The following is a 560,961-nucleotide window of genomic DNA, read 5'->3' as shown; positions in this document are numbered from 1 at the left end:
GGAAGAACACACACACACACACACACACACACACACACACACACACACACACACACGTGCATACATGCCTTTTGAAAGTTGAATGGAGACATAATTTCGAGGTTGATTTTTTTTTTAACAGTCTATACATGTGGACATGGGTCAATGTAAACTTTTAATTGCAACCTTCTGTTCTCTCTTCCATGTGCAAAGTCACCCCTTTAATGTGCTATTGTTTAATGCTTATCTGTTTAATAAGAAGGCTTCAATGTCGTGGAGTTAGCAAGCATTTACCCTAGAAATGGATGCTGGTTTTATGACATGGTTTTGGCAATTTGACCTTAGGGACTTCCATTTCAGAACGACACTGTCTGGGTAGACTGGCTGGCCTTGGAGGGGCTTGTGCTGAAAGGTTGTCTCTGGCCTTCTAAAGATGTTTGCTTGGTCTGGTAAGAAGCAGATAGTAAGTAACCCTTTTCAGCTCTGTCTCCCTAAACTCACTGGGAAACTCAACCAATTCTCCAGGAACCTAAGACTTACAGACTGGGTTTTCTATACAGAACTTTCTGCCAAGCTGTTTCAAGTGGATTTCTGGTCTTTTTTCCCTTGATTTGGTCATTTATCCTTTTTTACAAGAAGAATATCAATGCATAGACTGAGTCCCTTTCTTTACCCCACTGGGCAGCAAGCTCTGGGCTCCAGTGAGCAGCACGAAGCAGGACTGGCGGAGCTCGGAATGAAACAGAAGCGAGCTTTGGCGTGTATGAAGAGTCTCTACATCATTCTACGGTGACTTCGTCTCCCCAGCCCTGTCCACTTCTTTCTTCTTAGGGTTAGGGGTATTTTCAAACTAAATTTCAAAGTGGCACTGTGTTGAGGCCTACCACCCAGATCTTACCTCAGTTTACAGCTTCATTCCTAGTTAGCAGCAACGGCGCAGTCAGACAGAATGTCACTGTCTTTGGGAAGGAAAAGAAAGCCGTGTGTGGGAAGTAGGTTACCCACACCACAGGCCAGAGAGTGTGTGCAGATCCTCTCTATCCCCGTTCAGGAACTCTGGATGAGCCATGTGCAGTAATTTTTTAACCCTTTGTGCCACCATTCCTGGGGCAACTGCACGGAGACAGAGTCCTGCGCCTTCAGAGAAGCAGGAAAGGCAGAAGCAGCTGTCGGTTTGTGCTCAGGTGCATTAGCTTCATGTATCCTAAAGGTGCTGAGAGGCTCAGGAACTGTATGCTTCAGTCCAGGAAGCTGCTGGGCTATATTTAAAGGTATTTTTAACAGCAGGGACGTTTCTAATTAACTTTTGTTGAACACAGACACTTGTCTACTTATTGTTGGAGATACTTAAAAAATGTATATATTTTTCCTGTGTTGGTAAGTATAGTTAGTATCTTTTGCAAAAGTTATTTGGTGATTAAAATTATTTTAGCATCTTGGGTCTTATTTTTAATCCTTAACGGGTTAAGGGGTCTGAAGAACACTGCAAATAGTTCATTTAAAAAAGAAAAAGTTCCTGGCTCATACCTTTAATCCCAGCACTCAGGAGGCAGAGTTCCAGGACAGTCAGGGCTACAGAGAGAAACCCTATCTCAAAAAAAAAAAAAAAAAAAAAAAATCAAATCCTAAAAGTTCCTAGTGCCAGACCTGGGCCAGCAGCTCCCTCAGAGCTGGAGTTTAGCCCGAGTGGCTCACAGCTTCCAGCTCCTGGGAAACAAACGCCCTCTTCTGGGCCCCCCAGGGCACTGCACACACATGTGCAGACACACATAAAAACTAAGAATTTAAAACAACAAATTCCTAAGTTTATGACTTCTGTCTTCAAAACAGTAGAAACCGGAACAGGCTAAGCCGGGTGTAAACTGAGTAAGGTCCATTCGTGGCATGGTGAGCATTACTGGGCATCTTGTCTTACTATGGGTCAGGTGTGAGCGGTGGCAGTAAATGGAGAGCAAGAACGTCCCTTTATCCCTCAGTACCCCGAGACACATGGCTTATCCAATGGCTCCATAGACAACGCCTCAGCTCCTGTGACTCTCTGAATGAACTTAGCATACATGCGGAACAACCAGGCAGTGGTCATGCCAAGCTTCCGAAGTCTACATGGTCTAGTTGGAACCAACACTGCCAACTGTGACCTTTCTGAATGACAAGCTTTTCCTCACACTTCTGTAAACTGTCAGGAACCAACGGGAGCGATGAAAATGTGCCGTGTACCTAATAGCAGTGCTCCTCAGACTATCTAGTCAGCTGGGTTTATCTCCAGGTAACTATTTCCCAAGTGGAATATTCTGAGCAGAAGAAAAAATGTGAAGAGAACTAATCTGCATAAAAATAGAGATCCATTAGCTTGAAACGTTTTGCCATACTGGAAAAGCAACTGTGGGCCTTACAAAGTTTGGAATGTTTTTACCTGGAGAGTTCTTTTTCTAGCATTTAGTAAATAATTACCATTGGAAAATGCAAGTTGGCGAGAATTTCTGGCAGATCCTGTAAAAATGGTGTCCAGGCAGAGCCACACTGCTCTTGAGCTGATAGAGAGGAACTCAAGTGTCCAAGTCCAGAAGCATGGCTGCCTAGCAACAGCCCAGGTAAGAGCTCATCCCCAAACAAACCCCAACTCTCAGGATGCTTGAATAGAGTTTACTTGCAGTGTGAATACGATTTATAATAACAAAAGTGTTTACATAACGGCTTACAATCATTTCCATACAGAATAAACTGGCACCATATCATCTTCCTTTCAGCACTTCTCACCTGTCCGTTCCACATACAGCAAGCATGCCCAGGCTGTGCTATCTGGCCAGCTCTTCTGATATGTACATGAAGAAAGTCACCACTCCCACATCCTTCCCCCTGTACAGACACCCCAAAACCCATGTTTCTTCTCTAGAAATCCCTTTTATCTTGAATTATGGTACAATTCATACAAGTCGGTGGGACCTATTTCCACACCTTCACAATGCCGTCTCTAGAAGCAGTCACAATGAAGCCCTGAGTGGTCTGGAAGGTGGCAATATCTGTGATGATGTCATGATGTCCCACAGGCAGAGACTCCGGGCCCCTCCGAGGGGTGTCATCACTTGGTCCAACCTTCTGCTTATTCTGAATTTCCTGTTTAGAGGTTCAAAACAAAGGCTTGAGATTAAACCTGTGCCTCAGTTCCTAGTCATCAGACTGCGGGCATAGCCACTTATCCATGGGTCAGTATAGTCTGTGTGCGTATTAACATGGATATTCTGGCATTTTTAAACATTGATGGGATGCTTACTCTGGCCAGAACATCTGATATTCTCTAACAATGCTTTGAAGGGCAATCAGGACTTCGGTCTCCTTAGCTCTGTGACCCTGGACAAATGACTTCTGTCCCCAACTATCCCATCTGTAAAAGGAAAGCTGTAAGGTGCTTCTTTAATGTATTTCCCGTGACATCCCATCACTGTGACAGCGGTGAGTGGGGTGCAATGGTACACACCTGTAGCCCTGGCACTCAGGAGGGAGACACAGTATGGTGACTGAGCAATGTGGCCAGACCCTGTCTCCATGTCCACTCTTCCCACCCAGAAGAAAGAAAAGCCAAATACATTTCCTAATGTCAAAGAAATCTTGAAATAATCTTGTTCAAAGCTGTTTTTTGTGCCCCCCACCTGGACAACCTCGGTGCCTTCTATTATCTTCTTGTAGTAGGATACGGATGGGGAGCCTGTACTTCCCGCAACAACATAGGACCTCTCTGGGGAAACCAAGTCCCAGAACCTAGGGGAGAGGGAATAAATGGTGAGTCAACAGCACATTAGAGCTGCCATGTTTCAACCTAGGGCACTCTGCATGACACTGCACCTTGTTTTCATGTCCGAGCCAGCGGTTAGCAGGATTGGGTTTCCATCTGCAGGGCTGCAGTAGATGCCATGGACACTGTGTGGTGAGGGCTTGAGAGACAAAAGCACGTGGTGACATAAGGACAGCATCATTTCAGTAGAGTGAGTTAACTGTCAACAGCTATACAAGCACGTCATCCGTTAAGACACATAATCTGTGGAAATGGTCTCGTCTTTGGGGGAACTTCAGGATCTAACTGAAGGCCTGGAGGCATAACTCAGGGCAGAGTGCTTGCACAGCATGAGCACGGGCTCCAGGGTCCCTCAGGCCGAGCATGGTGTGCACACCAGTGCAAGGTCAGCTTGGGCCACACAGTCCGATCCTGTCACAGTATAAAAGCATCACTTCAGGGCTTCTTTGCATGAGACCTAAGGAGTGTGCTTGTGAAACCTTTCCGACCTGAGCTTACTTGCAAGACACTCCTGGAAACACAACTGCTCATACACGGTACAGATGCTCCTTAATTTGCTTTGGGGTTCTGGCCCAACACTAGTTCTGATCTAGTAGTTTACCCTCATGGAGCTATGTATGCCTCAGCGCCACACAGCATCACAAGAGAACCAGAGCACGAGCCTGGGAAAAGATCAAAATTCAAAGCATATTTTCTAGTGAACACATATTGCTTTTTACACCACTATGTAAAGGCAAAAATCCTAAGGATTTTTGGAATATAGTCTTAAATTAGTAGGCTTTGCCTAATTTGCGTCTACCAGAGCTCCAATGTGAGATCACAAACAGCCAGTGGAGCAGACCCTGCAAGCTAAAAGAACTGGAAAACATACAGCAATGATCACATGACAGTCATGGGATTAACACAAACTAGATATAATGAAATTCATGAGCAATCCTGCTGGCTAAAATGCCTAAACATGCTTAGGATAGAGGTGACATACCTGTGACTCGGACAGTGGAGGTGCAGTGCTGGCCCAGAGAGTCAGTCTCCTGTCTCCAGTCTCCATGTCCCACATGGAGACTTCATTGTTACCCTGAACAGCTGAGAGACAAAGGCAAGAACTGTTAGCTGCTCTTTCACATCTTGGTAGCACTTGCAAGGCCGCCTGCGTCTATTTCCATCCTGTAAGAAATACTAATGCTCTCAATATAACAGCAGGACTTAGCAGCAGACTGGGTGAGTAAAAATGCTCTCGTAGCCTACCAGTGTGTGTATATATATATCGCTCCAGCCAGGTCCTGAAGAGACTATGGGGCAGAAAGGCAGATCACATAGCTTTGCCCTCAATGTACAGAATAGATGGAGAAGGAAAAAGACAAGACACATGAAAAGCATGATGAAAGAAAGAGCTGCAGAAAAAGCAGCACATCTCATGGGCTGTGTCTAAATGTCTTCACCAGGTCTGAAAAAGGAGGACAGATGCAGCGGCAGGTGGCTGATCTCAGGCAGAATACACTGAGTAGGCAAGAAATATACTTGAAAAAAAGCCCAGGGTGTGTGGTGGAAGGGTGTGTGTGTGAGAAGGAAAAGGCAGCAAGAAAAGCAGAGCATGGGCCTGACACAATCTGTGCATTGGGTAATGATGTCCGTGGGGACAATAGTGACAACCGGACCAGCCACCTATCATCCACATGGCAAACAGAACGAGTGAATCCTACTGGGGCGGGAGTTCCCACTCTGGGAGGGACACTAAACAGACGAGTGTAAATGAGCAGCAGCAATTGTGAGGCTGGAACAGACGAGGGGGTGGCAGGAAAGGCTCAGGGGTGAATGGCACATTCAGTGACACTCAAGTTTGACCTGCATGAATCGCACTCTAGGCTCCTGTACTCCTGGTCCTACAGGTGTCTGACCTGTAGCAATCTAAAAATTAAAAAATGGCCCCCAAATAGTTCAAGATCCTACTCCTGAGAACCTGAAAATGTTGCCTTAAATGACAGTGATTTTCAGATGTGACTGGGGACCTTGAAAGGGGTACGTTACTCGGAATTATTCAGTGGGCCCTAAATGCCATCAAAAGCCTGCCTGTGAGAGGCAGATTTGTGACCAACAGCAATGGGCCTAGGGGTTATGCTTCTGCTCTGAAGAGAGACATTAGCCAGATAGTAAACGAGGCAAGCAGGGAAATCGTACAGCCTCCAGTGAGACCCTGACTCTGCCCACAGAATGCAGCTCATAAGTGAGCAAGTATGAACAGACTCGGTAGGGAAGAAAGATCACCTAGTGCAGCCTGACTCTATCCTGCACCTCAAAACTCACTGCTTGGGATTATTAGAAAATGGCTCAATTGGTAAACTGCTTGCTTACTCCACAAGTCCAATGACCCAAGCCTGATCCCTAAATCCAAATAAAAGGCCATCTGTAATCCCTGAGTTCCTACAGCCAGTGGCTGGTAAAGACAAGAGATTCACTCGGAACTTCTAAGGCACCCAGCCTAGAAGACATAACTCAGCACAAGAAACAACATGACCCTGCCTCAAAGTCAAGGGGCAAAAGTGACTCCAGGACATGCTCTCTCCCTCTCTCATACATGCGCTCATGCACACAACTGTTCCTCTCCAGGTGGGCTTTTCTATTCAATATCTTTGTAAGCTCCAATAACCAGACCTCCCAAACACCTCCTGACACTCAACTACTAAGCACACCTCTTAGGTGATGCTGACCTCTCTGCCTTTAAAGAGAAACCCTCCTTGTACAATCTGCCTTGTTGGAACCCTGACTGGACAGAAGAGCTCACAGAGAGCCACTTGGACAAGGTAGCTGGCTGTTACTTGGTGCATTGGTCAGTTTTCCCTTTGCCATGATGACCGAGCAGAGTGACTCCAGGCTTTATTGTAGCACAGTCTCAGTCCGTCATAACAAGGAGGAAGAAGTAGAACAGAGTTAGCTCATGCCACAGTGCCAGGAAGTAGGAGTGTGTGGAGCAGTTGTGCTGGCTGCCTTTCTCCTTTCCCTGCTTTTACTCTAGTTGGACCCCACAGTGTGGGCTGTCGTGAGAAAGCACCGAAGGCAAACCTAAGTCTATCAAAGCTCTCAGCCCTCAAGCTAGGCTGTACCACCAGACTGTGTTTGATTTGCACCTCAAGTTCTTGAGTTATAAGCTACTTTCAACCATACTTTACAGATAAGGAAATTAATTTCAAAGATATATCCAAGTGAGGCTGGAGATATGGCTCAACAATGAAGAGCACTGGCTGCTTTTCCAGAGGACTCAGGTTTGATTCCGAGCACCTATAAGGCAGCTCCCAATTGTTCCTAACTCTAGTTATGATATGACACTCTCGTCCAGCCTCCAAGGACTGCACATACATTGTGTACAGACAGGCATGCAGGCAACAACCTAATATACACTAAAAGATAGCTCAGGTACCACACCAGCACAGTGAGTGCCCAGTGATGGAAAGGAAGAGAAACACGGATGTGGGTCAGAAAGAATGGCAACTAGAGAGGAGTCCACATCTCTTCTTTCATTTCTAGGAAGATCCTGACAGTTTTAACAAAAAGTAGGCAGAGAAGCTTGGGAAAAAAGAAATGAAAGATGAGAGACAATGGAAGAAGGGAGTGAAGTGGAGGTAATGGCCGATGGCACTGGTTTTAAACTTAAAACACAATGGCGAGCAGCTTTCACATGAAAACACTTAAATCAAGCATATGGTTCGGATGCAAAATACAAACTCTGGAAGAGCAAGAGCAATATCACACAATACAATTCCCACGTGTCAGCCCCACACCTTACCTGCAATTACCCAGGACTGGTACAAGGGGTGCATGGAGAGGCGCCGGATGCGAGCTCTGGAGGGATGACAGTGACTGGAAATTGGCAACTGGAACCTCATGTCCCAACACGCCATGGCACCGCTGCTCGTGCCTCAAATTTAAAAGGCACAAACAATTAAAACATCAAAGCAAAGTGCATGGCGCTGCATTCACAACAATGGCAAACACTGTCACTGCTGGATGAATACATTTTTTAGGTTCTGTTTAAGGTGGGGGTCTCATTATGTCACCCTGGCTGGACTCAAAATCCCAGAGATCCACCTGCTTCTACCTCCTTAGAACTGAGATGAAAGCAATCCGCAACCATACCTAGCCCTGGATAAATGTGTTTTAGAATTGCCTTGGTCACTTTAGAAAAGGCTTTGTTGCCAGGCCTGGTGTCAGAGGCCTGCAATCTCAGCTATTCTGGAGGCTGAAGCCTACTTGGGCTAAAGAGCAAATTCAAGACCAACCTGGGCGACTTGGAGAAACCATGTTTCAAGATAGAAACTAAAAACAAGATTGTGGCTACAGCTCAGCAGTAAAGCACTTGCTGGTTGTGCACGATCCCAGTACTGCTAAGAAAGGGAAGAAAAAAGGCTTTACTCCCATGAGGCTGTCTCCTAGTTTCAAACAGCGCCATAGTTGTCAAATAACAGTAATAACATGCTTATCACAATGCAATTACAGTAGTCTAATGAAGGCAAATTTAAAATGAATAATTCATTAAATACTGACATTGTTATTAGCTGCCAAAGGCACCCACAAAACCAGACTCTGTATAAAGAATGAAGCTTAATTTGGTGAGCCGGAGCATTCAGACTGTCTGAAGAGCCTGCCTATCTCTCTATCTCTCTCTCTACCTACCTACCTACCCACCTATATATCATCATCATCACTGATACCCAGTGATCATGGCAAAGTCCAAAGAGGAAACAGCTCTGTGTCTGTCAGTATCTTCCAATCATCTCTATGTGTCCTTTGTTCCAAAACCTTCTGCAGATAGGTTTGGCTGCCCAACCACAGCAGAAAACGGGCTGAGCACCCACACGATCTCCCCCGTGGCATTTTACTACTAATAAAGAATGGACCCTGTGGTAAAGAACCAAGCGGCTGAGCAGAGCAGAGCACATTTCTGGGTTGGTCCCCAGTTCCACAGTAGAGATGGACTGAGGGCAGTTGGGTCTCCATGTCTCTTTGCCATACTCCATGTCAATGACAACAATAGCCATGGTGGCACCATTGCCTCCTCAAAGCTGTGCAGTTCCTTTGCAAACTTGCTAGCTATGCACTATCCACTGTTATGAACTGCCCTGGCTGCTGCATTCTTTCAATATGTACAAATTAATGCAGGAAAAGGTAGATATTTAATGACGATGCTGTATAAACTAAGGAATCCAGAAATCTAAACTCAAGTACAGAAACCCTTAACTCTTCTGGGTATGAGGGAAAGAAGAAAATACATATTTTCAAGGTGCATATTCAAAGCACTATGCAGGGGAGGGGTCTGGGATGTAGCTCAGTTGGCAGAGTGCTTGCCTAGGATACAAAGTCCTAGTTCCATCATGAGCCAAACACTGGGGGAGAGAGGCAGGAGGACCAGAAGTTCAAGGTCATGCTCAGCTCAAGCCCAGCCGGGATGCATTAGGACCCTGTTTCAAATACAAAAGAAAACAAACCCACACACAACTCTGGGAGAACGGTGAAGAAAGGAGACAAGCAGTGCAGGGCAGGTGACGTGAAGTTTCTTAGAAGGGCTATGCTTCAGTGACACACAGAACTGTCAGTATGATTAATGACGATGTATTACGTATTTCAATTACTGTAGATTTTAAATAGCTTTTATCACAAAATATGTGAGGTAACAGATTTCCTAACTACCCGGTTCAGTCATTCGTCAATATAAACATGTATGAACATACCACACACTAGATACACAGCAGTACTACAATTAGAATTAGGATTTTCTTAAAGCAGCAATCCCACGCACCAGGAGCCACCTTAGAAAACCCAAATTAGACTTCCTACAAAAAACTACTTGTAAATGTTTATGGCAGATTTACTCAGAAATGCCCCAAACTACAAACAGTCCCACTTTCCAGCTAGATAATGGCTGCTAAGCACACAAATTATCTGTTAAAAAATGAAAAATAACTTCAAACTCTGCATACATGAAGACAATGGAAAAGCCTTATAAACTGCATGTTTAGTTAAACAAACATGCACTGTGAAATTCCATGTCTGTGGCATTCTGGAAAGGCAAGATACAGCGGATGAGTGGTTTTTTCCTGGTTAAAGACACCAACAACCAGTGCTACTGCGGCTGTGGGGGAGGGGAAGCCCTGGTTCATAGCTGCTGGGAGAACCAACTGGAACAGTCACACTAGAGTATAAACAATTCAGAACTCAGAAACCCTTCAAAAACAAACTAAAATAGACAATAGATAGCCATGCATGTCCAGCCCTAGGGGAGACAGAGTGGGAAGATGGCAAATCAGAGGTCCACTGCTCCACCTTCCCACTAGGCCTGTGGTAGATGCTTTCAGGTCACTAAATGCTCAAAGCAGCCTTTGAGGGAACTCGCTCCATCCGAAGATGAAGATACTGAGACTCAGAGTTAAGTAGCTTGCCTGAGGTTCCTAGAATACAAAACTGTTGTCACTTAAATTTCTGTGAATACCAGCAACTTTTAATTACTTCAATGACTGTAAGACGAAGGCTCACTGAGAACAAGAAATTCTGTTTATGACACTGATTTTACCCTTTCACACAATGCTTTGTGGTTTTTAAAATGCAGCCTCAAGTATCCAAGCTAGAGAGAGCCCACTATGTAGCCGAGTGCCCTGAACTTCTGATCCTCTCGCACTTCCTGCCAACCACTGTGACTGGAAAGGTGCACTGCCATACTGTGCTCAATCTAGCTTTTACACTGCTCTGAGTGTAGATCAAGAGCGGATGGATGGTCATGGCCTTAGGCATACTAGGCAAGCACTGAGCACTCTCAGCCTTACATAAGCCTCCTAATAAAAAAAAACTGTCAGACATTATATACAACAGAACAGAACAGCTACAAGCACAAAGGAGATGGAAAACCCTCAGTAGGGAAACAGGAAAAGCTGGCCTTGGCCTTTACACGATGCTACTTGCAGGTATTGTGGCATCCCAACACAGCGGCTGGCTTACCTATGCATAGCCAGCACTGGTGGATGTCCACGGCAAAGGAAGTGATAAGGCCTGACTTTAAGTCATGCTTTAATGTCCACGCATTGCTTGAAGACCTGAGATCCCATCCAACCAGAGAGCCATTCACCGTGGCATAGGCGAGAACAGACTGCGCCCCGGAGTTGAAGTGATGCATGTCCACTACACATCCATCTTCCTTCTGGTCCAGAACCCTACATGGACACAACAGGAAATACTCAGGCTTTTCCTGTCACTGAAAATGGAGCTGGTTCCTGCTCAGGATAAACTGACAACTATCCATGGCTAAGAAGGAAAAAGTGTGCAGTTGGAGTGGCACAAACTTTAATCCTCGAACTTGAGAGGCAGACACAGTAGAGGATGGTTTCTGTGAGTCTGCAGCTAACCTGGTCTACATATCAGGTTCCAGGACTGCCAGAGTTCAGATCCCAGATTAAAATATAAATAATAAATAAATAAGGTCATTTTACCTCAATAAGATGATTATAGCTGGATTTTTAAAAGATAATTCCAGATACAGAAAAGCTGTAAAAGTTTCTATACACTTTTTATTCAGTTTTTCTTCATATTGCCATCCTATATAACTGTAATATTTATCAAACTAAGAACTCAACCTTGTTGCCACACTAATTAGCATTGTGTGAAACCCAAGGATTATTACAGACATGAAGCTAGCTATGCATCTTTTTTCATACAACTGTCTGGCATCCTCCAATGTACCCCAGGCAGCCCATTAGTGATCTAACTGCATCCTGCCTCTCCTGTGGCAAAGGCCGATTCTGTTCTGTTCCAGAGTGTCACACAGTTGGAACAAAGCAACAGATAGATGGCTTCTGAGTCTGACATGTTTCATCAGCAAAACCTGATTCATATTTGTCAACGCTCAGGCCCTAAGCCAATGATTCACATTCACGTCTTTGTACTGCTGGGTTCTACTCCACACCAGCAACACATAAGCAGTGTTGTTCGTTTCAAGCTGAGGCACTTGTAAAACTACAAAGAACAACATAGGGCTGAGGGTGTAGCTCAGCAGCTGGCGCTTGGCTGTGGCTAGCATACAAGAGAACTCGATCCCAGCACTTCAAACCATGACAGGAGGGGGAAAGGGAGGGAAGAGAAAAAAGGACATGACTTTAAAGTCACCCAGTAACGGGTATTTTAGTCTTGAATTGTATACACCTCTGCCACATATTCTTCATTCTTAAAATGCAAAAATCATTCTTACTTTCTGACCATATTGTAGGCTACAATTTGCAGACCTGTTTCAGACAAACATGTACAGATATCCTACTTCTGACTATACTTCCAAAACAAAAAGGTCATTTTAAAAATATCCAAATATTTTAAGATATCAAATGGTTTGTTCCATATATTATATACAATATATATAATATATACATTTTTCTACAATTGTGTGTGCGTGTCTGAGAGTGTGTGTATGCATTTGTATGTGTGGTTTTATGCAGTGGTATCAGAAGCAGGTCCTTAGAACTCCCGGAACTGGAGGCACAGGCAGTTCTGACTGACCTGACATTCATGCTAGGAACTGAACCTGATCCTCTGTGATTAACTGCGGAGCCATCCCTCCAGGCCAGATCTAATGTTTAAGAAGCATGATCACAGTTAACATGGCTGAACCACACAAACAGTGAGTAACTAAGGCCAGGTGACTTTGGAGGACACTCCAGTCGGGCCCAGTGGAATCTAAACATTCTAGCCAGGTCTGCCAACCCAGGGAATCAAATACCGCTTAGAGAATAGCCCACAGTGAAGAGTGTTATCAGCGGAGAGAGATGCAGACCCTGTCTTCTCTTTTACTGTCCATCCTGTGACCCAGGGGCACCATCATCACACCGTATTCTGCCAATAATTGGAACAAACTCGAAGTATGTATGAGAGGTCATCCTCTGCTGAAACAACTTCAAGAAAACTAACTGGCAGCTATTTGTTGTTAAAATGTCCCAGGCTAAAACCATTCAAATATATTGTTGTTTATGTTGAAACTATACACATTTTTTAAAATGCAAAAACAAAGCAAAACAAAACAACAAAAATATTCTAGGTGCAACAGATACTCCTTCTTACCTTAAGCTACGGAGGGCCTCAAGGCAGCCTTTCACTACATTAAAGTCTCGTTCTGGTTTCTCTGTGTAATGCACGATTACTTTCTGGCGTGTACTTTTCAACAGCCTGCTTTAACACAGACTCACATGCCATTAGTGAGCGCCCCCAATCCGTGTGTGTGTGTGTGTGTGTGTGTGTGTGAGCATTTGTATACACAGTGTGCTCTTATAAGTCGGAAAACTACCTTGGGTATTTGTATTCAGGCACCTTTCCCATTTTGTTTGAGGCAGGGTCTCTCGCTGGCCTGGAATGTGTCTGGTACACAGGCAGGCTAGCCGGGCTGCAAGCTTCTAGGGATCCTCTTCCATCTCTCAGTGCTAAGATCACAGGCGAACACCACTTCCTATTTGTTCTAGAGATGTGAACTCAGTTCCCCTTGAGTGTGCTTTCCAGAACCAATGGGAGAAGGAAGAACTGACTCTTGAAAGTTGTCCTTTGACTCACATTTTTCTTTTAAGCAAAAGACAGTTGACATAGTTACTTGTCTCTGAAATCCTTAAGCATAACATTGGCGGGGAGGGGAGCGCTTACTTTAACTTATTTTACATTATGGTTAATCTTAAATAACTATTAATTTACAAAGAACTGAGATTCATAAAGAAAACCAGTTAACATTTTTGTTGTAGAATAACAAGCAAATCTTCATCTAAAATTTATTACCAAATTTAGATAGTTTATTGCCAAACAACAGGCATGGGTCTCTTGACTGATGGACACTTGCTGTGCTCTGGCAGTTGGACAATCTGGCTGTGTCATTTAGGAAGATTCCAGACTAAGACGATCAGGTCCAGGGCTGCCCCTGAGCATGCTAACAAACTGCAGGAGTTACTGTGCAAAGGCTCTGCCCTCTAAAGCTAAGCAGAGTTGAGTGTTCTGGGTCAGAAGCAGTTTCCTGTACTTCAAGGCTTACAAGAGGCCTGTACAATGGAGGAGTTCCAGTTGACCCACACCACACTGAGGTGTGGGAAGGTGGAAGCTACCACACAGTGCACTACAGTGGAGTTAAAGAGACGACAGACGGTACCTGCTTTGCAGAGGGTGGATTTTAGGAGACTTGGGTAACTTAGAAGCCTCAATTCCAAGAAGCTGGACAGCACCATTATCAGACGCTATGGCCAAGTAGTGGGAGCCTTGGCAAAACGTTAGTGTCTTGACTCGCCCTCCAATTCGGCTGTATGTAAGAATAGACCTGAATGAAAGGAATATGAGATCATTTCTGAAACAGCCACAGCCATTGCTGCAACACTGTTTCCCACGGTTGTTAACAGTTATTACGGAGGTCCATTTAATCCCCCAGAGTCCATGTGCAAATCCCCTTCTCTTCAAATGTCTATCTTCGAGCATTTCTGTCCTATTGTAGAGCCTGAGCTGCCCCCAAGTCCTGAACCAATCAATTCTCCCACTAGTGCAGCACCTTCAACCCCATATCTGTTCCCGTATGACCTCTGTCATGATCATCCAGAGCCAGTGCCTTCCCTCGAAAGCATAGAGAGGCCCAGTGAACCATCCGCACGGGCAGACTTCCATCCCGATGCTCAGCTCACACACATGCTAACCTCTCATGCCACCCCTCATCCTTCCTCACGTGCTGCGTGCTCTAAGTATCTGATGTCCCACTGAACGTCGGCATTACTCCTCACATCGATTGTACATATTATACTTGTAAACAAAAATAGAACATCTGATATTCTAACCTATCACTCAGTATCACTAGCTCAATTCTTCTTACTAACAGCTTAAATGTACATTTAATAGCTACAAAGTACATTTAAAGCAGTCTACTCATTGCTAGTGTAAAAAAATGCAACTGATCTCTATATAAAGACCTTTTGTTTTGTTATTTAATGATTTTTTTCTTATACTAGATCATGCTGACTACTAACAAGGTTTTACTTTTTTCCATATTTGTATATATATTATACGAAAGTGTGTGTGTGTGTGTGTGTGTGTGTGTGTGTGTATTCTTTACCTATGTACCCTGGCTAGACCCTCCAGTACAATACTCAGTAGAAATAACAAACATGCCCATTCTTCTTTCATTCCTCAGTGGGAAGGCCTGCGCTCAAGTGTCAGCTGTGGCTTGTAGATTGGCTGTAATTCTCCATTACTCATCTACTGAGTTGATTTTAAGCGTTGAATGGTGGACCTCATCAATACATCCCCAGGCTCTGCAAAGACCAGTGTGTCGTTTCTACTTTTATGCTGTGTGCTGAACTAGCCTTGCATCCCTGGACGATCTGTTCTTGCTCGCGGTGTGTAGTTCTTCTCAGACTACAGTTTAGTGCACTGAGGACTGTCACATCCGTACTGACTACGACACAGGTCTATAAGCCCCAGGAGATGTAAGATGGCTGTGATGTCTCAGACTGCTCACAACTGTTCCCTTATTTCTTGGCAGCCCGTTTAAATATGAGTAATTCTTTAAATGTTGAGTGGAGTTCACCATGAAGTCCTCGGCTGGACCTTTCTCTGTGAGAATCACCAACTGAGTCTAATCTCTGCTGTTTATGTGTCTACCTCCTCCTCTGTCACCTTCAGCAGCTGTGTCTTGCTACAAAGCTGCCCATTTTGTTCTAACTTTTGGCACATAACTATTTACAGTGGTCTTTTATTTCTGATAATAATATCTCCTTTTGAAATTCTGATTTGTGTAATGAGTCTACTTGCACTTCTTTAAAGCAAAATGTTTGTCTCGTAATGTTTTTCCAGTTTCACCCATCTTCAGAGGAGCAGGTTCTGTTTCCACTTTTATTCCTGTGCTTCCGGCCTCTATCTCACTGTCTCCTCTTCAGTCCTTTCCCTTCCCCTTCCTCTGGGTTAGGTCAGGTCTCCTCTTGCTAACTTATTACAGCTGATTGCTCATCTCAGATCTTTTTAAGAAGAAACACAGATTAAAACCTACAGACAGACATTTCCTAACCGTCAGGATGCTGTGTTTTCATTTTACTTCAGCTCAAAGTCTTCCCTTTGAGCTGCTAGCTATCAGCCACATGGTGCTTCATCTCCACATACCTGGGACCTCACATCCCTCCATTGCCAACACCTATTTCTTTCCACTACCTGGAGAATAGACTTCATAGGCTTCGGTGTTTTTAAATTTATTGATGCTTTTTCATGAACTAATGTATGATGTAGCCTGGAAAATATCCCATACACATGCCAAAACCTTGCATTCTCGTACTGCTGAGAAGCGTTCTCTCATTGTCAGATACGAACACTTTTCAGCAACTGCTTACAGCCTCTATTTCTTTGCTGTTCTTATATTACTGGTTCTACCCACAGTGGAATGGGATATTAAAGTCTGCTGCTATTGCGGTTAAACTGCCAATTTTTGCTTCCTGTATTTTGTTAGGTGCCAATGTTTATAACTGTCCTGCCTTCCTGATGGATGGAGCTTTTACACGGTAAAATGTCTGTCCCCAGGAGGGTTCCTCTGAGCTCTTTCTCACTACTCCCTGGGGTGTGTGGTTTATCTTTCTGATCCTTTGAATTTAGATGTCTCTTTCTGTGTAGCAGAAAAGTGATCCCACCTGTTTCCTTCTTTCTGCCTCTGCTGCCTCTTGATTAGTCCCCCCTTTTTTTTTATTCAATATTTTTAAATAGCATTTTAATTTTCTTGTTTTTAAATTTACTTAAAGTTTCTAAGTTTTTAAGAAGTTACTGAGAAATACAATTAGTACCTTTTTAAAAATTAAATGCCAACTTAATTTAAATATACAAAACTCTGCTTTAATATTATATTCTTCTCTTCCCTCTAGTCAACTATTATCATGAAGTATTATTAATATGCCATTTTATAAGCACAGGGTAAGTATTGCTGAGGATCAAACACCTTCCTTGGAAGTTTAAAATTCCTACAAAATGTTGGTTTAAAAAAAATCTATACAAAAAGTAAAAAAATAAAACAAAATACACCTATGTTTCTTTTACTGACCTTTCATTTATATTCTATTTAATGCAATGACAAGAGAGAACACAGAAATGGGTGAAAGCAGAGCCCTTTTATATTACTGCAGAGTCAAGGGGATCTGATCTGGTTTTAGTTAAGTAAAGAGTAGCAGAGCGGTCCCTCCATCTTTACAATGCAGATGAGATTCATTCTCATTTATAGTAGTTCTTCTGCCAGAACCAATTAGGGAAAGAGCAGACAGGAAGGTGGAAGACTTAAGTACTAGTTAGTAAAAGAGACCTGGGCAGGCCAAGGGGGAGGAGGAAAACCTCAAGCAAGGGAGGAATGGATATGATTCACCCAAACCTGAAATCCTTATAATAACCACATGTACTGAATTCACAGTCTGGGCACTTTAACTCTCAAGGACACTGGTCATGAGTGACCAGGTTCCACAGCAAGGATGCAGCAGGCTAGCCCATGGCATTGTTACTTGTGTTCACACCCTTTCCATCTACTCAGCAAATCAAAACAGACACAGAATCTGGTCATTCACACTGTCCACACTGCTGCCACGGTAGCCTGTGCCATGCCTCCTCCCTGCATCTCGGTGATGGACACTCCTACTGCTGTTGCCTTACCGCTTTCTTCCTATGTCAACTCAGCCAGAGCCATTCCTCAGACATCTTAGCTCCCAACTCTCCTCTGTTCACAACCTCCCAAAGGCTCCCCCTCTAAGTCCTTCATAGGAGCCCCCGATGTCTATAAAACCGGACCTCCCACTTCTCTCCTGCCTGCTTGTTCTGCTCAGGTTACACAAAACTCTGTCAGGCATGGTGACAGGTCCCCCCAGACTCTGAAATCCGTCTCCTCCGCCCAGAACATTCAACATTCCCATGTGGCTCTTGCTCCCCTCCTTCAACTCGTTCCTGGATCCATGTTTCCCTCTAAGGCAGCATCTATGGACTGTTTACTGACAAGTCCACCCCTACCTATGTTCCCCAGCCTGTCATCTAACGGGGTCATTTCAACACTTTACTTATTTACAGTTCTTGCTGTCTCGTGTCCCGTCAGATGGCCAGCCTCTGGTCCGCAGAGCCCTACGCATGCCTGTTCCTAAGTAACTCTGATGCAGAGAGCACTCGGCAAGCACTGCTGACTAGCTGGACAGGCGAACCCCACTACCATCGTACCTCGTTGTGGTGGTCTTCCCCTCCATCTTCTGACTGTTCCAAATTTTCACTGTGCCATCATTTGAACATGTTGCAAAAAGTAAGTGTTCATCAGATACTCTGATTCGATTTACAGCAGATTTGTGCTCATGAAGATGTGCAACCAGTAGCCCTTTAGGACGCCACCCTGAGAAAAGTGGGAGTATCTTAGACTGTGGTGAGAGACAACCGCGCATCACCCTCCAGCTACAATTCTCAACTCCTAACTTCAGAGCAATCATAAGAGCTGAGCATTCAACAGACCCCGCTAGCCCAGAGGGGTCTGCTGCACGATTTAGTACTAAGATACCAGGGTAGCAATTAAGTACTGCTCAAACAACTTCAGAAAGAGAACCTCAGGACCCTTTTCAGTGTCCGAGAGACATAGCAGTCTCGTATTCCTCTGAAAAACCAAGACTGTTGACTTAGAAGCAGAAGGTATAACCATCCTTAGACAAATAGCTTGGAATCCACTTTCTAAGCAAAAAAGTAGCAAATCCCCAACCTGGGACATTAGGGTGACCCAGGCTATCGCTGAACCTCACTGAGCTTTCAACTTCTCGGCTGTAACGTAAGAACATATCACTTAACTCAACAGGGTAGCTATGCACATAAATAACCTCTGGGTCCTACACTGCCCCAGCCCACAGGACCACCCAGACGTCAGCCAGGCATGGTGACACATGCCTTTAGTCCCAGCATTCAGGGGGCAGAAAAGGCCAGCCTGGTCTTCAGAGCAAGCTCCAGAGAAGCCAGGGCTACTTAGAGAGACCCTGTACCAAAATAAAACAAAACAAAACAGCAAAACGCCCAGACTATTTTCTTCTTTGTCTGCAGTCACTTCTGTGGTACAGACAGACACACCAGAAATGGGAGCTGCAGCTTCAGAATCTACAGGACTTCCTAGTACTTTTTAAATGGCATCTATCATTTTCTGTATTTTATTAGGCATATTCTTCTGTATATACACGTTCTAGGACAAAAACTCATGTCTTGTCCTGTAATAAATGCCTTCAGGGCCTAGCACAGGTTCCTGCACATAACCATTGTCAACATTTATACACAGTTTGCGTAAGTGAAATATAACATCCTATACATTTATATTACTTGATTTAAAATAAACCAAGAAGCTCTGCTGAAGCTCAGGCCTGTTGTGGAAGTTACCACTGTGCCAGAGTGTTCAATGTCACTTTAGAAGTACTGCTTACCAAGAGGCAAGAATGACACTTAAGATTCCTGCCTCATGTGACTTACTCAACATGAAAAACTCATTTCCAGTTGGATTGATAAGTCACCCAGGTGGGAACCCAGGCTGTACATAACTGCTAGGAAGGATATTCTCAGTCTGAGGTACCAGGAGGTCTGCATGCTCTACAGATTGGCTGCATATCTTATAACCACTGCTCAAGTGTGGGGATAAGAAAAGATTGAGAACTGAGCAGTCACTGCGCACTTCTGCACTTCCTGAATAAAATGTGTAACTCCACTTCCGTATAAAAGGTACCTATGAAGAGAGACCATAAAACAAGATTGTGTGCAATCATCTTATCATGATTTCAAGCACATCTGGCAGGTAAGAGGCATTAGCTTCCATCACAGAAATCGCTGGAACATTCCAGAATACTCTTTCTGATAGAAGCATCTGACTATGCTCTGCTTAGCACTTCAAAATATTTTCTAAATCTTTAAACCCTCAAGCAGCTTCGACCAGTACTTCCCGAGTCCACATCAAAGCTCATGGGAATTCCTGTGATCTTCACAAAGTCGAAGTGTAAATAGACTATGAAGTTCTTCTCAGAGTTTTAAAGATAAGTTTATACTATTACATCTTAAATATTAAAACTCATTAATGTTTTAAAGATCTACACATCCAGACTCAAAAAGCAGCTCCGGCACACTGTACAAAGTTAGTACCAGGAGACCCCGCTCCGAACAAGTCTCTCTGTTTCCTCACAATCCCTTCCGAATACAGGAACTGTTTTACCAGATTCTTTTAGTTTGGGGTTTTTGTTTGATTTTGTTTTGACGTGCATGTGTGTTTTAGCTGCATGTCTGTACACCACATACATGCCCAGTACCCAAAAAGGCCAAAAGAATGAGTTGGAGCCCCTGGAACTGAAGTTACGAATAGTTGTGAACCACCATGTGGGTGCCAGTGCTTTTAATTGCTGAGCCATTTCTTCAGATCATTTCACCAAATTCTTGCTGTCCTAATTAGCTAAATGCTGGTGTTATAAGCTATTCTGTTCTTTCCAAAACCCTCAATGTTTTCTGAATGTCCTACCTATTCTTAAGCAATATTAATCAGTGAGTAAAGTCTATAATATTTAAAAGCAGGGTTTAAAGTGGAGAGAGGCATGACTCCATCACAGCATAACCCCTGGCAATAGCCAGGAAACATAAAGCAACTGACCTGAATGGGATTCTGTAAGTGGTGGTCAAAGCTAAAGACCTTAAGTCCACACATAATGACTTCAGGTTTCTATCTACTGCTTCTTGCTCTGGGCTTCTCAACTGAGCTGCTCTTACTCCCTATGCCTATAAAGTATAAGTCGCCGAGTGCAGGCTGAAGAGCCCTTTCCAAGGCTCCTGTGAGCACGGAGGTTCAGATGTGAGAGATTTTCATGTGCCTCCCTAACCAAAGCTTGACACAGAAATGCTAAAAGTCCTAAACTTTTAAGCTGAGGATTTTTGGATTAGGGATGCTTAATCTGACTCGGGCTCCTACACTAGAGCCCAGGTTCAGGCTCAGACTCGAGGCAAGGGGGCAGGAACACGGTGCTCACCAGGTGGAGGTGGCTTGCTCTCCCACTCGGCGTTCTCCATCATCTGCTTGGCTATGCGCTCCGCACTGCACTGCTCACGCTTCTGCTGTATGAGCTGCTGAAGTTCAGTCTTACAAGTGGTGATCCGGATCTGGTAAGTGGACGGCAGGACTGTGCTACTTACAACCGGAATCACAGGCTTCTTACTGGGGATGTGTGCTGCTTCTGAAACCTGAGACACACAGTACAGATCTCTGTGTCAGAGCACGGTATATTTAAGAACAGGTTCCCATGTTGTATCTATCTATTATACCAGCTTCTGGTCCTTTAAAAAATTCTAACTCAGGTTAAAAGAATAAGTGGGATTTTAACTGATCCAAGTCAATATCTTCTAATTAAAATATGGCTGGTGGAGGTACAGCAGTTTTAAATTACAAATTCGCTTGAAATATATCAAAGTCATTATAATATTTAGCATGCACAATTTGGAAATTCACCCCCAAATAGTTTTGCTTTTTGCTATATTAAAGGAAGAATAAAAAGATTTTAAAAGTTTTAAAATGTTCTCTATAGCCTACTTATGATCTTAGTTTGGTCATTAACCCAATTTCAGCTTGCTTTATTAGCAAGTGTCTCAAATGAGTGACCTCAGTGCTTAAGTAACTGGGTTTCTCTTGGCTATAAAATATAAACCAATCAGAAGCCATCTTGATTTCTCTATGGCACATAGCCTTTTGACATATGAAACTCAGACGTGAGGATGACAAGTGCCTGCAGGACAGTACCTGTGGAGACGTTGACAAAGGGACACAGATACCAGCAGAGGACTCAGAGCGAGGTGGTTTCCCAGCCTGAACCACCTCATGGTCACTGGTTTTAGGCAGGGCCTGTGGGATATTCGGTGGTTCCAATGACCCAAACATGCTTTTCCATTCTTCATTTACATTGGAGTCTTGTTTCACATGTTTCCTAGCTATGAAAATATATTTGGGACAGTAAGTCTGAGGGTAAAGCCAACGTGATTTATTGTCTTTTTATAAAGAACACAATGGACCCTACTTTCTCTGTTTTCCTTTGCAGCTCCATTTCATTGAGCCTATGTGGCTGTATACACATATGAAGATATGGGCATCTCAACTCATAACCTCAGCATCTGGAAATGCTAAGTCACCTACATCTGTGCCAACTGTAGGAACTGTCCGTCTATTCTCGTCCAGGTAGAAAATGGCTATCTTGCATTTATTTATACTTAATTTATATGTATTCTGGTCTACCAATTATATGCTTAAATCCTTCACCCTTTTTCCTTTGGAGTGCTTGCTTTTTTCTTACTGATTGTTATGGGTGCTTCATGTGTTATACATGTACGCCATTAGTAATTAAGTTGCAAACACTTTATCCTGAAGCTTACTTCAATAAAATTCATTTGCTATCCTCAATTATGATATAGGAACAGGGGAACTATAAAGGCTTATACTCAACAGTGAGCTGTACCAGCAGAGAGTACGCACAAGGTTTACGAGCCTCGTACAATCAATGTTGACAGTTCCAAATATCTAGCTGCCTAAAAACTAAGAATTCTTTGGCCTCTATCGTAGTTCGTTGTTTATTTTAAATTCACTAGGCATTACCTATTAATAATTGAGACAACGGTGCCTGGTTTTACACAGGCTGGACTTGAAGAGTTGGCAGCTAAAGGATTAGAAGACAGCACTGAATCATCCCTTCCTCAAGAGGTTTACAGGTGAAGAGCTCAGAGAACTGGCCTTCCCTAGTCACAGAGCTGTGATCTAGGCAGGTCCTCACTGCCCTACTTTTCCTCTCCTGTGTCTACGTACTAAGCAGCTGAGTCACTGCCTTGTAGAGCTCTGTATCTGGGAAGTGAGGTGGGTATTTACTATTAATTAAGAACCAGCCTTATAAAATAGCTAATAATAGCAAGATGTGCACACCAACGTACTAACCTCGTTTCTCATCTGGTTCTTGTTTGGTTTTAACAAGATCAACTTGTCTCCCAGTGATGCCTAAGGCTGCCAAGTCGATTACACCTTTCTGGCTGCTGTCATGGAGGTGGCTCTGGTCTACTGCATTAGCTTTTGCTCGATTTGATTTCATCATGAAGTCCTTCAGTGCCAGAAGTTTATCTTCCTCTTCTTCGGTCATCCCCTAAAACCAAATTAAACCAGGTAATTTGGATTAATTTCAAAAGAAGAAACAATAAGTCACAGGATGACAAATAGATGAAGGTTCAACTCCAATTTAAAACTGAAAAATGAGAAGGCGAAGCAGGAGAACAAAGGGGAGAGGATGACCGCCAGCTCAGAGAGTACTCTGCCCGGGTATTTTCCTCATGGTAGCTTTACACTTCGATCGTTGATAATACTGGATCATAGGCTCTGAAACTCCAGTAAAGCAAAAAAATACCCCACAGGTATTGAGACGGGGTAAGAACAAGTGAGACACCTACTATTCAACAACTGCTTCATGCTTTATTCACCTGGAAATTACAGAAAAGCAAAAGAAACACCCCAGCAAACTATTAGAATAAAGACATTTGTTACATTAAGAAAAAGACCAACAGTATTTTCTAGATTTATGTGTGAGTGTTTTGCCTGCATACTGAATGCATGTGCATCACATGCACGCCTGGTGTCCATGAAAGGTAGAAGAGGGTGTCTCCTGGAACTGGAGTTGCAAATGGCTCTAAGCTTCCATGTGGGGAGCTAGGAATTGAATCAAAGTCCTCCAAGGGAGCATTAGGTAACCATTACTGCTCTAGCCCTTTTATAAAGTTTTATAAATTCCCTATCAGCTATGCGAAAGAAAAATTTAATATAGCAATTATAATTGTATTTTTTTAAAAAGCAAACATGGGACTGGAGAGATGGCTCAGTTGTGAAAAACATTTGCTGCTCTTCCTGAGGACTCAAGTTTAGTTCCCAACACCCACAATCTGGTGGCTCACAACTTCTCTGGTGGTTATAACCCAGGGAACCCAGCGCTTTCTTTTGGCCTCTACAGGTACCTGCACACACATGACATCAGCCATTGACAGACAGACAGAAACACACATAAATAATAAATAGATAAAATTTTAAAATCAAACACTCAGGTTAGACATGGGGGTTCATCCTGGAATCCTAGCACAAAGGCTAAAGACTATAAATTCAACCTATTATATTCAAAGACATCCAGACTCAAAAAAACTAATCAAACACTCAAAAATATCCATAATAAACAAGGGACAAAGCTCTGCAGCATAGCCCATAAGACATCACTGAGGTCAGCTAAAGACCATACAATGGGAACACACTGTGTGAAGTCAGTTCTCTCTTACAGGCTCAATGCAGCATCAGTGAACACATCCACAGATTGGCTGCATTTTAGGAAGTGACAAGCGGATCTTGAAAGACTCCTAAGGAGATGCATAAGGAAATGGAAAGAGCAGCCATAGCCAAAACAATCCTGAAAAAGAAGAAAGATGAAGGCTTTGCTGTGCCCGAACCAAGGCTAAGTTACACAGCAGGGCTCATGACACACTTAGCGGGGCTCTGCCTGATGAGGACAGCATCCACCCAGCGCCCACCACACCAGCTGCTGTGGCCGGCCTGACAGAGAAACATTACTCACCCAGCACTTAACATGCAGCAGACTTCAGTCCCTAAAGCAGAGACAAGTCCTGCTCTTGCAGCTGTCTAGAATCTTTACTAGAAAGCTTCCAGGCCACAGCCATGGAAAAGGCTCAGCATACAGCAGATCTGAGTTTAAGAATGCTACAAAAGTTAATGCAGAAGGGGAGAGGGCGGAGAAAGCCATGCACACAGCTAGCACTTTAGAGAACGGGGAGAGGAGGGTGTCTCAAGTCTTTGGCTGAAAATTAACCTATGTGTGCATCCAGAGACTACCTAGGCAAGGGCAAGAGCAACAGCAAAGCAGCAGACCAAATAACTACCAGAACAGTCTGTGAGGCTGTCTGCCAAAGGTAATAGACCTCTAGAGGCACGGATCACCATATGCCGTGCCCACAGAGTATCATGTTGGTGGGGCTAAACAGGCTGTATGAAGTGTGCTCTGGACCTATTCTGACAAAGCTTGAAAGCCACACTGAAAGGATGAAACTGATCCCAAGAATCAACAGAACAGGCCTGATGCTATGTAAAGGAATTCAGGGCCAACAACCTAAAATTCACAATGAACCAAGAAAGGCTAAATGGCTGCCAACTTGGGGACGGTAAAAACTGTATTTTATTATGCATCTTCTCCACTGTTTCCATTCTGCACGTGTATCTACACTTGCATGCGATCCAAAGGTTTAAGTTGTATAGTTTTTCTGTTCTGTTCTTTTAAGTAAGGAACAGAATGAACCAGCCTGCGTCCTGTAGTCCCTTATTAAACAAACATGAAGCAGAGCTCTCATAGATGAATTTTACAAAAGCATCCCTGCATGTGTCACTCCTGATGATGTATCCTCAAGTTCCCCTGATCCAAGCCTCTGCTAATGCTGCTGGTAAACCAGAGTAAAGGCCAAAACCAAAGAAAGCAAGTATATGTGGACAAGAGAGCTGCTACACATGGGCTTCTAGTGTGTCTATCAATCTCAAACAAGCTTGGCATCTTGGCCCTCCAGCTTTGTGATCTGTGAGCAGGGCAGTGGCAGCAGGGCAGTAATCCTGGGCTTGCCAGCTTTCAAGCACACCGCCCGGAGCTCACGGCAGCTGCCCTGCGTCTGTCTCCTCCTGGAACACAGGTAACAGAAGTTGCTCAGACGAGCTTTAAGGACCAACAGAGAGCACCGAAACTGCAACAGACTCATCACGTTTATTTTCACAAAATGGAAGCTACTGGCTTGTATTCTTGTACTGGGTGCTTAGATACTGGCCTGCTCTCATTTCTGCTGGCAGCAAGTGTCCCCAGAACAGAATGTAAGTCTCCTCACCACGGGAGCATCCTAATGCTATCAACAGCAACAACTTAACATAGGCTAATTTGTTCCCCTTTTCTCCACTCAGACAAATGTAACAAAAATGACAACTAGACCAAGCACTGCCTTTTAGAGGCACCAAAATCAGACAGTTGATTGATTCTATCATGGGATCAATAATGGCAGCTGGTACTGAAGGAGCGACAGCCATAGAGGCACTTGGGGAAACAGGAGGGAGCAGAAAGGCTAAGAGAGACGGAGGTGTGTCCCACTTCAATCCCAGCAACATCATCAGTGGATACTCAAGGTCAGGTAAAACATGAAAACACTGCAAAGCTCATCCAATTCTAAGCCATGTGTGCTGTGGCACATGCCTTTAACCTCAGCAGGAGGTAAAGCTCTATGAGATCAAGACCAGCCTGATCTACATAGTGAGTTCAAGCCAGCCAGGGGGTACACAGCGAAACCCTGTCTTAAAAATAATAATAATCCCCAAAACTGAGTACACTTGTCAGGTGAGACGTGGCTGATAAGCATTCTCTCTATGAAAACATGTTCCAGAGCTAATGATGGTCAGAGAGCCAGCAATTAGTCTTCATTTAGAAGCATTTTATTCCAATCTCAACTGTAGGCCCCACACATCCCACATAAAACAGGAAGATGAGTCTCAATTTAGTATTTTAAAAGAGGCCCTACCAGTGCCAAATAAAGCAAAAGGGTTACTTTCTGGCTTGTATAGGATTTGTTAACTGATCTAAATTCCGACTTACACAACAGTAAACTGCTGGCTCTCCCAACCCAAGACACTGCGGCTGTTTGCACACAGTAAGCAGGGATCTGGACTGTGTTCTGAAACCTTTCTTCTGGATGAACTTCATTATATTCTGGTGAAGTACAGAACTAAGGAAAAAAATAGTACTTCATCCCAAGGCTCCTTCTATTCTCCCAGCAACCACAAAAGAAGGCTGACAGTCTCCCATGACTTCTTACTTAGCCTAACTCATGTTTAAACTAATCCTATTGTCTTTGACTCGATGCCATAGAGAATATGTAAGATACTGACAGATTTATTTTCATTTATCACACTATAATCCAATCCAAAGCATTTTAACTAAATACATGAAAGCACTTATACTGCACAGCATATCAAATTCCAAATAGCTACATCAACGCTGTCATGAACATTGTGTTGACACATGAGGCCTGAGGAAGGCACACACCTGTGAGAGCAGCTTCTTCAGAAGTTGTGCTATGGCGGGGTCCTCAGGTGGGGGGCAGTCAAGAAGAGAGCCGTTCCGCTTTTTCTGGCGCATGTGAAGATGTCTGAACAAGCTAGCGATGTCTTTAGACCTCAGAGCATAATCAAATATAGAGCGACTCACGGGCTCCTTTAGAACGCTGAGCAGAACAAGCTTCCTTTCTATCTATATTAGGAAAGGGAAAACAATTGTCAAGACTACAGTACATAGGACAATCACTTCCAAACTCAGCACGTACACAAAAGGTAATAAAGTTAACAAAAGTACTTATTTTCTAAGAAAATAACAGTTTCTTAGGAGAAAAAAATGGGACACTAGCCAATTCTAAAGGGCTTATGTATTTCCTGCTTTTCAGAATTACCACTAAAGTACCTATCTGTGTCCACCCTGCAGGATGACTAATAATTAATACCCAAAGGCAAAGACTTCAGAAAGTCTGAGCAAGCCTTTCTTGGATCTGCAGAAGTCAGAATACTTCCCACCTGAAGGTCTGAGCCACAGGCTCTGGCCAGACCTCAGCAATCACCACCAGGACTTGCCTTCAGTTTTCACGTTTCCCCAATAAACCCACAGCCTTCTTCAGAGTTCAAAGCTTACTTCTCTTAGTGGCTCTACAAACAGCCTCTGGTCAATGCATAGATAATAAAAAGGATGGATATTACCAGCAGTCACCAAAGGGACTCTTGTTTTTCCTTTCAGTGCTGAAGAATCTAGCAGCTTGAACTTGTAGGCACATGCTCTACCACTTACATCTAGGCGCCTAGCCTTGTGAGACAGGATCTCACTATATGTTGGATTCTTTATGTAGCCCAGGCTAGCCATGAATTTACAATCCTCCTGCCTCAGGCTCTTGGGAACTGACACTGTAAGTTTGTACCACCACACCCAGACCTAAAGGACATTTGCTTCAGGGACCCGAGTTGGGTTCCTAGCACCCATGCTGGGTGCTCACAGGCACATATAACTCCAGGCGATCCGAGACCACTTTCTGGCCTCTGGGAGCACTGTACTCATGTGCACAAACCCATACCAGGACACACACATAAACACAAAATTCAATCTTTAAAATAAAGAAGGGTAAGACTTATAAAACATAAATAATCCTTGATCCTGGCTTTGAAAAATATAACCCAATGATCAACACTTAGTTTAAAGAGCTAAATAAATAACTAGTCAAGGAGTTGGAGAGGTGGCTGAGGGTTAAGAGCACTGGATGGTCTTTCAGAGGACCAAGGTTCTATTCCCAGCACCCACATGGAGGTTCACAACTGACTGTAACTCCGGTTCTAAGGGATCTAGCACCCTCTTTTGACTAACTGGACACCATGTGGTATACATCCTTATAAAACACCCACATACATAAAATTTAAAAACTTAAAAAAATAAATAAAAATAAAAGCAGATACAGTATAAGATTACACAAAGGAAATGAATGCATGCCACACAGTGTGACAAAAGAGTCTCTTGACAATGTCTCTCTTACAAAAGTAGTCACTGTACTAACATTATTAGCTTGAAAGGTATATAAAATGTCACAGACCAACTTAAACACATTTTTATATTAAAGCTCTTTTGATGTAAACTCTAGAGATGTGTTGGAAAAGCCTGGGCATTAGCTGGAGCACGCACCTGTATCACTGGCTGTGTAAGATATGGGTCAAGATAAGGCATGAGCTTGCAGTAGACATCAGCAGTGCTGATCTGGTTTGCTACCACCGTGATAAAGCCCACAGCACCATAGCGGATCCACAGGTTAGGGTGACACAGGAAGGGAGCTGAAGGAAAGAAGGGAAACAGGTCAAACCAGAGCAGCACAAATCCTTACACCGACATGATATAACATGATAAAGATCAAGCCTCCATGATAGCAGAGGTTCCTGCACATACTGGCCTGATGCAGAAACTCAAAGAACCTGCCAGCCCTCCATACAACCAACCTCCTGTCTAAATTTTCTGTTTCTCAGAGTCCAGAGTGTGAACACATAGTGCTCTTAGCACTGAATTAAAAACAACTGGACAGAGACCTAAAAATCCCAACAACAGTCAGTGAGGGTTACAGTTCCCCTTTTCTCCACACCACAGCACTGAGAAAACATTGTGATCTATCTGATATTCTTTTAAATGTCGTGTCTGGTCAGATCGAGCACACAAGTTTGCATGTCATCATGAATGAAAAAAAGTGGAAAAGTAAACATGTTGTACCCATCCTTCTAAACAGAGATGAACCCAGAAAATGAAATCTCTTCATTCCTTTTCATATTTTCATGCACTAAATCTATCACTTATTTCAACTAATGAAAGTCATACTATTTGATTTAGGATAAAATTCACACCTTTAAGACACAACAGTAGTGTGAGGTCTAAGAATGCAAAGGTGCGCTCAGAGCAGCAGTGGGCTGCTTATCTAACATGCACAGGACCCAGAGTTCAACCCCAACACCTCAACAACCACAAACAGTAGGGACTGGCCAAGCCCTGAGAACCTCTAGAAAGCACAGTGTCACAATGTGACATGACATGATGGGGGATGGGTGCTGCTGATTCTGAGCTTCCCACACCTCTGCACCTGAGGCACACGCCTTTCACAGCCCTTACTCTGTCAAAGGATGTGAGCAAATGTAATAGCAAGGAGAATGTGTCTCGCAGCTAGGCTTGCTCTCCTGTACTCCTGTCACGCTGTGAGAACATCTGGGACAGCCTCAGCCGTGACAACCATGACCCCACAATGAGACAGATGGATCATGTTGGAAAGACACAGGAGTCTCCAGCCTGAAGCAGAGCCACCCACACAGCCCACAGGTGCATGACAACAAATCCACAGCAGAGTTTCCTGGGGCTCTGTGCTTGACTGACACACCGCATTACTATTGCAGCAATTAGCTGCCAAAGTACGGCAAATACTTAAGCCTGAGCTGAGAACATTTCTTAGAAAATGTAGCATTCAATCCTTTCTCTCTTATATGTCCCAATTCTCTGGAGACAAGCATGAGGAAAGCAGAGTATAAAGAATAATCTAAGCAGGAATAGTAGAGCTCTTACAACCAAGGAAATCAATCAAAACACCATGGCCGTTTCAGTCTTGGAATCACTATACTAAACCAGTGTGACAGCTCCTGCCTGGTGTGATGGTTTGTATATGCTTGGCCCAAGGAGTGGCACTATTAGAAGGTGTGGCCTTGTTGGAGGAAGTGTGTCACTCTGGGGGTGGGCTTGGAGACACTCCTCATAGCTGCCTAAGGGTGCTGAGTCTGTTCCTGGCTTCCTTTGGATGAAGATGTAGAACTCTCAGCTCCTCCTGCACCATGCCTGCCTGGATGCTGCCGGGCTCCTATCTTGATGATAATGGACTGAACCTCTGAACCTGTAAGCCTGTCCCAATTAAATGTTGTCCTTTATAAAACTTGCATTGGTCATGGTGTCTGTTCACAGCAATAAAACCCTAACTAAGACACCTGGCATACCAGCACTAGGGGAACTGAAGCCAAAGCAAGAGGTCATAAGTTCAAGGCCAGCCTGAAACTTCAGTGCTAATAATCTGCTTAAGAATACACATATACAAAGTACATAAATCAATCAACAACATAAAACATGAATGGAAAAATTATAGGTTTTTCATGTGGATGAAATTAAATTTCTGGGGTTTTAAAGATTAAAAGCATAGCTCTTTAAAAATATCATCAAACCACAAAGTAAGACTCAAAAGAGTAAGAACGGTACAAGGGATTATATAACATTAATGTGTCCCTATTAAATACTTATTTTAAATAAAGATGGATTAAATTTTACAATAAAAAATCAGAGAAGCTGAATAAACAAGAAAATAGAGTGCAAAGACACACAATGACACCGATAGCCTGTTTATGGGCACACATACAGTGCTATGCTTAAGAGCACACATACACTGCTGTGTTTAGGGCAAACACACTGCTGTGTTCAGGGCACACATACACACACTACTGTGTTTAGGGCACACATATACTGCTGTGTTTAGGACACAAATGTACTGCTGTGTTTAGGGCATACATATACACACACTGCTCTGTTCAGGGCACACATACACACACACTGCTCTGTTCAGGGCACACATACACACACACTGCTGTGTTCAGGGCACACATACACACACTACTGTGTTTAGGGCACACATATACTGCTGTGTTTAGGGCACATATGTACTGCAGGCATAGGGGTAGGTAGAAATTATCGTCACCAATTACTTAGCTGACAGAAGGCAAGCATCTAGAATTACATAAAGAACTAAAACACTGACCATCAAGAGAACAAATAATCCAATTAAAAATGAGAATAGAACTAAACAGAGTTCTCAAAAGATGAAACATACTTGGCTGAGAAGCACTTAGAGAAATGTTCAGCATGCTTAGCCATCAGAGAGATGGAAATCAGAACTACTCTGAGATTTCACCTTTCCTCTGCTAAAACAGCCAAGAGCAACACAACAAATGATGGCTCGTGCTGGCGAGGATGAGAAAAGGGGAGCACTCAGGCATTGCTGCCAGGAGTGCAAACTGGCTCGGCTGCTATGGAAATCCGTGTGGCAGGTCCTCAGGAAGTAGGAATCAATCTATCTCAAGAGCCAGCTACCCCACTCTAGGGCACATCCCCAAAGGATCTACATGCTACTACAACCTAAGTGTCTGTTAACTGAAGAATGAATAACAAAATGTATGTTTACACAAAGGAATATTATTCAGCTTTTTAAAAAATTAAAATATAACATTTTCAGATGAGTGGAAGGAGCTAGGAAACAGTAATCCCAAGTGGGACAACACACCCAAAGACAGGTACTGTATGTTTCCCTTTGTGCCTATTCTTACTCTATCAGAAGTCACATGAAGTTATTCCCACACCCAACTTCCCATTCTAAGTCTCAAAACCAGAAGCTTACCAATATCACTGGCGAATTCGTAGACATGAGGTTTCTGCAGCAGCCCTAACTGGCACATACAGGTCAGGGCATTGAGGGCCTTCACAATGACGAACTCCTCGGCATCACTGAGGCCTTGCTGGAGCAGGGGCTTGAGGATGGAGGAGCTCTGCCAGCCAACATAGGCCGCCACACCTGAAAGGGAAGGCAGCGTCAGTGTTACTCAGCACCTGACTATGCACATCCCCGGAGCATCGGTTTACACTTAACACAGCAAACCACCCAGCAAAACCAAGACAGAACCACACTTCCTTCCCAGCAAAATAAACAAAAAGACACCACCAAAGTCAATCATCCAGAAATCTGGGGACACAGAACTTACAGAAAACACGGGTGCCTAAAAGTATCAATAGTAAGAAATCAAAAATAAGTCATATATCCAAGACAGCCCTTCCTCAGAAGTTTCCTAAAAACCTAACTCTGTCTAGCAAAATAAAAAGGAAGAACCTACAGAACAGCAGATGTAACCCTGAGCATCAAGGAGGAAAACTGGCGAAAGCAAACAAAATCCTCCAGCCCAGTCCTGAGCGAATTCTTTCAGGGATATCTGGGGCTACAGAGGTGGCTCAGTTGGTAAAGTTGGTCATGGAAGCACAGGACTCAGGTGTAGATCTCTAATATAACCTGGCTTTGGAGATAGAAACAGCAGGGAATCCAGGGAGAGACCTTGACTCAAAATAATAAGGTAGAAAGTGACCACAGAAAACACCTGACACTGACCTGAGCCTCCGCCCACGTGTATGAGTGCATGTGCATGAGCGCTCGAGCACTCTCAAGCACGTACACACACACACACACACACACACACACACACACACACACACGCTCAGCCACATGTGAAATAGGCCACATGGACACACACACGTACATCCCACACTAAATTTCAATAACAGGGAAGGAATGGGATAGATTCCAAGCAACATCAGTGCTGTGTACCATCAAGTGCAGGGATGACCAAATAGCCCTTGGGAGTAGCCATCTGACTAGTCAGTGAAACTTTGTCAGAAGGTAAGTGTTATCCTGGTCCTTCAGAATAAGTCTATTTGAGAACACTTTACTTTAATCATAGAACACACAGTAAATGTTCACCACGACAGTTAAAAATTCAACTAGGCAAAGGGAGGGTTCGAGGGTGTAGAGGAGAAGGGTCCTCATCTCCTCATACTACACATAAAAAGCAGGGCAACAGCAGCATGTCAAACTCCTAAAACCCGAACTACACTAAGTGATCAATCGGACGTCAGCTGTGACTGCTGGTCAGCTAAGGCTGCATCCCATGCACTGTGTGGTGGCACACGCCAGAACACCATCCCAAGACTCAGGTGAGGCTGTCCTTCAAAACCAAAACATAACTTTTTTTTTCAAATACATTTCAAAAAATCAAGTAAAAAGAGAGAAAAGAACTTGCCTTCAAAATGAGTTAATATTCTATATGCTCCAAAAACCCTAATATAACTTCATGCAAGAAAAAGAACCAAAATAATCAAAGATAATGTAAGAAATACAAACACGTAAACATCAGGAAAAGATTTTGTAGCTCGGCTAGCAATCAAAACCCATCCGTGGAAATCTGCTACCTCTGGCTGGGAGTGCACAGGGTGTGTAGCACCTCAAGTCGATGGAGTGAAAAATAACATAAAAATACAGCAGCTATTTTAATTACATGCACATATTCTTTGTTTATAGCTTTATTGACTGGGCAGTAACTAGAGTGCTTCCCATGAAAGCAGTGTTTATATTCTCTAACTCAGTAACTGAAATATATATATTTCATATATATATATATATATATTGCACACACACACACACACACACACACACACACGTGCAAAACAGGACCTGTGCTCATTAGTTCTTTGTCAAGTTGACATAAGCTGCAATCTGACAGGTGCAGAGCCCACTCATTTGAGTCACAGGGACAACATCGAGTGCTGTTTCTCGGAACAAAGCCCGCCACTAGGGAGTGCGTGACCAGACTTAAATACCTAATCATCCTGTTTACTTAAATAAATATGTAAGATTCCCTGCATAACAATTCAAAATTAAAATGAATTTTAATTTAAAGTGATCTCAGCATTTGGGAGGCTAAAGCAAGGACACTTAGAATTCCAGGCCAGCCTGAGCTGGTTAGTAAGACCTTCTTAAAAACAAATACAAAAACAAAAAACAAACACAAAAATATTCTAAATATTTAATTAAAAGAGCAGGATGAGGACTGGGGAGATGGCTCAGTGGTTAAGAGCTCTGACTGTTCTTCCAGAGGTCCTGAGTTCAATTCCCAGCAACACACAGTGGCTGACAACCATCTGTAACGGGATCTGATGCCCTCTTCTGGTGTGTCTGAGGACAGCTACAGTGTACTCATATACATTAAATAAATATTTTTTAAAAAGCAGATAAAGGTATTTAATGGAATAAAATGATACAAATCTATTGAAACATGGTTTCAAAGAACTGTCAGTAATGTTAGAAAATTACTGTAAGGCAAATTATGCAGTACTATTATATAGAGTCCTCAATGCTAGGTCAGAGACCTGAATGCAATCCCCAAGGCCCACTCTGTGGAAAGAGAAGACCAGCTCCCAAAAGTTACCCCTTGATCCACAAACACACCACAGCACACATGCATCATCCCCAGCAAAATAAGCAAATAGATACAGTTAATTAAAAATTCTCCAAAAATAAATGTCTGCTGTAGAAAACTGACAAATATGGAAAATATAAACCAAACAATCAGCTGCTAACTAGCCCAGAGGTGGGCATCATGTAAACAGTACACCACAGCCTCTGCCTTAAACAGACTAATTTCTGCTTCTGCCCCATTACACCACCGGGCTCACACTTTCAGAAGACCTGATATTCCCTCAGTCACTTCTGCAGAATCTCACACGCTTTCCCAAGTCACTGTTCTGAAAGACCACATGCTACTTCTTCCTATCCCTGTAACGCTGATGAGGTAAGCTGCTCCTTAACTAGTTATACTGTAAAGAGCATGCAGACAGACAGAAATACTAGGAACTCATTCATTAGACAAAACGGTGACCTTCAGGAGGAACCAGACATACCGACTATGCTATCAAAGAAAGCTCCACGCAGGTGCCAGTCATTCTTGTCATTCAGGAATGTGATCATGTGTGACAACAGAACGTCATTGGCTTTCTGCCGTCCAAAGAAGACGCACAAGCGTGTGATCCCATTCTCCATCAACGTCTGTTTCACAATATTCTCAGGGTCGCTTAACAAAGTGACAACCTTCTGCTGGACCATTTCATGTAGGGCCTGGAGCTCTAAAACAGAAAGAAGGGTCAGTGTTCACCCACACACGCAGACTGAGCATTCTGAATTTGGTACTTTGATTGAGAATCAGTGTCGCTATGTAGCTCAGGCCGTCTTGGAACTGGCTGTTCAGCCTTGAACTCACAATTCTATTTGGGTCCCGAGTGATGAAATTACAGGTATGGCCTGGCCACAGCCAAACCTGTCTTTCTTAGTGAAGTAACAGAATGATCGAAAAGGCTTCCACACAAACCCTGTATCTGCTAAGCTCTTTCACCGTTCAAAGGTCTGCAGGTGAGACGCTGAAAATACCTCAACAGTCAGCGTTGTGACAGCAGCTACCATCTCATAAACCATCTCTCTGTTTATGATCTCAAGATGAAATGTAGGAGGAAGCAGCAGAAGAGAGAGCGCATTACTTCCCCAAAGATCAAGTGGCAAGGCCACTGAAGAACCAGACTGGCTCAGCACATAACTTTTAGGAAGCATTTTAGAGTAACTTGATTAGTTAGTTAGATAGATAGATAGATAGATAGATAGATAGATAGATAGATAGATAGATAGAGACAGATATAATATATATATACATATATATTCATTTATAGAATATATCATAAGTTCTATATGATTGTTTGTCTTTCCCTTGCTAAAGCCCATGTTTGGGAGTACTGGTCTAGGTTCTTGCTACTTCCCAGTGCTCCCAGCTGCCTGGAGTAGAGCACCTACTTAACCACTGCTCAGCTGAATGAAAGGGGCAAAGCCATCTTCCTCTGCTCAGGATGGCCACAGCATACAAATGTATAAACGAGATTTCTCTAGTAGATCCCAACTTAAACCAGAACAGAGCAGATTCAACTCTATTTCTGAATCCTTGGCTAAGAAGCTGTTAAAGGTTTTTTTAGATACAGAGAAACACAGGCCCCCTGGCCATCACAGGTGTTTCTCTACAGTAAATGAGGAACTTAATTATGTAAACCAGAGATACTAATAACTAAATGACTAAGGATACGCAACACTACTCATGCAAGAAGAAAAGGTTTAGGTCTTCACAATGGTGACTCCGTTACTTACTGAGAACCACCCAATTCTGCTAGCTTTACTGCTCACACAAGGTCAAGGACGAGTGGACCATTGCTCGTCAGCAGTGTGTGAGGACAGAAGGGATGATGTGCCATGGCCCTTCCCATCCTATCACCACTGCTCCTTCATGTCCCAGGTCACAAAGGACAGCCTTTACATCAGCAAGTCGGCAGAAATGATGGGGTTTTAAGGGGAAATAACACAACCTGTGTCATAGTCTCCGTTAGGACGCGTGGCTTCATCGACCTCTTCACTGCCCGGCTCGTTCTCCATGTTGAGAGTTTTTAGCTGCACTAGTTCCAGGAACCGCAGCGCTGTCTCGGCCAATAGAGCTATGTTTTCTATAAGACACCAGAAGAAAAATTATCATCACAACCTCGAATCTTCAAGCTGCTTCTCACTTTTCTTCCCAAAGTCCTTTAACTTTTTAAAGACAGGGTCCCTGTGCATCCAACTGGCCTCAAACTGGAGATCCTCCTGCCTCTGCCTCCGGAATGCTGGTAACTACAGGTCACCATTAGACCCAGAACACCTAAGTCTTTATACACCTAAATATTAGTCATAAATTCTAGAGGAAAATTAGCCCTTTAACCAGAGTTTCTATAATGATCTCATAATATATGATGATCTCTAAATAATAACAGCAAAAATTCTGCACTTGTAGAAACTCTCTAAAATAAAGTATGTATTTCTTTTTTTTTTAAGAATTATTTATTTATTTTATGTATGTGAGTACAATGTAACTGTTTTCATACACCAAAAGAGGGCATCAGATCTCATTAAAGATGGTTGTGAGCCACCATATGGTTTCTGGGAATTGAACTCAGGACCTCTGGAAGAGAAGTCGGTACTCTTAAACACTGAGCCATCTCTCTTGCCTAAAGTATCTATTTCTAACAAGCAAAAAACACTTAATCCCAGAGCTAGCCTTTAAAGGTATCCTGCCAGTTAGAAATACTTATTAGACAAACACAGAAACATTAGCACCAAACTAATGTCACACGGGTCCTGGAATCAGACCAGTAGGACTCATCTCTCAAGCCTATCACTTACAAGCTTACTGTGTGCACAGCCTGAATCTTGGATTCTTCAGGTACTTTAGGAGTCTGACTATCTTAAAAAGCCATTACTAAACTGAATCAGCCATCATTAGACTGCTGTTCACATAGCAGCCTGAGGTTCCCGTGGACAAAGGGTGAGAGTGCTGGCCAAACTGTGTATTGAATGTCTTTTCTCTGACCAACAGTCTTCACTACCCACAGTTCCCATCCCAACCTCTACTATCACATGTGCTATCGTTGATCTGTTCTTCTCTAACTGCCATTCTTCTATTTCTATTTACTCCTACTTCTGTGGGGGTGACCTGAGCTGAGACTCACAGCAGTGGGGATATGGAACCTAAAAAGGCCACCTCCTGTAGTCAGGCAGGAACCCCAGTGGAGCAATAGAAACACCAACCCACCCACAAAACTTTCTACCTAAAATTTATCCTGTCTGTAAGAAATTCAGGGACAGGAATGGAGCAGATGGAGGGAACAGGCAACCAATAACTGGCCCAACCTGAGGCCCATCCCATGGGCAAGCATCAGTCCCTGCCACTATTAATGCTTCAGACAGGAGCCTAGCATAGCTGTCCTCTGAGAGGCTCCACCCAGCAGCTGACTGAAACAGATGCATAGACCCACACTCAAACATTGGATGGAACTTGGGGATTCCTATAGAAGAGTTGGGGGAAGGACTGAAGGCTCCAGAAGGGATAGGAACGCCACAGGAAGATCAACAGAGTCAACTAACCTGGACCCTTGGGGGCTCTCAGAGACTGAACCACCAACCAAAGAGCATATGCAGGCTGGACCCCAGCACATACGTAGAAGTGCAGCTCTCTCTTCATACGAACCCTGAATTACTAAAGCAGGGGGCTATCCCAAAAGCTGTTGTCTGTCTGTGGAATACTTTCCCTGAACTGGGCTGCCTTGTCTGGCCTCAGTGGGAGAGGATGCACCTAGCCCTGCAAACACTTGATATACCAGAGTGGGGAGATACCCATGGAGGGCCTCCACCCTCTCAGAGGAGAAGGGGATAAGGGGATGGGGGTTTGAGGGGATAGGGTGTGAGGGGAAGGGGGTAGAGGAGAGACTGTATAAGGAGGGACTGAGAGAGGGGACAGTAATTAGTATGTAAAGTAAATAAACAAACAAACGAAAGAAACAGGCTGTTGCAAATAATAAAATCATATGCCTTAAAGTCCTGAATTTCTAGGCCCCACATTATGCCCCCACAATATACAAACAAGAAAGGCCAGGAACAATACATTTATGGTAAGAAACCACCCAACAACCGCCAAGCCTCTGCGGTTGTGCGGAGACATAAAATTAGTGTCCGAAGACCAGTTTCATGTATTCATTAATAATGACAGGCAAGTAATAACCTAATAAGCAAGTTGCTTTAAAAAACATGGCAATGTGAACACCACATGTGTGCTATACATTATGTACAAAAACTCCCAAACAGAAGGTCCATTTTCCATGAGATCACAGATATAAATTATGGATTATGTAAATGTCTCAGTGATATTTCCCATGGTGAAGGAAGCATTCAGAATTAGTTCAAGGAGCTAAAAACACGAATCTTTACTGCTAGGCTTTGTGGGTGACCATTCTAAGTAGAAAAAGTAGGTGTTCATGGCACACCCGACTCATCAAGATGCCGTGATTCCTAAGCACTAAATTAAGGGAACCGGGGACCTACCTCAGAGCTTCTGTGAACACCACAGTCTTTATCAACTGTAACAGAATGTTCTGCCCTGAAATAAGAGTGTTTGCTCAGGGGAACTTTGAAAAAGGCTACACTCTAGGTCAGGAGGAGGTACTTGTAAACATCAGTCTCCTACCAGCTAAACGTACTATTCCAGATCAAACTGTTAAAACCCACACGGTACAACCCCGCACTTGATAATTCTCAGGATTTCAAATGAGAAAGAATATGCAAAAGTTGAGCCCCAGGAATAGATTAGCTATCAATATTAATATATACACATGTGTATTCATAATTCAAAAGCAGAGTTCACACTCAATTTCCAAAGAAAATCAGAAAACCAAGAGGTATGGCATCAGAACTTTAGAAAGAGTGTGATACTGTAGCTAGACAAGGAGCTCTTACCAGCGTAGGCCAGTCTGACGATGGTAGCGTCGTCCTGGGCCAGGTGGGCTATGCCGGGGAGAATGTACTCTGGATAAATATTGACGTCGTTTCGAGGAACCTCTTGGACAAGAGCAAGGACTTTGGTGAGTGTCCTCAGGGCTTCAGCCCGCACTCTAGGAACAGAGTCGTTGCTGAAATGTAACAGGTAGGGAGTGATGCGATCCAGAAGGATCTCTACACTCAACCTTGGGGCCAAATGCAGAATGAGCTCCAAGGCGGCCAGCTTGGAGTCGCAGGACTTCAGTGTCTGCAGGCAGGACGTTATCACGGACACCAGGACAACCAGCCCGCTCGCCTTGGACTCCCCTTCTGCTTTCTCTGGCAGATCATGCCCACAGAGGTTGTGAATAATGTTGCCCAAATCTTTCCGTATAACCAGAATCCGCTCGTCTGCGGAGAGAAAGGTTTCCTTGGCGAACTGAGCCATGTAAGGCTGAAGGAAAGTATAGAATATCTCAGGGAAAGCATTGCCACGCTGCTGCTTCAGGTAGTCCTCAGCTTCCAAGCGCTTTTCGGGCTCACGATGGATCATCTGAGTCACCTACAGGGAAGGAGAAAAGGGCACACTTTAGAACAGGAAATGGCAGCCAGATGGGGTGGTTCATGCCTGAACCCCAGCACCCCAGAGGCTTGGACAGAGTCAAGGCCAGTCTCCTGAGCTAATAAGAAGTTGGAGGCCCAGTGGACTGCATAAAACTCTGTCTATATGCGCACAGGAACGCATGTACACACCAAATCAAACCAGATGAAAGGTACAAGAGCAGTTACATGAGACATAAGGGATTTCTGATCATTCTCTGTCTGACCTTTTTGAGAACTACAAACCAATTATGTCACTCAGCAGCCTAGAAAGCAATGGGATGTTACACATGAATGTCCACAGATTTCCTGGTACAGAAGAGGTCATACTTGTTTGCTCAATGTTTGTTATTAAAAAGCAACAAACCTTCAGAGAAAAATGAATGGGCATAATTGCACATTATAACAATTAAGAGTTCTGGTTTAAAGTACACTCCCACAAATCCAAAGGATTAGTTTTGAGTTGAGAGGACAATCAGAGGTCTGGTAATGTAGCTCAAGGAGAGAGTGCTGGCAGAGACACGAGGTCCCGTGCTAGATCCCAGCACTTCAGTGACATAAAACAGTAGGGCAGAGACAGCTCAGCACCTAAGAGCACTTCTCAGCTCCCAGCACCCACATCAAGTGGCTCACAACCCCTTAGAACTGTCTCCAGGGGACCTAATACCTCTAGCCTCTGCACTCACATAAAGGGTACACACACACACACACACACACACACACACACAAAATCTTAAAAAAATAAAATACTTAAAATTGTGAGAAAATGTGAACACTAGAAATACATGCCTGAAATAAGGTCATATGCGCGTGCACACACACATAAAACCAGTTCAATGTTCCACTAACCAAATATATCTTCAAGTTTGGCTTTCTCTTTGGATTCTAAACTGAACTTAGAGGAATCAAGTGTTTGATTCTAAGATTTACTGATCTAAGATTTACTTTTTACATGTGCATTATTGCCTTAAAGATTAATAAACAAATTAACTTTCCATCAAGAAAACGAGTCCAAAGACACAGACCTGCTCAGCTAGAGACAGCAAGTGGCTCTGAGGTGGAGGGTGTGCTCCTTCCCACAGCCATGCTAGCTTCCTCTGCAGCACCGCTTTCCAGGGCTGCCCTTCTTACTCTGCTCTTCACAGTCTGTTACGTAGGCCAGGCTAGCCAGGACCTCACACGCTCCCTGCTTCAACTTCCTCATTCAGAAGTTGTGCTGACCCCTGAACTAGCCCAGCGCCTCACAGGTTTTACTTATTTAGAGATAGGGATCTGCTAAGTTCACTGAACTGGCCTTCAACAGTCTAAACCCCCAGGCAGGCCTTGAGTTTGAGGTCCCCTTTCCTCAGTCTCCCAAGTAGCTGGGATTGCAGACGTACGCCACCAGGCCCAGCAGTAGCTGCCAGGGCCAAGAGGAAACAGACTGTGTATTTCCCCACTTAGAATACTGCAGAGTACCCTACAGACATCACAACCTTTTACAGGATCCAGAGTCACTATCACAGTGTCAGTCTCTTCTAAAAGATGTCCTCAAACAGTGATACAGACATCCGACCAGATGGCCTCGCACAAGGTTCCTCGGCCCTGTGCTACCATAACCATGTGACTGTGCAGCTCCCTCTGCCTGGATGAGAAAATGCCCCGTGCTGCTAAAGCTGATGACTCTCTCTCTCCACCTCAGATGTGTCTTCTTCATCCTCATCAACAAGTTCTCTCTAGGACAGCCTCTCTAAAGCAGGCACAGCCCACTTCCAAATCTACCCAGAGCAGAGAGTTAAGATCATCATAGGACAACAGATGACAGATTGGTCTTTCTGCCTTTTTTTTTTTTAATGTTAGATGTGCTTTATGCCTAAGAGGGGAAAAAATAGTGCATTTCTTTCTAATAAGGTATCAAAAGTGTGTTCATTGGTAGTAGGTTTTATTCCAAATTTGTTGTGGAGGAGGGACTGGGTGTCTTGCCTGTCAATTAAAACTGTATGGTGCATATTTGTAGCATAGTTACCAATTCTCTGATACTGCGATCCTCAATTTTATTTAGCACTTGTTCAGGGAAAAAGTGTCCATTTCTATATGCCAACAGCTGAGAGAGATCAAACAATGGTACGCCTTCCGTAAAAAGCTCAGCTATCACGCAACCTGGAAAATCAGACACAATTCCATTAGAATGAGATCATGTAATGCTTACTAGACAAAGAAAACTCAGAATACTCAAAGCGAGAAACCCCAAATAAACTGAATCTAATGTTCTGCAATGTAGAGGTCTAAGGGCTTGATGGGCAGGGAGAAGCACAAGGCCCATCATTCCCTTTTCTCTTTCTTAGAACACACACACAAACAAGGAGCTTAACACACATAAGAAACCCTCTGGTCCAAATCACAGCATTACGTTCAGAAGAACTGCTAACCGGCATCTAGCCATCTGCCCGCCACTAAACAAGCAGCAGGTGCCGCCTGCAATAGGTGTTACTAGCACCAAGGGTAAAATCCCGCCTCAGCCAAGCCCCCCTCCTAGAAAGGAAGACAGAACATAACCAATGAACCAATTTCACTGTAGTGTTAAATATTACAAACATAAACCAAGTGCTAAAATATGTGGGAGTAAATTAGAAAAAAAAGAGGAAATAATTCAACTGTTTTTGCACTAACATAATCTTCAACCAAGGATGTTTTTTAAGTACCTACATTACCAAAAGCACAAAACATTTTCCTTCTGTACAAAGCAATTTTATGGAGTCATTATATGGTACACACTTACCAAGTCTCATATAGAGACCCTTCAAGAATTACTTCACAGCCTTTGCACCCTACGGGCTCTCTGCCTGGAATAGTCACCCTAAGTACTAGTGAATGTTAGTTTGTCAACCAGCAGTAAATCCTTTCTTAACTACCTATTTAAAACAGCTAGAGCCACTGAGCTTGGCAATACACATCTCCCTAATCTCAGTAGTTGGAAGACACTGGCAGGTGCATCTCTGTGAGTTCGAGGCCAGCCTGATCTATACAGTGAGTTTCCGAGACAGCTAGAACCACACAGAGACCCTGTCTCAGAGAAAAACAAAACCGAGACTGCCAGAGCCACCTCGGCTCCTCCCCACCCTTTCCTCTCACTGCTACTTTCTGCCCAGGACCAAGGATCAGCTGGTGCGCCATGCTCCTTACGCCGCCTGCTAATTATCTCTGTCCTCACTAGAACGCAAACTCCACGTTCCCTATCAACTAAGGTAATTCTGATATATAGTAAGCATTTAGTAAATGTGTTAATTCTAGTTATACAATGTTAGTTTTAAAATAAGGGACTACAAACAACAGCTATTTTTAAGGAAAAGAAATAAATATCCAGTGCCAAGGCCAGTAAGATGCGTCAGAGGGGAAAGGCACCTGCCACCAAGTCTGGTGACCAAAATTCAATCTCCAAGTCCCACATGCTGGAAGGAGAGAACCCATTCCCATAAACTGTCCTCGACCTCCAAACACGTACCAAGGTATGTGCTTGTCTGCACACTCCCTCGAAGGCTCTTTCCACTGTGTGTGTGTGTGTGTGTGTGTGTGTGTGTGTGTGTGTGTGTGTGTAAATGAAGGGTTATGTCAAAGTAAATTAATTAATATAAAAACCCATCATATGTAAGCAAGAAATAAAAGATCTGAACAACACTAAACCAATGAGATCTAACAAGCATCAGTATGACATCCTACCTATGACCACAGAACGCAAATTCTCAGCAGCCTATAGAACTCAGACTATCTAGACAAGACTTGAGCTAAGCCACAAAATGACTCTCAACACTGGTTTAGACCAAGTTTCGGTGTTCTCCAAGGCTTCCTGTGTTGAACTCAATCCCCACCATGAGGTATGATGGAAAAAACTTAATCTGACAGTGGTGTCAGAGGTAAGGCCTCTGGGAAGTAATCAGAATTAAAACCCTTAGGGAAACCTCTGCCTGAGTCCAGGTAGCTTCAGAAGATAAGAAACCAACACACAGACATATGTATGCATACTCTATCCTCTGAAACTGTCTTTTTAAAATTGACTTGGTCGTGGTGTTTTATCTCAGCAATAGAAAAGTAGGCAAGATGACTCCTAAATAAGGAATGTGGCAAGGGACCCTAAGAAGAGTGAGAATGGTGATCCATTCCTGTGACTCCAGCTACACGGAAGGCCAAAGCAGGAGAAGAAAGTTAAAGATCAGCCAGTGCAAGGGCTGCCATGTAGCTCAGGGATGCAGTGCCTGACTGTTAGGTGACAGCCTGTGTTCCCTTCCCAGTGTTGAGAGGAAAATCAAAAGGAAAGCTCTCTCTCATACACACACACACACTAAAAAAAAAAAAAAAAAAAAAAAAAAATGGCATAGGGGTCTGGCAGAATGGTTCCTGCCAAGATGAGTGGCAAGGCAAGAAAAAGCCATTCTGCCATCAGCAAGGTGGTGACCCCAAAGTCCACCCTCACCGGTCGTAAGTGCATCTGTGTGGTGGACTTCAAGGAGTGTGCCCCTCAGGCACTCGGAGAAATCCACAAGTAGGCCACGAAGGACACCAGCTGAGCCATCTGGGCCAAGGGGATAAGGACTGCTCCGTGGCATGGCTCTGCGTCTGCCAGAAACGGTAAAGAGGACTCACCAAGGCAGCACGCACCACCCTGTGCTGCTCCTGTGACCTGGGTCAGATGATACATGGAGGATGCAGTCTGGTAAGTGTCAGAAACAGTTCTAAAACTGCTCAGAAAAGCAAAACAAGACAAAAAAACTTTATGGGCCAGGGGGGTCTACTCAGAAGTGCTTGCTTTACAAGAACCAGGCCCTGAATTAAAACTCCAGAATCCACATAAAAAAGCTGGGTGGGATAATTCGTGCTTCTAATTCCAGAGCTGAAGACAGCTAGGATGATCTCTGGGGTTCACTGACCAGCAAAGTCTACATGGCAAGCTCCCTGCCCAGTGGGAGATCCTACCTCAAAATAATTAAGAGTGGACAGGGAATGTAACAATGTGGAGACCAGAGACAACACTGGGTGTGGTCCCTTGGGTGGTATTCACAAACACACATACACACCTACGACTATACACAAACAATTAAAACTTCCGTGGGATTCAACTAGCATTTTGAGTAAATGCACAGCTATAAATACCAATATTTAGAAAGACACCTCGTAGGAGCATCACACACTGCCTGAAACAAACGACCATGGCTGACGCCAGTCCCTCCATGGGCCTCAGTTTAAATACCATCTCTCTAACGGAAACCTTCTCTGACACTGCCTCTCCACCTATCGCTCCCACAGGTGTATTTAACTGTGTGCTTCTGTTACAGCAGCCTGGCCCCATCGCCACCGTGGCAAACACAAGTGAAGCAAACTCTTCCTCTCTTGAACCTGACATGTAGCATCCCCCGTGCCACCAGCCCAGCATGTTTTGAATGCTTAAAGAGAATGAGAAGTATTCTGCATCTTCTCATCACCCTGCATGTCCAATGGAGGAAATCGTTGGAAAATCGGGCAATCTGCGAAAAGCTGTATTTGTCGGGCAGGGAAATGCGCAAATTAGCTGCCCTGACTGACTCACGTACCTGCTGAAAAGATGTCCATGGCTCTCTTCAACTCTCCTCGTGTTCTCTGATTGCTATTTAGGTCTACAAGAGGCGTTGAGGGGTCTCTCATGTATTCTAACTCGGTGGCAAACATACCACCATCAACGAAACGCTCAGGAGCAATGTAGCAGGTCCTCCTCCTCGAGGTGTCAAAGAAATAGTTGAAATCTGCTGGGTTGTCCTCTGGAAGATAAGTGGGCTTAAAACTCGCAAAGTCAGTCAGGAGAACCCAGTTCCAACTGGTGACCATCACATTCTCTGTCTTGATGTCACCGTGGCGGACTCCAGATTTGTGCGCTTGGTCCACAGCCGTCAGGATCTGGAAGGCGATCCAGCGCTTCTCCGTGTTATTTAAGAATGGACGGGTACTGATGCGATCATACAGGTTGTCTCTCACATACTGCCTGAACAGCATGGCTGCCTTCTCCGATGCTTTTTCTGCCGCTTTCTGGAAAGGTAGGCAGTTCTGTGCGGAATGGAGCCTGATTTTCAGCTCCTCCAGCTCTTGCTTATAACTAGTTAAGGGCAACGTGGGATCCTGAATGGCAAAGACCTTCACAACCACCAGGCCCTCCCGGTGCTTCGCTCTTGCAACTTTAAAAAACCGAGTACTGCCCAGGCTCTTGTCGTACTCGAAGTCATGGATGTCTGAGAAGTAGCTCTCTACAGACAGGATCTGGGAAGGAGCAATGCCAGCCAGCTGATTTCCCATCGTGACCGGCACCTCTGGGTCAGCAGGTTAACACACAATACCTATTTTAAAGGATGAGGAGAGAGGGAGGGAGAAGATTAAAACGGAAAGAAACAAACAGTGAAGTCGCCATTACGTGGCCTTTTCCTAAAAGACATTTGTACCATTATCTACGTTTATAAATGTGCATCCCAGAGCACGCTCAAATTCAGAAAAAATATCTAAATAGGTTTTATTGCTTTTATCCAAAAAGATGGTGCCACTTCATGCTACCCTTTCAAGCAGCCAAACAATGTTTAAATATATGCGTGCTTTCAACGTTTATTTATTTAAGATAAGGTCTTGTGTAGCCCAGGCTTGACTTGGAACTCTCTATGCAGCTGAGAGTGAGTTTGAACTCCAGATCCTCCATCTCCCAAGTGCTGGGATCCCACCATGCCCAACATGACCCCTTCCACATTAAGCTAAAATATTAAAACCTGTATTCACTGATGTTCAGATTTTAAAGTCTGGCTGCATCTTTACCCTGTTCAGTACTGTTTGATACTACGAAAGTCGCATAAGTACCATATATATGACTGAGTCCTCGTCCCAGAAAACGACAGTTTACTTGCAGGTAAGAAACACATTAAACACTTAAAAGAAAGAATCGCACGATACAAACGGGTCATTTAAGTCCTGGAAGGGTGAGAGAGATCTGTAAAATTAGCATCATCTGGGCCCTTCCAGCCTCCTGCAGTTATGTCTCCCTCCTCCAAAACCAAGGCTAACTCCTCCAGTTTGCAACAAGAAACCCCGCCAGAGACATTTTTTTTAAAAAGTAAGACAAAATGCCCACTGCCCCAAGTTACCTAACCCCGTATTTTACAGGAACTATCTCCCTACCCCACAGTTTAGCACTCGGGGAAACATTTACCCCAGGCCTCGGACAACTCAAAAGTCGCTGAAAGATCCCAGGGAGGTCTTGGCAGAGCTCCGAGGGGCTTGGGCGTGAACAGAAGTCGGCGAGGAGAATGTTTTCTGTGAGGGGTCTTCTGTCACACACAGGACCTGGGGAGCTGAGGGAGGAGCGCAGAAATATATCCGAAATCTAGAGCCGGGGGTTAACTACTGGACGAGCAAGCACACTCGGGACTCCGGACACCCAGCAGCCTCGCTGCCGGCTCCTCCCCTGCCGCCCTGGGCCGGCGCGTGTTCGAGTCCCCGGACCCCCGGGCTTTTGCTCCAGCCCTGGACTGGGACGGTGCCAGTGCCCGTCCAGGAAGCCTACTTCACCTGCCGCGAACGCTCAACTCCCGGGAAAGCCGCCGGGTTGACCTCACTTCCTGTTGAGAACGGAAGTGACGGAGAGAGCATAAGGAAGCGTCCGGTAGGAAGCCGGTTGCTAGGAAACAAGGGAAGGAGGCGTGACCTCGCTGCCCCAAGCAAAAGGTCCTTTTCACTTAACTCTGGGGCCGCTGGCTCTAAGAAAACTTGCCCACGTACTTAGAAAAGCTAGTTCTCCAGCCAAGTTGGATTTCAACTTTATTGAGTGAGAGTTTTTGTGTCATAAAGTTCGTAGGTTTAAAAAGTGCATAATTGGAGGTGACACGAACCTTTAATTAATCTCATTACTCATAAGATAGAGGCAGATCTCTGTTTGTTAGAGGCTAGCCTGTCTATAAAGAGAGATCCTCTCTCCAAAAATTGTATGTATGTTTTGTATTTACACACACAAGTTATCTGGGTATGGCAGTGTCAAAGCAGCCATGACCTCATAGCAGGAGTAACCGCTTGCAGTGAACCTACACAACATCTGGCATTTTAACCCAACCATTGGTTAGAGGATACACACCTACCTCTCCGTGCTAAAGTCTTGGCTTCTAATGGATTCTCGGAGAGAAACACTCACTTTCTTCAACTGAGTTCCTACTGAGTGCCCACCATGCTCTAATGGGTAGTCCCAAACTCACTGCCTAAACTCAATGGGTCTTGGAGAAAAAAAGACAGGTTTGTGAACATATTGGTTAATTAGGAGTGGGGGATTACAGTAATCATATTACACATGCATAACATTTTCCAAGTCAAAAACATTTTTTCAAAGTGTCAAGATCGACTGGTTTTAATTTTTTATTCACTTTATGTTTAAAAGCAAGGCCTCATCATTTGCTTTTAAACAGTCGAGAAGATTAGGAGGTGTGGCCTTGTTGGAGGAGGTGTGTCACTGGGAGTAGACTTTGAGGTCTAAAAAGCCTATGCTAGGCCCAGTGTTTCTTCTCGCTGCCGGCTGACCATCCTGCTGCGACCAGGATATAGCTCTCAGATCCTGCCAGCTGCTATGATTCCTGCCAAGTTTATTCACTAACCCTCCGAAACCTTAAGCAAGCCCCAGGTTAGCTTTCTTTTATAGGAGTTGCCTCCCCTGCACCAAAGTGGAGATAGAGAAAGCCATTGTTTTTCATATATTTTACAGAACTGTAATTGCTACAACCTGCTTCACCAAAAAGAAAAACCTGAAGTTGTGAGCAGTCCCTTGTCATTTCTCCCTGCCTCCCTCCCTCCTTTCCCCATTCCCTCTCTTCTTCCTTCCCTCCCTGCCTCCCTCCTTTCCTGCCTCCCTCCCTCCTTCCTTTGCTCCCTCCCAGCATCAGGCAATCATTTCATTGTGTTTCTATAAGAACTTGCTTATTCTGGACATTTCATATACAAAGACTAAAAAATGTAGTCTGATTTCTTCCCATTTGCCAAACGTCGGATGTCATCATGACTGTGGTTTTTGGTGCTTCATTTCTCTTCCTTGCCAAGAATTCCCTTGTGTGGAAATGATGCATTTTGTCACTCTGTCTGTCAGCTGATGGGATGGGTATTTGTGGCTGCTTCTTGGTTATCGGGAATAATGCTTCCAGGAACATTTGTGTGAGTCTTTATACTGTGATGCGTTTCAAGTACAAATGCCAAGGAGATAATCTATGTGCTCCTACCAGAGCCCTGAGTTTAACATTTCGAGAAACTGCCAAATTCTTCTCCAAAGTGCACACAGCCTTCCATGCCCACCAGCACAGTACAGTGCTCCTGATCCCTCTGCGTCCTTCATGGCAGTGACATCATCCATTTTCCGTTATTAGAGCATCTCAGTAGGTACAAAGTGACATCTCCTTTTGGTTTGATTTGCAGTTCCCCAAGAATTAATGATCTTGCGCATCTCTTCATGGACCTGATGCCCATTCGTTTATCTTCTCTGGGGAAGTGTCTATTTAAACCCTTTGTCAAAGCTTTAGATGTAGCTTCATGTTTGATTGCCTTGCATGCTCGGGACCTTAAGTCCAACCCCCTGGAATCTCAGAATAAAGTTATAAATACATTTCATTTCATTGATTTTGCTCCTTTTAAAACTTTTAAAAACCGTTTTTAGGTTTATACATGTATGGATGTTTTGGCTGCATATGTTTATATGCACCATATTCATGTCAATGCCTGTAGAGGTCAGAAGGCATCAGATTCCTTGGAACTGGAATTACATGTTAAAGTGAGTATGAGCCACTACATGGGTGTTGGGACTCAAACCCAGGGCCTCTGCAAGAACAAGTGCTATAAACCCCTGAGCCAGATGTTCGTAGTGGTGCAGGCCTTTAATTCCAGCACTTGGAAGGCAGAGGCAGGTGGATCTCTGTGAGTTTCGAGGCCAGCCTGGCCTACAGAGTAAATTCCAGGTCAACCAGGGTTACACAGAGGAACCCTGTCTCAAAAAGTCAAAACCAAATACCAACACCACTGAGTCCTCTCTCCAGCTCCAGACATTTTAAGTTTTAATTGTTCTTTATATGGGACCAGGTATGGTGGCTTGTGACTGGAACCTCAGTGCTCAGTGGCAGATGTACTAGAATCAGAAGTTCCAGATAAGTCTTGACCTGGGCTACATACACGATGCCCTGTCTCAAAAAAAAAAAAAAAAAAAAAAAAGAGTTCAAGAAATGCAAAAGGTTTTAATCCAAATTTGACTTTTTTAAAAGCCTTCCTGCTAGTGTTCCTTTTATTCTTCTTTATCACACTAGGCAGCACTGTCACTGACTAGGTTCCTCAAACGATGAATCCGGAAGCTGTTAGATCATCTTTGATACCTTCCTGATGGGCCAAGGTCACAAAAGGAACGAAACCAGGGTTCACAGCAGCCCTCAAGCCTGCAGGGATTTGATTGAGAGCGATCAGCCTTTTTATAGCTTTATCAGAAGCAGAACACAGTGGCAATCGCCAAGATCAATACAGTTGTCATTGTCAGGATACAGTGATGTTTGCAAGCCATACAGAGTACACAAGAGTAAGGTCTAAGACCAGCTTGTCTTGTCAAGCTTCTTAAGTGTCCTTGACTTCCAAGGGACAATACAGAGAAACACAGCGTGCCTGAACGTTTCACTGCCCAAGAGAGTATGTTGGTCTCTCAGAAACTGGAAGGCACACTGTTCCCCAAGAGCCACGGACACTAACCTGCTAAACCTAAGACACGTGCCTCTTGAAGTAGCTAGGCCAGGCCAACTCCATGGTTTCCTGTACCTCTCCCCACAAACCTTCCCCATCTCTCTTCCTTGAACGCCCCCTCCCCCATTCATCACTCGCTCCTAGTGGGATGGTACCAAGCTATACATTTGTTCCAGGGTAAAAGTGAAAAACCCATCACCCTGTGTTTAAATTTCAGCACCTCCATAGGGAAGGCATTCTTTATCCAATATTGTTCTTATGTTTCTTTCATGAATTTCTCTGAGTCCTTGATGGTTTCATTTTGTTTCCTTAAATTTCTAAAGTATACATCCAATGGGTAAGGGGGAGGTTTGCCCAGTTATCCAAAAACTCCGACAGTGATCCATTCTCCTTTCTTACTTAAAATGATATAGTTACTATATATTAACTACCTGTGTATATGTTGGTCTTCTGAACCTTCTTATGTATTCAATTGCTATTTAGTTTTCAGCAGTTTGGAGAATTATGCAATGCTTTACTACTGACAGGTCCTAGAGTAATCTTTTAAAAAATATAACCATAGTGCTGGATGTGGTGGCCCATGCCTGTAATCCCAGCACAAGGCAGTGGATCTCTGTGAGTTCTAACCCAGCCAGAGCTACCCTGTTTAAAAATAGCCTACATGAATAAAATCAAAAGACATCCGTGTTTATAGTGTTCTGGAAATGCAACCTCATTTTGAGGCTAAAAGTCTGAAGCTTGTGGAAAGCTGATGGCTTCTGGGGGAGGGAGAGTCCATTTTTTAAGTATGTGACCCCCCACACACACACACTCGGACTGTTGCTTATGCTTTTGTGGATAACCAGAAGATATTTTAACACTGCAGTTGTATTTCTGACTCATGCCATGTGTAAATGTGTAACGTGTATGTAAATGTGTGTGTGTAAATGCTTTAAACATCTCTCCAATAGAGAAACAGTGCTGGGAAGAACCACACTGGCAGCACAGATTGGACTCAGTGGGTTACAGAAGAAGAAAAGGGGGTGGGAAGTTGGAACTGGGGTATAAAGATAGAGGTGGTTCTGGGAGAGGGATGTGCGTGTGATTCTCACTAAGCACACAGAGAGACACAGAAAGACACACCCACATACACACATTCTCCCAGCTTGATCTAAAGACTGAGGCATGATTGACCCCTAGTTTTCCCACCACAGTTCACATCACCCACAAGTCCTTTCAGTACCCCACTCTGACTCCCCTCTCTCTAATAACCAACCACAAAGCCGCCATATTTATTTTCACTTATAACACTCTCTTTACTCTCCCAAATCTGTCCATATTTTATATCCCAAATAAAGTCTAAACACCTCAGGAAGGTCTTTCCTGATTACCCCCTTGTATTAGGGCTCTGTAGAGAAAAGAATCTATACCATGAATACACACACATATAAGTACATGCACACGCGCACACACACACACACACACACACACACACATTTACCATCATTGAAATCATTGATGTAGAGGTCACTGTTTGCATAGTTATCTGTGATGGTTTGCATATGCTTGGCCCAGGGAGTGGCACTATTAGAAGGTGTAGCCTTGTTGGAGAAGTTGTGTCACTCTGGGGGTGGCCTTGGAGACACTCCTAGCTGCCTGAGGAAGCTTAGTCTGTTCCTGGCTTCCTTTGGATGAAGATGTAGAACTCTCAGCTTCTCCTGCACCACGTCTGCCTGAATGCTGCTGTGCTCTTGTCTTGATGATAATGGAGTGCACCTCTCTGAACCTGTAAGCCTGACCTAATGCAATGGGAAGTGTGTTATCTCTCATGAAACATTCTTGTCAAGAATATCTAACCTGAATTTATTGAAGCCCCTAAACCTCTCTGGCCACTCACCATGTTTAACTATGTGTGTTTGAAATGTGCTGTCTCCCAAGGAAGATGTGTTTTCCTCTTGAGTTCAGGAGCAGCCTAATCTACAGAGTGAGATTCATTGTCAACGTTAAAAACAAAACAAATTATACCAAAAAGGAGGTGGAATGTCAGACTTTCAAGGAGGTTGTTCGTATGCTGAACTCATGCGTTCACATACTGGCCCTGGTAGGATTGGCAGGGATGGTGACAGGGTCCAAGAATAGGAGGGACAGGAACCTGGGCATGGAGTACACACCCACTTCGTTTCCTTGTTCTTGCTTTCCACCATTTCTGCCCCTGCCCCTCCCCCACCGGGTCTTCTCTTCTGCTCACTAGAAACACAATACAAAATTAACCCAGAACAAGATAAAGATAGAAACAATAGCTCTCATTCTTCTTAAAGCAGAGAAACCACACTTGGGATTAGCGAGTTGAACTGCCACTGAATTTTGGTTTATTTTTGAAATTACAGCAGCTAACCCCAACAGGTAAATTTGTGGCTTACAGGGGTCTCATAGTCTAACAAAGGGACCTAAACTAGTCAATGTGAAAAGTGTCTTCTGAGATCAGTTCATGGTGTAAGTTTCCTTTTCTGGATCTGTTGTAAAGGGCATTAGTTAAGAGCCAGCCATGGATACAAAGAACTCAAGAAGTTAGTTAGACTCCAGAGAATCAAATAATTCTATTAAAAAATGGGGTACAGAGCTAAACAAAGAATTCTCAACTGAGGAATACAGAATGGCCGAGAAGCACCTAAAGAAATGTTCAACATCCCTAGTCATCAGGGAAATGCAAATCAAAACAACCCTGAGACTCCACCTCACACCAGTAAGAATGGCTAAGATAAAAAACTCCGGTGACAGCAGATGCTGATGAAGATGTGGAGAAAGAGGAACACTCCTCCACTGTTGGTGGGGTTGTAAGCTGGTACAAAAACTCTGGAGATCAGTCTGGCAGTTCCTCAGAAAACTGGACATAGTACTACCTGAAGACCTAGCTATTCCACTCTTGGGCATATACCCAAAAGTCACTCCAACATATAACAAGGACACATGCTCTACCATGTTCATAGCAGCCTTATTTATAATAACCAGAAGCTGCAAAGAATGCAGATGTCTCTCAACAGAGGAATGGATACAGAAAGTGTGGTACATTTACACAATGGAGTACTACTCAGCTATTAGAAACAATGACTTTATGAAATTCCTAGGCAAATGCATGGAACTAGAGACTATCATCCTGAGTGAGATAACCTAGCCACAAAAGAACACACATGGTATGCACTCACTGATAAGCAGAGACTAGCCCCAGAAAGCTCTGAATACCCAAGAAACAATTCACAAACCTTATGAAGCTCAAAAAGAAGGAAGGCCAGAATGTGGATGCCTCAGTCCTTTTTAGATGGGAGAACAAAACACCTACAGGAGGAAATACAAGGTCAAATAGAGGAGCAGGGATTGAAGAAAAGATCATTCAGAGGCTGCCTCACCTGGGGATCCACACCCTATGCAGCCACCAAACCCAAGAACTATAGCTGTTGCCAAGAAGTGCTTACATACACTGAGATACAGCTGAGCATGTTTGCAGCTAACCATCGGATTGAACATGGGGACCCCCAATGCAGGAGCTGGAGAAAAGACTGGAGGAGCAGAAAAGGTTTGCAACCTCATGGCATGGGAAGAACAATATTATCAATCAACCAAACCCTCCACAATTCCCATGGACCAAAAAACCAACCATTGAGCACACATGGAGAGATCCATGGCTCCAGTTGCATATGTAGCTGAAGATAGCAATGTCTGGCATCAATGTGAGAAGAGACCTTTGGTCCAGTGAGGGTGAGTTTTCCCAATGTCAGGGGCTGGAGAGATGGCTCAGCAGTTAAGAACACTGACTGCTCTTCCAGAGGTCCTGAGTTCAATTCCCAGCAACCACATGGTGGCTCACAACCATCTTTAATGGGATCTGGTGTGTCTGAAGACAGCTACAGTGTACTTGTATACATAAAATAAATAAATACAATCTTTAAAAAAAATTCAATCTTGTCAAGACAATAGAGGATTTTAAAGGGGGAATAAAAAAAGCTCTTGGAGAAATACAGGAAAGTATACTCAAATAGATAAAGGTCTTATTTAAAGAGGAAACGAATGAAGATAAAGAGATGCAGGAAGATACAGTCAAATGGGTGAAGAATGTGAATACAATTGTCCAAGAACTGAAAATGAAAATAGAAGCAATGAAGAAAACACAAGTCATGGAGATGGAAACCCTAGTAAAGAGAACAGGAACTGTAAACACAAGTACCACCAGCAGACTATGAGAGATAAAAGAAAGATCTCACGCATGGAAGAAAATGCAAAATCTAAAAAGTTCAAGACCCAAAACATCCAGGAAATTTGGAACACTATGAAAGACCAAACCAAAGAATAATAAGAATAGAAGGATAAGATTCTCAACTTAAAGGCCCAGAAAACATCTTCAACAAAATCATAAAAGATTTCTGTAATCTAAAGAATGAAATGCCTTTAAAATTATAAGAAGCTTACATAACACCAAATATATTGGACCAGAAAAGGAAATCTTCTTTCCACATAATAATCAAAATACTAAACATGCAGAACAGAGAAAGCGTATTAAAAACTGCAAGGGAAAAGGCCCAGCAAAACTTTCAATCATCATAGATGGAGAAATCAAGATATTCCATACCAACAAAACCCAATTTAAACAATATATTTCAACTAATCCAGCCCAACAGAGAATACTTGAAAAAAAAACTCTAATCCAATGAGGCTAACTACACTTAAATAAATAAATAAATAAATAATAAATAAATAAATAAATAAATTCACACCATTAAAACCAAAAGACTAGAATCACACAGAGCGAGACCAACATCAAAATAACAGGAATTAAGAATCATTGTTCTTTAATATCTTTCAACTTCAATGGACTCAAATTCCCAATAAAGAGCCACAGACTAATAGAACGGATGCAAAAAGAGGATCCATCACTCTGCTGTATACAAGAAACATGTCTTAGCAACAAAGATAGACATTACCTCAGGGTAAAGGGCTGGGAAAAGGTTGTTGAAGAAAACAGACACAAGAAACAAGCTAGAGTAGCCATTCTAATATTTAATAAAATAGATTTTCAAATAAAAGTAATCAAAAGAGACAGGGAAGGACACTTCATATTCATCAAAGGAAAAAAATCTATCAAGAGGACTTCTCAATTCTAAGCCTTTATGCCCCAAACACAAGGACACCTACATTTGTAAAAGAAACATTACTAAGGCTTAAATCACACATTAATAGCGGGAGACCTCAACTGGCAATGACTGGCTTTGGCATCCATGTGGTGGATAAACTGAGGCAGGTAGCTGTTGGGAGTCAGTGCTTAGAGCCACTGACCAGGATAGATCCAAATACCTGCAGGGGCTGCTGCCAAAGGCAGTCAGCAACTAGGGAAGTTACTCAGCAGACTTTGTTCTGAGGAATCAAAGCCTAATTTACTGGGCCTGGCACTCTCTATGGCCAGCTAAAAAACTATGAACTCTTTAAACTCCTGGCAAGAAGGAGACAGAGAGAAAATTTACATGTGTATACACACACACATACACACACACACACACACACACACAGATTTGATAGATGGGATAAACAGTGTTCCAAACACATCATCTTTTATTCTTTCTTTTATTGAGTAGATAGCCCAGCAAAATCTTTTAAGCAGTATACAATTATAATGTGATGACATTTTAGTTTTCGTCTAGTAAATGATTATATATAAAAAAAATCTGGTTTTCCAATATCCACACAAGAAATAACATTACTAGGTACAGGTAAAGAAAAACAAATTATTCTCAAAAAAATTCATAACCAAGCAACTTGTTATAGATTAACGAAATGTAGTAAGCAAGCAAGGCAGTTTTCTCAGCCAGTTCCTCTTACTGGCAGGTAGCAATTTGCAGTTACAAAGAAAGAAGTAATTACTTTTATTATTTATCCTTAAAACTAATCTTGTAAGAATCATAAAAGAATCACAAATCTAAAGTTTTAAATAAAAATCAGTCATATTTACCTTAAATCCTCAAAATGCATATCTGTGCATCAGCAACTCTTAAATCTTTTCAGGAAGCTGAGGACAAAATGGGTGTAAGAAACCAGTCCTCACCAGTCCAGCCTCAGGGAGAGTCACGTCAGCCAGTGCTGCCCGTGTCCTTGCTCCCTGACCACAACATGTCCCTAGCTTAACTGATGAAAGTGAGCCTTTCTGAACTTCAGATTGTTCCCTAAGATTTGCCACATCAGCTTCAGCAGTAAAAACATCTCAACCCAGCTTCACGAGCAACTTTGTCTTTCCAAATGTTTTCTAAGGGTGGTGGCCACTGATGACAATCTACGTCCCCAAGTTCTTCTCTAGGACAGTGAGGACAGTGACAGGGTCATCACCTGCTCCAGCAGCGATGCCTGAAGGAGATCAAGCATTAATTATTGTGAGTGTCAGAGACACGGTCCAGTGAGGGCCTGGAAGCCCCTTAGAGTTCTCAGACAGTTCTTAGATGAAGAGGGATGTGAGGGCAGCAAGCAGAGCAGAGCTCCACCACAGCATGGAGCCCTCAGGGCACATGGTCCTGGGGGCGTGCCACACCAAGGCCCACCCATGTGACTGTGGGAACCTGTGGGCTGCATTCCAAGAATTCTAAAGCCACCTGTCCTTCCTCCTGCATGGCCCTAAGCATCTCCCCTTTCCAATTTGTTAAAATAAAGCATATGGATTTTTCCTCTGGGCAAACTGGATGGCAGCCCCTGATATCTGAAAGTGTCTGGAAGCAGAAATAGAAATAAGACAGTTATTTCAATAGCAATTTCTAAATTAATAATGAAGCTCCAAAAAGAATCATCCCTAACAAAGTTTTTAATTGAGGTAATAAGAGAAGTGGGTATTTCCTCGGCTGAAGAAACTTAGAATGTAACATGGCCAATGGCACTAACCTATGGATGAAGAATATCTGTATGAACTGAGATGGAAAAATATTTTATACATCCCTCAAGACAGTCTGAACCTGTTCTCAAAATACTGTTGAACCAATAAAAGGCAGAGCTATAACATGAATCCAGTTACAGTTAGAATGGCAGGAGGTGCTCGGATGAGTCTTAATATTTTAAATTTGGAGCCCATATAAAGAACAGCTTCTTCTAGAGCATGGGCAGAAGTCAATCCTCTATTTTTTTTTTTTCCTTAAGTAATTAACGCCAAAAAGTATTTTGAGTTAAGGAATTTTCATGATGACTAGTGTGTACCTGCTGTATCAAGGAGGCAGTTGAGGCTGACATAAACCTCATCGTCTAAGACAAGTGTAGCAATCAATCTCTTAGGCTGTGGGAGCATTAACTACCCATCTCAGTGCCCGTACAGCGAAATCCTCATATCAAGGCAGAGGAAGATTGACAGGTAGAAAAATATAAGGTGACTAACATATAATGAGAAAAATATTAGGGCTCATGGTGAAATTAATGCAATCAGTCAAATCGCATTTTTTTTCTATGAAATGCTTACAGACACCCATTTTTAGTAATTTTTATATCCCCTGGGTATAGAATAGCAAAGGGTGAAACCACACAGGGTTACAGACCTCCAGACACATCCCAAGTCACCTCCTCAGTGTCTTCCTTTGATACAGGGGTGTCCCATATAGGTAGAGAGCTGGAGATGTTGATAGTTGAGGTGGGCATGGTGGAAGGGGCAGGGGTGGAAGCTTCTGTCTCCATGACAACAGGGGAGGTCCTGGTACAATCAACTGGTCCGGCATCAGTGAAGCAGCACCCTGTGAAAATAGAAACAAAACTTCTCCTGGAATGAAACATCCGGTCCTTTTTATTATCCAGCTAGTAGGTCTTTTTATCTTATTAGAGGTATTAATATTAAAAAGTTTTGAAAGGTGTTGGGATTCTGTAAACCCCACCCCTCAGTTACCTAGCAACAGCCAGGTATACCCCACCCCTCAATTACCCAGCAGTAACCAGGTATGCTCCCCCCCCAGTGACCTGACACTATAAAAGGAGCTGCTTGACCCCTCCTCTCTCTCTTGCTCTTGCTCTCTTTCTGCCTGCTCTCCCACCCCTACCCCTCCTCTTCCCCTTCCCTTCCCCCCTCTCCCTCCACATGCTCACAGCTGGCCTCTTCTCTACTCCCCCCCCCCCCCCTTAACTACCCTCTTAACTCTCCCATGCCCTGAATAAACTCTATTCTGTACCATACCATCGTGTGGCTGGTCCCTCAGGGGGAAGGGATTCCCAACATGGGCCCCCCAGAGGCATCTCCCTTGCCCCCAGGCCTCACCACACCTCCATGGGCCATGTTCCCCCCACTTTCTTCATCCTTCCCTAACATTGGTGCCGAAACCTGGGACGTCATCTTTTCATAACATTGGTGCCTCGTGATTTTTCCTTTCAGTGACTTTTCCTTTCATTGGTGCCCCTTCATCTTTTCCTTTCAAAAGGGACTTCTCGTTTGTTCTGTAAGATATGATAGGAAGATGAGTATTTGTAATCTCTATTTTGTAACTTAAATATTTGAGTCTTTAGAGCTTGATGTGGTCTTTCCACCATATCCTGTTTTTAAGAGAATATGGGGAATGTTCAAAAACCTTAGATGTAGGACCATTGCCTGGGTTTAAAGCCCTTGGCATTCCCAAGATGGTTAAACAGTAAAGCAAATGCTGTATCCACATCCTTGAAAGCCTCCCCGGGTCAGACAGAAGCACAAATAATATGACATCATTGATTGCAAGGCATACACCATACGCAAGCCCTGAGGGTTCATTACCACAGGGAGAACTTGCATGGGGTTGGGATATGCCAAGTAGTTCTGCAAGATGGCTCCCACAGCTTTTAAAAGCAGAGAGAAGCAGTGCTTTGATATTGTAACGTATAACTCTGTTAAGTAGCCTCAGTAGTGAAAGCAACAACTTTTGTCAGGGAATCAACTTTATCCTTACCTTTATACTTAGGGCCAGGAAGCATAGATTGAACTCCAGGGTGTTCCACGAAGGAAAGGCGACTTCTAGATTGAAGTAAGACTTGTAACTCTGAAAGCAGGGCGAGGATAGTGAAGTAGCCAAAAAGTAGTGGAGCACGGGAGAAGGGTGTGTGGAGGGGGCAGGTATAGGGAGAACAGGGGAGAGAGAATGAAGAGAAATTGGTGGTGAGGCAGAGGAGCATCTCTAGGACATGCCAGAGACCTGAGATGGGATTGGGAGGAGGGAGGGGAATTGAGGGGAGGATCCCTGTGGGGAGGACTGGGAGGAGAGTAGGGGCTGATATTGGAATGCAGAGTGAATAATTAAATACATTAATACAATTGTAAAAAAAAAAAAAAACGTTACTATGATCATCTACCTGGTAGGTAGCAGTAGGTAGCAAACTCACAAGTACTTGCTTGCATAGCTGGAGCTGGAGCAGGCCCAGGGATGTAGGTGTGGCAGTCCCTTTGTCTCTTGAAAGTCCCTTTTGTCTCTAGTCTCCCCACCTACCCTCTAGAAAGACGTTTACAGGATTTTTGATTATTGACTTTCTTGTTCCTTGACTCAGAACTGATGTTATCTTTCTGCATGTAATTAAAGTGGTTTAAAAGAGGACTGAATAAAAAAGACTTTGCTTCCGCCTCAGGACTGGCTGGAGTCATGTTATAATTTGTCTAATTGTCTCTCTTTTCTTTTAATCCTAGCTCCTGCCCTGGGGAAGCTGTTGTTTGACCGAGCTGGTTTTGGACAGACTGAGCTGGAACTCTGTGTATGTGTCTAGGCTGGTCACTAATGTTCCATGATACTCCTACCTCAGTCTCCCAAACATGAAAACTGTAGGCACGAGTCACCAAGCTGAGCCTCCCACACTTCCTCTCCTGGTCACAGTTTCAAGCAATGAGAAGAAATCTTCTCCTCAACCATTTTTACTTTTGGTCTTCTACCAACCAATTTAAACTTATCCCCGACTAACTCACAAATAAATGAGACTCAGAGTATGATTATTTTATTTGGCTTTGACAATCGCTGGGGGTATATCTACTTTTCTAATTGCCGACATAGGTACCTCCCCAGTGGTGTGCCCCAGATACTTGCTGTTTCTCTTGGCCATGTGCTCCCAGTCCATCTCCTCTCATAGAAGTTTCCTCCTGTCCTTTTGTCTAAGCTCCGTCTCACAGTTACCTGGAAACAGCCAGGTATGTCTGAGTCACTATAAAAGGAGCTGCTTGCCCTTCTGCTCCCTCTTGCTCCTGCCTTCTTGCTTCTACTCTCTCTCCATTCCTTTCTCCCCCCTCTCTCCACATGGCTCATGGTTGTCCTCTCCTTTCCTTTCCTCCTCTCCCCTCCCCTCCCCTTCCCTCCCCTCCTCCACCTCTTCCTCCTCCTCCTTTCCCTCTTCCTCTTCTTCTCTCTCTCTCTCTCTCTCTCTCTCTCTCTCTCTCTCTCTCTCTCACTTTCACTCTCTCTCTCTCCTTCCCTCCCCATACCCTGAATAAGCTTTATTCTATATTATACTGTCTTGTGGCTGGTCCCTCAGGGGGAAGGGCCGGCCGAGGCACCCCCTTCCCCCACACCTGACTACACATCCACCAAAACATATTTCCCCCTCTCTTTATCTTTTTATGAATACAAGTCTTCTCTCTTCTCCACCCCCAATTAAGTAACTCAAAACCTCTAATCCCTCCAGTAATTGGCCATAGCCAATTTTATTTAACCAATCTTAAATTAAGGAACAAAGTTTGTACAACAAAACCTGTAAGGTGAGAATTCACTCTCAGTCCTAGACCTCCTGGTTCAGAATTTATCATTACAACAATAAACCTCAACATCTGCCAGTTATGAATAGAGTGCAATGTCCAGAGCTAAGTATGCGGTACTTGAAAGTCATGAGATAAAGTCAGTAACAGGAATGCTGGTCTTGAAGCAGACAAAAGCTTTGAACAGCCAACAGTCCTGATCTCTATATTGTTGGATGGATTTCTGTTATTTGTACCCACAGATCTTCCTTAGCAGATACAGTGCTGTTTAAATAATAATAATAATAAAAAAGTTAACTCATTTATCTTATTCTAGAACTCTTAAAGTCATTTAATTCCAGGGGACATCATTGTGCAGAGTTTGCAATTATACTGGAGATGGCTTTTAGATTACAGTCTGACCTTTAAAGTTCTCTTGTTTGTAGCAGGTGGTTGTACCCATGTGGCTTGAAAAATAGAACTAAACCCATGGCCTTTGGTTCATGTATCTCGAGCAGCTGAGAGCACTTTGCTGCTGGGAATGAAACCGCCCGGAAATGTTAATTGATTCAGTTTGACAGTGCTCCTCACATCATAAATCAATAGCGGGGTGTTTGTGCCAGCAAGTGATAAAGATGGTGGTGTGGTGGAAAAGGATGTGACTTATGGGATGGGAGAGTGGGTCTTGATCATTTTGTTTTAACATACCTCAGGAGGGGTGGGGTGCTCTGTCTCTTCACAGAAAGCTTGTGTGCAATGGGAAAGGGTAGAGTGACATCAATATTATAGACTAATTCAAATCAACACCATGACTTCTTTACGTTTAAAAATTATATATCAATAGATGACTTCACCCAAAAGTTTTTATTATCTATTACTGTGGAATAAATCGCCACCTGTACACTGCACTTAGTGATTTAAAGTAATTTTGATTTTTTTTTTTTTTTTTTGAGACAAGGTTGGCCTGGAACTCATGACCCTCTTGTATCTCTACCCCACAAGGGCTAAGCTTACAGACATGCCTCACAAATACTCTCTCTTGGGACTGAGGGACTGACTGAGGGCTCAGTCAGTAAGAATTTTGCTGTGTAAACATGAGAACCCGGGCTTGGAATCCTGGCACTCATGTGAGTAGGGCCCAGGGTAGGAGGCTGAAAGCCCCAGGGCTAGAGAGGGAAGGAAGGCAAAGCCTCGGAGCTCACTGTCAGCCAGTCCAGCCTAATCCATGAGCTTCAGGCTGTCAGAGACCCTATCTCAAAAATAAATAGAAAGTGTATGTGGATACTGGATATAAACTTCTAGCCTCCCCATTCACACACAGGTCCATGTACAAACAGCACATAAACATGGGTGATTTCATATGTGCACAGGAACATGCACGCACACACACACACACACACTCACAGACATACACACATGCACATGCACAAACCCCTTCTAATTGAGGCATGTCAGGGCCACATTATGGGAAAAGGTAGGAGAGTCACAAATATATACACACACATACATATGTGTATGCATGCTAGTGTGTGTGTGTGTGTGTGTGTGTGTGTGTGTGTATGTGTGTGTGGTGTATGTGTTTGTGCACATATGTATGTGTATCTCTAGTTGGGTATGGTAGTGCACACTTTTAATTCCAGCACTTAGAGGCAGATGCAGGTAGATCTCTGTGAGTCTGAGGCCAGCTTGGTCTACACAGTGAGTTCTAGCCAGAAAAGACCTCATAGTAAGTCTCAAAAAATTACACACACACACACACACACACACACACACACACACACACACCTGCACACGTATGCATGCACAAACACATTGAAAGCGTTCCAACTGGAATACCTAATTTAATATTTGTTATTTACATACTATATGGAGTAAAATTAGCAAAGCTCTCGAGCTGATCCTGTCTGTAATGTGCTGAACACCATGACAGATGTCTGTGATCGAATGTACACCTGGGGTATTTTTCTACAAAGAAGGCATTTTTGTTATGACATTGTTCCTCTCATCATGTGTTCATGAGCTGCTTGGAAGAGTGTTTGTCTTAAAAAATTGCTTTTTGTTAGGTTTGACCATTTTCTTCCCTATCCTGAGGTCCAAGCCCAGGGGAAGTAAACCGTCTTAAGGTAGGTCAGAAAGAGATGTTATGTTCTTAGGAAGCCTGTACAACTCTGCTATTTACAGAAAATTGCATGCAACGCTGTTTTTGCCGGTTATCTTTTATCATGATGGTCATTTTCCCGAAAATCAAAAGATACCAGGGTTTTAAAAATCAGCTCTCTAATAAAGATCAACCCCCCAGGTTGTCCTAGCCCTTTTCAGCATGGCCCGCTGGCTAGACACAAAGCATTATAACTTAGCAGTCAGCCCCCGTCCGTTTGATAGCATCAGCAATTTCATCCAGGGCTGCTGCTTCCTCCCCCCCTTCTTTTGATGAACAATAGCTAAAATAATGGCCTAATTCACTTTAAAAAATCTATCCATGTTGCTTTCTACAGTCTAATCCAATATTAACCCAAGTCCTTCCTAATTAAACCAAGGTCATTCAATTATGCACTTAATACTGTGATGGTTTTTAACAGTACCAAAGTGAAGAGACTCATTAGAAAATTACTTAAGGCAGAGAAATTAAGGTAAGCTCAGAGAAAAACAAATTCAGATCTATTTGAATATCTCGGCTTAAATATATTTTCAATCTCTTTAGGGAGCCCAAGGGAGTCCGCTAAGAATCTCAGTGCCGCCCTAACTCGATCTGACATGTCTCAAGCCTGTAGAGGTGATGTGAGAGAGATGTTGGGAATACATTATTAGTTGCAGAGAACAGCGAAGCCATGTTGAATTCAATGCCAGGACTGTTCTTGGAGTGTGTTCAGAACCTCCTTAGAGCCTTCCACTTGTCCTCTTAGAAATAATCATGTCTTTCAACACTGGAGAAGATGTGACGGAAAACATTTTTATGGCTTTAAATGTTTAAGATAACACAGTCATGACAATTTATTATGCACCAGCAGCAGCAGCAACAACAACAAAAATGCCTTTTCTTCCTGGGGAGATGGGACTGGGCAAAATGAGCAAAAATCCACTAGGGGGCAGGGCATCACAGTGGGAGGATCTGAGCAGGATACACCAACGTGAAGGTGGTTTCACAAGCACAAGCAGCCTTGGTAATATGATGTTAAGTGAATAAAAACAACAACAACAACAAAGAACCCAGATGCTCCCTAATAATTATGTATGTCTGTGGGCAAATCTGGTGTTCGAAGGAAGGACCGAGACTGGGTCTTAGAGCTGGGACTCATTCTTGGATGAATTGCTTAAAACCTCAGTATCTTGATTTGTAAAATAGAAACAAGGACACCACATGAAACTGTGGTGAGTACCAGAAATCATTAAGCATATACTATTGCTCAACAACAACACAACAAAAAAAAAAAAGCCGACATTAACAAGAAGACGACATTAATGACCACCATTACTAACAGTGACAGTCTGGGGAAGTGGCTCAGTGTGTAGAGAGCTTTATATATGTGAAGCCTTGGGTTCAAGGCCTGACATCACACACACTACATGAGGTGCACATACTTGTAATCCCATCACTCTCCAGGAAGCAGAATCAGCCGAATGAGTGGCTCAAGGCTGTCCTTGTCTTCATGCTACATTCTTCATTCATCCATGATGACATTCTAAGGTTAAGATCAACCTGGACTACATGAGACCTTGTTTCGACAAAAGAACACAGGAAGATAAAATAATGTTAGTTATTGGACCGAGTTGTATACACTCTTCCTGTGTCCATTTATCTTACTGAATTTACATTATGAATTTTTTGAATATTTTTAGGACCACTTCCCCCTGTGCCCTAAGAACTTTAAGCTCCAGATTTTTTTTCTTGTAGGAAGTAAATGGTTTTTAACCCACTTTAATATCTAGAACATCATTATCGCATTTTTTATCATTTACTTTTATTTCCCAACTGAATGACCTGCTGATGGACCAAAGGAAAATGGAATATAGAGATAACTTGTCTCTTAATGCCTTTAAGTGTTTTCCTCTCATAAACTTTGTGGTCTGAGGATGGTCCAGCATATTTCTCCTGGAATGTTCAATGAAAAAAAAGTCATCTGATGAAAAATAAGAATATTTAATGCATTTTCGGGCACAGAAATTGCTTTTTATGAAATGATTACTTAAGTATAAATTCCAGGAATCCTTAGGAGTTCCTTTACAAAATAGCCATGTGCTCCAGATGCAGTGGGGCAGTGCTAACGGAAGGCTGAAATAGTCCATCTCTGACAGGGAAAGGTCATCTGAATAAAGATTTAATGCCTCTGAAATTACAGTGTGAGTTAAATGGAAATATTTAATTTATAAAACCTTGATTTATATATGTTCTCTCTGTTCTTAGCCTTTTGAAAGTAGCTGACTCACACACCTGTCAAGATGAGATCAATGGCAAACCAGCCCCAGGCATTCCCTGCTACCTCGGGTACTCTTGTACATTATAGATACTAGGCCTGCATCATGGCTATCTCCAACATCTCTGAGATGGTCACCATCACCATTACCACCTCCAATGCTACCCTTATATCCCCTGCCTTGGGAATTCACAGCTCCCCTTTGAAAACAAACAACCTTGCCTGCTTACTTGATCCTGCCTGGCGAACTAACAGAACTGGTTAGGGAACAAATAGCAATATATTCTTATGAAACTAGAGGTGGCATGAACCTACTTATGACACACTCTTGGAACATGAGGTCTATCACGACCACTAGAAAATACAGTCAGACCAGGAAGCTGAGAAGCCATGTTTCCACCACCCTCCCCTCACAGGCGTGTTCTGCAAGACCCCAAAGCAAACCCCCATCACTAATGTACTTCAGAAACCCAGAACCTCCATAAGAAAGAAGACAAAACAACATTGGTTACAGGATAACAGTAGCCTGAATTTGCTTATCTGAAGTTTTAAACCTTATTGATAATCAGAGAAAGGCTAGCTTTTTTGTTGACAGTTCAGGGTCTAAAAGATGCTGATGCTGCCATTTTTAAAGCCCTTTGCCCATTCTGGTAATTCTTCATGCTTGAGAATTATAGGCCACAGCTGAGCATCTCAACACACCCCTAGTCCTGCCCGGCATTGCAACACTCCCTTCTTAAGTATTCTTTGGTTGATGGCACTAGTCCATCAGAGTCTGAAGTGTAACACCTGGCTCCTCTCTGCCCAGGGTAACCTCAGTCTAAACTAAATGTCAATAGGTGGTCCTGAAATGCGCTTGGCACACGAACTCTGTGCCCATCCAATACTCATTTTTGTTGGCTAGGCATATCTACCACCATCTATCATATCCTGCGTATGCTGGAGCTGCAGGATGTGAAGGTGGGGGGAATCCAGGGCTGGAGGGCAGTTCAGGCTGCTAAAGGAGTAACATGGTCTGCTTTGTCATTCTGGGACTATCCCAGATGACTTCATTCAAAGCTTTGCCATAATCCTCACGGACTCTGAGAGTCAGAACTCCACCTCAGTGATATAAAGGTTGTGTAGATCCTTCCTCAGCTCTACATCTAAACAGGGGTACTGCGGCAAACTCATTTCAGAGTGCTCATCTTCCCGTAACATCTGCTTGCAAAGAACCTTTTAAAAATAGATACGCTGGGGTAAGGGAGATAGCTTGCCTGAGTGAGTTTGAGCACCAGCACACATGTAAAAAGACCACACGGTAGCATACATTTGTAGTCTTGGTTTGGAGATGCCGAAAACGATGGACCCCTGGGGAATCACTGGTCAGCCAGCCTAGCTTACTTGGGAGGTTCCAGGCCAATGAGAGGCCCTGTCTTCAGAATCCGTAGCTCATACCTAGGGAAAGATGTGAGTAAGCAATTCTGGCTTGCACATGCGCCTGTGCGGGCCCCACCTCCCACCCCACCCCGGCGTGCATGCTTGCACACACTGCATATGTCTTTTCTCCATTATATTTTCCCTCTTCCTTTCATGTGCCAGCTACTGCCTCTCTGATCACAAAGGAAATCAACTATGAAGAGCCAACCACACTCTCTGTGACTTTAGAAGCCTTATGTATTTTTACTTCAATGGAGGTTCTCCGAGATCTCAGAAAAACTTCACCCATCTTCTCATTCCCTGCTCCTAGAGCCCATTTCTTGACAGCATGCAAATCCATGGTTCAGAGTCCCTCCATTTTCCAACAGCTGAGACGGCACTCCTACGGGCAACGACTGGGCTGGGTATCTTGGCATCTGAACACAACTCACTGTATCCTTCATCTGAGGACGTCTCTTTTTACAACAGTTAAGGGTCAACCTGCACTGACATGAGGAACCGGCAGTAAAAGAACCGTGAGCTGAAGACCAGGCTAACAGACACAGAGAAACTCAAAATGGTAGCATCCACTGACCAGCTCTCCTCCCGCTGTAGAAAGTTCCACGATTCTCTCTGGCTACCAAAGTCCTCTCCTCTTCCCTAAACCTCAGTGCCAAGCTCTATGGAGCCAAGATGGAATATCTTAGTGTTTAGTTCCCTGAGGAGGGAGAGGCTGGAGTGACTGTTGTGGAATTCTGTCTCGCATCTTGCAAACCGAATATATCAGAAAATACAGGATTAAATGAACACGGACAGTAAAAACAAATACATTCGGTATCAGTCCCTTGAAATGGCTCTGACTTGTCCTACAGATGGCAAAGGAAGTGTAACTGGCCAGCCTGGTGACGCTGTCTCCAAATTCACTGTCTCCAAATTTGCTCACAATACTGTGTCACACACCCAGATGTGACATTGACTTCCAAACCTTTGTTTGGAATTCTCATTCAGCCATACTGGGTACCACGCCCCTCTCTTGTCCTCCAAAACAGCTCCACCTGTTGTTCTCATCTATCAGGTCCAGTGACCTCACTGTGCTGGCCTTAGTCTCCCAGGAACAGGCTTTCCCAGAAAACAGAACATGTGGCTTTAAAACAGAATAAAGCTGTGGCCAAGATTCTTCCTCCCTAGTTTAAAATCTTAGATTCAACTGAGCTGTGTACCATGCCCAACGGTGGATTCCAGGAAAGACCTAACCCACAGACGCTAATTTACCCCATCCAAGAAGGCTAAGCACTGATGCCAGCAATTAATATCCATCTGTGCTCTTTTACTAATGTAGATCCAGGATGTAGGTAAGGACTTGGCAGGGTGACAGAGGATATCTTTGTCTAGGGGCGAAAGAAATTGATTAGGAGAATGTGAAGATGATGGCAGACTCTCCTTGAGTTATGACAAGACACCTCTCGGGGAGCTGAATGAGTAGGGGGGTGTTTTAAATGTGGCTGGTTTTAATGGCCTCTGACTTTTGAGAGGGTGACCTTTGAATTCCCCTTCAGATCCTGAAACAGAGGTAACGCTGAGGGATGCTTTCAAAGACTTGGGCGCTTCACCCCTGGCTTTAATTATCTTTCCCTGGTGGCGAACTTTGGCAAGGATACAGAAGTGCTGCTGTCTTGCCAGTGAGCTGGTCACTCCTGTGGAGATGGATAAATCATTCTTGAGCCAGCCAGAATTCTCATCGTGCTTTAGAGTTGCTGATGCGTGGGATGCAAATTAGTGGTGTGACCAGAAAAGCAAGGCAGAGGATGCGGGCTGCGTGCCAAGTGGGCCAAAGCTCTGGCATGCATTTGGTGATAAAAAGCAGGCCTGGGCGTGCTTTCAGTGTTTAAGTGTGGCCTATTAATCCAGTAGCTTCAACCGTGAGTTTTGGCCATCCTTGTGGTTAAATCATCAAGCCTGGATCACCCTTTCTGGACTCTTTTTAAGGCTTTGTGTTAGTTCGTCTTCATTGTCAACTTGATTGGATTGAGAAATGTCTGGATTACTCAGGTGCATCTGAGTGTGTCTACAGGGTAGCTTTCTGACTAATGAAGAAAGAGTCACCCTGACTGTAGGCGTCAACATTCCCTAGGCATAGATGGAATGAAAAGGGAAAATAAGGGAAGCCTGCTAATTCTCCATTCCCCCTCCCCCACCGCTCCCTCCCTCTCTGCCTCTGCTTCTTGCATCCTGGCTGCCACTCCGCAAGACGAGCTGTTCTGCTCTACCACATTTCTCAAAACTCTGAAACCAGGAGTGAAAAATATTTTTTCCTTCATTAAGTTATTTTGCTCAGATATTTTGTCATAGAGACAAACAAACAAAAGCTAACACTAACACAGTCATAACTTTACATTCGCCCAAGCTTCCTGGCTAATTTTATGGTCAACCTGACAACAACCAAGAGTCACCTGAGAAAAGGGAATTTCCACTGTGGGATTGCGCAGAGCCAAATGGATCCATTGCCATGACTATGGAGAATGATCTTGCTTGTTAATTGATGTGGATGTATGCCGCCCCTGAACCATTGGTATAAAGTTGTATGAGAGAACTGGCTGACCATGAACAGGAGAGAGCAGTTCAGCATGCAGTGTTCCTGGTTCCTGCCTCTGCTCACACATGGGTTCCTGGCCTAACTTCCCCCAGTGATGGACTGTAAGCTGTAAGCTGAAATAAACCCTTCCCTTCCCAAGATGCATTTGGTCATTGCTTTATCACACAGCAACAAGAAAACAAACTAGGTATGATTTCTATGGTATGAGTTTCATATCATATGGGATAAATCTTATGTCATCTACTGATTGAATGTGGCTCAGTAGAAATGGCCTCCTTTTAAGAAGGACTAAGAAAAATATAGGGCATAATAGCCAAAACAGTACTGAAGACAAGACTGCCTACATGACCTAGAATAAAGAGCAAAACCAGCCAACAAGCCAGACGTGGAAGCTGGCAAATGAGGCAGCATCTGTGCAACTTGGCAGCGCTCCTTAAAATAACTTCACACTGCCCAGATGGATAACCAGGGCGATCGGAGAGGCCCCTTCACTGAGACAGCCGGACCCGGGTGACCAACTTCCTCTTGTCTCTCTGAGCTGGACCTCAAGCTTCACTGGTGGGGAGGGGGAGCATGGGAAGGACAACTGTGCAAAGCAATTGTTAAAGACACTTGTCCTACTTGACCATTTTCCCAGGCCTCTTCATGCTCCTCATAACTGAGGAGCAACTTCCTGTTTGAATTTAAAGGGACCAAGCTGTGGGTAAAGGCCCTTGTTATGCTGCTTAGGGACATGTATCCAATGTCTGGTTAGACTCCTGTAAAGGCGGGAAAAGAGAAAGGATTCTAAAGTTGTTCTTTGACCTCCACATATACCCATACATGCACACAGAAGCACACACAGAAACACACACACACACACACACACACACACTTTAAAATAAAATATTTGAAGAATTTAAAGGTGCTGGAAGGCTGGAGAGGTAGCTCAGCAGTTAAGAGTTCAGAGGATCTAAGTTCAATTCTTAGCACTCACATGGTGGCTCACAACCATCTCTAACTCCACCTTCAGAGTATGCAACACCTTCCATTGTCCTCTTGGGCACAGTAAGCACAGATGTTTAAACATACATGCAGGAAAGATGTTCATAAATAATACACATAAAATAAAAATAGGGGAAAATTTAAAAATAAATAAGTAAAATGTAGAAGGAAATATTCCCTTTCCTCATTGTCTACTGTACTGTGGAGGCATTCTTCCCTTTTCTCTACTTGTACTTGAAACTTTATTGAATTAATTTGGTTCTGTAGCTTTTAATTTGTCCTCATTAATGACAGATTCTCAAAAACATTTAACTTGTTTAACTTCTCCATGCTCTTCTGCGTAATATTCATGGCACATGTGGGTCTTTAATAAGTATTGATGAATGTATTTATCATGAATGAATGGCTATTAAAGTTGAAGGTATGTTGCCCTTGGTGGCACCCTCCTGTAATCTCATTGGTACATAGGCCTACAAGGCAATTTAGGCTGGCCTTAAACTCCTGTTTATCTTGCATTTGCCTCTTGAATGCCGGTACATATAGTCATATACCCCATATGCTCACTTTCTTGAAGATACTTGTTATAGACCCACCCATGCTCTAGATGATTTCCCCTGTTGTTTCTCATGAGCAGGGTATGCCTGTTGGCTATATTTCCCATTAAAAAATTTCATCTGCTCTCTTTACTTCTGTAAATTAGTATTTACATCTTAAGGCCTCTTCAGTTTCAAGTTTTACCATGTCTATTTCATGGGTGATGGTGTGCATCTCACCAGGAAGCCTGTGGTGTGTTTTCCTTTCTCTTCCTATTCCCTGAGCAGCATGGATGTTCAATGACCACTCAGTTTCCAAGGACTGCGGGATGGCAAGGTTGCCCTCACATTCTCCTCCTTCTATTTGTAGAATCTTCATTATTTCTACTCTTGGCTTTTGTCGTGATTGTTCTGGCAAGTTTTCTACTGCTCTGATAAAAACAACACAGCCCAGGCAACTTAAAAAAAGAAAGCATCTAGTTTGACTTAGTTCTGAGAGTTAGAGTTCATAATGGTGAAGTGAAGAAACAGCAGCAGAGAGCCCACACCTTCATTCATAATCAGGAGGGAAGGGAATTCGTGAGGGAAGGAAAGAGAAAGGGAGAGAGAGAGAGAGAGAGAGAGAGAGAGAGAGAGAGAGAGAGAGAGAGAGAGAAGAGAAGAGAAGAGAAGAGAAGAGAAGAGAAGAGAAGAGAAGAGAAGAGAAGAGAAGAGAAGAGAAGAGAAGAGAACTGGGAATTTCAGGAGTCTTTTGTAAACTCAGATTCCAGTGCCATACTTCAGTGACACACCTCCTTCAATAAGCTCACACCTCCTATTCCTTTCCAAACAGTTCTGCCAGCTGAGAAAGAAGCATTCAGATGTATGAGCCTGTATGACCATTCTCTTTCAAGCTACCACAATGACTAAAGTTGTATTTTAAAAGGCAAATCTTTTATTTATTAATTTTAAGGCAAATAACTGGTTCAATGGTTTCTCTGAAATTACCCATCACAGCTTTATGGACTAATGTTCATGATAATGAATGAATGGATTTAAAGATACTTGATGTACGTCCCCAGGCAAACACCATCCTTACTCATGATAAAGTATCTCATCTTTGGGACTCTTTAAGAAAGCTCCAACTCCTCAAAAGCCATATTTTTAACATCAGCCTCTGCTGACAAACTCATGACAATCCTCTTAGCCCCCTGAGTTCAGGAATTACAGATGAGAGGCACCATGCCAATCTTTAGTCTTTTCAACATGAATATGGATGCAAAGAAGGACAAGAAGTGACACACACCTTAAATCCCAGCACTCAGGAGACAGTGGCAGGCAGATCTCTGTGAGTTTGAGGCTAGCCTGGTCTACAGAATGAGTTCTAGGGCAGCCAGGGCTACACAGAGAAAACCTGTCTTGAGAAACAGACAGACAAAGAAAACAACAAAAAGAATAATGTGGATGTTAGAAAGATCAGGAAGGATTTGGGTGGCTCATTGTTTGCTACAAGTCCAATTCTACTTTAATCTTATTGGTCTACGAAGCATAGGGAGAAGATTCACCAAAGACAGGCAGCGTTAGGATGTGAGCCACAGGAGGGGTCTGTTACTTTGGAGGAAATTGAGACTGGGAGGTTCAACCCATCATTCTTGCTGCCAGGTAATTACTGATGGTCTTGAAGAGGAACTGCCTTCCATTCTGGATGCTGCACAGCTGGGCCTTGACAAGAATTCAGCCTTTGGTGCACTCAGGAGTCTTCTCCATTTATGTCCTTGTCTTTTGCCTTTGCTTGCAGCTCCCCTGACTAGACCATCGAAAGACCTTAGACTAGAGATATTTTTGAACCTTTTAGAAGCTTTTCGGGTGGTTGACTAAAGGACCTGTACATTTCAATCTATGTAGTTAATTTTTTGTGTCCTATTATTTGTTTATTTATTTGTTTGTTTAGACACCTGCATCTGTTCAGGTGCATGCTCCCATGCCCAGAGGCCAGAAGACAATGGATTGCTTCAAGCTGGAATTACAGGCATTTTTCTGGCCACAAATCTTTTTATGGGGGGACTGCATCTACGTGACAGGGGCCTAGTGCTGGGAACAGGAGAAGCTCCTATCATTCCTTCAGGGTCTCCAGGGCTTCTAGGTTTAGCTTGACTTTACTGGGAGACAAGTACCCTACAGCCCAGACAGTGCTTATTCTTGGGTGATGATGAATTGGAACTGTGGCCGGAAATGCACAGGGTGTCCAGAATACCCGGAGAAGGTCTTTCAACATGAAGGATGGATGCAGAGACAGTTGCTTCAGGTAATTTGCTTGCTGCTTGAACCACTGTTGAAGGCAGAAAGCCTCCTGAACTTAAGCATTGAAACCGAACAACCAGGGAACTAGGAAACAATGTTGCTAGTCATTTCTTCCACGCTGAACTTCAATAGGCCTGCAAACTGCATGATTCTTATCAGAAGCTTCGAGAGCACATGAAGCAATTATGAGAGACTGTTAAAAAGAGGTAACGCAGGAGCTGGGGGTGTAGCTCAGTGGGAGGGCCATGAACTTGAGGCTCATTTGATCCCTAATGCTAAAAGGAGGAGGAGAATATAGTGATGATTTTATTGATTTGGTTTCTAATTTTCTGGACATAAACATATGTTGTTTACTAAGAGAATTCAGAGACCATTACTTGCCATTTCCTATCATTTCACCAAGAAGCAAAACATGAAAAGATAAACACAAACTTGTTACCCTGAGAGTAAACGAGGCACGAAGACAGTCTGGAGTCTTTAGATGCTATGGAATAAAATTAAATTTCATCTCTGCATTTTAGAATACATACATGGAGAGATGGCTCAGCGGTTAAGAGCACTGACTGCTCTTCCAGAGGTCCTGAGTTCAGTTCCCAGCAACCACATGGTGGCTCACAGCCATCTGTAATGGGATCTGATGCCCTCTTCTGGTGTGTCTGAAGACAGTGAGTGTGCTCATATATATATAATAAATAAATCTTTTTTAAGTATATTTCAGGTAAGTTTTACAGTAAGTAATATCTACTTTTGCTTCAGTTCATTCAATTGTTATATACATAAAAGTGGTGTTTAAAATCCAAAAAGGACTGGAAAGATAATTCAGTAGTTACAATCTCTAACTGCTCTTCTAGAGGACCCGGGTTCCATTCCCCATACTCACAAGGCAGATCAAAACTACCTTTAACTCTGGTTCAGGTGATCGAAAGCCCTTTCCGACTTTCATGTGTACCATGCATGTGATGTGCACACAGCACTAATACACATAAAATAAATCATTGTTTAAAAAGGCAAATGGAGACGTGGTTTGGCAGGTGCTAGTTCAGCTTCCATGTGTGGCCCCTGAGATGACCCCTCCATCTTCCAGCTTCTTCCTACTGCTTTGGTACATGGGCACAAGCTTAATGACTAGAACACAGGAAATGCAAATGGAGCCACAACAAGACATCGCTATGCATTCACTAGAGCATCAGAAATAAAATGTCTGACAATGCACGTGTTGGGGAGGATGTGGGAACAGCAGCATGACTACACGGCTGGAGGGGCTCAGCAGGGCCAGAGGCAGCCTGAAAGGTAGTTCTGTAGTGCTCTTAGGCACACATATGTCCCTCAGCCACACAAGTGTGTGTGTGTGGGGGGGGAGTGTGTGCGTGTCTGAGCACTTGTGCATATGCACAGTATGTACACAGGAGAAATAAAATTAGACTACCCTAAACTATAACTCAAATGAAGGTTCCTCACATACATTTGTATGTGTATATGTATGTATACATGTATATATATACATATAAACATACTCATATATGCATGTATACTCATATAAATATACTCATATGTGTATATATGTGTAGGTATGTATATATATACTCATATATGTACATGTATATACACATAGATTCATATACACACCTATACATGTATATATACATATATGTATATATGCATATATGTGGGTCTACATATATATTGTGTATGTGTATCACATGTGATTTTAGGAAATATAAATTAATATGATTCACTGAGGGTTTATCAGACATCCTCAATGTTATTTGCCCCCTCCCTTTCCTCTACTTTTGTTTTGACTTCCCTTTCCCAACCCAACTAAATTCTTCTCTGTTTTCTCACTTCTCCTATCACCCGCATCCGCTTTCCCCTCTCTCTAGCACCCCACATGGACCCTTTTTACTTCCTGCTTCTTCCATTAGTTCAGGTCACACACTTACATCTGAGGATTTAGAGCTAGGAGCCTCGGGTGAAGGAGAGCACGCAGCCTTTGACTGTCTGGGGTGCCTCAGCAATGTAACAGTTTCTAGTCCTACCCATCGACCTGAAAATGTCATGATTCCATGCTTCTGTACAGCTGAATACTATTCTACTGTGTACACATACCACATTTTAGTAGTGGCACTTAGTGATAACCAACGGATGTCTAGTTAATCTTAAGACTTGTTCAACAGAAGGAAAGACTTGCCTGGTATTGTAAGCCTAGCTAGCTACTCTAGGCTAGTGTGGTTGCAGATCTTAGAGAATAAATACAAACACATATATTTATGATGTGTGAATTGTGTAGCAATAAAGATTTTAAAAAGGAGATTATCAATTAGAATGAGGGACACATGGAAGGGTTGGAAAGTGGATTTGTAATACTTTAATTACAATTTAAAAGAAAACTTGTGACGGATCTCCCCTCAACACAAATCTCAGGACCATGAGGAATATAGACAGGCCTGCTGCCCTTCCTCATACTTAACACTTTCTGTGGGTCACAGTGGAGAGAATTAAGTTGAGGAATGTATGAAAGCTCTGTTACCTTCCTTAGGGCTCCATCAGAGGTCACATGGAAAAGTTCAACAAACACCTGAAAAAAGACTGGGGAAGTCTTTAGTCACTCCTCCTATGATAGGTCAGGGGGACCCACCTCTTCTTAAGTAGTATTTACCTAGGGACTAAAACACTTTTACATTTGTTAAGAATGTTAATTTCCTAGGTCTTTATGCTAAGTACCCTTTTATGATTTTATTTGTTTTATGAATGAGCGAACTGTCCAGAATGGGCGCAGACCTTGAGTGACAGGAACTCCCCCCTCCCCCTCCCCCATGGCTGGACCCAATTAGACTTTCCCTCAGCCACAACAAACTTCTGCAGATTCTAGGGGTCCAGCCTCATTCTTGCTGTGAAAAGGGGTACGCCTCCTCAAGGACACGACAGAAACCTTGTGACTGGAGTTTCTCCAGAGCTCACAGCTGGTGCACGTGTTAGTCTAGTGATCGGTGCTGGGACTATCCTAGCAGCCATGAGCAAGCAGGCCAGGCCCCTCCTCGGACTCTTTGCAAATTTTCTTCTCTGGTCAGACTTGGGTGTTGCTCTCCTCTGGATTCGCTCAGCTGTTGTAATATTAGCCCTCAACAAAGGCTCCCTCTGAATAATTGTTTTTCCTGGGGTGGGGAGTCCATTTGAGAAGCAGAAGTTATAAGACTGAAGACCAGGGGCGAGGAGTGAGAAGAAGTGGGAAGATGCCGATCAAAGGGCACTAGCACAGATCAGTCCGGACGTGGAACTGAGGAGATGAAGGCCATTGTAGAAATCGTTACATTGTGTACTGAAAATACTCAGCAGCAAGGGGAGCTTTCGCCAGGTACACAAGGGAAGCCGAGTGCACGGGCTGAGAGATTTGTAATTTGTTCCCAGCAGCAACTGTTCTGCCATATCTAGGTGCATCAAGGCATGCTGTGCACCGTAAACGTAGTAACAAATGAATTGATACTTCCATTTTTGTTTATTTTATGCGTATGAGTCTTTTACCTACTTGTACGAATGTGCATCACGTGAGTGCTTACTGCCTGTGAAGGTCAGAAGAGGGTCCTGGATCCCCTGGAACTGGTGTTCCACCATATAATACGTTGGGAACGGAACCCCAATCCTCCACAAGAGCAACAAGTGCTCTTAACAACAGAGATATCTCCGTCTCTTGCTGCAGCAACGCCAGTGGGAGCACCTGGAGCGCGAGCTCGGAACAAGAATCCACGAGTTGTAAGAAAATGGCAGACAAGCCAGACACGGGGGAAATCGCCAGCTTCGCTGAGGCCAAGCTGAAGAAAACAGAGACGCAGGAGAAGAATACCCTGCTAACCAAAGAGACCATTGAACAGGAAAAGAGTAGTGAAATCTCCTAAAAGCATACGAAGATTTCCCCACCCACCCCGTCATCACCAAGACCCCCTCGGGATGTGGAGGAAGAGCCACCTGCAAGATGGACGCGAGCCACAAGCTGCACTGTGAACCCGGGCACAACGGGCTGATGCCACCGGTCCGTGGGTCTCTGAAGGGGACACCCCCACTAATCGGACTGCCAAATTTCACTGGTTTGCCCTGGGATATTAGAGATAATTATTTGTATGATTGATAACACACACACACACACACACACACACACACACACACACCTCGTGGCAAAACAAAACAAAACAAACAGGTATCTCGATAGCCCGGATTGGTTTTTAACAGAAAGCATATGCTCTCACAAACAATAGTCATGAATGGTTCCTATTAATTTTGTGTTAGCAAAGGTTGGAAATATCCAAATATTCCAACATAAAGTGCAAGAATCAACTAATCAAAGTGTACTAGTAAAATGCAATATAATATATAATCTAGCAATAGCAAGGCATAATTCTATATACAACAGCAGAGATGCAGAGATTAGATCTTTCTTTTCTTTTTTCCTTTCTCTCTTTTTTTTTCCTTTCTCCCCCTTCCCCCTTTTTGAGACAGGATCTCACTGTGTAACCTTGTCCTGGGACTCCTTATATAAATCAGGCTGGCCTTGAATTTATAGAGATCCTCCTGCCTCTGCCTCGGGAGTACTGAGATTAAAGACATAGGGTGTCATGCCCAGCAACAGCAGAGAAAATCAACAGAAAGGCTATGGCAAGCCAAATATGATGGGCATCAGAGTATATAATATTCCCCTTGGTCTAGTCTAGATCAAGCTAATCCAAAACTGACAGAAAGACTAAAGAACACTGGGCAGCTGGGGTGTAGATGAAGGGTGGAGTATTTGCCTAGCATTTCTGAGGTCCTGGGTTTGATCCCCAGTATCATTAAAAAGAAACAAACAAAAAGACCAAAAGCATGCTATGGTGTATGAATAAACTGTTAAAATGTATGGCTGGCCATTTTTAGTAATTTGGAAATATTTTGTTCCTTGATTAAGATGGTGGTTATAGCATCATAACCTCTACACACTTGTCAAGACCCATGACATATATGCAAAATAATTGTGTATGTTTTATTATATATAAGTTATAGTTAATAAACTTGATCTAAAAATTTTCTAGAAGAAACCATACATTAAAAGTATTAAAATTGGGCCAGCAAGATGGCTCAGAGACAATAAAGGTGCTTTCTGCCAAGTCTGACAATCTGAGTTAGGTCCCTGAGACATACACAGGGGAAAGAGAAATGACTCCTGCCAGTTGTCCTCTGACCTGCACATGCACATCATGGAACATATTTGTGCATGCATGCACTCATATACACACGAATTCATGTACACACATACAAAACAAATAAATGTAATAAAAAATTTAACGGACATAGAAAATGGGTCTGTGGTTTAAAGCACTTGCTTTTCTTGCAAAGGACCTGGCATTTGATTCCATTTTCCCACATGGCAGCTCACAACCATTTATAACTCCAGTTCCAGAGGATCTAACACCCTCTTCTGAACTCCATGGGTGTGTGTGTGCACAGACATACATGCAAGTAAACATTTGTACATATAAAATAAGATAAAGCTTTAAAAGAAGACACCAAGAAAACAACCCCCTCTAATGCAACATGAGCAATGCTCATATGAACTCCCAGCATGCACGGGGCCTCACATGTCTGCACCAGGTCCTCAGCATACTTATTATGGCTTCCAGCTTAGGGTTTTTATGGGGTTCTTGAGTGAACAAATGAATGGGGGTCTGATTCTTCTCTTGGGCTCTTTTACTCTGGTTGATTTGTCTTGTCCAATTTTGATGTGATAGTTTTTATTATACTTTATCTTCTTATATTTTTAAAGATGAATGAATGAAAACCTTGCCACTGGGGTAAAGGTTAATAACTGAACTGTCATTTATATCTGCCAGGGGAGGGAAATCCATTTTTTCCAATGAAATAACCCTGGTGTATCAACCACTCCAGGGTAGGCCTCATGTTTAGTTGACCAACATATAATGGACTCTACAGGTTTGGGTTTTTGTTGTTGTTTTATGTGCTTTTACTTGGTTACAGTTTGGTGGGTATTGTTTTATTTTGGTTTTCTTGGTTTTGGGGGTTTTGTTTTTATAAAATATAACTTAAAGCTGGGTGGGTAGGAAGTTGGAGAGAGGATATGGAAGGACTTGGGGGAAGGCAAGAATATGGTCAAAAGATATTTAAATTTAAATATTGTTTAAAAAAAATCAAAAATGTAATTTCTAAAAGGATTCAGAATAGAGAAATTTTTCAATAGGTGACAGTTTCAAGTCAAAGCTTGTTGGAACAAGAATCTTGAAGACACAGTCTTCTTGGGAAAATGTCAGGAACAACAGATGAAACAGGAAATTCTCGCAGCAGTTTTTCAGAAGTGATTATTATTATGTTTTCAGAGTTTGGATTTTTTTTGACTACATCATGTTGTTGAGAATTAGGCTTTTATTGTTTTTTTTTCTTTCCAGCACCATTTAGCAGCAATAAAGCAACTTTTAAAACTCACCAGTAATGGAATATTGCAGATTTTAAATGTTTCTCAAGATTTTTGTCTAATGGGTTTTTCAGCGATCTGAACGCTGTCAGATCCTTGACCTACACAGCTTAATTGTCCACATCGACTGACTCTTGGCCTAGTCTCTCGTGCAGGAGTGTGCCAGTAATGAACCTTTGTGCCTTTTGTGAAACCCAGAGCTCTCTGCTCTTCTTCCCGGCTGCTGATCAAACACTCTCTTGTAGCTTCTCTTCCCTGCCTGAGAGAGAGAGAGAGAGAGAGAGAGAGAGAGAGAGAGAGAGAGAGAGAGAGAGATAAAGAGAGAGAGAGAGATAGATAGATAGAGAGAGAGAGAGAGGGAGAGAGATAGAGATAGAGAGAGAGAGAGAGAGAGAGAGAGAGAGAGAGAGAGAGAGAGAGAGATCTCAAGACAAATGGCCGGAAAACAGCATCTCAATATCACAGTGGCGGTCCGAAGGAGTGGCTCTCATACAAGATTCTTTTAAATTACACAACGAAGCAAGATGTCAGAAGCAGAGTGAGCATCGGAGCATAAGAGGATGTGATGGAAACGGTTGTTTCTGCACTTTAGGAGGACCGGATTGTCCCTCAGTATATGCCTCCCTTGCAGTGGTCAGGACCCATTCCTATACCCTTGAGACCTCCTACATCAACAGTTTAACATTCTTGAAAGCATGGCATTGGTGGCCTACAGAAGCCTCCACATGTTTTTGTACAGCCTGCCTAGTGTTAGTTGATGAACGTGTGTGTAGACACACACACACACACACATACATATATATGTCTATATAATGTATAAGCAGACTTTGGATGATGGGAATTCTCTCGAATTCTCCCATCCAAGTTGTCCCCGCCTCTCATTGTCTTTCAGCTTGTTTTGCTTCTTTGTTTTTAACATCTTGTTTTGTCTCTTGAGGCGAGGTCTCACGCAACCCAACCCAGTGTATGTGGAAACCTGCCACAAAACCCAGACTGGCTGTCAAACCTTGACTATCTTATAGACTCTAACTTCCAAGTACTGGGATACATGAATGAACACCACACACAGCTTTAAGCTTTTTTTTTTTTTTTTTTTTTTTTTTTTACATTCTGGAAAAAAAGGTTAATTTTCACTTTATCCTCCCATAAACTATTTTTGATATTAAAAAACATTAAAAAGTATGTTTATCCTTATTACTTTGATTTCAGCTTTAGACTTTCAATAATTCTGTTATAGAAAAATAGTAAGAAATTCGTACATAGATAAGTTGGGGGGGAAGGTAGGTAGGTAGGTAGGTAGAAGGAGAGGGAATAATTTTGAAGATAAATTTTTTTTAGCTACTTGAGAATCTCTTAAGAATTATTTGAGATTTGAGTCTTTGCTCTTTAAATGGTTCTTGGAACTTATCACATCTCACTGTTTTCCTTTTACTAAACTAAACGGAGTGTTTGGCACATGAACATTTTATGCTTCTCTTACTGAAACCTGGCCTTTTGGCTGGGTACATGGTTTGGTGACAGAGTCCTTTCCTTAGCATGCATGAGGCATTTGTGTACACACACACACACACACACACACACACACACACACACGCACACACATAACACCCTTATGCATGCACATGCATGCAAACACATACATACACATGCATATATACCTGCACACACATATATTTGTATATTTCTGGTGATGAGTCTCAAAGCTAGGGCCTTGCACACATTCAGCTTCTGTTTTCCCCAGAAAGATTAGCTGAATCAAATGCACAGGACAATCTGAAGTCATGCTAATGTAGGAGTTGGCCCTCAGGGGCACCTGCCTCACTAAGCTTCTAACAAAACCATTTTATTATTTATTCTAGAACCTCTTGGGAGGAACTTCAGTAGGAATCTTCAAACAGTAAGTTGCATCGCTGGTCTTTTTAAACCACCATCTTTGCTTTGCTGTGAAGATCAGTACTCACATGTTACATTATATTACTTTTTAATGTTCTTTATAGAGGGGTGTATGTGTGAGTGAATGTGTGTGTGTGTCTGTGTGTATGTGTGTGTCTGTGTGTATGTGACTATGTGTGTATGTATCTCTGTGTGTGAGTGTGTGTCTGTGTGAGTGTGTGTGTATGTGTCTGTGTGTCTGTGAGTGTGTGCCTGTGTGTGTGTATATATGTGTGTGTGTCTGTGTGAGTGTGTGTGAGTGTGTATAAGTGTGTGTGTGTGTCTGTGAGTGTGTGCCTGTGTAAGTGTGTGTCTATGTGTGTGTTTGAGTGTATGTGAGTGTATGTTCCTGTATGAGTGTGTGTATATGTGCATCTGTGTGTGAGTGTGTGTGTATGTATGAGTGTGTGTCTGGGTGTACATGTGTGTGTCTGTGTGTGTGAGTGTGTGTCTGTGTGAGAGTATGTGTCTGTGTGAGTGTGTGTGTCTGTGTGAGTGTGTATGAGTGTGTGTGTGCATTCCCATGCATGTGCTAAGTTAACTCTGAGTCTCTGTTGAGCAGCAAATGCTCTTAGCCACTGAAACAATCTCTCCAGCCCCTACATCATAGTCTTTTTAAGACTCAAAAAGAAATACATTTAATTTCATGTGTACAGGAATTCTGCCTGCAAATATGTCTCCACACCACAGGCATATCTGGTGCCTGATCCCTTGGAACTGGAGTTGTATTTAGTTGTGCACAGTCATGTGGGTACTAGAAACCAAACTGGAAGAACAGTGGGTGCTCTAAACTGCTAAGCTTTTTCTCCAGCACCCACTGTCCGTATCCTTACCCAGTTTTAACCAAGGCATGCCCTTACACTAAAACGGTGGTGTAGAGAAAACTTAGAATTCTCAGTAAATACCCCCAATTTACCCCACTCAATCAAGGACTCTACGGACACTGTCCAGGTAGCTCTCATTGCTGTTTGCAAAGGGGTAGGGGTGGGGCTAGGGTGGTAATTTGGGGAGCCAGCATTTATTTTGAGTTTTGGCTTTTAGGAAGAAGACTGCTGCAAACACTGTTGTGCAGTTTTGTTTTGTTGGTTTGTTGATGTTTTTGAGAAAAGATCTCACCATATAGTGCTGGCTGGCCTGGAAATCAACAGAGCTCCACCCGCCTCTGCTCCCAAGCGCTGAGATTAAAGGCTGCGCAGCCAAGCTCAGCTCACGTACATGTTTACTGGATGCCTCTACCCCCTCTCAGAGGAGATTGGGTACTTCTGTTTACATGTCCCCCAACAGTACATCCTTACAGCTTTGATCTACAGCAATAAGCTCTTACTGCCACTGGTGTCAATGGAACCATCCTACTACTTATCCAGAAAGATGAAAGTCACAAACACAATGAGTTAATGACAAGTGCAGAGCCAAGGGGGACTGATGGAGAAATGCCTTCATCTTGGTACATGCCCCATAGAGTCAAAGCAAGCACAGACATGGGTCTCACAGTAATACCTACAATATGAGCTATGAAACCAGCTGCTGCTGGGTGAATGGATAAGAAAATATGTACTAATGGAATCTTATCCAGACATAAAGAAGAATAAAATTACATTGTTTACAAGGAAATGGGTAGAACTGGGAATCATTGTGTTAAGTATAAAGGGCCATTTAAGACATAGGTGTAGTTTATTTCATGTAAGGAATCCAGATTAAAAGAAAAAGAGTATAGACATATAAGAGGGAGTATTTAGGAAGAGGAAGCAAATAATGGGAGAGAAAAGAGGGAGGCATAAGGAGGTAATGGGGGTTGAATATACTGAATGTTAACGTCATGTTGAAATGTTTTCTTCTTTCTATTTCTTCCTCCTCTTCTTCGTTCTGACTGTTTGTTTCTGTTTTTACTCCCTCCATTTATTCAATCTTTCTATCCTCCTTCTCTTCCTCCTCTTCCTCTTCCTCCTTGTCTTCTTTTTTTTATTTAAAGATAGGATCTCACCATGTAGTTCAGGTTGGCCTTGAACTTGTACTCTCCTGGCCTGTTTCCCTAGTGCTGAAATCACAGGTATTCCCAGCAAGCCTGAGTTAAGCAGCAGCACTAATAGAGACAGCCATGAAATCTGCCCTGCCCCTCACCATTTTTACATCACCTGTCTGCTCCAGCGGGAATTTAGGCAGTGACTCCTCTGCCAACCACTGCGTGGGAAGAGCTGCTCTCTAAACACTCACATCCAGTCTCCTGCATCACAGGGAACCAAGAGTTGCAGAGACGAGTCAGGGAATCTTGACCCGGTTTGGAAGTCAACTGAAAACCAGTGCTCTGCAGAAAGAGGCTGGCAGTGGGAAGATTCTGAGGAATGAATGGATGAGGAGCGGAGAGGCCTCGGCCTCTCACATCATATACAACAGTTAGCAAACATTTAGAGCTGGGGGGGCTGCAGGCACAGAGAACAGGGAAAACAGCTGCCCATTGCTAAACTGAAAGAATTCAGTGCAACTCGGAGTCTTTTATGTTATGAAAAAGAAATTAGTCATTAAAGACCATTACAGTGATTAGGCTGGTAGGAGCAAAGAAGAACAAAACGCAGACACAATTCCAGCCAATCAGTGGGGACCCACTGACTCAGACAGGACTATGCTTATTGAAAAAAAATAAATAAATCTTTCTTCCTTAAGTTTTTAGTTTTTAATTTGGCTGATTGTTTTATTGTGTTTTGTTCCCCCCAACTTCAGACAGGAAAGGATGTGTTTAGGAGGCCTGCGTGTGCTTGGAAATAATGGGCCATTAACAGAAGGAAGTAAGTAGCCTGCCTGTGTCTCCTGCCAGGAATTACAAAGAGGAAGGCTCTGCTTCCCACCACCACATGGGGGAGGGAAGAGCTGGCTCTTCATCTTCCTTCTTATACATCTCAGCTAAAACTGCTTAACCCTTCTATAACTGATAGGTCTTCTTGGCTTCATCTGATGGTTTCCCATCAGAATGATCAATGGGGCAGAACAAAAGAGTGGGGGTCTTGCACAGTGTCCTTACACTAGCTCCTCTGCCCTAATATGTAGCAGCAGCTGGATAGGATGGTTCATTTCAGAATCCCAGCATCTAGGATGTTAATGCAGGAGGACTGCCATGAAGTCAAGGCAATTCTGCACCAGGCTACAGAATGATGAAACTAGAAAGACTGGGGAGTTGGCTCAGTTGGTGGACTGTTTGCTGTGCAAGCATAAGGATTCAGGTTTGATCCTCAGAACCCAGGTTAAAAAGGCCTGGTGCCGTGGTACTGTGTACATGTCATCACTGCACTGGAGATGTAGAGCTGTATAGATACTCATAATTCACTGGCAAGTCAGACTAGACTATTTGGTGAGCATCATGGACTTTCCAGAGAGGGAGAGACCTGGTAATAATAGAGACCTGTAAGAAATGCATGTGCACATACATTTGTACATATATATAAATATATATATATATATATATATATATATATATATATATACACACACACAAATGATAGATAGATAGATGATAGATAGATAGATAGATAGATAGATAGATAGATAGATAGATAGGAGAGTTGGGGATAGAGGAAGGCAGGTCAATAGGAGTGGGGTGGCTAGTAGAAAGCAAAGGACAGGAATAGAAATCCCAGGATGCTTAGGGACAGCCCTAGCAGCATGCAATCTTCTACATCCCCTGTAGCTAAAAGAATACTGCATTCTTGAGGAGAAGGGAGGGAAACCTTATGTCTGGGTTACATGTGTATTGTTGAGAAACCAATGAATTTATACTCATCATCATTGGTCACAGAGTTTGATGAGAATCAAATGACTTCATCAGATGTCAACCATGAAGCAGATGGGAAAACAGCCCTTGACTTTAACAGTTTGGGTGTGGCTCTCATTCATTTCAGACCAGAGCTGCTGCTCTCTTAGCCTGTTCCCAGACCAAGGCAGGTCTGTCAAGCAAGAGTCCTTTCTCTATCCCTCTCTTAGATTTCCTGTGGTGCCTTTCCAGATTTCCACTCCGTCTGCAGCCACAGCCATCTACAGTTTAATTCTATCAGACAACCTGGGCCCTCATATTTTAACCTTTAGATTTCACCTTTGTTCTGAGTTCAGAGGTTTTCGTTTGTTCATTTGTTTTGTTTTGTTTTGTTTTTTTTCTTTTGTGTCATATTAACACATTATTTTGCTCATGTGGCTTCAGAGGCAAATGAATATCCTTCTTAAGCTGAAAATATACAAGGTTTCTACACATATGACAAACATGTGCAGGAGCAGAGCAGAACAAAAATCAAACACAATCCCACCTAATCAGTGGGGACCCACCGACTCCAGGAGTCTGGTCAGTACTCTATGCTCATTGAAGAAAAAAAAAATCTTTCATCCTTAAAGTTGATTGTTTGTCTTGCTGTGTTTGTGTTTAGGAGGTCTGTGTGTGCTGGGAAATGATCACAAAAAAAAAAAAAATAAGCAATTACACTCATTTATTCTGTTATTTCTGATGATACAAGCAATTTCTGAACTCATCTTTCTTCTTCTAGATCTCAAGTACAAATGAATGCCATCACATTAGGCTAACTGATACGACTTCTGCCGATATCTCTCCTCAGCTAGGCTATGACCTCTGTATTATCCACTCTGGTGTCTCTTCATGTTCACTCCTTAGTAAGTGACAGGTCCACAACCAGATTTCTCATCTTACAGCCCAGTAACAATCTGGCCTTCTGGTCTACTCACAGCTGTGCTTGAGCCAGGTGGGGGAAAAAGGAGCGGGGGCAGCCCTAGTCTATTGTATCTAAAACAACCTTTTATAAAAGGGACCTATTCTTGACTGGTGTATTGGCTGGTTTTGTGTCAACTTGATATGAGCTGGAGTTATCCTAGAGAAAGGAGCCTCCCTTGAGGAAATGCCTCCATGAGATCCAGGTGTAAAGCATTTTCTCAACTAGTGATCAAGAGGGAAGGGCCCAGCCCACTGTGAATAGTGCCATCCCTGGGCTGGTCGACCTGGGTTCTATAAGAAAGCAAGCTGAGCAAGCCAGGGGAAGCAAGCCAGTAAGCAACATCCCTCCATGGCCTCTGCATCAGCTCCTGCTTCCTGACCTGCTTGAGTTCCAGTCCTGACTTCCTTTGGTGATGAACAGCAATGTGGAAGTGTAAGCTGAATAAACCTTTTCCTCCCTAGCTTGCTTCTTGGTCATGATGCTTGTGCAGGAATAGAAACCCTAAGACAACTGGTAACTAAATAGAATTCTGGTGCCCCAGATATCTACCTTCAGAGCCAGTGAGGGAGTTATAATATCTGGTCCAAGTTTTAAGGACAACCCTTTGACAGGCTGTCCTTTTTTTGGTCTGCTCTTGAGGACTCATTTAAAAAGCATCCAGGTTGCATTTCTTGCTTCCATCTTGAAAACTAAGACGCGTCTCAAGCTATCCCTCTAACCCAAATCAGAATCTCTGAGCCGTTCCTATCATTTCTGCTGTTGCTTTAAAACTTTGTGACTTTCTCTCTGCACAACATGATGCTGTTACTTAAATTTGGTCACTTTCTCATTGGCTCTGTACTTCCATGTTTCTAGAGATACATCCACAGCAAAATGATGGCTGGGACAATTCTAAAGGTTACCATTATGGAACCATTTGTAGTTTTGAAATGTGAGGTATAAGCCAGTTTCCTTGGTTACATCAATCTTCAGCTCCAACGGACTAAAACCAAACTAGACCTTTTGCAGTGAGTTAGCGGAAAATGTTAAAGATATAAAACACATTTAGGAGATATTAGAGGAGCCTCCTAGAGAGAATTATGTTTAATGCCCTCCATTTTCTGTGTAATAACCTGTGGCTGCTATCCCTCGAAGCTCGCCAGCTTTAGTAGAACAAGATATTTCTGGAGGTTATAGCCACAATTAAGCGTTTACATTGGGAGCTCACTATAGTAAGTTCACCTCTCTCTCTCTCTTTGGAACCGGCTTCATAGTGACCTCCGGGGCAGAAGCGCCAAAGAACACAGAGCCCTAGGCAAAGCATCTCCATATCATGATTACCACAGTGCCCTTCTGAGTCTCACGGCTTCTTGGTACTTTTCACAATGTATGATGCTAAGGAAAGGGTCCAGTGGCCTCCATCTTTCCAGAACTGACCTAGCATTGCCTCATTAATCTTCTATCACGCAAATTATGCCATTACCAGCCAGGTCAAATAAATTAACAGTAAAGGGGAAGATGAAGGGAATCTTGCAAAGGAAGAGTTTCAACTCAAGTCTCCATAATCCTCACTGTACACTCCATTCTCAGATGTGGATAGTAGATTTTTAAATGAAGTACAATCCAATCAGCCTAGACTCCACCCTCACTTCCAAGCATGGTGCCATGCCCAAGCCCTTCCATTAGGAAAACCCCAGGGCTGTAATTGATCAAGGGTTTATAGAACTTGGGATACTTTGAATCTATGCCTTGGTTGGGGTTTGTATTACTGTGATAAAACACCATGGCCAAGAACAATTTGGAGGGGAAAGGGTTTGTTTGGTTTATAGATCACAGACCATTATCCCAGTAAGCCAAGACAGGAACCTGGAGGCAAGGACAGAAGCAGAGGCCTTGGAGGAATGCTGCTGACTGGGTCGTTTCTTGAGACTTATTCAGTTTGCGTTCTTATATCATCTAGGACCACCTGCTCAGGGACTGGGAATTCCCACATCTCCCACATCAATCATTAAGAAAACGCTCCACAGACCTGCCTGTAGGCAATCTGATGAGGAAGGGGGCATTTTATCAACTAGGTTTTCTTTTCCCAAATGACTCTCAAGCTTAGGTCAAGTTGACAAAAACCCAACTGCCATAGGTTGGCATTAGGAATCAGAGCTATAGCAAGTTAGAATGCCTGCATTCTGTCTGTGGTGGAGCCGCTTGGTCCCCAGATGGAATCCTGAGTGTAGTTTGCCAGCTCTTCGCACACTCCTCAATTTCCACGTACTGTGTTGCTAATATTTCACCCCGTGACCTCCAGGAATGTGTTTCCGGGTCTTTGGCAGGGAAGAGTATGGAACTTAAGCTCCTTCTTCCTGGACACTGAGATGCACACATTTAACTCCAGGCAGGACACCTTCTGTGCTATCCATGATGCTGAGACCCTCCCTGTGGCGTCGGGCTGAGTCTGGGACCTCCCCAGATGCTCTTGCTGGGATTCCCTGTCTGTCTACTCTGCTTTCCGACCCCTTTAGCAACTTCTGTTGGGAGCACTTTGCTTATGACAATGTGGTGTATAGTCCAGACAAACCTTGGCTTCACTGTATAGTCTAGGATGATGTGTGAGCTGCCTGACTCCTCTTTCCAAGTGTGGGGGTTACATGAGTGCTTCATCATGCCTGACTTGAGAATATTTTCTTGAGCCCAAATCCTTGGCTCAGAGTCTGATTCTGAAAGCACTTGACCTACAACAAACAGCATTTAAATGCACACATGCGCCACCTTTTCAAGGTTACTTACTATCTGCTAAATGATGTATGTCAGAGAGCCAAATTCAGCCAATAGGCTACCAGTTTGTAATATCTGCCTTAATTTAAGAAAACATTATTATTCCCAGTCCATTGAAGAACACAGGGACCTCAATAAGGGCATTGAAAAATTTGACATAGATGCCAAGAGCCTCCAGAGGCATGTTCAAATGCCTGTAGCTATTCCAGTCTCCTCTCTCCTGATGTAGTTTGTTCTTTCTGCTCTATATATCCACACTTGCTGCTGTAAATGCTGGAGAACAGAGACATAGTGCAGTAATTCCTGGGATGGTTTATGATGCGGAGTAGAAATCACTTCCATTTCCATAGTTTAGAGACTGTTGTGCTTTTTGTGCTAATAATGGCCAATGTTTGTTCCATGTATTATTGCGTTCAGAGTGCTCTCTGGTCCAGCATTCTGTGCTGCAGTTCCTAGGATATTCCTAAGATGGATGTTAGGATTGTCATTTCACAGGCGAATCCTGTACCCTGAAAGTTGCAAATCAGATAAATGGGGCTATAAAATATGAATGTTTTCCTAGCAGATGGAGAACCAGGGAATGACCTTAAAAACTTAGTAATTGTGAGCCAGAGAGAAGTAGGAGAAGACAATGTGAGAGAAAATTCAAGGCTAACGTGGCAAAGGCAAGATAGGATGCTTGCAGAAGGAAAACCAAAGGAGCTGATGTGATGGAGAGTTGGAAATGCCTGTGCCTATCACAATCTCCTGTTTCCTGGTGTGGTGTGTTCTTCCAGATATCAATGCTTGCTGCTGCAAATGCTGGATAACAGAAGTAGAGTCTGCTAGTTTCTGGGCTGGTTAGAGTGGGTAATTCCTGGGAGGTTGGGCATTTCCAATCTTAGGTTTGAAAATACCTGTCCAAGATACATATTCCAAAGCTGCACTGAGCAGGGACTGTGGCTTAGGAGAGTGGAAATAGGTATGAAACTCCAGATCTGAGCTGGGTACTTCTCTGTTGGCAGAGGGATTATTTAGTAGGCACAAAGCTCTTAGGACTGTATGAACCCCCCCCCGCAAAAAAAAAAACCCCATGAAACCAGGCATGGATTGGAGAAGGGGTGGACTGTGATTTTTAAATGGATGACATCCCTGAATGTGATGGTGTGTGATTATCTATCCCAGTACTCAGGAGGTAAAGGTAAAAAGATTAGGTCTGTTTCACAGTGAGTTCAAGGCTGGCCAAAGACACAGAAGACCCTATGTCAAAGACAGAAACAAAACCAGAGACCCCGACAAGGAAACTGAGGTCTACAGCAAAGGAAATACATTTGAGTTTACTGACTGACATATTGCTGAGCTGGAGTTATAAATTGTCCTCTTTGTGGGTCAGTTTGATTTCAGAATGTCAGCTATGAGACTATGGGGAACAGTCATCAAAAGTGTAGGCTCCTAAAAACAGATCGAATCCAATAGACCACCCGTATGGTTTAGGCCCTGGCTCTGCCACTGGGGAGCCATCTGACCACGGGTATATTGCTTAGCGCGTGGTATAGGTATTGGCAGTTGTGTAGGTGACGATTGCAGATGGTACAAAGGAAGCACTGTGGCCCCAAAACCAAGCCAACGATTACAGCCAGGGAGGGAGGAAGAGCAAGCAGCAGAGACTTTAATCAAAGGCCACTGGATGTCTTTGGAAAAGGTTAGAAATTGCTGTCCATATTCAACAGCTTCATTTTTCTCTACAGCCAGTGATCCCGTTCTAGGCTCTGAACATGAGGCCATCTTTGTAAGTCTCTTGGCGACGAAACAGCATTGTCAGCCTTGTTCTTCATTTTGACTGTGCAAACACAAAGAAGTTTAACTCCGTGTATACATGGATCCTACAAATGAGGCCATTTTCTAGATGCTGTTCTGACTCTGATAACCTTCTAGTGGAGAGAGAGTATGCCTTGCAGTAGGGAAGGATAGTGTTGTTTGAAATGGATGCCTTAGCTGGAGGTGGTGACATACATTTATTATAAGCCCCGTATTCAGGAGGCAAACGTAGAAGGACAGCAAACTTGAGGCTAGCCTGGGCTACACAGAAAGACTCTGCCTCAAACAACCCTAATGTAGGCCTGGGGATATGATTTAGTGAGCAACATGCTTGCAAAACAAGTATGAGGCCTGAGTTTAGACTTTCAGCATCCATATCCCCAGTGTTTGGAGGATGGAGAGAGGATCCTAGGAGTTCATTGGCCAACCAATCTAGCCAAATTAGTGAGGCCCAGTGAGGAACTCTGCCTCAAACATAACATGGAAGGGCTGGAGAGATTGATCAATGGTTAAGAGCATTGGCTGCTCTTCTAGGGCATCTGAAATCTATTCCCAGCACCCACAGAGTAGCTCACAAACCTCTGTAACTCCAGGCAAAGCATACACATCCATAAAGCAAGATAATTTTTTTAAGTGGAGATACAGGAAGACACCTGACATCAGCCTCTGGCCTCCCCATGCACAAACACACAAGTGTACATACATGTGCATATATGCCACATGCATAAAAGGAACCTAAATGAAGTGAAATGAAAGATACAGATATCACTCTCAACACAGATGAAAAATTATATGTGTGTATGTGTGTGTGTGTGTGTGTGTGTGTGTATGTATGATATAGAAGTAGACTCAGAGAAATTCTGAGTTCATTAAATCATTGCCTGCAGGAGCCAGAGAGATGGCTCAGTGGTTAAGTGCACTGGCTGTTCTTTCAGAGGATCCAGGCTGAATTCCCAGAACTCGCTTGGTGACTCACAACCATCTGTAACTCCAGCCCCAAAAGGTGAGACACCCTCTTCTGGTATCCATGGACACCAGACATGCACATGGTGGCACAGGTACGCATGCAGGCAAAACATACATCCACCTAAAATATATTTTTAAAAATTTTGATTGCATGTGTGTAAGTCATCGAGAAAAGCTTTGGGCCACAAGATTTTGCTTGGGTGGGAAAAGAAAGCCCATCCTTTTGTCTCAGCCGTTTAGAACAGTGATTTAAAGACACAACAGCAACAGTGGTACACAAACATCCAGGAACAGCGGGACACTTAGATCCCACAGAGGATCCAGACTGATCCATCCCTCCCCCGCCCCCCGAACTGATTTCTGAAGCCCATAGCATATAATTGAGTATGCTAATTACAATTTACCCCACAGATCTGTCATGTGACAGCATCACAACTATTTGAAGGGAAGTCAGCAGATACATCATCTCTTCTATTGTATATGATGTCACACTAGCAACCCATCTATAAAGTTGAATTAAGATATTAATTTTCCAAGAGTTCTGAAAATAGCAGTTTCTATCCCTATGGATATCCAGCACCTTCTTAAAGATAGCCACAGCTGCCATGACCATTTCCCCCTCGAACCATTTACTTTTCTCTTTTTCCCTTCCAGACGATGTGGATTCTGCCTAGTGCTGGAGTGGCAGAGAGCCGGATGAAAGGTAGCAAACTCATTTGCTGAAACCAATTTCTCTGTCTGAGAGATAATGATAGTGATAACCCAGTGTGAGAAAGGGGCTCGAGGATAACCTAAAAGCTAACCGGAACACCTGCTGAGAGACACTGCTACCGTGTGATCTGAAAACAGGACCAGCTGGGCATGGTCCTCTGCAAACAAACACTCACGAATCTCCGGCACATAACCTAGTGCTGTTAGGCTTGGTGGGAGACCCCAAATGAACAATGCTTGTCAACATTTTGGTGGGATACTTGTAGCCTATTTGGGGGGAAAGAAACACAGACATACACGGGGAGGGGACTGCATGGCCTCTGTACTTCCATTAGAACTTTTCTCAGTTACAATTAAAGAACTCAGTTTTCACAGTAAAGGGCATTTAGGCTTGTGTAGCTCCAAAATCGAAAGATCGAGAGAACCCTGATTTGACTGATCACCAAAGTCCTAACGTTTTCTAATTATTCCAGCTCATCTTGCTTTAGACTGCCCTCCCTCATAGATCGGGAAAGATGGTTACTGTCCAGGTTACTACAGCTTGACCTTGCAGTGTCCCCAGTGGGCTCACGTTTGGGACACTTGTTTTCTACCTGGGGATGCTATTTTTCCAGGCCAGGGACTCTTCAAAGGATATCACTCTGAACTGAGAGAAACACCCGGTGTCTGTAATTCATGATCTGCTCATGACTGGAGTCTATGCCAACATGTTCCTGCCGCCCTGAACTCCACCATCCCTTCTCCTTCATGATAAACTCCTCTGAAACAGCGAGCCAAGGTAAATTATTCTTCCCATATCTTGTTAGGTATATATATGAATAAATATATAAGTGTAGTCTTCTGAGGCCATTTAGTTTGCTTGTTTGTATATTTCTGGGGCTGATCACTTGGTATTGGAGAGCCATTTAGGGGGCTCATCTCTAAAGATTAGCCCTCTCTTCCTTAGCAGTCTTTAATTGCCTATAACTTTGTCTAGGGATGAGGTCCTGTGTGATTTCCTCCATCTGTGTTGGCATGCCAACAGTGTTGTCATTGTTTAGGCAGCCATGATGAGATTTCATGGATACAGCTCCGGTGTCAAATCTGTAACACAATCTTGAAGCAGGCCTCCTAGTTCTCCAACTCTTACAGTGGGAATGGTGCTTATTAAATATGAAGAATCTGAGAAGACAACTAACTTGTCTCAAAGCATGGCATAACAGATACTAGATTCAGCTCCTATATCCTCTGATTTCAAGGCCTGTTCTTTTTCCATGAAACTAAATGGACACTAAAACACTCAATTTCAGTATGAGTAATACCGGGCACTGTTAGTTTTAGCTGTCAATTGACACAACTCAGAATAATCTGAGAGTCTCAATGAGGAATGATCTAGATCAGTGTGACCTATGGACATGCTGAGAGTAGCGGTTTGTCTACATTGTTAACTGATGTAGGAAGACCCAGTTCACTGTGGGCAGCACCATTCTCTTGTTAGGAACCATGAGCAGTGTGAGTGGAGAGGGTTAGCAGAGAAGTAAGCAGTAAGCAAGAAAAAGCAAGAAACCAGAGATTCATTCCTTCCTCTGATCTTGACTGTAGATGTGATGTGACTAGCTGCTTGAGTTCCTGCCTTGACTTCCCCTCAATAGCAGACTATACCCTTTCCTCCCCTAAACTGCTTTTTGGCCAGGGTGTTTTGTCATAGCGACAGAAATGAAACCAGAACGACTGTTGAGGAAAAGTATCCCCTCACATCATGTAAATTACAAAGAGAGAATGAACCTGCAAGTTTGTCGCTTAAAAATTGCCTCAAGGTTAATATATTAAAATAAATTATCCTTCAGTATTCAGACAGTGCCCCCAATCACTTAGTTCTCCTCGAAAGCCAGGTTTATGAAGGGGTGCGGGTCAAATGCAATTACAGTGTAGAAATGATTAATGATTTGCCTATGCTAATAGCGTTTTTATAGCTCTATATCAAGTGTTGCTGATTAACTGATTTTAAACAAGGTCACTTAGGTTTCAAAATGCAGGAAAACGGACCCTTTGCCATCAGTGTCAGTAGAAATTCCCTGACTAAAAACAACCGGGAAGGTTAAAAAAAATGCAAACAATTATATAAGGTTAGGCTTAAGCAAGGGAGAGAGGGACTCAATTAAAGCCAGGCCAAAAAAAGTAATTAGGCTGCCCATACTTGTCGGAATGAACTGGAACAAGAGAAATAAAAACTCTGGCCAGGAAAAGAGAGAATGTCAAGTCCCTGTCACCTACATTAGCACAAAGATACGCTGTGGGTGACATGCATTTTTTTTCTTGCTCTTGTGAGAAAGGCTGCTGTTCTTTCACGGGTGTCCAAATGTTCCTAACAGTCTTAACCTGGGCTTCTTCCTACCAATTACATCATTCTGATTCCAATTGGTTTCACACTCTTCTTCTTTTTTATTGTCTTTTAAAAACTAGATGTTCTTCTCAGAGTCACAGAGCTGGGATATAGAGCAAGCGGAATGCTGACTAGGTTACAGGACCTTGAGAAGAGTTCCTGAACGTGAAGGGAAAGCCAGTGATTACACTCTGGCTTATTGGGGGATGTTTCCAAGGACTAGAAGAAATGGCTGGAGCTGGGGAGGTGGCTATCATGGTAAAGTCTTGGTCACACAAGCAGGAGGACCATGGCTTGGATTCCTAGCACCCATGCAAAGATCTGAGCATGCCTGTAATCCCAGTGTTTGGGAGATGGAGACGGGAAGAACCCTTGGGGTTTTCTGAGCAGTGGGTCAAGGTGAACTGGTGAGCTCCAAATTCAGTGAGAGAACTTGTGATGGCTGCTCCCGGTTGTCAACTTGACTACATCTGGAATGAACTACAATCCAGAAATGTGGGCACAACTGAGATCCAGATCCTGAGGCTGGAGGACAGGTTTCTGACCTGGATCTTGACATGGAGGACTTGAATTATAGTGGCCACAAAAATCTTGCGCCCAGGCAAGTCTTCTAATTCCAGAAGACTGAGGCAAGCAGATCTCTTGAGTTCAAGGTCAGCCTGGGACAAAGCAAGTTTTACACCCAGGCATGGTGTAATCTGGACCACATCTTTAATCTGGACCACATCCTCTGCTGGAGATTCACATAAGGACACCGGAAGAAGGAAGATTCTTCTGTGCCTGCTTGCACTCACTTTCCAGCACATCGGCTGGAACCTACTGCTACAAAGACCATCTAAAACAACTAACCTCATGGGACTGAGCAACTACTAGATTCTCGGACTTCGCACCCACAGCTTCCCATCATTGGGTTAGTTGGACTAGAGATGGTAAGTCATCACAACAAATTCCCTTAATATATAGACTAGACAGAACCCCCAACTCAAAAATCATGGCAGAAAGCAATCAAGGAAGACATCAACATCTGCCCTCCAATGTACCTATACATATGCACATACAAGCATACACAACTTTTTCCTGTTCACCCTAACATGCTTTTCTGATATAGTATGCTCTTTTATTACTAAATATCATTCTAAATTAACATGCTTATAATAATTATGTCTATTATATAGTAACTATACAATGACACATGTGTATGCCGATGAACTGTAACCAATCAACTAATTTCCTCTTCTGTCTCCCTTTCCGGTTCTCATGTTCATGTTTATACCACTTTAAATTTTATTTACATTTTACTACACAACTTTACATTCTGCTTCATTTATTTAGCCCTGAGTGGTAATCTTACATTACCATGAGCCATAAATTGTGTGTGTGTGTGTGTGTGTGTGTGTGTGTGTGTGTGTGTGCGCGCGCGCGCGCACGCGTGTGTGTGTGTTTGAGTGCCATGGTACTTGTTGTAGGAGGACAACCTTCATGGGTTGATCCTTGCATTTCTACCTTCTTTGAGACAGTCTCTTTTCCACTGTGTGCGGTAGTTTAGCTGGCCCCAGAGCATCTAGGGATTCCCCTGTCTCCACTCTCCACCTCTCCAGAGGGGTGCTGGGATTACAGATGTGTTCAATGGTTGCATTCCAGCTTTTCATGTGAGTTCTAGAAATCTGACCTCAGTTTGTCAAACCCCCACCCACTGAGACATCTCTCCAGCCTAAGATTTTCAATAATTTAATGATAGTTAAGATAATAGACCACAATTTACACAGCAATTTCTCTGGCACACACATGGATTATTTAAACATTTTTATTGTAAATGAAGTTGCTATGAATTTCATCTTGCACAAAACCTTCTGATTTTGTGTTTCTTTAGGGTAAACTCCCTGTAATTTGTGTGTGTGTGTGTGTGTGTGTGTGTGTGTGTGTGTGTGTGTATACACAGGCGTTGTACAGGCATACCTGTAGTATTGTTCAAGGATGATGTTCTTAGGCTGATTTTCTGTCTTGATGGTCTGCATTAGTGCCAGTTTCTCCCTTAGGTCTGGCTTAATGTGCTTTATGTGTTACTGCTCTCATACCAAGTGCGTATATTCATACAACTGGTACCCTCTCCTTTTTAATTTACCCAGGCATCACTACGTCATGACTGTCTACACCTCTAGATCAGTGGTTCTCAACCTCCCTAACACTGCCATTAATGACCGGCCCCAACCATAAAATTATTTTCGCTGCTACTTCATAAGTGTAATCTTGCTACTGTTATGAATTGTGACGCAAGCCTTTTTTTGGAGAGGGAAGTTTGCCAACGGGGCCATGACCCACTAGTTGAGAACGACTGCTCTAGAACCAAGCATTTAAACCTGAGTCACCCTTCTCTAAGTTCAGCTTCTCCTGCTTCTGTTTAGCTTCCATTTACAAAAGAACATCCCACCCCATCCCCCACTGCAGCTGTGCACGTCCTAGAATCTAAAGCAAATCTCCTGCAAGTGCAGATGGTTGGAGCTTCATCATTTGGTTTGGGTTTTCAAATCCCTTCATCCACACTATCCCTTCCATTGGGCGGTTTAGTTCCTTCACACTGAAAGCTGGCCTTGATAGGGAAGGACTAACTGCCACACTGGAAACTCTTCTGTTTGCCCAATGGTTTGGGTTTTGTTTTCTTTTCTCCTTCTGTCCTTCTCTTGCTGACTCGTGTGTTTTCCTGCTTGCCTGAATTGCTTGATTTTGATTCATGTCTCTTCCTCTTTTGTGTAACCAGCACAGATATTTCCACCGTGGTCATGAGAGGCTTACAGCCTACTTTAAACTTACAACATTTTCTCTTGCATGGAAGAGCTCTATGCTCCCTCTCCTGATTCTATACCATTAATGTCACAGTTTACACTTACATATTCTGTACCCTTAGCATAATTTAGATGTCATTGCCGTAACCAACGTGCCTTTTAGGGTTTCTTAGTCATTACAATTTAGCTGCCCTATCATGGTAACACAGTGCTCTTTTCTGTCTATGTATTCATCAGCAAGTTTAAATATTTGAATGTCGTCATGTTACCGTTCAGCTTTCTCTCCGTGTGAAGCGTTTTCTTTAGCATCCCTTATGCAGAATACCCACGAGAAACCCCCCACTCTCGTTTATCACAAGAGAAAGCATCACCTCTTCATTTTTGAAGGGTAGATTTCCTAGGGATGGCATTCTTCTCAGCTGGTGAATTTTTATTTCTTTCAGCATTTAGAACGTAGAACTGCATTCCCTTCTGGCTTGTACAACCACAACAAAGGACCCCCTCACGGTTATCAGAATGGTGAGTATCCATTAGACAAGAGCTGACAAGTATGGCTGAGGATGTGAAAAGGGGACCGTGAGAGGATAGAAAAATGTGCAGCTACTTCAGAAAACAATGCAGAGGGGCCTCAAAGCCTTAAAGACAGATCAACCATACAACCCAGCAATCCCAAAGGCCATGAAGTCAGTGACTGATAGAGCACCTGTCCTGCTATGGTCATCAAAGTATTATTAATAATGGCTAAGGTGTGGGAGCAGCCAAAGTGCCCATTGTTGGATAAATGGACGAAGGAAATGGAGTATCACTCAGTCTTTAAAAAGAATGAACCCCCAGCTTTTGCAATGCTATCAAAAAATCTGGAGAACACTGGGCGAACTGAAAAAAGGCAGACACGGGAAGGCAAATGGTAAGAATGGGGACATGGTTTAATCAGTGCTAAGTTCGAACAGCCAGCGTGGTTAGCAGCCACATAAAAGTTTGGGCAAGGCGGCATGCACTTGTAATCTCAGGACTTGGTGGTCAGGAGGCAGAGGCAAGAGGGTCCCTAGAGCCCACTCAGTGTGGCTGAATCTGAGCCTGGGGTCCAGTGAGAGACTATCTCAAAGCATAAGGAGAGAGTGACTGAGGAAGAAGACACCCAGAGTCAATCTCTGGCTGGCCCAGGAAGGTGCACACATATGCACTAGCACATGCACACACACACAGAGTAACACACACCCAAAGAAAAATTGTCTTATCTTGCTTTGATGTAAAATCCAAAATCACAAACATAGAGGAAACTAGTTACTTTTCTAGTTGCTATGACTACAAGAAGTCACTAAAGAGGGGAAGCATCTCATTTGACTTAAGAGTTGAAGAAGGGATCCATCTTCCCAGGCACAGATGGCTAGACAGAAGGAAGGTGAGGTGGTTGGTCACACAGTGTCCACAGGCAGGAAGCAGGGATCAGACAGGAAGTGGGGCTGAGATACCCAACCTCAAGACTTGACCCTGGTGACTTACTTCTCTAGCAAGGCTCAACCTCCTAAAAATTCCACAACCTCCCTAAACTGGCCATAGCTAGGGACCCAGTATACAAACATGGGCCTATGAGGAGGGGAAATTTCACATTCAAGCCACTACACTTAGAAGCTGTGGGATGGTGATGTCCAGAGGGAAAGGATTGGAATGGGAGAAATACAGGTCAAAAGCCATGACCTTAGAGTTGTCCAGCATAGCCTGAGGACCACCATTAACAATACTGCATTGTATACTGAGACCTTTTTGAGAAAGGGGAGTGGAGGTGCTTTTGAACCACAAATAAAAGGTGACCATGTCTTACAAGTTGTTTGACAAGTCATTATTTTATTGTATGAATTCCAAGCATCATGGTAAACATGCTATATTTATACGTAACTCTTAAAAATTAAATACCTTTTAAGAAGGGAAATAAAATATCTTGTTACAGTGACTCACACTTGTAATCCCAATACTTGGTAGGAGGATTGCTGCAAGTTTGAGGCCAGCATAGGATACACAATGAATTTCAGGGCTTCCAGGAATCTAGAGTTGACCCTGCCTAAATAATAATAATAGTAGTAGTAGTTATAGTAATAATAATGCTAATAACAATAATAGTAATAATGTATTGTTAGGGTTACTATTACTGTGAAGAAACACCATGACCAAAGAAGCTTGGGGAGGAAAGGGTTTATTTGGCTGATGCTTCCACGTCACAGTCCATCATGGAAGGAAGTCAGGGCAGGGCAGGAACCTGGAGGCGGGAACCGCTACAGAGGCCATGGAGGGGTGCTGCTTACTGGCTTGCTTCTCATGACTTGCTCAACCTGTTTTCTTATAGAACCCAGGACCACCAGTTTAGGGATGAAATCACACACAATGGGCTGGGCTCTCCAGCACTGATCACTAATTAAGAAAAATGCCCCCACAGGCTTGAGTACTGCCTTATCTTAAGCATCTTTGGCTTCCACCTCTCAAATGACTTTAGTCTGTGTCAAGTTGACATAAAACTATCCAGTATGAATAATAATAATAATAATAATAATAATAATAATAATAATAATAATAATAATAATAATAATAAAGTAACTAATACAATGAGAAAGAAAGAAAAGGGAGATTCATATACCTGAACTTGTTGAGGCATACTTAAAATATTTCAATCTGTTTAGTCTCTCTTTTTAATTTAACTGAGTGGAAATGAAGTACAATGTAAAACTCATTTCTGTTGTATTTCAAGTATACAGTGTTGTGTGAGCTATTGGACAGCATAAATATTGTTGGATTACTAGAACTTATTTATTTATGGTCTGATAAAGGTCTATAGTTTTCTTAACATCTACTTCCTCTGAAGATTTAAAAAAAAATGTATATTTATGTTCTGATACAGTGTGGGATTCTTATGTGCTGGTCTCATACATGCTGGGCGAGCAAAGACGAAGAATTTTTTATTTCTTGATGTGGTGGTGCACACTTTCAATTCCAGCCTTTAGGAGGCAGAGGTAGGCGGATCTCTGTAAGTTTGAAGGCAAACTTGTCTTTATGGTGAGTTCTGGGGTAGCCAAGGCTACACAACGAGAACCTGTTGCAAAAGAATACTTTAACAAAAGTTTTATTACATGTGAGTGTACGTGTGTGCACATGTATATACATCCATGCACACATCTGTAGATCAATAGATAGCTTGAATGAATTGGTTTTCCCTTTCTATCATGTGGGTTTCCAGAGATCTAACTCCAGTTATTAGGTTTGACAGCAAGCATCTTTGCCACTGAGCCACCTCTCCAGCCACTGAGCCACCCCACCAGCCACTGAGCCACCCCACCAGCCACTGAGCCACTCCACCAGCCACTGAGCCACCCCACCAGCCACTGAGCTACCTGTCTAGCCACTGAACCACCCCACCAGCCACTGAGCCACCTCCCCAGCCACTGAGCCACCCCACCAGCCACTGAGCCACCTTCCCAGCCACTGAGCCACCTCTCCAGCCACTGAGCCACCCCACCAGCCACTGAGCCACCCCATCAGCCACTGAGCCACCTCACCAGGCACTGAGCCACCTCTCCAGCCACTGAGCCACCTCTCCAGCCACTGAGCCACCTCTCCAGCCACTGAGACACCTCTTCAGTCTTCTACCCACTTAAAAAAAAGTGTTGGCCTTTCTGCCTTATATAAAAAAAAATTATTCACTAGTCATTTATATGTATTCTCATCAACATGACACATGGGTGGGAACCCAGTAGTCAGAATACCAGGCTCTTCGTAAAACCTTGAATAGCTGGAGGCTAAGATGAGACTTTTGAGGGTAGAATTTCCCAGTGCAGAAGAAAATGGACTGAGAAGCTTTTTCTGAGGGAAGTGGAAAAATCCAATTAACTGTTTTCATAGCAGCAGCTGGTTCCTTGGAGTCAAAAGAAGTTAACACCTCCCAGGAGTGAGCGTGCTCTTCACTTCCAGTTAGACATGCAGTCACCTGCTTCTTTAAGCCATCGCGGTATTGCTAAACAGTGTTAGTGGTAATTAGGACGGCAAATAACAACAAATACTAAAGACACCGATTCTCACCCCCCCTTTCTCATTCCCCCCCATTCTCACTCCCCCCCCATTCTCACCCCCACCCCACGCCTCTCCTCTAATCTTTATTTAATTTGCCTCTGTGGCTTTAGTACTAATGAGATTTTCTTTTAAGTCTATTTCAAGTTCAGACTTGCTTTCCTGTTGTACAAACATGTGGTGCTTCATGATAGGTCAGTGATGCTAAAAATAATGACATCTTACTCTGAGAATGTCCATGTTCGAGTGTGTAAGATACTGAAGACGTTCTCAGGAACATTTAGTAGAGTACTCGAGTACTGATGGGAAGGAACTGTTCAAGGCCTCGGGGCTGTGGCCTTCGCAAACACCCCTATGCACGGGCATCTGTGGGTGAACACCATTGTACCCGGTACCTTCTTCCCACGAGCGTTATTCCTTCCTTCTTTCTCTCCCCTCTCCCTCATCTGTCCTTTGTCCTTGCTCACTGTTTTATACTGTTCTGACCTCTGACCTCAGCTACCCAAACCTACTCTTTTTTTTTTAACCTATTCACTTTACACCCTGTTCACTGCACCTCTCTCGGGCACTCCCTCCCACAATCCTTTCCCCATCTCCCCTCCTCTTCTCTTCTGAGCATTTCCACCCCCCCCACACACACATCAAGTCTCTGTGAGGCCAGACAAAGCAGACCTGCTAGTGTCTGTCTTCCCACATACAGGAAGACCAACAGAGTCAACTAACCTAGAGCCTTGGGGCTCCCAGAGTCTGAACCACTGACCAAAGAGCATCCCCAGGCTGGACCGAGGCCTCCCACACATATGTAACAGACGTGCAGCTTGGTCTTCATGTGGTTCCAAACAACTGGAGCGGGGACTGTCCCAAACTTACTCCCTTACGTGACAAGCCAGCCTTCCGTCCTCCTAACTTCTAACTTTGTCTTCTCTGTTCCTTGCACGTCGTGCTCCCCCCACTTTGTTGCTCTCTTCCGTAGCCACCCCGCCTTGCTCTTTGCCACTGCCCATTTGCCTTCAGTGCTGTCTGGCAGGCAGGTAAGCAACTCCATCTCTTCAGGAAGAGGGGTGAATTAAAGGTATGGCTCTTGCAGAATTCTCTTGGTTCCTGTACCATCATCTATGTGTGCGGCTTCCCAGGACACCCTCAGACATCCTCCTCTGTCTACCAATGCTGGTTACCTAGGAGACCTTGTCTCATCTCCTGCCTTAAATATATTTCCAGCTCAGAAGTAAAATTCAGATGCATACTCAGCTATTCCCTGGGCATCTCTACCAGGATTCCCCTATCTAAAATATCCAAACCCAGCACCCAATGGCATCCCATAAATACAATTTGGTCTTTTTAATAACAGACTTTGGGGCAAGGGTGGACAAAGCCTATTCACAAGTAAATAGGCTTGAAAAACTTCAGTTTGGCCTCTAGCGCACAGACACATATAAATACATGTATGCCAACCAGGAATGATAGTATAGGTCTGGAATCCCAGAAACTCTAGGGGCTGAGGCAGGAGAATGGGAAACTTAAGCCCCTACCCTCTAAGAAACTTTGTTAGAGCCTCTCTCACTGTAAAAAAAGAAATGAGTTTAAACAGAAAATGTATAAATGCCTAGCACTCTGGTTGTTAACTGAGATCCAGCTAGGATCATATGAAAACTTACTAACATGAAGTCCCACAGTGAGCTCTGTAGGTCTCTTTGTGCAGTCAAACACATCCTGGGACATATTTGGGAACTGTGGGACTGGTCTTGGTTTCACATACAACAAGGAAAATTATCCTCTTTGTGAACTTTTAGAGGAACCTCCCCAGATTTATATGTTAAGCATTTGAATGTCTGGGCATGCATCTGATTAAAATTAATGCCCCATGGAAAAGACATTTACAAAATACATGTGAACAAAGGCTTACATGACCCAAGCCTATCAATCAAATCAAAAACCCCACACCTTTCCCTTAGGAACCAACCTTTCTTGGACCCATAGAGAGAGAAACTCCAGGTAGTGACCTAGAGCTCTTGAGTTAATGTTACTCAGAGGGGCTGTCTTCTGGCAGTGTGTCTGTCTTCTTGAAGTGTGTCTGTCTTCTTGCAGTGTGTCTGTCTACTTGCAGTGTGTCTGTCTACTTGCAGTGTGTCTGTCTTCTTGCAGTATGTCTGTCTACTTGCAGTGTGTCTGTCTTCTTGCAGTATGTCTGTCTACTTGCAGTGTGTCTGTCTTCTGGCAGTGTGTCTGTCTTCTGGCAGTGTGTCTGTCTTCTGGCAGTGTGTCTGTCTTCTGACAGTGTGTCTGTCTTCTTGCAGTGTGTCTGTCTACTTGCAGTGTGTCTGTCTTCTGGCAGTGTGTCTGTCTTCTGGCAGTGTGTCTGTCTACTTGCAGTGTGTCTGTCTTCTGGCAGTGTGTCTGTCTTCTGGCAGTGTGTCTGTCTTCTGGCAGTGTGTCTGTCTTCTGGCAGTGTGTCTGTCTTCTGGCAGTGTGTCTGTCTTCTGACAGTGTGTCTGTCTTCTTGCAGTGTGTCTGTCTTCTGACAGTGTGTCTGTCTTCTGGCAGTGTGTCTGTCTTCTGGCAGTGTGTCTGTCTTCTGGCAGTGTGTCTGGCCTGTATGTTCACTTCACCACTTTGCTATTTTGCTGTTTGTGTGTACTTCAGTTCTTTGAACAAGACACCAACAACTTGGAAACACCTGACCCAGAAAAGAGACCACTGACCGTAGTCACTGAATCATCAGAAGAACAAATATCACAACAAATACTATCTTGTGTAAACACAGGCATAGGAGTGCTCTTTGTTTACTAGAGCAGGCTAACAAAGCATCACACACAGTGTTCATGCACAAAATCACTGTTGTGATGATGCACTTTCAGAGCAAGTCCAAAGTCTTCACACAATGCCTTCCTCAGGTTTTTCAGCTTCCAGGATTCCACAATAATAGGAAGAAGGCTGCCTTGGTCAGGGTTCCCACTGCTGGGAAGGGACACCATGACCACAGCAACTCTTATGCAAGAAAACATTTCATTGGGGCTGGTTTATAGTTTCGGAGGTTTAATCCATTATCATCATGGTGGGAAGCATGGTGGTGAGCAGGCAGGCATCATGCTTCTGGAGAAAGAGCTGAGAGTTCTACATGTGGATCTGCAGGCAGGAGAAAGAGAGAGAGAGAGAGAGAGAGAGAGAGAGAGAGAGAGAGAGAGAGAGAGAGAGAGAGAGAGAGACTGTCCTGGCTTGAGCTTCTGAAATCTCAAAGCCCACACTCCAGTGACACACTTTATCCAACAAGGCCACACCTCCTAAGAGTTCCAGTCCTTTTGGGCCTATGGGGCCATTTTCATGCAACTCCTATAAGGGCATTCAGGACAACATCATTAGGGATTATGACAGTCAGTGCTCCTTGGATTATCCAGCTCCAGCCGAGCCACCAAATGACTATAGCTGTAAGCACGGTCCCAGGAGAGACGCAGAACCACACGTCCACGGCTAGTCTGAACTGCTAATGTGTAAAGATAGGGTTGTTTTCATTTTTGATGTTTTAATCTTAGGCATTCACAGCTAATAATTGATCGAAGAAGGGACAACCTGTAGGAGGGGGAAGGACAAGACAGTCACAGTGTGATGCTTGGGCCACCACACAGAGCAGAGAGTATTGTTGGACTGTTGAGAGGGAGACCTGGTTTCCAAATCACACACCACATGAATTTCTGCCTTCTCAAGCCAACTATGATGTAAACAGGGGGTTTGTTTGTCTTGTCTATAATGACGGGAAGCTTCTAAAGACACAACAGCAACAACAAAAGCACCGGAGCCTTCAGGAGCATATTCGGGAAGGACCCATGGGCTTCTGTGCTTTGTTTAAACTGCTCTTGCTATATGGGGGGGTGGGGGGCAGAGCAGAGTTAGATAGCAGTCCAAACCAGAAAACACTCTTCTAAGAGCTTTACATTATTATAGTCAGTCAACAAACATTCCTTAAGCTTCTGCTGTGTGCTGGGCATTAGTTTATGTACTTGCTGTGTACTAGTCAAAAATGGCAACAAAATAAAATGGGAAATAAAAGGAGACCCGGGAAGTCTATATTTCAGCAAACAGACAGGAGAAACAAGCACATTAACTGGCACATGAAGAAATATTCCCAGCTGCAGGCAGCAGGAGTTTATATCATTAAACCATGTGGCCCACAGTGGGCCTCACCAACAGAGAAGGGTTTCAATTAGAACAAAACAATCGCCATTTGTGATAAAAACACTGGCGTATAAGAAAACTTCCTGGAACACATAAAGGTCATTTTCTAAAGCCTACAATGTACTTAATGATGAAAGAACACACAGCTCCATCTAAGGATCGCTGCCATGGTCTGAGTGCAAATGACCCTCATAGGCTCATCCAGCTGAGCTTAGTCACCAGGTTGAGACACTGGGAAGAATTCCAAGGAATTGGAGGAGGTGTGTCACCAGGGCTAGACTTTGAGGCTTCAAAAGCTCATCTCTCTCTCTGTCTCTGTCTCTGTCTCTGTCTCTCTCTCTCTCTCTCCTGCCCTTAGACTTTGAAGCTTTAAAAGCTCATCTCTCTCTCTGTCTCTGTCTCTCTCTCTCTCTCCTGCCCTTAGACTTTGAAGCTTTAAAAGCTCCTCTGTCTCTGTCTCTGTCTCTGTCTCTGTCTCTCTCTCTGTCTCTGTCTCTCTCTCTCTCTCTCTCTCTCTCTCTCCTGCTCTTAGGTTGGGATGTAGTTCTCAGCTACTGCTCCAATGCTACATCTGTCTGCCCCCTACCATTATAATGGATTCATCTTCTAAAATGGCAAAGAGGCCTTCAATCAAATGCTCTGTTATAAGAGTTGCCTTGGTCATGATATCTCTTCAAGGCACTAGAGCACTGAGTAAGCTGATGAACAGAACAGGGGTGTATAGGTTTTTGTTGTCAATCTGACACAAGATAAAGTCATCCGAGGGAAAGAAAACCCAAAGCAAATGTCTCTCAGATCCAGTTGGGGGCAAGGCTGTAGGGCATTTTCTTAGTGATTGAGGGGGAAGGGCCCAGCTCACTGTGGGTGGTGCCACCCCTGGGCTGGTTGGTAGTCCTGGGTTCTATAAGAAAGCAGGCTGAGCAGACCATAATGAGCAAGTCAGTAAAAAGCACCCCATCATGCCATCTGCATCATTTCCAGCCTCTGGGTCCCCAACTTATTTGAGTTTCTGTCCTGATTTCCTTTGATAGTGAGCAGTGCTGTGGAAGTAAGTATATACTCAATAAACCTTTTCCTCTGTGGAAGTAAATATACACTCAATAAACCCTTTTCTTGGTGAAAGTAAGTATACACTCAATAAACCCTTTCCTCTGTGGAAGTAAGTATACACTCAATAAACCCTTTCCTCCTCAACTTGCATTGTGGGATTGATGCTTTGTTGCAGCACAAGAAACCCTAACTCAGACAAGTGCCCGGTGCTGTTATTTTTATTTAACATGGTATGGAGGTTCTGGTCAGGACAACTAAACAAGGAAAAGAAATACAGAGCGTCCAGAGTAAGAAATTAAACCCATTATGATGGTTGATGCTTGTAATCCCAGTACTGAGGAAACTGAGGCAGGAGGGCTGTCACAAGTTCATGGCCAGCCTAAGCTACTTAGCAAGATCTTGTCTCAAATACCAAAAAGAGTAGAAGTAAATAAAATAAAAAATAAAATTAAGAAAACAAATGTAGGTGATATATCGTGTGCATGGGAAATTCTAAGAAGTCCAGCACACACTGACTAGAAATAGTAAATCAGGAACCTTTCAGGAACTTTTCAGGATATGAGATAAAATATCAAAATAAAACAAAAGCAAAGCAACAACAACAAAAATCTACAAAACACGTATGTCCGTGGTCTATCAATTAATTTTCCAAAAACGAAGAAATCAATTCCATTGATTACTATGCAAAAGATGAAAGAAATACTCAGGAATAAGGTTAACTGTAGAAATTCAAGGCTTGAACATTGCAAACTATTAAAATATTCATGAAAGACTTTAAAGAAACTGGATGTCAACAGAGAGATATCTCCATATCACTGGAGTTTGGATGGTCAATTTCTACAACGTGCCATGTGGTTAAAGTCTTGGTCCCCAGGCTGGGAGAACTATGAATTGGTGGAGCTTTTGAGATGTCAGGCCTGTGGCAGTCATTAGGTCAGTGCGGGAGTGGAAACACCATGACCAAAAAGCAAGTTGGAGAGGAAAGGGTTTATTGGGCAAACCAAATTCACAAGAGAGCCTGTTGTCGGTGGCTCGTGCCTCTTAATTCTTAATCCTGTGAGGCAGAGGCAGGTGGATCTCTGTGAGTTCCAGGCCAGCCTGGTCTACAGAGCTAGTTCCAGGACAGCCAGGGCTACACAGAGAAATCCTTTCTCAAAAACCAAACAAAACCAAAGACATGGCTTAGGATGTAGCTCAGAGGCCACAAATACATGACTCTGGCCTCTGCCCCAGCACAACAACTATTAAGAGAGGGAGAGAGAGGGAGAGAAAGGAATTTGGGCATAGTGGCCCACACCTTTAATCCCAGTACTTGGGAGGCAGAGGCAGCTTCCCACACAGTGAATTTGAGGCCAGCCTGGTCTGCATAGTGAGTTCCAAGACATTCAGAGCTACATAGCGAGACCCTCTCTTGATAAAGAAAACAAAACAGAATTGTCATATAATCCTGTGATTCTATGTCCATACATATTCTCAGGATTAATGAAAGGCTTAAGTCCATAATAAGCCCTTTATGTGAAATGGGTAAAGCAGGACAGGTCATAATCACAAGCACCCCAAGCTGGAACTGCTAATACATGCCAAGTGATAGATAGACCATGTATAATGGACATACATTCTGTGGACTATTATTCAATGATAAAAAGAAACGAAGTCCTCAAATACAGTATAACATTAGCCCTTGAAACATGTTACACCTCTGAGGCATGGGAGACTGAGAGAGACAGTTAAGATGTGTAGTGCCCAGCTACAGGGCTACTTTTTGAAGCCGTGGAAATGGTCTAAAATTGAATATGCTAATGACCATGCAACTCTGTGAATGTGCTGACAACCATTAAAGTGGAAGTGGTGGTTTGAATGAGAATGGCCCCATAAGCTCATATGCTTGGATGCTTGGTCCCAGTTGGTGGAACTATTTGGGAAGGATTAGGAGGTGTTGCCTTGTTGGAGGAGGTGTGTCTCTGGGGATAGGCTTTGAGGTTTTAAAAGCCTACTTAGATTCCCAGCACCACCACCACACCTCCCTGGTGAAGATGTGAGCGCTCAGCTGTTGCTTGATTTGTTTGTTTGTTTCTGTGCCACCATGGACTCTAACCCTCTGAAACCATAACCCAAACTAAACACTGTCTTTTACAAGTCATCTTGATCATGGTCGGTTATCGGGGCATTAGACAATGTGTATTTAAAACAATTGAATTTTATGATGTGTAAATATTATCTCAACAGAGTTATGTAAAAGCACTGGGAAGGCCAATGGAATTAGCCAGGCAGAAATCTGAAGGAAGACCATTCTGAACAAGTGACAACAATCAGAGCAAAGCCCTGAAAGAGAGCCTTACTGAGAACAGCTTCAGTGCTTGAGGGACACCGTGGGGATCAGCATGGCTGGTACAAATTGAGGGAAGAGATGAATCACTTGACAGAGAAGCAGAGAGAAACAGAGGAGCAGAGAGAGACAGAGAAGCAGAGAGAGACTAGGCCATGAAGGGTGACTCGAGCCTTCGTGAGGACTTGTGTTTTCCAGTGACTCAGTCTCAGGGCAAAAGTAAAGACAGATTGGCCATGAGGCTGCATCCACAGGGATGGTGGTGGCTGAGACATCACTGCTGCACAGTGATTGGGATGGTAGGTCACTAGAGTCTAGAGATGTTTGCTTTTGCTTTTCTAGACAGGGTTGGGTTTTTTTCTGTGTATTCCTGGCTATTATGGAGCTAGCTCTGTAGCCCAGGCTGGCCTCAAACTTAAGAGATCTGCCTGCTTCTGCCTCTTGAGTGCTGGATTCAAAGGCATGTGCCATCATGTCTGGCTAAGTCTAGAGATTTTTAACTCCTTTGAATTGCCCAGGACTTTTGCTCAGCAACAGGACATGAGCTGGCATTCTGAAGTTCCCCGTGGCATCCCCCATCTGTTGTAAGGTGGAAGCCACTGTTCCATTAGTCACATCCTCATGTGGCACAGGATGGGGGAAGGGAGGGAGTAGGCGAGCTGATAACATATTATACTTTATAGGTGATGAAACTCAAGTGCCATCTCACTCCATAGCTTCTAAGATCTCGACGAAACAGGCAGTAACGCCAGAGGTCAACTCTGGCTGCCTGGGTCCATGGGCTTCTCTCACAACCACACTCCTCTGAGAGGTCAGCAGTTGTCCCAAATCAAATCTCTGCCTGTCACAACTGACTTACAACACGTGAGGATGTTGAAAGCTACAACTGCAGGCTGGGATTCTTTCCCACCAACAGGCTATTCCTGGGGCTTGGTCTAGTGACTTCTTGTTCAGAGTGAAATAGTTTCTTTCCCTGACAACTGAACCAACTTAGTGCAGAGTTAGACTGGGACGGGGCGGGGGTGGGGAATAGAGGCCTAAAATGACACTGGGAAAAAATGGGGTGGGGGATGGTAAAAGTAAGGTGTTGCCCTAACAAGGAAGCTGAGCTAATGTCAGCAGAAGAGTGACTCTGACTTGGGGCGGCAGACGGGAATTATCCTGGGAGCCTTTGTGCAATTGAAATTTGGTTTCAACTAAAAGCTTTATAATGAGAGTGGAATCCTCTCTACTTTTTAAAGTGTTCAAAACTGAGCCACAGTGTCACTTTTACTCATGGCTCCGAGGACAGTCTTAACTCAAATCCTGAAAGCTTAATTTGGCCTCTGCCTGACCCGTCTAGGAGTTTGTATCCATTCAAATGTTTTGAATTGGAAGGGGATTGCAAGTGATGGGTTTTCTTTGACTTCCTGGACATGATGGCATCTATCACTGGGAGATGATTAAAGCACTTTGTTGCCATTCATGTGAGTCTCCTCCACTTTGCTACTTTGTTTCCAGTTCTGTTGCCAGTCATGTGAGTCTCCTCCACTTTGCTACTTTGTTTCCAGTTCTGTTGCACTTCAGATCAAGTGCGACTCACCCCCCCTCCCCCATCCTGTGCCACATGAGGATGTGACTAGCAGAACAGCAGCTTCCATCTTACAGCTGACAGGGGATGGGGGGCGGGGAGAATGCCACTGGAACTTCAGAATGCCAGCTCATGTCATGCTGCTGAGCAAAGCCTGGAATCTCCTTCCTCCAGATGTCTGGTTTTGTTACAGACTTGACTAACATTGCTCCAACTTAGTTTTCTTTTAAAGCAGATGGTGTCCTGATGGATCAAGCAGTCACCAATACCATATTTGTTTTCCCCGTCTTCTACAAGTCTTCCCACTATTCAGCTGGGGAAGAGGGATGGGGTGGGGGGCATATTCCCTACCAGTTCTTTACTCAGTGCATTATCGTATGTGTTAGGTTACAGACCCCCTAGCTCTAATACTTTTTCTCCCTCTGAAACCAGGCCACACATCTTTAGACACAGACTTTATTAATCCCACCCACCCCCCACACCCTGCAGGATTAGTTTATGGTTCCAGCTAGTGCCTGCCTCCATGGCTCCTGACACAGGCTGGGTCACGTGACGGTTTATAAGACAGAAGAACTTCCTTTGTCCTTGGATCTGAAGGGAACTGAGGGACCAAGTCTCCCTTCAAGGGTCTTCATGGCTGCTGCCTAGGGCCATGATGCTGTATTTCCCCCTGATATTCTGGGACCGGAGACTCTGTCTCCTTCTAACCCCATGTGCTGACTAGAGCTTAGCATCCTAACTCATCTGATGTTGTGCCACTCCAAGGCTTCATCATGGTAGTCTGTGGCCATGAACCTCTCCTAACAGCTCTTCTGAAGGGAAGTCCCGTGTTAGCTTCTCTCTTTACAAGCTCTCCATGTTTCTCCTTCATCTAACATTAGAGGCTCCAAACTTCTCACATCTGCACCTCTCCTGCCTCCCTCCTTATTCACCCATCCCCCACTGCCCCCAGCTTCTCAACCCTCAGCAGTCCAGCTCTGTCCAAACTCCTGTAAGCTCAGAAGACAAAGATCTTCACAGGAATGGAGACCCACCTTCCAGGACAACAACTTCATTTTCCCACTGTGGGGCTGTGACATAAAGGGACGTTGGAGGCCACCGGTGCCTTCCTACAAACCCATTCCAACTGTCCTTTTGTAGTTTTCAGTTTCATAAAATACTGAACATTACCTCTCCATTTTCTATTTCATTTTAATCTGGTGGAATATTTTCCACAACTCAAAAACGAATGCACATCTAGAACTGTGTGTATTTTTCAAGTCCCGATTGTGCTCTGTGGATTTGATCTTAACATGCTGGCTTCCACAAGACTCAAATTCGGTTCTGCTAAATTTCATGCTTTCTCCTGTGTCATTTCCTTACCTTTATCGTTGTGTGATTGATGCCGATACTGTATAATGTGCTGGCATATTAAAAATGGTATTGGGGCTGACTAAGGTAATCATAATTTTTTTTTTTAAAAAAAAAGCACTTTCATACATCTATTAAAGTGATCTCAGCAAGCTCCATCCTCTACCAAGCCCAGCGTGGATTGCTATTGTCCTTTTGAGCCTTTCTTTTATGAGCGTGAATGAACTCACAGTCTGTCTCAGACTCAGGAGCTTACACTTGATGTTTCTGCAGGGTTGTTTTTATTATCATACAATAATATACAGTAGGCAACACTCTCTGTGGAGTCTGCTGGCCGCAGATCTCCCCTGTATGACTGTGTGGGAAATTAAAACAGATGCAGCCCACAGACATGTGGCAAAGGTTGTTGGGAGGGAATTAGTAACCGCCTGTCTCCCCAGAAATAAAAAGAGATGATTTGCCACAGTGACAGAAGGTGTTTAGTGCATGTATTGGTGATTTTCTTCATAGGGGCTTCGGGTCTGATCTAGGTTTACTGAATCCCACTGGAAAAGGAATTCAAACTTTGTGCAGATTGAAATGTTTCTGAACTGATTTAAATGGGAGAGAGTGGTATTAAGCCTTCTCTGCATATTTGTTAAATGTTTCCACCCATTTGCCAAAGCTGTCCTTGGGGAAAAAATGGAACTCAGCCGCCGGCAGCACGTCACTGGATGTGTATGAAACATCAGCTAAGGTTTGGTCCATGGTCCTGCTCACTGTTTTATTATCCCAAACCACCTAGATTCTCTTGACAAGACTGGTTTCCCTGTCAGCTACACTCCAAGACAAACAGGGCCTGTGGGGAGATATAGTCCACATGGCTCTGATCCCTGGCCTGCCACTTAGCAGCGATGAGATTACAGGAGGCTTAGCTGATCTTCAGTGACCTTCATTCTGCTGTAATTCTCTTCCTTTGAGTGTGAATAGGGCTGGCGACTTGCTGTAAACCAGAGGAAGGTGAGCAGAGATGCTTCATTGCCTCAGTGCGAACTTGATACTTTGTTGCCACTTCCGTGTGAACTTAATGCTTTGTTGTAGCTTCTGTTACGCTACAGTGTATGGTGAAGGAGATAAGACACTGCCCTCCTGACTCTGATTCCTGTAAAGGCTCCTACCTTAGTCAGGGGGGGAGGCATGGGCCTATCCTCCTGCCACTCACAGGCAGACTCACTATACATCGAAAGCCAACTGGTATTACATAGTGAGTTTAAACCCAGCCTGGGTTACATAGCAATAAGCTATCTCCAAAACAAAGCAAGAGCTCACCTTAGACTGCACATTACATCATCCTGTGCCTGTGGTTCTAGTGCCTGGAAGGCACCTGGAGGAAAATTACTTCTGTGTACTTTTCAGCTGTGTAATTTGTTTAAGACTCGCCCGGGCTATGTAAGACCATTTTTCCAAAAGACCTCTATTCACATATGTACGTATGTGCATCTCTCCCACATCTACATGAATACAACACCCCCTGCACACAGCACATGAATACACATGCACACATATATGTATATGTATACATACTATGTGGAGGAATCAGAGTCTCACTCTGGGCTTTATCTTACAAAAGCCAAGGGAATCCATATCTGAGTAAAGGGCAAACACAGACATGTCCATCTTTTTTAGCTCCCCTGTGACTGTCCCATGGTCTACTAGATTTTTTTCCCATCAACCTACTCTGTGCATAGGGAGGTTCTCCTTGCCCTGAGAGTGCCCAAGTGGTGACCACAAGCCATATGATAAGGCTGGCGTTGGAGTTTTGTGCTCAGGACTGAGATTCTAGACTATGATAGGGACATGTGCTGAGTACCACATCCACAGAGATACAGAGGTACAGAGAGAGAGGCTGTGAGGCAGTTGACTTTCTTGGTCATCTGGTGCTGTGGGGCTGAGCTTTCTAGTGTCCCAAGAGTGAGGTTTTACAAGGAGTCAGTGGGTATTCAGGGACACAAGACCTTAGCGCCACAGTCATGAACCTAGAACCTTCTAGAAGGCACCACTACATGAGGCACTGATAGTTTCAGAGCTCTTTAAAGAATCATGCCCTACCCTTTGCTGTATGGGTGAGGGAAGAAAAGTGTGGAGATGTTTTACCTTATAACTACTTGGCCCACTCATTTATGGATACTGAGGAAAGACCCAGGGTCTTCAAGCATGCTAGTCCAGCGTGCTGCTGACTGAGATGTATCTAGCCCTTGCTTCAGAACAAACTCTTTCAAAACATTCTCAAGCTCTTGAAAGCCCAGTGCTAATATAATGGGGGGGGGCTAGGTGTCTTTCTTTTTTTTTAAAAAGATTTGTTTATTCATTATATATAAGTGCACTGTAGCTGTCTTCAGACACACCAGAAGAGGGCATCAGGTCTTCTTATAGATGGTCATGAGCCATCATGTGGTCTCTGGGATTTGAACTCAGGACCTCTGGAAAAGCAGTCAGTGCTCTTAACCGCTGAGCCATTTCTCCAGTCCCATAGGTGTCTTTCAATATGATTTGTTAACACTTTTTCTTGAGAAAGCAGCAGGTGACCTTGTTAACTACCAGCAGGAATTTAGTCTGGGGATAGAAGCACCTCTCTGAGCAGCCTGCTAAGACCCACTGTCTCTTGCTACCGGATTTCCTCATGTGGCTTTGGCTATCAGCCTGCCTCCAGAGAAGCAGAGAAAATCAGTCTCCTGGTGCTTGATCTCTGTGATCGTAGAGGAAGCCAGCAGACACATGGGAAGCTAGAGCCCAGTGTTTCGGTAAATATTAAAAAAGGCAAAGCGTACCTGTCACCATTCCACGTTAGCTCCAGCCAGCGGGCCATATAGAACTAACGTGTCACATTACTCTCAATGATGACCGTCCTCCTGGCTCTCTGGCCTCAGACACCTAGCTCTCTGTTCCCGGCAACTGCCCCCTTCGTTGCTGCCCTCTCCCAGCAGAGGGTCACCCTCAAACTCTGCCCACACTCCAACCAGCCCGACTAATTCGAAACTCTTAAAATTTATAATTTAATACTCAGATCTCTCTCAATAATTATCTCAGTAAAATTTACACTCCAGAAAGCGTCCATACCATAAACTCAGAGTCAAATAATATGATATAATCTGCCCACCTAGATAAGGCAAATCGTCCTATACAAATCCATCCCTTATAAGATATTCATAACTACCTATGGCTATGCAGAATCACACGGAGATGTATCATCTCATCCTCCATCTTGCTTCTCCTCTCTCTTTCTCTCTCTCTCTCATCTTCTCCTTCTCCTCTTCCTCCTTCTTCCTCCCCTTTCCAAAACCCTGTTCTCACCTATCTTTATTTCTCATCCAATCACAGACCCTGTGCCTGCCCTCCCTTCATTTCAACCACAGCTCAGACTCTGGAGATGAAGGATGAGGGAGAACTCTAGCTTAGCGTCACCATTTACCAGCTCATTGCTCTGACACCATTTACTTAACCCCCCCCCCCCGAACCCGAAATCAGGGGCGTGAACACAATGTTCATGAAGCATGCACCCCGGAGCCCGAGCCTGGGTGGCCCTCACTGATGATGGCCATTACGTCATCATTAGTAATGGGCTATTACTAATCACTACTGCTCTGCTGCTGGCCTGTAGTCCATCTAGGAGGATCATACAGCAATTAACATCTCTAGTACAGTACAGACAAATGACACCAGGTAGGAGGAGACTCTCCGGTACTTAATTCAACGAAGTTAATTATTTGAAGCTATGTTCTGGCCCGCCATATGCCAACTTGCTCCGAAAAGGTCTTAAAGGTCAAATGATCTAAAGCAGCCGAGCTTGCCAGCAGAGAATCCACATGCACGGGGCTGTGGCTGTGCCCCAGCTACCGGTCATTTGCAAAGAGGACTGGCTGGCTGGATTTGGTCCAAGTGGCTTACCCAAGTCCTGTCCTTTTTTCTTTTTCTTCCTTATGTCATCAAAAACAGTTTGCTGTTCTTGAACAGAGGTCTGATGTAAAGAGTCCACGGCAGAAGAGACTTCTCACTATTGAAGCATTCTGGGAACATTACCTAACTTGGTAGTGTTCTGAGAACCAGTTACTTAACTCTCTCAGGCCCCAGGTTCTTCCTGTGCTAACCTTAAGCGGCAGAACTTCCTGGACAGGTAACTGTGTTGATCCAAGTCTGTGAAAGGAAATGTTTATATAAAAGACTGAATATATTAAAATGAGATGTAACTGTACTTCAGGGTTTGGTGATGGTGGTGTTTGGTTAGTTTTTGAGATAAGATCTTATGGAGCCAAGGTTGGCTTGGAACACCTTTTATTTTTTTTTTAAACTTTAATACTGTTTAATGAAGTAATGTAGCTGTTTGAATCAGGAAACTTTTTAAGACACCTCAATAGAGTAATGAAGGATTACTTTTATCAGGTTACCCTCCATGAATAAAACACAGATTGTGTGAAATTTGAATCCCACTGGTTTGGCCCAAGACCTTTCTTAGTGTCTAAGACCTGACCACTTTTCCTTAAAGCAACAGCTCTAAGACAAAATCTTGCCACCCTGAGGCCGAATGTACTGATCTACTTGAGAATCGTAAAAAAAAAAAAATTTAAAAAAATAAAAAATAGGTGATAGATGCTCCTAGCCATGCAACCAAGAATCTGAAACCCAGGAGACAAGTGACTTTCCAAGTGCCACTTCTTTGGTGTGACACAGCACATGCCCTCGTTACCGTTCCAGGTATATGGCTCCTGTTCCACCCTCAGACTCTTATTCAGGTTTTAATTTTACCAAATGTTTGTATGATCAGCTTGGAACCCCTTAATCCTCCTGCCTTTACGTCTCAGGTAGTGGGATTACAGGTACGTGCCACTGGGCCTGGTGTGCATGCGTGTGTGTACGTGTGTGTGTGTGTGTGTGTGTGTGTGTGTGTGAGTGTGTGTACGTGTTCGTGTATGTGTGTTAGCTTCTTATCTCTCCAAACAGACAGTGAGTTCACTGAAAGCCAAATACCTGTCACCACTTGCTTTTGTCCCTGCACCTCCTCTTGATGCTGGAAACAGTGTCTACACAGAGCAGGGCATTGCAGCGGTGGGGCTCTTGTCATTCTCAGAGCACCCATTTTTCTTAGGACCAAGTAAGAAACTTGCCGGGAGAAACAGGAGACATACTCGTTGGGGGCTGGGTCATACAGAGAGCCGTAGACCAGGCAGCTGCTCTTTAGGCTTTGGCCACAGACCCCTTCACTCCCTACTGGACATCCAGCAGCACCACAAGGAGCAGCTAGCTACTCACCATTCTGCATTTGCTTGAATCATGGAAGACAAGACATTGCTTCTGAAGAGGGAGTATTTTACCCATCCCTCAAAAAGAGATGGTTTGCAGAGCTGGCTAGAGGGACAGCAAGCAGCCATTTATCACACTGATCACGTGCTAACCCCAGGCACCTGTTTATGGATATTTGGATAGCCACGTAATCTACCACCACCAGGACTTTCAACTGCTGGTTTGTCAGGCAGACAACAGAAGGCAGACCCTCCGGGCTTTCTCTCTGGCAGCTACAACAGACAGACGGACACAAACTTGCTGTCTCTTCTCCATTTGTGTCACCCTGTCTCCTAGCAGCCAGCACCTACAGCTTCTCACCTGCAACCCACTTTACCTAAATGCAAGGCAGGCTGGGTGATTCATAGCCCATTAGAGGTGTCCCTTCACTAGAGCTTATAAGTTCCCCAGGCCCCTTGCCCCATAGCTAAGATCATAATGAAATCTATGTTTTTGTGCTATTTTTAAAAACTTCACAGAATTAAGCTTTTTTCTTTTTGCATAGCATGGTAGATTCCTTAGCATTGTCTGTCTTACAGACTTCCCTTCCTTACATTAACACATACACACATACACACACACACACACACACACACACACACACACACACACACCTGCCAGATCAACTGACTGGCACACTCATTTTCAAATGCTCCAGGAATATCGTGACAATGATCACCACGAAGCTCCGTGATTCGTAAGAGCAATTGCAAACGCTTAGCCAGCATCTCTCCATTATTAAAGAAACATTATTACTCCCCTCTGACCCCCTGCCCTGCATTACCATAGAATATTAAGAATGAGAAAGACACTCCTGAGAATGGGCTTGTGAGCTGGGGAAAAGAGCAAACCTCAAAAAGCCAAGAATCAGCATTCTTTAATGAATAGCAGAATTATATGTTTATGTGAGATTGGTCCCTTTGATAAAACTGGAGAGAGCAGGAGCCCAGGGTGGGGTGGATTGGTTGGGGGAGACTGGGAGGGAGGAGAAAGGAGAACAAAGAAAGAAAGCAGACAAACATTATTTAGGGGAGTCGGCAGCCCATAAAGGAGAAGGGCCTTAACTTCTGGGAGATAAGGGAAATTGCTTTGAGGCAGGAGAGGGAAGGAACAGGGTGCTCTGGGAAGGGGAGATATGGGAAGCAAATGAGAAGGGTTGTAAATCACGGGTAATCCAAGCAACATTTACTCTGTGGGACGCTGCGGAAAGCTATCAGAAGATGAAAAGTCGGGTCAACTCTCTCTGGCTGAAAAAGCATAAAGGCATCCAGTGTTGAAACTGAAGGACTCCACTTGATATTTTGAGCGGCATCCAGGAGCCATGGCGGGGGCTGCTCTCCTTTTGGAGTCTGGAGACAGGGTGGGCGGGGGTAGGCACTCTTGTTGGATACTCTTGAACCTGGAGAAAGGTAACCTGACTATCTCTCTTCCCCTCTCCGCCGCCCGAAGAAATTGAATTGTGCTGATGACGATCTGGCAATTGTGCTGAAGCTCTGAGCTCTTTATGAAATAGCAGCCCAAGTGCTGAACTCTAATCTTGTTTTTCTTCGTTGGAAAAGGGAAAGAATCGCTACTTAGGCTGTCACCTGACCCTGCAGAGACAGAGATGGATCTGAAGCACCCACCTTAGGCCCTGTGGCCAAAGCTCTCTCCAATAAAGGAGCCAGCTGAGCATTTTCTGGGAGGAGAGACAATTCTTGGGGCTGGAGGAAATTAGGAGTAGCCGTGTGAGGGTGCGGGGTGGACTGGGCGTGGAAGGAAAAGCAGCGACATCGTAGATGCATTCCAGCTGGCATCTACGAACGACCTAGAAATCAGAAAAGGGTCTGACTAAACACCAGTGATTCCTCATTATCCTTCTCGAACTGAGCGCCATGAATTTGGGCAACACGGACAAGCTAGTCAGTTCTTGAAACTCTGAATAAAGCAGATTTATCTGTGGCCTCGTAAAACAGCACAGCTGCCATTAACTGTAAAGATTGTGAACTAACTAGTAAGGTCCTTGGGGAGTGTCCACGTGGTTCCAAGGGCTGCTGTGCTGATTACAAGTCCCTGTCCCCTTCTGATTGATTATACTGCAATTTCCTTTCCAAATGCTGCAGACTGGGCTTCTCGGACAAGGCCTCCGCAGCCAATTTGTTTACAGCTCAGAAAGCAGGCTGCCCATCTTGAGTCTTGGAAAGGATACTACGGTCAGTGCAGCCCAGGTCATCAAGCTCATCCACGGTGGGGCCGTGAATATGGGTGATCTTTTCCTGAGAATGGTCACTCCGCTGTCTAAAATGCTAGAGTACAGGCATGTAAATACAGTAAAACCACGCAAGGCCACTGATAGCCATAGACACTACTGGGTGACAGATGCCAAACAAGTGACTTCCTGAGCAATGTCCCTAGGCAGTCTTTACAAATGGAGTCTTGACTATTATGTGAGCAATAGTTCAAGTCAAAAAAAAAAAAAAAAAAAAAAAAAAAAAAAAGGCTACCCTTGTCCTGAACTTCATGCTGCATGTCTAAGAAGGTTATACTAATCAGAACCTGCCAAAATTGTATAATTTTAAAGAACATTTTACATAATCACACATTTCAAAGTTTAAAGGGAAGTCAAAATATTCCAAATGTCAATGTCAAAACTCTGGAGAGCAAATAGAGGAAACGGACCAGCCGTGAAATGAGGCAGGAACATCTTTACCAGGGACTTCTGTGTCAGTCGGATTGTCTCTGCTGCCCAGGTTTTCACTTTGCTTTCTACAGTGTACTGAAAGGGTTGTATTTTAGGGAGCTCACCAAGACTTGCTTCCAGATATTTATCCTTCTAAGCGCCCTTTGGCTAAGAGCTAGAGGTCATCCAGAGCCGACTAAATAGAAGTAATGTATTTGAATAATCAATATAAATTAACATAGAAAATAGTCCAAACTAGAAAGAGGCCAGCACCCCTCCCCCCATTTCTTGATACAAACATTTCCTTACTATTTAGGATAAGGGAATGTGGTTAGTATTTTCGGAAGCATTAGCAAGTTACAGGATGGAAAGTTATTCTTATTTTGTATATATTTTAAATTTTACTGTTACATTTTTGCCATATTTATAGATGATACATATTTTTAAAGGAGCTGTATGGGAAGATGGCTTAGCCAGTAGGGTGCCTGCCATAAACGTGAAGACAGCTGCAGTGTGAGTCTGTAACCATGGTGCTGTCGAAGCAGAAACACAAAGATCCCTAGAGCCTGCGGGAATCACTGTGTTCCAGATTCAGTGAGACATGCCATCTAAATAAATAAGGTGGAAAGTAATTGAGGAAGGCATCAGATGTTGACCTCTAGTCTCTACATGCATGTACACACACACACATACACCCATATGGAACACACATACATGTACACCCACATGGAATACACACACACACACACACACACACACACACACACACACACGCACACAGAAATCTTTGTAGTTGAGGCTTCCCCTCAAGGGCTGGTCAGTTCCCAGATGAAGGTCCCAGCTCAGCCTAGCACACGCATCTGAGATGTCTAGAAGCCACTGTGGACACACACGCCCCTCACCCCAGGAAATTATATTTTTCTGATACAAACTATGTAGGATACTAAGCACTTAGTAAGAACACCGACCCCCCATTTCTCCCTTCTCCTATCTTCTCCCATCTTTGATTCTGACCTCCCTTCTTAGGACCTGTGAGTACGATACACTTTGTTCTCCTGAGCTTCTCACAACTCTATTTATGGCAACCCATAACTGACCGTCACATAAAAGAATAACAAGAATGTCTTTGGTAATGAAAGAGTAGTAAAAATGCCTTTGATAGGCTACGAGAGCGCACTGTGAAACTCCGTGCCACTCGGAGCGCTCACACATTGATCTTGTCATCTTTGTCGCTGATGTAATCAAATAGGACCATTTATTAAATTTACAGCTGTGCTTATGGGTCCGCAGGTAAAATATGTGAATGTTAAGTTTCGTTGCTTCAGGATAAGTTACCATGAATTTAGTAGCTTAAAATAGCACGCCTTTATTAGCTTGTGGTTCCTGTGGGCTGGGAGCTCAGGAGCAGCTAAGGGAGGTAGGTCCTTTACTCACCATTAGAGCAAGGTTGTGGCCACAGCGTTAGCTGTGCTGGGCCTCTTCCTGGAAGCTCAGCTGGCGGAGAAGTCATTTGAATCAGGTGTGAGAATTCCTTTATCTAGGGTGAAAGGACAAGGGCCCAGCTTCTTGCTGTGTCTGACTTGAGACACCCCCAACATGTAACATGCTGCCTGCAATCCCTTGCCCTAGAAGGTTTCCACATGGCCATTTGCACCATCATATGCGCAAGGAGGGTCTGGAGAGCAAGCTTCCAAGTTGGAATCTTTCTTAAAGAGCACTATACAATCACGAGGTCTTAGAGAACATAATGTACTCGTAGGCGGGGTTATCTTCATCACATTCCATTGGCTTAGAATGGGGTGGCAAGATGGCTCTGTGGGTAACGCGTTTGCCATTCATGCCTGATGACTTGAGTTCAACCTTTAGAACCCATGTGAGGAGGAAGAAGAGAACTGGTCCTCTAGAGTAGGCCTCTGACACACCTGCTCCATTAACTACGGCGCTAGTTGCCCCGCCCCCACCCCATACACATACCCAAAAAGAACCCCCCTCTCTCTGAGAGTTTTCCACACAGAAGTGAACAATAGGAGGCAGAAATCACGGAAGGCTACCACAGGGTCTGTTCTCTACAGCGAATGTACAAGTATTAAATGAAGACATGTCCAGGAAATAGATATTCCTCTCAGGAGTGAAGCAGGAGGTCCAGATGGCCATGTGTCCAAGCAGCGACGGTTGTTCTCTTGGGCTCCCTCATGCCTTTGAGGCCTGAACTTGAGTGGTTTGATTTGGAAAGGGGCCCAGACTCCAAGCTCCACAGATGCAGTAATAGCAGCGAGTCAGCCGTTCACTGGAAGTGTCTCCTAAGACAAGAGGTCTCCATAGATAAGGACTGAAGTGACTTCCTGTTCTCTGCCTTTGCAAGGCCCACACACTGCATACTCCTTTCTCAAAAGCTAACTTCTGGTTCTTGTCATCTATTGTTAGAGAAAGGTCTCACCATAATTCTCAAATTGGCCTCAAACTCCTGGACTCAAATGACCTCCTGCCTTAGTCTAGTAGCTGGGCCTCTAGGACTATACCATTTCCCCATCCTGCCTTGAACTGTTTGTCTCTGAGCAGGAAGCAACCCCATCCCAGTGAAGAATAAGTCCATCCACTGGCTTGTGGTTTAGATTTATGACATCAATTTCATATCGCTTTTACCTTGTTTTTCTTCCGGTTTTTTTCTTTTTTAATTCCACGGCAATTTTTCCACATAAAAGCTTTGTAACTGGATTGCTATGGACCAGGCTCCAACCTTATTTTGTCCTTGAAGAAAATCAAGTACCATACAATCCAACAGTCTGATCAAACTGTGCACCAGCCCAACCCAAAGCTGAGACTGGCTGAAATGGCCTGAGGTGTCACCATAATGTCATCGTTTTGTGGCTGCGCTTCAGTGAGCCTAAAGAATGCCTCCTTAACCTCAGGTGCACCCATCAGTGTCTGGACAGGACGGGGGAAGCTGAGGCTATAAACCACAGGGGAAAGACGAAGGCGCTGCCTCATTACCCATAGAACAAGCCTCATTTCAACCCTGTGATCGAAAATTTCCCTCCTCCTAGCTCTGAGATCCTTAGCCTGATGCAGTCAGACATTTTATTTTGTGGCTCACTATGAGAAAAGTCTCAGGTGGCTTTCTAATGCTGGCTCTGTAAAGCCGTTCTCTCTGTAAAAGGTGAGTTTCCTACTCTTATAAGATTCCTGAAATAGGAAGTGCCTTCCTGGAGTGCGCTGGCCGTCTGTAGCAGAGACAGTACGGTGCAAAGAGACATGCAGATACATGGCAGCACACATCCCAGAACATACCTGTTAAAGTATGAACAAGAGCCAAGGTGGGTAGTACACGCCTATCATGCCAGATCTCAGAAAGCAGGGTGGGAAGACTGCTGGAAGTTTAAGGCTTGGGCTATTTAGCAAGGCCCTGTTTTGAAGTATGAAACAGAAACTTTCTGCTCAATGCAATGGTTCAAAAACAGGATAATTAGACAATGTTTATGCACAGTTATGGCAAGAGCCTGGATGCCTTTTGTGGTAATTAGGTTTTGACCCAAACTACAATCACCTGAGTTGTAGCCTCACAGGAAGAATTGTCCTGGTTATAATTGATATAGGAGGGCCCGGCCCACTATGGGCGGCACCATTCCTAGAAAGGTGGACCTGGGCTGTATAAAAACATTAGCTAAAAAAACCAGGAAGCTTTTGTTCTCTATGGCTCCTGCCCTGACTTCCCTCAAAGGTCAACTGTGTTTAGCCTGTGTAAGCCATGTAAAGCCTTCTCTCTAGGAGTTGCTTTTGGTCTGTGCTTCATCACAACAGAAAATAAACTAGAATACCATTCTAACCATTGACACCGTGACAGTCTCCATCCTCTGTGACCAAAAACAAAGCAAATCAAAAGAAGTCTCTCTTCTTCTGGAGCACAGTAAGTGCTTTTTCTGTTTTATCTAAGGACTTTCTCTGTCTTGTTTAAAACCTATGTTTAATCCTACCTTTCTGCAGGTGGGACTCACAGTGTTTACCAGCACTTATATCCTGGGTTTGTTGTATATATAGACTATGCCAAGCAGACCCCATGTTTAACCTCAGTGAGCCTCAATTAGCCCATCTATTAAATGGGGCTTCCGTAGTATATTCTTCCTTTTGCTGTAATGATCGACAGACATCACAGGTTAAGTAAATGACACACAGTACTCATCCTGGGGTAGGCTCTCGAGTTCCCCTCTTTTTACTTATCATTCTCAGAGACTTCATCTGCCCACAACTCTTAGCAATCACCGCGTCTACTTGATACTAAAATGGAAATATGTAACTTCAACATCCCGTGTAGCTGATACTCCTGGTCTTCCTATCCAGGGGTCATTTCTCTCGAATGGATCAGCTTCTCCTTAGCATCATTCTGCCCGAAATGATTCTCCTCATCTTGCTCCCCTTTGAGGTCCAGAAGAGTGGGTGGGAGGCTGGACAACACTTCGAAGCTCTTCATAAAGCCAGCCACAGGCAGGTGAGATGGCTCAGGAGGTAAAAGTACTTGCGACCAAGCCTGACAACCTGAATCTGACCCCTGAGACCCACATGGTGGAAGGAGAGACCCAACTCTGACCTCCCAGTGTGTACTGCGGGGCACACACATGCCTCTCCCTCATGAATAAGAACATAAACAAATAGGAAAAACAAATCAATGTGATTGAAAAAAAATTTTTATGAGTTCCCCTATGACCCAGGAATCTCAATCCTAGGAAAAAAGCAAAAAACCCTTGTCCATACAAAAACGTGTACATGGATATTTATGGAAGCATTGTTCACAATAGTTCCCAAATGTAAACGACTTAAAACATCCAACAATGGGTGAATAGACAGATAAAATTTAGGGTGTCCACATAATAGTACTATGCAGCCATACAAATATTATAGAATATTGTACAGAATACAATGGGAGCGAGCCTTAACCCTGGGCTGTGTGGAAGAAACCATACAGAAAATAGAATTACAGGATACCATCGATGGGAAGTGTCCAGGGTACAGAGGTTCTTGGGGTTAGGAATAGATGAGTAGTGCCAGGGTAGGAGGGGTCAGATGTGCAGTTTTGGGAAGCAAGGCTTATTTTTTAAAGTAAGGCAAATGTTCTTGAATTGGATAATGCTTAAGTCACACTGTGAATCCACTAAAAATCACCAACAGGTGCTTAGATGATGAATCTTATATCTCATGGATTTTGTCTTAATTTCTTTTTTTCTTTTTCTTTTTTTTTTTTTTTTTTGCCACGAGGTGTGTTTTATTTTCATCAATCATAAAAATAATTTTCTATAATATCCCAGGGCAAACCGGTGAAATTTGGCAGTCCGATTAGTGGGGGGGGGGGGGTGTCCCCTTCAGAGACTCACGGACCGGTGGGATCAGCCCGTTGTGCCCGGGTTCACAGTGCAGCTTGTGGTTCGAGTCCATCTTGCAGTGGCTCTTCCTCCACATCCCGAGGGGGTCTTGGAGATGACGAGGTGGGTGGGAAAAATCTTCCTATATTTTTAGGAGATTTCACTACTCTTTTCCTGTTCAATGGTCTCTTTGGTTAGCAGGGTATTCTTCTCCTGCGTCTCGGTTTTCTTCAGCTTGGCCTCAGCGAAGCTGGTGATTTCCCCCGTGTCTGGCTTGTCTGCCATTTTCTTACAACTCGTGGATTCTTGTCTGAACTCGCGCTCCAGGTGCTCCCACTGGCGTTGCTGCAGCAAGAAATCTTGTCTCAATTTCGTTTTAGATTTATATATGCATGTATGAGTACACTGTCGCTATCTTCAGACACACCAAAAAAGGGCATTGGGTCCCGTTACAGATGGTTGTTAGCCACCATGTGGTTGCTGTAAATTGAACTCAGGACCTCTGGAAGAGCAGTCAGTGCTCTTAACCACTGAGCCATCTTTCCAGCCCCCTCTTGTCTTAATTCTTTAAAAGCAAACTTTGTCATTGAAAATTATACTGTTCTGTGGAAGAAGGGGAGGGAGCCAGAGACCCAGGAGAGTCTTTCTTACCAGCAACCAAGACACACTTGAGGTACTGCTGTGATTGCTCCACATACCAGCTTCCTAGGTTCAACCTAGTAGGACTTTTAAGCAACTTTGCTGGAATGTATTCAAATACAAACAAAGAGACCAAAAAGAAAAAGAAAAAAAAAATGGGTGGAGATTGAAAGCCACAAAGAGCCAAAGGAAGGACTTAGTGGGGAATTTTTTTTTTAGGAGACACATTTATTATATTCATGATTGCCATGCTGAATGGAGAGGGCAATAAATCTCCCGCTCTGACTGCACTTAATATCTCTCCCGTGCTTTCTCTTTGTCATCGTCTTCCTCCCCCTTTAATCAAAACCCTGACTGTCACGGCAAATAGGAATTCTGAGAGTTAATAAAGCAACATCTTCTAGTCCTTCCAAGGACGCAGCCTGAAGCCAGCTTCTTTGAAGGTGGTTTGTCAGGGTGAGAGGTGATGAGAAGTTTGGAGATGTGCCATGCCCACCTCTATCAAGAGTTTATTAATCTTCTGGTTTGGGAGAGATTCCCATGAAAAGAACCTAGGTTTGGGTTTGAACATAAAACCCAAACAAGCCCAGCCAAGAAATGAAAGAGCAGAGAAAAATCTACAGCCTGCAGCAGCATAAAAGCTGTCCAGGGGGCAGGGAGATGCATTCTTGGGTCCCACCTTTTAGGAGACATTCCAAACCGTTCCAAAACGTACCGCCCCACATGGAAATGGATCACCATAACTACACCCTAAAGGAGTCCATGTGTTCCCACAGATGGCTTCTAGAAAGTGAGTTTGCTTATTTATGTAGAAGTCAGGAAGGAAAGATCAAGGACTGGGACAGTTGTAATCCTTAAAATACTTAATTTCTTACAAATTTTTTATATGCGTGTATGTAAGTCAAAGGACCACTTGCAAGTAGGTACTCTCCCGTGACTCCCAGGGGTTAATTAACTAATTAATCAGGCTTGATGGCAAATACATTCATCTGCTGAGCCATCTCTTTGTCCCAATTTAGACAAGGCTTGTTCAGGGTCTCACACAAATAGACCAAGTAAAATAACCTAAAGTACCTTACTTAGTTCTTTGTAAATGTTTTCTTACCCAACCCCGATCATCCCGACTGGGCTTGAACCCGTAGAGATCCATCCTGGTGAGGGTTAAGGTATGGATTCCTTGTCTCAACCTGAATTTCTATTACCTGTTTTTAAAAGAGAAGATGGTACCTTCTGGCCCCCTGTTGCACACGGAATACTCTGAAAATAAGCAAGAAAACCTAATGTGCTCTGTAGCTGTGTTAACTTTCTGGAGCTAACATAATAACATACCACTAATGTGTGGCTTAAACAACAGAAATTTTTTTCTTTCAAAGTCTTTTTATTTTTTTATTTTTGCCAGTGTATATGTGCATGTGTTGGCAGGTGTGTGCTTGTGTGCTTGTGTGTGTGTGTTTAGGGGGGTGCTCATACACAAATATGTTTGTGCTTAAGGACTCTAAAGTTGATACTAGGTGCCTTCTTTCTTCACTCTCTGCTTTATTTATTATTATTATCTTACTAAATTTAGAGCTCGCCAATTGCAGCTAATCTAGTTAGCCAGCTTGCTCAAGAATCCTGCCTCTGTCTCCTAAGAGCTGGGACCCAAGAACCCAGTGTCCTGCCCACTGGGCAGCTTTTATGCTGATTCAGGCTGTAGATCTTTCTCTGCTCTTTTATTTTTTGGCTGTGTCTGTTTCATTTGGGCTTTATGTTCAGAAGAGGACAGTGGTGGGCAGGACCACTAAGAGCATCTCAGAAGAGGACAGTGGTGGGCAGGACCACTAAGAGCATCTCAGAAGAGGACAGTGGTGGGCAGGACCACTAAGAGCATCTCTGATGTATGCTATAAACATGATGGGCAGGAGCATCATCAGATGTTCTCAATTTTCTCCAGAAAAATTCAACTTAAGAAAAAGGAAAGTTCATTTGGAAGTATCTCAACACAGGAGTTCCCATGAAAAGTTGCCTGCTTTGCTTAGCAGCTAACAACTTTGGAAAACTCTGCTGTCGCATGTGAAAGTTGAAGAAAGATTTTTTAACTTTATTTTAAAAAACAAAGATAAAAGAAAAAAATTAAGCATTTTTGCATAAATGTATACAAATACGTTTTTGTCAGTGCTTGGCTTTTTTTTTTTCTTTTTTTTTAAGGTTTGATACTCTGCATTAAGGTCTTACTAGTTACAATGAGCAAAAAGTACATGTAAAACAGGATGTAACCGGAATTAGTCAATGTTTTCTTGGTGTGTAAGGATTGAGCATAATGTTTTTTTTTGTTGTTGTTTTGTTTTGTTTTTTCTTTGAACTTCACACAGTCTGTGAGTTGTTTCTGGGGCAGTTAGCATCCCACTACCAGTGACTGCATATTATGTCTGTTCTTTTGTGACTAGGTTATCTCACTCAGAATGATATTCTCTAGATGCAACCATTTTCTTAAGAATTTGGTTAAGCCATTGTTTCTGATAGCTGAGTAGTACTCCATTGTGTAAATGTATCACAATTTTTGTATCCATTCATCTACTGAAGGACATCTGGGTTCTTTCCAGCTTCTGGCTATTATAAATAGAGCTGCTATGAACATTGTGGTGCATGTAGAAGAAAGATTTATTTTATTTTATTTTATGTGTATGGGTATTTTGTCTGCATGTATGTCTGTTTCCCACAGAAGAGGATATTGGGTCCTCTGGAACTGGAATTACAGAACTGCCATGTGGGTGCTGGGAACTGAACCTAGATCTTCTGCAAGGACACGTATTCTCAACCAATGAGCCATTTCTCGCCCCAAAGGTTGTATTTTAAAATAATATTCTTATTACTTCTTTGAGAATTTTGTACAATGGGTTTTGATCACAGTCATCTTCCTAGCCAGTTTCTCCCAGATCCATCCCTACCTTCCTACACTCCCAACTGTGTCCTCTTTTTTTTTTTTTTTAACCCATCAGTTTGTGCTTCCCATATTGGGTGTGTGCCCTTCCCCTAGACAATGTTCTACCTACCCTGAAAGAAAACAGACACTCCCTCTCCCAGAAACTACCAGTTGCCAATAGCTCCTCTGCTAGAGGCACGTCTCATGCTCATCTTCCCACCCACACTGGGATTTTGTCAAGCTCAAACTTTTGCTGGGCTCATGGGTCTTGTCAAAATCACTTTCTGGGTTCCTATGTATAAGTGCCCTGTTGTGTCAGCAAACAATGTTTCCTTACCATCATCCTCCACCCCTGGCTCTCATTACAATCTTTCTGCCCTAAGGTCATATTCTTTAGCATGTTATTCCTTACTGCTATGTAATATCTTATGGAAAAGCACACAAGTCCTCCATGAAAACATGTGCCAGGTGTGTTCAAGGCAACATTATTTACATTAATCAAAACATCAACTGCTTTGACATTTATTGACAGGATAAGGTGTGCACAAGGGTTAATAAGGCCCGGTTTACTCAGAGCCTGCATATTCCCAAGGTTTTCAGTATAAAGTCTTGACCTGGTTCCTGAGAAAAGATCTCTTACCTTTCGATTATCCCACCTTTGTATGCCTAAAGTTTTGTGCTCTGACAACAGTTTACACCAAGAGTTGGAATCACAGCAAAAGCCTGAGGCTTAGATCACTGTATCCACCTGTCCTGAGTGGAGGCTGAGTAATTGTCATACTGCTAAGACATGTCCACGTGCCTACATGCTAATAAATATCCAGGCAGTTTAGGTGAGTTTCCCTGGTTGGTAGCATATGACATATGTTGACATGTGCCATTGCTGGAAGGACTCAGAATTGGCTGTGCTACTCTACTGGTCAAAGACTTTAGGTTGATGTCTATATGCAATGCAGGTGAGGGCTGGCACTAGTTAGGCCAAGGCAGTACATGATTGGACCATAGAGAGTGGGGCGGGGACAAAGTTTGGTAAGGCAGAGAGAAGGAGAAGGAGCAAGAATCAAGATAGAGCCGGAGGAGGAGGTGCTAGACCCAGGTGGTCTTAATTGGCGATAGGTAGATATGATTATTTCTAAGAGCTTCTAATTGGTTTTATCTAGGTGGGCTGTTTACATTTTTGTCATATGGTTATAAGCTTATTGTGTGGATGTATTGTGGGTTGAGATTTAACATATAATTTTGATTGATAAATTGTGGATTCTTGAGTCATGATTTTACCAGGCTGTAGGGAATGTGAGCCAAGTTCCTGGCTAGCAGGGAGATAGTGGGGTGAGGGTGGCTCACTGTCTCCCTGGGTCTGAGAGTGCTTGGGGGCAGTGTGGAGCCGCTGAGATAAAGATACCCCACAGTGCCATGTGTCACTAATGGTGCCAGCACTGGCATAGGATAAAAGGTTACCACATTTTTTATTTTTACCGCAACAAAAGACAGCTTCTAGTTCCCCCAGATTCAACCCATGCTGATCTGAATATGTATCTTTTCATGGGAATAAAACATAACTCAGTTTTTCTGAGTTCTTTGAGTCCTTCTAGTGTATCATTGAACGTGGGAGTGATCTTGAGGACTCCAGTACAAATGAGGATTTGTATATCGTTATGTATATAGATAAAGACCTGTGTATTCTATGATGGCTATTCCTGGTTGTCAACTTGACTACAACTGGAATAAACTACAATCTGGAAATGGAGGACCCACCTGGGATTCAGATCTTGAGGCTGAAAGACAGGCTTCTGACCTGGATCTTGACATGGAGATCTTGAGTTATAGTATCCATGAAAATCTACCAACTAACCCTCTTTTCTTCTTTACCCTGTGCTGCTGGGCAGCGGGAGTTAATTACCAGAAGCCAATGCTTTTGGTCTTAGAATAGCATATAGTTATAGACAGAGGAATTACCAAAGATAAATAAACTTTGCATTCACTGCTGACTCCATGTACCATCACCTACCTTCCTCAAAGGACTGGTGCTGGGCTAGATGCTGGCATTGTAGTTCCTGTGGTAGGATCCAGGCTGCACGTCACTGGCAGAAATTATAGATTCCAGGTAGCCAAAACAATGAGACTTGCCATTAAAGATATTTTGTGTGTTGAAACAAAAACCAGTTTCAGAAAATGTTTATTGAGATTCAGCTGTGTGTCAGGTACCAAGCTAGAGGCTTCCAGAGAGAAGGAGGGGAAATATTACAGGAATACAGAAATATTCAACACCTATCAAGATAGAATTTTGATTATCTTCCGCCTAAACAAAGAGTACCAGGCAAACAAAAAAATAGTAAAACAGAATCCATAACCAGAGAAATAACCAATCTATTGATATTTATAGAGTCAGAATAAAAAGATGACATCGAAGCAGCTAGTAATGAGAATTTAAGCTTCTCCAAAAACCCATATTATGGGAATATGTTTGTGTTTAGATACAGGGCTGCTTCATATTATCCACAGCAGCTGACTATGATTTGTCTTGTGCTCTGGCAGGGGCATGATTTTGCCAGCTGAAGATAGTCTACATTTGGAATTCTGGGAACTCTTGAGAGGGTATATAAAAATGTCAGAGCCCCAAGAGGCTGTGACAGCTGCTGCTGTTGGTGCTGGTGCTTCTGCTTGTTGTTTTGTGGTCTGTTAAGTGGTTGGTCATGAGCAAGGAGACAAGAAAAGAAATTGGCCATCCTAATGCAGAAGAGTTTGACGACTCTAATGAGCAGGAAGTAGTTTAACAAGGTTAATACCCCCTTTCCCTTCTATCCTTCTTTCTCTCCTACCTAGTATTGAGGGTTGGAAGGGAGAGGAAGGGTGATAGGTAAAAGAACCCAATATAGTAGTCAAAAGGTTGGTTATGGCAGCTTTTATAACATAACTCTATTCTGTAAGTTTTAAACATTAGGCAGAAAATGTATTTCCCAACAAAAGAGCAAAGCTGAGCCCCTAGAGACAGGAATGAAAATGACCGAAGTGGAAAAAGCAGGCTGACAGAAGATTAGTGAAGATCAAACAGAGGATACAGAATGGAGAGAGAAGTTAAAACTCAGCTGTGGGAAAGCGCCAAGCAACGTAGTACACATGTTGCTGGGAACTCCAAAAGAGGATGAGATAAATGTCCATTTTTGGTGAAAACTATAAATATGCAAATTCCAGAGATGATGAAAACCTCAAATATGCAAATCCAAGTCTGATGAATAGTGAGTACAAGAATGTGAAATAAAAGACACATCATCAAATTCAAAACTGGTGCTGAGGGTTGGGGGTGTAGAGCGATGGCAGGATACTTACCTAACGTGCAGAGTCCTGGATTCAACTTCCGGCACCACAGACTGGGCATCTAATCCCTGTGCTCAGAGGGTGGAGGCAAGAGGATCAGAGTTCAAGGCCAGCCTCAGCTACATATAAGTTTAAGGTGGCCTGGGCTATATATATATGAGACCCTGTTTTAAAAACAGCAAATTATTTACAAACAGGAACAAATTACCAAAGAGAAAAACTCTTAAGTGGTTTAAAGTGGAGAGTGACATTTAAACTCACTGGACAGATCTGGGACTGTGTTCAGGCATACATTTTGTTGTTGTTGTTGTTGTTTGTGTGTGTGTTTTGGTGTTTTTATAGTCATACAGTCTAGAAAAGATTCAGAGGGAGAAATCAGAAGGCAGAGAGACAAAGAGGAGGGGTTTTATTGTTTGCCAGTGAGGCCAAGTTTGGTAGAGCTGAATTAGAGGCTATGAAATAGCAATGAAAAGTAGAGATTTAAGAAGTAAATTTAACATAACCTGGAGATTATATGTGACTAACATACTGCTTATCAGAGGCTGGTTGGAAATATTAATGTCATCGAGTTAAGAGGAGAGATAATGACTTAATTTCAAACATGTTGACCCTGGGGTACATATAGTTTCTCCATGTAAACCTGGACAAGATGTCTGACTTGCAGTTATAGGCTTAAGAGCCACTAACACATAGGCTCAACGTCTTAAAGTCCCTTAGCCTTCCTCTGACATCATTACTTTCATTTTATGATTTATTATTTTACCGTTTAAGACAGGGCCTCATGTAGCCCAAGGCAGCTTCAAGAAACTCCGGAAGTAACTGAGGTTGGCCTTGAACTGCTGATCTTCCCCCATCAGGCTCTAGAGTACTGGGATTATACGCATACATATACACCTGTGCCCAGACAGCATTATCTTTAATCTTCTCAAATAAAATGCCCGGGATTCTGATTCCATGTATATGCACACCATACAACATCCCAGAGGGAGAGCCTAGGGCCCAGACTTCTGAGAAGAGCAGTGCTGACTAGCTAGTCTTCCTTTAGCAAAGGGGACCAAAGGAGGGGTCTGGAGGCCAGGGCCTGGTTCTCTTAGAAGAAGCCATGTGAGTACCTGGGAGGGGGAGGCCACGATGGGTAGGTGGGGATTGGTGACAACCTGCACACAGTAGAGTCACTTACTGCTGAAGCCAACTGTCCCATGAAGCAGAGGTGCTGGGGCGGGTCAGCAGGAAGCAAACGTGAAAGTTGAAGGCACAAGCCCCCTTCCTAGTCTTTCAAGCTCACAACCGCCTTCCTATGGGAAGCCCAATGGGAAAGGGCGGGCAAATCAAAAGTGAGTTTTGGAATCCCAGCATCTCCGAGCATAGAGCAGCAAGTTCTGAAGTGAGAGCTGACCACTCAGTGTTGGTACCCATCCAGGAGAGGGAAGGTAGACACCTTATTGCTCTCACTGCTATGAGCAGGAATTGTCAGTCTAAGCCAACCTCTGCTTTGCTTGGAGGTTTTGCTCTGTATCTCAGGCTAGCTTTAGACTCCCGGTGACCCTCCTCTTCGGCTTCGGGGTGCAGTTGTAGGCATTGATCCACCAGCATGGTCATCCCCATGCCTGCTTAGTGCTCATTTGAATCTGATTGTGTTTTCCAGAGCCAGACTAAAGTTCTGGGGACAAGATACCCTCTGCATTTGAGGACAGACGGAGAGCCTAAGCTAGGACAAGCATGAGGTTGTGTGCTACAAAGTGTTGCTGTGCTTGGGATATGACTGGTCCCCTCTGAAAGTGGTGGGGACATCTGATGGCCTTTTGCACAAAATTCTCACTCTCAGGACTGAGGGATTACCATATCTGAATGTGAACCAACCCAATAGAGGTGGTTCTCAACTGCTGGGTCTCTACTGTTGGAATTCTGTAAACCCCACCCTCAGTGACCTGACACTATAAAAGGGGCTGCTTGACCCCTCTTCCCTCTCTTGCTTCTTTTGTGCTCTTGCTTTCCTCTCTCTTGCTCTTCCTTATCCCCCCCACCCTGGCTCTCTTGTGCTCATGGCCGCCCTCTACTCCTCTATTCCTCTCTCTCTCTCTCTCTCTCTCTCTCTCTCTCTCTCTCTCTGCTTCTACCACCCTCTTAACTCTCCCATGCCCTGAATAAACTCTATTCTGTACTATACCGTTGTGTGGCTGGTCCCTCAGAGGGAAGGGATTTCCAACATGGGCCTCCCAGAGGCATCTCCCTTGCCCCCAGACCTTGCCACACCTCCATGGCCCATATCCCCCAACACCCACTCTCTTCAGTTTTTCCTAACCTTGGTGCTGAAACCCGGGACGTCTTCTTTTAACAACAGCGACCCCCTTAGGGGATCATATATCATATATCCTGTATGTCAGATATTTTTATATTACAATTTATAATAGAAGCAAATTACAGTTATGATGTAGCAATGAAGCAGTTTTATGGGGTCACTACAGCATGATGAACTCTGTCGAAGGGGTTGTAGCATTTAGGAAGGCTGAGGATCACTGCTCTAGACCCTCCTAAGTTTGAACACTCAGTCCCCAAATACAAGGTTATGGAATTTTCAGGGAATGGAGCCTTCTTGGAGGCTGTGTATCACAGGAAGCCTGGCTGGAGGTATTAAAGATCTGTCTTCTCGGGCCCTTACAGATAGGTCCTCCTTCCTCGCATGGCCTGATGTCTGACTGCAAAGGCTCTTACCAGTCAGTCTCCTCCTGCTTCTTTGGGCAAGATGGCCTTTATCCCTTCTCACATCTTCAGCCAGAAGAAACTCTTTTTTTCTTTAAGATGTTTTGTTCAGCTATTCTGTTATACCAACAAGAAGAATAGTTAATAGAGATACAAGCAGGCTATTACAAAGCAAGCTCTGCTTGCCTCCACTGCCCCCGGCCCCCTCCCGACTTGCCTTTTTCACACTCTTGTCTGCTAACCATGAATCAAAGCAGCATGAAGCCTTTACCAGAAGCCCAGCAAATGTCTGTACCGTTTATTTAGACTTCGGAACAATAAACCAAAAGGGTACAGCTTTCCAATATTGTAGATGCCTTGAATAAGTCTCCTTTTTCTGCTTTCTCTGGTAATTTGCCTTAATTGGCTAATCAAAAATGGGTGGCCAAACCTGCCTTGTTGGGACTCAGACTGTGAGCCCACAAAACCTGGTAACATGTTTGCTTTTTTATAACCGTCTCCATATTGGGAACTGTTCAAGCAACTGAAAACTGACTGAGACAAATGTGCTTGTTGGTTACCCTGTGTTTAAAATTAGCACGATGAAATCCTTCATTCCTTAGATGTTCTAGCCAATCTGATGCATATTAAATTTCAAATGCTAGTCTCTGCATTACATCTGCCTCCAGTAGCAAGGAACGCAGCCCCAGACTGAGAAAAGTCAGTTTTCTTTGCTGGCGTTAGCTGCCAAGTGGAGGCACCTGCTACAAAGCCGCCTCTCTGCAGAAACAAAAGTAGAAAGCTCCTAATAAGGACAGAAGAGTAAGAAGCCACGCACCTGCTGTGTGGGGGCGGGGCGCCAGGTTTTACTCAAGATACACCTGAAGAGAGTCATATAAAATGTAACTGTCCAGGAAGGAACAAAGATAAGCAAGAGATCAGATCCTGTGCCTCTCTTTGATGTAGAGCTGCTGAAACACCGGGCTGGGATTTCCCCAGGTTTCATGCTGGGGAAGGAGCCAGTTGGCGCTCTGCAGCCAGCCAGAGTGGGAGCTTGTACCCCCAGGCTTACTCCCAGCATGCCTCTTGCCTTTCCTTCAATCCTAGCCCTCGTGTGGGGACCAGATCACTTTATTTGTTCTCACCGGATGAATCTCCTCTACTTGTCTCATTATTGTCACATTGAAGATGGTGGCTGAGCCCAGATTATTCAGATTGCCCGGCCTGGAGCCCCCAAATCTCCAGGAACAAAAGCACACAGAGGAAAGTCCTTGGGGGAAAAGGAGATCTTGACATGCTCTCGAAAAGCAGATTGCTTTCTGGATTTACAGCCCCATAAATGAAGAGGAGCCGACGCTCGCTGCCCGCTGCTGATTTGAGCTACTTTGCCAATTCCGAGGAGCCGTGGCAGTAAGAGTCCTCTGTTGTCCTACCTGACTCTTTGACCTTATATTCCCTTTGAACTTGACAAGCTCCGAGTTTAAAACACAGGTTTCACTGTGGAGCATCTCAGAATCACAAGATGTCAGATATAGACAGGAGCTTGGAGCAGGAGAAACCATAAAGGGATAAAGGGAATGCTCTACCAAACACACACACACACACACACACACAGGCACCAAGAATTGTGTGTGTTGTGTCTGAAACCAGTATGAAGTATGAAGGGAGGAAAGATACCGTTTGCAACCATCCAAGGAAATAACTTAAAAAAAAAAAATCTTAACAAGTAACTATGAATTACAATGAGTTACATATTGGGATGCTGAAGGTAGAAACTTAGAAACTCCATTCATTTTGATGAAATGTGTTATACCATTAAATTATACAGGAATTTTTCATCTGGAAGACTTAAGCATGTTGCACATAAATTCTGAGGTGTTATTATTCAGAATGTTATAAAAGCTGAGAGGTAGAGCAAGTTAGAGCATGTATAAACAAAGCCAACAATAGGTTACTACCAAGGACAGCCTGCCTGTTCTTCAGCTGGCCCTGCTGAAGTCTACCTACTGCTTCTCAGTATCCTGTTTATAGGCGAACACACAGCATTCATTAAGGATCTCGAAGAACTGAAACTGACCAGGTATCAGCTCAACACTTTTTTATGCTTATTTTCTTTACATTTTCCAGTCGAGGCTTTTATGCTCTTGGTTGGCATGGTGACAAGCATCCATCTGGAAAACAGGTGACAAGCTTGTCTTTAGGCTACGGACACTATGTTAGAGGGCCAGAAGTGAACAGGGAGGCAAAAGCGACTTGTTAGTTGGAAGCACAGGCTGTTTATCATGGGAATGAAGAAGACCTTGGTCACACATCTGTTACTCCAGCCACAGGAACCCAGACCTAAAATAGTTCACTAGTGACAAGGACCTTTACATAGAAAGGAGAACAAAATGACAGTTGGCTGGTGTTCTTTTCAGCTAGGCTCATTTAATAAGCTCCTATGTGTTTCTATTGTGTGCATTTTGTTTACAGCCAGAAGATACAAAATGGCCATGGAAACAATTTGGTGTGTTTGGCACCTGTTCCTACTTCGCAGGTGGTTACCAGATGGTATACATCTTCTTGATGCTGTGAGTCTTTAATATACTTTCTCATGTTGAAGTGACCCCCCCTGACCATAAAATTATTCCATTGCTGCCTCATAACTGTAATTTTGCTACTGTTATGAGTCATAATGTAATATCTAATATGCCATGTATCTTGTATTTGATCCCTGTGAGGGAGTCGACCCACAGGTTGAGAACTACTGGTTTAAATGAAACCCACAAGCAGAGTTTCATACAAAATCTATCAGTAGCTGATTGCTATTAGTATCAAATATGAATATTTGAGAATGATTTAAACTCTTAAATTATATTTATTTACATGTACTTGTGTGGGTACACACATGACATGGTTATGTGAGGACATCAGTGGACAGATTTTTGATACTGGTTCTTTCCATCTACTGTGTGGGTCCCAGGGTTGGAACTCAGTGCCTCTGACCCATCTCCCCAGCTATCTTAGTTAGGGTTACTACAGTTGCAATAACCATGACCAAAAGCAAATCCAGGAAACACCATGTCTAGAGGCTTCTTTGTTAGACAGACTGAATGGGATTTTTGCAGGAGGAAGTCTAGGTGATAGTGAGGGCAAAGGACTTTAATAAGGCATCAAAGGAGAGACATGGTTTTTGCTGAAATGACCAAGCAGAATTCTTCATAAAAGTGGACTAAGCAGGCAGGGACAGAGCCCATAGTTGGGGTCTAGTGAACAAACAAACTCACAAATAACAACAAAAATAAAGGCCTCAGAGGAACCCGACTTTGGATAGACATATTGTCAACTGGAGGTCAGGGAGTGAAATGAATAGAGAAATAAAGAAATCATTTTAGGAGCGCTATCTTCACAGTCCAAGCTAGGTTTGAGCTTAGGCTCCTCCTTTCTTGGGTCCCCAAGCTCTGCACTTACAGGTGTGTGCCCTTAAAAGGCATAAAACTCTAGGACCCAAGTGGGGAATCTTGACTAGAAATACTGTTCAGACATCGCTGTCCAGAGGGTTCTGTGTGAGGGGCAGTATGCCAAGTGAGAAACTCAGTGTAGTCTTCCAGCTGTGCTGAAAATTCGGGACTGAAAGAGGATTCTGGGAATTGCAATTGAAGAGCTTCCTAGGAATTCACGAGTGGGTGTGGCCTAGGCCAGGAGTTTAAGACTGTACAGAGAGTAGAGAATTAAATGGCAGAAGCCTGGAAGAAGCTTTGGACCGTGAGACCCTCCAGGCCTCCCTTGGGAAAGGAGGCCTTAGTAGTGTAGAACAGCTGTGACAGGTACAGTGTTGGGTCAGCAGAGTTTGAACAGGAAGGGAATAGTGGGCACTGCCTAGCAACTGGCAAGCATTTGCTTGAAACTATACAGAAACGTAACCCATGGCTCCCAGAAGAACTGGGCTTGCAGTTTGCAGAATAAAAAGACCTGTATGCATATATGAAGATACTAACTGGCATAATTTGGGTTATCATGATTATAACCAGTCTTGATTGTGGACATGAGAAAACTCAAGGTGGTCTGTCACCTGCAAATTCTACACTCCATGTATATTCATTATGTGCAATTAGTCACACGTTCCTATAACAAGTCTTTTGATTACAAAGGAAGTCTGATGAACAACAGACAAGACACAGTCACTGGCCCCATGGCAGGTTGGAAAGATGTCTCCAGCTTCCAGGGGGCTGAGGACCAGTAAAACGGGTTATAAACCCGATAAATAGGATCAAGTCATAAGTATCTTCGTGCCCAGGCAGAGTCTCATTTTCTCCTGTCATATGAGTCATCTGAGAGTCTTGGAAAGCTGTGAAGTCTGATTCAGTAGATCAGGACTAAGGCCTGAAATCTTGTATTTCTAACAGGGGACACTGATGCTGCTGGTCCATGGTCTGTCACAGTAGCAAGACTTTAGGAAATACCAAACATGTCTCTTGGGGAAAACATCCCTTTATGTACTATTATTATTATTATTTTAAAATATTATGTGTATGAGTGTCTTAGCTAGGGTTTCTATTGCCGTGAAGAGATACCCTGACCAAGGCAACTCTTATAAAGGAAAACATTTCATTGAAGCTGACTTACAGTTTCAGAGGTTCAGTCATGGTGGGAAGCATAGGAGCATCCAGGAAGAGATGGTGCTGGAGAAGAAGCAGAGAGTTCTACATCTTGATCCCTTGGCAGTAGAAGGGGACTGTGTGCCACACTGGGCATAGCTTGAACATATGAGACCTCAAAACCCGCCCCCAACAGTGACACACTTCCTCCAACAAGGCCACACCTCCTAATAGCTCTACTCCCTATGGCCAGCATTCAAACACATGAGTCTATGGTTGGGGGGCACTCCTTTCAAACCACCACAATAAGTGTTTGCCCGCTGTGGAGACCAGAGGAGCTCTTTGGATCCCTTAGAACTAGAGTTACAGTTGTGTGCCCCCACATGGATGCAGAGAACAGAACTTTGGTCTTTCTGGAAAAGCAATCAATGCTTTTAACCAAAGAGCCATCTCTCCAGCCTCATTTTGATTTTTTTTTTTCATTGGCGCGGTGGGGGACTACTGGCCACATTGTCAAGCCTCTGCATGGTCCGTGCATCATGTTCATGCTTGTCAGCCAGCCAAAGGGAGGCCCTCACAGATGTAAGAAGATTTCTTTTAGGACAAAAAGCAGTTCCCAAGTGAAGTGTGTGTGTGTGTGTGTGTGTGTGTGTGTGTGTGTGTGTGAAGGAACACAACCTTATAAGATCTACTGTAACAAACAACTTCTCTACTTCATAATGCACACGTGCTGTCTCTTAGATGAAATCATCTGCCCATTCCTCCAGGCTCCTCCAGCCTCACCTCCAACTGAGGTTGAAGATAAGGACTTGAGGCCTGGTCTTTTCCACCAGCCCCACAGCAAGTTGCTGAGGGATCATTTCGAGGAACCCTGGTCTCTGGTCACTTAACTTCCACCTGGGCAGGCAGGAGAATCAGAGACACGGGGAAGACAGGAGTGGAGGTGTCGTGGTTTTAAGCCCGATGCTCCTCACCTGCTGAAGCTGGCCCAGCCTGATCACACATCGGCTTTCATTTATATCCTTAGCTTTCAAACCCAAGGCAGCAGACCGGAACACACTCTCCCCCCCTCCCCCACAGACCGATTCACTGCATCATTCGCAGGAGACAAAATGATTTAACCTCTTTTTTTTTTTTAAACTATTATTTCTAAAACCACAGTATTGGTTTTCATCTAGGTAGTATGGACACCGGTTTGAAGATTGTCCTGGAGTTGAGCCATTTTCTTTGACCAGAAGGGCTTCTTTCCTCTTCTTCTGAGCTGGCACTGAGCCTCCTGAAAGAGCCGAGCACGGAGGAGGAGATGAGGCGAAGGCCGTGCAGCTCCTCGGATGTGCTGTGAAGTCCTTCTCCTAGGTAAGCTTTCTAGTGGCTCGTAGAAGGTGGTGGATCTAAAAAAGCCCTGGGTTAGACTTCCTTCCATAACTTGAGAGGGTAAAGACCGATGGTAGAAGGAAAGACGGCAGAGCTGTGTTTCTGGCCCAGTGATTGATGGTTGATCCCTCCGTGATAGTGCCTGAGCTGATAGTGTCACAGCAACTCGATAAGAGGAGCTGAGTGAGAGTTTGAGAGAAATCTGATATCAAGTCAAGACACACTAGAAAGGACAGGAGTTAATGGGATGCCCGTGTGGAACCTGATAACTGCAGAAGCCTTCTCTTGGGGAAGTGGCTTTAAGAGATGGGCTTTGGTTTGGGGGAACACACCAACAGTGGGAAATGCATTTACAAATGTGTGTTGAACGGAAGCTCTCGATGAGCTCCATCCAAACAGGAGCCAACCCCTTATATCTGCATCCCTACTTGGCAGCTCAAAGTGAAGGTCCCAGCCCAGCAGCATCAGCACCTCCAGGAACATAACAGAGGGCAAAGGCTGGTGCTCACCCCAGACAGGTGATTCTCATACATGTTCATCTTTGGCTCTAAACCAGTGGTTCTCAACCTTCCTAATGTTGTGACCTGTTGTTACAGTTCCACATGTGGCAGTGACCCCCACCCAACCATAAAATTTGTTTTGTTGCTACTTCCTAACTGCAATTTTGCTACTGTAATGTATGGTAATGTAAATAGTTTTGGAGATAGAGGTTTGCCAGAGAGATGAAAACCCACAGGCTGATAAACTACCTCACTTATTCTCTGTAAAACAAACACACACACACACACACACACACACACACACACACACAAGTCTTTATTTCTCAAAAACAAGACAATGGTCTCATTGGTACTGAACATTGTTAAATCCAGGACATTAACAAACACAAAACTAGAAAGCAAAAGCATCAAAGGTCATTCAGCTTAGGGAATAGGATGTGGGGGATTTTCTCAGTTAGAGTCAAAAAGAAGAGTGAAAGTAAAGATGTTCCACATTAAACTATAGGCAATCATTCCCTGTACGGTGTGGACTCTGAGGAAATGTCCTGTGTAGTTTCAGATGGACTTTAATCTTGCTGTGAGGTGGAATCTGACACTGTATTAACTTGTCCTGATGAACAGGGTTAAATGTCTCCCATTCCCCTCTGATCTCATTTAACACTGTCCTTGAAGAGAGAGAGAGGCCAGGCCAAGGCAGTGTCTGCAGATCAGGGTGGGTGAGAGCAATTTCACGGTAGAATTCGTAATGAAAAATGGCTTCCATGTTCAGGGCTAGCAGCTTCTCCATCATCTGGCCTGCCTGCTTGTCACTCTATTTCTAGATTGGATTCATTCCCAGAGAGTGGAGTCATTTTCCTGATGGAAACTCTCAGCACTGACTGGAAGGTAAAGGAGATGAGTGAGGTCTCAGTTTTTGTCCTGATGCAGTTTGGAAAAAAAAAACAAAAAAACAAAACAAAACAAAAAAAAAACAAAAACAAAAACAAAAAAAAAAAAAAAACTCAAAGTATCCTGGAGATAGAATATCTGTTGTCCTTTGATCCCCAACCTGGACTTACTCCTTAGGCTTCATTCTTCTCCCTTTGCCTCAGTCTCTCTTGTAATAAGTACTCGGTCGGGTGCATTGATAGAGGATCTCTGTGTGCAGCCCACGTGGTAGATGTCTCAGCACCTTACCACTGTTGGACCCTTCAGTATGGCTTTTCTAGTGAAATAAGACCTGGGGACTTAATCTACTTATTTAAAAAGCTGCCAATTCTTAGAAATTAAAGCGAACACCTGACTGTCCTCTCGCAGGGCTGTTGTTTTAGTCCATGGCTTTCCTTGCTGTTTGGTTCCTACAGACTAGACCAACAAGAGGTTGGGAGTGAGTCCTACACAGTAGCAGCTAATTGCCCGTATCCCCCATTGTACTTCTGTGCAAGAGGCAGGCGCCTTTTGGTCCTTGCAGATGTATGTTGTAGTCACAAGGACTCTGGTCAGCTGCCTTTCACCAATACAACTGAGTTCCAGTAGCAATCAAAACTGGCACTCATGAAGACCACGGTGACAGAGATGGCCACACCAGAAACAGGTGCTGGTTATGACTCCCATCTGAGGAAGGGGATAGGTAAAAGTCCTCCCTTGTGTTTGTATTAGCACGGGACGGGCTGCTGCTGCAACCCACGTCAACAGAAACAGAAAGCGCTGTGGCTTTTAAGGTCTGGGAGCAGAATGCCTGTAGCTGTAGACACAAGCTCCCTGTGACATCACCAGCATCTTAGCATGAAGCAATCTTTAAGAGCTACGTAAATCGTGCATGGCGGCCCACACGTGTAATCTCGGCTATGCTGAGGCAGGAGAATCAGGAGTTTTGCAAGAGGCTATCTCAAAGCAAACGCATGAAGAAGGGCAGGGAACATGGCTCAGTGGCAGGCAGACACTTGCCTAGCACGTGTGAAACTCTGGGTTTGATCCCCACTGCAGCAAAGAAGAGGAAAGCACTGGCAGCGCACATATTTTATTTATAGAAGACTCTGGATGACAAATATGTATGATTTTTTTTCATAAATATGCATCTGGTCTTGAATCTAATTATCCTCATGTGTAAATCCCTACCAGTCTACATGTGTTTTTCTCTTTAACAACTTCATAGGTTTTGATCCTTAGTACATTTCTGGGGCAGAGATTATGAGGTTATACAGCGTACTGGCTGGGCAGGTTAAAAACCCTTCCCCTTTGCTTTGTAGCTCTGCGAACTTACATTTTTTCTTAAGTCTTCTCTGGACCTTCATTTCAGGGGTGCTATAAGACTACACTGACACAGAACAAAGAATTTACTCTTAAGTACAAAGGCCAAACACCTATGATTTATACTTGTTATTTCTTATCCCTAAAGGACTCTTGACTACCTTTGTGTCACCCATTTCTTTCTTTCTTTTCTTTTTTCCCCCTGGCACTGGGAACTGTGCTTGACCACTGAGCCACATCACTAGCTCCCCGATATCTATTTTATGTTTTCTGCTTTGTGTTATCATTGAACACACATTTGTTTGGTGCTTTTTTTTAAAAAAATTTTTTTCTCCTCCCTTCTCTTCTCTTTTTTCTTCATCCTCCTTAGGCCTGAAAAAGGTGATCGCTAAACAAACCATCTGGTCTAAAATGAAGTCTCCTTTGTGTCCATCACTGGGGGCAGGTTTTGATCAGAAGCCATGCTGGGCAGGCTATGGGCTTCTGCCCACCATCAAAGCATAAAAGTTCAAATAGCCTAAGAGGCGCTGCAAAGGATGCAGCTTGTGGATACCGACATGAACGTGAACAGCCCTTGTCCCTGTTATCCCTGGGGCCTTTTCTCTTTCTAGGGCTTTAGGATGGTCTGGGTGTCTGGGCTGGCAAGCTGATTGCTTTTCTGGGTCATGAACTGGCAAAAAGCCACGATGCTTCTCTCCTGCCCTCATTAGAGCCTGCCGCTGTGCCTCCAGCACATAGAGGAAGACACTCCAAGCTTCTGTAAGCACACAGAGGTGAACCTAGAGTTCTGGCAGGACGGCAGGGCCTCTGGGGACTCATCCCCAGCATTAATAGGGAAAGGACTTCTTGGAATTACCTCCAGGCCCTGGTGAGTCTGGAAAATCACCTTGTTCATGGGCCCCATGCCAGCCTGACAGATGGTCTCCCTGGGGTGGCATACGCTGCCTCAGGCCATCAGGTGTGTTCCCTGAAGGCAAGTGCCCCACCCAGGAGTGCTAGGAAGGCTGTCCTGGGGGATAGTTCAGTCTGTGACAGGAGCTTTGCTTACTACCTCATCTTCCTCTCAACCCCCGCTCTTTCTGGAGGGGGAAAGAGACCAGCTTCTTGAAGCACACCTCTGAGCTACAAGGTTGTCGATGGATGTCCTTCGTTCCCACAAGATGATGCCTTGATGATATGAAGTGTCTGCCCATCAGCTCAGCTACTGGAAGTCTTAAAAGGCCAGGAAAGAACAAAGGTGGGGGGCTGGGCGATGTCCAGTGGGTGAGAGCACAGAGTAGGATCCCCAGCACCTGCTTGAAGAGCCTGGATGCTACCTATTCCACAGCCCTGCGGAGAGCAGGTTCAAATGGCTGGGACTTGCTGGCTTGCCCAATTAGCTCCAGGTTCACCGAGAGGCCCCCATCTCAAGGGAATAAGGTAGAAAGTGTTAGAGAAGGAAATTATGGGCCAGCATGGGTAGGTACACTTGTGCAAATGTGTGTGTGTGTGTGTGTGTGTGCATGCACAGACACACACACACATACTTGTGTATGAGCACACATCCACACATGCACACACAGTGGGGGTGGGGTGGGAGTGGAAGTAGGGTTGGGCTCAGGATTTAGATGGCAAACCCTGTGACCTCTATAGATCAGGAAGAAAAGGAACTTTCAGATGTATAATTTCATATATTTTTTTAACACAACAGATCTCTTGCTGTGTTCTTCTCTATCCTCCCTTTCCCTCTTTTGAAGGCGTGAATCCTTTTCATAATAGTAGAAATGTGCTTGTAACAGTTCCTCTCCCAAATACTTGAGAGAAAGCCTGGGGAAATTTAACGGTTCTGAATTCAGCCTGTGGATTTGCGATAAGGACTCAAGGCAAGAAGCCTTTTAACTCGGAAAAGAATCTGTTTGTAGCCATTGTCCAATAAATGCAAAGTATCTGGTTACTGGCAGGTAGCTCAGTGCACCACAGAACACTGAATATCCACAGAGATGGCCAACTCCATGATGTCTGTGAAGGAGAGGGGGAACATGGGGGAGGGGAAGTGGGAAAGTTGGGGGAGGGGGAGAGAGCTTTGGTCAGTTTTCAAGCAGAAATAGGAACTTTCAGACACCAGGAAACCTGAAGGGGTCTGCCCTAAGTCCTCTGCATATATACCTTACGGCTCAGTAGCTCTGTGTTCTTGTGGAATTCCTAACAGTGGGACCTGGGTCAGGGGCTGTCCCTGACTCTTTTACCTATGTGTGGGACCCCTTTTCTCCTGCTGGGGGGTTGGGTGGAGGAGGAATGGGGTGGATAGAGAGGGGAGAGGGGAAGGGGCTGGGAGGAGAGAAGGGAGGGGAAACTGGTGGTTAGGAAGTAATATATGTGTGAAGAATAAAAATAATAAAACAATTCCTTTAAAACAGTGTTTCTCAAGGCTGAGTGGATTGACACCCTTTTAGCTGAAGCACAGTTGAAGGTTGTTAGCGTGTGTTGGTCATGACAAGAAAGCTCAGAGGAAACTGGGAAACCTGTGTGTCATGCCCTCCTTAAAAAAAGAGAGAGAAACCCCAGAAATACTGTCAGAAGAATTAAAATTAAACCTCACGAGAGTCTGTGGGTATGGAAAGTCACCAGCTAGCTAATATTAACATAGCTTGCAACTGAGCCCTGCTGCTCAAAATAGGACAGTCAGTCATATCCCGCGGTTGCCGCCGGGCTGTTTACATTCCTCCGGCCAGCCCAGAACTTCTTTCTGTCTCTGGCCCCAGGGCATTGCTTTTCTGGAGGTTTCTAGATGATCGGCCACACTCAGCTGTCTCCAGGAACTCAAACTCAAAGAGGGAGCTGGAAGACACCTGCTCTGTTTGTGGTGGAACTTCAAAGGAGCGGCTAAGGATAGGCCAGGTTTCTAGGTTGCATTTGGTTGCTCTCAGGGAGGGGCAGACAAGGACCCTCAGTATGGAGAACTTACTGCCTCCGTCCAGATTTTCTTTCTGGAAAAAGTATCCTCTCCACTCGATTCGGAAATATTTCTCAACGCCGAGAAACCCAAGGGCCGAAGAACAGGTAGTATTTTGTTTGCGCTAACTTTAAAAATAACTGGTGCTTATTTCTGGGTGTGGCTTGTCGAAGCTTGGGGAATGTTTCTCTGCTGGTTTACTGCTGTTCATAAGCATAGGTCGGATCTAGCTTGTAGCTACTGGTGCTTGGCAATCCGGAGCCTGCGGCTTGGGAGGGTTTAGTTGACTGTGGGGCATTTGGATCCTCAGCTGAAGCAAAAGTTCTGGGGAGAAAACACTTCTTTTGCATTCTTCCGTTATCTCAATGAAACTTCCATACTGCCGATGCTATTCTTTTGATACTTGGATATTTTTTTTTCAGTGTTTCAAAGACAAATTTTCGAAACCCTTCATAGCTCAATTGGAGAAGTAGCACTATCTAGAAACATACTTGTTTTCCTGCATGCTTCTGGGAGTATGTCGTTGTTACCAGGACTTGCAAAATGAAGATTATCTGCATGGCCATAATCAGATCATTAGTGGGCTGATGAGATCACTTAGATATAATAGATAATTCTTATATGCAGGGAACAGAGCACAATGACGATTAGTCCTTTTAGCCAATCGAAAGCTACGGTTTCCCACAGGAGACTCCAGCGTGTGGGTGGATAAGCACTTTTTAAAGACCTGTTTAAAATGTCTGGTTATTTTCACTTAAAAACATGTGAGTTCATTACACCGATAACATTATACACTGACACCTAAGAACTGCTTTCAGACCCGCACTGGATCAGAGAGATGACACTGTGGCCCGTTTAAATCCAGGAGTTCATTTAGATGTATGACAATGGACTAGAACTGTGAAGGACAGGTCTGTCCCCACACTGAAGGTGACCAGCAGCCACGGGCACTGTGCCTCGTGCTCACTCTAGAACCAGGCAGCAGGTATGGCCAGTGTCCTGCTGGTTTTCCTCTGTGCTGGAAAATGACCCATCAGTAAGATGCCTCCCAGAAATGGAAGCAGAAGGAAAACCCTTTGGTGACCCCTTTCCCCCAGAGCTCTTGCCTCATTTCAAACAAACAACAAAAACGCGAAAGATCGTCATTATTAGGATAGTACAGGAAACTGCTTCTCGGCATCTACTCTTGTAATTTTGACTAGTGCTAGAGACTCAGGCTCTCCAAATTAAGGGAGCTTGTGTACCCCGCTTACCTCACCCTCAGAAACATTTCTGCTCTCCTCTCAGCATGCCTGGGATTTTCAGTAGAAAATGGGAGAAGCGCATGGTGGTACCCAGGGTCTTTGTCTACCTCAGTAGCAATGTCACAGGCTTTTTCCATGGGGGAGGGGGAGAGAGTGACTGACAGCATGACTGTGGGGGGTGGGACGTGGATTTCTTCCCCCTTCTGAGCAATGTGTGTGGAGAGAGAGAGAGGTGGCTATGTTGCTTAAACAATCCTGTGGGCTCTTTTTCCCCCTTGAGGTTTGTTTTATTGTTTAATTATTTATTACGTTATCTGTGTGTGTGTGTGTGTGTGTGTGTGTGCTCGCTGTGTGTATAAAGAGAGTGTGTGGTGTATACACATACAAGCATGTGTATGTGTGCTGTGTGTTTGAAGAGGGTATGTGGTGTTTGCACACATAAGCGTGTGTATGTGTGCTGTATGAAGAGGGTGTGTGATGTATGCACAAACAAGCATGTGTGTGGGTGCTGTGTGTGGGTGCCCATGGGATGGACATAGAAGCTAGTGGTTGAGAGCAAGTTGTCTTGTCTTAGTTTCTTCTCCATATTATACTTTTGAGATAGTCTTACTAAAACTGAAGCTAGATGCTGTGACCAGGTTGGCTGGGCAGCAAGCCCTCAGGATGTCTCTCTCTGCACACCAGTGCTGGCCTCACAGGTGTGTGCTGCTGACCCCGGCTTTTCACGTGAGTGCTGAGCACCAGGATGCAGTATTTCTAACACATACAGCAAGGATGATGGGTGCTGGGCACCAGGATGCATTACTAACACGTACAGCAAGTGTATTTCCCACTGAGCCAGCTTCCCAGGCAGTACTTTGTTGTTGTTGTTTGGGTTTTTGTTTGTTTGTTTGTTTTGAGACATGGTCTCAACATAGCCCAAGATGGCCAAGCCTGTCTTTGAATTCGTCATTCCCCTGCCTCTACTTCCCAAGTGCTGGGATTATTGAAATATATCACTACTCCTAGATGCTGAAAGTTTATTCTGAAAGCACTACAAAATCATGCCTCTGGAAGAGCAATAAGACTCAGGATGGGGACACAAGACTCGGATGGGTGGGTGGTCACCTCCCCAGTTTACAACCATGTGGAGTAGCTGGGAACAACTGAAAGCATTATGGTGTTACTAACTTTCTATGTTGTTGGAAAAATACTGCATTTGATTCCTTTTGAAAGCCAATTACAGCTAGCTGTTCAGCAGTCTAACAAAATTAGAGAAATTGGGTCAGCCTGGTTAAACTTGGAAAAGCGAAAGGTCATAGAGAAGCCTAATGATGTCCACGCTCAAACGGCTATTGCCTCTAGTCCTTACATCCCTGTAAACCAGATCTGCAACAGAAAGCTAAGGGGACAGAGATGTTCAGAGGATGCGCATTCTCCTGGGAGCTACCCAGCTAGAAAATATAAAGGGGATGGGGTTAAAATGTAAAAACCTGGGTTTTCAAGCTTTATCTTGTCTGCCATACTCCCCTTGATTTTTAAGAAGAAAAAATCGGCTTGCAACAGAGGTATTCAGGGCTGGGAGTATGGCTCACACAAGGCCTTAGGGATGACACCCAACCAACCAAAAGGGAAGTATTTAAAGCTTCCTTGGAAGCCAGTTGAGGCGTCTCCTGAATGAAGATGGGGGTGGGGTAGGAATTAAAAGGTCAGACAACTAACTCCCTCAATTCTGAATAGTCCATTGTTATTGAATGTAATGTCTGCACCCCAGTGTCTTCACCCTTCAGTACCAACTGGGCTGTGGGATCCCAGAGACATCATCTGCTTCTGCTCCTCTGTGCATTGGAACGCACTCCTCTCTGGGCTGAGATGAGCACCTTCCTCCAGTTCTGCTGGAGATGCAGCAGAGACCTCTCTTTTCTAAGGTAGCCTGTGCTCTGCATGTTGCCACCATACTCAGCACAGTCACTATTTGCTTCCATGTCGAGATACATGTGCACAAGTGACCTTGCCTCGTATGCTGTTGACTCTCTGACTCGATTTGCAACATGGCAAAGGCTGGTGTGGGAGATACCTGTCCTGCAGACAGATGATATGTACTGGAATGTCTGTGACATATATCACTTTTACCCAGTTCTTGAGTAGGCATCTCCCACCATGCCATGGTCTAAGTCATGGTCATTGTTTTTCTTATCCACAAATGCTTCTTTGAAGTGTCTCCTCAATGTTCTCCCCCTTGTCCTTGGTGCCATAGAGACTGGTTTTGACTCAGGACTTGGTTTATGTGGTAGGTTTCACCAAAAGCGATGATGTGTCTGTTGGGGCACGACAATGTCTTTGCTCTTAAGTACCAACAGGGATGTGGTATCCCAGACATACCATCTGCTTCTCATCCTTTGAGCTCCCAGATCTCTAGCAGAAAACACTTCAGAAATCCGAGTCTCTACACAGATAGAAGGTCAAAGTCATGAGTATGTGAAGATGCTAGATTGGAAAGACTCATGATTATCAAAATGAGATGGTGCAGTAGGAGCAGGGAGCCCAAGCCTCAGTGGACCTCGGGTGAATTTGGTAAGTCTTCTTGGGTATGGTTGCAGTTCCTCTATCTTGGCTTAGAGCAACAGTCATGGTGCAGTTCAGATATCAGTGTCCAGCTAGTCAGGGGAATGAATGTGACTTGTAGGTAACACTCTTCTGAGTCCTAGAGACCAGCTGTTCTGTAGCTCAGGTGACCAAGTAGGACACTGAATAGGGAAGGGAAAGTTTGTTCTATCACTTGGTAAGCTGTTCCTTGGCTGCAGCCTAGAGTGACCTGTGGGAACCTCGAGCTCTCCACTGCTTTTGAGGGTGGTAGACTTGGCAGCGACATTATGTAAGGATGTAAGGAGCCAGTGTGTGAGCTCATTTGGAAAGTCTGTTCTCGTTTTTTGCTAGATGGGGTCTGCTAGTCCCGTAACTTCAGCTAATGACTTCTAAGCCAGTCACTCTCAAATGCTTACTGAGAGTACACTGCAGCCCTGTATGTTCAGGTACCTATTTAGTGTCTCTATCTGGATGTCTTGTAAGCATGGCAAATTGACTGTGTTCAGGGAGAACTCTCCAACTCCACCCACTAAAGCAATTTCTCTTCCAGTTTCTCTATCCATCAACCTAAAAGCTCAGACCACAAAACCTTGGCATCATCTTGGTATCTGCCTTTCTTCTCCTTACCCCCATTTCCCAAGCATTTTAAGAGATCTCATTCTTTAGAGAGGAAGAACTGATGACATGTAAACACATACACACACATAGAGAGAGAGAGAGACAGAGAGAGAGAGAGAGAGAGAGAGAGAGAGAGAGAGAGAGAGAGGTATTGAAATGGCTCCCAAGGAATGCTGGGTAATACAACAACAGACATCTACATGCTAGAAGCTACAAACCTCATAGCTGTTCAGTCCACAAAGCTGAATGCTTTCAGTATTCTCATCCTGGATCTAAAGATCTGGAAGATTTATGGTTATTTATTTTGAGTTCATTTTGGAAGACAGTAGAATTTGGAGTCTGGCGGTAACTGCAGTAACACAGAGACACACCAGCAAAACGCAGAGGAAGGCAGTCAAGCAACACTGCTTTTTTTCTTCAGACTTCTATATGCCTGTGTCACCCATCAGAAGGTTCCCAAGGTGCTAAGTAACACTAGCCAGTTCTCAAACAATTATTCAATTTGCCACCATCCTCTCACACAACCTTTCCTCACTGAATCATTGCAATAAGAGCCTCCCAGTTCCTGCCCCATATCCACACGTACTGCTGAAATCCCCACTCTATACCATTCAGAATTTCTTTCTACATGAACTCTTACTTCACCCCAATGAAGGGACATGATTCTTTATAGTTGTTTAGGTACCAGTACCAGACACATATCTGGCATAAATGAGACAATTTATGTGGGTGAATGAATGACAGGTACTTCATCACTATCGGAGACAGTGTAGAGTCAGGTACACTGCATGGGTAGGATGCTGTCATGCGGAGCAGACCATGTGGCAGTAATAGTGACACTAGGCTAAGGTAGAGAAGAGCTGGGTTTTGAGACTTGGCTGTCAACTTGTGCTTTTTCTCTTTAGCAGTCTCATCAGCTGAAATCTCTCCTTCCATGGATCCCTGGCAAGGGGAAGATAAGAGGAGGGACCAGAAAGCACAGGCTGACTAATTTCACAGACGAGATTTTGAAATGATCTCAGCCAGCAGAGCCTTTGCACTCACACAGAAGACATTTTTCTTCCTGCATAAGAAATAGCATTAAGAACTGACCAGATCAGTTGTGTCTGTTTAACATCAAATCTGAATCTACTTGCAATATGAAAAGTCCTCTTTGGAGCTGAGTGATATAGCATAATTAAAACTACATTTTAATTACAGACTACAATCAGATTTTGGTTTGGAGGCTGGTGTAAAGTTTGTCCCCAATGGTTTAAGAGAATGTGCCTCAGTCAAACAGGATCCATGGTTTTTTGTTCGTTTGTTTGTTTGTTTCTGTTTGTTTTTTAAAAGCAATTTATTTCTCTTTTAAATATTTATTTTATGTGTGTGAGTACTCCGTAGCTGTATTCAGACACACCAGAAGAGGGCATCAAATCCCATTATAGATGGTTGTGAGCCACCATGTGGTTGCTGGAATTTAAACTCAGAACCTTTGGAGGAGCAGTCAGTGCTCTTAAACACCAAACCATCTCTCCAGCCCCTTTTAAAGCAATTTCTATCCCTCCTTAGTTATTTGCCTTTTAAAAACAATACTGCTGAGACTTGAACCCAAGCCCTTGCACATGTGAGGCAAGTACTCTACCTCTGAGCTGCATCTCTAACCTGACAGATGCTGTAACTTTTTCTCCCTTCTTTGTTTTTTTAGAGAAAGCATACTTCAAAGTTGAGATGTTAAGTATTTGAATTGAATTTGAACTTTAGAAAGCTGGGTATCTAAAACCTGAGGGTGCTCTTCCTTATGCATCTCCTTCTCCTGGGCTGCTTTCCCTGCTGTGCAAGTACTCTTCACTGTGCTGTATTTCCAGCCCCTAGGCAGGATCCTCCCCCTCAGTCCTTTCTAATATATGCTCTAAAGAAACCTTGCAATTTTTCTTTGCTGTATCTCCCTGAGCAATTCCATCAGTTTATGGAGCTATTTAATACCAACAGGTCCTAGACAATTAGCAACAGGCTTGTCAGATGTGGGGCGCTGAATACAGGCTGATGGAAATGAATGAATGGGGTAAAGGGTGTCATGAATTCTATCCTGAGATGGAAGTGCTTAAAAGAATCCTGGTTGTTTGGCTCAGTGAGGAAGAGGTAGAATGTGGATGTCTTCATCTGTGTTTGTGTGTGTGTGCTTCATACGATTCATAGGGCTAGTTTGTGAAGAAAGCCAGGGATGCTTCTTGAAGGTTACAGAAAAAAATTAAGCATGACTCGTGGGCAGAAAGAGAAGGGTAGTTGTGATGTGATAGTAAAGTCAGACAACAGAGAAAGTAACGAGCCATTTACAGAATACACAGTTACATGTCCCTCTTTGAACAAAGATCATTGTAACAATGGTTTCTGATCCAGAAAGAGAATACTGAATGACTTATTTGGCCCATTCTAGCCATAAGATTCTAGACAGTGGGCAATGGAAAGATGAAAAATACAGATGGATTAGGTTTTATTCTTGTTTTTTTTAATTTCATTTAGCTGTTTGTAAAAATTTTGTAGAATGAGCAATGCTACTCTGAAGTCTAAGGCCAAGAAAGCCAGAAACAAATGACTTGAGAGGTCCTGGCAGTGTGCAAATCCTCCATCCAGAGAGGAAATATAACCACGTCTAGTAGTGACCTCAGGTGAAAAGCTTATGTACCAAGGACTAGCTTTCCTGAGCCTAATGGACCACTGAATACTTCTATCTGCAGCCCTGTAGCTTTTATAGCCCCCTCCCGTCTAAGGATAAATAACCATGTGTACTTACACAGTCGTGGATAGAGAAGAGCCTTAGGAATTTCAGGTTCTTTTGTGACATTTTAAACATTAAGTGCCCCTCCCCAATGCAAAGCCTCTTAGTAATTTTAGTCTTCCCTCCCCGAATTTGAACACTGTTAGCGTTCTGTTCTTCAATGGAAACTCCTATAAAGATCACGATCTGTCTCTATTGCACACATCTTCCCAGCTGTGTACCTCTACTTTGGAGACACCTGGACATCTGAGCTCTTAGTATCCCTGCCATTTGCTTGTGAATTTTCCCCATTGACTGTACCCAGCTGCCTTCAAAACACAAAGTAAATAGGTGACTGCCTGGACTGTTATTATGTCTCTGAAATATAGGAACACAACAACAAACCCTTGTACATTCATGCAGACCCCTAAGTTGTGTGTTTATCAGATTTGGTGATAAAACACAAGAGAAGACTTCAGTCCTCAGTTGGTTCACTTATCCAGGGGGTAGGGGGTATGGGGGCAAGGTAGGGCACCATGGTGAAGCAGTAGGCAAAGGAAACCACTGAGTTCATTGTCTGGGAAACAGAGGAAGAGGGGTTGTGGTTGAAACATCAGCTTTGAGGGAATGTCCCTAGTGACCTTTCTTTCACTAGATCCTTCTTCCAGATGATTCCATCTTCTTTCAAGGACACCAGAGGGTTGGTGCTTTTTGATACAGGATTCTCTGGGAGACCTTCAGGATCCCAAATATAGAGGCTTGCTACCCAATTTTACTCCTTTGACAGCTCACGCGAGACACTTTGCCAGCTTCTGTTCAGAACAGAAGATGGCACAATCTCACACCTTGTACAGACAGTTCTGTGTCTTGACAGAAAAAGGAATGAGTTCCCTACATATGTTGTACTGCTCGACATTTTGCTGTGAAAATGCTGAAATTATTATTATTAGCTTGTTCATCCTCATGGGAAATATGGCTTGGGAAAGACAACGAGAGTGTCCATTTTAGAAGAAGGAGCTTAAGGTTTTTATTCAAGTGTCTTTCTTACCTGTGTGAAGTACTTGGCAAGGTCCTTTAGATCTACCCTCGGTTAATCCTCACAACACTGCAAGGTTTGTCGTGGCATCCTTATCTTATGGCTAAGAGGAATGCCATTTAGGGAGGTAAAATAACTGGGTACATGGGTCATAAATAGTAGCAGTAAGATTTTGTTTTCAGATCTGTTGACAAAGCTCTCCATATGAGACAGAGACACCCTTCCCCCCCACACTGATGGTCCCTCTCTCTCCTTCCTCTGGGCCTTCCTTTCACTTTTTCCTTGCAATTAGATGTTCTTAAGTTTACTAAAGATAACAGGACAGAGGAGGTGGCTTAGTGGTTAGAAGTGCTAGCTGCTCTTCCAGATGACCCAGTTACAAGTCCCAGCACCCACATGTAACTTGCATGTGGTATGCAAATCAATATGCAGGCAAAACACCAATACTCATAAAATAAATAAAAATTATAATGGTTAGAACGAGAACTATGGTAACTTCTGGTAGAAACACTTTTTAAAATCAAGACATTTATATTGATTAAGTGCATGAGGATGAAGCATGCAGCTGCAGACACTGAGCCCAGGGATGCAAATGCTCTGTTCTCAGATCACCCCGCAGATAGGCTCAGAAGTAATGTCTTACCAGCTGCAATCCAGCCAGGCATCATTAGCCCCTGAAACCAACACATTAAACGCCAGGAGCCATAAATATCACAATGATTGCAGTTAAATATTTAAAATGCGACAGTTGCAAAATTGAATGACAAATACCACAAGTATCACAAAATGTAGAGGATATTAATTAGCGGAGGTATCCTAAGATGATTTGTCCCTACCTTTGGGTGTCTGGGATCCTTAATCACCCCCTCAGGACAGCACAGGAGAACAGGAATGCAAACATTCTCTCGTAGCTGGTCTTTGTCCCCAGTTCAACCTCTCAACACTAGATACTAGAGAAACAAAAGGAGGAGTTAGGAAATTTCCTGAACCTTTTCCTTTTGTTTCTTCTTTGAGCAGGAGGACTAACAGACCACAGCCCAACCCCTGTGAATGACCACCAACCACCCACCTTGCCCCTTGTATTGTACCCTCTGAAAAGGTCCCAGAATTCCAAATGTCACAATCACACAAACTATCTGAAGCTGCCAAAACCATGCTTCTGCTAGAGCATGAGGCAAATCATAGTCAGCTGCTGTGGACCGAAGCTGCCCCACATGTCTACACCTGGGATTAAAATGAAAGCACATTCTTAATAATATTTCTGTGTTTTTTTTTTTTAACACATTCCAGAATTCTCACTACATTTCCTGGTCCTGGTTAATTTATATTAGTTTCTAAAGTAAGTCTTGAAAGAACCATAGACTGGTTTCTGGCTCCGTGTCTCAGCCAGTATGCACATACTAATATGAAATGCATATATAGCAACATTTCTGAGCTCCCTGATTTAGTTCAGGTAGTTAGAATATTCTTGTTGTCATTTCTGCACCAGGGTCGTTAGCAATAATGTAGCCATACAAACACTGCCTGCAAATATGTTTATATATGCCACTAAACCTAATATAGTCTAAATGCTTTCCTTGACTCAAACTCCTTTGAGTCAGACCCAGAATACATTGGTGGCACATGGCACAGGGTGGAGAAACATCAGCAAAATCATCAACGTCAATTGCAATTCAAATAATCTGCAATTTTATTTTATTTTTTACCAAAATGCAAGACTGTGAGAGTTTATACTTGAAATGGACTTTTGCCAGTGGGGTTCCCAAAAGCCTAACTTCTGTTGGTTTCCAAGAAAAGGCTGCCTTGGATGGGGTTACAGAATTTAAAACATCTTGCACTGTAATACCCAAGCTTCTATGTCACAGAAGCATGAAAAAGATGGTCTACGGGGTCTGTGCTGAGCAGCAGTAGTGCCCAACATCACTAAGAGGAGAATTTTGTTTCTCTTCTTTTCCAGGGTGTTCTGTAAATACAGAGACATAAATTGGACATGTTCTAGTGCTGGCAAGTCTCAAAGGCCCTCGTCACTGCCCCCCCCCCCATAAATCTTTGAAAATGGATTGTTTTATTTGTGAAGCGATTGTTTGCAAAAAGGTCTCAAACTGCTTTGTTAGCTTAATTAATATTAAACACACCGTTTACTATTCTTCTAACTGGGCGAGTAAGAGCGTGTTATTGCTGTTAAAGACCACACGGTAGAAAAATCACAACTGCACTAAAGGAAGTCTTTAAAAATTCATTAAGACGTAATCAAGCTTTTGCAAACCCATCTGTTATTTGCAATTATAACATAGTTACTGTAACTTGCCGATGTCCCATAGAAAGTCACCTTTATATCTACTTTTCTTGCTGTGTTCGTTGATTGTGACTTCCAAGGCCCAGCTTCTCCAAGGGTCCTCCTCTTAGCAGAAGCGCTTGAATTTTCTACCTTCACTGCATCTGTGGATAACTGTTTGGAAATGTTAGTGGCACTTCTAATAGTGTCTGTACTTTCATCTGTGTTACAACGTTTATCACTCAGCTCAGCCATAGCTTTATAAATAAAAACAGTGCAGAAAACAAAGCAAATTTGTAATAGAAACATGTTAACTTTATACAACAAATATACATGTTTACAACTAACTTTCAATTCTGTATGTACTCACCTGTGTGTGTGTGTGTGTGTGAGTGTGTGTGTGTGTGAGTGTGTGTGTGTGGGGGGGGGGGCACACCAGTTGAGTACAAATGTCAGCAGAGGCCACATCCCCTAGAACTGGAGTTAGAGATTATCTATACTCAGCTTATCTGCAAAGCAGGGTGTTGCTTTTTTTAAAGTTATTTATTGGATCACCACCAACTGCCTTGTCCCCAGAACTAAAAAAGAGATGGTTATGAGCCACCTGATATGGATGATGGGAATCAAACCCATGCCCTCTGGAAGAGTGGCATGTTCTCCTAACTACTGAACATTTCTGTAGCTCATGAAAAAAATTAAAATGTTTAAATAGGGGGCTAGAGAGATGGCTCAGTGGTTAAAACCACTGGCTGCTCTTCCAGAAGACCTGGGTTCAATTTTCAGTACTGTTAATGGTGGCCCACAGCCATCTGTAATTCTAGTTTCAGGGGGTCTACTAACCTGTTTTCCTCTCCCAAGGCACCAGGCAAACACGTGGTGCACAGACACATACAGACAAAAACCCAAAACAACAAACCAAAACAAAACTGCATATATGTAAAACAAAAATTTCCAAAAATAAACCGAATAGTGTAAAACCTTTTCTTTTTCTGTCTCCAATACAAAACTTGACAATGTCTTAATCATTATAGAATTTGAATTGTTACACAACTAACACCTTTAAAAAATTTTTTTAATGAAACTATTTCCATGGGGAGGATCCATTTTCAAGAGAATGATATTTTCTATTCAGTTTGTAGGGAAAAGAAAAAAAATCTTTCATCTTACTGGTCTGGCTAAGAAGCCTGACAACCTCTGGTCAATGAGGCATTGTTCCAAATGTCCAGGCTGGAAGCAGGAAACAAAGGCTGGCTTCATAGCTGGTGATAGTCACAACACTGGCTCTTATGTGGCACTGTTCTCCCTCCCTCCCTCCCTATCTCTCTCTCTCTCTCTCTCTCTCTCTCAAAGTGTGGCCCGTGTGATGTGTAGAGGTACCTACAGGAAAGAAGTACGATCCTTTTAGGATCCTAATGCTTTTTCCGCCCATGGTTTCCGTTTTAGGCCAGTAGGCAACTACTGGAGAGAGGTTCAACTCTTCCTTGACTTAAGGATGATGGAGAGGGTTTTAAATGCTGCTATGCATCCCCACTGTGTTCTTTAGGATGAAAGACCACTTATCACCATCAGAACAGCCTTTAGATGAATGCTTTCTGCTTCTTGCACGTCAGTGCACAAACGTAGGCAGGTACTGGAATCACCTGAGGGAGTAATTAAAACAGACTACTGGACCTCATCCCCAGAGTTACTCATTCAGAATGGCTGCATGAAGCCCCCAAATTTGCCTTTCTAACAAGTCCCCAAGTGGCAGAGACCCCACTGTGAGAACTACTGATGGAGGCCATTTGACAATGCACAGTTTTTAGAAGCAGAGCTGACAGGGATTGCCAGACCTCCTCAAGAACAGCCCGGGTGTCACTTAGGAAAATGTAGCATCATTGTTAATGCCAGGGGAACAGTAACGAGGACTCACAGCTCGGGAAGTTCTTAATTGACCGTTTTCTACTACAGCGGTCCCAGGCCAAGCATTACATAATACTTACTAATGCACGGAAATGATTAAGCAGTTTCTTTGCACTAAGGCTCTAACATACATATTCATATCTATTTACTCCTGTTAGGGATGGTTACTGATTAAACGGAAGGGGCAACTGGGAATTTTAGTTGTAGGTTTAAGTTTCGGGACATCAGAAGGGTAGAACTGTTGTCCTGCCCTCTATGTGGTCCAAACTAAACCCACCATGAAGTCTCAATATTAAAAAAAAAAAAAAATCCCCTCATACCCCTGTCCCCCTGCTTTGTACACAAAAAGGATGTTAAAGACTCAGAGCAGCAGTTTAGCTGCAAAGATGAAATCAGTGTTCCTGATGCTACTGAGTGGCTTTTAGATCCTAGACATATGTTAAATATGTATTTTGTTGATTTTTTTCAATAGAGCATGTAGATGAACATGTCTCAATTACCTATAGAATAATCTCTCTAAAATACTTGCCTCTGCTAATTTATTCATAAGATCGCACTCTCATTTTAGCAACCCTTTCCAAGTCTGAGAAGATAAACCCAAGAGATTTTGGAAAAGCTTCTACCTGGAGCACGAGTTCCTCAGTAATGGTATTTGAAGGTTAAATAAAAAAAAGCAAACAAGCAAGTAGATTGTAAACAATAACCAAGAACAGCCAGGAAAGACAATGACTATATAATTAAATAATCTAGTCTTGACTGTCATCAAGGGAGCTTTAGGACAAATGTCCTAGATTCTGGAATTAGTCCCTCTCAAGGTTGTATGAGTCCATAATAAAATTAATAAGGCCAGACATGAGTAAAACAGGATAGGGAGCACTGGGGAAATTCAGTAAGCTGGGTAGCATCTTGCGTGCTCTCTAGCAGGGCACCATGGAAATATGCAGGAAATCAAAGATGGGCATCCTGTTTTTACACTGGACAGGAAGAAACCCTGTGTAAGCATCACCCGTGTGAGCCACAGCTTTATGAGATCTAAAATGCAATCCAGCTGTTTGCCTCACAGGTTTCTGACAACCTGTGAGTCTAATTACCTGCATCGTCTCTATTGGAAAGCACTAAGCAAATAAATATCTGGTTTGGGTTGTTCAGGAAGAAATTGATTTTTTATTTTTTTCTAAACTTAAGTGCTTTAATCAAATGTCCAGTCTTGGCTTTTTTTTTGTTCATTTCCAGATTATTTGTATTTTTCTACGGTGTGAATGAGTTAGTTTGGTGGGATAGCTCAGTGGTAGAGTTATCTCTCTATTTTGAATGTATGAGGCATTGGCTTCAATCCCAAGTATTCTCTCCTGCAAAACAAACAAACAAACAGAGCCAGGTTTGATCATGTAAGCTAGGAGACACTGAATCATCATGTAGGTGTTATAGGTTTCCATCTGCCCCAGGAGATGTATGAACCCTACACAATCAACTATCTTTATGTTTGGCAGAAGAGAACTCTCATGAGACAATAAGAAGGTACACATTCAACGTCAGTTTTCAGGTCTGTTGAATCTGCCACTGTAGTCACTGCTTACAAAAAAGAAAAGAAAGGAAAAGAAAAAAAAAAAAAAAAAAACCAACAGCCTGGGCTAGAGGTGAGGGGTTCAGTATAATTTTGGAATTCTTACTTGCTATGTAAGAGGCCTGGAGTCTGAGCTTGGCTTGGAACACAAAATAAAGCTTCAGGGACACATGCACATAAAGAACAAAAGGCCTAAATGTCACTTCAGTTTTCAAGAATGAGGTATAGTTGCAAGATTTTTTAAAAAGATCTCTAGTTAGAGTTGAGGGAAACTTCTCCACAGAAGTCTTGAAGAGCCAAGCTTTTGCTTGACTTCATAATATGGGCCTTAAAAGCCATAACCTTAGTTCAGTCATCTGGTTTACGTTTTACCCTACCCCCTCCCATTAATGTTGCCTTAAGCATATTGAATGGTTGCTATGACACTTCGCCATTTGATTATGTCACAGGCATATGTGACATTAAACTCTTTACAGGCTTATAGGAACAACCAGCTAAATTTTAACCTTTAAAATCAAATTGTTTCTTCTCATTCGACCTACTAATTTGGATGCTTTTAGTCACAAGCAGCAGAAAGTGTCATGTATGGTCTCATAGGACAGGAAGCCCAGGGCTTGCCAGGCTCTAGGTTGGTTGGTGGCTTAGTCACACAGTAAGGGAACTGGCTTCTTCCCATCACTACTTCTCATCTTTGCTGTTTACTGGTCACCAGAGATGTGTGGGAAGAGGGAGAGTAAGATCACCGTAGCTCTCTCAAGCATTCAGCACCATTAGGATGTCATGCCAGGTCATAGGCTGTTGAATCTATTAGGAGACTTTCTGGTCCAAGTAAGACCTGAAAACTACCGAGTTCTCAGGTGGTGCTGATGCTGCTGGTGGCAGGGCCACATGGAGAGACATGGAAGGTTGAGGGTCACTTACAGGAAGTACATATTTTACCCTTTTGTAGTACAACGCTGAGATCTCTTTACTGCCCATTCTCCAAAGGGCCCGATGCCATTCCAGTCTGTGAAACTCTCCTAGATAGGACATTTCCAATAACCTCAATGCTTGATGTACTGCGTTTTTTGAAAAGTTTTCTGTCTGGCTGTTTGAAGTAGGGCCAGATCAAGTCCCAAATTCAACTTGTTCCCATAGTATAGAAATAGCTCTAGTTCCCTGTGCTCTCTCTGGTTCCCCATTTCACCTTAGTAAAGAATATTTGGCAACATTAAATTATTTTTAATATCTTCTAATATAGGGCATGAGTATTCAGCATTGCCTCTTAGAACCAAAACAAAACAAACAGACCAAAACAAAAAACCACCACCACCAACAACAAAAACAACAAAAAATGCAACAAAGTTACCTGAAGACATACAATAAAGGTTTCTGTTTTTCTATATAATCTTTCTTTGTAGCAAAGAACTTTCTAGCCTAAAGGTTGTAGCAATGTGCCTGTGTTACACAAACTCTTTCCTGCAGGATTTTGGATCTGTGTTTCTCTCCTCCTTCTCCCAAGCCATACTGACAACTTGTAATTCCTCCTTCTAAATCAAGTGTCTTATTAGCTATCTCTTTGATGTGGAGTTCATATTTTGTGTAGCCTGTTCTCTGGCTGTAACAGTCTGTATGCATGAGTGATCTGGGCTAAACTTCAGAATCCTCACAAGCCTTAGGCTATTTTCTGTTTTGAGTGTCTCCCTCTCTACTTTATTATCATAATGGCCCTTTTCTCATTTGTTTGCACAATAGGAAACACTGCAGAGAGAAACATTTTTTTTTTTTTTTTTTTTTTTTTTGGCAGGGGACATGGAAGGACACAGGACAAGTTTAGGCAAAGAGAAAAAAATATATATATATACACACGTATTGATTTCTAGTTGGAGTAGAAAACGTGGAGGTATGAAATGTGCTGCCTCGAGGGTTTGAGGAAATACAAGCTTTCCCAAAGCTTGTCCAGACCAGAGTGCAGTGGGATAAAGAGCTCAAAGTGTTTCCTCTCTGAAAATGAGAAAGCATCTGAACGGAGAGAAGAGGCCTAGTGAAAAACTGCAAATGCAGACCATGGCCAGCAAAGCATCATGAGATGCTTCCCAGCAACCCCCTTGGCTACCCTTAAGCCATTGCTTCCTCATACTCGCTTGTCCAGGAATGACGAGTATATTCCTTAATCCCTAAGATCTGAAAACTGCGCTAAAGATGAAAGCACTTTGGGTTTTAATCAGGCATTGATATGCCTGCCATCCAAATCCAAAGCAAAGTTTTCTGCGTGCAAGGAAGTGTGAACCTCAGCATCCTTAGCTTCCGATTTCAAGTGGTTACTTGGATCCAAAATCTATAATTTCCTCTGCTCTGGGCAGTGCTTGATACTGTTCAGGATTTACTCCTACTTTGATCAAGAAGTCCCAGTTAATCCTTTTGTGTTTTTGGAGATGAATGTTACATTGCTACATCCTGAAAATCCCTTAAATTCTCCCCCAGCCTGTTCTTTGCTCTGTAGCAAAACTCATTTGCAAAGTTCAACCTTTATTTATTCCACAATAAATACTTATAATGACATTTCTGGTTGTCAACTTGACTGTATCTGGAATGAACCACAATCCAGAAATGGAGGGCTCACCTGTGATCCAGATCTTGAGACTGGAAGGAAGACACAAGTTTCTGACATGGAGATCTTGAGGCATAGTGGCCATAAAAAGCTTAGGCCCAGACTAGGTAGTGCACACCTTTAATCCCACGAGAGAGGCAAAGAGAACTCAGTCCTGGGTCAGCCTGGGACAAAGCAAGTTTTAGATCCAGGCGTGGTGGTACAAATGTATCTGGGCCACACCCTCTGCTGGAGGCCGACATAAGGACATTGGAAGAAGGAAGATTGTTCTTCAACTGCTTGCACTCACTTGCCAGCGCATCCACTGGAACCTACTTCTACACAGACCAGCTGAAACAACTAGCCTCGTGGACTGAGCAACTACTAGATTCTTTGATGTCCCATCTACAACATTGTTGGGTTTGTTGGACTACCCACTATAAGTCCTCACAATAAATTCCCTTTATATAGTGAGACATTCCATCAATCTGTGACTTCGGAGAAACCTAATACACAGTCTTTCAGATTATGCACTTATCCAACAAATCTCATATTTATATATAATATCTATATCTTTATCTCATATATATGTATATATTTGAAAACCAGATAGATAGGATGGTATTTCCTGCGTGGGGCTAGGAATTGAGCTAGGGCTTGGTGCCATGCTAGACTCTAGCCTGCCTAACAGTGAGCTACTTCACCAGCTCTCAGGATGGTATCTTTTAAAATGGATGCATTTACATTTCACAATAAGCCTTAAGGTTTACAGAATTTGGGAGACTGTATCTATTTTACATGGAAATAATGAAGTTTAGAGCTGATTCTTGTGTGGCTACCCACATTCATCTTGTTTTTGTCCTTTATTCTTTAATCTTTTTTCTTTTTACAGTCCAGTCTTTGTTTCCCTTCCAGTCTTCCTTCTGACTGTTCCTCATCCCATACTTCCCCCGTGTCTTCAAGAGGATGTCCCCATCCCACTAGACCTTCCCACTTTCTGTAGCCTCAAGTCTCTTAGGTTCATCTTCTCTCATTGAGGCCAGACCAGGCAGTCTCTGCTGTATATGTGTTGGGGGCCTCATATCAGCTAATGTATGCTCTCTGGTTGATGGCTTAGTGTCTGAGAGATCTTGGGGGAGAGCGTATTAGTTGAAACTTCTGGTCTTCCTATGTGGTTGCCCTCCCCCTCTGCTTCTTCCAGCTTTTCCATAATTCAAACACAGAGGTCCTGGCTTCTGTCCATTTGTTGGATGCGAGCATCTGCATCTGACTGCTTGTTGGGCTTCTCGGAGGGCAGCCATGCTAGGCTCCTGTCTGTAAGCATACCACAGCATCAGTAATTGTGTCAGGCCTTGGGGCCTCCCCTTGAGCTGGATCCCAATTTGGGAAGGTCATTGGGCTTCCTTTTCCTCAGGTTCTTCTTCATTCTTTCAGACAGGAGCAATTCTGGGTCAGAGATTTTGACTGTGGGATGGCAGCCCCAAGCCTCCACTTGATGTCCTGTCCTTCTACTAGAGGTGAACTCTACAAGTTCCCTCTCCCCATTGTAGAATATTTAATCTACAATACCTTCGAGTCCTGAGGGTCTCTCACCTCCCTTTCTTTTTTCATATCCTCAACTGCAGCTCTTGGTTCACCTTCAACCCAGAAGGCCGCCAATATATAGTAATGATTCCAAACAACACTCAGTTCAGAGTCTGTAGAATTTGGAGTCAGACTCAGTGCAAATGTTAAGAATAGAGACCAAGAGTATATTTTAACGGTCCCCAGTTCCTCTTCTCAGTCTCATCAAATAGGTCATGTGTTTGGATGCTATTAAATGTGCATGAGCCCAGTCTCATCAAATAGGTCATGTGTTTGGATGCTATGTGCATGAGCCTATGAAATGTGGGAGATAAGATATTTGCATAGTACTTGGGGATCTATGTGAAATTAAACTAACCAAATACTGATGCCTTGTATTGGATCCCTTCAATTTAAAAATTTTTGCTTTCAGCCTTTACTGTAGCACTGTAGAAACATGGGATCGAGCAGATATATAGTGTTTCTGGCAGGCAGCTCATGGACACTGATTTCCTATGACAAGTCTTTGCAGTGACCCCATTTCCTCAGACTTGACACTTCACACGCCCTTTATTGTATAAGAGACATTCTGTTGTACAGCTGGTAGATTAACTTACAAAAAGGGTCATGTCTTTCTTTTAGAAAAATGTTCAGGTTTTTAGAGCCTGGGAAGATAGCTGTCAGGAATATGGTATGGACATTTACTGAATTCCATCTCCACCTGAGCATGGTGGTGTGTGTCTCTAATTCCATTATTGGAGAGGTAGAGATGGGAAGCTCCCTGGGGCTTGCTGGCCAGTCAGCCTAGGCTAACTGGGTGCCCCAGACCAACTATAGACCTGGCTCAAAGGAGATGAAGGGTATTCTAAGAATGGTACCCAAGGCTAGCTTCTACACACATGCACACGGACACAAACACAGACACATGAGCATATGCACACCAACTGTATGGGACAATGAACTTCAGGGCACATAACTTTGCCTGCTGACTTTTCCTAGGAAGTAGGTGAACTATTAATTTTGATGCTTTAGTTCAGATGATGTTAAAGGTTTAAAAAAAGACAGTAATGAGGGAAGATTTAAAATTAGCTTGTCTATATTCCTTTATCATCTGGATTTATAAAAATGGCAGCTGTCGCATTTGCATGTCCTTTATTGGATAAAAAAATATAGTTGGACTAGGCTAATTTATAGCAAGTATTTGTTCTCCACATACTTTTAAATGATCAAATTTTATTATAATATAAAAAGCAAGGTAGCTTATATCCTCTTAGAATAAAGCACAGTATGAATAAAATTGGAGCATCATGACCGTTCTTCCCCCAAGAAGCCTCTCAGTTGTGCCCTTGTCGGTCATGTGACCACTCTTCTTTCTCTTCCCCTTACTCCCACATACTTTCTCGACAGTTGCTTTGGTTTGAATCAAAGTGCACCACCACTAAGGACCACTCTCAGCTCCCAGAGCTCACATTCTACACAAGGTGCGTTTAATATTGCACATTAAATATTCAACCCAAGAGGAGTAAGACCCAGACTTTAGGAGGCTGATTCTAAGGGAGCTTTCAGGGGTTGACTTCAAGGACACTTGGCTATATTGTCCTGCATGCCCAGCAGTCTCACTGTAGTTGTCTGCTCCTTCCTCCACAAACCAGCTTCCACCTTGGCAGTGCTTCTGCTTTATTATTGCCTTTTCCAGTACCTTCCAACCATTTTACTATGCAAGAGGAAAGGAGGAGTGCTTCCATGTTTATGTAGTTTGCATTTACAGTTCCTGGTATTTTTTAGTCCCTTTATCCCACAGAGTTGGGAAGAGCTATACAACACCTCAAAGAAGAATCTAGCATGCTCTGAGGAGGAAATGAAAGAGGAGAGCATGCTGCTCTGGCGTTAATAGTATTAATTAAAGCTTTCATGCTTTAAAACTGTGTACATATGCATAAATTCTAACTTTAAATAATAGGAATTAGAAGTTGACATTACTGATGTTGGGTAGTGTGGGAGAGCGATCTGGTATAGAATAGAAAAAAAAAAAAAAAAAACATCTCGAGCAACACACTCATAGTTTCTGCTAATTAGTCCAATAACTAACAATACAGATGTCTTCGTTTTCTTTTGATGTCATAAGACACCAGAAGCTGCTTGGGAAGGAAAGGGTTTATTTGGCTTATACTTTCCATCACTGAAGCAATCCAAAGCAGGGACCTGGAGGCAGAAACTGAAGCAGAGACCATGGAGAAACACTGCTTACTGGCTTGCTTCTCCTGGTTCCCTAAGCTTGCCACTGGCCCATGGATAGCCCAGCCCATAGTGATCCAGAAACTCCTACCAACATCAATTGCTTAAGGAAATTCCCTCACAGACTTCCCTGTACGTAGGTCTATGTGACGGAAACATTTTCTCAGCTGAGCTTCCATTTTGCCAGATGACGCCAGCTGTGTTGATAAAAGAAACAAACCCAGTGCAACAATAAAATTGTTTTCCATAAGTTTATGTATGAACTCTAAGTGTTTATATAACACAATCTACCTTATAAACTTTGTGTTTTAAATTATGCTTGCTGTAACATTAATATTCTGTAAGTAATAACTGTTACAAACTAATTTTAAAACTGAGCACCAGACAGAGACAGCAATTTTATTACAGAAGCCACCACAGTCTTATGCCACAGGGCATAGAAACATCATTAAGCATACATACCAAAGTGGAGATGAATTATAGATTTCTACACTAGCGTGGCCTGGAAATTGTGGCCATCCTCCGCCTCTGTCTCCTATGAGTGGCATGAACTACTAAGCCTGGCAAAAGCTCATTTTTCAAAATAGAAGGAGTGTGTATGTTAACCCAGAAGCGGTCCAGAAGTCTTGACTCTAAATGAGCTTAACAGGCACCCTACACAGTAAGACAGACAACTTGGTTCATTATGTTGAACGTGTGGTTGGGAGCATGTTATAGGACCCGATCGATATAAAGGAGCAATTTTGTTACGGGGTTATTTGGTCACGTAGAGGCTTTTTCTTTGGAGCAGTTTGGGAAGGAGGGGGGGGGGGGGTCTTTGGAGGATGCTCCAGAACTGGCCACAGGTGCAGTTCTGCCCTCTAGTGGATATAGGTGAGAGTGGTTCAATGGCTACTTGTGCTTTAAGAGTAGCAACTGTCCATCAAAAATCACTTACTAGGGGCTTGTGTGAGGTGCTAAGTGAAAGGCTGACTTGGAAAATGACAGCGATCAAGGTGATACTGGTGCTTCAGCTTCGATGGCAGGGCGACTGATGTCTAGATGTTATCCCCGCTATTCTGGTTGCATATGCTCAAATGAAAAAGATCAGGAGTCCTTCCTCGAGCTGTCACACTGAACCTTGCTCTTTCATGACACATGGGGCTTCGGAGCACACTCTTGAGCAGGAAAGAATTTTGGAAACTGACTCCATGATGGCTAGCTCTTGCAAGACCAGAAAAACAGCCAGAGCTGGTGTTTACAAGTGAGGGTACAACGCGTGGGAGGTCGGTGACTGGAACACCAGCTTCTCTCCGCGTCCTCTGAGGAGATTGAGACGGCCGCGAGACGGGAGAGACTTCCAGAGCTGTGCAGAGGAGCGCCCGGGCGACTCTGTGACACGGCTATGGCTGTGTCTGTCTGTCTCCTCCTCGCGGCTGCCTCGAGAGGATGTGTGGCTGGAAACAGGGTTGGGTGTGCTTTCGCCCCTTGTGCCGGCGGGTGTGTAGAAAGCGGGCAGGCGCCATCCAGAGAGCCCAAGAGGAGCCGCGAGCCCCAGCGCGCTCTCCTACAAACCCTCTGCATCCCCCGAACACGTCCATTACGGCCCGCAGGCTCGCCTCACTGCACTTCCGCTCACCGGCGCAGAGAGCCGGAGTGCGCCTGCGCGCGCGCCTCTCCCGGCGGAAGTGGTAGCGACAAAGCTCGGTGGGCGGCGAGCCCGGTAGTGCGGGGTGCGCCGGGCGGCGGGGAGGGGCGGAGCGCAGGAGGCGGAGGCGGAGGCGGGAGCAGAGCTGCTCGGCCGTGCGCGGAGACGCGCGGAGCCGGCGGGCCGAGCTTGACGGGCCCTTCCCCGCTCCTCCTCTCCCCTCCCTGCCGCCATCCTGCTCGTTCTCCTCGGGACGCGGCTGGGCTCCTTGCCGCCAGCAGCGCCGGTTCGCCCGAGGCGCGAGGGGCGCCCCCGCAGCCCCGCGAGTGAGTCCTCGCATCCTGGAGGGAGGGGGACGTCTCGGGGTATCAGGGAGGATTCCGGGTATTTACTCCTGCCCCTATTTCCAGAAACTTCCAGGTCCGGAGGGAAGGGGGCGTCCGGGGGGAACGTCTCTTGCCCATAGGGCGCCTCTCGGGCGCCGCCCGGCTGGCGTGTGTCGCTGGCGCTGCGGGCGGCGTAGGGGGTGGGCTAGGGTGGTGGCGGCTGGGCGGGGGTCGCCCTGCTCCTCTTCCCTCTCGTCAGCTCCGCTTCTCCTGGTTTCTCTTGCAGATGCTGCTGCTAGGGGTGGTGGGAGCAGCCGTGGGACTCGTGGCCGGGAGCGGGGGTGACAGCCTGGGATTCCGGGGTCTTCTCTTCCTTGTCCTCCTCCTCTCCTCTCTATTCCCAGTGTGGCCGTGGCTGACACTAAAGACTTTGTAGCCATCAACCAGAGTGCAGTTTCGATGGAAAATGAAGGTAAAGGCCCCTGGCAGATGGGTTGTAACACAAGAGTTGAGGGTGTGGTGGTTTGCTTTTTAAGTTGTCTGTCTTTCCCCACCTTTTTATTTTCCTGATTTTATGTAATTGATTTTTGACCCCCCCCTTTGCATGTGAAATGTCTGAGGATTTGCGTCCTTAAGGGCATGTACCGTTTATTTAGGTAACATGGGCATTGTGGGGATTAAGGTTCTGCGGGAGAGACAGCTTGATTCTGCTTTCCTGGGAAATTGTTATTTTCTTTAGCATAGGGAATGGAACGGAAGTTTTCGTTTGAGATAGCATCTGTGCACATCCTTATAGCTCTTTGAAGGGGATCCATGGATGTGAAGTGGAAAGGGAAAGAGAAGGCAGTGGCTCAGATCTCTGTATATTTGCATAGCAAGCTTTGTTAGGGTGTGCGACTGAATAATCAAAAGATTTTTTAAAAATAAATCCTAGCTTGGGCAAAAAGCGTTTTGAATTCAGATTAAGAAAAAAACAAACAAACAAAAAACAAACCAAAATTTAAAAACCATAACCCTTGAGTTTAATGAAATTTTCTGAGAGTTTCCTGTCTTAAAGTCCCGCCCTATTTCAAAACATTTTTTGGGAGGTTGACAGTGGAACCTGTTTGTCCCTATTACACATTGTGGTTAGACAAATTCATCTGTCATGTTACTGGACCACTTTGACCTCATTCAGATAATGCTTCTCATTTATAGCGCTTAGGTTTTAAAAGTATTGACTAACTGAATAAATGATTTTTCTTCCCTCTTGAACTAACCATGTTTATTATTTATACTGACTTCTGGCTTGTGTGTAATTATCTTTCTTTCCCCCCCCCCCTTCCTTTTTTGACTGGACTGCAAGATGCTAGAAAAGGTACTTGATAAATAATTTCTTCTTTGCCTTCTTCCCTCCCCCTGAATTGTTTGATTTTAAAATCTTTATATGGTACACAGGCGCTGCAGTTAAGCTGAATGCTTTTTCCATTGTTGAGAATGTAAGCTTGATTGGCTAAGTAGGACTTTACATTTTAAAATAGGTGTTTCTTGTGGATGTCGTAATCTGTTGTGCTATTGGAGAACAGTGGCATATGTAGGAATTGTGATGAGAGAGAGGCATGGTTAACTTGCCCAGTTTCATTCTAGAGGGATAATTGGTGGAATGCGTTTTCTGACATACTAAAGTGTGTAACTGCAGAGGAGTTATGCTAATTGGATCTTGAGGAAAGCAGTTGTGTTTTTTTCCTGATGGTATGGGAAATTGTTTTTTTGAGTCCTTTTCCTCTTGTCTTTTATAGATTTAAGAAAACCAGATTTTATAAGACAATATTAAATCCATTCATATAGTGGTTTCAATTTAGAAATCTCTGTAAGTAAAATCTCAGTGACTGTGTATCTGTGAGCTATTTTCAGAGTATTACCAGATTTAGGAGAGTAGCCTGGAGTAGGTGGATACTTGGCTGTTGGCTTTCTTTCTGGCTATCTTAGGAATCCGAGCATGAGCTAGCTCTCATCTGCTGAGGTAGAAGGGGGTGGTTGTTAGGACTGTGTCTGTATTTTATGGCCACACAAGAATGATGTGGCCTCATAGTAAGAGTATAAACATCTTAAAAACTTGAGGGGGATTTCTGCCCCATTATTTTTGACCATCAAGAGACTGTGTTTGTTAGTCTATTACTGTATTAACATTTTTTAACTGTTTAAATATTTTTTAGAAGAAGTTGGAGATAGCCAGGGATCTTCAAAAGCAATTGACTTTCTTAAAATAGATTAGTCTTCTTTTCATCTCTTCTGACTGGATTATTAACTGGTTAGAAAGTGTAGAACCAAAATATTAAAATCTTGCCCTAATGCAAATCTATATGGCTTTTAGGCAAAACGTTTTACCATTGTTGAGTTTTACCTATAGACTGGGATTGAAAATGTGTAACAAAGTTGCTGTGTGGAGTTGGAAACACTGCAGACTTTCTTCTGAGGGGCGATGCTGGAGTTCAGGAGCATGGCCTGTGCAGCTAGTCAGCTCACTGAATGCTGCATCTCCACAGTCTGCCCTGTCCACACTATGAGGCTTTTGTGCCTCTTTTCTTAATGTATAAACATAAGGGCAAAGGGAGCTGCCTTACGAGGTTGTCATAAGCACTCAAAACAGCATCTGGCATATGGAAAGTACTCAGTAAATGTTCATTGTTAATAGCCTCGTCCACGTTTGATGCACACTGTTATGCGATCTGGCATTCAAGTCATGGCAATTCATTGTTGGAACCGGGAATAGTGGCCAAATGCTCAGAATGAAGTTGTTACTAGTTCATTATGTGGTGAACTTAAGGAATTTTCTGTAGAGTTAGTGCTTTAAATCAAGGTTAGGGTTCCACCAAGCCAATTAGTGGTAATTTCCCCAGTCCCCCAAATCTGACCCTGTGCTTCTGAGCATGGGATATTGCCATCTCGGAGGGTTGGTATTGTAAGTGAAGCCAGAGGAATGGTTGACACAGTTTTAATAAATGATTAAGCCTTGTTACTGTTGTTCAGAAAGAATTTTCTAGTAGGTAGGCAGATAAATTACATGATTAGGTGTGAACTGTATAGGATTATCTGATAGTAGCTCCCTGGAGCGTCTGCATGGAAAGAGTTCTTAGTAGTCATGTTTAGAGTGTTTATGTCCTGGGAGGAAATGGCTTTATCTATTTACTTCAGACTTCAACTGTAGAGGTATTTACTATGGTATTAGATTTTGATTCTCCTAGACATTTTTCCCCTCAGGGTCCACTTAAACATTTTCAGGGAAGCTTGACTTATTTTTAGCTGTAGTTGTCTGGATACTTCATGTATATAATACCAGTCAGTAGAAACATTTAAAGCCTTAATTAATTTCCAGGAATTTTAAGGATTTAGTTCTAGACACCTAGTTGTTGGGGTTTTTGTCTAAATCCTTTGGAAGTTCTTTTAAAATACTTATTACAAGTCTAAACTAACAAGATAAATCTCACTTAGTAATCTGAGATACATGTAGATGCAGCTTTTTTATTTCTCAAAAGTTGATAGTTTAAAAGATGGCTTATTAGAAGAGACATTTGTTGCTCGAGGGTTTTATGGATAAAAATTTCCCTTCCTGTTAAATGGTTTAGTCTTTGTAACAAAGCTGACCTTTTCTAAGGGGGTCTTTCTAAAAGTTTAATCATTTTTTTTAAAGTACTTTTTGCTTCTCATTCTTGAGTAGAACTGTGATAACTCCAGGATCTCAGGGAATGCTCCATCCAGCTAGAAAACAGCACCCTCTTTTCTGATGTCATTTGCACTTGTACTTTTAAAAGTAGTTTGTCACTCAACTTCAGAGGATTAGTTGTTTTGGAACAGCTCAAGAGAGTAGGGTGTTAGGGCAGCTGGTAGGACTTTAGGATAGACAGAGCAGAAGGGAAGAAAACACTTGAGTTTTATCCAAATTATAAAAGTAAGTCTCTAAGTGTGGGAAATGTAGTTTATTTTATTTGTACTATTGTCTCTAAAAAGGTTTGAAACTTTTAAAAGAGTATCTAAGAACTTTTTTAAACAGCAGAGAATATTTTAAGAGTTTGCAAACAATAGAGTCAATAGACTTTAGAACTCTTTTTTACATTGTTTGTGTACCTATGTATGTATGTATGTATGTGTGTGCACACTTATATGTGGGCAGGTTAGAGAGCAAGTTGGGAGTTGATGATCTCCATCATTTGGGTTCTAAAGATTGAATTTTGGTTGTCAGGCTTGTTGGCAAGTGTCTTTACCCACTGAGCTATCTCGTCAGACTGACTTAGTGTTTGTGTGTGTATGTTTTTGCACCTGTATGTACCTGTGTGAATATGGGATGAACATGAGTGTAGAGGGCAGAGGTTAGTCTGCTGTCAGTTTAGATAGCATTTTTTTTTTTTTTTTGAGGCAGGGTCTCTCACTGAACCTAGAGACACAGATTTAGCCAGGCTAGTTGGCCAGTGAGCTGCAGGGATTCACCTTTCTATTTCCCTGTCTTCAGCTGGGGTTACAGACATGTCTGTCACTGTACCAAGATTTTATGTGGTTGCTGGCATCTTATGCTTATGAAACAGGCACTTCATGAACTAAAACATCTCCAGAGCCCTGCATTGTCTTAATATTCTTACCAATTAATGTCAACCGAATCTAGTTTTGTTAATTGAAACATTATGACACAGTAGTTGTCTGTGGAACCCACTCATGAGGTCCAAAGCTGGTTCTCTTTGGTGATTTTACTTAACCAGGATTCATTTTACAAGTTGAATTTTGTTTTAAAGGTGGCAAGAATCTTGGTAGTAAACTAAGTTGGGGTGAATTTGAAATTGCCCCTTTTGTTACAGTAAAAGATAGCTTCTTGTCCAGCAGAGTTGGTGCATGTATGCCTTTAATTCCAGTATTTGGAGACAAAGGCGGTTGAATCTCTTATGAGGTCCAGGCCAGCCTTGTCTACAGAACAAATTCCAGGACAGCCAAATAGCCAAGGGTGCACAGAGAAGCCTTGTCTGGGGTGGTGGTGGGGTGGCAGGGGTAAACAGCTTATCGTTACAGCTCCGAAGAGCCCTGAATTTACCTTGCTAAAAGTTAGTATTTTTGTAACGACTTACCAGCATCTGTAATGACAAATGTCTCTGTTCTTCCTGAGGTCAAGTGGCAAAAGAAAATAAAAATGGCCAGTGAGCTCAGGCTAGTGCCATAATTTCACACAAGAAAGATTTCTCTAACCTTTCAGGCTCAGTCGATATATTTCTTTATGACTTTTAATGGCTAGAGTTTATATTCGCTTATTAATTTATATGTATTTGTTACTGTATCCATTGTCTTGTTGTTGCAAGAGTTATTTTAAGTCTTAGTATATAAGTAGATTATTCAGATTGTGTTGAATTAGGTTCCCTTGGACCAAATTTGTGATGCATTTAGAACAGATTTGAAATGTGAAATGGTTAGAGATTTGGGCAGTGATTAAATGGGTCAGGAACATTATTTCAGAGTGACTGTAACTGGCCCTTAATTTGTTTCTGCTTGCTTTCTTTTTCTGCTACAGGTATTAGAGAATTTAGGAGTTGGACATATGTAATATCCCTATTAATTATAATTGCTTAAGTGAAGCCTTTGGTTTTGACATGTGGGCATTTTGTAAATGTGCTGACCTAAGTTGTGTGTGCCTGCTCCCAGCATTCATGCAGTAATCTAACATGACGTTCTTAGAAGGGCTTGGCAGCATCCTTGCAGATATTAGCTGAGGGGCTGTCTGTTCAGGCCTTCACAGAGAAACAGGACAGCTGAAGTGGGACACTATGTGGTTCTGAACATTGTGCTGTCTTCAGCAGCTTATTGCCTTTGGCCCTGGTCAAGGCCCTGAGTCAGATTCCCGAGCAGCATGCAATCAGGAAGGATGAGGCTTTCTTAAGGGACATTGCAGGGATGTTTTAGGGCAAAGGTAATAATTTAAAAGGTGTTCTGGATTTCCTCTCATCCTGTGATGTAGCCCCACAAAACTCAGCCTTTGATCCTGTCATTTCATTCATACATGTTATGTTGTACCCTGTCCAGCCCTTCCCTCTTTGTGCACGGTGGCTCTAGTAGGCATTGCCTGGCAGTTGTAGTGTTGCTTTAGTAGAGTATTTGCTTTTCATCTGAGTTTCTACATTGGTGGGTGTAGACATATTTGGCCCAGGCCTTTGGGAGTCTGAACTTCCTTATTCTGTGAAATGTCATTGCCAAATTTCTTCCAGAGGAGGCAAAGCCTTTCATGTCTTGAGTGCCAGAAAGAGCACGTGGTGCACTGTGTAAAGGCATGTAATCTCTTCTATGTTTTTTTTTCTTAATGCTTGTGAAGGCTGCTATTATCCAGAATTGATATCTGGCTTGTGAATCTAGAACCTGTGATCCTGTGCAAACTTCAGTGTCCTTTCTACCCCAGAAAAAGATCTAACCATTGCTGTTTGTTTTTAAATGAGTCTTACAGGACTTTTTATGAGAGGTTTAAAATCAAACACCAGTTCTGTTAGATTTGTTAGAAGGCTCCAAGTAAATTCTTATGGGTAGAGACTCTCGGCTCCTGTCTCCATCAGTTTGAGCAGGGCCTGGCACCTATGTATTGTTGATTGAATGAAACATTGGCTTTTGCTCTGCTTCTCTCATCTGGGGGTAATTTCACACACCAGAGAACATTTGGCTGTGTCTAGAGACAGTATTGGTTGTCACTGCTGTGGCAGTGCTGGTGGCATCTAGTTGGTAGACACCAAGAATGCTGATGAACATCGTTCTGTACACAAGTTAGCACCTTCCTCATCCCTTTTCTCTTAAGGTATTATTTAGCCCCAAATGATGGTTCCTGTTAAGAAACACTTTTCTAACCAAAGGCAAGAAAATTACTTCTGAGCTTTGGTTTCCTCCTTGGTAGAACGGTGGTAACTACACTTAGGTTTGTCAGAGTCAAATAGGGTCAGCCGTGTGCAGGTGCCCCACAGCCGAAAGTGCAAAGCAAATGCAGAGTTTCTTTAACTTGACTAAAGGAGAGAGCTAGGGGAAGTTTGGTCACTGATGTTTTAGTTTAGGATTCAAAGGCTTTAAGTATTTGTCCAAATTCTAAGTTGTACATAAAGGAAGCCTGTGGTAGTTTTTTATTTTTTTTTTTAATCAGTGCATTTCTTTCTTTTTTTATTAAGTATGCTGCTTCTTTGGCTTGGGATTTTAGTATTGTATAATTTAGTAGTAGACAAAAGTATTGAAAGCTATATTAAGTGTTTTAGCTTCTGCTAGTAAATTACTTTTAAGGGCTTAACTCCCTGTTGCACCTTGAGTACACACACTGACAAGCAAGCACACAGGTGTCACAACAATGACTATGATTTCATAAGGTTTAGTTTGCAGTACCCTTCAAAATTATGATCACCAGCTAATTGCTTAACGAAGTGACTATTGAATAAAAAAGACTGCTAAAAAATATGATGGCTCTGACATCTGCTACTGAGTTGATGAGTGGCAGCAAGGCTTCAAGTGCTTACTGCGGTATAGTAAAAAAGTAACAGATCTGAAAAACATCTAGGTGACATGACATAGCCCCCAACAGATGTCTTCAGTCACTTGTGGGAAATGGTATTAATGAAGTATACCCAGTTGGCAACTTGACTAAAACAATAACAAAAATAGCAACAACGACAAAAACCAATGCCAGCTTCTTTCCATAGAGTAATATGATTCAAGTGTGATTATTTATCTGATGGATGTAAATCTAATTGTTAAACCTTTTTCTAAAATTGGCTTAAAAAGGCTTTCTGTTGTGTTAGTGTTAGGTTTACATAAACGGTCCACTACTAGTTCCCAGAGTTTCCAGGGGTCTGTCTCCTGATTCCCTTCTGGTTGCACTGTGTATACACATGGTGTAATTGACAGGCCTAGGAAATCTACAATTATAAAATGCTCTTTTCTAGCCCACTGAGGATCTGTCTTCCTCTTAGTTGTCAGTCCTTGTGTCCTTCTGTCTGTCATGTTTTGTAGTCGTCTTCCTCATTGCATGTAAGCTGGACACTTGAAGAATGATGGTCAGCTTTTAATTGTCCCTTGATTTAGTTCATGAGGTGATTGATTACTCATGATTGTATGTCTTATGACTGGTGAAATTACGGGGATCACTTGATTAAGGTACTATCTGCCAGGTTTCTCCATTTAAAGTCAGTCTCCCCTTTGCAGTTGTCAATCCACATTATTTTACCTTTGTGATTCCTCTAGTAGGGAAGCGCGTTATACTTGCATGTCCGTCCCCTGTGCTTCACCTTCATTTCCTTAGGCTTGTTCTCCTGTCTGTACTGTTTCCTGGAGGTAACAGTTCCTTCTGTGGTGTTTGCTTAATGACTGCCACTTTCCTTGTTCCTGTGGTTCTTTGCCTAGAGACTTATATGTCTGTATTTTACGTATGTGGATGCTTTGTCTTCATACATATCTGCACAATGGAGAAGGCCTTGGGTCCCATGGACTGCAGTTGCGAGCCAGCACCTGGGTTCTGGGAATTAAAACTCAGGCCCTCTGGACAAGCAGCCAGTGCTTTTTACCATGGAGCCATCTCCCCAGCACCATCCTGCAGTTCTTAAGAATGTACCGTTCTGTGCTCCTCTTTATTATTTATGTGGATTTTGAATATTTATTTTATGAAGTAACATAGAATATAGTTTTGTTGATTAAACTATTCCTGTGTCCCTTAAATATTAAAAAAATAATGCATTCTTATTTTGATAGTACTGATATACTTTCTGGTGCTACACGATATTTGGTGCATCCTGGTTGTTGTGTTGTTTATTTGAACCAATGGTAGAATCATACCATTTTCCTAAAGGAGCTGGGAGTCTATAGAGAACAGTACCTAGAAACCAACATGTGGGTGGTAGGTGAGCTCAGTGCTCCTGCAGTCTTGTTGGACTGAGTTAGCAGGTCATGTGTAGTGACATGCACATCTGCATGTCTTTATCTCCTTGGCTGTCACTTGTACATGAATTCTATAAGTGGACACTGATGATTGTTCCAGCTTGTGGAACCACAGGTTTTATTCTAGACTAATACTGTTAAAGTCTCTTTCCTACTATATTCTGTGCTCCTTGGCCCTGGAGCCCTGAATAGGGGCAGTGAAGGAATGTGGACAGGACGGACACAGACACATGTACAGAAAAGCTGTGGTCAGGAGGGTTGTGTGTGCTCTTATGAAGCCTCTCCAAATTTACAGCAACCTGCAACCTGTTAATTATATATAGCATCAAGGGGTTGTGGTGTGGCGTTTAGCTAGCGTCTGTAGGTAAGCCTTCTGAGGATGCAAACATCTGGGAGGAGAAAGCAGTGGTTGCTAGAGTTTGCATACGTTGCCAGCGTTTGCACTGCACTTGAACCGAAGAAAGGCATTGCTGTACGTCTGAGCCTGATCTGGGATGTGTGTGTGGGGGTGGAGTTTCCCATGGGTCTGAGGCATCTGGATTTGGCTGGTCACATATCAACACAGGCTTCCTCTGCTTCCCACACCTTCCTTCTTATGTCTGTCTTTACAGTCCTCATCCACAGTAATTGACTTGTTCATAACCATTTCCTCATAAGAAATACATTAAGCATGCTATCAGTGTGTGTGGGGATGCAAATGTTTGATTGTGCCTGCCATGTAACACATGTGGAAGTTAGATGACAAATGTGGGGTTTGTTCTACCTTTATGTGGGTTCTGGAAATGGAACTCGGGTCACCAGGCTTGTGTGGCAAATGTCTTTATCTGTTGAGCTATCTCTCTGACCCAGGAAATAAGGTTAAAAGTAGAACACACTATTTTTCATTAGCTTTACTGTACATAGGCAGATTGCCCTTTCCAGAGATCCTTGGCATGGTCCCATACCTGCCTCTGGGTTTTCATGTGCAGTGCAGGTTAGGTTCAGCCTCTTACCTTTTGTACTCTATTCTAGCCCCTCCCACATCCTGTTTGATTTAAATCTGTTTGAAGTAAGTAGGGACACATCTCTTCTATTTCTTTGGAGTAGGACATCTCTTTGTTGTCCATGAGAGGACTGGATTTGCTTGCAGTCGGGCAGAGCTGCATTGCTGAACCTAACAGCATTTGGAGCGCTAGGACTTGTGTGTGGCAGTCACTCCCCTGGGCTGGCTGGCTTGGTTCCCTAGTTACACCTCTAGTCCTCCATCTTCCTTCCACACCAGGGAGTTCGTACCAGCTGGAGTTCCACAACTGTTGTCAGGGTTTGGATGTTGCCTCCCCAGATGAATCTTCTTTGCTTTGGATGCTTTGTTGTAGACTTACAGTCAGCCAGCTAAATGCTTATTCTCCTTGCTGTAGTAAATCATGATTTGTAAACCTTGACCTTTACTTAAAAATATAATCCAACATGTCATAGCATTCGTGGTGTCATGTATGGTCTGATGGCAGAGCTTTTACGTAACTTCCCCAAAGAAATCTTTACCCCATTAGCATTCATTTCCTGCTCTTCCCTCCCCAGCTCCTAGCAACCACTAATCAAGCTTCTGTGTTTGGATTTTCCTATTCTGGGGATTTTTGTATTAATGTAATTGAGCAATATGAGAGTTTTTATGTTGGGCTTCTTGGCTTCTTTCAGCTTATTCATGCTTTGGTATGTATTAGTACTTTATTCCTATTCATCGCTGAATAATATTCTACATTGTGGTGTATCATATTTACTAATTGACCATTTGATGGACATTAAACTGTTTCTACTGTTGGGTAGTTATAAGTTAATACTTCAGTGAATGTTCATATATAGATTTTTGCATGGGTGTATGTTTTTCATTCTTCTGAATATATACATATGCCGCGCTGAGTCATGCTGTGTTAACTGAGGAACTGCAGCAGTATGTGATCAGTGCAGGTGTCAGTAATTCTTCACATCCTCTCCTACACTTTACTCTTCTGCTTTTAGATGGCTACCCCAAGGCTAAGTGGTTGTGCATTGTAGTTCTGGTGTGTATTTCCCCAGTGACTGGTGAGCCCCAGCACCTTCTCACGTGCTTATGATCGTTTGTGTTTCTTTGTGTTCAGGTCTCTAACCAGTTCATAATTTGGTTATTTGCTTTTTTATTTTTTGCTAAGAGTTGATAAATCAAAGATATCTCTATCTATCTATCCTAGATATTGCATAGAATTATGTCCTTTACCAGTACTTATGTAAGAGTCAATTGCACTTATCAGAGAGTTTTCAAGTATTTCCCCTGTTCTTTGGGCTTTCATTTTTATTTCTTGATGTTGTAGTTTCCCTTCCATCTATCATAAGCTTTAAAATTGTGATTATTTATGCATTTGTTTGCTTTGATTGTAGATGACGATTCCATGACACAGGTTTATGTTTTATTCCAGGCATTTTAGTTTAGCTTTGCACTTGATCAACTTTGAGATCAAGTCCAGCTGTACTGTTGTGCAGGGAGTGCCACTATCCAGTGTCCTCCATTATGGAGACTGTCTTTGTGCCCATGGTTTTCCATATGTGAAGTTTCTCTCCCGGCCGATGGCTCACTGTGCGACTACTATGTGGCTTTTTGACTACTGAAACTGAAATATGAGGCCAGCTCGTCTCAGACTGTTTGCTTTGGATCCCTTGCATTTCAGTGTAGGTTTTGGAATCTCTTTGTTTATTTCTGTGAAAGAGGTACTTGGAATTTTTATAGGTATTACAGTGAATTGTTCTTTATTGAGGAATCAGTATTCTTACATATGTAAAAAGATATGTGGCTTTTAAAGAAGGACTCTGCTTATTTTTGCCTTATGTGTATGTGTGAGTGCGTCCATTGATATCTGTACCACAGGCGTGCCTGCTTCTGTAGGAGGCCAGAAGGTGTCAGATTCCCTTGAGCTGGAGTTACAGTTGGGAGCCTCCTGATGTAAGTGTTAAGAACCAATCTGTGGTTCTCTGCAAGAGCAGAAAGTGCTCTAAACAGCTGAGCCATTTCTCTAGCCCCACAAATAAGGGTCTTTGGGCTATTTTACCTTGGGGCGTGACCTTTATTTAGATAACTGTGTAAAGAGGCTGTATAAGAGCTTTAATTCATCCTGTTTGATTTCTCTTCCCTTTACTTGCTTCCACAAAGACTAACTTGAAGAAAAGATGAATTATTCAATCAGGGTTATAAGGATGGCTAGATGACCTTAGGGAGGACATGGGAAGTTGGAGTGGGAAATACTTAAACATAAAGCATGATATGAAATCTCAAAATCAATTATATACATACTTGAAATAGTGATAGAAAGTACTTTCCTCAGAGGATTTTTTAAAATAGTAACTTGTAGAGAAAAAAGGCAAAAGGCATAAGGATGTACTTCACAGGAAGAGATTGTGGGTGGCCACAAGAAGAATGGAAAGGTTTCCAGTGCCAGTGGTGAAGAAGCAAACACAGTAGAACCAGGGCCGGCTGAGTACTGGCACACACTGGCAACGGAGGCAGCAGATCTCCAGTTTAGTGTCAGCCTGAGCTTACGTAGCAAGATCCTGTCTGAGCCCCTTCCTAAAAGCAGAAGACAGAACTACGTATTGATAATGATGTTCTCCTCATCTGATTGCTAGCAGTTAGAACTCTGGTGGTGCCAGGCCCTGGCCAGCTTGTAAGCAGAGTACAAGCTCCTGAACATGGTGAAAGAGTCTGACACAGTTCTTTGGAGGTCTGTAGCGTAACCACCAGAATAATAAACACACCAGTATTGTCTCTTCTGAGAGTGCAGCTTACACTTGACAGTAGTGTCCTGGGATGTCCACTGCAGCAGATGTGGTGACAGCGTCTAAGATGAATTGAGTTAAAGCAATTGTCGTTGTTTGGTTCTGTTTGTAATAACGATAAAAAAAGAAACCAAAAGCATTTAAGCATGTCTACACAGAGGGTGGTGGCACTGTGTGGCTTGACAGCCATCTCTGGGCATACCAGGATTGGGATATAGACCACCACCATTAAAATAATATATTATGCTTTAGGAATGAGACTTTCCCCTGTGTACAGTCCCTGCTGGTCTCCAGAGAAAATGCATTTGTGGGTTGTTATTTATGTTTGTGCTACTGCAGTGGGTTAGAATGGACATTTAAGTACAACTCTTCGGTAGCATTTAGAACCTTTAATCTCATCCCTAAGTGTTGTAAGCATGACAGAAACTATGGTTTAGCTGTGATTATGCCAGGGTTTTGTTTCCCTTCAACTCTTCTTAAAGTTATTTCCAGAATTATTACTGTGGCATGATATGTTTTCAGGTGGCCCTGTAATGCCCTATAATGCACATAGAGGCCTTAAGGCGTTCTTATCATTGTTAAGTGTTCAGAGCTTGTTACTCCCCTGGTGGAAAAACTGTCTTTTTTTGGTAACACGGTGAAGGGTTGGTATTTGCCTTTTTAGCACAGAAGTCACACTGAGGAGAGACTATCTCAGCCCCTTTAAGAAATAGATAAGTCACCTTACCTTCATGTTTCTCTGAATTACTAGTCTAGAGCTTTACAGTAGTTGGTTTTTACATTTTTCTGTAATAAGTAGGAATTTACTTTTGCAAAGAGGAAGTGGAGATATTTTGTTCTATGCATTGGTGCCTGATAAGCTCCTTTGTTTTATTTCCATAATGAAGCCTGTGCTGATGTCATCTTAGATAAGTACTGATTATCTGAGTTGTCTGTAATGCATTTAACAGGTTGCAGCGTAGTTGAAGACATAGAGTACTGAGTTGTATGGTCTCAGATCATAAGTTTGGGTTAGGATTCCGTTTCTGTGATATTGGTATGTTGAAAGATGAGGAATGGATTTATTCTTTTACACTGCAGATTAGCAGTTTCCTGTTACCCTTCCTACTGTACATTTTTGGAATCCTTGTTGAAAATCCATTTATAGTATATGCATAGACTTATTTCTGGGTTCTGGTCCGTTTTGATTTACCCATTTGTTCTGAGTTATTTAATTTATTATTCTGTAGAGTTTCCCACAACTTGTGCTTTGCTGAACTCAGTCTTTGGAAAGTTTCATGTGTTCCTCTACCTCCTGTACTTGTAAATTGGAGGGACTAAAGAAGTGCTCATCTCTGGAACCCACGGATCCTCAGGATGGCATATGGATTCTGATCCAGTTTGCCTGGGTTTCTGACCATAGCAATGAAAATAACAACTCTTCCCTTCTGATTTGTTTTTAACATGCAGTGAGGTTAAGAAGCATAAATCTAGATCTAGCTTGAGAATCAACACATTTCATCCTACCTTTTAGATGGTAAGACAGAATTTTTATGTTGGTAATTTTGGCAAGTACAGTTGGCAGGCCAACTGTCAGCTTGACTACTACAGAAGCATCTGTGGATGTTCCTATATATCTTGGTATATGCATGTCTCTAGACAGAAACGGCCTCTCCGCCTCTTTCTATCTCCACCTGTGCACTATTTCATAAGAATGTGTTCACATTTCCTTAGTCTCGCCATGCTAGCATTTCCTCATTGGTAGGGCTGAACAGATCCTAATCTAAGGGGCTAGGCCATTCTGAGATGCTTGCTGACCCGTTAGTCCTTTGCTAGGATGTAATCCTTGAACCTCATCAGAAGAGACTTGACTTTCTTTTTGCACAGCTTCATTTGCCAGTAAAGTAGCTTCTGGTGGACACAGGCCTCAGTCTGAGCACTTTCAGTGAATTCATAGCTTTGCCTGTTCTTTGTAGAGAAGATCTGATAGCAGAGGATGGAGAGTTGTTTTTCAGATCAGTTTCTCTTTTGTGCTTCCAGTGGAAGATCATGTTAAAGGTGGGGGTAACATTCAGGGCACATTCTCTTTGTGTTTGCTACATAATTGCCCATTAAGACAGAAAAGCCTACTGATTTTTTTTCTTATTACTAGTTTTGATGTTATTAAGACATTTTCAAAGACACCAAGATGTCAAAAACATAGACACTTCTGAAGATCTAGAATGTGTTGAAACATATGTATTAGTGTTCCCTAGAATCTGAATGCTTGTTATATACTCTGATATGATGTTTGTCTCTTATTTTTGTTGAAACCAAAATAGGTATTTTGCTAGTTTTCCTCTGAGGAAAGGAACTCAGAAGATAAACAAGGTGTTCTTGGTCACACGGCTGGGAAAACATAGACTTGCAATTCTGACATGAAGTTGATCAGGCCTGACCTTGACTATAGTGGTGGTTCTCAGGTGTAGCCCCTGGTTTAGAGTTAGAAATGTATCTTCTTACTCAGACCTGCTGGTTCAGAAGAGCTGAGGACTTAGTACAGTAACCCATGCTTTATAAAGCCCGCGGTTGCATTCTAGTAAGCCTGAGGACTATGAGCTGAAGCTCTTCCAGTTCTTCTTCCAAAGTTGTAGAGCTCCTTGCTTATATTTAGCTTTCTGTTGAAACCAGAGCCCCTTTATTTGAAGTTGGAGGGGCCTGCTGTCTTGTCCCATCCTAAGCGCTGAAGCTTTAGATAAGATACTTGTTATAGCATGGAGTGTGGTACAGGTGGGCATGAGTGGACTTACAGAATAATACAGGAAAACACTGGCTGCCTCCTCAGCCAGAACATCAGTGAAAGAATTTTGTGTGTGGGGCTTGGGAGGTGTTTGCATATTCTGAGAATCAAAATTTCACTATTTTAACAACAATAATGTGTGGGCCTTTCTGTATATGTTGCTTAATCTAGGTATCAAAAGTATACATTGTACCTGAATTATGCTATTCTAGATTGAATTGTTTAGTGTCCTTCACTTTTAGCTTTAATATACAAGAAATTTTTATGAAAAATTTTATATGTAATTTCTATGTAGTTAAGAATGGATTCTTTCTTCCATCTCAGGAGTGCAAGGATTACAAATGTACATCAGTATTTGGCTCTCGAGATTGACCCTGGTGCTTCCTACCAATTAAGCTTTATCTGTAGCAAGTAAAGCAATCACTTTTAAAATTAAGTCTCCTTGGTTCCGAGATCACAGTGAACTTCAGTTCTTGTTTGGACCCGCTCTCATTTTGGCTCTTTTAATTTTTTTTTTTTTTTTCCTGTCTATACTATGCCTTCTTCACATTCAAGTCAGTAATTGTTAACTTTAGCTGACATTAGACTTAACATGGGAAATTAAAAAAAAAAAAAAAAAGAATGTTTTGACTTTATTCCAGACCTAATGATTTATGCTGTCTGGAGGTGGTGGCTGCATAGTTATGTTTTTCTAAAAAACATAAAAAGACCTATATTTTAGCTCATTTCTGCTGTAATAGAATACTATAGACCTCATATGCTTAAGTAACAGACATCTATTTCTCTAAGATGTGGAGGGTGTGAGGAGCCAGGTCAGGGGGGTGCTGTGTGATACAGGTCCAGGAGAGAAGAAGCTTTCCTTGTCTGTCTTTGTCTGGCAGTTAACCTATCTTGAAGGCCTCATTCTCAAAACATACTTAAATTCCTAAAGGGTCTCTGAATTCCATGAATTTAAGGGATTGGGACTTCAGTATGAATTCTAGAGACAGTTCAGTTCATAGCAGCTTTTTTTTTTTTTTTTTTTTTTTTTTGCAATTTGGGTATGTGTCATATTAGAAACCTGTGTGTAGTAGTGCTTGGTATAAAAAAAATAGAAATTAAATCTTAGACTCTCTGTAAAATAAAGTCTGTGTTCTGTAGAACTATGAAGGTGTCTAATGAATAAAGGCCAACATAAATTATTTGCACACTCTAAATATTTGAAAGGTTCTATAGTATATGTGCTTGTGTGTGTTTGTGTTTTGATATTACTTGACTTTTGAATTAATTCACCTTTGTGGGATATAGATCCTGGGGGTAGTGGTTGTGTCTGTGGGCTCCTGTTTGTAAAAGGCTAGTTTGTTGTATGAGTTAGTAGTCCACAGTGTAGTAGTTTTAAAAATGGAAGGCTCTGAAGAGGGAATTTAAGGTACATTATAGCGTAGGTCTCTTCCTCACCCCTACTGGAGATTGAACCAGAGCTTCCATTGCAAAGCGTGTTCCACCACTAGAGGATAGCTCTTTCCTTCAGCCTTAAGGATGTTTAACACCAAATAGGAGGTAAGCGTGTTTGACAGCAGAAACCATAGGCATGCGGACTTGTTTAAACAAGATGTGGTAGCCACAGTATCTCTAAGATGCATTTTCCTTCAGATGAACTTGATCTTTTTACATTTTCTATTTTTCAACATTAGACCCCTAACTAAACCATTCTGACTTTAAAAGATGAAATAACTTTTCATTCAGCTAAGAAAGATCAAATTCTTGCTTATTAGTATAAGAATGGTATGCACCAGGGGTTGAACTGTTCCTGTAGTAGCTGCACATTTAACAGCCACTCTAGACTGGATGTTCCACACCTCTCCATTTTCAGCAGCACTGGATTCCCCTGTGCTTCCGACTTTAACTGTTCTAGAGGATCCCAGTATTCCAGAGTGGTATCTTACTGTGGCCTTTATTTGTATTCACCATCTCTTGCCTACGTTGCTAGTCTGTCTTATTAGTCCTGTTTGCTAAACATCCTAGCTTTTGGGTTGGTGGAAATTAGTGCATTGTCAGTTCATCCTAAACGGATTTCCCTGGTAATCATTTGATGTTAAGTCAGAAATAGAGATGGACCATAAATAGCTATTAAGATGGCTAACAAGATAACTCAGGCCTGTGTCTGCAACATTCTGTCTTTCTGCAGTTAATGGGAACAGTAATTCTAATTATTCTATCAGCCTAGTAGAAATGCTGACACAGCTATGGCCCCTCCTCCCTTGGAAAGCCAGTTCCCAAGACTAACAACTTGCAGGCTACTTAACCTCCAACCCAAATTTATTTTAATTCTCTATATTGTACCTCTTCTTTCCAAGTTCCTTATGTAAACCCTAGTAAATACAGGGATGCACTTGTCCCTCAGTCTGATTCCCGGGTATTTCTTGTGCCAGTGAAATAGAGACTGAAACCATTAACAGGTGGTATGGTGGATGCAAACCCACAAGTGTCCAGATTTTACCGGAACCTTGGATCCACTCTGTAGAGGCTGCTTACTTTCCAGATCAGACTGTTCTGCCATCACCTTGATCCCTAATGAAGGCTCAGCAGTTTTGCTTTTGTACCTGGGGTCCTAGAGTGAGTATAAAAAGAAATCTGGTTGGGAATAGATGGAGTAAGCTAACATCGACAGCAAATTTCAGGGTGTAAGAAATTGCCTTTAAGATTTATTTTGAAACCTTTTTAAACAGAGAAAGCATTCTCTTAGGGGACCTGAGTAGAAATCACTGTGACTGCACCTGAAATTTAAGAAGCTTGTGTTGTGGTAAATATTAAAATAGGTGAATAAACCCTCGCTATAGCTGGCATCCTTGAGCCATATGGCATTATTGGGGTTTATTCATCTCAGCGGTGGCTGGTTAGTCTCTCTGCCGTCTCTCTGCCAGCCGGCACTCTGCTCACATTCCCTGCAACTGTCCCGTTGCCAGTTACAGCCACTATCTCGAAATTCCCTGCCACTGTTCTGTTTACAGTCCCAGCAACCGTTTCCTATGGTCACCATTACAACTCACATAAGCCCGACCAAATGAAAACTATAGAAACTTACAATTTAATATTTAGATTTATCTCAGTAATTATCTCAGTAAATTTTACACTCCACAAAATGTCCATACCATAAACTCAGAGCCAATTGATATGATATAATTTGCCCACCTGATAATAATCCATTCTTATAAGTTATTCATTGGTACCTATGGTTAATTAAAGCCACTCTGAGATTGATCTCCTTCATCTTCCTCAATCTTGCTTCTCCTCTCTCTCCTGGCTTCTCCCCCTTTTCAAAAAACTGTTCCTGCCTATCTTTTTTTTTTCTTGTGCAATCACAGGCCTCTCGTGCCTGCCTTCAATTATATAAAGACAACAGTCTACAAGCTTGCCCTATCAAGAGAGAACCAAGCACTCAGACAGCCAGAGATGCTCTGAGGCACACAGTTTCACACCCCATCTGTGTTGTAAAACAAAAGCATAAAGCTCTTTCAGTTTTTCCTGACTCAGGTCTCACCCCTAAGAAGCCCAGTGCTGCCTTCTCCAGCTTCATGAGCATCAAAGGTGCTGCTGCTGTCTTTCCTCAGTGAATTACCTCAAATGCTTCCTCTTTTGGGCTAGCATCTGTTTTATGTTCTGTTCTTAGTGGTGTCTCTGTCGAGCAGTTAGGGTAAGCAGGCTTCTAGAGACAGTTCTCTCCACAGGGCGGTCTCCATTCATTCGTGGAGGCCCCTACGTACCTTGTTGCTAACTAGTTGTCTCCTCATTTCCGATAAGCTTCTTCTATCTGCCTCACTGAAGACTCTAAGTAATGACAGTAAACTCCATCCAGCGTTCTGGGCAGGACTTGGGTGGTTTGCTTTGTCAGCGTTAGTTCTCCCTCTACTTGAACATACTTGAGACATACAGGAGATGTGGTTACAGGTGGAGAGGATCTCAGAACAGCCCTTGACGTGCTTAGAGAGCTGTCACCACACTCCTTCCTGCCTTATCCTTTATTATTTGAAGTCTTAGTTCTTGAGGGTCTCAGCTCTTTGGGCCAATGGAATGCACTTGAAGGGTTTTATATAGTGTGCTGAAATGTAGACCTTTATATGCACCATTTGCCAAAAGATTACTTCTCTTATACTGCGTACTGTGTGCCAGAGTTAGCAATTTTCAATACCTTTGTTTTCATGCTGGGGTCTTAACCCGGAGTCTTAAGCATGTTAAGCATCAGCATGCACTCTAATACTGAACTATACTTCTGGCTAGTTGATTGATGATAGAAAATATATGTTAACTGAAACATTTTAAGTCTAACCAATTTTGATAAGTAAGTTCTGTATTGACATACTTGAGATGGTTCAGTAAAAGCCTCTGTTAAGTTTTACGAATTTGAAAGCAGGGCATTTCAGCAGTTCTAGGAAACTCCCAAATTTAGTCTCTTTAAATTTCTTAGTTACATGAAATTATTATGCTACAAATAACGTTTTGCACAGAGTGATCCAAAATTTCCTCAGAAGTGTGTCACCTTTGTTAGAAATGTGACATATCACTACTGTTTACTTTTCACTGTGTAAAGACTCAGTAATGCTTTTCTAATAACTGACATTAGGAAATAAATATTCTTTCTGCTCCATAAACATGAACATACCGATGGAATACTCCCTCCCCCCTTGGCTGTTTACTTGATTTTTTTTTTGTTTGTACTAAATCAAAAGAATTTTTATATATACATAGTAGTTTAGTGTATAGACACACTAGTAGTAGTAGAATTGTGAATTATTTATTTTTGTTTTAGCAGGAGGAGCAGGGATGTTGTAGTTTCAGTATTCTTTCACCATGTGGCTTGGGCAGGTGGCAGATGTTCTTGGTTTGAGTAGTGAAAGGCCTGGAGCTGTCCTTCCCTTTAGGTCTGTCTGTGAGGAATCTCAGCACCAAAGACAAATCCTAATTCGACATATGTTTATTGATATATGTTTCTAGAATTGTGATGAGCACTATTGATAGATGTTTACAAAACCGAATGAAACAACTGTCACTGTTGCAACCATTTCTGTGACATACTCTGCATGTCCCTAACCCACCAACCAACCTGTGCCACCTCTCACCTCTGCTTGGCTGGGCTCTTGAGTTTCTCGGTTTTCTCCTGGTGTGAGAATTGCTGTTAGTCTTGCTTGCTGTGGAGGTGTTTGGAAGTGTGGCCAGCTGTAAGAGAAGTGAACGGGAGCAGCTACGTGGAGGAAGCTTAGAGCTCTTGTCCAGGGATTAGCAAGACGGCATTACAGGATTATGATTGTGCACACTCATCAGCATCTGAGAGAAGAGCATCTGTTTTGAGTCTTATGTTGCTAGAGAAATGAAAGAAATAGGGTCTTTAAAAAACGTGATGTGAAGAGTTTGTATTAAGCCTGGTGATGACAGGTGTCTGTGGGTTTGAAATTTGCTTTCAGGAAAAATGTCAGTATTGAGTTGTCTTAGATTCTCACAGTTGATGTCAATATACTTCCTTAAGTAGAAAATAAATTGCCCCAAATATTTTGGATTTTCATTTATTCTAGACTCCATTCTACTAGTATATTCTAGTAAGTTTCTTTGTTTTCGTCCCTAGGTTGCACGATTTCAGAAGATCCCTAATGTTGAAAATGAGACAATGATCCCTGTACTGACGTCAAAGAGAGCAAGTGAGTTAGCAGTCAGTGAGGTTGCCGGCCTGCTCCAGGTAAGTGGCTGGAGGGTGGGAGGGCACTGAGACAGTGCTGGCCTTACATCCTCCTCAGGCTGGGAACACTGCTCTGTGCTGTCCAGCTTAACAGTGGTTGGAGTGTTTAAACTTGTGGAAATAGCTGGGCCCTAGATGAGTTTATGGCCAGTGTCTGTTTGCTCTGTGTATCACTTAGGAAAGTAACAAATTTAATTAGTAGTATAAGTGGTATTAGGATTTTTTTTTTAATGTTTAAATAGATCTTTCTAAGGTAAAATCAAAGCTAAATGCAAGTTCAGGGTTGTATATAAGTATTAATTAGGTAATATTATTCTCTTTCTAGTTTTAAAAAGTATAGTCTAGTCAAAAATAAAGAAAAGAGTATTTTTAATTTTCAGCCAATTTAATTGTTGCTTCAATAATATTGGTATCCAATTTTGAGAAAATTATATTTTATACTTAGTTTTAAAACCACTTGTTTTAAATAAATTTAAGTTTTGGATTACTAAACTCTTACCAACTTGCCGGCCAGTGAAATTAGCCATTTCTGGGATGTTGTAATTTAATTTTTTTATGACTGTTAAAATCATGGTAGCATCTGAAGGACTTAGATGATATTGCTATGTCCTAAGAAGTTTATGTTAACTTTATTATTCTGATATAATAAAAATCTAGGAGCAGAGCAAAAAATTCAGCCTCAGGTTTATTAATAAGCTCAGAGAATAGGAAGGAGATTTGTAGCCCACTGAATATTCTTTTCAAGACACTAACTTTAGAAAAAAATAATTTAAAACTAATTAAAATATGAATTATGACCAAGTTTTATCAATTCTTTTCTCCATAGAAATTTGTTGCTTACTGAGATAAAATTTATATGAAATACCAGTGTACTTTTAACAACTTAACCCTGATAATTGCATACATGGCTATAATGTCTTCTGGCTACATTAGTCCCTTGCCCTCTACTCACAAGCCCTGGCCTTCCTCCTCAGTCCCATCCCTCTTCCATGGCTCATTTTTCTTCTTTGTGGCCCACAGAGTTTAGCTAGGACTAAGCGGGTGGGCCTGCTTGGGATGGGATGGCTACCATGGAGGACAATGACCTCTTTTTAACAACTCTTAACAGTCATTAGCTCCTCTGTAGGGTGGAGCTCCATGAATCCCCCACCCCTATTTGTGGCTGCATCTTTACTGACCAGTATTGCTCAGGCTCTGCCCAGGAAACTGTAATGGTTGTGACTCCTGAGTCCCTTGGCCGTGTCATGTTTCTAAGACAGTAGCTGTGTCCTGCCTATAAGATGGTGTTTCTTGGCTCTTCTCTACTGGTTTGGCTCTTATGTCCTTCCCTTCCCTCTTCTGCAGTGTTTCCTAAGCCTTGGCAGAGGTGACTTTGGATGCTGATGCTAAGCACTTAGAAGTTAGCTATGTTTAGGTCCTTGACTAGCCATGAAAGTCCTCACTCACTGACATTCATAGTAAAGAGAAGGCCAAGTCTGGCCACAATACTAGCCTATGGATATAAATACGTAGTTAAGAGACAGTTTGACATGGCCATTTAACAAAATAAAACTTAAGTTTAACTCTAGACTAGTTTTAAGTATTTTGACAAATGTGACTAATCATGATCTTACCCTGTAGCTTAAAACTCACTGCATCTCAGATTTGATTTCCAATATAAGATAATTCTCTTGCCTCAGCCTCTTGAGTGCTGGTATTGTGTGAGCTAACATGCCTGCTAAAATATAGAACATTTTTATTGTCCCAGAAAGTTTTTCCTTGTCCCTTTATAGTTAATCTTGTCCGAGTATGATTGTGGGTCCCATACAAAACCTCTGGGAAACTATGATTATTAGAGGCTGAAGAGGTGGCTCAGTGGTTCAGGTTCTTACAGAGGGCCCAGGTTCAGTTCCCAACATCCACCTGGTGGCTCAAAATACCTGTAACTCTCCAGTTCAGTAGATCCAGTGCCTTCTTCTGGTCTCTGCAGGCAATGGAAGTATGAGAGACACAAAACAAATATATGTGCAGAGTATTGGTATACATTAAAAAAAAGCTTTTAATGTGATCATATATTATTTGTACTTTTGTGTTCTCTTCGTTTGCTCTCAACATTTTAAATGACTTTTAATGTAAAACTTCATAGGCTGATCTTCAGAATGGCTTAAACAAGTCTGAGGTTAGTCATAGGCGAGCCTTCCATGGCTGGAATGAGTTTGACATCAGTGAAGATGAGCCATTATGGAAGAAGTACATTTCTCAGGTATGATACTTCCTCCATCTCTGCTGGAAAACTTAAATCAACTTCATAGTTTTGAATCTTCTGAGATTTACTTACAGAGAAAGGAAATAATGTTTTTACAATGTCTTTTTTTCTTTAAAAATTTACATGTTAAGTTAGATTTTCTATAGTTTTAGTCTGACTTATTTTAGGCAAAATGCTGATGAGAGTGAGTGTAACTTATAGGGTAGCATTTGTGGATGCTGAGCTTAGGCTTCTAGTTACAGGAGGCTGATGTTGTTGAAGGTAATCTTGGCCAGCTTAGAAAATTATTGAATGTACAATACATCCTAAATGCCAGGGCATAAGCTATGCTTTCTTATCAACCCTATAATTTCCATTTGCTTTCATTGGCAATGACCTCAGGACACAGCAAGCTCACAGCAGATTATGGCCATTCCTAACTACTTGTATCTTTTAGCAAAGGCTTACTATAGCTTTAAAATATTTAGTAGCAATTACGTTAGTATAAAAAGTTGGATAACTCTGTGGCTCGTTTAAACTAGGAAAGTTTGGATACATGTGAGCTGTGTTCTCAACCTTCCTAAGGAAGGCATTGTCAGGTAATGTGCGCAGACTTGTGCTGTGCTTGTCTAAAGAAGGCAGGGCTGGGGGCTGGAGAGATGGCTCAGTGGTTAAGAGCACTGACTGCTCTTCCAGAGGTCCTGAGTTGAAATCTCAGCAACCACATGGTGGCTTACAACCATCTAATGGGATCCAGTGCCCTCTTCTGGTGTGTCTGAAGACAGCTACAGTGTACCCATATACATAAATAAATAAATCTTAAAAAAAAAAAAAAAAGAAGGCAGGGCAGTGTGTTGTGTGTGCCTTGTTTTCTGAAAAGGAACTGTCATGTAGCTTTTAAGGAATTACGCATAGTGATGTCCTTTTTCTAAGCCTTTATTGAGATAGACTAGAATTGTTATTCACACAGATTGAATCATTTGCTTTTCCTTCCAGTTTAAAAACCCCCTCATCATGCTGCTTCTGGCTTCTGCGGTCATCAGCATTTTAATGCGTCAGTTTGACGATGCCGTCAGCATCACTGTGGTAAGAGAAGTCTTTTATCTTTTAAAATTTTAATCAGTTGGTTATTTTTATAAACTGAGTTTGGTTTTTACGTTGGACATAAAAGTGCTTTAAAATTAATCAGATTAACCAGTAAACCAACTTTTAGTTGTGGTAATTGTATTTGTTCTGATTTGAGGTGGCGGTCTCCTTCTTGCTCAGGCTGGGCTTGTATAGGCATACATAGTCAGTCTCATAGACAGGAAATATTTTATAACGTCTAGTTAAATAAAAATGTCTGTTACCTTTTAGTTAAAAATATTTTGACTAATCAGAAAATATGATGTCAAAACTTATTTTAATAATACTGAATTTTTCTTGTTACTATAGGTTTTTGTGTTAATGGCAAAAATTATGATATATAAAGCTGTTTGAGCTTTAGCACAATTGGAAGTGGCTTCAAGCTGTATTAGTAGTCACATTTTCTTTGTTCTCCGAACCATGACGCACACCACTAATGCTAGCCATGCTGCTTGGGAGGTAGGGAAGGGACTAGGGCATTGTGGGCAGCATAGTGAAGGAGTCCTCTTCTCATGTGTCTGGAACATTCTTGACAGAGGAATAAAATTAATTTTATAAAATTTGATGTGCTAAGGTGTTAGGATTTCTAGGGGGGCCTCCAACCTCTCAGAGGCGAAGGGGAGGAGAGATGGGGAGGAACTCTATGAGGGGAGGGCCAGGAGGAGTGGGGGCAGCATTTGGGATGTAAAGTGAATAAGTAAATAATGGGAAAGCATTTGGTCCTAGAGTATAAACTTTTTAATAGTGTATAATGAATGGGAAACATGTATACATTGAAGAACACTAGTTGGCTTAAGGAACTTGTGGGCACTTGGGAGGTGAGCAAGCCTTTTACTTAAAAGAATAATGTTGCTAGTGATAGAATAGGCTTTGAAGTAGTTATTTAAGTTACTGAAAATTTTTATGCACTATCACGAACGGTTTTAGATAGTTTTCCAGTATTTAAAACTCTAATGGCATTACTAATGATTTTTAGCAAATTTAAATTTAGTGAATATGTCAGCATTTGTATTTGAATAACTAGATGAACCAATATTTTCCAAATGACCGGTGTCTGAGATTATCATATTTCAGTAGATAAAAGATATGTCAGTTGACTCAGTTGAGAAAAGATAGGTAGATAATAGATTTTAATGTGGCAGATTATGAAAAGCTCATTGATGCAGCTTTGCATTGTACAGTATTTACATATAAGTAATATTTGTTGAGTTTTAGTGTGGTAGATAAAAATGTCTGTATTCTAGAAAAGCAAATACTCCATCCCTTTCTAACTTTTTTTTGTCTGAGGATTGATTTATTTTTCCTCATAATTTATTAAAAAATTCTCATATTATACTGCTTCTGCCTCACAGATTGGTTGTTGGATTTTGGCTTCCTGTTGAAAAAGTGGGGTCTAGGTTTAGCTCAGCAGTAGAGATAGCCCTTGACTACCATGTGTTGACAGGGGGAAGGGGGTATGAAGGCTTTTCCCCCAGCTTGTTTGTATGTTTGTGTATGTATGTATGTATGTATGTATGTATGTATGTATGTATGTATACATATGTGTGTGTGTATACACACATATACAAAAATTTATATATATACAGATTTAAAAGGTCTCTCTATATAATTTGTGTTAATATGTATTGGATTTATAAACTTTTTCAAAAAGTGGTTTGAGGAATGTCTCCTGTTTTTTTCTTTCTAAGATTTATTCATTTTATGTGAGTACAGTGTAGTTGACACACCAGAAGAGGGCATCAGATCCCATTTCAGATGGTTGTGAGCTACCTTGTGGTTGCTGGGAATTGAACTCAGTACCTCTAGAAGAAGTGCTCTTACTACTGAACCATCTCTCCAGCCTGGATTTATAAATTCTTTACACAAATTAGTATGTGGGAATTAAACAAGTAATTCGTGTGTCACCTGCAGTAGATGCTATCCTTAAAGCTAATCCTTAATTTGGGGGAACTTGGGTAGATTCCCAAAGAGGTGGAAGCCGTCACGAGGATGGTTAGCTGTTTACGTTCATCCTCTCCCCTCAGGCCCTCAGTCAAGTTGCTGTCTTCTCTCACTAGCCTTAGTGCTGTACATTTCATTCTATACATTTCATTCTATACATTCCATTCTCCTGGGACTGCAAAGCCAGAGAAGCACAGTGTGGCTAGAACTTATGTCTTGTTAGTGTCTGATTAAAAGGCTGTCTGTTTTTCAGGCAATACTAATTGTCGTCACCGTGGCCTTTGTTCAGGTGAGTAATTTGTTTTTCCAAGGTAAAAGGGTATACAAGTTAATTATTTAAAAACAGTTTAAAGTGACTTATGTAAAATAACATGAACTTCCTATTGGGTGGTAGTGTGTATCCTAATTATTATTTTTGAAACAATTCAGGTGGTAGCCAACTGTGGGACTTGTGAGAGGATGGCACTATTTGATTATTCAGTGAGATGAACATAGTCTACTTTTTTTTTTTTTTTTTTTTGACTGAAACAGATGGAAACAAACAAAAAAAAAAAAAATCAAACCACAGCAATATAATCCCCCGTTATGTTTTACATTTTTCCAGTTATAAAATTGGGCTAGTACCTATTAGGACTAAGTCTAGGTGAACCAAACAAAAAGTGAGTGTTAAACTGAATAACAATTTCTTAGATTCCATCTGAAAAGAACTTCCTAGATGACTGTGAGTGGTTTCTCTTTGCTAACACTGTGGCTTTCACCGCTTTCTTTCCTAACCTTAGTAGTCTTGTTTGGTAACTAAAAGTTAACGTTTTCATTATTGGTAATTCTTTGTAAAATGTCTGATTTTCCTCAGAAGGGGTGTCATACTTCCTGTTCAGTATAGCCATTCACACAGCAAAAGAAGCAGGATAAGAAGTCTCTCTTAAAGGCTATTCTGAATAATTTGGAGGTTGTCTCATGACTTCTTCTTTTTCAGCACTCAGGTGAGGCAGGAGGATTGTCAGTTCAAGGCCAACATGGGCCACATGTTAACTATTGAAAAAAGAAGAGGGGAAAAGGAAAAAAAAGGGGGAAAGAAGGGAAGAACCACACACTCAAACCATGTGTCAAGTTAACAAGTTTAGGGTTTTAAAAACCTACAGGCTTAGTTTTAGAAGGTTCTTTTATGTTCATTTAAATGTTTGAAACATATGTATGTTTTAGAAGCTTCTAAATATTATCAGGTTTTACTTTGAATAAAACTAAGTTTAGAAGAAATAAACATAGTATAGGAAAACATGTAATAATAATGCTGTGTGTCCCGAGATCTCTGCTCTGATCTTAGCACAGCAATTATAATTATCCTTACATTATGTATAATTTATTTCCTGCCCTGGTATCTCAAAGTAATTCCGGACACAGTCAGTTACTAGTTTTGTAGTAACTAAGTGTAGAGAGGCAGCTCAGTCTTAGCTCCTCTGGTAGACCACCAGTGTTCATGTTCAAGTTGAAGGGTCAAGGGTGGGTCATCTTTTAACATCATCTGCAGAGTTACTCTCTGCAGCCAAGTGAGTGGTGTGATCTATGCTGGAAACCTCTCGTAACCCCTAACTCTAAATCATGGCAACTAACTTCCTCTTGGATCTTAGTTAATGTATTAGATGTATGAGAGATTCCATATAGGTATCACCTGTATGAAAACCCCTAGCAACTTGCCCTCTTTGGAAAATAAAGAGTTCCTATTCTCAACATACCCCACAGAGTTTGAGTTTTAACATAACCAATACAGAGATTTACATGGAGTTGCGATATGTTTTTTTAAATGTACTTGGGGTCTCTTGCTGATATCTCAATGTAATTTTATTTGATGCTGCATCAGCTACTTTTTCACTGCTTTGATCCAATGCCCCACCTGACATCAAAAGCAACTTGAGGGAGAAAGTGTTGAGTTTAGGGAAGTTGTGGTGGGAGGAGCTTGAGGTGGCCACTTGCATTTAAGTCTGCAGGTAGGGAGTTGAGAGCTGGCAGCATATGGGTTAGAGTATATAACTTCAAGGCCTGATTTAGTGATCCACTTCCTTCAATGAAGTCCACCTTCTAAAGAGTCTACAACTGTCACTACAGCTCTGCCATCTGGGGACCAACTTTTCACACACATGAGCCTGAGTGTGGTGATAAACAAATAAAGGATTAGTAAAAAAACAAAGCACAGAGGAATCTATAAGAATGTCTTCTGTTTTAATAGGCTGCCTCTGACAGTCTGCAGCAGCTGACTGATTTGCCTCTCGCTCTAGCATAGGGATGGTTTTGCCAGCTGCAGACAGTTTCTGCAATTGTATGACCTTTGGTACTCTCAGAACTTTTCAGAGGGTAGATAATGCTAGAGCTCCAATAGGTGGGGTTGGTGGTCGGTGGTGTTGGTTAGTTGTTGTGCTCACAGAAGAAGCAAGAAGAAAGAGATTAGATTCAGGGGTTCCCCTCCCCTCCCCCTCTATCCTTGTTTCTCTCCTGTCTAATGTTAAGGGGTGAAACGGGGTGGGCTGGAGAGGATAAAGAGTGGGAAAAAGAAGAACCCACAGAGTAGCAAAGGCTACACCTTTGGAACATTGTACCTTCAAAGCACAACAGATGGGAAATTTAAAATGCCTCAAAAATTATGAAAATCTTTGTTTTTAAATTAAATGTTTTTTATGCAGATTTGACTCCTTTCCTCAAACCTGTCTAAAACAGCAACGAACTATTTTACAAACAAGTTAGAAACCATTCTTAAAACCACCTTCCTTTCTGCCCAGCCCTTCTAATCTCTGGCCATTTTGTACTGTCATTTGAATGATACCTCTTAAATAACAGTAAAGATAAACATTGGTTGCCTTTTGGTAATCTTAGTATTTTCTACCCATACAGAATTTTTGTATAAAACTTCCAGATTCTTCAGTGTGGTTGGTATATTTAGAGGAATATCTAATAATGTTTTATACTTTATGTCTTTGCTTCCGTTTGTCCCTCATGTCTTGAGAGCATCTGTGGTTCTGACATACTCTTTGTAGCTTTGCATTCTCATCTGGAGCAGCTGATGATGGCAGAGTTGGCAGTGCTGGCTGGCGTGGCAGGTGTTTCTCGGCTCTACCTATCTGTCACTTCTGATTCTGTCCCTCATCCTTTCAGCTTCAGACCAAAACATTAGTGTGCATTACAAACACGAGGTGAGACTAGTCTAGGCGCCGGATGAAGCACAGCCGTTACTGAACCATAGACCAAGCATCGTGGTGAGATGGAAGATTATGTGATTGCAGAGCAGCAGCAGAGGGCCTCTCAGCGACTTCCCTTTCCTGTAATTCTTATAATTCGAGTGTCAGAATAGTTTGTCTACATTGTTCTTTCTAAACTAGTGTAGTTAGTGTGGGCTTAAGACCTCAGCAAACATTTCATACAGATTAATATTTTTGCTTCTTTGGTCACTAAATACCAAATGTAAAATTATTTTTAAAATGAGGTGCCATTCTCTTAATTTGTATTGTACTCTTGGATGCAGTAATTGGCTTTCATTTTCTTCTACATAGTCTTAGACTTTTTCAATATGCAATTGGGAATATTTAAATTTCACAATTTTCACAATTGCTTACTATAATTTAGGGACAAGTTTTTATGGGTTAAGAATATAAGGATAAATAAATCAAGATATGAACTGGGAGAATATTTTAAGCATCAATTTTAGATTAATATTTTAGTCTAAAAGGATCATACATATTTGAATTTCTTTGTGTTTTTGTTTCTATTAAATTCTACTTTTTGTCTAAATAGGAATATCGTTCAGAAAAATCTCTAGAAGAATTGAGTAAACTTGTGCCACCGGAATGCCATTGGTATGTTCCTTTTATTTGAGAGTTGTACACCTTAAAAAATAGAAATTGAATGTTACTAGTTAAAATAAGCATTGTTTGTCCTGATTTGTGTGTGTGTGTGTTATGTACATGTTGTGCATGTGAGTGTATGTGTCTGAGGCAGAAGGAAGTGTTAGATTCTCTGGTGATGGAGAAGCAGCTGTAAGTTATCTGGTGTGTGTGCTTGGGGACTGAGCTCTCATTCTCAGTAAGTGCAGCATATGCTTTCTCACCACTGAGCTGTCTTTCTAGCCACAGACAGAGTCACTGAAATTAAATGTAATTTTAAAGAGCAACAGTATGGTTTTCTTACCATGATGGTTTCTGTTTCATGTTGCAGTGTTCGTGAAGGAAAATTGGAGCATACACTTGCCCGAGACTTGGTTCCAGGTGACACAGTTTGTCTCTCGGTGGGGGACAGAGTTCCTGCAGACTTACGCTTATTTGAGGTAAGTTTAGGGTACATTGGATATTGATTAATAGATTTAGTGGTTCTAATTATTACCACGTAGTTTGTTTGAAATGTTATTCTGGTATTCTGCCTGAAATAATGACCAGCATAAGCATGTTTCTTCCTTAAGAGAGAGCTGCTTCTGCTGTAAAGTCTTGGGAGGTATCCACGTAGTCAGCATACTTTCATGAAAATCTGAGTTAGGTGCTGTACCAACAGGAAGAGATGAGGGAATTTTATTGATTTGGGAATCCATTATGCATGTAAAAATAAGATGAACTCAAGAGTTAGGTACGAGGAGTTAAAAGTAGAGAAACTGAGAGCAGAGACTTCTGATGAAGCTGGAAACAGAGTGCCTCACACAGCACAGCAGTGCAGAGCAGGAAAGGGAAGAGTGCCAACCTCTGGGAGCTTTTCAGTAGAGGGGCTTCTTGCCTCACAGTGGGGTCATGAGGCTGTCTGACTCAGAGCTCTGGCTTACCACACTGCCTGGCATCACCTGAGAATATATTGCAATCTTAGAAAAGAGTAAAGTGAAAGATGGAAATACGGTTTCTACTGAATGTATTTCATTTTCTCAGTAAGAGGCAGAGTTGCTATAAGCTTTCTCTGGAGCTGCACAGAGATCACTTGGGGAGTGATGGCCGGAGACCTGTAGTGACCGGTTCCTGCCCTAGTACTGCTTCACCTGCCTCACTGTGGTCGTCAGAATCCATTGTGTGTATTTTTGAGGAAGATTTGTCCAAATGGGTTCTTTAAATATAGATCAGGCTGGCTCTTAAAATATAGGTCAGGCTGTCTCTTCCTTTGTCAGCCTATCATAGGCTTGAAGCCACCATCCTTGGCCCAAGAGTTATTGGAGATATTTCACACATGGTAGGATATGCACAGTTACGTGTGATGTTTAGTGGTTTCCAGTCTATTCAGAGGTGTGTAACCATTGCCACAGTCCTCTCTTTCCAAAGAAAACACCGTCTCAGCACTCACCGTGTTCTTGTTTTTGACATTAATGCTTGTTTATTCTCGTCATTTCATTAATTTAAATAGAATCGTATAATACACAGGTTTTTTTTTCCTGTCCGTTCCACTTAACATTTTTTCAGGCACATTATATAGTACTTTATTGCTTTTTTTTGCCTTATAATTTTTTTGGTTTATGAATACGAACATAGTAATTGAGTCCACTTATGTTTGAAAGGCTCCTTGTAGGGAAGGAAAGGGCTGCTGCTCTGTTACTGATGTCACGGCAGCCTTGCTCTCTGGGAATGTGTTTGCAGAACCCTCCACATGTGACTTAATTTTGTCTTGAGAAATTTTTCTGCGACTCCAAATGTAGGTATATAAAATATGTCTGCAAATCAAGCATTAACAGATAATAAATCACAAAAGCCTTTAAACCAGTTCTTCAGTATACATATAATTTTTCATTTGCTAAAAGGAAAACAAGTTTACCAGTGAGATGGAGATACTTTTAATTTTTCCATGCAGAATTAAATTTTGGTCTGGAGAGATGGCTTAGGGTTAAAAGCACTTGTTTCTCTTGCAGAGAACTGGATTTGATTCTGAGCACTCTCATGCTGACGCATAACTATCAATAACTCCAGTTTCTGGGGATTTGCTGCTCTCTTGTGGCCTCTGTGAGCACCAGCTAGTCCAACAGTGGCTGTCTACCAATGGGAGGTCCAAAAATGCATCCATGTTCAGTCCATGAGGCTGGGCATCTGCCTGGTCTTCAGTATACACTTGAATCCCAAAGAAGTAGAAGTAGGCCGTAATGGCAGCGAAGGAGTGGACTTGTTAGTGAGACTCAGAGCGAGTGATGGAAGGGCAGTGACAGAGAACAAGCCTCCTCCTTTCATGTCCTTTATGTAGACTGTCAGCAGGAGGTGGGGCCCAGAACAAATAAACAAATAAATAAATCTTCACACCTGAAAAAAATCTGGATTAAAGGTGCATCTTCCTATTCAAAAATCTGGATTAGAAGTTGGTCTTCTCATTTCAAATGATTTAGTCAAGATAAAAAAAAATTTCTCATAGGTGTGTCCAGCAATTTGTGTTTTAATTAATCCCAGATGTTGTCAAGTTGGCAATTAAGTATAACCTTCACACCCCTGTTATATTTCTAGGGTTCAGGCTTAGAAGCTTTGTTTCCAGAGGGAAAGTGTACCTACCAAGAATCACAACAAACATTATATTGAACTGGAAGCTCAACCTTCCTTCTGGTGGGAACAGGAAGCAGAAATTTTCCTAGTGAGGCTCCAAGGGTGATAGTGAATAGAAGTTATTCCTCTTTCCACCCTGAATTCCTGGTTTGGGGAGAAATCAAACTGTGTATTAGATGGTGATTCAAAGCATATACTGCCTGCTTTCTGAAGAACCCTGCCCTGCCACCTTATTGTCGAAGTAACTGTGTCTTCAAAAGGACATTCTGTCTTTTTAATGTTGACCCTCCTCTAGGTAACTTTTTATTCAGTTTTTATTTTCACTTTCTGGTTGATATAATAAATACTGATTGATTGAACTGTGTCATGTCTTTAGATAACCCAGGCTCTCATGCAGGCTAGGTGGGTGCTCTACCATTTAGCTATAAACCCAACCTCAGCTCTTACATTTCTAATTATTTTCCTTATGCAATTTCTATTGCTATTTTCTATAAGTCATATTTCTTGTTTCTGTTCTTTGAGCATAGTTATCTTTTTCTAGTCTCAGTTTGATGTCTAAGCTTTCTCAGAGAATGTTTTTGCCACTTAATTTCTTTCTGGTAAAATTTGCCATAACTTAGATTCCTTAAAAAAAAAAAAATTCAGTTTATTGTTTTATTTTATGGGCATTGGTGTCTGCCTTCATGCATGTTGGTGTAACACTTGCATGCCTGCTGCCTGCAGAGGCTGAACGAGAGCGTTCGGTTCCTTGGAGTTGGAGTCACAGACAGTTGTGAGCTGTCATACGGAGGACCAAACCTGGGTCTTTGGAAGAGCAACAAGTGCTTTTAACTGCTCAGTGATCTCTCCTGCCCCAAGACCATATTTCTTAACTGTGTTTGTGGGGTGGTATAAGATTCTTCCTGGGGGATGGCAGATAGTAGGCATGTTTAAAATAATCTACTTACCAACATTGTAGGAACCTTTTTAGTCATTAAGCACTCGAGTCAGAAAGTCAGCAATTTGTAGCAATTATTAAAGGATAAAGTCAACTTCAGATAACCTTAAAATATTTTTAATGTGTTTATGTATGTGTGGGTGATCATGTTTGTATCTTTGGAGGCAAGAGATTGACCTTGAATGTCATTCCTCAGGTGCTATCCATCTTGCTTTTTTGAGACAAGGCCTCTCATTGGATGCCGAGGCATCAGATTAGTCTGATTGCTGGACTGCGAGCCCTTGGCTCCTGTCTTTACTTTCCAGCCCATGCCACCGTGCCTGACTTTGTATGTGATTTCTGCGGCTCAAATTCACATTCTCCCAGGGTGAGGGTGGAAGAGGAAGTTTTGCCATTCCCATGGGGCTGAGGCTCTGGTCTTTGACATAATTGTGCCCTGTCAGCGGCACAACCATCCAGTACTGCACTTACTGAGGGCTTTTTCTGCCCCCTACACTTGGGAAATAGTCTTTTGTGGGTTCTGCTTTTAGAAACAGATCTAGGTCACATAAAGAACATTTTCCCCACCTAAAGTGGTCGTTTTTGTGCTTAGAAAGGTGAACACTTTGAGACATGACAAAACTAAATGGTAATGTTTTGTTAGGAAAATTTGGGTTCATAGCTGTAGTTTCAGCTGTTTGGTTGTATTTTGAATTTTAGGCTAACCTGTTCCTATGTTAAACATTCTTTGTTTTATGTGTCAGATTTTGTTGACTTCATTTAACATATATGGTTATACTGGCCTGGTCTTTTGTCTTAAAGTAATGGACATATGACAAGATGTAGCTAATGGCTGGATGCTCATATTGGGAGAAGTGGTGGTTATGAGCCTCTGAAATGTGAAATGTGCTGTGAACTTAAATTGATGGGGCACTTGTTTTTCAAGGCTGTGGACCTTTCCATTGACGAATCTAGCTTGACAGGAGAGACAACTCCTTGTTCTAAAGTGACTGCTCCTCAACCAGCGGCTACTAATGGAGATCTTGCATCAAGAAGTAACATTGCCTTCATGGGGACATTGGTCAGATGTGGCAAAGCAAAGGTGATCATTTTTTCTTGAAAAAGCAGTTTCATCACTAGATAATTTTTTCTATTCTTTTAAAACATTTTAAAAGGTATCTGTGTGTATATGTGTGTGCATGTGTATGTATGGACACATGGGCACCATGGGTGTTAGAGGACAACTTTGTGGAGGCACTTGTAGCTGCCAGGGTTCAAATGCAAGTTGTCAGTCATGGCAGCAAGAGCCTGTATTTGCTGAGCTACACTACTGACCAGTCTGTTCTCTACTTTATAGTTATTTTTATTTTTTAATATATACTGGTTATAATGTTCTGATCATATATTTTTCACCCAATGATGTATGTCAATTATTTTGTTTCCTGGTTTTTAATATTTTACCAACATAAAAGTCATCTTTCATTTATGGGAGTGGGAGTAGACTACAGTCAAGTGTTTATTGAGCATAAGACATTTTCATTTTAAAATATGAGCCTCACATTTGGGTCAGTTTGCTTTTAGGGTTTGTGTTTTAAAGGAGTAAGTTGTAATATGAGTCACAAACATGCAAATTTGCAAAGGGATCAAGAATGAATGAATATATAATATCAGGTCTGGAGGTAAGACTAAGGAAAGGAAAGGCCTTTGTTGTGTTCTCCACCTCTTCCCCCTTCCCTTTTTCTTTCTTTAGGTAGCAGTGATTCCATCCGAATAGAAATGAATTTCCTCATTTTTCTCTTTAGGGTATTGTCATTGGAACAGGAGAAAATTCTGAATTTGGAGAGGTCTTTAAGATGATGCAGGCAGAAGAAGTGAGTACTCACTATGTCAGTGGTTTGTTTGAAATATGTCATTTTCTGTCTTAAGTAGAAAAGTATTTATAGATTCTTGGATATACTGTTGAAAACTGTATCTTCTTCAAGGTACTGCTCTTTATGTTTGCTTACAAACAAGACTGAATCCTATAATTGAAAGGGTCTGAGTTTACATTGTGATTATTCTAAAAGTTGTTTATTTTTATTCATTGTTTATGTTAAAAAGATTTATAGCCAGCTTTTAGATAGGTATTCTTCTTTATGGAAAGTGGTTCTGTTATTTATTTGGGTAGGTATTTAATGAGGTGTAGTGTGTACTGAGCACATGTTCTGTCACTGCACCCTTATATCCTAGGATTGCTGCTGTTGTGCGTTTACCTCAGATCACTGCTCCCCAAGTTTTTAACACAACTGTGTGCTATGTTCTTCCAAAATCATCTGGATTTCTTAGCTAACTTCCTAAGACTCCAGTTTATGATGTAACATGGAACAAGAAACTTATCATGAAAGTTCACCGAGAAGGGCAGATCAGGGAGACACACAGAATAAAACAGAAACCTGTTTTACCAACATGGTTGTGGGTACATAAGGAAACCCTGGGAAATGGCAGGAACAGCTGATTGTATTGAAATGGAAAAGTGCAGGAGACATTTTTAACTCAGTGGGATGCATGGCCTGCACTGTGAGCACAGGCCTCAGTTTCTTCAGTGAAGATGCGAGTGTTAACCTCTAGGAGAGTTGTGTGCTTAACTCAGGAGTGTGCACTTCAAGTACTTCCCAGAATTCCTAGCACTTAGAAGATGCATTCAGTTGAACTTATTGGGCAATCTTCTCCAATTTGTCAAGGCACCGAAAACCCCTCTGCAGAAGAGCATGGACCTCTTGGGCAAGCAGCTGTCCTTTTACTCTTTTGGTATAATAGGTAAGAGAAGAGTGAGTATGTGTACACTTTTTACTTGGGCTTTCATGTGTGTGTGTGTGTGTGTGTGTGTGTGCGCGCGCGCGCGTGCTCGTGAGTGCGTGTGTTTATATTTATTTTTCTTTCACATGTATGTGTACATGTTCAGAATCCAGAGGACAACTTGTGGAGGTCAGCTCTCCACCCACATGTGGCTTGAGGGATTGAACTCAGTTGTTTGACATGATGACAAGCTCCCTTACCCACTGAGCCATCTCATTAACTTTTTGGGCTTTCTGTTTTGAATGTGGAGGGTAGAATGATTTTGTTCCCATGTTTCCTTTTTGCTTAGTATTTTTTAAAAATATAAAACTGACTCTGAAAACAGATAAAGCCAGAATTGTATAATTCTATGTATAGTCAGTGAGCATTTCTCTAAACATTTAGTATTTGTCTTTCTAATTATGCTAGGGTCAGTGGCTCTTGTTTTATTTCTCTTCCTCTTCTCCCCTCTTCCTTTCCTTTCTTATTCCTCTCCTTTCTTGCTTCTTCCATCTGCCTTCTTTCTTTCCTTCCTCCCCTCCTTCCTTCCTTCCTTACTTCCTTCCCTCCTTCCTTCCTTCCTTCCTTCCCTCCTTCCTTCCTTCCTCCTTCCCTTTCTCCTTCTCTCCCTCCTTCCATCCCTCCTTCCAGCCCTCCTTCTATCCTTTCCTCCCTCCCTCTCTCCCTCTCTCCCTTCCTTCTTTCCTTCCTTCCTTCCTTTCTTCCTTTCTTCCTTCTGCCTTCTTTATTACTGTTTCAGATACTCTATCATAAACATCTTGTTGCTAAGTCAACAGTGACCTAAAGCAGATTTAAAGACAGTGTAGTATTCTGTTTTTTAATCGGTTTTTTACTTAAGATTTTCATAGACATATTCTTCCAGTGCAGATCATTAATAGCATATTGTAACCATTGTTCATTTCATTCAGACTTATTTTTAAAAGTAAAATTATTGAGGTAACATGTCTCAGTAATTTTAAGTTTGGATCATCCTAGGAATGTCCTGTCTTCACATTTATAAAGATGTTTACTTTAAGAATACCCTATAGGTTAATTTCTTGTTTAAAATTTTGCTTTGCTTTTGTTTTAGCATTGGTGATTGAATCCAGGGTCTTATACCTGCTACTAAAATGCTTACTGTAGAATACACTTCCATTTAATGTTCAGTTCCTTCCTTCCTTCCTTCCTTCCTTCCTTCCTTCCTTCCTTCCTTCCTTCCTTCCTTTCTTCCTTTCTTTTCTTTTTTAAACTACTGTGACATGTAGACTGTGGTGGCTTCAAACTTACTTTGTAGCCAAAGAACTCTAGGTTACTTCCCAAAGATTAGGATTGGAGGACCATGGCACTATGCCTCGCTTACTGTAACTCCTTATAGATTATTTGTTTCAAAGCAAGATACTTATGTCTGGAACTATAAGTCTAGCTAAGAACCCGAGGCTAAGGAGGTCATAGGCTTAGAGGAGAACCTACTATTATTTTGCTAAATGGGCATATATGAAGCTCCCTTCTGAATACTTAATGCATGTAGGTGAGTTCAGCTCTCACTTCAAAGAGAAGCTGTTTTTGGTTTTTTGGTAGTAGAAAGTGTTTAATAGAGAGACTCAGTCAGTGATTGGACTGCTTAGCCCTAAATGAGACATTTATGGTATACTGCCACTAAGGTTTAGGTACTGTTGTAGAAGGGAGGGCAGAAAGTTTGTGAGAGTCTGAAATAGCATCTTCAGAAGGTGGCAGGGTCCTTGTAGTCATTAATTCAGAGCAGCAGTAGTTGCTTGAATGAGACCTGTACAAGATTCAGCCAATTATCATTCTGGTATGGATAGGGCAAGGAGCTCACAAAGCTTCACCCCTACCTGAAGAGCTATTGGCAGTCTTGATGATTGCTGGGTAGAGTCAGTTTTCATCAAGGCTGTGGCCCCGTGTAGGTTGTCCATGCTCTAGTAGGTGGCCCTACACCCACGTGCATAGGAACAACAATAACTGGGCTCAGTGGGTTATAAGAGAAATGACGACTTGAATTGAGGGGGAAATGTGTGATACAAAATGTCTCCATTGTATGTATGTGTGAAAATCTAAAAACAAAAGAAAAGTAACAGAATGAAATGGTAATTGTTTAAGGAAAATGTTATATGCTTTAAACATTGTGTAGTATATGATAGTGTCAAAAATTCCTTGGAACTATTTAAAAGCACCTTTAAATTGAAACAAAATATTTTTAAAATTACATAGCTTAAGAGTTATAATTTTTTTCCACAAAGTTAACTATCCCAGTACTATTAATTTTATAATCCATTGTTTAATGTTGTGAAATGACATCTTTATCATACATAAAGTGTGTGTGTGTGTGTGTGTGTGTGTGTGTGCACATTATAATTTTTATGTAGAGTTTTTCCTAGTTCTCCCACTGTTTCTATTATTGTTCTTAGTGTTCTCAAGTCAGTAATGCATTTTTATAGCAGTCACTCCCTTGCGTGGTTTCAGTGAAACAATCCCTAAAATACCTGTTTTCTTGGTAATCACTTGTCACCTTGGGAGGTGGGGAGATAATGAATGCTTTTGCTTTTAGCTGATGTGCTTTTATTCAGTTTATTCTCATTTGGTTGTTGCTATTTATAGGTGGTTTTTAGTGAATCTGACAAGTTGAAGAGGATTTTCGTAGTATCTGTCTCTTTGAAGTAGCCTTAAATATACTTTGATATGAAGCACACAGTTTATGTGTGATATCTGCATGTTGGTTTATATAACGCTTAGTTGCAGTTTAAGTTTACAAAGTTGATAATAAATATAAGACATATGTTCTATAGCTCTGCCTCCAGTTTCATCCTAGGAAGATGCTGTCGGTGCTGTGAGCTATTCATTCTGTTTGGAGAGATGAATGGAGCAGCAGAACCATTCAGGACAGCTTGTAGTGACTTCACGTCTCTCTCTTACTGATTTCTGTAAAGCCTTCATTGTGACCTGGCACACTTCCTTCTATGTCAAGAGACTTTATGTACCTCTGAGCTTGTTAATCTGACTTTTATATGTGATTATATGGAAAAGGGAAAAATGAGTATTTGAATTTGTTCTAGGCATCATCATGTTGGTTGGCTGGTTACTAGGAAAAGACATTCTGGAAATGTTCACTATTAGTGTAAGGTAAGTGCTAATATTGTAGATTCACGCTCATTTCATTATAGAGATTGGTTTTATATGGAGCTCATAAGAGTATACTGTTTCTACTTAAATAGTTCAAAAGCCATATCCTGTTTCTGTGTATACACGGAGTGTGCATATAGTTATAATATTTGCCTCACAAAAGACATATATTGACGTAACATCATGGGACAATGGAAACAATTATTTGTCCTTAGAGAAAAAGCGGACTAGATGACTGGACTGTTAACTCACTGTTGCAACTCATATGTAAGAGGGCAAGCTTTGTATGTTCAAAATTTTGTAGTATGAAATAGAAAACCACACTGTATTAATTTAATAATCAGTCACCAAAGAAGAAGAAAATCGCTGAATATCAACATTTTTTTTTATCATCCATGAAAGAGGGAGAGGTTGTTGTAGAAAAGCATCAGAGAACAAAGAATTTCTAGAAAGAAATGATCCTGATTTCTGAAATTAAAAATTGAATATGAAGTTTGAGAAAACAAAAAAACCAAAAGAAAAAAAACCTCAGAGAGACAATGAAGTAAAAGTAACAAGAATAATTTTAGGAAACATCATTTCCAAAATAGAAATAAAAGAAAACCATGGAGGAAACAGTGTGAAGGTCTGTGGAGACTGAGTAAACCCATCCTCCTCCAAGCCAGATGGGGAAATCTGCAGAGCACAGCCTCCCATATCATTGTGAGGCCAAGGATCATAAGCCACCTACACAGAAGTGCCGTTAGGTTGTTTTTAGACTTCTCGTTATCTGTTAGTTCCCACTGCAAGTTGTAATGCTGTTAGTCAGCACCTGACAGACCACATCTGATGTCTATGCCCTGAAGACAGCAGGGCCAGTTGACTGTGTTCCTGCAGCAGAGCCACATAGACGGGAAAGTTCCAAGGTTGGGGATCTCCCTGGGTTCCAGTTAGCCTCACTTACCACTGAGTGCTTATAAGATGCAGGTGTGTTCAAGAGTCTGTTCTCAGGTGATACGTAAATATGGCGTCTTGTAAGAGAATTGCAGTTTTCCTAGTTCAGAGAAAGATTATTAGCAGATCCCCTTATTATAAATGGAGTGAACAAGCAACAAATTGGACAGTACTTTGTCTTAGGTTACTAGGGAAACAGAATTAGTCAGGTGAGGAAAAGGGGACATTTTATTCACTTTTCATCTCTAACAATGTTAGGTCACATTGTAAGATGGTGGAACATTGTTTATCAACAACAGAGGAAAATGATTATATAGATTTCAGTCAGTTAAAAATAGCAGATGCTCAGGATATTTGTGAAGGGAAGAAGAGGGGAACGATGTGTGGGTATGTGAGGAAGGATAGAACTCACCTCGGCAACTCAAGCAAAGGAAATTGAGTAGATATTAAGACAAAACCAAACATCAGTGTTTATTACTAAAGGACAAATTGAGTAGATTGTAAGAAATTTATAAGAAGAAAAGAGGCGCCTTTTCTTGCCTAGTAAGACTAGGAGACATAGTAAAGGAGCTAGAGTATGAGCCGAGCACTAAATGTGACCTGTGAAATAAAAATGGGGAATGTGTTTGAGGTACTGTTGGCATATGATAAGGCCAACTCCAGTTCTCCACTATCCCCACTCCTTTTCAAAGCTCATTCTGTTTTATAAGCATTCACAGTATTTTATTATTTTCTCTAGAATATGTCAACATTCAAAAAAATTAATAGAATAAAAATATATGATGGTATATTGATTTATGAATTCATTTGTTATTATTGATTCATGAAGGAATCTCTAGTGATCTAATTTTTCTCATTTTGAATTTTTTTTTACTATTTTAAGAATTAATTTAACAATTATTTCTGTATGTACTAAAAATTACTGATGAGAATGGTTGAACTGCCTGGAAGTGGCAGTTAATGGAGTAACAAACCATCTGTATCTTACTGTTGGGTTTGACCCAAATATCCCATTACCATATGAGAAAGTATAAAAGAAATCTTAGAGGCGATCTTTGTACGATGTTTTGTTTTTACACTTAATTTTTGAGTCATTCATTGAGCAAAGGTGAGAATTCTTGAGTTTTGCACTGTAATGGCAAAGAGGAAATTTGACAGATGACTAAAAACAATTACCAGACAAAAGAGAACACAGAGAACTAGATAGACATTCTTTGGGTTTCACATGGGTGAAGTTAGCCATGTAATTGAAGCATCAGGGCTATAAACTGTGTTGACGAGTGAGCGGTGTGCTTCTAAGGACAGAAGGAGAAAGGCCCTTTGTCCAGACATCTTTGCAGCAAGGGCTTTATCACATCATGTCTCCAGTATGAGTGCCACTGCTCCTTTTTACTGAAACAGTGTCCGATGGTGCTCTTTCGTTTTCAGTGATGTTCATTTTCCTTCACTTAAACTGTTTATATGTAAGTGGAGAAATGTCTGAGTATAAAGGTGACACAAATGTTATGCAGAGCTGGGAAAATTACCACTTAGTTGATGTTTCAAAATTCTAAGAATAGAAATATTTTACAATAATGTAAAATATGACTGTCCCTTTCCACTAAGTTCTCTGAAGTCTTGCTTGCTGACAAAACAACTGCAGAAGTAGTTGCTTGGGTATGGGTGTCTTATGCCTGCTACCCAGCTGAGGCAGGAGGATCGAATTGTAACTAGCCTTAGGTAATGAGATTCTAACACACAGAGTAAAAATCAACCCTAAACCCCAAGCAAACAAACAAAACCCTAAGACTATCAAAGAAGAACCGGGACTGTAAGACTCTGTTAGGGATGTTTTTGAAATCTTTTTATGTTTCATTAATTGCAGCTCTGCTGTGCCAGAGCATGTTACCCACCGCAGGGATATAGACTCATACAGAATAGTTTTGAGTACATTAAAAAATTCTCATAAAGTTGTTCATAGTCTATTCTTCTGTATGTTATTTGTCAAATGACTGAGACTGGGCGATGGTAAAGGCTTGTTAGATGTGGATTATAAGTCACAATGTACATTTTTTCTTGTACATTAAGGGCTAGTGGCAGTATGAGAGCAAAGGATTTCGTTCACATTGCTCAGATGAGACAGAAGGTAGTGCATGTGTTTAGCCCTTCAGGATGCTCAGTCTGCCACATAATTTTACATGTTGCTTGTTTTCAGCCTTTATAATCTGTCTCTAAACAAAGAATAAAAAAAGCAAATTATGGTTCCAGAAGTAGAGCAGAATATTAATCTTAGAAAGTAGGGATCAGAATTATTGTTAGTAAACTTGCATTTTAATACTGTGTATTTATTGCTTACAGTTTGGCTGTAGCTGCAATTCCTGAAGGTCTACCTATTGTGGTCACAGTGACACTAGCCCTTGGTGTTATGAGAATGGTGAAGAAAAGGGCTATTGTAAAAAAACTGCCTATTGTTGAAACACTGGGTAAGTTTTGTGAAGCCTAGAGGCAGAGAGCCACAGAGACAGAGCCATCCACTGAGACAGAGACACAGAGGCAGAGAGCCATTTACTGTTTCTCTGTTACTGACATAGTGATGTTGGGCCCAAGCAATCAAAATAGGCAATTAAACATTCATTTCTCAGGAGGAATCTTTATACATCAATGGAGTATGTTAATACTTAGATCATGTTTTAGTTTGCATACTATGAATGAAGTCTTGTAGCAAAATTATTAACAAATTTTGACAGTTGTTAATTATGGAGCTCAAAATGTCTTGCGTAGGTTGACTTTGTTTATATTAAGAACAATAGTATGTCATAGTAGTATTGATAGAACAATTTTATTAAAATATCATAAAACTTCTTTTAAAAGCAATTTAGCTACTCAGAAATGCTTTAAATTCAATTTCTTGTTTGTAATACCTTGAAAAACTCTGACTGAAGAAATTTTGTGAGTTTACATGTCAGGATCTTCCAAACTTCCTAGAAAATGTATTCTGAAAGTTACTGGCCATATCCAAGGTGAAGTAGCTTTGTAGAACTAAGCAAAAGTAAACACCTACATTTTGTTTCTGACTTCATGTTGCTTTACTTTATGAAGAAGCAAACATAATGTAAGAATAATTGCAATGATTTTAAAGTTCAGAGAGCTGGAACACTGTTTCCAGGTGTTTATTATTTAAGTTAACCTGTTTTCCTCTGAGTCTTGTGGTGACATCCAGGGATTTATTTTTAGGCTGCTGTAACGTGATTTGTTCAGATAAAACTGGAACCCTGACGAAGAATGAGATGACTGTCACTCACATCATCACTTCAGATGGCCTGCATGCTGAGGTGTGGAACTTTCACCCTTCTAAGATTGTCCTCCCTCATTGAGAAACTGAGTGTTTAATGCTAACAAGTCCATTGTTCCACCTTCCAAATCTCTTCCTTCCATGGGATTTTAGTACTGATTTCACATTGTATGTATAATTTAGAAGAAGCTTAGATCCCTTGGTAGCTCTTTAAACCAGCCCTTCATCTGCTCATTGCCAAGTCCTGCAGGTTTTGACCTACTAAATTACCTGCTCGGATGTCTTTATAGCCAGGTCTCTACTCCGTGTCACCTGGTCTGCTGATCTGTCCTTTTTTTGACTAGTCTTTCTGTGTTTATTTTGTTTCCTGTGGGAACATGGACAGGGAAGTGGGAGGAAAGTGGAGATGGAGCCCACAAAGATACCTGGGATTCAGACTCCAGAGACCAGCATCAGAGTGCAGAACTGACTATTGTTTATTGTGCAAGCTTATATTTAGCTTTTTATTCATTCAGGGTATGTTTTTAAGGGCAAATTGGAGTGCAACAAGTGTTGTTGAGCAGAATCTGACTTATCTGTCCAGGAGCCTGTAGAGAGGGAGATTTCTGTGAAGATAAGGGGATGCAGCCACAACCCTGGCCTTGGGTTTTTTGTGCTGTCTCAGTGGTATGCTGGGAGCCACTTCAGATCCGCTGTGTGCAGCAGATCAGGACTCTTCAAGGAGTCGCAGGTGCCTGTAGTACCTCCCTCTCTGTCCCCTTTCTTCCTCCACCAGGTCTGTCTCCACACCCCACAGGCCCCCACACACTCTGTACTTTGAGAACCTTTTATAGAAATGGACGAGCAGTCACCTGGAAGTTAATTCAGTGGTTGTCTGTTATACTGAGACTCTGAACTGTGGCTCTTACGGCTTTGTGCAGTCTCTTACCTCCTTTTCCTGCCTTAGCTACCCCTGCGGGCCCCCCCATTTATGGTCCATGAAACATAGCTCTCTCTGTGACTGAATTTTCCCTGTGACCTGTGTTGCTGGCCTACTGTGTAAAAATAGCTGAATGCCTCCCTACCTCTTCAGGAAAGCCTTACTGAGAACTGTCCCTATGATGCATGTTGTTTTTTGTTTGTTTTCTCTTTCAGTCTTTTCCCAGCTAAACAAGTCTTCCCTCTTATATATTAGATGATGAGTTGTTAAGAGCAGGAGCTGTGTTGACTGTCCCAGGGCTATGTCATATAAACACCTGCGAAGTGACTATTGTCAGTCTCTCTGTGTTGTACTCTTTTCAGAAGGGGAAGGAAGGCTAGTTCTAGGTCCTCTCAATCTTTGCAGACTCTCTGATTAGAATATTTGCAGATGCTCTGATTAGAATATTTGTTATGAAGAGCACTGAATTTAAGAATTTGTAGCTAATTCAGCAAAGAAAATAAACATTAAAGAAACTGACAGTTTATATTAGGGTTTGTTTATGTCAGTTTTACAAAGTCCTTAAAATGAGATTATTGAATCTAGGTTATTAGGTTTGATCAAAGATACCTAATGCTACTATGTGATCTGATTTCAGAAGGGTCGTTGGAGTTACATATGCTTGTATGTATGGTGGACAGGACATAAGTTTCCCTTTAGAGTCCTTTCATTTTATGTTAAACATTAATGACTTCTCAGGTTTTTTTTTTTTTTCTTCTAAACTTTATTATTTTAATTGTGGTTGTTTAGCTACATTCTAGCCACTCGGGAGTTTTGGCTTGTTTCATTTATGTTTTTTTTTTTTTTTAAGGATGGGCATGTACTGTGCTGTTAAAGCACTCTGTCAGTTCCTGGGTGAGCCTTTCATTGACCTTAAGACTGTTTGCCTGGAAACCGGGTTTTAGCTGTTTCATGTACTTGGGTTTTCGTGAGAGACTAGACATGGTAGAGTGGGTTTCAGGTTTTTTTTTAAGCTGTAGTACACTGTGATATGAACTTAAGCTCACTTATGTAGAGAGATTTTTTCATGGTTTTCTTGTCTTTTTATCATGTATTTTTGAACAGACAAAAGTACCATTTTAGGTTAATAAGTATCCTAAATAAACTTTCTGGTGTTCTAATAAAGATGATCAGTGTTAGCTGTGTTTTGTTGTTAAGCATTTGTATTACCAACAGCCTGACTGGAAAGGGCATGGCTATAGCTTAGGGTGCTGTTTGACTGCCATCAGGTCTCGTTACTGTACTGTTTGTGACTGATCCCACTTCATGTTCCTCAGGTTACTGGAGTTGGCTATAATCAGTTTGGTGAAGTGATTGTTGATGGTGATGTTGTTCATGGATTCTATAACCCAGCTGTTAGCAGAATTGTTGAGGTAAATTTATTTTGTCCAAAAAGTGAACTTGTTTCTTAATGACTTAAGCTAGAGTGATGAGTTTTTATGGTTCATCTGCATTTCTTGTAGGCGGGCTGTGTGTGCAATGATGCTGTAATTAGGAACAACACACTGATGGGAAAGCCAACTGAAGGAGCCTTAATTGCTCTTGCGATGAAGGTATGTGTTTAGTGTCTGTGGCATGTGGGATATTATTCTGCCAGGGAATCCAAGGCCTCACATTCATCACTACTGTGTTGTTAGGTATTCAGTAAGACTCATTTTCCTATTATTCTTAACTGGCATTGGGAATCAGTTAAATATACAGAATAGAGCAGTTCAGTATAATTTACTCTTTAAGGTATGCTGCTGTTAAAACTTGTAAATAAGTAAAAGATATTATTCTGAAATACTTCTGTATCTTTACATTAGTAAAAGATAAAATTCTCTAGTAACTTCATGTACAAATCTTAATGCACTTATAGGAAAAAGCTTTTTTCCCCTTCCAATCCATTTCTTCCTTTTTTTCATTTCTCAAAGTCAATGTTATTAAATCTCTGTTTGGGAGAGAGGAAGTACTCTTCCTGTAATCTGTTGAGATTGAGCCCACATCCTACATTTACATTTATTTCAGTGAGAAACCTGCTATTTATGTAACAGAAACAACCTATCCAACTTTTAAAAATAGTTTGATAAAGTACTGAAATCTGAATGAGGCAAGATTCTTCTGTGTCTTAGGGTTTTACTGCTGTGAACAGACACCATGACCAAGGCAACCCTAATAAGGACAACATTTAATTAGGGCTGGCTTACAGGTTCAGAGGAATTAAGCGGGCTGGAGAGTGATTTTTCCAAGTGACTGATCTAAACCTTTCCTCAGCAGCTCAGTTGGTTTGCACTCCTTCTAGGCAACTGCCTTGTCTCAGTTGCCTTTGTAGCTTGACTTGTCTGAGAGTGGCTCTGAGCAGTCTTTATTGTTTAGTCTGAGAGGAGAGGCTTAGTGAATCTGCTCAGTTTCAGGGACCTGCTATTTTGATTTGTTTACTTTCCCTGAAGGATAGGATATTTCAGTCTGGTACAAAGTGTTACATAATAGTGGACTAAAGGCTTAGGATGAAGATGATAGCAGTAGACAAAAAAGACCCCAGTTGTTTATCTTCAGTATTGGTCAGGCACTTTTATTTATTTGTATGTTGTTCTCTTCCAGGATTTGAACTGGTAGAGAGATTAATATAGCTGGTATGAAAGCTTGAATATATAGTCTAGTGTTCTATCGGTATAGCCAAGCTTTCATGTTCAAATTTAATGCTGCTCTTTGGGGGAAATGCTGTCTTTATAGATAGAACATTGTTGTTCTTTCACTAATACTAGGAAAGGATCCAGTTATTTTAGCGTGTTCTAAGTTGTGATTTCCTTGTTAAGGGGAAAAATAAGCACATGTTGGTTAGAATTCATTTTATTTCTGTTTTGGTCTTACAGATGGGTCTTGATGGATTGCAACAGGACTATATTAGAAAAGCTGAATACCCTTTTAATTCTGAGCAAAAGTGGATGGCTGTTAAGTGTGTACATCGAACACAGCAGGTACTCTTCAAAAATACTTATACATAGTTATAGCATTGGGGAGGCTGAAGCAGGGTTGCTACAAATTTGAAGTCAGTTATACAGTGCATTCCAGGCTAGTCTGGGCTATAAGGTTGAGGCGGTATCTTACACCTGCCTCAAAATTATAAAAGAATACATCCAATATATCTAATGTCAGTTTAGGTGACATTTTTATTTTTAATCTACTGTTGCTTTACAAAACAAAACCCCAGACATTTGATCATACCAGTGAAGATTTAGGAGCCAGATGCTGGGGTGAAACCTGCTCGCTCAGAGAGACAGAGAAAGCACCCAGCCGACCTTCTTATTTTACTGGTGTCCCAGAAGGAAAAGCTCTTTCTCCTTTGCCACACTGTCTTAAATACTCTCCAACTCAAAGACCCCCCCCCCCCCCTTTTATATACTGTGTTCACTCCCTGTGGCTGGTTACTTGTTCTGCCTCTTGACCTGGGGTTGACTTTATTTATCTCTCGGATGAAAGATGTGTGCTAGGGTTAAGCCAAACCACATGGGATTTTCTAGTAAATAACACAATCTTGGGGTTACAGTGTATCAAATATCCTATGGCAATCTTACCATTAGATTAATAAATTACTATAATAGAACCTGCTGCCTTAAATTAGTGGTTCTCAACCAGTGGATTGCGGCCCCTTGGGGGCTCACATATTAGATATCATGTGTGGCAGATATTTACATTATAATTTATAACAGCAAAATTACAGTTATGAAGTATCCATGAAAATTATTTTATGGTTGGTTCACTACAACATGAGCGACACAGCGTCAGAAAGATTGAAAACCGCTGGTTTGGATCATGACGATGACAGTGACTTAAGTCTTTATTATGACTCTCTTTATTGAATTTGTATGCTGAAGTATTTAGTCTTGCTTGTGACCTGGCAGCTTTAGTGGGTTAGAGCATGGTCTTAGGTATGGAGAACTTTTGACATTAGGTTCTCTTGGTACGATTTTTTTCTCACTGAGAGTTGTATAGATTGCTGTTGATTTTATGTTTTTGAGCTGTTCTTCACTGAAGGAATGTCTTATCCTTAAAATAAAGAAGACCACATTAACTGTGTGATTCTTCTCTGAATTTTCCAACCTGAAGACTTCCTGCAAGATGAAAGCAACCAGTGGAATTAACAGATGAACTTACGTACACAAATGAGACTCTGGCTATAGAGGGGAGGCCAGCCTGACAGATGAGGCAGACTTGCTAACTTAAAAACAACTGGGATGGCTCAATTAGCTTTTTTCTTTCTCTTTTTTTCCTTAGAGGAGTTTTGAACATGCCGGTTTAAATACTTAATTTAATCTCTGTAATAAAAGTTAAAACCCATAAGTACTTTTAAAGGCAAGTGGTAGGACCGGCAAACATAGGAGGGAAGGTTGAGAGTCTAAGTGAGCGGTTAGCAGTGAGCCTCCTCCCAATGCCTCTCTTAGTTAACACACAGTATTCCCTTATCCCTGTGCAGTGTAGGAGTCTGACCAGAGGATGGCATAGGAGTGCTGGCAGACCCAGCTCTGGAAGCTCACTGCTCTCCTGAATGTGTGCCTGGCCCTGCCTCAGGACATTGGGGAGTTGAGGAACAGCTCCCTGGTCTTTTCAATAGCAAGGACTAAAGCTTTCCTACTCTTGGACTTTCCTTGCTTCCTTGCAGCACATCTACCAGCTATCCACTGTTACCAGTGCCCAGGGAGCTGCTGGTTCTTTAGTTGTGGGCCTAAATGGATAGTCAGAGTTACTGGTGACTGGTGGAAGTATTCAGTATAAGGTACAGACTGAGCCAGCAGACATAGGCTCTGAGAAACAAAGGTAGTGCCTAATGGTTAAGGAGATTCCTGAAGATCATGAGAAGTACCGGTAAAAGTCTTACTTAAGTAGATCACTACTTGATACCTAAGGACTGCCAGAAATAGAGTAGAAAGCTCGAAATGGCCAATAGAGGACACAAGATCAGACATGAAGGGTTCCAGATAGAGGACACACGTAACTGTAGGAATAGCATCGTAGGACAGGAAGTACGACTGTGCCAACATACTGCTCACGCCTTTAATATCAACACCCAAGTAGAGAAGCATTTGGACCTCTGTGTGTTTGAGCCCAGCTTGGTCTGTGTGTATCAAGTTCCAGAACAGCCAAGGACTAAAAAGTGATACTTGTCTCAAAAACAAAACAAAAAAATCCCAGCAAAACAAAAAGAAGAAAGAAATAAAATTTTGTTAAATAATGCTAAAAATATGTGTAGAACAGGAAGATTTTAGGTTTTACAGTGAAATGGCCTCCCCAGCTCCTAGAAACTATGTGAAATGGCGGACAGTGTAAAGGGGTAGATAGACAAGAACACTCGGTCATGAGTGCCATGCGTGGAGAAGAGCATTTGTAAAGCCTCCAGAGATGTTTGAAGTAGGGCAGTACCATGGAAAGAGGTGAGGCCAGGAGGGTGGTCCGCGAGAAGGCTTAGGGCTAATTGTGGCTCTTCCGTGCTTTGTGCTGCAACAGTGGGTACTTAGGAGACAGGCAGTAAAGCCTCTGCAGGAGAACTTAGTGTGGGAGTGTGGACGTGGATACCATTGCTAAGACAAGGCAAGAAAAATGTTGTTTGGGGGTAGGCGAGTTAAGGGGGTTCCTGATTCATTAGTGCAAAAGGCCACAACACCTCAACTTAGAAAGAAGGAAGACTGAAGGGAGCAGGTTTCCAGTAAAAGGAGAGAAAGAAGTTCTGCTTGCCTGCTCTTTCTCCTTTGAATATTGCCACATGAGAATTCTTTCATTTCACATTGGAGAGTTTGGGATGAATGAATGAGAGCTATAAATGGAGCTAAGTAAAAATTAAAAAAAAAAAAAAAGACATAACTTTACAGATGAGGACACGTCATAGAAAGAGAAGGAAAGACTTGATGTGTCAGTGAGGAGAGGCCGTAGGGACATCCACACCTCCCACAAGCCCGTGCCCAGACAGCTGTTTGCTGTAGTTGCTGATAATCCTGCTGGCTCGGGGGTACTGAGAGTGGGCATGCACTGTCACAGATGGGTAGAAGACGTAAACTGGAGTGGCACCCAGACTTCCATCTAGAAATGACAAAAGTGCTTGCTTTAGTTACAAACTGAAACAAATCACACCTGACTTTGGACGTAAGGGATGCATCAAGGAAATCCATCCGTGTATGCAGTGAGAGCCTGGGTGTTAGAGAGCCATTGTACTCACTACTGTGCTTGGCTTGGTAGGGAGGCATCAGAGTGTAAGTTCCGACTGTTATAGAGATTGGAGAGTGAACATAGATGCTCCTGCTGCTCAGATTGACATCACAGTGTAAAATGGGCAAATTGCTGACTGAGCGAGTTACATTATAAATGTATCAAAACCTCAGCAGTACAAAGGGGTAGGGCCTAGAATGAGGATGGGTAGGGACTGTAGGTTTTCATTAGAAGCTACTAGGGATTGTTTTGTATTTGTTTCTCCATCCTGGGACGTCAGTTTAGAATGTGGTCTGTGGTAGGTTGAATATTATTACTTCTGCTAGGATAAGCAGAAGAGATCTGCTATTTGTATTGATCACGAGGTGTTTGTGAGAGTCAAAGAGGTAAGTAGGCCCAGATACAAGTCCACAGTCATTAGTAAGAAGCCTGCACTATTACCCCCGGACTGATGATACTTGATCTCCTTCATTTTCCTACTGCCTGGTGAAGAACCATGTTCCAGTTACACTGCCTGATTTGAGGTTTAGTAAAGTATTGCCTGTAGTGTATGCTTCAGTAAGATGGCTGGGTTTTGTAGAACATACTGCAAACTCCCATCTCCTAAGTTTAAGTGCCACTCAAAGCATTGGGCTTGAATAACTTTGCTAATGATTATGAGAGATTGGATATCTCTTTTTGAATTCATGTAGGACACACACACACACACACACACACACACACACACACAATTTGAATGTAAGCTTGGTATGTTTTTCTTTTTAGGACAGACCAGAGATTTGTTTTATGAAGGGTGCTTATGAGCAGGTGATTAAGTATTGTACTACGTACAACAGCAAAGGGCAGACTTTGCCCCTTACCCAGCAGCAGAGAGATTTGTACCAACAGGAGAAGGCACGGATGGGCTCAGCGGGACTCAGAGGTAAGGAAGGCCGGTTCAGCACAGCTCCTGATCTGGGAAGCCTTTTAATTGTAGCTGAATCCTACCTCACTTCTGACTTGTCCAACTCTACCCCAGACATCAGAATCATTGCAATTTCTGAGGTGGTGTGTTTTATAATAGTTGGGGAACTGGTCCTCAAATAATATAAAGTCAAGAAAACGGCAAAGTCCGAGCTCTTGTGTCTCTATAGATGTGCAGTGTTCTCTGTGTAGGACTGAGATTTTAAAGAACTTCATCTCTATACATTTCTGTTAGGTATATTTTGTGTATATGTATGGGGGAGGGCGGACATGGTAGATAAAACATGAAAATCAATTTTCTACTTCTATTGTGTGAGTTCCAGGAATGAAATTTCTGTTGTCAGGGTCTGTATCAAGTACCTTTATGTGTTGGGCCATTTTGCTGAGGAACTGTTGAGGCTTTTGTATGTGGGTTATGCTGTAGCATTGTGAAGTGGACTAGAATTATTAGAGGAAAACACTGTTTCATAGAATTTAGAAAAATACTGTGATCCTTGTCTCATGTCTTTTTTATCTTCCCCCTCCTTGTTATTACTTAGTGGGGAATTACATATTAATATGTATACAATAAAATATCAATTGATATGTGATTATGCTTTATCTTACAAAGTTTGTTTTTTTAAGAATGCTTGTGGTCATAAAATTTGAAACTACAACACATTTTAGTTTAAGTTTTTTTTTGTTTTGTGATTATGACCAGCTATCTGACACAAGGAACTTGAGGAAGAATTTATTTTGATGCATTCTTGAATGTACTTACTAACCTTCCTGAAGGTAGTAACCATTATGGTGGGGAAGGCATGGTGGCAGGAGTGACTTACAGTAGCAACAGGGGAGAGGTTCCTACCTTATAGCTCAGGGCAGTAGACAGGCTAGGATGGTGAGCTCTAAAGCTTAAGTTCTCTCCTAAAGTGACCTTTCCTCCAGGAAGTCCCATATCCTGAAGGTTCTACAACCTCTCAAAACATTACCAACTGGGGACCATGTATTCAAATACGTGAGGGTATAGAAAATACCATATTCAAACCATAGTAACTGTATTGTATCAGAGGACGTCCTTGTAAACATTGTTATCTATTCTTGGTCTAAAGACTATCTTCAAAAGGTCTTTAGTGTTAAAGAGTTTCTAAATACAGAATAACAATCCCTGGGCTAGTACCACCCCTCCATTGGAGGATACAGAAATGATCTCCCTTACTCAGGATATGCCGGCATGCAAATTGATACTCTTAATTTCCTTTTATTGCCGTCTGCCTCTACCCTAGCACAAACGATTGCCAGGTAGCTCTTTTCCTTCAGAGTGAGTGCCTTTGTGTGGTATATCCAAAACAGTAGTGGTTTGCCTTCAGTTTTGGTCTTTCAATCCTCCATATATGAATTCTGCTTGAATAAGTACTACTTTGGTCCCTTTTGGGACTTTTTAGGCTCCCTTTGAGACACTGAAACTTAGTGTGCTTTTGTAGGTGCTTGTTAGTGTTTGGTCTCATAAAAATCTCCCTGCTGCAAGTATATCCTTTTGGTTTATAATGGTAGTGACCAGAGCTTACAGAATTCTGAGGGTAAGCTGAGTGATATTTGAGAAATGTACATGATTTTTCTGTTTAATCTTGTTGCCCATTGATGGCAGGAAACTACAAACATAATGATAGTTTTGTTATGTGAGAAATGCTTGTTAATGTTTGGAGGCAGTGAGGACAGATTTGTTGGTATTAATGACCTTAAGACCATTTTATAGATAAATGTTTTTTTTTCTAGTGTTTAGCATGTATGAAATTGTGTGTATGTAGGCTGTGTACAGTTGGTACAGCCTGCTCTGTTTTCAAAGGGGCTTGTTTGCTTAAATTTGATTCTTAAGGTTTGACAAACCCTAAATAATGAATTACATTTTCTAACGTGGTTTAGTTTCTTTGGATGGTAGTTGTATGTGGTTGCTATGAAAAAAATGTTCTTAATTTTTTCTCATTTGTCTTCCCTGCTTAACAGTCCTTTGGTTTTTTTTCCTTTTAATTTTTAATATCTTAGAAGCAACTTTATATCTAGAACCATTAAACTACAATGTGTTGGTACATGATAAGTTTGAATTGTAAGTAGTATGCTGTGTGACTACAATGTGATTTATCATCAGCTAAGTTTAACACTTTCACAACCAGCATTTTGCAATTTCAATTTTATTATTTTCCAAGTTCTTGCCTTGGCGTCTGGTCCGGAACTGGGGCAGCTGACCTTCCTTGGCCTCGTAGGAATCATTGACCCTCCTAGAACGGGCGTGAAAGAAGCTGTCACGACACTCATCGCCTCAGGAGTCTCCATCAAGATGATCACTGGAGATTCTCAGGAGACCGCAATTGCAATCGGTATAACTGCTGTTACGTTTTCCTCTCAATATGTTTCTGGAAAACACCACCTAGTTTGTAAACATTAGCTAGAAAATACGTTAATATGCAATTGAGATTATAAAACAACAACTTATTTTTGCTCAAGCTTAAAAAAGGTTGTTGTTAAAATAAATTGTAGTTAAAAGGTAATGTTGAAAACCCACAAAATGACTTGTGTATTTATACACAGAAGGGTAGTGAATCTTATAGCTTGATAATCCACTTGCTGACAGGCGTGAGTGTGAGCTCAGGGAATGAAAGGAAAGATGAGGCTTTCCTTTTCAGTTTAAGTATATTTCGAAGCAGCCGTGAACATTACTAAGATAAGAGGAGAGCTTGTTCTGTGTGTCTTGTTACCCATCAGGGATGTGCTCGTGCCTTGGAGGTTAGTTACCTTCAGGACTATTAGGTGGGAGAAGCGGAAGTGCCAGCTTCTTGTAGTCTGTGAAGCATAAACTTCACATTTGCCAAGCTTCATTAATTCTGGTTTTATTAATTTGTGATGGGTCTGGTTGAAGGTTTCACACTTTGTTATCTTAAGAAGGGTCTCGGGTGTGGTGTTGGGAAGGTGACTTTCAGCATGCGCTTTGATCTAAATGGAACTACATGCTTGTGTGTAGCTAAATGCACCACCAGCTTTTCTGGCTTCAGTTACTTTGCTTATAATACATTCAGGTTGTCATTAGAATTGAGCTGCTGAGCAGAAATGGATTAGTCTAGTTTTAATTTTTAGGGTTTCCTGGCTTAGGGACAATTCTGTATTCTTCAAGCAAAGAAATTTGGCTAATTATATTTTTTGTCTCCTTTTACTTTAGCTAGTCGTCTGGGATTGTATTCTAAAACTTCACAGTCCGTGTCTGGAGAAGAAGTAGATACAATGGAGGTCCAGCACCTTTCACAGATAGTGCCAAAGGTAAGTCTGCATGAGCAAGCACTGAAAGCCAAATCCTAGGTACCAGGCATTGTTCTTGTCTCTGAGAAGCTGGTTACTTACAAAGAAGACATGCTCACCAAATTTGCTTCTCCATATTCTGAACTGATTTTTTTTGGAAATAAACCATATTGTTATTTATGATGCAGTCATTAGAAAAATACGGTAAAACCATTCCCTCTAGTAAAAACCTTTCCTGAGGGAAGTACCGTGTTGCTTGAGGGCTTGTATGTGTCAGTTAAAAGGCGGAGAGAGAACACTTAGTTGATACTACTGACACTTTAGCTCTGCTTTTATTTCATTTTTGCTTGAGTTGTTCATACCTTTGAAGGAACTGAGGTTGTGTTTATAGACAGGAAAACATACCATTCTAGAGTACAGCTTTGAGTTTGGACAGATTCAAGTTATCTTACAAACATTGTCACCAGTAGGATACAGACTAGTTTCTTCTTGTCCCTCAGTTCTCTCACGGCCTCTCGTATTCAGCTGCTCTCCTAGTCTAGAGCTCGGCAGCAGTGATTCATTTTTATTTCTATAGTTTCATCTTTTATCCAGTTCTGTGTGGCTTTTGAATTTGATTCTTTGACACGTAGTGCTTTGGAGATGCTACTTCACTGTGTTGCTGTGTCTAAGTCCTCTCCTCTCCCACCCCTTAAACTGCTGAGCTGGACTGTGGGGTGCACTGGATCTCTTCAGTTCAAGGACAGTTGGGTCTTCCCCGTGTCTTTCATCGTGAATGGAGTTTCTGTGTATTAGTTTCTTTGTGAAAGTCAGTTTTCACTGTGTAAATAACCTGAGTGCAGTGGAAACTTAAGGGCTCTTGGGAAAGTTCGCTTTGTTAGGTGGTGTTTTGCTAAGGCAAATGTGTGAAGGAGTGTTCCATTGGATGGGCACAGGTGAAAGACTAAGCTTCATTTCACTGAGGCTGACACAGGAGAAAAGATGTCTGCCAGAGCAAGCATGTGAAAGTGCATGAAGGGTTCTTTCATAATGCCACAAGTGTGGTCCACCTTGCTCTGTGGAGTTGACGTGCATTTGTCAGCTCCCCACGGAGAGAGCCGCACCAGGAAACTGGTGGTGTGCTGCAGTTTCTTACCACTTCTGCAGACTTGGGCTGACTGGACGCACGTGCTGAGACAAGGCCCCTGGACTGTCACACAGAGGCTGAGCTTGGCTTGCTTACATTGCTAAAAGCTTCTTGGTCTCGAGTCTTGGCTCATCTTCATTTCCCTGAGCTGCCACTGCTGACCTGTGAACTGAACCACTGATTTCCAGACGACACAGATAGGATTTGTTCCAAGAGCCCATTTCTACACAGGTCCACTTCCCCTGTAACCTTTTTTCCACTACCTCTGTTGGGTAGTGGGTTAGAAGGGAGGTTAAAGTGTTTAAGAACCAACATTAACTATAGGGTTTGAAAAAAATTAAAGAAAAATTACCCAAATAAAATATCTAGATCTGATGACTTCTTAACTACATAAGAAACTCCACATTGGATGACAGGGAATGTTCCTGTTGTTCTTTGGTGGTACCACCTGTAGAGTGGTCATTTCTCTCGCTGCCTCCTCATGACATACAGGAAGACTTTATTGTGCTTTTCATTTGCAGTCCCCTTAAAAACTTGTGACTATGAATACCTTTTTATATACTTGTTTGTTTTGTGATGCTCTTTATTTACTTAGTATGAGTATTTTTTAAAATTATTTTGTTATTCTGGGATTTTAAAATGTCTGTGGTTCTTTCCAGCTTTTCTTTTTTCCCCCTATTGTGGCTACAGAGGTATTTAATTTGAGAAAGTCTGGCTTATCAGTGTTTACTTTCCTGGACCATGCTGGTGATTTTAACTAAGGGTCAGTATAAACTAGGATTACAGAGGACTTTCTCTTAGAAGTTTATAGTTTTGGGGCTTTTTACTTTAGCCAGTGATCATTTTGAGTTTTAGTTCTCATATACATGGCAGGGGTGAGAATTTGTTTTGTTTTGCATAGTATTTTATTTCCCCAGTACCATCTGTTAAACAGCTGCTTATTTGGCATTGAAATTCTTTTTAATCTTTGATTCTAAGCTTTTGTAGCAATTATTTTTAAGAAAAAAATTTGTTTTCTATCACTTAGTAACTTCTTTATAGCCAGGTTTCCTTCCATGAAATTGTTTTACTATATGAGTATGCATCAAGAGGATTTTTAGAACCTGATTGTCATACACACAAGGCACATATGAAGTTGGCCTCAAAGGAGGTGGATAGCATATTTCCTCCATGTTGTTAATATTTGTGTGTGTGTATTTCTATGTCCTTCACCATAAGTACTTATCTGGCATTTATTTGGTTAGCTGTAGCTACCTGTGCCAGTAATAATAAATGTACTGCTTCTTTTATCTTAGTTTATACTTAAAAGCTGCCTTTTAGAGTACAGAATTTTCTTAAATTATATCCACATCTTAATTTACAGCTTTCTATATATATTATATATAATATAGCTTTATAACATTTTTCTGATTAGATAATTTTTCAATAATAGTATGTGCTTATTATAGAAAATTGAACAGTAAGTTACAAATTGAACTATTAGAAATCTAATCCAAACACTTAAAAATTATGTGCCCACTTAGCACATTAGCATGATAAGTAATTTTACAATATGTTTTTAACAGAAACATAGTTTGTACTTTATATATTTAGAAGCATGAGTCATTTTGTGTAATTTCTGAAATTATAAGTTACTACTAGAGACTATATGCCTTTAATGACTATACCATATTTTGTGTGGCTTCATACTGTGCATGAATGTATAAACACTTATATATGCATTTATGTAACTATTTTCTTATGATTTAGCATATGTATTTTACGGTGAATTATATTTTAATGATAACAGTAACAACCAGGAATGCAGGTATTATACATATCTTATTTATATACTTACATTTTTTAAACATTTAGTGGACTATTTAGCACAAGTCTTGATTTTTAGAATGAGTGAGGAACTAACGCTGTTCCAGGTCTGTTATTTCTAGGGTTTTGACAAACGGGTATTTACTTTGCCCACCATTAGTTTTATGCAGACCTGTCCTGTTGCTCTATGATGCCCTCGGTGTTTTCACTAACTTGTTCTTTGCTTTAAGAATGTAATTGGATGATCACGGGTTTTTTTTCTTTGAGTTTGTTCATATAGTGGATTATGTTGATGGATGGATTTCTGTGTTTTGAACCATCCCTGCTCCCTGGGATGAAGCCTACTTGATCATGATGGATGATCATTTTGATGTGTTCTTGGATTCTGTTTATTGAGTATTTTTTGCATTGATATTTATAAGAGATATTGGTCTGAAGTTTTTTTTTTTTTTTTTTTTTTTTTTTTTTTTTTTTTTGGTTTGTTCTTAGTGTGGTTTAGGTATAAGTGTAATTGTAGCTTTATAGAAGGAATTGGGTACTGTTCCTTCTGTTACTATTTTGTGGAATACTTTGAATTATTGGTATTAGGTCTTCTATGAAGGTCTAATAGAATTCTTCACTAAACCCATCTGGTCCTGGGATTTTTTTGGTTGGGAGACTTTTGATGACTGCTTCTATTTCTTTAGGGGTTATGGGACTGTTTAGATGGTTTATGTGATTCTGATTTGACTTTGGTATTTGGTATCTGTCTAGAAAATTGTCCATTTCATCTAGATTTTCCAGTTTTGTTGCATATAGGCTTTTGTAGTAGGATCTGATGATTTATTGAATTGAATTCCTCAACTGAGGAATATCAAATGGCTGAGAAGCACCCAAAGAAATGTTCAACATCCCTAACATCAGGGAAATGCAAATCAAAACAACCCTGAGATTCTACCTCACACCAGTCAGAATGGCTAAGATCAAAAACTCAGATGACAGCAGATGCTAGCGAGGATGTGGGGAAAGAGGAACACTCCTCCACTGTTGGTGGGATTGTAAACTGATACAACCACTCTGCAAATCAGTCTGGAGGTTCCTCAGATAATTGCACATAGTACTACCTGAAGACCCAGCTATACCACTCCTGGGCATATACCCAAAAGATGCTCTAACATACAAGGACACATGTTCCACTATGTTTATAGCAGCCTTATTTATTTATAATAGCCAGAAACTTAAAAGAACCCAGATGTTTTTCAACAGAGGAATGGATACAGAAATTGTGGTACATTTATACAATGGAGTACTACTCAGTCATTAAAAATAATGACTTTATGAAATTCTTAGGCAAATAAATGGAACTAGAAAATATCATCTTGAGTGAGGTAACCCAGTCACAACACACACACACACACACACACACACACACACACAAACAACATGGTATGTACTCACTGATAAGTGGATATTAGCCCAAAGTTTGGATTACCCAAGATACAATTCATAGACCACATGAAGCTCAAGAAGAAGGAAAATCAAAGTGCAGATGCTTCAGTCCTTCTTAGAAGGGGGAACAAAAATATTCACAAGAGGAAATACGGAGACAAAGTTTGAAGCAGAGACTGAAGCAAAGGCCATTCAGAGACTGCCCCACCTGGAGATCCAGCCCAAATACAGCCAGCAAACCCAGCCAATATTGCTGATGCCAAGAAGTGCATGCTGACAGAAGCCTGATATAGCTGTCTCCTGAGAGGCTCTGCCAGAGCATGACATACAGAGTCGGATGCTCACAGCCAACCATTGAACTGAGAATGGGATCCCCAAAGGAGGAGTTAGAGAAAGTATTGAGGAGCTGAAGAGGTTTGCAACCTCATAAGAATAACAATACCAACCAACCAGAGCTCTCAGGGATTAAAACCACTATTCAAAGAGTACACATGGATGGACCCATGGCTCCAGCTACATATGTAGCAGAGGAAGGCTTTGTTGGGCATCACTGGGCGGAGAAGCTCTTGGTCCTTCCAAGGCTTGATGCCCTAGTGTAGGGGAATGTCAGGGTGGGGAGGCAGGAAGGGGGTGGGTGGGTCAGGGAGCACCCTTATAGAAGCAGGGGGAGGGGGATGGATTGGGGGTTTATAAAGGGGAAACTGGGAAATGGATAACATATGAAATATAAATAAAATATATCCAATTAAAAAAAGAATTTAATGGGTTTGAAATTATATCGCAAATAGCCTTTTCAGGCTGGCTCTTTAGACTAAGCAATCTACACTTATTATTACACCATGACCTTTTCTGGATTGATTGCTTGGTCACTGTGACTTGTACTTGAATTCATGACTGACACTTTTGAAGGGCATCTTGGTTACTTCATGTCTTAGAGCCGTTGAGAGTGGGATACATTGGTGTATCTTGGCTGTAAGATTGGATACATTGGCTGTAACTTAGGGCATTATCTGATATATAGGTCTGAACATATTCTAGTGCTTTAAAAACAAATGTGTGTGGTGATATGTACCTCATGTACAAGACCAAGTGGTCATTACCAATTTGGTTTCTTATGGATCTGCTTGGTCTGAAAGTGACCGCTTCTATATTTGAGATGAAATTAAAAGCTTTAAAAAAATGTTAAAATCTTGAGTAATAGATATATTTATTACAAATCAGTAAATATGTTAGTATATAAAGGAGTGCATCTTCAGTCAGACAGACCTTTTTATTTGGCCATCTAGAATAGTTGCAGAGAAGTGTCTTGCCAAGTTTGATTATAAATTATGTGGAACAAAGGCACAGGGCAGAGCATTAGTCCTCACCATCAGGTTTTATTTGAACTTAGGTTGACATTTCAGTACAGTGCATGCTTCACAATTGATTTCTGAATACCTAGATGTCAACATATTCAGGTACAAGTATGTTTTGAATATATTTGTAGCTTAACTTTTTTAAAAGATACATATAAATGTTAACGGGGGTCTACCAGGTATGACTACTCAGACACAATTTATAGCTAGCTGGGACTGTACTCAGGTGTCCATGACCTAAGTGTAGCATCATGTGTTTATGGCAAGGGGATTTTAAAGGCAAAAGACATGTCCTCTTATTTTTCTTGGCAGCTGAAGGGGAAGGTTTTGCAGAAGCAGGCAGTTCAACAGAAGCTAAGATGACTTAGCTGGGGCATCTTGACCTTGGGATCCTAGAATAGAGTTAGATAATTTTTCATGGGAATCTCCATGAAGGGACCACATTTTAGTGAAACCCAAAATGGCCTTTGCCAGAATACAAGATGGAGGAACCTGTGCACTATCTGAATAGAGGTTGAACTTTATTCTTAATTGAAAAATTGTTTCCTAATATGTGTCATGTGATTCCTAGACCCATAGGACTTTGGGCATAATCAATAATGAATGCTGGAGTTCAACGGAATCTTTTCTTGGTTTCAGACTTTACAAACAGGAAGCAGAAGTAGTGTGCATGACATCACTGAGGTCCACTCAGTTGTTTATGTATCAGCATACATCTCAAGAGCACTGCAGGTGTTTTTGCTGTCATGGAGAGCATGACTTCCAAAGAAAAGTGAAGGAGGGCCAAGATGGGAGGGCATGGGATGTGAGTTCTCACATTTGCTTAAATGTCAGAAAATATCTGTTCAATGAGAGGGTGGAGCTTTAAGAATAAACTCAAGCAGGTGAGTCGTGATTGTAAGTTCATCTGCAGTAAAATATTAGGGTTGGTTCTGGACACAGGTGGATGGCAGGGATGGAGTGTTTTCTTTGGCATAGGAAATAAAGTTGTCTACTGAGAGCAAGACTGGAAGAGGGGTTGGACCAGAGAAGTGATGAGAGAAATATAACAAGAAATAAGCCTCCAGGACTTTAGAGAAGAGTGTGTAGTGTGGGTGTAAGAAAACGGAATGACTTTTTAGGTACTGGAAAGATTGACCATGATGCTAAAATTCAGATGTTTGGGAAATGAGAGGTTGAGAGATTCAGAACATGAATGCCTACGTTTAGTGAGAAGTATGAACTCATGTGACATTTACAACTGTGATTCTGTGAAGAATAGGCTCATGCCAATCAGCTCCTCTTCTTCACTCCCCCGCTGGTACTGTGTTAGAGAGCTCTAAGTGCTGGCAGTGCTGACTAGACAACGGATTGTTGGATAAAACAAGGCGAGCCCTAAGGACACAGACACAGTGCTCTGGCTGGCATTAGGGCACAGAGGACGATTGCATAGATGATCATGAGAAAAGTTTAATTCCGGTGGAGAAACTTTATCATTAAGCAGCTTTGAATTTCAGTTGAAGAGAGGCTTGTGAATTCTTCCAAATCAAGAAGGAGCACCTACATGACACTGTAAAATGACTCTTCAGATGTTGGGAGGCAGACGTTCTCTGAGGTAGACCATAGAGAAAAGCCTGTTGTACACCAGTTGTGAGAACACAGATAAAGAAAAAAATTCCCCCCTTTTTTATTTCTGAAATACTCCGAGAATAAAGCTGTTTTCTCTTCGTAGTCTTACCCATATTCTATAAATAAGGTTATTACTTTGTTTTTATATTTGATTAACATATCCTTTTCATTGGTAAAGGTTAAATCCCTGCTTGAGGTGGATGTTGTCACATATATGACATTGATTAATTTCGGTCTTTGTGCCAAATTAAGTTGTTAAAAATGCTATTACTTAGAAATGCTACTACTTGTTAACACTGGGGATTTTTTAATGTATTTGTGTTTTAACAGGTTGCAGTATTTTACAGAGCAAGCCCAAGACACAAGATGAAAATTATTAAGGTGGGTGTCTGAAAACCAAATTATCTTAAATTCACTATACAGAATCTTTTAGCATGTCTTTTGTTTATTACAAAGAGTATTGATAGAATATCAAAATTCAAAGTATTGTGAGACAGAAGTTTTTATTATGGAAGAGCTTGGCAGAGAAACAGTTTAGTTGTCATAGGGAGTTACAGAAGGAAGCTATAAAGTATTTTCCAGTACAGCTTCTATAAACAGTGTAAAAGTGTAGGGATCCCCATAGCTAAATCATCCCAGTATGAATAGTCATACTTAGATACTGTAAACAAAGGTAAGAAAAGTATTTTATGAGAGTGAACAGTGTAATAAGGCTTATTATTCCTATGAGTTTTTTAACAAAGCTGTGTTTTAGAAGTGTATCATTAAGTAACTCTTCATTATGTGGAATGTTCTGCAAATAAATGAGCTGTGTGTTACACACCAATGACATGCGTCAACAGGCACTTAGGAAGGTTTCAGTTTTGTCTGCTGTCTTACATAATGCCTCTTGGCCTGGGTGTTGTTGTGTACTGTTTATATAACAACTTACATTGATAAGTTTATATAACAACTACAGTTGATAAGCAGGTTTAATTATAGTAGCTAGTCTTTGTAGAGATGAGAGCTTCTGAGTTTAGGGGCTGTTGACATTTTAGGGTGGGTTATTTGTAGCTAGGGGTGACAGGTTTCTGAGTAAATTATAATGTTTAGCTTCGTCCTTAGATCCTATCCAGTAGATGCCAGTGCCATCTTACAACGGTACCCCTAGTTACATAAACCATCGTATAGTTGACTGTCACTTTTCAGATACTCAGTTCTCTCAGACGGAAATACCGGTAGCCATATTTTGTAAGTGTTTTTTTAAATAAAGACTTTCATGTATTGAACTTGACTGAAAAATAAGGTGGTATATTTTTTTAATCTTACTTAAATTTGTGAGAGAAGGTTGATAATACCTCTTGATCTGATTTTGGGAATCAGAATAATTCTTCCTGCCCTATGTCTCTTCTTCCTGTGTCTCTTTAGTCTCTACAGAAGAATGGGTCAGTTGTAGCCATGACCGGCGATGGGGTAAATGATGCAGTTGCTCTGAAGGCTGCAGACATTGGCGTTGCAATGGGCCAAACCGGCACAGATGTTTGCAAAGAGGCTGCGGACATGATCTTGGTGGATGATGATTTCCAAACTATAATGTAAGACATTTGTTTTTCTCTCCTTCATACATCTTGTCTTCAGACAATTCAACTCGAAAAGAATTGGCAGTATATGACAGATTAAAACTTTTTTTTTGGATAATTTTATTTTTTGTCATTCAAGAGAAAATTATTTGGTAAATGGAACAGACATAATAAATGACAAGTCTGTTCACTTATGAAATATTTAGGGACTGCTGGCCAGTTGTCACATTTTTCTGGGCATATAATAATGGTACAAGAGTGACTCTTGCTCCAGAGTCTTTATTGTAGTTAAATTGAAGTTACAGGAGACATTATGTAGCATTAAAAGTTGAGCGCACATTCATGTGAATTTCTCATGTTAGTGAGTGTTCTTATTGCCCTTATTTCATGATGTAGCCTCTTAGCTCTGAACGCCTTTGCTACTCAGTGTAATGCTGGTGGTGGTCTGTGCTTCTCACTTTCCATAACTGTGACTGACCCGCGCTTCACCCCTTGCGGTGATAAATTGTAATCACGAGTCCCGCAAACTGCATCAATCCATGTGGAATGTAAGACTTCACATTTGCCAACTTTTTGCAAGAAGTATTTTTTCTCCCATTCTTGAAGCTATTGAAAAATCCCAGAGGGTGTAGTTATTTTATGAGTGCACCTTTTCCTAGGCTCAGCCAAATGAATGCAAGAATTTCTTCAGTAAATTTTGTAAACCACATTTTTGAATTCTTCACAGTGTATTAATGTAATAGTTATGTAGGACAGTAAATAAACTCCTTAACTCTTACATAACTCATTGCCATTTAATTTTTGATAATGTTTTAATTTAACCTACTGAGAAATATAAGCTATGAAGAATATAGAATGTCATTGTTTTACTATTAGAAATGTGTAATATTATTTTGTGTGGAGAGAGATACATGGTTTTTATGTTGAGTATTTTTAATTACATGTATGAGTGCACATGCTTGTGCAAGCACTTGCAGAGACCAGAGTTGGCAGTGCCTCTCAAGCTGGCATTAGAGATGTTGTGAGCCACTTGATGTGTGCGTGGACTAGAACAGTTTTTCTGTTTTAGAGCAGTGTGCCCTCTCAGTGCTGAGCCAGCACTTCAGCCCTGTCAGGGCTTTTGTTTTTTAAGAGAATTTGAATATTATATAATGGGAATAGTTTAAATAGAGCTCAATTCTCTGTTTAATTAAAATATTTTAATGTTTTTTATTCTTACCTAACAATAAACATTTTTAAAGTACTAATTGTTATTTGATTGGAAACTTAGTTTCAAAATGTCTCAGCATATTTTATTGATATTCTTTATTTCTTTTAAATTTCAGGTCTGCAATAGAAGAGGGTAAAGGCATTTATAATAACATTAAAAATTTTGTTAGATTTCAACTGAGCACGTAAGTCCCCGAGTCTTCTAGAGAAATTATTTGAACAGTAAAATTATGACCTGTATTTTTGAAAAGCTTATTAGTAGTTTTCTAAAAGGTCAAAAAGCTATTAACATACTGTTTAGGTCATACTAGATATTACCAATCATGTAGGGATGATTTAAAATATGTAATGGGAAATGTATAAACAGGAGGTAGATACTTTGCTGTTCTGTATAAGTGACTAGGGCTTTGTTTTGATATTTGAACTCTCATGGTTACTGAGGGGTACCAGCATAGACTTTTGGGATCTATTTTCTTGGTTATCTTTTTCTCAAACTAGGATAGACTTTCTATAGCCAAAAAGCTGTTAAATATTTTTGAAAGTATTATTTTGTAGGTTTAAAAATCTTTCATCTGGGCTTGGTGGCACATGTCTGTAATCCCAGTGTTCTAGAAGACTGAGGCAGAATTCCAGAGGCCCAGTCTGTATTACTTAGAGAGAGCCTCTGTCAGAATTAGGTCTTAGCTACTTTTGTTGTTGTTACCTAAGCATAAAAACAAAACAAAACAAAAAAACCTTTGTTTTCAAAATACTCTTAGCTGACTAATCAGGGTGACTTTCATTTTTGATCCCAACACCTGGGAGACTGAGTAGATTGTTGAGCCAACCCAGTCTACATTAGGGAGACCTGGGTTGCAGCATTAGACTCATTTAAAAAAAAAAAAAAAAACACCCAAATTGTTAGCTTCTTAACAAAGTATGATTGAAGTATAGGTCAGTTGAATTAATAGTATTACTTTAAATATGGAAAACAATTATTTTCTTTTGTGTGTGTTTGTAGTGAATGTGTTTATTTTGTGCACATATGTATGTGCTTGTATGCAGAGCTCAGGTATTGACATTGGATGTTTTTCTTGGTCATCTCCTATCTTAAGTTTTGATAACATGTCCTCACTGAACCTGGGGCTCACTGATTAGCCCAACTGGCTATCCCGTTAGTTGCAGGGAGCTTCCTGTTTCTATCTCTCTAGCACTGGGATTACAGGCATTTACTGGTGCCCTAACTTTTCACTTTGTTTTCAGGATCTAAACTTAGGTTGCATGCTTCCTCAGCAAGTATTTCATCAACTGAGCTGGCCCCAGCCCTAGTAACATGAGATCTAAGTGCTAGTAAGTGTCATTACGCTAATTTTTAAATGACTCTTTTTCAACAGGAGTATAGCAGCATTAACTTTAATCTCATTGGCTACGTTAATGAACTTTCCTAACCCTCTCAATGCAATGCAGATTTTGTGGATCAATATTATAATGGATGGACCTCCTGCTCAGAGGTAAGTGTGCATTCGGAATTGAGAAGACAAGGCAGGTGTGAATAAGACATTTCAAACCTTCATGACCTTCCAGCAACATGCTTCTTAGACATTGTCATGTGTTTAAGAAGCATGTTACTAGAAATATATCATTTTTATTATAAGCATGTTGCTAATAATATATCATTTATTCTTTTTGGCTGTCCAGTCATTCACTGTGGCTCTGATCCTTTACACTCCGTGAGGTGCCAACTTTTGGATAAGAACAATCTCCGTTCTTGTGTTTAGGGCACAAGCTGCCTTCTAAGAACTGCATGTAATGGAGAAGTTTCCTGCAGTCAGTTTGAACACAATAATAAACTCAGTCACCTAATGAATTTGTGTTGCACTAGGGAAGAAGTCCAAGGTGCCTCCCTTACCCTGCTCAGTTACTGTTGTTTAACCAAGAGTGAAACAACATTGCCAATTGTCTGCTTCACTTTCCTGTGTCTTCTGTTTTTTTGTGATGTTTGCCTGCCTGCCTGCCTGCCTGAAGGCTGTGTTGTGTCCCTGTCTCTGTGTTTCTGTTTTCTGTGTCTGTTCCCAATAAAGGGCTTCTTCATTGAATAGCACAGAACGCATCACACATGGAAGGAATGAGGGATACTAGAGCTGTCTTAACCAGAGCTTTACCTGGAATTAGGCCACTGACTTGGCTGACTCAGTAAACAAACACCACCTTTAGCACTCACAGATGCCCACTTTATAAGGCCACTTCTGGTCTATTTGCTGTTTCCACAAATGGTTATAATGAACCATGAATAGCACATGAAAACACATATGTAAGACACTGGGTCAGGGGCATGGAAAAGTAGGTAAATAAGCTATGCATTATAGCTTATGCTATGGAAGTTGATTACATGAGAAATCCAAGGCAAGATTGATTGGTTTTGTTGTTCTCTTAAAACACAGGTTACATATGCTGAATGTCTACCAGGACCCCAGTTGTAAGTCCCTGACTGAGTTCTAGCAAAAGTTCTAGTCTCTTAGTATGTAAGAGATGTGTTCATAATACTGAGTCAACGCCATCTCCGAGTTCAGTTTCATATCTGAGTCCTGTTTAAGAGCCTCGGTAAAATACTCATTCAAAGTGTTCAGTGTCTCTTTGATTTTTTTTTTTTTTTTTTTGAATGATATGTCTTTGAATGATATGTCATGCCATCACAGCAAATCTCTTAATCAGAGACATCCTAGCATAAAATGTATCTTTTCATGGTAGGTTATGGACTTTAAAAATCAATTTGTATGTAAATGAAATTGGATTTTTTTGAAAGTTGGCTAGCAAGTTCTCGTCTTACCTTGCCAAATGCATAATTGTAAACGTTTGCACAGCGGCAGATGAGTCGTCTCCCTTGCCCTTGCTTCTTCCTGCCTTCCTCTCCTCTTTGTGACTCGCTTCCTTCTTCCTCTTAGTTGGTACTAGAGACATATGCCAGCATGTCCAGCCACTGTGATTTTCAAGTAAACATAGGTAGTGATTTCTTTGTGATCCAACATCTTGTTTTCAAAAGAAAGCATTTCATTTCCTAGGGAATCGATGCTAGTTAGGGTGTGTAAAGAACGTTTCTAAGTACTTTGTTCTTTTTTGTTTCAAAGCCTTGGAGTAGAGCCTGTGGATAAAGATGTTATTCGAAAACCACCTCGAAACTGGAAGGACAGCATTTTGACAAAAAACTTGATACTTAAAATACTTGTTTCATCAATAATCATTGTTTGTGGGACTTTGTTTGTCTTCTGGAGAGAGGTATATTCACTGGGTAAACTGTTGTGTTCCCGTGCATGTGTGTAGTTGATGTGTTGTACAGATGATTGACAAGTGAATCACCCTCTGAGTGAAAAGCACAGGCTAGGAGAATGATTTCAGGTCATTAAGTATTTAGTCAAGTATCACGTGCATGGAAATTTGGGGAGAATAAGAAAATCTAAGTCCCTGCATAGCAGTGTCTAATGAGAATTTTTTTCAACTTTCATGTAGACTGTATTTGTTCACTAGGTGGTCTGTAGAAAATTCAGATAGGTTTCATGTTTAGAATGAAGCTATTCATTTTTAAAAGCATGCAGTGTTTATCCATTTTATTCAGCCACCAAGAAACAAACAAGTCATTTTGTCCTTCTTGGCAGCTTCGAGACAATGTGATAACACCCCGAGACACAACAATGACTTTCACTTGCTTTGTGTTTTTTGACATGTTCAACGCGCTGAGTTCCAGATCGCAGGTATGCTCCAGTGGTTTCACTTAATGACTGCTTTGAGAAGAGCAACCTTTCATAGGAAGCAGACGGAAAGTTTGGATATTTTAGCTTTGATTTTGTAGCCACAGATTACAGTGCCATATTTTTCTATAAAGATGTGTCATGGTCAATAATAAATAAAGATGGGTCATTTGCTATTAGATGGTGCCCAGTCTTCAATTATTAGCTATAGAATATATTTAGATTATCATAGGATAAACTTCATGGGGCTGTAAACATGATATTCGTCTCATTTGAGAACGCCCTGTGAAAGGGACAGTGTGTTCCTTGTCCTATCTGTCATGGATCAACGTCTAGGAGTTTTACATCATGTCCACTAAGCTATGTTTGCATTTTCTTGTTAGAAAATAATGTGCTAGCATCAGAACCTGGGCTACATTCTGAGAGCATAGTGCCTTTGAAAACTGGTTCCGTTTGCATGGCTATTTGGTGTAGTTTCAAAGTGCTTTGTGGACTCTGGCTTTTCTTTGGCACTTAGAAGCTTTTTTTCCTTTGGAGGCCTTTGAGTCCTTAAACTGTTGGTATTTATCACACTAGAGCTTTTCAAGTACGCCGATTTATCACGAGACTACTTTAGAAGCTAGTACTTGAGTTTCTTTTATGAAAGGCAGTTTTACCTTTTTTTTTTTTTTTTTTTTTTTTATACACACAGTTACGTGTATTTGTTGAGTAGAAGTTTTGGGTTGTATACCTTAGTGAATGGATAGAAAAGATTTCAAAAAATATAATGAAATTTATTAATGCTTTGGGAGTACTTGGGAGCACTGTCCTTTTTAATGGCCTATTTCTATGACACCCTGACCAAGGTAGCTCTTAGAGAACAGCAGTTGGGGCCAGTTTGCAATTTCAATCTTAGTCCATTATCATCATAACAGAACATGGTGGAAGGTAGACATAATCCTGGAGAACTAGCTGAGGCTATATTCTAATCCACAGAGGGAGGGAGGGAGGGAGTATGAGAGAAAAAGGACCCACCCCCAGTGACAGGATCCTTCCAACAAGGCCATACCTCCTACTTCTTCTCAGATAGTCCACTCCAAAAGTGGTGACTAAGCATTCAAACAGATGAGCCTCTGGGGCCATTTTTACTTAAAGCACCACGAGCACTAAAGTGCCCTTCTTATGGGCTCATTGTTGTAATTGATTCTTCTTAGAAAATGCCCTTCTTTCTTTTCTTTTGCTTTTTTTTTTGAGATGGCCTCTGCAGCTTTGAACTTGAGCTCCTCCCATATAGCTCCCCGAGAACTGAGATTACAAGCATGAGCCACTATAGTGCACTGAGCAACCCTTCTTTCAGTGTGTGTGCGTGTGTGTGTGTGTGTGTGTGTGTGTGTGTGTGTGTGTGGTGTATGAGTGTGTGAAAGGATATGTGTGCCTGTGCATGCACTCTTGGAGGGGTGGATATCTGTCTTTCAATTCTAAGTTTCAGCTTACTTTTGAGTCTTTCATTGAACCTGAAACTCATAGATTAGCAAGATTGGCTGGGCAGCGAGCCCCGAATCTTCTGAGATTACAGCCAGTCCTGTAGCTCTTGGCTTTTCTTGTTGGTGTTGGGAATCTAAACTCCCCAGCCTACAATTATTTTCCTTTACTAAAATATGATTACATCATTTCCCCCTTTCTGTTCCTCCCTGTAGACCCATGTGCCCTTCCTCCAGTCCTGCATATCTTCCCTTTCAGATTGATGGCCTCTTTTAACTAGTTATTGTTATGTACATATATAAACATAGAAATATATAAGTATAACCTGTTGTATTTAATTTCCTACTGTTTGAGAATCTCTTATATATGTGTAATGTGTTTTGGTGAAATCTACCTCTCATTGTTTCCTCTCCAAATCCTCCTTTATTGTTCCCTTTCCACACTTCATTTGCGCTCTCTCTCTCTCTCTCTCTCAAAAAAAAAAAACTCACAGAGTCTACATAGTGTTGCTCATGATCATGGCTGGAGGACATTCTTGCTTGAGCATGGGCCAATCCTGGGAAGAAACCGTACTCTCTTCCCCAGCAGCCGTCTGCTGTCAGTAGCTTCCCATCTAGGCTTGGGACCTCATGACCCATTCTGTCCAACTGAGGTTTAGCTGGCTGGTTCTTGTACAGGTCTTGTGCATGCAGTCAGTTGCTTATAAGTGCATATGTGCAACATCCCTGATGTGTGCAGCAGCCCCATCGTATCAGCAAATGCAGTTTTGCTACATGTGTTCACTACTTTTGGCTCTCATAATTTCTTTGATAAATAAAATTAGAATTTATTCTTGGTGTATATGGACTTTACAAAACTAATAAGGTTAAGACATTTTGTGTATTCAGTATATTTGTAGTATTCAGTGATACTGATTATTTAAAGTTGAACCAAGTGGAATCGTGGTGCCATTTCTGTGACTACGGAGAATGATTTGAACTCTCTGTTTTGCCAACAGACCAAGTCTGTGTTTGAGATCGGACTCTGCAGCAATAAGATGTTTTGCTATGCAGTTCTTGGATCCATCATGGGACAGTTGCTCGTTATTTACTTCCCTCCTCTTCAGAAGGTTTTTCAGACCGAGAGCCTAAGTATACTGGGTAAGGAAAATGCTGTGTTATGTTTTCATATCAGGACGTTCGGACCTCCCCACCCTGTCTTAGCTCTGTGACTGAGTTTATTTGAGATTTATCTTTCATATGCATTCTTAAAGTGTTGTTGTTAGTGTGAGTTTGTATGTGTCTACTGTGCCACAGTTCATGTACAGAGGTCTGGACAACTGTCAGAGTTGCTTTTCATCTTCACTGTGGGTTCTGGGATTGGGCTTGAATAGTCCCAACAAGGCTGTCATCTTGGAGCCATCTTGCTTTTCCCCCATTTTAACATTTTTAATGTTGGGGAATGATCTCTACCTCCTGAAATACTTGTGAAACAATGTATTCTAAGGTGTAAGCTGTTACTATATATTTCAAAGACTTGTAAAACTTGTTTTATTTTCTCTTACAGATCTGTTGTTTCTTTTGGGTCTTACCTCTTCAGTGTGCATTGTGTCTGAAATTATAAAGAAGGTTGAAAGGAGCAGGGAAAAGATCCAGAAGAATGCTAGTTCAACATCATCGTCTTTTCTTGAAGTATGATGCATATTGCATTTTTTTTTTAATTTGCAAACTAGGAATTGCAGTCTGAGAATCATTTAGAAGGGCAAGTTCAAGAGGATAATGAAGATTTGAGGACTTTTAAAATTTCCATTGACTAAAAATGACCATTAATGTTAAAGACTTGATTTGAACCTTGTTGGTAGTCCCAAATGAAATTATGCAACTTTGAATAACACATTCCTTGATTTGAATTGGCTTTTGCAATTGATTGGAACTTCAACATATGGGCAAGTACTGAATTAAAAATTACAAAAGGCAAACCTAAACCACCTTCTGCACTTAAAGAGTTCTAATGTACAAATACACTATCTGTCTTAGATGGATATAAATATTCTTTTTTATTTTTAAATATTGTACTATTTATGGTTGTGGGGCTTTCTTACTAATACACTCAATAAATAAACTCAGTCATTTCATAGGCATTCTGTTTGGTTAGAAATTGCCAGGAGTGCCATATTTCAGCTACTGTTTCCTTTTTTTCTGCAATGTAAGCAAATGATACCTTGTGCTACCATTTTTATATTTCAAGTTTATTTTTATTTTTGCACAGGATGTGACCACTGTCTAATCACTGTTCTTTTCTTTCTTTTTGTGACTGAAAAGTATATATGGCAACTGAAGTAAATGTTTGCTCTTCTTAGTAAGTGTAAATGGTTGTTTTTGTTTTTGGTTTTTTGTAGTTGTTTTTTATAGAGGTCTGAGTCTTTGATCTAGCAGAATTAGTTCAGAGCTGTTCTGGGCATTACAGTTAGAGTAACTGTACTTAACAGTCACAGAGTCAAAGACAATTAAGGCTGGGTTGGAATTTAAAACAGATTATATTAACATGTCCTTGTTTAGTTTAATACAGTTCTACTTTGTTAGTATCATCTTGTCATTTCTTCTTTATAAATCAGACACTTCAGCTAAATAATTGACCTTTATTATTGTTTTATATTTGTATTTTTAAGTCTATTTCTTAGAGAGTATAGACTAGTATACTTACAAAATAAAAACGTCCCAAACTCAGAGAGATAGCATGTGAACCATGGTGTACATCGGAAGATCCTGTGCTGGCCCTGCTCCTCCGAACCCTCTAGGCATTGCTTTGGCCTAGATTGTAGCACAGCCCGGAGCCTGTCCCTTCTACCATTTGTTGTGCTGTTTTCTTCATTCGGTGTGCTTGGGAAATAGATGGGTTTGCCTTGTGTAATGCCATCAGTTTTTATAAGAGCTTGACTAAATAAAGGTAAGTGTGGCGTCTTGTATTTCATAAACTGTCAGAATTCACTGTTCCTAAGCTTGTTTGGTACCCTGGGGAATGTTAACACTGATGCGCTGTCCTTGAGTCTGTACTACTGAAGCATGAGCATAAGGAGCCAGGATGTTTGCACTGTTGTGACTCTTTCAGGCTCAACTGTCAATGTACATTGTTCTGTCTGATTAGGTGGAACGTGAAATCATTGTCTAACCAACTCTTAGAGGTATGGTGTCTGATAGGAAAATGTTATAATGTTTTTACATTCTGTTCCAGACTTGAAAACTACATATTAAGTGCATAATCAGTCTTGTTTGTTTCACTTCAGAGGTTGACTCATGAAATGAATGTGCCTACCTTTTTACTTGGTATTGAACTATACAAATAAAATGAGTTTTTCATAAGTTCACTACTGACTTCCCCATTAGTACTGTTAATATTAAAATTATAACTGTAGATGCCGAAACTAGAGAAAGTTTTGTAGGTTTGAAAAAACATGTAATACAGATCCAGATTTCAATTTTCCAAATTTTATTAGTCCAAATTAGGATGGATCAGTTAACTGAGCTAACATCTAAGTGTTAGGTTTAACTCAGTCTCCTTGTTCTAGGACTTCTCGCTGGCTGCTCCCTTAGATTTTTTCCCCTCCCATTAGGACTGCTTCTTTAAGTTATTTGATTGAATAGGAGCTAAACATCAAAGAAGAGGTGTCCTTGAAACAAATTCACCAGTCAGGTGGACATCTCTCAGGTGCTAAAGGCTGAGCACAGCTCTGCTGGGCACCAGGACATTCTGAGGGGAAGGAACAGTGAAGTCCTACAGCCCAGGGAGCTGTTTACCACATTTCATACTCACCATACATCTGAAACAATGGCAATCCTTCTGAAATTGCCTTAAAGTTGGATCTCTCGGTGTACTATGTGAGTAAATTGAGTTTTGTTGACAACATAGCTTCTCACTGAAATGAATTGGTAAGGATAGTAACTATCCCATTTGTGAATTAATTAACATTACACTGCTTTTTCTCCTCTGTTGCCTGGTAATTTTTGTGGAGCTTGTTTGCCTCCAATGACTCATCCAAGAAGTGAGATGAACTGATTATATTTTCATTTAAATTTTATTTAGTCCCTGAGTGTATTAGGAATACAGTGACATTCTTGCCTCTCCATACTTCTTGGACAGAAAAAGCAGATGATAAAACTGTTAAAAAGCTATTTTATCAATGTTAATAGTGAACTTTGTATATTTATTTTAAAAGTATATATATTAAAATAAATACAGCACACAGTTCACTTTGGCATTTGAAAATCTTTGAAGTGGCTTTTTAGCCTAACTTCTGATCTAAATAGCAAGTGGCGTGTATACATTAACATGAGGATATAAAATACTAATCCTATTTGGTCTATGGCTGAACAGCAGATTATCCTGATGAGTTAGTTCAGTGGTTGATGTGACTGTTGACTTCAGTTAGACTCAGGTGTGATTGTCTGACTTCGGTTTGTAGTTGTCAGAGATGGTTATTGCTAATAATGGATAATGTGCTTACTTAGATAATTTCCTGTAAACGTTGTTACAGTTTTAGGTTTATAAATACATATCCTGCTCTAGGGAGCTTTTTAATTCTCACACTGGAGGCCAGTTAGAAATATGCCATCTAAAATAACAATGAATGAAGGAGAGAAATGACTTTGTGGGAGAAAGCTGCCGAAGACCCTACCTAGGACTAGTAGCATGTACCGAGTCCTTCAGTGGGGACGCTCCAGCCAGAAGGCAGTGGGCCTTTGCAGCTGGACAGTAGTGTTCACAAAGGGCTTGGTGGGAAGTAGAGGGAACATTGAAATCCACAGAATTTCTGCTGTTCAGGCTGTAGGTGTATTATGGAGAGCTAGATAGTTGGGCAGGAGATGGTGAAGGCACATGGCATGCTGGAAGGTAAGGATTTTGAGCTACTGAGACAGCAACACAAGCTGAGAATGTCTTAGTGAGACACAGGCTCATCTGAAATGAGAACCTCGTGATATCTTTGGGGTTTACAAAAAACTAATAAAGTGAGTGGGTTGGTGAGAAGGTTCAGTGGGTAAAGGGACTTGCCATGAATCCTGAAGAACAAACCACATGGTGAAGAGAGGGCTGGCTTCCACAGATGCTTTCTCACTTCCTTGCACACATAGCACCTGTGCTCACATGCATGCCCAGTACAAATAAATAAATGGGATAAAGCTCAACTGGACAGAACAGGAATCTTAAGATGTGTGACATAGTTAACAATTAGCAGATGGATACATTAAAAAGGCAGCACCAGGAACCTTGTAGTACCCTTTGCTCCAGAGCTTTCAAATGGAGTCTTTGTAAGTCCACTGACTGTTCTACACCATCGAAAGTACCATTTCTCACAATTTGTAGTTAGATTATCGTAGGTGAATGAATGAATGAATTCGTGTGTATGGATCCGAAAGCCCTATATAGCTGGTGGTGTGACGAGCAAATAGGATCACAAAGCACCGCCATGCTTTGAGATTGAATCGTGGCAGGAAGCAGAGCTTTGTCTCCTGTTACAGCCAAGGCTCCGTGGCCTCTCACACAGCGCTGCAGCACTATGTCCAGTCTTTGGGACGCTGTTCATTAACCTTAGTTTTGAAAGTTACACATTTCACCTGAAGCCCAGCAGAAAGCTTAAGATGGTGCTAGATGCCTGGAAAGGGGTACATTTGTGATGGCTCTGTTGTCAAGGGAAAACTTTGCTATTGAGGGGGAAAATATAAGATTTCATCTTCTAGAAAAATGTTAGAAATTCAAGTCCAAGTCACTTTTCACCGATAATCCTAGCCAGAAGTTAAGCAAAACAACTTTTATCGGGTGGTTTATTTTTAGTATTAGAACTCTGACAAAATGTTTGTCTTAGAAATACTTTAAAAAGTACAGCCTATTGTTTTCCTGTTGGAAAGTGGACAGTGGCATCCTGGTGCCATCTTATGGTCATAAAGTACTGTGCCTTGTCTAGTTAGCTTCTGTTTGTTATGCCTTCGAGTCATAACGTGGATGAGGCCAGTGAGCAAGGCTTATAAACATTATCCATGAGGCAGTCTGGGACAAGTTACTGTTACATAGTGAATTGTGTAGAAAATGGTGTAAGGGAAGATATGAGAAATTACAACTCACACAGGCACGTGTTCATGTGGATGTCAAAAGATTATTTTCAGCTGTCATTCCTCACTTAATCTGACAGGGTCTCTCATTGACTTAGAGCTCACTAAGAAGGCTAGACTGGCCAACTAATAAACCCAGGGCTATGTTTCTCTGCACCTTCCCATGCCTGAAATTGTAAGTGAACATAGTATGGCAGGCTTTATGTATGGGTATGCACTTTAAATGTGTGACTGCCCATGCATTTTTGTTGAGGCCACTGGTTACATTGGGGTTTCTTTGGACTAGAGGTCACTGACTAGTCCCCCAGGATCCACTTGCCTTCACCTTCTCAACACTAGGGTTAGAACTTTATACAGCCATGCCCAGCTTCCATGTGGGTACTGGGGATCCAAACTCAGGCCTTCACGCATGTGCACCATGAACTTTTCTCACTGAGCCATCTCCCCAGCTTAGATTTGTCTTTTGAAAACTTGTGGGAGTCTGGATGCTAGCAGGCCTACAGTACTTTGTCATTAGAAAGCTAGGTTTGGGGTGTTCCTGTTCCTAGATTTCAGCTCCTCCTTTGTAATGTCCACCTTTTTGGGACCAGGTAAAGAGGATATCACAAGAATGCCAGCTTTTTAAAAAAGCATGGGGATCTGGGAACTGAACAGATTCTTGGGCTTTCAGTTGAGCTGTTTCCTTAACCTAGTATCCACATTTTTTGATACAAACTCATCTGCTGACATTGTAGATAATTCAAATTACATATATTTGACCATCATTTCTAGAATGACTTCAAGATGACAACTCTTAAATTCCTGTAACAGTTCTCACATCCTTGGCCTTCTCAGCCATCTGATTATCTTGACTGCCTTTGCAGAATTCTGCCTGTAGCTGTTACAACCCTTCTTACCTCCTGGGGCCCTTTTATACCGCCTGGCATTCACCTCCTGTTCCTTGCTTTGCTCTTTCTTTTCATGTATAGGTATTTTGATCACATCTCAGTGCCAGGCAAGGCTTACCATGTTTTAATATGGGCACTAAACACCTGCAGGCACATTATTTGGAGTGTAACAATTCTATCTTAAAGGTAGTCCAGCTGAGATGGAGTTGTTGACTGTTTGCTTTTATGAACAAAGAAGAGTACATAAAGCCATTTAGGTAGTAAAGGTTTTTGCCTTCTAAAAGTATCATTAGGAATACTAAGGTTGACTTGGTTTCCTTTTTTTCCTCACCAACTGGCTCCAGAAAAGGTCAGAGATTATATTTACAGATGAATAAACTTTCAAGGTATTAGTTATTAAAAATAATTTGCAAAAATAACATCCAGTATAATTTTGCCACCACTAAATACAGAGCATAATTTTATTACAGTAAATGGCTTTCTCTCTCCAGTTTTACCCCAAGATCTAATCATCTTAACTGTCCAGGATGCCTTTTGTTACTGGAACTGCTAATTGAAGATTGACGTGTCCAAAGCCTCAGGTGAGATTTTGTTTGCTAGAATGGAATCAGAAAGAGCACATCTTGATTGAAACACAGGAAAGTAGATTCTGGAAAGACAGAACGCACCACACTCTGCTTATCTGAGGTTTCTAGTTGCTTCCCAGACCCGATTTAAAAAATCTTAAAGGCCAGTCAGACAAAGGAAATTAGGAGGAAAAGAAAGGCCAGGCCAGGCCAAAAGTCACATGTGGTAACCCTTCCTCATTATTTCACTGGGTGCCTTTTCCCAAGCAGCTTAAGCAAGTACAGCTCTTGGGAGCCAAGTACTATGTCTTTCCTGTCTGGTGAAGCCTGCTAGGCAGATAACCTGTGGGGGTGCCTGTGGCAACCCTCTGCCAGGTAACTAAAAACCCACCTAACTCTCTTCAGTAATTGGCTGTAGCCATTTTTAATTAACTAATAGGTTAAAATTGGGAAACAAGGTTTGCCCAACAAAAACCCGTACACATGAGAAGTCAGTAGACTTGGGACAACCAGATCATGGGGTAGAGAATTTAGTATTTGAATACATAGCCGTACCAGACTAACCCACAAGAAAACTGCCAACTGTTGAGAACTACAGATGGGCTGGCTCTAAGCCTGACAACCTGAGTATGATCCCTGGAGTCCACATGGTGGAATCGGAACCAACTCTCACAAGTTGTTCTCTGACTTCCACACAAGTACCCTGGCTCTCCATTCCCAACCCACATACAAATACAGACACTTCTTAAATCAGGCTGTATTAAAAGTACAGTATAAAATACCTTAGAATTCAGATTATCTCAAAATAGGTTGGCTTTAAGGAAAAATTAGCTTCAAGGGAGGTAAGAGACATTTTGTAAGTTAGAACTATAAATCTTGTGTACAGTTTATTCAAGCTCTGTGTTCTCTACATGTTCCTCCAAGCTTTCGAGCATTAACAGAGCAAACCGGTTGCTTCCGTCACACCAGTGCCTGGTGTCTGAGGTGGTGCCGAGGCTAGCAACCTTTCTTCTCTTCTGCCTCCTCTTCATTGACTTTGATTTAGCTTTTGGTAAAAACTGTTCAGCTGGGGCATATGATCTTGTGGCATTGAACAGATGTTCATAGAGTTGCTTTGCCTCAGGACATATGCTCAAGAGGCTTTCTGCAGAACAGGATGCTAGCAGTCGCTGGCAGAGTCCGTGGACTAGGCTTCCATTGTACAGCCTGTTTAGTGGGAGAACAACATGATTTGAAAGCATCAGATTGGTGGAGTGGGACAACAAAGGTGAACACTGTAACAAGTATCTAAACACTTAGCTTTCTTGCTCGTATATAATTGTCAGTTACTTACTGGAACTGAGTAGTTAAAATAATTACTTTGGTGACCAAAAAAAAAAAAAACAACCTTGTGATAATGCTATCCTGGGGCTGAACAGGCTTCCAAGAAAAGGAATTTAATAAAATGGAATTGGCAAATCAAAAAGGCAGTTTAATACAGTTTCAGAACATTGTAATTGCATCATTTATATGGTCATTCATTTGGAATAAAATTCCCACCACACAAATGTAAACTGAGATTAACTAGTCTGACTCAGGGCCAGAGTTGGTCAACCTGGGAAACTTTGGCTATCAGTGTATAGGCTTTATTTAACAAGTATAAAATCAGTATTTGAGACTTCTTGATTATGCTGAGATGCAACAATAATCTTATAGAAAACATTAGGAAAAACACAAGTAATATTGATACTCCTGTTTTGCTGTGAAGAAGTATATTAAGAATGACCAAAATTATCAAAGGAATGGGAGAAAACAGCCCAAAGATCAAAGGCTTTTTTTGTTGTTGTTCTCTCAGATATGAGGTCCAGAGGTACAATAACAAAAGTAAGGCTGGGTTTATAGCTCAGTGGTATCGTGTTTACCTGACACGCACAAAACCCTGATTCAGTTCCCAGTGCCACAAAAGCAGATGTGAAAACAAGCAGGCAACTCTCTTTTATGTTGCCATGTGTTTTTACTCATTACAAAGATGTCAGGCTCTGGAGCTTGTCCTTGAAGAGTGTCCATGGACTATTGATGGAGCATGTATACAATCTCCAATCCCATCTTCTAGCCATTGCCTTCTATCTTTCTCTCCCTCTAGTACTTCCTGGATAGACAGTTACCAAGGTGATAATCCATTGTTATCACTTTTCCATGGGACCATGTCTATCCTACCCAACTCAAACTCTCGAGTTACACTCTGGCATACAGGCTTCGCTCCCTTCTTCCTATACTGACAAGACAAAAATTCATGGGAAGGCTCCAAGAGAACAGAGATTTGTTTTTGTTTATTGTGCCCTTGCAAGGAGTAGGTGTCTGATAACTATATGAGCTAATACCAAATGGTAAGAAAACACACATAACTACCCCACCCCCGTAACAAGATGTACTTAGGAGTAGGATACATTCCTGTAAAGTACTATATATACTAACAATTGATTTAAGAAACAATTCAAAACTGGAACTATAGTTATAACAGTATTCAGAGATGGAGGATAGTAAAATTGATTGTCTTTTAAAGCAACTTGTTTTAATCCTTAAACTTTATTTAAAATCTTTGTACCCATCTGAAATAATGTTTCCCACGGTGCTTACCAAGTTAGGTTTGGCTCTGGCAGAGGAGTGGACAGCAGCTGGTTGAGGTACAGCCCCATCTGGAGACAAGACTGCCACTGACAGAAGACATGGGCTGTGTCTAAATCCAACCTTGGACTGGGCCGCATGGCTGCCTTCACCTGTTGTAACTCCTCATACAGCATCTTGGCACCGCCTCTCCATGGATCTTCATTACCTAGATAAAACAGCCCAAAGGCAGCATTCCAAACACTGCCTCAGTTTGCCCATTCCCCACAGACCAACGAAAAGCCCACAGAGACAATTAGTTTGAAAACTGGTTGCCTTTATCTTCTGGTTTCATAAATGTCTTGTATACACTGAAGGTTCCTTTGCTTGACTTTATTCAACCCAAAGGTATTGACTTTTCCTTGAAATAAGATCTCTCCCACAGTATGCTACCTGGTCTTAAACAAGTCTGTATATAAATTCTCTAGGATCTGTGTCTCTGGAAATAATGACACTAAACCATTCTCTTCACTGTTTTCACTGCCCATTACTTTCACTGAAGCACCTATGGGGTAGCACACTTGTTTAAAGACAGCTCATGGCTGGAAAGATGGCTCAGTGGTTAAGAGCACTAACTGGTCTTCATAGGCCCTGAATTCAATTCTCAGCAACCACACGGTGGCTCACAACCATCTGTAATGGATCTGATGCCCTCTTCTGGTGTGTCTGAAGAAGGTAGCAGTGTATTCACATATATAAAATAAATAAATCTTAAAAAAAAAAAAAAAAAAGCTCATAGGTTCAAAGCCACTTTGCCTGTTTTACAGGAGGAAAACTAAAGTGTGAATCATTTGACAAGCGCATTGCTTCTTTAGGTAAGGGGCGGAAGCAACAACCTGAGGAGATGCAGCTTCTGCAGGTTTATTTGAGCAGAAGTGCACAAAATAAACATTGGGACCAACTCCAAAGTAATAAAAAAGCCCACCTTTCACAAATATCGGGAAGCAAGGCACTGAGCCTGCCTGGGTGCAGGGTCCACATTTCCTAAAAGAAAACAGACAGATATGCCCCTTCTATAGGACTCACATAAACTCTTAATGGGCTCATGATATGGGAATTTCTGTGTTTCTTAAAACTACTTCTATTAAACTATTAAAATAGCTTCAAACTGTTCTTAAAGCCATGGGCCTGCCTCATGTTAACTGTCATATAGCAATGGTCCCTCTGATAGCTACTCTGAGATAAGCTTGAGTACTAGGGATGTTTTGAGTCCATACCATTTCATTCTTAGACTCAGAGAACACACCAGGCTAGGACCATCTATAGGACTCTTGCTATGGCGTGAATGCTTTGTCTTTATACATGGCTTTTATACACGGCTATCACATGTCCACACGAGGTTGCCAAGTGACTGAAATGTGGCTACTGCAGAAAGCTCAGATTTCCATTTGGTTTTTAACTCTAAGTAGCCACACATAGCTGTGGCTAACAGCTCTCATGTTAGAACTGTTGTACAAGGACAGTTTTGTGGCATTCATAATCTTTTAAGGCAAAGCTGTAATAAAGAACTAACATGTTCCACCGTTTCATTTATTTTACCCAATATTTGAATGCAAACAACCCTGGCCCAGATTATTTCTCTAGTGGAAATGTTTTTATTTTTTTCTTTCTATTACTTAATGAAACCTAAGAGCCTTAAAGAAAGATAGAAACCAATGAGCAAGAATGCATGTGGAATGTTGGAAATGTTGAGAGGATTCCTGGCTGGGAAAGTGCAAGTAAGTTTAGTGTGCTGCGCTGCAGTGTGGAGATGGGGTAGCAGAATGAACTGCAGGGAATCAATGGCAAGGCACTGTCACCTCACACTGGAGCAGACTGAGGCATCGCTAGCACTTCCCAGCTCTGTATCTGAAGCCAAGCTCCTGGCACTAAGTTCAGAACAAGGAACTATTAATACTAGTGAAAGGCATTTTGGCACCTTCACTTCCAAGTTCTGCTGTCATGGCCTGGGTGGGGGGGGGTGGTCAACTATCTTTTGTTTGTGTGAATTCTTGAGGATGTACAATTTGTACACAACTTGATAAAACATTCCTGGATTTCTAGAACCTACCAGGGCTGTTGACGATGGCATGCAAGGGCTCCCTCAGCATTCCCAGCAGTAGGGCCTGCAGATGATGGAGCTTTGCCTTGGCCTCTGTGGACTGCAACCAGTAACAAGTCACAGCAATGGGCAACTTCAGAAAAGTAGGGATGGACTCCAGGACAACCTGTTTGACCTTCAGGGCTTCTAACAGAAGCATCTGCCGCCTAGCCAAGGGGAGCTGAAAACATCAAACATTCTGCAAATTAGGGTATTTTTAGTAACATGACATTTATTTTAATTCAGCTGTGGAAGTTAATACTGTTTGAATCTTTGAAAGAATGTACACTCTAAACATTTTGTGTGTGTGTGTGTGTGTGTGTGTGTGTGTGTGTGTGTGTGTGTGCACGCCTCCTCCCTCTGTAGGGCAGTGAGCATATTCACGACACACATCCCTTAGGATCATGAATCTTGCCCTTACTTGCTAGTGTATATAGATGGGGTACCACTTTCTCTCAGATGTACTAACTGATCACCTCCACAAAATAAATTACAAATCCCTCTGGCATGTGGCTGCTTAAGAGGTAGGAATACATTCTAGGCAGGCAGGAGTGTATTAGTGAGTCCCAAGACTGTCTGCAGTGCACAGCCCACCTACTGCCCCTTACACTGTACACTACAAGGGACTTCAGACATAAGCTGAGAAGTAAACAGCCAGGAGAGCTTTGAGCTGCTTGTTGACTTTTACTTGAATGAATCTCAGGATGAACCTTATAGGCCACACTTTCATAAACATTTAAGTAAAGAGCTGCACTCCTGGTGTTTCTGTGCAGAGAGAAATACCCTCTCTTCCAGAGGATGAGATAGTGGGCTACAGTCTTACCTCTTAGCAGGTAAGGCTTTTGAACAGTACAATGACTCTAAACAAAGGTTCTGTGGTTTAATATTATTAGGAAATTTTATAACTGGAAGCAAGCAAAGTTCTTCATGGTAGAGCAACAACCCCTACTAGAAGTAGGCCTCACATCTTAAGTAAAAGCACACCTAAACTTCAAGTAACAACTTTTATGAAAAGAGCAGTCTAGAATTTGATACCAGAGGTTCTGCCCTCCTAACTGTGGCTTTGGGTTAGTTCCTGAAGGTTTTCCTAGTCTGATCAGACCCCAGTGCCTTCTAAAGAGGGTACTACTCTCCTTGCAGTCACCTGCTCTCCCAGGCCCATTCGGGACTATCCCATTTGGTTTTGGTGGGAATTAAACGAGCTAGTTTGTAAGTCACATAGCTGAAGTATTATTAATGCATCATGTTAAAAAAAGAATGATCACCAGGTTTCTGTACCTGGACCTGTATTTGTGTCTGGAAATATATTTGCACCTGACATCACTTAGAAATACGGGCTAATTAGAGCTTAAAAGCATGGAGCTGAGAACTGATTAACACGGGCCAAAGGCGAGCCAAATGATACACTGTGGTGCAAAGTGCATGAAAATTTCCTCTTACTTCGATTGGACTAGATGATAACACATTCTCACTCATCAAGGAATACAGTCAGCGTGCGGCATCTCATTGATTGGATTGCATAGGGGAAGTGGCCTGATGCCTATTTCACACCCTGCTCCTTCTGGACAGATTGTAGATGTGAAAGAAAAATGTAATTGTTTTCATGATCTTGGGAGTACGTAGTCATTTCCTAAACAGATCATAACAAGGTAACCATAAGTAATAAAGATTTAAATGACTACACTAAAATTGTTTACTAAAATAAACTACAGTGAAAATTAGAATGGGAGGTCCTGGCCACAGTGTTAATTGACAAATGATCAGTAGGCGAAAAGTCCAGAACAACGGGCAAAATACTGAATAAAGACTTCACACAGAATATCCAAATGGCTAATGACCATAATAAGCAAGTCATCAGAGAAATGGAAAATTGCCTACCCAAACGACTAAGATGATACTTTGCCCACTAGAAGAGCCAGAATGTTTCCCGGGCTCATAAACACCTAGTATTGATTGACAAAGGCACAGGAAGAAGCACTTTTCTGCACTGCTAGTGGGAATGGTCATGGTCCACTGTTAAGATGTTTTAGCAAGACTTAAGAGCTGAGCACAATGTTCCTCTCATCTGGCCCAGCAATTCCACAATATGTACAACAGAAATATGCTCTTATGTTATAAGATATGTGCACTACCGTGATCATGGAAGTAGATAAAACAACACTGAAAACAAAACAGCAGAAAGTCATTTGTAGTATATTCATTCCTACAATGCAATGGTTTTACAGCAGAGAGAAAATGATTTCTGTGAATCTCACAAATAAGAGATTCCTGGTGTAAAAGTACAGATTAGATCCTTTGAGGGAGAAGGCTTAACTGAAACTCTGCTTGCTTTGAAATATAAACTATGTCAAAAAAATTCACCCCTTTGAAGTACACAATTCAATGGTTTTAATATATTTACAAGCTTCCACAGCCATTATTAATTCCAGAACATTCTTATCACCCCCTGAAGAACTACTCTTATTAGTAGTTACTTCCTAACAAGAAGGAAACTTTTGACCCCCACTTAGGAATCTCCTTACCTTCTGCTTCTGTCACTAGTAGATAGGCTAAATATGGGTACACTGGACATTTTAGGCCACACAGTTCTCTACTGGGGGGTGCCAAGCTGCATTCTAAGAAGCTTAGTGGCATCTTTGCCTTACCTGACTAGATCTCAGGAACAACTCCACCTTTCCTACTCCATAGGAAGTGACAATCACTATTACGTTTTCTTGGGAAATAAACTGGAGGCAAATAAGGTCTGATCATCCCCACAGGCAAAAACCAGTGACAACTCAGAGTAAACATTTAGTTGGAGCCCAACAAACAAACACCCAAAAGGGCATTGCCACTGACTTTATAAATTCATTTACATTTAATCTGTATGTTTAATTGTGTTCTCACAATAAAGTTTCATATCTGTTATTAATATATTTACATATCAGAAGCAAAAGGCAACACTGAGATCCCTGAGGACATTTTCTTCTTTAACATGACAACTGATCTTAGTGTTACTCAGACTTAAGCAACACCAAGGTAGGCTAAGTCATGCTCTTAGGAATCTGTTTAAGCAAGTCAACATGATGCTACAAGCCCAGAGCCTAACAAGAGGTCCTCATTAATAAAAACAAAACCTTTAGACGGATGGACACATCAATACTAATCCTAACTGAACTCTGATCTAAGATGCTGTTATGCCCACATCAAGCATCTATGTATGGGCTGGAGAGATGGCTCAACAGTTAAGAGCACTGACTGCTCTTCCAAAGGTCATGAGTTCAAATCCCAGCACCACATGGTGGCTCACAACCATCTGTAATGGGATCTGATGCCCTCTTCTGGTGTGTCTGAAAACAGTTACAGTGTACTTACATAAAATGAATATATCTTTAAAAAGTATCTATGTGCACACTTCTTTTACAGTTCAGCCCCCCCTCTTTTAAATTACATATTCTTATTTGGAATCAATATAATACAATAACTACAAAGGAAACAGGTTACTGAAGAACCCTGGAAAGAGCATATTTAGTACTAAATGCTAGGCTTTTACCTAGTTCATTGGAGGTCTAACCTTCACACACAACGTGAAGGCAAGATGGCAGCCAATGTGTTCTACTAAGAGAGCACATATGAAGGCAGCTTATAACCTATAAAGACATTAAGACATTTCTAAGAATTGTATTAGTCTTACAAACTTACCTCAGCCAATTTGCTCAAGTCACAATGATCCTTAGGCAGCTGCTTTGCATAAACAGTTGATGTTTCGATATTTGTATTAATTCTTTCCACTTCCTTGAAAGCCGGAAGCTGGGAAGGCAATGTATTTTGGGATTGATCTTCTGGATGTGATGGGGCACTCAAAAGGAGTCCGTAGATGATTTGCCGGATGGGCTGAGATACTCTGTGGGCATTTGGTCGCTGCATGTTTTCTACCTGTGTGTGAAGAAAGGTCCTTCGGAGCACCAAGGCATCACTGATGAAAGGTGGTAGCTGGCCTCTGGCCAAAGCTGCTAGCACCCACTCCGGCACGCCCAGATTCAAAGCATCTGAACAGACGTAAGTACCATACTGAAAGAAATCCTGCAGCTTCGCCTGGGACTGCTGGTACTCCTCCATGGAACAGCAGAGAAGTTCCTTCACCTTTTCTGGATTCTTTTTGGGGAGAGACTTCAGAACATTTTCCAGTGCTTCGGTGGGGTCATTGAACTGAGACAACCAGTTCAGAAGTCCGAGAACTCGGTGATATCTCCTCCCCTTAGAACTAGGGGGTGGACGTACTTTACTGACGAATGTCTCCACGATGGACAGATTAACATGGTCATTCCCACACAGCACCGCAAAGAGAGGCAGCAGAGCTTTGTTCATGTTGTTGAAGTAATGGCAGAACGCATCAAGGGAAAAGCTTCTGGCAGGAATGTAGTAATCTTGTGTGTCCTTAATAGTGTTCAGATTACTCCACTGAAAGCTATTCAGTGAGCAAAACCCACCTTTTAGGTCAAAAATGCAAAAGTCACTATCAGATGATAGCACAGGACAATTCCAGTGATTGGCAAGTGTCATAATGTCCCGATCTGCTTCTGAAAAGCTTTGGACAAAACATACCTTAAGCCTGATCAGAACCTGTATGAACACTTCTCGGATGAGTAAGGGACACACATTCCCACCCCCACCAACAGAAAGGGAACGGGCTGCTTGGATCTTCTCTCTAGCTCGATTCTTCAAAGTTGTCAGCTTTTTATCTGACATGTCGCACCCTCCATCCAATACAACGTATGGACGAATATGACAGGCAAACAGTGATTCAAAGAATTTCTGTACAACATCTGCAAATGAATCGTAGTCCCCGCCGTACCTGAGCTCCAAATTTGAATTGAAGCAGAGACGGTGGAAAAGAGAATAGCCGTCAATGATAATTTTTGTGTTCCGTAATTTCACATCAACAAAGAATTCATTACTATAGTCTTCCACAAAGCTCATTAGTCCCCGGATACCCATGATGACTGACAGGACTCCCTGTTGAAACAAACAAACAAATTCAATTGATGGTCCTTTTGATGGCTATTTTTTGGTTGTCTATAATCAACCAAGACCCAAGCTGCTAGATAGGCCACTGAGAGACTTTTCTTGATTGGATTATTGAAGGTGGAATACACGCCTTAAATCTAGGCCACACCTTCTCATGGCAGTCCAAGTAGAGATAAAGGAAACTCTTGCTCTTTGTCAGCTTGCTCTAACTCTCTCTGTCAACTTCATTCCTTCACTGGCATAAAGTCTACTTCAATGATTCTACCAGATCCTGAAGATCAGTTAAGACATCTACTGTCATGGAATGGATAACTGTTAGATTCTTGGACATTTTGTCAGAAGACAGCCATGGTTGGAACAGCTGGACCACAGACTTTAAGCTATTCTAATAAATCCTGTGTGTGTATACTTACTAGTAAATTGCTACTATTGGTTCTGTTTCTTTAGAGAATTCTAATACAGTACTTATAGGGGTACCAAATCATTGCTTCAACAGAAAGTGAGACATGATTTTTAAACAAAGCTATACTGGGTATCAACATACCTAGCTGAGCATTTTTTTTCTTGTGCAGTACAAGACAAACTCAGTTTCATGGGGTCTGATCTTTAGTTAAGATGGAGGCTGCTCTTAGCCTCATAGGAACATCATGGTCACACCAATACAGAAACCCTACAGAGTTCACTACTGAAGTTACGTTCCCATTTTACACTGGTCAAGACCCAAAAGTCCTAAGCTATAAAAATGACAACAATTACCAATGTCCTAAGTCCCAGCATAGGACACATAATGACCCAAGTTTTCTTTCTTATGGATAAGAAGACAATCTCAGCTTTATGTTTCTAGGACACACTTCTAGGAAGTGTGTAATTTCAACCTCAATTAGAATTCTTTACACCCCCTTACTTCTGGCCTATCTGGCTAGCAACTCACAGGACTGGTAGTACTGGTTTTCCCCTCTCACCTCAGATTTCAAATATAGCTTAGCACGGTGCTATTGCCAGCCTTGCCTTTGCTTAAAATCGTTAAAGTTTTGTCAATCTTGGAATTTTTGCATTTTGATATTGGGGAGATACTACATAAAAATGCATCCTCCTAAATTTTTTGGCTTTGGTATCAGCTTACATTATTGCGCTTGATTTTTATCTCACTTCAGATGCACCTCTGCCAACAGGTCAACACTTTTAATTCTGAGTAGTCATTTCCTCTCCCCCCACCCCCCCCACCCCCCGCCCCGCACCTCCTTCTGCAAACTCTTTGGAAACGAATGACTTGACCTTGAACAGAGTAACTCAAGGAATGCAAGCAAAAGGACAGGGCAAGGTAGCGTCTAATTCCTCAACCACAGATCTTCCTACTCCAAGCTGCCCTGCCCTCCCGACCCACCTGCTGCTTCCTCCTGACTGCCGGCTCTCTTCCCCAGCAGCCGGGGAAGAAAAGGCAGACCCGCAGTGCGTGGAAGACCGCGAGCGGAAACAGGAAGTGCCGGGAACGACGTCACTGGGAAGCCTGGTTCCGTGAAGCCGAGGGCTCTTCCTGGAGGGGAAAGTGCATTCAGGCGGGTGGTGGTAACTTGGTGCAGATGCTTGAGCCATGCGTCTCACAACTGTGGCCACCGACTCGGGGACGCTCGTTCTGCCCCGCCCGCGCCCCGCCCTCCTCTCGTCACCCCGCCTCCTAGGGTCCCGGGCGCTTCTGCGGGCCTGAGCGCCAGACGTTGACTTCCCAGCAGCCCCCGCGCCGTCTCCGTGGCGACAGTGTTAAACAACCACGCCCGCCGAGGCAGCGAGCTCTAGGCTTGAGGATCTGTAAAGGTAACAGCTCCCGGACCCCATTCCCCTTCGGGAGACTAAGAACCCCACTCCTCGATACACATTCACCCGCTCTGCGAAACATTTAAGGTTTATTTGTTGAGACAAGAAAGTTTTTCGTCTTACCTCAGGGTTAGAGTTTACTTCTCAGGTCAGATTTAGCAGAACCCCAGGGTCAAAACAACTTCCCAGTTTGTTTGTTTGTTTTTGTTTTTAAAACGTGGACATAAACCACTCAGTTCCCACTCGCGGTAAACACTTGACTTTCTCTTTGCCTGCCCCAGCGGGATGGGTTGTTTACCCCAGGGATGGTTAGCACAAAGTGGGCACCTCTCTGCTTTCTTCAAATTCCCATTCTGTTTTCTTTTCGTTCCTTGTCTTTGGGTCACATTTGGTATGCTGGATCTCTCTGTGCTCTCTAAACGTTTCCTGATACACCTACTGTATGTCAGCCGTTAGCTAGGCCCCGAGGATACAAATATAACCTCTGTTCCCAGCACCCAAATTCATCCATTGCAAATTATTAGTGGTCTGAAAGGCTGTGGAGAGGCCATACATTTTTCTCGAATAGCCTAGTTTGTCTAGAAACCACCACTTTTATGCCAAAGAAGCAAACAGAAGGTACCTTTTAGGGGCCTATTCGGTAAGTTTTGCAGATTTTAGTAACATTTCCTAGAGGAGAGTATTGCTCACCGGGACTAGATAAAACAACAGACTAGTAGTACATTATTTAAAGAAGACAATAATACAAATAGGTTTTATATTTTGTGATTTTTTTTCTGCTTGATTGTCATGGTAGGTTTTGTGGTAAATGTCAAGCCCACAGGTCATCATTATAACAATATTTTTTTCTCGTTGTTTGGAATTGCTGAATATGAAAACCTAATGCCAAGGTGTATATAGTATTCAGTGTTAAGTCATATTTTCATACAGATTTTAAACAAGAGCACTGTTTTCAATAAAACAGCCTGACGCCAAGTTTAACACTTTGATGGAATGAATAAAAAGTTGGTTTGTGGAATACTTACTCATGACAGTTCTGCCATTCTTAACGGCTGTAGATTTGAGAGCTCCTCCAGGCCTTAGGGCTTTATCTGTACTGCACTTTTTTTCTGGCTAGCTTTGACAAGCAGTCTTAGGTTTGAGGTGCATGTTGTTACTTCCAATCCAGGAGATTGCTCTGTACCTGGTGTGTAAAATAGAGACGGAACCAGATTGTGCTTAAGATGGGGGGGGTCCCCGAATTAATGAATATTAATTAATACTCCTCCACATAGCAAGTCTAACAAACAGACACCATGATTTAAAGTCTACATGGGCAAAAGGCAAAGGAAAGCAGAATGATCCTAATTCCTCTGCTTCTAAGTCAAGGTAGACTGAGAGGAAAGAGAGCACCACCAGGAAGTTGAGGCATATGTGCATTAGAGGAAGCCATGGCCCTGAGTTTGTATTATTTTTTTTAAGTTGGTGGGGAGTATAAATATCTAACAAAATATAAATCATAAAACAAATGCACACTTCAGGAGTCCATAAAATTTGGTTGTAAATTGTTGTGATAAACTTGTACTTTTAAAAGGAAGACTCTTTCTAGGACAGTGCCTTCTGGAATTTGCATTTTATTTCACCCTACAACACATACATACACACACACACACACACACACACACACACACACGAGTGCATGAGCATTAGCTGGTGTGCTAACACAAGGTACAGTGCAGGTGTCAAAAGCTTATACTTTTTTTTTTTTTTCTGGGAATCTTGTAGCTGCTTTTAGAAATGGTCTGTGGAGTTCCCATATTTCTGGCATTAATCAACACTTCCAGTTTGACTTTTGGAACACCAGCTTGGATTATGTAAAAAGTTGTTTCTGTGAATGAACAAGCCAGTTTTATCTTGTTTGGAGCAATGCTGAAATTCCAAGAGACTGCTAAGTGTGTGAGTGGACCCACAGCCATTTCTATGTACCCAACCACTTTGATTGCAAGAAGATACGTTCTTCAACAGAAACTTGGCAGTGGAAGTTTTGGAACTGTCTATCTGGTGTCAGACAAGAAAGCCAAGCATGGAGAGGAACTGTAAGTAATAAAATGTGCGGATGTGTGCGTAGCCACAGGCTGGTTTAGAACATGGAGTTATATCTCAGCTGTACTCTATATTGAACAAGAAACTTGCAAACAGAAAAGGTCCTTCCCTGATTTCTGCATAGCTGCCCCATCCCCATTTTACTTGGAGTTGCCGAGTTTTGCTTCTAAGACTGAGCTACACTCCCAGCCCCTGGTAAGACTATCAAAATACCATATACATTTCAGAGCCAGAGAAGGTGAATAGGGTAGATTATGTAAAAATTATTTTTCTAATGCTTACCACAGTCTCAATGGCAAAATATTCCTACTAACTGTTTGAGACACCGTCAGTGGGAAGAGCCGAATTCTTCCTGATGACTATTTTTAGAAATACTAGGAAATGCAAATAAACAGTAATCCATGTTAGAGATAAACGGGGTGCACCAGAGGAAAGACCACATTTTCTCCGGCTTCTCTGGAAGAGAGCGTCAAAACACATGGTCAGGAGCTAGAAACTTAAAGCAAATGGATCACCTCATTCAAAACTAGTTTATATTAACGGTACCCTTGTTACCTTAAACTTTGGTAAAGCCCTGTAAACCCACAGTAGGGGAAAACTCTTAATACCATCGGATGGGCCCTCTCTTACAGTTAGACGCTCATTTTAGATTAGCCTGTTTTCTATTTGTTGAAGTTAAAAGTGCATTGGAACTGAAGTTAGGCTGGGATGGTGGCTCAGCTGTGAATCGAGGGAGGCCCTGAGTTTGATTCCTAGAACTTACATAGAAGAGAACTAGGTGTGGTGCCGCATGCCGACAATCCCCGTGCAGGGGAGCTGGACACAGATGGGTCTTTGGGGCTAAGCTGCTTGGCAGCCAAGCAAAACTGACAAATTCCTGGGATGGTGAGAAATCCTTCCTTAAAAAGGACACGGTGGACAGGAATTGAAGAACAATGAGACCCAAGGTTGACTTTTGGTCTGTCTGTCTGTCTCTGTCTCTCTCTGTCTCTCTCTCTCTCTCATGCGCGCGCATACACACACACACACGCACACACACACACACCATAGGAAGAATACAAAACAAAGGATAGGACAATGCCCTCTTCATCTTGCCCCTGGAAGATGAAGCTTCTATCCCAGTGTCTGTTTTCTTCAGCAGCAGCTGGCTCCTGTACATTCTGCCTGTTTTCCTCCTTGCATATTCAAATACGGTTGAAAATCAGCACGACAAATGATTTTCCGAGTCATGCTATGCTGTAGGAATGATAACGATGTTACCAATGCTTTCCTTTAAAGATTAGATCCTGAACTTGTCTCAGTGTGTAACCCTTGAAGGAGTCGTGGTGATCTAGAATGTATCACTTCCAGTCAGTTCCAGGGTGCAGAAGGGCAAAAGCTGGTGTTTTTCTGGGATTTTGCCCCCGAGTTTGAGGATGTGCAGTCCATCATCGTGAGGCGTGGTGGTGGGAGTGTGAAGTTGCTGGTCACGTTGTGCCCACAGTCAGGGAGCAGAGCAACGTGGATGTGGCGCTCTGTCCTCGCCATCATCTCTTTATTCAGCCCAGGACCACAGCCCACAGAACAGTTCTATTCACATTCGGGGCATCTGCCCTCCTCAGACAAACCTCTCTAGAATGCCTTCACAGACACACCCAGTGGTACATCTCCTAGGTAAGTGCTAAATCCTGCCAGGCTGATAATGAAGATTCAGTGCCACATGCTCATTCTGTAAAGGACTTTCTTTCTTCAGTCCTACAGGTGGTCTTGTAGCAACGAAGAGTGAATACTAACTACTGATTTCTGATAACTACTAGATGTAATTTTGTCCTAAAAGAGAATATTCTAGCTCATACTTTTGGTTCATATTACTTTTTAGAATGACCCCCTCTCACCCCCACACTCTTGACACTTTGGTTTATGAGAAGGCTACCTCATTAGGGCCCCTCATTATTCAACAATTTGGTTATTAGGTAAACCTTTGACATCTGCTTCATGTACTGGGCCACAATAGAAGGAAGTGATGTCATAACTAAGCCAAGAGGAATGCTTGTTAAGAAGATTTCTGTGTTATATCTGCTGTTTCTTAGTGGAACAGGTCAGGTCTCCCTAATGTCAAATATTGAAAGAACTGACTCGAATAGCCCCAGGACAGAACTGGGATGAAGATACTTATGATTGGTTCTAGTGGAATACAGGTTTATGGAATACACTCACACAATCAACTTGATAAAATGGACCAGTTTCTGACCCTCCCAATAGAGTTCTGCAGTTCGTTACTTTGCCACTTGGGGGCACCACACCACCATTGACATTTTGTGTATACTGGGGACTTTAATTACACAGTAAGTGTAAATACCACATTCCTCTAAATTTTTACTGCTCTCTGACGAGCAGTGGGATAAAAATAAAAACTGCAGGCACTATGCTTGATTAGTGCGCGTTTGGAGAGAGTTTTCTTTGGGCACAGATATCTGTCATTCCTTTCTTTAGTTATTGCAATAATAATAAGATTAAACTGTTACATTAAGTAGTGAATGAGCAAGCTGTTTTTTTCCATTATGATATTATGCATCATGAAATTTAGAAATCTATTTTGGGGAATATTTTCTTTCATAATTGTAAACACTCTGGTCTAATGGTGGTAATTATGTTCTAAAAGAATATTATAGTTCATAATTTCAATTTATATTTTAATTAAGCTGTCAAAGCATTTTAAAAGAAAACCCCAAGGATCTTTTGATACACAAAATTATGTGTATTTATGGAATACTATGTGATATTTCAGTTTATATATACACTATCTAATGTTTAAGTCAGATAAGCACATCTCTTTCCTCAAATATTATTTCTTTGTGGGGAAGACATTAAAATTCTACACATGAAATACATTGTCATTAGTGTACAGTCATCTTACCATGAAAATGGACTTATTTCTCCTACTTTTCTTAGTCACTGCTAGACTGTCCTGGTTCTCCCCATCTCTGCTAAGCACTCTATGCCCCACTTCCCTCCTGAGCTCTCTTTTCTACATCTATGAGATAAACGTGTAGGTTTCACACTTGCTGAGATCTTGTGGTATTTGTCTTTCTGTGTGGGACTTAGACTTAGCACAGTGCCTTCTCGTTGTACCTGTGATGCCGTAATGATGGGACTTCATCCCTTTAAGACCGTGAAGTATTTCCATGTACGTCTTCCTTAGTAGTGGGAGGATACGCGGGCTGACTCCATTTCTTGGTTCTTAAGATTACTATTGCAATAGCCATGGGGAGGCAGACGTCCCCTTAAGCTGACATTCCTCTGCTCTGTACTCACTAGCAGAGTTACTGGATCACAGAACAGTTCTGTTTTTCATCTTTTGAGGAACTTCCTGGTGTCTTTCCATATAGCTGTATTAATTTACATTGCCCCCTGCAGAGTGTGTTTCTTTTTCTCTGTGTCCACACTGGCACTTGGGTTCTTCTGTTTCTGATCATCATCATCCCGCTAAGTATAATGAAGTAGTATCTTATTGTGGCTTTAAGATACATTTTCCTAGTGATTAATGATGTTGAGTTCCTTATCATATATCTGTTGGCCATTGGCATGCGTTCTTTTGAGAGATGTCTCTATCTCTTGTTGTGTTAAAGATGAAAAATGTCCAAGTCCTCAAAGAAATGTCCTCAAGCCCATGCTTCAGCCTCAAGGGCCCTTCTCTCCATGGGGATGCTTGGCTCTGTATTGGGTTCTTCAGTCACAACAAGCTGATTTTCCACCCAGTCAGACACACAAAATGGAGGAGAAAGCAGAGCAGGAGTGGCTGCTAGAGTGAACTAAAGAATAACACCAGGGAGAAGTGATGGTAGAACTGGAGAGGAAGAGAGGGAGAAAAGCAAACTGAGTTAACTGACCAAGCAAAGACAAGCATCTGTTTTGTTAAGATGTCTCAGGCTTTTGCAGTGTCGCTGTGAGATGGAACCACCTTCTTACATGGATGTAAGGGAACCTAGGTCTTTGAAGAACACAACGTGCTTGAATTAGTCTTGAATCTGACTCCAGGCCTCAGCTCCCTTATAGTATGCTGGGACAGCCCATGTTAGTGAAGTACAGTCCATGTTAGTGAGGTACAGTCCATGTTAGTGAGGTACAGCCCATGTTAGTGAAGTACAGCCCATATTAGTGAGGTACAGTCCATGTTAGTGAGGTACAGTCCATGTTAGTGAGGTACAGCCCATGTTAGTGAGGTACAGCCCATGTTAGTAAAGTACAGCCCATGTTAGGGAGGTACAGTCCATGTTAGGGAGGTACAGTCCATGTTAGTGAGGTACAGCCCATGTTACTGAGGTACAGCCCATGTTAGTGAGGTACAGTCCATGTTAGTGAGGTACAGCCAGTATTAGTGAGGTACAGCCCATGTTAGTGAGGTACAGTCCATGTTAGTGAGGTACAGCCCATGTTAGGGATGTACAGTCCATGTTAGTGAGGTACAGTCCATGTTAGTGAGGTACAGCCCATGTTACTGAGGTACAGCCCATGTTAGTGAAGTACAGTCCATGTTAGTGAGGTACAGCCCATGTTAGGGAGGTACAGTCCATGTTAGTGAGGTACAGTCCATGTTAGTGAAGTACAGCCAGTGTTAGTGAGGTACAGCCAGTGTTAGTGAGGTACAGCCAGTGTTAGTGAGGTACAGCCAGTGTTAGTGAGGTACAGTCCATGTTAGGGAGGTACAGCCAGTGTTAGTGGGGTACTCTGGTTAACCAAGGGAATTCTGCAACCTTGTTGTTAATTGAGTTCAAAGCTTAAACCACGCAGTGCCTCTTTTCTTTCTGGTGATGGTTCTAGGAAATCCTGAATATTCATCAGAAGTGAAGATATTTCTGAATAAAGTCAGTGGAATAATTGACAGTTATTTACTGATGTCAGATAGACAGTGTTTTGTCATAACATGATACTTCATTCAAGGCAACTCTTTTTTAGTGGAAATTCTCAGTGTCTCTATCTTGTGAGTGGCTCTAGGCACACATGCAATGTCTTCAGGACTCTTTCTGCCCTACACTGAAAGTGATGTGCAGTCATTTTATGAGAAGTGCAGGTGAGCCTACAAAAGCAGCAGAACAAGCTACGTGTACCCTTTTTTCCTGTTTGGACAGGCAAGTTAAAAGAAACATGGTCTTTCCTCAGAGATGTGTGATGACAGGGAGCACTTTTCACCGAACCTTTGTGTGCTTTGGCAGTCCAATATTGGGGTATAGGGAGACACAAAAAATTTAAAAGGAAAACAAAATTAAGACAGAACAGAAAACCCAGATAATATCTACTGGTCGCCACTTACTGCTTACTGAATCCTCAGGACCCTGGAGCGCGCAGTAGTGGTCCTTAAGTCTGGTTCAATCGATCCTGTGTGGCCCGGGGCCTGGCACGGGTCTCTAAATTCTTGAGCACTTACAGGTGGTCTGAGTGTACAGCCAGTATTGAAAGTATCTAATCTAGGGGAGCCAAGGACGCTGACTTCATAACCATAAGGAAGAAGGTGGTATATCTACCATGCTGGGGGATTAAAAAGTCTTGGCTACTGTGACATAACTATGTAATCCATGTAAGCTTGCCGGTTCTGATAGGCAGGGCTTCCTGGGAAGGATTCCTTGGTTGCAGTAAATATTAAAGAAAATAAATGTTCATCTCTTTATCAGCCCCACGCCTCACTCTGAGGGCCCAATTTTAGTACAGATCCCCGTGCGTCTCTGCCGTCCGGTCTGAACCGTCACCAGGGTCTCACTCCATTCCCACAATTCCCTTCCCCGGCAGTTTTCCACCGCCTGTTTTCTGCCTCTGACCCAGGTGTTCGTTTACCCCAAAGTCCGTACAAACACAACTCTACAGCCTGATAGCTTTTCATACAGGTTTATGTATTCAACTCTCAATCCACAAACCAACACAACAAACACAACAAGATTGCATCAAATAGACAAAGATACAAACTGCCCTTCTATATGAGATATTAGACCTATAAAATCCTTAATGTTCATAGCTATTTAATGCCAATTAACCCCACCTGGATCTAGTTGGTCTTTATGGGGGTTCATCTTGGACCTCTCTTCCGTCCTCCTCCCTCTCTGACCTCTCCTCTCTGATCACCCTCTCCACATCCCTTGCCCTGCCCAGTCACTGGCTTTCCTTTATTTTACTAATTAAAATGGGAAGGTTCAGATGAAGTCACTTCTTGAGTATATGACTAGGGAGCCCTTCTTGGAGAAGTGGAATTAACATTAAAATACGAACAGTTTCAGGACAATCTACATTCTTTCATATGAAGCCCAAAGTGTTTGTTCAATGTAGTTGTTTTCATGCCTTATTGTATATTAAAATTGTGAGGAAGGCTCCCTCTTGAATCCCAGCACCCACATGATGGCTCACAGATGTCTGTAACTCCAGTTCCAGGGTATCTGATTCCCTCTCCTGGCATCTGAGGGCACTAGGCACACACTTGAACATACACATTCAGGCAAAACACCCCATTTTAAATTACTGCATAGTAGCTCAGTGGGCTAATTTAATAACACATGAACCCCTTCTGGCTGGGTATCGAGGTCTTACACGAGATTGTTAGTTGTAACTGTTAGAGTCCTGGGAAAGGGTCCACTTGTCTCCACTGGTGCACCCTCTCTGCAGGGGCATAACTGTGTAAGCCAGCAAAGAACTCTGCTGCAGTCACCGAAAACTCGCAGGCACTCGGCATCATTCAGTGGACATGTTTGAGATTCTGACATAAATTATGGCTGTATTTGCCATGAGTCTCAGCTATAATTAGGAAGGACTTAATGTTTTTGAATTTATTTATGACACACTAAGAGATGGAGAAAACATGTTTATTTTTTAAGGCGTGAACTGAAACACCCTCCCTTCTCTGTGCAATGTCTCATTGTGCATAAAAAGGATATTAATTCTTCTCAAAGGATTAGTACATAGATGTTAGTTGCTCAATATTACCAAATATTTTAATTACCAAAAATTTTAATTGAATGTTCTTCCCAGAATGCATAATTTTACAATATAAGTCAGTTTTCTTTTGAAATGTATTTTGTTAATTATTTAAGAATTCCACACAATGTATTTTGATCATATTTACCCCACGTTCCTCTTTCTGACTTCTCCCAGGCACACCCTCCCCTTCTTATTCCTTCTTATTTTAAAAATGACCCACTGAGAGACCAGTTTGTGCTTCTCAGATGGAGCCCATCCACTGGAATGCGGTCAGCCTAACAGGGCCCAACACACTTAAAAAAAACCCCGACTCTTCCCACTCCAGAAGCCTCTGCCTAAGTTCGTCAGTTAGGGGTGGGAGGCAGGGCTAGAACTTGGTGACGGAAATGGACTGGATTGATCTTGTTCAGGTCTTCTGCAGGCAGCTCCAGATGCTGCGGGTTCACGAGCGAGTGCAGCTCTCCTGTCATGTCCCGAAGATGTTGCTTCACTCTGGTCCTCCTCAACCTGTGGGCTTTAAAATCTCCCCAAGCCCCTCCATGATGGTTCCTGAACTTTCGTCCAGAGTGTGACAGAAATGTCCCAGAACTGCACTGACAGCTGCTATGTGTGAGTCTCTGTGTTAACCACTGTCCATTGCACAGTGAATCTCTCAGGGGCTTTGAGTGCTGCTCTCTGCTCTGGGTACTGAGATAAAAACCCAACCATGGATTCCTGGTCAGACTTAGTGAGAGACTGCCCTGTCTCAATGTAGAGCATAAAAACAGGGCTGACCTGTAGCAGAGAGGTTGCTTATCATGTGCAAGGTCCTTGGATCAACCCTCATTTCTGCAATCAATCAACCAAAGATCCAGCATGTTGCTAATAGTTTCTTGGTTAGCTTTCCCTAAGCTTGCTTTTTTTTTTTTTTTTTTTTTTTTTTTTTTTTTTTTTTAAGAGTAGCTTGTAAATGTTTCTTTACATGGTAAGTAAACATTGTTATTGTTAACATCCAAGTGTTTTAGTAGCTGGTGCCCTCTACTTATTCTCCACTGAATAAATAATCTCATATTTTGAAAATAAGTTCTTAATGTTATGTTGGCCTTCACTGCTTTAAACTACTAGGGAATTGGGTATCTGTTCATAGCCTACTAAGAACACAATGGCTTCTCATTCCTCGGCTGCCCTTTCAAGCCGTGTTACCTAGTACTTACAAGTACCAACAAATGACTCAGAGCCTTTTGTGTGCTGTAGAACATACTGAGAGCTATAGTTAGGTGGTTATATGAAAAACTCGGCTAAAGTTTCAATTGCTAGAGAGCAAAGCACGGAGTGCAAAGTGAGTTCAGTTGGCACATGCATGAACACTGGGTTTGAATCCCAGTACTGCATAAGCACAGCTCTTGGGAGGTTGAGGCAGGAATGTGGGAGTTCAAGGTCATCCTTGGCTATATAGTGAGCTCAAGGTCAGCCTGGGATCATGGCGTCCCATCTTAGAAAAAAACAAGTTCAATCTTGGGTATGAGGGAGGATGGATGAGCTGTTACCATGACTGTGGAGCTGGTACATTAGCATGTACACCAAACTCTTTAAAACTACACACTTAACACAGGCATAGAGTGTACCAGCTCTACCTTAATAATCACCATTTGGAAATCTAAACTCTAAACACTCAAGAATGTTCAGCTGGTCGGATTCGCTTGGATAGTTGCTAATGGTGACCATTATGAAATTTAGTAATTAAAATTATTTTTAACCTTAAGGTCATTTTGATTAACCTTATTGCTTTTAGTTTAGGGCAAAGTGATAGGATTTGCACTATATGACCTTTATTGAGCACATGGGAAGGATGAGATGTAGTTACTGTTATCATATGAACACAGTAGTTTTCTAAGTCTGGAAGAGCAAAAGCTTCAGAATCCCGAGTTCTTATCAGAATGTCTTTGGAAGTAGGTTCTCTTAGCCTTGCCCACATGAGCTAGTCACTTAGCATTTTAATTAAACTTTGGCCCATGTTTCTTTTTTCTCATTAGTTTTATTTGTAGAAACCTTTTAAAACCTGATCACTTAGCTATCCCTGCCTCCCCAGGTTTGTAGTCCGGCTGCCCTTCACTCTCTCCCTCTGCTGTGTCCCATCTCCTGGGGCTACTACAGATGCGTATGCTGTGACTCTCAAAGCAAAGCAGCTGCACTTTTTATAATGTTCGATTTGCTCTTTAGTGATCAACTGCTTTTAATTTGCATCGCTGTTTAGAGATGCAAGTGCCGTAATGTTGAGCTTTGGTGAGTAGTAGTATTTTCAGAGTTGTTTTAAAAAAGAGAATTGGGAAGTAGTGCTGGGGAGATGGCTCGGTGGATAAAGTGCTTACTATGCAAATGTCAGGATCTGAGTTTGGGTCCCCAGCACCCAGGTCAAGGCTGGGCTGGGCGTTGCAGAATGTGCCCCTAATCTGTAGGCAGAAGCCAAAGTACTGGGGAGGGGTGTTGCTGGCCAAGTAGTGAGCTCCAGGTCCAGTGAGAGACCCTGTCTCAAAAATATGATGGAGGGCAGTGAGCGCAGGTACCAATGCTGACTTTTGGGCTCTACGTGTGCAGGCACAGGCCAGTGTACCTACATGTGCAAGTACACGCGGACACACACAGAGGGAAGGGGATAGACAGACAGAGAATAGAAGAGATGGATCAGTGACAGACATTCAACATTACTAATGGAATGAAGCCTCTGGTCCTTCCATATGGATTGGACTTAACATTGAATTTTAAGTAGGGTCTTTCTATCTTTTAAGTAGTTGAATACTGAGTTTATTAAAAAGGATAAATACTGGAAGAGTTCTGAAAACTGAAAGCAATAGATAGTTTCCTCCAGTAAAGCTTACTTTGGCATTGTTTTGCTGGGCCCATGTGGACATGTGTGTGTGTGTGTGTGTGTGTGTGTGTGTGTCTGTCTGTCTGTCTGTCTGTCTGTCCGTCTGTCTGTCTATGAATTCATGCACATGTGTGCATATGAGTTTGTGTGTATGTACCTATGTGAGCCTGTGCTTGCATTCTTGAACCTGTAGTTTTTCAATTTACTGCTAGTTCCATTGGCAAAGCTGTGCTTAGCTCATACCAAATTCAGTGTTCTGATGGAAGAAGGGGTTGGGGCTCATATTTCCTTATACTAGAAGTGCCCAGAGGGAACTTGTACTTCATGAAAATGCAAAAGGTGTTCATATGGCTCCTCCTTGAGAGGCTCACACTGAGAGGCATTAACTGTAACTACCCACACCTCAGCAGCAAGGGCTGATGCAGGGGTGTCCCCTCAGCAGCTGCCTCTGGCTCTTCTTAAGCCATTAACCATACTCCCACCAGGATCCTTGGAAACTGTGTGCCTGCCTGAATAATTTATCACGTGGCAATCAATGATTCATAACTCATTATTACAACTGAACTAAAACCTAAAGGTAGGATCAGCCTGCCACTTATGAATATCCAAGAGATCATCAGAATACTGCAGTGATGTCCTCGCCATCCCCTCTGCCTGTTTATTTCTCTGAAGGGATTCTAAAGAGAACAGCCTGTGAGAAGGAGTCAGGATTCATGAAAGTGACAGTCACCTCCCTGCTGGTCCTCACGCTGTTTGTCTTTTGAATTCTGGCCTCATTACACCTACAAATAAAGTCTCAGTCTGTGGGAATATAGAAGACATTTATAGCTCTTTCAGCTTATGAAATCATTTTTAGGAACTCCGCGGAGATGTAAGAGTTGCCTAAAGACCGTCATTTCTGAGGTAAATAATAATAATGGGTTTCATTATACCATTTCATTCATGCATACGACGGACTTTGATCACATTGGGCCTTCTTTACTCTCTCTTGCCCTTCTCCTGGTCCCATAGTTTTCCACCTTTGCCAATTCCCCTTCTTTGTTCATATCTTTTGTTCTTTTAAATGACCCAGTACATTTTATAGAGTTTTTATACACATCTAAGAGATTATTTTAAGAGTATAATGAGCATCTCAGCAGTGGCTACACCACTAAGAAAGTGCCTCTCTGTCCTATAGCAACTGAGAACTACATACAGATCTTGGGGGTGCGTGTCCAGTGAGTCCTCCCTACTCCGTGGCAGTGTGTTGCCTAAGCCAGTCTTGTGCAGTCCTTAAGCAGTTAATCACCACTAGTGTGTTAAAGAGTGCTGGCCTGTTTTATAGTGGTCTGAGTGTGTATCTTTCACACCAGACCATCTACAGTGTTTCAGAATGCAGGCCTTATGAGCTTAATGATTTACTATTTAACAGAACATTGGTAAATTTAAGGCAGATGTGAATTTGTCATGAAGCAGCTGTGGTTTTTAAATTTAATTTTTAATAGGTTATACAGCTTCATGGTTCATATGAAAAAGTAGATTGTAAAAAACAAAGTCTCGCCTCATTCTTGTCCTCCATTTCACAAATTACCACATACACCCACCGCCATATAGCTAATATTGGGTATGCCCTGGGCTAGGGCTCAGTGAATGTGTGCTTGAAGCAGGTAAGTAAAAGCAGCAGAGTTTGGATCCTAAGATTCAGTAGTGTAGAGTCTGTAACTCCACTGGAGGCTCCTCAGCAAGCCTGGCTCACAGGGCTGAATAGACCAGATCTCACATTGATGCCCTGAGGTGGTCCCTCCCTCTTTTCTGTTTCTGTCTCTGTCTGTTTATCTCTCCGTCTCTGTTTATCTGTCTGTCTGTCTCTGTCAGTGTATCTGTCTGTCTGTGTGACTGTCTGTTTCACTTGCATGTACACAAATACAATATACACACACAAAAGGTGCACACCTGTAACTGTAGTGCTCTGGAGGCTGAGGCAGGTAGGTTGCAGGCCAGCCTGGGCTATGTAATAGCCAGTCTCAAAACCAAACCCAACCCAACCCAACCTCAAACCAAATCTAATAAAAAAAAAGGAATTTATGGATATGGATGGATGCTTCCTCAACTGACTTATGCATGCATGAACAGCTTCAGAATATGGAGTCTTATTTTCCATTTCTCCTTATGATAATTTCTAGTGTATTACATATTTGTATTTGGTTCTTTTCATATGTCAAAATGCCTAGGACATCTGTCCATGTTTGTACATGGGGAGCACCCCATTCTTCTATTCTTTCAAGTAGCTCAATAGTATGTTCCATGGTAAGATTTAAGATCAAAGATTCCTATGGCTGCTCATTTTGAATCATTTTAAATCTTTTGTTATTGTAAATACTGCCACAACAAGTAAGCCTGTACATTTGTCATTTCACAAATATGTCACAATATCTTGCATGTATTTTTAAGCTAAAACATGAGATTTGGGGGACATGCCCTGCCTGTCTTATTCCTGGGGGACAAGTTAATCCTCTGCTGTTAGGAGTGCTAACTGTGAGAAGCCCTGCTAGGAACCACTACTGAGTCTGGTGACAGGATCAGTTTTTACTCTCTGAAATGACTCCACCTTGAAGTGATGGTAACAATAGCTATGTTGCTATCTTCTGCTTTCCTGGTTATATAAGAAAAGGCATAAATCTGGTGGCACATTATTTATAAGCAGAAACCATATAAAACTGTCTCTGTTTCTTGCAGACATTTGATACCCTGTGACATTTAGAGCAGTAAGCTTTCAGAACCACCCCAGTGCCCTATGACCTTAGACTCTAGAACACCAAACACCATAGTTTAGAAATCACTAGTACAGTTCCTATTTTAAAAACAGTTCCACAGCTAAACACAGTTGCAAAACCCTGGGTTTCACAAAGTTAAAGTAGATTCCTCTCCGAGAGTCTTCTCAGATACTTAGAACTCCCGAGGCAAGTTGTGGCTCAAAGACCTTCAGGGATCCCAAAGCAGTTCCCAGACTTGTTTGACCCATTAGCTGTCCCTCCAACCCCAGGTCTTATTAACACTGGTAAACAAGGAGCTTCGCTGGGGGTTCCTGACAGGGCTAGACATCAAGGTGAAATCAGAGGCCACAGACACATGCAGCGAGGGCTGCTAAGAGACGGAGTGGGAGAAATAAGAATGCAAGTCCTATCTTAAAGTTGGCTGTGATGAACAGCAGATGGTGGTAAAGCGACGTGTGGATCAACTGTTATGACCTGGCAGGATTTCTAATGGCAACATTAATTCAAGCTCCAAAATGTCTTTATTTAATTAAGGTTTACCAATACTTTATTTAGTTTTACTGACTAAATGAACGAAAGGCTAAACGTGGGTCATTAACATATTCTTAATTTCATTCTAGGGAAAGCACATCAGCTGAGGAATAAGCTTGGATAAATCTTTTTATCTTCACAGGCCATTTCTATGGGGGACAGATTTGTGTGGTCATGCCCTCAGTGTATTGGATGGATGTTCCTGCTTAATGTGTGTGCACTGGAATGTGTGTGCTTTCATCCTTGGAAGAAAGACAGAAGCCTCCACTGTCCACGGGAAGGGCAAAGAGCAGCTTGATGCTAAGGACACCCTGGGATCTTAGTGATGAAGCAATCATGTCACTTAAAAAGACACATAGCCCGAGAATGCAGTGGCTGAGTGGTGAGATACCCCAGGTCTCACAGAAGCTGAGAGGGTTATGTCTCACTTCTATTCTCTCTGCACAAGAAGATGCCTAGGGCCATGCAGGAGGAAGGACAGGTGGCTTTAGAATTCTTGGGATGCAGCCCACAGGTTCCCACAGTCACATGGGTGGGCCTTGGTGTGGCACGCCCCCAGGACCATGTGCCCTGAGGGCTCCATGCTGTGGTGGAGCTCTGCTCTGCTTGCTGCCCTCACATCCCTCTTCATCTAAGAACTGTCTGAGAACTCTAAGGGGCTTCCAGGCCCTCACTGGACCGTGTCTCTGACACTCACAATACTAATGCTTGATCTCCTTCAGGCATCGCTGCTGGAGCAGGTGATGACCCTGTCACTGTCCTCACTGTCCTAGAGAAGAACTTGGGGACGTAGATTGTCATCAGTGGCCACCACCCTTAGAAAACATTTGGAAAGACAAAGTTGCTCGTGAAGCTGGGTTGAGATGTTTTTACTGCTGAAGCTGATGTGGGAAATCTCAGGGAACAATCTGAAGTTCAGAAAGGCTCACTTTCATCAGTTAAGCTAGGGACATGTTGTGGTCAGGGAGCAAGGACACGGGCAGCACTGGCTGACGTGACTCTCCCTGAGGCTGGACTGGTGAGGACTGGTTTCTTACACCCATTTTGTCCTCAGCTTCCTGAAATGATTTATTAAGAGTTGCTGAGGCGCAGATATGCATTTTGAGGATTGAAGGTAGATATGACTGATTTTTATTTAAAAGTTTAGATTTGTGATTCTTTTATGATTCTTACAAGATTAGTTTTAAAGATAAATAATAAAAATTACTTATTTCTTTTTAACTGCAAATTGCTACCTGCCAGTAAGAGGAACTGGCTGAGAAAACTGCCTTGCTTGCTTACACATTGTTAACCTATAAGATGCTTGGTTAGGAATATATGGAGGTTTTGGAGAATAATTTGTTTTCTTTACTTGTACTGTGTAATGCTATTTCTTGTAAGGTACTGGGGAACATACTTTTCATAATCATTCACTAGAAGGAAACTAAAATGTAATCACATTGCAATTTTATCCTGCTTAAAAGATTTTTCTGGGATATGTAAGCAGTGGAAGACAGAGCTAACAATGGAGGCTGGAATACCGTCTCTCCCATCCACTCGTATGTGTGTATGTGTGTGTACACGTGTGAATTTTCTCTTTCCTTCTCTATCTCTCCAGCCCCAAAAGAGTTCATAGATTTTCACTGGCCACAGGAGTGCCAGCTCCAGTAAATTAAGCTTTGTTCCCTCAGAAAAAAACTTGCTGAGTAACTTCTCTAATGACTGGCTGCCTTTGGCAGCAGCCCCTGCAGGTGTCTGAATCCGTCATCGTCAGTGGCTCAAAGCACTGACCCTCAACAGTTGCCTGCCTCAGTGTACCCTCTGTGCCAAAGCCGGTCTTTGTCAAGAAAATATAATGCAGAACAATAAAAAATAGGATATACCTTAAATATTCACATTTAATAAAATTAAGACAAAATATAATTAGTTTTAGATATACTGTTAATAAGAGAATTGTAAGATTATTATAAATTTTAATTTACAGTGTTATTTTATCGGGAGTACTGTATAAAAGGGGCACCCATTTGAATGTGTGCAGTGAACGGCTTTCAGATTGTCAGTGTGTGTCTATGACAGAGGGTGTGTCCTGGGGTATAGGTCTTGTTAGGAATGAACATTGGGGCGTACTGAGATGATACAGAAGATAAAAGCATTTTCTAAAAACCTGCACGTGGAAGGGGAGAACCAACTCCTGAAAGTTGTTCTCTGAGCTCCGTGTGAGCATCTTGCTACACCCTATCTACCCCAATAAGCACAAGGAGAATTAGTGAGTGCAGTAATAAAAGAAGAGTAGTTTTGGGGGCTGGGAGTTTATAATGGTTTGCCTATTCTCGGCCCAGGGAGTGGCACTATTAGAAGGTGTGACCTTGTTGGAGGAAGTGTGTCACTCTGGGGATGGGCCTGGAGACACTCCTCTTAGCTGCCTGAGGATGCTCAGTCTGTTCCTGGCTTCCAGATATAGAACTCTCAGCTCCTCCTCCACCATATCTGCCTGAATACTGCTGCCATGCTCTCACCTTGATGATAATAGACTGACCTCTGAACCTGTAAGCCAGCTCCAATTGAATGTTGTCATATAAGAGTTGCCTTGGTCATGGTGTCTGTTCGAAGCAATAAAGCCCTAACTAAGACATAAGTTGGTACCAGGGTCTGGGGTGTTGCTGTAATAGGCCTGACAAATCTTTTGTTTGAAAAAATGTGGATTGTGAGACTTCGGATTTGGAAAGTGGTGGAAGGTTGTACATGGGCCTTGATTGGCTATTCTAGTAGGAATATGGAAGACTTTGTTACTGAGAGTGATTTGAAATTCGCCAACTTGGCTCAAGTGGTTTCAATGGAGAATTTCAGTATGTGGCCTAGAGACTGTTTTTGTAGTATTTTGGTGAAGAACATGGCTGTTTTTTTGCCCCTGTCCAAAGAGTCTGCCTGAGGTTAAGGTAAAGAGATTTAGATTAATTGCTTGAAAAAGGAAGTCTCAAAACAGCCTGGTGTGAATTCTGTTGTGTGGTTACTAAAGTTCACTTGTATGAAGGGCATTTTAATGAAAAGTAGCAAGTTGAGAAAGGAAAAATACAAAATATATTATTTTAATAAAGGGACACCAGGAGGTGAAATGGAGCTAAATCCTGTGTTCAAGAATATTAAGTTGAATTAAGGAAGTAATGACTTTGGGGCAAGATCCCACCCAGCTAAGTTAGCTCCAGACAACTTAGTACAAACATTTAATCCCAAGAGGCAAAGACAAGCAGATCTTCAGTTCAAGGCCAGCCTAGAACAGAGAAAGTTCTAGTTGAAAAAGCTTAAATTCAGGTGTGGTGGCATATACCTTTAATCCCAAGAGATAGGCATGCAGATCTCTTAATTCAAGGTCAATCTACAGAGCAAGATCCAGGACAGCCAAGCTTAGGTAGTAAAGGAGTTAGAAAAGCAGAAGCTAGTGATAATGTATTAGAACAAGGGTGGAATGTTTCAGCTCCTGTAAGCAGCAGAACTCAGCAGCTTCAGCCATTTGTCTCTGGCTTTATATTCAAGAGGAGAAGGAGACTACTGGGATAATTGATGCTGGTCAGCTGGAGCTAAGAAATTAGTGGTGATTAAGAAGAGACCAGCATCACAGAGGTGAAATCTTCTGGGAAATGTTTTCTGAGAGCACAAAAAAGCTGTGTTCCTGAGATAGCCAAGGTTGTACCTCATGCTGCAGCTGTACTTGGTAATGTGTAAGAATCACCCAGGTGGTACTGGTTTTGAAGGCATGAAAGCATCATGAAAAACAGCTGAGGCTTGGGACTGTGAGAGGCCATGGAAGGCCATTGGTGAAAGTGTAGCCTCAGTTTTAGTTGACAATCCAGAACAATCCAGGTGAATATGGAATGGTCATGCAAAGGATTTGAGGACTGGCATCATGAAGGGAGCCTATGAGAGGCTATTGGTGAAGCCTAGTTGCAACGGAAGACCCCAAGGTATTGGAGATGCCAGTACCATGGGGTAATCACCAAGAACAACAGCAACAGTGTAGTGGATCAACCTGAGCTTAAAGTACTACAGAGGACAGAGCTAGAGAAGTGAAGCCAGCCCTTTGGAGGAGCCCAGAAGATTATGTGTGGATTCCAGACATTAAAACAAGAAGCTGTGACATTGAAGCTGCCTAAGAGACCCAAAGATGTTAAAGATGCCAGAGCCATGGGATACCTGCCAAGAAAGCTATTAATAGGAGTGGAACCAGCTCAGGAGAAAGAAGTTTGTTGCAGCCAACAAAGATGGTAAAGGAATTGAAGATCTGAAGACCACTTTGACATAAGACATGGAGATTGCAGAGTTTGGAGTTTGCCCAGCTGACTTCCTGTCTTAATTCGGAGATTACTGTTAAGTGATTGGATGGATCTCAGAAGAGCCTTTGAACTTTGAATTTTTAATATTGTTGAGACTGCTATAGACTATGGGGACTTTGGAAGTTGGAATAAATGTACTGTTTTATTATACTATGTGTAGGTATGGCCCACATAGACTCATGTGTTTGAACAAGCCTATGGGGGCCAGGGAGTGGAATGTGATGGTTTGTATATGCTCAGCCCAGGGAGTGGCACTATTAGAAGGTGTGGCCTTGTCGAAGGAGGTGTGACACTCTTGGGGGTGGACTTAGAGATACTCCTCCTGGCTAACTGAGGATGCTCAGTCTGTTTCTGTCTTCCAGAAGTAGAACTCTCAGCTCCTCTGTACCATTCCTGCCTGGATACTGCCATGCTCTCATCTTGACGAGGCTGCTGTTTATAAGACTTTCCTTGGCCATGTTGTCTGCTCACAGCTGTAAAACCCTAACTAAGACAGAGATAGATATGGCTCAGTGGGTAAGATGCTTGCAGTGCAAGTACCAGTTCCTACAACCCACACAATATCAAGCCAGGGGTGATGCTGTGCACTTTTAATCTCAGCACTGGGAGGCAGAGGTTGATGGATCTTTAAGGCTCACTGGCCAGTCAGTTTAGCCAAATTCAATGAGGGATTTCCAATTTTAGGGATCCTGTCTCAAAAAATAGGTGGAGAGCAATTGAGGAAGACTCCTGATGTTGACCTTTGTCTTTCCACATGCATGGTTGTGTGTGCACATGCAGGCACACACACACACACACACACACACACATACACACACACACACACACGTGTTTGTAATTGTAAGTCTGTATCTCTAAATGAAAGACTCTTGGATACTCTGCAGTGAATATAGAATCTTGATGTAGATTGATGAGCTTAGAGAGCTGCGGGGTGAAGGCTCTCCCCGTAAAGCTCTTCTGGAGCTACCAGTAGACATGAAATTACTAGAAATGGCCTGGGTGTATTATGACTTATATAAGTGGATGTCCCTTAGTATATAAAGTTTTTCATAAAGTACATAAATTTTTCAGCCGGTCCCCTGTGCCTTGATCCAGGAGTAAGCTTGCTTAACCCTACCTTCTAGAAGTAGCAGGATAGCTTCAGGCAGGAATCATGTCTCCTCGTGGTTCATCATCCATCTATCTGTGGATTGATTGATTGACTGCACATCTATGTGCCTGCACACATGAGCATGTGTGTGTATGTGTGTATGCGTGAATGTGTGTGTACATATGCACATATGTGCCATTGTGCCATGGGGTATGTATGAAGGCCAAAAGACAGGAATAATTCTATCCACCATGTGGGTCCTGGGGTTTGACTCGAGCTTGGTGGCAGTGCCTCTGTCCACTGTGCCATCTCACAGATACCTGATGTCTTCATACACTGGCCATACCTCCTCATGCCTTTGGAAAGGAGAGTTCTGATGTCTTGCTATTCCTCTGAGAAAGGGAATCATTCCAGGTTGCCCATTAGAAAAAAATAGAGATACAAAGATTTTATATCAGCCAACTGCGTAATGCAGTGGGGAAAGTTAGTACAATGGGGAGACAGCATGTACAGCAAGAAGTTATTGTAAATGTCATCGTTCGGTCCTGATTAGTGAATGGACTGATGGCACTGCTCCGGGCAGTGTGCTCTGCAGTACACTTTGAGGGGGAGGATGTTCTGGTGGGATAGGAGAAGGTGATGGACATTAAACAGGATTATGTAATACTAAAATGTTATTTAATGCTATAGATAAAAACAAAGGTGGTGTGGGTCTTAGCAGCTCATGAAAGCAGTGAATATCAGCTCTGACAGAATACCCAAAATGAAAGCTTACTGAAAGATTTTGAAGCAAATGCTATTGCTATGGCTCTCCTTTTCCAGTAGCAGAAGGCACCATGTTGTCATATGGTTATGTTTCTGGGCTTGCACAGTAGAGCAGAGGCCCAAGTGTATTATGTATTACTCACTTTCTCTTACCGGAGGGCCCGAGCCATTTTCCCAGGGGAGTAAAGTAAAACTGGGAGTGGTAATGGCCATTGGCATTTCCTTGGAGGGTCTTAGGTTATTTCACTGTCTCCAGACAGGTGGAGACTGAGGAAATTTTATGCTTGGATGATGAGTTAGTGCTTTAGTAGTCAGAGAGCAGATCACTAAGTAACAGCAGCCCTAGTGACTATTGTGTGTTGTTGTGTTACCCCAAATCCATGTGCCTCCTCTCAGAAGACAGTCTGTGTGAGATACATAGAGAGGGAAAGTGTTTGGAATGCTCTGGGAGCCAAGTCCCCTTGGTGAGAACTCACGCCAGCTTGTCTGTGGTTCTGGGAGAGACTGGAGCAAAGCCATGCTACCTAAACACACAGAGGCATGTTATTGGAGGCATGGCAAACCCAGCTCCAGCTTGTTCCGAGTGAACCTCCCTCCCCCTTCCCGGCCAGGCCTTCTCTCTCTCTCTCTCTCTCTCTCTCTCTCTCTCTCTCTGGCATCATTTATCGTTTGTTTGTTTTTACACAAATGAGACCCTTTGACTCCCCTAAGATGGTCCCTGTTTATCCGCCTGTCCTCAAGAGAGATCATCCGAGAGGCAAAGGGATGCCACAGAGGTGTGGGCCCCGACAGAGGGTGTGCTGGGAAACAGAGATCTGTTCTCCTCTGCCGTCCCACTCCACCTCCCCCTTGCACCCTCTTTCCCCTTTCTCATGCTTGGGTGGTCCCAGGTCCCTTTGCATGCAGGCAAACACAACCTGAGGTTTGTTCCTAAACTAACATTTCCTGCATCATAATTGTCGTCTTGACCACTAAAGGTCAAAAATAAAACCTGTATCTAAGGATGGAGATTTAATTTCTTTTTCTTTTCTAATTTTTTATGACTGAATTTTAACTCTTATGATGTAGGATACATAAAGTAACATTTCACAGAGCTTACAATTTTAATCCAAGGAATTATGCCCTTTTACATTCTTCTGTATTAACAATACTACAACTTTTTTTGACAAAAAAAGACAAAAACAACAACAACAACAAAAAAAGAACAAACAAAAAACCCCCACCCCCTCAAGCCCCAAAACCCTTTAATGGCAACATTTTGTTTGAATAGAAGTTCTGCTATTTTTTTTTTAATATCAGGACTGGGGATGCTCCTCAGTGACAAGTGCTTGTTAGCATGTCCAAGTCCCTGTACCAAATGTCCAGCACCACAAAATAACAGCAGTAAACCCCAGAGAGCATAGTAGATGAATTGCATTACTCTGACCTCATAGCACTGACCAGCAGCCAAGATTCGCGGTCAGATTATTACAGTGAGTCAAAGTCAATTAAAATTACATTTTAAATTTTAATGGAATAAGTGGACATTTTACTGCCTGTTTAAATGTGTGTGCCCACCCCCCCCCACCATGTATCACTCAAAGCAACATGGTTACATGCAGCCACCACCAAAGGAGATGATGGAAAGTGCCCAGTGTGTTGAATGTAGAGTGTAAAGCACATTTAAACAGCTCAGGTTTCTTTTATTCTGGTGACTCCAGATCACAACACTGCTGAGTGAAAGGTGCAGCTATAGTGACAGAAGTAGACTGTGGTCCCCTCGATCCAGAGGTATGAGAAGGAGCTGTTCACGTTTTTGGTTGTTCCTTCTGACCTGAAAGCAGGCATCCCTAACACTTACCTCTCTGGCTTTGACCGTTTGGAAAGGAATCTCTTCCAGATGTTCTAGACTGTAGGACTAAGGAAATCCAAAGGCAAGGATCCTTTTCTCTGGTAGGTGCCACCCAGATCCTGAAGGCACATCCAGGCACCCACCAGTTTCCAAGGCTCTCTCCCATTCGCTTCCATTTTTCTGTCACCTTAATGCAGGCCTTTAATAATTTGCAACTTCAGCCACTTCTCAGATCTGCCAATTGCTCATTATTTTCCTCAAGCTCAAGGACAATTCTTTTGAAGACACTTTGATCTTGTCACTTTGATCTTGGATCACCTTAAATGAAGCTCCATATTTGGGGCACTGTGTCAGTCGGGCTGCCTGGTCACTAACTGCCATCTGACCCATCTACCTCATGTCTCCTTATACTTTCTCTTGCTTCTTTGTCACTTTACTCTGCCATACTGTGAAGAAATGGCTTTCCCACCCCCACACTGCCCTTGCAAATATGATCTAGAATTCAGGTCCTAGAATAAATGCTAAGGTGTTGAAGTATTCTAGCTAGAGAGGGGAAAGCCTTGGGGTGTACAAGCTCCATTCCTATCAGAGACTCTGGGTCTGGGCACACTACCTTTGTTGGTTTTGGTCCACCCTGTCCTGAGGAACTTTGTATCCATTTCTCAGTAGTTGGCTGTAGGACATTTCAGAGTTTCCAACCTGTCCATGGGTTGAAGGTGAGGCCTGGCACTGAGTGAAATGAAGGTTGGATTCCTCTCCTTCATGGACAGCCAGAGGCGTGGGAAAGTCACATCGCCACTGTTATGCACCATAAGCTACTTAATCCAGCTCCGTGTTAAATCTCTCAAACCCAGTCCTTGGTGAAAGAAGAAGTATGCACTTGAGTACAGACTTCGTCTGTTTCTTTGAATCTCTAGAAGAAACACACCCAGGGATAATACAGGACTTGAAGGATCATGAGGGACTTTTTAAGGTAGGACTAGAATGCTCTATGTTTTATTTATAACTCTTCTTAACACAACATATAAAATGTTGATATTATTAGAACTTTACACTTAAAATGGGTGCCTGTAATGGCTATTCCTGGTTGTCAACTTGACTACATCTGGAATGAACCACAATCCAGAATTGGAAGGCTCACCTGTGATCCAGATCTTGAGGCTGGGAGATATAAGTTTCAGATCTAGATCTTGGCATGGAGATCTTGAGTCATAGTAGCTAAAAATCCCAGGAGACTAAGGCAAGGAGATGTCTAAATTCAGGGTCATCTGGGACAAAGCAAATCTCAGATCCAGGCGTGATGAGCCACACCTTCTGCTGGAAATTTGCTTTTCTTTGCCTGCCTGCCTTGTCATCATAGCAATTTCTCTTACTATATAGAAGCTACTCGTAAGTTCTGTGACTCTTGAGAACCCTGACTAATACACTGCCTTTTGTTGTACATACATTATAAGGCTATGAAATCAGTTTAAGAGCAAGGCTGTGAGGATCAGCAGTCAAAAGTGGTACAGCTCTTGCAGAGGACCCTGGTTGGGTTTTCAGCAGCCACATGGTGGCTCACAAGTGTCTGTAACCCCAGTTCCAGCAGATCCATACTCTGGTCTCTGTGGGTGCTTGTCTTCACTCCATGAAAGGACTGATTCCATGTGTGTTCATTACTTTTTTGTTGCTGTGATAGACTAACCCAACAAAAAGCAATTTAGGGGAGCAAAAGTTTATTTTGGTTTATAGTTTCAGAGAGAGTTTATTATAGAGGGAAACCAAGGAGTCAAGAGCAGGAATCTTGCTGATAACATTTTCATCTTTATGTAGGAAGCAGAGAAAACCAGTAAGACGTGGTAAGAGGCTAGAAACTCTCAAGCCCTGCCACCAGTGACTTGCTTTCTCCAGCAAGGTTCCACCTCCTACTGGTTCTGTAATCTTCCTGAACAGCGCCACCAACTGGGGACCAGGTTCAGTTACAGGAGCCTGTGTGGGAACCATTCTCATTAAGACCAATACAAGGAGGGAGACTCCCAGGTCCTATTGTGAATGGACAGAGACTTTCAAACCTAGGCAGTTCATTGCTGTGACTACCAGCTGGGATCCAGGAGCTGTGGTAGTTGTGTAACAAGTGGTTTATGACTTCTGTTTATTGAGCCTGTACTGTGTGCCCAGTGTTGAGGAAGCACCTGAGGACATATACATATATCTTATGTCTCATCCAAACCACTAATAAAACACTGGTAAAGACATTAATATTATATCCAGAAGGCTAGGGAAATGGCTGGCTCAGTGGGTAGAGTACCTTCTGAACAAGCATGGGGACCTGAGTTTGGATCCCCATCACTCATGTAAAAGCTAGGCATGGCAGCTTATGCCAGTAACTGTAGCTTGGGGAGATAGTGAAGATACAAAGATCCTGGGGGCTCATTGGACAGCTAATCTAGATAAACAGCAACTTCTAGGCCCAGTGAGAGACCCTGTCTCAAACAGTAAAAGGCAAGACAGTGAAGAAATTGAGGAAGACATTATGAAACCAACCCCTGGCCTCTACGTGCTCCATCTAGTACAGGTGTATACACCTGCTCATCAGCACATGCGCACCAGGGGTGGCAGGACTCACTGTTAGGAACAGAGGCAAATGGCTTTATGGGAAACTTCTGCTTTGCTAATGATCTAAGACACTGGCTTCCTTACTCTGCTTCTTCGACCAGACACAAGTCACACCAAGATCACATCTCTCTTATATTAAAAAGGGATGTCATAAGAATTGTCTCTTTGGCATCTTTCAACAGTGTTATCAGATGGTCTACAATCATGATATAGCATGACTAATTGCTTCTCTCCAGTGTACCAATCATGAAAAGAAATTAGGTTAATTTGGCATATTCCTCACAAGCCCATGTGAGCCCCGCTGGCTGCTGCCGCAAGTTTGAGAGGCTCAGAGCCATCTGTTTAGTCACCAGCTCTTCAGTTTTGGCAGAGACCGTGTCAGGACTAGTGCTGTATGAGTTTTGAAGCAGACTTTGGATGGAAATTGGGACACATGCTTTAGAGGGAGTAGTGCCTCTCCTCTCTTTTCCAGTTATTCAGATTATCAACCATGTTCAGAGAATGAATTTTCAAGTTGAGCTTCATGTGTAGCTCAAAGGACTCCAACACCATGAACTTAGAGGCCTGACACAGGCAGGATATGTATCTCTGTTTTCCTGTCTGCCTAGGAAGCTGAGGCCGGAGGATTGAAAGCAACGTATCGAGATCCTGTCCTAAATCGACACTTGACCAACTCTTTGTCTTTGGTGGAGGGCCTTAATGTTTTGAGAAAATAATATTGTGTAGGTCAGGTTGGCTTAAAATTGCTATGTAGCTGAGGCTGTCCTTGAACTCCTGATCCTCTTACCTCCACATTATAAATTCTGGGGTGAAAGGCATGCTCCACTGTATGCGGCTCTTAACCTCTGTATATCAGTTTCTTTATGTTAAAAATGGGACTATTTTTTCCCTTCTCACTGGGTTCCACCTCTAGACAGAGAACTCCAAGCAACTAAGAACTGCTGAGCAGGGGCGGTGGCTCTGAGGATGAGCTCTCTGCTTATACAATGCAGAGTGGTCATCTGAGAATCCACGTACACACAATGATAAAAAATGGACTCAATGCTTTGTATTTATATATTCGTGACTATATATGAAATATGATAAAGAAATAGGGTTTTCAGTTTGAAAGTAGGAAGACCCTGGAGAGGATGGGAGAAGGAAAGAGAAAAGAGGGCGGTGATCTAATTCAGATGTATCTGAAGAACTTTTAGGTGGAAGGTTGTGGTGATACTCTCAGCACAGCTTAGGTGTCACATCAGCACACCCTGTGCCCTGTTTGCTGATTGCCACCACTGACACCATCTTTGTGAGCTGATGCTTTCTTATAATTATCTCAGATCATGCTCTTTATTTTTCTCAAAATTAATCTATTTAAGGTACATGTAAGTTTAAAATTTAGGGATACAGAATATTGCTATGTGGCCCTGCCTGCCTGGAATTTGATCCTTCTGCCTCAACTCCTTTAGTGCTAGGATTATAGGCATGTGCGCCACTGTGCCCAGCTGAACAGTCAGTTGATGCCCTCCATTATTCTGTGACTAAAATTTGAAACTGGCTTATGTCACAAGGAACCAGAGATTGACATGACCTCCTATAATAGGCAAGAATTGCTCCCGCGGCATTCCTGTCAATAGCAGCTACAGTGTGGTCAGTATAGTGATGATAGTAATATATTTTATGAAATTTTGGATTGCCTTTGAGCATCAAACAATAGTAACAATGGCTGAAGAGATTCCCAGTCTTCAGAGCACTAGTGTAAACATACAGAGAGCTAGGGTTTGATTCCCAGCACCCACATGGTGACTAATGACCACTTGTAACTTCAGTTTCAGGGGATCTGATGCCTTCTTCTGGTCTCTGTTGGTGCTGCAGGTATAATGCCTATACAAATAAAATACAAATGAATAAGTCTTTACTGAGCAGCAAATTTTGGCTAATACATCTATATTCTTTTCCTCATTTCCCTTTCTCACCTATTCTTGTTGGTCTTAATTTTCTGCTTTCGTATATAAATTATGTCAAATTACCTGAGGAATAAGGCTGACTATTCCTTATAATGCATTAAATAATAAATTGTGCATCAAGTAATGTTCAGAGGGTCAGTGGGAAGCTGTAATTTGTCACTGCTGGGAGCAGAATGAGAGGAAGCCAGTATAAACTGCAGTCAAGAGAGTTGGACCAAACTGTCCGGACTCTCTGACTGGTAAAGCTTCCAGGTAAAGCCGTGGTAGGGCACACCTGCAGTCCCAGCATCCTGGGCTGTGTGCTGAGCGCCTGTCCTTTACTAGCAGACGACAAACGAGATTGCATTGCAAGCTTCACTGGCTTTCAAGGGGCCATGTGCCCTCTTACTTGGCCTGCTCTTCAAATTAGCCCTCTTCCCTCTGGCTTTGGGGAGTCTAGGGCTATTTGACGCGCTTTTCCCTGGCAGGCTCTGGCTCCCTAATTACTTATAGCTTTGCTGCTTAAAGTGTAGTTCCTGAAGAAGCAGCCCTAGCCAGGCCCCAGGCCGTTGTTAGAAAGGCGGATTCCCTAGACTGGACACACCAGAGGCAATGTTTAAAAACATTGTTAATGATCTACAGTTTCTGTGCTCTTTAATGAGTACGTTCATGTACATGAAGATCACCAGGGGTAACTGGCATAGTTTATCACCTCAGGCATTTATCACTTCGTTGTGTTGGGGAAATCCAAACTCACTGTGCTGTCTTGGAACATAGGATTAATTCTGTCATTGACAGCTATATGCTTCTGTACTATAGGACATTAGACATCATCTCTCCTCTGAACTGTAGCCCCGAACCCGTTAGCAGTCTTCTCTGGATCCTTCCTTCCTTCACCGTCCCCAACTCTGGCACGCACTAGTCCACTTTCAGAAGCAGCATTTAACAGTTCTCTGGTGATTGGTATGCACAGCGTAACATGGAGACTGCTTTACAAACCCGAGTCTCTTGTTAAAGCCCTAACTGGGTATCATACCTCAGCATTCCAACAACTTTCTTCCTGCCAGCATCTGAACATGGAAACACTTAGATTTATCCTCAAGTAAACTCCAGAGACTCTAGAAACAGAACTGGTCAGCACTGTCACAGAGAACTCCTTCTTTTGGTGTCTTGCTCTCAGAGTTACACGAGACTGATCTTGTATGCAGTTCCTCTGGACAGTGTACGTGTGCAGCGTGAAGTACACAGCCCTTGCTGTGAGGTCCACGGAGTCTCAGAGGCTAGAGCTCTTTCTTCAGCTAGGCTTCCCTCAGCAATGAAGGTTTGTATAACCAGAGGTCGTATACGTTAGCTATACAGATAAGTCATGCTCCTCTCCAGCCTCTAAGTCCTCTAGTGGTCCACAGTGGTTCCTTAATGTCCTACAAACAAATGACTATAGGAAACTGGCACTTTAGGAAACTAGGTATTTCCAACTTATAGATTCTAGTGTGAGCTCTTTCAGTAGGTGAGACCTTGGCCTCTTAGTTGAATAAAGCAGACTCATTTTAGTACAGCTGATCTTACTTTACTCCCCTTCTCATCAAGATGAAGACGGGACTGGGGAGAGGCTTAGTGAGTAAAGAACTTAGGAGCTGAGTTTGGATTCCCAGCACTTATGCAAAAACCCACCCATGGCCATGAGCTTCTGTGATTGCAGTTCTGGGCCACTCGTATGTGTGTGTGTGTGTGTGTGTGTGTGTGTGTGTGTGTGTGTGTGTGCACTCAAGCATGTGTGTGCTCAAGTGGATTCCCAGAGCTCATTGGCCCATTCATTTAGTTTATCCACGAGTCTCAGTGAATTTAGACAGAGAATGATAGAGAGACATGTGATGTTGATGTCTGGCCTCCATATATGTGGGTGCACACATAAAAATGCACATATACATACACCATACAAATCACAAGCAAAATATAAAAAACTCAAGTGTATTAAAAACATAAGGGATAATTTCTTTTATGTTCAAATTTATCACCATCATGGTAATGTAGAGACTAACATTTAAAATTACAAACTTTAAAAAGTTTACCAATTTTAATGAGACTAGCACTTGTTACAGATACAATCATGGGGATTTGTTTTATTAAAACCCTTGCTGCTGGTGGTGGTGGTGGTGGATGGTGGACATGGGGTTGGAGGTGGTGGTGGGGGTGGTGGAGGTTGTGGAGCGGTGGTGGTGGTGGAGGTGGTGGGGGTGGTGGAGGAGGTGGAGGTGGAGATGGTGGTGGTGGAGGTGGTGGTGGTGGTGGTAGAAGTGGTGGTGGTGGTGATGGTGGTGGTGGTGGAGGTGGTGGAGGTGGTGGTAGAAGTGGTGGTGGTGGTGATGGTGGTGGTGGTGGAGGTGGTGGAGGTGGTGGTGGAGGTGATGGAGGTGGTGGTGGAGGTGGAGGTGGTAATGATGGTGATGGTGGTGATGGTGGTGATGGAGGTGGTGGTGGAGGTGATGGTGGTGGTGGAGGTGGTGGAGGTGGTGGTGGTGATGGTGGTGGTGGTGGAGGTGGAGGTGGTAATGATGGTGATGGTGGTGGTGGTGGAGGTGGAGGTGGTGGTTTGCCACACTGGGGATGACTCTCAGGGTCTTGCACATGCTAGGCAAGTGTTCTTACCATTGCACCACATTTTCAGTCCCAACTCTCAGGGTTTTTTCTAATTTTGTATTTGATAAAACAAACTCTTGCCTCCAGCATAGTCTCCTATTATTTTAAGTAGCACTTCTGCTTGATCTCAAGAAAACGAAGCTGTTTTGTTGCTTCTTAAAACTCAGTTTGCCACTGTATCCTGGTTTCCTGGCAGTCTTTGAGCCACATCTGATCATCTCATTAAAGTATACAATTCTAATGTTTCCCTGTAATATTAAAAATAGAAGCATGGCATGAATTATTCGTCCAAATATTGCATTTTACACATCAACCTAATATTAATTATGAATTTGCATCCTATAACAATCATATCAAAAGATAACCCAGTTATCCACGGTAAATTATTTTTTCATATCCTTGCTGACATTGTTAGGCTCCTTAATTTCCTTGCCGACATAAACAGAATCTGTTTGCTTGAAATTCAGTGCTTTTTAAAGTGTGTGCAGTAGTTACTGTTGCTTTGCTATAATTAAAAATCCCAACAAAAGCAACTCCCAAGAAGGCAGGGTTCATTTTGACCCCGGGTTTGAGTGTGCAGACAATTATCTGTGGTAGAGGGTGACCTTGAAGTTTAGATCCTGTGTTGAGTGTCTAAGTCCCGGGATTACAGGAATGAGCCACAATGGTCCTGCCTCAACCTGGGACTTTCTCATTTGCAACGAGAAGATTTTCTCTTAAGTCTCACAATTAATGGAGAGGAGCCATGGCCTCATTAACACCTCATCAGAAGGAGGCCCATCTTCCAATCACAAAATGTGGTTTTTGTTTTTGTTTTTTTCTTTAATGCTAAGGAGGGGAAGAGAGTGGTGGCAAGAGCTTTTGTTCTTTAGAACACGTTTTAGATTTCTTAGTCATGGAGGAGCTCTATGACTAAAACGGGGAAAATTCATACCTATAGAAACAAAAATTTCTTCTTTAGAGTCAGTGATTGTTTTAAGAGTATATGGTGCCTCTACTGAGATGCACCTGAAGACTGTGGGTGACTCAGTGGGTCCGGACCTTCCTGGCTGGAGGTGCTCTCATTGCCTGATCTCCCAGTGACATGCTCACCTTTAAAATGAAGCAAAGACATAGTACTCCATCCCCAAATTGAAAAAAGATGGAATAAGGGTGTAGGCTTAGGAAAATTGGGTGACCTTGCACTTACTTGGGGCAAGGTGACTGCAGTGGGTGTCACCATTTCTCTGCCATATGGTGAAGCTGCTGAGCAAAGCTGCTGGCCCACTGTCATTCACCTGTTTTTCTTTGTTTATGTTAATGTTATTGTCAACTCCCATGGTTATGTCTGCTATTAGGAAAGTGCTATTTCAGTGTGTATGTTAAAAAGCAAATTTGTAAAATAAATTTCCATTTTCTGATTTATCCCCTGCCCCAAGAGTCACGGGGGCCTCATGTGGAAGACTTGTGTCATACAGGACCTTTGATCCCAATGCTGGGGTCCCGTTCATTTTGATCGCTCAGTCATCAGCAGATCCCTTTGGAACAGTCAGTGTGTGCGAGGGATTGTTGGCATGAACAAAATGTGACAGTCCTCAGCCAGAGAAAGACAAAGAAATAAGTGTGGACATAAATGATGCCAGAGGTCTGTGGCAGAGTGGAGTGAGTGAGGAGGGTTCTACAAGTCTAGTCTCGCTCAAGCTGGATGCTTCCAGGACGGAGAATCCTATGGCAAGAAATTGGGAGTGTGGCCTTTGATCACCTCCAGTCTATTCAGAAAAGTCTCTGTGCTAGCCAAGAATGTAAGTAGACATTGTCACAAACAATGGGGAGTATGGGGTGGTCACAGACAGCAGGGACCCTACCTTACACTTACAAGCATTGGGAAAAATTTCGATCTGAAATCCTTGTTCAGTGCTTCAATACAAATAAATACAGAACCTCTGCCAAGGATACCCACTGAGCCTCAGCCCCATCTCTAGGACACATATTGTTTTTATTTTTCTTATCTGTAAAGACTGAAAATAAATCACTGAATTTATGAATGATGACTTTTTATTAGGCAATACACATCTTCAGGCTTCCCACCCCTAAAAGTTCTATTTACTCCATGCTCCTTAAAAGTGAAAAAAATTTGTAAAATGTAATGCCAGCCTTGGAAATATAATCTAGACTCAGAAACAGTGAGTTTACCACAGAAAAAAATGTCTGCAGTAGTTCTTTATCACTCCTACTTGTTTTGTTTTTTGCTTTATCCATTCATCTCTCTATTAATGATCTATCTATCTATCTAGTCATCTACCTATCCCCATATATCCATTGTTTGTCATCCTACTATCTATAATCTATCTCTTAATGTCCTCTGTCTGTCTATCAGTCAATCAATCAATCATCTATTTATTAATCTATCTACATCTGTCTATTGATCATCTATATCTATCATATGTCTATCTGTCTATTTTCTGTCGTTGTGACACTTGATTTTACTTTGTCTAGGAACTGATATGTCCTATTAGCCAGTTTTCTACTGTTCTATTGTTGTAAAGCATATCAGACGGTTCCTTCATTTTATCCTTGTGAGAGGTGGAGTTAGGGTCCTGTCTTCTGAGCATTTAACATTTTCTGTGCATATATGCAGCCTGCACTGGCAATACCTACATTTCTGGGTCTCGGTTTCTTTTTGTCAGGATAGAAGGATAGAGGAAATTCATGCTCCCAGAAGCAGTCCTGTTGTGTGAGTGGTCCTGGGGAGATATGAACAAATGTCTGTTCACTTCAGTTATGGCAACAATGACAGACCAAAGAAGTGTTTTTACTCAGGTCTAGTTGGGCAAGTCAGTAAGTTTTTGGGGGTTACTCAGAGGAGTATGGGTAACTCAAAGGCAGCTGCATCACTGAAAAACCCACCTTGACATGGGTAAAAACTGGCACACTCACCCATCCCTAGAGCTCCCTGCACAGCTTTCAGGAGGCCCCCTATAGTGAACATCTACCCCCAACAATGGTTTACTGCTTATTCGGATCTTGGGAAGGGACCTCAGGAGTTTGGTAGCTTGCTGAGCTATGCTGAGTGTCTGATCAGCCACTTCAGCCTGCTACATCTCCTTCCTCACTCGGAAGGGAGTGTTCAACAGGTAACCAAGGATTGATGGGAGAAAATGGGTTCAGAGCATCTCCCCAGCTCTGTTCTTTGACGCAGAACTCTTGAGTTTCATGTTTGTCACTGACTGTCAGCGCTATGTCACAAAGCTAAGGCACTGATGTTCATGTTGGTAACTATCTTGAGGATGAACCCTGTAATGGCCTCCTCCCCTTCTCTAGCTCCCTCTTGGTATTTCTGTCACTCTCTTGTGTTGACTACCCTTTGTGTCAGGCCCTGCTTTCAGGACTGCCCACATAAAGAGCCCTCCAGAGAAGGGTAGCTAGTGCTCACTGGGGATTTGCCTCACTCTTACTCTGAAAGCACACTGGAGTTTCAAGGTTCTTTTTGATGGAAGTTGGTGGTAGATGTGTAGGAAGAAAGGAAGGACTGTTAGTGTACTTGATGGCTTTACATGTCACTTGAGGGTCCTTGACAGGTACATCTTTATCATACTCCTTCCCAAAACTCAAGGATCATAGGCGAAGGGGCAGGAAGACCGTAAGAGCCAGAGGTAGTAGACAATTCCAATAAAATAGTGTTTTCTGGGTATAGAGGGACAGCTACACATATAAACAAACTCACAGCATTGAGGCAGTGTGCACAATATCTGTGTAAACTTAAGCCAGATAAAAATCCCAGCCTGGAGGGAGGAAGTTGACACAAAGTCCCACCTCCAGCTGAGGAGTATTGGTAATTGGCAGTTGCCAGGAATGAGGAAGTTAGTTTTTTTTTTTTTGTTGTTGTTGTTGTTTGTTTTGTTTTTTTAAAAGGGTATATTCCCCAGTAGCTTGACTACATACTCAAGAGTATATGGGCAGCATAAATCAGACTCAATGGGCTTTAAAATGTGAGAGCACAAACTTGAGTAGGTCTAGAATGGTGATAGATCTGGAATGGTGGTGGGTCTGGGTTGGTGGTGGGACTGGGTTGGTGGTGGGTCTGGGATGGTGGTGGGTCTGGGATGGTGATAGGTCTGGAATGGTGGTGGGTCCGGAATGGTGATAGGTCTGGAATGGTGGTGGGTCCGGAATGGTGGTGGGTCCGGAATGGTGATAGGTCTGGAATGGTGGTGAGTCCGGAATGGTGGTGGGTCTGGGTTGGTGGTGGGTCTGGGTTGGTGGTGGGTCTGGGTTGGTGGTGGGTCTGGGTTGGTGGTGGGTCTGGGATGGTGGTGGATCTGGGATGGTGGTGGGTCTGAGATGGTGGTGGGTCTGGAATGGTGGTGGGTCTGAGATGGTGGTAGGTCTGGAATGGTGGTGGGTCTGGGATGGTGGTGGGTCTGGGATGGTGATGGGTCTGGAATGGTGGTAGGCCTGGGTTGGTGGTGGGTCTGGGATGGTGGTAGATATGGGAGGAGTTAGGGGAGGAGTGACTATAATCAAAATACACTATATGAAATTATTACAGAATTCAAAATATTTTTAAAAAGAAATAATGTAATATCTCTTTTCAGCAAAAAGCCCTTGTCCATGACATTTTCATATTATTTAATATATTACGTAGTTTTGTTTTAAAAGCTATATGCTATTGACTCTCATACCCTATTCAAAGACTAAAAATAGTTATTCTTCTACTGAGTATTGATTCCTATTGGGAAAATAGCAAAGAATGATAACTTCACTTTTTGTTTTGTGGGATTTCTCTGAGGAGAACTGATTCAGCCAGTTGCTTAGAACTTTGTATAAGAGCCAGGGTCCTGGCATTTGAGTCCAAAGATTTTTGCTTTTCTTTTCTCTGTGGTGAAGGCCAGGGTTCTCAGCCTCACTCCCAGTTCTTCTGTAGTTTACCATCCAGTTGACAAGGGTTTTATACTTGCTCACTGCGCGCCTGGAAGGCAGGAGCTTTACCTTTTTCATATTTGTGTTCCCAACACATAGCATGGTGTCTGCCACACAGAGGGCAATCCATAGACAGTGAAGTAACAGAAGTGTGAAATGTCCTACCGGGAGGTCTTAACAGATGGCTCAGTGGTTAGAGCACTGACTGCTCTTCCAAAGGTCCTGATTTCAATTCTCAGCAACCACATGGTGGCTCACAACTGTCTGTAATGGAACCTGATGCTCTCTTCTGGTGTGTCTGAGAACAGCTACAGTGTACTCATATATATATAATATATGTTTTTAAAATGTCTCTCTGGTAGTGGCAGTCTGGGACCTTGTTGCACATTATGTCAGCAGCCTTCTCAGCTCTGTCTGCTGTCCTTGCTTTCCACCGTAATTTCATTGGAGCCCCTGCCAGACAAAGGACCCCGCTATAAGCTTGTGATGAGAGGAATATACAGTAGGAAGTAAAATCCCAGTCCCCAAATGAACAGAGATCAAGATTAAATTGTTAAAATACAAAAGCTGGCTCATGTTTCTGCCATGTGATGATGACCCAGTAGGGGATTTTGTCTTTTTATCTAACCAAGGGCATTCAATATATATTGTGACTTGTCAAAGGAAAGAAAAGCATCAGCAATAAAATTCTGTCTATATGATTTTCCCCATTCTGGAATTTTTCCTCCAGATTTAATATTTATAAACGCCTTGGCGTTTTAACTTTTCATTAAAAAAAAAAGTGTACTAGCTAAAATTATCCTCTCTGCCATTGTTTTTACTTCTATACTTACTAAAGTTATATGTCATTTTAAAGGAGATGAGAAATTATTGGAACAGGAGGTTGATGTGATTGTGATTCTTCTAGTCATTAACTAGGAGAGCAATTCTGTGGCCTTAGATCCTTTAGAAGAGTAAAAGTTTCAAGAAAAAAGTCAAGCCTCTGCTGGCTCGGTTCTCACCCCCTCAGAGGTGATGGGTGATAGGTAGCTCTGAGCAGCTGTAGAAGGGTGAGGAGCAGGCCAGAGGTCACAGCACCACCACTGACATTGCCCAGCACCAGCTTCAACTAAAGAAAGCCCTGCCCCACCCCCATATTTAGGTTCTTCATATGGCTCAGCCCCATGTTGAAATCTCAGGTGAAGGTGAGCACAGTTAATTTAGCAGAACATGCACCACCCATCAGTGTCTGACTTAGGAGAGGCTGAGGTGTGTGTGTGTGTGTGTGTGTCTGTGTTGCCTGGAGAAGGCTGGATTCACAGCCCAGGGAACTGTTTCAATGTAAAGAAGCTGTCTGGAGATTCAGGGCTGCTGCATTGACAGGGACGGCTGGTGCACTACAGAGCAGGCAAATAGAAGTCTCTTATTTAAGAAAGGCGTATAAAATATGTACTGCCTTCTTACACTGATGGGAAAGGGCTATCTTAAAACTCTTCTTTGCTAAACACTTAAAATTTTAAACATGAAAACAAACCCCCAAACTTCTTGTTTAGTTAAGTTTCAAACCTGTTTCTTGTGATTTTGTCCCAACACTGGGCCTTCTTAGTCCTGATGCCAGAAGGCTTCAGGTACTCTATCCTAACATCAAAGCATTTGTGGTGGTTTGAATTTGCTTGGCCCATAGGGAGTGGTACTGTTAGGAGGTGTGGTCTTGTCGAAGTAGGTGTGGCCTTGTTGAGAGCAGCCTCCTAGCTACCCAAGATACAGTCTGACCCTGGCTTTCTTTGGATGAAGATGTAGAACTCTCAGCTCCTCTAGCCACATGCCTGCATGTATGGTGCCATGTTTTCTGCCATGATGATAATGGACTAAACCGCTCAACTTGTAAGCTAACCCCAATTAAATGTTGTCCTTTATAAGAGTTGCCTTGGTCATGGTGTCTCTTCACAGCAATGGAAACCCTAACTAAGACAGAATCCATCTCGATTTAAGGGTTTAAAAGCATATATTTATACTGCATCCATGCACATACATGTTTTTGGTTTACTATCTGCCTTTTCCAGTTCCCAGACGGAAGGGACCAGGGTTACACAATGCTCATGTGCTGGCACAGTTGATGGGCATTTACCTCCATGTGCAGGTGGAAGTTGGATGCTAACTCACAAAGGAAGCGATCCTAGTTTTCTTTGAGTTCATTGGAAAGCTGATTAGTTACATCCACTGTCTTGCAGGCATCTCTTGAGGCATTGGTGTTTAGGTGAGGCTCACACAGGATCCTCGATATTCTAGAGCTCTCTGGGGTACATGTGTTTACATGTCACTTGAAGACCCTTCTATAGCTGGACACAGAAGATGCAGGTTTCTTCACTTTGTTCTGTCTCAGAAAGAGTGTTCATACCTTCTTCTCTGAGCCCTCCTGTGCATCTTGGAATCCCAGTATGGTTTCTCCCTGGCTTCCAGCATCTCAGATGCTTCCAGGAACTCAGAAGTCCTCCACTTTCCTTCTGTTCCTGACCTTGTCACATCTCTCTGGTCCAGAGCACCTTTTTCTCTTCTGACAGAGGGGCAGCTCACCAACTGGCCAAGAGTTCCTCCAGATTTCCTCCTGGACACCGAAGGCTCAAAGAGCCAAGTTCACGTTTTGTAGTAGTTCTCTCTTGGACCTGAAGCAGTGCCTGCATCCGGTTGGACAGGGAGATTGTAGAAGAAACGTCGATATTTGGGAGAGAATGATGCGTGATTAATCTCTCAGATATGCCATCTATCTGTGCTGTTTATATAAACAGTAGGCTGATTTTTAAGGGAAACAAGTTGGTGACATTTATTCCAAATTTCAAAAATCACTTTCCAAAGTTTGTCAGTTTACTACAGACTCTAGAAGACAATGTGCTACTCAGGCAGGAGGAGCGGGGCTTTGCAAATATAAGCTGGGTCTTCAGGGACAACGTTCCTTTCTGCTGTCCTGGTTTCCCCCAGACAGTCAAGGCTTTGATAAAATAAGCATCTGTCATGTTTTGTAGGAAGGGGTGACCGGCTGAATGCCACCAAGCAAGTGATAAGCTGTCCTGGCCTTGGCAAGCCTCTGGGTTGTCTTACGTTGATATACTATGAGAGTTCCTTTTTTTTTTTTTTTTTTTTTTTTTGGTCCAATAATATGCCTTTAGGCTAGGAAGGCAGAGTGTATTTGTGTCCCCTACAGACACTATGGTAGACACCAACTATCTTAATAGTCCCAGCTTCATCTACTAAGGTAGGGGCTTATTCATTCTTATGCTTTATCATCGGGTGGTCAGACAAGGGACTGGGCAAAAAACACTGTGGAAAATGTTATACTGTATTGTGTAGTAACTGATGTTTGCCTGGAAAATAAGCATGTTCAGGCTTTTTATAGCACATATTCCTTCACAGCAAGAGAACCATTGCAAGTCTGTGGAAGGCTTTTATATTATTATGCTTAACCACTGTGACCATTATAGCTTCATGCCAGCCGAAGTATGGTAAATTACGAAAGCACTATGAAGATGTCATTAAACTGCCTGCTGCTCTACACCCTTCAGAGACTAGATCAGAAAATGCATCTTTATATGCCATTCTTTTTTATTTGGGGCATATTAACAGTCAGAGGTGCCACTTATGAAGACAGGCCTGTCCCGGTCACCTCCCTTGAAAAAGTCTTAATAAAATTGTTTTTCTATAGATTGTTATCTACCATACATTTCTGTAGAATCTACTTCATTGTCAAGGAAGGAGTCTGACAGTCTTGGAGAGAGCCCCACACCTGCCACAATCCATGTGTTCTCTGTGGGAGCTGACAGTTCCCTGTCGGTTTTCCTTTGGGAGTGAGATGAGCTTAAACCCAATGGACCAGGGAGAACCTTTAAAATGGACATATGTACGCTGTAAGAAAATTGTATTTTCAATAACGTTTAAGAGTAGAAGGGTTTCATTCTCAGAGTTTCAAGAAGAAACATGTGACTTTTGGGTGTGTGTGTGTGTGTGTGTGTGTGTGTGTGTGTTTGTGTGTGTGCATGTGTGTGTATTGGTCCAGAAGAGAAGTTAGATTTAATCTCCTCATTCCAGAGGATGAGGGAATTTTCAGGGCAGAATGTCTGACTTAGAATTTTCATTTGATGCGTGTGTGCACATGTGTGTGTCCATCCATGCGAGTGTGTAAGGAGGTCAGAGGTCGGCATGGCTCAATATCCCCGACATTTAGGGATCCAAACTCAGGTCCTCATGCCTTTGTGGCTGGTACTAAAGTATCTCCCACCCCACCCCTAATTCCTAATGCTACCTCAAACATTTAGATCGAAGGTTGTCACCCAGGAGCACACACTAGTGTGCTGATTGCACCCTCAAAGCTCTCAAGCCTGGAGCGTGACTGAGTAGCTGGGTTTAACATTACCGGAGTCAGCTACTGGTTCTTCATAGTGATACAGCTGGAGAGAAAGGTGTGTCCTAACGAATGAAAGCCTTGTAACACACATTTCAAAGAGTGGCAGGAGCCTTCCTGTTCGGTATAATTGAGGTTGGTAGCTGGTTGGATACAATAAACAATTAGTAAATTGGAATGACATTCATTGAGAGATAAAAAAACATTTAGCATCTCCAACTATATTATGCATTGTCAACATCTAAAATCCTTTGGTTAGATTCCACTTCATCTTTTTCTATAGATAGTTCTCTCTCTCTCTCTCTCTCTCTCTCTCTCCCTCTCTCACACACACACACATACTTTTCAGGTCTTTCTTCTGCTAAGATACTTAGAAATCTGCAGTTCACACACAAGCTTATTCACTAAGACAGTAGTTTTGCTGCTCGTCATTGTCAATGATTTTGGTAAGCCTTTGTTTTTTGTTTTTTGTTTCTAGCAAGGGTAAACTGATACTCATCCTCCTTCAGTTTATATCATATATATGTTCATAATGGTGAGCACAGTGGCATAAACAGATCTGGGATTAGACCCAGTGGTTTGGGCAAGCATGGCTCCCAAACAGAAGGACCAGAGTGCATGGGCACTCCAGAGAGTCTGCCAGCCTTGGGCACTCCATATGGCAAGGGCAGAGTGAACACCTGTTAGACGGGACCAGAGTCTGCCGGCTGTCTAAGAGTTGGTGTATGAGCTTTAATTAAGAGTTTCTACTTATGTGCCAAGGTAGCGACTCTTAGTAGTTTTTGCAAAGTGTTTTCTAGCAGGAGTCCTACAGAACTTGCCTTAATGAGCAGCCAGGCTCCCCAGCAGTCAGAGGCATCTGTCTGCACAGTGTAATTGGCATGCTAAAGTGCTGTCCCCAGGCGATCTAGTTTACAGTGTGGCACTGTAATTGCTTCGCTCATCAGACTAGTTTTTTTTTCCCTTGGATGGGAAGAGGTAGTGTTTTGGTCCACTCTTCATGATGCTATCACACTTTTTAAATTAATGATTTAGAGAGTTAATGAGCTTCTCCATTTATCCAAAATAGAGATTCTAACTCACTGTCAATTCAATGTTTTCAGTTAAAACTTTGTCTTCCTAAATCCTGCCAGCAGCAGACTATGGTGTGCCAAGGACAGTTAGGAGAGAAGAAAAAGATACTGTGCATATGGACTGACATTCAATTGATAGGTTTGGGAACATTTTAGAGCAGAGGGAGTGAGAGCAAGCAAGTGAATGAGAGAGAGGAGAGAGAGAGAGAGAGAGAGAGAGAGAGAGAGAGAGAGAGAGAGAGAGAGAGAGAGAGAGAGAGAGATTCCTTTCACCACAGAGTGAGATACAGACAGGGAGTGGAGGAAGGAGGAGGACTTCTAAGACAGGCAGAATCGAGAAGCTGTGGTGAGTGCCGATGAACAGGTGCAGACAAAGTGGATCGCATGGACATAGACACAGATTGTACCAGAAACCGAATGTCTTATGGGACGGAGGGGGAGCACCCCGCAGTAATGCTCCAGGTTCCACGTCTGCCCTTATGATTCATAGAGGGAACAGTGTGGTGTTCAGAGGCTGTGTACCTATGGTACTGAGTGGGGCAGGAAGGGACCCAGGGCCTCAGTACCATACATAGCAGGTAGAACCAGTCCCTTGAGCAGCTGATTACTTGGTATAGTGAGGGGTTTCCATGCCATTCACATTCGTGAAGCTTATTTCTCAACTCTTGATATCTGTCACTCTTTTTTCTTCTCTTTCTTTGCTCCCCACCCTCTTTTTTTGGCCACAGAAAGGTACTGAAGGAAATCTCTGTTGGAGAATTAAATCCAAATGAAACTGTGCAGGCCAATGTGGAAGCCCAGCTCCTCTCCAAGCTACACCACCCAGCCATTGTCAGGTTCCATGCAAGCTTTGTGGAGCAGGATTCTTTTTGCATTATCACGGAATACTGTGAGGTGAGACTCTCTTCTCTCAGAAATATTTGTAAAATAAAATCTGTTGCATAATTTTATATAAAGAGACATCTTAAAAGACCTGTTATCAAACAGCAAGTTGAATCCTAAAGGCCTGGGGTCTCATATCTTATAGCTAAGAGTAATTTTCTGTAAGTAACTGACAAAACTCATTCCTAATGATTATTTCTCTCCCTTTGGCAAACCAGTCAGAGTGAATATATTTTAAGAAGGAATGTCTGTAAGGAATGCTTTTTACATATGTGGGGGACCCTCTGTTCCCAAACCTCCTATGATAACATAACAAATGCTTCGGTAAATATCTAAACTCTTAATCTGCCCACAGTGGAGGCGAAGTCTCTCCTTAGCTATTGACCTGGGAATTATAGTTTCAAGTACATGTAGTCGTCTCTTCTGTTCTCTGTTCACTTAAAGGAATTGCTCTGTGCTTTACTGAGCCTGGAAGGAGCATGAAGCTTAGAACGCAGAGAGAGGAGATGGTCAACGGGAAATCGTGATCTGGATCTGCAAGTTTATAGTGCAGAGGTTAGGTATAGGGTAGGGAAGCAGGATATCGGTATTGGGTAGAGCAAGATAGAAGATGACATGCTTAAAACTTATGCCTAGATGAGCTGGGACCCAGGCCACCCAAATGTTTCGCAGGGTGTTAGAAGCTGTGAGAAATCATGTTGGAAAGAAGGAATTCTCTTTGGAGCAGAAATCACGCTTGTTTGGCTAAGAGACTTTGGACAATAAGATGGAAACTGAGGGTGCCATATGATTGAGAGGCAGGAGGGGGAGTAGAAACTGTACCCAAAACACCAGTGCAGGGGCTGGAGTGGTGGCTGAGGTTAAGAACACTGACTGTTCTTCCAGAGGTCCTAAGTTCAATTCCCAGCCACCACATGGTGGCTCACAGTCATCTGTAATGGGATCACATGCCTTCTTCTGGCCTGCAGGCACACATACAGAACTCTGTATCCTTGATAAATAAATAAATCTTAAAAAAGAAAGAAAAAGAAAAACCACCATCGCATCTCTACACATTTGCTGCACTCACTAAGAAACCACCGATAAGATTCATCTGAATGAATCTGGGTATTCCAAACTTGATCTTTAAATCACTTTCTTGGCTTGCTCCTTCTCTGCTTGGAGGAGAGGGAGTGAGAGACAGAGAGGCAGAGATATAGACAAACACACACACACACACACACACACACACACACACACATGCTCCTGCAATCAAGCAAAAGAGTTAGTGCGGGGGAGGGAGAAAGGGAGAGAGAAGGGAGGGAGGGAGAGAGAGACAGAGGGAGAGAGAGGAGAGGGAGGGAGAGAGAGACAGAGGGAGAGAGAGGGGAGGGAGGGAGAGAGAGACAGAGGGAGAGAGAGGGGAGGGAGGGAGAGAGAGCAAGAGAGGGAGGGAAGGGGGAGTGAGAGAGAGAGAGGAAGAGAAAGAGGGAGGGAGTGAGAGAGAGAGGGAGGGAGAGAGGGAGGGAGAGGGGGAGGGAGAGAGGGAGAGTGAGAGAGTTGGTAGTGATGAGAACCAGTTACTTAGATATGTAATTTCTTTACCTAATGGGTTGTTAAGAAAATCGGTAAGATTATGAGTGCAGGGTTGGCGCACTGAATAGCCACTCTGGAAAATGTTTCTGATATATGCAAAGTTCTAGATATGTGGATATGTAGCTGTGCTTTAATCTGTTATCATTTAATATGTTTCCTTCCTTAGCTCATTTAGTTGATAAGCTTTTACTTCTAAAAAATAACTGACAACTTCTACATATGATGATTTATTCCCCTTCCCCATGATTTCAGCTCACTCATTTATTTATAAAATGTTGATATATTGTCTTATGCAATTCATACTGCTCCTAAATTCACATAGCTGGCCAAGAACTCCTCATCTCCCTGCCTCCATCTCCCAAGAGCTAATAAGATTGTAGGCATTGGCTCCCACACCTGGAGCAAGTTCTTAGAGATGTGTTTTCCTTAGCTTTAAATATCTTAACTGGAGGTGGGTAATGCTCAGTAGGGGTGCTGGGAAAGGGAAGTGGCCTGTCCCTCCGCCTTCTGCTGCAGTCCCCTCTGTTCCCCATGGTGTTTGTCTTTGGCATTCAGTTGCTGAAATTAAGGAAGTGTTTAGTTTTAATTAATTTTAGATGACGTGACCTTTGCAGCTAGTGGCTGTCTGTGCAGCAGGCATGGGCACCATGCTCTAACTTTCTCTTCTCTGGTTAATTTTGATCTTTTAACTTAATTTTTAAAATTTTACTGTAATTTTGAGCTTCCGTACAGTTTTTGAGATGAGGACAGTGATCTCCTCCATCTCCTTCTCGTAGGTTTCCCAGGTTCATTGCTAGCCGTACCCCACGTTTCCTTTGCTGTTTCCCTTTTGCATTTTTTACACACACTATTGAGCTTGTCTCTGAAGACCTCAAGAATAAACCTGCTGTAGTTTGCATCTTGAACTGCACGAATGTCTCTCAAGGCCCACATGATACAGAGGCTCAGGTGCCTGATTGGAAAGTGGTGGAAAGTGAGGCCCAAGGACTTTGGTGTCATTCATTCCTTTGAGCGTGGCAATCAGAGTACTGGCCTTGTCCTCCCTCTGTCCTCCCCAGCTGCCCACCCTCCCCAGGGTTCGAGGAACTTCTTTCAGCCATGTGCTTCCCACCAGAACTATCTGCCTCACTATAGCTCCCAAAGCAACAGAGGCAGCTGACTACTGTCTAGAACCTCTGAAACCATGAGTTAAAATGGATCTTGTCTGCTTTCAAGTCGACTTTCTCAGGTACTGTGTCATGGCAACAGAAAACTAACACGAAGTTCCAGGTCAAGGGCTCACCTTGTCCCAGACAACTACCGTATTCTCTTAGGCCAAGGACTGTCTCCTTCCTAACTACAGTAAAGTGATAAAAAGTCAGGAAACGAGAACCAGAACAACGTGAGTATGTAGGCCACCGATTCTCAAGTGGAACCTGGCATCTGCAGCAGTGGCTTCACTTGGTAACTTGGTAGAAATACAGAGTCCTGGCCTGAAGCCCAGCAGCACTGAATCAGACTTTGTGGGGGTGGGGTTCAGCCATCTGTGTTTTGACAAGCTCACCAGGTGAGTCTGAAACAAGCTGAAGTTTGAGAACCACCCATCTAATTCATAATCTCTATTCAAATTTGCTCATTTGTTCCAATTATGTCCTTAGAAAGGACATTTCTATAAAAAATGGCTTTTGTCAGGAGGATCCAGTGCAGGATCATCTGCGTTAATTTTCAAATGATGGTTGGTTTCTGTAGACCAAGTGGCTCTCCTGGGAGGGGATGTTGCCATGGTGATGACCGCCAGCTGCACTGCACAGCTGCTGGGCTTCCAGGGGTCTATGGGTCCTGAGCTGTCAGGCTGCCTCTTCCCAGGCTCCTGAGGAATGATGTGTGCATGTTGCTCCCTTCTTGTTAACAGAGATAATTCTCATCTTCAGATGCAAACTCCCTTTAACTCACTCAGGCCTGATGCTATCCTTTTCTTAACTTAATCAGGTAAAATTACTGATAGAGGAAATCCCTCCATAGTCTCTCCTCCCTCATCCCTGTCCCGGTCCTTCTATAACATCCTTGTGCTTACATGTCACCAGTGTTCTATTTCTAGCACTCTCACCACCACCACCAATTTTTTGTCATTTCTAATTAGAAGTTTATTTTTAAAAGGTTTATTTATGTGCATCTATTTATTGATGTGTTTATACACGTACTTGTGTGTGTGTGCATAAGTGTGCATGTACACAGATCAGAAGAAAGTTTTGGGCATCCAAACTTTCTTTATCAGTCTGATCACTTTGAGGCAAGGCCTGCTTTCATACCAGAAACTTGCATTGTCTTGGTTACATTAGGAACCCCAGAGGCCCTTCTGACTCTGTTCCCCTTGGATCTGTGGTTTCAGGCATGAATGGGTACCTGGTGTGTCACGTGGAGCAGGTGAACTTCAGTCCTGTGACTTCACAGCAAACACTCTTAAATGCAGAGCTGTTTTTCCAGAAGGAAGTTCTCCTTCATTCTATTTTACAAATGAAGATACAGAATCCTGGGTGGAGGGATTTTCTGAAAATCCTGACTGGGTATGAATGATCTGTGGAGGAGCAGGACTGGAGCATGTGGGAGACTTCTTATTTTCCTAGCTTTCACTCATGGACCATGTCATTAAATGCTCTATATGTATATTATATGTACATGGAAACATATAACTCAATTAGTACACAAATACATATTTTAATGTAATGTTCATTTCTTATTTACTTTCCACAGAATATTCGACTTAGTAGGCACTGCTCACAGCTCTGATGTTTCTTCCACATCTACTGTTTACAGAGAAGGGCATTCCTCTGTGTTTATCATTTTGCTGTTGATTGGTAGCTAGCCTTCATGGTGTGGGTCCACATCAGACGTCCACCCATCACTCTGTATTCCTAAGTCTCTCTGATGGATGCAGCTGTCGTCAGAGAGCTTGGTCTCATCTGCATAGAACATGCCAGACCTCTCCATTTAGAAATCAGTGGTCATCTCTAAATCCACCCTGTGCCTTTTACATGGGTCTAGAGTCTAGTTCATTTGGTTTGAGATGATAACTGTCTCATAGTTTTATATACCTGGCTAATACATTCATGGTATTTGTAATATCAAAATTAAAATATTATCAGATATGGTGATACAAGTTTGTAATCGCATCCCTTGAGAAGCTGAGGCAGAGAATCTCAAGACTTAAGTCAGCCTGGGCTATAGGGTGAGACTGTCCCCAGAAAGACCAGGGACATTGTTTGCTTGTTGACTTTTCTTCTTTACCTTGTTTAAAGTATGAGACATACTTTGACCCTTTAACATGAAAATGAAAAACTACCCCTGCTGGTATATTTGAAGTGTTTGTTCACCAAAAAAGAAAGTCACCTCTAGTGATTTGAGAGATCTGTATACAGGAGAAGAGGAAAGAAGAATATGTCTCAAAAATGAAGTATAACCACCAATTTTCATTTAAAACTACAATGATTGAAGACTGAAATAAATTTTAGTTAAAAGAAATAAATTCATATCCAATAATTCATAAGGTTAGCAAAACTTAATATTTGAGGCATGGTGTTAGTTGGCCTATGACTTTATGTAAATGTAAAAGTTAAAATATCAAAATAATTAACATTTTATCAAATAGTTTATTTAAAAGATAACTCAGTTCTTTAAAGATTATGAGCATTATTTTATATTGAGATGGAACAGAAAACAAGCTCTGCTGCTTTATTTTTCTCAGTAGGAAGAACATATGAGCTTTATCAGACATTATAGACAAAAAAGATTCCTGATTAAGCCCCAGGCTGTCGTTTGTGTTGTCAATCAGAACGCATCATAATCACGTACTCTATTGCAGTGAGCTTGCAGAACACCACAGTGCAGCCACAGAGATCTTTTCTTGCTCCCTGCATCTGTCATAGGCCTTTTAAATAAACCATTATTAAACAATTTCTATTCAACCCTGCTTTTCCCAAGGACCTTCTGGGTTTGGACTATTTAAACTTGTGGGTGGAATGTTTCCATGATGGAGTAGGTTTTAAGCCTGTGGCCCATTGGTATTGCCTAATACTGCTTCTCAAACTGTTGTCTTAGAACAGCTCCAGAGGTACCCAGGATGCATGTTAAAAACAGATTCTCAGACTGGGGTTATGAATTGGTAGCTTAAACACTGGGCATGTCAGTGTGAGGACTTGCATCCTCAGCACCCAAGTAAATGCTAGGTGGCTTCTATGGCCTCCCTGGAATTCCTGTGCTTAGCAATCAGATCCCTGGAGCAAGCTTGTGGACAGACTAGCGTGAGCTTTGAGCTAAGTTGCTCTCAGTGAGCAAAATGGCAGGCTGTAAAGGAAAGGTCCTGATGTCAACCACATGGCCACGCATCTATGAGTGCATATCCCCAACATGTGTCCACCTACATATGACTATACACATGCACATGCATATGAATACATGCACATGCACAAAAGTGAAAATAAAACACGTATTCTTTGGTCTTGTCCTGACATGCAGAATCAAATTGTGCATTTAAAAAAAGCTACTTCAGTGATTCTGTTATTTGCTCAACTTGGAAGTGTATCAGACAAATTTTTTTAAATTTCATAGTATTTTTATTGATTATTTGAGAAGGTCACATTATGGGTCCTGAGCACCCTCACTTCCCGTTCTCCCAGGTCTACCCTCTCCCCACTGCTGGGACCCACCCCCATATCCTCACTGGAGCATAATCAAACTCCTAGTGGGTCATCCCCTTAAAGAAAACCGAGTCTTTCCTCAGCTGTGCTCCCTCTAACTATGAGGACAAGGACAATGCTTCTTACTGAAGATGACGCAGGTCTGAAGGGGCAGTATTATGGAAGATCAACTCCATGAGTTAATAAGGGACATCTTTTCATTTTAAAGTGAAGTAGGGCAGATGGACACTCCATGCTCCTTGTGGCCTTGAAGGAGTCCTTTTGTCTGTCCATTCTTTGAACACTTTCACTGTATTATGTGTGGGCTTCTGAGAGGACTCTCTTTGGTCTTTCTAAGTAGTTGTAAGCGCTTTGTTTGATAGCCTTGAAAATGGATTAATTTTTTAAAAAGTCAAATCCTTTGGGGATTTAAACTTGTCCCTGGCAATCAAAGGTGGTGTTTAGGACACTATAGATGAGTGTTTTTCAGTTCTTCAAGGCCGCATGTCTCAAAGACTATGCAGTGTTGGCTAATTGGGATGTGGTGTGAAGGGGCACCATCCATTTACCAAGTGATAGCACAGGCTGGAGATTCCCCAAACCTTAGAAGTTCACATCAAGGGTTTTCGTGTAACTTTTCAGAGGTGACATTAGTGAAGGAAATGGATCAAGGAAGGACAACATTAATATTGGCTCAACTTCAGTCCCATTCCCTGTTTGTTGGTTTGTTTTAGTGAGAAAAATAAGAACATGTGACATTTAATGAAACACAGTGGATTCTGCTTAGATGATAACCTGTGGGAAGAAAAATGTTCCCCATACTGCTGAATTAAAATCAGGCCACCAGAGGCATTTCTTCCTTTCTTTGTGAGACCAAAGCACAATGTTTGTCATAATCTATGGATAGCTTGCCTAACTCAGCCCCATCCTCAGGGCATCATCCACAGAGTGCTTATTAAAGAATATGGTGGATACATGGTTCCTGCAAAGCAACGGGACTTTTCCCCCTCAGAGAGAAATTTTTAAATTGAGAATCAAAAGATACGAAGGGTAACTTAAGACCATGATTCTTGGGTTTAGTTTTCGGTGTCTTAGCTTCATGCTGACTGAATAGTCTCTTGTTTAGTTGTGTAGTAAGAGCAGATGGTATTTCTTCTTATGATCCTATCCAGAGAGCAAAGGGAGGCTTGTGTACCTCCTGAGATTTCACATCCAGGCGTCCTATTTCGGGGCTTGTTTTACTAATCTGTTCCTCAGTAGGAGAGATATCCCCTTGGTGGGGAATACAAAGTGGATAACAGAGATAATGTAGTAGATATCGCTTCTGATTTGTCTGAATGGGCTTCTTACATCCTTAGGATGTCACAGTGATAGACTATCAAATATATTGCGTACAATGTACAGAAATACTATGACAGCACAGTTCTCATGCCACAGCAGAACCCTGGGATATGCCAGGGTTAGAAAGTGAGTGTTGGACAGGCACACTTGGAGAAGGACATGGGAACTAGTCTCTCTTTCTTGCTAAGAGTTAAATACTAATTCATTGTATATTTTTTAATTCCAAGAATCTTTGATCTTCTTGACCTAGAAAATCCAGCTAAAAAGAAAGTTTCATCAAGGCTGCATGTGAACGCTTGATGTGCTCTTGACTTGTCATTTCTTAATTTGGAGAGACAGAATGCTGGGCAAATGTTTGCACATTGCACAGAAAGGATGTTGAAAACGGCATTGCTAATGAGCGGTTAGATCGTTGACCGCGTGTTGTTCTGATTACAAGTTACTTCTCCTGGTTGCCTCGTGGCCTGGAAGTACCTTTGCCCCGCATCGAGGAGGACCCTTTCTTGTCATCTTATGCTCCCATGAGCAGGCATCCCATTGTCCCTGTTCTTCACATTCCGAAAAGAGCAGTTTTCTTGCTCTTTTTCCCCTGAGAACACATATCAATCAATCTCTAGTCTTTCGGTGTTTTAATGTGAAAAGGTGAGATGTAAGGATTCTCTCAGAGAACTTGACGTTTAGCATTTTGTTTTCCATGGCAATTAAAGTATATTAAGAGATAACATCATCAGAGTCACATCAGACACTACCAGGCAAATCGAGGCATTCATGGTTGTCAGTTTCTAGCCTTAGTTTTAATTGCTGTTGAGAGAACTTGGTATTAACATTTTACATGTAAAAGTTATAAAAGATTATATTATTTTGTTTCAGGGCCGAGATCTGGACTATAAAATTCAGGAATATAAAGAAGCTGGGAAAATCTTTCCTGAAAATCAGATAGTAGAATGGTTTATCCAGTTGTTGCTTGGAGTTGATTATATGCACGAGAGGTACGTTTGCTTCTGGGGGCAGGGTATGTATATATATATATTAGCTCTCATGTCTGAACTTGAAAGGTAAATATTTTTGATTGATTTGAAAGCAAACACATCCAGATGATGAATGGCCACAGTTAAACATCTGCAATATTTTATAACAAGATTTTTTTTTCTTGAGGGAACTATAGAATAATTACTTACCCACAGAGTATTTATTTTTATCAGCTGTGTGTGTATGTGAGTGCGGGTGTGTGCATGGCACAGTTTGGGTTTGGAGAACAGCCAGTGGTACAATTGCCTTTGCCTCGTCTGAGTCTGGGTATCTCATTGTCCTCTGCTGAACATGCTGGGACAGCTAGCCTCTGAGAAGTCTCTCTGTCTCACCTCTTATCCTGCTGACAGACCTCAGGTTACAACAGGAGTTTCCATATTCAGCTTTTCAGCATTTTTCATGGTACTTGGAATTTGAATATCATCCTCATGTTTGCACAGCCAACACTACCCACTGAGGCATATCAACAACACCCCACCTTTTGTTGTTGTTCTAGAAACTCCCTTGATCTTCAGTGTAGCAGAAACTGCATTGAATTTGGTCCCCTACCTAATTATCTCTTGTAAATCGATGCTGATACTTAGACATCTTCAATAGGCCATGAAAGATGAACATTTAAATTAAAACTCAATTTTGATATAAATATTAGTTAATGGTCCATGTGTATCTGCTGAGTTTTAGTTGTTGTTATTTTTGTTTATGGAATTTGCCTCAACAATACCTTTTAAAACATTGTAAATGTTCTAACAATATATTTAAAACATCTTTTCAAATGTTAAGGTGTTAAATATTTTTAGACCCATCAGATGACACAAATGCATTTAAAGAAATAGACTCTCAAAGGGGTGGCCAAGACCTTCTCAGTGCAGGACTGAGCTGGACACCTGGGGACTGCTGTTTTCAGTGAAAGTGATACTCCTAAGGCACACCACAGCTTGGCAGTTGGAGATGTCACTGCTTAAGTGTGTCATCTGTGGTTCCTGATAGCATAAAAAGTAATCAGATCCCCTTGCAGTTGGCCATGTATCTCCTGAAACACATGCTCGATGACACAGACAGTGATGAATTCAGTGTGATTCCCAACAGTCTCTGCAGTGATATCCTGAGATGATGATGAAATTCACATAATCTTTAATAAACAGCCTGGAGCCGCTGACTGTTGGCTCATGTGAATGCACACTCCTGCTGCCATTATCCCTTCCCTTCCCTTCCTCACCCCTTCCCTTGTCTTTCCTTCCCCACTGCTTACTAGCAGATTGTTGGCTTATTGCATTAAAGGACATAATTATCTGGTTGACTTAAGATCCAGAATTTTGTCTCTCCATTCTTGTCTCTCAATTTTGTTATTTTAGTTTGTATTCTACAGTGTTACTTGAGTCTAGTCCCGTGGTAGTGTAAAATACACTCTGAGCACATTCCCCCAATACTGTTGATTTGCTTAAGATTATTTAGTGATAGTTAAAAATAAATGAGTTTAAAAACAGCCTCCAAAGGGAGTCGAGCCATTTTCAGTCTGTCGGTATTTATAGAGTCATTCAGTATGGCTTCTCATGTGGATGCTGTTGAGTCCATGGATCTGAAATTCTAGTCTGTATGATTCAGATGGAAAATGATAGTGTTTCTTAATCATTGTATTTTAGCCAATCAGTATAAGCTTAGGTACAGAGCAATGCCAACTTTATGTCTTAATTCATCTAATATAAATAAATTAAAAATAAGCCCTAAGCTGGGAAACTTCTCAGCATCGCTGAGCCTTGTTTCCTCATCAGTAAAACAGTGGCAAGGATGGGACCACTTGCCCATCTTTGGTAAGGTGGTAAGGCCACCGCTTGCCTTATAGGATAGTAGGGGATCCACACTGAAACCTTTGGCACTAAAGCAGCTTCTAGAACATGGTTGTTTGTGCTAATAATTAAATACAGACACAAGGGGCCACCAGCAGGTGGTTTTAACGTGTAATCTCACACGGATATATTGTTGACAAGAATCCAGAGCATTTGTCACATTTTTGCCATTCATAGAGACTTTTGGGAAATGTGTGATGGAATTTTCTAGACTAAACATGCAAATAGTGGTTATATTCCTTGGGGGATGGGCAGAGATCAGTAATGACCTTCCTGATGTAGACCACAAGAATATAGTGAGTATGCTATAGAGAGACCTGTGCTTCTGTTCTCTCTGGTACCAATGCAATGATCAAATCTACAATCACATCAATGGGGCAGAGGGTAAAGAAACCATGGTGCTTATATACACAATGGGGCTTATTTGTATCTGGTGGAGATTCATGTTTCGCTTGCAGGAAACTGCATGGAATCAGAGATAATCAAATCGTGACACCAAACTTAGATAAATATCATAGTTTTCTCTCACGTGCAGAAATCTAGAATTTTATAAATGGACATGAAAGTGGAGGGAGGATACTGGGGGTTAGAGGGGAAGGCAAAGAAGAGAAAAGGGATAAGACTGATCAAATTACACTGAACACAGGTGTGAAATTGTCACAATGGAATGCATTCTTTTGTACAAATGATATGGACTACCAAAAATAAAAACAGAAAAGGAGAAACGAGGGCTGATCACCAATAGGCAAATAGGCATACAGTCGTGGCCACAGAAACATTTTTTAAAAAAAATTAATGGCTAATATACTATAAGACCATAGAATGATTGGATATGTTATGGTATTATTAGATAATGAAATACTGACCTATAATAAAAAATAACACAAAGGCAATACTGAATGATCTGAATGACTCTTCAAAATGCAATGAAGGATGAAAGGCAGGTATAGATGGATGCATGCTGTTGTGTGGTTATTTGAATCCAAGCTCAAGCCAAGATGCATCTAACTGATGGTGAGTCACAGTAGTGCTTACTCATGGGAGGGAGCTTTACTATATGAGGCTCCAAGAAATGGTCTGGGTACTGGGATTGCTCTGTATGTACATTAAGGTTGAGGATTCCATGGGCAGCACATATGTACAACTGTGTTAAACTCAAGATTTATGCATTGCAGAGTGAATTGCAGAAAATGATGAGTGTCGAGAACAGTAGGTGTGTACAGGAGATCGGAGGAGGCATCATTCCACTCTAGACAATACGGCTTCTTGAGAAGAATGACATTTAATTTGACCCAGGGTAGGTTTTGAGTGTGGTTAAAGATGGATCAAGTACTTCCCAAGTGTAAGGAGCAGAGTGATCAGAGTGAGAGAGGTTGGACAACAGTCCCTTTAGAGTGAATGCTGAGTGGTTCTGTTGAGAAGGCTCTTGAGGTGAAAGCTTGAATGGAGATGTGAGCAGAGAGAAGTTGGAGCCAAGAGGGACCTTGTTTTGTAATATGGATGGTAGATAAGGTAGGAGCCTTGTGAAGTTGTGCTTGGAGTTTGTTTCAGGAAGATCAGACAGTAACTTATGGAGGAAAGAAGGGGTGGGAGAGAGGGGGAAGGAGGGAAAAGGGAGACAGACACAGAGAGACAGAGACTGAGAGACAGAGACACAGAGATGCACACATGGCACAGACAGACAAACAGATAGATATGGGGAGCTGAGTTATTAAGCAGAAATCTTTCATACTGTCCATGTGTGAGGTTATAGGACCTGGGCCAAGGCAGCAGCAGCAGGGAATATCTGGGGAGGATTATAATGAGTTTGGAGGGCTGCAGTGACTGAACTTGAAATTCAGTCAGTATGTTAAACATGATAGAAAGTCAAAGGCAGGGTCTTGGGCTGAAGAGGACTGGTGGAATACTTATCTACTATTCTTGAGGGTTCCCAGGGCCATTGGAGGTGGGCATCAAAGACTTGAGGCTTGGATCTAGGAGGATAAGAGGCTGGAAACAATCATGCTAAGATTAATTATGAGTATGGCAGGCAGAATATTGAGGAAGGTGGTGAGAGAAAGGAGTTTGAAGTGAGTCTTGGATAAGCACCATGGCTTGTATATGTTTTGATTCCTATAGTATTGAAGTCCTGAAACCAAGATTGGGGTATAGTTTGCTTAGAAGCTGTGGTGGTTTGAACGAGAATGGCCCATATAAGCTCATTATTTGAATGCTTGGTCCCTAGTTAGTGGAACTGTTTGGGAAGGATTAGGAGGTATGGCCTTCTTGGAGGAGGGATGCCACTGGGAGTGTGCTCTGAGGTTCCAAAAGCTAACACCACTCTCATTTAACTCTCTGCCTTATGATTGTGTTTTAAGGTGTGAGCTGTCAGCTACTAGTCCAACACCATGCTCACCTGCCTACTACCATGCTCCCCATTGTGATGGCCATGGACTCTGGCCATCTGGAACTGTGATTCTCAATCAAATGCTTCCTTTTAGAAGTTTTCCTGGTCATGGTGTCTTATTGCAGTATTTAGAAAGTAACTTGGACAGGAGAGGAGCTGAGGAAGCAGAAACCAGTGTGTAAGGAAAGGAAAGGAAAGGAAGGAGAGAAGCACCCCTTACTGGAGGGACTCAGAGGCAGACTCTTCTACTCAAGCTCCAGGGCTTACATTGCCCTTTGTGCATTTTCCCAGAAGTTGTTTATAAATTTTTGACTATGTGTAACCCCTATTTTTAACATTCCTTATGAGTTCCATATTGAATTATTTTATAATTTTGGAAATTTTGATTTAAATGGAAAAGACAAATAGTTCCATTTTAATCCAGTCTCCAGAGGATTTTGTTTTTGTTTGGCTGTTCTAGCGAACTGAACCCAGGGTTTTGCTAGACAAGTACTCTACCACTTATTTATGTTCTTAGCCCTTGAAATAATTTTTGTTGTCCAGAGGCAGGGTTTTCCTGTGTAGGCAGTCCTGACCTCAAACCCCTATTTCCCAAGCACTGAGACTATAGGTATGTACCCTTCCACCTGTCTTCAGTTTGGCTTTTAAATAAAGCAATGTGTGTAATTTTTATTTCAGTTCATTATATATAATGCATTCTTTTAAAAAAAATCAGTTTTCAATATTTAATTAATTGCAGGCCCCAAGACATCCTTCCTTTAGAAAAAAAGCATGTCTGTTTTAAAAATGGGTAAAATCCCAAAGGAAATTTTAAAGTATATTACGTAAACAACTAAAAATTGTGGTGTTGGAAGCCACAACTGTTCATAGCTCAGTAAACACTGCCTGAGACCATGGAGCTCAAGCTTATTTCTGCTGAAGGTGGTCAGGATGCTCGGTACTTACCTGTAGCTGAGGATGTGGGAGATCCTACAAGTCCACTCTGCGCACCCGCTCATCCTCGTACCTGTCTGAAGTCAGCTCCTGTCAAGACTGCTTTGCTTTGGCTGAGGGAGAGCAAGGGTGAGTTGGAGCACCATTCTTTACTCCCAGACACAGTGATTATCCTGTCTGCTAATGGCCAACGGCCTCAGCAAGTCACATGGCCAAGTCCAGTGGCAGAGAGGTGGAGATTCCCTTACCTCCCCAGAGAAATACTCATTGCAAGGCAGAAAATACTTGAATATGCAGGAGCAAGAACACATACTACACAGTGTTTTCTCTGCTTTAACCTTTTCCAACTATCACCAATTAGAATGGGTGTATGGACATTATGCTTCCCTTGTATGCTGTTGTATCTGTTGGTGTATTTTGAAAAGTACATAGATTGTTTACATGTTGAGCTGGAGGATTACATTGAAAACATGCATGTGAGAGGTTAGGCCTGCTGCCTTCATAGCCAATGCCTCAGTGCAAATGTTGGTTAATTTTACAACCACTGGAGTAAACAAATGGATGCCCAGTTTAAAATGCTGCTTCTGGGTAAGTCTGAGAATCTGTGTCTGAGAGATTGGCTCTTGAGGTAGTAAAGTAAGTTTCTTCCCACGTGAGTGGGTATTGTGACACCCACTGAAGGCAGGAGGGAAGTGCCCCCTTCCCCAATTCTGACCTCGGACAGGGATTTACATGCTGGCTTCCCTGGGGTTCAGGCCTTCAGTTATAGACTCAGAGCCCTGACTTTCTTGGGCCTTTAGACTACTGATGCGGTGACAGGTCTTCAAGGGCACAAGCCAATCCTCAGGTCTGTTTGTGTGGAGAACCTTGACAAATGCAGGATCCTAGAGAGGACAATGACAATGGTAGAGAAAGTAAGGTGGGCAGGGGGACAGAGAGAGGAAGAATCGGCTCTCTCCTTTGGAAGGTTCCTGCACTGTCTTAGTTTAGGTTGTTTTTCTTTGGAAGACTTGGAGTCTGCAGCATACGGCAGGTACATGAACGAGACTGTTAAAGCCCGGGACACCCCAGTTCACTCAGCTGTCTTTGAGAACGCTGTACAGAACTCCTTCCTGTTGGGGTGTCAGGCTTATTAGCTCCTGTTTCTCCAGGGAAAGTGGAGCAGCCCCTCATAGTGTGCTCAGACTTAGTGGTCTTGAAATGTTTCGGATGTTTGTGCTTCCCCAGGGTGGGAGAGTCGGACTGGTGCACATTCCCTAAGGTGGCTTTGTTATCACCGCAACATTACTCAGCTAGCTTGCAGACACGTGGTAAGGTATCTAAATGGATGTCTGCATAGTGGCACGGAGAATTCATTTCCTGGGGAGGGCACCTGCTTGGGAATCCATGTGGTATATTTGGTTGAGGAGGGAGGTGACCCTCCCAACTTTGGGAGATGGAAATGTTGAGCTGACTGTGGTGTCTGGTATCTCTTCAGCTTCCCTCCCCTATGTCCTCTTCTTGAGCATGTCCTGTGGCCAGTTCCTGTCAGCACATTTCCACACCAAGTCAAGCAGACTTCTGATGTGTTGGCCATAGCCAGGAAGTTTAGAAGGACCTAAACTACATCTTGACTCCAACACGGGGCTTATGATCAAGTCACAAATAAGGAAAGTCAAACAGGGGCCTTGGAGTTCAGGATGGGGTCACATGGCAGAGAAAGGACGGGGGGGGGGGGTTGGGGGCTTTCCAAGCTGAGTATCATTAAGGAGTCAATGGATGGATGGGGCCTCTGGGAAGAAGAGTTTGCAGTGAACAATGGGAGTCTGCCTTGTCAGAGAGATAGACCTGAAAGTGGGGTGCTAAGGTGTCAGAGACTATTTACATAGGACCCATGAGGAAGTGAAAACTAATTTGTCTGTTCCTTCTCTGCAATCCAGCCTTATGCTGGCTCTCTAGCTTCGTAGGCTGTTCTTCACCCCAGGAGAAGATTTGGAGGTTGGGGGAAATGGGTAGATAGAGATAGAAACCCTAGCATAAGTTTAGACACAAATAAGCTCTTGCTAAATCTTTACGCAGCAGAAAAGGTCCAGAAAGGAGAGGATGCTCCACTTCTGTAGATAATGTGGGGCAGTTAGTGGATAGAGAACTATTAGAGATACTTTGAGATTTCTAGAGAAAAAAAAATGAACAGTCTGAATTGTTTGTTACCTTGTTATTTTCTGGATTTTTAAAATATCTTTTAGAGGGTTTACTGCTATCCCAGTATATGCTAAGACTTTTCATTGCAGGCTCCATTTTGCTTACTGTCACCACAAAGTCAGCAGATCATAATTTTGCAGTTTCCCCCATAGCTTGGCAGCCGACTTGTTATATGAAACTTCTTGCTCCGTCAACACAGAGACAACCCACTGGAGACAATCCATGCTGAAATCTGTATCCCAGCATACTCTGCTTTAGTCTTGAAACATACACATAGTGCTAATTTACATATTTTATGTCTTTGTATGGGGGAAATAATAATATATTACTCTTTGTAACTCATGGCTCACCTGTCCAGTTTTCATTAGCCAGCTTTGTTGTAGGTGCTTTTACTTACCCTAATGTCCTCTGACATATCCCCTAGATCATCATCATAATGCCAAACCCTTAGAGTCTGCCTCCCTGCCAGCTTACAGCTCCAAGACATCTGACTCTACCTCCTTAGATCTAGAATCAATATGGCCAGCATGAAGAAGCCTGGGTGGCTGAAGATTCCTTTATCTGCAAGTAACAGAAGTATCTCAGTCAATGAAAGGATTCTTTATTTTACTTTCCAGGAAGGTTAACTGAGCTGACTCAGCAGTGTCCTCTGGGGTTCAAGTTTGTTCTGCCTCTAGTCTAGCGAAGGCGTTCAGGCCTGTTCTCTTGCAGCTGTCGGGTCGGCTGAAACACTGCCATGCACCACCCCTTCTTATGACAGTAACCAAGGTCCAGGAAGTATAACATTGGTCCCTCCCCACATACACAGCCCTCTTTGTCTTTTATAAGAACAGAGAAATATTTTCTACAAGCTTTTGTTGTGTGACTTTTTTGAGGGGAGATCTGAAAAAAGGTTTATCCCAGTTAAGGCACCAACAAGAGTTAGTGAACCAGTGGGTTTATTAAGGTCACTAATAAGTTTGTGGGTGACTAATAGGCAGCTTCACCCCTCAAAAGCTCACCCCCAACATGGCTGTTGGCTCACAGAGACTGCATCCCCGGAGCTCCTGTACAACTTGCAGACAGCAGCACTGGACGGAGTCTCTCTCCAGCGTTACGCTACCTTGGGGAATCTCATGAGGCTTCTCAGCCTGGCTTCTCATGCTTTGCAATATGTGCTCCATTTTTACCAGGTCCTCTCCTGGCTTGATAGCTCCTTTCTTGTTATCGCTAAGGACCTCTCTTCCCCTACCCCATTACCCAGATGTGTCAGTAGACTTATCTGTTTATTTACTGAAGGACATCTTGTTTGCCTCCGTACTTGAGCCACAGTGAATAGAGCTAGCATAATCATGGAGGATTAGATGTGAATCTATAAAAATATGTTGAGTGGGGTTAACTTTAGACATGTTTTAATTCTGTGTTTCTAATTTTAGTGCTTGCATTTTCCCTTAGCAGTTCTGTTTGGCAATCTCCTCTGACAACACCCCCCCTCTGGTGTTTCTACTTCAAGTTTTCTCTTACAGCCCTTGTGATTTTAAGCATTTAAAGGGCACTTAGACTCTGTGTCTTACTCAGTTGTCTAAAGATTTGAGGTTCTGATATCATTGCATAATCTCTGCTGATTTCTAGCCTACTTTTGCTTCTGCCAGATGAGCAAAGAGGGTAAGAACAATTGACCACTGAGTTTTATTCTCTTGGCTAAGGGTCTCTGTGGTCACATAGTGACTGCATATCTGAATCCCTGCTCTGAGTATTGTCTTCCTCTCAAAGTACAAGCTTCCTTTCTGAACTATCAGGCAGGTTCCCTAGGTCTGTATGAAGCACACATGCTGCACTTGTGGATGTGTGTGAGCACCATCTGCCTCAGTTTCCCAGACGTTAACCAGGACACAGCTCTCTGGGACCGTCACCTTCCCAAAGACATGAGGGGTCAGCACCTATTGTCTGCTCTGATTTTCAGTTTCTTTTCATGTGACACCCCCAGGGAATTTTCTATATCATGATCTCAGATCACGAGAGCCTATTTGTTAACTTTGTCTAGTATTTTGGGGTCCCCAGTAGGAAAACATTTTCATGCTGTCTGGTTCTCTCAAGTCAGAATGGAAGTCTTTGCGGACAATTCCCACACCTCTGTCATATAGCAAGAGACAGTAAGTTTTTACTGATTAGCATTACAAAGTGTAAACAGTTTGGTAATAATATAGTATAATGTTTTGTGATAACTTGCCCATCAACCGAGGGTATGGTTACTGGATGTAGTGCTATGTAAACCACACTACAGAAAAACAAAAAACAAAAGGACAAAATAAAACTGCTATGTAAACCACACTACAAAAAAAACAAAAAAACAAAAAGACAAAATAAAACTGCACAGTCTGGGCTGAGCAGAGATTTCCAGACCAACCTGAGTTATAAGACCTTATCTCACTCTATTCCAACAGCCACAGAGCAAAAACATTCATTCCACATAATCTTTTTGAAGCAGATTTAAAAAGCAAAACCAAGTGTTCCTTTCTCTCTAAAACATCCATTTATGAACTCTCCTTTCCTTGGAGAAAGGAGAAATGTCCATGGTTTTGCAGCGTTTAAACAGTATGAGTTGGATATGGAAAAGGACACACAAACACACGTATGTTCATGCACACACACACACACACATATTCTTCCATATATGACCACATTTGACTTTTAATTGGGCTTAGTTTTCTATTTCACATGACATTTTATCATCTTTTTTTGTTTTTTGTTTTTTGACTTTTACAGGAGGATACTTCATCGAGACTTGAAGTCAAAGAATATATTTCTGAAAAATAACCTACTCAAAATCGGTAGGATGTTTTCAATGTCCACTTTAAAACTTCAAGCTAGTTTCTCTTCAGAGCTGCCCCAGCAAATAGAAGTGTATAGTTCAAGCTGGCCTAGAACTAATCCAGCTCTGGCTTCTTTACCCTTTGAATATATTTGTTCTTACCTAGATGAGCCCATCAAATCCCAGTTATGTTGCTTGTGATTATCTGATATAAATTGACCAGTTGACTTAACAGGCATACTTTGCAATCCTGGGCTTTACCGGGCATGTTGTAAACTATCATCTCTTTAAGAGTTTTCCTAACGTTTATGTGTATGCATGCATGTATGCTTGTGTACCAGGAGGGAGCATCACATCCCCTGGAACTGTTGTTACAGCTTGGTTGTGAATTGTGGGTGCTGTGGATTGAACCTGGGGTCCTCTGGAAGAGCAGCCAGTGAGTGCTCTTAACTACTAAGCCATCTCTCCAGGCTCCCCCCACTCACTTTATCAATAAATAGAGGCCATACATAATTCAAATGGTACTATAATGGCTTCATTAATATTTAATTCTTTAGAACTATACTTTAACTCAAATAGGTACTCAGTTGTCTGAGCTTCACATAGGCTATTCACGGGGAAGAAGAGCATGCAGGTATGCGACTAATTAGAGAAGCCAGTGGATTCAAATTTCTTTATGTATATTCATGAGTCGTTGAAAATTTTAGAAAACTTTCCTTTGTTGTAAAATGAGGTCAGACTCTTCTCCCTGCCGGGGAATTTTCATGCCTTCCCATCCAGTCCTTCCAAAGCCTCTCTTGGTGATTACCAGACTTCAGTGGCCGAATAACAGGTTATTCTGGGTTTCTATGATCCCAGAAATAAAGGCTCTGAGGTCAGATAATTCACTTTCCTCATTAAGTCTTTTTTCTCCTCTAAAGCACACGTGTTTAAGGCTATTGGCCACTGTTACGTAACTTCAAATGGCCCCTGCCTTTCCCTTTAAAATGGCACGAGGTATTGCATAATAAAGGATACCATTAAATCGGTTTTAGTTGTTAATTTCCAGTGCTTTTGTTGCTTAAAATATTTACACAAATTAACCACAATTCCCAGGGGATTTTGGAGTTTCTCGGCTGCTGATGGGTTCATGTGAGCTGGCTACAACTCTAACCGGGACTCCCCATTATATGAGTCCAGAGGCCCTGAAGCACCAAGGCTATGATGCCAAGTCTGACATCTGGTGAGTAGGGGTGCTGGCCCCAGTGATGTCCTTCTCCGCTGAGAGGGCTGTCCACTCTTTTAAAGTTCATCTGCTCACTCCATCCCCTCACTTTGTCCCTTTTGACATTTGAGTCGTTCCGCAGCCAGAGGGCCAGAGGCACAGGCAGTTTGTCATACTCTGTGAACTGCCTTTCAGAGAGTCTCTCTGTTCATAGATGAGTCGGCTGGTTTAAGATTCTGTCGTTCCTGAACCACAGGGGAAAGTTCTTAATGTGGCCAAGACATTAAATTTTGATGTGCTTCGGCTAGCCTATTAAATAAAGCATTTGTGATCCTAAAGACTGTGCTTTATTTTATATTAAGGTTAATTCTCAGCTCCGTGGGGAATATGCAGCTTCTCTGCATTTTAAAAGAATTTGACTAAAGACACTGGATTCAGGGGTACCCTTCATTTACTGTTTTCCGGGTTTTTGGTGATGGAGACATCTGTGATCTTTTTCACTTCTCTGGTGCTCCTGCATCCAGGCAGAGCTGGGTGGGAAAATGCCTCAGTCTACCCTGCTGTAAGCAGCAGGCCCTCCACGGAATACTGGTGTACTTTGAAAGTGCCTGACATAATTTTCAGCATTCAAGAGCTGTAGGACAATCTAGTTGAGAGCTTGTTAATTAAGTAAATAATTATTATATGCAAATCAGTGTTAAGTAGTTCCAAGCCTTCAAAGTCATGCAATGTAAATGTACGTCCACATTTGATTTTTAAAGATGAGAGGTAGGAAATGACCTTTTGTGTGGTCAGGGGAAACTGAGCCACTGCAGAGAAGTTGTAGGTTACAAGGCTGAGGGTCCTTGTAAGAGTTATGATTTTTCTGTTTACTTTAGAGCCTCCCATGGGAGAGAAGCTGTCAAGATTTGTTCTAGCTCCAACCTTCCATGGAAATCACGTCTCTTCATTTCAGTCTCGTGGTTGTTTTGAGATTCTCTGCTGATTCTTGTTCTCCATGGTCTATTGTCCTAGAGGTCCAACCCAATTCACCACCACTTCCTCTGATTCTTTTCCATGTGCCCACCAAAGTAAAAAAAGAGAAAACTTGAATAAAAAGTAGAAAGAAAAGAGGACAGAGGTATACCATCAGGAACAACTTTATCTACATTGTTTAATGGAGCACTTACTTTCCCCACCCCCAGTACTGTGCAGTAACCTACATATAAAAGCAGAAATACTTGCATCTTGCTCCTTTGGTGATCCTTCTCCAGCTCAACTGTAGCAGTTCTGGGCTTTGCAATGGCTATTAGCTACCTACATACCTACCTACCTTTCTTCACACTGAATTTTTAAAATGTTATGGATTATAAGATAGATTCAAAACTATAATGTTTCTGTGACTTATGATTATGTTATCTAAAGTTCAGTATGCCATTTGATTAGGGGCACATCAGTTCAGGAAGCTACTGTGTAAGTTTCAGGAATGTGCTCTGGCAGTATACCTGATTCCTCTACAGTGTAGCCATACCTCTTCCCCAGCTCAGAAGGATGGCTCCCAGGTCTCAGAAGCAGTGGAACCCCAGGGGAAGCAGCCACTTCTTCACTCCATCTGTCCCCAGTCTGCCTGCTTACAAATTGCTCCTTCTATTATGTGAGGAATTATAAGAATATGAAGCAGCATTTCTGTGGTGTTTTGTCGATACTAAAGGACCTGACACATACAAAATCTATCCCAGCTTTAGACCAGCTCCCCTGCTGTGATTATAAACTACTCAGCAAGTATGAGCTGAGAATGTATCATCATCTTGACCCCAAATAACCACTTTATTATGAATTTAGTAATTACTTTGCTTGTATCTAAATCAAAACAGGCTTATCTGGTAATGACATTTCAGCTGCCAAACCTAAAGTGGAACAAATCTCGGAGAACTATTAATTATAGTGGCAGATAGAGAAGTGTGGTAAGTGATCTTAGGGAGACACTCAGGAAAATTAGATTGCATAAGGCTGAGAACCCATCTGTACCTCAGAGTGGGTGGCATCTATGTCCCAAGGAATGTTTTCTGGGGACTGGGAGTACATATGAATAATTTATAGATGCTTTGCTTGAGTGTTAATAGTGGAACATGCCATATTTGTAATGCTTAAAAAATTAGTCTAATACTGATTACATTTCATCCATTAACACTTGCCTGTATGCAACCCACCTTCCTTCTGTAATCTATTAGACCTACCTGGATTCGATTATTTATAGCATGCAACTACAGGAAAGTTGCTCTCAAAGGATGACTTGGTTCTCAAAGTTGATAATCACTTATTTGGAAAGTTACAGAAATAAGGACCATCAGTGCTTTGACTCCAGCTGGTGTGTATAGATGTTTGCTAAAAAAGTGTTTTCTCCACAGGAGAAATACAAGTATGACTTGTGTTCCTCAATCAGTTCTTCAAGTCGATCTAAACAATGGATAGTTAGCACATACTTTTCAGAAGACAAGGGATAGTGCTTTTGGCATGGTGGGACTGTGGTTGAGCAGAAACGAAGCAATATCTTACTGATGCTCTCATTGTGAGAGTCAGCCCGGCTGCTCCCCGATCTGGGGCCGGGTGCTTGTTGTCTGCTTTAAATGGGGGGAATGGTGGTGGGAATCACACTGGTAGAGCCCAGTTCATGCTAAAGACTGGACCCAGGCTTTAGTGGTCTCAGAGGGTGGGCTTAGCTACAGGTGTACTAACACACAGAGGGACCAGGACGTGCCTGGCCAAAGGATGTATCCTCATTGGGGAACAATAATTATACCAATGCCCATTTCCCTATTAGGCATTCCAAGCTCAACAGCCTGGTGTCTAACCTGTCCAGGGACTGCTCTGGTAAAGGGAAAGTGAAACGGGCCTTTTGTGCCAGCAATTTCTGCAGCACCAACTCAGAAGGCTGGGGAGGTTAGTTGTTGGCACAGGAACCCCTGCCGATTTGGCTTATGTCTCTGCTTCTCTTTTCTTTACCAGGAAACTAAAGATTCCTTCCCAGCCTGTTTTCAGTCAGAGGGGGATTCAGGTTAAACTAGTCTCCGCTCCAAGGTTCTCCACCAGTTTCAGGGTATAGTCTAATGTACAAACGGGTCTCATCTAATGCCATAGAACAATCAAAGGCCATGTCGAACACTTCACTGTGTAAAAAATTTCACTCCTAGTCTTTAGAGATGCCCATGTTACATTGGTTGAAGCAAGTCACATGGTAAATCTAGTATTGCCAGGAAAGGAAGGGCCCACCCATATGTGAAGGGAAAAGGAACACATGGAGAAAAAGTCACCATCCCAGAGGATCTATCCCGTAAGGACACCATGATGGGCTATATTATGTGTTGGAGGGGGAAAATTGGGGCAGACGAAAGAGGTAGATTTTTCTTTAGCTTAGCACAGTCCTCTCCTTGTACCCTTCTATCTCGTGATGTTCATTCTATCTTAATAAGCCCTGGGAGACAGACTGCATAAAACGAGTAAGGAAGCTGGGAACATAGCCATGATCTCTGTGTGAAGAGTTTGAGTCACATTAGCTGTGGGGCTGTTGCCAAATCCTTAAGGCAGCAGTGGAGCTGATAGCAGCTGGGAATGGAAGCATTTGTCACCAGCCTCCTCTCTGCCATCGGAGACCACTGTCCATGCCCCTCCCCCCAGACTTTCTGGTCTGGCCTTAGGAATATCTGAAGATGTAAAACAATTTCTTTCTCTCCTACCCAGTTTTTCTTGAGCCATTCATCTGTCTTGTTTGCCTTTACCTCAGCCATTGGCCATGATCTTCCACTGGCCAAATTCCTGTAGAGGACATGGTAATACCATGAGGTGCTAGATGGGCCAAATAATCTTCATAACTCTAGAAATTATGGATTATGGAAGAGAGCATTTAGGGCTTTTACAAAAACAAGAAAACTCATCTAAACCCCATATTTTCTATAATTGTTCTCTCTCTCTCTCTCTCTCTCTCTCTCTCTCTCTCTCTCTCTCTCTCTCTCTCTCTCTGTCTCTCTCTCTCTCTCTCTCTCTCTCTCTCACTCTCTCTCTCTCTCTCTCTCACTCTCTCTCTCTCTCTCTCACACACACACACACCTTTTTTCTTGATCACACTCACCAGCTTCAAGTGCTTAGCACCTCATGTGGCTCTTGTTTGCAGAAATGAAATACAGAGCATTTCATCAGTAAAGAGACCTGTGTTGGGTTGTTTTGAGCTACTACTCACTCAGCTACTTCAGACTTTATCCTTTTTCTTGATCACACCCTGCCTCGGGTCTGAGAAGGGTCCCTGCTGGTTTCAGCTGCTAGTCAGTCTTCCCCCCTTTCACTCCCTCCTCTCTCGTTATCTGTACCCCCTCCCCTGTGTGTGTGTGTGTGTGTGTGTGTGTGTGTGTGTACATGTGCCAATAAAGTACCTTGTCTGTCAGTCCTCCTGTGTCATCTGCCTTATATATTTAGAGTAGGCTACACCAGCCCTGGGGATCCGCACAGCTCCATCTCCCCGGCGCTGGTATTTCAGGCAAGCTTTTCACCACATTTGTAGTTTGTTTCTGTGGTTGTTGGTTTTGTTTTTGTTGTTTTTATGTGGTTCCTGGAAGAAGTGAACCCGACCGGGCCCTTGTGTTGAAGGAGCAGAGTTTTTACTGACTGCGCTTTCCCCTGACCCAGCTGCTGCTCTTAAATAGCCCATTGGATTCTCTGGTGCACATCTGGCACATCTGTGGGCTGTGCTTCTCAGGTTTTAGGTCCTAAGGTAACTTCATCATTCTTCCCTTGGTCTCTTCTTCCATAGACGATACACTCCTCACAGTATTAGTTATATGGTTTATCTTCATCTGCGTGTGATTTGAAGTTCAAGGTTCCAAGTTTTCACCTAACTGCTGAGAATAAGGGGAATGGGACTTTTGCTTTTACTCCCTGGTTTCCCTGCTTAAGGTGGAAACTTAGTGACAACCCAGACACTATGCTTCCTGTCTAGCTGTGTTCCCTCCCAGATGCTCAGGACTGCATTGAACACACCTCTGGTGCTCTATATGGGCAGCAGGTGTCCGAGAAGCTTTGACAGGAGCTGTAGTGGCCTGTGGCCTGTGGTAAACTCCTGCTATGTAATATATGTCTTAAGACATATGTAGTATATGTCTTAAAGTAGCTAGTGTTACCTTTTTTTTTTTAAAGTTTCATTGTACTTGGGCAATGTATGCTAATATTCAATTTTAAGTAAAAAGGTGTTTAGGTTATTAAGCACCAAAGGCAAACCCACTGCACTGTGTTAACTTTATATTTCTTTATCCATTTAACTGTGGTCATTATGTAGACTTTCTAAGCTTCAATTTTCTTTTTGAGAATTTCATCCATGAGTACTTTATCACATTTCCTTCCTCCTGCACCCCAACTCCTCCTCCCTTCTGGACCTACTCCCAAGTTCATGCTTTCTTCTTTTATAATTATTATTGTTTCTCTCTCTGTCTCTGTCTCTGTTTCTCTCTCTCTCTCTCTCTCTCTCTCTGTGTGTGTGTATGTGTGTGTGTGTGTGTTTATTGAAAACATCAGAATGACTCTCAATCACATCAAATGAAAACATTACCTGCGAGATAATACGGTTTTCCAGCACTGCTGGGGCAGGTTTCTGCTGGAAGCTCTGGCAGATCTTTAAAGAGGTAAATTTAGCTTCACAGAGACAGGCGGTTGTCATTTCATTTGCAATTCATTAGCAGGCCATGCTTCAGAGACTCCCATAGGTCTAGTAGCTTGGACAGATGGCAACTTGGGGGATTTAGGGTAGAATATGTCTCACATGTACCTGATCTTCACCTTCCTCTTCACTGCATACAGTGTGAGCCTTTCGGGACAGATTTGTTTAACTCTTCAAAGTTGGAGGTATTTTGGGGGAAATAAAGGAATACATGACACAGACTTCTAAATAAAATGTACTCTGTGTGTGTGTGTTTCTCTACTTCTGCTTTCCAATATTGGTGCTTTCTATCTTCAGAAGGATAGAAGTTAGGAGGTGATATCATAATTTTCACATAACAATATTTGGTTAGAAGTTGGATAAAATAAAGGCATAGATATATATGATATAAGTTATCAGAATAAACAGTATATCTAGGGGATAGATTTAAAAATATCTATCGAGACATCTTCGACTCCAAACGTTGTACAAACGTGTTCAGTTACACTGTCTTGCTAGCATCTACTTATTTCATGTATTTTTGTTGGAGGAAGTGTGCCACTGGGTGTTGGCTTTGGGGTTTCAATGCTCAGGCCAGGCTCAGTGTGTCTCCCTGCTGCTGCCTGCGTATCTGGATGTAGAACTCTCAGCTACTCAGCACCATGTCTGCCTGTGTTCTACCATGCTTCCCACCGAGTCAGTGGACTAAACCTCTGAGGTGTAAGTCAGCCACAATGAAATGTTTTCCTTAATAAGACTAATGGTGTCTATTCACAGCAGTGGAGCATTGACCAAGATAAGAGGTTGTTATTCCCACCCAGCCCTTCCTGTTCCTTAGAGTGAGGGGGGAATGTGTTTAGCTTTGTTCTTTTGACCTCTGTCTTTTTGCTTAAAAGCTTTTATTTGTATTGTGGCAAGTACTGCTTTGGTTTGTGGTTTTACTGCCCCGGAGGCTTATTTGCATTTCTCTGATGTCTAATGCTGAATATCTCATGAGTTTTGATCATTTAGTACCGGTTGAAGATCTCTCTCCCCCTCCCTCCTTCCCTCCCTCCCTCTCTCTCAATCTCTTTCTCTCTCTCCATATGAAGTGTAGTTTACCTTTGCCTTAATCAAGCACTAGAATTTGCATATGTCTGTATTTGCAAACAGTTCTCTGTCCCATCAGAATCTTTCTTTCATCTTTGTCAATACAATGTTTTTTTTTATAAGGAACACACTGTTAAACCAAACTGTTTTTGTAGCACTTCCATTTAAAGTTAGTCATCTTGTCATTTCCCACATAAGAAGAAAAACAAAGCAAGATTCTAACCATGATGGCAGGGTGTCTGTAAGTCATTTTAGGAGAAATTGGCATCTTCCTCTTAACTGAATCTTCCCGGGTGAATGAATCCCCCTCCTCTGCCTCTCTTGTTCTTTGATCTTCATCAATTCCCCTGCTCACTGTATGTGGGCAACACTGGAGGATCTGGCACTCCTCTTACTAGGTTTATTTCTAGATATTTGCCATTGACATTTTGTGATGTTAGTGTAAGTGGCACAATCAATTTCATTTAAAAATACTCTTGTTGCAGACTTAGAGCCAAGAATGGCCTTTGTGTCTAGCAGGCTTGCTAAGTCTACTTATTTCCAAAGGTTTTTAGAGTCTTTTGAGCTTTTTATGTTTTCAGTCATTTTTACATGACTAATAATGAGTTAATGTTCTTAGCTAATTTTTAAGTTATTTTTTTCCTAGTCCTATTGTCTTAGGTAGTAACACATTCGTTACCTGTAGTATAGATACAGTATACTGATTCTTATCTTGATCCCAATCTCAGTAGGAAATTGTAAGATCTCAGTATTTCCCCAATAAGAATATTTCTGTACTATATATTTTAAAGCTCTAAAAACAGGACTAAGGAAATTTTCTCCTGTTCCCACTGTGCTGTGTTTTCTTCTTTATAAAACTACAGATGCATTTTTGACCATTGAGAGTGAAATGCTTCTTCCCATCTGTTAAGTGATGTTACAGTTTATCTTTTGTTTCCTACAATGAGGCAGATTTCATTGCTTGACTATTTAAACACTAGATCAATACCATATTCCTGAAATAAAATCTCTTGTTAATAGGAACCTTTTAAATATATCATAATGTTTGTGGCCTCTGTGTGTGTGTGTGTGTGTGTGTGTGTGTGTGCGCGCGTGCGCGCGCGTGTATGCATACACAAATGCTTTGGGAGTTTTGAAATCTATAACAGCAAGAAAATTTATAATTTTCCCTTCTCATAATGTACTTGTTATATTTTATTATTTGTATTTTTCTGGCTTTATAATGTGAACAGTTTGAGATAGAGTAGTATGTGATTTTTGAGAAATATTTAGAAGAATTTGACAGTAAGACCACCTGATTTTTCTTTAAGTAAAGCTTAATTTCAATTTTATTATTTTAAGTCATAGGTAACAATTAAATAGGAAAGGAACTGTTTTTCTGTATCTTCTTATGGATTTTATTTTACCATATACTTAAAACTTTCATCCATATTGTCAAATTTATGCAGTAAATGAAACAAAGACATGTTCATAAAGCTAATCTAACACTTCCTCGGATGTGCACACATAAGCAGTGAGATCGGTGTTGAAGCCAGAGACTGATCTTAGGACATTCCTCTCTGCCTGCCCACCGTATGATTTAGTACAGGGTTCTGGATCCTGGCAACAGCAAGCCTCAGAGATTCTTGTCTTCACCCCCCAACATCAGGGTTACAGATGCAGGGTACTATGTCCACCTTTCATGAGGGTGCTGGTGACCCAAACTCATAGCCTCATGCTTGTACAACAAACACTTCACTCACCCAGACATCTTCCTATGCCTCCATCTGAAATGTACAAAGTCTATACTGTTACACCTTTCCCCATTCCTATGGTATTGATGTGTTTTTCCTTGTTTTCTTGATTAGCCTTGCTAGAAATTTATTAACTTTTCTTGGTTTTACGCATTCTGTTCTTATTGTTTATTTTAAAAATAGAATCTTTTATTTATCCTTTGACTGTGTCATACATGTAAGCAATATATCTTCCCTCAGACTTCCCTCTCTGACTTTCCTCAGGTGACCCACAGCATGCCAATGCCCTCCCCATTTTAGTAACCCACTGTATCCGATCAGTGCTGCCTGCTGGAATGCTGACTGGTTGTGTTGCCTTGCCGCTGTGCATGTAACCGTGCTTTAGTGAATCTGCATGGGCAATGCCAGGCCGTGTCCAGAAGACAGTGTTTCAGTCTCTTCCCAACCCTCAACCTCTTACCCACTACTGTGACAGTCCCTGTGCCTTGATGTGCAGTTGGCATCATAAACCATTTAGGTTATATTACTTGTATTAGTTATATTAGTGGATTAGTCTCAGCACTTTGGCCAATTATGAACCTCAGCATGGACCGATGTCCACTGTAGAGAGAAGCTTCTCTGGCCAAGATCGAGGGTAGCACTAGTTTATGTGTACAAACATAAATGGTTAGAAGTGTGGGTCCCAGCAGTGGTGGCACACTCCTTTAATCCCAGCACTTGGGAGGCAGAGGCAGGTGACTGTCTGTGAGTTCAAGGCCAGCCTGATATATACAGTGCGTTTCGGGACATCCAAGACTACACAGAAATCCTGTCTCAAAAAAAAAAAAAAAAAAAAAAAAAAAGGACAACATGTTTGACAATATGTCTATTTAGGTCTATTTAGCAAATTATTGTCTTTTTCACCCTGCTCTTGAAAAGGTTTCTTTAAACTTCATTTCATATGATTTTCTTTCCTGTTTGCATACAAAGCATTAAGTTTCATCATAACGTTTTCAAAGAAAATGTGTCTCATTGATTCTGTCTCCTGCTTCTCCAGCTCTAGCACCCTGCCCCTATTTTGAAGTGTGTGTGTGTGTGTGTGTGTGTGTGTGTGTGTGTGTGTGTGTGTGTAAATATCAAGCTTGACCATAGACTTAAACCTCTATTTCTTTATGTATCTAGTGCTTTTGATTTCATTAGTTTCATTTGACAAGCTTTACTGTTTAAGGACTTTTTAGATGTATATTTCTTAATTCGTAAGTAGTTGTAGATTTCATACCTCCTTCTAGCCTTCTTTATCTCTGTTTTGATGTCTAGCTTACTTGCTCTGTAGCCAGAGCCTATGCTCTTAAGATTTTGACTCTTGAACTCATTAAAACTTGTCTATGACCCCATTATTGTCAGTTTTGATAAATGGTTCATTAGTTTTTGAAAATAATATGAATTTTGTCATTATGGCAATTTGTCATTTTGGTAATTGTTTATTTTCTCCCTCCTCATCGACTTTGGCGTCTTCGTGTTTTGTTAGTTATTGAGATGATTATGAATCACATGACTGAGCACGTAAACACACATACACAGGCACACACTTGGTAATGCACATTTAAAGTTATATGCTCGTAATAGCTTCATTTCTTTAGCAATACATCATCTTGAACTTCGTAGTGATTCTTCCCTTTAAAGCCTGTATTTGCCTATTAGAATATACCTACTAGCAATTTTTTGGCAAGGGTTTGCATGACATATTTTTTGACTTTCGCATTTTTATTGTGGTGAGTTGACATGTCATGTTGAGCATGTGGAGGTCAGAGGACAACCTTCAGGAGCTGATCACCTTCTACTATGATCACTACATTTAGACTCCTGTCATCAGGTTTGCCAGCAAGCCCTTCACCTGCTGCAACACCCCACTGGCTCTGCATGCTGTAATTCTGAACGCTCTCACGTGTACACAGATTCTCAAGGTTATTTTCTTGTTATTGTTGGATGTTTTTTTATTAAATCCAATCTGATAAGCTTTTAAAAATTGAACTATTTTACTGTTGCCCTAGTCCTTGTCCCCCCAAGACTGTCCTTGGGGGTAGGGAGTAAGAAGAGTCAGAGTCAAGGACATAGACTCCGGGAACCAGGTGAGAAACTGAAGCAGAACTTGTTTATTGCAGAAGTGGGGAGTGCCTTTATACCCTCCACCTATGCCCCATTGGTCCATAACTGCTAGTTCCACGTAGTTGGCACCATCTGATTGGTTGTTCTGTCACCATTTGTCTCCAAGGGTCAGGCAGGTTTCAGGGTTAGTAAATGTGGAAGCTACTCACCAGTCAGAACCTGCTGACTTATTCCTTCTATATTTTACTGTTAGATTTAGTGTGGCCATGTTTGTAGTTTATCTTATGTTTATCCCTCTATGTCCCATTTGTTTCATTTTTATTATGTCTTTCCTTTTAGTTTAAAATTTTGTAGTCGAGTCTTCCTTTTCTTGGCTTGCTTGGCTTCTATGTTATCCTTCAATTATAACTCAAGAAAATACACAATGCATCATTACTGTCCAGTAAAATATCATTATGACTTTTTTCACTTGCACAAGGAACCGAAAAAAAAAAAAAAAAAAAAAAACTTTACATCTCTGGTTCTCACCTGTCTTTTGTCTTATTCTCGACGTAAACTGGATTGCACATAATGTTTAGACCCAACAAGATATTATCAGTGCTGTTCTGTAGCATGAATGTTCATTTATACATATCTACAAAGTATTTAATTTGATGCTATTTCTCAGTTCCACTATTGCTTGTTTCTTCCTGGGGTCACCCTTCTAGAATATGTTTGGTGCTTTCCTGCTGTCAAGGAACACTCTGTTTTTATTTTCCTAAAGATGTCAGTATTTATGTGAAGAAATGTGTCTTCTTAGATGCTAAAATCTCGGTATATTAAAATTCTTATATAAGATACCATGTGATACTGTTAGAGATGGATACAAAACTGGAGCTTCATCATGAAGCTTGGGGCTCTGCCAGTTCAGTGTAGGAGCCCCCAACACTGTCAAGACTTCCATGTGCTACTGTGTGACCTTGGTCACGTCACTTAGCTTCCCCAGCCAAAGGGAATGTGATACTGACTCAGTTTCACTGGGAAGTTTGAGCTCCTGTTGTGTCATGGCAGACATGAAAGTGCTTTGTAACCAGTCAGAAAGCTTTAGTGTTATTAAATGCTTGTTGGAACAGAGACATTTTCAGAAGAAACCACAGAATAAATTCTATGTTTCTGTGTTTATTCATATGTACGCTCCCATTTCTAAGCAGTGTGTCAAACGTTACATAGCATATAGCTTATGAACAGCCCGCCATAAACTCATTTGTTTTCATCTTTTAAGCATCCACTACGAAAAGGGAAATCTGGCTGTTACATAATTCACAATACCCATAGATTTTTTAAAAGCCTATTGTTTTCTAATACTGAGCTCAGGGAAGACTTGAACTTTCATTTCTGTGTAATGTGGGAACATTAGAACACACCCCTGCCAGCTCAAAGGCTACCGTTTGGCGTGGCTAATGCTTCAGTACTGTGCCGCTCTCTGGTTTGATGTCCTGTTTCATGAGCCCCAAGAATTATACATTTTAATGTAAGTTACAAGTAGCTTCTCTCCCGCTCTACTTACAAATGGATTCTATTCAGAAAACTAATAAATAATGCCAGCTTCCCTTTCAACACACACAGTACAGGGCAGGGCAGACTAATAAATTAAAAATTCATTCTGAATACATAACTTTAAAAAACTACCTCAGGAAGGTAACATGTAACTCCATTTTGTTTTTCTTTCATAAAAGCTCATTTTAAAATACCCAACTACATTAATCATATTTTTAAACTCTTTACTCTGCACAGATTGCTTACTATTGGATTGTTTATTTTTTCTTTAGAAAATTTCTGTGCTTCATCCTTTGATAGTGTGTTCGGTGTGCCTGCATGCATGTGAGTGTGCATGCATGTGGGGTGTGTATGTATGTGTGTGTGTGTGTGTGTGTGTGTGTGTGAGAGAGAGAGAGAGAGAGAGAGAGAGAGAGAGAGAGAGAGAGAGACCCTGTGTCCCAGTCTGTCTGTTTTTTTGGGTTTAAGGTTTTTTGTTTGTTTGGCATTTTTTCTTTTGTAAATATGTATTCTGTAAACAAACTCAATTAGATGTTGGTGCATTGTGGCTAATGCCGTAATATCTTAGAGGCTTTCTTTTCACGATGCGCAAATTTTAAATGGGACATTTGTTCTTCAGTGTTTTGCTGTTTGTCTGCAGGTCACTGGCGTGCATTTTATATGAGCTGTGTTGCATGGATCATGCGTTTGCCGGCTCCAGTTTCTTGTCTGTAGTTTTGAATATTGTTGAAGGCAACACACCTTCACTCCCTGGCAGATATCCACAAGAACTGAACGCCATCATGGAACGGTACGAAAGCAAGTCTGAACCAGAGGCTGTTTGAAGTTTGGAAGGAACTTAGGTTTTTGTTCATTCGAAAAACCATTTTCTCTTTGAACATTACAGCATGTTGAACAAGAGTCCTTCATTGAGACCATCGGCTGCAGAAATTTTAAAAGCTCCTTACGTGGAAGAGCAGCTCCAGGTATTGGGAAGGAGAGTGGTGTAGAGGCTGACAGACATCTGTGACCTTAGGTCATGCTGTGGGGCTGAGAGTCAGAGTCAGCCAGAGAGAGCCAGGCCAGGTTTGATGGAGCCAAGAGGAATACTAGGAAATCGTCTTTGCAAAGGAGGCCACACAAACTCTGGTTGCCAGATGCTACCAGACATGAAAAGTCAGGGCTCTAACTTTCCACCTAAAACCATTGTCTGCTTCTGAAATGGACAGATCTTACCTGAATACTTTGAAGTCCATCTATATTAGGCCAAGAATGTATGGCTAGTAATATGGAAATCTGGAATTTTCATGGATCTTTTATTATCCCTCCTTTGTGACAAGACTTCGAATCTTTAATTGGTTGGGCATTTCTTTTTGTTTTCCTTCACCTTAGAGAGCTGGATTAGACAGAGGACCTGCCTGAGGCATAGGAAGCAAGCTGTTCTCTCTAAGGCTCTTTATCTTGTATGGGCTTCTCCAGCTTTTGCTGTTCTAACCCCCCAGGTTCATTCCCTGGGTTAGGAATAGCTCTAGGAGGAACCTCCAGGTAACCCACCTTGGAACAGGTGCCAACTTTTCACCAGTAGCCCAAAATCTGGATCCAAAGGAAGCAAAGATAGCAGCGAGGTGTGGTGAGGTGTACTCAGCCATGAGCTGCAGTGCTGACCCTGGGGCCGGCATGGTCCCCTGTTCTCCTGAAGTTTGACTGCCAGTGTAAGAAGTAGCCAAGCAAAAGTAGGGAAAATGAAAATGATAACAAGAACAGAAGAGACTGAGCATTATAGAAAAAGAAAAAAAGAACAAGGAAGGGGGAGGGGGAGGGGCTTGGTGGCCTGAGGTATAGATGCCATCTTAACTCTGGGAGGGGGTGGCCAGAAAAACAGTTTAAAAGGAGGCTTGAAGATTCTCCAGAACTGGAGTTACGGACCGGTGTGAATCGCCATGCAGGGACTGATGGGGACTGAAAAGTAAGCCAGGGTCCTCTGAAAGGCAGCCAGTGCTCTGGACTGCTGAGGCATCTCGCTAGCCCTGCAGTCTTTCAAAATTAATATCAGTAAACTCTGGTAGCAAAACATAAAAGCTTAAAGACAAACTCCAACAAGGTCACCTAGAAGCAGGTGAACTGCAGTTGCTCTGGTTCAGAGTTAGCCCGTCTGTAACATTTGGAATTATATTCTTCATAGGTTTGGTTTTGCAAATGACAGTGCGCATTAAGTACCTCTTCTGCCTGCCAAGATCTGTGTCACTGCCTTGAATGTTGTGCCTTAGCTAAGTGCCTCATTTGCCTGGTGCTCATCTTGTCCTGGGGAGGGTTGACATAGTCTGTTAAAGGCTGAGAGCTTCCCAGAGCTGAGGGAAGGCCTGTTGGTGGTGGGCAACGGAAGTGAGGAGAGGAGACCGAGAGCAAGGCGTGGTTAGTGAGGCAGGCAGGAGCTCCGTCTGCGGGATCTCCCCGCACAGCCTGCTACACGAGTATCATTTAATCTTCCAAAGAGAGAAAACAGCTGCCATGAGTTTTACCTTAAAGTGCCCTGCTCCAGGCGTGTGGCACCCTCCTGCCCTTCCATTGCTGAAAAGGATGTTTAAGGTCCACGTGGCTTTCCTTTGTTTCAGCACCTGATCAGTAAATATCCAGAGATGGCACTGGAAGACTCGAACTCAGTTTGTCAGAAGGAGGCTGCTCATACAATTAATGCCATGTAAGTAATTGCTCTGGTTTTTAAAAAGCCCATCTTGTGGAAATGCTTTGTGCATCAGTCTTTGAAAAGCTATTAGTGCTAAGATGACCATGTGGAGAATCCTAGATTTCACTTAAGACTTGCCAAGAAATTAAGTGTCAGTAACATGGCGTGCCTAAGCCATGTGCCCCGGTGGTAGCAGGCTGATATTCTGCCTGCCTAAACCGCCACACAGCTCACAGATCTGCCGGGCGGCCTCGAAGTCGCCCTGTGAGTGTGTAGAGCTATGAGTATCTAAGACATTTAGGAATGTTTATGCAAATGAGCCTTCAATCAGAAACCTAGATGGCTTCATATTGTTTGTTTAACTCACAGTCTCTATCTGCTGAAGGAAAGTGGTCTAAGTTCCCGAGGCATTTGACAAAAAAAGGCATATTAAGTTTCTTCACATAGTATGAGAGATTGAGAAAGAGAGAGACAGAGAGAGACAGAGAGAGAGAGGGAGAAAGGGAGAGATTTCTGGGCCTGACTTTTTTTTTTTTTCATTAAAATTTTTTTTCTTTAACTTGTAAAAGCCGAGAATGGTAGGTGGCTTCAGATCACGGGTACACTCCGATGCAAACAGTTGAGGTGCAGATACAGGGACCCTGCTTCTGAAAGAGTAAAGCTACAATTTTGTTAATGGAACTCTACTTAATTTTATAAGGACCAGAGGGCCGTAGCTCTCCTTCCCCAGTAGTGTGAAGGCAGAGGTATGAGAAAGGACCCCCAGGCTGACCTTCAAGGCAAAATAAGCAAGTGCTGTCTTCTGACACACACTCCTGTGTAGAAACTCGCCCCTGACACACACCCCAGTGCTTTCCACTTAATTTCCCAGCCTCACATTCAACCTGAGCAAATGGGTACCTTTTTTGAAAGAGATCCCTTGGGGTGAATTTACAGACACCTTTCTAATACACTGATTTTCTTGAATTGCTATCCATTCCTCCAAGAAAGCTTAGTTTCTGTTTATTAAGTACAGATGTGAGAGTAGATGTTATCCCATTTTTAAAATGGTAAGTTAATTTTGGCTAGCATGTTGTACTCTAGCTGTGGAACAGTTACAGTCAATAGCGTGCTGGAATTCAATTGTCTGGCAGGTATTTCACACTGTAGAATATCGATTTCTTTTCAAGATCCGTGGCTATGTTTCAGGGAAGTCCTACAAAAGGAGGGGCCATATTCCTGATAAACTGTCTCCTCCTGGGACACTGGCCTGGATGATGTTCCAGAAGCAGGAGAGTTGTGGACGGCAGTTTCTGATGGTGTTTCTGAAAGAAATAGTTGAGAGCAAAGACCTTCTGAGATACTTGTTCCTAACCAAGAACAGAAGTCGAGGTCACTAGGAATATGGCCACCAGCCTTGCAATCTGTTTAGCATGAGCAGCTTCTTTGGCTGAACAAAAAGGAGTTTCTTCAATAAGTGAAAGACGTTTGGTGTGGTGGTGTTTTCTCTTTTATACCTACACAGAGCTTTGACAGCCTCTAAAGGACACAAAGAGTGTGATGTGGGAGTTAGGCTTTGAGCCCAGGGAGTGTTACTGGCCTTCACAGCTAACCACTGGACCACACTACCATAAAGTATCTGTTGGAGAAAGCCCAGGGTATAAGCCATTCAAAATAATACATGTTATAATGCTACCATTAGACGGTGCACATAATTATCTCATGTGATACTCACTGTAGCCCAGTCTTTACAGACAAGGAACCTGGGGTTCACTTTCTAGCACCCCTGGCTACAGAGAGAGTGGGTGGTGGAGGTAGAATTCACTGTCTTTCCAAAGACCATAACACATAGATGAGTTACTCCAGTGGCCTGTTTACTGTGGCCATGAAGTGAGCAGAAATTTGGAAAGTACACAATTTGCTTTTAAGCAGAAATCCGATTTGAAAAATAATGCTGATTAACTCCAGTCCTTGTTGGCTCATTACCCACTCGGAGTTTATTAGATTTTCCTGCCCCGAGATGCTGCAGCTCTCTCCATGGAGCAATGATCCTTGTGTAAAATATTTGTTTAATTTTTTTCTGAGCATGTTTGGTAGGAGTCGCATGTTGTGGGGTGTTTATTACTTATAGACACAGAGAGATTCACCTTCAAGCCTTGTCTGAAGTTCAGAGACTGACTCCCAAGGAATGGGTATGCAGCCAGCTGATGAGAGCCAGAAGGCTGAAGTAAGCTACCTTGCCTTGGGGTGCCCCATGTCCTGCACCCCAACAGTGCTGTCAAAGAGCTCAGGAAAGGAAAGCAAAAGACAAAACAAGAGTCCAAACCCATGTGATCAATTACTTATTAATACCCTCATCCCCTAGTGTGATTACTGAACAATAGGTTAGATGTCAGGTTCTGATTATATCAGCTTTTCAGTCCCGAGTGAAGGCAGAGGTTGAAAGGTAGAAAGGTTGTTGGCAATGACAATATGTTCAGGCTCCAAGTGAAACCTCATCTGGCCCTTGGACCTGAGCCCTCAAGAACCTGGACAGCTTCAATACTTGACTCTGTATTAGTTATTTTCCCCACTGCTGAGATAAAGTACTCTCACAACAAAGGGTGCATTTGGTTCACTGTTTGGGGGTACAGTTCATCACAGAGGAGAAGTCATAGGCAGTGGGATGTTGAAGAATGGTTAATGAGTATTTTTGAGTCTAGAGGCGGGTCGTTTTTTTGCTGATCTATGCAGTGTGAGTGCAGTCTCTTTCAGGCTATTAGGTGGTAGTATGGGTTGTTCACTTGGGAAAATGTATGTGCACTCTGTTCACAGGAGCCAAAGTATGCTGGTTCCTATAGCCCACTGATGGTGGGGCTAACTGGGGGAATACATGCCCTTGAATTACTTTATGTCAACTCATAGCTCCCCCTGTGTCTACCTAATGCTAATATCTCCAAGGTAGCATAATTCCTGTTACTGGTTGAATATAGATGGAGAGTTAAATCTGAAAGGAGTTCATTAAAAAGGCAAATGTAATACTTCCCATGCATATTAAAAATTATTATTCAGATTAAAACTTTTTATTGCCAAAAGAATGGCATGAATATTCCACATGGTATACTGATATCATTCCTATTTGGCCTTGATTTGATAAATTAATTGGTTTAGAATTTTGATCATTGTTTCTAGGATTCAGGAGAGGCCATGGATTTTAGTTAGTGCCACTGAGAAATGCTCACACTGTTCATGATCTCATTAATATGTAGTGTAAAAATGAAACACGCAGAAGTAAAGAGTAGAAGGTGGCTGCTAGTGAGCGGTGAACACCTTAGACAAAAGGAATCCTAAGTCCTGGAACTCTGTCTGTCATACATTATGGTGACTAATAATATGGTACTGGACAGTTGACAGTTGCTTAGACAGTAGACCACCTCGCCTGCACCATAATGCCCACACATTCTTTGGCCTGTAGTTCCATTGCCCTTGCTTATGGGCTTGCTCATCATGAAGTAGAAGGAATTTCAGACATTGTGGGTAGTAGCAGCATCACAGTCAGGATGCTCAGGGGTAAGTGCTATCTTCTCTGATATCCCGGGGGTTCCCAGAGTTGACTACGAGCCATAGCTTCCTTGTATGTTCTTTAGAAGAAAATCACACGAAAATTTAAAAAGACATGTAATTATTTGTGGGGTTTTACCATGGGGGGCAGACCTGATGGTCTGGCTTCCTGATGACCAGTCTGCCTGTTAAAACAGGCAGCATGCTTATTTCTACTATAGATATGGTGTAAGCAATTTGTACTGATTATTATACATTTATATCGACTTTGCAGAAAGAGTGCTGAAGAAAAATATAAAGAAAATAACAAAAGGGCGCAAGAACTGAGGTCCCAGAACCTTGGGTCTGTGAGTGCCAATGTGCTCCAGGTAAGCACACCTCATTTCCTGTTTAAGTAGATTCATCAGACTAAATGTGTAGGAGAGAGAGGAAATAAATCACCCAGACTGACCTGCACAACTTTAGGGGGGACTTTAAAAAGTAACCCAACAGTTGATGACAACCCCAGTTCAAAGCACCTTGGATCTACAAATGGACTGGGTGATTCAGCCCTCAACATATCAAGTGGCCACTGTCTCCAGGATAACTGAAGATGATTAACTGGAAGGACAGATGTGCACACACTTGATTTTCACTTCTGTCCCTTGTGTCTCACCTCTCCAGTCCATCAGTCCTCTTTGTCTTATTTTCTGTCTCTCACCCACATCATTATGCACTGTGATAACAACTTTGCTCAAACCGAAGGACCACAGATATCTGATACTGAGTAAATAGAGTTGCAGGACCCCCCCCCCAAGCTCCATTCAGATTTTCTGTATTTGAAATCTCTGAGTGGTAAATGCAATTTTCATTTATAATTGAGAATATCTCTTTGGCCTTGGTGGTAGGATCTGATACTAAGGTGGTTGACATCAACATCAACCTCATAGCTTTTCTGATAAAGGCACCATGTAGTAGAAAAAGCTTTAGGATGTTCACCCAGAGATGTCTGTATCTGAGATGCTTTCCTTGAACAGAAAGAACCCACCTTGAGACTGTTGAACAACTTGTATCTCAGTGCTGTAAATCTATAGCTTACCTTACTACAGGCTTCCAACCTTTGGGTTATGCAGAAGCCCGAGCAAATCTTTCTTTTAGATAAGTGAGGCCTGGGAACATTTGTTTTCTGTTCCCCTCTGGGCAAGACAGTGCTCATCTATTTTACTCAGTTATTTAGTCAGATCACACAGAAGATCTCGTCTTCTCTACATACTTATGATTTTCTGCGTATTGACCCGGTCAGCAGGTACTATAAGAGTGCCAGTGAGAAGTGCTCCATCCCACCCTCTGCTCCACGTTTCTGCTGCCCCCAGTTTTTAGTGAACTCATCTGTGGTATCTGTCACTGGTCTTAGAGACCTCAGACACTTCCTCTTCATGGATACCAGCAAATAGAGAAATTGCTTGCTAAGAGGACATGGGGTCAGTAACAGGACCAGGTCTTGACCAAGAGAAAGGTCTAGATGCTACCACAGCATTCAAGAAGCCATGCCTCAAGAAAACTGGGTGCCTGGCCTCAGGACCCCGGATATCCCCAGGTACTGTGACAGTCGACAAGCTTCTAGTAGCAGGTCTTTGCTCCTGAATCTGTCTGTCCATACAAGACTGAAACCTAGACATTCCCAAAGATCTAGACAAGGAAGCTGATGGGTTTATAAAGAGTGTGTGTTAGTTAATGTGTGCAAACCACTTGCTCAAACATTAAGATAAAGTGGAGTGCTTTCTAGAATGCTTGGAGATCTAAGAGATTTCTTTGCTAAGTCTGGATCTTGGGAGCCAGATATGGCTTTTCTTTCTTTCTTTCTTTCTTTCTTTCTTTCTTTCTTTCTTTCTTTCTTTCTTTCTTTCTTTCTCTTTCTCTCTCTCTCTCTCTCTCTCTCTCTCTCTCTCTCTCTCTCTCCCCCTTCCTTTTTTCTTTCCTTCCTTCCTTCCTTCCTTCCTTCCTTCCTTCCTTCCTTCCTTCCTTCCTTTAAGCCTAAATGACCTTCCTCCCTTCCCTTTCCCTTCCCCTTCCTTCCTATGTGGCCCAGACTGGCTTTAAACTCATGAGCCTCTTGCCTCAGCCTCTCAAGTGCTGAGATTACAGGGATGTGAAGTCACACCAAGCTCTGAGCTTATTTTGAAGTTATCACATGACAAAGAAAATTAAGCTCTTCTGTGTTAGGGACCGACAATCTACCTCACCTGTTTACTTTTCTTCTTTAACACTTTAAGTAATCATCTTTGTGTCTGATATAATTGTCATCAGTAGTATAAACATACCGGGACATATAGAGGTGCTGGACAATGATGAAAGCCAAAGCCTCTTTGTGACCTCTGCAAACCTGGGTATTAAGATTCTACTGATAACCCAAGGCTGCATAGGAGGCAGAACCTCGGGAGATTTTGTCATCCACACGTTACTGCACAGAACATGAGCCAGAGCAAACATCTTTATTCTGGCTCAGCTTAGACAAAGAAAGGTTGTTCAAAGATCCTGCAATTTCAAGCAGACACCCCTGGTGACTTTCCTGCGATAGTGACTTTTTTTGATGCTGTGACAGAACACATTTGACAAAAGCAACTTAAGGGGGAATTTGCTTTGGGGGTGAGTATTGAGAGACTTGTGATTTGAAATTACTGCCCATAATGGCAGAGCAGTTGTTATGGCAGACATTGCATCTGTGGTCAGGACACAGAGAGAGACAAATGCCATGGCCTAGTTGACATTCTCCTTCCATTCCGTCTAGAACCCCAGCCTATGGGCTGATGCTGCCCACATTCAGAAAGTGGGATTTTTTCTCTGGTTCAACCATTCTGCAAATACTCTCATAGATACGCAAAACATGTTTCCACAGTGATTCTAAATCTTGTCAAAGGCACAAGTAGGATTGACCATCACACTTCCCTTTTTCTCAGCAAGTATAGTGTGTGTGTGTGTGTGTGTGTGTGTGTGTGTGTGTGTGTGTGTGCCCACACATGTGCATAGACATGCAAACTCACACTGTCCTGTTCTGGCTCATTCTTTGAGTTTTCTGAGGGTTAGTACAACTGTCTGTGGTCCTGAGCTTTTCAGAAGTGTGTTTCCTAGGTTTGTATGTGGATAGGAGCATTGTTAGCCTGTCAGTATGAGGATAGCTGATCCACCGTTAGCCCTCTTCTCCTCTCTGCCGGAGGTCAGGTTGTCTTCAGGAAAACCTCCTGAGCTCTCTGGTCCACATCCAGTTGGCTGTCTTGTAAATTCTGTGACTTACAAAACATTTCTCAGACTTCAGAATGATGCACCAGAGTGTCCTGTGGGCGTTGGTTTTGTTGGTCTGGGGTAGGGCCTGGGCTTATCAGATTTCTGATGAGCTCTTTTTGCTTCTGATGCTGATGACCGAGGATTACATCCCGTTATCCAGGAGCAGAGAGTGGGGCTCCTGAACATGGCCATCCTCCTCTAAATGAAGGAACTGAAAAGACACAAAGGAGCAGATCTCTTATCTCCTTAGAGGAGAAAACCTCATTGAATGGGAATGGAAGTGAAGGAGGTGCAGCCCGAGGGATGGCTTTCTTGTTCACCCCAGGAGGATGGGGAGAAAGACAAACAGGCAGAGAGGAGGCAGGTTGAGTCATACTCTCAGACACTGGGCGATGAGTTTAATGATATTCACAGAACAATGCAAGAAGCTAAACACTTTGTGGAGGCCTGAAGGGTTTTCATCATCTCAGGGAAAGGCATTGTTGAACTGAAAAAGATGAAATAAAATATGACAGAGGCTGAATTAATCAGATGCAAGAAGCTGAAGGAAGATGTTCTAAAGGGAAAATGCAGCTGTCTTTGCATTTCCTCCTTCAGTCTTCTCCACATATGATAGCTGCATTTCCTTCCCATCTCACCAAGGCTCTGCCCTCAATTCCTTCTTCTGTTCTCTCGTGCCTGGCAGGGACAAACTCCTGTGTGGTTCATTGCGGGGAGTCTGTCTGTTGTGGGTGTGTAGATGTCCCCTGCATATAAAGAGCAGAGGTGAACAGTGGGGTCCTCCGTTCCTCTCTCCCGTATTCTGGGAGGTAATGTCTCTCATTTAACTGAGAGTTCATTGATTATGCTAATGCAGCCTGCTAGCAAGCCCCAGGGACTTCCCTGTCTCCTACCTCTCCAACTTTAGGATTAACATCTGTCTTTTAAAATATAGATGCTGGGAATCTGAGTGCAGGTCCTCACACTTGAATAGCAAGCACTTTTCCAACCGAGCCCTGTCTCCAGAATCCTCTTCCAAGATTTCAGAAGCAGCTGTAGCTGGGAGAGTTTGGGGAGCGAATGGGTCCAGTATGCCATATGTTACAGAAAATTCTCTGAGGCATTTAGGAGAGTGGCTTAATTTGTTTTCAGACTTTAACTGACAATGTCTTTATTTTGGCAGGCGTTTTCTGCTTGACTGAATTTGGGTTTTGAAGTCTTGAAGCTCAGTTGAGAATGGAAATCGTGTTTAGCTTCATTTCTTAGGAGGATAGTAGTTTTTAAAAAAAATCTACAATTTACAAGGCAAATCCTGACTGCCGTTTTCCCAGTGGCATCTACAGTGGTACATGTGTTAAACCTGGGCTTCTGGGAAAAGTACCTAGTGGACCTCTGTGTGATGGGAGCAGGGGCAAAGAGCAAATCAGTGATCCTCATCTGAGACAAGCAGATCCAGCAATTCTGTCCTCTTCAAAGAGAATCTCAGCAAGTCACTCAGTCGAGTGCTTATTTTGAAATGCCTTTTGAAGTGCATTAGGGATAATAGTCCACCATCCCCTGCTCTCTGGGTTCTGCCAGCACCATAAGTGAGTCTTTGCGATCTGGATCTGCTGTTCCTCCAGTAGGGAGAACAGACTTGTTAATAACACATCACGAGCACATTCTCACAAATGCCTTGGGGGGTGGGGGAGGCATGGCTTCATTTGACTTACTCATTTAATATTACTTTGGAATTTCCTTTTAATTTATTTCTTAATAAAAGGCTTTGTTGGATTAGTTTCCTCACCTCCATAAAAGCTGCTTATCAGAGAATGTAAGACAATTCAGTATTAGGTTTAGTTTGCAAATACACAATGCAATAATTATTATTAATAATAATAGACAAATATTATATTGAAATTCCTATTAATATATTTGGGTACTTTGTCATTCATTCATTCATTCATTCCTTCATTCAGTTAGTTTTGTTGAGATTGAATCTCATATTTCACAGGCTCTCTTCAAATACAACATTTAGTCCAGGATTGCTAACGTTCCTGCCACCTCTTTCTGTGGTGTTTTGAGTGAGAATGCCTCCATAGTCTCATATATTTGAAAGCTTAGTCACCAGAGAGTGGAACAGTTTGGGAAGGATTAGCAGGATTAGGAGATGGGGCTTTGTTGGAGTTGAAGTGACCTTATTGGAGAAATTGTGTCACTGGGGATGAGCTTCGAGGTTTCAAAAACAGCCAGGCCCTGTCTGTCTGTCTGTCTGAGTCTGTCCCTCCCTCCCCTCTCCTCCCCTCCCCTTCCCCCTCCCTCCCTCCCTCCCTCCCTCCCCTTCCTCCCTCCCTCTCTCTCTCTCTCTTCTCTCTCTCTCTCTCTCTCTCTCTCTCTCTCTCTCTCTTTCTCTCCCTGCTGCCTACAGATCAGGATGTGAATCGTGAAGCTCTCCGCTAACACACTATTGCAATGCCTGTCTGCTTCCTGCCATGATGACCATGAACTAACCCTCTAAAATTGTAAGCAAGCCCCTAAATGTTTTTTAAAATAAGACTTGCTTTGGTCACGGTGTCTCTTCACAGCAATAGAACAGTAGTCAATCCAACTTCTCTGGCTGAAATGGTAGGCACGCATCACCACAGCTATGCAGTTCAACAGTGCTGGGGATTGAACACATGACTTCTTTCATGCCGGGGAAACAGTTTACCAACTAATACACCTTTCTACCCTTACCTTTAATTTTTTTAAGCTGAATTACTTCATCATTTCCTAGATCTTTGTCCTTTAAAAAATTGAAAATTTTAAACTTGTAAATCCAGACAAGATTTTGAAGTCATTCAACTCAAGTTGTTTAGTTTTAAAATAAGACTGAGCAGGGCTGGGGTGAGAATAAGTTAGGTAGGATACTGTGGGCACACACTGGAGAGAGATGCTTGCTTCTAGCTGCCGATGGAATTGATACTTGCCTGAGCCTTTGACTTGACTCCTTGGGTTACGTCTGGTTCAAGACCATTTCTCTTATTCCAAGTTATTATCAAAGTTTGGAAATGCTATCAAACTTAGCAGAGAAGAATGTTGCTTACTTTGTGTCAAGGCCACTTCCTTCTGTCAGCTCTCAAGAGTTGTTAATTCCTTTCCACAAGGAATTGGATGAATGGACTTCGGAGAGCCTGCCTGAGCCTCAGTCCCTTCCTTGCCTGGATCTTGGTGAACTTGAGCCAAGTTTAGAGGACACCATTGTTGACCTTGGACATTATGGTATGTACTTGTGTCACCTCTCAGTAGGCTGCTTTGTCTGGTTTCTGAAAGTCTCCCTCAATGCATGTGACCACTGGCCATCACTACAGTTACAACACTGTCAGGGATACTTTTGAATGCCTGAGTCTTCTTGGTCTTGGTCACCAGTGTTCCTAGTGCCTAGAGTTACATACCAGGTATCTTATTTCTTGAAAAATGAATTATTAATTAATGAGTAGATAAAGAAGTGAGTGAATGATATGTTAGTTTAGACCCTTAAGAAGCAAATGCCAAGGCTAGACTAAAATGCATGACTTTTAAAAAATATACTTGCATGAAAGGAAAAAGCTAGGAGAGTCTGGGGGAGCTGGCAGACCACAGTCCAAATCCTACTGAGCATAAGAAGAGGGACGACTTGGTAGAAATGTGTTGTTCTACTCAGGAAGTCCCCAAGTCACCAGTCAGGTGCCTGCATATTTGCCTGCAGGGGTGGTAGCCTCTGAGAGAAGACTTCATAGGTCCTGGAGGTGTCGAATGTAAACTCTTTTCAGTAATTGAACTTAAGGAGGTGAAACTTGGCTTGTGTCTTCACTCAGCCCCACAATCAAGGTCTTCCTGAATTAGTAGAGTACGGCTCACCTCCTTCAGCCAGTCGGAGATGAGCACCTGAAGCTCTTTAAGCTGTCGACTGCCAAGTTCAGTGTGATGCTGGAGGCCATCTAATGATAGGATGATAACAAGGGTATGTTGATATCAGACAGATTTGCCCTCGTTCCTTTTTACCATATTATTTGTTTCCATTTGAGGAGAAGTGGGGGGAAATCAACTGTTCTAAGCTTTTTCTTTCCTGGAGTAGGAAGCTGAGAAAGTTAGATCTTGTGTAGCAAGGGATGTCTGTCAAGCTATGCGGGAGGGCATACACTGGAGGGAGAGTTGTTTTTATGAAAAGGGGCCCAGGATAGGATAATAAACTATCTTCTGAGATAGAGAAATGGGAGTCTGTTCTCCTGGCTTCAAAGAGGAAAAGATATCATTAAATGTGTTTCTGAGAGGAGAAACCAAAGACATGAAGGCATTTGCTCAAGGCTAATCCAGCTTCTTTCTAGAGTAACTTCTCCTCAGTCTCTCCCAGGCTGCCATACACTTGTAGCAACAGTCAAGTGTGGTGAGTGAAGCGACCTTCTAGGGCAGTGCCCTGGCTGTAGGCTCTATGCTAACCACAGAGCCGCAGAGCAGTTGAGGAGCTGACTCCTCGTCTAACTCTGATCACAGAACCTCTGCTATGGGAGAGGGGAGCTCTTATCTTCCTTCCCTCTCAGGTTGGTTTGTTTCACTGTGGTGAACAATATGCTGATTATCAGCTCAGTTACAGATAGGCAACCCTACTCCCCAAATTCCTCCTTCATGCTTTGTCTCCAACATAAGCCATAAAACTCAGCATAGAACAGTAGCGTGAATGGGTCAGGTACCTTATAAAATACCGTGAACATTACTCTTATTTTCTGTAAGTTTGTATTTTTTATAATTATTTTCTCTTGAACATTAAGTTGAGAAGAAAAACTTAGATATATGTAATGTCTGGGCCTGACAGTCCATCAGAGTGGTAAGCAACCGAGATCATTGGTGAGCATTTGGGTAACTGAAATTTTGAAGTAGGGAACTTTAGATTGTTGGTGAACCTTGAATTGGGCACTCGGTGTTCTTTGATTTTTGTTTTTTAATTCAACGCCATGCTCTCAGCACCTGGATGGACCATTATTGATTACGATCTGGTGTATACATAGAAATTATGCAGTCATGGCTTTAAAGCTCCTACCCCAATCATTTAACTCAGTTTCGATAATGACCTGAGATTTTCCTCTGGGAAGTAAGGAGTTAGCTGCAGAGGAGGACGATAGGGTAAGATATTAGTTGCATGTGATATTCATTTATTTGGATAGAACTAGTCTAGCTAGTCATGGATTAATCTAGCTAGTCATGGATTACCATTATAATCAAATGAGAAGACCCAGCTGGGAGGTTAAGGAGTTTATCCCTACTTAATTCCTCATTTGTGATACTGATGATTTCTTGACTGTTAATTTTTTAAAGGGTTTTTTCTTTTCTCTTTTCTTTTTACTTTTTGAGATTACAATTAACATTTTCTCTTCCCTTTCTTCCCTCTGAATCCATATGGAACCAACCTCACCTCCTTGTTCTCTTTCAAACTCATAGCTTCTTCTTTTTTTAACTGTTATTACATGTGTGTGTGTGTGTGTGTGTGTGTGTGTGTGTGTGTGTGCCTAAACAAACAGGTGTGATCTGCTCAGTCTGTACATTACTTCTTTGCTTCTGGGCAACCATTTGATCTCAGATGAGCAGTTGGTTTGCTCTACCCTAGAGAAGACTATTTCTCATTCTTGGCATTCCTTGGTTGCCTATAGGTTTTTGTCTAGGGTTGAGGCCTCAGTTCCATAAGCTTTTCTTTTTCTACACCTTCTAGAAATGTTAGAAGCTATATGCCTAAAGTCTTTATCAGTTTGGCTGCCTAAACATGACCTGTATGATACAAATAGCCATACAAATGTGCCATTAATTTGTGACGGGTTCTTCCCTGTACCCCAGCTTTGTTTTTCTGCCATGCAGCTAGATTTGAGAAAACTGGAATAGCCTGACTCACGGCCCTGGGCTCACCCAGGACTGTGGATGCCTTAAGCCAGCTGTTCTCAACCTATGGACCGAGACCCCTTAGACAAATCTCTATCTCCAAAATTATATTATGACTTTTAACAGTAGCAAAATTACAGTTATGAGGTAGCAACAGAAATACTTTTGTTTGGGGTGCCCACACCATGAACTGTTAGTAAAGGAAGGTTAAGAACTGTTGCCTTATGCCAGCCTTTGAGGTATGGAGGCTGCCTGTCTGCAATCTAAGCAAATGCAGCCTGCTCATCTCCTTTCTAGTCACTTCTTCAGCAAGTCCTAAGCCTTCTCTCAGTTTTGGATAGAACTCTGGCCTCGTGGGGTTCTACTCTGTGTGGGAAATCTTCATGCTCTTTTCTCTTCTGAGAATATGGAAAAAGGCCTCCTGTGCTGTGGTTTGAATATCAAATATCCCCATAGGTTCATGTACTTGGAACCTTGGTCTTCAGCTGGTAGTACTGTTCTAGAAGGTTGTGGAGCCTGAGGGAGGTAGAAGCTTGCTGGAGAAAGTGTGTCACTGGGGACAGGCAGATTACAGGATTTTATGGCCCAGTTTCAATCCCACTCAATGCTCCCTGGCTGCAGATACAATGTGATCAGCCATCTGGGCTTCCTGCTGCATATCTTCCCTGCCATGCATCCCTTAAAATGACTTTAAATGAGTTTTACATTCACATAGGAAGGTGCGGCGCTTCAGAAGCAGGTGGAATAAGGCTGATTTTGCAGAGGTTGTCTGTTGAGTTCCATTGTAGGTGGCCTCGGTTATTACATCTAGTGTTGAAGGCCATTTTCCAGCCATGCATGGAAAGACAGGCTAAGTGGCCCCTCCAGTGCTTATCCTGCCTCTCATGATTGCAACCCGAGAGAGAGTCAAATGCATTTGATAGCCTTTGAGATAGGATCTTTAATTCCTTCCTGGGCTTCTTTATCATCTCTTTCTTTTAAATATCCAAGTAGAAACCAGGTAATTTGAACTTCTGCCCAATGTTTTCAGTGTTTTTTGTTTGTTTGTTTTTTTAAAAGGTAATTCACACTAGTGCCTTTAGAATGAAAGGCTCTATTTCCACCAAAGCTAAATCCTGAAGAAACAAATCTCCAAATAAGAAGGTTCCAAATTGGGGCAATACAAAAATTATAATTTCAAACCAGGACAATGGCGAAAACTAGGTTGACAACTAAGGTGTCTGTCGAAAGAAAATGAAAAATTGGGTTTTTTTTTTCCTTAAGTGAAACAGAGTAATCTATTTAGATTACAAAAGAAAAGCCTGTTGGCACAGGGGTGCAGGAGGAGAGCTTGCAAACTCTGGTAGGCAAAGGCAACATTCCTTTCCTAAAGCCAGCTGGGGTGCTAGTGAGCAATTCCACTAACAAGTTGCTAAGACAAAGGGAAACAGGCTGGACTCAGAAGGCAGGCCCAGGAAAACTTGCTTACAGAGTGGAAGTTTCTCCATGGCCTTCAGCTGTCAGGCAGAACGGGCAATAGTGTTTCCTTGGTAAACTCCAGTTCTTATGGATATCTAGACGCAGCAGACATCACGAGTCTACTGGCTGGAGTGCTGGGCTGGAGACAGGAAATGGTTAAAATCACACGGAAGAGCCTTTTATGGTAATAGAAACATATTCTTAGACAAAACCACCAAGCTTTATACTTTAAATGAGTGTTCTTTGTTGCTGATAAAATGTATCTCAGTAAGATTAACTAACAGGAAAAAAAGAAAAAGACTTGTCTAGAGAAACAGGGGGAAAGAAAAATCATGATAATTCTACTGTCTGCTGACTTACCTTCTTCTCCACAAGGAACTTTCGAAGGATTGAGGGTCTTAGGAGGAAAATGGCTACTTAGACAGAAGGTAGTGGTTCCTTGATGCTTCTGCCTTTCGTCTCTGTTGTTGGAGGGTTTGTTTTGGAATTACAGTCAACCCTGTAGGCAGATATAAAAGGATCTAGTGCCACTAAGCAGCCCAGGCATGTTGGATAGTTTTATGTCAGCCTGAAACAAGCTAAAGTTATCTGAGAGGAGGGAGCCTTGGTCTGAGAAGATGCCTCCGTAAGATCCAGCTGCTGCAGGCAAGCCTGTAGGGCATTTCTTACTCAGTGATTAATGGCAGACAGCCCAGCACATTTTGGGTAGTGCCGCCCCTGGGCTGGTAGTCCTGGGATCATTAAGAACGCTGTCTGACTTTGCTGTCTTAAGACATAAATATAAGAAACGAAGGATCCATAAAGATATAGAAACAGACTGTGTAGTTAATGGTTTGTCCATGTCTGAGTCTACACTGCCCTAGTGTGTTAAAAGTCAAAATAGACTTCGATTCATAATTAAGCCTGAAAAAGTGAATTGACTTCCTGCATTAAAAACAACCATCGGGAATTATTTAGTAACAATGGCCATTGGCCGCCCTTTTAGTTTCTAAAAGATCCAGTGATGACCTAATTTTTCCTCAGTTTACAAAGGAGTACTAGCAATTCATGTAAGCCACTTGGATGGGGCGCCAAGATTCACACTCAAACCCCACCCTGTGCACACTGGTGATGGAGTTAGAATAGTGGTGTGAGAACACTCGGGGAACTTGGTTACTTAAAGAAAAATGCCTGGACTTACACAGACACCTCAAAGCTATGGACTGTTAAACTGTATTCAGGGTTGAAGATGATGTTTATAACCTAATATGTGAAATTTTCTTGGGAAATTCCTGGTGTAAACTAAGCATTAAAAATGTTTAAGTAGGACTTGTGATATATCTAGTTCTATCTCGAACCAAATTAATGTTACATGAGTGTTACAAATACTAAAATCTCTTGGCAGGTCATTGCCAGGCAGTTTATGAAGTAGCATTAGCAAGAGAAACAAGAACATGTTCCCTTTAGTTTAGTAATAGCAAACACAAAAAGGCCCACTTCAGTCTGGTGATACAGCAGCTGCTCAACAGTAGGTGCACACTGCCTAAATATGCTAGTGCATCAGAAATACCCTGCAACTAGGTATCCACGATCTACTTTTTAAGAGAGAAAGGACTACCCCCGTGGCCTTTTGAATTTGTAAGGGGAAAATGTATCTTTATCCAACCTCTCAAGTAGATTTTAAATGGATGATGTTAGCTTTAAAACTGTGCTATAATAATGTGCTTGCTAGCACTACACACTTTGTACAAAGAAAAACAAGTAAGAAATGTAGGGGAAGAGAGAAGGAAGAGAGAAGGTTCCTTGGTGTGCTTTTACACCGAGTTGTGCTCTGAAACATGGAGGTAAAGTCTGGCATATCTACAACAGAGCTCTTGCTGTGGAAATAAAACTGCTAGTATGAAATGAAAAAAAGAGAGAAAAGGAAAAAGAAAAGAAACCAGGCTGAGCAAGCCACGTGGAGCAAGCAAAACAGTAAGCAGCACCCCTCCATGTCCACTGCATCAGCTCTTGCCTCAGGACTCTGCCCTGTTTGCATTCCTATCCTGATGTCCTTTGATAATGAACAATGACAAGGAGGTGTAATCCCAACAAACCCTTTCCTCCAGAAGTTGTTTTTGGTTGTAGTGCTTGATCACAGCAATAGAAACCCTAGCTAAGATATGACACACGCGCGCACACACACACACACACACACACACACAGAGAGAGAGAGAGAGACAGAGACAGACAGAGACAGAGAGACAGAGAGAGACAGAGAGAGACAGAGAGAGAGAGAGAGAGATAGACAGAGATGTGGTCACTTAGACAGCCATGAGTCTTCATCTTTATTTAAAGCCCGGCTTTCCTCAAGCATGACTAAGGAACATTGATGGTAGTTTTATTAATATTTACCCCTTATTTCATTGAGTATGTGTGTGTTTTGTTATAGTGTTTCTTCCTACTGTAATAATTGATTCCCAGGAATAAAGGCCCCTGCAGTCAATCACTGAATCTAATATTGAACTTTTAAAAAACATGCAGATTCTCTACCCTGAAGCATATTTAATAACGTAGAGTGTTTCTTCTGCATGAGCTAACAAAAATTTAAAAATTATATCCAATTTGAAAAATTAAAGTGAGTACAGACTGACGCTTCCCTGGCCAGCCACTGTAACGTGATGTCCTAAGATGGAGCCCCAGAATGTTAGCATTCATAGGGAAGTAGCCCCCGTGGATCTCTGAAAGAAAGTGTCTCAGCTGAGAAGGCTCTGATGCTCCCTTAGCAAAAGCAAGAGTAAAGCGCAGTCATTAAACTAAGGTCCACACTGCTAGAGAAGAGAAGAGAACACACTTAGTTACCTTGCCCGGCCCATCATGGTTCAAGTCTGGAATGAGCCAGTTAAACAGAAAGTTAAACCATATCCATTGCAGCCTTTAAGGTTGGGCGGGGCTTATGTTTGCTGGGAAAGTCTTAGGCCACATCCTTCCAGTGGTCTGCACAGACGTAACATTCTCCCTCAGCGGATGCATTCACTTCCTGATGCATAGTCCACACTTCTGCTCTGGGTTCAGCGGTTCCTACCTGGAAAATACATCACGGTGCCTGCAGTTCCTACGTGACCATGGGACTCAGAAGAGACCTGTGTGGGGGTCTTGACTTTCTTGGGTGCCAGCACTCTGATTTGGAATAAGACAGTTACTCTGATTGTAGGAGGAACAGAGTGGTCCCCTCTGCATAAACTCTAGGGGCCCCTACAGCCGCAGAAGCATCTTCTGCAGGAGGGCCTAATTAAGAGCTGCCCCAGAGACCAAGGACTGCTGACAGCAGACTGTGCCAGCCGTTTGGGAACTGCTGTCAGAAGAGACGCTTTCTTGGGACCGATGGGGCGTGGGTGGAGGGTATTAAAGGAGCTCACAGCAGTGCTCAGAGGAGCTTGCTGCAGCATTCTCACCTGCTCCCAGAGTCTGTGCTGTTGATTCTGCGCCAACTCACCTTCAACCCCCAAGGGTGGGTAGGGCACAGGCAGCATCTGATGATCTTTTTAAAGTTTTCTTTTTTTTTAAAATACTTGCCATGGGATTGGGGTTACCAACCTCATAAGTGCTGTGAGCTCTAACGAGACAGTGAAGTCACCGGCACGGGCAGCACCTGGCTCGGGTGAATGAGACTGCTTGTACTCTGCCTCTTGATGCCCATCCTTTAATCCTGGCTCACAAGTATCCTTCTTGCTGTAGCCTGTTCTGATACCCACAACTGGGACTCCTTGACTGCTTTCCATGACCTCATTCTCCATGGAACTTGCTTTCTTCTGCTGCTTCAGAGTCTCTACCCAAGCCGTGCCCTAAATTGAGTTCTAATGCTGAGATATCTTCATTCATAAGCCTTTTGAAAATCACTTCTCCAAGATGTAAATTTTATTAAAAATTTGTATTAAATCTTCTTTATTCCTGTGCATGACACATGTATGCAATAAAATAGGGTCATATCTACTCCCACACCCCTTCATCTCCTTTAAGTCCAGTTAGTTACTTTCCATACACGTATGAGCATGGGCCATCCACTAGAGGATGTGAGGCATGCTGGTGACCACACATTTCTATGAACCACCATTGATTGTCAGTTGCTCCTAGGTAAGAGATGGGGGGTGGGGTCGGGGTGGGGCTGGACCTACTTTGTGGCTCATGGTCCCTGTAATTCCAGCTCCAGGGGACCCAGTGCCCTGTTTTGGCCTCTGCAAGCATTGTGCTGATGTGCATACTCATACAGTTGAAATTGTTTCAGTGGGAAAGGAAGGCAAAGGGGAGGAAAATCGGAGAGGTAATGTGGGAGGACCTCGCTACCATTGGCTGCTTTTGAAGACACAGGAAGAGGCAGCAAGTTGGGGGAAAGAGGTGACATCTTAAACAATGAAAATGACAGGAAAAGGGACTCTCATGTGGAGCCTCCAGCGAGGAAGCATCTTTGCCCAGCGATCCGTCAGATTCTTGATCTGTGCAGCTGGGAGGTAAATAGTTTTGTCTTATTCTGTAAGTCAATAAGACTAACGCACACCGAAAACTAATATATCTGTACTAGATTATAGCTGCTCCATCCAAAGAGCCACAACCATCATATTTATTTGTATCTCCCCAGTGTGTGTGTGTGTGTGTGTGTGTGTGTGTGTGTATGTGTGTGTGTATGTGTGTGTATGTGTGTGTATGTGTGTGTATGTGTGTGTGTATGTGTGTGTATGTGTGTGTGTATGTGTGTGTATGTGTGTGTGTATGTGTGTGTGTGTGTGTGTGAGAGAGAGAGAGAGAGAGAGAGAAGTGATATATTTTGATTTGTTTTTAGGTCAGACATTAATTTACATAATTCTGATAAGCATTCAAAAATTCTTCTTTCAACCCATATAAGGTGATTTTTTTTAAGTGAGTTGAGGGCCCATCATACCACATAGTGATTGTTGTAGGTAGGACTTCTTCCTTTATTGATCACCTGTCAAGCTCGTGGTTTTTGGAAGTAAGACATAACAGGTTTTACAAAAGGAAAAATGAAGTTTTTACAAAAGGGAACGAAATACGGTGGCACAATGGGAGCATCTAACGAGTCTGTCCCACGGGATGACACCACTTTCCACCAACTTCTGCCTTTTAGCTGAAATAACTCTCAAAACATAAAATTTGGAAGCCTTCAAAAGGATCCAAAATAATTGTCAAGTGTTATAGGAGCAGTCTGTGTGTGACCACAATCATGAGCTGGGGTTATTCACATGTCTGTCAGGTTTCCCTCAGTGAACTGCAGGGATGTTTGCCTGTGAGACTGCAGCTCTCCCCGGCAGGGTCAGTCCCTGAGCTTGCAGGATTCTAGCTTCAGGACCCCATCTGGTTGGTTGTTCTAGGTACTGGGCTCTGATGAGACAACAGCTCATCTCGGCATGTAATATAAATGCGCTGTGCCAGCCTGGAGGTAGCTTTCATGTTTCTTCCTGCTAATCCCATTTGCCCATCTATATTTTTCTTGCCCATCTGGTTCCTTTAAACTTCAGGAAGGATTACTACTATTAAAGACTGGCCAGCAAAACAGATATTTCCGGATGAGTTTAAAATGCCTACAATTTTGATTTACGTTTTCTGCCTGGATGTTTGGGATTGCAGAGATCTAAATGGTTTTCCCTTTTATGTACCCAAAATAAAATTTCCTCTGTTAGTTTGGGGTAAAGGAATGAAGTCAACCCCTATGCCAGCTGCATTCAACACGATTCGTTTTTCTTGTTCCAAATAGCATAGAACTCCCCACCCTCTGCCCTCAGCCTCCCCATGGCTTCATTTTCAGATATAATTTGACAACTTATACAAGCAGATGCTTAGGAACATATGGTGTTCAGCTATGTATTCAGCATCCTTTTATTTCTGAGATTACAGTTTTGGGTAAGAGCAGCCTTTGTGTGTTCACAGCACTAAATGAGAAAATTTAGAGGCGTCCTTGACAGGACTAAACATTGCTTTAAAATGCTTTATTTGGCTGGGAGTGGTGATACTCAGCTGAAATCTCAGCACTTTTGGGGCTGAAGCAGGAGGATCGGGAGTTCAAGGCCAGTCTGGGATGACAGTGAGACACCGTCTGGAATCTAAGGACGGAGGGATGGAGGGAGGGACAGAAGGAGGGAGAAAAGAAACAGAGCCTGGCATAGCAGGTGAGCTGACAGCTGTCGGCTAGTCCTTTGTTGCTAACATGTCACCTCTGGAAGAGCATTGCTGGCATTCGGCGAGCTTGTTAGAAATGGAGACTCTCAACTAACTAGATCAGAAGATGCATTTAAAACAGACCCAGTTATTTGTGTTCTTCTTAAAGGATTTGAAAGGCACTGAACTAGACTCTCAGCCCAGCTATTGTGTCTTGATCACCATACCCCTTCCCAGTGACTAGATTTGTGATGATTCTTGCTTAGTATTGATTGAGAAAAGGCTAAATCTGAGTGGTACAAGGAGCACTACCTTTTGTTATAAATTATATGTCAGCATGCCTTGCTTGTCAGGGTCAATTTGTTGAGACAAACATTTAGACAAGTTGTTTGAACATGTTTGCTCAGTATCCTCCTAAAATATTTCTTTCTTCTTGAGGAAGATTATTGTCTAATTTATATATGTCTAAGATATATACCAGAAAGGCGGACACTAGTGAGTGTCTGAGATATGGCGACACGAACCCTTGTGCATCTTTCTGGTCAATGCTTCTCTCCTTACAGATCCCTCTACATCCAAATAATGCCTTACAGGCCAGCAACAGCATAAGTGTGTGCTTTTGTCAGAATGACCACACCCAACTTTCCTAGAAATGAGCACATCACAGAGTCATCCCCCCTGATGTATTGTTAAGTGAGTTTGGCTACAAGAATAAAAGACATTAAAGGGGTTTTGGGAATGATGTGTTTGTATCCGTGGAATCCATGATAAGCAATACTTTAAATGTTAGGGTATATATGAAGACAGCTTGGGGGGAAGTACTCATTCTTTTTTAAGTAATAGACTTATGAGTACCACTCTGAAAACACTGTGAGTGATGAGTGGAAAGAGAGGAGGGCTGGCATGAGTCACAAGCCACCTAGGAGCACCCAGCCAGCCTCAGCCATCTGCTGTGCAGCATTTCCCATCAAATAATGCTCTGCGGGGCTGAACTTCTGTGACCTGGTCTCCAGCAGAAGTTCATCTGCTCAGTCGGTCTTCCATACACTGCAGTGGAGCATCTTGACTCGGTGCAAGTCTTGAGCTAACCAGCAAATTGTAGGAAGGCCATCCGAGAGACATCTGCACAGGTGCTGTAGTAGTCTACTGAATCATTTCTTGTGCTTGAGGTGAATAGGGTGCTGTTTTGACAAAAACTCCAGTTTTAGTAATTTGGTCCTTTGTTCCAAATTACCTTCAATACATTCAAAGCAAAATCACTAAAATCTAGATAGAATATTAACAGAGACATCATGAATCACCCCTCAACCCAAAAGCTGTCAGTATTCCTAATGAAGAGGTTGGAAGCCAGATCACTTTTCTCATTTTATCTTTCTTCATCATTATTGTTAATTTCTGCTACTTACAAGGTACGTAGAACATGGCCAAGTGTTTCCGTCTGTGTGGTGGGAATAACAATGGGAGACCGTGGGGGACTAAGGAGGACATGGAAGAAGTGGATCAGTATCAAGGCAAGATTCGGTGCTTTCTGAAGTCCCACATAAAACTCAAAATTATTAGGGATACTTTTAATCACCCAGAAAACGGATTATAATCTATCAGGATCTTCACTGGGTGACTTAAGTATAGTCTGTAATAAAAACATGTTATTTCCTCTCTTCTGAAAGATATTAACCCACTCAGCCTGGTTAGTTCCACTTGTCAAATTGTGGCCACAATGTCCATTTGGACCAATTAGTTTAGCACCAAGAAAAACGATTTTCTTTGTCAGGACCTAGGACAGTGCCCAGGGTTCCTGCCAAGTCCCTGCAGGTGTGTAGGGCAGAGCTGGCAGCACAGAAATCCCCACAGGAAAGCCTGTCTACTGGAGTGTGGCCTGCTCTCAGTCTGCAATGCCCTTGTTATGCCCAGTGCAAAGCCTGGAACAGAGCTCTTTGAAGGAAGTGCCTTTGCCAGCCATCTGGAGTCCATATACTGGCAGATAAAAGTTCATCTACTTTCTCTAAATGCATTATAAATGCAAATGCATTTTGTGCTGAGGAGTATAATAAGAGCAAGAATGTACACCGGTTTTCCCCCTGGAGTTTCATTTGGGATTTAGGGCAAATCCATCAGATTAAAATGCAGGGTTTGGTGGGATCTTTGCAATGGAAATATTCAGCCAATTCATGCAGTTGTTTCAGTGGAACTCTCTGCTGTGGGTTGATGATGAAATCGAGTGATTTGCCCGATACCTTGATAGGCATTCTCCAACTCAGTGACCACGTACACAAGTGACCTCCTGCCTCCAGGCAGGTTTCTCTGAGTCTTGTCTGTTTTTTTCTCCCTTAATTAGAGTATGAAGAGACTTCATCAATCTTCTCCATAGTGTAGATTTCTAAGATAGGGAAAATTCAAATGACAATGGGATTTTTACTCTCTTTGGGGATGTACCTGGCGTTTGAATATTCTAGAAATGATTTCATATTCATAACTTTCACATTTGATTCACATCACAAATCTATCAAGATAGACAAATCACATGCCCTAGATGAAAAATTGTTCAAAATGATATATTTTGTAATTGTGTGTCATAAAGTTACACGGTATAGAACATTTTTGTACTTTATAATTTATATGAAAAACCATTTATCTTAAAGTACATTTATTCTTTGAGCATTCAATGTACTCCAATCAAATACATCCCCACTCCCTATCAGTACTCCTCCCAAATTCCCCCACTTCCTCCTCCCAACTTCATGTCCTCTCTGAACACCTAACTCAGGGCATCTCTTAAGTCCTGCCTATGTGCACATGGACATTGGGAAACACACTGGAGCAAGGTCAGCATGTCAGGGCCCACACCCCTAAAGAAAATGGACTTCTCTCATCCGATAGCCATCAACTGTCAATAGCCCCTCAGTTAGGGGTGGGAGCTCCTGTGCCCTCCATCTATGCTGGAATGTTGACTAGACATATGACTAACGGTAGCCAGTTCTAGATTATCCCAAGTATAACAACAGAACCCCCCTCCTTAAGTGGAAAAGAGGAGGAACTGTAGTTAGAATGCTGGTGTTGCATGTAGCTTGGATTGGCCCATAGAGTGGGTTAAGCCATCAAGATGGAAGGTATGAGATGGCTGCTCCGAAGGAATTTAGGGTGGACATGGCACTCTCCCTTGAGATCCGAAGCTCAGCCTTGTCTGTGTCCCAATGTAAAGTAATCATAACCGCCTGCGTCTGGTCCCTGGGCGACATGGTGTGTGTGTGTTTTGGGTACGGGCTTTCTAACTGGATTGCTTACCTCAACCTCTAGTGGAGATTTACACAATCGCCATGGCATCTGCTGTCTTAGACTCTTGCTTTAGAAGATCTTGAACAAAGGTTCTCAACTATCCTGTGCATCAGAATCTCCTTGAAGGTTGCTAGAGCACATTGATGGGCTAGTGGCAAAAGGTTGCTGGCAGGTCCCGTAGATACTTTCCAGCCCTGTGTTAAGTGATATCACATGAGTATCTTGAAATCAGCCATGGTGTGACAGAGGCCACCTGCCAGAGTTTCTCTCCTATAAGGATTGGGTCACTCAATGTTAAGCAGCATGCCCTTGGCAGAGAGCCTCACCACCTCAACCTTCTCTCTCAGTAGGTCTAGATAGAGCCCTGGAATATGCATATCTAGTGCACTAATGGTTTCTCTAGAGTCTTAGTTTCTTCTCCTGATGCTCTGATAAAGTAATCAGGCAAGAGCAACTTAAAGGAGAAGGGGTTCATTTCCTCCTGCAGCTCAAGGGTTCAGCTCATCATTGTGCAAAAGTCAAGGCAGCTTGTCATGTCTCATCCACAGTCTGGAGCAGAGAATGATGGGTGTTGCTCCTCAGCGGCTTCCTCCTGTTCACACGGCTCAGGACCAGTTCTCAGATGCTGCCTACAGTGGGCAGGATTTCTGGTCTCTATTCACCTGGTCAAGATAATTCCCATAGGCAAACCCAGAGACCTGCCTCACAAGTGGCAGTTGGGATGAGTCACCACACCAGGGCATGCTGTTGATGCAGACAGAGGGAGTATATGCTAGAAGAAATCTGTCTAGAACAATCCTGTATAATCCAGCAGCCACTATCTACAGGTGGTTAAAGACTTTCAGTTGGTAGTTCTTACTCTTTGCATGGCCAGTTGTTGGTCCCTGTGTTAGCTACAATCTACTAGAAAAATAAACTTCTCGGATTAGGGTTGAGAGATGCACTTTTTCACTTTGAAATTTTACACCTGAAAAGAACCAGCATGCTTCTGTATGCCTCCAGTTTCCTCTGGTGATAACCCTACCTGACATAATACAATGTCAAACCCCCGAAAAGTAACAGCGGGATGAGACTGACAACTCACATTTCACATCTGCAGTTCTAGGGTCCAGCTGAGGAGTTGTCCTTGTTTTCAGTTGTATGTCCCTGCTGCCGTCTAACCCTTGGATTCCCTCACTGTGTATTTTGTCTGTATGGCATTTGCTCATAATTAGACTGAGCTTATGTCTTCTGGCCAAGATGACCATGGGTCCGGCATTGTGTCCTTCTGAGTGTCAGGTGGGGGCACTGGATGTTCATGTGCTTGTTTGCTACTGGTGCTAACGTGGGTGCCTTGAACAAGGTGGTACTCATTGCCTCTGGCCATTGAATCCTCCCTAGCATTTTTCACATGTTTTGGTCCCAGGACACCTTTACACTCTTGAAAAACCATTTATTAGAGTATGGCTGAGCATCTTTTTCTCTTAAAAACAAAACTGCTGTAGATATGTGCTGTCAGATAGGGAAACTGAGACCTCATGAAACAAAACAAAAATGTTGCAGTCGTTTAGGGCTAAGAAGATGACATGGTTGGTTAATGGCTGCCTCAGAGCTGAGTTCAGATCTCAAGCACCTGAGGACAATGCTGGGCATGGTGGCAAGAATCTGTAACTCAGCACTGAGGTGGGAAGAGGGAATGCACTGGGAGAATGGGGACAGGGAGAGACCCAGAGCCTTCAAGGTCCAGTAAGAGACCCTGTTTCAGCAAATAGTGACTGAGAATGACACCTGATAAAGACCTATAGATTCCTTGTGCATATGCACACACACATGCACATGTGCAACCCTCATGAACACACACACACACACACACACACACGCTACACATGTACATGTACAACACTCACCCCCCACACATGCACAACACACACACACACACACACACACACACACACAATCATTTAAAGGAAGAGCAATGCACCTAGCTCACATTAACAAAGATGGCATATTTCTCATTAAAATGAACTGTTTTCCAAAATTAAAAATTAATTAAGAATTGATATTCTCCACTTCTGCAGATGTTCATAGCTCCTCTAATAGAAGGCAGCTGTTTTGTGTTTGAGCTTTTTAAATATTACTGCTGTATAATCTCTTGGAAGCCCCACTAACTCCAGAAGCTTGAAAAGGGAAAATGCTATGAAATATTAAAGGTTTGGATTCCCTGCTCGAAGCAACCCAGGACCTCCCAGGGGTCCCTGGACCACTCCTTTGAGAACTGCTGCTCTAGGCACAAAGAAGAGACGCTAAAATGGGGGAGGGTATTAAATATTCCAGGAGATCATGAATAATTTCTGTAGTCATTCTGCTTCCTTAAACAACTTTTAATAATCCAGAGAAGGATAATGGAGCAGTAGGAGCCCATTTTGTGACCAGGGTGACCCACAGTAAAAAGCTCTTATTTTAATTTCATAGGTGTGATGTCATTAATAAGCAGAATTCATGTTGCTGATATTATTGTAATGATCATAAAATGCGCCGTCTTACTGTGAGGGTGCACTCTATGCTCTCACCTACAGCATTGTATGGCTAAGTAGGTAGCTGAGAGATTGAAATTGAAATTGTTCGAGGGAGTCTCCTGCAGGGATGTTTATGTGGTGAAATAGTTCTCTGGCTTATCTACCCCTCCCAAAGAGTTTGGAAGTTTCTAAATCAACTACCCAAACGCCTGGCTCCAGCATCTGCTAGGCACAGCCCTTTCTCATCATCGAAGAATCCCAGGTAAGATACAAATTACCTGCAAATGTATTCTATACCGTTCTTCACTTCTCAAGGGAACAACCCTTGAAGAGGCAGAGCATCGGCGAGTGCAGCCCAGAGATTATAGAGCAGGTTCATTTTCAGCTTTTACCATTGTGGAAACGGACCTTTCAAATGGCCGGAGAGATGGAGGCGATGCCAAAGTGTGTCCCTGGTGGGACTTCAGAAAGTATCTTTAGATACATTGTCATATGTCAGTGCTGATGAATGGAACACACAACTCTCAGCTTATCCAGGAATAGTCCTAAATGAATGCACTCCCGTTTTGTTTGATTCTCTCTTGGGAATAGATGAAATTACTTTTTGCCAAATAGAGTATGACAAATTAGGTGCGTTCGGGCAAATGCATTTAATATGCAGATGGAATAAACACAGTACAAATACCAGTGATTTGGAATTTATATATCTTGCTATTCATCTCTGTCTCTTCCACTCGGTATGTCTCAGCCCCACAGAGTCTCCTAGGGTTCCCTTGTTAGAACCAGACACTGGGCTCTAAACTGACTCACACCTTACTATACTGTCACTAAAATTTCTCTTCCTCGTTTTTCCCAATAGTTATTCCCTTATATGTGTGTTATTGTTTGTTTACCTGCTGTATTTGCTGTGCTTGGGATTGAACCCAGGGCCTTACGCAGGCTAGACCAACACTGAACTCACGTCTGGTCCCATTTTCTTTTATCTTGATTTTATTATTTTAATGTCGTTTGCATAAGTTTTATATGTTTACCCCTGTGCGTGACAGTATTGCACGTGTTCATATGTATGTACATGTACCTGTGGTGCCATTCCTCGGGACAAGATCTCTCACCAGCCTGCAACCCACGAACGAGAGCTGGCTGGCCCAGGTTAGCTTCTCTCTGCCTCCCCCGTCACGAAACTTGTTAAGTAAGGATTCTGAAGACAGAACTGGGGCCCTGTGCTCAGCGTCCAGACTGAGCCAAATCCCAGCCCCAGCATTTGCCTTTTCTAGTGGCATGAAGCAACTACCACAACATTTTAAACTGATTTTTGTTTTACCTTTTAGGTAGTTTCTCAAAATACTTTAAATAGAAGAACCCACAGTATTTGCCAAAACCTTTCCCTTTTATTTCCCTAAGAATCCTTTTCTCCCTATCATGTAGTTGCGTGTATCTGCCCAGTGCCAGGGGGTTCACTGTTCATGTTTCTTTTTTAATGAGATAACCGCCAAGTGAAGAAAGCTAAGCACCACAGCAAGACACACAGCACGGGGTGCGCTGCGGTGGGGTCCAGCCAAGGATCATCCGATCAGGTCTCCTCACTGTCAGCCACGAGAAGGGATCTGAAGCTGCGCTGCCTCTCACTCTGGAGCCCTCCAGTGGTCCAGGTCTCTCAAGCCCTCGCTGGCTCACCTGCAGATCTGCCCTTCCTAACAGCCAGTGCCACCCCATGTGCTCAGTCTGTCTGCTACCAAAGTGATCTTTCAACTAGATGATTTTTTTTTTTTTTTGATATAGGGCCTTATATAGCCCAAGCTAGCCTCAAATGTATTCTGTTGCAAAAGATGATTCTCCTGCCTTCCCCTCCCAAGTGCCGGGATCACCAGTAGTCTGTTAACTCCAAAGCCCAGGCTTATGTGGTGCTGGGGATAAAATCTAGAACCTGGTAGGAGCTGGACAAAGCACTATCGGATTCGCACCACCAGGGCCACTGCACAGGTTATGCCCGTTGCGTACCACAGAGCATCAGTGAGCACAGGGATGAAGCAAATGTGCTCTCCTGGAGTAGGATGGCGACTTGTTCTTTTCCTTCAGAGGACAATTGTTGGTCTACACACTGTACCTATTACATGTAGTCAAAATACACAGAATACAATATAACACACACACACATACATAGGCATATAATGAAATTTTTTTCTCGAACATTAGTTGTGATTTTCCTCTGAAACTCTACTAACAAAATTGGTGATTTGTTGCCTATGTCTCAGCAGATGAATATATGCTAACGAATATGTGAAGACAAAGGTTCCCTATGGATTTGGTAGCTTATGTGTGAATATTGAAAGCCCTTTGCAAGTTAAGATGATGATAATAACTACATCTCTCTGATAATGCCTAAAATAGGAAGAGGATGATTAGAATATGTCTACATTCTACCATGATAAAAAAAACCCTAAGACTTTCCAGGAAGGTATGACAGTGAACAGAACCACAGATCAATATGAAGAATTCAAACACTTGCCCAGTGTTCATGTGAGTTTATTATAGAAAAATGTGCTATCTCATTTAGTAAGAGAAGGTGTACTTAAGTCAGTGGTGTTGGAAAAACTCCTTTTAAAAAACGGTAATTTTCTACATAAATAAATGTTTTAGTAAATTAAAAATGTAAACTATAAAACATTAAATAGTGAAACAATGTATTGGAGAATAATTTTCTAATTTTAGAATATGAAATTTCTTTGTAGTCATGATACAGAAACTAAGTACTAAGGAAATAAAACTGCCAACCAACAAATGAACAAATGAATAGACAGCTTTCAAAAAATAAATCAAATGAACAATAACCAATTTCAAATGGGCCGATATCCTGAGATATCATGGGAAAGCAAATTAAAAGTGCTTTGAGATACTCCCCATCCCAGTCAGAATAGATGTCATCAGCAAATCTGAGGACACGTGTTGGAGAGGATGTGGAGAGAAAGGTACACTTACTCACTGTTTGTGGGGAGCAGATTAATATGGTCATTGTGGAAATATGTGTTTATATTTCTAAAATAATTAAAAATAGAATTACCATATGACCACACTGTTTAATGTTTTTACATATACTCAGAAAAACACACCATATCATAGACATGTGTGCACCCCACCCCATGTTTATTTCTCATAGAAATATTAGAATCAACCTAGTTGTTCCTCAAGGGTGAATGGATGTGCAAAAGCACACATGAGTACTGTTGAACACAGAGCAAAATTAAAGCCTACAATTCCACAAGAAAGTGGACAAATTCAGAATTATGATATTGAATGGTCTCCGTGTGTGGGATCTAGCCAGTAACATGTGTTTATGTGTACTAAGTGTACATGTGGGTGCAGCTTAGCATGAAGAGGACAAGAAAGGCAAACACAAGGAGATGAGGAAGGGATGGATGCAGATTACACATACAAGTTATAAAAGGATATAACACTAATTGTTTTTCTAGTTCTAATTCTGTCATGGATTTTTTGGGGGGGAGGCTGGTGGTGTGGAATTTAATGTGAAGCTCCAAGTTGTCCACACAAGGTTCCTATTCTAACTCTATATCAAGTTGCAAATGCCTTGGGTCCAGTTAATATTGGTATGTGATGTTTATTTGCTAGTTTTCATGATAAATTTTATTTGTGAAACAAACCCATAAAATATAAAAGACATACAGAATTGTCTATATAGATACAAAATTTCTTTATTATATCTGTAAAGCAAAAGATATAGTAAAATGAGATATGTCAAGTTAAGAAAATATTTTCAATTCTTATAATTAATATATTTTGGATTGTATAAAACAGAACATTTCATTTATATTTCTTTAAGTTCTTAGAAAAATTGAGAACAACTTAACAGGAAAAATATGGGCAAAGAAAATTCACCAGTTTCACGAAGAACTACTACAAATGACTAAAAGTAGTTTGACTTTACTAAATATTGAATAAATAGAAATTTTACACAGTGATATGTCACACTTTATAAAACAAATATTTTAAGACAGACTTTACAGTGGTAGCTGAAGTGTCAGGAAAACAGAGATTTTTATACACTGTTGCTAAAGTGACATAATTTTAAGGAAATACCATTAACATTTAAAAATATTTGTATTAAATTTCTTTCTTTTTGTGGGGCCACTTGGTATTGCCTTTCTGTTCTAAATGGCTGGGTACCACGGGAAGGGCTCTCCTTGCATATGGGGCAGTGGGTTGCTTCCTATGACTTAATGATTCTGAAAGGGCTGCTTGTAGAATGCTGCTGTGGGTGTTGCTTACACAGCGATTTTAAAACACCCTATGCCTTACAGAATGCAGCATTCTAGAAGATGAGTTAAGAAGAAAAACTAAATGTAGATTAAAGATGGTACTTACAAAATACAGTGGACCCCTTCTAATAATGTAGAGATACAGTAGGTTCCCACAGGACTGGACTACGCTGCACCAGTTAAAACAGATCCTGCAAAGACTTGACGTATTGAAGCAGACACAACCTATGTTTAAAGAAGCAAATGACCAAGCTAGCTCAGTCAGTTAACAGGATCTCAAGGGAGTGAGGGTTGAAAAGACAAAACCTTAACATGACTCCAACCAGTGCAGAGGCTGAAGGAGCTTTATGTTTTCCCACCCTGATCTTATATCATTCTAGGTACATCCAAAACACATGGTCAGTTCTTAGATCAAAGACGAAGTGATCAAGCAAAGTAGGAAGCACGGAGATCACACCAGATAGTAATCAAGCGAATTAGTAAGCAAGGAGCTCACACAAGGTAGTAATCAAGCAAAGCAGTAAGCAAAGCCCTATGGTTATCGTTTCTTTCTTTCTTTCTTTCTTTCTTTCTTTCTTTCTTTCTTTCTTTCTTTCTTTCTTTCTTTTTTCTCTTACAACTTTATTTTTAAAAAAGATACATGTGCAGATTTTTAAAGGCATTTTGGCATAACACTATATGAATATATTTTTGTCAGTACTTAATTCTTTTAGATGTTTGATAGTATGCATTGAAATCTTACTAGTTACCGTAGGCATAAAGTACATGTAGAACAGAACGTAACATGGAAACAGAGTTTTCTTAGTGTGTATAGATTAAACATAATGATTTTTGAATACCAAAAATTTCTACAAGGCTATATTCTTAGCTCTTGGATTATTAATGATTTAAGGTCCTAGTGTACTACACTCTGAGAAGGTGCTATACACTTATTTTTTTTCCTAAGAAGGACTGAGGCTTTCATTTTTTGACCTTTGTTTTTCTTGAGCTTCATATGACTTGTGAGTTGTTTCTGGGGGTGTTCAGAGCTTTCTGGAGTTAGTATCCAATTATCAGTGACTGCATATTATGTCTGTTCTTTTGTGACTGGGTTACCTCACTCAGGATGATATTCTCTAGATGCACCCATTTTCCTGGGAATTTCATAAAGTCATTGTTTCTAATAGCTAAGTAGTACTCCATTGTGTAAATGTACCACAATTTTTGTATCCATTCATCTACTGAAGGACATCTGGGTTTTTTCTTTCTAGCTTCTGGCTATTATAAGTAGGGCTGCTATGAACATTGTAGTGCATGTGCCCTTATTGTATGTTGGAGCATCTTTGGGGTATATGTTCAGAAGTGGAATAACTGGGTCTTCAGGTAAGACTATGTCCAATTTTCTGAGGAACTGCGAGACTGATTTCCAGAGTGGTTGTACCAGCTTACAACCCCACAAACAGTGAAGAAGTGTTCCTCTTTCTCCGCATCCTTGCCAGAATTATGGTCATCGTTTCTAGTATTCTTACCTAAGCCTACTTCCTTGTCAGCCCAGTGACAAATGCCAAATTCCTAGAAGTGGCACCAAAAGCTCTCAACAGGCAAACACTGGGATGCATTTTTTGAAAGCAAAAGACACGAAAGTGCAGTGCACTGAAATCTACCTCCCAGACGAGGTTAACGGCAGCATATAGTGGAAGCAGAAAGAAAGGAGTGGGAGGCTGAGGACTGAAAAGACAATGCAGCCTGGGGTACAAGGGAAAGAGCAAGATGTGTGAAACCGGAATGATTGACGGGGTCTCAGTGAGAACCAATGCTTCCCCGAGTAATAGAAAAGTGTCTAGAGTGATGATGCATAACATTAAACAAATGTAAGACATAGAAATGCCAAGCAGCAAAATACAGAAAGGAAGAGAGGAAAAACAAAGACAGAAAGCAAGCTACAGATTGGTAATCATATTAGACTTTAGACAAGCAAAGATGTCTGGGCTCCTAAAGGAGCCCAGAGAGAAGAACAAGAGGTGATTTGCAGAGGAGAGCCAAAACTACTGCTCATCAGACAGTGGCAAAGCGTGACATCGCCTCTGTGTGGAGAGACCTCCAACCTCCAGTCCACATGGAGGGGACCAAGGAGCTGAAATTGAAGTCACAGGAAACACTAGGATAATCACTAAGACTTAGCCAAAGCAGAAAAGCCAGAGGGCACCAACTGTCTCTAGGGCTGCAGAACTAGAGAACAAATGCTTCCTTCGCTGGTACTAGTAAAAACTGGTATGTGATCTTTGTGAATAGCCCCTGGCATCATGTAACACAGCTCCACAGTTTAGCCCCAGAATAGATTCCCTGGAAGCCTGTGTGCATGAGTGTACCAGAAAATTATACACAGAATGCTGTGATGGCCCCAGAAACAACGTGAGGGCTTATTAATAACATAAATAAAATTTGAGAATTGTCTGTGGTTAATCTTCGACTGGTAACTTACTGGATTGAGAGGCACACATCTAGGTATGTCAGGACATTTCCAGGGGGTTAACTAATGATTAAGGGGAGAGGAACATCCCTTAGTGTGTACACTGCCATCCTATACATGTTGGGTCCGTACGGAATGACAGGGGAAAGGAAAAGGCTGATGGAAAATAGGCACATTCCCCCCTCCTACTCCCCTCTGTCTCTATCTCTGTCTCTTTCCCTCTCCCTCCTTCTCTCCCTCTCTCTTCTTTTGCTCTCCTCCTCCTTCTCTCGCTCCTACTCTTTCTCCCTCTCTCTCTGTCCCTCCCCCTCCTTTCTGATCATCATCAGAATAGCTGAACTTCTGTGCTGCTTACCAAACTGTCAAGACCAGAAGCTTAGAAACGATACGCTCCCAATTCTTCCTTCTAAATTGATTTTGTTGTTGTTGTTTTCTTTTTGTCATGGTGGTGGAAAAGCTATTGCAGAAAGTTGGTCCTAGGAACATGGGTCATTGATCTGACTGTTCCTGATAAGGACGTTCAGAGACTTTTGAAACTAATTTGTGGCAGGAATTTGAAAGAGTTTAGAGATGTGAACCAGAGAAGCCCCGGAATACTGTAAGAAGAACATCGTGACTGGCTGTGTTGAAGTTCAGAAGCCAGAATGAGGTAGAGTGCCGACAGTGACAGCGTGCCCATGGGCAGACAGAAGCACAGCTCCTGTTGGGAGTAGGGCTTGGTGCCATGCACGCTACGTTCTGGTAAATAATTTGCTTATTTTATCTAAGCACCATGACTGTAAGAAGCTAGATTCTAAAGTGTTGGGCAATTTATCTGGTAGAGGAAAATTCAAGGAGGCTGCTATTTAGGCTGTCATATGATTATAGCAAGATGCTTGTAGCCAGGTCTATCGTGAGAATTTTGGAGCAAAAACCAGAGAAGAAATTTTGAAAACTGGGACAATTTGCCAGAGAAGGAACACACTTAAAGCTGACACTGAAGAAAGTACAGCTGCTGGAGACATCACAGCCCTTATAAAGAAGCCAAATCCTTTGCATCAGCTCAGTCAGAAACTGGTCAGATTCCACCAACTGCAGGCTCAAGAATATACAAGAGCAAACTTATCTAGGAGACATTTCCCGTGAGAGGAGAGACTCCCATGCGCCTTGCTTACACAGCACTGTTACTCCATGCTCATCCACTCCAGCAATCAGAAACCAACTTGGTCATCATCTATGATCACTTAGCAACAGCTCAAGCTGGCAGGAGACCTTAGCATTGTCCTCATGAGGCTGGATTTTAGTAACACAGAATGCAAAATGTATAAAGTCATGGAGGTTTCTACAGCCAAGGAATATGTGCCAGAATCACGGTAGGCAGTGTCTGAAAGGTTATGTGTCAAATTGTGACCGTAAAGCCAGAGCTGCAGCGGAGACCAAAATAAGATGACGGTGATATGGGCTGTGTGCCAAAGAACACTGTGAGCGGTGAACATAACCAGCCCAAGAAGCAGGTCACCTGTGCTGGGTGAAGACAAGGGAAGGACCACCAAGGCCCTTGGGAGTTCACATCACTATGTACCCCAAGTTCTGGACATGGAGCTACAGGGTTCATTGTTTTCCTTGTGTGGTTTCTGTCCCCCCCCCCCACACACACACTATTTTTTATCACACATTCCCATTCTTTTGAGTGGGGACTTTTTAACTATGTAATTGTGCTCTAAGCACATGACTTTATGTTTTCTTATACAGTTCCTCACATCTGAGAGACTGTTCAGGTCTCAAAGCAGATTGAAAACTTGCACTTCTGGCATTGTTGGAGCTGTGACAAGCACAGGTACCCTAGGGGGTGGGCTGGAAATGCCACATAGTGTGGGGCGGTGAGTCATTGGAGGCCAGGGACTGACTATTATGGCTTAAGGAGATGCATCTGGACATCAGGTTGACAAGGGATGGACCTGTGATGGCCAAGCTTGGTCATCTGCATAGTTAGACTGAGGAGAACCTACAAGATTACCAAGACCCACCTCTGACCACATCTGGGTGGGTGTTTCTGTAGAAGGTTAAGGGAAGAAAGAACCACCCTGAAGTTGTTGGCAGCACCTCATAGGCTGAAAGTCAAGATGGAATAAAAGGAAAAAAATATGCAAGCCTGCAGGAAAAGAGATGCTTTCTTTCTGCCTCATGGGCTCTGTGATTTAGTTACTGTTTCTGCCATACCGGCCTGCCATACCCGAGGGACCCAAACCTCCGAAAACCGGAGAAACGTCCGTCGCTCAGTTTGTTTATGACAGACTTTGTCACAGCTGCATAAAGCTGATACAACCATACAGTGCAAGGTGCCGTGCTGCAGTGAGGTGGATGCTCTTCAGCTCTGTGACAAGTAAAATCAAGAGAAAGAAAGCCCCAAACTCTCTAAGGTCTCATGCCTTGTACGCCGCCTTTCAAAGCAGGCAAGTCAGGCTGCTCTCTAGGAACCAGACATGACCTGGGACAGTCAGGCTGCTCTCTAGGAACCAGACGTGATCTGGGACAGTGACCAAAAGCAAGGAAGTAAATAGCATGAAAGTTAAAATCCTGCTTGTTTTGTTCCAGGGTGAGAAGCAAGGCCGAAACCCGGAAAGGGACACGAGACCCCAGGCTGTGGCATTGCTTCTGGATCAGGGGCTCACTAGTGTGCTTCTTGTTGTGAATATTACATTTGCAATCGTGTGCTCGCTTAGCTCGGGCTAGCACGTCCGTGGTGATTTAATGAGAGCACAAGCTACACACTTAGCTGGAAGACGAGGTCTTCTGCCCAAAGTGTCCAGACCCGCTATAGTGGCTTATCCTCCAAACACACTGTCCTCTGCCACCTACAGACTACGTACATGATGTCAGTCATCAAGTGTTACTCTACCGGTCCATCTTAGTGGGTAAGTTCACTGTTGTGCTGGAATCAGTGAACTCCCCTTGGGAAGCTTCCCTCAGGTTGCAGCCTCATCAAGAACAGAGTGCCTGTGCCTGTGTGTCCCCTGCAGTCGTATTTGGCAATACATGTAACTGCTCAAGAGCAACTTGGCATTAATTTCTCATGAAATCCTACAGTAAGGGTAGACATAAACGGTATAAAATAGATTTTAAGTTAAGTTCACAGTTGGGAGATTTGTCTTTTCCTACTTGAAGCCCTAGGTGAAGAGAAAGCTCATGACCCTGTGGGCCAGCAGATGAAGACTGGTCACCTTGATCACAGGGCACACCTAGGATTTTTGTCCCCTGCCCATGCACAGCCTCAAAGAGTGTTTGTCACTGGGAAGTGTCTGTGCGGGCCTTACCTTGCTGATGTCAGATACTGAAGGTGTTTTTCCTGTGCTTGAGTTTGCTCTTTGGATCCAGAGCGAATTCAGCTTTTCGCGGGTGGAAAGACCTCCGAGAAGTCTGAACCTCACTGTCTTTGGAGCTGCTGGCAGGGAAGCATATCTCTCACCTCAAGACAATGTGTGGTTGTTCTGGAACTGATGAGAGTGGATGAGAACCCGAGAACACAGCCTTAAGTCATCCCACATACCATGTGCCAACGTGAAAACAATTTCATGAAGCTTTTAATGGTACATTAAAAAAAGTCAGGGCATTTTTAAAGTGCTTTGGTAGAGACATCAGGTGAGTGAGATCAGTGTAGAGAACTTCTGCAAGAGGACGCAGAGGTTATCTGGTGACACTTTGCCTTGGCTCTGGTCAGTGCTAAAGGGTCTGCTTGTACATCCCGAAAGGACTTGCATGGACGATAGATCACACGCTGGGACAGACAATACATGGTTTTTTAGGTGGCTTAGATGGCCCAGCATCATTTGGTTTCAGGCCTGCAGCATCCTGGTTTCCTACAACTACAGAAGTTCTAATGAGCCGGTTAGCCTTGTAAAATGTTTACCTCAGGTGTGTATGGCATTTTGGGAGAGAACTGTGGCTGACAAAATTCTGGGATGTATCTCCAGTCCTACTACGGGTAGATGATCTGGAAACAGCGAGAGCTTCAGACCAAAGGCTGTTCATAACGCCATGGTTTTCATAAAATAGGGATTCACCATCAGCGGCTCTCTGTGGATTTTGCAAGCTTCCCTAAGTAGCGAGTAGAGAGAGTGGGGCCTTGTGACATGCTACCTCTGTTGCTGTTCCTTAGCTCCGTTGCTTCCCATCGGGACTCTGGGAGGAGAGCAGTGGATAACACCACCATGGCTGATTTCCACAGCTGTGGTGTGCAGTGCAGAAGTGGGTAGTACCGACCTGACCTGCAGCCTGCGGTTTCCTGACCCCTAGCCTCAGCCATTTGTCTGCCTGTTATTGTGTCCTGAACATCTGGAAAATGTCAGTGAGGAAAGAAATTGATTTTAAAGCGTTCTCCTTTCTCTTGAAGCTTGGCTTCGACCTCACTGAAATAAAACCTTTCAGCGCTGTTAGCATACAAATGCACGCTGTATCTATGTTCCCTTATTAATGAGGGAGAATTTAATTTTCTAGTGGAATGACTTAGCATCACATTACAGACAGAATTTGATGCAAACCGGTAGCCATACCCTGGGCTTTCATGGTGTCTGATGCATACAGTGAGGGTAGAACACAAACACTCTGAGGGGGGATGGGCTGGAAGTGGGGAGGGCTCCAGAGTCTAGGATGTCAACATCTTTTTTTCAGTTGTGAGCACTAGTTTCTTGGGGGAAATGTATGAGCTAATCATGAACTAAGATTCAGTAAACACTGGTTGAGCAAGTGGTGTTGATATGTAAACAATTGGGCCCATATCAGGAAAGAAAGGGACGGTTATGAGCTTCCATGTGGGTGCTGAAGACTGAACTTAGGTCCTCTGCAAGAGCAGCCAGTGCCTCTTATGCACTGAGTCATCTCTCCAGCCCCTCCAAAAAGTGACTTTGGTTACTGAGCTTTCATGCCAGTACTTTCTGATCAGCACAAGTCATGCTGCCTGCCAAAACGAGGCTCCAGCCACCGGTAGGGCAGCCTGTTTACCTTGTTCTGCCCATGGTTAGACACTGCACCTCAACCTGAACACGCTCCCCAGTGAAGCTTGAAAACGCTACGTTAAGTGAAGGTGACAGAGTTTTCTGCAAACAAATGCAGGAGAGAAATCTCCCAAAGGGCTGTAGGCAGGATACTGCAAACACTTCCAGGAAACTTTTTTTTTTTGAGGCAGGAGACTGGTTTTGACATTAGATAAGAACTGAGTAACCACTCCTACCTACACGTGATCTGTAAGTTCCATGGCACTCCTCACTACTGGAAGTAACCTCACATATGAGAGGTGGCCTGAGCTCTCTGACAACCCTATGTTTTAGGTCAGAGAGCAAGCTGACAAGAACACTCTAGTAGATCCTGGGATGGTTTGTTACAGGTTCAGCTGGCAAGGATGGTAGTAATCAGGTTTCCTTAAACACCAGCCTGTATGTTGTTGTTAATGTGTTTATTCAACGATTTTTAAATCAGTAGATTTGATTAAAGCAGAATGTAGTGATGTGTATATAAAAAAGAAAAGATGATGTCCTGTGTTTTGGCACCAATGTTAGGAAAAAGATGAGGTGGGGGATATGGTCCATGGAGGTATGTCAAGGCATGGGGGCAAAGGGGATGCCTCTGGGAATGGGGGGATGTTGGGAATCCCTTCCCCCTGAGGGACCAGCTATGTGATGGTATAGTACAGAATATAGTTTATTCAGGTCATGGGGGAGTTAAGAGCATAGTAGAGGCAGAGAGAAGAGAGGAGTAGAGAAGTAGAGGCCAGCCATGAGCACCTGGAGAGAGGGGAAGGGAATGGGGAGAGGAGTGGCAAAGGAGGGGGGAGAGCAAGAGACCAAGAGGCCAAAAGAGCAAGAGAGAGAAGAGGGGGCAAGCAGCCCCTTTTATAGTGTCAGGTAACTGGGGCAGAGCATACCTGGCTATTGCCAGGTAACTGTGGGGTGGGGTTTACAGAATTCCAACATGTGGTGTGTCTTAACACAATCAAAGAGAGAATTTAGGCCCAGGCTTCTGTTGGACTTAAGAGTGCAGAGCTAACTCTCCCCTGAGTCTCCAGCCTGCTGCTTGCTGCCCGCTCCAGGCTCTATCCCTGGACTTTGGGGCTTGTCAGCTCCCATAATTGTGACAGTGTGAGGTGATCTGTCTTAACTCGCACACCCTGAGTCTGTCTTCTCCCTCTTCTCCCCGTCATTCTGTCATTGATTTATAAAATGTGCATCATACACTTATTCCTATTTATCCTCCGAGAATATGAGAAGGCAACTGTTTCCAGACTTCATAGCCATGAAATATGTCCTCTCTCTTGACCCCTATAAGCCCATCAACATTTCACCAAGCTACGAAGAGGCAAATGGCAGCTGTATGACAGGAAGTTCTCAGCTCAATCAGAAATGTGCACCTTAGTTGATGTGTGTGATGAGAACCTTCCAGAGCACCATGCCTGTGCTCCCCGGGCAGCAGCCTTCCCCCGTGTATGCTGTTGTGATTCCTGTTCATCTTGTGTGTTAAGTGTTCATATGGGTGATTGGAGAGTGCCCCACGCCAGCCTCATCTGGCAGCATCTTTCTGCCTCCAGCTGCCGAGTTAGCAGAGGAGCTGCCCGCGGGAGACAAGTTGTCCAGGAAACAGGATGGAAAAGAGAGCATGGACCAAGAGTTTCATCAAAGGGGAAATCCTGGCTGGTTCACAAAGCTCCCTGTATGCCAATCAGCAAGCTGTCAAAAGGGCTTGATGTATGTGAAACAGGCTGTTAGTAAATAAAACATGGCCACGGTGAAATAAGAGCAGGAAGCAGAGACCTTACTCTGTATCAGTGCAGAGTATTGAACTCTGGGCAAGGGTTAGTGATGGTCCTGCTTCCAGACAAATGTTCATTGGCCAGGAGTAGGAAGTTGTGGCTGATCCGTTCACTATCCACGGGTGTGGCTGCTTGAGCTGGCAGCCTCTCTGTCACCCCAGACGTGCCAGAAATGCCTGAATCCAAATGTTGCTAAAGGCCTCCTGTGACTTTCGCATACCATTTGAAATGAGGTGCGGACTTCCCGAGCCCTTCCACTCCCTTGGAGGGTTTTAGGAGACAGATAAGTCATGAGACTGTAGCCCTCATGATGCTATTAGCACCTCTGTAAACAGACACAAAATAAAGTGCCTTCTCTCTCTTTGCTCCCTGTCATGTGAGAATATAAGAGGGGAGGGCCGTCTACAAATAACAGGAATCCTCACCAGATACCAGTCTGCCAGCACCGTAATCTTCGACTCCTTAGGCTTCGGAACTGTGACATTTAGGCTTCGGAACTGTGACATTTAGTTCTGTATTTAAACCACAGACGCTGCAGTTCTGCTATAAAAGCCCAGACTAGCTGCAGTGTTAACCCACCCATTCCTATCGGTGCTATAAATCATTGCACCCGAGGGCACAATGTGGTCATGGCTTCCACACTCAAGGCTCAGGGAACTTAACCTGGTTGCTTAAAGTCTCCAAAGTAAAGTGTCATGTGTCAGCAAGTGCCATATGCCACTGTGCCAGCTCTCAGGGCCACTGAGCAATCTACTGCATTGCCCCTTGGAGAGTGGCTCTCCCAGCCCCTGTTCCCTTTTCTGAATCTTACGGAGAAAAGACAGATTTTGCCCAATTGTTTTGGCTTTTGCTCTGCAAAGAAAAAAAGAAAAAAAAATGTTCAGAGAAATGTTATAGTTTTGCCTAAGGGAGAATCAGTTTGACACATATGATAAAAATCACAGACTCTAGCGCTTAAGGGAGACCTATTTCGGAAATGATCACGAAGCCCCAATCTCTCCTCCTTTCCCTCTCTTCCCCCCTTTCCCCTTCCCAGTTATTCCTGTGTATAGATCCCTTAGGGATCTCAATCAAATATAGAGACGTCCCTTTGAATAAAATGGTAGAACCTGATGCCCTATATGTATATAAAAGTTACTGTACTATACTTAATTTCGCCCTCACACTGGAAGGGTCATGAATATGCATTCTGGCTAAGAAAATCTCTTCACAGTCTCATGTGTGATGCTGTAGGCTAAGCTAATCAGCGCAGTTAATTTTAGCCCTGGTTTTGAGGGTTTATTTTAGAAAAGGTCAGGGTGCTCACCTATAGCTTGTTATAGCACCCAGGAGGAAGAATGGAAGAAATATAAAACCAAGCAGCTGTTAGCGGCTCCCACCCCCAAAACTGGAAATGCTTGTCTCCCTTTGGCGGTGAGTTCCGTGTGCAGTTGCTGATAGTTTGACAAGATGCACTTGATCACTGCTATGCCGAGTAGCAGGTGGCTTCCAGTGGGACTTGGGCGGTCCATGGGGCACTTTTCCCTGAGGTGGAGGGTGGGATTAAACATCTATCAAAGATCTTTGTGTAGATTCTCTGCAAACGGAGGTAGAGAAGTTATCCCGTAGGCTTGAGGGTTCCATGTGGAAAGTTCTTCAGTGTGGCTCTGGCCACCATCTCCCTCCCACTAAGTCTAGTGTGGGTCCTGGGGTTTCATATTCCTCAGCAGGCCTGGGAACTGGGGAGGAGCAGAGGGTAAGGGAGGGGAAGTAAACACACCCCAGGGCTGAAACTATGGGCTGTGGACCAGCAGGGGGAGCAGTAGAGACCAGACATTCTAGAGCATGGCATTGGTAGAAATACCCTCAAACCCAGTTATTGAGCTCACGGAATATAGCTGTTGTGACTGAATTTGTTGTTTAATTTTAATAATTGTAGATTAAGTAGCCACACTGGCTAATGGCTACCATTCTGAGAGGAAAATTCTGGGAGGAGGAGTACATTAATGCAGTGAAGCTGGAAAGCAGAAGGTGAGAGTAAAGAAAAGCACAGAGTTCAGGTTACAGAGTCAAGTGTTGGACCTAAAGGTCCACATGTACAGTGTCTGTAAGGCTAGAAAAATGAATCAGGGCTGGGGATGAAGCTCAATGGTAGAGCATACCCCCTCCAACACACACACAGACACACACATACACATACAGACACATACACAGACACACATACACACACAGACACACACACACAGAGACTCACACATACACACACACACATATACATACAGACACACAGACACACACACATACACAGACACACATACACACACAGACACACACACACACAGACACACACACATACATACATACACACACACACACACACACACACACACACACACACACACACGTCTCTGCCTGGACCTGGGGCGACCCAGCCAAAGTCCCTTTTGACTGTTTGTAAAGGAGAGCTGTCAAATGCTTTATTAGGAGGCCAGGCTGGGAAAGCAGATTCCAACCTGCTGACAGAAAGGCCAAACTGAGATCTCTGTACTGAGTTCTGTTGGCAATGAGGGGACACTGAAGGAGTTGATGTTTTTGGCAAGATCTGCAGCCCACTGGTAAGGCCATGGAGGTGAGAGCTTTGCAGAGCTGGCTGTTAAAAACTATGTGGACCACACATTTTTCCCTCAGCCTATGAGTGTGTTGATGTCACTAGAGGCCCCCACGTTCTCCACTGGACTGTACATCAGTCTAAATTGTTCCTTAGCAAATGTGCTGCCACAGGCACCAGTCCCACTAAATGTTACTGTGATTGAAAATTGCAATCCCTTCCCACAGGCCCAGAAAAGGGCTCTTTGTAATGAAATACAGCGGCAGCAGCCATTTGGAGTGTGGAGTAACAGCCTCTCTGGGACTTCCACAATGGGCCCCACAGTGTCAGCAAAAGGCAGGCTCACCAAGAGAAATGATGGCTGCCTTAATTGCAGGGGGCCCTTCATTCTCTGTGGCTTCTGAACCCGGTGAGTAATTCTAATGGCCAACATCAGGAACTGGGGCAGCCTGAGAATAGTCTGAGGCCTGGCTGATGATTCACCAAACAGCCCAGATGAACCAGGTCCTGCTTCACAGTAGGGGAGAGATGGTTTACAAAAACCAAAAACGAAAAATAAACTAACATTAGTTTGAAGTTTAGAAATTGATAAAAATATCTTTTCAAAGTCAGCAAAGTTTTAGGATCTGTTTCTTCAGGTTGTGTGGGTGAAGTTGTGGGCTTTCCAGGGGTGGGACATTGAGGATGTCATTGACTATGGAGAGAACGAAGGATGAGGGCTTAGGAAACATTTTAGCTATGATGGAGTCTACCAGACAGGCTGCTTCTCTCTGGGGAGTGTTTGTCTCTAGCTCTTCTGTCTTGCCTATCAGTAACTTCATCTACTGATAATGATTCAGCCACCTGTCAGCTAGACATCTGCCCCCGGCAGACAGCAGAAGCACCTAGGAAGACTCACAGTCTGCTAATGAGTTGCATCCCTGTCTCGGGTAGCTTTGGCTGAGGCCTTGAACTTGACAGGTCTGCAGGATGGGGCTATAACGTTTAGTATGAAAATGTGCTCAGCACCAATGTTTGTCTTAATGTTCTATTGCTGTGAATAGATACCATGACCATGGCAACTCCTGTAAAGGAAGATGTCGAACTGGGGCTGGTTCAGTTCCAGATGCTTAGTCCATTAGTCAAGGCAGAATGCTTGGCATCACATGGGCTGGAATGGTGCTGGATTCTCTATGCAGATTATCAGGCAGCTGAGTTCTCTATGCAGATTATCAGGCAGTGGGGGGGGGGGAGACACTGGGCTTGCTTCGAGCCTTTAAAACCTCAGCATTCCCTCTAATGAGATCACACCCACTCCAACAAGGCCAAACCACCTAATCTCTGTCATGTAACATCTCTCCCTTATGACCACACATTTAATTATTTGAGCCTGTGCAGGCCATTACTATTCAATCTGCCACGCTGCTGTCACCAACCCTCGGGATGGATGATCAACTCACAAGGACTTTTCTCTTTATTTTGTTGAACAGTTTGGGAAAGTTCAGCCTATGGCCAGTTGTTTCTGTTGTGGTTTGGGACCCATGGTGAGTCAGGACATCATATTGGAAACACATGACAGAGCTATTTACCCCATGGCAAGAAAGTGGGAGAGGAAGAGGCTGTGGAACCACTATGTCCTTGGAGAATATGCCTTCAGTGACCTGAGACCTGTCGATGGAATTCTGCATACTAAAAATTCCATGGCTTCCTATTAACTTTATGGGTTGGGACCAAGCCTCTGACACATGGACCTTTGAGGGACATTTACTATCTAAACTACAATACCTGACAGATAAATTCAGAGCATATAAAAGAAAAGATGAAGTGGGGGTGGAGCTCCAATATCACCTTTCTCCTCCCTTACCCTCCACTGAAACTTCTGAGAGCCTTTGAATGGGATGCTACACCTTTTAGAGATCTTTGAACTCTTTATTCAGAAAGTGTTGAGCCAACATAGAGGTCATAGTGATCAAGACAAGCATGGATTCTGCCCTCCTGGGCTCATAGGTTATTAAGGAAATTATTTTAATTTGAACAGACACTGAGTGACAGTTTTGTATGGAATTAGTAGTGTGAATCAGACTCACCTGAAGGGGTTGTTGGAACACATTCTGTTTTATGGTACTGGGGATTGAACGAAGAGTCCTGTGCAAGGTAGGTATTATACCATTGAGCCCTATCCCCAGCACACATTGTACTAATTAAATAGGTCAGTATTGGCAATGAGCTTAGAGCTTGTATTTCTGTTGAGATCCAAGGTGCCGCTACTCTTTGTACAAGGCATAAGAGTGGTTGGAATCACTTAGGATAATGAGAGACAGATAGGTGGAGATTATCCTTCTGAATTCCTGTGCTTGGGCTAAGGAGATGGCTCAGAGGGTAAAGCGTTTGCTTTGCAATGTGAGGATTGGAGTTTAGATCTTCAGCACCCACATACAAGCCAAGCAGGCATAATGTCTGCCTATAATCTCAGAGTTCCCAAAGTGGAAACAGAAAGATCCCCGAGGCAAGGTAGCTAGAGCTAGGCTAACTCCAGGTTCAGCAAAAGACTATCTTAGAAAGCAATCAGGGAGTGACTGAGAAAGACAACTGAGTCCAACACACACACACACACACACACACACACACACACACACACACACACAATTTACAGAAGGGCATTCCCTGATTTAGTCTGAAACAACATACAGGAAAACGAGCTCTTTAAGGAAAGTTCTGTACTGTGTATCTGATTACTGTAGAAGCACAAAGAGCTGGATGAAACAAGAGAAGATTGAGCTTTTATCGAACACATCACCTCTATGCCAGCTTCTCCTCCAACACCCAGTGTGATGGTCTTACTTCTCCATGTTGGCAGCATCATTACAAGTGCAGAATCCCAGACCTTAACCAGACCTGCTGAACTGGAAATTCGGGAGGGGGGTTGTCTTAACTGGATGACTAGATGGTGACTCTGACCCTTCTGAGACAGAAGTAAGAGCTGGCTTGAGTCTGGAAGAGGCCCTGGCACTCCCTGTTCTCAGCTCCTATGAGACAACCTCCTGGCATAAGTCAGGTTTTGTTTCAGGCCAGAACCCCACATGTTATTATCCAGTGTCTTTCAGAGCCTCTGGGGGACAGTCATAACTTTTTAGCAGCAAAGAATAACATTTCCTATTCACTGTTAGACGGCACTAACCCAGAATCTGGGGTTCAGCTTGTATACTTTCTAGTGCCATGGTCATCTGTGTGACCTTTCTCTGGTGTTCGCCTGTCTGAGCTTTCACTTGCCTTATCTGAGCAATGGTCAAAAAAAGACCATCCAGGTCTAACTTGAAGAATTGATGCAACTGTCAATAGAATAATAGTTGTGAACATGCCTTTAAAATTGCACAGTGCTGCACATAACCTGAGGCTGCTCACCACTCACTTCTGTATTCCTGTTCACGAAGTAGAAACTGGTGCATTGTTTACATCACTGCTGACATTGGAAGCAATTGAGGCCACAAATAGCATAGCTTCAGCTCCTAGAACACAGTTGATTTCTGCTCATGGTTTGCTTTAGCATACAGAGTGGAGATGTAGGGCTAGGATAGGATCGCATGCCCTTTATTAAAGGGATTCTGTATATCCTAAGATACTTGTTATCCAGTATGGCCCCTGAACCAGCAGCATTCACATCAGCTTAGAAAAGAAAATTGTGGGGCTGGAGAAAGGGGTCAGTGATTTAAGAGAACTTGTTGATCTTGCAGGGTACCCAAATTCATGTACCCAAATTGTGTAGTTCAAAACCAAACATAACTCCAGCTCCAAGATACCCAGTACCTGCTTTTGGCCTTGGAAGTTATCTGTGCATGCAAACACATACATACATGCACATGCACACTAACTCTCATGTGCTACTCAGAAGTACCAAATTAGCATTTTGGGGAGAAGGAGGTTGGAGCCTAGCACTGTGTACTAATTAACAAGTCCCATAGATGACCCAAGTACTCTGTCATCTTAGAAGGGATTTGTCTAGGTATCAACGGAAGTATCTGACAAAGGCTACCCTTTCTGTGGAACTAGATAATAACTTCTCTTTCCCTCAAGTATGGATTTGTGACACGGGTGTCCAAGCTCGGACAGCCATTATTGAATTCCTTCATAAGTATTGCCTGTCACTGCCCACCCAGCACAGGAGAAGTCTGGGATGTGTCTGTTATGAGGCTGACTTCAGGGTGTGAGGAAATTAAAGCTATTTGTCACAGTCTGTGTTTCCCTCAGTGACAGGAGAAATGAGCCTTAGCTGAACAAGGCTTCAAATTGGGCTCACGACAGGAAAACATGCAGCTTGACAAACTCGCTTGAATCGGACTTACATTTGTTTTGAAAACAATTCCATTTTTCAGAAGCACCAAGGTAGCGAAGTGTGTTCAATAGCCACTTCAGATGGAGCCATCACAGACTGTCCCGTGAGTCAGGTACGGGTAACATAAATCCCGACCCTTGATCACTCTCTTCTTGTTGAATGATAGGTTCAAGAGGGTAAGATACTAAAGCTCTTTATGCACAGTGAACCCTGTTGTGAGAGGAGGGAGATGACACCTTTTGGGAGAGAAAAATGTCTGAGTTGCACAGACAGGACCTGGCCAGCTACACAGAAACACACAGTCTCCGTTTGAGTGTTGTTTGCCTTCAAAGCAGTCAAGAGCCACAACAAAGACCATAAACCTACGAAGCCTACAGTTTGACCAGCATGCCTTTTGCTCCCATGTCCTCCTGAGCTGTTTGAAGAGAGACCCTCGTGAAGCAGAAGAATGATGGGAGAGAATAAAGTGCTCATGGGTCTCTGTGGAGGCCAGCACAAAGGAAACCAATGGGACATCATTCCGTACCGTGCCTTTGAGTCAGTTCTGAAAACCTATACAGACTGAATATATTTACAATAAAGCACATTTCACATTTGGTATGTAACTAGGGTTGTCTGACATATTTCTTCCTGATGTTGGGTATTAACTGGCAAAATCAAAATGTTTGCCACACTGTACAGCTTCCAATAGCAGCTGATGTTCATTGAGGAAAATGCCGTCACGTGGCACATAACACCTTGTTTCTGTTATCCTGTTATTGATTGCTCACAATAACCCCAGAGGCAGATAGTCATCTGTGGCTTACAGATGAGAAAACCAAAATGCACAAAGTCAAATTGGTTCCCAGCGTTGCAGAGTCATTGTTAGTTTTGATGAATGTGCAGCTCTTGGTGCAGAAGCCAGCATTCCAAGCCACGAATTGAAAAGTCGCTTTTTGTGAGTTGCAAACATCTTTCTGAAATAACGACTAGAATGGTAGATACCAAAGTGCCACTTGTAGTTTGAGTTGATAAGTCTTTCTTTATTCCTGAAATTTTTGTTTTATTCCTAAAGGTTTTAGGCGTGTGTCGAATTATAAATGCACTCCCACAAACTGGGCAGTGATGTAAATCTGCTGGGCTTTGTCACACTCAAGTATGAAAGTGGGGGGGGGGAGAGCAGAAGGGAGAAGAAATGAGAATGTGAATGAGGAAACGGCTGTAAAAAGAGGCAGAGAGACAGCAGAAGGAGGGGAAGTCTAGGAGCCAATGAGGGAACAGAGAATTCTGAGAGGTGGAGGTTCTGAGTCGGATGAGGAAAGAGGAGGAAGCTATGTGGGAGGATGTGCTTCTGTGTACAGGTAATGTAGCTGTCAGATGTAGTTGTCATCCCAGAGGGCTGCTGAGAAATAAGGTCACCCTTTCTAGCTCCTTCTGGACTCTGGCTGGCTGGTTCCCCTCAGCTGTTCTGGCCCAAACTCCTCTTCAAAGTAACTAGTTCAAAACAGCTTCTCTTGGCCTCTGACTGTATTGCTCCTCTTGGCCTCAAACTATGTCGATCTCTTCTAATCTTCTGGCTCCTTCTCATTCTCTAGCTCATTCTGTCTTCACATGCAACCTGTCCACCTCTTCCTGTAAAACTCACTCCCTCCCTCTCTCTCTCTCTCTCTCTCTCTCTCTCTCTCTCTCTCTCTCTCTCTCTCTTCCTTCCTCCCTTCTCCTTCTCTCCCTCCCCTGCCTCTCTGCTGCTCTTTTAAATAACGTTTCTTTCCTGAGAGTTGGGTGTATCCCATCTGACTCATCTTTCTCTGATTCATCACTTTGTCTGCTCAGACATCACTTTCAAACATAGGTAGATAGGTAGATAGATAGATAGATAGATAGATAGATAGATAGATAGATAGATAGATAGATAGATGATAGATGATAGCTAGATAGATGATAGATAGATGATAGATGATAGATAGATGATAGATAGATGATAGATAGATGATAGATGATAGATAGATGATAGATGATAGATAATAGATGATAAATAGATGATAGATTGTTAGATAGATGATAGATGATAAATAGATGATAGATAGATAGATGATAGATAGATGATAGATAGATAGATAGATAGATGATAGATAGATAGATAGATAGATAGATAGATAGATAGATAGATAGGGATAGAGATGATACGGGTTAGGATTAAATGAAAGAGCATGTAAGTCCCCCCCTAAGAATTGTCAAATGCTGTTAGAAATACATGTAATTTTTGTCATTGAGCTAATTTTGATCCACTGTATAGCCTCTTGCATAGCAACAGAAGCATAGATAACAAGGAGAATGTAAAGTTTTCCTTTTGGGAGTTGGCATGATGGCTCAGTGGGTGAGTCTTATAAACTGACTTTGATTTCCTGGTTCCACATGGTGGAAGGAGAGAGCTGACTCCCACAAGAAGCCTTCTCACCCACATGCACATAGCTCTGTCCTTAAAACTTTGTTTTCTTTTGCTGGATATGTCTACAGTCCATATTCTATTTCAAAGGATTCTAGAGTCAGTTAGTGGAAAGCTATATTTTTACAGATATGCAAACTTAGTGAAAGCTTTGTAACATTTCCTTGTATGCAGACAGTTGTTTTCATAAACAGCTTATTATGGGGTCTGCAAGTCACATGACTAGAGTACCCTTATATTAGTTTTACTGAGGAAAACAGCTCTGTAAATACAAGCATCTTGCTCAGAATTTTATATACAAGCAGGCAGATGTTGAGCCAAGTTGTGATTTTCAAACCCTAAATGACACATTTTCCCACCAGAGAGAACATGCTCTGTGTGGGTGTGGATATAGCTCACCAATCTCTGAAGATATGCAAGGGTCCTAACTCACCCTGTTATAACTTCCAACTCTGATTGTTGTGTATATTCTATTTCAGAGATCCCAGAAGACCCACTTGTTGCTGAACAATATTATGCTGATGTATTTGATTCCTGTTCTGAAGACAGTGAGGATCAGGAGGAAGAAATAGTATTTTCAGAAGCAGGGGGAGACACGAGAGAGGAGGGATCCCTACTTGCATACAGAACAAATCAACAGGTACCCCACTCCTGATTTGGCCAGAAGTGATATAGCTGTTCGTGGTGCTGAATGAACTCTGGACTCAGGCTAAGAAAGAGCAGAGAGAGTCTTGAACCTGGAGTTGGGTCAGGTTGCTCAGGACTACTATGGTCTTTCTAATGGCTTCATGCATGCAAGAAATCTTTTCTTTCAAGGGACAAGGGCAGGTAGTCCCCCATAGAATTATCAGACTCTGATCAGGACTCTGTTAAGAGGGGAAGGGCTAGGGTAGTCAGTGTAGAAGGACAGGCTGTCATGCACACTGCATCCCACCGAGGAGGGCCACGGTGCACCCAGTAAGTGCTGCAGGTGTCTCTCTCACAGGCACAGTGGATATTTTTATTACCACTTTTCTGCCTGTAATCAGATTTTTTTGTCTGTTTTAAAATTCTAATGTAAGTACAGACTTATAAAGATTAGTTCCATTTTGGAGTTAGAGTTTGGAAATTCTGGAATTGGAAAATGTTCTTCATAGCTTTGCACAGCCTCTGAGAAGCCCTCATCCCATGCAGTACTGGGTCTCTCTCTTGTAATAGAACTTCTTAATTAGAAAGACCGAGCTAGTGTAGATCCATTAAGCTAAGAAACGGTCCTGGCTTGCCTCTTTTTCTTTTGATTTTTGGCGTGGCAATAACATTGTATACAAACAATTCAACTGTTTTTATTGAAAGAGTTTCTCACTGTGTAGCCCAGGCTGGCATTCAATTTTCAACTTTCTGACTGACCTTCTAAGTGCTGGGAGTTCAGGGATGTAGCACCCCCAAAGGGCTAGGCACTGAGCCATTCTTAATAAACACTAAGCAATTTAGTATAATATTAAATAAAACTCACAAGAAACTCTTCCAAGTTTTATGGACCAGGAGAGGGAGGGAATGTCTACAGGGATGTATAAGAGTAGACCAAAGCTCAGACTAGAGAGATAGCTTAGTGGTTAAGAGTGCTTGCTGCCCTTGTAGAGGACCTGGGTGTGGTTCCCAGCACCAGCTTGGCAGTTTACATCTGTATCTGGAACACCGCTTGTATACCAATTCAAATGAATCTGATGCCTCCCTTGTGGCTTCTACTATCACCAGAATGCATGCAGTGCACATATAAACCTACAGGCAAAAAATCACACATACAAAATTAAAAAAAAAAAAACTGGTAAATAATTTTAAAAGATTAGCATCAAGCAAAGGAAAAAGCTAAGAGAAAGAGAAAACATAGAATAATGTAAATGGCGTGTATGGGAGGAGAGCAGCCAAGAATAATTATCAGAAATGCAAGAAATGAAAAAAGAGAGAGGTGGGATCCCAAATGCCACATTATAGGTATTCCTTATGCCTGTTCTTCTTTCTCCCCCAGGGGATCCTGGGAAAACGGTACCTAGTACTACAAGTCAAAAATAGAATTTCTATTTGTTTCTGGGCCGCTACTACGAACAATTGAAACAAACATTGCCACAATGCTGCATTAATCTCACCCGAGCCTGAGGTTGGAAAACATGGCATACATAATGTGCACCCAGTCTTTGCTCAGATCATCAAGTTGCAAAACTTTAATTTACTGATGGTATATTTTTAAAAATAGTTTCAAACAAAACAGAGCCCATTCAGAAACACACATGAATAAAATCTGTTGCAAATACCACCCAAGTCAAGAAACAGAGCATTGGCAGCCTCAGAACTCCCCCCTCCAGCTAGTTGTTACTCTAGTGCATCTCAGGAAGTCAGATTGCCTATAAGCAAGTCTAGGCCTTGCCACTTAATCTGGGGTGTTGTCCAAATTACTGAACTTGACTGTCCTCCAATGTCCTAACCCAAAAATGAGAGAAAAATGGTGCCCACTCACAGAAGAGTACATGAATTCATCAGTTTAAAGCACTTCAGATCATAACTGCATACTTAAATACTTAGTAACTTAGCCATAATTAAAATTTGACTCTCTACCTTGCTTATTCTAATGTAATGCCAAAAGTCTCCAATATTAAAGTAAAATGTCACAGTAGCAATGTTTTACAAAGTTCTTCTCTCTCAACGTATATGATAAATATGAGTGTGTTTGCTCTCTGGGCTGTGCCCATGCCACATGTTATATGATCAGTTGTGATTGATTTTAAGTCTGTGTAGCGAGATGTTCTGTCCCCAAGACTCATGTTGTTTTATTCGGGCAATGAAACTGGGTCTCTAAGAGAAAAGTCGCTCCCCTGCAGTGACACAGATATGGAGAGAGCAGAGCTGTGACCCAGAGTCAGCAGTCAGAGCCTATTCCTACTCTGCAAGCCATAACAATGTTAAAAGATTTTAAAGAGATGGAAGAAGCGGGGTTATAATATTATAACCTGTGACCGGGACAGATAATCACAGCTGCGTTCTAATCTGATCTTAGTTTGTTGTAGTTTCTCTTTCTTCGGAGATGGTGGGTTTGGCTGTGATGGAGCATGGCCCCTTTGTTCAATTCCCTGCCCTTCCTGTAGGAATCTTGTATCAGAGTACACAAACTACACTTCAGAGCTCAGTGCTGGTACCTCGGCCACTCCTCACTCTGGGAAGTATGTGAAGCTTGCAGCCATCCCTTGAGTCGCCTCTTTGCTTGCTGGCTTTTTTCTTGTAATGGTTTGGATACATATGCCCACATTGATGTGGGTTTGAAAGCTTAGCCATAGGGAGTGGCATGATTAGGTGAGCCTTGTTAGAGGAAGTGTGGCTTTATTGGAGGAAGTGTGGCCTAGTTGCAGAAAATGTGTCACTGTAAAGTTGAGCTTTGAAGTCTCCTATACTCAAACTACACCCAGTGTGGCACACAGCCTCCTCCTGCTGTCTGTGGATCGAGATGTACAACTCTTGGCTTCTTTTCCAGCACCATGTCTGCCTGACCCTGCCATACTTCCCATCATGATGAAATGGACTAAGCCTCTGAAGCTTTAAGCCGGTCCCAATGAAATGTTTTCCTTTATAAAAGCTACCTTGCTCATGGTGTCTCTTTACAGCAATAAACCCTAAGACAGAAGTTAGTGCTTAGGCCTGGGATGTTGCTGTGATGGAACTAAGCATGTTTTTGTTTAAAGTATTTAGACCTTGGGACTTTGTGTTAAGAAAGCAGTAGAATGGTTTAAGCACTGCTCAAAGGGCCGTACTAGAGGAAGTATGGAAGACAGTGGTGCTGAGAGTGATTTGAATGGTGGGGAATCAGGTTTAAGAGGTTTCAGAGGAGAAGAGTTTTAGAAATCCTTCTTGTAATATTTTGATGAAGAATGTGACAGCTTTTTGTCCAAGAAAAAAAAACTGCCTGAGACTAAATTGAAGAGATTCAAATTAATTACATTTTCAGAGATTTAAAAAATCAGCCTAGTGCGGGCTGTGTCCTGTCATTATTAATGGCCATGCTTATAAAGGTCTATAATAAAAAGGGGCACCAGGAATAATGGAGCTAAATCCTGTGCTAAAGAAAATAAACAGATTAAAGAAAAGCCAGATATCAAATGAAATAAAGGGAGTGGTGACTTCCAGGCAAGACACAACCCAGCTAAGCTTCCAATTTGGGGAAAGAAAGAAAAATTTAGGTCCAGGAATGGTGTTACATGACTCTAATCCCAGCACTTCAGAAACAGAGGTAGGAGAATCTCTGAGTTCAAGACCACAGAGCAAGTTCCAGGACAGCCAAGCTTAGGCAGTGAAGGAAATCATCAAAGGCAGAAAGCTGCTGAGGATGGAATTGAACAAAGGGGCCAGGCTCCATCCCCAGCAAGCAGCTGAACTTGGTAGCTTCAGCCATGTGGTTCTGGCTTTAGAGTCAAGAATAAAAGAACAGGGTTATAGAAGCTCCCTCTGTAACAAAGAAAACTTGCGGAGGCCAGGTTTATGATATCACAGGGACCTCTCTGCATGGAGGCTTAAAAATGTCATTGTGTGAGGCTCTGAAGGTGGAACCTTGGAGATCCTTAGAGATGCCAAAGCTATAGGATACCTACCAAGGAGGCTGCTAACAGGAATGGAACCAGCCCAAGAGAAAGACGCATGTTGAAGTCAACAAAGCTAAAGTGTGTGGGAGATGTAAAGAGCTTTTTGACATCAGAGAGAAGATGCAGAGTTTGGAGTTTGCCCAGCTTGTTTTCTGCCTTGCTTTGGTCCAGTATTTCCTCTCTATGCTCCCTCCCTATATTTTGGAATGGGGATTGTATGCATCTCAAAAGAGACTTGGCCACTGGACTTGTAAACATTGTTGAGACTGTGGTAGACCATGAGAAAATTTGAAGTTAAGCTAAATGTGTTTTTGTATTACGCTATGGCTGCCAGCATATGGGGGCCATTGAATAGGTATAGTCCTGATAGGCTCGTGTGTTTAAATGTTTGACCCATAGGGAGTGGCATTATTAGGGAGTATGGCCTTGTTGAAGGAAGTTTGCCACTGGAGGTAGACTTTGAAGTCATATATGCTCAAAATACTCCCAGTGTGGCCCACAGTCTCCTTATGCTGGCTGCAGATCAAGATGTAGACTGCTCAGTTTCTTTTCCAACACCATGTTTGTCTATACACTACCATGCTTCCAGACATGATTATAATGGACTGAGCCTCTGAGACGTAAGCTATCCCCAGTTAAATGCTTTCCTTTATAAGAGTTGCCTTGATCACAGTGAATCTTCACCACACCAAAACCCTAAGACAGCCCTTGAACCCTGAACACGCTAAAGTAACAACATACTTATGGGCTCTGTGCATAGCCTGATCCAACCTGATTCTTCTTTCATATTTTGATGTAAGAAGTGCTTTCTAAAGAAAATCAGCTGCAGGCTTCTTTGTGATTTATCGCTGGGTTCTTTGAGCCAACCCTGCTGTTCTTTAAGCAGCATTGCCTCCAAAGCAGTTTTACAAAACACCTAATTACTGTCGTTTCTCTACTGTGCTAAGCAAAGCATCAATAACAGCTTTATCACAAGCCATTATACCGCTGATGGCTCCTCTGTGAAGTCGGTGGTCACCAAATTGGAATGTCCTCTTAGATCTCAGGAGAGTGGAGTTTATAGCTGTCATCACAGCGGGTTCTCTCTGGCAGCTGTGGGACCTGTCACTGAGGGGTAGGTAGTCCATGTGCTCTCACGGACATGCCCAAGAGCTTCAGGCTGATGCAAAGAATTATTAATTCTGCCTGCCCCCTACTGCCTGGACCATCATCCCCTCTCCAAGACTAATAAATGGCTCAGGACACTGGTAAAAATACACTAGGTGGAAGATGATGACTTGGCCTGTAACTCTCTCAGGAAAGGGTCTCTGTCATGAAGGCTGTCACCTAAGACTTCCTTTAAAAAGCTCCCCAGGACCCTCATATTCTCTCTTCCTGAGATACAGGGACCTGCTTTTCCAAGCTAATATGGAAGTCCCCCGGTTTGGGGGTGGGGAGTTGGCATTCTCCCAGCACATCGAGGCACTAGGACAAGCTGATGTGCTCACGTGCAGTGGTACAGAGTGCTGAAGGCATAGGGTTCCTCTTGGGACACTGGGTCCAGACTGCCATGAAGGTTGCTACTACAGGCTTTTGCTGTAAGGAGAGCCAACAGGTTTAAGCAGTATTACAGTGATTGTAGCTAACATTCTTGAAATCCCAATTTTACAGTCAACACATTATATTCTGGGCTAATACAAGTCCTCTGGGAAAGATGGTAAGGCAGGACAAGATAAGACATGTAAGGGAGAAGTCTGTGGAGTGGGCTAGGAGGGCCTCAGATTCTTCTGAGGGAAGAAGAGATGGAAAAGGAAAGAAACAAGGGAGAGAGGAAAGGAGGGAAGGAATGAATTGATTGTACAGTTTGGGGAAAGGCTTGGCCAGTCTGGTAGGGCACACAGGACAAAGGCTGCTTTTGGCATGGTTGTAAGAGTTCTGTGTTGGGCAGGAATAGCCGGGCCCTAGCTCCCCATCTGAGCCCTCATTGGCTGGAATCTCAGAGTTCCGTGTCTTTTGATCCCTGTACTGAATCCTGTAATGGGTGTGAGCTCCCTGTGCTCAGCACAGGTGAATTATTTTATTCTGGTATTAACCCTCTCATGTGAGAACTGCGTCAGACTAAGATTCAGCTGATGGGATTTTGGTAAGGGAGGGAGAACGTGATGTCAGGAGGGGGGAAAGGACAGGTCTCCCTTAGATTTCAACGAAAGGGTTAGCATCCTGGAATAAAAATGGGCTGCGCCTCTAAATCCAGATTTCTCTTGTTCCCTTCTAGTTCCTGAGAGTCTCTCTGATTGTAAATATCTTACTGACTGAATTTCTGCTTTACACAAGAGTGTTCAGAGATACGGTCTTTCCCCATGGTATAGACTCCCAGTACAAGTCAGTCATTCTTCATGGTGATGATCACTGAAGGCAGTGAAGAATATTAATTCTTCAGTGTGTGTTGCATTTAACACCCAGGTCTGCTAAACGTGAGACTATTGTGATATTTCAACTTTTTTATTGGAGGAAACAGGCTTGAAGAATGGCAGCTAAGACACCCTCCTGCAAGTAGGCGCTGTTTACACGGGGCTATGCTCCACACAGGGGTGGACGTCCCTGGTCTGTCATTCAGGATGGAGGAAGTGGCAGGAAATAGATGAGAACAGTTGAAGGGTGAGCAAGACCCATTTATTATATAGAATTACTGAGCTATATACAAGGCTAAATCTAATGTTTGTTCTGGGAGAAATGCAGAATTGCAAGGCAAATGAACCCCAACTCTCTTCCTGCTGAGGGATTTGCAATTATCTTCTAGTGTGCTTTTAAAATGGAAGATGCTAGAACTTTTGAACATCAATAGTGATACTGTTTTATCTTCGAGTTCCAAATTATGCCAATAATCACCTAATTTAGTCAACCGCACACTCAGGAGGAAACACTTTCTGTCCTGCATTGACCTTAGAATTTGTCATCATTTCTAAGAAGTGGCCTGTCCTGTTATTATTGCAAGTGGTTGAACTATTTCTTTCCCACACCCCACCAGTGTGTCTTAGCCTATTAAGCAGCCATACCCTCCAAAGTGTAACATGTATTTTCAGAGGGCTGCACCCCTCGTGTGGGCTAACTCCCCTCCACAGCCTCAGTGAGTGTTGTTCAGTGGAGGGATGCTCTACTTTCCCCTCCTTACTGACCCCCCTGGGATCCCCAGACCTCACTGTAAGAGGCTGTTCTTGGAGCCGGGCATGGGAGGCTTGCTGCAGAAGTTAGTAAATGAGAAGAAAAAGAGATGCTTAAGATCCAAAGACAGCACCAAATGTATGAAAACAGATAGTGATGTAATGATCCCAAATTATGGCTCAAACATGGGGCCAAGTCGCTACTTGCTCTGTGACGTTTAAGTGAGGATTCAGCTAGAACTGAACTTGAGACTGTCCATCTGCAATGGGTAATGTGCAACACAACATTATTCCAAAACCTCTTACAAGTTCTGCGGTTCTATTCCATGAATGTCTCTCTCTAAAACTCTGAAGCTCCCATATGCCCTGATTTGCCAGGAACCGGGGCATTGATGGGAGACACCAGCAGGTGGAGGGCTTCAATAATACAGAGCAAACAAGCCCTTATAGTGAAATGCGGACATAGTGACAGCCATGTGTCAGAAGTTCTGAATTCAGAGGAGGCATTTAGTGTTGAAGCTGGGAGGGCTGCTTTGCTGTTTGAGTTTTGATGATGTTTACCTGTCACTATTTATACACTAGGGCAGAAGGCAGCCTCAACTGTGAGCTGAGCCAAGATCTCAGCCTCCTAATTTCATGGCAGCCCCACAGATGGCACCATCAGCTCTGTTCTCTGGCTCTGGGTAGCAGCATCCTCTGCCTTCCAATGAGTTGTGAATGTACATGAGCAAGAGTCTGGCTGCTGGTGAGACACAACCAAGATACAAAAGGCACATATGAGTGCACAGAAAGAGGGGGTCACCATGTCATTGAGTTTCTGTGACTTAGGGCTATTGTAGGTATGGTTTGGAGAAAGGTGGCTTATTGATTATTATTCAACTGACCAAAAAGAAACTTGGCGGGTTGTTAACTGTACATCCAGGTACATATCATGTGCTCAGTGGCACAAGGTCTTGATATATGGTAGAGAACCAACAGAAATGGCTCCGCCTTGTGTGCATTTCAGTCTCGTGGTTGGATACTGTCTGTGATGGGTGGTGCCTTGGTTTGTCTACCATTCATTATGTCTGTCTTCCCAGCATCATGGACTCCTATACCTAGTCATATATCCAAAAACAGAGGTCAAAGTCATATACCCTCTCATGGACATCTGGAGAGCACATGTCTGAAGGTGACTTCTTGCCCCATTGATGGCTCCTCCTGAGTTAAACCACACCCCCTCCTTTCCTCATGTTCACATCAGTCCATCAGCAAAATTCGCTGGCTTTTCTTCCATCACACAGCCTGTGATCATATCTTAGTGTCTCCACCCTTGCCACCAAAGCCTCCAGCACATCAGCTGGAGAAGTTCACGAGCACTTCAAACTTTACACACGCACACATATGCACACTGACACACACACACACACACACACACATGCATTGACACACACATACAGCATACGCACACATGCATACACACTGACACATATATGCATATGTGCACTGACACACACATGTGCACATGCACACACACATACAGCATGCACAAACATACATACACACTGACACACACATACACACATGAAGATCCGAATGCTGCCCTTAAATCTCATTCCAAGTCTGTGCACAGGCCCACCCTCACCCCCCTTACCCCCCTCACCTCCCTTACCCCTGTCACCATCACTTCACTGAGGACCCCATTTCTTCTTCAGGAAGATCCTCACACTCAGTGCAGTCACACTTGCCTCCTCCTTGTTTTGGAAGAACACCAGACATGTCTGTCTTTAGAAGCCTAGAATGTTCTTCACACGAGATGCACTAGTAATATTCTACCCATCTGTCTTCAAGTCTTTACTATGTCTCATCTTATTGGAGAGGACTTTGCTACATGAAACAAAATATCCCTCAGTAGCCAGGGAATTCATGCTTCGATCTTCCTGCTTTATCTTTCTCAAGAGTTTGTTCGAAGTGCTAGTTAGTACTTCTTAGTAGTTCTATTACTGTTCCTTCATGTAAGGTCTGTGTCCACACTAGGAGATAGGAAGCAAGATATTTGGGTCCCCATGTGCAGCGTTGTACTCGCAGGACTTCTAATATTTGTCACGGAGTAAATTCTTAGTAGGTATTCTAGAAAGCATGCAGGAATGAGTGAGTGAGTGAATGAATGAATGAGTGAATACCTGAATAGTAGAATCTAGTCAGGCAGGCAGTCATTAAGTCAACACACAAACACATAAATAAAATAAATGAAGCAAAGAATCATCTTGTAGGGAAAAGGAATATTGGGAGATGTGCAGAGAGGGCTGCTAAGAAGAGTCAAGGAGAACTTTCAGAAGATGGAAACGCGTCTGCCCTTTAGGATGTGGGATAGTTGCCAGAGAGAGCAACCCATGTATGAGAAGCAGGAGATGAGGAGGATGGGAATTTTTAGTGGACACAGAGTGAGCAAGAAGGACCATGTGTGGCTGGACACGCTAGGCCCACTGGATACCAGGAAGGGTCTTGAACTCTGGGAGGAGACTGGAGTTTATGTGAGAGGCTAATTCAGGGAGGAGTAACGGGAAGCCTAGAGATGAGCCAGAAATGAACTTGGGGGTAAATTGGGGTTAGAACACTTGCCTAGTGTGTTCAAGACCCTGTGTTAGATTCACAGTGATACAGCAGGAAAGGGGAAGGGAAGGAAGAAAGGAGAGGCAGTGTGAGGGATTGGGTGGTGATAGAAATCATGAGAGTTCAGGGAGTAGCTGAAAGAATGCTGGAAGGACCTCAGAGGTCAGCAATGTCTTACTCTGGCTGGTTGGTATCTGCTCAGGTATGTCTATTTTTAAATAGTATTACAAGCTTACAAAACCATGTGTTTCCATCTCTGCCAAGCTTGTCTCACTGAAATCAGCTCTGAATCAGTACTTTCCTTAAGAGGGGACCTAGAAATGGGACTAGGCTGCGGTATTCACAAACATAAGCCACATCTGTCCTCTGCTGTTCCTGGCTGCAGCTGGCCAGTCAGGATGTTGCAGAATTAGGCAGATGTAATTTCTCTGGAAAAGGTTGGTCCAGAATGCCCTTGGCTTAATAGGAAAGAGTCCTGTGTGTTGGTTACACTGGGTGGGACAACTCTGAGAGGACAGGCAACAGGCAAAAGAGAGCAGCTCCTCACATCCCTCAGACCCACTGACACCAATGACCAGTGAATATGCCAACATGCCAGGGCTCCCCCAAAGATGGAGCCATCCTGGAGGGCATGTCTTCTTTATGCACAGATCTACAGGTAGGAGCTTACTAAGGGTTGTTCAGCAAATGGAGAGCATAGCATCACCCGTTGCTGGTGTCATACAGCAAAGGTATCCACACATCCCTCTCCCTTAACTCCGAGCAGCTTTCAGCCACCAGAATACATAAAACGTAAGACATGTGTATAACTGTGAAGCTTGATGTGTGTGTGTGTGTGTGTGTGTGTGTGTGTGTGTGCGTGCCTGTGCGTGCCTGTGTGCAGCTACAAGCTACCAGACTCCTTGGCATGGATATGCCTTTGGGAGTTGGCATAGCCCACCAGCCATGAATATAGAGGATGCTGCATATAGACAGATGGTCGAGTTTTCACTGCCTCCAGGTAAAGGATCGGCGAGCACAGTAACCACCCCCACCCAGGAGGCTCTTGAAGAGCATCTAAAGATAGATACACAGCCTCTGAGGGACTGATGGTGGCTGCCCACACAGCCCGCATCCCAAGCTAAATTCTTACAGCACTGGGTTCTGCTCATCCATTCACCCAAGTATCCTCCTTTTAGTTGGAACAAGATAACAGTGCTGTATACAGTTAGCATTTTTCAGAAACCTCCCTATATTTTTCAGATCTCTTCCTATATTCACACATATATTTGGATTCAGCGAAAATGAATTAATTGTATGCATTTACCTAACTTTAAAGTAAATCCTCTTCCCTCAATTTGATATTTCTCACTCTCAAGTTTCAAACTTGCTCAACAGACACATCTTTTGCCTGGGCTCTCCTACAAGTGGTTTCCTGGTGGGTTGTTCTGTCACAGCTGCGGCAAGACCTCCTGTTCTTCATCACCCCTCCCTTTCACTGAGGCTGGTTGTAGTGCGAATGAGTCAGCCATGATCGGAGGCTCTTGGGCAAACAACAGCCTCTTGGGAAGCAGACCGTCTTGGGATGGCATTCCGTTAGTTGCCTTTATCTGTCCCACCGGTTTGAGCAGAAAACTGTACTGGGTTCTCTTCTGGATGTTGCAATGGTGGTTATATACTGAGCAGACACTTTTGAGAACATTTTTTTTTTAAACAAACACATGTTATGGTCCATATATCCCAGTAATGGGCCGGTAGGCTTTACAAATGCTACTGTTTCTGAGTCTTCTCACAACCCATTTTACAGATGGGGAATGGAGGCATGAATACATCAAATAATCTGCTCAAAACACAAGGTAGGGTTTAACCTCAGGCAGGCTGGCTTCAAAGACATGCTCTCTCTAGTCTTGATATTATTTGTCTGAATCCCAGCTTTATACCAGTGGCACCATTTCCTCACGGCTTGAAAGGAAACCAATTTCTTCTATACAGCCTAGCTCTCATGTCCCACCTCTCAGGGGTTGATTTAAGGACAGTGTCCAGTTCTATCTGGAAAGTGACAGGACATGATTCCTTGAGGAAGAACAGACTGTGGAAATGCTTGGAAGGTGACATGGTGAAATTGTTTGCTCAGGCTTAGTGTAAATGTGCATTGCCGGTTACATGTAGCTGGAAGTATCTAATGTAGCCAAGACACTAAAAGTTATGTATTCCAGGAGGAATGTTGCTATAGCAATATGATCCCATGGTTGTTAGGCCATCATTTCAAAGCAGCATCTTGTCCATGTTCAGCCTAAGGTTTGACCAAAACAATGCTCAAGAATGCACGATGGCTTACCTCCCTGTAATTGTACAGTTGTCAGGTCTTCCCGGTGAAGTGTGGGTGGCAAGGGCTGCAGAGAGAGGCCCTGCTTCAAACAAACAAGCAAAGAGGATGAACTGTGGGAAAGATGAACTGTATGATGCTGTGTGGCCCTTTAGACACAAGTGCATTTGCTTTGCTGGCTACATTCTAATGGCCATGTGTGCTCCTTTGCCTCTGCGTGGGCATATTCTTGGACTTGGTCTATCATGTCTGCCAGAGGGCTGTATTCCAACAGCCAGGCTAGGGAGAGAGATCTTCCTCATTTAGAAATGGCTCTGTGCGTCAGCAAGACTGCCCTACTGATGACAAGTCTGTGCTTTTCAGAGTCTCGGTTCTCTAATGGTATCAACAATAAACCGATGAGGAAAATAACCAAAGTGCTCAGCAACACGTGTTTTTATCCCCCGAAGGGAAGTCTCTAAGAATTAGCAAAGTAGTGATTCAAAGATAGTGTCCCAACTGAATTCCTCACTTCCTGTGTGTCACAGTGGCACACAGTGACTGACCCTTTAATTTGTCATGTGCCTCTAACATCACCTTCTACAAAGCCAAATATTTCAAATATTTCTTGAATAACGACAGGAACATAGGAGGGAGCTTTACTATCATGTAAAATATGTTTAAATTGTTTATGTACTGTATTAATATACAGGGTGCCAATGTACATTATATAGTTATCAGCCTCCTACTATATACAAACTCTCATATATATATGTATATAAATTATACATGTGTGTTTAGTATATATTATATATTATAATATATATGTATATATATATGAGCGTGTGTGTATGTGTGTATGTGTGTGTGTGTGTGTGTGTGTGTGTGTGTACTTGCATGTTTGTGCACATGAGTGCAGGTATAATTGAGCCACAGTGCTACTATGGAGGTCAGAGTCCACCTCGGCTGTTGGTTCTCACCTCCCATCTCTTTTGAGGCAGGATCTCTCTTTTTGTTGTTCGCTGCTGTACATGGAAGGCTAGCTGGCCTGCAAATTTCAAGGGGCTTTCATGACTCTCCTCCCACCTCCCTGCTGAAGTACTTGGATTACAGACACACTCTGTGTCCAGCTTTATGTGGATTCTGGGAGCTTGAAATCAGGTTTGGAGTCCAAAACAGTAATGAGATTGTTATTGCATCTCGATTTTCATGCCATTTATAAGCAGCTTTAGTTTTGGCTTCTGACCATCTGTAGACATTTGCCAAAAGACGTGTTTCTTGGTCCCTTCAAGGCTTTTGTTTAATCTGTTGAAGCTGCCCTGACTCTGGTGTGTGGGATTTTAAATGTCTGTCTTCGGAGCAGGGTTGCTTCATTGTTCTGCAGATGATTTTCTCTGCTGCTGACCCAAAATGGCTGTTTTGAATTCATAATTTTTTAATTTAATACTGGGGCCTGCGAGAGTCCCCCCACCTTGGGGTTTCTCAACAAGGAGTTTCCCTGACTCTTGTTGGTTTACATTCATTAGTCCAGTGCCAGCCTTCACCACATCTTCTGAATGTTCCAGAAGGTTCAGGCCTTCTTTCAGAATTAGCTTGGCTCTGCCAGCAACTTCCTTTGAAGTGACCTTGATCACCACAGTTAAGATATTTGACATTCTGGATTTTCTCAAAACCTTTAGAGATCACTTCTCCTACTAAAGTCATCATATGAATGAGATTAATTCAGTATCAACCATGTTTCTAATCCACTCACCTTTAGAGGCTGGATCACCTTTTTCCATTCAGCTTTAGAATTTTCAAAAGCTAAAGACCAGCCAGTGCTTTCCTGGCTTGTGGGGCTGTCACTCTTCTTCCTATAGCTGAAGTCAATCTTTGTAAAAAGTCAGTGAATGTTTCTTTTGGACTTTACATAATCCGAGTAAATGATTCCAGTCTTTTTCCTGTTCTTCAACTTTGTCCCAAGCATTTAAAGCCACCATGTGACAGAAGGCCAAGGTTGCTTTGTCATTTACCACTTGCATCTCTACCTTAGCACATAGACCTCACCTAGCCACTGATCTTCAGAATTATCGATACTTCTGGGCCTGTTTCTGTTCCATATTCTTGGCCTCTACTTCCCATCATGGTCCCATTGTAACTGAGGACCAGGTTCTAATACTGCTTTTGGCATAGCTTTCTAGTCATGGGGGATTACTCTATTTTGAATAACCCAAGGATTTAATATCTGTTTCATGAATGGTGATTGCATATCATATGAAGTGGTACTTTCTTTAAATGTTTTCAAATCTAGCATAGCTTCGGGGTGCCACCCAAATTCTTCATCATCTTAGGGATGCCCAGCATCTGCTACCATTTGCTGCACAGTCACTGGATAAGCTAAGGTTGGTTTTCTAGCAACCTTTGGCTGACTTTCTTTGTTTTCACCAGATAGTGGAGCAGTAAACTCAAGTTTTAACTCCACTATCTCTGAGTATCTCTCTGATTTATATGTTTTTCTAATTTTTCTTCTATGGCTTGTTTCCACCTTTCATTTCCCCCTTTTTCTTGTACCTCTAAAGTCCTTTTCTTTGAGAAGACACAAAAGGCCACCATGGCTAAGGAGACCAGCCTGGTAAGAATCATAATTGGAACCTGCCAGTTTCAGTTACGTCATTTATTGCTTCCTTTTCTGTCTCCATCCTTGAGCCATCTAGGATGGCATTATATAGGGTCCAAAAGCTCTGTTACTGATTTCCATCTTTACATGTCTTATCCCCTTTAATTTTCTTAATTTTAGATTATTTATACTTGTCAGTGCTTTTTCTGTACTCAGTCTCTTTCCATTTTTAGCATTTGAGCATAGCTTCAGACATTTTGTTTTTACCCCATCAGAAGTTTGGCTATGTTCGGATTTCTTCTGTGTGCTCTACCTCCCTCTACAGATGCGCTCGGAGCTCCTGCTGTGGCCAGCCTCATCCCTCCCTTCTGCTCACAGAGAAGAAGCACTTCTCCCTCACTGTAAGCTGTTTGCTGACTGGCAAGGTGGCACCAGTGGCTGCATCAGGCTGGGGACACTATGCCCTCTAGTTAGCAGGCACCTTTTGGTGCTGTGCCTATTTGCCCTGGCTAATGTGCACTCCAGCACCACGTGGTCTTAACCCAGTTACAAGAAGAAGCACAGCCTCCCCTTTGGAAGGGTTGGCTTGAGTTTCACCTCATGCAGGAACCAGTACATCTTCCCCATATGCACTCCCCAAACATGCATCCTAAGCATGCATATGTGCCCCATGCAAACCAGCACCCGTAGCTCTCTCTACCCCATGCTCCTCCACCCCTTCTCCTGAACCAGGTAGTGCTTGGGAGAAGCCTCTGATTCTGACCTCTGCTGCTGCTCAACCTCACGCCTTCAGGCAGTGGCTGTTTACTTGGCTTCAGGGACCAGCCAGACTTCGGCTGCTCTGCTCATAGAGCAGCCTGCCTGCCACCAAAGAGCCTGCCTTCCACCCCGGACTTTTCAGATTCTATGCCTAGTTCTTTCTAAGTTTGGTTTTCTGTATAGGTTTGGATTACATACCTACCACGGTGGGTACCAAATGTAAAATAATTCAGGGGGTTCTCCTGTTGCCCTATGATCTCCCAAATATAAGTGCCATGAAAATCTGGTATATTTATCATAAGCTTCAGCACTATAGCTGGGCAGGTTCTGAGGTATTCTAATCTGACTATGCTGGCCTGGCCTACCTTCCAGCCACATGTCCTGTTACCTGCCATCTTGATCTTGCCCTGACCTCCTCCTTAATCTGTGCCCTCATGGTGACTCCCCTGGAGACCTACTCATGGAGAATACCTTACAGCAAATCTCATTCTCTGGCCCTCAATATAGACCCCTAACTGAGACCAGAGGTCCTACCATATCCCCTCCTGCCCAGATTATTAGCACTTTATCAACCAGACAGATAGAAAACCATTTTTTACACAACATTGAGACGGAGGATGCTTGACAATGGATTGCAGCCAGGTCTCTGGGCATAGTAAACAGAATCTGAACACACAACACAAAACCATCCCCAACACAGGTTCTTAGAATTGTGTGGCAAACTCTTTACCCAGTTAGCCATCTCCCCAGACACACACACACACACACACACACACACACACACACTATTCTAAATGTAAAGCTTAGCAAAGGAAGCTTGTACTTAACAGACACAGAAAAGATGAAATGCCCAAGTCTTGATCATTAAAAAAAACATTTGTTAGGATCCGTATTAGATTCCTTGTGAATACAATTAGAATGGTTAAATACACCTAAGTTATATTTAATAAAGAATAAAAGAAATATTTGAATGTTAATTTTATGTGTCAACTTGACTGAGCCACAAAGTGTCCAGATAGTTGGTCAAATATTAGTGTGAGTGTTTCTATAGAGGTATTTTGGATGAGATTAGTATTTAACTGAGCAGTATGAATGATCCATTTGCCCTCTCTAGTTACGAATGGACCTTACACAATTACCCCAGAGACTAAACAGAGCAAAGGCAGCCTTCCCTTGAGTAACAAAGGATAATTTTGCCTTTAAATTCATTTTTTTTGTCTTATACTCAAACTATACAATTTAGTATCTAATATTACAGATTCATCTTAAGGATTTTGGGACTTGCGATCATCTTATAAGATCCTCCCCCCCCCCAACCCCCGGGCTGGAGAGATGGTTCAGTGGTTAAGAGCACTGACTGTTCTCTCAGAGGTCCTGAATTCAATTCCCAGCAACCACATGGTGGCTCACAACCATCTGTACTGGGATCTGAAGCCCTCTTCTGTTGTGTCAGAAAACAACTACAGTGTATCTATGTAAATAATAAATAAATAAATCTTACTTAAAAAAAAAAGATCCTCCCTCCCCCTTTCTGTATAATACAGCCTGAGAGCTTGTAGAATTCTTAGGATGGCTTATTTCGATTGGAGATTAACTGTGAATTCTACTGAGCATAAGCTAAGCTCTGTTCATATGTTCGTCCATGCAAGAGTTTCTCAGTGTTCCAGGACTTCCACTGGTGGTTGGCGTTACCAGACAGATTCAGGAAAGAGTCAAGTGTCTGGGAGAAGTCTAGGCACTTTCAATGTGCCTGTCAGCATTGTGTGGCTCCTAAATATAGTGTGCAGTCTCTACAGGACATTCTCATACATCTTTTAAAGAAAATGCCTTACTTCTATCTTCTTTTGATATATTGGCAAATTCTAGTTTACATCGTTGAACAGGAGGTAGTGGTTGGGAATGTTTTGCAAATTAAGTTGATGATAAATTATTTTTATCTGAGGCCACAGCAAAACCTATGGCTGATGCAGCAAATGGTCCAGCTTCTGAATGGTCACAGGATCTAAGGGACTAACCTCAGGTTCTCCTCGACTTGAAAACAAGTCATCCTTAGAGTGGACTGTGAAGCAGGGAAAGTTAAGACCAAAGAACACACGTTTCTTGAAGTAAGAAACTATATCTGATACTACAGTATTAAACATAAGGTTTGACCTGCCTCCTAACAGTTGCATGGTTCACAGTCATTATAACCCGCTGTTGCCATGGGAGCTTAGAGTTCACATGTACACCTCAATGTATGAAGGCCAGCTTTTGAAGAGAGAAGTATCTCTAAAGACTTCCCAGATTGCTTGTGACGACAGTTCTATTAGAGGAAGCTCCACTTGGGGGTGACCATGTTATACCATATGTGTTTTGGGGGTAATCTTGGAAAATACTCTCATGATAGAACACCTGTCACCCAAGAGGGACAGGCAGAGCAGGGAAGGATGCATAATCAGCTGACAGTGCTCTACCAATCAAAGCTGCTGAAGGAGTCCAGGAAACTTTTAGTTTTCACAGGTTGACAAAACTGTATGTTTAATAAAATAGAACTGGTAAGGTGGAGAGGGAGATAGTGTATTTCACTGCTCCTTGAATTTGTGTGTGCTTTCTTTTTGTTGGATTCTTAAAAATTTACCAGTTACCTCATGGGCACAGCTCTGAGCTAATATATGTAGGATAAGCATATTCAAGTACCCATCCATTCACACTACTCATTATAACAAAGTGTGGCGTTCACCTACGGGGAACTACATTGAAAGAAACAAACCATGCACTGTGATGGAGCACGACCTCAGCAGCAGCAACAGGTCTAACGAGAATGAGTGATCAGAGGACCTCTGAGCAAGGGACAAGCAGTCAAGATCTGGAAGACTAGAAAGACGATCACAACCCTGAGACAAGAGCATCCTAAGCTCACACAGGAAGAATCTTGGTATATTAAACAAACAAAACCAGAGAGGACCATGGGTGGGTGGAGCATGGCCCAAGTATGGAGACAATGGACTGAGGCCCTCTTGCATCTTAAGAGGAAGTGGGTGTGGTAGAAAGCAGGATGAATAAAGGATGGCCGCATTGTAGTTCACCGTGAGAAAATACACCATTGGGGTAAGTAAGCATGTGGACAGAGGGCCAGAGTAAAACAAGCGGTGTGGCAACCATTCATTCTCATTGACCTGTTATTCCCATGTAGTTAGCCCGAATAAATAATAACCATGACGTGAAGATTGGAATGATAGACACCACACTACTACTAACAACACATAAGCAAATCGTAACAAGGTAGACTCCCAATGGTGGGGGGGGGGTTTGGATAAATGCAAGCCACATGATTTTACAGTACTGATTGGTTCCACTGTTAAAAATAATGTAAAAGCACAGTAGAAAAATCCAAACAAAATTCATGTCTCTATGGATACACACATATGTTATTATAGTGTCTTTCAAATATCTTTTTTAAAAAGCACACACAATCAATGTGAGAAAAGGCTTTTGGCCCAGGGAGGGCAGCATGTTTTCTCTATGTGGGGGCAATGGGGTGGAGGGAATGATTGGGGGGGCACTTTTGTGAAGACAAATGGAGGGGGGGAGAGGGGAGCAGGGCGGGGCAAAGGGATAACATCTCAAATGTAAATACAGAATATCTAATTTAAAAAAAAGCACACACAATGAGGCATCTAAAAGACAGCACTATATAGAAAGATGGGGAGGACTTGGGGTAATATATATATATATATATATATATATATATATATATATATATATATATATATCTCCTCTTTGATAATTTTCTACTTTTTCCACTATACAAAAGTAAATGATTTTTTTTGAGAAATTATATACAATATTTGTTAAAATGGGAGATTTGTCCAAATACCATAGGTTTTCCCATGACTGCTAGGCAGGGCTGAGAGAGCCACCGTGTGCATTATGAGTTCCACTGAATCCGCTGCAAACAGCCAGCTGACTCGGCAGCTAAGTGATTTTTTTTTTGTGAAAAAGAAATTGTGTGCATTTAATTTTGAATTTGAATCTATAGGGCAGTTTTTGAGAACTGAACTTTGGTGAGGATTGGGGAGTGGTCTCCATGCCTTGAAGATATTTCCTATCTATGGAGAGGTCAGTGACTCTGGAAATGTAGGCTCAAGGAACAGATAAACTCATTTAAAAATGGAGTCACTTTTGCTGTTTCTAGAGCATTAGGGAAAAAATCTGCCACCCAAGCTCTTGGCAGACATGACTAAAGGATAGTGGCAGTATGGTGTGTCATCTACTGAGATGGAATTGTTCTCATGGGCCAGTTAAACCCACCAAAATTCAATACATTGTGAAACAATAAGGAAATGTAAACATCTTTGTCAGCAGCCCATCCCCACATGGCATGAGCCTGACAGATGTTTGCTGTGACCCTGTCTCTGCTTGGAGGCCCAGAACATCAGGAATCCACCACAGGAAGCCTTGGTATTCGCTTCTGCGCACATCTCCCACTAATAGTTATGTTCACATAAGTGATATAGAATTGTAGGGAAGAGCCTTTCCATAATTCGTATTCATTTAAAAAATATGAATATTGTGAATCCTCTCCCTTTCATAATAAAGTGTGACTTAAGAATAAAAAGCACACTCGCCATTGACTGCGAGACTTTTCTCTTTGAGGGAGACTAAGCAGTGTCAGCCCCCTCCTAAGGTTTCAATGACAAACCAAAGTCTGGATCCACCAAAGCTACCCCTAGGGAACCAGTGAGCTTACTGAGCTTTCTTACAGAGCATGGGTGTCTATCTACCTCACTTAGAGGTAGGTACCCGACATAGAGGATGACTTCCTCATGGCTGCGTAACGGAGCCCTTTACCCCTAACTATCCCCAGCCTCCACTCCCCATCTCTGCCTCAAGATCCCACACCACGTTCAGTTAGAGCTGAATTGCACACAGCTGTTTGGGAGGAGTGGTTGGTGTGCAGTTAGCTTCTTGTCAAGCTGACATGACCTAGAGTCATCTGGAAAGACGGGAATTTAATTGAGGGTGTGCTTCTACCAGATTGCCTATAGTCAAGTCAAGTGGGTCATTTGTTGTTGTTGTTGTTAACTGATGTGGGAGGGCCCAGCCCACTGAGGGCAGTGATGGCCCTAGGTGCTCTAGGGTGATGTAATAAAGCAAGCCAAGCAGGCCACGGGGGTCAAGCTAATCAGCAGAGTTCTTAAGTGGTTCTGCTTTAGTTCTTGCTTCCAGGTATCTGCCCTGGCTTCAGTGATTGTCTATAAATTATAAGCAGAAATAAACTCTTTTTTTCCTAAGCTGATTTTGTCCATGGTGTTTATAAAAGCAATGGGACCCCAACTTGGACAGTGTACCTTGGTGATGTGCTCCCGCCTGAATGCTCCGCACCCCTGGGGGATGTCAACAGTTGAGGAAGAAATCCAGCCATGATACTCTCTGCAAACCAGCCCAGATGAACTCATGATGATAGTGGCTGCTTGACTTGGAGGAGAGAGTTGTGTTTTTACTGGTCCTCAAATTACTTAAGATTTGGTTAGCAGGAAAACAATAAAACCAATTATGTTTGTCAAAATATAGATGATGGGTAGATCCATTGAATAAATGATTGGTTGGTTATTTGATTGATTGGTGACCTTCAACCAGGACAGATTTTTGTCCCCTATGTGAAAAGTTTAGCAATGTATCACACTATTTTGGGTCTTCACAACTTGGGTTGGGGAGGTATTATGACAAAGTCCTGCTGACATTTATTGATTTGAGGCCACAGGTACTGCTGAAGGTTATGCATTGTCCTAGAATTATCTGGTCCTAAATATAAATAGCGCTAAGGTTGAGAAATATCACTGTAAATACATAGATGGGAGAATGATCAAGTACATACACAAAAAAGGTTGAGATAAAGGGTACATGTGTGTTTTCATGCAGATCTCTTTAAGTCTGAAACACAATCACTGGCTTCGGAGAAAGGAGGACTCAGTCTTCTTCAGGGAAGAGCATCCTGATAGGTTATCTAAGCCCAAGTGATAAGTCCTAAATGTATGCATACAAGAGCCACGTTAAATGGGTTCAGTCGTTGTTACCCAGCAACAGTAGACTTCGAGTGGCAGGGAAGCCCTGATGTCTAACTGGAAACAGACCAAAGTGTTGGTTCCATTCACTTCCTTGTGCTTCACAGAAGCTGGAAGAGAAGTGCACAGATGTGCAGTTAGGAGTTCTCAGGAGCCAGGACTTGTGATCGACAAGTGTGCAGGCCAGATATTGACACCGGATGTCCTCCCCACACTCTCCACCTTGCTTCTTTGAGACCGAGTTTCTCCCTGAACCTGGAGCTCACCAGTTCAGCTAGATGAGATGGCTGGGAGGTAGCTGCAGGTATCCTCTTCTTTCTGCCTCCCCATTGCTGAGATAACGTGTGAATAGTGCTGCATCCGGCTTTCCTATGTGGATGCCGGGGCTACAAACTCAGGTCCTCAAAGTTAGACAGCAAGCACTTTGCCAAGTGAGGCATCTCTGCAGATTGATTTTTGGCTCTTGTGTGCTCACGGACTCGTTCTGCTTCTTGTGCTATTATTGTTCAGTCTCTGGTGTTCTTGCTGCCCGCTGTGAGTTTAGCTGCCCAAGATGGCATGGCTTAACATGTCTTCCTATTGGTTATAGCTGCTGGCTGAGGCCATGGTTTCCTCCTATAACTTCTCGTGCCTTGAAACCTCTTTCAGGAAGTCTCTCCAACAGGAGAGCATAGTTGCTGGCTTCCTACAGAGAAAAAACAAATAAAGGTTTCGTGAGGTCTAGTCCTACCTAAGTCATCCTTCACCACTTCTATTGTGTGCTCTGAGGAAAAGCAAGTTACAGGACCAATTCAGATCTGGAGACAGGGAAAGAGGCAGATCACATCTGTTGGTATGAGAAGTGGTATAGGAACACAGAGGTGGAAGGACCATTGTAGCCATGTTTGTAAAGTGGCCTATCACCTTCACTGTCCATCTTTGGTCAGAAAAGCAGGCGTTTGGAGCTGGAGGGAGGGGGTTCTTTACTATCATCTGATTTAGGCTGTAGTTTGCATGTCTTGGTCTTTCACAGATATAGTTACCAAGGATATGGGTTTAGGAATTAACCTTAGGGTTGATGATGTCATGGGGCTTCTCTCATGACATAATTCTTTATAAATGGATTCGGGCTGTATAACGTAGTCCTAAGGCAGGCATTTTCCCTTCATGTAAACATACAAAGTGTTGCCTGTGAACCAGACAATTGTAGCATTATAGCAGCCACATTCATGGTTGTGAGATTTCTGTTGTCCATATCTATAAGATTTTATTGTCATGCTTTTTCTATAGCATTCCAGGTGGACTGTGGAAACCTCTAGGTTTTACAGATGCTAGTAACTAAGAACTGTGGCTCTGGAGAGATGGCTTAGTGGTTAAGAGCACTAGCTACTCTTCCAGAGGACCCAACTTCAGTACTCACACGGGGGCTCACAACCTTGTGTACCTCCAGTCTCAGCATCCAATGCCCTCTTCTGGCTTCTGCAGGTACCAGGCACACATGTGTTCCATGGACATACAAGCAAACAAAACTCTTGTACACATTTAAAATAAGCAAAGAACTGGGAAGCCAAGCCCCTGACCAGGGCCTGGGAGAGGAGCCAGGCTTAGAAGCTGCTGTCCCTTGGTTGCTGTCTTCAGCAACATCTGCAGATGGTGTCTCCTCTAGTAAAGGATGTCTCTCTGGAGAGTTTATGACTTAAGGTTGTCCCTTAAGGGCATAGAAGGAAGGATCTGTTGGCCTTCTTTGGTTTCTATGCCTGGTGCCTACCTCCCTATTTCTGGGCCAGTCACCAAGGACCTTTGTTTGGTAGTTAACCTCACTGAACACCATTAACCAAGCAAGCCCCCCTTCTCACCGCCTTTTCTATATATAATGAGCATGAGATGCTGCTGAGTTTTACATGTATGAAAAGTAGCTGCCTACACTCCAGAGAATGTTATAGAATGAAATCCAGCATGGTAATGGAATGCATTACAGTAGTTTGACTTTTCCCAGGATCTACAGGCAGTTGTTGAAATGTGAAATGTTTGCTTGGCTTGAAATGGAACAGGTGATCCATAAATGATTAATCCCCACCCCCTGCCCCCCAGCTTCCCTCCCCCAGTGAAGAGGTTCCATTTCCCCAGATCATTAGGATGCTATTTTGGATTATTTGCAGCCTGCTGGGGAGAGAGGAGAGATTTATTTTGCATCAAAGACAATACTTGTTATCTAATAGGGTTCTGAAATCCTCCTGACCCTCATGGGAAATATCTGGCTTTCCTTGAGGCCTGAGGTCAGTGAGGAGCATGACTATTTGATATGGGACCCCTTGAATGTCACAGATTTTCAAAGATCTAGACAACAATTCTTTCCCTGATTCCTGCCGTACTACTGAGGAACAAAACCTTGGTTTTGTTGTTTTTATAGTACTCATTATACTCAAAGATTAAAATAATATTTGTCTATTATGAACAATTTAAAAAGCACAAAAGATGAAACGAAAGTTCTCATGCACTTGCCTTTTGGTTGGAAGCACTTGAAAGGGCTCAGGGTAAGCTAAGTGTAGAACCATGAACCCCCCCAAACCAAACACACTGAGACCAGCTGCTCAGTGTAGAGCCTTGCATCCCCCCAAACCAAATCCACGGAGACCACTGCTAGCCTCTGCCCTTCCCATCAGAGAGAAAGATTGGGGGGGGGGGTCTGCAGATTGCCACACACATATTTAGACAGGCACAGAGATGTAGGTATACACGTAAACACTCATGGCTTTCTGTAGAACACACAGCTACACTGTAAAATAACTTTGCAAACAATTCTATGGCTGTGCGGTGTCTAAACACAGCATAAGCAGGTTCCTGTCATTAAATATTCTTCTCGCTTTGACAGGACAGTGATGCTGATGCGCTGGTTGGGTGTTTGGAGCATGTCCTGGGTTACACCTCTCTAGGTAAGTCAGCTTCTTCAGGCTCTGCGGTGATCTTTGCTGCTTCTGTTAGAATATCCAAGAAGTAGAAAGCTTTTGAGGAACTTCACAGATCTTCTGATCAAATCCTGCATCTTACAGAGGAGGAGGCTGAGGCCAACAGAGACTGAAGGGTCTGAGGTAACAGCTAAGAAACTCAAGGAAGAAACCCTGTTATTACCAGTGACTCACAGCCTTGAAGGATGAAGTAAATGACATTTAGTAGTCTTCTTTGACCAAGTGGCAGCCTGGCAGTGCATAGTACATTTAAAGTCCCTGGAAGAGGACTCTCCCTGCCCAGCTGGTCCTAGCAAAGCAGATTGCATTCAGTGAAGCTGAAAGGACTGTCACTCCGAAGGTCAGTCAGTTATTGGAAGAGATTTGGTCTGAAAAACAAAGCTTGAAATGTCTTTAGCGTTGTTAGTCTCAATAAATGGGATTGTTGTGCTTCAAGGATAAAACCCTATTTTTTTATTTTTGGCTTCTTCTTCTTTTTTTTTTTTTAAATCCAAAAACCCCAGCTGCGATAACTTGCAGCATCAAACAATAGATTTTTCACAGAGTTCTTAAAGAGCTAAGATGAAAATGACTGAGGTTTTTTTTTTTTTTTTTTTCTTTTAAATTTTGAGTGACTGTTTTGGAAATTTTAATTATAAAAACAAAAGCGATATCTTCAAAAGAGATGGCAGGAATATAGAGATCACGGTGGCATTTTTTATGTGGGGGAAACAGTCCTCATTGTCAGGAGCCTTCTGCATAATGTGCCTTCTTCTAGCATTTACACATCCCAGTGCACAAAGCCATAGTTACTGAAAAGCTCTTAGACATGTCCCTCCTGGCCAGCTCCCTAGGACCTGACTTCCTGCATGTCAGCAATAGTTCTTAAAGGCATCTCACGCCTAGGGATGGTCTAGAGGACAAGGAAGGTTTCCTTTGGCCAAGTGAATTTTCCCCTCTGTATCTCAATTAGATGAGAAATCTTCAACCTGGTTTCTTGGGCAGGTTTTGGAACAGGGGTGTACACTGAACAGTGTGGGTGAGAAGCCACGTTTCTCCCCTGTGTTTGTCCAGAGACTCATACTGTGCCTGGTGAAGCAGAGGCCCCTAGCAAGCATTTTTCATCATTTTAGGAGCAATCAGATGTAAATCATTTTAGTTTACGAGCTGCAGCCAAAATAGTTGCCCTGTCGTCTGTTTTACAAATGGGCTTTTCTACCTAAAATTGCACCTTGGAAAAAGTCAGACTCCTCTCCAAAAATAAAGTAACCTGGAATGTGTAGGTGACATCTAAGCTCCCTTCTAGGATGTATACTTTTATGAAAATGAGCATGGGATGTGTGTAGGCACACACCAATGTCTGCCTGGAGCCCTGCTAAAGTGACAAGACAAGAGATAAAGCTGATGTCAACCTACAGGAGAAAGGAAGTATGAAGGAAGACACAGGAGAATCTGAAATGTTAGAGTGCAAATGGATGAACAGGGACAGAACACTGAATGCCAAGTTTCTAAGATCCATGTGGGAGGGAAGTGGGATTACACGCTCAGTGTGGAGGAGCAAGCCCACTGGTCCTGTGAAACCTCAGAAAGACTCCGGATTTTAGCCTTGGTTACTCCTAGAGCAGGGTGTGGGAGGAGAGAGGGGTTGGTTGACACTGTGAATAAAGAACAATGGATTCCAGCTCCTTCTCTCCCTAACACCACCAAGAAACCCTTCTCACAGTAAGACATAAATCACTAGATTTTGTTGGGTGGGTCATTAAGTGACAGAGGCTCTGGGTTTGAGGAGACCAAGGATACACATCATTTTCTCACATCGCTGATATGATGAAAACAGAAGCAAGCCTCAGTGTTGATTATTAAAATCTCTTGAGCTACTTGAACTACCTACTCCTTACAAATACTGGAAAAGCAGCATGGATCTGTTCAGACCACATCACTTTGAGAACACTCAGCAGACTAATGTCCCTGTGATGTCGATGTCCTCCCAACAGAATGACTAAGAGCAGACCTGCCAGCTGATTGGAGTAAATGTACAGGAACATCTTAATATGGCTTGTGATGTTTAACACTTAGATGTGAACAAAGAACAAGATGGAGCCATTTACACGTGAAGCACTCTAACAATCAGGAGAAAAGTCAAGACAAAAACACACAAAAGCCTCAGGAAACAATCAATGTAAGGAAGAAAGGAAAATTATCCCATCAAACCAAATAAGCAAATACAAACCCATTAACATACCATCCATTAGTTTCTCTTTTCTTTCTGTAGTACTGGGAACTTAGTGCTTAAAATTATAATTCAAAAGCAGGAAGGAAGATTCAATAGAATTAAGAATAATCAATGGAATAAAATACACAATAAGAAAAATTAAAGTGATTTAAAATCTAATTAAATTTTGGGAAGAACAGGAAGGAAGAAATTGATAGGTCTAGAAAGAAAAGGACAGATCATATATAAAATATAAGGAAAAATAATGGTTTCTTATCTTTACAATAAAATCGGAAGCTAGAAGATAATAAAATTTGAACCTATAATTTTTATCTTCTCAACCATAACCATGTATAGATTTTTTAAACTGTATCTAAATTACCATCACCAAGTGTGAGAGGGCAGTAGATCCACTCTGAAACATACAACTTCAAAAATAATGTCTCAAAAATATCTGTCTCATGACTTTTCTTAGGAAGTTCTGAGAAATTACACTATATGAAAATATAGCAGTCCATCATGAAGCAATAACAGGTCTACAGATGATGGGGGTTCAACACAGAAGAAGATGGGTTTCACTGGCTGATAGGAAAGGATGATGTCTGGTGTCTGGATGGCAGCTGAACAACAGGCTTGGAGAACAATTCTTTTCAACTGGACTGCACTGAAGGGCCTCAGAGCTGAATGCACATATACCAAAGATTGTGGAACTAATGAAAACCCACAGAGTCTGGCCATTATGAGAGTTGGAAGATGAACTAGACTCCCTTTGGAAAGTTTAGGGGTGAATGGGAGAGAAACAACTAGAAGGCAAAACAATATAAAAAGCCCAAGGCAATTATTAACTCCTGGGGGGAAAAACTTATAAAAATGTAACTACAGACATGTTATGGTATTTCTTTAGTCATAATGATTTAAAGATTGATTATTTTAAACGTTAGCAAGGTAGAAGAGAGGGGTGGAGAGAGAGAATAGAAAGAAAGAAAGAAAGGAGAAGGAAGGAGGAAGATAAGGAAGGAGGGAGAGGCAAAGGGAAGAAGGGAAGAAAGGAGAGAAAGACAGAAAAACAGAGATGGGAAAGAAAAGAAAACAAAATTTAAATTCTGCATGCACCGTAGAAGGTTTATAGATAGTATAAAAGGAGAAACTAAAATATACTTGTATAAATGTGATATAGAAACAAAGGTAAAGATGTTGAATGTAGTTGATTTGGGGAAGTGGAGCTCACAGGCCAGATAGGAAACCACTTTCCTTTTCTTCAAATTAATTTTGACTTTTAAAAATACTATGTACATGAATTCATGAGTGGACTTTTAAAATGTTTAATTAAGTATATGGATGTTTGACCTTCAGGTACTATGTATGTGGCTGGTGCCCAGGGAAAGTAGAAGAGGGTGTCAGATCACCTGGAACCAGAGTTGGGGATGGTTGTGAGCATCCTTATGTTTGCTGGGGTTCAAACTCTGGTCCGTTGCAAGAACAACCAGAGCTTTGAATCACTGAGCTTTCTCTCCAGCCCCATGACACTTTTTAAGTGGACATTTGAACAGACATGTGCATGCAGGAATCCCTGTAAGATGCAGACTGCATTTCCATTGGACACACACCCAGAAATGAAATGGCTGCATCTTAACCATTTTTAGTTTTTTGAGATACTTCCATACTGTTCTTCATAATAGCTACAGTAATTTACATAAATATGCACAATTAAAATTATTGTCATCTTCTAAGCATTGTAGAGAACAATCCTATTTCCTCTAGTGAACCTACTCTTAGGCCTGGATTAAGACACTTGGATACCTTGATTACAAAGATTATAGTAAACTAAATGTTTGTTGGTTTGTTTGTTTAAGACAGGGTTACTCTCTGTAGCTCTAGTTGTCCTGGAATTTGCTATGTAGGTCAAGCAAGCCTCAAACTCACAACGATTATCTAAACATCTTTTAAAAGCTACATTGTCCAAAAAAAGGGGTACATATGCAATAAAGTTCTTAATAGCTGTTTCCTAATTGCCAAACTGAACAAGATCATCAGAGTTGGACATTCTTGCATTAGAGCACCCTGGAATCTGTAGAGAGCATTGCAGAGTTGGCCACAAATAACTGCTGAACGACTTGCCGCCTGAAGCTACTTCTCATCACCGACAACTTTCTTGTGTGGTTATCCATAATGTGTTAGCTTATAGTTGTAATGTGTGCTCTAGCTTATGATGTGTGTAGGGGTTAACTTATGGTGTGTGTGGTTGTGTATGTGTGTTAGTGTGATGGATGGTTTGTATATGCTAGGCCCAGAGAGTGGCACTATTGAGAGGTGTAACCTTGTTGGAGTAGGTGTGGCCTTGTGGGAGGAAGTGTGTCACTATGTGCATGGGCATTCAGATTCTCATCCTAGCTGACTAGAAGTCAGTCTTCTGTTTGCCTACAAAACAAGATGTTGAATTCTCAGCTCCTCCTGCTCCATGTCTGCCTAGGCACTGCCATGCTCCCACCTTAATGATAATGGGCTGAGCCTCTGAACCTGTAAGCCAGGCCCAATTAAATGTTGTTCTTATGGGTTGCCTTGGTCATGGTGTCTGTTCACAGCAGTCAAACCCTAACTAAGACAGTTTATAGTGTATTCCCTACTGCTGTGAGAAAACACTGGCCAACAACAGCCCAGGGAGGAAAGGGGTTATATGTCCTGACCACACTGAGGGAACAGGTAGGAAACAAGGAGAAACAATCCAAGAGTGACAGCAGAGACAAGGTGGGACAGGCAGCCTTTGTCATGATGGCAGAGACTCTCGTGGTTTTCTCGACAGAATCACCAAGCCTGTAATTATGCTGAGAAGTGTCTAGGTAGATAATTGTTATTCTTTTAAAAGATCTTATTGCTACTGTGTGTGTGTATGGTTGTGGGGGGTGCAGGAGGCATGTACCACAAAGCACACATGGAGGTCTGAGGACACTTTTGTGGAAACAGGTTTTCTTTCTAGGGACCAAACTTCAATCTCCAGGCTTGTGAGGCAACTAAGTGCCTTCATCCTTTGAGCCATCTTTACTGGCTTAAATTCCTTTTATTTCCCTAAAGAAATAGTCTTATTTCCCCCAAGCCATAGTTACGGATAATAAGAAGCCAAAATGTCAAACATTTGCTATAGTAAGACTCCTGTTATCACGAAGAGAGAACTTAAAAATGTCAAAGAATTTGGGAAGGAAAACTCAGAGACACCTTGTATTGTTTTCTGGCCAGCCTGTCCTCTTCTGGCTTTTGTAGAAACTCCAGGCTAGATGATGCCAGGTAGCTTCTGCTTTACCTTCTGTGTTACAGACTGTAGAGGGAGCAGGTGCTTCATACAGCAATAGCATATTGACACACAATGAAATGAATGTCCCTGCTGAGTTCTTCCTCACCTAGAGCAACACAGCAGTCCACACACAGTAAGGAGTGCCTGTCAGCCAGGCCCTGGCCCCCAGGTCTGCCCAGGTAAGTGATCATCTGAGAATGGACCTCCACACCACCCAGCTTAGGAGAGGTGGTGAAATGCAGATTGTGATTCAGTAATGCTTCTGGGTCATCCGACAATGGCAGTTACTTAGGGACCCTCATGAGTCAGCAGGTTAACCTGGCTGTCTAAGCTTCAGAGGCTGCTGGCTCTCAAGAAGCTCTTCTTTCTAATAGCAATGAGATAGATGCCAGACCAATTGCTTTTTTTTTTCCTTCTTGAGACTATTTGTAGTTCAGTCTGCAAAATACACTTATCCAGTTATTTAAAATTACTATGTATTAGGAACAGACCAAATAGTAAATACTTACATATATGCACACACACACACACACACACACACACACACACACTACATAGATACATGGATTTACTGAATTGGCTTACATGACTAGAGGCTGCATATTTCAATGATGGCTATCTGCAGATAACTCAGTAGTTTCCCAGTCCAAGAAACCAGGAGGATGTGGGACAGTGATGTAGCACTAGTCTGAAGCTGAAGACCTGCAGGCACCCTGGGGAGTTGGTGTGAGTCCATATGGGAAGACTGAAGGAGCTGGAGTCCGCACGTGTGGTGACAGTAGCAATAGACACTCTTGCTCAGGAAGAGTGAAGCTTGCATGTCCCCGTGCCTGGGAACCCAGGTCCTCAGCCTGTTGACTGTTGCTGCTCACACTCAGGAAGATTTCCCTGTCCCCTCACCCCTTTGTTCTCTCACATGTAGGTCCTTTCTGGACATGCCAGACAACACCTAGACATGGAATTACGGATCCTCTTAGTGTCCCACAATCCAGTCATGTTAACTATTGAGATGAACTAACACAGTGTTAAATGATTTAGTGTGAAAAGTTAGGAATGTGCATAAAGTTCCACTAAACTAAAAATCACTTAATTCTGAAGCGTGTCTGGACAATTTGTTGGCACGGAACTATTCCAGGGTACACATGGGAGCGTCAGGTATGCCTGAGGTCCGTGTTTTCAGGGAGTTCCCATATGCCATTACATCCAGACAGGATGCCGTGAGCACAGTCAGAGCATGGTGGGGTGGGGCCCTGTGCTTCTCACACTGCAGAGTGTCAGACCCTTTAGAAAGGCATCCCACCCCCTCCCCTTGAGGGTCTAGCTCAGTAGGAGCCCAGGAAACTATATTATTAGCTAGTCTTGGTGATTCTAGTCAAGAAACCACACTTTGGGAACCACCAGAATTCAAAGCCAGGCTCAGACATACAGTCATTGCTAGCTAAGACCGTCAAACGTGCTTATGTTGGATACATTTTGGTAAATTGAACCGAGTTTTAATTAAAGTGCCACACATTCAAATTTTGATACTCACAACCTAGAAAGATATTTTTCTTTTCCCTTACGCATTATATGAAATTGAAAAAATTAAATATTTTGACCCAGAAACCTCTGTTTAGGAACTTATCTCAAAGTTACTTATAAAAATAAGCACACATCAGCACACTTACCATAGAATTACATATAATAGTGGAGAACTGGGTTCAACAAATGTTTGCCCACTGTGGCCAATGCACCTTCAACGAAAGTTCTATGCCAAATGATGCCGGGTCTTCATCAGCAAGAAAGGTGCATCATAAAAACACTAAAGTATGCAAGGCTATATTTGATACAGATGTAAATGCTCACCATAAAAATACTAAAGTGTTAATTTTTTCTCTGAACCCCCTGCTTTCTCTGTGTCTTCTAACTTGTCTTCATTGGACATGGAGGATTTGAATGATTTTCTCCAGCTGACAGAGTGGGAGATGACACCATGGTCTTTGTATTAGTCAGTCTTCAATCTGATCCAAACTTAGTGCTTCTGGGGAAAAAAACCAAAAAACAGTTTACTTCCAAGGCTAAGTGTCTCCTGCTGGCAGAATCGAATACTGAGCCCTCTCACGCTGGCTGTAGTCTGGAGAGGTTACAGTTAGGCTTCTTCTCACCTCCCCATGACTTGATTACAGCACATTAATCCAAAACCAGATATTTCCCCTTCTCTTTCTATTGATACAGGCTGCTCATGGAAATCACTTCTAGTATATTCAAAGGGGAACGAAAATTTCCAAAGCCCCAATCTAATGCTGCAATTTTCTATAAGGTTCCACTGAAAGTTTGAAGTAGGAAGCATCCTTGTAAAAAACAGATGGTTTACCCATTTTCTGCCTTCTGGTACTTACCATCGTCCCTCTGAGATAAGAGAGTTTACTTTTCCAGGCTGACCTACTTTCCCTCCAACAACCTGATGTTGGTATAGATACTGGGGTGCTGTTTGTTTTTGAAAAGATCCCAGTTGCAGGTGCCCTAGGGATGAGGGAGGCAGTGTAAATTTTTCTTTGGCCTTTACCAACAATAATGTACACACATGTATGCACAGAGAGAGGCCTTAGTTTAATCTTTATCACAATTCTAGTAGATAGCTTTATTTGCATAGATAAGGGAACAGAGTCCCAGAATCAGGACCCTACTCACACACTCAGCTGTCATATCCCAGGTGCCACCACTAGAAGGCATGGAGATTGTTGTCACCTGGGTCATCTTTTCCCTTCCCCACAGTTGGCTCTGTCTCCAGACTCCTATTGTGGCTTGGCTTTGACACAGTGTCTGCACCAGGGCTGCTGCTGACTTCCTTATGTGATGGCTTCTAGTCTGTGTCACTCCACATCATCTCCCAGAGAGCTGGGAGGGGTGCAGGCTGTAGGCACGGACTCACCATCCTTTTACCATGTATTCAAAAAAAAAAAAAAAAAAAAAGAAAGAAATAAAAAAGAAAATCCCAAGCCAGCCGTCTCCGTTCCCCTGCTCCCCTGCTTCACCTAATGTGCTATGTTTAGGGGGCTGGCTTCTACAGGAAGGAGCCTTTGACACATAGCGGACTGACTGGGTTGGATACTTATGTGTAAGTGTCCTTGATCCTTGGGGCAACAGGAGCAGAAACACAGGATGAGGTAGAGGGGAAGCTAAGCAATGCTGCAACCCTGACAAGCCATAGTCAAACTCAAGGAGCTCTGGAACCCTGCTTGTCCTCAAAGGCCTCAGGGCCAGCTTTCTGCTTCTACCATGACCAGTCATAACTGGTGGTCCCAGTCATGACCACCTGGGAGGGCACAGTGTGAGTGAGGCAGCTTTATGCTGTTCTAGAAAGAGCCACCATTGGGGGCGGTCTACAGCTGAGGTAGCATATCCACCCTACTTGAAGGTGGGTCTGAATAATGCATTCCCTCCTTGGGGTGTTGGAGTGACATAGCAAAGACGGGCAGCAGCCTACTTTGCCAATTTTAGGCACCTTTATTGCTGCCTAAATTCACCATCAGCGCAGGAAAGGCTCTAGGAATAGAAATATTCCCAAAGGTTGAGTCAGCTAATCCTCTCAGCAGAGGGGGATAGCTTTTATGGGCTCCCCTGCTGATACATGGGCCTTCTTGAAATAAGCTCTTGGCTTGTGACCAGGTGAGGTGGCAGATAAAATGTCTCACCCACATTTCAGCCTTCCGAGGAGGGTCCTTGTCAGATGATCAGATTTTGTTTAAATTGGTACCTCACATACATGGTGTATTAGGAGTTCTCTTTGGAGACATGAGAGTTGTGGCTCAAGCTCAGACTCTTCCCCTGCGACTCTGCAACTCCAGACAAGTCTCCCAGTTGCTCCTTACCTCAGTTTCCCCACTGGGAAAATGAAGTTTGTCTTGAGGCGTTCTACAGGCCACCACCCATGCAGAACCATGACTCTCCCATATCTGGGTTCAGGGGTCAGCATACTCTATGCACAGGCTAAAGCCAGCTCACCGCCTGTTCCTGTAAATCACATTTCCCCAGAACACAGCCGTGTTCATTCTCCTGCCCACGGCTGTGCCCATGAGAGGACAGGAGAGCTGGATAAATATGACAGAGATGGTACGGCCTACAAATTCTGAGATGGTGATTACCTGTCTCTCTTCAGAATAAAAACAAGTCTATGACGATTCTATCATTTCTTATTCCAAAGAGAAAAAAGAAGAAGCAAGGGCGAGGAGGAGGACATGGTTTTACGGGCATCGGGATGGAGTGATGCCTGTCAAGAAACTGCTAATTTCTGGATATGCCTTGGGGACTTAAGAGAAAGTGGAGAGGGCTAAGGGAAGTTGTGTGCAAGTGTTCTAAAAAAACAGAACGCACAAAGAAGTGTCTGAGAGGATTCCCGAGTAAGCATTGTCCCTGAGATCTCTGCCAAAATACCCATGCCTGCAGAGCCTGCGTGGAGTGGCAAAAAGTTTAGTGGGGGAGGGGACCTCCAAGCACAGGTTCCTGTCTTGGGACCTGGATCCCAAATGAGTAAAGGGAAATCTCAGAAGGAAGACAGGAGATTCTTCTGGTAAGCCATCAGGACCATTAAGCTGTCACCTCTACAGGGAAGTGTGTGATTCCAGGGTGAGATCTGGATCATCTTGGCAAGCACCGGAACAGGCTCCTGCCTCTTCCTGTCTTTGTGTTTGCAGCTCACTGCCAAAACATCTCCATGGGGTGTGTCAGGCATCATAAGCCTCAATGTTTTTTGTATTTCACAGGAAAGCAAGGGAACTTGGCAGGGCTTTGCCTGCAGTCAGGTAATGCTCAGGACATTGTTAGCTCCGGCCATTTGTCCCTATGCACCTGGCTCCAGCTCCAGCTCATTATCTGCCACAGCACTGGATGGTGTCTTCCCTAACAAACTCTGTGTGTCCAGTACCCAAGTCCTACACCTGTGCACAGACTCCAGGGACAGCGCTCAGCTAGTGAAATCACTTAATAGAAAATTAGGAAGCTAGGGGTGGGGAGGGAGCCTGAGGCTAAGTAGCTGGTGAGTGGAGCTAGAACAGCAGCTGCAGTCCCTGTGTGGGGCAGTTTTGACAGGACCCTCATTATGCTGTTTCGATCCCCCCCCCCCCCATATTCAAACCTTGTACTTCAGGAAAATGATGGAGGAGAAACCAAAACAAAGGTCAGTCTGAAATAAGGACGAGGTGTGATTCCTGCACATGCTGAGATGCTGAGAGACCCTGGGAGGAGGGACAGGTTAGAGCTATCCTAAGAAGTTCTTGACATTGCAACTGCAATTAAGCTTGTGTAGGCCTTTGCCTGCAGTTTTCTGTATGCATGGAGCTGAGCTTGAAATCTGTTAGGAGAAAATCAACAGTATAGAAAGAAAGTGTCTTCCATTTAAAAAAAGAGGTGTGTGTGTGTGTGTGTGTGTGTGTGTGTGTGTGTGTGTGTGTGTGTGTGGCAGGTACTTGGAACCACAGGTTTAGGTGGGAGCCACACATTCAGGGCTTAATGACATTTTCTCTTTGGATGCGTGTTTTGTGTGTGAGAAATGATGGGGTCATGAAACATGCCAGAGTCTTAAAAGTCTTTCTCAGGTGCTACCTCTCCTCAGTTCACCTTTCTGGGAACATAGATCTGCTACAGCCTACTCCCTGATCCCAGCCCCATGATCACTGTCACCATCTTCAGAGGGCTTGGGTGTGGGTAGGGTAGAGTCAGAGCGGATTCTCAGACCTCCCTGAATGTCATTAATTCCTGAGGAAAGGGGACACTATTTATTTAAAAAGTAAAATTTAATAGGAAAAATAAGTAAGCCAGGTACCGTGATTGTCCCTGAGAGTGCTACAGAAGGAAGAAAATGTCTCTAGCTTGCTTTCTGAACAAGTCTTGTACTGCCAGTCACACTGGACCTACACCATGTAGCTTGGTCTGAGAACCTTGCTATTCACTGCACTCTCCTGACCAGTAGATACTTACTAGAAATATGAAACTAACAACTCCTCCCAGACCCATTTCATAGAAATCTGTATTCTAAACAGGAGCTTTGGGCAAATCACATCAAATTAGCCTTTGGGATTCAGTGGCTACTTAGAAGATTATTTCTGCCATGATTGTTAAACTTGTCATCTTTCTATATGACATAAAGCCACCACTGTTCCCATCAGAGAACAGGGTGGAGAGACTGCCCAGTGAGAAGCATGAAGAAGGATTTACTGACTGAACACCAAGCTTTGCCAACCATGCAGCCTAAAGTCATTTTACCCCCTTCTCTACCTCTCGACTTGAGGATTAACGTCTTTCCCAGCAATGCCGAGAGTGGTCAGCTTGAAATAACCCATAGCAGGCCTGGAAATTGCTTTGACCTTTAGCTACATAAGCCTCAGGGCTTTCCAGTCCTCTCCCAGAGAGGGGAGAGCAGCTTACCTCTCACTTTGGCAGACCTGAGTTTCCAATCTCACTTGGAACAGACTTGTAATGCATTTGGTGACTTTTCAGGTTCAGGCAAGACATAGACTTTTGTGAAGTGAACCCCACCCGCAAGCCCTCATCATTCTGATTCCAAGCTGTGCCTGGGGACAAGCATCTGTCCTGTTTAGGGCTATCAGGGAGACGAGAGCAGGCAGGAAGCTGCTGGGGCACAGGAATAAGAGAGGGGCAACAATCAGTTGTCATCACTGTGTCTGTAACACGAAGCCATGTGGTCAGGTCCTCTTCAAAAGTTCATGCCCGGAGATCCAATAATTCTGTATCCAGGGATCTACCCTGAGGAAAGAGTAGGGCCTCAAAAAGTTACGCAAGATAAATGTCATCTCAACAAAAATCTATAAAAACAAGAAGTTCTAAGCAGAGCCCATGCCTTTGGGGGTCTACTCAAAAGGAGGCTATATATAGAGAGAAACTAGAATCTGCATTTAATTTCACTTTACATTTTAAAGTAATGAAGGGAAAGAGTTTTACCACTATATTAAGCAGCAGCTGGTCCTTGCTTCCCTAAGTGGCCCCCGAAAGTCATATTGATCTGATTCTCTGAGAACAGAGCAGGAATTTCACAGCGTGGCTCTTTACATGGATGTAACTGGTAACCCAGTATGAGCCCACAGAGCTTTACCAATGGGCGAACATCACCGTGGAGATCCTCCCAAGGAAACAGTTTCTCCCCCAGTTCCATGAAGGGAAGCAGGGATGACAGTAGAACCCCACTCTGTGGCTGCACAGAGCCCTCGCCCGTGATCCCGATTCAGCTTCCTAACTTTATTTACTTACTTGTTTATTTATTTATTTAATTTGTCTGGGCATGTTTTTGCCTAGATGCTTGTGCACCACTTTCATGCCAGCGTGCCCACAGAAGCCAGCAGAGGGTGTTTGATTCCCTGGAACTGGAGTTACACACGGTTGCGAGTCCCCATGTGGGTTCTGGGAATTGAGCTCAGATCTCTGTAAGAGCGGCTAGTGGTCTTAACCACTAAGCCATCTCTCCAGTCCCTGAGTTCAGTTTCTTAATGGGAAGTCATTCTGTCCCAGGTTCTCCCAATTCTAAAGTGTTCTTTAAGGGCCTCTGGACTCCCTCGGGAAGAAATGTCCCAGCAGGGTTCACACTAGCTTGTCTTTCCTCAATAGCTCGTCACCTTTGTCATCACCTTTGTGCTGGCTCTGACTTTCTACTCTGTGTTGCTGGACTCACCCATCAGCACCCAGCTTTTCTCTACAAATAGCTAATGACTAAGTATGGGGCTGAGATGCAGGGAGAGGTGCTCCTCTCGGTAGACATCCCTGTTAGTTAAATGGATATCACAGCTGTTAAGAGAAACTGGCCCAAAGCCCCCCAGAATTTTGGCTGTATAGATCCATAAAGTTTTCTAATGTAAAAACTCATCTTTAAAATACCAAGACTGGTTTTAGACAGTTTTTTTCTGATAGAGGTTTCATGGTTGAAATCTTGGTGCATCTCAAAACCATAAAAAAAGAAAACAAACAAACAAACAAAAGCATGTCATTTGGAATAAATCTTGTTAATGTGCATGTGATAATTGAATTCATCTCTAATTAATGTGGCATTACCTGTGGCAAGAGTGGATTAGCTTTTCTTCTCTGATTGCCCTTGAATGTCACCTTGGGTGTAGAGGAATGCTGCTGAAGTCAGTAAGGGATATGCATTGATTTTTTTTTTTTTTTTTTTTTTTTTCAGATACAAAGACCATTACCAATGCAGTGGCAGATAGGTCTCCTGGACCAACGTTTTTCAACATTTCTGTGGCTAGGACCAAGATGACTCGCATGAAGGAGTAAGTAGTGTGCTTACACAAAGAGGGGCTAGAGCACCAACCAACCATTGGATCTGATCATGTGATCTTGTCTTAGTTCCTTTAGGTGTTATAACTAAATGCCTGATAATTGGGTAATTCATAAAGTGTAAAAAGCCATTTCTCATAACTGTGGGGATTGGGAAGACAGAGACCATGGTGACCGAAGTTCCGTGTCTGGTGATAACTAGATACCTCTACTTCCAAGATAGTAAGTACCTTGTCACCTCATTCTCTCATGGTGATTGGCAGAAAGGTAGGGGCATGGTTTGGAACTCCCTTTATAAAGACCTTACTCTCGTAACCCCTAAGGCACTATTCCCTCCAGCTGTGGCACTGTGAAAGTAGAGGGTGTTAAGTGTTCTCGAAGCAGTGGGCAGCAGGCCTGTGATAGACTTTCCCCAAAGGAGGAATGCCAGAGATGGTAGGGTAACTTGCCCCAAGTAAATCCCAAACCCACCAAGACCAAAAAGTAAATTGTGTGTGTGTGTGTGTGTGTGTGTGTGTGTGTGTGTGCGCGCGCGCGCGCGTGAGTGAATGAGTGCGCACTCGAGTGTGTGAGTTCCTCAAGCCATGTGTACCATGTTTTTTAACATAAGTATCTCACTGGCCTGAAGCTCACTGTTTGGGCTAAGATGCTTAGATAATGAGTCCCAGAATCTCCCTGACTCTGCCTCCCCGGTGCTGGGTTTTAATGCCCCCAGGCTTGAGAAGTAATCTACTCGCTAACTGAACTATTTTCCCAGTCCCATAAAATTAAATCTTGAGGCTTAAGAATAATCTATAGCTTGATTAATAATCTTGCTCCATCTTTAAGACACAGCAGGACGGCAAGCTCCATGCTACTCTCAGAGACAGGGGTATCATCTTCCTCCATCCTTTCCCGACTGGCTTCACACGCTGGTAACCCTACAGGAGTGGCTTTCGTCCCACAGTTCTACTAGATACTGCTTCATCGGGAGCCATCTGCAGTAGCCCTACCCCTGCGACAGTTCTCTGGCTGCCAGTACATAGTGAATCTAGGTGGAAGTGGTTATGTCTCCCCTCCACACCTCTAATACTCTGTGTACCCGAAGAGTCAACAGTGCACAGAACCTAACAGAGGTCACAGTGTGTTCCTACCAGACCAGTGGTCTAGGCTACAGCTAGGTCCACTTGAGCCAAGAAACATTGTGCCCAAATACATGAATCAGAAACGTGAGTTAGTACTAGGCGGGAAGCCTGGAGTTGCATGAGATCTTGGCTTCTCCTATTGCGTTACCCCTCAAGGCCCCAGTATTCTGTGGTGATGTACTTAGAGATGCTCCACGAGGCCTTTGGGATCATCCTTCCATTGCTGTGGTGAGTAATATTCAGCTTCATTGTATTCAAACAAACCTCACCAAACATTTGTTTAAGTATACAATTGCTATTCTCTCCCAAACATGCTTGTGTGTTGTTTACACGATCACGCTGAGAAGTGTTATTTTAAGCTCACTTTTCTCACACTTTCCTATAAGCAGTCCTGAGGAATCGGGCCTCAGTCTGCCCACTTTGTCTAGAGATTTCTTCTTCCAAACATGCTTGTTCATCCTCAGCAGACTGTCTTTCTTCTAACAAACTTGAACATGAACACAAATCAGCCAAGCATTTTGTCACTTTATGGTAAGGACAGCTTTTCCTCCAGTTCCTAATACCAGCTTCCTTTTGGGCTGGCACCATAGCAGCTCTCACTGTTCCCCACAAGGCGTTCTTGTTCACAACCACTTACTATTCCCCTCACTCGGTGCTCTTGTTCTTGACAAGCTCTGAGCAGCCGAGGCTTTCTCCAGCTCTCTTCCTCCTGTCCTTCAGCAAATAGCACTTTACAGTCTAGCCTCTACCCGTCATGCTGTCCCAAAGCCACATCCACATGTTTAGGCATTTGCTACGTAACACTTCTAGGAAACAAATTTTATCTTAGGCCCTTTGTGTTTCTATAGAAGAATCCCAGAAACTGGGTAATTTATAAACATCAACTTACTGTGAAGGGTGGAAATCTGAGACAGTGGCATGTTGAGTGTCTGGTGAGGGGTCAGATTCAGCTTCCTGGAAACACCTCAAGTGCAGGGACCTCACACGGCAGAAGAGACAGAATGGGGAGGGGGTGGTCCTAGCCAGTTGCCTTCAACCATTTTTATCAACTTGATAAACCTCTTCATGACAGTTGAATTTCTATAACCTAATCAGATCTTAAATGACCCCAGTTCTATATGCAGTGCTAGATGAGACAAAGGATGCTGGTCAGGAAAGACCTGGATCTCCATCGTAAGTGCCTGTAACAGATTCTGTGGCAAGGAAGAAATGATTCACCTCCTGGTCTAGCTGCTCCCATACATGCAAGTCTGTGGGTCAGAGCCCATGGGGATACATAGGATATGTTTTAAGGTTCTGTAAGCCTACAATTTCTGTAACAATTACTCAACTATGGTATTATGACACAAATGCAGCCATGGGTAATATGTTAATAATCATACATGGCCATAATTCCAAACAACATCATTTTGAGGATGAAATGTTAACTTTGTATAATTTTCAGCCACCTCAGAGATTGTTGTTTTATTTGTTTTATTTCTTTTTTTCTTTTCACAATTGAGTCCAGGGCCTGAGCATGTTAAGGCTAATGAATTTATTTTTTTATTTCTTTTTTTTCATGATTGAGTCCAGGGCCTGAGCATGTTAAGGCTAATGAGTTTATTTTATTTTTTTTCAACCACTAAATTATAAAGGCAATTCCTAACTCACAGGATGTACAGATGTGGGAGGGTGTAGAATTTGCCTGGGGACTGTGTTTTGCTGGCCCATACTATGGATAGTCCAACTCAGAAGTTTCTCTATCACCTGAATGGATAGTTAGAGAAGGTGAGGGAGAACCATGTCCCATTTGGATTGCTTATGAATGCAGTGAGCATGCTTTGATGCTCTTTGTGAGTTCTGCCTGTGGCAGGATGCTCACAGGATAACACAGGTACCATGACAAAAGCTGAGTCCCAGGAATTGGAAGTGGGGGACCTGGGGCTCATTTTCACAGCTCTTTCTACCCCCATCTCTCCTGATGAAGAACAAGTAACAAAAAGATCAGTAATCTCTCAGTTGATGATCTTTAAAGAACAGTGGCTGGCTCGTTTTACTCCTGAACATTAGTGTGGCCATGAAGTGTTTTGGTTTCTATTTAAGACTTCATTACTTTTGCAATGTGCATAACATCCCATTACCTAGAACAGCATAAAATGCTTAAAATAATTGAAATCTAACAGGCTTTGCCAAACTCAACTGACCAAAGTACATTCTAGTTACTATTACTGGTAGCTTGTTTTCTTTGATATTTTTTGTTTGTCTACCGTATATTTTGATTATATTTTTTTTCTCCCCTATTTCTTTTCAGATCCTCCCCCACCTACCTACTCATCCAACTTCAAGTGTTCTCTCTCTCCCCTCCCCCAGAAAACATAAAAATAAGTCAAAATGAACAAAAATACATAAATAAAACCAAAAATATACACACACAAAAAGAGAGAGAGACAGAGACAGAGAGAGGAGAGAGACAGAGAGAGAGAAAGTTTTTTGGTGGTCAGCTACTCCTGGGCATGGGGCCTGCCCTGGAATGTGGGAATGTGGTTCTTATGCCCAGTGACACTCCACTGGGGTAAACTGATTTTCCCTTTCCCAGCAGGTACCTATTGCAAACAGCTTCTTGGTTAAAGGTGGGGCTTTGCATATACTTCCTTCTCTGTGCTGGGACCTTGTCTTCTTTATTTCTCGACTAAATATGATCAGCAACTTTGTGGCTTTTTAATGTGAACCAGTGCCGTTCAGTTTTCTCCCACTTAGATGGGGGCTGATCTTTTGGGGTAAGGGAGGAAGGAAGGAAGGAAGGGAGGAAGGAAGGAAGGAAGGAAGGAGGGAGGGAGGGAGGGAGGGAGGGAGGGAGGAGGAAGGAAGGAAGGAAGGAAGGAAGGAAGGAGGAGGAAGGGAGGGAGGGAGGGAGGAAGGAGGGAGGAAGGAAGGAAGGAAGGAGGAAGGAAAAAGGAGGACAGGCAGACCAATAGAGACGAGTGGAGGCTGCAGAGCTGTGTCTTCTGTGTCAGACTTAGGACCCAGCGAGAGAAGGGGACCCTGCTGTCCCTGCACTGCACAGTGATGCACATGCCCACTGTGCAAGTGTCAACTGTGAAAACCCAAGAAAGAACAAGGAATGTCATCTGTCCCCAGGGAGAAGATAGTGTTGGTATATAAAGTGCTAGGCTGCAAGTAAAAGGCTGGACAGCAACATGGGGGTCATGTGACACAAGGTGATGGATAAGAGCCATCCCTCAGTGGCCAAGGTCAGCTACTGAACATGGTCAGAAAGGAAGGTGGGGAGGCTGCTGAGGGAGGTGGAAACTTGCCCTGGCTTTCACGGAGGAGTGGGTTTGGAGAGGTGAAGCGAACTGAGGAGAGGCTGCCCATCGGCCAATTTGCAGTCAAGGTCTTTGCTTTTTACTAAAATAGGTTGTTTTCCCTGAGACCTTTGCTATGTAGGTTTCTTTCTTTGCTTTTGTTGTTGTTGGGATGGGGTCTCATTTCATGTACCAGGTTGGCCTGAAATTCACTATTCCCCTGCCTCCATCTCCTTACTGACGAGATTACAGACATGGACCACCCACCATACTGGCTCTGGGAAGCTATTCTTTTTTTTTTTTTTTTTTTTTTGAGTCACCTTCCTAGTATGCACAGTGGTAGCAGTATTTCTGCAGCTGAACCCTTGGGTGACTCAGGATGGGGTTTAATGTGAAGAAGTGTTTGGAGGGCATGCTCTTGAGATTGGCATGTGTACGTGTGTGTGTGTGTGTGTGTGTGTGTGTGTGTGTGTTTGTATGTCTGTGCATATGCACATTCGAGCATGGGTCTACAGGTATCACCTTTTGTATGTGTAGGTCAAGGGACAACTTCCAGAATTCAATCCCCATCTTCCACGTTGTTGAGGTAGAGACTCCTTCTTTCTGCCACGCTTTGTACTCAAGGCAAGCTGGCCTGCTAGCTTCCAGATGGTTCTCCTAGCTCTGACTCTTATCTCTCTATAGGAGTTCTGGGATTGTAGATGTGCCACCACATCTGGCTTTATTCCCAGTTTGGAGTCGAGGGAGGTCAAACTCAGGCCACCAGGCTACACAGCGAGAGCTTCTATCCCCTGAGCTGCTGTGTCCCCAGCTCACGGTTTACTGCTGATCTGGACCCAGGCCAGGATGGCACATGGCACACATGGCATTCGGCTGTCTTGACTGACATATGACAGAGCTAATTCTTCAGTCATCCTTTGTCCTTGTGACCCTGCTGCTTTGAAAAGATATGACAGTTCTGTAAGATGTGCCTCATTTGTTTTGTGTGACCTTATTATTTGACCCAGGCTAGACAATTTGGTGGTTTCCTCTGTGCTCAATTCTGTGTGTCCATGTGAAATATAAGATTTTCAATTCTGGAAAATTGAGGACTATATAAAAACATGTCCAGTATGAATAATCCCTTCACCAGGACTCATCAACCTCAGTGATCAACTCTTGGCCAACTTTTTTTTTTTTTCCCAGCATTTTCTCAATTCTTCCTTGTTGCAGTAAAGGTTTATTATAACTTCTATTTGTTATAGTTTTATCCATTAAAATTTTCAGTAAATTTATACAAACCAGCATGGCCCTCAACATTCTCTCTTCCGTGCCCATTAAACACCTCAAATTCTAGATGTTCAAAACTCAACTGACTTTCTCTGCCGCTGTCCCAGGCAAGCTCTAGGCTCACACCTAGACAGCATGCTTCCCACCTGGTCATCTTGGTCCCCAGGGCTTCTAAAGGCCTGTGGTGATGTCGTCATCTCCTAACGTGTCCGAGGAAGGTGAGGAACAGAGCACACAGGGTGACACTGTCACCCTTCAAAATCTCTCGGCAGTGGGATCCTGGGGCTGAGTGAGACAGCATGTCCAGGGCTCCGCGCAGTCAGCACTAGCACAGTAGTCCAGGGAAGGTGAGGGGACCTGTGGATTGCTAATCCTGCTTACCTCTTGTCCCAGTTAGCTTTGTGTCTACTTGAGTCCCAGTTGAGGATGGCTGAACCAGATCTGCCTGCAGCACATTGACTTGATTGTAATTTGATGTAGACGAGCTCATCCTACTTTGGGCAGCACCATTCCCAGAGCAGGTGGTCCTGGGGCGTCTAAGAAAGTCAGCTAAGCTTGAGCTGAGTGTGGGAACAAAGCAGCAAGCAGCATTGTCCATGGTTTCTATTTCAAGTTCATACTTGAGTTCCTGACCTGATTTTCTCCATCATAGACGGTGAGCTAGATGTTTAAGGCAATTAACCCTTTACTCTCCTAAGTTGACTCAGAACAGAGTTGGTGAACCACAGCAGCAGAAATCAAGCTTTAACAGCGATGAGTAGCCCGAGTCCTTGGGAAAGTTACACGACATGTTTGTGCTTCAGACTTCTCACCTGCAAAGTACATTTCTCTACATGCTTGTTTTTAAGGTGCCTGGAAATAAGATGGAAATGCACTAAACATTGTCTATTGCCGTGTTCATGTCCGCTCCAGGGCTAGACCTGACTGAAACATCAAGGGAATGAAGGAAGGACAGACACACAGACACAGACACAGACACACAGAAATGCTGGGATCTGGTTGTCTGGGCTCTCTGATGGAGAAACTGCAGTGCCTTAGCTGCCCAGCCTGTTTATTGTATAGATTTGAACAGAGAGGCAGGTTATTGCATGCAGCTGAACACGGAGGCATGGGTCTTACACTCAGATTTGAAAAAGGAACCAGTGCTTATGCTATACAGCTGGATCAAGAAGATGGGTTTAGCTAACGTAGGCAGAAGCAGTTGCAGTAGGGAGGAGTCTTCAGGCCACAGATACCCTGGAGGAGAAAGCTATAATGACATTTTCTAGACACACAATGAACACCCATCCTGGATCTCCAAGAAAGGCCTTACTATTTCATGATCCTCACGCCGTGAGTAAAGCTTTGCCATCGCTGTTCTGAGGCTAGGGTCCTTGGCACGGCTGTGCCCTATCAACAGCACACATTCTCGGGACCTAATTCACCCTGGCTTCCTCCACTCCCATGGTTTATGGCATTTTGCAAACACATAATAACTGTTGACAACTTATAATGAACTCCTGATACATGTGCATTTGCTTCCTATTGGAAAGCCTCAAGTATATGAAGTGCTGTCAGGGTTTAGTCTGCTGTGAGATATTTTTAACCTGAGGGTATCTGTTGGTGAAGAAGCTATTCGTAAAGGTGCATATAGCTTTGTTATTTTTTAGCTTAAACAAGCGTCAATGCTAGTTTTGTTTTATATCTATATTTACACATTTTATACTCAATTTGTTTTTCATTTATTCTAATAAAGAAAATGTATAATTGATATACAATGAAACCTACAGCTCCTTTATATAACCCAATTATTTTTCGTCCTCCAACACCTCACTTCCTGCCATGGCCACTTCTCACTCCTGTAGGAGAGATCGCTCCAAAAATGAGTGTTCTGTGTTAGGGATAGGCAGTACTTAGATTTCCACATTTGTTAACTGGTACCCACAAAGATATCAGAATGTTGGAAGAATAGCAAAAAATATGTATGGATGACATTTTGCTGAACAAGTACATCCATACTGCTATTTATGGATGGATGGATGCATCCATGGATGGTTAGGCAGGTGGGTGGGATGCTCAATGGTTTCAGAAGCCTCCTAAAACCTCTATTCTATGGTCAGGTTTCTAAATGTTTGTTCAGAAGATACTTTTTATCACCATAAGCTAGTTTCAGTCCATGGCTGGGTCTAGGCTACATTTGGATATGAGAAAGTATACCCTGTGGACTGAAAGCTGGTCATTGATCATCTCTAAGGAGAGTATCACACTGTCACCAACTGATGGCTCCTTTGACTCATAGAAGCTAAGGCAAGAAGACAGGCCCATTTCACCTGAATAGACAGTTCTCCTAGACTCAGCCTGACACATCTAGTGATCTCATTAATGTCTCAGACCTTGTAACAGTATCATCATCACCTGGGAGCTTGTGACAAATTCAGGCCATCTGGCATTGCCACTCCTGAATCAGAGCTTGCTGAGTATCAAACTGGAGAATCATGCCATGTCGAAGTTGGAGAAGCATTGACCTGAGACCTTCAGCCCGAGGAGCTGTTTGCTACCAACAAGTCATAACAAAAGTCAAATGACACATAAAGTATATTCATAGTAATATATTTGTTATGATACTCAAAATTTAGAACTCAATTTGTTTTTCATTTATTCTAATAAGGAAAATGTATAATTGATATACAATGAAACCTACAGCCCCTTTAACATATGGTTCTGAGGTTCGGCAACAGCATCACTTTTATTAATGTGAAGTATGATGTCTCACTGCCATTCCCACTTCTGAGTGCACACTTCCATCAGTTTTGACAACGCAGTGAAGGTTGAGGAACAGTTCTGTCTTTCTCCCAAATTCTCTAATGATGCCTCCACGCAGGTTACATTCTCCCATCATACCTTGTCCCTGGCAGCCCCCATCTGTCTTCTTTCAGTGTCTGCATCTCCTTTTCTAAAATGTCACATAGCTTGAGTTACCTGAGTTACCATTACACCATAAACCGTGTGTGTAACTAGGATTGTGGATGTGAACCTAGTTGAAGAATTTGGCCATGTGAAATCCGGTGTCTCTGAATTTCTTTATCCCTGCCCCCTTTGAACGATCATAAGGAGAGGCATGTTTTGAGTTAGTCTCTGGCATCTCAATCGAATTTTTGACTAAAGTATTCAGTCCTGAGAGTGTTCTGCTGAAGGAGATTGCTACATGAAGAATTCTGAGGCTAAACTTCTGATTTTACTGCTAGAGATTTATCAGGTTCTTATGCTTGTTGAGAGAAATATTGTAATTGGGGTTTCATTGCTATGAAGAGACACCATGACCAAAGCAACTCTTACAAAGGAAACCATTTCACTGGGACTGGCTTACAGTTTCAGAAGTTACTTTATTATTGTCATGGCAAGAAGCATGGTGGCATGCAGTCAGATATGATTCTGGAAAAGGAGCTGAGAGTTCTGTATCTTGATTCACAGGCAACAGGAGACCTGTGTGCCACACTGGGCATTGCTTGTGTATATAAGAAGATCTCAAAGCCCACTCCCACAGTGACACACTTCCTCCAACAAGGCCACATCTCCTAATAGTGCCACTCCACATGGGCTAAGCATTCAAACACATGAGTCTATGAGGGTCATACTGGTTAAAACCACCACAAGAACTCTTAGTGCCTAGGCACAATAGAAGTAGCCTCCACTTTCATAATCAAGTGAGACTTTTAGGGATTAGATCTGTTCAACCAAGACTCAACCTGATAGTGGGAAGGCATGGAAAAGACCTGAGGATCTGAGCTGGGCAGAGAGAGACAGACCACCTTGATCTTTGAGACAAGACCTCTCACTGAACCCGGATAGACTGGATGGCCAGCAAGATCTAGGGATCATCTTGTCTCTTACCCCTGCCCTTTCAACATTGGGGTTTCAAGTAGCTGGGGGGTTAGAATCCAGTTCTTCATGCTTGCAGAGCAAGTGCTTTCTTGATCAAGCCATCACCCCAGCCCCTCATATATAGTTTCTGTTGAAGATAAGAGGCTGCCCTGGTGCTCTTGTATGGATGCAAGCACAGCTGGTACAGTGTGTGAACTTTACAGTGCTCCATGCTGGTTCCTCATCCTCTTGTGTGTCATCACCAGATGGCAGCAGGTCTTATGTCTGCTGAGTGCTGTGTTGGGGCACATGTGAGAGAAGAAGGGAGGGGCAGGGAGAGACTATGAATAAATTTCTGGCATTTTCATTGTTGAACTTGCCTGTCAACCATTTGAGATATCTTACCAAGGTCAGAAAACAGCTTTGGCAGAGAGAGCTGAAGTCAACTCTTTAGAGGCTACAGAAGGCACAAGAAGGTTCCAGAAGCAGCTCTGAGGTCAAATGCAGTAATTGGCTCAGTCTTCAGTAGCTGACTTGCACGATGTTAAAATTGTTCCTTTACTTTCAATCACGAAGAGACCTTAACAGAAGATGGTTACACAGTAGGTGAGAGGCTCATGGCCTTTGCTGTCCTCAGTAGCACGATACATAGCTCATGGCACAGTGACAATAGCCTATAGGAATCATGGCTGAGCAGTACAGTTGTTAAGAAGATCTTTTCCCCAAAGAGGACACAAGGTTTTCACTAGTGTCAGTTCAGGTACTGAGCCAAACCAAAGCTGCTGTGGCAGTGGGATGTGAAGGGGGGGGGCTTGCTCTGGACACTTTCCTCTGCAGAGAGTACACTAAACCAGAACCTGCTCTTGCCTTATGCATGTGAAGGGGACAGGCAACCTTGTTTTAACAGTAATGAGGCGGCATTTGCAAAGGTTCTAAAACCTTCCCCTTGGCAGACATCTCAGGAGTGGCCAGGCTACATATCAAGGTGTCTGAGAGCCTGAGAATCTGGGTAAATCTGGTTAAAACCCAGGCCTGGTAAGCATGCCCAAGGGGAGATGGGAGCAGGGCTGGGTGACGCAGAAGTTTCAGGTCCTTCAGGAATTCCAAGGAGCCTCGTTATTTCCACAGGGATTTTATGTGCCCAGAAGCACATGCTGGAGCATGTTCACTCTAAGCTGGTAGTCACTGGCACGGGGCAACCACTTAGCTGGTGGTAAGGAAAGGGCAAGTAGAGCATCATGTGAAGCAGGCGCCAGGACTGGCCTTTCTGCTCTCACATTCCATCCCTGTGACAGGCTTCTCTGTGTCACTACATATTTTATAACATCTCATTTGTTCAGGCCAAGAACTAACTCACTCTCCCCTCTCCCTGTGTGTGTGTGTGTGTGTGTGTGTGTGTGTGTGTGTGTGAGAGAGAGAGAGAGAGAGAGAGAGAGAGAGAGAGAGAGAGAGAATAGTATTTCAGCATTTCCAGTGCTTTATGAGTAAAGCCGATTCTGTCTTACTGGCTAAAACCGCCCTTCAGTTGAGAAACAGATGACACTGTTGTTCTTTTCCCTGAGTTTCCAAATCTGATTCAAAAGATGATAGATACACCTCAGCGTCCCCGTTCTTTAATAAAAGGCAGGTGTCGTGGAGAAAGTCTGAAGGGAGACAACTGATTGCAACTAGCACCTCAATATTGATACAGCAAAGTTTCTACATAAGGCTCGGTAACCAACAACCAGGGCTCTTTGTTTAAAGAGAGCAATGTTGAAAATGTATGTGTGGCTTAAGAAACTCTTCCAAGAACCCCTCAGACTGCCTTGTCCATTATATAAAGTACTGGGATCAATTAATTAATATTTTCTTGAGTTTGTTGGTTGTGAGGCTGTGTGTTATAGACATACCTCAGACAACTTAAACTAATGAAAGTGTGGTTCAAAAGGCTGGAAGAAAATGGGGGGTGGAGAGGCAGCCAACTTGGTAAAGAACCCATGGCTTGTTTGGTCTTTTATTTGTTTTTCTTATTTAATTTTGTTTTAAAAGGTGAGCATGGTGACATATTGTTGTAATCACAGTGCTGGAGAAGTAGACATGGGAGGATCCCCAGGGCTGGTTGGCTGACAAGCCTAGCCAACTTGATAAGTTACAGGACAGTGACAGAGGTCCCAATATGGGGCATGTGTGGCTAATAAACAGTCTGCCATCCAAGTGTCCCCCAACTTGTTCTTATTTAAACCTTGTGTGTTTTTTTCTTATTTTTTTTTTCATATCAGAGAGCAATAGGTACCACTTTGAGATGGCTAATCTTAATTATGATAAAGTTCAGTGAACTGATACAGCTGTTCCAATATTATTTGGAATACTTACATCTGTTTGGTGGTGAAAACCCTGAACCAGTCCCCACACAGGGTGATGGAAGCCTCATGTTTATGGATATATTCAGTGATTTTTGACTAACAGTTTCCAATTTGCCATACTGGGCTCCTAGTTCATGGGACCTTTGGGAAGAGACTGACAGCGTCTCCAAGGCAGTAATGTGTGTAAATAGTGGCAAAAAGTAACCCCCATATCTACATTATTTTGGATTGTAATATGGAGTAGATTCAGGGCATCAGAGGACCCAAGTCCCTGTGGGTGCAAAATTCTAAATAAATAATTTCCCAGAACAGAATAATAAACCTTAGAATAATTGGAAGGATATTAGGGTCCTGTTATTCCCAAGTCTGTATGAAAGCTTGTTTTTTTTTTTTTTTTTTTTTTTTTTTTTTTTTTTTTTTTTTTTTTTTTACTGGGTAGAAGGGTGATCTCATGGGAATGAGCACATGTTTTCACATGGCCAGGAGTTCAACAGATGCAGAAATACCTGACACAGGGACCTAAGAGTCGACTGTTATGAGAATGGGATTTAAGTTTGTTCAATTGAATACTTTAAGGCCGTTCTTGGGAATCTTTGGAGCCCAACTCCATCTAAGAAGTTTTAGAAAACTAAACTAATATTTCTTTATTAAAGGGGTCAGTGGTTTGCTTGGTTAGTAAAGAACCTGCCCTGAAAATATGAACACCAGTTTTATCCTCAGAACCCATGTAAAAATTCTGGATGTCAGGTCTGAGAGAAGACTTGGGACAACCTTAGCTAAGCCCTGCAAAACCTATGGGGGGAAAAGAAACTGGGTATAGATATATGTGTGCTTAGCCTTAGCACTATGCAAATGGAGTCAGGAGACAAGGCTACCAGCCTAGGTCCAGATTCAGTGAGAAACTTGTCTCAAAGGGTGAAGCCAAGAGTGATGGAGAAGGACACCTGGAATTCTTCTCTAGCCTTTACATGTGCACATGGGTGTGTGTACACACATACATGACAACACACCCATATTACACACAGAGACATATGCATATACATATGCACAGAGGCACACACATACATACACATAGACACATGCACACAGACAGGTGCATACATGCACACACATACACACATAGACACTCAACACATACACACACATGCCAGATGAGGTGGCCAATACTTGTAATCCCAGAACAGCAGAGGTAGAGACAGAAGGATCCCTGAAACTCTACAACCAGTCTGCCCTGCTTGGTGAGCTTCAGGCCAGTAGAGACTGTGTTTCAAAAGAGGTAGACAGCCTTCCTGAGGATGCTACCAAAAGATGTTCTCTGAGCTACACATGTGTACACACATCTGTATATATGTATGTTCCCATACACACGATAACAAATGCACACATGCATAAAGTAAATGCAAATAAATAAGTCCAAAAGTCTTTATTGAACCAATTGCATGTTAAGTGACAAAGTATTTCACTTTTCCAAATGAGGTTTCTCTTTATAGATCAGGCTGGCCTTGAACTCAAAGATCTGCCTGCGCTCTGCTTCCAAAGGCTGCCTGGTTAAGTATTAGAAAAATCTTCTGCTAGCTTTCACAGATATCCCCCTGTGGCATTTTTCCAACCACTGTAGACCAAATCATATTTGATGTCTGCTTTACTGGTTATGGCCCTTGGTTTAATGAGCAGAGGCTGACAGGCTGTCTCTTCCGACTCTTCCAAAACCCTCTCCAGGCCCTTCTGCTGAGTCTCATCATTGTCATATCATCTGGTCTCCTTCTTACCACAATCTTCATCTGAACAGCTAAGGTGGATGACAACACAATTATCCACAATAATCGTTTCATATTCCAGGTCCTTATCCTACAGGGAATGCGACAGTGACCAAGGCATTGCTATATGCCAAGAGATGATTGAAGACTCAGCAAAGTACTTTCAAATCTTTTTCTTGTCGTTTTTGGCTTATATCACACATGTGCTGTTATATTTTAGTTTATGATTTCTCAAGACGAAGCTTTTTAATCTACTGAACTGTAAGTCTGCCTTCTGAGGCTGGGAATAAAAGCCTCAGGCCACATCAGTTTGCTCTGAATAATAAAGATCCCCTATATAACCCGGAGAAACCTAAGTAATACCTTAATCACAAGAGTATAAAATGGGCTGGATTAATAAAAATAGCTCAATTGGTAAAATGTTTGTTATGTAAGATGAGCACTTGAGATGCATCTCCTGAAACCATCCAGTTTGGTATGGTGGCACACTTGTGATCCTGGGTGATACCCTTTGCTAAGGGTGACACACACACACACACACACACACAGAGAGAGAGAGAGAGAGAGAGAGAGAGAGAGAGAGAGAGAGAGAGAGAGAGAGAGTCAGTCTCCCACACAAAGAATAACTAATGAGTTCCAAGCTAGAGAAGGTTGTGGATTAAATCTGTTCAGTCCAAATCTCTCAACTGTCCAGACACCAAACAGCTGCCCACCTGAGTTTAGCTTTATTTTGTGTGTTCAATGCTATGAAATTTCCCCTAAAGCATTGCTTGTGTTAGACCACATTAAACCGGGAGCTGCTCCAAGATGAGATCTGTCTGGAGGGACAATTCTCATTCATGAATTACAGTTCATGTTCTCTCTCTGGTCACTGGTTCCCATGGTAGGCTAATGCTCACAAAGAAGCTCTGATAAGCCACAGCTCCGTGCGTTCACCCATCTGTGTCCATGTTTGCCCTGTGCCTTCACTCTTTCTGTGTCTGCAAGAGTTATTTATTTTCTACCCAGCCTTTTGACTGAACGCATCGGCAACGTCTGAGCTCCTTCTTGGTGAACTAGAGACCACAAGTCTTTCCTCTATTTTATCTTGCTCCTCTAGGCTTGGGATTTTAGAAAGCCTCCCAGAAAGAACCAAACTCTCAGTAAGGGAGAGCTGTAGGTGAGTGTGTCTCCAAAGGCATTCTATATTGAAGTTTAATCCATACGGTGTGATGCTGAGAGATGGAGCCTTTAAGGGGAACATCAAATAAGATGGTTTGTCACGCAGATGAACTACGGAAACAAAGGAAAGGGTTCTGTCTCTCTGTGTCTCTTTCTGTGTCTCTGTCTCTCCCTCGATGTCTCTCTTTCCTACTTTCTTCTCCGTGGATCCTCTGTCTTAAGCATCTGTACTGTGGTTTCTTCCATCATGAGGTTTCCAAATGGCCAATCAGAAGCCATTGCTTCTTGAGACACTTGAACTTGTGAAGTCAGCATTCAGCAATGCTTTTTTCCTTCATGAAGTACATAGCCTCAAATATTTCATAATGGCAAGCAGCAATACAGCAATATTCTTGTTCAATTCAGAAGCATTTATTGACCTCCTACCATTTGTGGAAATTGGGGAGCATAGAGAAATAAAAGATTTACTACTTACTTTTGAGAGACTGAAAGTTGACCCCGTCTGGTATTTTCTAATACTTCATCTGAATACTTTTAAAAACTGACTCACAGTTAGCATGTCTGAATAGCATGTTTTGGTGATCAGGAATTAACACTTACATCTGAGAAAAAGGTTTTAGTTTGTATTAGCATCAGAAAATAAAAAGATGATAAGCTTAGTTGAGTAACATAGAGGAAGTACAAGATGAAAAAGACATTAGGAAGTCAGGTTGCAGATCATCCTGGCTATGTGTATGAGTTGGTTCTGTGTTTCCATAAAGCCAGGTCAAATGGGCATCAGGATGGTACAGTCCTAGTACTCATTATCAAGAATGCCAACATTAGTAGTCTTCAGAGGGTGTCACATCCTGTTGAGTAAATTTTAAAGGAAGGCTTAACCTTTTACCAGCCCCCAAGGTCTTCCTCCAACGGCATCTCTCTCCTGTCCGATCATGTATCACCTTAACATAATCTACCACATCGCCTAGATAGGAGTTACAGATGGTTATTAGCCTCCATGTGGGTGCTGCTAATTGAACCTGGGTCCTCTAGGATAGCAGTTCTCTAGCAACCATATTCTCTCCTTTCAGGCACTAATTAACAGGAGTGTTCTGATTTTCTGGTTTCCACGGTCATGTCCCAGTCAGAGAATGTCAAAGTATGGTGATTACTACCACCCAATCATTGTCACAAGCCAGGATGTTTCAAAGCAACCTCCTCTCACCCCCTGAAAGGCTCAGGAAGGTGCCCTTGTGGACTACAACCTTCAGGCACTGAGGTTCTGACTCCTCTGCTTCCCGATCACACCAAGATCTTCATGGCCTGGGGCATGCCTATAAAAGGCAAAAAGAAACAAATATGGTTTTCAATTTTGTTTTTCTTTAAAATTTTTTGATAATCTCCTGCATGTATACAATGAAATAAGATCAAGTCTACTCCCCATCCCCCCACCCCTCGATGTTTCTTATTCTCCCAACATGCTCTATGACCAGTTAGTGCTGTATGTGTGCTCATGGATGTGGAGTCTTGTGCTGGGATATGAGAAACCTTCCAGAAGCCACCGTCTCAAAAATTAATTCTTTTTCCAGTGTTAGCAATGACTTAATGTCAGCATCTCCTCAGTAAGGGGTGGAGTCTATGCCATTATCTGTCTACACTGAAGGGTGGCTGATGGGGGTGTTGAGTTAGGGACTGAGTGTTACCAGATGGCTTGAATAACACTACAGACAAAACACCCCTTCCACATAGAAATGTAAGGTATTTTGAAAGGCATACATGACACAACGTCCTTGTTGCATTTCTCCAAAGGGACAAGGGACATGCTTTAGTTTAGGCAGACTTCTCTTCTGGTTTTTCACCAACTCTTTAGCACAAAGGGGAGATGCTTAGTAAGTGGTCCACTTGTGAGTACACAGGTGAATGTGTGGAGTATGAGGGTCCCGTAGAAACAAGTTATCTTCTTTACTGCACTCGTACATGGCTTTCTGAAAGGTTGGCCTGCAATCTGTAGCAGTGGGAAAGATCTTTGGCTATCCCAAATAGATTCTGAGCAAAGGCTAGTATAGTTCTCAACTGGACTGGGAGGGAGGGAGCTGTAGGCAACCTCCGTGGCGGACAGCTTCGTTGTTATCTTCTGGTGGTCTTATTTTTAAAACACTTGAATCTCAGTTTTTCCCCCTTTTCCCTGTTTCCTCCTACTTTGTACATAGCAAGTTTCTCAATGTGAAAAGTGAGACTGGGTGTCAGAGGTGCCAGGATTCGCACTTCCCGAATGCCAGCTGCAGCGGGTGTGTTTGGGGGCTGTCTCAGAACATCTGTAGGTGTGGGCTATATCTGTGCAAAAGAAAGACACGGGGAAAGGCAGACGTTGTGTAACAGCATTACTGTTTTATTTTCCCATAGTTTGAAGCACCCAGGAATTAAAGATGTTCCATTTTTAGCACAGGTGTTGGCCACAGCCAGGATGGGACACCTGGAATGGGCAGTATCTGGTGGGTTTCTAGCACCAGCATTGCAGACTGGACGGTGTTTGGAGTATAATGGTTGGCCTATTAGCTGTAAACTCTTCTTCAGGACCCAGAATCTCTCAGGTTTTAATTACACAATCCAGAACTTTGTCAGTTTGGTGGGATGCAGGAATGGGGGTGGAGGGGGGACACTTTCTGAGTCCCCCCTTTTCAGCCCTATAAAACAGGAATGCTATTACCTTGACCTATTTGCTCGTTGTGGATGCCAAATTATAAAAGCAGTGCAAACAAACCCACTGTCAGATACCTTGCTCAAACCAATGGCTCACAAAACAAAACTGTTAGTCATGAGTTCAGGGAGGGTTCTGGGAGGGACAAAGTGGGGATGGGGGCCAATAGAGATGGGGGAGGTAAGAGGGTGGGATGAGACAGTAAACGGAATAGATTGTATACATGCATAAAATTGTCAAATGGCAAAATGGATCAACTGAAGATACCATTGTTGTATTCTACAGTGTTGAGTGTTGGTCCGTAAGTTGTGTTGGGAGGGCAGATGCCAGTGGAAGTGCAAAAATCTGTGACCGGCCTTCTGAGACTGCACTGGGGGGATTGTTCTGTAAAGGCTGGGTGGATGCAAATCAGTTAAGGTCTGGGGAAAAGCATCCTGGAGAGTACGGAGGGTAAATGGGAGATTAAGCAGCTGGTTCTTGTCTCGAACCGATGGATTGTTTGGCTAGTTTGGCAGAGCCTGAAAAGCTGCAGCTATTGGAACTGATTGTTTTCTGGTGGTGCTGGGAGCTAGAACTAAGAACATTGGTAAGTGTGCGACAGTCTAAGCTACACTCCTTCTCCTGAGTGTTTTAAAGGAACTGGCCATGGGTTTTGCTTAAATAAAAATTAATCACCACAGAGAAATCACCAGAAGCCCGAGCAGGAAGGGTGGGGTCTGTTGGTGTGTGACAACTAAGAGGTCAAAGGCCTGGAATCAAGGAGACCTGACTTCAATAAACACACACACACACACACACATTCCCTAAGTAACTCTGTGATCTTGAACAAACTTTCCTTTCCTCATTGAGATTTTGTCTGGGAGCCTATCAATTATGGAAGGTGTGAGCCTGTTTCCAGAGGTTGTATAAGTATTCCCATGTGTCAGTTGAACGCATAGCCTGGAGCACGAGGAGATCTGTCACCGTGCACGACTTTATTCCCTCACCCCTCAAGAGCACTCTCCTCCTGTGGGTCAGAGTCACTGGCTGGGTCCAGCTGATGTTTATTACCCTGGTATCTAGATAGACAGACTGTGAGTGTACAGTGCCCACACTAGAGAGTGTAAGAGTTCTTTGGCCTTGCTGCTGTATCTTCCTAGCCCTTTGACACTGGGGCACTGGGTACACACGGTGGGAATATGAGCACATTTTACAAGTGAACGTGTGACATTTACCACTTACAGAGCTCATTTAGAGGCCAAGTCTCCCAAGTTTAAATCCCAGAAACTTGTGGGATTTAAGTGGATCTCAGGCATGACTATTTCCTTAAAATTGAAACATTTTCTCCTAACAAGAGGAAGGAGGAGGCTCAAGATTAAGTGAGCTGAAGCTCAGGAAGTTCTAACACCCATAGGATCTTCTCCAAAGTTTATAAGCAGGGAGAGATCTATGGGGGAGGGCAGACTCTCCCTTAGAACTGCCTGCAAAGTGTACAAGGAGGTCCAGGAACACAGTTTGCAGTAGGCTTTTGGGTCACCCATGCTCCTGTAAGTGACCCCAATAAACTTACTGGCTCCCCAAGCTAGATTTTCATTGAGAAGTTTCTTTGGTCTGATGTTGGTGTCCTACCTATGGTGAATAAATGTTTATGTTATAGTCTCAGGAAAAGTCACACAGCAAGGTGCCAAGGATTCAGAGAGCCCTCTAAGTATTTGCCAGCATATACGTGGTGGTATATATTTATTAGAGGACACCTTTTAATTGAATGAGCATTTGGTCAACTCTTTTATTACCACAGTGTCTTTACCTGTAGCAAGCAGCAAAGGTTCAAGTTGAGCTCTCCTAATCTGGAGTGAGCAAGGCTGTAGAATTGTGTGGGTTAATTTTAACTGTCAATGTGTCATACCCTAGCATCACCTGGAAAGAGAGCTTCAGCTGAGGATGTAACTAGGTCAGCTTGGCTTATGGGCATGGCTGTGGGAGATGTTCTTGATGGCTAATTGACTGAGCCCAGTATAGGCGATGCATTCCCTAGGCTCAGCTATGATCTGTATCAGAGAGAAGACTTAGTTTCTTTATATAACTGTAAGTCAGCTCTCTTTAATTTTGAATTTCCCACTACCCCCAGCCACCCCATTTCTATATATTGTTTGTTTATATAAATGAGAGCTTACAGAATGTATATGTGTCTCGATTATTTCACCTAGCATAATTCTTCTAGATATGTTAGTGCAAATGAAAGCATCACCTCTATTACGTCTGTCTGTACACACATGTACATAAACCACCATTTCTTTAGTCATATGTATGACGATAAGCGTTTGGGTGTCAGACTTATAATTGTTTTAGTTTTCAGCACAAAGGTATGAAGACATTGCTGACTTTGGATGTGGGTGTGCATATGCAAAGGAAGTTCACTTTGACCTATAATCAGGTAGACAGCTGTTGTATGATTGTGATAAACAGGTGAGTCAGATAGCCTGGTTTTCTGAAAAGGGAGAGAAATAGTATGCCCCTCTGATTTTCTACTTTAATAAAACTTCTAACTGAAAATGAAAACCCAAATCAAGCATTAAAAACAACCTAATTGCTAATCATCATATTTTCAAGTGACCCACTAATTAGAGTAAAATTTAAAGCAAATACAAGCATATTAGAAGCTTTTTGCACGTACCCTTCATTTTTCCGTATTACGCATGAAGCCAGGCCCACATATTCTCCTTGCTTTCAGAGAATCATATCAAATCACTCAAATACACACCGTTTCTAGGTATAGTAAGAGGGTGTCTTTAACAGCTTCATTGGGTGAGAAACTTCTTTTTTCTTTTAAAGAAGATTTATTTATATGAGTACACTGTTGCTGTGTTCAGACACACCAGAAGAGGGCATCAGATCTCATTTCAGATGGTTGTGAGCCACCGTGTGGTTGCTAGGGAGTGAACTCAGACCTCTGGAAGAGCAGTCTCTTAAGATGCACTATTCCATATTTTTTGTTTGGTTGGTTGGTTTTTGTTTTTGTTTTGTTTTTTTTTTCTCTCTCTCTCAAATTATGTTTGCAAGCTGCATTCTTGATCCTGAGCAGCGATACTCATTTCTTCATGCTTCTGCTAAGACTCAGCAGCATAAGCCCATCTCCTAGTGAGGGCAGTGAAGCTTATTCAGTGATGGTCACTCTAACTTCCTACAGGTTTCTTCTCCCCTTGAATAAAATAATAAGGTAGAAGAGAGGAACAAGGTAAGGATCCCTCATTTACAACTGCACTGGAGAGCTGACGTCCATTTCCTTCATTTTTATTTTTGTTCTTTGACAGTTTCTTCTATGTATATGATAACTTTTAGTTATCTTCACCCCCATTCTCCTCTCTGAAATCTGACTTCCTCATATTTTCTTATCATGTGTGACCACCTGAGTTTAATTAGAGTTGCTTGCATGGGTGTGGATAAGAAGTTATTCACAGGAGCAGGACAACTTGTCTGCTGCTACACCACTGAATAAACCGGCACCCCTTCCCCAGCACCTATTAACTGCCAATAGACCCTCAGGCAGGGGTGTCATTTTCACTTCAGCCTCTGAGGGGATGTCTGCAGACCCGGTCTTACACAGCTGACTGCAGTGCAGAGAGCTCATGGCGGCAATGACTGCCACATTGAGAGGAAAGCTCAGGAGAGATTGATTTGTTTATTATTAATCTTGGTGTTTAAGGCATTGTCTCACTATCTCCCAGGCAGGCCTTGAACTCTTTCCTGGGCTCAGAGGATTCTCCTGCCTCTGCCTCTTGAGTAGCTAACTACAGGCTCATGCTGTCACACCTCAAGTATAGGACTGCTTCAATAGCAAGAAGCTCTAAGTATGCTAATGATATAAATGTTTTGAAAAAAGCAATATAGATCTCTGCAGTATTGCATGTTCCAGCAAGGAGAGTGGGGAGAACTGTGTGTGCTCATCTGGTCAGCTCTCTAGGTTACTTCATGACAGAACAAAGCTTTAGAATAGTAGCTGTTATCTCTTCTATGTTATTGTCAAACCTGTGGTGATTTCCAACACAGCCAGTGGAATAGTCTACAGTCCTTATAAAGACATTGTGGATGTACTTTGAAAAGCAGAAAGCATTCTTATGATGTAATGGGAGCTTTAAAAAAATCAGATATTGTTTTCTTGCTCACTTTTCTTGAGCATTTTTCAAAGTTATTAAACATTTCAAAAATATAATTAATTTCTCTATAATATAATATCCTTCTGGGTTGTTTTCAGCTTTTGCAACTCATATATAATGCTGACATAAACTTTTTTTTTTAGCCTAACATTATTTTTAGATTTGAGGCTTTTTCCTTTGACAAATGTCTTACAATTACTGGTTTATAAAAGGTGACCTTTTATTATAATTACTGATTCATAGGGCACAACCCTTGATGTGTTCTACCAAATTGGTTTCCATAATCCACAAAGATTTATAATGTGATATTTCAAATTTTGCTAAATTATCATTTATTCAACAGACTTTTAGATTTGAAATAAAGAGTTACTAAGGCTTACTGGTACTAATGCCCAGCTTCTGTAAAGGCTCCAAACACACCATCATGGGGAGACAGGATTCCTACCTTTCTGAGCAATGTGACATCTCAGGCAGATACAGGAGAAGCAGACATTTAGAGGCTACTGCAGTCTGATGTGAGCTGGCAGGGTTATGACAGAGTGCACGGGACTTGAGCACACTGACAACAATGATTATGATTAACCAAAGATGGGCGAGGTAATCCCTCTTCACCGACTCATCCTCTCCCACCACCCAGCACCTGTTAACCTGGGGCAGGTTGGCAGGGGAGGAGCCTGTTCCTCTTACCCCACAGTATCCAAGGATGAACTGTCCCCACAGGGACAAAGACGTGAAATGACTATCATAGTTGCTGTTAACAATCGATTTGGTGTTCTTTAGAATCAGAGGGGGATTGTGCCTGGTGGAGATTATCTTTCTTAAATTCATTGAGGTGAGAAGACTCATCTAGTGTTGGCAATCTTGCTCCCTGGATGGGACAGAGGAAGTCAGCTGAGCTGCAAGCATGCATCACTCTCTGCTGCCTGACTCTGTGCAGTGTGAGCTGCAAGCATGCATCACTCTCTGCTGCCTGTCTGAGCTGCAAGCATGCATCACTCTCTGCTGCCTGACTCTGTGCAGTGTGAGCTGCAAGCATGCATCACTCTGCTGCCTGACTCTGTGCAGTGTGAGCTGCAAGCATGCATCACTCTCTGCTTCCTGACTCTGTGCAGTGTGAGCTGCAATCATGCATCACTCTCTGCTGCCTGTCTGAGCTGCAAGCATGCATCACTCTCCGCTGCCTGACTTTGGATGCAGTGTGAGATGACTTCCTGCCATAGGGGGACTGCCGTTTTGAACCGTGAACCAGAATGAAACATTTTCCCCTCAAATTGCATTTGTCAGAATATTTTAACACAGCGAGGGGAAAATAAATGAAGACATTTGCCCTCGTGTGTGTTGCCGAGGTCTGGCACCATTTATGTATTCCTTTCACAGATCCAAAAATAAGCTTTCTTCCAGGAACACATGGACCAATCCTGAATCTGTAACTAGACCTGGCTGTCCAACACCCTGTCTCCTGCAATGCTTACACTAGAAGACAGATACCAAGATGCTGAAAGCATCTTCTCCTGCTTGGAAATGCAAATCTCCAAGGAAAAGTACAAACTCAGCTGCCACAGATACCTGTTTACAGTCTTTGTGTCTTTTTTTTTTTTTCCCTTCCCATTCTCTTTGCAACTCCCCCGCCACCATGTGTGTGTGGGTGTAAAATATATATTCCAGGAAACACTACCCCATTAACTACATGCAGCTTCCAATATTTTACTGCTTTGAATCTGTAAAATGGACTCTGTATAGCTCAATATATAAATCTTATATAATAAGATTTAATTCTTCCCATCTGTCTTAGTCGGGGTCTTACTGCTGTGAACAGACACCATGACCACAGCAACTCTTATAAAAGAAAACATTTAATTGGGGCTGGCTTACAGGTTCAGAGGTTCAGTCCATTATCATCAAGGCGGGAACATGGCAGCATCTAGGCAGGCATGGGGCAGGAGGAGCTGAGAGTTCTACATCTTCATCTGAAGGAAGCCAGGAACAGACTGGGCATCCTCAGGTAGCTAGGAGGAGGGTCTCAAAGCCCACCCCCAGAGTGACACACTTCCTCCAACAAGGCCACACCTTCTAATAGTGCCACTCCTTGGGCTGAGCATATGCACACCACCAAATCACCTCTTCCCAAGACTGTCTATATGACACATCGAGTCAAAACTTTGTTTCCCACCAAATGATTTCTGCAGTAAAAGAAACCTTCATTAACACAGCCTTGTGTTTGTCTGACACTTCCCAGTCAGATCTTCAGGAAAATGAAATAGGAATGCAGTATTTCAAGACTTGAAGTGAGAAAGGTTTCCTGCTCAGTCAGCAGCACAGAGAGTTCTGCTCCACAAGCCATTAAAATGCAGGAGCCATGTGGCTAGCAGACCCAGAACGCTATCAAACAAGCTGTAACCACCCTCAGCCTCAGGCCGGGGTGCAGTCGTCTCCGACACTAGCCTAGATGGAGCCTGATTGATTCCTATGTGTTATGGATTGAATGACGTTAACTTTTTTCCCTTTTGTTGTTTTATTTATACCTGGGACTTAGTAACCCTGCGTCCTGATGAAGCATAATGTGATGTTTCATACGCGTGCACATGTGTAACGACCAGATCTGGGTCAACACGTGTGTAACGGGGCATGGGCCGATCCGTTTCTCAGTATTTATCATTTCCTAAAATTATCAGTAAAATAAATCTGTACACAGCAGAGAAAGGGGAGGGAGGGGAGGAGGATTCACTGGAGATAATTGGCCTGAATCTGAGAGTTATAAAAATGTCCGCCAAGCACATCTGTCTGGGACACTGGCGTTGTGCAGCAGGGTCTGAGGTCCGGAACCCACCTGCGCCATAACAGCATTCTTTGCCATTGTTCACTCATAGCCACAGCATGAGTTGGTATGTGTGTGCACATGCGTGGACGTGTGTTCAGGTCTGTCTGGGTTCTCATGCACATGCTAGAGAGTGTGTCTGGAGGCCAGAGGTCAACAATGGGTGGCGTCCCAATACACCACAGTAGCTACAAATCCCTCAGGAAAGCCCACCTTCGGGAAAGTTCTCTCCTTTGGCTGCAGAAGAGAATCAGAAACTGGCATCTCTAGGTGAACTAGTTCTCCTGTCGGTTCCCTTCCCAGCATTGATTCTACAGCACAATGCAGACTCCTGTCACCTCCTCCTGTCAGAGCAGATGCCAGCTTCACTTATCCTCTTGTGAATTCACTGCAGTCCTTTGATGGGGAAGGAAGTGTGGGTCCCAGTCACAGCTGTTTTCCCTGTAGCTTGATTCTTTTCTTCTCCCCCTCCTTTCTCTCCCTCTTCCTCTTCTCCCCCTCCTTTCTCCTTCTCTTCCTCTTCTCTCCTCTTCCTCTTCCCACCTCTTCCTCTCCCTTTCCCTCTTTCTGCTCTCCCCCCTTCTTTTTCTCCTTCCCCCTCCCCTTTCTTCCTCCCCCTCCCTTTTCATCCTCTTCCCCTCCCTCTTCCTCCTCTCCTCCCTCTTCCTAACTCTGTCTTCCATCCCTCTTGTTCTATTTCTGTCAAGTATTGAGAATAAACCCTACCTGATCAAAGGAGCAGCTTCTATAAGGTGTCGTGTGGACATGTTTGAAAGAGCCAAAGAAACCACACTTCCTCGTGGTAAAAGCTGACGGTCCTGGTATTTTCTTCATAATATTGTGCAAAACTGTGTTTAAAGTTCTACAGTTTTTTTTTTTTCATTTTGTGTATGGGTGTTTTTTTCTGCTTATATGCCTGTATATCTAATGCCTGCCTGGTGTTCAAGAAATCCAAAACAAGTCATTATATTCTTGGGGGCTGGAATTACACCATATGGGCACTAAGAATTGAACCCAGGTCCTCTGGAAGTGCAGCCAGTGCTCTTAAGCACTGAACCATCCTTCTAGCCTTGAATAGGTCATTGTCTGAAATTCCATAACCCAGGTGAGCACACATGATTTACTGTGTAAGCCAAAACACTTATGACTGCCCCTGGACCTGGCATGCACTGGGGCTAGCCCAGGTTAGCCCACATGCAGGGCCATTTCAAATTGTCAGACTGCCAAAGAACAAATGCACCAAACAGAAGCTGGCAAGGACAGTTTGGAGAACAGCGTGACAGGACACAGGTATTAGGCTGAGTGAAGCAGAGGCGGCAGCAGTTTACCCTTTCCTGCCAGTAGGCTTGTGAAGGGGTGGGCTGTGGGGGTTGGGCTGAGCTTTCAACTTGACACAATCTAGGATCACCTAGAAGAGAGGTGGTTTTGGAAGAGTCGGGGTGAGAGACATTGTAGCTCAAGGAGCCTGTGGGGGTGTTGTTTTGATTGTCTTAATTGATGTGGAAAGAGCCAGCCTGTAATGGGGGCACTATTTTCTGGTTTGGCACCCTGGACTGGGTAAGGAAATCCGGGAAGCTAGCCTCGTGCTAAGCATGCACATGCTTATTTCTCTCCCCCTTGGCTGGTGTGACTAACTGCTTCCAGTCCTGCACTGACCTCCCTGCAGTCCTGAAATTGCTCATGGAGATAAATCTCACCTCCTCTAAATTGCTTTTAGTCGAGGTGTTTTTCACAACAACAGACACAAAACTAGGACACTGGATTGGAAAACTGCTTTAAAAGAACCTGGCTAGGATCAAGGGAGAAGGGGTTTGCTGAGCTGGGCTGAGCAAGTGGAGAAGTGACCAGTAGTGACAAAGGGGGATTCTTGACAAACCTCACTAAATGCAAGGCAGCTTTAAAGTTACAGTTTCCAGTCACAAGGGCTTATCCTTAACAGGGAATGGTGATGCATACACAAAATCTTAGTGTTTGAGAGGCTGAGGCAGGAGCTCATGATTTTGAGATCTACCCGGACCACATAGTGAAACCCATGGGGGTGGGCCTTGTGAAGGGAAGGAAACCCAGGGAAAGAGAAGCTGGGAAATGACTTGGTTCTTGCTGCACAGACATGAGGAGCCAAGTTGTGATGACAGCAGCCATTTTGCAGGCAAGTGTAGTTGTTACATGTGTAACCCAGCACCGAGGAGCAAGGGTGTGGGTGGATTTGAGCAAGAACCATCTCAGAAAGGCAGGTAAGAAAGTAAATGAAAAGGACATTCCAACATCAGCTTGTGGCTTTCATACAGGCCTGTGGATATGTGTGTGAGCGTGCATGTGCGTGTGACACACACACACAGAGAGAGAGAGAGAGAGAGAGAGAAGGAGGGAGGGAGGGAGGGAAGGAGGGAGGGAGGGAGGGAGAGAGGGAGGCCCCAAATCAAACAAATCCACAAGTCTTCCAAACCTGGCATGTCCTACTTTCTTTACCTTTTTTTTTTTTTTTTTAACTTTGCTTTGCAAGCCCTTCCTCATTTTGTTTGATCAGGAAATTTATCTTCCAATATTTGTTTCTGGAAATCTGGATGGCATTGGTTTAAGAAGATGAAACCTGGTAGGTTTCATTGATAAAAGGAAGCAAAATTGCAATTAAACCAAGAAGGGCTTCATGTGGCCCTTGATCCGTGGCTCATTGCTTGGCAGTTTAGAGCACACAAGACATGGGGATTGCCAATATAATTCACATGGGCACCCATCAGCATGGTAGCTGGGAAAGATCCCTGGCCTCTGAATTCCGATGCTTTCCTCTGGGAATCACCTTGCCAGTGGCAAACAGCCCTTAGCTATGTCTTATCTATGTAACCTATATATGAAGGGTATTTAATTATTGGGCTTTTCAAAAAATTATGTGTGAATGTGTGTGCAAGTGTGTGCATGTGTGTGTGTGTGTTTTCTGTGGGGTGTGTGTGTTGTATGTGGGCTATGCATGTGTGCTTGCTTGTGTGCGTGGTGTAGTGTGGAGTTGCTTTCTCATGTCCACCTTATTTTTTTGAGACAGGGCCTCTCACTGAACCTGGGGCTAGGGTGGATGGCCACCGAGCCCCAGGAATCCATCCATCTCTGCTGCCACCCCAACTCTAGGACTATAGCCTTACAGCATCATGCTCAGATTTTATACGGGCGTTGGTGGACCAGACTCAGGTCTTCCTGCTTGTGCAACAGACACTACCCATCGAGCCATCTTTCCAGCCCCCGATTTTCTTCTGGGGTACTGAGGATTGGCCAGGGCCTCACTAAGCATGCGCTTCACCACTGAGCCGTATCTCCAGCCTGTGCTTCTGAGTTTTAAAGTCACTCCATTCCACATGGAATCATGCTATTGTGAACATCCATCCAGACATCATTAGGAAGGGTTGAATGAGCATGACAGCAAATCAATACGAAAATAATGAGTTAATGTGGAACTCGTGTCTGAAAATCGGGATTTTCTGTGGGCTTATTTTTCTTGTTTTAGGATAATTGCATCCAAGGAGATATGTGCAAGAATGGCCACAATGCTTCTTCTATTAAAAGTGCTTCTTCATGTCTGAAGGGATTTAGATACTCACAAATTGTATCAAACTCTACACTCTATCATGTCTTAAAATATAGCACATTGTCATGCCTAAGTCGGGATAGCCGTGGGAAGTTATCACACACATTGGTCTTCTGATTAGAAGCACAGTCTCCATGAGGTGCCACAATCTTGTAGTGACAAAGGCTGGTGTTAACTTCAACTCTTGCACAGTTATAATGACACCAATCCACAGAGCATAGCAAGGAAGCAAACTTCCAACACGCCATTGCTTAACTTGCTGCTGCCTAGGTGTCAGGATGTTAGACATGGAATAACCCTTGTTATTAACATGTATGGATTGTACTCTTTGGGAAACGTTTATAAAAACATATGGGTAGTTAGTTAGTTAGTGCACTTGGGATTGGGTACCAGACTGAGAAGTAAGCACAGACTCAACTCTGATGTTCAGGAGACCAGCTCCACAGGAGAGCGACATCACCTCCTGACGTTAGACTCAGGTAGGGAATCATTGGATCTGCGCTGAGGCATTTGTGAGCTCTTACAGGCAGTGGCTCCTTGTTCAGCCACTCTCAACAACACAGAGTCTTGTTGGGACACTGCTCAGACCATGGCATCTGGCCAGAGGCTTCCTGTGCACCTGGGGTAAATCAGCATCCCTCACAGAGGCTCCAAGGTCTTAGCCTGCCTGGCTGACTCCCCTCATCTCTGCTTTTTGAGGTTAATATATACATATATATATATTTACATTGTTCACATTCATTGGCCAGCTATATTCCACAGCCTTCCTCCCTAGCTCTCACTGGTTCGCTTCTGCCAAATAGTTCCCCTTTCTGCATTCATGTGTATATGAATGTATATAACTCTATATCTAAATTCCACATGTGCCAGAAACTTGCACCTCTTCGTCTTTCTGTCCCCTCATGCCTATCTCTTGTTTTTTTTGTTCCTCTCTGGACATTTTTTTTTTTTTTTTTTTGTCAAAAAAAGTAGCAAATCTATATTCTCTATACTGATTAAATTTTTTTATCTGAAACTGGCTTCTTTTGCTTTACACAATGGTCTCCAGTTCTATTCATTTCTCTGCAAGTGTTATAATTTCATTTTTCCCAATTCTATTATGTATATGTTTAAGTGGTGTGATGTCTGAGCTCTTCCACGTGGGTTAGTGCATGAGTGTGTGCATGCATACCATGCATACCGAAGCCAGAAGTCAAAGCCAGCACTTCTTTTGGTCATGCCTTTCCTTTTATTAGTGTAAAATGGTTCTGTGCACATGGACACACATGTGGTGCTCAAAGGACAGCCTGTAGGAGTGAGTTCTCCATTTCCACCATGAATCTCAGAGGATCAAACATGAATCACTAAGCTTGCATGACAAGGACTTTTACCTAAGTAGCCATCACACCAGCCTACAGCCTTATTTTGAGACAAGGTCTCAAACCTGGAGAACCTGGAGCTCTTTAATTTGTCTAGGCTGACTGGCCAATGAGCTCCGGAGGTCCGTCTGATGGTGCCAGTCTTTTGCCCCCAACACTGGTGTTGAGGACACACACCTGTATGCCTGGCTTTTACATGGGTGCTGGGGAATCTGAACCCAGACCATGTTTGCTCAGCAGGCACTTTGTTAACTGAGCCTTCTCCCTGGCCTAGTTTACTTTTTTGCAATTGAATAGAATCTCCTCCTGCATATGTGTGATGTGTGACATTTTCTTTATCCAGACGCTGTTAGAGGGTACCTGGGCTGGCTCCTTTCCTTAGCTGTTCTAAATAGAGCTGCCTTAAATACACATGTGGCATGTTGACTTAGAGCCCTTCTAGTAAATGCCCAGGGATGCTAAATATGGACCACTGGGTAGGTTTGCTTTGCTTTATGTGTCCAAGGAAGCTCCGTGTTGATTCCCAGGTGTCTGCAGTTGGCTCACACTCTCAGGAGCAGAGTGCGAATGTTGTCCCCAGCATCTCACCAGCATCTCTTGTCTTTGTTTTCCGGATGCTGTCATTGGGTCTGGAGTGAGATGGAATCTCAGTGTAGCTCTGGTGTGCATTTCCCTGATGGATAAGTAGGTTGAATATTTCCCCACATATTTATTGGCCATTTATATTTCTTCTTTTCATGATTGCCTGTTCAGTTTACCTCCTTACCTATTGACCGAATGCCTTGGTTTGGGGGTGGGGGTGGGGGTGTTAGTTCTTTGGCAGTTATAGGTATTAATCCCTGTCAAATGTTTATAGTATAAAAAGCTTCTCTCTCATCTGCAGGCTGTCCCTGAACTCTGCACCCACACTCACACCCCCACACAAACATACACACAAATATGACTTTGTAACAAATAAGTCTTCCACAGCAGAGGTCTTGCACCTCCTTGGCTAGGTGTAGCCCAATATTTTTGTCTGGTGTTTGTTTATATGAGGCTATTGTGGATGGGATTTTTTTCCTAATTTCTTTCTTACCAAATTTGTTATTGGTATATTGATTTTCTGTCCTTCTACTTTGCTATAAGTTATTACATCTCAGAATTTTCTGGTGAATAATTTAGGTTCTTCTAAATATAGGACCATATTAACTATAAATATGGGAATTTCACATATTTTTCTATTTCTTTCTGCTGTTTTCTTGCACTAGCCAAGCCTTCAAGTCCTGTACAAGACAGGGATAGAGAGAGTACGCACACTTGTCTCAGCTCATAGAGAGAATGCCACCACTACCCCATTTTGTACAGCAAATGAGGTTTGTTAAAATATGACTTAATTGTGTGAAGATATGGGCATTGCACTCCTAGTTTCCTCATGAGTATCATTACGAGGGATGTTGAACTCTTTCAAGAGCCTGTTCCGTATCTATTGAGATGGTCTTGTGCTCTGTGTCCCTCGCCCTATCTTTCACCATTCTTCTCCAGTTAGTTTCTAACTTCCCCAACCACTCTTTGTCCTTACAGAACTTATATACTCTGAGCCTTCCTGTCCTCTAAACAGGGCTGCTCTTCTCTCAGACTCTACCAGGAATAATTCATGTTCATGATTCATGTCTCCATACCAGATATCATCCCCTATCTTCACCCTTAAATGAATGAAAACTCCCTCCCACTTCCGATACCTAAGCCTTGCATCATATGAGCACCTTTTATCTACCTCCCTTCCCCTGGAACAAGGCGTGCATAAAACCAGCAGGACTTGCATATCTGGGAGCCTGGGTCTCCTCCTCTGAGCCATACCCTCATTGTAACCTGGCAGTATCCTCTCCAAAATTTACATTGACACTTGATACCCTTGTGATATTGTGTTAAGGGGGGTGACGGGATATAAGGAAGGAAAAAGGAAATGAGGAGAAAGCATGTAGTAACCTCAGAATGATCTAATGGCCTTAGGAAGAGTTGCAAGGGGAGTCTGCAGTTTTGTCCTTCACCACTGAGGACAGAATTGTACCCTCTGGGAGGTCAGTGAAGCCCCTCTCCACAGCCACCAAACCTGCCCACATCTTCATCTTAGACTTTCTAACTTTGACAACTGTGGGGAAATGAAGTTACACTCTTAATAATGAAGTTGAAAGTAATCACGCAGCCCCTGTATTTGCCCCTTCACAGGACTGGCAAGAAATAGAATTCCTGGTGACAAGGGGAGATAGAGAAGCTAGCATTCGGCAGCAAAACACATTTTAGGGTGGAATACTCTTACACACAACCCTCTATCTTCTTGTTCAGTTGTCTTAGAGGACATTAGAAATGTAGAAACTCCATTTGTGGATACTAAATAAAAACGGACACCTACTGTGTCCAAGTTATTAGCAAGATCTCTAGTAGCCACGCATCTAGATACCACTCCATTCGTGAGTGGCATTGCTTCATACATGGAGGTAGTGCCTGGCCTAGAGAAGTGTGGCCTGGCCACGTGGACGACCAGCCAGAATCAAAACAATGGAGAACCAAGCTTTACTCACCTTAACACTGATGATAGGTAAGGTACCAGTTTCTTCACATGTAAAATGGGCCTCCTTCTGCATACTCCCCACCACATGAGTAATAGATAACAGAGACGTGGAGCCCTGGCATCAAAGCTTTGAAGATGGTATAAATGCTGACAAGGACACAGAACAGCAGGAGCAGTGGGGATGGAGCTGCAGAGTGGAACAAACAAGTGGAAGATGGTGATTTCTGACAATATTAAATATACAATTACCATAGTCCACCAACACACTACCCTTAGGCGTCTCCTAGGAAATAAAACTATATGCTCACCTGAAACATATATATGTTTTATATAGTAATTCACAACCCTCAAAATCTAGAAAGAATCCAAGTGTTGGTCAGCTGTGGATGGATGAACAAATGGGGCATGGTGGAGGAAATGCTGATCAGTGGTACAGAGGGATGAATCGTGATGCATCCAGGGCACCATGCCAAGCGAAAGAAGCTTTTTCTCTGTCTTCAGTGGTTCATATGTAAGATTAGGTTGCCAGCGTGGTGTTATTAGGAAATGTTGTAGCCCTTTAAGAAGTAGCCTGATGGGAAGTCCTTGGGTATTTAGGACAATGCCTATAAAGGGAACTGTGGGACTCTGATCCCATCATCCTCTCCCCACCACCCCAATGCCCTGCCTCTCTTACCTGAGGCCCCAACCAATATGGCCAATTGATCTTAGATTTGAACCTCCAGAACCCACCTCTACTTCAAAAGTAACTTGGTTTGGGCACTGCCTTATAGGAAAAGAAAGACAACACAACTGTATTCTGAATGATTCCATACATGACATTCTGGAGAAGAGAGATCATTGGTCACCAAAAGTGAAGAAAGGATTCAAAACAATTACAAAAGAATTCAAGGAAACAGATTTGGAGTCGAGGAGTTTAGAAACATTCTGTCTCAGGGGCTGGATATATACTGTGGTTTATCAGACTCAGAACTATACTTAAGGGGGTAACTTATAGCATCTGTAATTGTCTAAAAGCACATAAAATGTTCACTGAGAACTCCATTGCACACGTGGAAAAGTCAGTCCCTGGTACTTAGATCCTCAAGCACATGTCCTACAGGCTCCTCTTTTCCCTTCTTCTCAAGGAATAGCCACTCATCTGACCAAAGCTCTTAATAGTTCCCATCTTCAGCTGTGCTATCTAGTTTCCTACTGATGTTTGAATCATTTATTTCCTTACTCTTTCAATGAATACTGGTCGGCAGTAAGCAAAGAATGTCTTTCTGAATTTTCTGAACATCACAGTTAGAGGAAGCCCAGGCATTGCCTCTAGATTGTAGATGAAGTCACTGAGCCTCTGAGTTGGAAGACACACACAAAGACATTCAAGAGGTTGGTGGCAGGACCCACCAGCCAGTGCGTAGAGATTTAGATAGAACTTCGGGGTCTGCATGGTTCCACCTTGTCCTATGAAGCTAATAGCTGCTCTGAGAGGTTGTCCCTCCAATGATGGGATTCGTGTGAGAAAATGCTTCCTTTCCCTAAGGGAAACCCTCATGCAGCATCAGGAGAGCTGTGTGGTAGCATCGTTAGGTTGGTACCTAGATACAGGATGTTCCCCTTGTCACTGGGAGGCCCTGTCTTAGTTTTCATCCCTAGAAAAGAGAGAACATTATTGAAAGGGCATACGAGTTTAATTTTTTCAGTTTATTTATTTATTTATTTATTTATTTATTTATTTATTTATTTATTCACTTTACATCACAGTCACAACTTCCCCTCTCTCCTCTCCTTCTAATCCCACCCTCACAAACCCTCCTTCTCATTACTTCCTCTCTTCCCCTTGGGTACCAACCCCCCCAACACACACTACATCAGGACTCAGCAGTACCTCTCCTACTGACCCACACGCATCAAGCAGTCCAACTATGGGAAGAAATTCAATGGCAGGCAGCAGAGTCAGAGACAGCCCCCCCTCCAGTTGTTAGGGGACCCCACAGAAAGACCAAACTACACACCTGCTACAAATGTTATAAATTCTGTGTATTTGTCCCTTGTCTAACATGTGGCTGGTAAAGATTTTGCCCTATTGTGTGTGCTGTCTGTTTGCTCTGTTGATGGTTTCTTTTGCTGTACAGAAACTTTTTAAATTTTATGTCAGCCCATATGCTGAACCCTGAGGCAAGTGCCTACGCAGTTGGAGTTCTGTTCAGAAAGATGCTGCCTTGCCTGTGTCTTGAAGCACATCCTTGTGTTACCCTGTAGCAGCTTCAGCATTTTGGGTCTTAGAATCAAGATATTTTCTTCATGCCAAGTTGGATTTTGTTACACTATACTGCAGGTGGGTACCCAGTTTCGCCAGCACCGTTTGTTGAATAGACCATCATTTTTCCATTGAATTTTTTTTGGCACCTTTGTCAAAAATTAGGTGGTCTAAGCTATGCCAGATTTCTGGATCCTCTATTCTGTTAACTGGCCTAAGCATCTGTTTATGCCAATACCAGAGTATCTTTCTCATTACAGTCTGTGGTATGATCGAGAAAGAACTGTAAAAGTTGAACACCAAATGCCTCCCAGTTAATAAATGGGCTAATAAAATGAACATGCAGTTCTCAAAGGAGGAAAGAGAAGTGGCTGAAAAACAAGAATTTAAGAAAGTGTCCAACGCTCCTAGTCAGCTGGAAAATGCACACTGCACACTAAGACTACCTTGAGATAGCAACCCATCCAGATGAGAGTGGGGGTCATCAATAAGCAATGTCAGGCATCTAGCCCCCCATTTTCTTGGGGTATTTTTTAGAGCCCAAAATAGGTTGTTTATTTGTCATTTTTATGTTGTATTTTAAATGTCTCCTTTAGTTTAAGTTGTTTCTATTAATTGACCACCCCCCATCTTCCTCCTACCCACTTTTCCCTTGTAGGTTCCCCCCGGCTCTGTCTTTTTCATGTTCCACCTGTCACCCACTCCCAACTTTCCTTGTCATCTTTGGATGACATCATTATCATCTTCCTTTGGTCTTTTTCTACTTTCATTCACACCTACACCTGCTTGCTCATTTGTGTATGTGTGTGTGTGTGTGTGTGTGTGTGTGTGTGTGTGTGTGTGTAACTAGAATTTACATATGAGAGAATAGTTTTTATTTCTCAGTCTGGGTTACTTTGTTTAATATTATACTTTCCAGATCCATCTATTTCACTGCAAATTTTATGGTTCCATTTTTTAGATAAAATTCCATTGTGTGTATGGATCACATTTTATCATCCATTCATCTGTTGATATGCGGGTTGGTTCCATTTCCTTGCGATTGTAAACATGGCAGCAATGAACACAGCCATGCAGGTATCTTTGTGCTGTATGGAGCCTTTGTGTTTAGGTCCAGGGGCTGCCTGCCTATCAGCTGAGGCCACATGATAATTCTATTTTTAATTTTCTGAGGAACCTTCTGCACTGATTTCCATAATGGCAGTATTGCTTTGCTCTCTGGTCAGCCATGAACTAGGGACCCTCATTCACCATGAAGGAACATAAAAGGAGACAGCGCAGAATGAGAGTGGTTAGGCCCAGTGGGTACAAGTGAGGTGACTTCACTAAGGGAGTCTCCTCATAAGCTGGCTTCTGGCTTTCTTGAGAGTTCAAACCACGGAGAGACCAAACCAAGGTCATTCTGCAGTCTCTGCTCTACCTCAGTGCTGGGGGACTGGTCTTCACTGTGAAAGACCAAATATCTGTGGGGAAGCCTGTAGTTAGCAAGTCATTCTCAAAAGTCTCAAACATAAAATAGGTATCTGCCCTTCTCGAACTTTTCTGTTAATATGAGGTTGTTCCAAAATTAAACTAGGATTTAAAATGGAGGATATTTCATATGTCACCCTTATAGAGTCAAAGGTCACCTATGGCCTTCTTCTTCATAGCCTCTGAGGTAGAGAGAAAAGAGAGAAAGAATAGTCAGTGCTGTGTCACAGGACTCGGGATGGAGGCAGGGGGATTAGGGGTTCAAGGCCAGCCTCAACTGCATAGAGTATCTGAAGCCACCCTGGGCTACATAAGATTCTGTTTCAAGACAAAAATAAAGAACAAAAAAAAAAAATAGCAAATATGTAATAGGGTGAGAAAAAAAAAAAAACAAAACCAGAACATTGCTGATGCCAAGAAGGGCTTGCTAACAGGAGCCTGGTATAGATAGCTGTCTCCTGAGAAGCTCTGCCAGAACCTGACCAATACAGATGTGTGTGCTTGCAGCCAACCATCAGACTGAGCATGGGGACCCCAATGGAGGAGCTAAGGGAAGGACTGAAAGAGTCGAAGGGGTTTGCAACCCCACAGGAAGAACAAAAATATCAACCAACCAGACACCCCAAATCTCCCAGGGACTAAACCACCAACCAAAGAGCACACATGGAGGGACCCATGGCTCCAGACAAATATGCAGCAGAAGATGGCCTTATATGGCATCAATGGGAGGGGAGGCTCTTGGTCTAGTGGAGGCTCCATGACTCAGTGTAGGGGCTAGGGTGGTGAGGCAGGAGTGGGTGGGTAGGGGAGCACCCTCATAGAAGCAGGGAGGATGGGGGGATAGGAGGTTTGGGAAGGGATAACATTTGAAATGTAAATAAATAAAATAACCAATAATTTTAAAAGGCAGAATAAAAGCCAAGTAAGTGTGTCTGGGGAAGGGGGACTAGATTTGGAAGATGGGCAAGGAGAGAGGAACTGTTTGTTCCCTGGGAGCCCAATGTCCTGAGTCAGCGAGACATGAGGTGGGATTTGCCCAGCTTAGGCTTCGGAGACTGGACTCCATTCAGGTGCCATTATCCCACCCACAGCATCCTTACCTGATAAGCCCGGAAACTGGGTACTAGTTAGTCCTCTGTTGTCCCCACTGCCTGCCCACCCTTGTGCTGTTCAAACTGTCAATGAAGGACTTGGGCAAAGCTGATATCGAAGAGTCCCTTAAGCAACTTTAAAGTCTTTTGACTCCTTTTTATGAAAAAGGAAGTGGGATATAAAAAGGGGCCAGAAAGTTAAAATGGAACTTTGTGAGAGCTCTGATTAATGGTAGCGATCGGCCCCCTCCATCCATACCTTACTTCTCCCCCCTACAAAGAGACACAGTCATTTTTAACACAGCAGTACAAAGGATGCTGCCCTCCTTTCAGAAACCACAAAGAACAGAAAGAGCATCCCTTTAAACAGGAGTTTCCATCTTATGAATCTTGAGCATTCAGTTCATGACTGCAGAAATACCAACATGTTCTCCGAGTCTCCGAGTACATCACCTCCACGGTTGCTGTGGGAACACCTGTCTGCCCACTTCCTCTTGGCCTCACATGAGTTTATGGCATGGCTGATTTTTTTTCCTTTGACCTTTAATTTAGGAAATGATTTAAATGTGCTTACATGCATGAATATTGCTGAGACCCGAGTTGTTGTTCCAGTCTGAGAAGAACCTCTGTCCCTTTGTGTCACTGAGGGCTGGGCTCTGAGTTCAGACTGGATGCTCTTTGGGGCTTCTGTGCAGTTGCTAATCCTTTGTTTCAAATTTTTATCTTTATGTTGTTGTGTCGGGGAGTTTTGCTGGATTTTTTTTTTTTTTTGCCTTTTCATTATAAGTAGTCTTTCTTGGGTTATTATCATAATGAAACACCAACAGATCCACTGTGTGTGAACACATGGGTGAAGGCAAGAATATACCTTGTCTAGTTTGCTGTGCTCACAGTGTTTGGAAGAGTACCTGGGATTCAAAGAGCCACAGCACTCAAGCATCTCTTGTTGGCCACTGGTGAATGCTGAGGGTGAGATTCTGTACCTTAGGTCCGTCTCTTTTCCCTCCTAAATGCCAGGGTCATGGTGTTATTTGTATAACCACCGACTTCAAAATACATTTTCTTGGAGGTGATCTCTATGTGAGGTCTGTAATCTTTCCTACCTTTCTTGGCAGATCAGCTGTACAGAAGCTAGGGATGGAAACGTTTGAGGAGGTCTATGATTACCTCAAGAGAGCAAGGCATCAGAACGCCGGAGAGGCAGAGATCTGGAAGCATCTGGAGACAGTGGTTCCTCGGGCCAGCGACTGCTTTGAAGTTGACCAGCTCCTCTATTTTGAGGAGTTGCTGCTGACCACGGAAGGAAAAGAGCCCTCTCTCCAGAGCCTGCGCTGTGAAGCTGCCCAAAAGGAGCCCGTCAAGAGCACACATTTCTGTGACAATCCATGAGGTTTACACTCTGGACTATATTGTGGGAAACTAGTGTGTAATGGGAGCCACCCATTGGCTCCTGGTCAGATGGAAGGATACCCATGGAGAGGAAAGCACTCAGCTGGCTGCCGGGGCTTGGAGTCACAGGTCAAAGTCATAGATGAAGTCTGGCTTCCTGAAAGGCTTTTCCTCAGACGTACAGCCCTCAGGGGTTTCAGTAAGGCGGGAGCCCTCTGAAGGCACAGGCACTCTCTACTGTGGCCATTCAGGGCAAGCCCAGGGCCTGACCACTGTGAGCTCCAGGAACTATGGACAGCTTGCTTGTGACTGTCACCGGGCACCAGTCTGGCCACCGGCCTGTTCATCTCCAATGATGCTCTTTTGATCAATACTTTTTTCTTTCTAGGACTAACATGCAAGCAGCGTATCACTCTAAGGGCCCAGATTGAAAATTCCCAAAGTGTCTTCCTTCTGTGATTTGTTTGCAACACTCACTTGTGGTACACTAAAGGCTTTATTCAGAATAAATACAGATTTCATCATTATAAGACAAATCTCCTATTTTATCTTTTTCTTAGCTAGCAATGTTTTTCAACTTGTGGCCTTTACTCCCTTGGGGTTGCACATCAGACATCCTGCATATCAGATATATACATTACAATTCATAACAGTAGCAATATTCCAATTATGAGGTAGTAATAAAATCACTTTATGGTTGAAGGTCACCACAACATGAGGAACTGTGTTAAAGAGTCACAAAGACGCTCAAAGGAAGGTTGTGGGTCCCTGTTATATAATCATATATTATTGGATATAACTCATCCATGTAAAGTTAATTTCTGCTTTGTTTTTGTTTGCTCTTTGTTACTACTAAAACGAACTATTATACACAAATGAGGTACCAGTTGGTGTTTTAAAGATGAATTATTTTATATATTGAAGCAGTTTGTCTACAGGTGTGTGCATGTGCCATGTTCTTCTTGGTGTTTCTATTGCAGAGATAAAACACTATGTCCAAGAACTAGTTAGAGAGGAAAGGGTTTAGCTTGTCTTTCCTCATCGAAGGAAGCCAAAGCAGGGACTCAAACCGGACTGGAACCAGGAAGCAGGCACTGATGCAGGCCGTGGGGGCAGGGAGTGCTGCTTACTGGCCTGCTCTTCTTGGTGGCTTGCTCAGTCTTCTTTCTTATAGAACCCAGGAGCACAAGGCCAGGGGTGACCCCACCCACAATGGGCTGAGCCCCTACACTGTTAATTACTAATTAAGAAAATGCTCTTCAGACTTGCCTACAGTTTAATCTTATGACCTCTTTTTCTCAGTAGAGGTTTCCTCCGCTGATGGATCCAGCTTGTATGAAGTTCACATAAAATTAGCACAGTGTGCAGACGTGGGGCCTGCACAGTGTGTGTGTGTGTGTGTGTGTGTGTGTGTGTGTGTGTGTGAGTGCTCAAGCACGAGCACATGTATTAAACTTAAGTCATACAGGCTGTCTCCTTAGGTATCAATTATTTTCTTTTTTAATAAAATTTTTATTCTTTGTAAAATTTCACACATTTATAAAATGTATCTTTATGTCTACTGGACAGAAGGTAGGATCATCTGGGAGGAAGGAAACTTTATAAAAACAAACAGAAACTTCCATAGGATTGGCCTGTAGGTAAGACCCTGGAGCATTTTCTTGACTGTTGAATAATATATGAACGGGCACTGCCCATTGTGGGCAATGCTGCCCCTGGGCAGGTGGTCCTAGGATGTATAAGAAACTAAAGTGAGAAATCCAGGAAGAAGAAGCCAGTAAGTGGAACTCTCCCATGGCCTCTGCATCAGCCCCTGCCATCAGGTTCCTACGCTTGAGTCCCTGCCCTGGCTTCCCTTGGTGACAGACAATGCTATGTAAGTGTAAGCTGAAATAAACCCATTCCCTCCCCCAGTCTATTTTGGTTTTACATTGTCTAAGACAACACCCATCCTCCACTACCTTCCTCCAACCTTGCGCACCCCACCCCATCGTTCTCCCAACCTTGTCTATAATGATACTTTTCAGTCAGAGGAAGTAGCAAGAAAGAGACCTCACTTCAGAAAGAGTCCTTTGGATACTGCAGACCCTTTGATGACCAACCAGATAGCAAACTGCTCAGAAGAGGGTGTTGCTATAAAAAGAAGCCATGTTAATGTGTGTAGTCTCTTTGATGGTGGCTTCAATAAAATCAGAACAGAATAATGTTTGTGTGAGTTGCTGGGTCTGTAGAAGAATTCATGTTTCCAGAGACCAGTGTTTTGCATCAAGAAGATAGATGCAGAGGAGCAATAGTCTACCCTCCAGAGATTTGTGTTGTGTGCCACACCACCAGCTTTATAAGAAAAGAGAGCCAGAGTAATGGGGGTTGGGAACACAGCCTCCTAGAGAAGCTCACTGAAATTTATCCTCCCTCTAGTTCATTGGTGAAGAGCAAGAAATGGCCTGACTTGAAGAAGAGTATCTGCCATTACATCTTTATCTTTCAGCCATACAGTCTTAATTTTGAGCTATTTCTGCATGGATATTAATTATCAATGGAAGATGACAGGTATGAGACCATCACAGAGATGAGAGATGAAGGAACTTTGTGCTTTGCTGTCCCGCCCTGTTTCTCTCTCTCTCTCTCTCTCTCTCTCTCTCTCTCTCTCTCTCTCTCTCTCTCACACACACACACACACACACACACACACACACACACACACACACACACATTCTACATTTAATTTATACAGAAGAAGTGCCTCCCGCTATTCTGGGAGATGCAGAGGTAAGGCTCATCAGGAAAAGATATAGAAGTTAATCATGTAATGACTTTGAGGCTAGGGCTGGAGTCTGGCCATCACTTTGGGGCTGACATGTTCAACTATAACCCACAGGCAAAGACACTGCAATCTTGTTTAAGATGAGACATCAGTTATCCTGTTAAAGTAGGACCCAGCTACTGGGAGAGTAAAACAGAAATTGAGCAAAGAGAAAGAATAGGAATAGATATACAGCAAAGAAACAATGTTTGACAATAGCTCTGCCACATTCTGTATGAGGGAGAAGTTGAACACCATTGGCATGACCCCTAGACCTTCTGCTGCCATCACTGTGATTACAGAAGTTCATTTCCTCTGAATCTGTTTCTTGCCTATATCTGGCCATTTCTGAGAACACAGTTAAAAGGTGGAATCATGGGAAATTGCCATTGTGGTGTGTCTTCATTGCAGCAGTACTTTAGGTGGCGGTAAATGCTCTTGGTATTAGAGGAATCATTCCCTTTATGGTTAGGATAATTGAACCACCATCTTGAATCTTCATCCCTGAGCACTTCCTTCACAAAGGTTCTACTGTCACTGTTGCAAACAGGTCCCAAAAGATAATCACTTTCTGACACTCTGAATAGCCCTTGATGGCTGCTCCAAAGATACAAAGGAGTGATTGGCTGACAGGACCAGCTTTGCCTTCCAGAAGTCTCCACCCATTTCACATTGCTAAGTTGCCCATAAAGCCTCAAAATAACCATCACTAGGATCCTCAGTTCTTCCCTAATTTTAGAAAACAGTTCATAAATATGGTTCCACAGAGACCTCTACTCAAAGGATAAACAGGTGGAGAAAGAAAGAAATTAGGGAAACAACATCCTTCACAATAGCCACAAATAATATAAAATACCTTGGTGTGACTGTAACCAAGGAAGTGAAAGATCTGTATGACAAAAACTTGAAGTCTCTGAAGAAAGAAGTTGAAGATCTCAGAAGATGGAAAGATCTCCCATGCTCATGGATTGGCAGGATTAATATAGTAAAAATGGCCATATTTCCAAAAGCAATCTTCTGATTCAGTACAATCCCCATCAAAATTCCAGCTCAATTCTTCATAGAGTTAGAAAGAGCAATTTGAAAATTCATTTGATATAACAAAAAGCTTAGGATGGTAAAAACTAATCTCAACTTCTGGGGGAAATCACGATCCCCAACCTCAAGCTGTATTACAGATCAATCATGATAAAACAAAAAACAAACAAAAAAAATCAAAACAAAACAAAAAAACACCTGTATGGTATTTGGTACAGAGACAGGCAGGTGGATCAATGGAATGGAGTTGAAGACCCAGAAATTAACCCACACACCTGTGGTCACTTGATCTTTGACAAAGGAGCTAAAACCATCCAGTGGAAAAAAGACAGCATTTTCAACAAATGGTGTTGGTTCAGCTTGTGATCAGCATGTAGAAGAATGCAAATGGATTCATTCTTATCGCCCTGTACAAAGCTTAAGTCCAAGTGGATTAAGGACCTTCACATAAAACCAGATACACTAAAACTGATAGAAGAGAAAGTGGGGAAGAGCCTAAAACACATGGGCACAGGAGAAATTTTCCTGAACAGAACACCGATGTGTAGATTGTCCTGAAGCTGTTAGTATTTTAATGTTAATTCCACTTCCCCAAGAAGGGCTGCCTAGTCATATGACTCCAACTGAATCTTCCCATTTTAATTAGTAAAATAAAGAAAAGCCAATTCACAGGGTGAGGGAAGTAGAGAGGGCTGAGAGGTTGGAGGAGGTCAGAGGAGGTCAGATGACAGAGGGGGAAGATCATGGTAACATGGAGCTTCCCAGGGACCAGCTAGACCCAGGTGGGATTGATTGGTGTTAAAAAGCTATGAACTTTAAGGATTTTACAGGTCTAGTATCATATAAAAAGGCAGTTTGTATCTTTGTCTATTTGATGCAATCTTGTTGTGTAGAGGGTTTGTGGATTTAGAGTTGGATATATAAACCTGTATGAAAAACTATCAGGCTGTACAGTTGTGTTTGTGGGATATTGGGGTACAGAAACACCCAGGACAGAGGTGGAGAACAGGCAGTAGTAAACTGCCAAGGGAAGGGAGTTGCACGGACAAGTTGGGCCATGGTGGCAGCTCAGACCAGGCGCCAGAGGTATGCGCAGCTCCGTATCAGGGTCGGGCCTGAGGAGTGAGACCTCAGGGCCAGAAAAGAGATAAGCATTTTTATTTTTTAATATTTACTGCAACACCAATGGCTTATGCTCTAAGATCAAGAATCAACATGGGACATCATAAACTTACAAAGCTTCTGTAAGGCAAAGGACATTGTCAATAGGACAAAAATGGCAGCCAACAGATTGGTAAAATATCTTTACCAATCCTACATCCAGTAGAGGACTAAGATCCAATAAATACAAAACTCAAGAAGTTAGACTCCTGAGAACCAAATAACACTATTTAAAAATGGGGTACAGAGCTAAACAAAGAATTCTCAGCTGAGGAACATTGGATGGCTGAGAAGCACCCAAAGAAATGCTCAACATCCCTGATCATCAGGGAAATGCAAATCAAAGCAACCCTAAGATTCCACCTTACACCAGTCAGAATTGCTAAGATCAAAAACTCAGGTGACGGCAGATACTGACAAAGATGTGGAGAAAGAGGACCACTCCTCCATTGTTGGTGGGATTGTAAGTTGGTACAATCACTCTGGAAATCAGTCTGGTGGTTCCTCAGAAAATTGGATATAGTACTACCTAAGGACCCAAGTATACCACTCCTGGGCATATACTCAATAGATGCTCCAACATATAACAGGGACACATGATCCACTATGTTCAGCCTTATTTATAATAGCCAGAAGCTGGAAAGAACCTAGATGTCCTTCAACAGAGGAATGGATACAAAAAATGTGGTACATTGGCACAATGAAGTACTACTCGCCTTTTAAAAAAACAATGATTTCATGAAATTTTTAGGCAAATGAATGAAACTAGAAAATATCATCCTGAGTGAGGTAAGCCAGTCACAAAAGAACACCCATGGTATGCACTCACTGATAAGTGTATATTAGCCCCAAAGCTCAGAATATCCAAGATACAATTCACAGACCAAGTGAAGTTCAAGAAGATGTAAGACCAAAATGTGGATGTGTCAGTCCTTCATAGAAGGGGGAACAAAATACTCACTACTCAAGGGAAGTAGAGGATGGGAGGGACTTTTGAGGAAGAGAGGAGAGGGAGGGGAAGGGGGGGCAGGATCGGGTATTCAGGTGTGAGAGAAGACAGGGATGACATACAGGAATTTGAACAGAAATGTGTAGCAATGGGGAATGGGGAACTGAATGAAGTCACCAGCAAGTCCCAGATGCTATAAAAGCCAGAGGCTCCCAGGACCCAACAGGGATGAGATTAGCTGAAATGCCCAACAAAGGGGAGAGAGAACCTGTAGTGACCATATTCAGAGGTTAGGCAAGGCCCCCCATTGGGGAATAGGGCCACCCACCCTTCTCAAAATTTTAACCCAGAATTGCTCCTGTCTAAAGGAAATACAGGAACAAAGAATGGAGCAGAGACTGAAGGAAAGGCCATCCAGAGACTGCCCCACCTGGGTTTGGTGGATCCAGCCCATATGCAGCCACCAAACCCAGTTACTACTACTGATGCCAAAAAGTGCTTGCTGACAGGAGCCTGAAATAAATGTTTCCTGAGAGGCTCTGCCAGAACCTTATTGATACTGATGAGGATGCTTGCAGCCAACCATTGGACTGAGCATGGGGACCCCAATGGAAGAGTTAGAGAAAGAACTAAAGGAGCTGAAGGGTTTGCAATCATATCAACCAACCAGACCCCCCAGAACGGCCAGGGACTAAACCAACAACTAAAGAGTACACATGGAGGGATCCATGGCTCCTGCTGCATATGTAGCAGATAATGGCATTGTTTGGCATCAATAGGAGGAGAAACCCTTAGTCCTGGGGAGGCTTGATTCTCCAGTGTAGGCGAATGCCAGGGTCGTGAGCTTGAAGAGGGTGGGTGGGAAGGAGGATGATATGGAGGGGGTGGTTAAAAAAAAAACAGGGGATAACATTTGAAATGTAAATACACAAACTATCCAATAAAAATTATTGTTTCAAACTTATAGTGAACGTATGGATTTAGAAGATAGATAATGAATGCTTGGTCAAATACTAGTCTTAATGGAAAATCATGTAAAAAAAATTTGTTGTAACTCCTTGAACCTTATTAATCTATGACATGAACTATTGCCTTAAACTTACTACAAACTTGTTTGAATATAAAAGCATTTAGAAAGTCATGTAATCAATTATCCTGCCATAAGGATTCTGCCTGATAGCTTTTTGAGATAATTTTTTTGATAAGTATAAATTGATAAAGGTTGTTGGATCTTCTCTTTCTCTCCTTCATCGAAAGTGAGTGGTTTTTTCTACATATGTGACACTTTTACTTTCCCTCTGGCTCTCAGAGTCAACAATCTCTGAGCTTCTTGCCTAATCAGCAAGGGGCCCGAGAATCAATAACAGTGACCCTTCTACCAAAGCAATCTACAGATTCGGTGCAATTCCCATCAAAATTTCCCATCGACACAATTCTTACAGACCTTGAAAGAAAAGTACACAACTTCAAAAAACAAACAAGCAAGCAAATAAAAACCCAGGATAGCAAAACCAATCCTGTACAATAAAAGATGTTCAGAGGTCTCACCATCCCTGATTTCAAGCCCTACTATAGAACTACAGTAATAAAAACCACATAGTATTCACAGAAAAACATACAGGTTGATAAATGGAATCTACTTGAAGAAACAGAAGTAAATTCACCTACCTATGGACATTTGATTTTTAACAAAGAATCCAAAACTATAAAATGAAGAAAAAGGAAGCATGTTTAACAAAGGATGTTTCTCTAACTGGATATTCATATGTAGAAGAACGCTAATAGACCCATATTTATTACCCTGCATATAACACAAGTCCAAGTGGATCAAAGACCTCAACATAAAACCAATAAATCTGAGAGAAGAGAAAGTGGGGAACAGACTTGAATGCATTGGCACAGGAGACAACTTCCTGAATAGAACATCAACAGGGCAGGTGCTGAGATCAACAATTGATGAATGGAAACCTCATGAAACTGAGAAACTTTTCAAATGACACTGTCAATAATACAAAACAGAGGACTAGAGAATGGGAAACGATTTTCATCAGTTCCATATCTCACAGAGGGCTTACGTCAAAAATATATAAAGAACCTGAGAAACTAGACATCAATAAACCAAATGATCCTATTAAAAATGGGGTACAGAGCAAAACAGAGAATTCTCAACAGAGGAATCTCTAAAAGCTGAGATGCACTGAAAGAAATGTTCAGCATCCTTAGTCATCAGGAAAAATCAAATTATAACATTCCTGAGATTCTACTTTACACCAATCAGGATGGCTAAAAAAAAAAAAAAAAAAAAAAAAAAAAAAACTCAGGTGACACCATATACTGAAGAGGATGTGGAGAAAGAGGGACATTCCTCCACTGCTAGTGCCATTGCAAACTTTTACAGCTACTTTGGAAATCAATTTTGAGGTTACTCAGAAAATTTGGAAGAGATCTACTTTAAGATAAATTTATCACTCTTGATTATACACCCAAAACTAGTTCTACCATACCACAAGGACACTTGCTCAACCATGTTCACAGAAGCCTTTGTTCACAATAGCCAGAAACTGGAAACAACCTAGATGTCCCTCAACCAAAAAAGTGAGTAAAGAAAATGTAATACATTTACACAATGGAATATTACTCAGCCATTAAAACAATGACATGAAATTTTAAGGCAAATGGATGGAACTAGAAAAGTTGATCCTGAGTGAAATAACCCAGACCCAGAAAGACAAACATGATATATACTCACTTATAAGTGGATATTAATCATAACATAAATAATAATCATGATATAATCATGACCCAATGAAGCTAAGTTAGAAGGAAGACCCAAGTGGGAGATGCTTGACTCTCACAGAGAAGGGGAAATAGATTAGACATTAGGGATGGATGAAGGGAGGGGACTAGGTGGAGGAGGGATAGAAACAGGGGGGATGAGGTGTTGGGAAGACAGAGGGAAGGTACTACAAGTGACAACTGGATTGTGGTGCACCTCTGATGATGACCTAGAAACACAGGACAATTGAAACGCTCAGGAGCCTATGAGGGTGACCCTGGCTAAGACTCTTAGCAATGACCAACATGGAGCTTGAAGCAGTCCTCTCCTGTAATGAGGCAAGACCTCCAGTAGAGAGATGGGGACACCAACACAGCCACATAAATTAGACCCACAAAGTGTCCTGCCTACCAGATGTGCTGGAAAAAAAGTAGAGCAGAATTCGAGGGAAGGGCCAACCAATAACAGGCCCAGCTTGAGACCCACGCCATGAGAGGGAGCCTACCCTTGACATTATTCATGATAATCTTCAACACTTGCAGACAGGGGCCTAGCATAGCTGTCATCAGAGAGGCTTCACCCAGCAACTTGGAGAAACTGACATGGAAACTTATAGGCAAACATTAAGTGTAGCTTGGGGAATCCTGTGGAAGAGAAGAAAGGATTAAAAGAGCCCCCCCAAGAAAACCAACAGAATCAACTAACCTGGACCCATAAGGTATCGGAGAGACTGCACTGCCAATAAAGAACACAGGAGGATGCACCGAGGCCCCGTGCACGTATGTAACAATTGTACAGTTGGGTCTTCACGTGGGACTCCTAAAGTGGGCACAGTGGCTGTCTCTGAATACATTGCTTGCCTTTGGATCCCTTTCTTCTAACTGGCCTGCCTTGTCCAGCCTCATTAGATGAAGATGTGCCTAGCCTAGTCTTTCTGCAAGTTGACATGCCAAGGCTGGTTGGTATCCATGGGAGACTTCCACTTCTCTATGGAGAAGGGTAGGAGGGGTGGACGTGGGAGAGAGGAGGTGAGATGGAGGGACCTGAAGGAGAGGTAAAGGAAGTGTCAACTGGGATGTCAATAAATAATAAAAGTATCCTTTTCAGATACAGAAGTTTAGGTCTTTAAAATATAAATCATGCATAGGGTTGAATAATTTGAAAGTTTGCCAGAGAAAAATCTTGCAATAAGTAGTAATTAAAAGTATTTTAAGAATCCTGCCTGACCTCATGCAGACCAGAGGCAAGACAACTTCCAGCTCAACACCACACAGAATAGGAAGAGGACCCTATGTCTGGTACTACAGTGCCCAGGGAACATAGGCCACACCAGAGTTGACCCTCCAGCCCCAGTGCTGCATAGCATGGGTGGAGCACAGATTCCCCGGGGCCCCAGGGGAGTTGTGGAGAGACAGCACAGAAGGAGAAAGAGAGGGATGTGTGCACATCAAAGAGAGGCAGAGCTGGAGATTTAAGACTGGTGAGGAACTGCCTGATGTGAGAGCTCAGTGATGCTATATGGAGCCATGGTGAGGTTCTGCTCCCATCCTACCACTGAGGACCATGTCTGCGTAAATGACCCTGCAATAGCAGGGTCTGTTACTACCTAAGTCCAGAAGGACAACCATGGTCTGGGCTGCCTGCCACCTGGGGCCATGTTGATGTCTGAGGGATGTGCAGAGCTGGCCCACCCTTCGCCTAGGCATGCTGAGAAAGCTGGGCCTCAAGCAATTCAGAACTAGAAAAGTGGCCCCTGCCCCTCACCAGCTGAAGTACTCTGGAGGGTGGGCCTCACAGTTCTCTCACCGAAGCTGGCCTTGTGTGCTGAGGTTTTGGGGTGAACAAGCACTCAGGACATGAGAGCAGAAGGTCCCTGTCCCTTGCCTGCTGTTGCCGCACTCAGGAGAGCAGGCCCTGCACCTCAGAGCTAGCTCTGGTGGGCATGTGTGAGCATGGGTGAGTCAGCCAAGGGCTGAGAGGAGGAGAGCTGATTCTGCTTCTTGCCAACTGTAGCGTTAGGGGAGCTAGCTAGGGCAGTGCTGGAAAGCTTACTTTGTTGGTGTGGGTGCACAAGAGCTAGCAGGCTGACTACCTCAGCTACCACCCAGGCCTAGATCCTGGGCTTGGATGTGGCTCACCCCAACATCTACTCCATCCATGAACTGCTGGAGCATGTGATGTGACCGGTCCTACAGCTACAAAGCTGCAAGGTCTCCATGACACAGGACAGCAAGATATCTCAGAGAAATCCTGGTGAGAATCCAGTATTTTAGTATAGTGTAGCAGAAGCCAGAGGTCTCAGACTAGACCAATGACTCATTGCAATGAATATTTGCAAGTAAAGAAGTACAAACACACTGTCACACACTACACCTTCTTTTGGGGAAAAGGTTTCAAGGGCAGAAAGCATGTGCGAAGGGACAAGCATCTAGATGAGTGGGTTTGGCACCATGATGTTCCCAACAAATCAATAAGATACAAAAATATTTTTAAATGTATTCCTGAGTGCTAAGAAAAATAGTTCAAAACCAAGGGCTGGTTGGTTCTTACTTGAAAACTGTGCTGGACACCAAGATTGTCTAGGTAGAATGTGACTGTGTTATAGGCTATAGGCACTCTCGTTATGCAGAAGAAGTTATATGTCTTCAGTGACCCTGATCTCTCCTGTCTCCCTCTATGTATGTAAATATTTTCATGTGTAAATATCTGCATCTATGTTAAGCTGAACAATACTGGCGACTGGGCTTCCCTGACCTTGAGATTCCACCTTATACCAATCAGAATGGCTAAGATCAAAAACTCAGTTATAGTGAGAATATGGAACAAGGGAACATTCCTTCATTGCTACTGGGGCTGCAAACTTGTACAAGAGAGGGTGACTCTAGCTGAGACTCCTAGCATTGGGGAATATGGACCCTGAAGCAGTCACCTCCTGTAGCCAGGCAGGATCCCAGTACAGGGATAAAGACCTACCTACAAAACCTTTGACCCAATGTCTGTCCTGCCTACAAGAAGTGCAGGGACAAAGATGTCACAGAGACTGAGGGAATAGCCAGCCAATGGCTGGCCCAACTTAATGATCATCCCATGGGCAAGCATCAATCCCTGACACTATAAATGATACTCTGCTATGCTTGTGGATGGGAGTCCAGCCTAACTGTCCTCTGAGAGGCTCCACCCAGCAGCCAGTGGAAACAGATGCAGAGACACAGAGCCAAACATTAGATGGAGCTCAAGACGTCTTGTGGAGGAGTTCGGGGAAGTATTGAGAAACTCTAGGGTCATAGGGACCAACAGATTCAACTAACTTAGACCCTTGGGGAAGCCTAGAGACTGAACCACCAACCAAAGAGTGTACAAGGGCTGGACCTAGCTGTGACCCTATACACACACGCACACATGTAGCAAATGTGCGGCTTGGGCTTCATGTGGGTCCCCAACAACTGGAGCGGGGAGTTACCCTGACTGTTGCTCGCCTGTGATCATGTTCCTCTAACTGATGCCGTGTCTGGCCTCAGTGGGAGAAGATGTACCTAGTCCTTCGGTGATGAGGTATCAGGATAGGTTGGTACCTCCCACTTCTCAGGGGTTAGGGGGAGGAGAATAGAGAAGGGACCATGTGAGGGGAGAGGGCTGCAATCGGGATTTAAAATGAATAAATTAATTAATTAATGGGAAAAAATAAAATACAAAGTTTACATTCCTACCCACATTTTCTGGTTCTATCCAGACCAAACCCCGAGTGGTTCTCTCAAAAACCCTATTTCTTTGACTTTCAGGACTCTTTGGTAATCTGATCTTATCCAAGGTAGAAAAACTCTTAGCTTTGCCGGCCTCCTAACTATGACTTAGGACATTAGCCACACCTTTAGCCACGCCCTGATACAGGGTCCAATCCTGAGGGAGCTTTCAGCTTCTTAGCCTTCTCCACTGCCTGACTGGATGCTGTTCCACTAGCGAAGCCTGCGCTGGTGTCTCCCTTCTGCTCATGGACCTGAAGGCATTAGTGGTCTGAAATGATAATCTCCTGCGAACCACGTGAGAGAACAAAAGTAAAGATCCATGGACTCGACCAGAAAAATAGAATTGGAGGACGCCCTGGCCCTGGGGCCCAGCTGGCGGCACCTTTGTTACGTGATGCTGTATGCGCCCAATCCAGGGGTGCTCTTCGGTGGTCGCATCTTGTTGAACTACACTGTGCTGGTGAGGAATGGCTACTAGCTGTCCCAGCCCTGTACCCTTCCTGGGATTATCTTTCCATCTCCTAGCTAAGCCTCATTCCTTCCTTCTCAGATGTCTATGCGCTTTGATGGGCGACTGGGCTTCCCTGGCGGTTTTGTGGATGATCATAGCCCCAGCCTGGAGGAAGGACTGAATAAGGAACTGTTGAAGAAGCTGGGCGAGGGCGTGTCCACTTTCAGCATGCTATCCACCGACTACCGAAGCTCCCTCGCCCAGGCCAAGTCGAAAGTGGTGGCCCATTTCTATGTCAAGTGCCTAACACTAGAGCAGCTCCAGGCGGTGGAAGCTGGGGCACCACTAGCCAAGGACCATGGGCTAGAGGTGGGGCCAGCCTGGGACCTCTTACTCCTACCAGCCTCCCTTCTCTGTGGTCCCTTTTCAAAGAAAGCCCCCTTAGGAGAACCTGGTCATAGGACCATCCCGGTAGCCAGGACTAGTCAAGACTCTGAACATCTCCGTGCTGGATAGTGCTGCGGGTGTGGTCTCCTATGAACGTTTTACACCACACACATACTTGACTGGCCTCTGCAGAGATCTTTCTAGAACACACCCAGTCAAGTGTGATAATGGTCAGGCATGGCACCATAATAGTACAATAGTGCTTTGCCTTTGGACCCCCGTGACTCGGGGAGGCACGGAAGTGATTCTCCAGTTTTAGGGGAGTACGAAATTCATGGGGGTGAGGGAGGTATAGAAAAGCGACTCCTGCACCCACACTTTCGAGCTGGCAACTTAGTGATTGAGCAACTTTTAGACTTCCTTCGGAAATCCTTTGTTAAGGGGGGAGTAGGAGGAAGACTCGTGAGTTTGCAGTTTTCTTGAATTCCCCAGGGAGACCTGCATTCAGGCCCCAGGAGCCAGAAAGTGCTGTTGCAAATCGGGATGGACCTAGTACGCCTTGGGGGCCCATTGCCTGTCCAGGGTTAGACCCTGTGGGCCCCACTGAGGTATGCAGCCTTAGGACTTGCTCTGCAGGATTATCTGCTCTAGAAACAGCTTATTATAGTGAAAACCGTGTCTTGTCCTCTCTCCTTCCCCTCAAAGGTCTTGGGCCTGGTGCGGGTGCCTCTGTATACCTTGCAGGATGGTGTGGGAGGTCTGCCGGCATTTCTGGAAAATTCCTTCATTGGTGTCACCAGGGAGCAACTACTGGAAGCCCTCCAGGACTTGGGAATTCTGGCTCCTGAAACTGCCTCAGACCTCAAGGAACGAATTGTTCAACTTAAGCAGACCCTGAGGTTGATTAGGACCTGAGCCAAGGGAACTTGGTAATGGGAGGGCTGGGGAGAAGGGAAATGCTTCCTGGGCCTTGGAGACTGACAGCTGATACCAGATTAAAAGGCAGTAGTGTAATGCAATGCATTTTGAACAAGAGACTTCATTACCCTATGGCACCAGAGACAAATCCATAGCCCTTTGCAAGGTCCTTGATGTCTAAAGTCCCTCCCTCTACCTGTCAGGCATGCACACATCCACTCTGGGCCATACATGGTGCACATTTCTCCTCATGGTCACTCTACCTGGAAACCATAATCCCCATCTATTCCTTGCAAGGCAGGGGAGACTCTTTCCCTCTCCTTTATAGCTACCTTTCAGTGTGCAGCTCCATATTTTCTGGAGGAGCCAGAGGCAGGTGTTGCAGTTTGAAGATTAAATGTTGTCCTTATAAGAGTTGCTTCGGTCATGGTGTCTGTTCACAGCAGTAAGACTGTAAGACAGCAAGGGATTTCCCTTTGACCAATGGCCTCTCATCTTAGACTCAACCAGATCCACAGGTTCCAGAAAGCTGGGAGAGGCCTTTACCAGCTCCACACCCTCCCTTTCTTCCCCCACAGCAGAACATAAAGCATCAAAAGGTGGTGATGGTTTCTTGAGCTGCCCTCAGTTGGACCTAAGACTTCTGAGTGTGTCGTCCTCTCTGGAGAATTCAGAAGGCAGTTAACCCAGACTGTCTAGCCTGCCCTGCCAGAAAGAGTCTTCTAGGAGAAGATGCCAGTGACAGCTCTTTAGGTTCTTTAGCTCTCTCAGCTAATGCTGGGGACCTAAAGGGCTAGACAGTGACTCATTTAGGCTCTGGGAAGCAATATCCAGAAACTGAAAATAACCTAGATGGCCCTCAGCTAAAGAATGGAGGGGTTAGAATTACTAAAAGCTGAGCTACCACCTTAATGTCACTCATAGGGTGATGGAGAGAGCAGTTAACTTTGTGAAGTCGCCTGAAAATCAGAGACCTTGACGATGTGGACAGTTGGGTGCAGAGAGTGTGCGGTGGAAGGTGGGTTTGAAACAGAGAGAGGTGATTGGTTCAGGAAAACTGGGCAGATAAGGATGGCTGAGCCAATGGGATTGCTGTAAAGGTGTAAGTAAGATTCAGGATGGGGAGGCAGAAGGAGAAAGGAACAAGCAACAAATAATGAGACCAGAAACTGGCATGTGTTGGGGATGAAATACGAACCAGGAGCCAGTGCCCTCCCTGATGGAGAGGAGGCACAGGGTTCATACAGCAGCAGAAGGGCAACGTGGGCAGGGCAGATGTGCCCTCCCACAACAGGATCCCAGAAGGACGGAGTCTGGGCAGAACCCTGGGGAAGTAATGCAGGGTCCTGTGGCCTCCAGCTCTTGGCCTTTCAAACATGGGGTTGATTGTCAGAAGCAGCTCTAGAGGCCATGCCTAAGAGGCTTCATTTCTGCGTCTTTTCTCCTGATCTAACCCAGAGCTAAGGGTTACAATGTCCTATAAAATAAACTCTCAGATGACAAGCCGGAGGGAAGTAATGTGTGTGTGTGTGTGTGTGTGTGTGTGTGTGTGTGTGTGTACTCGTGCGCATGTGCATGCAAGGAACACAGTATCCACAGCTCCTCCTGTCGCCTGTGGTTACCTTTTCAGTTTCCATGCTCCTCCACTTAGGGGGCCTCAAATGTTCCAGTGCTCATGCTCCTCAACCTCCTTGGAAGGCTTCATCTCCACTTCTGCAACACCGACTTACATTCTAAGGTCTCTGCTACTGATGTCTATAAGCCCCTTTACATATCTAGGAAGCATCCCACTCAGGCAGGTGCAGCCATCACACACTGGTGGGCTGTTTGGGGGTTTAGTTCCCTGGTCTGGTCCTGATGGTGCCTTCCTCACAGGAGGAAGTGGCAGGCTGACTGTGCACTTCTCACCACACCCATCCTGCTGGGGGATGGTCTGCTGGAATTACAACCACACAGGACTCCCTGTGTCCCTGTAAGCCCAGAGCTCTGGGGAGGGAAGAAGGTGGAAGCTCATCCAACCTCCAGCCCTGCTCCCAGCAGCCAGGACCTCCAGCTGAGCCCTGACTTCCTTATCTCAAGCTTGGGGTTGTGATTCCTGGGGAGAGGGTTAATGGAGGGAGCACTTGGCATTAACTTTGGGCAGATCAGCCAGCACTGTGTCAGCACAGGCTGCTGCTGCTCCTTCCTGGGGAGGAGAGGGGACGTGTCACCCCCCCCCACACACACACACACACTGATGCCTCTCTCAGCAGAATCAGCAAGAAGTCTCTACTTTTCAGCTTTGCACTTTTCCCTCTTCAGGAAAATAACTTTCAGACTTCATTCTGTCCTGAGCCCAAGTCCTTTGTCAGTTGCTGGTTTTGAGACATAGCTTCCTTCTCCTGGCAGGATGGTGAACTTGGGCTCTGAAGAAGGCTAAGAGAAATGGACAGGGTTAGTGAGAGGGGAGTAAGGGGGTGGGTATTGTACCCCAAATATCCTGATTACCTGATGAGTGGAAAAACAAAACTGGATGTGAACATGTTACCCTTGGTAACATCGGCAAAGAGCATCAGAGCTTGAGCCGTGTGGAAGATGCTGAATGTAGCTCATTCCATCAGAGAAGAAGAAAAGGTGGGCTATTCTATTTGACACATCAAGGCAAAAGGGGGCAGTGCCGAGTAACAGAGACTGTGTCGTGGCCTTCAGGACACAGGAAGTCTACCAAAGAGAAACAGCCCTCTCCCCACATGCCTTCTAGGTCCCATTTCTCTGGCTGAATTACATGTGGGCAATTCATTCCCCACTCCCAAGTAGTGGGCACAGTCTGTTAGAGACACCACTGGCGGGTTAAAATACCACTGTGCCCATGCTGGTCTGTATGCCCTTGCTTTTGGAATTGGAAATCAGCCATATTGAAGGGCCACAGGGGCCGTGAAAGATACAAGTAGGTTCCTCTACCAGCAGCTCTGAGGCTGAGGAAAATCTGCATTCCCAGCTCTCCCACAGAGTGTCAGAGATCCTGTCTCCTCCTTCACGTGACAAGCTCTTCGTGAAACTCGACAAGTGTAAGTAGGAAATAAAAATGCAAATAGGAAGTTCCAGGCAGGATTGCTGTTCCCACCCTCTAGGGTTTCTGAAGGCCCCACCTTGTAGATTTCCAACCTCCAGGTACCCTGCAGTAGTTCTAGGGCGTGGGTGGAGGCAAAGGTCTATTGAACAGGATAAGAAGGCTGGCAGAATGATCTCAGGGACAAGGAGTGCACCCCGGCCACTGGAAACTCATCCCGTGCATCTGTGCTATTAATTCAGACCAGGCAAGCATTACCACTTCTGCCCACAAAATGTCCAAGGTAGGAGGTTCCGGTTAGCTGTGCTCTCATCATTCGCCTTCATCCTGGCATAAAGGGACAAAAAGGGACTATCTGCTTGCTCTCAGCACCCGTGAGAGACTTGGGTTATCTGTATCCTTTATAGTAGACCTGCACTGGCTAGTTTTATGTCAAGCTTGACTCAGAGAGAGTCAGTGATCTGAGAGGAGGGAACCTGGGTTGAGAAACTACCTAGTAAAACTTGGGCTGCAGGCAAGCCTGTAGAGCATTTTCAGTGACTGATGGGTGTGGGAGGGGCCAGCACATGGTGGGCGGAACCGTTCCTGGGCTGGTGGCCTGGGATTCTCAAGCTGATAAAGCCCTGAGGAGCAAGGTAGTAAGCAGCACAGCCTCCAGGTCCCTACCCAATTTAGATTCCTGTTCTGGTTCTACTCTATAGGCTGTGATTCGGTATGTGGATGCCAAATAAACCCTCCCCCACCAAGTTCCTTTTTTGTCATGGTGTTATCATCACAGCAATGGAAACCTAACTATGACAGAAATTGATGAACATTATAAGTCCAGAAGATTCCATGACTGTGGGCCCACCGTTGGGCTTTTGCAGCTGTGAAGTGAGTTCCTTGGTCAGAAGCAGAACTGTGTGGAATACTCTGATGGTGAATAAGGCATTCTGTAGGTCCATGGATGGGAGTTTTGGCAGAAGTATTACATGCAGGAAAGGCAAATTTATAACCAGAATACATATCTATTTCAAGAAGAACAAAGCTTTGCCCTTTCTGTGAAATGAACCAATGTAGTCAACCTATTACCAGGGGAATGGTTGCTCACCCTGGAGAATGATGCCCTATCTGGGGTTCAAGGTTTGCCTCTGATATTGGCAGATCTGGCGCTCGGTAACAGCTGTAGCCAGGTCAGCCCAGCTGAGTGGAAGTCCACATTGTTGCAGCCAATAACTCCCATCTCTGTGACCATGGCCAAACTAGAAACAATCCAGGGTCCTTTCAAAGTTTAGAACCAGTTCAGTTGTAATGCTTGCCTTATAGACACAAGTGCCTGAGTTTTATCCCTAAAAGGTAGGTGAAAAAAACTTGGGCACATACCTGTCATCACAGCATCAGGGCGATGGAGGTCTCTGGGGCCACTGGAATAACCAACCTAGTCTAGTTGACAAGTTTCAGACCAATGAGAGAATTTGTTTCCAGGGAAAACAGTGGGCAGTGATTAAGGAACAACACTCAAGAACATCCTCCAGTTTCTTCCCACAATGTGCATGCATGACTACACACACACACACACACACACACACACACACACACACACACATACACACATACACACACATACACACACACACATACACACACACATACACACATACACACACACACACACACACACTCACACACACACATGCACTCACAGTGTCCCTCCACAGTGGACTGTCCTTACAGGAAGTCCTATTGACAGGCCTCTAATATCTCTCTCTAGCAGCATTCCTGTGTCCAGTCACCACATGGTTTTCTAAGTCCATGGTTCTTAACACTGGCTCTTCATTTAAATCACATGGAAAATCCAGGGAGGACCCTGTGAGTTGGTTCCGCATTTGAAGGCAGGTGACAGGCATTGGCCATCTTCTTAGAATTGGTCTTGATGCTCCTGAGGTAAGACTGCAATCTTCTTTCCAATCTGGGCTCCTGGTCCTGTCTGCCAAAGGGTTTTGTGAAATGCAAAGGCTTAATTCAAACGTAAATTATAACCTTTACCTCCATCTTCCAGAGAAGCCAGAAGATCTTCCTACTTTTAACTTTTTACTATAGGAAATATCAAAATATATAAATTATATAAAAAAAGCCTGAATAGTCCCCAGAAACTCAGCCTCTAAAGCTGAATTCACACCCTCAGCCTCTGTCTCTTGGCGGATTATTTTTAGTGTGTGCTTTATTCATATTTTAGTGTTTAGCTGTAAAGAGCAAAGAACATTTAAAATTGTAACCACATTACTATCCTACCTCAAACAATTACTTTATTCTTACACATCCAGCATCTAGTCACCATCTATAGATACAAAAGGAAATGTTTTTGTAAACTTAACAACCAGGCCATTTTGAACCTGACCTCCAGTGACTCATGATGCCCCACTCAGGTATCTGGAGCCTAACCCCTACTAGTCAGGGAACACTGCACAAGTGCATTAGTTGGTCTAAAGAAAACCAACCAATGCTGTAAAATTTGTTTCTCAACAAGATTAATGGGAAGTCCACCTGCCCACTAGAATGTGGTTCCGGGCTGGAGGCTATTAATCCCAACTGGGCGAAAATAAGACCAGTACCACAATTTTGAGCCAAAATTGAAGCAAGCTTTATTAAATACTGACCAGGTCCATACCCAGAATTTCCAATGTATGACACCAAACTATAGGTAAAACATAAAATCTACATACTTTCTCCTTTGTCCAATTAGGGAAAAGCATACATCCTGACATACTTCCTGCCTGTGTGTGATCTAGCACACATCCTATGCAGTTGGAGCAACCAAGCTTATTTACAAAAGCAAAAACACATTGTTTTTTATCTTCCATGAACAACAGCCTCCAGCATTCCGGAAAGTTTTGGGCAAGTGGGGCTTTTATGTTAGAGGCAACTGTTTCATAGATCTTCTAAGCACAACAATTTAAACTTAAAACATAACATCAGCCATCACAGAGGCCCATGAGGGTAAGACAGAGTACCTTGCCACACACACAGACACACACACACACACACACACACACACACACACACACCATCTCAACTGTTACTAAAATACAAACCCCAAAACTTCTTGCTTCCTCTCAGCAGCCCAGTTCCTTCTGGACACTCACCTGCTGCTTTTTCTTTCTTCTTTAACAGCGCCTCTCAATAATGTCTCACTTTGTCTGTTGGTGTCTTGGTGAAATCTCTTACCACCCATGTCCCCAGCCTACCACATGCTGTTCCTCACAGTAGTGTTCACATGACTAGCATTATTTGCTCTGTTCAGTCTTGAACTCAAAGGTGGCCCAAGTCCTGTGGCTTTGTTAAATCCAAATGCCCAGGACCAGGGGGTATCTTGATAAAAGGGCTAGAAATTCTTTACAGCACATAAAAGCACACAGTACTGGTGACTTTCCAGTCTCCAGAATGAAGGACATAATTTTCAGTTGTTCAGCTGTTGAGGGTGGGGCTTGGGGTGGTTAACTCATCCTCATCCTCAAGGGCCTCCTGCTATAATCCTATGTCCCCAGTGGACAAAGGAACCTCTCCTTGTCTTGTTGGGTAACAAACTGTATTTCTTTTCCTTGATCCCAGTCATTTGTGGAAGGTTCCCTGCGTTGTTAGTGGTGAGTCCTCAGAGATCTGTGTGACTCAGGCATCAGAGGTTATTGGGGTAAGGTTCCAAATGATCTCAGCTCGGTTATTAGTCCTAGCATCTTGTCAATATTAGTAAGGACTGGATGCATACCTATAAATGAGAGCCATAAAGAGGCCGGGCCCTGGAGTGGGTTTTCAGAACTCCCAGCAGCAGGGTTACTAGGTAAGCAGGCTTTCTAGGCAGGGCACTTGCTGCTCCTTGGGTGGTTCGGGTGTAAACTGACAGTTATTCTGCCTTCATGGTCATCATTCTGGGGCTTGTGGCAAGGATTTCTATAAAGGTTTAGGAATAAAGAGTATGTTTGCATATTGGCCCAAAGCTGTAAGTTGTCTAGTTTCTTTCATTTCTGCCTCTGTCCATCCTCAGGCATTGTCACTAAATTTTGGACATCCCATAATTTCCCCCATTCTGGCTTCAGCTGATATGTCTACTCAATCTCTTTCATGGCAAGATCCTCTGCCCGGTCTCATTCCTCCTTGTAATCCAATTATGGCAGAAGCTAGGTCAACTGACCTGTAAACTTCCATTAACCAGTGCTCGCCTGGGTTTTCTTAAGTAAACATAATTTTAGGCAGTTGATATTCATAATAAAATGGAGAGAATAGTGCAAGGAATTCCCATGTATGCAATTTAATTCCCCTATTAATATCTTAATTTAGTATGGCATAATTCTTAAAACAATGAGCATTATTTTAAAGCATTAATATTATCCAAAGTTTTATTCAGATTCTCTTAGCTATTACCCAGTGTCCTCACCTTCGCTCTGATTTTAGGGGAGGCACATCTTTTGAGGGTCTCCTTTATTGCATAGGCGCCTGTTCTTCAGTCTACATGCTGAAATACTAACCCTGCATAGATATTTGGGGACTGGAGCCTTTAGGAAGGGACTACACCATAATAACAGACCCTTTATAGCATTAGCAACCTTGAAGGAGACCTAGAGAGCTCTCCAGAACCTTCTGAGATTTCATCCGCAATGTGGCCTATAAATCAAGAACTGGGACCTCAGCAGACACCAAGTGTGTCAGCCTCTTCATCTTAGACTTCCAAGGCTCCAGGACCATGTGAAATAAACTTTAGTTGTCTGTAAGATCTCCAGTCTAAGGCATTTTGTTCCAGTAACTCCAAGGAACTAAGACAAGGCCTTGACAGGTTTGAGGTTTACTTGTCAACTACCTGATGACGTCCTCCAGCTGAGATAATTTTATCAGTTACCCTTTGCCAATGTGACACAGCAATGCCGGATGCTCATCTTGGTATCCCATCTAGTCCCCTGTCAGTGTGACATGCCAGTGCTGATGCTGATCTTGATTATCTTCCTAAGGTAGTGCTTGTCAATTTCACCCCAAGCTATAAAGTTCCACTGTGGCTTTCTTCTTTCTATACTGTTTGCTCATCCAAAGGAAGTCACTACTGAACTATGGAAGACAAAGCAGCTATGGAAACCATCTCTAATTCTCCCACGTGGCAGAGGACTCTATGCCTACATGCAGGAATTAATCCCACCTGTATCGGCATTCCGTGTCAGTACAGGCATATGGATAGTTATTTTCTACTTTGCATTATAAATAAACAAACCAAAAATAAAACCACTTTATTTTACTGTTTCTGTTTTGAAAATTCTGCAGAGACCTGTGATTTTTTTTTTTTTTTTCTTTTTTTGGCAAGGTGATACTAATGTTTGACCAGGATGATTTGCTGGTCCCTTGAATGTCTCAGACAATTGTGTCACATTGTTCCAGATTACCTGTGACCTCACCATGATGTGATTCTCTTAGTCATTGCTATCTCTGCCCTGGAAACCAGGGGACTGAGAAAAGATGTCCACAGGCATTTCCTGAAGCTGTCCTTATCCTTAGGACGCAGGGCTCAGTCTTTGACATATGACACAGCATTGAGCCTCCCCACCCCCAATCCAAGAATGGCTGCATTTTCTGTGTGTGTGGCTTGGAGGAAAATTTTACCTCCATTCCTAGGCTGGTATCACCTCTACTTACGGCTCCTGGGAAACTGAGAGGGTTGAGTGACTTCTACTAGCCTTCTAGACTGCAGCCTGAGCTGGTCTCTTTTTCACTAAGCCTTCAGCCCCGCCCTAGCCTAAGAGCCAATCCAGCCTGTGTTCCTGGCTCCTCCCGAGAGGCTCATCCTGATTGGCTGCTGACGAGTCATTCGAAGCTCCGCCCCGAGGCGCTGGCCTTTGCAGGAACCCGGAAGTGCGAGCCTCGAGATGGAGGGGGATCGGAAAGTGGAGCTCAGCGAAGCCCTGGCGCTTGGGCCAGGCTGGCGCCACGCCTGCCATGCGCTACTCTACGCGCCGGACCCCCGCAAGCTGTTTGGCCGCATCCCGATGCGCTTCGCCGTGCTGGTGAGGACACGGCATGCACGACCCGCTGCCCGCCCCGGGGCCCGCGTGCCCTGGCCAACCATCATACCCTCCTCCTTCAGATGCAGATGCGCTTCGACGGGCGCCTGGGCTTCCCTGGTGGCTTCGTGGACGCGCAGGACAGCTGCCTGGAGGACGGGCTGAACCGTGAACTGCTCGAGGAACTGGGCGGTGCGATGTCTGCCGTGCGCGTGGAACGCTCCGACTACCGCAGCTCACACATCGCGGCCAAACCGCTCGTGGTGGCCCACTTCTATGCCAAACGCCTGACGCTGGAACAGCTGCAGGCTGTGGAAGCCAGGGCACCTCAAGCCAAGGACCACGGGCTGGAGGTGGGATCAGCCTGGGACCCACTCCCGTCTGTACTCCTCCCAAACCCATGTCACTGAGAAAAGCCACTGGGTGGAGGAGATTTTGACCCTCCGATTTTGAATTCTTTCTAGTGGCATGAACTAGTTGGGATCTTGGTCATCTCCAGGCTGGATAATAACACCAACCTTTAGTGCCCGCTGCAGAGAGCTTTCTAGAACACACACACAAGGGTCTCTGTGCTCTATGCTAATGTACATGATACCCTAAGTTCTTGACTTTGGGCTCATGTTTCCCTGAAGTAGAAAGTATGACAGTAATTATAATGCTAGGCAAGCCTGTATGTAGAGGTAACTCTGAACCTGGGGGTGAGGACGGTATTAAAACTGATTCGTGTGCACGCACTTTGACTGTGTAAACTAAACAGTCCATCGGAATCAGTTGGGCTGGGTAAGGATGTCAGAGTAATACTTGGGTCTTTGCATTTTTCTTGAACACCCACGTGATACCTATACAGTGGTGTAAATTCTGTGTTTTGAAATACTGTTAGAGCCAAGAATGCCTCCCGGAGGCAGTCGCCAGGAAGGCCATGAAAAGGATGGAGAAGTATTAGCAAGGATGGAGATTGATACCCTGTATTAGACTGGCTCTCTAAGCTCTCCTGAGGTGTGATTATTGGGCCCAGGTCTGCTTGGCTGTACTCTGGAGAGTTCTGTTCCAAGGTAGATAAGGTAATATGTTGAAGGTACTTGAAGTCCCATTTGTCCCCTGTCTGCTTTTTGTAGGTGCTGGGCCTGGTACGGGTTCCTCTGTACATCCTGCGTGATGGTGAGGGAGGCCTGCCTGCCTTTCTGGAGAATTCCTTCATTGGTGCTGCCCGGGAGCAGCTACTAGAAGCCCTTCGGGACTTGGAACTTCTGGATCCTGGCACTATTGCAAAACTCAAGATCCCAGATTCTAAGTAGAGTTGGCCCAGCATGGACCCCTGGAAGCCAAGTTGAGGGCCATGGTATGAGGGAGGGAGAGAAAAAGGGAGAGGGGGGGCACATGTTTTCTCCTTGGGGTCTGAGGGGTTGTACATGATGCTAGATTAACAACAGAGGTGGATTTGCAGTGTTTCCAATGAGGACCTTGTCTGGTGGCATTAGGGATAAAAGGCCTTTGTAGAATCTCAGAGTCCTTCCTTATACATGGACAAACATCCTGGAAGCTCCGTGTGTGCATATGTGCGTGCCGTGATCCCACACAGCATGGCACACTGCCATCTGTCCGGTTTAACCCCAATGTGGCACATCCTACTCCTTTCTGGTCAATGGGAGGGTTTCTTCCCTATCTGCTGCTGTCCAGTGTCAGCCTAGCCCATGCCTGTTAGGGAAGCAAAGGAGGTGGCTTCTCTCTGAGAATGGCTCCGTGTCACCTGGGGCTTGAGCAAAGCCGTGCATTTCGGGAAGCGGTGTAAGAGCCCACCCAGCCCTGCGTTCCTGCTGAGGGTTGGAACATGTCAGGGGCTTCTTGGGCTGAACCGAGGCCTGAGACCTCACTCCTGATGACTGTCTTCCAGAGTGTTCATCTTCGAGCTCCCTTTGTCTCTGTCGAGCTTGCCCTGCCAAAATAAAAGAGGCATCGGGAAAAGTAGGCTGATACCTGGGCCTAAAATTCCCCAGCTCTTTCAAAGGTACAGGGTAATACTTGCTCAGTGGCGGGTATGCTAACATAAGAGGAGACCCACTGCTCTTGCCCTTAAGACTTCAGAGTGAGGAGGGGGCACGGGCACCATAAACAGCATGCACTCCACAATGAAAAGTCTAAGCTTTGTCAGTCACGTGGTGTTCTCGGGAGCCCTTAGACTCTGCCACGTCAAACTGGTTGTTGTGTCCCAATAAAACACTAAAGGAAAAAAACAGTCATCTGGCTCCTGGACTGTAGTTTGTCAATGACTGCTCTGCCAGTTATGAAGGGAAAGGGGGTGATCACAGGGATTTGGAAAGAAGTTTCTAAGGAGGCATGTGTGAAGGCCTTGAGGATGGAAGAATCTTTTCAGGACATCCCAGGACATACCGGAGGGTCTTGGGATGATCTGGGGATGTATTTCATAGTCAAGTAACTTTTTATTTCAAGACTGCTCCTGTGATGGGTGTAGATCTATTAAAAATTCTCAGATTTCAGAATTCTCAAATTCTGGGGATATAGTTCATCAAGCTTTGCCTAGCATCCATGAGACCCCGAGACTAAGCCCTGGTGGCGCATAAATGGCATGGGGTGGGGGTGGGGACACCTGTAACCCCAGTTCTCAGGCAGGAGGATCAGATTTTTAAGATCATTCTTGACTACATAGTTGAAGGCCAGCCTAGAATTCATGAGAGCCACACTGGAACCCCCTGCCCCCACCTTTTAAACAACATATGTCTAGATAGTGTTGATCTGGTAGATAGGGCCTGTCAGAATTCAAGGGGGCTTCATTACCTTAGTAGAGAGGGTTAAAAGGCTAAGCTCGGGTGGCAACAAAGCTCCTGTATGCTGCCTCACCAACATGGTGATCTAGTTGGATAAGATTTCTTCATGACTCAGTACCAAGAAAAGGGTACCAAAAGATCAGGGTAGAAGCTGAAAGATCTAGGCCCCCAAAACACACAGTGTGACTTCCATATCCTATTAGCCAACCAAGTCATTTAATACTGTATTCAGTGGATGGGGATTAGAGTCCATTTCTTGCTAGTGGAGTAATGAAGAAATAATAAAGGACTTGTCGCAAACATTGACAAGAGCCATTCATGGAACAAAGTAAGGCCAATATAATTGGACATCAGTAAGCAATGGGAGGGAAGCTGTGCTTGAAAAATGGCAGCTCTTTTGGCACAAGATCTTTACAGGCCATGAGGATGGCCCGGTGCCCATTTCAGGCAAGTTACTTCTGGTGTGGATCAGAAATGGGAAGGACACAGTGGAACCTGCCACAATGGTGATGACCAAGAAAAGGGTTGGGTAGTGAAGGTGCATAGAGACAGACATGGGGGGAGAGGGTCATGGAGTCATCTGACAGAGCCTGGTTGATGAAGAAGGGAGATGGGAAAGTCAAGAGTCATTTTTAATTTTGAACTACAAGGTGTTTGTGTTGTGGGTGAAAACAAAACTCAGTGGATAAGGGGACAAGATTTGAAGACAGAGGGACATGGATCTGTGAGTTAATGCAGTAGATATCATGAAAGTTCTATTTTGAAATTATCTATAGAGAAAAGAGATGGGCAGGTCAAAGCCCCAAGTCTTGGGAAGATGGGTAGAACATGGTATGACAGATCAGGAACCTGGGGAAAAGCCGATTCAATGAACCAGACAGTTCTATGTGCTTCTGAGAATTTTGGTGAGTTAGAACAGAAAAGTCTAGTGTGTTTAGTATCAATCATTTTGTTGGCTTTATTGGGAGCAGTGTCAGAAATATGAGGGTGAACAGCTGACTGCCAAGGTGGGGTTGAGCTGTGAGGTGTTCAATTTAAAGGAGAAACCAAAGACTTAAGTTCAGAGTTTGTTCCCATGGTTGGTTTCTAGAGTAGGAAGCTGGACATTCTATGTGATGGTGGTGGGAGTACATGCATCCCTTTCCCCTCTCACTGTGATGAACAGTTTCTGGTCACCAGTTTGATTAGATTGTAAGATGCCAGTGGCATTAGTAAAGTATGCCTAGGTGTGGCTGTGAGATTGTCTCCAGAAAGAATATGACAGCCATGACCTACTCAATGGTATAATTTGTTGATGGTTTCAAAATTGGAATAGACTATTGGAAGTTAATGGTACTATAAGAGCTGGGGTTGTGATTTAGCCTGGACCTGGCCTAATCTTGTTACTTGGTTGCCTTCTGGTTGCCGTGAGTCAACCACCCTTTCTCTCCTGTACCCCTCTTCCACAATGTCTCTGCCTTGCCATAGGCCTCAGCTCAATGCAGGAAGCCAGACATGAAGTATGAAAAGATGTGTTGAGATTAATCTTGTATGAGCTTCCACATGGTGATAAAAGGCTGGCTGCCATACCACTGTTCAGAAACGCAGATGGAGATGCAAACCACAGAGCTGGGGTTATTTCAGGAAGGCGTAAGAAGGGAGAGGTTATGTCTTCAGAAGAGAGTACTAGGAGAGGTTGAGAGGCCTGAGGTCTACAGACTCGGTAGGATGGATATGAAAACTTGACTTGGGAGCAATCATCAGATCCTCTGAAGGAGGAAGGAACCAGGAAGTGGATCTCAGGCAGAGAGAAGCTCTTATGGGGAGCTGAAGTGAGAACACAGGATGGTTGGCCAGAGGTAGGGGACAAGCTCTAAAGTGACAAAATCCTGGACTGGAGTGGCAGAGAGTTGGGTGAGCAGCCAAGTAGGTTATGAAGCCAGAAGGGGACACATGTAAGAGAGGTGTAGAAATCAGCAGCTGACATCCTTGGTGACTAAGAAATGACCAGAGATGACAGGAACAGAATGAATGTGTCAAACCATGGTCTCCCAGGCCAGTAGCACTTAAAAAGGGGAAGCTGGATAGAGCCCCAATGAAAGCAATTCAAGGCAGGAAGGGGCAAATGGTGAAGCATAGAAACAATACTATTCCTACAGGGCCATGGCATTCACTTTTCTTTAGGAAGAAATAAACAAGCATCAAGCAGCCACTCACCGCAGAGTGAGCACCAACCAAGTACTAATCACACCCAAGTCTTGCTAAGCAAACCAATATACCTATTGTGCTTATTTGTACATATAAGATTACTCGGAGGGGAGAGAGAGAGAGCTGTGTGTGTGTGTGTGTGTGTGTGTGTGTGTGAGTGTGTGTGTACTGTAAACTTTACTGAATGCAGAATCACATTGTAGACAAGCCTCTGGGAATACCCAGGATGTATTCAGAATTGCTTCACCTTCACCGTGGGTGCCATCATTCAGTGGGCTGGATCCTGGACCGAATAAAGCAAGTTGGGTACCAATATTTATCTCTCTTTGCCCCCACATTATGAATTCAATGCGACCAGCTGCCACAAGTATCCTGTCCGTTATTACAATTATTATTAAAATAGTGTGATACCTGTGCTTTGCAGACAGGACAGTCCATAACAATGAGTTCATCCCTTGTCTTTTCTATTGACCTGACCCTCAACTTCGCATCTATAGTTTCTGAAAGAAAAGAGATGTCCCGTGTTTTGGCACCAATGTCAGAAAAAAAGAAGACGAAGAGAGTGGGTATGTGGGAGTACGCTCCAGGGAAGTATGGTGAGGTATGGGGATAAGGAGGGTGATGACTCTGGGGAACCCATGTTGGGAATCCCTTCCCCCTGAGGGACCAGCCACACAACAGTATAGTATAGAATAGAGTTTATTCAGGGCATGGGGAGGGGAATTAAGGGGAAATAGGGGTAGAGAGAGAGAAGAGGAGAAGAAAAGTAGAGGCCAGCCGAGAACATGGAGAGAGAAGAGGAAAGGGAATGAGGAGAACAAGAGAGCAAGAGGCCAAAAGAGAGAGTAGGGGGCAAGCTGTCCCTTTTATAGTGCCAGGTAACTGTGGGGTGGGCTTTACAGAATCCCAACAGTTTCTGTTTGGTAGTTGGATTTAACTGTCAACTTGACACAATCCAGAATCACCTTGGAGATTCAGTTAAACTGAAGCAGGTTAACTCATGTTGGACCTCTGTGGCCCACTCCATGTAGGTGGTACCAGTTCCTGGCTCAGGGTCTTGGACTGAATGACACAGAAAGCTAGCTGAACACTAGCAGGCATCTATTTCTCTCTTCTGACTTCAGGGATAGTGTGGCCAGCTGTTTCAGGCTCCCAGTGCCTTGACTTCCACAGCTGGATGAACTGTAATTTGAAAGTATAAGCCAAAGTAAGCCACAATCCCTTAAGTTGCCATTATTGAGGGTCTAAGACAACTTCCCTGCCTTATCTAAGAAACATCCCTCCTAAACAGTAGGTTCCTTCACCAACAGTCATTACACACTGGTGGGCTGCTGTGGATTTAGTTCCCTGGGCTGGTCCTGATGGTGCCTTCCTCACAGGAGGAAGTGGCAGGCTGACTGTGTACTTCTCACCACACCCATCCTGCTAGGGGATGGTCAGCTGGGATGACAACTACACAGGACTCCCTGTGTCCCTGTAAGCCCAGAGCTCTGGGGAGGGAAGAAGGTGGAAGTTCACCCAACCCCCAGCCCTGCTCCCAGCAGCCAGGACCTCCAGCTGAGCCCTGACTTCCTTATCTCAAGCTTGGGGTTGTGATTCCTGGGAAGAGGGTTAATGGAGGGAGCACTTGGCATTAACTTTGGGCAGATCAGCCAGCACTGTGTCAGCACAGGCTGCTGCTGCTCCTTCCTGGGGAGGAGAGGGGACATGTCACACACACACACACACACACACACACACACACACACACACACTGATGCCTCAGCAGAATCAGCAGCAAGAAATTTCTATTGGTCAGCCTTGCACTTTCCCTCTTCACGAAATTCACTTTTAGACTTTATTCTGCCCTGAGCCCAGGTCCTTTGTCAGGTCTAAGGCAAAGTTGTTGTTCCCTGGCAGGATCATGTTGGGAAGGAGGATGCTCTCTTGCCAATGAACATGGGCTCTGAGGGAGGCTAAGTGAAACAGACGTGGCTAGTGGGAAGGGTTTTACCACAAAGTATTCTGTGCCCCAACACACACGTGAACTAGAAGACAGAAAAGAGGAGAGATGGATAAGAACATGTCACCTGTGATAAAGGGTGCAGGTGACATTAGAGTTTGGTGTCATGTAGAAGACACTCCAGAGGAAAAAGAACAAGTGGGATGGAAACAAGTGAGGTCACCCCTCCAGACCTCACCTCCACAAAGGAAAAGCAGGTGGCCTTTCCTCCAGTCTCTCTGGATCCCAACATCCCAGCTGAGTGAGACAATCCCTCTGGTGTAGCAGACACTATGGCAAAAACCTTCCGGGTCAGAGGTGAAACCATGCGCAGGCTCTATGCTCATCTTTGTTGTCCTGCTAACAAAGCGACAAGGGCGAACGGCCACAGGGAGGAACAAGAAAGGCACAACGAGCCTCCTCACCAACCTCTCTCCGCTGGAGGGAACTGCATTTTAGACCCCTTTCCAAAGTTCTTGGGTCTCTATGAAGCAGGCACACTGGCAAATCCAGACCCCAAAGACTCCCCATCTTGGCTCTCTTCCTCCCCTTGGGCATACCCTATAGGATATCTTCACCAGAGTGACAAGCCCTGTACACCCTTTAAGTGAAACAGAGCAGACCTATAACAACAAGATCCCTATGTTTGAATGCTTGGCCCATTGGGAGTGGCAGTATTAGGAGATGTGGCCTTGTTGGAGGAAGTGTGTCATTGCAGAGGTGGGCTTTGAGGTCTCCTATACTCAAACAATGCCCAGTGTGGCACACAGTCTACTTCTACTACCCGTGTATCGACATCCAGAACTCTGGGCTCCATCTCCAGCACCACGTCAACCTGCAGGCTGCCATGCTTCCTGCCATGACAATGGGCTAAACTTCTAAAACTGTAAGCCAGCTTCAATTAAATGTTTCTCTTTCTAAGAGTTGCCATGGTCAGGATGTCTCTTCGCAGCAGTAAAACCCAACCTAAGACACCCACCTAGCATTGAGAAGTTGGGTTAATTGTAAGGTAAAACAATGTGAATGATGCCAACTGAAACACCACATATCACAAAGTAATGAGTAACTTGATGGATACACCAGTCCCCAATTTCTAGAACATTCCCCTACAATGCAAAAGAGGAAATGAACAATGAAGATGTGCTCATTTTATTTGAAAATTTGTGGCTACCGATTTCTTTCTAAAGCTGAAAGAGTCAAACGAGGGGAAAAAACAAAACAGGAGAGAGCTATTCAAGTGGCATGCTGGGGCAGTAGGAAAATATAAGAAAGAACCAAGAATTCTGGGTAATCACAGTAAAGGGGGAAGACTTACTGTGGTACAAATTTCAAAAGCATTAGAATTTTATAACTGGTGAAGAGATCTGCAGAAGTCACAAAATTATTAGGAATTTCAGAGTACAGGAAAAATGATTGAAACTATGAGGAGAAATGAATGGAATAGCAAGTGTGCTTAAATAGGGTTCAGTTCCTCACATGTAAAATGACAATAGAAATCTAGGTGTCTAAATCTACAATTACATCAAGGAGGGTGGTGATAGCAATCAACATTGTAAGGTGCATGTGGACCAACACACACACACACACACACACACACACACACACAGGAGAGAGAGAGAGAGAGAGAGAGAGAGAGAGAGAGAGAGAGAGAGAGAGAGAGAGAGAAAGTGTATTGGCAAATTCTCTCATTGTTGATATAGATACCTGACTTATGGCAAGAAAGGTGAATCTTTGCTAGCTTACTCCCTGGCACTGCTGAGATGTTAATTCTCTTTTTTGACAAACACATTTTCTTTCACTAAGCACAGTTTATACATACTACTCATTCCTGTCAAGTCCCATTTGTCCAGAACCTTTTAATACCCCCCATATTCTCCAATTTCATCCATTTCCAGACATCTTTCACAAACACACCCAATGCCTCCATTGGGTTGCCATGACGAACTAAGCTTGCCTCTTCAGCAGAGCATGTTGACTACCCAGGATTTTGTTCTCAAACTTCTTTGTCCCCCAGGAGAAGGCAACATTATGTCCCCAGTATCTTACATTGTTCCAAAGTAGACTCAATACACACTTAGTCAAATGCTTGCTGACTCTCTCCATGAACAGTCTTTGCTTCTCTGAAGTGTAAACAAACCTCTGTAGGTGTTAACTGAATATTAATTACCATTAAATTTTTTTCTAAAGTTTTTTTCTCTTCATACTGCCATTGAGCTAGGATTCCAGTTTCTTCTACAAGCCTGTGGGGGTGTGGTCTCGAACAACATGCTGGGTTTTCATCTTCTCACCTCTGGTGGACATCTTAAGGATGCCCTGTGCTTTCTGTTACTTAGAATAGAACCCAAGTTACTCTGTCTTGTTTCTATGACAAAATACCAAAAACAAACAACCCCCCCCCAAAAAAAAACCTAAAAAGGAAGGTTTGTTTTAGCTCATGGTCTAAGCAGGGGATATGTCTTAGTTAGGGTTTCATTGTTGTGAACAGACACCATGACCAAGGCAACTCTTATAAGGACAACATTTAACTGGGGCTAGCTTACAGGTTCAGAGGTTCAGTTCATTATCCTCATGGTGGGAGGCAAGGCAATGTGCAGGCAAGCTTGTTGCTATAAGAGCTGAAAGAGTTCTTGATCTGCAGGTATCAGAAGGGGACTGACCTCTGCAAACAGCCTGGAAGAAACTACCGTCCACAGTGGGCAGAGGATGAGCACAGGAGGAGACTGTCTCCTACAGGCAGTCAAGAGGAGGGTCTGGATCACACTGGCCAGACTTGAGCATATATACGAGACCTCAAAGTCCCGAGTCCACAGTGATACACGTCCTCCAGTGAGGTCACACCTCTTTCAATAAGGCCACACCTCTGAATAGTGCCACTCTCATATATACTGAAATCACCACAAGATGTAGCCATCATGGAGGGTTTGGTGGTAGGCATGTGAGGTAGCTGGTTACATTGCCTCCACAGCCAGGAAGCAGACAGTCGATAGACAGTGGGGCTTTAAAAGCTCAAGACCCACCCTTGGGGATCCACTTCCACCACTGAGGCTCAGTCTCCTAAAGGATCGACAAGTTTTTCAAACAGCATCAGCATTTGGGAAGCAAGCCTAAGGCAGGATAGTCTACAATCAAACCACAGCAGCCTGGAACTTAAGACTCACTCTGTAAGTGCATGTTTGAAATATGATCCAAACATGAAATGAAGCTAAATCATCCTAAAAATGTTTCAAGAGAAAAAATTAATAAACAAACAAACAAAAACCCACAAAAGCCGATTTCACTTCTCCTAAATCATCCAAGCACAATGCTGATTATTTTCAAATCTACAGGACACATCTTACATAAACTCTCACAAGGCTGCCTGGAGGTTTCCTGGCAGTTTGTTACCATGACATTTATTAATCCTCACATGATTGGCACAGCACACAGGAACACGTCGAATGCTGATCTGAAGACTGGAGACCAGACTAACATTTACTTGGTTGCCTCTGAATGGTTCCAGGGGTGATTCCCTGTCCTCTTCCACCTGCGTGGCTGGTCCTTGAGAATCTATCATTCCTGTGCGTGCGTGTGCGTGTGCGTGTGTGTGTGTGTGTGTGTGTGTGTGTGTGAGTGTAAACCTTTTGTCTCTTAACAAAATAATGCCTCTGTGGTTTGAATTTCAATTATGCCCAGTGCCAACATTAAGTATCTTTCGGTATTGCCTATAGTTGAGAGGGTCAGGTTGCTTCAATTTGGTGGTATCATTTTAAGATAATCACCTTGGTCCCTCACTGGTCTGACCCCTGAGCATGACAGCCACAGGCAGTTCCTCTTACTCGGTTTATGGTAGCTGGGTGGAGCCTGTAAGAACACATGCTATATATAGCTACTTGATTCCATCAGTGATGCAGGAGTGGGTTTGTTTTCTCTGATGCTTAAAGAATTTAAGAACTGTCACAAACAGAAATTCCAGGACAAAGAACAGGACTCAACAGAAGTTTAATGACAATGTATTAGAGTTTAAAAGGAAAAGCTCAGGGCAGGGAAGGTGCACTCTCCCAGCTACCATAAACCAAAGCCCTGCTGCTCAGAGGGAGGCTAGCAGCCAGACTCCTGGCTTAGGTGACCTCACAGTGCGAAGGAAAGTTCTAGAAAAAGAGTAAAGGAATCCAAAGCCTTGGTTAGAGACTTTAAAACATACATAGGTCCTGGCCAGCATCTCAGTGAAAAAGAAGAAAAGAACTAGACCCAGGTCCAACCTGGCTGATCTTCATGACAGCTTCTAGAGACTGTACCAAAGGGTTGGAATTAGGAAAAAGGAAAGTACATTATTCATTCTTTGCAATTGCTGGAGCCAGGAAAATGAGAGAGAGAGAGAGAGAGAGAGAGAGAGAGAGAGAGAGAGAGAGAGAGAGAGAGAGAGAGAGAGATGGAGAGGGAGGGAGGGAGGGAGGGAGGGAGGGAGGGAAGGAGAGAGAGGGAGTGGAAGGGAGGGAGGGAGGGAGGGAGAAGGGGAGGGAGAGGGGGAGGAGAGGGAGGGAGGGAGAGGGGGAGGAGAGGGAGGGAGGGGGAAGAGAGGGAGGGGGGAAACAAGCAGAGAAGGAAGAGAGAAGATGGGAGGAAGAAGAAATACATTTGGATATGTACAAGGAGGCACAGTGGCACCCTGGGTTACACTAGCACTGAACTGACTGTGATACTCATAAAGCCGTAGAACAGCCTGTATTCTCAGCATACGTACACATTTATTTAGTTCACACATCTGCATCCCCGAAGCAGGCTTGTGCTGAGCCGTTCAGGACAGGGTCTTCTGTTCACTGCTACGTACACTCAGCCGGCTGCCCCACTGGTTCAAGTATTCTCCAGTCTCTGCCTCCTGTCTTTCAATAAAAGCCCTGGGATTGCAGGCAAATGCTACAACATCCCGCCTCGCATGGGATCTGGGACCCTCAATCTTACTCTGCGTGACTCTTGGGGCTACTGCCCCCTCACAGCTGCTGCTGGCTCCTCTGCCCCTCCTACCTGTTCCCCACGCTTTCCCGCTGCCTCCTTCTCCTTTCTTTCCTTGCTCCCAGCAGTCAAAATTACTGGAACCCCTTAGTTCAAATGTCCAAGCTGCAAATGCAGGAGTTGCACTTGTGCTTCAAAAACAAAGGTAAAACCATTTTTGCTTAAGTAAGGCCGTCTTTCTTTCCTGCCCACGCCTCAGCAGAGCACTGTGGGCCTCCCTCATCTCAGGAACTGTCGGCAGGCAGATCTCACTGTGGAACTGCAAATGCATTTTCATTTATTGATGACCGTGTATTATTTATACATAACCCAAGACACAATTCCAAGCTTTTGTTACACTCATACCTGAGACTCTCGGACACACACAGGATTTAGGGTTATTTGGTCAGGTTCTGTGAGTCTATTCTTCTCTCTCTGGAGTCTAACACGTGTAAGGACAGCTCCAGCTCAAATCTGGTTCATCATACTGTGTCCTTTGCTCTGATATAATTGGGCCATCTTTGGACCAGTCCCCAGAGCGGGAGAAAGGCTCTGGGCAGATTGACTCAGCATTAAGTAACCTGAGTCAACGTACCGCTAATTCCCAACTCATTAAGAACTATCACATAACACCATGTAACAAACTTACCATCTCAGCAGTGTGTACTGGAGTCTCCCAAAAGGAGCAATACTTACATTAACGTTCTACAAGGCTGATTGATGGATTAGAATTTCAGTGATTGTGGGCAGTTGGGACATTGCAGGACCAGAGCCTAATTACAATTTATCTTCAACTAACTTCACTTGTTAAATAGTACTTGCTGCCTACCTCTATTTGTGACTTCACGTCTTTGTGATACCAGGTAAACCCTTCTGGAATGTATAACAGACACCTAGCTTCTCCATACATGTCATCAAACAGCATTCAAGACCTAAAGTAGAGGCTCCCCCATTGCTGTAGCTGAGGTACACACCAATGTATTCAAAAGATGTTTGGGCTTATGATTCTGTTGCTCTACAGCTTCATAAAACTGCCCTGGCCACTCATTCAGATTTGCCTCTAGAATAAACTGTCTCTTCATTTCTTTGAGGTGGGATGTGTTTTCATGCATCAACAGCAGTGGGTGTGAAATGTGTATCTCCCAGGCCTGCAGCCTGCAGCCCTCCTGGGTTAGCTGCTCTGGGCTGGGTCATTCTGTGTGTTTCTCACAGTTACTTCGACGAGGAAGGGCAAGACAACTACAGCATTCAAACTGTCAGGAACAGCACCATGAAAAGCAAAAGATGGTCCCAGAAATTAAACATGATTATTTCTTGTCAATTGAAGTGTAAAAGGTACAAAATGAAACTTGTCTCATTCTGCCTGATTTCAAACAATTCCCCGGAATTAAAGGATTTATTCAAAATTACTGTCCTCCTTGGCAGCTTCCTCCCACTTCTATATTTAATAAGGGCCTGAAATCAGAAAGAACTCCCAGGTTACCTACCATGGTAACTGATCACACAGCTAACAGCGTGTCCTTTGCTGTTTTAAATGCTTTTGCTGAGATGCAAATCACCAAGGGCCTCATCTCTGGTGACCCTGCCAGGTTTCCTCTGTGCCAGAGAGCAACATCCAAGTTTCCAAAACCAGATCTCAAATGGTTAACTGAAAAGCCAGATTAGGCCATTTTCCAAGGATGTTTTGATGTATTTATTTGCTTAAGTAACTATAAAATTAGTAATGTGGTCGGGGTCAAATTAATGCTCTGGTGTGGGCTTTGAAGTCACAGGCTGTGCTCGGCTAGGACATTTTTACACCAACTGGCAGCATCCTTAAAGAGCAAGTCATCAAGACTTTGACAACCGAGAAAGAGCTTCACTTCCTCCTGAGGTCCTGGAGGCATGTTTATGAACACATTTACTTTAGAATCTAATGTATATATATATATATATATATATATATATATATATATATATATATATATATATATGTACATGCTTGTATATATATTTGTATATGTATAAGTGTGCACATCTGTATATTTTATGCATGTGTGTATATATGTACATGCATGAATGTGTATGTACATGTGTGCATGTATGTGTGTGTGAATGTATGCCTATGAACATGTATATATGTATATATATGTGTGTGTGTATGTACATATGTATATGTGTGTATATGTGTATGTCTGGCCACACTTACCATATGTGCCCACTATGAAGAGATACATGTCTACTTTGTAAGAGGTAGTTAGCCTAAATAACTATATTTGTAAATGCTCATATTTTATACTTTTCCCCATCTACTCTATTTTCTTCTCATATCTCGTTTTGTTGCTTTTATATAATTGAATGATCTATACTATTGTGTGTTATATATTACAAATCTTAATTTTCAGTTATTAATCTAAAACCACATTCACATTCATAAACCTGTATGGGAATAAATTCATATGTATATGTGTATATATACATATATTCTTTTTGCCTGTACATTATTAATCTGTCTATCTACCTACCTATCACCTATATAGCTCACTATCTACTTATTTATTATCTATTGATCTATGTACATATCTATATATTTTCTTCTATCATATTATCATTTTTCTCCTAATGAGACAAATACATTGACTTGGCTTTACTCTGTCTGTCTGTCTGTCTGTCTGTCTGTCCATCTATCTATCTATCTATCTATCTATCTATCTATCTATCTATCTACGTACCTACCTACCTACCTACCTACCTACCTACCTACATTACTGGTGGATTTTTGGACAACAGATCTAACTACAGTATCTGAGTTGTTGCCAAGCTCCTTTATCCTCATAGCACCTCTTGGATTTCATTTCCCTTTTTCTTTTTTAACAGCCCCTATTCAGATGGCAAATATGAGCAGCTGTTTATCTAAGAACACTTTTATTGCACTCTCACACTTAAAAGACATTTTAATTAGCTATAAAAAAATCTAGATGCAAAGTGCTTCTCTGTATAATTAAGAGTCTGTGGAATCCAATATTGCTGTTAGGACATCTGGTTTCATATTGATTGTTAGTCTCTTGTGGAGTTTCTTTCTAACTCTTCAAGTTATTTAGACTCTTTCTTTTACTTGATGTTATTCAACTTCACCATGACTCTTTGCTTCTTCTATCACCCACCCCTGGTCTCTTTCTTTGTTTTGCTTTTTGGTGATGGAGATAGAATCCTGGACTTTATGCATGCCAGCCAGGCAAGTTCTCTACCACTGGCTTATAGCAACTTTTTTTTTTTTTTTTTTTTTTTTTTTTTTTTTTTTTTTTGAGACAGGACTTCATGTAGCCTAGGATGGCTTCAAACTCTCAGTATAACCTTTAAATTCCTAACCCCCTTGCTTCTATTTCCCACGTAGGATTGCAGGTATGTAGCACTATGCATGGCTCTTTTTAAGACAGGGGGCAAGACAGATGTCTCCTCCCTTCTCAGTGCCTGTGGTAGTTTGGAGAGCTATCCCTGTCCCCTCACTGGCTGTAGCACTGGGGAAAGCAGGCCCCACACCTTGCCTGAGCATCACAGTAGAGCTGGTCCTGAGGGTGAAAGCACAGGTCCCCAGGTTGTGAGAGCAGGATTGCTGGCCCAGCTCCTCGCAGCTGCAGCGCTTGGGAGAGTGGGCCTTGTGCTTTGAATGTGTCTCACAGTGGAGCTGGCTCTGGAGGCATGGGTTCAGGTGAGCTGGCCCCAAGGTATGAGAGCAGCAGAGCTGGCTCTGTCTCCGGCATTGGGTGGCCTAGCTGGAGCAGTGCAGGAGAGCTCACCCCGGTGGTACGGATAAGGGAGAGCTGGTGGGCTGACCAGCTCAGCTACAACCCAGGCCCAGATCCAGGGCTCTCCGCATTGGCTCACCCCCAAATCTATATCATCCGTGAATGGTTCTGATGCATGAAAGGACCATTCTGGCTGTTCAAACGCTTCAGGATCTCCATGACTCAGGGCAACAAGATAACTGGGAGGAGTCCCGATGAGGATCCAATATTGTTGGTGTCACAGAAGCCAGAGACTTTGAACCAAACCAATGACTCATTGTAACGAACATTTGCAAGTGAAGATGTGTAGGCAGAAGAGTACACTGTAGGACACATCGCGACATACAACAACTTCCATGATGAGATGTCTTTTATGCTTTGTTTTTTGTTTTGGTGTGTGTGTGTGTGTGTGTGTGTGTGTGTGAGTGTGTGTGCGTGTGTTTGCATGTGCATGTTAGTTTGGAGGGGATGTTGGAAGAGTGAAAGGTAGATATGAGGGGACAGGAAGATGAGCAAGTCTAGGGTACATGATGTAAAACTCACAAAGAATCAGTAAAAAGTTAATATATACGTATTTAATGTTACATAGTCCTTTATTTTCTCCTCTAATTAAGCCAAATCTAAATCTTCTTTTAGATGACTCAGACGCCCTGAGAAGGATTTAATAATAGCTCTTAATGATTCATTTGAATATCTTATTCCGAAGTCGCTCTCCTTTGAAGAGTGTCGGTGTGAAACTTTGGCTCCCAGGAAGTATGGGTGAAGAACCGTGCAGAGAGTGCTTGGTGAGATGGTTCTAATAGTACTTAATAACTGCGTTTCTCTATGCCCTGCCAAAGCAGTTGGGTATTACAAAACCGCTTTAGAATACAGCAATAAGCAGATGAATAGCTAAAGACTTTAATTAAGCTTCTTAAAATAAAGTAATGTTTCGTTCCCTTTTCTGAACTCTGTCTGCCAACCTTATAAACTAGTTCTTAAACTAATTGCTTGGGTAGATCTCAGAGATTATAATTTGCAGACATGTATTTTTACATAGAAAACTCCAAGATTCTAAATGCACTTGGTATCCATGATTGTCTAGTGCCAAACCCTTTCCCCCGTGATAGAACTGAGAGTGTTCTGTCCTGTCTGGCCTGGTTGTGTGACCTCAGGCCAGCTGCTTCCCCGTGTGCCCTACTTTCCGCCTGTGTTCAGCGAGGGTATGTAAAGAGATCTCTCTTTCTTATGTGGAAGCATCCCTCTATAAGTACACAAACCTTTCCTACTCTCAATAATGTAAGTGACTTTTATGAACTTACAGTTAGTAACATTTCATTGATGTTAATTAATGTTTCCCAAATTTCAAGCACAGAGGAAAGCTAAAGCTGAGGAGTGACTGTTTATATACTTTCTATATACTGTCTTTGTACTGTTTATATTATGTGAATATACTGCCTACATACTGTTTATATACTATCTATATACTTTTATGTACTGTGTGTATAAGGTTTCTATATTGTCTATATACTGTCTATATAGCTTATATACTATCTATGTAGTTTATATACTACCTATATACTATTTATATACTGTCTATATACTGTTTGTATAGTTTATATACTATCTATATACTTTAATATACTGTCAATATCCTGTTTATATGCTTTGTATATATACTGTTTATATATTGTCTATATAATGTGTATATAGTTTATATACTGTCTATATAGTTTATACACTGTCTATATAGTTTATATACTGTCTATACACTATCTACTGTCTACACACTGTTTATATAGTTTATATACTGTCTATATACTGTCTAAATACTGTCTATATACTGTCTATACACTGTCTATATACTGTTTTATATATAATGGCTATATACTGTTTATAAACTGTCTGTATACTGTCTATGTACTGTCTGTATATTTTCTATATACTGTCTATATACTCCTTCTAGGTTGTTCAACTGATTTATGTCTGTTTTCTGCCACCTGTTACACCCACCCCTCCACTCCCGCACCCCTCTTTGGTACTGTGATAATTTTCCAAGTAAGTCACATATACTAGTACCAGTCACCTCTAATGATTTCAGCATGGAGGACATGAAGATTAAGAATGGCTTATGACTTCATAAAGCTGTATACTTAGAAACACACTAATCCCAAGTGAGAACTGCACACACGAGTACAAAATAAACGAGTCAAGATGACAAGTGTTGCAATCACTGCAGAAAGGTCCCCGTGCTCCGCTCTAGTCAACCCATCCTCCTGACATGGGATCCACTAAGACATCACAAAATGTAAATGTTTAAGTTCTCTCCATAACTGGCTTCCACTCTGTATGCTTCTGGTTGTTGGCATTAAGGAGCCTAGGACTGAAGGTTTCTCTGTCATCTCAGGATCAGAAGTAAACTTACAGTCTCTCACTCCTTTTCTCCCTCCCTCTCCAGTACATTAGGCAAGCACACCACTACTTACATGTATCCTCCAGCCCCAAATTTCAGTTTTAGAATGGCCATGGTATGTAACTGATGGAAGTCTTTACTTCCTGAGTTTAATTTTGAATCATGCCAACCACAGAGATGCTCAGATAGTGTGGCTTTTCACAGATCTCTATAGCTAGAGTTCACTCTATTTCACAGATAAGGAAACCAGAATCTGGATACCTCAGGTGACCATCAAGTGGTATCCTGTAAGAAAACAGGTCCACTTAACATTGTTTTGTTAATCTTTGCTCTCTTCTGCCTTTCCCTGGTTTGAACAGTGTTCTTACTACACTCACATACATATGTGCATTATGCACATATACATGTATACCAGAAACATGTATAGGCATGGGCTGGAGAGTGTATCATTTTTATTTTATGTTCATGGGTGTTTTGTTTACATGTATATCTGTGTGCCACATGTGTGCAGTGCCTGTGGAGAACAGGAGAGTGAGGCAGGTGGTCTGAAATGAGTTAAAAATGGTTGTGAACCACCATGTGGGTGTTGGAAATCAAATCCAGGTTTTCTGAAAGAGTAGATAGTTCCCTAAACACTGAGAAATCCAACCTTTACTATAACATCATGGCCATATATAAACACATACATGTATTTTTGTATATGTGAAGCAACATTTTATATGCCACATGTAGAACTCCTTATTATCTTTTATCTGCAGCTTCCCCCACTCCACACATTTTCACCCCTTTTCTGTCTTCTCTCTGATAAACCAAGTGTGTCAAACTTCTGCTCACAGCCAGTTTCATTGTCTTGTGTCAGACAATCTTCGGAGATTTTACCAAATGTAATATGATGCATTTTGTGGGAAGGTATTGAAATTTATCCCTAGGGGACAAAGATCAAAAAGTGGTGCAACATTTGGGACTTGTTGAGAAATTTATTTCTTTAAATCCCTGGCAAACTACCCCATTATGAATTTTCTTAGTGGTTTTACATCATGTGAAAGACACCTTTCAATATTGAAATCAACAAAAAAAAATCTATTTCTTAATAAATTGTGGGTTAAGATATAAATGAAAATCAAATTTTTCTGCTGAATATGACTGTGAAATTTTTGGCAAAATTGTTGACATTTGCAGAAGCTGAGGCTTAAAACAATGACTATAATGTTTCATTACCAAGACCAGATGAGGCCATTTTTTCTCTTATTTTAGAACTTGTATTAGGATAATTTTAAAATATTACTTTCCTTTTACTGGGAGGTAACATTTGTTTAGTTTTCAAACTTTATTGTATTGCCCTGATTTGTACATAATTTTACATCTAATACAATACTAGAAGCATTCATCATTTATAATTCTTTTCCTGACCCCAGTTAGCTTTATTTTTATTTCATAATTATTAATGATTCTCTTGCAGTGAGAGAAATAAATTTGTTTTACAGAGTGTTATGAAACCATAGAAAAGACTCAAATTCAGCTATTTATTTACTTATTTTTATTCACCATCCAGACATTTCCCCTTTCCCAATCCCTTCTCCCACAGTTCCTCATCTCATTCTTCCCCTCCACCTGTCTCTGAGAGGATGCTAATTTTATATCCAGCCATGTTGCTGAAGTTGTTTACCAGCTGTAGAAGTGGGTTTTGGGGGTCACTTACGTATACTATCACATCATCTTCAAATAGACTTCTTTTCAATTTGTATCCCTTTGATCTCCTTTTGCTGTATCATTATTCTAGCTAGAACTTCAAGTACTATATTGCATAAAGACGGGGGAGTGGGCAGCCCTGATTTTACTGGAACTGTTTCAAGTTTCTCTCCATTTAATTTGATATTGGCTGATGTTTTGCTGTATGTTGCCTTTATTATGTTTAGGTAAGAGCCTTCAATTTCTGATCTCTCCAATACTTTTAACATCAAGATGTGCTGAATTTTGTCAAATGCTTTTTCAGCATCTAAGAAGATGATCATGTGATTTTTTTCTTTGAATTTGTTTATAAAGTGGATTATGTTAATGGATTTTCTTATATTGAGCCATCCCTGCATCCCTGGGATGAAGCCTACTTGTTCGTTGTGAATGATGGTTTTGATAAGTTCTAGGATTCGGTTTTAGAAAATTTTATGAATACTTTTTCATTGATTATTATAAGTGAAATTGGCCTGAAGATTTTTTTTCTTTGTTGGGTCTTTGTGTGCTTTAGGTAGCAGAGTAACTGTGTCTTTACAGAATGAATTGGGTAGTGTTCCTTCTGTTTCTTTGAATATCTGATAGAATTCTGCACTAAAGCTATCTGTCCCTGGCCTTATCTTGGTTGGGAGGTTTTTAATGACTTATTCTACTTCCTTAGAGGTTATGGGCTGTTTAGTTTACCTGCTCTTGATTTAACTTTGGTATGTGGTATCTGTCTAAAAAGTCACCCATTTCATCTAGATTTTCCAGTTTGTTGAGAAAAGGCTTTTTGAAGTAAGATCTGATGGTTTTTTAAATTTCCTCAGTTTCTGTTGTTATGCCCCCCTTTCATTTCTGATTTTGTTAATTTGGATACTGTCTCTGTGTCCTTTAGTTAGTTTGGCCAAGGATTTATCTATCTTATTGATTTTTCTCAAAGAACCAACCAGCTTTTGGTTTTGTTGATTCTATGTGTTGTTCTCTTTGCTTCTAATTGGTTGATTTCTGCCCCGAGTTTGATTATTTTCTGCCATCTACTCCCTTTGGGTGTGTTTGATTCTTGTTGTTCTAGGGTTTTCAGGTGTGCTGTTAAGTTGCTATTGTAGGATCTCTCCATTTTCTTTATGGGGCACTTAGTGCTATGAGTTTTCCTTTTAGCACTGCTTTCATTGTGTCCCATAAACGTGGGTATGCTGTGTTTTCTTTTTCATTGAATTCTACAAAATCTTTAATTTATCTCTTTATTTTATCCCTGGCCAAGTTATTGAGTAGAAAGTTGTTTAGTTTCCATGGGTATGGGTATGTGAGATTTCTTTTGTTTTGTTGTTATTGAAGTCTGGCCTTAGTCCATGGTAATCTGATAGGATGCATGGGGTTATTTCAATCTTCTTGTATCTGTTGAGGCTTGTTTTGTGACCAATTATATGGTCAGTTTTGGAGAAAGTACCATGAGATTCTGAGAAGAAGGTGTTCTCTTTTGTTTTAGGGTGAAATGATCTGTATGTATCTGTCAAATGCATTTGTTTCATAACTTCTATTAGTTTCACTGTATCTTTGTTTAGTTTCTGTTTCAGTGAACTGTCCATTGGTGAGAGTAGGGTGTTGAAGTTCCTCACTATAACTGCGTGAAGTTAAATGTGTGTTTTGAGCTTTAGTAACATTTTTTTTTAATGAATGTAGGTGCCCTTGCATTTGGGAGCATAGATTTTTAGAATTGAAGTTTCATTTTGATGGATGTTTTCTTTGATGCATATGAACTGTCCTTTCCCATCTGATCTGATAACTTTTGGTTGAAAGTCTATTTTATTGGATGTTAGGATGGAAGCTCTCACTTGTTTCTTGGGACTATTTTAGAAAACTTTTTTTCCCCCAGCCTTTTAGTCTGAGGCAGTGCTGACTTTGTCATTAATGTGTGTTTCTTGCATGCAGCAAAATGTTGGATCCTGCTTGAATATCCAGTTCATTAGCTTATGTTTTTTTTTTTTTTTTTTTTTTTTTATTGTGGAATTGAGTCTGTTGATGTTGAGAGATATTAAAGACAGATGATTGCTAGTTCCTGTCATGTTTGTTGTTGGAGGTGGTATTATGTGTATGTGATTCTTTCCTTTTGCGTCTGTTGTGAGATGATTAATTTCTTTGTTTTTTCTCCTTGTGTTGAAGTTTTCCTTCTAGAATCCTCTGTAAGGCTGGATGTATGTTGATTAAATTTGGTTTTGTCATGGACATATTTTGGTTTCTCATCTATGATGATTGACAGTTTTGCTGGGTATAGTTGCCTGGGTTGGCATTTGTGTTCTCTTAGGGTCTGCATGTCATCTGTCCAGGATCTTCTAGATTCTGTTAAGAAGTCTGGTGTAATTCTGATAGGTATGCCTTTATATGTGACTTGGCCTTTTTCTTTACAGTTTTAATATTATTTCTTTATACTATGCAGTTAGTGTTTTGATTATTATGTGATGGGAAGATTTTCTTTTCTGGTCCAACCTATTTGGAGTTCTATGGGCTTCTTGTACTTTTATAGCTATCTCTATCTTTAGGTTGGAGAAGGTTTTTTTTTTTTTTTTTTTTTTTATGATTTTGTTGAAGATGTTTTCTGGCCCTTTGAGCTGGGAATCTTGTCTCTCTTCTATTCCTATTATTCTTAGGTTTTGTCTTTTGACTGTGTCCTGGATTTCCTGGATGTTTTGGGTTAGAAGTTTTTAATCCTTTGTGCTTTCTTTGGCCATTGTGTCAGTGTCTTCTACAGTATCTTCCATCCCTGAGATTCTCTCCTCCATCTCTTGTATTCTGTTGGTGATGCTCACATCTATAGCTCCTGACCTCTTTCCTAGGTTTTCCATTTTCAGGGTTTCCTCTATTGATAATTTCATTATTGTTTCTATTTTCAATTTTAGGTCCTGGACCACCTTGTTCAATTCCTTCACCCATTTGGTTGTGTTTTCCTCTATTTTGTTGAGAGATTTGTTTCTTTAAGAGTTTCTACCTGCTTAACTATGTCTTCCTTTATTTCTTTAAGTGAGTTATTTATATCCTCCTTAATGGTCTCTATTATCTTCATAAGATGGGATTTTACATTGGCATCCTGCTTTTCAGGCGTGTTGGGATATCCAGGGCTTGCTTTGGTGGGAGAGCTGGGCTCTGGCAGTGTCAAAGTATATTGGCTTCTTTTACTTATAATCTTGAGTTTGCCTCTTACCATCTGGTTATCTCTGGGGTTATCTCTAGCTCACGTGTCTTAACTTTTACCACTTTTAAATTTATTTTTAATTGTATATGTGCATGTGTAATATATGTTTATGATGTGTGTGTGTGTGTCAAATGTGTTTGCATATGTGGAGGTAAAAGTACACCTTTCAGAATTTTGTTCTCACCTTCTCCTTGTTTGAGACAGGTGTCTTTTCTGTGCCTGCCACTGTATGGCGTACAGTGGGCTAGCTGTTGCTGTGCGGGCTTCTTGGATAGTCTCTGACTCTGCTGCTCATCTCCTTGTAAGATAGCCAGGGTTACTAATATTCATGCCTCAGGATCTGACGACAGTTGGCCATATCTACAAGACAAGTACCCACTGGGGAAAATCTTCAAATAACCACAACTCCTCCTCCTTGAAGGTTAGCATACAAAGAGTGAGGCTCTGGTGGGCACACAGGGCATGGATTAGCTGTGGAACACCACTGTAAGAAGACTGAGGAACAAAGAAGCCAGGGCACACGTGGCTTCTTCATCTTTAAGACAAGTGTCTTGCTTTCCCTGTCATTTCCCTGTATTGGAGGTTGTCTTTTTCTTTTCACTGACCACTGACATGGCCACCTTTTAGAATTTGTTCTTTCCCTTGAGATAATAGTTTTTGGTCAGATATGTTTTTAAAAATAAGATAAAGTTCATGGATTTTTTTTCCAAGAAAAAATTTCTAAAAAAAAAAAAAAAAAAAAAAAAACCCAAAAAACTTTATATTTCCACTTTCACTAATCTACTCAACTTAAGGGGGCGTACAAGCTATCCCTTTGCTCATATTATAGGTAGAGATTCTTATATGTATGTATGACAGGGGTGCTCTGCAGCTAATCTGGGCCCATGTGTGCCCACTAGAGTCACACTCTTTGTATGACAGTATTCAAGGGGGAGGAGTTGTAGTTGTTTGAAGGGGACCACACCAGGAATTAGACTATAGAATGTCAGAGACCCATCCCATGCTATGTGTTTCTTTATTTGGATAACAATCCTTATAATGCTCCCATGGGCAACGGGTCTTACTGAACACATATAGTAAATATTTAATTCTCTTGCTCTCTATTTATTTATATTTTGCTGGAAGAAAAGGAAACTGACATATAGAGGGGTTAAGAAACTGGCTTGAAGCCAGTCAGGGTGAGAGGACCCCTAGACTCTGGGTTTCACTGTCTTCCTCTGGATCTGTTCTCTATGGGATGAGGAGTTGGTGGAACCAGGCTGCTTTCTGGGGGCCCTGTCTTCCTGATCTACCTTTTATACCACATCCAGATAGCCAGGACTCCCTTAAGGCCCAGACTGTGCTCAGGTCTGGTGTAGGCATCCTCTCTAGGGTCAGTTCCCCATTGTGGACTAGCTCTGGCTAGCTCTGTATGCCAGAAGCACAGGCAAGACGCTGCTCTCCTCAGCCATATGGTGCGGAGGATCTTGACTGTGCAGACAGGAGTCCTATAGAAAGGGAAGAAGCTGGGGTACCATGGGAAGAGCAAGTCTTCCATCACTGCCACCTAGTGTGAAGCTCTGGAGAGCATCAGAATTCTGACTCTGAGTGTGGCGTTCCAGGATGGTAGGAAGGACAGAAACACCTCATGACAGTATGATGGCATGACTATGTAATACACATGTAAGTATTTTTAAATTGTGACTTAGTATTCCTGTTCTTACTCTGAGCACTGTAAGCGTTAGTGGAGAACCGGAGCATCCCTGAGGGGTGCAGTGGAGGTCAGGGTGGAGTGGACAAAGCCCAGAGCCCAGATCTCAGCTGGTTTTCATGGAACTGCAGCTGAGTGCAAGAGGGTAGCAGGGCATGCTGGCTCTCAGGAACCAGAGAAGGCAGCGGAAACCCATCTCTGGTGCCAGTTCTCCCATAGTCAGCCATCTAGCTTGTGGCAGAGGCAGGGTTTTGACCATGTAGCCTGGTTGCAGAATCTAGATTTGTCTTGCTTCACTGCTTCCCAGCTCTCAAGTTCCAGGGCCGCATCATCAGTCCCAAGAAATTCATGAATACCGCACGCTAAGCTTAAGTAATTCCAACACACTGGTGGTTAAACTCTGCCGGTGGTTATAATTTGTCATGACTCAATGGGCTCCCGAAGCTGTATTCCTCTCTGCTCTCTGTTCAAGCATGCTGTCCTGACGAGTTTGAGCTTGTCCCTCATCTGCATATAGGATGCCATATCGAGAACGTTTCTGATTTCTGTCATTCTCCTTTCCCCCTTCCTCTGCTCTCCACAACACTAACCTGCATGCTAATCAGAGCCCGAGGGAGCACATTACATGCATGATGAAGTATCAGAGCCAAAGCAGGCAGGAGTCCCAGCCAACCTCATATAGTTTGTAATTGAGATGTTATACAATCCTATTAAAAGTTTGCAGATGTCTAGTTTCCTTTATGGCTAAATATTGCTGAGCCCAGACTCATGAAACCCTTTAATATATTCAAAAATCATAATGCTACATTTAAGTTGTAATGGAACCCTGTGGCTTCAGAATATGAGTAGGAAAAGGGCAGCTTCAGACACCTACAGAGGCCACGGGAGAGAGAGCACATCTCGCTCTTGGAAGGAAATACATAGAGCTATTGGGTTGGGAGTTCCTCAGCCAGTGGTAGTGCAGGCTGTAGGTGCCTTTACCACATTCCTGAGGCACACTTACAGCTAGCTGCTTACTGTGAGTTCCATTGTGTACAGCTGCAAGTTTTGTCTGAGCATGAGGTGTACTTGGCCATTTATTGGGTACACAGTGGACTAGGAGCTTTGGAAGATATGTTCAAAGGTAACTATCGTGTGACTTCTCATTGTACATGTATTACAACCAATCAAACTGCAGGCCCCTAGTTTCATAAGTAAACACTAGAGAAAATGAAAATTCTGGCAGGTTGTAATTTAAAAAATGAATGTGCTAGTCAGGGAAATGACCAGAACTTATAGAATTAGGTATATCATATACCTAATTATATATATATATATATATATATATATATATATATATATATATATATATCTTCATGTATGTATTTTATATAAAAGTCATGTTTATAATTTATATATACATACTATATATTTATATATAATTTAAATTGGAGTATTCGACAGAGAAGACTGCTCAGACATAGGTTTAAGGCAGTAAGTCTTCATTATCTGTCTGGTGAATACACTGGGTTTTAGGAATCCCAGTGTACCCCAGAGTCTTTCTCAGGATAAGCATTTAAGCTCAAAAGCCATGTTTTGAGTTGACATATGTCAGTTAACAAAAACAGTTGGGCAGAAGCAGAACTGCAGAAGCTAAAAAGCAAGGTTAGTGCATTTTGAGACTTTCCCATAACTATGGATTTTGATGGATTAGGCCTTTGTTTTAGTTTTGGCAGGTGGTGCTGCCTGTGACTGGGCTTTACAGCCTGACTGGTGCTTCCATCATGGGGTCAGTTGTGCTAAAGTAAGTGTGTGTGTGTGTGTGTGTGTGTGTGTGTGTGTGTGTATAATATATCTTAATATGTACATATATAACATACTTATATATTTGTTAGAGTGGCTGCTAGGCTGTGGCCCAAGTAGCCCAATAATACTGTCTTCTGGTGAAAAGGCCAAGAATCCAGTATTTGTTCAGATCGTGAGACTGGTTGCCTCAGCATTCCCGTCTGGTGCTGGAGAATTTCTAAAGATCTGCTGGTCTTCAGTCTCCATTGGAATCCCGAAGAAGTAAATTTTAACCCCAGTGAAGGACTGTCTGTCTAGTAACAGGATAAGTGACCTGGCCAACGAGAGTTAGGGCAAGAAGCCAAACTTCAAAAGCTTCCTTCTTCTATGTTTGCTGCCACCAGAAGGTGTGGCCCGGATTTAGGGTGGGTCTTTCACCTCAAATAATCCAGTCAGGAAAATCCCTCCCAGTTTTGTTGCTTTCAAGTGAAGTCCCACAGGATCAACCGTCACAGTGAGTGTCTTCAGCACCTTGTGCTTCTCTATAGATAGTTCCCCTGCAGAAAAAAAAAAAAAAAAAAAAAAAAAAGAATCAATGAAGAAGTTGCGGTGTTAAACTTTACCATTGTCAAGTGACTTACCTCGTAATGTTCTGTGCAGCAGATAAAGAATACACATTCTTCTCAGCAGCCTGTGGGGTTCTTGCTAACATGAATTGCTTTACATGGCTCAAAACAGGCCTTCAGAGACAAGAGAGGATGCTCCTAATACCTCATATTTCAGCAGATCACAGCGGAGCAAAATCAGAAACAAAAAGCAAAAGAAACTCCAGAAACAGCACAGATAACGTGGCGGCTGATAAAAATGTGTTCTTGGACGAGTTGAGGAAAGCAAGCAGAAAATGTAAAACTTCCCGGGATCAAGTGAAGCTGGATTCATGAAGTGCGTGAAACCCTTTGGAAGCAACCCTGGCAGTTTTAAGAGTGAAGTTTCTATGAGCTGTTAGCGCTTACATTTAAAGAGCAGAGGGGCTGGGTGGTGTGATCAGTGGCTCTGCAAACCCGAGGGCCTCGGACTCAGTTGCTCACCCTCGGGTGAAAAAAAACAGGGTGTGGCACACACATGCTTGCAATCCCTGAACTGTGGGGAGCAAAGAATTACCAGGTCTTGCTGGCTATCAGCTTAGCTCTAGGTTCAGCATGAGACCCTGTCTTAAAGCAATATAGGTAGGGGGTGCTGAAGAGGCCTTGCTGTGCCTGCACACGTACATGTATACATATAAATACACATGTACATTATACCTGTACATCATATAGACCTACATATACATTACATTATGCATATGCATATGAATACACATATATACATATATACTTATATATACACATACATATACACATACACATATACATACACATAAACATATATGCATACATACATAAAGTACTATTTGAAGGAACAGGCTAAGTTTGTGGCCATTTTGTAGTAATTTTACAATTGTTATTGTGATAGTTTGCATATGCTTAGCCTAAGGAGTGGCACTATTAGAAGGTGTGGCCTTGTTGGATGAAGTGTGTCACTGTGGGTGTGGACTTTGATACCCTTCTCTTAGCTGCCTGGAAGACAGTCTTCTCCTGTTTGCCATTGGAACAAGATGCAGAACTCTCTCAGCTTTTTCTATGCCATGTCTTCCTGGATGCTGCCATGCTCTCACCTTGATAATGAACTGAACCTCTGAACCTGTAAGCCAGCCCCAATTAAATGTTGTCCTTTATAAGACTTGCCTTGGTCATGGTGTCTGTTCACAGCAATAAAAACCTCACTAAGACAGTTATGAAATCAACACATACTGCACACCTTGCACTACCTCAGAGTAAAAGAACAAAGTGTTCGCTGTACCATCAGAGAAAGTGCTGTTCCTGTCCTGTCTGCGTTTCTCTGTTACCCCAGCTGCACGCACACATTATGACTTCCATGAGGAAAGACAGAGTAAACCAAACCCTCAGAGAGAGGAGATTGTTTCCAGCTTGTTCTCAGCTTGTTTTGAGTCGAATTTTTACTATGGGATGCTCTCCTTGTCCCTCCAAAGTGAATTTTGCTGGGAGCCTTCTATTTCTGTCTCGCTGATTGCTTCGTTTATGCTGGAAATCATTGATTTGGTATTTAGGAAATTGCCATGTTTGGGACAGCAACGCTTTTAGCTAATGGATTGATGAGCTTTAAACCTGCTATTGGAAAACACACACACACACACACACACACATTACAAAAACAAGGCCCTTATCATTCCAACTAGGTTGAAATCATTTACTGGGTTCAGGGTAATGATAAGTAGGGACCTCCGTTATTATTTATTTCAGCTCTCTGTGTCTAACCAATCTGGAAAACCGCATTTGTTCCCCCTTCACTTAGGAATATCTTAGTGGGTTGACTAAACATCTAGTACCTTCTAGATTTTGACGAGTAGAATCAACCCTGGTAATAAACACTGACCCTTTGCTCCGACACTCCCTGTCTCTAAGGTCCGCTGATGGCTTTGAGAAGTGAGTGGCTAAAGGCCTCCCTGGTGCCCGTGATGAACTCCGGAAGGGGTGTGAGCTGTGGGCAGCACCTGGCAGTGCTCATGTGCAAAGAACCTACTCTGCACTAGACACAATCATTTCTGATCTTCTAGAGAAATCTCCAGTGAGCACGGGCCTAGGGAAAACAGAGGCATCAGGACACTGTCCGATGCTTCTCTTAGCTGGGCATGGTGGCCCACACCTTTAACCCCAGCATTCTGGAGGCAGAACCAAGCAGATTTCTGTGAGTTCAAGGGCAGCCTGGTATAAACAGTGAAATTGTCTCAAGCCCACATGCGCACACGCACACACGCACACTCACTGGCATGCAGGCACACAGGCACGCACAGAACCTCTTCCTGGGCAGGTAATTGCTGGGGGACTTGGTTGGAGCTCCGGGTTGTCTTGTGTCTTGGTTCTGTGATGCTACGACCTTCCCTCCAGTGGACTAATTGGAAGGAGGTTTGGGTTAGTGTGCACTATGAGAAGCTGGGGCAAAAGGCCTAGAGAGGGACCCCAAAGAGACCTTTCTCCCACCAACAGGGTTGTTGGGGAAGAGATGGAGAGCAGCTGTCTTGGTCAGGCTCCTGCCTCCACAAGCTCCTGTGAGGGTCTTTTCCAGATGACAAGGCCTTTGGGTGTGGGGTGTGTCTCACTGGTTGATAGTTAGCTTCCCTCCCTGGTTCTCTGCCTCCAGGTGGCTCCTTAGCAGACGGTTTTCATTAGCATGCAGGGTCTAATCTCATTAAGAATTGATGTTCACAGCATTTATTTTTACCACGGTTGGAGGAAGGAAAAGGTTAGCTCCTTGCAGAGCAATTTTATACACGACTCCCTCAGCCCTGGAAACCCTTCCTGAGGCTTTTCTAGTCCTGGGGAACATGGGAGGTGGAGCTTCAGAGAAAAAGCCAGTACAATGTCTACCTAAACAGTTGTCTCCTGCCTTTTACTCACACCACGTACACATCACACACTCACAGCACATACATAACACACTCAGTCACAACACTCCACACACTCATATATAGTATACAGCCATACACATACACTCACATACTGCACACACTCACAGCCTATACATACAGTCACACCACTCACACACATACAGATACACTCACATATACTATACACTCACACATTATACATTTACTCACGTACATACTACACATTCACACACTCACAGCATGCGCAGACACACTCAGTCACACTACTCATTCACATATACGTACACCCATACATATACTATACACTCACACACATACATTCACACACACAAGACTGTACATTCATACACATACTTATACTACATATACACACACATACTCACACTATGGACACCCTTACAGTACTCACACATATGTATAATACACACATACACACACATACACACACACACACACACACACACACACACACACACACACACCACTCTCCTGGGAGGATGAAATCAAACATCTATTCACCCTAGTGGGGGAGGAGCCGACACAGCAGACAAAGATTCTGTCATCTCCACCTAGTGAAGTAATGGGTTCCCTGGGCTTTGCATACAGAACATGGGTCACTGTTCTATCCTCAATAGAAATCTGACCTTTTCACTCCACATTGTAAGACTCTCTAGAGCAAGGGCAGGAGAGAAAATCAAGTAGAGTCTTAGGAGAGGGCAGGGGAGCCTCCCTCCCCTTCTCTAGGAGGAAGTGTTAGCAACCTCCAAACTACAGGCCTGATACCTGCTATCTAGTTTTGTTTGTTTTGTTGCCATGACTACCAGACAAGATCTCTTGCAGGTCATTACAGTTGCTCTGTTTGATGATGGTGGCAATCATTCAACACCTGGAGGATACAGCTAGACCACATGCATGCACACACGTGCACACATCCATGAAGTCCTTTTAGGTAACTAGAGTGGGCTCTCCTTCCAATACGATTCTTTGCAGGACTGGGTGGGTGGTGGACACAAAGCAGAGGCACAAAGATCTAACCTTGTCATTTGTCTCAGGTTCTGACCTCCCACACTTGGGAATTTGGGATGGGAAGGATATCCATGCCTGCTTTCTCCAGCTGTGTAGAAAGAGCACCCAAGGCTCTCCAGAAACACAGCTAAACCTTCACCTTCCGGACACACGGAGACTGGACTTGAATGTAGGTATCACTGCTTACTCACTGAGTGGCCTTCAGCAAACTGTTTAACCTTTGAGTTTTCACTTTCTCACTTGAAGAATGCAGGCCTGGATCTGGGAGATGGGTGGGGTGATAGAGTGCTTACTGTAATGCACGAGGACCTGGGTTTGAAGCCCAGCCACCATGTGAAACTGTGGTGCAGTGTGACTTACCTGTACACTCGGTCCTGGGGAGGCAGGGATCAGAGGATCCCTAAATCCGAGGAGTCCAGGTACTATTAGAAACCCTGCTTCAAAAGGTAAGGCATAGGGACATTGAGAAAGATAAATAAATATTAATATTTCTGCCTCCATATGAATGTATATGTGTATGTGTATGCAGACACACACACACACACACACACACACACACACACACAAAAGTGTCTCAATAAAGCCTACTTATTCTTAGGGTCACTAAATGCTTCTGTAATCCACATGGTTTTTTGAATTTGCTTGGTGTCTGTTGTAATGCTTCCATCTCCCACCCCTCTACCCCCATCCATCCACACCCACCTCCATCCCCAATTTCACCTTTAATTTTTTAGGTTTGATTCCCTCTCTTTCTGAGTGATTCTTGATAGAATCATTCGGGATCCAAAACACTTGGGTAGCCTCAATTACCTAATGTCCAGCTCTGATGTCTGTAGGACATATATCCGCCCAAGCCAGTGACACTCCTTGCCTTCCGGTTGCCTTAGTGGATAGGTGCCCTATGGCTCTGACACCTCCAGCATCCTGGGATCTGCATTGTGACCGGACTTCACCTTTACAGCTTCCCACAACAGGTCTTTAGGGGTTCTCTGCAGGGATCTGAGTCTTCGTGACACCCTCATTCTTGCACCTCTCACAAATATAAGCCAGAGTCATGGATGCTGCCGCCAAATTTTGCCACTGGCTGGAGATGCAGCCCTGCACACCTGAGGCACAGTAGGACTTTTGCTAGGTCTCTCCAGGAGCCGATGTGAAGAGAGATTTCATCCACAAGGAAACACTATCCAAACGAAAAAGTCAGAAGCAACCTGGCGAAAATAGAGACTGGATGCTAAATAAACCTTAACAATGGGCCAAAATGATTTTTCATATGTTCTCAAAAGAGGAGTAATGAGTCTAAAAAAATCTGAAAATCAGAAAAGGGAGGTTTTTGATTGTGGCCACATTAGGAAGAGGGCAAGGATCCAGCAAACCTCTCCCCTCCAGCCGCCTTTCAACAGTTTTAACCTTCTCCAATGTTACCTTTCTTGGCCGAGATTGTTTTTAAGTTTTATGCATTAAATCAAGAAATTTTTATTTAAACTTTTAAAGCATGAAGAACCGTTGGTTTGGGAGGCTGAGAGTGCCTCTCACACTCTGGAGGGTTTTAGTTTGGTTTTGTTGTTTCTTTTCCACTCACACTGACGTGGGGAAAAGGTAAGTCCCAGTGACCAGTGATTTATTCGACTGAAAGCTTCCGTTTCTGGCCACCTGTTGGACAGCCTAGGAGTTGGGGAGAACCCAGAGACCATCTCAGAAAATGGCTTCTGAAAAAAGTTTTAGCCCCTGGTGCTTCCAGGAACCCTCAGCAAACAATCCTTCCAGAATTAAATATTCTGGCCTCCTTCTCTTTCAGCCCCAGGCTGTAATATTTGCTTAAGGAAGTTTGCAGTAGGCCATGACATTTCAGGAAAGAATTGTTACCCCAAGGCATTCCTGTAGAACTTTGTCAGACTTTAAGAGTGAACCCTGCCCCCATCTTAGGAGATGCCACTTTGTAGCTGAAGATCTGAGTTCATCTGAGGCCGCTGAACTTTCTGGACACCAAAACCCTCATCAGCAAGAACAGGGCCAGAGTGGAGGTTCAGGAAGGGCTGTGGAGTGGCCTCAGTCTTCCCACTTCACACCATGTCTTTCTGTGTCAGGACTCCTAGGGGGCTGCTCACCGGTTTCCTTCAACCCTTTGACCCACTGAGCAAACATTTGGGAGGAAAGAAAGATGGGAACACTAGCCCCTCCCAACTTGTTTTTTAAGGGAGCAGCAACAAATGATACACTTGGTGGCTCAAATAACAAAACTCTGTTCTCTCAGTTCCTGAGGCACAGAAGGCCTACCCGAAGCAATGTATCAACAGAGGGTTACTTCCTCTGTTAATTTCCTGAGGGAACTCGGTCCCTTGCTTCCTCCAGCTTCCAGTCTTCCTCCGCTGCCTGTCATGTTTTAATTATCAGTTCTCTCTGCCCTCCTTATAGCAGGATTGCATGTAAGGTCCCTTGGATAATCCAGGATCACATACTCTCAAGACCAAGGCAGGACAATAGGGAAGAGAAGGACAGAGAGAGAAAAGAAAGAAACAGAGAAACAAAGACAGAGACACAGAGACACAGAGAGATCTTCTAGTGGCCTTGTGCAATTCTTATGGAATCGGTGTAGGAAATAAACAAGGTGGCAAAGGAGAAGGCCAGAAACTTATCTGACCAAGGCCGACTGTGTGGCTAGCAGCAGCCATATTGGACAACAACTGTAGAGAAGTGTTTGGCGATTGAACTGGGCAACAGTTAATTATTTGTTGGCCTGGTTCAATAAATCTTAGCTACTGTTACTGTCCCTGGTACAATAAAGAAAGAGATGATAATAGTCTCATCCAGTTTGGTACTGGAAGGAATCTTCCAGAACAGAGTCCAATACTAATTAATTTCTGAAGGGGTCCAGCGGGAGTATGGGACTGCAAGGGAATAGCTGTACAATAAATCTCCATCCAACCTTTTAATTGCATTCATTAATTCTTTTATTGATTTCTTGAGTCTTCTGTTGATTTGACCAATGTGATAGAAAGTTTAAAAGTTCTTACCATTCTCATAAATTTGTGCTTTTCTCCTGTGATTCTATATGTACTTTTTTTTTTTTTTTTTTTGGTGTGTTTTGAAGTTGCATTATAAGCACATAACATTTCCTGATGGTTTTCCCTTTTATCACTGATCAATGCTTCCCTTTATCCCCTAATAGTTTTTTTTTTTTTTTTTTTTTTTTTTTTTTTTTTTTTTTGCTTTGAGTTCTATCTTGTTCAGTACAGATGGAGTTATATATATATTTTTTCCTTTCTTTTTTAATTTTTCAAGACATGGTTTCGTGTGCAGATTTGGCCTTGAACTAACAAAGATCCACCTGCCTCTGCCTCCCAAGTTCTGAGATTAAAGGTATATGCCATCACACCTACGTTAACTTTCTTTGTGTTGATGTTTTGTTGGTATACATGTTTTTCTTGTTCAAAAGACTTCAGACCTTTATAAGTTAAAGAGATGCATCATCAATGGCATGTTACTAGATTCTTACCTAATGTCACAATCTCTATGTTTTAAAGGCAATTCTAACCCACTTACATTTGATGTAATCTGCATGACTCTTTCGACAGTGGCTTCTGCTTTGTTAATTCTTTGTGTCATTGTGATGGTTAGTATTGTTAATGAAGCACTTAGGAGACAAGCTTCTGGGCATACTGTTTAGATTAAGGTTAATTTTTGAGAATGTGTGAGGTGTTGAGGCCCCCCACTATAGCTGGAACTATTTGTTTCATGCCTGTCAGCTATTTCATATTGTTGCTCTAATATGCCTGCTTGATATTTTATATTGTTGACAGAATAATTGACTCAAAGCAGGGTCAAGCTGACCACATACCCTGTTATGTTCAGAGATTTGTTAATCTTAAGAAATTTCACAACCATAAGTTTCACTTAGGATCAATCAGAATAAGGGTCAGTTAGAACTGTTCTGTCTAGCTAGCCAAAATAGCTTGAGTCAGGGCTACTACCCTGCCACTGAGCTGTGTATGAAAGCTCATTGGGTTTTTTTGGTTTTTTTTGTTTTTTTGTTTTTTTTTTTTCTTTATAAACTTGCCCTGAGAAATGTTCAAGGTCCAGTCTTAACTCCCGAGTCTAGGTTGTGTTGCTGATAGATTCGTCTTGAGGTGTGTGTTCAATAAATGAGTCCTGTTTAACTGAGACCTGAGTCTGAGTGGTTTGTGTGGCAATTCCGGAGCCTCAATATGAAGGACTGACTTGATGACTTTGAGGTGGGAAGACCCATCTTGGGATCCTTCAAAAAGTGAATAGAGCAAACTGAGTACTGTGTGCACTCAACAATTGCCCTCTGCTCTTGACTACGATGTAATGTGATCAGTTTCTCATTTTCTCATTTTTCTCATTTTCTTTCTGCTGCTATGACTTCCCTGCCATGAAGGAGTATAACCTGCAACTGTGAACCAAAGCCCTGGATTTTATCACAGAAACCAAGATGGTCATAGAAAGTTTGAAACAGATATTTAATTTTTCTAGTATTTACCTTAGTTCCGTATAATAGTTGGTTTCCATTTTCTTTCTGGCTGGTTTTATTTTGTAATCTCTCACCATGTTGCATGAAAGTGATAGTTTTATTTATCTCTTTTAGCATCTGCTAGCCTGTTATTTTAGAAGCCATAAACTTTAATGCCTTTTGTCATTTGAAATATGTGAAAAGCATATTTCTTTTTCTTTTGGGGGACTATAATGAGTAATAATTGTCTGTCTTCAGTGTATCTTATTCTGTGATGTATACTGCTCATCTGCCCCTCTCAGGTAATATTACTTTTGGTCTCTTGAGTTTACAGCTAATGAGGAATCAGTGAAGAGCCACTTTAAGATAATACAAAAAAATCTCCTAATCACTAGCAAAATTGATCTATTTTAACTTGATATCTATTGATAATTCTTGGTCTGGATGGTTCTTTACCATGATGGTTGCAAAGCAGCAACAAAGTTATTAACAGAGCTGGGCTTTCCAATCTTAGTATGCTTGGTTCATTCATGTCTTCATTAGTTAGTTCATTCATTCATTCATTCATTCACTTATGTATTCATTTATTATTAATTTATCCATTGTGATAATTAGGGACTGAATATAATGTCTGGCCGTGTTAAATGTCTTGAAAGTTTGAAGAAATGTAGTGGTCTTAGTAACTGTAAAAAGTGATCATGAAGTTTATCTTTTCAACTTGTATTTTCTAATTGTCTGTAATATTATTTCCACAATACAAATAAAAGTTTTCAGTCTAAAACAATAGTATTTCTTTGTGTTAAGATAAAAACATGAGTTTAATTTTGCCATGGCACAATTTTGCATTCTTTTATTGATAACTTTTTTTAAAATTTACATTCCAAATGTTGCCCCATCCTGGTCCCCCCTCTCCCAGAGCTTTTCATCCCCTCCCTCCCCTTTGCCTCTGAGAGGGTGGTCTACCACCCACATACCCCAACCTCACCTCACACTTCCTGCCATCCTTCTTCCCTGGGGCATCAAATCTCTACAGGATTAGGCACATCCTCTCTCACTAAGGCCAGATAAGGCAGTTCGCTACTACAATTGTACCGGGGCCCACAGACCAACCCATGAATGCCCTTTGATTGGTCCGTTTCTGGGCTTAGTCTCTGGGAGCTCCTAGGAGTCCAGGTTAGCTGACACTGTTGGTCTTCCTATGAGGTTGCCATACTCTTCAGCTCCTTCAATCCTTCCCCTAACTCTTCCACAGGGGTCCCTGACCTCAGTCCAATGGTTGGCTCTATCTGCATCTGTCTCAGTCGGCTTCTGGTAGAGCCTCTTAGAGAACAACCATGCTAGGTTCCTGTCTGCAAGCACAACATAGCATCAGTAACAGTGTCAGGATTTGGTACCCACTCATGGGATGAGTCCCAAGTTGGGCCTGTCACTGGATGACCTTTCCTTCAGTCTCTGTTCGATATTTGTCCCTCTATTTATTTTAGACAGGAACAATTCTGTATTAAAGATTTTGAAGGTGGGTTGGTGACCCCATCCCTCCACTGGGAGCCCTGTCTATCTACTGGAGGTGTTCTCTTAAGATTCCATCTCTCCACTGTTGGGCATTTTGGCTAAGATTATGCCCATTGAGTCCTGGGAGCCTTTTACATCCCAGAAATTTTTTAGAGGCTCCCCTGATCCCATCTCCAGAAGCTGGATATTTCCATTCATCCTCCTGGCCCTCTGGGCTGCTCTCCTGTCTCCACCTATGTCTGATCTTGCCCCTCTTTTAGCCCCCCTCTCTTCTCCCAACCAGATGTCTCCCTCCCTCTGCCTCCTGTGATTTTTTTTGTTCCCCCTTCTATGTGGAATTGAAGCACCCTCACTTGGGCCTTCCTTCTTGTTAAACTTCTTACAGTCTGTGGGTTGTAATCTAGGTATTCTGTACCTTTTGGCCAATATCCACTTATCAGTGAGTACATACCATGCATGTCCTTTGGGGTCTGGGTTCCATCCACTTGCCTGCAAAATTCAAGATGTCCTTATTTTTAATAGATGAATAATATTCCATTGTATAAATGTGTCACATTTTCTGTATCCATCCTTCAGTTGAGAGACATCTGAGTTGCTTCCAGCTTTTGGCTATTGAGAATACTGCTGCTATGTGGAAAATATTTTGGGTATATAGCTGGGTCTTCAGGTAGAACTATTTCCAATTTTCTGAGGAAACTACCAGATTGATTTCCAGAGTGGTTGTACCATTTCGAAATCCCACCAGCAATGGAGGAGTGTTCCTCTTTCTCCACATCCTTGCCAGCATGTGCTGTCACCTGAGTTTTTGATCTTAGCCATTCTGATTGGTGTAAGGTGGAATCTCAGGGTTATTTTGATTTGCATTTCCCTAATGACTAAGGAGGTCAAACATTTCTTTAGATGATTCTTGGCCATTCAAGATTCCTCAGTTGAGAATTCTCTGTTTAGCTCTGTAGCCCATTTTTAATTGGGCTATTTGGTTTTTGACGGTCTAACTTCTTGATTTCTTTATATATTTTGGATATTAGCCCTCTTTCAGATTTAGAGTTAGTGAAGATCTTTTCCCAGTCTATAGCCCATTTTGTCCTATTAAAAGTGTCCTTTGCCTTACAGAAAGAAGCCTTAAAGATTCCCAAGGCCCTGTTTGTTGATCTTAGAGCTTGTTCAGGAAAATGTGCTAATGCATTTGAGGCGATTTACTACTTTCTCTTTTATTACATTCAGTGTATATGGTTTTATGTTAAGGTCCTTGATTGGACTTGAGCTTTGTAAAGGGAGATAAAAATGGATCAATTTGCATTCTTCTACATGCAGATCTCCAGTTAGACCAGCAACATTTGTTGAAGATGCTTTCTTTTCCTTTTTTTTTTTTTTTTTTTTCACTGTATGGTTTTGGCTTGTTTGTCAAAGATCAAGTGACCATAGGTGTGTGGGTTCATTGCTGGGCCTTCAGTTCTACTCCACTGATCATCCTGTCTGTCTCTGCACCAGTACCATGTGATTTTTCTCACTATTGTCTGTAGCACAGCTGAGGGCCGGACGGTGTCCCCCAGAAGATTTTATTCTTGAGAATTGTTTTCATCATCCCGTTTTTTTTTTTTATTAAATCATTTTTAAAAATAAAAAACAAGTTTAAGAATCAAAATGAATACTTGTTCTATAATAACTTTTTCAAGTTTTTAAAAATTAATTCTTATTTTCATTTTAGACAGGATATCTCTATACAGCTTCTCCTGTTCTAAAACTCACTACCCAGACCAGGCTAACCTCAAACTCAGAAATCCATCTGCCTCTGTCTCCCAATTGCTTGGATTAGAGGCCTGTGCCACCACACCTAGGTCTTTTTAAGACTCTTTATTTACTCCTTCAGGGGGTTCCCTGTGATAACACACCCTTGCCTCAATCTAGACTAAGCAATTCAAAAGCCCAGGGGACAGAAACAGCACATGCTAGTTCCACAGAGAGCAGCGGCGAAGAAATGAAGTTACCCTGAGAACTAAATGCCTGAAAAGGGAAGATACTTTGTTGCCCGGTGGTGAGAGCGGCAGAAGACTGAAATTTGGTGTTGGCACATTAAACCACACAGTCAGGTTAAGTCAATCCACCAACTAACTGGGAGAAAGACCACTCCATTCTTCCTGGGTCTGCCTGGCCAGTGTTCCTCACTGGGTAGACATAAAATTGGGACATTGTTCCTACAAAGGCTTCAGGAGTTCTCTACTGGAGTAGTCATGACTCAGTCCTTGTCTTTAGGAAAGAGGGCTTAGCAATTTCAAGTGCTATGACCTTTTTGATATTCTTGGCCCTCAGGATGTGTTTTCTTAAAGAAAGTTACACCGTGTTTTACTGCCTAGAATTATGATCTCTGTAAGTCAGACTCAAGCCCCTTGCTCATCTTGCTTGAGGTTGGCTGAGGGCAAGAGGATTGTCTTGATTTGCCCTGTTTTTGATGTTTTCATCCTTTTTGTTTTTCTCCTATTTTCCATCCACAATACACAACTCCTCCGGAGTTCACAGTCCAGTGGTGAATTGACCTCCCAGAAAGCCGTTCTTCCACTCAGCCTTAGAGTGTGAGCCCTTCCTACCTGGCAAGATTCTGGAACCATTGAATTAGAGATTTTCTAGCACTTTGTGAGGATCTAACCTGTGACTAGAGCAGAGAACCCTCATGCCTGGTGAAGCTGCCTTTGTGGCAATGGTGGGAATGAACTATGCAGGACCTGCCCCTCCTGTGCCCCCGTGGTTAGTGAACAGACTCTGACAAAGCAGTCCCAGCCCTCACTTTGATGAGAAGGGGTGAGAGTTAAGCCCACTGGACATACACCTTCCTCCTTCTGGGATAAGGTGTGTACCATGCTGGTTACTGGCAGGCCTTCCTGAGGCTTATGCAATTACTCAAGGCTCAGTACTAGCCACATTTTACAGTTAATAACAGAACACGTGTTGGTACGAATGGCTAACTGGATTTGCAGTTTGGTCACAATCTGCTCCCTGATTGCAAGACAAAACTGAGACGGTATGTCAGGTTCATGCTCAAGTCAGGAGCCATGTTCTGAGAAGTGAACTGTCCACCAGCTCACCATGCTCAGCGAGCAATGATTGCATCACAGACAGCAGGCCAAGCTGGGGCTCTGGACCCCCCAGTCCCCATTTTAACATGTAGATTTCTGAAATTTAGTTTCTAAAATTTAATTTCTATAATTAAAAAAAATCATCCTCCCATCGCTTCTAAACTCTAAAAAAATTTAGAAATGGTTTCTTTTATCCAGCAGGGAGCAATGCAGTTCCCCCAGTTTCTATTTCACAACCAGACATGAAGAGAGATAAATCTTTAATAAAACTATAAAAACCAAAACAAGATTGGGAAATGTGTCTAAAGAATGACACCTACAAATGGCAGACATCTTGTTCTTTATAAACTGTCAATTTTAACAAACCCAAACTATGTGACTGCTTATTTAATGCAGACACCTTGTAATCAGGTTGAAGTGAGGGCTAGGTGACTCCTTTGTGTCCTTTGATACAAACAAGAGTGTGCTCTCATGACCAAACACAGAGAACATGATTCCCATTTCTGGTTCTATAACTGATCTGGTTCATCAAGGTGCACGGAGCGCAGAGGCTCGCCACAGCAGGACATCAGGCAAAGGTGATGGAAGGTTCGCTGGGCTGCCACACGCTCTCATCATATAGATCTTCTGGAAGTTCTTCTTCGTCTCCATCAGGGAAGTAGGTAGGGAATGGCAGGTTCTTACAGAAGTCCTTGTGTGCAGGCAGCTTAGAGTCTTTGATCTGAGAGAACAGGGAAGCAAATGTCACTCATGTGTGCCACAATCTTGGTATGTAAAGGGTCCACCGGCAAGGAAACCCTGCTTTATACGTCTGAACATGAACGCAGCCACCCCACACAGGCGAGAAGGGCTCTCCTGCTGCATGTCTTTGTATTCTAGGAATTTTGATGAATCATTTTTCCTCAGTTGAATCATCTATGCCCTAAGAATAAAGTACTGATTATCACTGGATACTTCACGATGACTTGTGCGTATGTATTTAACTGTCCAATGGGATGGGTATTTTAAAGTTACATCTCAGATATCTTTTATATGCACATTTACTTTCAAATATAAAGATCTGATACTAAATTCAATGAATATCTAATAACTATTCTATTATATACTCTTTTTGCCTGATTTGTTAGTTTACTATACTTAGAACAAAATTTTGGAGGTTGAGGCTTAGAAACATGGAGTTTACAGTATTTCTGTTAGTTTTAAGTCTAAGAACATAAAAAGAGAAATAGTACTTTTATTAAAGAAATTAGCAAAGAGCATTCTGAGCAGTTAGACAAAATGGCATTCAGCATAAACAAGAGAAAGAAACTCAAGTGTTTACAGAAGCTCTGAGAACATGTCATGGCCTAAAAGCTTCCAGATTATGTCTGATTCACAGTGGATGCCCCTTAGCAGAGACACTGATGAGATCCAAAATGCTGTACTTTAGTTTTGGATAATATTACTGGAATCCTCAAAGCTTCTGTAGAGAAGAAGCTTCAGAGAGAAAAACACACTTATATACACAATAAAATAGGGCATGTTCATTTTGGCAATGAAAATAAATAGTCAAAATTACTCAGCAGCTGCTAGAACAACTAAGTATGTAAAAAAGTTCTATTTTAATGCCCCTCATTACAACTGTTTCAGAAAATGACCAGGATGTTGCCCCGAAGGAAATCATCATGTGGAGTTTTCTCCAATGCACCAACCTTAGGCTCAACTTTAATTAGGAAAATACCCTGTAAGAGAACTATGTGCTAATTTGATAAAAATTGTCACAAAGGATCCAAGTATTGAATTCTCATTTTGTCTACTTTTATTTATCTACTGTACCCAAGAGTTCCTGATAATAAAACTATTGATAGTGTTTCCAGTATAGATGAATATTTGTAACGCAATATACAATGAAAGCTGTGATTTCGTTGTTTCTGCTGCAACATCAGCGATGGCTCACGTCAGCTGAGAGCCACTTCCACGGTAAATCTTGGAAGCTCCCAGGCCTTATGTCAGTCTGTCTGGTCAACACATTTCTTTCAGTTACTACCCCCGCCCCCTTCCTTTTGTTTTGACAAGGACTGTGGGTGTTTGGGAGTGCAGGTGTGATTGAGGTGTGGCAGTGAGGCCCCCCGCCCCCCACTTCAGCACTCTTGCTCTTTGGCCCAAATTTCTGGAAAGGACAGAGGAGGGTTGGCATTTTGGTGATGGCTCCCCTCTCCCTGATGTTTTCTCTCCCAGGCTCTGGATTCGTGGCTCCAGTGTGTGGCTAATGATTTATAATTCCTCTTTTGTATTCTCTGAGGTGAGAATAAGGCAGAAGAAGACACAGAGAATTTACGGGAACGATGCAGTCATTAGACAGTAGGAAGTGCACACCTTTAGGAGACAGTTGTACGTACCTTTACTAAGCAGTTTTTATGTCCAGGCACAGAGCCGTTCACATAGATTATGTTGTACTTGGTGTTCACTCTCCACACCTGGAACAAGACGTGAAAACTTGTGAGAGACGAAGGCAGGAGAAACTAGGAGACAGTGTGACGTGACGTGATGTGACGTAAGCGCTACAGTTGACCACACCAGCACGGAAAGGCAAGCAGAGAATGAAGAGCTTTCAGCCCCATGTTAGTGATTTGTAAGCGCATTCCTGCACCTTCGTGAGTGTGGCTGCTGACGACTACTTCAGCTCCACAGTCTGTGGACTCCAAGAAAGATGTGCAAAGTTAGTTCTAGTTTGGTTACTATTACTTTTTTACAACTAGCCACTGGGAATCTATACATAAAATGTATGAATAAAGACGGAACAATCACACAGTATCTGTGACCATTTCTCGGTGTTGTTGCTATGGTGGCTTATTTTGTTCTTTCTATGATTTGAGCAACATACATACAAATATACATATACTTGTATTTTAAAATAAAAATATAAGCATATAGCATTTTTTATAGTACAAATTGTTTTTGTTTAGCTACTCAAGACTTTCTTAAGTTAGCAGGTTAAATGTGAATTTCTCTTCACACACACACACACACACACACACACTGGGCTTTGCATGTAAACTTACATTAGCACTTCACACACTTACTTTCAGTCCATACACTGTCCTGTTTTGGTTTCCCATTTGCCCGGGCATTTTAGTTCCAGGCCAGACTCTGGCAATATCCTGAATAACAAAAGACAAAATTCACGTTTGCAAGTAACTTTGATTCCAAACAGTATTGACTACATGACAGTGGACACAGCAACAAGAACCAGTGAGTTCTACTCGTTCACTCACTCCCTCACTCCACAGATGGATAGCTGAGGTGTGTGCACACTCACTGCTAGGCTGGAACAGCCACAAGTGAAGTCATGTGAGATTTCTGAGTGTTTGTGAGAAAACTCCAATGAATGAATGAATGAATGAATGAGTTTTGTGACCTGTTTCTTTAGAACATGAACTGTTCTTGGCACGTGTTTCTGCTCTTCTAGGTGTAGCTCACAGAAGTGGGTTTACTGCAGCTGTGGTATTCATGTACCTCTAAGAAACAACATGCTTTTACCACACACAGCTTGTACTTGTGACTGTACACTTTATTCATGTGACTCTTCCTAACCCTCAGAATAACTGTTTGAGGAGCACAGTAAAGGTGGCCATTGCATACGACTTTAATCTGCCTCATTTTTAGGCGCTCACTGTCCCAGGTTCAAACCTATTTGAGAGGTAAGCACTCCTAGATCAAAAATAAACGCTAAGAAGCAGGCAGGAAACATCCTCATTAGTAAGAGCATTAACCTCTGCACAGACACTGTCCCCTCACACCCCTCTCTGCAGACACTCTCCCCTCACACTCCCCTCTGTATAGACACTGTCCCCTCACATCCCTCTCTGCAGACACTCTCCCCTCACACTCCCCTCTGTATAGACACTGTTCCCTCACACCCCTCTCTGCAGACACTCTCCCCTCACACTCCCCTCTGCACAGACACTCTCCCCTCACACTCCCCTCTGCAGACACTCTCCCCTCACACCTCCCCTCTGCAGACACTCTCCCCTCACGCCTCCCCTCTGCACACACTCTCCCCTCACACCTCCCCTCTGCAGACACTCTCCCCTCACGCCTCCCCTCTGCTCAGACTGGACTCTTAGGCTGGACTGAGACTAGCCGTTCTTCCCTGAAGTTGCCTCATCTGGTATTCTGTCACAGCGGTGATGAGCTAGGTGACTCATTTACTGCTGCACACAGTGCACACAGTTCTGAAGGTTGCAGACTAAGCATGATTTGTCCCCATTCAAGCACCAGACATACCAGTAAGCTCATCACCCTGCTCAATGTAACATTCTCATTACAAGCATTAAGAGTACAACATACACTAACCAATCTTTTAGTAGAAGTATTTACTCATACCAAATGGTACATCTGATAATGAATGATTACCATTAATCAGCACTCCAGAGGCTGAGGCAAAAAGAATCCCGTAAGACCTGGGCTAACCTGGGCTACAAAATGAGACCCAGCCTACCTCCCACGGTGAGATACACTATTTATACTCACCCCAGTTGAGATGGCACCAGGTCTCCTGTGGGTCTTTGTTTGACCGTGAGAAGCAGGTTGGCCTTTAAATCCCCATCTCTTCATGACGCCCTGAAAACCTTTACCAATACTGGGGGAAAAAAGTTAGAATTTATATAATGAATGGAGTATCAAATATTCCAGAGTCTACTTTTTGACAGCACCTTGGAGTTCTAACAAGACTTCTTATCTAAATAACCAGAAAAGGCCATACCGAACAAATTGCAAATGAACATTTCTTTATGTGTCTTGGTTTGCACCTCCCGCTGGAGCCTAGCTCTGTATGAAATGTTATGTCAAGACTGTAAGCCAATAGCACGCTAAGCTCAGGGAATTTACCTATGAAGTTCACCTTCATAATCTAGTGATATGATAGCAAAGCTCTAGAAGTTTCAGTCTCATAACAAACATGGCAGGCAGCCATTGGGATGGACTCAAAAGACTCCCTCCCCTAGTACTTATGCTGTGCTTAATCCTCCTCCCAGGAGCCTGGGACTGACTGGGTTTAATGAATACAGTAGTGTGAGGCTCTTTATGAGACCCTCCCCTGGCACTCTCTTGTCCTGCTTCCTAGGCTTCCAGAAAGCAGCTTTCAGTACATAGGCTCCTAGGGGCACAGTGGAAGAAGGCTTGCTCCAGTCAACAGCTGAGGCCCTGCTGCCGCCAACGGCCATGCTAGTAAGCTTGCAAGCAACTTTTCTCAGGTCAGGACCCAATATGACTACAGCGTCAGAGACCCTGAGCCAGATGCAGGCAGGCAGTGTGCTGAGCTTCTAACCACAGACACTGAGGTTGCAGGGGCTTACTTCAGCAACCGTGTGACGGCAATGAGTCAAAAAGCAGCAGCTAGCCACAGAGAGCACTGAGGAAATAACCCTCTAGATGCAAGCAGCTTTAGATGGCACCAGATGGAGCCTGGCCTGTTCAATAGGAAGCTAGTGGAAGAGCAAAAACAGAGAAAGGCAGTTTCTTAATAATCTAAATATTATTTTTAAATGAATATACTTTATTAGCTAGAGAAACAAGCTGATACCACCAAGTTCAAACATTCACTCAAAGCTATCACTGGATGTCAAGTGCATCAGATGATCCAGTGCAAGGTCAGGGGACTTGTAGATCTACTACAGACATTATCTACATTGTCTTAAAGTGAGATCTTCTCCACCTTTCACTAGACAGTAGCAATATATTTTAATGTGATGTGTAGTTTCGACAAAGCTAGTTAGGATTAGATGTGCACTATTCAGATCAGTTACAGCACAGCATGAAACCCCATGCTATTCCCCAAAGGACTTTCCTATGCATTTATTAACAAAGAATTACCAGACAGGATGAACTGAAGAAAGCCCCTTGACTAGTCGTTTTATATAAATCAAAAACTTAACACAAAACAACTATAAGCTATAAATAGAACCCACCAGGCACATACTTTCAAATAACAAACTGACTTGTTAATAAGTTAAACAGCATACAGACCCTTTTACCAGCAAATACTTTCCAAACAAACAAACAAAAAAACTGAGCATTCCTATTACATAGCTAAAATAAAAATGTAACATATATTCGATGGGAAACTTTTTACATAATTTTATAGAGTTGAATACCAAAGAGAAGCTATGAGAATCAAATACAGAAATTACACTTCAGAAAGCATTACTATTTACACTTAACAATGAATTTTAGATAGCAATTTAAAAGTGGAGAGAAATAACCCCGGAGTCATTTGGAAGTCTCCCGTCACTAAGCAAGCAGCACCTAAGAGCAGGAGAGGGACCAGCAGTGCCATCTTGAAGACACATGCTTTAAAAATACCAGCTTCGCACACCGGCTGCCTCTGTAGAAGCTCACCAGTGCCTTCAGAGTTCTCAAATTGATTATCTGCCTTAAAAAGTCAGCGTGAGTGCATGCACCAGAAAACTCACAAGCAGGTAAATTACGGAAGATAACCGAGCTCATTTCAGAGTAAATGACTGTAAGATGAAAGTGGTACCCTGAAAGTGCTAATTATGTGTCAGCTAATTGCAGACTGTTTTCCAGTCTGGGTCTGGAACAGTCCGTGAGTCCCACTATGTACAACAGGAACCTCTTCAGTAAATAACCTTTAAACAAAAGGTGAAAACTTGACAATTATGGGCTTAATTCAGGATGCGGAGGTTAGGGTGCACCTGCTGATCACGGGAGGCACAGGTAACCCATCTCTCACTTCTCAACTGCTATCCAACTTGAGAACAAAAGTAAAACAGGAGCAAGGGATGAACTGATCATTACTTAGCATAAGTCACAGAAAAAAAAAAAAGCTTCACAGAAAATTATACCCAATACAGAGGCCTAGCTCCTCGCCCTTCACCCACTGTGGGTTTGCCTGCCTCCTTGTTTTCTGAGACAGGGTGTCATGTGGTTGTCCTGGCTGGCCTACAGCGTACTGCCTCACTCAGGCTGGCCTAGAACTCATGCAATCCTCCTGTCTCCCACAGGACTGGCTTTGCAGGTGTGTACCACTCTTCCCAGCTACCCAATGTAGCTTAACTAATGGCTGCAGAAAGAAATCAAATGAAAATTCAAGACAGGGAGAATGCGATTTTAGACATGCCAACATTAGTAAGGCTTATCTGAAAATGAGGACAACAAAGATGAATTCATGTAGAATTCTTAGACGGTTAAAGGTCTCATTTAACTTAGAAGTCTACTGCCGCTGTTCCTTGGTCCCTGTTCTCCATATCGGCTGCATTCAGGGCAGAGATCACGCTTTATTTAGCCCACTGTCCAGCTTAAAGAAGAGAGCCTAATGCCCATCACTGCTATTGCTACGTCGTGGGGAAAAAAGGAAAAGGAAGCAAAGGTTTAGATCAACGGTTTTCATCCTGTGCGTTCTGACCCCTGGGGGTCAAATGAGCCTTCCACAGGGGGTCACATATCAGATATCCTGCATATCAAATATGCACATTACAATTCATGCCAGTAGCAAAATTACAGTTATGAAGTACAATGAAAATAGTGTTATGGTGGGGGTCAGCACAACATGGAGAGCTGTATTAAAGGATTCCAGCATTAGGGAGGTTGAAAGCCTCTGATTTAGAGGCCTGCATTAGTAACTGTAAATCCTTCAAAGCAATGTGTAATTTATCATTTCCCAACTCACCCTATCATCTCTAGAGATCACTAGAATTTCATCCCCTTGCCATATCATGACCAATGCCCAAATACAGACAACATACATCATTTTAAAACAAACCATCAGATACTTCTTTACACTGTATGGCACCATTTCTAACACTTGTTAGAGACAAACGTGTCTGAGGGGAGGAGGACTACATAGCTGCTCAGAACCATCTTTGCCCAGCTCTCTAAGGACACCTCTACAATCCTCACCCCCAAGTCCTGTCCTTCCTTCCTCACCATTCACCTCTGCAATCTATTGTCTTCTTCAGTTAGTCTCTGGGAATCACTCTGAGATTAATCTAACCCAAAAATGCAAACATATTTTAGTGAAGTAATGTGATTATAGGTGTAACTGCATCTACTGAACAGCTGCAACACCAGTAGGGCACTGACAAGCCATCTCCATCATGGCTGCTGCAGTACAGAAAGCTAAGGACACCGTTAAACTACAAGACCACAATAGGGTTACCACAATCTTTAAAAAGTGAGTGACTCCTTAGTTTCAAATACGCAGCCAGTGTTCAGAGGCCCATGCCCTCCTTGTACATGGCTGTCCTCTGTCCCTCTGCCACCAATGTTCACATGGTGGTTTCCTTATCTATGAGACACCCTTTCCCCCCAGTGCCTCACGTACAGGCACTGTGAGCATCCTGTCCTGCTTCTCTAACTATTGTTTAGCCACAGACTGGCCTGTTTGCAGGCACTGAGCACCTGCTTTTGGAAGCAGTTTTATTAGGGTACAGAATACACATTCAGTGGTGGTACATGCCTTTAGTCCTCTAATCCCAGCACTTGGGAGACAGAAGCAGATGAATTTATGAGTTCAAGGCCAGCCTTGTTAACAGAGTGAGTTCCAGGGGAGTCAGGACTACATAGAGAAACCCAGAAGTCATCTTTTGGGGCTGGAGTGAGAGTTCAGTGATAAAAGCACCAGCTGCTCTTCCAAAGGACCTGGGTTCAATTCCCAACAACCAAACTGTAGCTCACACCTGCCTGTAATTCAGCTCCACATGATTTGTTACCCTCATAGACATACATGCAGGCAAAAACACCAAAATAATAAATCATTAAAATAAACAAATTTTTAAAATGTACATTCATTTGCATGTTGACTATGTTTGTCTTAGAGCTATGTGTCAAAAGATGACTGATGTATTAGAACCCTTAATGAGGTCATGCTTTCTGCTCCCCGTTCGCAAGATTTCTTGCTGGGGGTGGGACTTTCCTTTTAAACTCTAAACAGAAGGAAGCTGATAACATGTTAAGGGCAGCCAATGGTCCTGAGCAGGTAGGTCCTCAGTGCTGGACTCGAGTCAAGTGCTGAAGCCTTTCTGCTAAAGATGAAGTAGTAAGAGCTAAGATCTTGCCTCCATCACAGAGCTGTCTGAGCCATGACTTTCAGCTGTGACCCTAAGTTACTGGTTACTTAGTAAACCCCAGTCTTGTTGACCTTGGGTTTGCTGCTTGGTAGATATAATTTCGGAATCAATCATAGATTAGCACTAAAATACGCTTAAACAAACCAAAATCCAATCCTAAAGCACTCCCTCTCAAACTAGCCTTCATCTAAAAACAACCATTCACTTTAATTTAAGATTATTTTTGAAAAATTATCTTTTTATAATCTAACCACTCCTGTTTCATTACATAATTTACTGCTCCGAATAGAAAGCAAATTAAATTAAAAAAGAATTAGAAATGGAGAACAAATCAGAAAAGTCTGTCCCCCCCATCAGTCATAGGAGAAAGAAAATGAAGGGGCATAGAACCCTAAACCCAAAAGGGGAAGTCTCCATTCATTGCTAATGGGAAAAACATTTTCTCATGGGCTCCAAGAAGCTTAAATTCAAAACAGAAGTGCCCTCCAAAGGAAAAGCATCGAGGGACATACACTAAAGAACTTAAAGGGAAAAAGAACGACAAGCAAGTGCACGTGGGGCTGTCCAGACACCCAGGAAGTCAGTGGCAGGGAAAAGCCGCACCGCTAAGGAGCCAACACTGCACGCAGGTTCAAAACAAGTTCCACCTGCACATAATACAGGCTTAAAAGTAACATGCTAGCTAGAAGTGGTACCATCCCTGGAGATACTCAACACAAAATTACATGAAATCCAATTCAAGCTGGTATCAGGGAAGTCAGTCTACATGAAGACATGCAGACCGATACAGTGAGCTTCCACAGGGCAGCCCACCTCTCACACTGAAGTTAACCGAACACTGTGCCGCAGAAGACCTCCTCAGTGTGTCTGCATCCTTCCCGACTGACCGCCCGGCTTTAACCCTGCGGGTACTTGTTCTCCTAGTGCTTATTTGCTATTGGTCCTGGAGGCTGCCACATAACTTCAAGTTATTGTTTTCTAGAAACAGAACCGTACAAAAACAAACAAAACAAAAACCAAGCAAACAAAACCACCCCAACCTCTACTCTATATCCAAGAAGATTGGAATTACCAAAAGGGGGAAAGGCAGAGACTTGACAGTTCAATAGTAACATCTGAACTGAAGGCAAGGTACGGAATGAAATTCACACAGCACTGTATATAAATTCACAGGATGAATGCATGGCATCTTATGATTTATAATAATTCCTAAACTTAAGAGTAAACTGGATTGTAACCCAGAGTCTTCACTGGCTAACCAACAAAGCTCAGGAAGCTGCAGCAGTCTCTAGGAGACAAAGATTTTACTGGCTTCTGTGACCAGGGGAGAACAAAGAGGACAGACTGGGAGTCTCCTGAAGACTCTTCTGTCGGCCAGTCTCTCCCACTTCACTTTTACAGAGCTGGACAAAGACAAAGGCAGTGGGAGCTTTGGCAGTGGACATGTCTGACACAAGGTGGTCATGGTGTGGAAACGAATCTACCCAACTGTCATCAGGTTCTCTGTAAGGAACCTAAGGCCACACTCATCAGTTTCTTGGGATTAAAAACTGCTGTTCTGTCACCATCCCAAAATAAACACAAACTGCCCTCCCCCAGAGCCCAAGGACACCTTTTTTTGTTGAAGGCTCTTGGTGCTGCTATCTTTGTAAACACTGTCATGTGACTAAGGGGAGAAAAAAACAGAGAGGTCTGAAGTCAGGGTCCATGGTGAGAGGACAAAACAGCAACTGGAGCTTTGACTCTGGCTGTTCTAGGTTGTGTGAGTTTCAACAACCAGCACAATCCAGTTTGCAAGCATCTACATGGACTAGGGTGCTCTGCACTACTGAACTGTAACTTCTAAGATCCAAGAGCTGCTGGCATCACAGAGACACTGCCACACCTTGTGGCAGAGGTGACTAAGGTGTGTAGAATGCTAGTCCAGACTAAACGAACCAGTCAGCATTCTGTCAGTGGAGGTGAACAATCCCCTCTACAGCAGACCCTCTCACACTAAAGGTCCAACATCATGCTCCTGAGGAGACCTGAGGTATGGGATCTTTTAGTTTCTGAAAAAGCAATTGCAAACATAGTTTACAGTTACACTAAGAGACACTTATCCACAGCAACCACTTTTACAAATAGTATAAAATCTTACAACTCCCAGTGATTAGAAAGAGGGTCTCGAACCAAACTCCAGTAATCACAGGAGCTGCCCACCACCACTGCTCAGATGTGTTTCACAATCAAACCTTGTGGCTTGGTCTTTAAAGCAGACCTAACTGGGAAAGCACTTAGGTCACGTGATTTCCCTCTGAGCCCCAAATCTGGAAGTATAAACCTCAGTTCATCTAATGTACATTCTTTATAAGAAACTATTAGTCACTGACTTTACAGACAGACTTATGAGAGCAGTCTGTCTTTATTAACTGACTTCAGAGACTGTACTTTTTCACCCACTCTGTCCTTTAACATGTGGAGAAAACCAAAGCAAAGGAAAACAGCTGAGGACCTACGTTTTGGCTGAGACATCCACATACTGTCCAGGGCGAAAGTGAGCTGCATAAAGAGGAGTCCCTGTGTGGAAAAAGAAAAAAATGAGAAATCGATGCTCAATGTTATCTGTCAGCAACAGAAAGGACTTTGTCCACAGACACTTGGCCCACACAGCTCCCAGCAGTGCCTTCAAATGCTCACAGGTCTTCAGCAATTAGGAACACCAGAGACACCCAAACACCGAAACCATCCTCAAACAGGTTCTAGTTGACAATGAGAAGGCTGAAGAACAAGGGGCCACTGTTCAGGGTACATGGTAGGTACTACAGTGAGCTACCAGACCACTCCTGACAGGCCAGCACCTTTATGGAGCTTACGCAGTGCTGGTCTAAGTGAGTGAGTCGTGTGGCAAACACAGTCCCCTTGCTGGCAAGCGAAAGTTAATGATTCCTGGTTACTTCCGTGAATAGGCACGCCGAATTAAAATCTATCCTCCACTTCCCTAAGGGGAAAAGAAGGAACATGACAAGAACTGCAAGGACAGGTGGGGTTTGCTGCTATTTTTCATTAGGAAATGTACTAACCTGACTCAGGCCTCTGCTGTACAGACTATGGTGGATATAGGATACAGCACCTGCTCACGTCAGACTACTTCTGCTCCAGGCACAGTACTGATAAATCTCTTTCACCTAGCACAGGCTTAGGTCTTTGGATTAGACAAACCTGTCCTTACAGATACTCAACACTTGTGAAGGCTCAACCCTCACCTCAAAAAAGTGTTATCTTGGGTAAGTCAACACTGTAACACTGTATCACCAATTAAGAGCCCTTAAAAAAAAAAAAAAAAGATGAAAAAAAGGAGGGAGCAATGTAGCTGAGAAGGAAATGGAAAGCGGGTTTTAGTTAGTTAAATTAGTACAAAGAGTGGGGCTCAGGGGAGTTTAAGAGGAACAGTTTCTTTAAAATAAGATTAATCTAGGTTTGTAAAGGAAAAGGGACTTAAATAGGGACTTCATTCTATGTATGCCAAAATATCACATTATACTCTATAAATAAATACAAACGATTTGTTCATCAAAAATATTAATTAAAAAAAAGAAAAATGAAGGAATTACAGAGCCCTCATTTTTACAAGGTAGAACTCAAACTGCAGTGTGACTCACTGACTCCGAAACGTAATATGGTTACAATTACAGAAAATAAACATGGGCTTGACTTTGGTCCTAAACACAAACAGGGGCCTTAGACAAATCTGCTAATGTCAAAGTGGATACTTAACTTTTCTTCAAAACAAAGTATTTCAGAATGAGTCCTTTATATTTAAAGTGAAATACTGTTACAAATCAGACCAATATACAATAACACAAGACTTACACTAATTTTATAATTCAAAATTATTTTTTCTTCAAGTTAAAAATTTAAGCTTAATATTTTTTACTGTCTTTTTGTTGCAATGCAAGTTCAAATACTGTGGAGTTCTCTTGAAGGTCAAGCATCAAAATGTCATACTTTGTTAACCACACGAATCACATGCCAATCCTTAACTTGACGTTCCATGGACATGGAGATAACTCTATCCCAGGGGCTATGTTTGCTGTTCTTTTTTTTTTTTTTTTTTTTTTTTTTTTTGAGGCTATATTTCTCTCTCTTCATGGAGTGTAACTGTTGCTAGCAGAATCCTAGCCTGCAACCATGAACACACTTTGAAGCTAGAGCACTTACTTGGACAGGCTTTTTAAAATGTGGCGCTCTCCACATTTGCACTAGAGTTCCTCCCTCTCAGGAAAAACAAAGAGGATCCTACAGCTTTCCCCACCTACCAGAGACAAAGACTGTTTGTTCCTAGTGATTAAGTCAGAAAGGCTTTATATTTAAAAATACGTGTTTGGGACTTTGTGTTTTGTTTAGCTTTATTGAAAGGGCTGACATTAAACAAATCACATATTTGGTACTTTTACTCTCCTCCTCTCCCGACCTCAGATTACCTGGCTTAATTACAGCATTATCTGTTACATGAAAGATTTTAATTGTCTGCTTTGGTGGCAATCCAAGATCTCGGTAAAATTCCAATATAGAGTCAGGTTTCTAGAGGAAAAAGCAGCACAAGTAAGTAATGCATTAAACAGTACAAGTGACCTGAACGCAGAGCCCCAAGTCAAGTTATAAACAGAAAAATAAAGATCAAAGCACAGTCTGTTTCCTACTGAACCAACAACGTCTAATCCCACTGCTTCAGGGAGATGTGATTATATCGAAACTAATTAGACACCTAAGAACAAATCACCTTACTGCTTAGGATCCAGCCATGTGCACAAGACTCAGAATCACTCTGTCCTTGCTGGTTTGAAAGCACACCTACACTGGCCTCAGGTCTGTGTCTACACTAGTCACCTTCTTCACATGGCTTTTCCAATAGATTTTTGGATGAGCTGTTCTCTAATTACTCGGGTCTCCTAATTTACTGTCCAAAAGAACCATTTTTGTCAGCCTATTTTTCTTAATCCTAGACCATTTATCTTCATCCATCATGATACACATTTCACAGGTTATTTTTTTTGCTAAAACACCTATACCTGCAGCTTAGTGAACGGTATCCTGAACACTGAGAACACGGCTGCTCTGAGGGGCTGCGAGGTGAACACGGCTGCTCTGAGGGGCTATGAGGTGAATACAGCTGCTCTGAGGGTCTGCGAGGTGAACACTGCTGCTCTGAGGGGCTGCAAGGTGAACACTGCTGCTCTGAGGGGCTATGAGGTGAACACTGCTGCTCTGAGGGGCTATGAGGTGAACACGGCTGCTCTGAGGGGCTATGAGGTGAACACTGCTGCTCTGAGGGGCTATGAGGTGAACACGGCTGCTCTGAGGGGCTGCGCAGTGAACACTTTTCTCTCGAGAAGCTATTGTTCCCTATAGAAGGCAGAGTCTATCAATCTTTGCCCTTCCCCTTTCCACTTGCTGAAAACTCCTACTGCCTTTCTCACCTTCCTTCACACTCATTTCTAAAAGAGCAAAGACATTTTCCATATAAGTTGGCTCTTTGAAATTATTATTTTTTGTTTCAAATTCAAATGTATTTTATTTAAAAGTTTTCAAATTTGTTTCTGACATTCACATAGTTCAGGTGACTTATCAAGCACAATGCTATTTTGTTAACATTAGACTTACAGTGTTCCATGAGATTTCTGAGAAGAAACCCTATGTTTTGTTACAAAATAGCTAAAATGAACATCACAGCCTACATTAACACTAGGCTCCAGCATAAAGAGAATTAAGAGAGCATATATATCTTAATTCCTTTTCAGTTTCACTAAAATTGAATAACTATTTTAACTAAAATCACAATATTATAAAACTAGGTCTTAGTCATGAGAAAAGCCAAGCTCAACTGAAGCTGATAGAGGTATTCTAATAGTGTGGTCAGCCCTGCACCCTTCCTTTCTAAACTTCCAAATAAATGATTCAAAGAGGCAATTTAGAGTCTGACAGCACTGTCACACGTGGTAACCCCTTCCATGAAGCTGGGTCTCTTGCAGAATTCCTCAGCAATTGTCCTTTCTACAATGAAAGCACTGCTCTGCTCCTAAGATGAATTGATTTAATCAACTTTTAGGGCCATTTAATGTTCTTACAAAGAGATACTATGCACCACATCCATTTTTATTTATAAGATACAAAAATAGCAAAAACCAAACTAGCTTACTTTTTTAGATGTGTAAATTCCTAGCAGATTAAAAAAAGCTCTAGTCTTATTATAAATAAAACCATTTTAAGCAACTTATTTTGAGTGCCCAACTACTCGATATTTGATATACATGTCTTGTTAAAAAAAAAAAAAAAAAAAGCAAACCAAAAGACTAAAAACAAAACCCCTCTAAATAGTCAGTGTAATTGCAGTTTCCCTGAGGGCTAAAACATTTAAGTAACTGGTACATTTTTAGTTTGGAAAATTTTTCTTTTTAAACAGAAACACTTTAATTATAAATGATGAGTGCTTCCCACACTGGCAGAGTAACTTTTCCTTTTTCTTATTAGTATACATGACACAGGGTAGAGGTCTCACTGCAACAATGGCACACACAGCATCCATTCTGATCGTCTCCCTACACACCCACCTCTTACCCTGTGCCACCCGCCCTAACCCCTTCTCTCTAATAGACCCTTGACAAAGGAATAGCCTTTGAGGTTTATGTAGCTGAATGGTAAGCATCTACCACAATGTAAGAAAAAGCACTTGATCCTCCAAATCCCCACTGTGCTGCACTCACTGCAGATAACACTGTAAGGTTGTTTATATTCCCACAGGAGGGGAAAGCAATACTGAATATAAATGTAGAATACTATCCTTCCTGAAAAACATTATTAGTAAGTACTATGCTATTTTGTAAATACTGTTAGTATTTGATCAATAACACCTCTTCATCACTATGTGAAGAGAATATATTAAATTGTGCTCCTGAGCACATTCTCTTTAAGAGCTAAGGGACTCAGAACTGATATAAATTTCAGAGCTGGACAAGAATGTATAGATCTCCAAACCCTATCTTTACAAGCAAAAGAAGGATGCTGAGAAGGGGGGGTGAAGAGGAGCCAATGGAGGAACCCAGGATCAGAGCTCTGTCTACGCACCATGCCCCTATTGCCTCCTATTTAGTTTTTAATAACAATGTAGATTCATTTTTATAGATGTATGTCTCGGCTGCGTGTATGTATGTGCACCATGCACATGCCTAGTGCTTGCAAAGCACAGAAGAGTGCACGAGGATGTCTTGGAACTGGAGTTACAGATGGCTGTGAACTGCCATGTAGTGCTGGAAACTGAACCTGGGTCTTCCTCCAAAGCAGCTAGTGTTCTTAACACTGGGCCATCTCTCCAGCCCTGTGTTCTGCTATGTCTGAAGAATCCCTTATTCATACATTTTCTAGAGTAGAATAAACTGTCCCAGTATGATAGTTAATTTACAGATGTCAAGACCATAAGGTCACAGACTTATAAAATTGATAATGGCAATGATATTAGTTGTATAAAAACAAAGAAGTGACTCCCACAAGCATCCCTTTAACACCCACTGTCCTTTTGGTCTCCTCCCTGTAAATTGCATGGGTTCTTCCCCAAACTGGCTGTCTCCAGTTCTGCTGGATTTATGCTGATTTATGGGCTGGTACTTCATCCCTCTCAGCAGCTTGAGGGTTCCTAGGAAGTTAGTATTCAGAAACATTAGGTATGTAAGGCCTTGGAGTCTGTCCTGCTCTTACCAGTGGTCAGTCAGTATTGACCAGTCAGTTACTAGAAGAGTAACATCACTCTTCTGTTCCAGAGGATGAAGTGATTACATGTGATAATGAATGCAAAAGCCTTCACACCATGTTCTTGGCATGAGGTAAGCACTCGATAAGTTAATGATAAGTTAACTGTGACAAGCATCTGCCTGCTATGGACCCTCCTCTGAGTGACACATTTCTTCCACGAGACTCAGGAGAAATGAATGTCCCAGCTTCCTCAGAACAGAACCACACTCATGAGCATTCCTGAGGCCCTCCCGAAGGCTGTGGAAACAGCAGACAACTGCCTAGGATGGCACCCTGGTTAGCCCAGCTGCCTGCAGGAGCTGTTCACACCTGATGCAGAGCGCTCCAGGCCTGTGGACTCTGAGCTGTTACCCAGCTTGGGCTGAGCTGAGCTGTCATGCTCCTGTATGCAACCTTTACCCACACAGCTCCACATGACACTAACACCTCACGGCCTAACAAGCTAGAGTTTTGCTTGGCTTCTATGCTCTGTTGTGAGTTCCCTATCTGAGGTGAGTTCATTCCCGTCTCCATAGGAAAAGTCATGCAAGAAATATGCACTACTTGTGACAGTATGGTCACATCCTGATCTTTGCCCATGTGTATTTCATAAATGACTACAAAAAAAATTAAATGTGTTTGGAGACGAGTGGTATGTTGCACAGAAGGTATTAACTGGGTGCATTTTCCTAACAAGCTACAGTCTGTTACTACTATATTTAGGAAACAATGCTCTGTTTAAAAAAAGATCTTGCATGAGTTCATATGTACCCCAAACACAGAAAGTTCCTTCTAAAGTGTACATAACAATAATTTTTATGAAATTCTGGTTTTAAGTCTTAAATTAATTTTTTTCATAGAAAAGGGGGGGGGGGCAATCTATGTTTTTCCATACAGGAAAACCCTGTTTCAAACAAACAAAAAAAAAAAAAAAAAAACCCAAAACCAAACAAATCCACGATCTGAGCATGTATAGGCAGACCAGGCAATTAAAGGAAGCTCATTTAGTCCTTGTGATAAGCCCAGTAGGAAGGCAGTACCAGTAATCTCTTCACAAACACTGCAGCTTAGTGAAGTCTAGTTAACTCAAAATCTCTGCTAGCCTGCCTCTCCCCAGTCTTCAGGGTGTCGGTTTGTGACTTCAGAACATTCTGCAAACATGAATGCATGTAGAGCTAAAACTAGTAACATGTAGTATTTTAGGAATGAAAATACAGACTTACATACAGGCGTGACACGGTTTTCCCACCCACTGTTAGGGCCGCTGTTTTTCCATTATGGTCTTCCTTGGGAGTGTATTTTAACACATGACAGTCTTGTACCTGAAAAAAAAAAAAAAAAAAAAAAACCACAAAACCTGAGCTTGTAACATGATTCACCAGCCCTAATGAGTGCCTAGAACAATTAGGATTTCCAGAGTTACTGACTCATTATCCCTCTGATACCAGGTACAATCTTAAAATACATAAACCTTTGCAACTGTCAAATATGCACACAAAACTAAGTATACAGCAAAATAAAAACTTTTAAAGAAGAGTTATAATCCCAAGACTGTGCCTGTCTCTCCCTAATCTTCACTCTAGAACAGGGGCTCTCAAACTGTGACCCACAATCGGCATGAGCATCCACTGGAAATATGGTAACAATGAACCCAGGCCCTACTCCAAATTCACCCAGACTTTAAATTCTCTGGCTAAGTAAGGAGAGCTGCCTTTTACTCAACAGTGTATTCACAAAACTCACTTTTCTGTGATATGTAACTCTTCACTTTCTACAGACTGTACAAATGGGTCATGATGGACATTTAGGAATTTCCAGTTTTGCGGTATTAAACATGATACTGCCTGAAATAGTGTTGAAGGACCATGGTATATACCTGCCGAGACTTCCTAGAGAACCCAGGGAGACAATGACTACAAAGTTCATAGGTCCAAATTTGACACACAGTAATGAATTGCTTCCTGTGTGGTTGTACCAGTCTGCCATTACTGATCCACACTCTCAGACCATAAAAGTTCATGAAGAGTTACAGGCTCTGTTCCCTTGTTAGCACTCTAAGCATGCACAGCCTATATTTTAACCATCATCATACCTCTGAGATTAGAGCCCGGACACTGAGCTGTCCAGAATGATCTAGAGTAATTGTGTAACTTCATCTGTGCTTTCCCTGTAGGAAAGCTTCGAGACATGGTGCACTGTCTCTAGGACCTGACATTTGTCATCTCTTGTGGTCCTTACAGAAACAGTTTGCAGTGAGGCCTAACTGTTCCTTTTATAGAATTATATCACTTAGAGAAGAGGCTAGAGCACTCAGGGACATAGCAAGTGGCAGAGCCAGGATTTAAACTCAGAGCCTGAGTCCTTAGCCATCTGAGAATAACTGATCTCAGTGAAGTAAATGTGGTTTCCCTAGAGGAAGCAGAGTCCACTCTGATAGTTAGCAAAGAGGTCATAATCACAGTCTGGGCCTGAATGACTGTGGTGAGCATGACGGGCTTGAGATCTTCCTAAGAATGAACTAAGTGGACGGCCTGTGAGCAGCTACACCACCCTACCCCGCCTAGGCATCTCTCCAGGTATTCCAATCCCATATGAGAAAACTGGTTTAGGCTAGAGTCAACTTCCCTAGAACCATCAGAAGGAAAGCTCTTTACTGTTATGTTCTGCTTTACATACACAGTTATGTAAACAGATCTTGGCACACACACATCCCTTTTATGTTCTGTTTTCTTACCTGAAGTAATGTGACTGCATGCTTTTGACCATCCTTGGTCCATAAAGGCATCATGCCCAGCTTCAGGGCGATAAGGCCGACCCTGGAAGAACCTGCCAATATATACAACATAGTCAAGACTACTTACAGATGTAAGTATCTTCAACCATATCAGGCACAATATACTGGTGGTTAATAAATACATATAAAATGAGTAAATGTAAGATAATTCTAACATTTCCATCTTAATAACATTAATACAGGGCATATAGTTCCGTTATTATTCTTTTGTCGTTTCAGATCCTGTCCATTATTACCAATAAAAAACATCTATTCAATTCTTAAGGCATTAAATAGTGTTATACTACATAGATGCCTCAAGTTCTCCTCTATTAACAACTTTTGGGGGTGGTAACATAGTTCTGTTGGCAGAGTGCCTGCTCGCAAGGACAAGACCAAGTTTGAACTCATGCGCTGCATAAGTCAGATCTGAGGGCATATGCCCCTAAGTCAGCACTCAGGAGTTGGACGCTGGAAACTGAGGAGCTTAAGCCAAGCTAGATTTGAACTTTTGTCACTAAACAATGCGAGTGTCTCACTAACCCTAGAGAACACACGTTCAATAGGAAAAGCCCCATTCTGCTTGGTCTGGCCACACATGGGTGTAGCATCCTACCACAGACAGCTGGTTCTGGAACGATGCTTTCCCAAACAGCACACAAGCATCCCAACTAGAAGTAGCTATATTAACACAGGACATTTTACACTATATTTTTCAGCCTCTTCTTTCTGGTTTCTACCTTTCATTTTATATTCTTTGTATGTGAAGGAAGACAACGCATACAGAATGCTTCGCCTCTCACCTACAAAACACCTTCCTGAGGTCGTTCACTAGCAGCAGATGAGGAGGTTGGAAACAAATAAGCTGGCAGACCAAAGAAGAATGAAACGGACACACTCCAGCAATGACAATCCAAATGTCAAATGTTATACAACCAGCCACTGTTTTCTTGCATCCAGCCATACTGTAATTAAGGAGTCACGTCTCAAATCCCTACCAATCACCTGGTGCCCAAGGATGTAACGGCCATGGCTCATCTTTCAAGGGATTCAGTTTACTTGTCAGCTGGGCTTTATTTTCATCGGAGACCAGCTGCTTAACAAATGAGACATTTTCTTCAGAAAGATGCTCATCCCACCAAGTACTACTTTTGCTGTGGAGATTTCTAACAAAGAAGATGATGTTCTTTCTGAAAAAAAAAATCCATTTAATGTAGGAGAGGCCACAATTAGAAAATGCACTCAAGGCCTCAGGGAATGGTGTGGATTGTGTATTTCCCCTAACATTTCTTATAATAACACTGTGGCTTCCACTGTAACCAAGAAAGGCTTCCCTGAAGGCTAAATTTTTGTTTTCATCCATGACAAACAATCCTACCTAAACACATGAGATGTTTCTAACCCAAATGAGTCTGTATTTGACAGTTTTATAACCAATGGAGTGGTAACTGAATCTTCTCTAAGTGCACCTCCTGTCTGTAATAGTACCACCAATGCTAAGAAACTAAACACATGACCTCTGTCCAGCTAACACACCAAGAAGCAGCTTTTCAGGCTTGAGGCAAAGAAGGAAGTGTGTTTAATTTTTGCACAGGGTGGGTCTGAACCTAAATAAATCTTTGTGCAGTTTACTTTGGTGGATAGTCAGAATGTTCCAGCTTAGAATCGCCAAGTGGTTTTCTACTTAGTAGGTGACTGACTTTGGACAACCTATTTCCCTTTAGTTTCCGTTTTAGCTGAAAAATTACGACGGTGTTCTGCACACAGGGAGCTATAGAACACAAGGCCAAATATGACACAACACGAAATCTAGTACAGTAATCGGGAGTTGGAAGACATTCTTGTTGGTAAAGTCGCAGCTAACCTCTAATTTCTTGAACATTAAAACAAACACACTAGCCCTTCAAGTCTTTAGACTAAAAGATACTTTCTTAATCTTCTATGCTACCCCCTGGAACACAAGACCCCTTCTGCTTCTAACCCTCTGCGCCAAGCCAAGTCTCTGTTCCAGGACACAGTTATGTGAGAGGCGCACCCCGCCACCCATTCTTTTGCCCATACCCACCTACTCCCTAAGCCTGGGGCAGCACCTAGGCCTCCGGCGCCACAGCCCAGCACCTGGGCGCCAGCCTGCGCCAGCAGCCTCCAACCCGGCATGGAAGTGGCCGGGCAGGGCTAGACTCGCGACAACTTCCCGCCGCCCCGCCGCGGAACTTTCAACAAGTCCCCGCCCGACACAAACACCACGAGTTCCCAGTAGCGCCCCGACAGCAGTCACACCATCTGTCCGCCAATGCCCTCCGCGGAGGAAAAGCGCAGCAGAGCCACTTCCGGTCCTTTTCTCAATGCGTTCCGGGTATAGACTCAAGACCTGTACATATGGTTCCGTCTCCAAATGGCCCTTCTTTGCCAACGGATTAGACTATTGACTCTTTCTTTAGAGGCAGCAAAGGAAGTATTGGGCTTTAAACTTTGGAAGAGCGAGACTAGAAAAGATGAAACTTTCCCTGAAAACTAAAGAAAGAGAAGCCACCTCCAATAATGCCCACTGTGGGAAAGCTCACCCTGCTAAATAACATTTTGGCAATTTTATATTGGTTAATCCTAAGAGCAGCCCTTTAGAGAAGTTCTGTCTATATTACAAATGAGGGAACAATTACTTAAAATTTACATACATGCCAAAAACAGATGAGCAGAGCTAACAATGAAATAGGACTGGTGTATGTTAACAGTAGAATGCGGCCAAAACAAGCCAACAACAACAGAAAACAACAAAACTGTACAGCACACACCTTACGAGGCTGGAACATAAACAATCCCAAACCCTTCTTCAACTCACGAAAGACCTTAAGGCTGAATGATCTAGAGAGGTAGTTCATGGAGTTGAGATCAGGTGCAATTGCTGAAGGAAAAAGTGCTACCACAAAGTTTCAGAATAATTAGACACAGCTACTAATAGTCGTGTATCTTCTATTCCTCTGGTCCGTCCCACCTTGTATGTGATAGACATTAATTTCTCTACTCCAAAAGTCCCTTCCCAATCACATGACTGCTTTTGGAAAAGCAAAAACAACAATTTGGCTGTTCAGCTTCCCCCTCCCCTCCCTTTCCCACTTCCCCTCCCTTCCCCACTTCTCCCCTCTCCTCCCCTCCCCTCCCCCACTCTCTTAATAAAGACCTAGGTAGCCTGGTTTAGAAGGTTCAGGCAGGGATCAAGTTACTCCTTGGACTTGTAGGCTCAAAATCTTTGCTTGTTCTTCCACTAAGCACCACTGTGGGTTCCTTGGCAGCTTCTCACCAATATTTTGAGCCTTAGCGAGAAGAATGTATCATTCTGTCCCTGCTCTCTGGATTCACAGATTCTTAAGACAGGCACTTTCATTGATTCTTGACATATGCTATGTATGAGAATAGAAAAAAAAAAACCCTACTATCACCAATATCATGTATTTTGTATGTCTATAGTATACAACAGCATGTGCTCAGTATTGTACCTGCCCATTGGTCGATGATATTCAGGGGGACACTGGCCTCACAGGAAGACAAATTTAAGTAGCTCAGTGCAACAAGAAGGACGATATGCCTGGGGGTGTCAGTGTACAAGTAAGTTGGAGAGCTTTATTACATGATTTGGGCTTACCCCAGGTGCTTTTACACGTATTATCAAGGAGATGAACATATGTTCAAAATGGCTGCTATGAAGACTTAAAGACAGTTCAGCAAAGTTAGTCTTCTTAATTTTTGTTCTGGTGACAGGAAAACCAAATTGTGGTTTGAGACCAGTTGACAAACCTGTTTGTCATATTTTTGGCATCCTTTAGAAATGCCATGTTGATGTTCTGATGTAAGCACAGCAATATAGGTGATAGGAGGGTTCACTTTAATTGTCTCAGTATATTTTTCCCACTTAATTTTTGTAGTAACCTCATGTAATGATACTACCATTATCCCAACCTTAGGCAAAGGGAGACTGCATAACTTATATAATGTTACCCAGCCAGTAAGAGGTAAAGACAGTGTCTAAACAGTGGCAGCATCACCACTGGGTTGTTTCTCTCCATGTTTTATTTGTTACTCAGTAGCATTGGTGTTGCTGTCTTTGCTTTAGAACTCCTGTAACAACAGAAAGGGAAACAAGTAAGAATCTCTCATGCAATGGCCTAAGGTGAAGGACCATTCAGGTTAATCTTTGTTTCTCATGCCAAGTTTTACCTGATCCAGAATGGGAACACTGTGTCAGTGAGACCAAAGATAGGCATCACCACTGAAGCGAATCAAAGCAAAACCACAATCCACTGTCCTGATTGACATCTGGGGCTTGGAATTGTCATCATTCTAGATTTAGTCATTTCTGTGTACTTCTAAGTGACAGTCCCAGGTACCAAGAGGCAGAGCATTGGTTTCCTTAGGGGATGTATGCACAGATTTCACACTTTCCCTAAGGAGTGATGCTACTCCTGAGAAATGGCCACTTTGCCTTGGTAATGCTTTTTTCTCTCTGGAGCAGAGATAACCTGCCCAGTCTCTTTTTAATATAACATTTCTGAGACTCTTGCTCCATTAACTCAGACCAAAGCTGATGAAAGAAACTTTCTGCTCATTAATGTAAGAATAAAACCACTTCCAATTCTGAATGACTTCATGCATGCTCTGAAAAGAAAAACCGTTTATCCTAAGAGTGGGTCTCAAAACCAAGCTTCACTAGACACTGTTTCTGTGTGCTTCTACCATTTACTTCTGCCATGAAATCTTAATATTTGTGATGTGTTCCATGTGGTTGGTTTATTGCATAATGATAACAATTTCTTCTTCAGGTGATTATATTTTTGTGGCCATTTATGAATCACCTAATAACATACATTACACTTGAAATTAAAAGCCCTTAATAAATTAATTTAGTCTTTACATTATCTTAGACCTTATTCTATTTTTCCTAAGTTGTGGAGAATTAAAATATTTACAAATTGTTAGAGATGCTATAAAGCTGGGACACCTCTGGTGGTGAAAGAGATAAGATGCAGTATAAGAGATTTTGGACTTAGAGAATCTATTGCTGACCATAGTGTGAAATTCCCAGATACCCATTCAACAGAAATGAACTTCATGTCAATGCAAGATCAGGACACATTTGCTTTGCCATAAGACTTTTGGGACAACATCTTTATTTTTGTTAGATCAAGCCCAGACTTCAGGGTTTTAAGAAACTATCATAAAAACAACAATACCAACCAACCAGAGCTCCCAGAGACTAAACCACTACCCAAAGAGTAGACCTGGATGGACCCATGTCTCCAGCTGCACATGTAGCAGAAGATGGTTTTGCTGGGCATCAGTGGGAGGAGAAGCTCTTGGTCCTGCCAAGGCTTCATGCTGCAGTGTAGGGGAATGTCAGGGTGGGGAGGTCAGCGCCGATGGGTGGGGGCGCACCCTCATAGAAGCAGGGAGAGGGGTGATAGGATATGGCATATGGAGGGGAATCTGGGAAAGGAGATAACATTCGAAATGTAAATAAAATATATCCAATAAAAAGATATGAATATAAAAAAGAAATGTAAACACATAAAATAATTAAATAAAAAAGCCAAAAGCAAAATAAACTGTCAAATGGAAATATATTTAATTTGAAGAAAGCAAAAGGAAGAAGTGAAGGAGGAGGGAGTGAGAGGAAATGGAGTGGAACTGGAGGGGGACACAATAGAAGAGGGCGGAGGAGAAGGAAGGAAGGAAGGAGGAGAGGGGCGGCAGCAACTAGAGGAAGCCACCACCAGTGCGGCTATGTCTGACATTTTAAAAAAAGTTTTCCAGAATCTTGTCCCCTTCTGTTGTTTTTAATGTGGTTGTGAGACTTAATATAATTATACCAATGTGCATTCCTTCAAAGTTTTTATTGGTATAAAAGTGTTAGCAACAGAAAACAGAACACTACATACCAGGAGAACACATGGCCCCAGTCAAGGCCATCTGGCTTGTTTCCCTCCTGGTGCCAGGCCATTATTGGAATGCTCACCACTTACATTTGTAATTGCATGTTCTCAAGAATAGGTAACTCTCCCACTTAGCAAAAAAACAAACAAAACCAAACAGATTGAAGCCTTACTCCCCGTTTCCTTCTCCGACATCATCAACGCCGAGGGAACTCATGGCAGGAGAAATGGGAGAAGCAAACAGATAAAGCACTGTGTGTCCAAGCGGAGATGCACAAACTATTTGACAAGAATTTTCACAGAGGAGATAATGAGAATTAGCCCTTGGGGGAAGAGGAAGGTTGTCCAGGAGTAGAGAATGGACATTATGTTTAAAATGGAACATAATTACTGCAAAACAAGAAACTGCACTGAACCTTTGGGCACAGAACGACCACTGCCTGCGTTCTGGGTAAGGATTCTCCTTGCCAGGGTTGCAGAGAAGGCAAGGTAAAGACAGCTTCTTCCTTCTGTAGTTTCTCAGGCATTGGCTCGAACAAAGATGACAGCTGATGTCAGCTGGGGGCCAAATCACCTCCAGGCTTACTGTTTACTCTGTATGTGGCTGTAGATGGGCAGATGTTGCTTTTGTGGCTGAAACCCACATCTGGTCTCGGCTTGTGGTTCCTCACAGTGTGGCGGTTGGGTTTCAAGAGCAAGCCTTACAAGTGAACACACATGGTTTGTGTAATCCATTTGACCTAGTCTTGTGAGACAGGTGATGTGATTTTACCACAAGGGGAAGGGTCACCTCTGAGCAGGAACATGGCAAAGCTATGCTGTATAAAGAGCATGTGGGCTGGAAGACATTGTGAGCATCTTCGGAGCCACAGACGTCATGCGTCCAGGCAGATGATTAGGGTTGGCTTTAGACTGTATGAGCAGAATGATGGCTGACTGCTGTGACAGAGTGATGCCGTGCAAAATTTCAGACTAAGTCTGGATGGTTTACAAGGCAGACGATGTGGTTTATACCATATTTTCCTTTGCTCATTGGAGAAGTTTCTAGATATGCATATAATCCCTCTTCCATGAAGAGAAACAAAAGGCAAAAGATCATATGTGTCTGAGGGGCAGGAAGACAATGGGATGAGTGTGACCAGCCGACAGGGACAGAAACTAGACAGGACAGGCTGCTGACCTCACGATTATGTCCAGCTGTGTCTGCATGCTCCTGTGGCAAGCCGCTGAGGTGGGTCCAGGGGGGAGTGAGAAAATGACAAAGGATAGGAAGAGGGCTGCCAGGCGCTCCGGAGTCATGTGGTGACAGCGGTTTCTCCGTCTGTGGCATTTAGACTCCAATCAGGCCTAGAAGCATCGTCATGGCAACTTGCCCATCTGCACTGCTGAGCTGAGACAGGATTCCCTTAGTAACGGAGGAGCTGGGAGATGATGCTTAAAATAATCTTTTATGCCCAGAAAGAAATGCCTTCACAGTTTTATTAGCCGTTAGCACCATGGGGCCCGGCTTTCACTCTCACTTTATATCAAAATGGAACAAAATGGCTTTTTAAAGCAAGGATTTCGATGTCTCCACTGCACAAAGCATACATTCCACGGGAGCCAACGAATATCACACCTAAGTTCCTAGAGCTTCTGGTCACTGTTACATAAATTGCCTCCAAATGGATCAGGCAGTCTTCATCTGAAATCACTGGGCTTCATCTAATCTCTTCTCTATATCCTGCTGAAGTCTCAGCAGTCTCTCTGTAGGGGAAATAGTTACGCCAAACAAGAGTTTAACACTCAGGTCATTTAGCCTGACAGTTCCTTGCATCCGATGGCCCTCCTTGCTCGGGCCTCCCCTCCAATTTTCTTTCAGCTGTGGCTCTGTCTCCTGCACGAGCTATTCCTTGTGGCTGACAACCCTGGCTACTAATTCTTCTCCTCTCTCAGTGTTTACCATCTGCATAAGCATGTCCTTCCATGGCTGCATCATACTGTTTTACACAGGGAGAAGGCTCCTGAGTTCCTAAACCATCTCTTCGTAATAAAACTGTAGGCTCTTAGGATGGGGCCAGTGGCTTGGAGGTTAATGCTCACTTAGCCGCGTCCAGCACTGGATTCAGGCTCCAGCATAACAAAGAGACTGTAGTTCCCTGGGGAAGCTGTTAGCTCACCCAGCCTCTTTACCCTCCGCCACCATTGTCTCCCAACATATTCACATAACTGTTACAGTTGGTGTGTTAAAAGCCCTGTGGGTCTGAACTACCAGACAGGTATCCACCATTGAGGATGGTGCATTTCCTTCTTTAAAAAAAACAATGTTTTAAATTGAAATGAAATTACAACACTTCTTCCTTCTCTTTCCTCCTCCAAACCCCCCTCAGTTACCCTCATTTGAGCCCCTCCATGTCTCTTCCACTCTCAAAATGATGGTCTCATTTGTTTTTATTATATTTGTTGCACACACACACACATACATGCACACCCACATGCACATGTATGTGTATGCTCAAATATGTCTAAGTGCAACCTGCTAAGTCTATTTTTACTTGTGTGAATTTAGTGTCAAAGCAGAGATTCTGCACTTGTGATGGCTTGTATCTGCTCAGCCCAGAGGCTGGAATGTGATGGTTTCTATATGCCTGACCCAGGGAGTGTCTTGATTAGAAGGTGTGGCCCTGTTGGAGTAGATGTGTCTCTGTGGGTGTGGGTTGTAAGTTTCTCATTCTAGCTGCCTGAAAGTCAATATTCTACTAGAAGCCTTCAGATTAAGATGTAGAACCCTCAGCTCTGCCTGCGTCATGCCTGCCTGGATGATGCCCTGCTCCTGCCTTGATGCTAATGGACTGAACCTCTGAACCTGTAAGTGTTGTTGAACCAATAAAATGTTGTCCTTATAAGAGTTGCCTTGGTCATGGTGTTTATTCACAGCAGTAAAACCCTTACCATGAAACACCAATAAGAGGGCTTAACTATGAAAGAGGCTGCTCTCCCTCCCGCAATCAGCAGTTGCCTGAAGTCCTTTGTCTGGGGGTAGGAGCCTGGAAAATCCTCCCTTTTCCAGATCAGCATGTCCACTGATGTTGCTATTGTAGTTTTGCTTATGTCTCCATTTCTAGTTTCTAGGAGAAACGGTTTCCCATAAGACTTCCAAGCAACCCTCCAAACAATACCCAGTATTGATGGAGCCCTTATTTGCCTTATGGGGTCTGGGCCTGTGCCCCCATTGCTGAAGAAACCACACACATAGGACACAGGACTCTGATGGTACAAGTTATATTTGAACTGAAAAAACCTCTGTCCTGCAGTTTAACATTCATGGTTTGGGAAAATACTAATCAAGTTTTCAAAGAAGGAATGCAATTAAAGTTCCCTGGCCTGCTGCAATGCCGTGAGCCATGGTGGTCGCCAGCACGAAAGGATAAAGGTGCAGGTAACAGCACTGGTGTAGCTGTAGTGAGCAATGGTGGACGTAAACCCCACCCAACAGGAGGGAGATCGTGCCTGGTAATGGGAACATGAACTCCTCTTTACATTTTTATTTTTCTATATTTGTGTGAGTGTTTTTGCCTGCATGTATGTGTACCATCCACATGCCTGTGCCCAAAGAGGTCAGAAGAAGGCATTATATTTCCTGAGTTGGACTTATGGATGATTGTAAGCCCCCATGTGGGTGCCAGAGACTGAACTTGGGTCCTTTGTAAGAATCATAAGTCCTCTTAACCACTGAGACATCTCTTCGGGGGAAATATGAGGTGGGGGGTTCAAAGCTGAGCACAGGACCATTTATCCTCAACAGACTCTAGGCCTGCTAATCTCTTTAAATTTACTGGTAGCCCATGATGTTACAAATAATGATTTCTAATGACCTGCTATTATGTCTCCATTTCACAGATGAGGATCCTGAGGATCAGAGTGGATAATTACATGATGGTGGAGGTGATGGTGATGTCTGTCTGACTTTGAAACTCTCATTGGTAACCATAATGACACTGCCCTCTTGGAAGGTCAGGCCCGCTTGCTATCCATTCTTCTAGAATGAGTCAACGCACACTCCTGAGAACAAACCGGAATCTACAGAGTGGGAGCTCAGCTAAGCGCACGTTGATCCAAAGATATAAAAACAAAGGGACTGACAGAGCTGCAGCTATACTTAATGATATTTTTAGTCACTTTCAATTCATTTGCTTCATATTAAACTGTAAATTAATTATAAACTAAGCTGAGCGATTACGAAATTATTTTCTCAACCTAATTCAGTCCCCGTGGGCATATATAATTTTAATACTCCACACTCCAGTCCACCTGCGTTTGACATTTGGCATTCTGATTGCTTTCAGTGATGGAAGGATTGAGATCCCAGGGGATCCAGGTGTTGCCAAGGATTTACCTTTGTGTTGTTAATATATGCAGGAAGTCCTTTTCTTTTTTTCTTTCTTTTTTTTTAGCAGGGTTTTTTATGTTACTTGAGGTGGGGGCCATTTAATACAGGAGAGGGGAGAGGATATCTTCCCTTTGAAGTGTACAAGTCTTTTAATCACCAGGGAGTGAAATTTCCCCCTTTAGAAACCTTATCCAGAGCATCTCCATGGGAGGGGTGATCAGGGAGCTGTCTGCCCATCCTAAGGGGAAGCCATTTCAAATTTAGTTCTGCTTTCAGTTTCACAAAAGCAAAGGCCAGTGAATTTATGTGCATGTATGCATAAGAAGAGGACAGTATTGCCAGATGAAACCTGCATATGCATATTTTTTTTTTTAATCCTTCTCCCTCCTTCCATATTTTCTAGGCAGTATTTCAGAAACGATTCCAGCATATGAAGCCACATTTTCTTTCTGAGGAAAATGTTGTCTTTGTTCCACCAGGGAGGTTTAAGCATTCTTCTCTGGTCTCAAATATCAAGCAGCCTCATGTTTGTCTCTGAATTTACATTGGACTTTTGAAGTTATAAACCATCTATAAGGGGGCTGGAGATGGCTTAGTGGGTAAACATGCTTATTACCTTTCCAGAGGAATTCCAGGGGCAGCTGACAACTGCCTATGACTCCTAGTGGCCTCTGAAGATGTCACCCCCACCTACATGGTATAAGTTCACATAGACATATACACATCAGTAATGTGTATTAAAATAAATCGGGAAGCACCACAGATTTATCTGAATAGCATGCACTCACAATCTCAGTGAACCTGGGTGAGGTACAGAATTGCATTACCCATTCTAAAGACCACCCCGCCCCCCAGTAAAGCGGTGGAATGTAGCTCTACATTTCAACCCTTTTGTGTGGTGATCTGCTTAACTACAGAAGTCTGCAGAATGTGGGTAAAAATCTCCTGGTCAAGAGAGCAGACTCTCCGGTCTGAGTGGAGACCTAACATTCCAGCTGGTCCAGGTCATTCCCCTGGCCAAGGGAGGGCTTGATGTGAAAAAGCCAAGTTTTTAGGGGCTCTGAGACTTTTCCAAAAGCACCCCATTCTTAGAATGTGAGACCCTAAAGACACAGAAATGGTTAAAGTCAGACGCACAGACTTTTCAGTCATCCCAAGGCTATGAGATCCTGCCTGTGCCTGACAAGTAAAAACAATGGCCCAGAGTAATTCTCAGAAAAAAAAAAAAAACCACAGAATGTACTGACTGATAGCCACCTGGCCTTCTAGAAAGCCCTAGGTAGGGTTCCGATGCATGTCATAATTAACTCATGCCTTAATTACCCAATTCTGAGAAACAAAACAAGGACAAAACCTCTTAAAGTTTTGAAATATATAAACAAGGTTCTGAAAAAGGAAAAAAAAAAGTTTTAGTGGACAGGTCAAGCTATATTGACCAACTGAGTTAAGACAAAACAAAAATGACTGCTTTAGGAACAGTTCTCCTACCCCTCCCTGTACTGAATTCCAAGGAGAATGCAAACTATCCACAACCTTACTGCCAAAGTTTCTCCCCCTTTTCTTCCTCCCTTCCTCTCCTCTTTCTGAAAATTATACTGCTGACCAACGGTAAGATAGTATTTCACCCCCCTCACAAAAAAGTATAAAAGATGTGTGCTTTTTGAGTTCTGGGTTGACTCTCCCTTCGAGGATGAGCAACCCCATGTACATGGAATAAAAACCTCTTGTTATTACAGCGGTCTATCGTCTAATTGTGTTCTGTGGGTCGTGCTCCTGAGCTAAGACTCCTCAGGGTCTTACAACAGGCTCATGACACTAGAGAGATGGACGGAATAACTGGTCCTTTAGTGAGATTCTGAGCTGTGTCTGTCCCTCATCCCCACTCCACCTTAAAACGGTATGGGGTATGGTGTTCGCTCCTCTCCTTTCTTCTTTTCCTCAAGGTAGCTGCTGAGTTTTACAATTGGCCTTCCCTGGAGAATTTCTTTTAAACGCTAACAAAATTGTCCTTGAGGTTCTGCTTGTGACTCCCGCTTAAATGCTTTTACTTATGAGGCTAAGAATCCCAAAAGAGCACCTCAATTGCCCCCATATTGGAACCTTCAAACTTGCTGTAGGAAGAACACTTAGGTGCAGAGATGGCTTAGCGTTTAAGAACGTTTGTTTGTTCAGAGAATGCAGGTTCGATTCCAGCACCCCCATGGTGGCTCACAGCCATTCCCAATTCCAACTTCAAAGGATCCAACACGTTCTTCTGAATTCTGCAGGCACCAACCAGGGTACACAATGGACTTACAAACATGCAAGCAAAACACTCTCGGGCATACAAAAAGAAAGTATTCTTCACAAACCCCATTATGTTCATGTGATGGTTATTCCTGGTTGTCAACCTGCCTATATCTAGAAGGAACTATAACCCAGAATTGGAGGGCACACCTGTGATCCAGATCTTGAGGCTAAAAGACACAAGTTTTTGACTTGGATCTTGATATAGAAATCTTGAGGCATAGTGGCCACCAAAATCTTAGGCCCAGACAGGGTAGTATATGCCTTTGATTCCAGAAGACCGAGGCAAGGAGATCTCTGAGTTCAAGGTCAGCCTGGGACAAAGCAAGTTTTAGATCCAGGCGTGGTGGTACAAACCTATCTGGGCCACACCCTCTGCTGGAGGCCGACATAAGGACATTGGAAGAAGGAAGATTCTTCTTCAACTGCTTGCACTCACTTGCCAGCGCATCGACTGGAACCTACTTCTACACAGACCAGTTGAAACAACTAGCCTCGTGGACTGAGCAACTACTAGATTCTTTGATTTCCCTTCCACAGCTACCCATTGTTAGGTTAATTGGACTACAGACTGTAAATCATCACAATAAATTCTCTTAATATAGAAAGACATTCCATAAGTTTGGTAACTCCAGAGAACCCTGACTAATACAGTTCATTTTGACCACTAACACAGGAGAATAGAATTTTGGGGATAAATGTATGTTGTCAGAAAGTATAAGATTGTTGTAAATGTTTCGTGAAGATTGTACTTTTCTCCCAGGATTTATTGACAGTGCATTTGATGAACCATAATTCTTTACAATAGGCAGAGTGTCCAGTTTATTTTGATGTATCATAATTTGCTTTATTTATCCTAGGTTTTCAGGGAAGCTCTGTTAAGCATTCTGACACAGACAGCTAGAAAAGCAGAACCTGGTCTTATCATTAAACATCTCAAGGAGGCATCCGTTTCCCTGGAGACTTCACTCAGGTATAGCCAGCACAGAGATTTGCACCACAGGAAAGAATTTCAGGAGGGTCACATAGTTGGGGTTCTATAAGAAAATAACAGCATTACATACCCAAGGGGTAGATTGGTCAAGCACCCAACTGTAGAGGACAAGTTTCCTAGTTTTCATCTTCCCTGGTGTAGATCATTTCCCTACAGATTGTGATGCAGTGACCTCCACACCCAAGGGATACCTGGGACATATGCCTGGAAGAGGGTTCCAGAGTCACTTTGAAAGGACAGTTTCCAACCCATTGAGCTGCCTGTATGTTGTGCAGTGAGCTGTCACCCATGCTGGGGTGGGCTTTGCTGGCACAGCTGTACTTGAGTCATTTCTGCTCCTTCAAGTCATCTCTTACTCATATTCCCATAAGTAACCCCAACAAAACTCATGGTTCACCAAGCTGAACTTTCCTGAGATCTGCATTTGGTCTCTCATCTGGCAATGTCTTGTCACACAACAATTTCACGAAGTACTGATGTTCTCAGGTTCATGCCTTTTTAATACTCTTGGTGATTAATTACAAAACACCCATAAGTACTTCGATTTCATTTCCACCTAAAATGGTCCCCACAGAAAAAGTAAGCCCACCATTATATTTGGACTGAGATAATGGGTTTCCCCCATAGAGCATCATTCTTCAAAATCATTTAAAGAAAAAAGATTGACAGACTTAAGCAGACAAGACTGTTTGGAGATATTTTTCTTGAAGTTGACTGAAGTGAGCCTGTCGTTCCAAGAAGAACATCTGACAGGGTTTATTGCCAACGATAACATTTGAGCTTTCTAGCAAGAATTAGGATTTAAAAAAAATTAAATGAGATGTCAATATTTGACAGATCCTCAATACTTTTTTTGATGAGATCAAGTGATATGCAGCAGTAGGTCATTCGATGTTTTGATGTTGTTAAATCAACTGTGTAATCGTTTAGACTATCTGATACATCTGAGCAAACTAACATTTTCTAAATGACCAATGCATGACATTACAAAATCCTTCATAAACAAAGAAGCTATTGACAAATGCCAGGTGAATGGTATTGCTATGATCGAGTGTTCATTTACAACCCTACGGTGGGTGAAAGAGAAGAGCCCCATGGAACATCAGTTAAGAAATTGCCTCCATCATATTGGCCTATCTTTGGGGCAATATTTGGGGGCATTTTTTTGGTTGATGAGCAAGCATGGGGACAGACCATTTGTGATTGTTCACGGTCTTGCTTCAGAGCACCCACCTGCTGACCTCCAATAGACATTCGGTTAGATACTTGCTAAGCTGGGCACCTTCTCATTTACTTCCATTCCCTATAAAACCTTGTCCTGCTGAGGGTTCGAGGCTGCTCCACCTTCCCTTCTCATCCTGTTCTGCTGTGTCAGGGTTGGGTTGGAGGAAACCCCAAGCTCCAGCTTGTGATAAAGAGACCCTGATGCTATTAAATCGGGAACAATTGCCCGAACTTAATGATAGTACAATGTAATCAAACATCTCCCCACACCACATAAATATGACCCACTATGATGTGCTTATAAATATAAAACAAGAAACCTGACAAGAGGTTGAATGCAAAGTAGAAATGAGAAAAACATTGAAGATTTGCAAAATTAGAAGACTATCAGTATAATTCCTTCTATCTTTTGAAGATAGTTTTAAAATAAAATTATAACATTTATTTCTTTTTTCATTTTGTGTGTGTGTGCATGTGTGTGTGTGGTGCATGTGTGTCAGCATGTGAATGTTTGGGGTTCTCACAACATGCATGTGAACATGCTTGGGAAAAGCTGAGGTTGATGTTAGGCATCATTCTTGACAGCCTTCTGTCCTGTTCTTTGAGGCAGGGTTTCTCAACTGAAACCAATATGGCTGTTCTCATGAGTCAACCTGCTCTGGGAATCCCTCATCTCCACTTTTACAGTAGATAGAGAGGTTGAGCTCTGTATCCACCTGGCATTGATATTGGCTCTGAGGATCTGAACCCTAATCCTCAGACTTACAAGGTCTTAGCCTTACTCTTTAACTACTGACCTATCTCTCCAGTCTTTTAAATATTTGTTGCTAATAAGATATAATGAGTTGACTATTGTTACTTATTACATTTTCAGTTTCAACTTCCCCCTTCTTTTGACAGGGGTTCTCATGAAGCTCAGACTGGCCTCTAACTTGCTAGAAAGGCTTCATGAGTCTGTCTCTTGGCTGCTGGCATTATAGGTGGGCACCAACCATGCTTGACTTCCAGTGTCAGTTTCTAATATAAATACCAACAGACACAAACTCAGAGAAGAACACAAATAGTCTTTAAAAGTCATGAGACCCGATGGGGAGGAGGCCAGATGACCCCTTGTTGCCATATTAATTTCCAGAGCCAACTTAAACCTTGAGTTATTTTTCATTTGACAGGGATTGTTTGATGTATGTACTGTTTTGAAAGATTTGTTAAACTGGCCTGGTTTTAACATGCAATATTAAAGTGTTTCATGTAAAGCCACTAGAGTTTTCAATTTTGCTGAAAAGATAGATGGACAGTCTGTACTGGGTTTACATTTCTGCTTGGTCCCCTAAGATATGGCTGTCCTTTATTGGACACATGCTTTCCCATGGCCTTCCATTCCTCCCCTCTGCTCTTGAGATCCTGCGTTACTCTCAGGGCTTGCTCAGATCCCTGAAGCATCCATATATGTAGTGTTGGTCTATGTGGTATTCTCAGTGCCTAGATGGCAAGGAGAAGAGCTGGTAGTACCTTTAGGATCTACTGCTCCCACGCTGGGTGAAAGAGAAGAGCCCCATGGGAGGAAGATGGCATCCTCAGATGAGAGAGAGATGTTTTCAAATTGGGGCAAGGGTCTTTATGTGTGTGTTTGTATGTTCATATCTATGAATGCAGGTGTGTGCACTTAACAATGTAGACAATTTTGAATGTCTTCATTGTCTACTCCGTGTTCCACGTGCTGCTGATGCAGGCTCTGTAGATTTGAACTTGTGGTTTTGATTCATGACCAGCAATTTAACCCACTTTCTTACAGGTTTCCTAAAATCTGCCACTAATATAACCATGAATGAGGACAGTGCCAAGAGGGTAGAGATGGAGATTTCTACATGAATTTAGGTTCTGGATCCAGAGTATCTGTTCAAAATCTGGCTTTGCTAAGGACAGCCATGAACATTTTCAGTCTGGCTGTAGCATTCCTCTGCTTTAAGTTAAATTCTCCCCTAAAACCTGTCTTCCTGAATTCTTCCTCATTCTTTTCTTGATCTATTTCATTTCACTAAAATTTGTCATCAGTGTACTGCTGCCTGTCAATCAAGGGGACAGTTTTGTATTGTTTTGCTGATTTAGAGCGGTCTATTCTGAAAGCCAGATGGACACTGAATTCAGAGGGAGCTTGTTCAGCCTCTGTTTTGCTGGCAGTATGCGTCTTTCCCATCTTTGTTTGACTTCTTCCTTTGACTCTATGTATTTCCTGCTGTTGATGGAAATCCTTTATTTCCACATTTGCCTTAAAGCCATAGCTTCCATTCTGGGTAGTCAGAAGCATGTGCCTGCCAGAAGATTTAAGTTAAAAAGAGGGTGGGGCTCAACATAGAGTAAAAACTGTTTTAATTGATATCAGCTTGCTTAGCTGACAAGGGCAGAGACCTGGGGTTAGCTTCCCTCTGCCAAAGAAATTACTAAGGAATATTCAAATATTAAGCAGGT

The 560,961-nt window shown here is 42.7% G+C and overlaps 9 protein-coding genes across 13 annotated transcripts; 5 read left to right on the top strand and 4 right to left on the bottom strand.

The window, feature by feature from the left end:
- Positions 1 to 2,645: 2,645 nt before the first annotated feature.
- PIK3R4 (phosphoinositide-3-kinase regulatory subunit 4) lies at positions 2,646 to 47,494 on the bottom strand. Its single transcript, XM_080934898.1, has 20 exons — positions 47,208 to 47,494; positions 45,580 to 46,353; positions 42,024 to 42,157; positions 39,398 to 39,980; positions 36,445 to 36,579; positions 34,948 to 35,169; positions 31,844 to 32,017; positions 28,567 to 28,712; positions 26,899 to 27,102; positions 22,722 to 22,923; positions 21,543 to 21,730; positions 20,779 to 20,989; positions 17,975 to 18,140; positions 13,917 to 14,081; positions 10,751 to 10,962; positions 7,548 to 7,679; positions 4,752 to 4,852; positions 3,820 to 3,908; positions 3,627 to 3,735; positions 2,646 to 3,093 (listed from the first exon to the last, which is right to left on the bottom strand). Exons 2-20 carry the CDS (start codon positions 46,310 to 46,312, stop codon positions 2,923 to 2,925), a joined length of 4,077 nt encoding a protein of 1,358 aa, XP_080791024.1. The 5' UTR covers positions 46,313 to 46,353; positions 47,208 to 47,494; the 3' UTR covers positions 2,646 to 2,922.
- Positions 47,495 to 77,352: 29,858 nt separating this feature from the next.
- Positions 77,353 to 77,487, top strand: LOC308433867 (thymosin beta-10-like; the record flags this gene model as incomplete). The annotated part of the gene is made up of 1 exon (XM_080933990.1): positions 77,353 to 77,487. One exon carries the CDS (start codon positions 77,353 to 77,355, stop codon positions 77,485 to 77,487), a length of 135 nt encoding a protein of 44 aa, XP_080790116.1.
- Positions 77,488 to 126,033: 48,546 nt separating this feature from the next.
- On the bottom strand, positions 126,034 to 126,168 carry LOC308434554 (thymosin beta-10-like; the record flags this gene model as incomplete). The annotated part of the gene is made up of 1 exon (XM_080934866.1): positions 126,034 to 126,168. One exon carries the CDS (start codon positions 126,166 to 126,168, stop codon positions 126,034 to 126,036), a length of 135 nt encoding a protein of 44 aa, XP_080790992.1.
- A 20,861-nt stretch (positions 126,169 to 147,029) lies between these two features.
- ATP2C1 (ATPase secretory pathway Ca2+ transporting 1) lies at positions 147,030 to 250,188 on the top strand (the record flags this gene model as incomplete). Of its 5 annotated transcripts, none has more annotated exons than XM_080934739.1 (30): positions 169,176 to 169,291; positions 169,578 to 169,763; positions 190,333 to 190,443; positions 192,569 to 192,685; positions 193,664 to 193,753; positions 195,987 to 196,022; positions 199,514 to 199,575; positions 199,934 to 200,042; positions 204,069 to 204,224; positions 204,925 to 204,993; positions 205,843 to 205,918; positions 209,008 to 209,074; positions 212,345 to 212,469; positions 213,221 to 213,318; positions 215,514 to 215,609; positions 215,700 to 215,789; positions 217,089 to 217,193; positions 221,179 to 221,335; positions 223,560 to 223,730; positions 224,567 to 224,664; positions 232,297 to 232,347; positions 233,374 to 233,540; positions 234,851 to 234,919; positions 236,108 to 236,224; positions 237,839 to 237,986; positions 238,364 to 238,459; positions 240,915 to 241,056; positions 241,463 to 241,587; positions 247,376 to 247,465; positions 250,071 to 250,188. In XM_080934739.1, the coding sequence occupies 28 exons, from the start codon at positions 169,758 to 169,760 to the stop codon at positions 247,391 to 247,393; spliced, it is 2,772 nt and encodes a 923-aa protein (XP_080790865.1). In that variant the 3' UTR covers positions 247,394 to 247,465; positions 250,071 to 250,188. The 5 variants fall into 5 exon arrangements, with proteins under 5 accessions (XP_080790863.1, XP_080790864.1, XP_080790867.1 ...); XM_080934740.1 differs by having other exon boundaries at positions 169,213 to 169,291; positions 169,696 to 169,763; XM_080934737.1 differs by lacking the exons at positions 169,176 to 169,291; positions 169,578 to 169,763 and adding an exon at positions 147,030 to 147,137.
- Positions 247,896 to 258,703, bottom strand: ASTE1 (asteroid homolog 1). Its single transcript, XM_080934743.1, has 5 exons — positions 258,565 to 258,703; positions 255,855 to 257,168; positions 252,144 to 252,354; positions 250,067 to 250,262; positions 247,896 to 248,656 (listed from the first exon to the last, which is right to left on the bottom strand). Exons 2-5 carry the CDS (start codon positions 257,148 to 257,150, stop codon positions 248,338 to 248,340), a joined length of 2,022 nt encoding a protein of 673 aa, XP_080790869.1. The 5' UTR covers positions 257,151 to 257,168; positions 258,565 to 258,703; the 3' UTR covers positions 247,896 to 248,337.
- A 2,194-nt stretch (positions 258,704 to 260,897) lies between these two features.
- NEK11 (NIMA related kinase 11) lies at positions 260,898 to 460,796 on the top strand (the record flags this gene model as incomplete). The annotated part of the gene is made up of 14 exons (XM_080934672.1): positions 260,898 to 261,067; positions 300,365 to 300,530; positions 308,957 to 309,075; positions 319,205 to 319,269; positions 320,346 to 320,472; positions 333,197 to 333,346; positions 333,443 to 333,521; positions 335,148 to 335,233; positions 339,012 to 339,105; positions 345,103 to 345,217; positions 384,493 to 384,653; positions 408,881 to 408,941; positions 422,616 to 422,712; positions 460,523 to 460,796. 14 exons carry the CDS (start codon positions 260,898 to 260,900, stop codon positions 460,794 to 460,796), a joined length of 1,764 nt encoding a protein of 587 aa, XP_080790798.1.
- A 12,789-nt stretch (positions 460,797 to 473,585) lies between these two features.
- LOC308434058 (U8 snoRNA-decapping enzyme-like) lies at positions 473,586 to 475,019 on the top strand (the record flags this gene model as incomplete). The annotated part of the gene is made up of 3 exons (XM_080934238.1): positions 473,586 to 473,726; positions 473,817 to 474,086; positions 474,810 to 475,019. The coding sequence occupies 3 exons, from the start codon at positions 473,586 to 473,588 to the stop codon at positions 475,017 to 475,019; spliced, it is 621 nt and encodes a 206-aa protein (XP_080790364.1).
- An 8,917-nt stretch (positions 475,020 to 483,936) lies between these two features.
- LOC308434549 (U8 snoRNA-decapping enzyme) lies at positions 483,937 to 485,426 on the top strand. Its single transcript, XM_080934862.1, has 3 exons — positions 483,937 to 484,088; positions 484,169 to 484,438; positions 485,201 to 485,426. The coding sequence occupies exons 1-3, from the start codon at positions 483,951 to 483,953 to the stop codon at positions 485,378 to 485,380; spliced, it is 588 nt and encodes a 195-aa protein (XP_080790988.1). The 5' UTR covers positions 483,937 to 483,950; the 3' UTR covers positions 485,381 to 485,426.
- Positions 485,427 to 524,336: 38,910 nt separating this feature from the next.
- Positions 524,337 to 545,993, bottom strand: MRPL3 (mitochondrial ribosomal protein L3). Its single transcript, XM_080934652.1, has 10 exons — positions 545,764 to 545,993; positions 544,704 to 544,888; positions 543,660 to 543,751; positions 542,149 to 542,247; positions 537,625 to 537,724; positions 535,660 to 535,720; positions 528,606 to 528,714; positions 527,156 to 527,233; positions 526,472 to 526,549; positions 524,337 to 524,814 (listed from the first exon to the last, which is right to left on the bottom strand). The coding sequence occupies exons 1-10, from the start codon at positions 545,853 to 545,855 to the stop codon at positions 524,662 to 524,664; spliced, it is 1,047 nt and encodes a 348-aa protein (XP_080790778.1). The 5' UTR covers positions 545,856 to 545,993; the 3' UTR covers positions 524,337 to 524,661.
- Between the last annotated feature and the right edge of the window lie 14,968 nt (positions 545,994 to 560,961).

Source organism: Micromys minutus (genome assembly GCF_963924665.1).
Source record: "Micromys minutus genome assembly, chromosome: 21".
Classification (NCBI taxonomy): Eukaryota; Metazoa; Chordata; class Mammalia; order Rodentia; family Muridae; genus Micromys; species Micromys minutus.
Note: the sequence above shows the minus strand (reverse complement) of the source record. Positions and strands in the feature narration are given on the sequence as shown.

What these genes read in the sequence shown, in the direction of transcription:
- PIK3R4 (XM_080934898.1), bottom strand. Translation starts at nt 46,312, where the DNA reads ATGGGAAATCAGCTGGCTGGCATTGCTCCTTCCCAGATCCTGTCTGTA. An exon ending in ATCGCAGTATCAGAGAATTG is followed by an intron (nt 39,981 to 42,023) that starts GTAACTATGCTA and finishes CCTTCCCTGTAG; the next exon opens with GTGACTCAGATGATCCATCG. An exon ending in CTTTGTCAACGTCTCCACAG is followed by an intron (nt 20,990 to 21,542) that starts GTACTGTCCTGC and finishes TGTGTGTCTCAG; the next exon opens with GTTTCAGAAGCAGCACACAT.
- ASTE1 (XM_080934743.1), bottom strand. Translation starts at nt 257,150, where the DNA reads ATGGGTATCCGGGGACTAATGAGCTTTGTGGAAGACTATAGTAATGAA. An exon ending in ACTTGAGCAAATTGGCTGAG is followed by an intron (nt 252,355 to 255,854) that starts GTAAGTTTGTAA and finishes TGATGTTTTCAG; the next exon opens with CTCCCCTTGGCTAGGCGGCA. An exon ending in TGCCATCGTCAACAGCCCTG is followed by an intron (nt 250,263 to 252,143) that starts GTAGGTTCTAGA and finishes TGTTTTATCTAG; the next exon opens with GTAATGAAGATCCATGGAGA.
- LOC308434549 (XM_080934862.1), top strand. Translation starts at nt 483,951, where the DNA reads ATGGAGGGGGATCGGAAAGTGGAGCTCAGCGAAGCCCTGGCGCTTGGG. An exon ending in CGATGCGCTTCGCCGTGCTG is followed by an intron (nt 484,089 to 484,168) that starts GTGAGGACACGG and finishes CTCCTCCTTCAG; the next exon opens with ATGCAGATGCGCTTCGACGG. An exon ending in CCAAGGACCACGGGCTGGAG is followed by an intron (nt 484,439 to 485,200) that starts GTGGGATCAGCC and finishes TGCTTTTTGTAG; the next exon opens with GTGCTGGGCCTGGTACGGGT.
- MRPL3 (XM_080934652.1), bottom strand. Translation starts at nt 545,855, where the DNA reads ATGCCGGGTTGGAGGCTGCTGGCGCAGGCTGGCGCCCAGGTGCTGGGC. An exon ending in TAATGCTGTAATTAAGCCAG is followed by an intron (nt 535,721 to 537,624) that starts GTAATCTGAGGT and finishes TTTTCCACACAG; the next exon opens with GGACTCCTCTTTATGCAGCT. An exon ending in GTGGATGTCTCAGCCAAAAC is followed by an intron (nt 528,715 to 535,659) that starts GTAGGTCCTCAG and finishes TTTTTCCCCCAG; the next exon opens with TATTGGTAAAGGTTTTCAGG.